Below are 555546 nucleotides of genomic sequence, written 5' to 3'. Positions count from 1 at the left end.
ACCCCAAAAATCCCATCTTGTGCTCAAAGCACTTCCTGAACTCTGGCAGGTTTGGGGCTGTGACCACTTCCTGGAGAGTTCACATTAAATACATAGACTTCTTGCTGAATACCTTTCTTATTGTTCTCCCCACCCAACATTAGAGAGAGAATTAAAAATTTCCAATAAAAAGCTCATTCATGACAACATAAAGCCTCAGCTTTTTCTTTAGCCAGCACTCTGTGCAGAGCTGCAGGAACCACAAACATCCCAGTTTTTTAACCATTCCAACTTAAGGAAGGAAGTAACAGCCTGGGGTTTTTTCTCTTCTCTTCCACCTGAAGAATTTTATCCTCTGGACCTCCAGATTTCTGGTTTCCCTGCAGCCCTCACCAGTGGCCACATCCTGGTGAGTTCTTCAGCCTCACCATCAGCTCCCTGTGCCGTGGGGACCACGTGGCAGTGCCAGCCCCTCAGAGAGGGCCAGCAGGGCAGAGAGCAGCAGAGAGCTGAGCTCTGTGTGCCATGCCCTACCTGGGCTTGCACATTTGCTTTTTAGGGTGAATCTGCAAATGAGCAAACCCCTGGATGCTCCTGATGCAACTGGAAAAACTCTGACAGCAGCCAAGCGGGGGTGTTCGTGCAGATCAGCATCCTGTGCTGCTTTTCTTTTTAAATTGTAATTCAAGGACATTAGAATTTGCTATTTGTTTTATGCTCTGTTGACCAGCATAATCTGGATAATGTTTTATTTATAGTATAATAATGATTCGTCATTAGCACCGTCTCTGTTCAAATTTGCACAGTTGAAAAGACAATAACAAGCTGCTCTACACTAAGTAGCTCAATGAAACACACATCAATCAAGTAGATTTTTAGCTGGAGGGTGTCTAGTTTGAAAAACCAGACTTTGCCATTCCCACCTCTCCCTCGTGAGCACCTCCTGCACGTGTCCATCAGGAGCAGCATCCTTTGTTTTGGAGCTAACAAATCAAGTGGGTTTACAGAAGAGGAACTGAATTATCATGAAATATCCTGCTTGGTGTCAAACCATGCCTCCCTTGGGGTTGTTGAGCTGAAAAACCTGTTCAGATCTGCAGCCAGGAGTGATGGGAACTGAACAGAGTCCACAGGACACAGCCAAGGCTGCTGCCACCGACTCCATGGCACAGCTCTGCAGCCCCAAATACTGGGGGCTTGTCAGCCAGAAGCAAGGCCAGAGCTCTTGGTACCCTCAAGCAAGAAGCCCAGCCATCCTGACAGAATTTTGAAAGGAAAAAAGAAAAAAAATCCCCCCAAAAAAAGCTATTTCCAAAGATGTAATTCAGTCTCCAACTCAGCACAAATCCAGCACCAGCTGCAGCTCAATTAAAAAGCAATCACAGTCATGGGAAAACAGTTTAGCTGGAGAAGAAAAATTCCTACCTGCATAAACAGTGGTGAGACTCTAAAATAGACTCCAAAAGAAATATCAGCACCTTCCTATTCAACAGGAATGGAACAGCAACCAGGTCAGTTCTCTGCTTTTGTCCTCAAGCCAGAACAGACAGGGAAAAAAAACTGCTTCAGGGACTTTTTAATGTATTTTCTTCATTTTATGGCAAATGCACTGAGATCAGCTCAGCTGGCCAGAGCAGGTGCTGATCACACCAAGGGCATGGGCTGGAGCCCACATGGGCCATGCACTTAAAGCTGGACCCAGAGATCCTCCTGGCTCCCTTCCCACCTGGAGTGTGCTGGGACTCCTCACCCAGACCCAGGAGCTGAGCTGCACTGAGGGCCCAGGGGTGATGTGCAAGTCAAAGGCTCAAACACCTTTCCCAGCTCCCAGCCAAGGAGTGATGTGGGAAGCTGAGCTGGCACATGGGGACACCATGGCCTCTTCTGGCTTGTCAGGAGGCCAGACTGGAACTGCCACCCAGAGCTGGGCCATGGGAGCAGGGCAGGAGCACCACAGGACATGACCTGATGGCAGTGATGCCTCAGGTTTTAGCTTTTGTATTTTTGAGATTCTGTGCTGCTTCAGTGTGTACTTCTGAGCTTCATATTAGGGGATGGTGAGCTCTCTTCACAGAGTAGGGAGACAAAGCAATTCCTTCTCTACCTGGGGACCAAGGACAAATGATCCAAATCTCAGCCCCAAGAGCACAAACAACGTGGACTAAAGAGAGAAAAACAAGAAGGATGGGACTTGATGGGCTAAAGCTGTAATTGGACAAATAACTCCAATATGCAAATGGAGCAGAACTTACAAAAGTGAGAGTTCCTGTGACTGGTCATCCATTTTGTGACCATTTTGGTTCATCTTGGTGCAGCCCTGGCTGAACTCTTGTGCTGCCCAAGGTGGATTTATTGAAACCTCCTAATAAATCCCTGCTTTATTCTTTAGCTCTGTCTGGTCTCTGTTCTAGCTCAGCCTTCACAAGGCATCAGCAGGAGTTGAGCACAGCCACGACAGAGGCGCCCCCGAGCAAGAGCTGCCCCTGGAACCCTTTCCAGGCACCCCAGGGCAAACCATCCTTGGAAATCAAGGCAGCTTTTTTGGCAGCCTGGTCCCAGACCAGCATTCAGTCCTCACCCTGCTCCCTTGCCCTTGGCAGCCCTACATTTCAGCCCCCTCGGATGCAAATCCCATTTCCTTGTTTTCTTCCTCATTCCCAGACAGTTCGTGGCTCTTTCATCATTACAAGCCAATTAAACCTCGGCTACCTTATCTTAACAGCTCCAAATAAGCTGGTGATCTTCCTGAAAGGTGATACATTATAATTGGTTCCAAATTGGCAGGAAAGAGAATAGTGAAACATGAGACTTGGAGGTTATTTGAATTATCCCTGAAGTTTAAAATGGCCAAAAACTCACCCCCACCTAAAGCTATCAAGGTGTTCGCTTTGAACTTCTAGTCACTGTTGCTTCCCAGAAAACAAGACTTGGCATCTTTTGTGCTGGAGATCCTGCCTGGAGCAACTTGGTCTAGGGAAGGTGTCCCTGCCCATGGCAGGGGTGGAACAAGAGGGTCTGGAAGGTTCCCTCCAACCCAAACCATTCCATGATAAACACCTCAACAGCCACGAGAGAAATATCCCAGTTATGAGGTTTCAGATGGGTGGAGAGCACTTACACTCCTGCCCACATCTCAAAAGACCCCGATGAAATGCAATTCACACCGAGCTGTTCTGGAGAATGACAAAGAAAAAAAAAATCAGTCCAGGTTTTCAAAACACATCAAGTTCATTTAACTTAGACAGGAGAACATGTTCTGGCTTAGCAGGAAACTGCTCTGAGAGGAGCTGTCAGTCCCTCCTAAGCCAGCAGTGCTCCTTCAAAGAAGGGGGGGTGGCAGAGTGTGTCTGAAGCAGGTGATGCTGAGCACTGCTAACCTGGGAGCACAGAATATTTAACACAGATTTCTGAGCAGGTAAACTAAAGGATTAAAAACCATTCCAAGTTGCCATATTGAAGATGATAAGCAAGCCTTTTTATTAAATACTACTTAGAGCTACTTAATTCCAATCCACTTCTCATGTCAGATATATTTAACTGAGGCATTTCTGACTTCAATCGGGGAAGATTTGGATTAGCCAAAGCACCCGGTGGAAAACAACACAAGCCAAAGCACCCAGCTGCTGAAGGCAATGCCACACAGGGAGATTGATCTGCCCTGAGGGAATAACCCCTCTCTTCCACTTCCAGCACTTGCTTTTAAAGTGAAAATACTACAAATACCAGGCCCACAGTGTTCTGTCCCAGCCAGGCACAAGCCGAGTGCTCCAAGCAGAGGCAGCAGCACGGGTGAATGGTGTGCAAGGCTGCCCTCATCCTCCAGGGCAGCCAGGCTCAGCAGTGTCCAGACACTGAGATACTGCTAGCTGGCAAAAAGAGGGGAGAGAGAAATCTATTTTGATTCACCACCCAGTTATCTTTAAAACAAGCACAGCCCCTTATTTAAAATATGACTATTGGATTGTGTTGCCAGAAGCAGATTAATTGCAGCTTCCAGAAAAAAAAAAAAAACCTCTGAGCTTATTTCACACTGACTTTATTCCCACTTGAATTAAGTTCCTTATGCTACACCAACTCATTTGAATTTTTTGAATTGGTTTTGCATAGTATCATTTACTGATGTACTATCTTTAATTACATAACACACATACACTCTCCAACTGCATTATTAATGAAAGTGTTTTTAATTAAATGGCTCTCAGCATAATATTCAGTCATTAATTTCACATGCTCGGGATGTGGAGAGATTCTATTCTGATGGTCTGGGGAAGCTCTGTGCTTCAGATGAGGGACACTTGCAAAGTGATAGTTTTTTGAGAGGAGTTGGAATCATTATGAGCACAGAATTACCTCCTGAGCAGCTGCTGCTGCAGTTCTGCTCTGCTGGGCATTAGCTGTTCTTCAGCTCAAGAGCTCCTTTTGCTCTGCCACACTTCACCACTGGTAATTTGAAAATGCCTCTCCTGGGCCCAGGGAGATTCTGGGGTGAATAATCTCGGCGTTATCTTTTAGGAACAATTTACACTTAGACAATGGCACTAAGGCTGCACCCAGTGCAATAAAAAGCTTCACATCCTCCTCCCTAATTATGGTCACTCACCTGTCTCCACTCTCAACCTTTCAGTGCTCTCAGAAGTGACAAAGAACGTTCACACTCCTGGGACAGGAATTTTTTTTGCCCATGGAGACACAGACACCCTGGCACATCATGCAGCCACTGCTGTGAGCATCCTTCACACTCTCCTCTGGCAGAAGTTGCCAATTATGGCCAAGAGGCACAAAAGCAGCATTTTAATTATTTTTTTAATTATTTTTTTTCCCTGCAAACTAGCACAAATTTACCATTTCTTCATGCAGAGATGGCAGGAGGACCTCTTTTCCAGCTTGGAAAAGAAGGCCCACCGAGGCAGTCTGTACAAACTTTTCCCTTCCTAAAAGTCTGCAGGAAGGATTAATTTTCACCTCAGTTTATGCCTTCTATTGATTGATGAAAAAGAAATTCCATTTAAAATAAAAAGAATTCCTAGGGCAGCATTTTCCAGGATGACTTTGGAGGTCTTGAAATAATTTTTTTTTTTTCCTAGAAGAGCTCAAAGGGACTTGAGAGCAAAAAGACTGCACTCTACAGTACCAGTTTCACCTGTGAATTATGTGGTAAATTCTGTCCATCCTCCACAAAGGCAACTGCATATAAAGCTTGGTTTTGGATAGGATTCTTCCTGGGATTCACCCTTTAATTAGTTCCTAGTCTAGATAACCCTGGACTTTTGTTTTTCAAAGTCCTTCTCTTTAAAAAATCCTCTAATTTCTTAGAATTAAAGTTTTTTTTTCTAATGCACACAGGGAAGGGAGAGGCTCTTGCCCATCCCATTGTCCCAGAGCAGAACACCCTGGGTCACATCTCACTCACCAGCCCCCTCTGCCTCAGCCCCACCTCCTGGCCCTTCCAGCCCTGCTCCTTCAAAAGAAAAAGGAAAAAAAAAACCACAAAAAACTTTACTCTGTCAAAAAGATACTAAACATGGACCTCCAGCACATTTACAGTAGATTTTTGAGGAATTGCTAATATTTTTGTATGACAAGATTAATGATAATATATGCCCACATTCCCAGCACTTCACGTCTACATAAAACACTGTGCCATAATGAAGATAATTGAAAGTATGACTTCCATCAATATTTAATTAGCATTTGGTGCTAACTCATTATTTCGGTGCAATTAATTTGACATCTTGCACAGATTTCCTCCTAGAGGATTGTTTTATTGGTGGGACACAAGTAACATAGGACATGTGCACCTTCCCCAGGGATCCAAGGGGGCTGTGAAATAAGGAGAATATGACTGACATTTTAATCTACTGCAGGACACAAAAGCACATTAAAGCTCACAATGTGTATTGTGCATTTGGCTCAGGCATTTCTGCAGTAAGGGCAATATTCTGCTAAACCAACACTTTGAGAAAACAAACTGTACCACCATCACACCAGGCTCTTCCATGTGTCCTTGTTCAAATCCCTTTTCCAGGCTGCAGAAGGACACACATGATGTCAGCACACAGCTCTGGGAGCAAGGACCTAAGAAAGATTCTCTTCCCTTGCAAATGATTCCTGCAGTTCTTCCCAAGAGCAGGGAGAGCAGCTCTGCCCCCAGCACTCAGGAACAGGCTACTGAGCCCAGCACTCCCAGCACAGCCAGAATCTCTCCCTCTCTGTCATTTCCCTTCACCCACTCCCAGCAGCTGACGGCCAGGAGAGGGACACAAAATCAATTCTGCAAGGTGCAAATGGGAAAGAATCCTTGGCCCACCATGTGAAGGGACACCAAGTCCTTCCAGCCCAAATCCACTAGAAATAAAAGCACTCATCACCCTCTGCTCATCCATTATTTGGTGAATCTTCTGTTGATGTAAAATAAAACAATCACAACATAAGTGCAAGTGCCTCGTTGTTCCTCTGGCTGCTCAGCTGCTCCCACTGAAGGACTCCCTCACTTCACCTCCCCAGCTTCACTCTCTAAGCCAAACTTGCTGAATTAAAGAGCTTTTAACAACCCCACACAGTGGCCAGCAGCCTCCCTTTGCCTCCCTCCAGGGCAGCATTTCCCTCCCAGCTGTTGAACCCCTGGGCAGCTGCAGGAATAGAAGCCAATTCTCACCAAGTTTAGCCTTACGAGAAGTAAAGATAACAGCACTATGACAGCACTGCTAATGGTTCTACATAATCTCTACATACAGCCAAATAAAGCTTATTTTTATTCCTGATGCTGTCCCAGTGGCACTGAACGTTGCTGAGCCAGCCCCAGGTTCCATTCTTGCTCCTAAAGAATGAAGAAAAATACTCACACCAGGAAAAACTTCTTCCCATCTCTGTAATTCATGCAAAAATACAAACCAGGTTTATTGCTAAAGACAATCTCAGTGCAATAGCACCTTCCCCTACATATTTTTATCCAGGGGAATCAGGAATAAATGTTTAGTTTGCTCTCTGCAAAGAAGCAACGAGATTATGGATTCTTTTGACAGCACTGACAAAGTAAATACAACAACTGTTCATAGTGTAACTTGTATTTATTAGACAGAATTGGCCCAACTTCAGAATGCTTAATTTTATACCACCTAGAGCACCCTCAACAGCTGATTATTAAAAAAAAAAACCCAAATCTGGTCCTTTGAAGTGATAAAACACCTGCACTTTTAACCTCTGCTCCTTTTTCTAAGTGCCCAGAATATTGCAATACCTTATTGGAAAATGCAGCCTCCTGCTGAGGGTGTACCTTGGTTACCAAATCAACACATTCTGAACACCCACACTGTTTTTTTCAGGATAATTCTTCCATAAAAACAGTTTTTGTACTCTGCTTAAGCACTTCAATAATGATTTGTACAGAATATTCAGAGGTGAATCTAACTGGGGCACACTGCCCCAGTAAACACTACATATTTAACTGGGTGGCAAAACAACTAGAATGAAGTATTTCTTGATTTAAAAAGTAGCTGAAACTGCCAACACTCCATTTCTTTGATGAAGTGTATCTAAAGAAAAAGGATTTCTGGAGCTACCCAAAGAGATGCTGATTTCAGACCCTGCCACTCTTGCAGGCTCCCAGAGCTGGGGCAGGTTTTGGGTTTGTTTTAATGAGTCAAATGTTGGATACCTGCAGAGCAGCATGGAAAGCCAGAACTCCTGTGTAGACAAAAAAAACCAGTGACTTTCAAAATCTCATGGTGCTGATTTTAAACACAAAATTCATATGGTTATTTATTTGGATAAATCCCTCCATATGCACATGTCAAGGGCAAAACAAAATTAATGACAATATAAAGGAGGCATATAGACACTCTAAAAATAAAATAAACAAACCAAAACCAACCTCTAAAGAGCAGGTGCCCTCCAGGATTCACCCAGTTTTGCCAAATTGCAGCTGTAAATATTTCCCAAAGCTGGTGCAGGATGAGCTGAGCTGCTGACAATAACTTTGTACCCCAATATTCCCCACCTATCCACTAAAGAGAAAACATCTTTACAGGAAAGACTGAAGCCTCGGGTTATGTCCCAATTATTTATTTGGAGAGACCATATTAAACTCCCTAATGCATCCATCTCATTCTCCCTGTTCAACTGGAAATACAAAGGTGAAAATCTGAAAAACACCAGCACCCCAAAGAAATAACAGACAAACCAGCCTTGCTCACATACACAAATCTGTATTTTTTCAGAAACACTGGAGATTGAATATGCAAATTATAAGAATGTATTAATTATCATTAATCATTCCTTCACAAAGACTAGAACTAATTGGAGAAATAATTTGAGAAAATTGAAGTACATGACAGAAAGCATTAAGATTCATTAAGTTTCAATTCTCTGCTCTGTCAGCTTGTCAGAAGTAGATGCCTGCTATTCTAGCACTACTGCTAAAATACTGAGTATTTTCCTAATCTAGTACACAATTTAACCCCTTTTATAGTTTGTTCTGAGATTAACCACGTCTGACATTTTCTGCTAGAAGGCACCTTCACAAGGAAATTTGCATCTCCATTTCTTTAAATCAGCAAAATTGAACTTCCTCAAATTTCACTATAAAGCATTTGCAGGTTCACTTGGTATTTTGTATTTATTTACATTATTTGAGAGGTGCCAGCACACATTCAAAAAACCTAAAAGAGATGATCAGCAAGGCATTTAAAGAAAAAGCTGCATTCAAAAAACATCCACCCTGCCCCATACCCACGCCTCAAATTCATCTTGACCAGAACAGCCAATAAATATACAAATATTTTATGTCTCTCTGTCTGTGGTCCTGCAATAATCCTCCCCATTTGAGTTGAGCTGGTACAAACTCTTGATCCAGCACAATAAGCCCCAGTGCTGCTGTGAGGGAGGAACGAGGGCTTGGCAGTGCAGGAACTCCCTCTGTGTGTGTCTGACAAGGGCAGCCCACCTGCAAGAGGTGACAGGGACAAGATGCACCATTTAATTGACATTTTTTTTCTCCATTTAAAAACATATGGTGTGGGCTTTACAAACACCACCACAGATCCTAATCTGGGCATGGCACAAGGACAAGAGGCAAGATTAAGTCTTTGCTGGAGGCAAACATTTTAGTTGTACACTTCAGTAGCAAGTAGGTGGTTTGTTTTAAACTTTCAAGACTCAATAAACACAGCTGGGTTAGAAAATTGGGCACATAATACATAAAATTTATTTCAAAGCTTACTGAAAACTCACCAACTTAAAAATGGAAAATATAAATAGTTTATGTGGCAATTAAGGTTAAAATAGGTCAGACTGGAGCTAGAGCTTCTATGCTTTAAGATTTCATCCTATTAGAATGTTTTTTGCATACTCTTCAGAATTTACCTTTTTTAACAGAAATGGCTCAGTCAACTGTGCAGGGAGAAACGTGGGAAGTCAAAAACTGTGACTGCTTAAAATGCAGCAGCAGTTGTCTCCATTCTGATCAGCAGCACCAAGCCTGACGTGGTGTAATTTATTTTCTGCATGACTATCACTGCCAACGCATGAAACATGCATAAGTTGGGCAAAGCAGAGATTTCCACTCATTATACACCTACCCTTGACTGAAACACAGTACCTGCACCAAAATATTGTTATGCTCCAAGCTCTGCAAGGCAAAAATGTTGGTGTCAGGAAACGTTTTCAAAGAAGGCCCAGCTCCCTGCCTGACAGGATGATGATCACCAGGTACTGCTCCTTCAGAACACTTGAACCAAGAGCTCAAAACACTCCTGGTACTTTCCCTATAAGCCAAGGCCATGCAAACTCTGCAAAGTTGTTTTTTCTTCCTGAGTCTCAAAATCACAAGCTTGTTTCTGTTCTTCATACTTGACTCACAAGAAGCCAAATTTTACACTTAGAGCACCAGCTTCACATGCTGTTAAAATAAAACTTATTGACACCCCCTGGAATGCCATTCCAAAGCACTCAAGAACTCTCTCAGCTGAGCCTGGGATGGGTTTTTTCCCTTGGTGCAGTGCTTGTAATGGAAAAAGCAAATCCTTTGCATCTCACATCTGAAATCCTTCACCCAACTCCTTGTATTTTTTCCAACTTTCTCTGAGAGTACAAAGAAGGAATCTTCAAAATTGACAACAAGAAACAAGTTCTATTGGAAAATTGCCAAGATGTTTGCAGAAAAATAAACTGTTCAAGACTAATTTTAAGTGGCAATTAATAGCATTTCCTCTGTTAGCACACTATCACAATGTTAAGTGCAAAGTTATTTGTGTGTAATGGAAGCAGCTGCATCTTTAATCTAATTTACTTAATAAATGTGGCAAGTAAAATTTGTAATGGAATGAATAGTAATTGTAACTGAAGCCATCTAAGACACAGAAAACCATTAATACTATGAAGTTTAGAGTAGTGGCACAAAGACTCACTTTAATAAACTTTAATTTCTCACCTGACTGCTCTGGCTGCACTCAAATACTTCAACATCAAACCATCCCTTCAGCACAGGGCAGGACAGGCAATTCTGTACAGCAAGAGATGGGTTTCACCCATCAGCCTCTATCACCAATTGAGAATCAATATTTGAGCTTCCCTCTTTCAAAGAAAGAGGATATACACAGGACTGGACCAACACTGTAAAATACTTTTCACAATATTCAACTTAAAGGAGAAAAAGCTTTCTTCATGTGCTCAGTTTCCACACAAACAAATGCAATTTGCTATAGAAAGAAAACAGGTGGTTTTTAAAAATCAATGCTCTTTGAATCAATTTTACTGAATAACAAAATTTTTTATGATGACAAGATTAACAACTGGGAGGAAAACCATCTTCAGAAAGGATAAAAATATAGCCCTCTAAATAAAGAAATAATGAAGTTTAATATTCTTTGTTTATCTGGAATTTGAAGCTCAGTCAGACATCTGGATTGTATAAATAATTCTGATACCACTCAGAGGTAACCAGTCCTGTTCCCCTCGGGGGTTACTGAACTCTCTGTGGGGATGTTGTGCCATTATTGATACAACCCCACGAGGAACTGGATCACTGTGGAGTCAGTTAAGGGATGAATTTTTTTGTTTTAAGCACACCTGGAGAATTTTGCCTTTACCTACCCAGACACACACTTTTTATAAAATAACTTACCTTGACATCATCATTTTCAGGAGTTCAGAGTGTCCAAAGTCACATATCAACAGTGCCACGTATCACTGCAAATATTTATAACCACATGAAACCTCTTACATACCACTCCTCCTCTTCCACATCACTTCTCCTGTAACAAATGCCAACAGCATTCCTGCTGGATGGGCTCATCAGCAGCCTGTTCTCTTTGGCAGGACAAAGGATGATGGTTTTGGATGGTGAGTGGAAGAAGAAAGCAGATTTCAAACCCACCAATCCCATCTTTCCTACCATAGCATCAACCCTTGTTCCCACCAGCCCTGAGAGTCTGTGCTAAGGGAGACACTTCCCAGGTGGGAAAGTTCAGCTGTCCAGAGCTTTAAGGTGTCAAAACAGAAAAATAACCAAGTTCATGGAGATCAGAGCAAGGCTGCAAGATGATCCTACCCAAAAGAGGTTTCCAAAAGAACAGCACCATATTTGAGACTAGACTGACAGTGCTGACAAAATATCCTTCTCAAAGCAAAGGCAGCTATTGGGAACAAAGGCAGGTACAGACAACAAATAAAGACAGACACACTCTGTATAAGTAACAACTTTATTGTAACTTGATGTGCTGAAACGCAAAAATATTTTCAGCAACAAGGTACAAAAAGTATTTCACCATTAACATCAGCTGATAAAAAAAGGCTGGATGGTTTGATATGACTGTTTACATATCTGAATTCTCTTTATCATTTCCACCCCAAAACAGGTCCAAGTCATTTCACTGGTTTAACTTCTAAAATAGGACTCATTGATCTTAAGCCTTCAAAAACCAGGTTACAAATACAGTGAAGTTCCTTGCAAAACACTTGAAATAGTGAATTCCCTTTACAAACATAGTCCATTTACTGTAAGCAGAAGCCAGGATATGAGACTAAGTGTCTTGGCTAGCTAAGGAGCTAAGCTCTGCACTAAATACACTACTGACAACAGACAGAGGACAGGTAACATTCCATTTGTCAATTACAAAGAAAAAAAAAAAAGCAATTAAGCTTAGGAATTTTAATCAGCTGTAAAATTGAACAAAATTTGACAACATTTCAGGTAGCAGTACCTCACATTTGCAATTCACTGCCTTCTATGAAACACAGTTTCAAATACTGCACATGGCTTTTATTCTCTCAAAGGAGAAGCCTTGCTGTGAGGATTTAAAAGGAACACAGTCTCCATGTAGGTCCTCTACTGATCTCCTGTGCAAAGGTGAATTTTATACTAAATACTCAATGTGTAGAAAAACATCAGAACTAGAGTAACCTTGTGTCCATGATTATCACATTTTGACATACACTTATCTTGTAACAGCAAATATTATCACAATTTCACAAAAATATACCATTACTCAACTTGTATCTGTAATACTTATTCCGCTTGTTTGTGTAGTTTGTACCTCGGTGAAATTGAATTTAGGAAGCAAGAATCAACATGCAACAGAGGTCAAATGCAATTTGAACTTTTCCATCTCAGTTGTGTACCAAAGAGTAGTATTCTTCAGCTTTAAAAATACATTTTACAAAGACCTTGCACCCTGTTAAATCATCCCTTCATTGCAACAGTTTCCTATAAAGGCACAATGTGTTCATACTTCTGCATGCAGTAAATGGACTAGGAAATAAGGATTATTTATCGAAGCAACTTCCACCCAAAGCATCTCCTTAGGAGAGGTCTGAATGGAGAAAAAAAAATATATATAATACATAATAGCATTTTAACAGCAAATTGAGTCCTTATTTTTAGAAAGTCACCCTTGACAAAAAACACCACACAGTCACACACACACACGCACACACACAGGACACATGCAGGGTTCTCCCCAGAAAAGCACAGAAGTGGTGGTTCACATCTATGAGAGAGTAGTGTTGGCAAGCCAAAACATGGCACCTTCATACATAGGCATATTCCTAACCTGGAGGGGAAACCAGGAAAAAAACCCAGGATGTCAGCCTGGAAAAACCTGACCACTGATTATTCCTGATCTGCTGCACTTCCAAACTGAGGCTTTAAGGGCAACTTCTTGAGACGTGGGGAATGAAACTGAGTTACTGAATCCAGAGGGGAAGGTTGCAACTACCAACGTCCCGTTCCAGTGAGAACACTGCATGTAGGTAATTAAAGAGGTGAATAATTAGTGCACTCACTTAAGAATACAGCAACTGCTTTACCTTTTTCTCAAGATCTGTCAGAACCTGAAAACATAAATAAATAAAGTCCAATCTGAACAGATGGATCGGCAGAGGGCTCTTTCCTGTGGGTGTAACTCACAGTTCACACTGCCTGGCTCGAGCAGGGGACACTCTATGATGCAGGCAATCACAGCACAGTGTCTGACATTTTTTGGTACAAAGTGTGCTATTAGGCTTGGAAAAAAAAAATCCTAGAAATCCTTAAGCTTTCCATCTGATTACTGTAAGTTGTTACTTTAGAACAGGCTGACCTGGGCAATCATTACAGCATTAAATATTCAAGTCACTTTGCACGTGAGCGCTGTGAGCTTTACAGTGATGAGGATGAGGAGCTGTAGTCCCAACACGTTACAAAGTGCAGCAAAAACAGGATTTTGGAATAAACACCTTCACCTCCTGTTGTGAGAGAATGCTTGTGAGACCTTATCTCAGATAAATATTTAAAAACTGATAAATCTCTGTGTATATATATAATTTGATGCCTTGTGTATTATTAAAATTTCCGATTTTACACTTTAGCCATCATAAAGATTTAGCTAGAGGGTAAGAAAAAATTCATGTTTAGAGGTTTTAGTTTTCAAAATTTGACTGGGCATTTTTTTCCAATTTACCTTTGTAAGTGGCTTACTAGATGCCAAAGTATAAAATTAAATATTCTTTCCTCTAAAAATTTCATTCAGAGCAAGTCAGATGAATCTCAATGAAATGAGGGTGGAGAAACAATCTGAAATTCTTCCTCTCTCTTCCCTGCACGACTTTTTTTAATAGGCAAACTCAAACCCTTACACGAAGTTGTTTATAAATTAGGTGAGATCTCCTCCCATTCCCCACTGTAAAACCCAATCTTCCCCCCAAAAAAAGAAATACAGCATATTATCACTATTACAGTAAACTCAATGCAATAACTCAGGGAACATTTAGAGTGTGCACTACTGCAGACTTTTCCTCCCAATTGTAAACAAAGCTATCAAACACTGAGGATGTTGATATTAAAGCTAAGGTTCATATAGTAAAGAACTGGCCCATGACAAGCAGTTTACAAATGTTTCATCCTTTTCACATTATGCAGAATTTCAATACCATCCACATTATGCAGAATTTCAATACCATCCACAATGCTAGTACAATAACTGAAATGCAAGACTGAGCAAGTATCTGCTTGTAGATACCATCTGACATTTCAGGGAAATACTTCTGGATGTGTGCACAGCCTCCCCAGGTGTTTGTGGGAGCCATGCATGTACGTCAAGATGGGAAAAATCCCCTCAAAGTTTTTACCATTCACATGCCTTTTTCAAATAAGCGAAAATATTTTGTTACTTAAATATGAAAGCTCGCAATAGCCACCTTCAATTGAGTCTTAAAAAGACATGCCTTTCTTTTCTAACAAAACTAAATCCCATGTGGCTGTGGGCATCTTAAAATGTATCTAAAAAGTTAAGCCACAATTACCTGTACCTCATTAATTCATCAAAAGCAAAATATATATGTACCACACAACATACAAAAGTTACACATTAAAAGTGCATATTCAAAATCCATTTGGCCCATTTCCTCAATTTACATTTGGTCATTCTATGCATCCTTGACTTTTCTATGCAACCATACACTGGGATATATTTATTCCATATACAACACCATTCCTTTTCACATTGAGCACTTTTACCTCTCGTTCAGTTCTGCATTAAATGTAAACTAATGATGGACCGTAAAGAAACACAAGCAAAAGGTTTATTCTGTGTTTCTCTTCACCGCTTGGACAGCTTTGACACACACACAAGAAGCATTACAAACTGTAATGAAAATACATTTTTGGGCCAAACCATTGCATATTTGCCCCCACAATGAAAAATAAATTATGTTCAAAGCAGTATATTGCCATAAATAGCCTGTGGGCATTTGCTGAAGGCAAACAGGCTCTCCCTATATTTAGCACTTGCCTAGGGTACATGATGTGCCTCTGGTTCAAGTGCTTTTAACGAGAGGCCAGCCAAAACCTTCCAGTTAGCACAGGACCAAACTATAATCTTTTTCTTTTTTCTTCTGAAAATAATGGAAGATCCCTTTCAAAAATTAATCTTCAGTTATCAACTTTACTGCATTATGGAGCTAGTGCAATCCTGCAGAGCCTAGTCAAAAAGACAAGGCACGTTAAAAAATAATAATAAAAAAATCAAGATACATTAGACTATATGGACTAGAGAGTCATTGAAGATAATTTAAGGCCTTTCAGTGAATTAGAGTAATCAGTCTAATTTAAAGCTGAGGATTAAACCATAAATTATCCATCTGAAAAGCAAACAATAGGCTTTTTCAGCTTCTGTTCTGTGGACAAGGATAACAAAAACTCTTGTTATGGTTTGTGAAAACACCTCTGGACAAGGAGGAGTGGAGTCAGTCCAATTTCTCTAGAGTTCATGGAAGATTTCAGGACTGTTTTAGCCGTTTGCGTGGAATGCCAAACTGTGGACACTGTGCAGACGCCAGAGCGCGAAAGGCCTCGGCTACTAAGTGAGGGTGGGAGTGGATCATGGACTTCCAGCCTGCAGTTTCCATTATGTCTGTTGCTTGGCTGAAAACAGAAGCATTAAGAACAGTCACACCATTTTACAAACCAAATGCACAGCGGAGAAGAGCAGGCAAGGCAGAAGTGCTGCAGTGAAATATTGTGGGACAGACCGTGGATGCCAGGGAGGGTGCCAACAGAGAGAAGCAGCAATTTGCAATTTGGGTATGAAAATATAATCAGATGTGGGACAAAAGGTACTTGTTCTGCTCTACTCAGTACCAGCCAGACCTCAGCTAGAGAACTGTGTCAGAATAACCACCTTGAAATTGCTCATGAGAAACAATAAAGAGGAAAACTAGGAAGAAAATGAGGTCTAGTGCAGAGACGAAAAGCAAGGGAAGACACGATGATCTCATTACATAAAAGATCATGCTCAATTTGGGGAGAGAGAAGGATGACAAGATGAATCAGCTGAAACTGCCTCAAAAATGATGCAGTTCATCTCCTAGAAAGAGCCATGAAGGCAGATTAGCTGGCTGGCTCCAGACCCCTTCACTGGGAGCCTGCAGTCTCAGTCTCATTTTGAGAACATTCACTCTTTTTTCAGTGTAGATGATGGGCCACATTCAAAATAGCTTTCAATGCCACTGTTGATTTTTACCTAACACAAAAGTAACAACAGATTTCAGCAAGTATCACACTGACACCCAGGAGATAAAAAACTACATATTTACACAATGTATGTATTCACTTTTTGGTTAAATAATAGGAAAAAAAGCAAAAAATTCACTTGCACATGAAGAATATTGTATTGGTTGGGTTGCACGTCACACTGACACAGGATAAATCTGGAACTAATATGCATCAATCCCAAGTTCCCATTGCTCTGCATTTTCACAAGCCTTTTGTGAGCACCCTCACACTGTTTCAGGAACATTATCAAGCATGAAGTTATCAGCTGACCTCTACACCACATGATCTCTAATCTTTGGTAGATTTCTAATGCAAGCCTTTAATCTGCTGCTGCAATTCAGTGAAGGTAAGGGCCTTGAGAAACAATACTAAAGTTCAGACTCCCTGGTGCCCAGAGTCAGTAAATTAAGCCAGGCCCTCTCCTATTATTTCCCTGAATTCCTGCAGATGTTCTAGCTGAAGCAAAGATGACCAGCATGTTAACCAGCAAACATTCAAGACAGTTCAGGAACTTCCAAATCACTTGAGAAGAAATACATCAAGTAGTTACATAGTTCTGATTCTGACTTATCTCTATTACTGAAATTTTACTATTTACCTTTCACCACCCACTGCCTTTCCACATCATGCTCAATCATTATGTCTGTGAAGCCTTTTTTGTTTCAAGGAGAAATAACAATTTAAACTAAGTGGTGCAACACAGTCTTTAAGCTCTCTGGAGATTCTGATGGTAAGAAATAAGTGCTGCACTGCCCTTACACTGTTTGAGCCTACTGCCAGCTATTCTGCAGCTGGCTGTCTTCCACTCTGTGATTCACTGGAGCTGCTGCAATCCAGAGCCTGAGCCACACAGTCTCAACCTATTTCCAGTGTAGGCAGGAGCCTTCAGAGTCAGAGGGACCTGACTGACGAGTTGTGTGGCCTCCAGAGCACTTGTGCTGACATGACATGTGGGAGGGTGCACAAACACGTCCCCAAAGGCAAAGAGAGCAACTGCCCTCCTTTCTGTGGAAATACTGCAGGCTCAGACTGACCCAAGCAAGTCTCAAAACCACACTGGGATTATCACTCCTCCAGGCACAGAACTGGGTACTCATGAGAATGGTTTTCTCTATAAAGGCTGCTTCCATCATCTCACAGCACTATGCCCCTGGGAGAGGGAATGAAAACCAGCTATTGTTAGGATCTCACACTGGAGAACAGCTAACAATCCCTGTCATTTAAAGGGGGAGTCACAATCATAACTGGGGTAGCATCTGCTGAATCCTACTTTACTTACAGTCAGTGACAGGCCTCAGTAGTGTGGAAATGAAGCAACAGTTCTTAAGATCTGCAGTCTACTTAGCAGTGTTTGTACAGAACATCGTGGGGCAGGGAAACTTACTTGCTATTCCAGTTTTTCCCATCTTTACACCCAAGTTGTCTAAGAACACTGCACCTGCAAGAGAGAAGTGTGCTAATATTGAGAAAGTACACCAAATATAAACACAAACATATTTAGTAAGTAATCCAAGTATTACTTGCCTGTTAATAAAGTCTATTGCTTGTGCTTTTAGCTGTTCAGCGCTGTGCAAATCTGCGAGGATAAGAATGTCAGCAACATTTTCTACCGAGAGGTTACTACAGAGTGCTTCCTCACACATCACCTTCAGCCGTTCCAGTGCATACTGGAGAGAGAGAAAAACTGCACTAATCATTCCCCAGACTCATTCCCTCTATCCTCATCTCTACAGTTCTTTAGACACTTCCAGCCAGGCTTGGTGCTTCCCAAGTTTAACATCAAACTGCTTCCCCAGGGGTACTGCACAGCACAATGTGCTGCACTGGACAGTTCTCAAGTGGAACACAGGCATTAGGCTTGGCACAAACTCATTAAAGACCTTGCTGACAGAGTTTTTATCAAACAACAAAAATAACTCATTCAAAAGTTTTCATTTCACTTCTGCTTGGTAAGGGAGGAGGAGCGATGAGCCAAATCAGCATTGAACAGGTTCACATCTCTGAGTGAGGGGCAAGAAATGATACAACGGAGTTTTATCATCTACATTGTTTAAAACAAATTTAACTTAATCCCCAACCCATCTCTGAATTTCCTTTTTTCCATCATACCATTGATACGGCCTACAAGAAATTTGAGGGAAAATAAATGCATTTCCATATTATATTTTGCATTAATAAACTGTGCTGCTTTTTTGAAGGATGTCACAGTCTGAATAGGTTTTATTTTTATTTTCTTGTATTGCAGACAATCATATATATCAACCTTATAATAGTCAACCTCATATAATCAACCTTGTAATGGTCTCTACATTTATAAATTATGCCCTAAATCAAGGCCAGCATTCAAAAAACCCCTTAATTGCTAAGCTGCTGTAAATCCCTTCATCTCAAAAATCACAGTAGAAAAAGTATTTCAAAGAGCAGCAATTTTAAGAGTAGACATGATCCCAACAAAGACGAGATGAAAGATTAGAATTATTGGGTTTGTAGGGAAGACAAAAAGATGAAAGTTCTAAAGCAGCAGTACTTTAGGAAAGCACAGTTAATTCAAGAACTTGAATAAATCTTCTTGAAGAATACAAAGATCTAGTATACATTTTATTCAAAACCGAATTTTCCAAATCATATTAATGGTCTCCAGTTTCTAAAAAAATTTGATACTAAATAAATACCTAAAACCCCTCTCTTTAAAAAAAGAATTATCAGCCTTATACTGCTAAAAAAATCTATTCTTTCCTATCTTTCTCCGTTTCTAATGAGAACTGCTCCTCATGTTTTAAAAAAGGAAAATATATATTGAACAATCTGAAAATAAATTTTTTTAAGCAACACTCCCCAAGCAAACAATAGATTTTGGAAGTTTGAAGTCAATTACTTACTTTGTCTGCAGCTGCCAACAAATTGTCAGCCATTTTTTCAAGGTTTGGTGCTTTTCCCGTGTAAATGAATCTCATCATTTCTTTAAAAACTTCAGGGTCTACATCATTTATTTCTACACGATTCTGGTAAAGAAGAAGAATCAATAAAAGTGTTTGGAATTTAGTTACCATTTCAAAGTGAATAATAAACATCAACTGCATGCATGCTACAAGTTTTCATGCACCATCCATCATACAAAATCCTTACAAATTTAAGGTAACATTCAACGGTGTTAAGCCAAAAGCAATCAAAAAAAGCTCTTAAAACTTAGGTAGAAATCAGCTGGAAAAGCTCCAGCAATAAAAAAATAATTGCAATTTTTTTCCCAGAAATGCCTAACTCTGAAGTCTATCACACAGACTGCACATAAAACTCAAGACAGTTTCAGGAATACTAAAAAATGCTTCTGAGCTTCCAACACAAAGACAATGTGTTTGGAATATCAGAAGTCAGAGCAGCAGACAGAACAAATGGAGCCATTCTTGGCTCAACTTAAACTGAGTCAACACAGCCCAGGTTTTGTTCTGAGAATCCAAAAAGCAAACACACTGAACTGACATCACACAGCTGAAGATTGCCATAATACAACAGTGGCACTGCAAGCTTGACCAATCCTATAACAGTATCCCCTACAAGCAACTACTGAAGTGGGAAATGATGTCAAAGATATAGAAGCAGACCCCAGCCTTTTGAAAGGAGTATAAAAATCCCAGGCACAGGAGTTGTGCATGGTCTGGTTTCCTGTCAGTGTTTAGGAGGAGGGCTGCACAGGGGATCCACTGCTGATGAAGGCAAAGGCCTGGCATGGCACATTACTCAAGCTGTGACATGTTTGGGTTTCTTTCAGACCAGGAACCTCCCAATAAAACGCTCCCAATACTCCACTTCCACCTGTGACAGTTTCCAAACTGGAGAGGTGCTGGGAAGGAAAGGGACCCTCAGCTGTACCAGAGCACCACGTTCACCTGATGTGTTTGTGCACACAAGTGGCATCTTGCGGTTTTCAACACCAAATGATGATCACCTATCATAACCCTTTTGTGAGGTGATCAGTTCCTCACCTTTTCATGGATTCTGCCCATAACCAACCCACTTTTGATAGTTCTTCAAGAAAGACACAAACAGCTCCTTGCTGCGGGAGACATCAAGTGCATAAAAGCAGAAGCAGTGCTTTGCTGATTAACCATCTATCCAAAACACTTACACAGGTCAAGTGCCTGCAGAAGCTGTGAATGAAAAGGTGTTCCACTGCCTGAGGGCTTAATTCCAGTCATAATCCACCTCTTGTTTCTTGGTTACCATAAAAAACACTTCAATATCTACAGCAAAACCTTAGTCAAGTCTATCAGCTGATAGGAAGATACAAACTGAGGCAAAAAGGGGGCAGAGATTACCAGGTCAATTACACCAGTAGCTAATGTTTAAAAACACTATCTAGGGCAGATATAAGTACCTGAAAAAATCCAAATCCTCCAGCACCTCTCCATTCTTTCTACACAAACTCCCTTAGAATTCACCAGGACAGATTCAAGAACTGTCCCTCATGCACCATAAGAACCCTCATCCTCCTCAATCTGCTCTGCCTCAAGTTTTCTGCAATGTTTTCCTCTTTCACAAGGTACAAATATTTACATGTAACATTTCCAGTGAAGCTTACCTTTTTGCTTTCCTCCATTTCATGTTCAAACATTGCATTAAAAACTGGAGATCGCGCTGTATCAAGAAAAGTAAATATTAAATATAATTAAATTTTAAATTTATGGCAATTTAAATTACAAAATAATAGCAATACAAAAGTAGAAAGTACCTGCAAGGACAGATTTATGAGCTTTGAATTCTTGTCCTCCTACATAAAAACTGCAATCTGTAAATCTTGTTGTTTCCCAGAGATTCCCTAAATCTTCTGCTAGTCGACATTCAGGTACCTTCAAAGTGTTTGTATTAGACTGTCCTGATATATTTACTGAGTCTTGGACCACGCTTACCTAACAGAAAATCACAGCAAGACAACTCCTTCATAACTGAATGCCAACAATAATTAAATCACAGTACCTATTGCTAGAATTCCAACAATTCCAAAGCAAAGCATAAAACAGTGAAACTTCTGGCATTAGGCCAGAACCATAAATTAATGCTTTACAGTTTACTTTTAAGTAACATAAAACAAACAGGGCTTACTCTAATATTGTGTACTTATCCAACCAAAACAAAAAGAGAGAGCACAATACCACATGCCACCTGACAGAAATGCCAACATAAATAAGGACAGATACAGTTCTTGGAAAACCAGTGGGAACAAAAACAAGTTAATGCTATTTCAGAGTTAAATTAACAGGTCAACACTTTACCCATCTCAGTAAAATATACACAATATAAAATTATATACAGTTCATCAGGATCACATGGTCACAGAAAAGTTTCAGAAGAACAATCTGTAGAATTTTTCCATCTGTAGAATTTTCCCATAAGATACCCCTTGTTGTACTGACAGTTAAGTTTATACATAACCTGCAGTGTGATAATGCAAAGTAAGTGCAAGTAACAGCTCCTTCATTATTTCATTTTGCTTAGTCCAGATGAGGCAGGACCCACAAGTAATTGTTTTCCAAACAAGATTAAAAGACATTAAATTCAAAATACAAGGTGTAAGTAACTTCAATAATGAAATGCATTCTAACAGGATGTAACTTCAGTACAGAACTAGCCAAGAAAACTGAAATATGTGCATTTTAAGTGAATATTCTGCCATTATTCCCCATATTTAAGTCTTTCATATAGGAATTGAACTGAAAAAGCAGCAAGGAGTGCTGCTGTCCTGTTATCTTCACACACTAAGTCCTTTTACTCAGTGTGCTGGGAAAACAGAAGAGCTCAGCAGGTTTTGCTTCTCTTGTCTGAGAGCACAGACCTGAGAATAAAACCTTTGTTACAAGCCATACTACAAGATCTCGATCACTCTATCTCCCAAATAGAGAAAATTAGGATTAGATTTAAGAGAAAATGCTGATACTGTTAGGATCAGGGCTTTGGGTGATTTCCAAAGGCATCTGGAATAAATCTGGCATAAAGCAAAAACAGCACAGCTCAGCTTCACAGAAAGTTGGAGCACTGCAAGCCAAACTCCAGACCAGAAGAGGAGGAGGATGATCCAATTATGACAGCAGCTTGGGGATTTGAATCACTGCCTAATTCCCTGTATCATCTCATACCCCCTTGTGAATACAAGAAATTCCTTGTTATTCTTTCACCTTAAAAAAAGAGGAGAAACCCAAAGCACAGCAAAATTTCCCTTTCACAGTTGGACTGTACATTTATAACATTGAAAAAAATCTGTAGAGCTATTCCCCGGTTTTCACACACACAGTGATTTCAGGAGATATACATACACACAAAGGAAGTTTTAGCTTAGCCAAGCTCATCTTCTGTTGCCAGAGGAGAGTTCTGCTTTTCCAGAGCCTTGACTCAAAAGTTCATGGTCCCAGTTGTCCACACAGCATCCTCCTGTTAGCTACAGACAATGCCTAGGGAAAGTCATCTACACACTCTTTATGTGCACTTAACCTGATCTCTGACCTTCCAAATTTCTGGTTTGGAATGGTTTCTAATACATACTGAGAGCTGGGCAACACAACAATTTGCTACAGGCCATCTTTTTAAGATATAACCCCAGCAAAGTTTTAATTCAAATCTCCCCCACCCAAGTGACCTGGAGTATATTGTCCTTTAAAGATTGTAAATACAAAGGATTACAGGGGTCTGACCTTTCATATCTCAGTCCAACAGGCATGCCATAAATCAAGTGCATCCCCTTATTGCTTATAATTTATTTAAATAAAGCTGAAATCTAATCAAGTTAATCCCATATAACAATTGAAAACTTGTCAACTTGAACAAGTTCTGGATGATGACACTTAACAAGGATAATGTCCATGATTTTCTGGATTTTCAATCTGTGGTAATCTAATGGTAAGGGTGATATAAATGATTCCTTGGACTACTAAGGCAAGTAAGAGATCTGTGAAAGCAGAGAACATTCTATTCCATTAGCAAATGGAACATCTGCAAGGGTTCAGTACTTTCAGATTATATGAAAAAGGAGAATTCAGTGAGAGATCAGTGTGCCCAAAAAACTGAGGCTGTACTTAATCCCAAATTGCTGCTGGCAGCACCAGACTTCACAAAATATTAAACTTAACAGCCCCTCGGGTCCCATCCAAGGGCATATCCAGCTGATCTTGAGACTCTTTAGCAACACAGAATGAATATCTTTGCTGCCAAAGACAACCAAATAATTTTCCTGCAAGCCAATAGGAAAAAGGGCCCACCAACAGTCAGTAATCAGAGACCTTCACTAAATGTCTGCTACATCTGACAAGTTTTATCAAGCCAAATGTAATAGCTAAGAAGTGGTAAGCCAGTTTTCCAAACAGGAAACAAGTAGGAAGGCAAACAGGGAAATCAGAGCTTAGAAGTAAAGTTCTAAAAGGACAAAAACTTCAGGCTTGTCTATAGAAATAGGTCCTTCCAAACAACACCTGTCATTTCTAAGGACAGCTGAAGAGCTGGTATCACACATCCAAAGAAAGAAATTCCTAAAATATTTGGATTTTCAAGTTTTCCCTTCACCCTGAAACAAGGCAGAAGTTATTTTAACATGTTCACTGTGAACAACTAAATGTTTTACTTCCTTCGACATTTATAATCAGGGTGGGTCCAACACTTCACAAAAGCCACTCACATTAAAACATCAAGATATTTTCATAGGGAAACACAGCTAAATTCAGTGATTAGCATCAGAATTTAAATAACAGTATTTCTCTGTGGAAATCCAGTATTTCTTCCACTTATATTTTTTAAACAAGCCTAATATCTAAAATTAGAGAGTGATCTATTCCAAAACCAAATGCTACTTTTAAGAGCTTTTCATTTACATCAAAGTGTTCATTAAGAGGACAACTTACGAAGAGAAAATACTCAAAAGTATCTTTACAGAACCATAAAACACTTGTTATATCTGCTTTTATCACCCAAATAATTGTATTCATAACAAATTTATCATGCAGCTAATTTAACTTGTCTAAGTGAAAATAAGATGCACTATATTTGCAATATCTAGTCTCAAGGGCCACGTTTCAATTATTCCTCCTACCCAGCATAATGACATATAATTAAATTGTAATCTTGCCAAGACAATTTTACACATTTCCTGTAAATACACAGATCAAAGCAAACTTATTAGCAGTTAGAGCATCTATCATCCTCCTAAGTCACTAATCACTTTATGGCAGCCCAGATAACCAGCCAATGTATATTCAACATACACTCCACTTACACTGCTACTTTCTCTGCTTTCCATTTTTAACACCAAGTAAGCTTTTTACTGGAATTTAATAGGAAAATTTAGGTTATGGATATAAATGATATTATAGAAGAAGGGACCCACAATACAGCATGAAGTTAAATTTATAGCACAGCTCTCAATGTTAATTTTCAGTATCAAGCACACCTCCTACAAAATACTTGCATTCTCTCAGAAAACAAAATGTAACAATTAGTCAAAAAATGATGTGTTTAATTTACTGGAAAGACCTGATCATTGGTTAAAGAAAACAATTAGGATATTAAAGGAATATAGATTCTGACAATCAATTGGGTTTTTCTTTTATAATGTGAACCAGTATGTGAACATTTCCATCCAGTGAAAACCAATCCTCTAATTCCAAATACAACTTCTTTAAATAAAAGTGACCTCAGTAAAACAGCATTTCTCTAGACAGCACACACTGGCCACCTCTGGCATAAATAATTCTACAGTCAATTCTGATGTAACTGTGGCAAATTCGTAGAGAAGTCCAGCAGTTTACAAGTGATCAATTCAATATTCAATACCTCAGTGTACAAGCACCAAAAAATAAAATAAAATGCAATACAAACAAAGCAATATATATTTTACCAAGTTTATATTTTTCAGAAGACAATTTTAGAATATGTTACTGTTTAAATCAACACAAATCTCTATTTATTAGAGCAGGAAACATTTTGTTTAAAGCTTTATTATCTAAAAATTAATACCCACCTCACAAAATAATGTAAGCTTGTCATCTGGTAGAAGACCATTAGCTTCATCTAGTAAAAAATCTCTTCGGATAAATTTCTTAAATCCCCAGTCCTTGCCTTGCACAAATCGATATGCTCTTTGGCTTTCTGATAAAAAATTGTGTACAAATACAGCAAGTTAAAGGAAAATATTAACAAACAGCATCCAATTCCACATCGAGACTAAGTGTTAATAAAAAAATTCATCAGTTTCACACATGTGGATCACGTGGCAACAGAACTGATTAAAGCCTTTTTAATATTGTAATAGTGTTATTTTATAAAACACTTGATAGAACTTAGTGGAGCACAATTTGTAATTTGAACCATATCCTCTCATGAGATCTCTCAGGCACCATCCAGCACAAGGAGTTTTTCAGTGAGTGTTTGAGAATACCAATGTGTCAAAACAGGAATTGTTCAGAGGGAAGCACCATTACAATGAATTTGTCACCACAAACCCATCCTGACAACGCTCTGCAGTTGTCATAACAATCTGGTTTGACTTCTTCCTGAAATGGAAAATCTTGTTTCACAGGTTGAAATGATTTTGAAATACAGTAAAAGCATTAAAATAGCAAAACAGAAATGAAAGCTTTCAACTACTAAACTATATTTTGGTCATAAAAGATATTAATTATATTTATCTTTTGGCCCTATTTATAAGAATTTTTTTTAATAATCCATCAGATTTGCTGTGACTACACAACTTTTTTTTTCTAAAGCCCACAGACAAAAAAGAATTCCCACAGTCATGTCAGTGCAAACACATGTAAATCCAGTAAGATCACACATTTTACATGGCTGGTTGACTGAAAAGTGGCCACTTGTTGCCCAAATCAAACCACAGGAAAGAGCACCCTACACTTAGAGTAAAATATGGGAAAGAGGTTATTTGGGAATGGCTTTGAGAATCTAAGTAGAATAAAGCACATTCTGAATTAAATTTAGAAGGATTGTTCAAAATGAAGACAGCAAGAATACTGAAATAAGGGCAGAGGGGGAAGTGGGGAGGGGTCTTATGAAGAGTTCTTTCTTTAAACTTTTAAAAGAAAATTTTTCTTTCATTCCAAAAAAGCTGGGCAAGAAATACATCACCACTTCATTTGCTGTACACAGAGATGCTTCAGCTAAAGAGAGCACTTTAGAAGTTTAAGTCAGAAGTTTATAATAAAAGCAAAGTGTTCTTCATGACAGAATCTGTTAAAATATCCTTCCTTCTACAGCCTCCAAAATAAAGCCATCAGCAAAGCCAGACTTCCCTATACTATTGACCCTGGCAGCACCACTGGAACACACTGGAGCGTGCACCACAGAAAACACACACGTGTCACACACTGCCCTCACCCCCAAGAGCTGGAAAAATTCTATTCAGAACAGCTCTTCACTAGGATTATATCAAGCAAAATATCCTGTAGAGATTTTTTATCACTGTATTTTCAGAATACACTGAGGAGCCACCCAGGAGCTGCCACTGCAGGAGGAGTGAGGTCTCTGTCCCTGTCACCTCATCACACTCCTGTTATCAACAAGCCTTTGCCCATGCAGACCACAGCAGCAGAGGGAAATGCACTCCCTCAAGTGCAGTGTGGGCAACAGCACAAACACACAACACTGCTGATATTTGAAATCTGTATACCAAGGAGGAAAAACACGTTTTAAAAAATATTATCCAGTTTTTTCGGCATCTGGATTAGTGTTTTCACACTTTTACCAACTTTTAACCTCATTACCTTGAATTAAAAGAAAAAAAAAAGTCAGAAATTCACATTCCAAAAGCATCCACAAATTTCTTCTTTAAATTCAGCCCAATTCTTTACTCTGCAGACTTAGATTTTAATCTTAGCAGCAACAGTGTTAACCCCCAAAATTAAGAACCAAAATAGAGCAGCACAAAAGTGCAAATGTATTTTTCTTCTAATAAAGTCAAAATGCTAGTTCACTAACATTTTGCTTCAAACATTTTGTTTCACTAACATTCTGTTTCATACACAGCTTCATCCCTTAAAGCAGCAGCCTATGCATGAATTATCAATTTACAAGGGACACTGGAAGTGGGGCATCATTTTCCTGTCTCAGTAAATACACAGCACCCACAGAAGCAGATGGCAAATGGCTGGAGAGTCCAAGAAATAAGACTTCTGTTGGTAATTTCCCAAAGTGAAATGATATTTATAGCTCCTGTGGTGCCAAACCCAGCATAGCTACTATTGCAGAAGCTGCAGACACACCCACTCTCAGGATTTTTAGCACTGCAGTGGATGATGAACCAGCAGAGAGATGATGGGTCAGGATTTGGGTGTTGGCTACAGACAGGAACAAACAGGTCACTGGAGATTGGGTCCTGGGGGACAACAAATCAACAAGAACCCACAATGAACCCCTAAGGCAAACAAAGGGCCAGCAGGACCTGGCTAGAGATTGAAACAGTCTGCCCAGATAAGCTGTGGAGTCTCCATCCCTGAAGATCTCAAAGCACCACAAGTGCCAAGCAAACTGCCCAGGCTGACCCTAAGCCTCCAGAGCTCCTGTGCAAACTCAACAATTCTGTGCTTCTATGATGATCTCCAAATAGGTTTTGATGCAGTTTCACATTTTATTACAAATATCAATCCACCCCAGGACTGTGTCAAATCCAGATGTATACATCCTCCAAATGTACACAAGTGTAGCTGTGCTCACAAAAGCTCCAGAAGAGGAACTTTGCAGGGACTGAAGAAACCATCACCATCAGTGTAAAAGGATTAGTAGAGTGAAACATGCATGTGAAACACAGGTATTTACCTTCCTTCTAAAGAGTCCAATAATCTGAGTTTTTCATTTGAACTCAGTTCTGTGGATTTAGTTTGAAGATTACAAGTGGGCCTAGTTACTTGAGGAGAAATAGCATGACCTTTGGGTATAAACACTGCAGAACTACAGATTTTTTGCAAGAAATGCAGAATTTGCAACAAAACAGGACCTGAAATATCTCTTAAGTCCTGGAGTAGAAGAAGGGAAGAAAAATAGATATTCTTCATATACAGGGCTTGTAGCAGAATAAATTCAGCGCAGATCAGCATTAAATTATTCATTTCCACAAGAATCCCAGCTTTCCCAAACAGCATTTCCAATGAAGGTTGTGCTCACAAGTTTGAAACTAAGAGCCCTCCATACATTTTTCATATCAACAAAACAATTAAATCAAATCACCAGTTATTTCAAAGTCTTCTAATTCCTTCGGTACACGGCAGATGTTTTTAAACTGATTACAGTGTAAATCAGCTGAAATAGAGTAAAATATTGTAAAGGATGCCTAAAAAAAATCCAGCCATCTCTGTTTATCCTATTTAACAATGGAAATCAAACACTTCCAATGTAGCTACAAACAAGCAAATACACCTCTGCTAACAGGAAACAAGAATAATCTGCTGGCAAAACTAAGTGACAAGGACCTGGAGTGACAGCAGTTGGCAACGTGCTGTAATTTATACTGCTCAGGATAGAATTAACATAGCTCAGTGATCAGAAACGTGTGAAACATGAACAGGATTTTATAATTATGTTTCTAAAAGGAAATTAAAAAAGGTATTTTAAAAGTTTATCTCAATATTAAATTCTGCTCTCAGCTGAAAAAAATAATATTGCTGATGTTCTTACAAAGCCACATTAATATTCCCTTACCCATTGCTTTTGTTTCTTCTCTTTTAGCATTCAGCAAGGAAAATTTGAATTTTGCTCTGACTTCACTTTTTGGACAACTGACTAAAAGCAAATACAATGACAAGTAGTCTTTGCTTTCATCATCTAATCCCTTTGGATTCACTCTCAGGCACCTGAAAAAAATGGAGAAATTGTAATTTTTAATGGTACCCAGAATAAATTCAGAAATACTTTTAGAAGACACAATCATAAATACTACTGAAATAAATGTTTCCTTTGTGATTGCTGCAATTTAAATTTAGACCAAATCCATACCTCCAGTAACCCTCCAAGAAGTGTCCAAGTTTTAATATTGATTTTTAATTTAACTTTACAATTTTTGTGAGCAAAATAACCCCAAAACAAAACTCAGAGCACTTGCTCAAATAAAGACCTTACCACTTCATTTTGTCATTTGGCCCTGATGAAAATGTAGAACTCTTTAAAACTTCACCCATTTCTTCACGGCAAAAGCTGAAGTTATTAATGGTCCACATGTATGAAAATTTTACTACTTTAACCTGAACAAAAGATCAGAAAACGTTAAGAAAATTTAATTTACATATCAAGCATTAACTGTGAGAACTACTTAGATTGTCAGCTATATTTATTCAATATGTCAATAGCTTTAGTTTTGCTTTTTTAACAATTATTATGACAACAATAGAAAATGAAGCCATTGGAATTTATGTAGATTACCTGGGTGTAACACCAGCTTTCAGCCACAGGTCCACTGGACATCTCCCCAGGAGGAGGTGGGGTGGGAACCCTTGACATTGCCACTTATTGCAGGTTTATAGTATCAAGAGAGCAATCCAAGCTTCAGCAGTTCTCCTAAAAAAAGGAATTCATACATTTGTTCACCCTTTTTAGGCGTGGGAAATACAAAAACTCGTATTACTGTGTTTACTAAATGATGCATCTGAAAATTAAACCTGAAAAGCGGACAATGGCTCTGCTGGGTGTCACACATTAACAACCACTGGTGCTCAAAACCTGCAGGCTGAGCCCTCACACAATAATTTATAAAAATAAGCACCTCTGCATTACACACCACCACTAATGACAATATTTCAACACCCTCTTTGCAATTTACCACTTTGGCCACTCCAGAATGTTATAACTTTCTTCAGGCTCTCCTCCTTTGACGTGCAGAGTACCCAGAGCACTCAGTCATTAGTACAATGCCTTAGGTTTTCACCCAGACATAACTCACAAGAACACTCAGCCACCTGGGAGTAGAATAGGTTCACACAACCCTGAGATTTCTGAATGGAGGGTAAGAAATCAGACCTGCACTTCAAGCAGTATTTTCTTTCACATATCTTTAACACCAACAGACACAGCTGAAGAACGATAATAACACAAAGCCAGAAAAAAAAACCAGTTTCACTCAACTCCCAGCAAAAATTAAAGTGATTTTGTTATGAATTACCACCACCTAACAGAGCACTGCAGCTCCTCCTGCCCACCAGGAACTGAGGCACTTGCCCAGATCCTCACACCTGGCTACACAGCAGCAACTGGGCCTGGCCATTGAAAGAAGGTGGGCAATGATGGGGCAGCTCTGGGTTCCTGGCTGGTTCTCCTTTAAGGGAGGGTTTGCTGTCAGCTGTGTGCAGATTCCTGTCACAGGCACAGCCTCTCACTTAAGCCGCTTCATTAAATTGCTAAAAAAGTGAAATGAACCCTGATCAAACCAGAAAAAAATCAATTATTTCTGCCACAAAACATTTTCTCTTAGTACAGAAAGTTTCTTTAAACATATCCTGCTATCACTTAGAAGCAACCATCTTTCTGCAACATTTGACTGCTTCACTGTACAGCTCTTTTTAGCTGTGATAGAACAGCATTAATTGTCTTCCTCAAAAGATGTGATTGCACATCACTAATCATGATGGAACTCTCCAGGGATAGAGCAACACTTAGAAACAAGGTTTTATGCAAACACTGGTAAAAGCCACTGCAAGAGCATGTACAATTCAGTCATGATGTAACAAGTTCATTATTCCTACAGGAAGAATTCTGCTCTGTGAAATGCTGTGATCCTCACGGGGTGTTTTCCCCTCTGCCTTTCTGGTACTGCTTCTCACTCATGGTATGAAGCAGCCCTTCCACATCAAAGCCTGCTGACAGGTGATTGCTCTGAATCACAGAAGAGCTTGAAAAGAAAGCTAATTCTCAGTTTTTACCAGATGAGGAAGCAGATGCTTTATAATAATATGCCTTAATGAATCTCTACCAACAGATCTGCTATGACAGGGTGAAAACAAAATACTGAATAGGTCTCCTGTAAGATATGGATCCCTGAGACATTGAAAACTAATCATAAACACAATTCAGCTGTCTTAAACAAATGAGTTCTCCACAAATAAAACTAATATTTGTGGCAACATTCAGTACTTCATTAGTACTTTCTATAAATGAAAAACCAACATCATCCCTAAATTTAAGATAACTGAATTTGTTTGCTTCATGTTTTTTTTAAGTAGGAAACACATCTATTGTGCATGTTGTGTTTACATAGTTTTTGCTTACATGTTTACAATTGGTTTTGATTCTCTGTACAGAACCACCCAGAGTAAAATTCCTGGGAAGGATACATACGAACTGCTTTAATAAAGAAAATATTAGCACTTATCTTACCATTACTTCTGGAAGCACATCCTACTCAGTGGTGACAACTGAAGCTGTTACCCCAATGCAATGGATTTTGAGACAGAACTATATCCTGAAAAGGTTAGAAGAGCTTACCTCAGCCTGACTGACCCTGCTTGCTGCTCCTTGATTCTCCAAAGCTAAAGGCAAGAAGAATACTGCCCATCCCTTATTCTGTCATTTGCATGAGATGCACAGGACTGTCTCTTCTCTCATCTCTACCTCGATTCTTCAGCCCATTAGACCAGTCAGCTCCCAGTAACCATGAAGGAGCAGCAGATCTGAGTCAAATTTGCTCTGAAGGGGTTTCTAAATTGGAAAAGCCTGAAAATAACTGCTGCACACAATCTCTTTTAAGAAAGTGTTCAGTGACCTTGGGCCAGCTACCAGTAGTTATCTGCCCACTCCCCATCTCACAGCTAAATCAGCTTGATTCACTGAGAATTTAACTCTAAGCAAAGGTAGTTATTTGCAATTATTTTCAGGTCCATCTGTTGCCTTGTCTCTGTACCTGCTCTACCCATGGCAGCTGTGCTTCAGAGGCTGCTTCCACCTGCTGCATGGCCTTTATTTAAGGAAGGCCTGATTTTACCCAAGTACACTTCTCAGGTCCTTCTGAACAGCCTCAGCTTTTTGTAAGGTTTCCCCTTTACAGCACTAGCACCAGAAAAGTGATTTTCACGACCTCCTGATACACCTCTGAGGAACAGATTAACACTTCACTTTTTTTGCATGGATTTACTAAGCCAAACACATTTTTAGACTGAGAAAACTGGCAGAAAGCAGTAACGTTAAATCCTTGATACTGGGAGTCTGTGTTGAGGAGCCGTCTGTATTTTTTAGTACGTCTGAGCACACAACTTAAACAAAACAAAGGACCAACCAAGACAAACTGAATAATGGGAGAATGAATAAACAGAGCTTCTGATGCTCTGTTAACATGTACCAAAAGGGAGAAGGATGGAAATGGTCTAGCAGTACTGCAGATCTGCCCTTCATTTAATCAATCAACTGGGATTTGGGTAGGGTGATGTGGATATTTACCAGAGCTATAAGGTGAGAGAGAACACAAGCTTTCAAGATGCTGTCCTGAAGTGTAGAGGAGTTTGGAGAAGGACTTTTGCAGTCTTTAGACTGACAGCCAGACCACACTGAGTGGCCACCAATGTTCACCAGGGCAAAGTGGACCCTGCACAGGCAGCCTGAAGGTGAGAACAGAGATGCAACTACACACCCTTTGTTCTACAGTGCTCTACGTGGGGAGAAGACTAAATACTACTCTGAAGAAATTGTTTATGAATCATTGATCAGCCACTGTCATCAGCTCTGATAAAATGGTTTTCCAAATACCAAGCCCTCATCACAGCCTATTAGACCAACTGGTTGGGAACAGAGAGAGCTGCAGTTCACAAAACCAGTCAGGGAACGACTGGGTGGAATTCAATCAGTGAAGTGCAGGAAGACAGGTCTGTTATCTGCAGGATGAAACAACTTAGAGGGACAATTTTCATGCTAGAACCTGCATTTATTACTCTGCAGGCTATCATGAACAAAGCAGCAGAAACGAGGGAACATTATCAGGCAATAGCTCCAAGAATTTTCAGGCAATGCTGTGCCTGTCTGGACACGGCCCAACAAACCAGTCTGTGTGGCCAGGCAGAAATGTCTGACCACCAGGGCAAACATGCACTGGAAACAGAAAAACAAGCTTTAATGGATGAAGTAAAAGAAGTTTCTGGTTTTCAAAAGGAAAATGAGATGTATTTTTAAAGGGCGTCAAGTTCCTTTGTTTGGAGATTTTTCTAATGAACTGATATACTCATAGTGAATGTTGTACAGCAGCCAGTGCTGATTTAATTCAGAGTTTGTGTTCATTGTCTTCATTGAACACTTTGTGTTCAAAAAAAAAGAAGAAAAGGTCAAAGATTCTTTGCTTGTACTTCCAGACCCCAAACATGATGAGCTTATCACTTCTTCTACAGGTCTGTTAATGAAGGTATTGGCTTCACCTGACAATCGCTCTGCATATAGACCAGATTCTGTTAAATTTGGATCTTCCAGGAGCTGATCCTCCTACAGTGAGCAAGTAGGCAGAAATAACATAAAAAAAAAAAAGAGAATTCTCAAAGCACATTTTATTTAGGAATTAACTGAAGTGCCCTCCTAGTCAAACAAATACTTATGCTAAACTTAAAGCCATGTGAAATTGATTATTGTTAATTAATTACCTGCACACACAGAGTAAAGAAAGTACAGGCTACCTTCCAAAATATGTATTTGCACATATTTTCATCAAAAGCTGTATCAGATCTCCATTTTCTCAACTTTTAAGATGAGATCTTAAGATTCAAAGTTACTTCCTACATCAATAGTACGACTTTTCAAAAATATTATCGTGTTTCCCCTGTCTGAAACTGAGTATTTATCAACATTATTCTAAACAAGGTCACTTTTTAACCTCTCGGAGCTAGACAAGAGCAAATTCCCAGTCTCTTACATCTTGTGCTGGAATTATCTCAACTTTTTCACTGAAAAAGTGACTAGCTTAAGAAAGCACCACATGTGTAGGAACAAATAAAGAAGAATTTTCTATGCCCCCCGTAAAAAGCCCACAAAACACTTGATAAAGGTGTTTGAAGAGCTGCCCTGTTAGGAGGATGCTGGGCCTGCCTGTCCTTAGGATCAGGAAGCAGACGCCAGGAGCTCTCCCAGAGCAGGCACAGTGCAGCAGGTGCACACAGGGTGTTGCACATTAAACCATTAACAGCAATGCTTTACTACGGTGGCAGGTCAGTGAGGGATTGCAGCCAGCACACTGCTGGTAGCATGGCTGAACAAACTGTCTGCTGCAGGGTACCCAACACACCCCAAAAGTCAAATCCAGCCTGCCACAATCCAACCCAAGGATGGTTCTCCAAGGGAATCAGTGACCCTGTCCTGCTCCCTCAAGAATGAGAAGAAAAGCACGTTGTGAACTCGGTGATCAGGTCCCGCTGAGCCTCTTCCTTCCAGCATCCCTTCTTTCCATGGCTCAGACCTCCAGGATCAAAGAGGCTTCCTCCATGGTCACACCAAAAAATTCCAAGTGCATGTACTGCATGTTCCACTCAGATGGTGACAATCTTTTCCTGAGCACAAAATGCAAAGCTGTTACGAATTAACTTCTTGTCCCCTCTCTGGAAATACTAATATTTCATCACTGGCTGAAAAAAAGATCACCTTCTAAAGTTTAACTGGAAAATAACACTCTGTCTGTCCAACTTTTTATTCCTAGTAAATACATAATTTAGAAACCAAATATAGTTTATGAAGTTTTGAGGGTTTGGCTTTAAAAAAAAAATCCGAAATAAGTCCTCCTTCATTCAGTAACATCAACTCCCAAAAACCCATTCAAAATAAACATGGTGTAGTTACAGGGACACTTATTTAATTTCCTCTCATTAAATGATCAGTGAATAAAGTATAACATGGCATTTTACAATTAATATGTAAGTGTTTTATATAAAACTATCATTATTTGTTCAAGGAATCTGTTTCATTTTTCAAATTACAAAGAAGGCAAATTCTTGGGAAAAACACCATCTTCCCACTTCTTAGCTGAGGAAGAATATATTTATTAATATAAAAAATGAAGGAAACAAACAAACCAAATCAAAATAGTTATGTCTGAAGTGAAAGACATTCTAAGGCCAAAGTTATTTCTGCACTGCCCCACCTGGACCCAGCTGGATCACCCAGTTCTAGGCAGCACCAGCTTATGAAGGCCAAACTATTTAAGAGTGAAAAAAGCCATGTTCCTTTCTCATTGATCACAGAAGGATTTGTGTAACAGCCACCCACCACCTGGGTCACACTTATTTGGTGGCATGAAATGCCTATGGCTTGAATTTTTTTTTTAAGAGTTTGTCTTATAAGCTAATTAAGCTTACATAAATTCCTATGATTTTTACTAGTAAGTAGAAAAAAAAATGAACTTAGCAAGAAATAGGATTGCTTTCTTAATTAGTAGGATTTGCATCCCTTCACAATTGATCTTTTTGAAATAATTGCTGTTTTATTTCCTAAACAGCTAACTATTAAACTAAGTTTCCTGCTGGATGATCCACAACACAATAACAGATGCCTGAAAGGTCTATTAAACTCAGGCAGTTTTCCAATTTGTTCAGTTATTATCTCCTCTGAAAACACACTTACGATATACCTACGAAAATTTAAATACAGTGTTCAGCATTTATTGATTTTTTCCATCACTGCATCATTTGAGTGAACAGAATTACTCAATTGCAATAACATATATCCATCCCCTAAGTTAGAAAACTTTAGGTTAAGGAGGTACTACACTTTATATTACCTGTAGTACTTCTAACATCAAAAATTTCTCCTTTTTGGGGCAAAAGAAGGGAACAGAAGTTGGGCTACACACAGGAAGCCCCTATGACACTTACTGAAGAGGCAGCCCATAACACTTAAAAAGGTTTGAGGCTTTTTTAGAACATGATATTAAAAAATGCTTATTTAAGTATATATTTGCTCTGGAACCATACAGTAGCAACTAAGTTTACACAAACCCAGCTTTGGGGCTTAAATCAGAAGCTCTGGCTGCTCCTGTGTGCTTCATGCTCACCGTATCACCCTTGCCATCCCACAGCTCTGCTGGAAGCCTGTGCCCTGCCAGGAGACACAATCAGCAGCCACACCACGAGCCAATTCATGACTCTCTCCACACTTTTCCAGTGAGGAAAAAAAATACTGCCATGGACTGGGCTGTGACAGCTGAGAAGCTCCATATATACCCTGTCACCCCTGCCTGGGGACAGTAAACTCCAGCCAGAGAGAGGGCAGGCAGCTGGGGTCACAGACATCTCAAAATAGCTGCAACTAAGACTCCAGAATTTAAAAGCACATCCTCACGGTGCTTCCAGCAAAAAGGCCCCAGCAAGGCATAACCCAGCACGTGGGAAATGCCCAGCTTTTCAGAAGGATGATGGTGCACCTATGACTGATGACTCTGAAGTCAGCAGCTCAAAATTAGCAAGGTAATACTATTAATTGTAAAAACTGTAAAGTTGCTATTTTCAGGCTTTTCTCTCAATTTTCTTTTCTATCCTAAGGCTTTGAAAAATAAAGTTCAATTTTACCTCAGCTGTGAGAAAGCCCAAGTGCTCAGCAGAGCTGGGGCTAAAACTGTCTAGTTTACATCAGCCAAGCTCACTGATAAAAATGCCTCAGCATTAGCCTTGCATTATTGTTCTGTAATACAGGAAACCCACTGTGCTCTGTACTAGCTATCCCAGACCATCCCCTACAGTAGTCATCTATGCATTTCCCTGGAGAAGAAATGCAAGATTATTTCTTACAGCATTTTTCATTTTCATTGCCCAGCCTAGTTTTACAGGACCCAAAAGAGGTGTATTTCCACCACGATTCCTCTTGGGAAAATATTCTATTCAAATAATCTGTTGCTGTCGGGGTTTGTTTCCTGGTATACAGCCAAAGTGATCTTTTCCCCTCCTTAGTTTCACTCCATTACTCTTACTCCAACAAACCATTGACATGTGAAAAGTATATTAAATGAAGACATTTTTTCCCTTAATGCTTCAGTTACACACAATCAAGAGTTCACCAAATCAAAAATGCTAATCTTAAACTTTCTTCTTTGCACTTGGAAGAGGAGTTTGTATGAGCCAACAGAAAGCTGATGCCAATTGTAACAAAGAAATATCTTTCTCTAGCAGATTCACAGCTAGTCTGGGGTGGTTTGGGTTGTTTTGGTTTTCTTTTCTTTTCAAATCCATCAGATTTGTGGAAAGCACTGGCCTGCACTCTCTGGAGAGAGGTGCTGTATTGTCATTTGCTGCAAAGGAGCTGTACAGAGCAGCAGAATGTTCTCCTCATTAACTTCTGCAGACTGGCATCACCTGCAAAGCTCACATAAAATCGGTACAACTGCTTTCAGCAGGCAAAAGCTCATACTCACAGATGCTCTCAGGAGGGGGCTGATCAGTCATTTGCTGCCCTGTTACCTCTCATGGCAAAGCAGTGGTCACATTTGTGCACACAGCTGCATCTTGGAGATTCTGAGAGTCACAGCTCATTTCAGGCCTCCTCTATGCCTGAGTGTCAGACTTAATGCAAAAAACAAGTGATAACTTAAAGCTAGGAAATTGAGAAAAAAGGCCTAAAACTCAATTCTGCCAGAGGACCAAACTGCATTTGATGTTAATTTGCCACAACAGTCTTGAAATTGAACTAATCCACAACAGCTGATTAGACACATCCTAGGAAAGACAGGTCAAGAGGTAGAGCTGCACAAACCCTTGCATTGGTGAATATGAAGCAGCAGATCTCTAAAAGCCATCAATGCAAGCAAAACTTAACATCTCAGGACTGGACTGCAGCTAAACTGGTTTAGACCCACAGAGATAAAGGAAATCCTAAAAGCTCATAGAATCCTAGAGTATCCTGAGTTGGAAGGATGACTGAGTGCAGCTCACAAATTAGTCCAACAGAAAATGGCTTCTGAATTTCAAAGACAAGCGGACAACTTCCACCATTCAAAAAACATCCAGGTGCTGTTTTGCTTATACTTCAGAATTTAAGAACCATTCTGATATAATCTGTTTGAGATCCCTTTTTTCACTACAAAAACAATCCAAAGCTTGGCAGTTTCCTGTAAGTTTCCCCACTTACACACTCTTAGTTGCTCAAGCCAGAAGAATATTTCCCAAGTAAGCAGCAAGGCAAAGAGGCTGGCACAGGCCTGTCAGGGTGGCCTGGCTGTGCAGTAAATAGATTTGGTTTCACCTTGGGTGCTGTCAAACAAGGCAGACCAGAAGCAGATCTGAGTGTGCTGCTTTCTGCCTCCGTGCACACACAGGAGACACAACCCCGCAGTGAATCATCCCACCCCACACACGCAGCTGAACGCTCTCCCAGAGCACAGAAACAAACAGCAGGAAAAAAAAGAGATTTACTACCAAGAAATCAAGAAGTCAGCCAACACCAAGTGCAGAGCCCCTCTTCACAAGTGACTCTGGAAACCCCTGAAGGCTCAGACACTGTAATTTATTAGTAACCCAGACTAACACTTGATGATGTTACTGCCATATATCTTTCCCCTCAGCACTCAGTGAGCAGAGTCTCACACTTGTTGGAGGGGATGGCACCTTTCCAAACACAACTGCTATTTAATCATTAAAAATGATGCCTGGCCTGTAAAACAATATTCAAAACCACTGCTACAGAATAAAAGTGGATTTTACTTGATGATCTCATTAATATAACTAATCATAGAAACTAACTCTGGGTATAAAGTTTGCCACACACAAATTCTGAGCAGTTTACTGACTATGGAAGCTTTTCTTTCACTTCTAGTTATATCATGCTTTCCTTCTCTCTTCCCTTCCTCTTTTTTTTGAAGGGGAAAACCCCCACTTCAGCAGAATGTTACTAAAAATGCCCTTTTTTGCCATAAGCAAGACAGGACCTCCCCTAATCACAAGCCTCTCATGAGATGCAACAGCATTCAAATCTTATTTACTGTATTTTTTACCCTGGATCAACCACCTGCCCAGTGGATTTTGCAAAACTTGTCTAAAATGTATTTATGCAAACTTCTTAAGTATAAGAAGTTTCAGTTTCTTAGAAACCATATCACCCATCACAACACAAATATTATTCTGCTGCCATTTTAATTTAAATTTGCTCGCTATATGCACATAAATAAACAAAAAAAATCTACCTTGACATATTCTACAGAGATCAGAAAAACCCACTGAAAAATAGATTTCATACATTTTATTCCTCTGAAACCACCATATGCCAAGTGCAGTGCCAGATCCAAGAGTGAGATCACACCCACTTGGACAGTCAGCACAGCAATGCATTACATTAACCTGCAATCACACAAATCAGCCAGAGATTTCAGACAGCTTCGCATTCAGAATAACATTTTCAGAACTGATATAATATTACTTTAAAAAAGTTCATGTAGACTCTATGTGGAACTCTCCAAATGCATGATAAAAACAGCTAAAACGAGGTATAAATCCAGATGTACACAAATAATTGCTGCAAGTAACTTTGTGCACAGCACAGACACACAAGTTAAAATGACTATTTTGTCCTGTTACAAGAACAGTTACTCAACTTGATATGTAAATATCAGTGTGCCCACTGGTATATCTGATACTTACAAAAAGGAGCTAAGATTTAATATTTTCATTGTATATTGCTCCATCCCTGAAGCTGAAGAAACTATATTAACCACTCATTATATAAATTCATTACAAACAAGTTCTGGTTTTATCATCAAGAGTTTTGATTACAAACAAGTAACTCTGAAATTAATCTCAGTTAACAAGGAATCTATCCGTTTTAAAATTTAAGAAAAACTGCCACTAAAGAGTGAGTTGCTGAGGTAATGTCTACATATGAAGTAATTCAGAGCCCTATTGTGAAGACAGTAAATATGTGTCTCCTCTAAAGAATTTAGAGGAATTATTAGCTAATCTGAATCACTAGATTAATTTATTAAGTGCTTGAAACAACAAATAACTTGTGTTGAGATTTTTCTTTGACTTAACCCAGTGGTTTTTAACTTAAACTCTGTGTACTGAAATCATCTGCATTTCATAGGCTACAGGCCATGCTAATGGAGAAAGCAGATTTATCAATTAGAAACCGAATATGAATAAAGAAAGCCAGGAAAATGAAAGCTTTTGTGAACTTTTCCAAAGAAAAAGTCAGCATGGAACAGAGAACTAGAAAGTAGAACACCAGATGAGAAAGTTATGCCAGCTATTCTTCAGGCCAGAGAAGCTCAATTCCAGTTGTTCAGGAAGCAACTGCTGATGCAACCACCCCAAACCCTTTTACAGACACCCAAAAAAAAAAAGCTTTCTAACTAATTTGCTACATTCAGCACACAAGAAAACAAGGCATTTGAAAGAAATCGAGTGCAAGTCATCACCCCCCATTTCCTTCATCTCCATTCGCAGCAAATCGATTTTGCAAAAGACTTGACCAACTGGTAAGTGAGCTCTTGGGAGGGGACCAACATTAAAGGAACTACCAGGAAGGAGGCCAAGGGAAAGCTTGGCTCCCAAGTTTCACCCAGTGATCCTTTCCACTGCACAACAATAAGAGGTTCCCACCCCATGAACTTTGGAAGTTTCCCAACGTCTGGAGACATTTACTCCACACACCAACAGCAGCACTGCCTATGCCAAGAGCTACTCTGTTGCGTTCTCCCTGGCACACAATTGCTTTTTCTTAAAGCACACAGGTAAATTGCACATCAAATGATACTTCACCCTTGAACTACTTAAGAATTCAAGTCACAATATAGTGCAAGGAGCAAATACCACATGAACCACGGTGGAGGAGCTGATGCAGACTGTTACAATTAAAACTAGCATGTGTAATATTTTTCACCAAAAAATTAAGTGATAAATGGGAGTTGCAAGGCAGTATCAAGAATAAGTAATCTAATTCAGGGAATTTGGATATGTGAGCTCTCTGGATTATTCCATGCCAATGACTTTCTGAATCAGCTGAAAGAGTATCTGACTTTCCACTACATTTCCCAAATGCTATATGCAAACACTCATCGCAACAACGTTGACAGATACATGCATGGTTGCAAAGTGAATCCTTATACAAAACATAAAAAACCTTGTAGCTGATAGAGAATAATTTTAAACCAGGCTAACAGAAAACACATTGGAAAGCTATTAAATTTGGATAAAATGGAAGCAACAGAGTTGAGGTTTCTAGCTGAGGGTTTTTAGGTTAAACTCTCTCCAATACTGCACATACACTCTGGCCAAAATTCCACCACACAAGTTGAATAGCTTAAACATTACCAAAACCCCACATTTATGCAAAATACTCACTCTGTAACACAGTTACACACACTCTTAAGAAACCCACTGAACTAAGGCAAGCGACCATCTTTTCTCAGTTAAGGACTACAACATCTAAATTACCACCACTAAAACACCTCCACCTCTCACAGAACTGCAACAAATCTCCACTAAGTACTGAGCACAAGCTGAATAAGACATTTCCTACTTCCATGTGAAGGGACAATTCCAATAGGAAGCCTTTTGATATGAGTGAGACAAGAAGCAACAGAATGTCACAGGAACAAGAACTGGAAATTTTCTCAAGAAATCAAAGGAAGGAAGGTCTCTTGTGAAAATGTACGTATTTGTAGAAGGGAAAGGGAATCATGGAATGGTTTGGCTTTGAAGGAAATTTGAAGATCATTTCATTCCAACCCCCTGCCATGGGTAGGGACACCTTCCACTGTCCCAGGCTGCCCCAAGCATGATCCAACCTGGCCTTGGACACTGCCAGGCATGGCGCAGCCACAGCTTCTCCGGGCACCCTGTGACCGTGCCAAGAGCCAAGACACAAGAGGCTCTTGGAGATCACAGGCGAGACCATTAGTCAAGCACTGAGGCAAATGCCTTCTATTTCATCCCAAAAATGCAGGGCCAGGACATCCAGGACAAAATGCACGGTCTTCGTGCTTTGATTGGGAGCACGGCATTTCGAAGATCCCAGGATTTTATGACTACAGGTACCAGGTTGCTGCTTCTGGGAAGTGTAACAATCTCACTTCAGACTTCCTTAGTCTCAACCAGGTTTTGCTAAATGCACAGGAAGCAGACTGCTTTTGACAAGGAGACAGAAATGCCCATAAGGAGCATATGAACCTGTCACAAAAACTGTGAGAAAAAAAAACCACCAAAAATATCCACTTGTCATCAACATGAAAATATAACAAAAAAGAAAAAAGCAGGCCGAGGTGGTTTTGTAAGGCAAGACACATAGAAGCCTATGCCTGGGCATGCCAAAGCACTTGGAAACATTCAACAGGACAAATTTCTAATTACCACCACCTCTACAACGGCATGGGATGCAAAGAGAAAAAAAGTGAACAGATGTGAAGAGATTGTATATGAAAAACAATGCAGACTGTCTGCCAAAGCAGGCAGAAAACCTGGGAAGAATGAATGAAGCGAGAAGTTAATGAGATTTAAGTGCAAGTCAACTGTTTCCTGTTGCTGTCCTCAGCTATTTCTTCTCCACTCCAACTTATGTTGATAATGACAACTGGTTTTATTCTCTCTACTGTATATTTATGTTCAGGTGCTTTTAAAAGCACAAAAAAACAACAGAGAAATACAACCTATAGAAAAAAAAAAAGAGGGGAAAAAAAGTAGTTTTATGTGATTTCAACTGAATATGCACAACTGTAAACAGCATGCGCTAACGGCTGAAATCAGTGATTAGAGCCAGAGAGAAAACTTGGTAGCTTTTCAAATTCATTTTATATTTGTCTATAGCATACACAAGTTTTTAATAGCAACAAGTAGCTTGCGCCGCCTATGCAAGTACAGAATGTAATTCTTTATTTTCACTGACAGTTTAAAAGCAGGCTGCAAAGTACCAAAGTTAAAAGTTTGGCAGAAAGCTTTTTCAAGGGAATATAACGCCAAGGATATTTCTGGATATTTAAAATCTCAGATTTCGAGAAGAGAGTTAAATGCAGTTTCTGCTGATGTACCAAAGCCTGACAAGTTTGCAGACTTATACACAAAAGGCATATTGTTTAAAAATTATTTTCCCTTTCCTGAGTAAATATCCCCTCACAGAGTGAAGGGGAAATAACCATGCAATAGACACACACTGGAAATCCTTCACAAACATTTATGGTTGTCCTCGCCACACATCCCAGAATGCCCAGAGAGAAGCCAGGTAAAATACTTTCAGAAGTGACAGTAACTGCTAAGTACCCCTCTAAAACGGCTATTTATTTCCAGAAATAATATAACTTCTAGTAAAAAACAGAAAAGGAGACATTTTTTGTTAACCTTTTTTTCTTATGGTTAAAACAAAATGCCTTGGCAGTCATACAAACGGTTTAGCTCAGAACCACTGTGGTAAAAATTCCTGTAACCATATGGGATATCTATCAAAATAATGCTTTCTGCAGAACTGATAAGAATAAGGAAGGACCCTGCTTGACTCTGTCACAGATTGTTCTTCCTGGCAGGAGGTTCGAGACAATCCTTTTTGTCCAAATACTATTTTTATAACTCTTGACGCCTATTTAGGAAAGAAATTAGGAATACAGTCACAAAGCAAAGCTACGTTTAAAACGGATTGCTGATTTCAGTATCCTACAGCTTAAAAAACACCGAGACCTCAGCCTGAGCGATATCGATATTTCCTTTGTTTTGCCGTTTTCCATTCTTTACGGTCTTTCTCACCTACTTCTGCCCTCGACCAGCCTCAGTGTGATGCAAATCCTCCCCGGACTCCCGGGAATTTCAGCAGACGACATCATCAGGTGAAACCAGCCTGAGTCAACTCCACTTCCTGACCAGGGCTAAGATGGTGCGCGCCGCCGGTGAACCGAGGGGAGCTTTGCTCGCACACCACCCACCGAACCCTGCCACAAACTTTGCCGCAGCCCAAACACGGCGAGCGACCAGAACAACCTCCCAGCCAACACCCCCCTCCCCCGCCGCCTCCTTTTGCTTTCTCACACGGCGTCAACTTCCCAAACCAAACCGCACTGGGGGGTATTGAGGGCACGGGCGGAGAACGAGCTCGGGGCTCTCCGCGGCCGAGGGGCGGGCAGCGCTCACCCGGGGCCTGCGGGAGCCCGAGGCGGGCACCGCTGGATGCGGGGATCGCCGGAGCCCCGGACCGCAAACAGCCGACACCGCCCGGCCCGGAGCACGGCGGCCCGGCCCGGCCCTCCCGCAGCACCTCGCGGCGCTGCCCGAGGCCACAACAAAGGCTTTTCCCCCCTCACCCCTTACCCCCGGCCCGGCCCGGCACGTACCGGATCGCGGCGCTGGCGGGGCGGCGCGGCGGGGCTCATTCCGCCGGGGCGGGGACGCTGTGACGGTCACCGGCGCCCGGCGGGAGGCAAAGGCGGCGAGCCCGGGCGGCGGCGGAGCCGCATCGCTGCCCCCGCGCCGAGTCCCGCTGCTGCCGGCCGTGCCCGCCCCGCGCTCGGCACCTCCCGGCTCCCGCACGGCCCCGCTCCCGCCGCACTTCCGGGAGGGAGCGGTCACGCGGCCGCGGGACGCGCCGCTTCCATCCGGGAACGCGCGCGGGGCGGGGCGGGAGCCGAGTGGGCCGGGCCGGGCCGAGCCAAACCGAGCCAAACAAAACCAAACGCTTTGGGTGAACGCGCCTGGGGACTCCAGCCTCTCCTCGGGGCTCACAGAGTTATCCCCGAGCACATGGCGCAGGACTGCGTCCCGATGGCTCTGGAGTATCTCTGCTCCTCACCCTCTCCGGGCAGTCTGTTCCAGAAAGAAGCTCTGCTCTTCCCCGTGCTCCAGTTGAGCTTCCTGTGCCTTCCCCTGGCCTCGTGTTCCCTCTCTTGCCCGTCCAGAAGGATGGGGCGCCTCTCCTGAGGGGCTGGGACAAAGGGATTGTTCAGCCTGAAAAGAGAAGCTTGGGGTGAGCCAACTGTGGCCTTGCAGTACTTGAGGGGAACTTACTGGGAAGATGATGCAAGGATATTTACATAGCACGTAGCACAGGACAAGGGGGAATGGGTTCAGATGGAAAGAGTGGGTTTAGGTCGGATATTAGGGAAAAAAATACAAATTTTGAAGGTGGTGAGGGCCTGGCACAGGTTTCTGTGGCTGCCCCATCCCTGCAAGTGTTCAAGGCCAGGTCGGACAGGGCTTGGAGCCACCTGGGATAAGGGAAGGTGTCCCTGCCACGACAGGGCGTGGAACAAGATGATCATCAAGGTCACCTAACCCAAACCATTCCATGGTTCTCTTGCTTGGCACCACCAAGAAGACCCTGGTATAGTGTTCTTGGCACCCCTTTAGGTATTTATACGCATTAATGAGGTCCCCTCTCAACTCTTTCTTCTCAAGGCTTAACAGGCCAGCTCCCTCAGCCTTTCCTCATAAGAGAAATGTTCCAGTCCCCCAATTATCCTCATTGCCCTCCTCTGGACCTGTGCTCCAAATGGTCAGCAGGGCTCCTCTGAGGACTCCTTATTTACTTATTTTTTAATTTTGTTTTGTTTTTCAGATGATGTTGACCTGAAATTGACACTCGCCAGCTCCATCTGCTCCCCAGTAATGGGGCTGGAGAAGAGCCAGTCCTCTGTGACTGTTTCCCCACGTAAAGGGCTGATGTTGGGCTCTCAGCTTTAACCCTGCCCACAGATCTGCTCCAGGCTGGCACACACATGGGCTTCAGTATCTTCAGTCCACAGCCCCTGACCAGGAATCTTCTGCTCCCTCCACAAATGTTCACCACCCAGCAGTTCTCAGGCCTGTTGGTCAGATCTGTTTCCTTTAGAAACAGGTGAATTTCTCTACATCACTGAAGTAGTTGCTTCTAAAAATAAATGGTGTAATAATTTGTAAATTACATGCACAGTAAAATTCCCTGTGGAGGTCTGAAAATAAAACTTAAGCAATATGTATTGCTTTGTTTTTCAAACAAACAGGGCTTTAAAGAAAATATCCTCTATGGAGACAATTAAGACCCAGTGGCACCTTAATTGCTTCTGTTGAGAATGAGCACTAAGAATACACACACAGAGCATTGTGCTGTGTAAGGATACCCGGGCTAGCAAGGTCTCAAAATCGATACAACTGCATTAGTGAGACTCAGAGCCCTGGATAATTCATCCTGCAGAGAAAAACTGCACTGACAGGGCCATACTGCCTTTGGTAGTACTGGTTCTCTCAGAACTATTTCATGAACCTGTTCAGCACTGCACTCTATTTTCAGATGTCTCAGCAGTTTTTGTTTATTTGGAATCTTTTTCACACCAGCCCTTTTAGGAAACAACTTTACATCCACAGCCAGTACTTACTCCATTTAGTGAGCAGAATTCTTGCAGGGGGACCAGGCTGCTTTTATTTTGCCCACTACTTAGAAGAGAACACAGTAAACATTTGTCATGTTGAGAAAAACAAACAGAACACAGAGTATCAGAATGTTTGGTCTTGTGAGCTGAACAGTTGAGTGATTGGAGATTGGTCATCTTTCACTTCCCAGTTTCAACATTCTTTCACAGGGCAGAATTCAGTCACTCTTAGTGAAAATCAGGGGTGCATTCCTAGTTGTAACTGAAGAGTCTACAACGGGAATCTTAGGATTTAAATAGAGTAACCTGGCACATAAGAAAATCAGTAAGTGAATCTTTGTGTCTAGTAACCATCACCTCCCTTAAATCCCACTCTAGAGAAAGTCTGCAAAGATGAATCATTAACAGAAGTTGTGGAAAACATGCATATTTGCCAGCAGTCAAAAGGTGAGATTACAGCTCATGCATCCCTTGGGCTGAAAAGTTCCTTTGCTCACCCTCAGATATTGTGGGGGTGTGTAAATGGGGACCAAGCAGAGCAGCTGCCACCTTCCAGATCTGGAGTCCCCACTTGGTTTTAGCAGGAGTTTAACTTATTTTCCTGTACTTCTCATCCACTGCTTAGTTCTGTTTCCTGCTATTCCCCCTCACATTCCCATTTTTGCACCCTCTCAGTGCTGAATTGAAGTGCTCCGTGTAGCGTTGGTTTGTTGTATAACACAAAGGTGAAATTCTGTCACTTCAGGAGGCATCAGTGTGATTTGCATTTTGGCAGCACTTAGTGGGTCAATTGAGATAAGTGACCCTTCATGCCAAATGTTTTATACCAAACACAGAGTTTGTAATCTAGTTATGACAGAAATGGTAGAGAAAAACAAGGCAGGGTGAAGTGATTAAGCACACTTCCAGAACAAAGATTTTGGCAGAGACCAGAGGAAGGACAAAACTTTCCTGGGTTCAGAGTGAATGCCCTGGGTCATGCTTCCTCAGACCAGGCAGGAGGACTCACAGGAATATGCTCTTACAATATACACCATTTTCTGGCAGGTGGTATTTATATATATATTGGTGGTATTTATATATATATTGGTGGCAACCAATATATATTTATATATATTCTGACAACCCCTTGGTGGTATTTATATACTTTCCAAAAAATGTTCACAGAAAGAGACTATGCTAGTTTATTTTCCTAAATAAAACTCAATACTAAATGTATTTAATTTCCAAATTACATCCTGGGAAACTATATTTCTAAAGACACCTGAAGAAAGCACAATGGCTGTTGTAGTTGTTTTTAATTGTACACAGAGCCAGCAGTACTGACTCTCTATTTAGACTGCCCATCACTTCTCATTATGAAAAGCTCTCAATGCACACATTTCTGTGTGGGGAAGGGTTGTTTAATGTGAAAGGCCTCTAAAATAATTTTACTTATTGCTCCTAGAAAGATTAAGAAGGCATATTAACATACAGCTATAAAAGGATTAGTATGTGGAGATTTTCAGTGCTCCAGTCTGGGCAGGCAGTAGCGTGTGATCAAGTTTCAGGCTGTTGGGAGTTTCACCTTAGATAAACCCCTCAAAACACAAATTCTGTCTGCTGTAGTTTTAAACATGGTATTTCTTGTGCTTCTATTTGAAATACGATTTATTCTAGGTTGTTGATGAGATTTCTTCACCCTTGTTTTGTGGTATGAGGTGAGCTGAATTCAGCTGCTGCACATGGTGATGTTAACTCCCAGGGCCTGTAAATAGATTGGTTTTAGTATTACTCCCACAGATTTAAGGGAAGTACTTGCATATGTAAACATGAATTGAAGTGATTTGCAAAATGCAGTTGTGAGTGGAAGCTATTCTCCAGTCAATAAGTAGTCACATTTCAATGGTGAAATTATATATCCTAATTACAGATTCATCATAAATCTCTGAGATATTTCTGCTGAAAGGAGTCATTTATATACATATGTGTAAGCACATTGCTGCAATAAGTTTTCAAGATCCACAACAGGATTATGTCACTAAAATAACATTCTTGAAAGAAATTAAAGACAGGAATATTAATTTAATCAGTTTTTTAATCAGTATAATTATTTCATTAACATATTCTAGAGAAATCCATTGCAAGCAACCCAAGAGAGGGCAAGTATTACATGATTTCTGTTTTCTTTTCTGTCTGTTGTCCAAATGTGAGCACTTTCTGGAGGAATCATGATAAATCCGTAGCATCTTATTTCATTCACCCTTATTTACTTTTAACAGAGCCAGCAGACAACACTGCAAATGTGCTGCCAAGATATATGGGTGACTTTGCATTAAGTAAATGCAAAGGCAGATCTAGCTGATATAAATCACTATTATATGGGCAGTTTTAATAGAGTGAAAAATTTCAGCAGGAAAGTTTTTTGTCTTTTTGTAATAGAGAGGCTTCAGAATTTGAATTGCTTTTTGGAATTTAAAGTTCCAGGGTATAAAGATATTACTCAATTTAGAGTGACTTTTCCACCTTAAATTATTTTTATATTTTCCTGGACTTCCTTTCTGAAAAAGAAAAGAAAAGAATAAAACTGCTAAGCCATGACAAACAACTAATTTCCTACAAAGTGGCGATACAGCCCTGAAATTATTTAGTAGTGTTTTAACAGAATGTGTCTTCAATTGCAAAGGTCGGTGTTTTGAAGCCAGCACTCTTCACTGTGAAATATCTGCTAATTTTGCAGGAAGGTTTCAGCCAAGATGCAGTTTCTCCTGAGAGAGGAGGGTGACACTGGAGGAGTGAAGTGTTCCTGCCAGTGGCTGCAGCACAGAGCCTGACTGGGGGTGAGTCACAGCCAAGGCTCTGTTTTTCCTGATTCAGTGTGAGTTTTGATCTTCTATCTTTCACCACAGATAAAAAACTACCAAGCTACTGTAACCACCAAGTCTTCTCTGTTTATACTTTGCATAAGCAAACACTAGTTTTAGCAGGGGCTTGAACTTGGGACTTCCAAACTTTGCCTGAGCTCAGCAGCTGCTGGGTGTGAGCTTCCCTTTCTTCTTCCATTAAAACAAATAAATAAACACTGGACAGATTTTCATGCAAAATGTGAAAACATTTCAGTTTTCTAACTTTCACAAGACAGGCACAGGTTTCCCAAATAGTTTCAGTCAGTTTTTCAACACATTTTATTTCAAAAGGTGCTTATATGTTATTAGTGTTAAAAAAGAATTATTAAAAAGAATTTGCTTTGTATTGTCATGCTCCTTTCCTTCAGTTTCTGTGTTTGTGCTATTCACTGTTATGCCTTAAAATAGAGAGCAAGGACTTCAAAGCAGGTATCCTATCTTCCTGTGGGTATTTCTTTAATTCATAATGGCAGAAAACTTCCTGGAAACTGGTTGCAGCAATGCATGACAATAATTTTTCTTCAGAATGATGAGCTGCAAATCACTGACCATCTTTGTTTTATTCCTCCCCAGTAATTTCTTATGTAGTATCACCAGTTTCTTGTCAAAAATACCCCATATGCATCCCAAAAAATCTTCTGATTTTGTACTTAGTTTTTCTTCATTCATATTTGCCAGAACTCCACGAACCATGATGGCTGTGTAACCATGTGCTGTGTCCCAGGTTGTTTCTCCTTTACTCTCCCTTCACTGAGGGTCACAAGTGAGATGGCAAACCAGGGTATTATTTGATCTGCTCAGCAAGTCACAATCCTGACAGCCACAACTGGATGTGGTAACATTTTTTATAATAGTTTCTTCAAGGAAACTTTTTTTTAAATATTTCTTTGTCAAATTAATTGATTCTTTTCAGACCTTGTTAGAGGATGAGAAAATCTCTTTAAAGTTCTTTAAAGCAAATAAGCATTCCTCTTCTTAAAAAAAAAAAAAAAAGTAAAATCAAACCCTGTGGTTTTAAATGTTATGCCACATTTGTCCTTCTCTACTTCCTTCTGCTCTCCAAACTCCACTGAAACACAAAGGGACTTCCCTTCTACAGACTTCAGAGAGTGTGGAAACTTCTTTTTGTACCAGAAAGCAAAAAAGAACAAATGCTGCTTTGTGGCTTATACTCATAAATTTGATAATGAAGCCAAATGTAGTCTCTTCCTCATTTCAATACCAAATTGCTTTTAAAATGTCTTTAAAAGTAACTTTCATAGAGAGAACAAGCATGAAGTTCTGAATTTTATGAAAGCCCCAAACATCATTATTTATAAATAGAGATATGGCCAGCATCTGAACACAATTCAGTTGGCTCAGAGAGCCTGTGAACAGACTCTCAGAAGAATCCAGATTCTTCACTGAATGAAGATCAAGCTGCTAAGGCACATTTAGAGGAAAAACCACACCTCAGTTCAGTTGTGTCAGAAAGAAAAGTTGTTTTGAGCTTTATTACCCTTTTTGATTGTGAGATCCTGTGGTGTTGCCTATTGAAACAGCCTCCTGCTTCCCAGCTGATAAACAAAATCCGTAGTTATGCTGCTCACAGGAGTACATTTCAATATTAATATTCCTCAAATTCTTGAGTTTCATGACAGGACTGGTATGATTGTCTCTATGCATGGTAAAAACCCCCATATTCCTTCTAACATAGCATTTTATAGGACTGAGCTCTTCTGTGGTACTTTACAAACCAAACTTTTTTAGCATGGAGCACTAAATATAAAATACATATGTATATAATACATAACATTTAATAAGGACTAAAATAAATCAGACATTGTCATTCCAGTAAATGCCTATTTTTATTCCTGCCAAATATGCATAACAAACAATTGGATATTTACTGATTGTTGCACAATCATTTACCCATGGATTTATGAGTTACACATGAAATTGCCTATTTTGTCCAGTTCTGCATATTCCACCAAAACATCCTGTATTTTCTTTTTTTTTTTTTCCCTATTGTGCAATTTTTTGGGTAGGAAATTGTACACTGGGGAAAAAATGGATTGGGGGTAAATTATTAAATTTGAAGCTCATGCCTTCATGTTTTACACGTGATTTGGCCTCGGTTAATTCAGGAAGTTAATTAATCCCTAATGAAACATGCTTTTGCTGTGTATCAAACAGCATTTTTTTTGACCATAAAATGTTTTTCTTAATTTTTTATGGGCAATTAAAGCATTCTACTGGCTTTTTTTTTCTAATTTTTTGATTTCACCGTCCTCACAAAAGACATAATTTACATAGCTTTATTCACCACTACTATCTATAATTAATCTGGACATACTGTTTTAATAAAATTTAAGTACTTAAAGTATAAGACTGTACTCCAAGTTAATTTTAAAGTGTGTTGAACCATGTAGACTAGATAATAAGCAATATATATATATGTAGATATGTATAACAATAACTTGTTAGATATATATATATATATATATAGGGAGAGAGAGATAACAATATCTTCAGTAGTCAAAATAATATAACCTGTGGAATAAGGTTGAGTTTTTGTAGGAAATTCTCCAAAGCAGAGTGATTCCTGAATTTTGCTGAAGAGATATGGGCTCACTGAATTTCATCTCTAAGAAATATTGGAGATTTACATACGAGTTTCCCCATTCCTTGTGAATAGATGTAAGGACAAATGGCATATTCTGAATACCAGAAAAAAGCACCAAACAACATTCAGGATTATTGGAAGGATCCCAATGCAAATGCTAAATACCAAGCTGGGAACACAGAACAGCCCCATGGTAATTTCTAACAGAATTGTGCCAGATATTTGAAATTTTGATGAAGCCAACCTTTTATTTTAAGACAATACAGGTGTTTCTTACTTTTTTTTTCTTTTGTCATCTACTTAGGCTTAACACCTTTTTACCTATCAATGTGTGCTGTAAGTGCTGTAGTTCTCCTTAGCAAAGATTTTGCACTGTTGATGTTTTCATCCACTTCATTTCTCCTTGCTGGCAAGCATTTAATGTCTCTAGACATATTATGATTCATAAGATGAATAGCTTCTCCCTGCTCTGGGATTCAAGAGACCAGCATGGAAGTATCCTATTCCTAGAGCAGAATCTCAGATGAATAATGTGGTATGACAAGTGCACCACTCACTGATGGAGATCTGCTGGAGTCCCTTCAGCAGCTTAAAACTGCTGCTCAGGAAGAGGTAAAAGCAGATAGAGGGCTTCTGAGTCAGATTTTGTAGTGGTAAAACAGGGTTAAAACCATTTTGCAATACTGTACTTGGATGCAAACTTCATTTGAGATATCAGCTTTCAACTGCTTCACTATATTTACATAACACAAAAGCTAATTAGTGACAAATATTATGCAGAAAACTCCTGTGCACATTATGCTTAGGTCAACATTCCACTTATATCAAAAGGTGAAAGTAGCTTCATTTTTTTAAAAAAAGAGTCTGTTGACACCATTGATTTGGAAAGATGTTATATTATTATATTTATTTATTGTTATATTATCATGTTTATTCATTCTGTATCTCTTCATTAAAAAAGAATTTGCCTTAGTTATCACAAGCATATATTAAAGTAACAACTTTATTGTAATCCAAAATTCAGGTGCCTAATTTATTTCAATTCTTTCTTGTTTTATACTTTGAATACTTAAAATTAAATAGTTGATATGCCTGAGTATCTCTGTTAAATTCAACAGAATTATTCATAGTGGTACAGAAGGTGACTTAGTAATGGTCATATTCAGAAAGCAGGAATTCACTGTGGAACAACTGCAAGATATTGTGTTTAAATTCAGAAAACATAAATAATAGCTCCCTAGTGAGTCTTAGGGAAAAAGACCAGATAGATCTGGTCTTTTCCAGATCAGACAGATATCAAACAGATATCTTGTATTCAATATTCTCAGTTATTCAATAATCCAAAACTGGAATGTCCTTTGAATTTTAGTATTTCAAGGTATTTACACAAGCATATAACCTAGATAATTAAAAAGGAATAAGTTAAATATGATCATTCTGGAAAACTACCTTGAACTCTCTTTAAGTGCCAACAAAACTTGAAATACATTATCTCAAAGTCATTGACAGGCATGGCTGCAACTCTAAAAAATGTGTTCTAAGAACACAAGGATCGGATTTGTCATCTGAACCACCTGTTTGGCCCTGCAAGTTTTAACATCAGAGAAGATGACAGCATCATCTCAAAATGAAGAGATTCACAGGAAGCTGTGATATAATGGAATACCTTGAGGCTTTTCTCTGAGTCATCTCTCCCTGATGGCAATTTTAAGGTCACTCTTGAATATGGACAATTTATTCTGGAGACAAGAAACAATACTTGCCAAGAAACAAACAGAGATCAATTGGTACAACACATGACTGTAGTGCAGTTAATCAAAGTGCCTTTGAAATACTTTTGATTTGCAGCTTTGGTATTCTGTTGTTCTAGAAATCAGTTCTAATTTTTCATTCAGTACTTTAGGAAGGAGTCTGAATTCCATAATATCTGGATGGAGAATGATTTAGTTTTAGTGCTTTGATCAGTCTTTGTTGACAAAGCTTCATCAACCATTACTGAGTTCGATTTTTTAGTTTTCATTTCAAAAAATTTATGCAACGAAGACTTTTCACAAATACTAATTCCTTGGAGTTACAGGCTAACTCAGAACCCAACACAGAGAAAGAAATTTCCAACTGTTGATCTCAGTTAATATCACTTCTACTTGTTTCTAGTTCCTTGGCTGCTCTGGCTGCTCTGGCTGCTCATGTGCAAGGAGGTGGATAGCTCTTATCTCTTAACTGTGTGCACCTTGTCTCAAATGCTTTTACCGAAGCTTGGGAATTTGGCTCTTTCATACCTAACTGAACAATCACAAGAGGAGCTTAAAAAACTGGTTTATGAGAGTTTCTCATCAGTGACAAACATATTTACTTACAAGAAACATGGATGGTGGTATTGTGTTTCTGCTTTATTTAAAAAGATAAGTCTATCAATATTTTTCTTTGAAATAAATGGAAAACTGTTTTCCATTCAGCTGGTCTCTTTATCAGAGAATTAGTTATTGAATGGTCAATATTACTTCTTCTTCTCTCTGCTCACTGGATAATAGAGTGCAGATACACAGAAGGGCTTTCAGAACAATGCAAGAAGAGAGGGAATTTGTGCAAACTCATTTTTACAGATAAGAGAAACCTCTGAGGACTTGAGCCCAGGGCTTCATAGTACAGAACTGCCAGAATGGGTCCTGGGAGCAGTTAGAGACAATGCTGGAAAAGAAAAAACTTGTGCTCCTGACCTTACAACATTTTATTCATAGCAAAGTTGCATTTATAGAGTATGGCATGCTGGTTTAAAAAGCCTTAATTAGCTCTTTTGAGTCTCAAACAACTTTACAAGTGCAGGCCCTGTTTGTAACTATTGCTGACCATGGTGCCTCACCTGAAAGAAAGAAATTACCATGGTGTTAGTGCTACCCATGAAGATAAGGCTGAAGTTGAGCAGCAATTCTGGCTGAAAACCTGCAGCATTTGAAGCCTTTTCAATTCCTGTGCTGTAAGGAGTCTTTCATGCAAGTAATAAATTGGATGGCACTTAGATGAGGAGTACAAGTTGAAAGACAGAAGAGTGTAGGCCAGACAGTACAAATCTAAATGCATGGCTGGGGCGTTTGCCACAGTTCTGGGATTTCTGTAAGCAGCAGATAAAGAACAATTTGATTGTAAAGCTCGAGCTGTTACTGTTCAGCATTCCCAAGATGAATTTGATGTCACTGAGCAGATTTATGGCATCCACAACATGGCAGGAAATACAATTAACAAGGACAACACTGCAACACCTACAGAAGATGGCGACGAAGAAAAAAATGAAGATAAAATTGGTTTTATTTTTCATTTTTCTTGTTCTTTTATTTCTGTACTTTCCCATTGTGAAGCAAGGACATAAAATGATTGACACTGTTACTAGGCATAATGCCTGAAGTACTGGAATAAGTATTTAGTGTCTGGTGAGAACTGTGACCTGGGACAGAAAGAGGCTTTAGAGTGAAAAGGATCAAAACCTGAATAGCCATTAATGCACAACAATTACAGAAGTTCAAGGTAAGGGAACAGGGAACTAGAGCTGGCAGGCACTGTCTGAGAGAGCACACATTGCCTCTTAAGGCAGAGAAAATGCACAAAAAACAGGAACTAAAACACTTAGCCCAAAATATTGCTGAGTGTTTTGTGGGCAGAGGAAATATCCCAGTGTTTGTTCCCTAAAGAAAATGGAAACTGAAGCACATGCAGGCACACACAGAGGCTACCAAGAAACACAAGTTGTGTGACAAGATTCTCAAATGGACGCTTCTAATGCAGAAAATGAAATCCTGGATGTTATTTTGCCACTGTGCTGTAAGCCCAGTAGCAAACTGGGTTCTGGCTGACCAGCAGAGCTGCAATCTTACTCCAGCAACACTGATAAGCAACTGGTATGTGACCATGAGAGAGAACTTCAGCAGGACCAGTGGACTGGCTGTCAAAACATTCATCCCAAGATGATGCATTGTTGCCTGAATTTTTAAGCAACTGGCACAGAAATACTCTATGTTCCAAGAAAACTGCCTCCCAAAACAACTGAGTAAATCTCACATAAGCCATTAATTTATCTACCATAGAAATGTTTCACTTTTTTTCTAAAATCAAATTAATTTTTTCTGCTGTTTTTTTTACATTAAATTGACTTCTAAAATGTTTCCTAATGAAAAACCAAAAGGAAATCATTGTATAACCTAGACACAGAATATTTCTTCTAAAATGCATTGACTTCTCCCATTACCTTCCATTTTTGACACTTACCCAGACAAAATGTAACTCAAAATCACAAATAACTTGGGTTCTCTTCAGTATTTTGGCAAATAAAATAGTATTTGGCCATGGGAATCAAGGAACTTGTGCCATAAAAATGAAAAATTGTGCCTTGATATTGAGTAGCAGGCAGAACTCACTACTCTGGAATAAGGAATTAGTTCCACTTTCCACATGAGAGACAGGGCAAAGCCTGAGTTGACAAATCTGTCCAGGAGAACCAGAGAGTTTGCACGTCCTCTGTTTAGGAATTTTGTGAATACAAAACTCTCTGTGAATTCCTGTGTTATGTTCACACCTCACATTTTCACAAACCCCAGTCTTTGTTCTAACAGAATCTCACAAGTGACACAATTACAGAAGTAGACTAGCAAACATTAAAACTGACAGAACATAAAATGTTCTCAGTTCAGTGGCTTGGATATAAGCTAAAAGCAAAGAACACAGCACATGTTTCTGCACTTGAAAAGCTTCCCCCAGAATCTTCTTTCAGGGACAGCTTGAAAAGACAAATTGTACTGGAGTTTTCCAATCTGTCACAGTAGAGGAAAGCTTCTGAGCTGTAGAGAGATGCCTGAGAATTAAAAATATATCATTTCATCTGAGCATTTATAAACCTTTCTAGTTCAGTTGGGTTTTTTCTCTCCCTTTGATTATCAGAAATACACCTTCCAACTCTTATCCAGATACAACTCAACGACTGTAACAATCGAAACCAAGTGTTGCAGTGTTGATTTTTTTGGGTATATTTTTAATGATAGTTCTTTCTTCAAAATTTAAATATCAATCTAGAGCAAAATGAGGAAGTATTTTAATGTGAACTCCAGGCCGAAGATGATCATCCATACTGTAGGAAGCTGGAATCCATGCTCAGTGATCTCACTGAATAAAACAAAACAGTGCAAATGAGAAGTTATTGTCTCTCATGCAAGAAAGAGATTTTTTAAAACCCTAAAAAACAAGTTTAATTTTAAGGCTAATGAAAAACTTGGCCCATCTCTGACTTAAAATATGTGGATTTAGCCTGGGAGATTTTCGTTTTTATGAGAAATCTGCATCAGTGCACAAGAATAGGTGGAATCTCATCATGCTCTGACATGATGCACATAAAATTGAAAAAGAACCCTGTGTTTTGTGATCAAGTGATTCCTATAAACACAGCTTCCTTGGTGGCTGCCTGTTCAGTGCTCATCAATGATCATCTGTAGAGTTGTATTTTCATATGAACTCTGTTTTAGCATGATGTCATGGGTCATAACCTTTACAGTTTGGTGAAGTTCTCAAAGATCATAATTTACAGTTCATTTTCTTCTTGGGATTTTTCTTGTTGGGAACTACACCAACTGCAGGTTTTATTTTCTTTTCCTCAATGAAGGTTCATATAAACTTTTCAGTTAAGCATTTTGATTAAGTGAATCATGAAGACTTTCTGTGAAGTCAGTCACGATATTCATGTTTTACAAATGGGGAAGATGAGGAACAGAGAAAGAAAGTGACTTTCATGGTGATACTGTGAGTGGCAAGGCTGGGAATAGAAACTGGATATCTTTACGGCCAGATCCATTCTACTGGATGGCAACCATTCCCTACTAGTCCTTATTTTTCCATAATTTGCTTTTTTAAAGTCATGATCCTTGTGGGTTTGCAGATAGTATGGTAAGTGAGGTAATCACTCATTGATGTTAGCAATGTCATGCAATTTTATTGCAAAATAGTAAAAGGTAAACACTCCAGTGGAGTGTTTGGAGTGTTTCTCCAAAACACTCTGGCCACGTTTTGGAGAATTTTTTTTTTTTAAACAGATCTTAATTCTGACTCTTTAAACATTCAAAAATTAGAAGAGAGTTCAAGGAATGGACTTGTAAATGTCAGGAAATTATCAAAAACATTCAAAGAAATTTTTGCAAAAATGAGAGTGTAGAAAGCTTGTAGTGCCTCAAGGAAAAGGAAACGTGTAGTGGATTTGAGGGTGTAGTAAATTAGGATTTTGAACTCCAGCTGCCCAATCAGAAAAATCTTGCGTTCCACCTGCAAACCATTATCTCACATAAATTTAATTTGCCAGTTAAAATGCTCTGTTTTCATGTCATGGTAGAAAACCTTTCTCAGCATCATCGTTGTTCTGGATAATTCATCAGGAGTGCAGTTTGCATCTGTGGCTGGTGGAACAGATTTACATGGCAGAGTGGTTTGATCCTGCCCAGATCTGGTTTTGATGTTTGCAGTCACAGCCTGAGCCAGAATGAACAGTAATGACCAATCTGGAAGGAATTCCAAAGTCATCACTTGTTTTGCTGTGGTGAAAATCTCTCCAGACATGATCTGTTTCCATTCTCTGGCTCATTTCTTTGACCTGTTCCCGAGCAGGGTCATTCTCTGATTGTGTTTGAAGATTTAGATAGAAGAACCACTTCCTGAGCTCTTACCCCACCTGCTCTTGGACAGACCCAGCTGTTTCTTTTAAAAATACACTCTTGCAAATTTTACACCTGAGCTGGCTGGCCCCTTATCAGCAGGTTATGTTGAGGAACTCCACATCTGTTACTCTTACGGAGCTGGGTTGTGCAGAAAAGCTGCATGAAATGGGTTCAGACACTAAATAATAACAAGTTTCAGCCTAGAGTAAGATTGTTATGCCTGAATTATGAGCCTTCTGTAATAGGAACTGTAAGGGAAATTCTAACAGGCTATTAATTGTAGGAGTGCCAATATATTAAGGTTTAACATTAAGATGAGTAATTTTCTAAAGGTATATACTAAGCAATTTCAGTTCTTTTTACTTGCTTCATTAGGAGGAAATTCTTTGCAGATGCATTTCCAATAAATGTGTGTGCTGATTTAAGAGCTCCTGTATTGGAGTCAGTCAGCCCTGCCAAGGCTCAGAAAACACCACGATCCTAAAGCCATCAGGGTTGTACTGAGGTTACATGCACCTCTCTGCCTTTGGCTTGCTCTAATCTTCATCTGACCTGTGGTAAATTCATGCTGACTGTTGTCACCCTCAAGGAAATGAAGTGAGATTAAGGTTTCTAAGAGTATAAAGTTCTGAAAATGAATATCATGGTCCCGAAGCCTCTTGGCTGTTTTGGGAAATGGTACAAGTCCACTGGTCATGATATTTTGTTCAGTTGACAGAACAGTTTTGTGGAAAGGCTGAAACTTCTCCTTTGAGAAGAGCAGTTTCAGTGATTCTTGGCCAGTGAAGGATTCCCTGAAATTCTGCCTGAAATTTCAAACACAGAGGGAGAGAATCAGTTCAGAATTATCTATGGCATGGTGGCTCTGTCACACAGCAAGAGAAGAAAGCTGGCTCAAGTCTCTTCTCTGCCTGGCTCACATCAAGGATTTGAGTCTCAGTTGAGATCTTTTGTCATAGCACTCACTTCACCTGATCCAATTATTTTTAATATTTACATGCACTAGAATGGTTCTTTGGAAAGATATTGAGAAAAAGGAAATAAGGATTGACTTCTAATAAATAAAAAAAAAAATATCTGAGTCAGAACTCTTTTATCCAGGTCTCATTCTCAGGAGTGGATTGTGTGAAGTTCACAATATATGTGCATAAATACATTAGCCGCAAATCAATGTGATAACCAGAGAAGCTTTGACATAAAAGTGCTAACTCTAGGCACATTTACAAAGGATACACAGCAGAGTTCTACACTGAAGCTAGAACTGCATCTACAAAAGTAATTCTTGTCACTGAAAGAAGAGAACAATTTGGTTACTATGAAGAATCATCTGCATTGGGCTCCTTCTAGCTGTGCATGAGATATTAAGATTATTTTACTCTCCATTACTGGTTCGCCTCTGCTCTTCCTGTGCCGAGCCTCTGTGTTTGCTGTGGGCACAAATTTATGTTGTATCACTGTAGAAGTGCTTGCCACTGTGTATCTGGATGCTGAGGTGAATTTGGGGAACAGGCACCTCTGCCAGAAACAACTGAGTGAAAAATATCTATCACCATAAATAGTCCCTTATTTTTCCTGAATATTCATATTCTTATGGGAAGTATTTCCATACACTTCCCTTAAAGGAATGAAGTGTTTGGAAAGCCTAAAGGAACAAAGAAAATATCATTTCCTCTAACTAAGCATCCCTAAAATGTTAAACATAATTTTCAGAATACACAAAAATATCTGTTACTTCATTTGACTTGCTCCAAAAAAAAATTGGTTTTCTGCCAGCCTCATCATTCCATAGCTTCTCTTGAAAAGATATTTCCATTTTGAGACCAGTTGCAAAAGAAATTAAGGAATCTCATCAAGGGAATAAAATCAGCTTTATACCAGATGAAACTGGACTATCACAAAAGAAAGAAAATTGTTTCTTTTTCATGTTGTTCAGCACTTAATATCTATTGTTATTGAGGTAAATCCAGAAAATTCTTTTTTCTGTCTGTTTAGGGGCACATGCAAGATGGTATCTTCTCACTGTTTTCAGCTGCAAGGTACTTGCAATAGCACTTTGAGCTCCAGGTGTCTTTTCCCAAGATATCTGAGTACTGGGAAATAAAAACTGTGCTCTGTAGATACCAGGCTGCAGGATCAGTGAAGCTGTTCCAAAATACACAAGCTGAGGCTCTGGCCTGTGAGAGGCAGTGGTGTCCATCTGTACCAGAGCACTGTCAGGAAGGTTTTACACTGGCACCAGCACAAAGCACCTCTGCTTTCTTTTCTCTGCTCTGAAACTCTTTTTCTTAACCGCTTTTCATTACAACTCTCTCTGGAAAAATACCAGTAATTTAAAGGTTAATAGAATGCTGATGTCACTGCAATTAGAGCAGAGGAAAAACATTTCTGTAATTACTGCTAATGCTTTCCTGCTGTTCAGCCAATAAGATACGGCCCCCAGTCTGAGATGGAAGGTGGGTGTAGAGATCTGTGTGAGCGAGAACTTGTGACAGGGTGATCAGACTGGTGCAGAAATGATGCCTGAGTCACTGGGAGCATGCTGGAAATTGGTCATTAAGCAACCCACCTGGAAAAAATAGAAGTCAAAATGTCAAGGATGAAGATGTCGTAAAAATGCAGTTTATGGCACTGGCTAGCTAAAAAATTCAGGACGTGCACTTAATCAAAATTCTACACTACACAGCATTACAAGTAATCCCATTAGTGTAGGAGTTCTGCATTTTCAAAAATAGCTGTGATGCTGCAGAGCTGACCACACACAGGAGCGTGCGGGAATGACCCCCGGGACAGGGCTGGCACACCCCGACCATTATCCCTAAAGCTGCTTTTTGTTCTGTGCCTGGTCACTCCCCACGGAGTGAGCTGCTGCCTTGAGGTGCACGGAGAGCTCTCTGCTCTGCCTCCCGAGGTGGGGAGTGGCATTTCAGAGCTCACTGGGATAGCTGTGAGCAAACAGAGCAGCTCTGCTTGGCAGGTTTTCTGTTCCACTGATGGGAGACCTCTCAAAATTAAATTTACTGTTATTCAAATTTCTGTATTGTCAACAGATCATATAAAGAGAATAATTGATGCATTGTAGCTGTTTCAAGAAATGTCAAGGAATTCCTTTCCCTGTTTTCCAACAGAAGTTCAAAATTGGTGGGTTTTTACTAGAAGAAGCATTTGTTTGCTTGCACCTAAGACCTTAAGGAAAAAAACTCTCTACAAATAAAGCATCATGTGAGTTTTGCTAACTTCAATGCAACTGCATTTTCTCAGTTGCTAATGAAATTCTGCACTCTGATGGATGCTCTGATGAAGACACACTAACTTCTTTCTCTAACCCTCCTGGCACAGCACTGGGCTCAGGCTGATTGGCTCTGTCCTTCAGAGCTGCTCCATCCAGTAGCAGCTCAGACATCCTGTGTCCTGTAGTATTTTACAGTGCAGAAATGCCCTAAAACAACTCATCAATGGAGAATAAATTTTGCTGTTGCTCTTTCCACTCTGATACATTTCCCAGATTCTCTTTGGCAGACATGTCATTAGTCACCTCATTGTTTCCACGTGTCACAGTGGATGTGGATTTTAAGAAAAAAAAAAAAGATTTTACAAAAAGGTGGCCACATGAGCTGGCATCCCCCAGAGGAGCTTGGGATGAGAGAAGCAGCATGTGCAGGTGAAGGTCAGAAACACCAGAGGGGAGTTGGAAAATGTGATAATAGACAGGAGCAGATAACAGGAAGAGTTTCACTGCACAGGAGCAAGCAGGGCAGATTAAGAGGACGATAAATAGGCCTTTGAAACTTCAAATCTTCCCCTTTCCAATTTAACATATGAAAGTGAATTATATCTGAATGCTTATGGGGATCTAAAACTGAGAAATAGCCAAGGTTCTTTTCTGACTTCTTTTCAGTGTTCCAGCAACTCCATTTTCACTTTGAAACACAAGTGGAAGCAAAATGTTCTGAATGGGATCTGTACAGTTCCAAAAGGCATTGTCTCCAGAGATAATCATTACAGCAGCAAGTGTTCCTTTTTGTACTATCTCTGCAGCGATCAGGCTCTGAATGTTGTACCAAACTGTCCCTAAGTGATTTTAGTAATTTGGAATTGCAAATAAGTTATAGTTCAGCTGTAGTACCTCAAATGTAATACTGAAACTGCATCCTGGAGTATATATTTCTGCATTCCTTTTAGGTGGGCTAAACTATCTGATTTTTACCTGGTACTGTCTGCATTAAATTGTGATCATGATTGAAAAGCTGAGACCTGAGATCTCCATGGTCTCAGGCTTTTTCATACAGGCCAAATTGATTAATAAGAATTAACACCTGAAGGCTTAGCATAAATTTATTATCTCTAACTCTTTTCAAGCTGTTTTGACTGAGCATGACATGAAGTCTGGACCAAGTAGGTTAGACAATTCAAATAAAACCAGAAATTGAAGGAATGGTATCTCTTTCATTGAGCCAAGAGTTATTGAAAATTCAGGTAATAAATAGATAGGAGGGTGAAGGACATAGTTTATATCTTGGATCTTCAGAAAACAGGAATCCTCCCCTTCACTTAACTGTAATTGCTGTGATTCAATGAAAATATTAAATTAATTACTTTAATACAGTGGGAAGATCACTGTTCAAGCAGTGTTTCATCCCCTCACTTTTAGGTTCAGTTTCCAGCTTTTTCTAGCTGTCACTTCTATTTAGACTACATCAGCCTAATTTGAAATTAATCACAGACATGCAGTGTGGCTAATCTGCTTGACCAGAAATTTCTCTTCACTCTTCTGGCACGATTAGATCCTAGCACTGCATTGATTCAGCCGGGCTTTTCCTCTGATCAACAGAGTGACTAATGGTCCTGACTGTGGTGTTTGTCTCAAGGGCAAAGCAGAGCAGGCAGCCAGGAACTGGACCTGTCATGTTGGGCAGTCAGCAGTGTTTGCATTGCTGGAACACTTAGGGAGGCTGTGGCCATGCAGAGATGCTGCTGGAGGGAGCATTTCCAGAGGACCTGTGTGTAGGTACACAGTTTGTGGTAATTGGGAGTGGGGTTGAGCCTTATCCCAAGTGGGTACAGCTGTGAGAAGCAGGAGAACAGCATTGACAGTTGTAAAAAACAGTTTTGTAAAAAAAAAAAAAAAGTGTGGGTTAATTCACCAAGTACCTTTAAAACCAATAAGTGCTCATTATTGCTTGTTCTGGTTTTGGCTAGGATAGAGTTCATTTTTTTCATTGCTTACCCTCTCTGTGAATAGTTTTTACTTCATTTTTCAACGCCCATACTGTACTGCATGATTACTTCAGCAACTTCAATGAGCCATGGAGTGCCCAGGTGCACTGACCAACCACCAAAGGGAACAGTGCATGAACATGAGGGGTATAAAAGGTTGGGATAAAGAACAAGAAAAAGCAGCTGCTTGCAGCCTTCTGAGGGGGTATGATGTTACTCTGTTTGGGGGAATGCTTAAAGCCTTCTGAAATTGTATGGTGATATTCTGTGTATTGTGGCCATCTCACCTGTGACATGTGCTGTGCCCCCTGTGGTTTGCTCAGGCTCATGGAAAGGAATGGGCTACTTCAAACTCCAGGGGAGCACCCCTTGGATGTGGAAAATGCTTGTTTGGACTGTAAGGGGTGTTCTGCCAGTGAGGTGGAAGCCATGTTGTGGGTGTGAAAGAGCTCTAGGGCCTTTTTCAAATCCTTTTTAAAAAGGGATTTTAAATTCCTTCTCCTCCTCTTACTTCTGTTATCCTCTGCTCCTGGCTCCCATGACCTGTGATTGGTGAAGACATGGTGATAATACACCACAAAAATTCTTTGTCAAAAAACATGTACATGTCTTGTCCTCTTCACCAGGTATTTAATTTTAATTTGTTACAGTATGGAAAACAGTGGTATGCAGAAACTATATTGACAGACATAAGCTTCTCAAAGAAAAATCTGATATGGATTTCATGCCCATATTGATGGAAAAGAGCATTGCCTTTTCTCAGATAGCTAATGTCAGGGAACTCTCAAGGATATTTAAAATAATGAGATAGTGTGGGTTAATTCACCAAATAACAATAAGTGGTATTTGGTGAATTAAAACTTTAAAACCAATAAATGCTCATTATTGCTTGTTCTGGTTTTGGCTGGGATAGAGTTCATTTTTTTTTCATTGCCCCTCTGAATCTGCAAATAATGTTTTTACTTCATTTTTAAATGCCCATATTGTGCTGCATGATTATTTCAGCAACTTCATGTGCAGCTTTTTTATTGAGGGGCAATTTGCCCACAGCAGCTTTGGCACTTTCAAAGTGAGTAAGAATAGTAATAAGGCAATAGTTCTGCTATTTCAATTAAAGGTGGAAATTATTTATCTTAAATTTGCAAATACTTTCAGTAGGTACTGGACATAAACTTACAGCTACATAATTACTCCAAGAATCTACACTATCTTTCAAAGGTCAAAGCACTAGAATAAAGAAGGAAAATGAGATGTAATGTGCCAGTTTCTGTAATTGTTACTTTCATAAGAGTGCTGTCAACAGCTATTGTAATAGTATAGTAATGAGGAGAATTGTCAGCATAAGCAAAAAGGTTCTGAACCTTTTGTTGTAATATGAAATTCATGTTCATAAGTATCTTTGCATGCACACTTGCTAAATGCAATAATGAATCCAGCTGAAATGGTTTTCTCCTTTACCTTACCCCTTATGTCTTAAGCACTTAAGGAAAAAAGTGTTTCCATTTGTTTCTGTTTTAGCACAATATTTACATAGTATTTTTCCTGGCAGAAACTCACAAAACTCTTAGTAATCCGTTAAAAAGAACCCTAAAACCACAACAAACCAGGAATACAACACAAATACGAGAAAAAATTAGCAAAAAATGTGGGATAAAAACCTGTTAATTACACTTCTGCTATTAAGTGATGCCTTCTGTGCCTTTAAACTAACACTCTTTCCCTTGCCAAAGGGCTGCTCTTTTTTGCATGTGGTGGCTTTTGCCTCTCTAGATAAAAAAATATGGCTGTGGTAGTATTAATAGTGCAGGCAAATGGTTTAATTGCAGGAAGGGACAAGAAGTTTTCTTGTAATTGGGTAAGAGTACCTTCCCCTAGTTGAAAGTTTAGCTTGTGGCCATTTATAACCTTTCTATTTCCAGCTGAAACCTGAATCCTTGTTCTTTACATGGACAATGCTGCTTTCTGATAATATTTCTCTAGAACTGAGAGGAGGGGTTGAGTGTGTAATTATGGGTCAACATTAGGCCTCTGATTTCTCAGGGAAACATTCACTTCTGTCAAATTCTTTGCTGCAAATACTGTATGCAGCTCTACAGATCCCCTGACATGGCTTAGCTGGCTAACAGTGACCCACAGACCGCACTTCAGGAACAATTACCCAAAAGCAAAGAACCATGTGAAAGGCAAACTGTGGCAGGGGTTTCTATCACAGCTGTGTTATGTTGTTCAGTACTGTAGTATCATGCTGTTTCTCGTCCCCAGTTTGAGAGAATTTCCTCATCTATAAAATAGCAGTAGAAATGTCAAGTACAACCACTGTGCTTGGAAGAACTGTTTTACTCCACGCCATGAGTGAGACTAAAACTGAGGAAAAAAAGGTGAATGAGCCATTTCATATTTTTCTGGGCAGCAGTGGATATTTGTTTCCACACTTTCCACTGCAGAAAAATGGTTCTTTCCTAGTATGCATGGGTTTGCATCTGACTATTACAAACCAGTTTTTGCATTTATGTTTCTGGTGTGCTTATTTATTATATTACAAAGGTTCAGTCTGTGTCATGAAATTGCAGCCTCTTTGTCTCCTCAGTTTAGTGCAGCTAAGAAGGGGCAATTAAACTGAGGCAATAAAGTGTGTTTCTCATGAAACTGCAGCAGCTTGAATTGCCCTCTGTTCACAATCTCTTAAAAAATCTCTTAACTAATAAGTTTTAAATTTAGGGATGTTGTATTATGTGCACAGCATGAGTTTATATCATACTGAAGTGTCCTTGTTTGTACAAGCAGGTAGCTGTTGTGTAAATATTCTCCAGTTTTAAGATGGGGTCAAAAGTATCAACCTGTGATCAGATCATGTTAAATGGCTTCATGTTATTTAAATGTAGCTGGTTACAGATTTTGATATTTGCAGAGCATTGTCTGTATTTTGCCTGTGGCACAGTATGAAGTAAGAGAGTTTATTGCAGGACCTAAGTATGGTACACATGAAACTTGTCTGGACTTTAATTTCAGTAGCAATTCTGTCATTAATTTTCCTTCGCAAAATTGTACTCTTTCACCCACATGAGTTTTGACTCGAATTGAAACAGTTTCTCAGGAACAGATTTGCTTTAACCATCACTTTGATTCTCTACTTGTGTGTGTTGGGCTGTGGTTTCTCTCAATGGCACCTGGCTACCTCTTTCACTAGGCATTGTATTCAAAACTCAATGAGTTCCCACTTGTACTCTGAAAGATTAATGCAAGTCAATAGAGGATTCAGAAGTGAAAGGGGAGAAAAATCAGGTCAGCAAGAAATATGAATAGACTGATTAAATCAGTGGGAAATGCTGTGGTAAAAGACAGAGGATTCCAATTCCATTTATTATATACTGGGAGGATGAGATGCTTGATAGTAAGGAAGGGCAGTATTGCTTAAGAATTGGGTTGAATTGGCAGAGTGCATCCAGAAATTCTCCTAACAGAATGGTTATGTAATATTAGTTGGTACAAGTGCTTGGTCCCTCTGCTTTTTAATAGGAGGACTGTGTATGTAACTCCTGAGGAAAAGATCAGTGGTGTTTCCTTGCACCAAGGGAATGAAGTAACTAAGAATGCATTTGATACTGTGTGGTTTTGTGGTTTCTGGTTTAAAATAGTGGTGACAAAATCTGAGTGGACTTAGCTCATCCTGTCCTATTCAGAAAGGTCAGGATGAAGTCCTGATCCAATGATCCATTCCAGAGTTCTTATCACTAGTTACACACAACTATCAGTACATTGCAGAGTATGGTTTGCTTTCCTTTAATTCCTAGCTTTTACTGTAGTAAAAGCATTCCCTACTGCACTGAAAATAGATACAGGCAGGAAGGAGTATGTCTTGGATACTGTAGGAAATGTTAAATTTGAAACAAAAACCCTAGCTTCCCTTAAAACCTGTTTATAAGTATCCAGCATTGCAGAAATGTGCTGTCATGTGGGTTTTGGATCATGAGAGGGAGATGTTCCCTGGGATTTTGTCATCTCCAAATGAGATAAATATTTTAGGACTGTGATTGACTTGTTATGGACACGCAAAAAATCACAAACACAACAGAACCCCAAACTTCACTGGGGAATCCAGTCACTTGTTCTGTATAAATATTCAGTGGTAGGAGATGAGACAGAATCTCTCACTGTGGCATTATGCATGCACCCAGCATGATGGCATTTTAATTCTCTTAGATGGTACAGTGCTGTCACCCCACAGAAAACTAGAAATGAAAAAGTCTGTGCCAGCCTGCACATTTCCCATGCTACATGGAAGAAAAGCTATCTGAAATAACTGAGGGCTCAGAGGTGGCAGAGAATGTCTGGATTAAAGTTTGATGACAAAGGCACACATACCCTGAAGATCTGACTGTTATCATTGCCATCTGACACTTCAGAGTGCTGCTCAGCAGAGTGTGAATCGATGACATGCTGTTTATTTCTCCTATGCTAAATCCCTGTGTGGGCATGGCTTGTGTGTGTGTATATGTATTTTTATACATTCATATATATGGAAAAATGGACTCAGGTAATTATCATTACCTGCAAGTGAACGTGGAGCAATCAGAGATTCAGAAATTCATAGCCCAGGTTTGTGTAAAGCTTCTTTATGTGGAGACACCCTCCCTAAGCATGTTAAAGTCACTGATTATAAGTGCCCATGGAGAGGTTTCATGAAGTTAAATAAACTGCAGTAAACCATGTCAAGTTTCCCATTTTTCCCTCGGTAGGTGAGCTCTAAATATCCCCACCATGTTTTCTAACAGCCTTCCCAAATCCTTTATGAGTCCAATTTCCTGATGTCAGACCAGGACTGGGATCTGCTACCACATCAAAGTTAACTTGTGGGATTTTGCTTTGCTTTTCATAGTTATGGATGCTAAGCTTCAATAATGTGCTTAGTGCAGTAAGAGGCAGCAAGAATGACACTTGGTGGCCCAAGGAGTGTGCAACCTCACAGACAGACAGTGCAGAGCTTTGGTGCATGTGCCTGCACTTGATGGCATATGGCCTGCCTTTTGATGGCTTTGACTTTGGGGAAGATTTTGGTTTTTTTTTTTAAGTATCCATGCCATGTCCCTTATTTCTTCCCCTCCAAGTTGTGTCTTCCTCCTTGACTTTTTTCCCTGCTTTTGCAACATCTGTCAGCTTAGTTTTGGCATGTTTTGGTCCTTTGCACTGCTGCTCATTTCCTCACAGACCATTTTTTGAAGACACTAAATCTCCCGATTTTCTGGGTGTGCTGGGAGAGCTGGGGAAAGTGCTTCTGAGAGAAATGGTGCTTTTTGAAATAATGGTTGAGTGCCTGACAACATCTACATTAACACTGGTTAATTCATCGCTCCAAGAGTGATGAGATTTTAGGGAAGGGATTTAGCTTCAGCAGATTTTATTCTGCCACGTGCAGAGGGATCAGATCAGTCGACCATTGATGCTATAGTCATGTGTGTTCCTTCCTAACTTTGTTCATCCTTGTGGTGTTTGAGCCTGTTTTTTGATCTGTGCCCCTGACATTCTGCACTCTGACTAGCAGGCTGCTCACAAATGCAGAGGAGTTTATGTCCTGCCAAATGTGTAATTACTGCAGTACTCCGGGTACCTCACTGCATACTAAGGAAGTTTTGCTGGCCTTACATTGATGTCAGATATTGCTGTACCAAAAAATCATCTCCAAGAAAATAAGCTTCTTTAGTCTATGATTTTTAGTAAGTCCTTCAAAGTAAAATTGATATATTTGGGCTGATACTTCCTTTTCCTTAGTTATGTGGATATATGTAGGATTAAAACTTCTTTCTGTATTAGTGATCTTCTCTCTTCTGGTTAAATAAGTGTATTTATTCAAGGGACAATTCTGATAGTAGCAAAAAATGTCTGAAGACAAAAAGTGAGGAATTTTTAAAGCATACTGACAATGCAAATTGCTAAGCTGTTTTGGGGCTGGTTTTAGAACAGAATACACATGAGGAAATAATTTGTCATACGCTTAACTTGTATTTGGAATAGATTAATAGTGTCTAAAATCTGGGTCATGCAGTAAAAGTGAAAAAAATTGACACACAGCCCAAGTGAAGTCAATGAAATTCTCAAGTTAGGAACTGGAATAGGCCTTAAGAGAAAACAAGAGGATCTTTAGGGTAAAGCTGATGAACATGACACACTTCCCTTTGCTCTAATTATTTTGCTCTGCCTGAGCTCTTGTCCCAGGTACAGATCCCAGGCTTGCCTGTGTTTTAGCCTTCTGATTCTAGAAGCAGCTGAAGGCTCACTGTTTCCCAATGCAGATATGTGAGAAATCAGTTCTCAGCACACAGTAATGGTCAATTGAAATTACACTAAAGCAAATGGATCTCCCCATTAGAGTAGTGATGCAGTCTTCCACTAAGCTGGACAGGACTCATCCAGCCCAGGCTCTAACAAAGGAATGTATTGTTGTGTAAGTGGCAAATTAGTAGATCTATAGCTTTACTCAGACAGCAGCAATTGCTGTAGTCATGATTTGTCACATTAGTTTGTGACTATTAGTTATCAGCTTCTCAATCTATTTCCTCTGAAATAGGCACTGGCCACTGATGATGACAATTTCTGATGGACTGGTTTGGGCTACCACTTTTTCTTATGCTACTATCATTGCCTCGGGCCTCACCTGCACTGGGTGGCTTCAACAGAAACACTCTTGTTCTTTCACAAGAGCTTCTGTAACTCATCTGTTCCTGGTTCAGAGCCCTCACAGAGACTGGTTTTACCTGCAGATGCTGTGCAGTGTTGTAAATGAGTGTCTTGTCTCCTCTACAATGGGTGAGTGGGAGTTGGTTTACAGTGTGCTGGTGGAATGCCTCCCTGGGATTGTGAAATCCTTGGCATCAGTGCAGTTGGTCCTCCCCATCAAACTTTTTTTCACAAATCCGGCGTTTGCTCTAAACTTCTGTATTGGCTTCTCTCTAAAAGAAGAAAACAGTGTCTGAACAGCTGTCTTTGTTTCATACTCTAAGCTACACTTTCTTGTGATTTTTGACTTGCTTTTTAGCAGAAATGGCAATTCCTGGGAGGCTGTGGTTTCTTCTTAGCTCTAGAAGCAGGAAATTGAATTTAATTAGAGGTGAGTGAGACCTGCTGATGTGACAGGCAGGCTTTGCCAGCACCGCCGACAGCACAACTTCCCCAGCTCTGAAATGGGATGGGCAGCAGGTCAGGGCACCCTTTTTCCTCAACATCCACACACCTCAGCTTGTTGCATTTCACCTGGTTGTGCCTATGAGTGTCTCAGCAGAGTTTGCAGGTGGGGGCTTTGTTGAAGCTCTCCCTGCACTCAGGCAGCACCTGCTGGTCCACAGATTTTCCGTGGGTTCCGCACCCCTGGACATCCAGCACCAGCAGCCCCTTTGCCAGCAGAGGCCAGAGAGAAAATACAATGTGGGAACAGAGCTCAGCTGTACAGGAATCAATCAGCAAGGTCAGCCCCTGGCAGGGGCTGTGAGGGCTGATAAGGCAGCATCCTCAGCTGGAGCAAACAGTGCCTCATTTCACTGCATCTCAGCTGCTCTCCAGAGCGAGGCACATCAGGCTTCCCGTGACTGGATTGCTGATTCACTATAAGAGTTCTGTGGGTTATGTGGAAAGGGGAAGTCCAAGGCTGTCAGAAGGAAAGGAGGAATCTTCATTTTTGGAAAGTGTCAGGGAGGACAGATTTTGAGATGTGGTAATAGAAGACAAAAGGAAAAAACACTTTTTGCTGTGACAAAATGTGGATCTTAACTGTTCTCCATTTCTGAGCCTTCATTTAAGAAGAAACTGAGAGATGGGATTTGCAAAGTGGCTTATATATATGTGGTGGTTTTACTAAATATATGCTATTGTTGACCAAGCTTTCTTATTTCATCTGAAAAAATAAATTTCAATCTGTAACAAACCAAATTCCACATGAGATCAGATCACTGCAGCTGCTACAACTTTGCCACATATAACCACAGAGTCAAGAGCTAGTGCTTTAAAAAATGCATATTTTGTGGTTGTCTTTCATCTTGAAAATCAACAGGGTAACAAAGATAGCAAGCATTTTTCTAAAGTAATCGTTAAAATCTAAATGTCACAGAGACAGGAATTCCATAATTAGCTAGAGGAACACATATATCTTTATGCATTAACTCTTTAAAGTGTTTTATTACAGTTGGACAATTGTATTGGGATACTGAGTAAAGGTGTTTACACCCTCAGCCTTCATGGCCACACCAAAGCAGGAACCAACAGAAGGTTCAAGATCTTATGGTATTGCAAGTGAAGGCAAGCAGTTTACAGCTGAGTTGTTTGTTGCTGTAAACATTTTATTTTCCTTAATTTGGAGACCATAAAATGGTACAGCAGATAAAATATTTGATGTGTATAAAAGATTAAGTTGGAGGCTGCAGCGTGGGTCAGTCTGAAACATATGCACAAAACCAGGCATGGCTGGATGTGGCAGTAATCATTTTTTCTTCTCTGATTCAGGTGATCCTTACAAACTTGCCTGGACATTTTGTGGGAGAGAAAAGAGCTCTGTTGATGTGAAACCTCTAGAATAATGTCTCAGAGCTTCCCAGATCACCTAGAGCTGTAATGGATAATTTGTTACCTTCTCCTCCTCCTTGTCATTGACTCGCAGCCTGTGCCTGCCCCTGTGGAAAACAACAGCCTCAGAGTCTCAGTTTGCTTTTTACTGCACCCCAGAGTGGAGCAAAGGGGACAGTGAAAGCTGGGTTTTACCAGTTAGCATTAGAGGAGATTCAAACAACCCAGTAAAGCTTCCAGTTGACCACCCCTCCCAGTTTAAGGAATCCCATTTAAATGATTCATAAGCTACCACCATTCTGTATGGTTTCCAGCAACAAGTAGGTAGAACTGTTAGTGTGGCTGCTGTTCTATGGCATATCCTGCTGGACAGCTGGTCCCTCAAATTTTTGGAGGCCGTGCAGATAGAACCAGAGAAGTTGGAACAGCTTCTGTGCCCAGAGGAGCAGCCAAACTTTTAATGTCCAAAACCTCTCTGTCCCTACCATTAAATTTCTACGGTGGTTTCCAGAATCCCAAATTGAACAGTCAGGCTCTCTGCCTCATAACTGCCTCCACTGAAAATCCAATTGATGCTGGAAAGTGCATGTGCAATGTGCTATATACCTGAAAGAAAAGTGTCTGTAAGAGAGATAGTTGTAAGATTTGCCTTTTGAAAAGCCATTATCAGGAGAAATGAAGGGTGCTGCTTTTACAGCATTAAGAGATCAGGCTGAATGGAGGGAAGGCAGCATGGCATGAACCTGTGAAAAGCTGAAAGTTTCAAAGGACTGATCCCACAGCTCCTAGCAGCAGCAGCTGTGCTGTGACATACAGACTGATGTAGCAGTTGTCTGATCCATAGGTTTCACTTCTAGGACTATTATTTCTTGGCAGCCAACCTAACGTAATTACGTATGTTTTCCTGCAACAAGCAAACACTTTATGTGGCTGAGGAAACAGCTGCACTACACTGAAGAGCTCATTTACATAAATATGAAAGTAGAATTGCAAAATTACATATTGTGTAGGGTTATGTGTTAATGTCAAGGATTATAAATACCAATAGGGATTATAAATACCTATAATGCCCTTTTATTGAAAAGGAATTAATATTTAGCCATTTTGAACATTGAAATACATTTTGTCATCTGACTATTTAAAAGTATGACTATTTAGTCTAAAAATAACTTTGACAGTGACTCTGAATGGGAGATCTTTGCATTTTTTTCTTATTTTCTGGTTTGAGCTACTCTTCAGAGATGGAGAGGCAGAGAGATACCCTTGAAAAGGATTGCCAAGCCAGATAAAATTTGCCTCATTTTCTTTCAACTTAAACTAGGCTTCTTGTTTGTAAATCACAGATCAGTTTCTGAAGGAGCTTGGTAAACTTCTTGTGTATGAGTTACGGAATACAGGAACTAAACTCAGGCTGCAAGCAACATGACCAGGAGTACTCGCTGACTCATAACATGAAGTGTTTCCAGAACAGACCTAGTGGCAGTGCAAGCATTTGTGCAGATCTGTGTCTAAAAGAACAGATTTGGTGGGGTGAAACATAAATGGTTTGTTTCAGTCCCTCACCTGCTTCACTTTGTGACCATACAAGTGCTCATGCTGTACAAGGAAGATGTAGAAACCAGAAAAGGAAAGCTAAAAATATGGAGGATATGGACACAGCACCAGCTTACACTGCCCTAAACCATATGTGGAATTACAACATCACACTGGGACAGCTGAGTTCCTGCTCTGTGTACGGGCAGCTTGGCAGGGAGACCTTGTGAAGAGAGTGCAGCTTAGGTGGTGTTTAGCCCAGTGCTTTCAAAGAGATTTGTCACCCGTTCTGTGTTACCATGAGGCAAGGAGGCTGCAGACTGCACACGTCTGCAGTGGGAACAGAGAGCCACGGGCTGCTGGGGCCATCTCAGCCCTCTGTGCCCCCAGAGCCCCTGTGCTCACAGCACAGTCAGCACATTGCAGTGCTGACACAGTGAAATGGCCTAATCTCTTGGGGCTGGCCCCAGAGCAATGTGTTCTTTTGATTTCTTGGGTGGTTTTACACAGATTTGATTGACGTGGTTGGTTTCAGCTGTTGGGTCCAGTTGTGCAATTTGTTCAGCTTTTAATGAAGTAAGAGCAGCAAAGTGCTCTGAGTGTCATGACAGCGTGATGAGATGAGCTCTAACTCATCTTCTCATGATATTTCAAAATATGTTGCTACATTTTTCCTCCAGCTGTTTATTCTGCCCATCTGCTGGATGTTGCATTTCTTGTTGGCAATAGAAAATCCAGTCTCAGTGCCCAGAAGCTGATGAGTTTTCTTCTGGGTTGGTTTTTGTTCAGAGTTTTAACTTTAAGACTTGGCACTGAAGCAGCTCATGAGCATGAATATGGACTATTGAATGATGCTGCATTTCTCCAGAACCTGCTGCATTTCTCAGATCCTGCTGGTCTCCAAGAGGAAGCCCCTGCTTGGCTTCATCCTTTCCCTCCCACCAGCCTTTGTGAACAGATACAGATCAAGCACTAACCAGAAAGAAAATTAACATTGTTTTGGCCAGAGCAGCATGGGCTCAGGGGCTTGAGGGCACAGTGAGAAGCAGAGGGAGAGGGGAGGGTACCTGCCCTCCTGCATGCAAGCTGCCAAATTAACCTGTTTGGATTACTGATTCCACAATGTGACACCACTGTCGCCTGCAGCAAGGAGATGGTGACCCAAATCCAGCAAGTGGAGATGTCTAAAGCTCTCAGGGTCATCCTTAGCTTTTCTGGCAGCAGGTTGTTGGAGCTTTTGAATGATTGCTTTGCATCAGCATTTTGGGCCTGGAAAAGATAAGCTATTAACTATACAGCCAATACATCCTTGTTACCTTGGGAAGAAGGCATTGGACTGTTACCAAAAATTTGGTAAAAATAAAAAAACTCCTTAACACCAGTGTAGCATTAAGAAGCAGGCATTCTTGATTTGATCCAGATGCACAAAGAGATATCTCCTCCAAAATATCATAAAAATATTCATAGAATGCCTGTCCTCTCTAATATCCTTTCTGAGCAGAGAAATCACAGAGTTGGAAGAACATGAAAGAGGTGCAGGAAAACATGGGTTGAGAAGAGTAGGAACTTTTTAAACTGGTTGTTTTTTAAACTAAATTGCTATTAAGAAAGGGCAAGGGTGAGCATCCACATCAGCTCTGGGCCATGGCCTCCCACCCATATATTCCTTACCTCTTTCATCACCAGTGATGTACAGGAAGCTGATTCATCTAAAGTTTCCTGTGGCAAAAAAAAAAAAAAGGAGCTTAAGGTGTGATGGAGATGCTCCCTCATTAGCATGTGAGTATGTGATGAGCAAACATTTCCTCTAAGCACTGCTGATACCTCTGAGACAACAGCAATTGGATGAGACAATCCATGGGGCTTTTGACTATTGCCTTGAACCCAAACTGATTTTCTCACCATGGTTAAAATGGGAGGTTACTAGGGTGATTTGGCAACCTGCAAAGAGTCATCCAGGCTTGGTTTTGTGCTGAAGCAGACATACTGGAACCAGTAGGTAATTATAACAAGCTAAAAAGAGCTGTTGTGGGAAAATAAAAGACCATTAAAAAGATGTGAAATTAAAAAGAGCAAGTGATAAATATGAGAAATGTGAGTTGGAGTCACATGTATGTAAAGTATATGAAATAGCACTAAGCACAATGCCAATAAGTTAATGTAGATTAATCCAATGTACATAAAATGAGGAAAGGTGAGTGAAGTTGAAGCAGTATTCTTGTTGCTCAAATAGGGGAGCAGAAATCTGTATCAATATGCCTCCTGGGTACTCTTACAGCTCTTACAAGCTGCAGGATAGTGTCTCCAGCTTCAGAAGAGGATGTTTGTACTTTTCAGGTGATCTTGCTAAGAAGAATAAACGAATAGGGCCAGGAAATGATCTTTTTTGAATTTAAACAGGTGTATTACTCAGTTTGGGGGGACTGTCTGAGAATTGATGGAGCCCTGTGGACTTGCTGTAAAGACTGGGTGATGAAAGAATGATAACACACGTGAGAGCTGAAGCTGGAAAGGCATGTCAGTTAAAAGGGAGGCTGGAAATGCAACAGGACTCTGTCTTGTTCTCCAAGTTGTTTGAAATTCTCAGGCATAAGCTTCTTAACACTTGCTGGAAGAAGATATGCTAAAGATTACCAGCCTGGAGGTATTAGGGTATGCAAGGCATTAGGAATGGTAATTACCATGACCTCATACATAAATAATCATTTAATAACACAGCTGATTTCTGGAGACTTAACAGGGTGCTGTCAGTGTAGAAAACACAAAAAGGAAATTTTTTGAAGCAGGAAATGCTTTCAGTCTAAAGACTATAAAGGAAAGAAGCTTTGAAAAACAAAAAAGCAAGCATTATCGTGTTCCATAAAAAGGCAGTGGAGCTGAGCAAGAGATGCTGCACAAGAACCTGTCGGCAGGTTTTCAGACTTTGCAATGTGAAATGCTAATGATAAGCTCCTAAACAGAGCAGGCCAGGGCTGGATGATACTGCAAAATATCAGCTCCCACTAGACCTGTACATTTTTGGTACCTTTTCAGATCAGCTGTTTTCCAGTTAGCTGAAATATTAACATAAAGTCTAACTGTAGATATATTTGTGTTGGAAAAGTGGGACTTTATCCATACAATAACTTTAAATGTCTGTATTGTTAACTTGTTTATTACTCTGTTGTCCGAAATCCCATCAATTTTATGGTTAGCACCAACTCTGGCAGTTTTTCCAGAGCCAAATAAACTGCACAACAACTTTATGGCATAAGATGTGTAATAACTTGTAATTCATTGTGCAGTTTGACAATAATTATTCATAGGTTTAGCATTTGCAACTTGATAGCCTATTTTAACAATACTGCAAAAAATGTTCTCACATAAACATTTCTGTAACTAAGCAATCCTAATGAATTTACATCATGTATGGTAGGTGCTTTTAATTTTTAATTTAAATGTAACTCCAGTTGGAATACCTCTGAAATCATTAATAGAAAGTCAATGAAAAGTCATGAATGCTATTAATTGTGAGTAGGAGGCTATTTTTAGTCTCTGTTCCCTATGATCACAGAAGACTTGTTCTTAAAAAAACTTGGTTTTGAGAATGAGTCCTAGATCTGTGCTGCAGATTTCTACAGGCACAGATATTTTTAAAGGAGCAGGTCATGTCCAGTTGAGGCAACTATTGAATGGAAAACTTTAATACTTAATTGCAAGATGTAGATTTTAATTTTTAAGATATAAACTTTCTCAGTTACACAGGGAGATTTAAGAAATGAACTATTAATTATTACAGACATTTACATGCCTGCACTAAAATTTTTCTCCTTTTCTCATCCAGCATTTAAGAAGTGTCCTTCTGAGGGCAGCACTTAGCTAGAAACAAATTATCCAAAGCTGTGGGTTTGTTTGTGGGGAGAATTGCTTTTGTTATTTACACAAAAGATTTGTATAAACACATTCTCAGGCTATTCTGGGAGGAGTTGCTGTTAAATGAATTAAGTTTGTGAGATACAGAATAATGAAATTTGGGCCAAATCTAGTGCTAATAATTTCAGAATTTGTTTCCATAAACTCTTAACTGAGAAGCCAGCAGGAGGGTTGGTGACTCTGCTGTTTAAATAATTTAGTTTCAGGACTCAAGCCATTCATGTCTGTTTAACACTGTACATTGATAACTAGACTTGCTTGTAGAGTGGGATCTTTAGTTTCCTTGCAGGACAGTGAGGTTTTTGAGGAGCTTACGTCATACTGTAGGGGTATCTCTTTTTTTTTCAGAAAACACAATTTTGTGTTGAAGTGTAACTTCTTTATAGTTTCCATTGTTCACTGAATTTTCCAATTAGTGTCCACAACAGCTGAAGCCTGTGAGAATTCCCTGTGAATTACAATGTTGTGTGGAACTGCAGCAGATATGAAGCTACTGTGTCAGAAAATATGAAGCACTTTCCCCAAGTATACATCTGCAATTGCATTTATTTTAAAACTTGAAAGAGAAGTCGAAATTGAGGTTTTCTTACAGCTTTTTTCTAATCTGTGTTTTTCAATCTCCTCTCTTTTTGCCTGAGGATCGATAATATATATTGTGCCCAGAGGGTACATTTGTTTGTTACAGAACATCTCACGAGCCATCATTTCCAAGCTGCTGGACTGCAAAGCCAAGCTGAGTAGATTCTTAGTTTTCTTTTTAAATGTCACTGACTCCATTTCAGGTTTGTAGAGGTTTTTTTCCTACTATCTTGACAGCAAGCTTTCTCTTTGTGTCTCTTCATTCTTTTACTATTTCTGTATAACTTACAGTTTTGCACATAAAAAATTGAAGGGCTGTGCTCCTCTCACTCCTTCCAGATAGAGAATTCCTGTGCTGTGATTCAGTGTACTCAGAGATAGGCTGTTAAAGAAAAGACTGAAGGGGCTGCATGACTTTGGATGTGATCAGTGGCTTATGGGTGACTCTGATCACTGTTTCAACTCCCACTGGCTTGAAGGAGGCTGGGTCAAAGTCTGCATAAAGAAGAAGGATGAAGTCTCTGCACTCCTCCGAGATGAGGCAGGACCACCACTGTAACCATCCAGTAGGAAGTGTTGGATAATCCTCACTGTCCTCAGAACCCAAGTAGAAGCTGGAAGACTTTGAGGTGAGGAAGACTCAGCTTTGCCTGATTGCATGTAAGCCTTTCTCTCCAGGGCAACTGAGACACCTTAAAGGAGGACAGAGGGGTCCCTAAAGGGAAAGTCCTTGGCACTTCTGCAGCCCTGTTTAGATGAATCACACCAAATAATTCCCAAAGCAGGTACTGTGTTCACATCTCACCTTTCTCTGCAGAGTGCATACCATGATAGTGCAACTTCATTCATAGTTACACCAAATTCTTTATCCTCTGTTTCACTGCAGCAGAAATAGATTAGAGGCAACCTAAAAAACCCAGGGAGCAGCAGAGGGAGTTGCAACCTCTTTCAGAAAGATCTGAAGGCCTCCTCCTCTTCTTCCTCTTCCACCAGGTATCAGGCACAATACAAGAACTTTGGAAATTATATTTGTTGGTGGTTACCACTAAATAAGTCATCACTAATATTTAGTCAGTTTTAAAAGTCATGAATGAGACTACTGATGTCAATAATAGATGATTCATTCATTTCAGAAATACTAAATCAATTTTTCTGGTATTAAACCTGCAAAGGGGCAAATGCTAAATCAGCCATAAAATACATCATTACAAAGTGTCAATTAGAATTCTAACTAGGATCCTTTGTCTTAACTTCTATTAGTAGTTGATAACAGAGAAAAAATAATAGCACTCAACTCTAATCCAAATTCTCCTCAGTTTGAGATGGATTGTATGATCTGTATGATCTGACACAGCTGGAAGGGGAGCTGGAAGGGGAAGGGAAGAAGTTAAGTGGTAAGGTGGGAAACTCCAACAGCTGATCTGTTCCTGGCAGGTTTCTGTTTTTTCAGATCTCTTTTAGAAGGTCCTGTCACCTGCTCTTTGCATGGGGCTGTTCTAACCAAGAAGGGCAGAATCCTTCAGCAGTGGGTGAATGGGGAAAGAAAGGTTTCTGAGAGTAAGAAGTTCTTGCAATGCTAATACAAAGCTAAACTGATCCTTGTACTGAAAATAGAAAAAGAGTCAATACACAAACTCTGACTTTTATCCTTTCCATCCTGGATAATGGATCCTTTTTTGAGAAATATCTTAACTTTGAATCCTACTTAATTTAAACTGCAAGCTGTATTAAACCTTTCTAAAATACCACTCAAGACAGCTGGATTTTGTTGGTGGGTGAGGGAAAAGAGAGTTGCTTATCTGAAGACTCATTCTAAGTATAAATTGTTTGAGTGAAGCAAGTGGAGCTGAGTAGATCCCACTTTAAAAGCAAGTCTAGTTATCAATTTCCTGTACCACTTACCCTGAGAGCACTCCTGTTTTCTTTCATTCCACCCTGAAATCACAATAACAGCTCAACATCCAGTGTAGAATTCAGTTGTTAATTCCCAGGGGCTGGAAAACCACTTCTCTTTACAAGGAGGGACTGCTGAAATAGTTGATTCACTGCCTTTGGCACCTGAACTTTAATTCCTACAGCATTCATTGACAGCAGGCTAAGACTGTGGAGTTCACTCCAGTCAGGTCTTGGACTTCAGTGTAAACAACATTGAAACATTTTTAAATTGAGTTTGTGTTTAAAAGGTGGAAAATCACAATTGAATTCTTGCAATTGGACTTCTCCAGTAAAGGGCTTTCTAATATCTATACATTATATTTGCTGTATTTATAGTATTTATCAATTTCTGAACTTAAAATTCCAAATAGTTCTATTTCTTCTAACTTCAGAAATTATTTGAGATGCTGTAGTAGCGTTTTGCCTTTTTTTGGTTTGTAAATAGGAACATCTGATGAGAAAACATCTGAAATCAGAAAAGCAAAAATTATTTTGTCATGTACCAGCATCATTCATATTTGATCTGATATTTGAGCACTATCACTTGTGATTGGGACTTTTTTTTAATAGAAATAACAGAAAATAAGATATATGGTAATTTTATGCAGTTAATTTTTTTAATAGGTGGAAAAATATACTGAAGCAAACAGGATTATCTCTGTGCTTTAATAACTCCTGTGGAAATGAGGTAAAACTACTTTAGGATATTTAGCATTTAAAAGACTTTTTAGTCTTTAGGAATTCTAAAATACAACCAGTTTCATGCTCCTGTTTGGCAAGTTTTTGACCTCTATGTGTTAACTAGATTCAAAAACCCTTCTATAACCTTGCATCTGAAACAGTTTTCTTGCATGTATTGCAGTGTAACAACCCAAAAGTAAATGAGGAGGGAGCAAGATAAGCAAGAAATTAATTTCTTGGAATGGTTGTAGAATAACTCAAATAATTAGCTAGATAGAAAAATTACTATTGACTTGAGCAATTGTGGTGGTTTGACAGGAAATATGTTTTCTGGGATGCTGTGGTCAGGCCAATTGGTGCTCAGATTTTAATATTGGCACCTAATGTGGCCATTGGGACATTGGATCCGCCTCTGAGAACACTGGGTTAAAAGCAGGGCTCTCCCCTGGGAGGCTCTCTTGGGTTCCTGTCAGGGAAAGGTTCAGAGCTCCCCTGGCTGGCTGCGGGCTGGGCGGGGCAGGGGCAGCCATGGGGCCGGGTGAGGTAGGCCCAGGGGCAGCCATGGGGCCGGGTGAGGTAGGCCCAGGGGAAGCCATGGGGCCGGGTGAGGTAGGCCCAGGGGAAGCCATGGCGCTGGGTGAGGTAGGCCCAGGGGAAGCCATGGCGCTGGGTGAGGTAGGCCCATGGGCAGCCATGGGGCCGGGTGAGGTAGGCCCAGGGGAAGCCATGGCGCTGGGTGAGGTAGGCCCAGGGGAAGCCATGGGGCCAGGTGAGGTAGGCCCAGGGGCAGCCATGGGGCCGGGTGAGGTAGGCCCAGGGGAAGCCATGGGGCCGGGTGAGGTAGGCCGGGCCCTGGAGTGAAGGAAGGTGAAGGCCCCTGCAGGATGGAAGGGTGGAGGAGCACTGAGAGGCATCGGGCAGCCACGTCCTTCCCCCCAGGAGAGACAGAGAGAGCTTGTGCCACCTTGAAATTTAATAGTGGCCGGCCGAGAAGAAGAAGGGGGGATGCGAGAAGGTGCCCGGCAGGGCAGCCGTGGGAGTTCTGGACAGACAGAACCTCAGATTTTTAACCCTTTCCTTGGATGATGGGAACCTTGCAAATGCTAATCCTCCTGGAGCTGATGAGAAGAGAGATATAGATGAGATAAGAGGAAATGGGCCACGAGAGAAATAGAGAAGAACTCAGGTGGAAGAGATGATGGAGTAGCTTATGCTGGACTCTTTTTGTGTAGCAATGACAGAGCCATGTTCCTTGTGATACAGGGACTGCATTCTAGGGGGAGGCAATGCCTCAGGACCAAGAGGGTTCCGTGTGGGTACCCCTCGGCCCCAGGGGGTGAAAAATATGGGGGGGACAGATGTCCCAAAGTTGAGACTGTGCCTTTTTGGAGTGGGACAAAGCATCCTTAAAAGTCGACCCTAGAAGCAGCTCTGGTCTGTGTTCAGTGGTGAGAGCGCTGGACATGAAAGGAAGAGGTCACCATTGGCACAAGAAGGACTCCTTGTCCTCTTGATGAACTGAGGATTGAGTATTCTGAAGAGTGGTGCCGGACCGAGAGTCGATGATATGGGGGATGTATTGTATTGGGAATTTGGTGGGGAGGAGGAGGAGATGTATTTGTGAAGTTTTCATTTTCCTTGTGTGTTTCTTTTTTTTTTTTCCTTTCCCTTGTAGTATAGTTAATAATTTTTTTTTTCTAAGTGGGAGCCTGCTTTGCTTATTCCTGGTCACATCTCACAGCAGAAACCAGGGAGAGGGTATTCTCATGGGACACTGGCATTGTGCCAGTGTCATACCATGACAGCAAGTCTGGCTATGGACAGATGTAGGCAGCTGCCTGAGGAAGAAAATCACAGCTTTGAGCTGCAGGAATGAATTTTGCTGTAGGCCTGACTGGGATTGGCTCAAGAGTGGTAGAAGGAGAGCTCATGTGTAGAGTTTGGCTGTCAGGGTTTTGGGGCTGGGGGGCTTCAAGGGTGGCTGCTCTGAGAAGCTGCCAGAAGCTTCTCCCATGTCTGATGGAGCTGATGCTGCTGGCTCCAAGGTGGGCCCACTGCTGGCCCAGGCTGAGCCCATCACAGCAGCCATAATGCTGTTATAGTGTATTCAGGAAGAGGGGGAAATGTTGTACAACTGCAGACATAGAGACAGGAGTGAGAGCAACCTTTTCCCAAAAAAACCTGCACCTGCTACCTCTTGACTCACCTGTCAGATCACAGGTTCTGGTAAGAACCTCAAAGAAATGCCCATTCTTTACAGTTGTTTGGTCTTAAGGAAACTCTTCCCTGACAGTATACAGAAAACTCACCAAAGATAAGATCTGAGAGTACAAACCCCTTGGTATCCACGAGTGAGAAGCCTCACCATGAATCAGGGTAGGGTTTTTAAGCCTGGGTCTGTTTCATTGCAGATCTGTTTTGATAGCTAAGCTCACACAGGCAACTTGTTGCAGTGGATCATTCTCTCTGTTAACATCTTTAGTCCTGTTCTGTTGTACATAAGGCTTTGCAGTTCAAAACTGCTCTTTTTTATTATTATAGATGAGAAATTAAATAAGCTCACGTTAGGGGTGTTCTTTGATCTTTCTGTTTTGACTCTCCAAGAGGAGTCAGAGGACCCTAACTATACTTAAATCAGATCCACTTTGTGAGTGCTTTTGGACCATCCATCAGAGATGAAGACTCCATAAAGGAGGCTGACAAACTAGCCAGGCATCTGATTAGGCACAGAATAATTTCAATGGCTAATCAAATGAATGAATCCTTACTTGATTACACTTCAGTTTTGTATCAGCTAATCATGAAACCAGAAAATACACTAATGGATGCTAGTTTCTGACAGCACCTGTTCACAGGTACAATTGCTGTAATTTGGGAAGAAGAAGGGAGGGGGCAGCACTAATTTCCTAATCAAGAGCTGAGACAAATATCAAGCTCTAATATTTTTAAGCAATAGTTTGTTTTTCTCTAGAAGAAAACTGGATCTTTTCCAGAACTTGGAAGATAAGTCAGCAGTGGGATGCTGGGATCAATCCCTTATGTCTCCCAGTGCACATTTTTTATGTGTGTACATTGATCCTCAGTAGATCATCTCCTCATGGTGAAAAGAGACCTTCTTGGGACATTCTTTAGAAAATGAGACAATACAACCTCTTCCTCACCCCTCAGGTCTCTTTTCATACTGACTTCTCAGGAGATATTAGCAGGGACAAGGATAGTCCCTACAGAAAAACAGAAAAAGTTTGTTTTGTGTGTGTTTGCACAGGTTCATGATCCTTCTCTCAGGAGATTTGGTCTCAGTTATGAAAGCCACAAGTTATCATATGGGGAGATACTTCTGAATTCTCTCCACCAAGGTCTCTGACTGAAAATATATTAAAAGCTATATTGCTTGGAGGAAATCCCATTGTGCTCTGTGATTGTAGAGAAAGCAGCAGTCCCTGGCCCAGCTAACCTACTGTGTAAACTCTGTTTTATTTTCATATAAAAAGGTAACAAAAGGGAAATATTAGAGCAAGAAAGGGAGACAAAGAACATTGGGTTCTGCTTTTAATGTAGCCTGGGCCTGTCAGTCCTTTGTTGTTGGTACTGAGCTATGAACAAGGTCTGACATCTACATTCACAATGAATACCACAGAGCAAAGCCATTCTTGAAGCTTTTATTGTCACACTTCCTCTGGTGAAGTATCTCGTGAGAAACAGAGCCCTGAATCCTGACAAGTGGGTCCTACCTTACAGAAGTCACCCTTCAGTTGCCAGGAGAGCTCCAGGAGTTGGGGCTTGGATGCATTAGGCTGAAACTATTGCTACCAGGAATGGCTTTAAAACCTCTGCCAATCAATACTGTCCAGTTCTTTGAAGAATTCTTAATTTAATGCTGCTTACCTACACAGTAAATGTCTCTGAAGTCTAAGCAGAGAAAATAGAGAGACCAAGGGCAGCTGGATTAGCAGCATTAAGCCATGGTCAAGCTACTGTTTGCATTTTAATAGCTTTTGCAAAAGTGGAACGCTAGGTTTGCTGCAGTGTGTGTCACTGCACATCCACTGAAATTGCCAGAACTGTGCTGACTTGTACAGGCTGAGGACTGCTCCCAAGACTTCCAGCAACAGCTGTTTCAAATAGCTGTGTTTGATCTGTCTTTTGAAATACAAAACCAACAGATAGATGGCATCTGAATTGTCAGTGCTAGTTAATACATGTGGTATGTCATGAATATCTCCTAAACACCACTCAGCTTCATTTCCTCATTGACTTAAAATACACTCATCCTGGATCTTCTCTTACCTTTCATACAAGATCCTAAGTTGCAAAAAAAAGACATAGATAAACACTTCATTAAAAAGGTATTGTGTTACCATTTGTCATTTCATTATTCATATAATATCTGCATCTGAAAGTAATAATATTAATAATAGTAATTTTAATAATAATCCTGAACAAACAACCAAAAATACACCATGGAAAGTGCCTGAAGTTATTCGAGGGTGAAAACTCAGTTGCTGGAATCACATCTGGTGTCATTATTTAGGATTTTTTTCCTACATCTCAGAGGGGAATGAAGGGTCTATCCTACAGCTGTAAGAATCTGTGCATCCTACAGTGGACTGAGCACTTCTTCAGATCTGCTAAGTAAACTTCTGACCCATTTCAGAGACAATAAAGATTTCCAGGTACCTCAGAATAGATACTTGGTGTTTCTCAGGATCTCTACACTACATGAGCAGAACAATAACTGTGTTCACCACCACAAGCAGGGTTGTTTTTATTTGTGACATGAGTTACAGGTTAAGAAAATATGGATAATTTTTCCTATCAAAAAGTAGTGGTGATCTGGAGGAATTCCAGAGGTTCTTGCAGAGGGAGGAGAATATTTCTTTTCATGCTGTCATAACTCATAGTCCTCCCTTCATATTCCTGGCCTACTTTTTCTTCAAGTGTGGTCTTTTGCCTCTTTTCTCCCCTGAGGGAACACAGTGTTCTGTTCTGTGCAGATCATAGCCTGGTGCATCCTGAGCACCATGCTTCATCCCTGCCCTCCTCCCTGTCCTTTTCATCTCTGGATGTCTCTTGGCATGGTGCTCTGATCATTGTGCTAGCACCAACAACCCAGTGTCTTCCAGAACTCCCTCATCCTCCATCAATACCAGGCATGATCTTTAAGATCATTGTTGTCTCTCTGTTTCATTGAATCTCCCCTCTTTATTTTAGGAGGAACTAAAATAATTTTTCATCTTGTTTTCCTAGAGATTTGTGAAACAACAAGGAAAGAAAGCAGAAAGGCAGCTGATAAATATTAATTGACTCTGTTTACCTTCTCTCTCTTCATCTTCTTGTCCATTAACAGAGAAATGGGAAGCAACAGGAGAAGGGAATTACTGCTAGTCACAGATTCAAAAGGAATATGGAGTCCATGAGCACCCTCTGTTCCATATTTGCTCCATGCAGAGCAAATAGTCCACTGGCATGCTGACTGAATAATTAGCTTTACACAGTACCTAGCAAATGGTGGTCATGGACCAGAACCCCCTGTGCTTGCTGCACTGTTAGCAGAAAGAAAAAAAGAATTAGAAGACAGTCACCACTACCAGAGCTTAAATCCAAACTGTAAGACAGGAGACACCAGATGGAGATGGACAGATGGTGAAGTGCAAAGCAACTCCTAAACAGTTGATAAGCATGAAGGCAAACAGTATCAGCACACCAGCTGCCTAACATTTGTCCATTAGAGATGTCAAGCCAAGGGATGGGATAAGAATGGTTCTGAAGGATAGTGGGATAGCTCTGTGGATGCTTGGTTAAAAAAAAAACAAAACATTCCAAGTGGAGATGGCAGCAGGGAATAGTTACCTGGAATCTCTGCTAATAACCAGTGGAGGCAGGAGTTGTTTCCAGAGGGGAATAGGCTGTGAAGGGCATGAGTGTGAGAACAAGCATTTTACCAAGAAGTGAGACCTGTGAAGGGGCAAAAAAGAGAAGGGTACCAGAGTCACAGTGAGAAGCTTGAAGAATTTTTGTATAGATGAAAATGAGGGAAAAGTTGCACTTGAAATAAAATTAAAAAAAAAAGCTGAAAACTGTAAGTCTGCATGATTTTTAGCATCTTTTTAGAAAGAAAAGGCAGTTTCACAGTTCTTGTGTAGAAAGGATCAAGGCTTTGACACATCTCAGGCTCCCTTCTCAATGTTTGAGTGACAGGCAAAATACATCACAAGAGGCAGGAAAAGGAGTAGCAGGGTCACATGTAGTGGAGTAAGGGGGCTAGCAGCAATATTTTAGTCATCCTTATTGTGACATAACAGTTAAATATTTGCAAGGAGATGCCAGGGAGAAAGGCCAAGATGCTGTTTTGGGTGGTTGGAGACAAGCACAAGCTGGAGAGGTGGATAGCTGTGCTACATGGATGGCAGTCCGTGCAAAGGCATCATTTGAGTCTTGCTCACAGCTCTAAGTACCCAAAGAAAAAGAAAAAGGGACCTTGGCTGTCAGGCAACCCTTTGAAAATGTTGGAGTCCCAAGAAGCAGACCTTTAAAGAATACCCTGAATGAACAGAAGGCAGTAAGGGATGTTGGTACTGGGCAAGACTTCATGAAACTTTCCTTGTGATTGGCTAAAAAGTCAGGGAATTCCCTTGATGCTTGAATGACTCCACTGGGAGAACCTGGCTTTCACAGATGATGTGGGTTGGTTTTTGTCGGTTTTTTAATCCTCCATGGCATTTTCCCTTTTTTATGAGTGACTGCATAGCAGTTAGTCCATTTAACTGCAGCTGCTCGCCCCTCTCTGAGGTGTTTTGAGAGTGGAATAGATTAGGGATTTAAACACAGGTGATAGCAGCATTGCCTGGAATGAGCAGAAATGTAATATTTATAACACAAGCACGTTGGTCTTTGGGTGGATAAATGGTTCATAAAATTCAGTGCAGCATGATGCGAAGTAATGTAGCCAATTACTAAAAGAATAAGCAGGAAGATTGCAGCTTAAATAGGGACACAACAAGAAATTCATTGTAAGAAAAGAACCCAGAATGGACTGCAGATAATAGAGTAAACCATTAGCACTCCTTCCTGGTAACAATAACAGAAATGAAGAAGAGCAAGCAAGATTTTGAAATATTGTCTGGCAGTGTGGTGTGAAAAGCTGCAGGAATTATTCTGGCCTGCTGCTGGTCTCATTAGGAAACAGTGCTCAGCTCCAGCCACTTGGTTACTGGGAGACTTTGAGAAGGTGCTGCAGGGGCAATCTGGGATGATTTAGTAACTAAAGCATGATTTATAAAGAAAGTTTTGACTTATTTCTCCTCTGTACCTAAGGGAAGGAAAAATTCCTATGCAAGTATGCAAGATCCTGAACTAATGGGAGTGGATGCTAAATACAGGTGCCATACACAAACTTTAAATTAGAGATCTTTGATTAATATTAGACAAGAAAATACAAACAGATTTTCAAACAGAAGACAGAGCTTGATGGAAATGGTGAGAAAGAAAATAACTTTATCTCAGGTCACATAAAAAATATTTGAGGAAAGGACTGTAAATATGTAGAAAGGATTATTAAAATTCTTCCTCTTATTTTTTAAAAGAATAAATCATCAGCCAAGTATTAGTTCTTGTATTTGTTACATACTGGTGAAGAAACCCCCATGCAATAGAGTCAGACAAAGAGATCTCTGTCAGCTGAGCACTTAAGACAGCATTTTCTCAGGGACAGTTTTGCTCTCAGCAACCTAAAGAAAAGACAAGTTGGCCTATCTCTCAAAGGAGACAAGAATATGAAAATCTGAAACAAAATATCATGTTCCAAATTTGTTACAGCTATATGTGTTCCAGTATAAGCACATGATTTCCTTGTATGGATTCCTCTTCTGAAAATTCATCAGGTAGGAGCTTTTCTTTTGAGTTGTAATAGGGAAAATTGTCCAGAATATAGAACCTGAAAACCTTAATAAATTTAAATATACATGACACTTCTGATCCGTCATTTCTTTAGTTTATTCCCTCAGATATTACTTGCTGGTAGGCTTGTACAAATATCTTCAGCTGACCAGATGAATTAGATTTTATTTGTTTCCAGACCTGCACTTTGCTCAGATTACCTTCTTTATTGGTTTACATTGGACCCGAACATCCTCTGGCAACACAAAAGGGCAGGAGATTGTATGGATGGACACCTTTCCCAAACTGAGGAATGGTGCAGTTCCATCCATACCACTGCCATACCCTGGCCCAGTTCTGAGCTTTTTTTATAACTAAGTAAATTCAGTGTAGGACAGAGAAAGGTGTTGTGAAAGGGTGCAGGAGAGTGTTGGAGGTGGTGTGCACCGCCTGTAAATGTACTTAATCACACTTCCCTGTATTCCCTCAGCAGTGGGATGGATGGCTGGCTCTCCTTCTTTCTGTCCAGAGCCACTGCCAGATAAACATCAACAAACCAGTGACTGGCAGATCCTACCAGGGGTGAGGAGAGAAAAGCCAGTGGTGTGAGTAAATGTTAGGGGAAATGATTCAGTTTTGAGTAAAATGTGCAACAGAGATTGAGTAGATTTTTAAAGGACAGTTTTTGGCAGGAGAACATATTCTAGATTTTAATTTAATGAGCTGGTATCAAAGGTCTATACACGGATGGTTTGCATGCATTGAAGTGAATTTAGGGTGAATGTAAGAAAATCAAGAGTATTACTCTGAAGTGAATCCACCAGAGAGGAGATGACACTAACCCTGTGAAGTCCTCCTATGTGTTATATCCTATTCACTTCAGTGGGAGCCTCATGAGGACAGGTCTGTAGGAATCATCCTGACAGAATTCCTTAAATGCTCTCAAGGCTCCCATCCCAACTTGGTAAATTTTTTTTTTGAGTCACCAGCTGCCTTGTTTAGTCTGTGGGTTTAGATGCAGCAAAAGAAATAGATTTTAGTGTTTGTATTAGAAATATGGTGAAATTGTGTTTGCTTATCAAGCCCTAGACATTGTAGCATGGGACTGTGCCAGTGTTTTCCAAAGATAGTTGTGGTGACAGCAAACTTGCTTGGGAATACTTGGAATGCCTATGCACAAGTCTTCACAGCAGTCTCATAGGCTTGGAACCTGTTGCCATTTATTCTATTGTTAATGTGGCAGATAGTTTTTTTGAGAACAAGATTGGCTGCTAAAGATTAAAAATTATATTAAGATGCATTATTAAGAAAAGCAAACTGGGAATCTCTATTTATGGAAGAAAAATGTTGGGTGGCTGTTAGCAGCTTTATGTCTGGATTTTTGTCTGGTTGTCTGGATTTGGACTGTAATGTCTGCAGAACAGCAGCAGATCAAATATGAGGGGATTCTCCAATCACATCCACAAAGGTTGGGCCTTTAATGAAACTACAGCTCTCTAAATATTTTTGTAGCTTGGAAGTACCACTGTAAATTTTTAATTTAATTTTTTAAAATCCATAATCCCTTTTTACTTCTCTTGGTAGCTGCAGATGCCTACTTGCAAGTGAAACACAACATTTCAGCATTTGGCTTCTCCCCAGCCCTGAATAACTGCCTTACAATCTTCTCCTCTTCGTTGGTGCTGCCAGAAGCGACACTGATCTTTTGTTTGCTTGAAGTGGTTGCATTTCCCAGCCAGGAGCTTCCAGGAGCAGCCAAGTGAAGCTCCTGCTGTGGAGGGAAGATCCCTTACTGCCTCCTTTTGGCAGGAGCATTGCCTGGATCTAGCTCCAAAGAGCGAGGCACACACCCTGGTGTGTGATCCCAGAGGATTGCTGGTGAATCAGGAGCTGCCTCTGGTGCCTGAGGCTCAGGGCTGGGCTGCTGGGTTCACTTTTCCCTTGGGATGGGGATCTTGACATGGATGCTCTGTTCTCAGCACTGGTACAAAGTCTTTGTGACACTGGGCAGGTGGAGTGCACTTCTCAGTGTCATTATTAGTCAAGTGCTCTTAGTCACAATTACTTACATCACATGCTTTTTCTCAAGTACATTTACAGGTTTATATAAAAAAAACAACTTTGCCATTTTGGGGGGATTCATTACAAACCTGCTGTAACATGCTGTGTACTCATAAATGTGGCATTTTTATATTCTCCAGGTCTTTTAACAGCTTTATGAAGGACATAGACAGTTTAATGAAACGTGAAATATACACTAAAACTACTTTTTCCCATGCAGTAAGATAATAAGATGTTACATTACTCACAGGTCCAATTTTAAATTTAAATATAACTTCACTTAATTTTACTTTGCAATCAGGTAAATTAATGAGAGAGAATCACAACAATATGCTGTAATTACATTTGAAAATTATTCCTTCTGTCCTTCAAGAGAGTTCTTTCTGTTGAAGATATTGAAATTTGGTGTCTAAATATAAAATGCAGTAACATCTGGTTCTAATTGCTGGTTTAAATAATATAGACATTTAGACAGATATTTCATGCTTTTCAAAGGAGGCTTTTAGTAGGATGTTCTGAGTCAAAGGTTAGAAAAAATTTCATGCTACTAAAAATAGCTGATATTCCATTTGTGTTCTAGATCTAAAGGATCTTTTACATAAAATATTTTTTTGGCTAAAATATAGTTGCTTTAACTTATTTTATTTGGAAAAAACAACCAGGTTTTATACCTTTTGCATCTGCTCTTCATTGGTGCATGTGAACATAGTGCAGAAAAATGTTGAGACAGTTTATTTCTAGACCCAAAAAATGTTACAGCATCCTCAAGATCTCTGATTTTCAGCACAGAATCTTTTCCTTCCCAAATTACATATCTGAAATCTTCTATTTGCTTATACCTTGCCACTTTTTTTCCCAAGAAAAGAAGCTGGATATATCAGCATCAATGCTAAAGTGATTTTGGTGTCAAGCCACATAATCACACTGACTGCAAAGGTGCTTTAATTGGGCTTTAATACAGAAATTAATTTAAGCACATGCAGAACTCTAAAAATGTTGAGAATTTGAAATTTGAAATCTCTCAAGACTGAATTAATCTCATCTACAGAACTACTTTTCCTCCTTTTAGTATAGGAGGGCTTGGCTGAAAAGTGGCTTTGTGTTTTGCTGTGAAGGGATTGAATTTTGTGGCCATTCTGACCTTTCCAAGGCATGTGTTAGTTTGCTTCCAATCTGTTCAGCCACCTGGATAAAAGACCTACAAATTCAACCTCATAGAGCCCACATGATTCATTGTCCCAGGCAGCAACATTTATTAGCATTCTTGAAAGAATCTCCTCCCTCCCCATCCCACTGACCCCAGGCCACCTTCATGCAAGCCTGCACTTCATTTATTGTCAGAAATTCTGAGGAACAAATCTAAGCAAAACAAGTTATGACCTGATCTCTCCCTGCTGCATAACTTTTCCACTTAGGCACAGGGACAAATTGGAAAACTAGAGGAATTATGGAATGCAGTAGTAGTGCCCCATGCACTAAAAAGTCATAAACTGATCAAAGGCTGAAAATATTAGAGCCTTGGTAAGGAAATAAATGCAATGATCCAGATGGTACAAGCACTTCAGCTCACTGTCCTTACACACTGTGGGACTTTTCACTCTCTACCACAAAAAACTCTCCCAAGTCTCTCTGGCAAAGCTCAGATCAAGAAAAATATTTCTTTTCATAGCCCAAATGTACCATCTGACATCTATACATTGGGTATTCAAGGGAAAAGCTTATAGTGTCCAGCATAAAAATCCTAATGTGGAATATTAGGATTTTCCAATCTGGGCCACCCGTGCTCCAATTCTCTGTAGGGTTTGCCTGGAATACCTTTCAGGAAATCTTCTCTTTTTCCTGTTGCCTGGAAGAGGAGGTTGCAGATGGCTCTAGAGCTGTAAATGCAGTTTTTGTGGTGTTGGTGCAGATTACTAAGAAACCTCTGTCAGAATCTATAATTGTACTGAACTTTAATACAGCAGTGGATACACAAGGAAAGAGCTTGTGAGGGAATCAGAACAATTTGCATGTCTTGTGCACCTCTGTTATCACTAGATGGTTTCCATCAAAATTTTCCAAAGGCTGTTACTTGCCAGGCCAAACCAAACACTTTGAGAGGACTTAAATTCTTCTGGGGGTCCTTCACATCTTCAGGCTTCAGAGTAAAACCTGGATTATCAGAGGAAATAGATAGAAAAAAAAAACCCCAAATCCACCCTTATTTGCATCCACTCATTGTTTAACAGGACACTAGCAGGTGTATGATAGTTTTACATCCTCCCTTAGAATGTAAAAAATTTCTAGCCAGCAGCACGACCAAGAGATGCAAGAATAAATTCTCTGTTCCAGTAGCATGGGCCATTTCTCTGCTGTGATCATCTAAATTCAGAGAAATGAGATGGCTCCTTTTTAGGAGATATGAAATCATTATGCTTTCTGCCTTTTGTGGGGAAGCTGGTAAATTATATATTTACCTTCTTCTGTTACTGCTAGTAAAATAAAACTCTACTCTGAAAAAAGAGAAGAAATCATAAATTGCAGACAGCAATAACTAAATAAAATGGATTTTAAAATGCTCAGCCACCTCTTCCTATGTTTGTTTTTAATAGACTTTATTTGAAATCTAATTGCTTAGATGGTAGTGCTCCTGTGATTATTATTCATTATCTAACAATCATTCACATCCTGCTTTATTTTTAATGCTTGTTGTGTTACACTCTGCTAATACTATATTGTTTCAATTGTGGGGTTTTTTTTCTACTTCTGCACAGGGAATGTAGATTATTTTATTGCTTCACTGGGTACTAGAAAGGTCTGTCTTTTATGATTGCTGAAAATCTGTGTACAGAGCAGAAAATGGCACTGCATGTTTCAAACCAGTGATTTCAGTCGCCGAGGCTGTGGTAATGAATGTTGGTGTTTGAGTGCTCTGATAAAGATAACATCACTGCTGCAGGTTGCACGAATCATCATGTATTCCACACTGTGGCATGAAGGAAGCAGCCAATGTTTTTCTGGGTTTTTCATTTTTATTTCATTTGCTTGAGAAAAATACAGAGAATCCTGTACTTAAGGGCCATATTGGTTTAGATCCCTAAAACCTTGACAGCAGCAAAATAAAGTGCTTAAACCCCATTAAAGCCACTGAAATCTAAGCTCATGCCAAACTTCACTGCACTAATGTCTTGGAGAGGTGTGGAGACTTTGTGAATAAATTGGAGATGCTTAAATTTACACTCAATTGTCCATTTCCTTCTCACTGCCTTGCACTTTCTGTGCTAATATTTTAGTTCTTCATATGACCCAGTCTAATTTTCTTGATATCCAAGCCTCTGTGAAGACCTGAACATCATTCAGGAGGTATTTTGGGACAGTTTTAAGTTCATTCTTTCATAAGTCATTTAAGCTCTAGTGTAATTTTTATTAAATGCTTCCATCCCATTGAGCACAGTGCAACTTTAAACACACAGTTAAGTTAAGCAGTGTTGGTTAATGCTTTCCTGAGCTGGGGATTTAGGTGGTGGATAAAGATCTCCTAGGAGTAGCTTCTGTCACTTACCATTTCTGGAGCCCTGTGGCACACTCCTTCCTCTGCTCTGTCTACCACCACTCATCCATCAGAGAAGCAGTTGGGGGCATTTCTCTATCTAGTTTAAATCCAAGGCACCTGACTTTGTAAAGCAGTTTAAGTGTTGGCTAATTCACTTGCTTTGATAGAAAGAAAGACAGAAAAGCTTTTTCAAGTGTTTAAATGGAACTATTTGCAATGAGGAATTGGTTTATCTTGCCCAAATTAGAAGCTAATGATTAGTTTTCTTCCATTTTGTTAAACCATATTTCTGCAACAGAAAAAATTGTGATTGCTTGAACACCTCATGCTTGTCCTGGCAAGAAGCTCAGAAGGTGATGACCTTGGACAGGGAGGTGATGGTGCAGGCTGGGATCAGCACAGGCTCTACAGCTGTGCCTGGAAGGAGATGTAAGGTCACAGCTTCAGAGTTTTCTGCCTTGCAAAGAGTGATAAATGCTTTGATACTGGCTGATCAATGTCACTGCTTGGGGACTGAAAGGAAATCTGTGTTTTGTATTTCCAAGAGACTGAGTGCTGGATGCCAGATTTCTGTCTGATGGTTTCTGGAGTACTGTGCCTGAAATGAAGCTCTAGCAAGCTTCCCTGTGTCCAAATACATGTTCGGGTCTGAGGTTTTCAATGTTTTTAAGATTTAAGCACCATGTGAGTTTCTTGCTGTGAGGAGCTTTATTAGCTGCTTTGAGTAGGTCAGGATTCAAATATTGCTTTTCATGTTATTTCATATATTTGACCTTCTACAACTTGTGTTCTAAAGAAATGCCTTTCCAAATACATCTTTCAAGTGTAGTAATGTTTATATCAAATTAATCTGAAGCTTCTGTTGCCCTGGAGGCTGACTGAAATGTGGGTCAAGTCTGACATCAAGTGGTCAGACACACTCCATTCCCAGTGGGACTAAACACAGTGCTGCTCCTGGGGTCTTGTAACAACCACAGGCTCCACTTTTTTCTCCATGTTTTTTCTTCTGTTAACAGGATTTCTCAGTGCTCTTCCTTCTCTGGTTCCCACCAAGGTCATGGAGTGTCACTGCTGACAGACACAAGAGGAATCAAATTAGTCTTGCTTTAGATATTGCAGCTGCTGAATCTGTCAGCAGAATGATGGGATCATGTAAAAAAAGCCTTGTTGACTTGGCACTGCACATAAGACCTTTATTCACTCTGCCTTGTTTACCCAATATATTCTAACAGGATCTTGGTCTTTTTAAAAGCAGTCCCAGCTCTTGAGGCACCAACTCCTCCACCTCTGCAGATTTTTCAGTGTTATCAATAACTGCAAGAGCACTTATCACTCACACATTTCTTCTTGTTTAAACACATTGCAAACATCAATTCCATTCATTGCTCATGACTCTGAAGAAGCTTAATAAAATTATTCATTCCATGATATAGGAGAGGAAGTGGGGATAGAGACCAGAGAGAATTTAAATCTTTGAGTTGAGATCTTTCCTGGGTGCAGGTCTTGGGTTCAGTCCTCTGTCACACTGAGATGTGACCTTCATGTTTTAATGTATTTGTACCCACACTGACCCAGGAATACAAGGTTCAAGTACAGCTCCTTGTGCTCCCTTCCTCCAGGGTGAGAAGGTATCCTTCAGCAGCCAGAGGGACATTTTTCATCTCCACTTTCAAAGATCAGGAGACACAGTTTTGTCTTTTCAAAGAACAAAAGACATGTCATGAGCTATACAATATAAAATTTTTATCTGCACAATTTATTCATTTGTAACTGGAACATTGGTGTATTTCTATACCCTCTGCATAAAACAAACATCACAAAGGTCAGCGTTTTTGTATACCTTGTAACTGAGTCAGCAATGCAAATACAAACTTTCTCCATAAATGCCACAGCTTGATAAGATAAAACACCATGTTTGTGCCTCTGGGTTTCTCAACTACCAGTTTGCACCTGGACACCTTTGTTTAAATTAATCTCAGAGGTAAAGCCTTCACTTCAGTGTCTTTTTTTTTTCTGCTACAAATTTTGGTTTTTAGTCTGGATCAGTAGTTTCACAGGGATCTTAAGCTGCCACAGACCAGTACTGATGCTAGAAAATACAGCCCTTCCCCTGGTTCAGCATGGATGTTTTTGCAGCTCCACAGAGTATTGGAATGGGGAATTGTTACAGAAAAACAAAACTAAACAAACTCAAAAACCCCACAAACAAAACCCCCTGCTAAGATTTCTGCACATCAGATTCAGAGATCCATTGTAATTTAATTCAGTGCTTACTGGTGGGTTTATCCTATGTGAGCAGAGCTCCCTGTTTGAACTGTTTCTTATGATAAGAAGTTTTTGTGTGAGGTAAATGATCACCTTTCATGTTCCCAGTGTTATCTGTGCAGCCCAGGTCACTGAGGAGAAGGGCAATGTGGTATCTTAGGTTTGAAAGGCCTAAAGTGCCCTTACCTGGGAGTAGTTCAGAAATGAAATGAGGTAAATGATTGAGCTCTGTGCTTAAAAAGCAGCACTGTAACTTTTTTTCCCCTCAATAACCTCTATTTTTATGTGTTTGGATATGTTTCAGTAGCTATCAATCTAATTTTGAGTTCATTATCTTTAGTCTTCTATAGTTTCACTGAATAGATAAGATTATTTTGAATATGCTAAATTTTAAATGCCTGCTTGTACATTCATGGATTCATCCTAGTAAAAATTAATGTCTACAATAATGATTATAATTTAGAATAGTTTCTGCTTACACAGTGTGTGATTTATACTAAATCACACCATCACTGAAGTCCCAAACCACACTGACTTGTCCCAGCATTAGTCTTGGGATCCATACAACAATCAGAAGATGGAAGGCTTTGCTCCAAAGAGCTGGCATTTTAGAAAAAATGGGGAGGATACAAGATTCAAGCAAATGACCACAGAAGACAGACTTCAAAATATCTCCCCAAACACATTTTCAGATCAGTTTCCAAGTCTGGAGCCACAAGGGACATGAATGTCACAGCTGCAAATTCAGTTCTGGGTAAAAATAAGTGCAGAGTAAACCTCCTTTCTTTTACATCTCTATTATGGCTTCTAATTCTAATAAAATATTTCTACTGAGTCATGGAATAGGAGTTTTAACCAGAGCTTTTCTATTGAGTAAAGCTCAGTGTCTGCAGCAAAATGCACTGAATGGTCCTGTGAAGCATCTGAAAAGGACATTCTTGCCAAGCACCTATTGAAGCTAAACTGATGGGTGCACAGAGGGTCACCACAGAAAATCAGCTCAGTGCCAAATGGCAGAACTATGGCAAGCTGCATCTTACAGGCTTCGCAAGGAGTTTTGGCCAGAGTTCACAATTTTGGAGTTTATTGCGACTCAGATAAAATGTACGGCAATTTTAAACAAATCTGGGCATTTTTATACTGAACAGACTATTCAGCATAAGTGTGTGCATCTTTTAGCAAAACAAGTCATTCTCTTGTTTAAAAACAAAAACAAAATGCTACATATGTTAAAGAGCTATACTTGTCATTCTTTATTTTAAAGTCCTACACAAATGGCTTGTTCTGCTCTGATTAGCTTATTAGTTAATGTTGGATATGAAAGGCAGTTTTGGGGCATTGTCTGTCAACTTAGTGGAAATTAGGACAGTGAGTGCCTTCAATAGTCTTTGTTCATTAAACCATATCTCTGCAGATGTTCAGTGGTTTTTATTACTTTTGCTGTTCTGAAGCACTCTCATTCTTTTTCAGCTAATGAGAAATGTTTGACTTTGTATATTGTTCATGGAAACAAGGTTCAAAAGAGTGAGGTTTGTTACTCAAAGACTGACACCTTTCCTCTGAATTTATTACACCCATAGGTGTTAATGCACATTTAGAAGCCCTGTGAGAGTAAGATGAGCAAGTCAAATGATATGCAGAAATTTTTGCTCTCGAGAGAGCCCTGAGACCATTTTCGTGCAAACCAAGAAATTATTAGCCCCCATGGGGAATTCAGCTGTAGCCAGCTGTGATTTTTGTGTGAAGAAGAGTTCAAACGTGGGCTCCTGCTGCCAGATTTTAGCTTGAATTGTTATAGATGTTCACCAAAGTTAGCATGTCCTGTGTCTGCAGACAACTAATGAAAGGGCAGGTTATGTTTGTTGGCTTAAACCTCTGATATTCTGGAGTCAGAGCTAACAGAATGGCAACTGGATGCTGCCTGTAAACGAAAAGAGTTCTCTTGGTGGGCAAATTAGCAGCTAGCTCTGCCTGACATGGTGCTCTCATCACCAGCAGAAATGCTGTATTTATTTAGAAGTTAAAGCAAAGGCAGTTGCATGTATTTCAAATGTAGTTTGGAGTAATGGCCCTGGCTGGGGATGACAAATGAGAGCTCTATTTGATTAGCCAAGGAAATGCACTTTATCTGCTTCTTTTTCATGAGCTTCCTGTTGAATTGATCAACAAGGTGCTAGTGCTGCTCCTTAAAACTAATTTTTTTCTTCAAATCGTGCACATCATTAGTCAGGAGGATGGATGGAAAAGCAGTGAGGTAGTTGTTTGTGCTTCTAAATAGATATTCATTATGCATGTAACTATTTTGTTAGGATTCTAGATCTCCTTCTAACTCCAGGCTGTGTTTTTTACTTAAGCAAATTTCAGTTTAGTTAGGAATTTGCATATGCACTGTTCTTTCTGGATAATATAATCTGCAAATGTGTATGAAATTTAGAAGTCCATTTTCATTGAACCAGTCTTATCTTGAAAGTACAGATAATAACCAACAAGAAAAAGAATAAAAATATAATACCTTTGAAATATGTAACTGGTTATGAAAGGAAGGCTCATGTTTTTATCTTGCTACATACCATCCTGTATTGTCTGTACTTACATATAACAATGTATTGCAGTGAAAATTAAGATAACACTACAGTGTGTAAAATATTAGTTGGTAGTAATACAACTGGCTGCTGGTACAATATGCTCTTTGTGGAAACATAAAATAGACATAGGTTGATAGCACAAAGAAAGGGGCAGTTGCAGTGGCTCAGTATATTAAAAATGATAGCATATCAGATATGGCAATTACACTAGCCATCAATCTTCAATAGTTTGTGAAGAATGCTGCTAAAATGCAGCGAAGCTTTATAAGATTTGTGATCACAGAGTGTAAAATATAACAGATGCTACAATATTTAGATGCCTGCTGGCATTTACTTTTACCCTACACAGCTCATTTCAGTTATATGAAAATTTTATGTGCTCTGTAACCTCACTGAAATAGGAACATATTTATAAAGCAACCACAATGGAACAGAGCATTTTCAATATATACACAACTTGATCTGTTTAATAAGATAGAAAAGGGCAAAAATTGTCACTTAAATTAAATTACTAATAGCTTATTATTAAATTACTATTAATGCAGCAGTTTTGATACATGTGATGCCTTCGGATCTGGACTCTCTGCCAGGGATGTGTCACTCAGAACTGGCTGGAGACTCCAGCAGCCATTGCTCAGCGTGGGCTGGGGTCTTGTGGGGGTGATCACTGCAAGTCAGAGCTAATGAAATGAGACAGGGAAAGAAAGTTCTTGCAGCTTTCAGCTGGGAAGCACAGTGGACAGCTTCCTCTGCAAAATGTGAATCTTACGTAAGAGCTGCCAAGGTTGCTGCAATCTCTTGCGAGACTGAATATTACTGGAGGACTGTGAAATCAGGGCCTGGGTATACTTGCTAATTAATACTGCCTCTTGGAAGGATGCCCAGCAGCACCTCCTGGTATCAAGATGTGGAAGTTGCCATGCTCCTGTTCCTGTGTATGACTCTGTTTCATTTCATCCCATCTCTATGTTATTTACCTTTTCCTTGCTTCCCCTGAGGCAGCTGTGTTGGGGACGCTTAATAGCTGAGTATTTCTGATGTAAGTCTGCTAATCAGTGAACTTGCTGTTCTAAAAAATAAATGCATGAACTCCAGGAGTGCTCCCAAGGCTTGACCTTGTAGATGTCTGACGCAGTATTTGAGCAGGAGGAAGAATTCACTCAAGCCAGACTTCCAAAGGAACACCAAGACTCGCAGAAGCATTTGAACTGGCAGTTTGTCCATATGGCATTTGGCTTGGTTCCTTTGCAGTTTAGGGTTTCACGAACTGGTTTCCCATGTGGTAACCTGGCAAGCCTGCAAGTGTTGTGCCTGTAGGACACCAAGAGGCTTTGGCTGTTTGTCAGGGAGGGATTATAACACAGCCTGGGTTAAAAAAGGCACAGTAACTCTTGTGTAGCAGTAAATTGCTCCTTTTTATCAAGAGAATTTTGATATTGTCGAGAGGAGTGTGGCTCTTTCTGAGGTTAGTGGCTGAAATGTTTTTTAATCCAAAAATTTGACCCTTCACCAGTGCTGCTTATGACATTTAGACCATTTCTATTTTATCTTTTGCAGCAGCTTACTCTTTATGGTTCCTGTTTACAAATCAGATCCCTTGTCACACTTGGAACCAAAATCTTTCTTCCTCTAGTTGCCCATAAAATGTAATACAGCAGGGAGCTCATCTCTTCAGGTGAGTCATCTGGAAACAAGACACACTTGGGCCATGGAGGATATCTCCCCTGTGAACTTGAGTTCCCTGAGCTTTAAAGAGCCACAACAGAGATTCTTCCCCTCCTGCACAAGTGTGAGGTACTTCACTGCAGCTTGACAACACACACAGTAACCAAGCCACACAATTGCTATTTGTTCAGGCTGTGTGTTGTGTGAATCAAAGCAGGATCTTGGAGTGGTGTCTCAAAAGGGGTAAAAAGCAATTTCGTGGTCAAACTTCCTATCTATCTCCCCTGCTCTACCCATACAAACAGCACAAACATTTAGCCATACCTATATCTACTAAATCTAAGGTCTGGCTTTTTCTTCTGCAAAGCAAACAGTTATTTTCTAGCCTCAAAAACCATGTTAGGAAGTTAGAAGTTGCTATAATTCCACTCTGGGCCTCTGCAAACTCAAACAAACCATGTCCAGATCAAAGTCAGGGGGTTGATCAATTTCCCTTTGAGGACACTTAAGTTGATTCTCTGCATGTCAGACAATACTGGAGAGTATATTCATTATTGCAATTATGAAATGTAATCTAAGTTTATTTGAAAATGCAGGTATTTAATAGTTGTTTGTGGCTCAAATATATCAGACTTAGCACTGAAATTTGTGAAGTCTTTGATGTAAATGAACATGGAGTGTAGATAAGCAAACAAACTCAGAGAACTTTCATCTGCACTATTTCTTGATGAATTAAAATATTCTCAAGTTATATGAAATACATGCAAATGTGGATGTTTTAATAGCCAGAGCATCAAAGTCAATATCTGAACTCATTTAATCTCAGCTGGCTTATGAAAAATACAATTATGCACAGAGGTATAACATAGGTCAGAGCTGTCAAATGCCACTCAGCCATCTTGCAGTGTGTGTGATGGCTGTGGTTCACCTGGTCAGAGTGGGAACAGCTCTGCCTGTGGTTTCTAGAGGCCACTGTGGCTTCAAGCTTGTGGGATGTCATCTCTGCCCTTCCCGTGGCTGCAGTCCCTGGTGCTCCATCCAAGCAGAGATTTGCCCAGGTGGCACTGGCAGTGGCAGCAGATGGCATGGCAGGTGCTGGGCACAGAACTTGGAGAAGCATTTTGATTTTCTTCCCAGGTGCCCCAGTTCCTTCACCAGAGCTTTGTCCAGTAAAGGTGGAGAAGAGCGTGATCCTTGCCCTCTACACTATCCCATCTCCAGGGGAATTCTCATCAAGTGATGTCCCTGTCATCCTGACCCACCCATCCTGCCTGCTCAAAGTACCACCTCAGCTCATTCAACCCATCAGCTTCTTAGCTCTCCTCACTGCAGCCAGCTACAGCTAGCTGTATGTCTAGAAACTATTCATAGCTGCTGTATGGACAACTGGCTATAACATAAAAGCCTCATTATTACTCATTTTTAGGATCCCTCAGTCTGATGAGTGAGATCTCCATCTCTTCAGCCCTCAGGTTTCATCCACATCCCAAGCCCAGCCCCAAAGCCTCAGGATCTTGCTCAGTTTATCCATTTCTTCACCTCTGTAAACTTCTGCCTTTGTGGCTGTGCCCAGGACAGGTAGAGCTGCCAGGGAGCTGATGCAGTATGTAGAGCTCTCCCTCTGGATCTGCCAGGCTGGTCCCCTGAGCACCTTGCATTGACATGCCTGGGTTTCATACCAGGCCTTTATTCAGATAATATGCTGGAGTAAATTTGTTTCTCAGAGGTCACGTCCCAGGAGGCACAGCCTGCCCTGCTTCACATTCCATGACAAATCCATTCTGAATCCTTTTATTATTAATAATAGACAGCACATTCTGATCTCAGGGTTCCTGAGGTAGAGTCAGTGATATCTGTGTAATTTAAATCAAACCTGCTCTTGCAGGTCTAAGTGAGTTCTAAAGATTGTATCAATGCAATTTCCCTGTGCAGCTGGGCAAGCCAGAGCATAATTAGAGATAAGAGCTAAGAGCCTTACAAGTGCAAGAGGTGTAACTAACCTTTGCTAATGAAGGATATCATGCAAATAGTATTTGATATTTGTGTGTATCTGACACTACAATTGAACAAGGAGTGGTTGCCTGGTGTTTAATGATGGCTTCTGTGATCATACAGGCATTTCTTACTGAAAAAGTGATTGCGAGGAGTATTGCACAGATTCAAGGGAAAAAAGACTCTGCCTGTTGAATAACAGCAAACCTGCCCTCTTTTTAAATTATCTCAACCTATCCCACTCAGAAAAGTTGGGAAATATCTACAGTAATAATCACTTGCTCCACAAACACAGTGGTGGAACAGAGAATCTTGTTCTTTGTATAAATTTGCTATGAGGCTGTGCATGCCCCCAAAATGCAAGTCAGTGGAAATTAGCAATTGTTTCCTGAAGACAATTTTATCCCAAAGTCCCTGACAATAAGATTGACCCCCTGTGCCTGCCATTGCTCCAAACCAGCTCTCTGCTGCAACAACTCCAGTGATTTGAAAACTTCAAAACCTGCATACAGTTCCTGTAGTTCTTTTTAAAGCTTTTCAAAGAGAGCACAAGGACTAATGCAAGTCTGCCTTAGAAGAGTTTGCTGCTAGCAGGAAAGCTAACTGTTGGCAAAGTTGGGCTGTGTTAGTGCCAAGGATTTTGATAAGATTGTTAATGGCATGCCTGTGATTCCAAAGGTCTTTGTAAAATCATTGTTACTCTCATCACACTGTGGATGTGGATGTGAGGTGCATAAGCTGGTGTGTGCTTGAAGGTAGAAGATACCCTGAGTGTATTGCACATGTAGTTTGAACCATCAGCAGGCTCTGAAGCATTCCCCAAGTCCATATTTTCCAGTGATTATTGGTAGGATTGTGTTGTGCTAGGCCAAGGGGATTGTCTAAATAGCTAACAAGATGCTAGACACCTTTTCTGAGTGTTTTATAGGAGTAATTCAGGTTGGAAAGTACCTCAGGAAATCTCCAAACTTCTGCTCAAAGTGGGATCAGCTCTGGGGTCAGATCAGTCTGCTCAGGGCTTGATACAACTGTTGACCAAGACCCCCAGAACGAATATTGTGTTTGGGGATTATTTGTGCTTCTCTTTATTAAATTTTATAAGGTTCCCTTTGTCATATCCATCTGGCTTCTCTTATTCCTGAATGGTGGTGCTGTTGTGTATGCTCTGAATTTTTCTTGTAGATTTTATAAGCATCTTTTAACGTATCTATTATTATTCATTTATCTATTTCCTTAGTACTTTGCTAATTCTCCAGATGAAATCAACTCATTATTGTCAGAATCTTTCATTTCATCCCATAGTTATGGGTTGTAGCCTGAAATGTGGGCATCAGATGAAGTTTGGAGAAGTGTTGGGTCTACATGAGCAGAGACTCAGTCAGACCCTCAAAACTGGATACAAATGTGTTCTTTGCACATTTCTTAGCTTTCCTGACTGCTGTCAAAAAGTAAGCTTCAATTTAAGCCCACCAAAATAAAGCGAATTAATGACAAAGCAGCTAATGAGAAATGCCAGACTTTCTAATAAATGTTAGCAGAGAGTTTTAGTTTGATTTATTTTCTGATTTTTATCAGAAAATTCATATAATCAAAGAAGACTGCTTAAATTTGCTGTGCTTTTTGTGTATCATCAGTGGAATTTTTAGCAGAGATCCACCTGCTGAATCATTAACTCTGTCTGTGGAGAAATAGCCCTCACACACCCCACACAGCCCCCACCACAGCAGTGCTTGAGGCAGGGCAGTTTGTCACCACCAAGAAATGGAAAGCCAGAAGATCCCACTCTGACCTTTTCTCTTTCTCATCCATGGGTGCACAGATAACAGCAGGCTGATAAGTCCAAATAGATTTAATTGCACTGATTGGTGTTATTAACCATTTCCAGCAGCCCTAAAATATTTGCACATTTTAACTTCTACATGTGCCAGCAGCCACGTTACACATCAACAATGCTACAGCCTCAACATGCCAAGCAGTCCAACACAGCCAGGAGTAAATTATTAAAAAGGCTTTCCTCGGCCCCTCTTTTGGACTGGGGGTACATCTATGCACTGTCTCTTGGCCTTTTGAGGCCAAAAAAGCACAACCTAACCAAGAGAAAAGGAGGCCAAGTAATGTCTGAATCGTTGTGAATGATTCAGTCTTGCATTATGAATCTGTGGGGTTTTTTTCCTCAGCTCTAATAGACCTAGGTAGTTCTGGAAGCTGTACTCTCACATGCTACAGAAGTACTATTTCAGTAGCAGAGTTGTTTGCCGCTGAGAAAATTGTTAAGAAATCATATAACAACCACTGCTGATCCCTAAAGGGGATTGCTTCTCCCACTAGCTATTATCTAAATTGGATGTTTTCTGGAAAGACGAGCTGAATAAATAAAATAACGCCAGCAAGACTGGAGTACTAAGGATGCAAAGATTCAGACTCCTCCATTTTAATGTTAGTGTAACTCCACTGAACTCAGTAGAGTTATTCTGGCTTTAAACCTAAGCCCTGGGGCCCAAAATGCTGCAGGGAAAGAAGCTGTCTGCTCCCATTTGAACAAGGGGAGGGCCACAGCATGACTTCATTTACATAAACTGCCTGCCAGATGGAGAGAAACCCTGGGGAAAGGCAGGCACTCCCTGCCCCATCCCTTCTGAAATGTAGGACAGGGGAGAAAGCTCCATTTGAGAAAAGCATCCACCTAATTTCTTCCTTGGGCACCTTGGCACTCACTATATGGATTTTGGGATGGTTTGCTTAGTGGAAATAAACTGTCTAAGAGGGGAAGGACATCTCAGCCCAGAGGGCATAACCCCAGTGACTCACAGAGTCTGTGCACTGCTGGGCCAGTACTGAGGGCTCTTCTGCTTTAGGACTTCTTGATGGGAAGAGCAGACGCAGAGCAGGGTCCACCCCTCTGGCTGCTCCATGCATTGAAACCACGTGAGATCCCAGCTTGGTCAGGGCATGGAGTGTGAGAGCTGGCCTGGAGTGGGACAGGTTCTCTGGGGGTGTCCCAGGAGCCAGCAGGACAGGCAGGGAGGAGAAAGCTCCATGCTCAGTTTTGGGCTCCTCCCTCTAAGGAAGATGTTGAGGTGCTGGATTGAGTCCAGAGAAGGGCAATGGATCTGGGAGAGGATCTGGAGCACAAGGCTCATAAGGAGCAGCTGAGGGAGCTGGCAGGGCTCAGCTTGGAGAAAAGGAGGCTCAGGAGGGACCTTCTCACTCTACAACTCCCTGACAGGAGGGATGTAGTGAGGTGGGTGTCAGTATCTTCTCCCAGGCTCCCAGGGAACCACTGACAGGGTGAGAGGAAATGGCACCAGCTGAGGTTTAGAGCAGTTATTATTCCATGGAATGGGTAGGTTAAAAATGTGTAAGGCTCTTGAGGACATGGTTTAATGGTGAGCATGGTGGTGGAGCTGGGTTTGGCAGCTGGGCTGGATGAGCTTAAAGAGCTTTTCCAACATTAACACTTCCAGGACTCTACTCTGAAGTTTTCAGAGCTGCAGTTCTGGTGCTGCACCCTCACAGCCTGAAGCCTCTGGGTTTGGGATCAGGGTAGCACAAGGCTCTTGCAGCTGCCTGACCATGTTTCCCCTGCTCTTGTTCCCACAACAACTTCAGCAGAGGTCAGCAGAGAATTTGATATCTGATACAAATGTGGCTGCTTACTGAATTCTGATACAGAAGTGTTAGGGGGTTTATTTCTATTTGGTTTTCTTCCCATCAACTCATCTGTCTAGGATCTCCATTTCTGGAAAGAGGCAGAGTGAAGAATTTAGTCTAATACACCATTTAAATTCCATAAACAAGACAAAAATCTAGTAGCAGACCTGAGAATATACATTGCAGCAATAAAACTTCCCTGAAAGAATTGCAGCAGCAGCTAGGGAATGCTAATAAAGGTTTCTTTGCCTGTGAAGCAACACTCACAGGCCTAGGTTGGCTTGATTTTCATTTAATAAAAACACTACATTAATATAATCATGATTATATTGTGAAGAGGAAACACTTTGGAAACTTTTTGATTCTCTTCATTAATTACTTCTCTCTCCAGCAGTACCACTGCACCGAAGAGATAAAAGGAGAGTGACTGATATTGAGTTTCATTTTTAAAGAACAAAGTGCATTTTTAATTGGGTTTAATATGTAAGCTTGCAGGTAAAAGATGAGCTAAAATTATTTCTGAATTTAAAAAAAAAGAAATTGCAAACTGCTGCCTTCTGTTCATGCCTGTCCCAGCCCATGTGCAGACCACCTACAAGGTGCAATTAACTGACTTGATAATTGTACAGGGCAGTTTGAGATGCTCAGAGAAGTGGCTTGAGATGGACAGTGCTCTCTAGTCTGTGTATCTTGGCCAGCTTTTCAGCTGGCATTTAGCTTTCAAAGACAGGAGCTAAAAATTGCTTTTAAATATGGGGGGGTTTATGTCTGTGAGTTCAGAATATATAGGTTTGTATGGAGCATAGGAGTAATGTCAGCTCCTGCCTGGGGCTCCCAAGGTCACAGAGGCTCGGAGGCAGGGATAAAGGCAGCTATCCCTAATGTAGGGATAGCCAGAAATTTAGTTTTGCTTTCCAGATACATGATGATACAAGTCACAGCAAAGATCATGTAGAAGCTGCAGAGCCAGCTCTGAAAGCAACACATATAGAAAAAAATGAAAGGAAAACAAAGGAAGTTCTTCAGTATGAAAATGCTTTTCCCTATACTCTTCTTTGAGCACTTTACGGCTGAGAAAATATGGGACAGAGCATGGGAAGCTCTTGGAGGCCCAGATAAGGTGATCAGGATCTGGATGTGCACCATTCATGGGGTGGGTTGCTGCAGGAGGCTGCAAGGCAGACATCATTCACCTTCACCATTTTAATCCCTGTGACCATGTTCACAGGGTTCTTGGATGAGGGAAGAGATGAGAATGTTGACTCCATGTTCAGAAGACTTGATTTATTATTTTATGATATATGTATATTACATTATAACTATACTAAAAAGAAAAGGAAGGGAAAGGTTTCCTCAGAAGCTGGCTAAGCTAAGAATAGAAAAAGAAAAGAATGATAACAAAGGCAGCTCTCTCAGACTCTGTCCGAGATAGCTCCATCCTTGATTGGCCATTAATTATAAACATCCAAGATGGACCAATCACAGGTGGACCTGTTGCACTCCACAGCAGCAGATAACCATTGTTTACATTCTGTCTCTGAGGCCTCTTAGCTTCTCAGAAGCAAAAATCCTAAAGAAAGGATTTTTAGTGAAAAGATGTCTGCGACAAATCCCCTGCTGGCATTGGCCTGTCAGCCCCAGGTGCTGCACACTGTGAGTGAAAACTGCGTCCCAGTGAGGGCAAAAGCCAGCCTGGGTGTTCTGCTGCACCTCTCACACCTCTGGAGCAGGCTGCATCTCTACATGGGCAGGAGGCTGAGCTGTGCCCTGGGTCACAGCAGCATCACCTGCCTCCAGGCACAGGCACCTACCAGAATTTCTGAGTTCTTTGTGGTTTGGAAATGAGAAAACACAAAGAGGTTACTCAGGAAACAGAACTAAGCACATGGCAGGAGTTCGTGGTGACGATGTAAAATAACTGTCTTGCATTCTATTGCTTCCACTCTATTCAAAAAGATAAGTTATGAAAAAATAAAGCATTAAAAGCACAACGAAAATGAGGAACCTAATGTCTCCTTCAATGAGCCTGATATTGATGCTACACGTCTTGCTCCAGTTAAAGGCAATGGCAGTAGCTTACCAAAATGATTTATCTTCTCTTTATTTTGTATTTCAAGTTGTTGGTGTATGTAGTATTAATTGTGTTGAGTTAGCAGAGAGAAACAAGCTAATCCATGCGAGAAGATTGCTTCCTTTTGGTTCCCTGTCTGCCTGCTTACTGGCAGTTTCATGCTTAAGCCACTGATTCATTTTTTACCTCTCTCTTGCCAGCAATTATATTTCATTGGTGACTGTTGGGGTATAGAGTTGGAGGCGAGGGCTGCTGCTTTGTCTGAGAAGCAATATTTCATACTGTATATCACTTCTTAATGTATAGAATCTGGAAAACTAGTAATTTCTCATTTAATTTCCAGCATAATTTACTATGCTGGAGAATAGTGCTGACAGCTTCTGCTGAGAATGTTATGTGGTATGTTTTATATCTGAAGTCCTGCCTTGCTTCTGTGCCCTCTCTCAAGCAAGGCAAACACAGATCACATTTCTGAGCCAACTCTGTAGTTCTTGGTCACTTCATTTTGTAGCTTTGCCAAAGTAGCAATGACTTACTGTTTTCCACAAAAAAAAAAAAAAAAAAAAAAAAAGAAAAGTAAGCACAGGGCAGTGTAGCTGGTATCAATGCAAACTATAGGTTTGGGGGCTTTTAAGTCACTGAAACAGAACACTAAAATGAATGTCTGCAAACATACACTCACGTTGGCTCCTTGGCAGCAACTAAACTACCAATTGCTATAGGTGACAGTAGCTGATTTATTGCATGGTATTAGCACCATGTAACACATGTCTGTATCATAAAGGGGTACTGCTCAACTTATGGACTATATCAAGTTGGAAAGACTTATAGTAGGAATTCACTCCATTACAATGAGAGTAAAACTTAAACTTGTGAAATAAGAGGTCAAAAAGATTACCATTGCAAGATTGCTCTGGGTTTGTTAGAGCAGCTGAAATATGCAGTAGTGATGAAACCTTGGCTGACCTGCTAACCAAAAGCCCTCTGTGAATTGGGAATGGTGCTGCAAAACATTTCTGACCAAACAGTATCTGTATATATGTTTGTACACCCTGTGTTTATGACACATTGATCAGCTTCTCTGTTTAGCTCCTCTCAACCACTGTTCAGAGACAAGTAGTGTCTCTAAAGATTAAAAATCCTGTTATTGAATTCAATTTTCAGATCCCATCTCTGACAGTTGAAAACCTGGCTGAGATACAAAGACTAGATAGTACAGCTCACTGGCACTAGAAGTCCATTTTATTTAGAACAGGTTTTCATTGCCCTTCTCTTCCCCCCTCCAGCAACTGGGAGCTTGTTTGGAAATCTGTAATTGTTTTGGCTTAAGATAGATTTTGTGCAAAGTGCCAGGCTTGGGACCCTGCTCAAAACTAAGCAAACTGCTGAATTATATGTGTCTTTGTGATAATAAGGTATTAATCCCCAAACTCCCTTGCTGCAAAGCTGAGCATCTCAGAATCCAGCCTGCAAGGCGTGATGTGATCTGCAGCCTTGTGCACCCAGCACAGGAGGCAGCAGCTGGTGCCTGTTAAACACTGCTCATATCTTTGAATCCTGGCACTCTGCACTCTCCTAAAGGGGAAGGCATCCGTGGCTTTTTGGTGCCTTTTAGCTGTCACATTTCAGTGTATTTTGTGAGGTTTTCCAGCCCATGGAAGCACATCTCTTTCTGCAGAATGTGTCCTTATCTGCCTAAATGATCCAAGCCTCCAGGATTTTGCTCACTGTCCATCCAGTTCAGGGAAGCATTGCAGATAAGAGCAGGACTGAGGGCTGGGGAATTGCCATCACAGTCACTTTTTTTTCAGGAGAAAATTCACTTGCCATAAAATTAGAACATCCCAGCTGAAAATGTAACAGAGATTTTTTTCCCTATCCATCCTCCCTTCACTTCCAAGAAGTGGAGGTTTTTTGGTTTTCAAGTTTCATGGCTTCTTGGCACTGTTGGAGCTTGTCAGGCAAATTTCTCTTACTGTGGACTGACCCAGGACTGACATTTCCTGACCCTGGGGTATTTTGGGAAGCCTCACACTTCTGTTTCAAAGTGTCTGGCTGTGCTGCTCTTTCAGAGAATTTAAGAGCTTTTGAAAACATTTGGAAACATTGAAAAAATGTGAGGGTTTGATGGTTGCAAGATGAAATTTCTGAATTTTAGTTTCTTGTGTACTGGTGCTTTTCGCCCTTCACTCCCTTCCTCATGCAAAGTGAGTTGCTGCTTCTTCCTCCTGAGGCCAAGGGGACTCTGGAGGCAGTGTCAGGGCAGAGTTATTTTCTCAGGTTTTGCCAAAGTTGCAACACTAAGTTTTCTCTAAATCATTTGGATTTTAATTAATGCACTGCCTTTCTGCTCCTATTGCCATTACCTGTATAGAAATGAAAACCCATAGTACACGAATGCCCACACCAGACCCTGTGAGCACCCTCCTAAGTCTGTTCTGTAATATATAAACCCGAGTTAATGACCCCTGAAAAGCCCTGAAAACAGCATTCAGCTTCTCAGAAACCACTGCTGTGAGCAAGGCACACAACTCTGGCCTGTTTGCTCCCAAAACATCGAGGCACACAACAGCAAAATCCCAGCAGGTACCCAGATTGTTCCAGGCACCCTGATCTCTGTGTCTGCCCTGCAGTAGAACTGGTCCCTCTTCAGCCAGCACAGAAGCATAAGGCAATTTAAAGTTGATTTTCTTCTAGGGATGAGCTAAGTTTGTAATAAGCACAGCTTTGCTCTCTTTGGCACGTCAGCAGTTTGTTGTGGTGATTTTAATATTGTGCCCTTCACTTCCCTGTTAAGCTGGTGTAACGTGGCCTTGATTATTGCAAAAAATGTCTTTTGCCTTCTGCTGCAATTAAGAACAAGAATCATCACTGGGAAGATTTGGCCTTTTCTGTCACTGGCTGTGATTTGTACTTGTCATGGATCCCACTTTTTGTGATGGAAAGACACAGCCTGTAGCATTTAGAGAAATGAATGGGAACCTCTGTTTCCTGTGTGGGTAAAGCCAGAATAACCCAGCTCCTGCTTTTCCTCTGTGGGAGGCGGGAGGATGGCCATAGGAACTGCACATCTTGAATCCCAGGAATCTCCCTTGTGCATGTGTGGAGGCACAGAGCCTGTTTGGGGTTGAGGGGACATTCCCTGCCTCATTTTGCTCTTCCCAGATCCTGTCCTGGGAATATTCAGACATTGTGGCAGCAAAACACACTGAGAGTAATTCAGGAGATGGATGGTGAGGCACTAAGCAAATTGCTGCAGTAACATGTACACTACTTTCAAAGCATCCTGAATGGCCTATTAGGTGTAAAATTGGATTAGAGAGAGCAATTAAAATGGTAAACCTGTAAGAAAGAGTTGTATATTGTTGCTTTAAAACTAGAATTGACCGCTTGAACACTATGTGTGGGCCACGTCTCTTGCCTTTTATTGAGCCTAGAGGAATTTTAAAATATTTCATTAGCATTAAACCTGATAGATCCTTTCCATTAAGCAAGGTGAAGCAAGTATAATGCAACATAGCTGATGGCATTATAGTGGTGTGAATGCTAAAATATATAAGATGCTTCAGCTGGGGGCCCATTGTGCCCAGTTCATATTTTGAAAAGGTTTGGAAGCTTCTCATTAAAGATAATGAGAGTTGCCAAGTGTCCAGCAGCTCATGAAATGAAGGACTGGGTCCAAATTATTTCAGTGATATCTTGTAAATGGATTTCTGTTGTCCTTCACACAGATTTCCAATAAATAAGCTAATAATGATTAACCAGACCTCTGATACTGTAAGCCATATATTTTAATAAACTCAGATATGTGGAATAATACATTAAATGTGACTATATTTGCTGTGAATATACTATAGTTCATATAGGGGAGAGTTATCATCTTTTAAAGTTTACTGGATGAGAACAGCTTTTATCTCACAATTAATGGCTCATGAACATAAATTCATCTGAACACTAAATCTAAATTTGCTGTTGTTTGAGGTGATTACATGGCTTAATTTTTTTTTTTTCTTTCAACTGGACCATGCATCTCCCAGCAGCTTGGTTTGCTGATGTTTGATTTGTGGTGATACAGATCATATACAATCTGGCTTGTTGTTTTTAATGAACTGGATGTGTTGTATAATAGAATTGCTAGGTTTGTGTTAAATTGCAGCTTTGGGACTCATTACTGTGAGATGTTATCTGCTTTGAACTGGCTTATTTTATCACAAAGAAAGAAATTGAATTTGTTTAAGATGGCAAATGCAGCAATGGATGGGTTGGTTGGTGAGTGTTTTGGGGCACCCTGTTGAGCTGATATGTATTTTATCTGATCTAATTCTCATTCTGCCCAGAAGATGCATACACACCCACACATATGCTGGAGTCCATATAACAAAAAGCCTAAAACAAACAACGGGCACAATGTATTGCTGGATGGTTAAATGCTGCTTTTTAGCCATTGGTTTTTGACCATTTCAACTGTAAATTCATGGGATCTTTTCCTTAGGGCGTTTTTGTCCCAATTTTCTCTGCTGTGCATGCAGAGGCTAATGACGCATTTCTGCCCGCACATATTTAGCTTTTGCATGCACATATTTCAGCACCTTGCACAGAAACACTTTGCAGGCATTGAAATGTAAGTAAATGCAACAGGATTAATTGTGTAAAACCCAGAAAATTGTGTTTCCTTTAACAACCAACTGCAGGTTTGGAAGATGAAGCCTCTGCGTGTCATTCTTGGCATTTCCATTCCTTTGCAAAACAGTTTGAGCTTTCAGCCTAATGTAAGAATGATATATAGGAAAATTAAATAGTTTGCTGTGGTAATTTTAGCTGTTCTCTGCAGCAATGTATAAAAACACTGATTTGCATTGAGAGAAGCATAGGCACCTGAAAAACACTTCTACTCAAACAGTTAAAATCAATGAAAAGAAGGAGTTCAGTTCAGAGGTGATTTTAAGGAAACACTGAAGGAATAGAAACTGTTATAAACAGGGCTGATAAAACTTTCATTTGTCTTCTGCTGAGCTGCCTGTTAGAGCAGTGCCAGCTTCACTGAGAGCGTTGGGTGTATGATATGTGAACATGTAGCGAATAAATATGTTAACATGTAATAAATACGTGATGCCGGTGCTGTGGAGGGGCACCTGCAGTTCCCTTGCTGTGCCTGCCCATCTTCCCTGCACATGTCCTGGCTTCTGGGACCACTGCCATGGCAATTCCAATTTTTTGTGTAGAGGCATTTGAACCACTGCAGTTATAGTCAGAGTTTTATGATAAATGAGGGGGTTTTTTGATAGCCATGGGGACTCAGATGTAAAATATCACATCACAGGTTGTTCTTTGCAATGCAGCAGAACTACCCTCCCTCCAAAAGAAAGCCAATAAGGAAATTATTTTTTTTTCCATAGTGGGCTTAGTAACTCATTTTAAATGGTTCTTCCAAACTCTCTGTGATCCAGCATCACATGAGGTGAGAGAATTACTAGCTATTTGCACTTTGCATTAATGTTTAGGGTGGATTGTAATGACAAAGCAGATATTGAACTCTGCAGTTAATTTGCTTTTGTTGAAATAACCTTTAAATTATTCTTCCCTTAAACAGATGGTTTTTGCATACTGATGACTGCTCTGTCCCATTCCTACCCTATATGCTGCTTTGCACCCTTTCTCACTTCATCTTGACCCCCATTATTTAACAGATGGGATAGTATATACACCATAGAATATAATTTTTTTCCCCCTCCTGACTTCAGAAAGTTTTCCTCTCCTGACTTCAGAAAGTTCAGTTTTTGCATGACCTTGGTTCTAGAGGCCTTGATTTACATTGCATTAACAGCTTTATGGAGTTGTTTTATAGTTTGCTCTATTGCTGAAAAACAGGACAGTTTTACTGATAGAATTTACTGTTCATTTTTTCCCAATTGTTTTTGGCATATGCTCATGTTTTGGTTTTTACATCACTGTTGCTAGTAATTACCTTGCTGCCATTATTTTTCTTTAATAGAGGATAAATGAGTGTGTGGTATTTTTCTTTAGGAGAGCCTGAGTCTATTGGAGATATCTCTTACAATGAGGAAAATACTGCAGGCATGATTAATGGCATCATCATTGTAACATAATTTAGTTAGGAGGACTTATACAACTGATAAAGTGTCATGTACTTCCACTAAACTGCAATCTAAGTGAACTGTATTTCAGGTTTTTATATCCTCATTTCTGTCTTCTGTAAAGATATTACTGTAAGATTCACACAAGCATCTTTATAGGCTCACGCTATAAGCAGTGAAAGTTCAATCAGTTCTTCTTGTAGGAATCACAGCTTCTATAAAAAATGAGTAATTATAATTCAAAAAAAGGCATAAATTAGTTCACTAGATGCATTCATTGCAGACTGAAGTTGTGACTAGATGAGGTCTTTTGTAGAATAAAAAGAAATTTAGTTTAAAATAAAGAAATCTGTCCTTGAGAGATGAGAGAGAAATCAGGTATTTACAGCAGTGCTTACAAAAACTTTCATTCTAAGTACTCTATAGACCACATTTATAAATTAATCAGAGAAAATCAATACATAAATTGGAGACTAATAAAAGACCTTTCCTTAGTAATTAAAACATCTCTATTTACATCTACCTAATCCAGCTCCTTGGGCCAGTGGAGATACTACATTTTAATTTCATCTCTGTGTGTTTTCTATATGAAATTTTCATTTTTTTATTAAATAATTCCAAAACTTGATCACATAAAAAGAACATTTCTCTCTGTTTTCACTGATCACTATTTTTTTTCTGGTGGAGCACTTTGTTTAGCTGAACTTCCCATTTGAGCCTTGCACGTTGGAGGAGGGGCTGTATTTAATTTAATCTTCTTTATGGTTGTACCTATGTCTCTTCCACCAGCAAAGGCAAGCAAGTTTCACACTGGAGTCCCTTTGCAGGACTCAAGATGAACTCAAGGTGGGTCCAGCACTACTTTTCCCCATCTCCATCAGCTGGCAATCCTTATTTTCTTGTTTCCCCACCCTCTGTTTTGTCTAACTCTGATCACTTCCCCTTTTTCTGAGTTGGTTATGTGCATTATTTTCCCTTTCCTTGTCTGTCCATGGTCAGCTGTACTTGTAGACTCTGACATTTCAATGGAGTTGTTTTGCCCAGTGAGCAGCATGGTTGGGCCTCTGTCTTTGTGACAGCCTTTATGGGCAGCAAAAATAAACAGTAAATAGAGTCTCCACTAAATTATTGATTTTCAATTCCCATTTCTCATCTTGGCACTCCAAGCAGGGTGCTTGTGCAGAAATATTTATTGTGCATATTAATTAGGGAAGGATGAACAAAAGTGAAAAATGAAATATCACTGTGTAGACCCAGATACTGGTGCAGGATATAATCTAATCGTTTTTGTATGGAAGCAGCTCTGTAAAAGCTGTAGTTCATACCATTTCATCCTCCTCCCACTGAAAATTTGAATGGGCTTAAAATTAAGATCCCCTTACATAATGGAAGTCGTAATGAAGGATATGGTTCATAAATTTCAATTGTTAAATTGTCTCAGTGGGAAAGGTGACTTGACATTCCCATATTTTAAGGATTTAAAATCCACATTCAACAATAATGGTAAAGGGTTTAATTATCAGCTTATATTAAGACTTGAATATGAGAGACATTTCAACTGTTCTCTGTGTGAGCCATAGGCTTGCAACTGAAGATTTCTCTTACCTTCCAAGACTTAGATTCTGCTGGTATTTTTATGGAGTGCCTATTTGTAAATACTACTCCTCATGGATAAACTAAGTCTAAAAAATCATTTAAATTAAAAAAAGATGGGAAAGTTAATTAAAGATTTCTTTTCATGTTCACAAATACACAAAATATTTTCCAGCACCACAAAACATGGAAGGCCTTTTGAAGTATTTAGGGAGGCAACTTAATGGCCATTAGGCAAAGTAACCAGCAGTGCTCAGAGCAGGGCCACTTGTCCCTTTCCACTCCAACAGAAGGAGCTTTCAGTGAGTTAAAGATGGAAACATCCATAATGGAAGAAATGTTGCACTCTCCTGTTATTCAACACAAAGCTGTTGAAGTTTGTATTTATCTGTGCTGTACAGGTTTGAAAGTCCCACTCTGGTAAAAATCTCCCTGTTTTGGGGGATGACATCTGTGGTTTTTCCTAGGTTTGAAAAGCACTGATCACCTCAGTGTTGTTATTGTAATAAAAATAAATAGTAATGACAATAATAAAAGTGATATTTTGTTTGTAACCACTGCTGAAACAGAGGTAGTGAATGATGGCCACGTTTAGCCAGACTGCTGATGCAGGAATACAGAAACTGGAAAGATATCAACCAGACTGATTTAAGACTTGGAGAGAGCACAGAGCTGTGAGATTGATAGCACAGAAAGGAATCCCTTGGTTGAGGTCCATGGCCTGCATCAGAGCTTTGGGGATTGATAGCACTCGGCACTATCAATCTCACAGCAGCAAATGGGATGACTCTTCTCCATGAAGAATGGGCCATATTAAATACCCTGACATCCATTAGATTGAGAGCTGCAAAATGAGGAAGGACGAGTCCATGTTTGTAGAGATAATACAGTGCTGATTTTGGTGCAGTTTGTTCTGCTGCAGAAACATCCTCACTGGCTGCTCCAAGCTCAGCTCCTGCAAGTTGCAAGTCATGCTGGAAATAATAATAATAAGAAGAAAAATGCACAGGAGGTAGTGAATATGTAAGGGAGAGGGACTTCTTAAAATTTAAGTCCTGGTTTAATGGGGCTTTGAGAAACTTGGCTACAGGAAGGAGTCCCTGCCCATGGCAGGAGCTTGGAACAGGGTGACCTCTGAGGTCCCTCCAACACAAACCATTCTAGGCTTGTATGATTCTGTGAAAGTTAAAGTGCAAAAATTAAGCAACACAGTGTTATAAATGATCAAATCGGCAGCCAAATTTGTAATAAAAAATTAACAAAGATTTATTAGATCGATGACAAAAAATAGAATTTCGAAAAACCACCACAGCCAAGACAGCGTCAGCCCCGGGTGCAGGCGCTGGGTGAACCGAGATCAGACCGACAAAGTGCCAGCGTTTCCCCAGTGGTTCACCCCAATGCTTCAAACAGCCAGCTTATATACAGTTTATTCTGCCTGAGGCAGGGATGACCGAACGTTCCTTTGTGTCTCTTCACATGTAGAACTGGGCCCATACATGTGCAGGAACAGACAAAGGCAGGTCCAGGTGTCCAGACGGATGGCTGAGCACCTCGGCAGAGCCTGTATTCGTATGTAGCACAGTGATGCCGGTTCTTGAGTATGGTAGATGCAATCTTCCCAGGTGCAGGTCCTCGTGAGTGATTTAGACATTCCAAGGAAACTAGCACTCATGGCACAGGAAGGTTTCTTTCATACGTTAACAGACTTGATATTATCTCAAAGTTGTCCGGTAACTAATTGAATAAACATAAGACTCTGCTCCCAGCCAGGGTGGTCACAGACATATCTTAGATTCTACAATATTTTATACACATATATAGCATGAATTATCTCTACCATATACTACAATAGCTCACTCTGATGTGTTTAGTATTTTTGATTTGTGTTTTATTGATTTTTTTGTATAGTACATCATGGCCATTCTCATGCCGAATCTTCTCTTTGTAAAGTGGTGGCAAAACAGATTCCTTTGTTGCATCTTGTGCTTTGATTCTCCTTGTGGTATGAAGCTCATGAAGCTTGAGGTAGACATGTCTTCAGGTCTGTGGAATTACTTGCATGAATTGGCTTGCTTTATTATTAATATTTTATTTAATATTTTTATTTAATACAGCCATATAGCCTCCTTCAAGAATCCCATCCTATATCATATTATTCCATCAGAAAAGTGTCATTTACTCACTCTAGCATTTCAAAGGATGTGGGAACTGCTTTTTTCCCGTGTGGACACAGCTCCCTTAGCAAACATTGTTACTCAGAACACTGGCAGATGCATTGCTAAGTGAAAATAACCATCTCTTGTGTGAAATGATTCAGCAATCCAGAGACAAAGGCATTAAAGGACGCAACACAGGCAGTACAAGCTATTGTTGTCTTCCAACAGTAGAGAAATCCATAGATAGCAGAGGATTACCACTGAAATTTTGGGATTGTTTTCTCCTCTAAACCCTTACAATTTTCTAATATGTTCAGATGTTCAATCTAAAATTAGGGAAAATTGTAATATCAAACCTCTGTAAAGCAAAATGATTTTTTAAAGTTCTGCTGAGAAGTCTGTGGAGAAAAAAATACTTTAACCTAAATTTATCTTCTGTAGTGTCTGGAGGCAAATAGAAATATTAATAGAGAGAAAGAAGTATCCAGTTGTACTTGCTGGAGGGAATTTCCAACTTTGAATAATGTGGTACTAGATTTTAGTGTTCATGTGTGACATTACATCTGTCCCCCTTTTTATATTATTTTTTTACTTTTTTAGTAATTTCCTCAAGTTTTACTTTAGAAGGTGACAGAATTGCTTATCTTATAGATTTGTTGGGCCTGACTTTGATAGAAGGAGTCATCTCTTAAACACTTCTGGAAGATAAGGGGGATTTAAAATATGGTGCACCTGAATCAAGGAAAATTCTCATATTTAGTGATTCAGGGAAGCACTAAAATTAAAGTGTGGTCTTTACAGACTATCTCTTTTGTCTGAGAAACCAGGATTTCCAGCAGGTGTGATAAGCATTCTTAGATCATGGTAAATAAATTGGTTTGCTGTTTGAGCTTGCTGTATTATACAGACAGACTTCTGATTGGAAAAAGTATTTTAAAAAATATTCCATTTTAAATGTTTTGCAGCATTTGAATGACTTTTATAGGCTTGCTGATAGCTAGATGCAATTTGAAGCATGCCCATGTCCATGAAATAGTCATGTCTCCCTCAGGGAAAGGTTCCTGGGGAGGGCTAACAGCAGCTCTAACCATTTAATAAGGAAAATAAACTGTTGCTCTCCTGGTCCTTAAGGAAGACTTAGAGGTAATCACATTTAGATTCTTGGAAGAATTTTTGTAGTAGTCCAGAAGGGATTTTAAAGTCAAAAGTGAAAACTAAATATAGCTGGAATAATTCTAGTGGCCATGTGTCACAAACTCAGACTGAAGCAGGAATGTTGTGGCCTTACGCCGAAACACGAATGTTGAATTAGTGTCAGACAGATGGAAATTATAGTCCTGTGCAGAGGGAGGCTGGGCTGGCAGGGGCAGAATATCCCCTTAATTCTATGCTGAATTTCCAAGTAATAGCACCAGCTAAAAGTAACTGAGTGTGCAAAGAGAAAAGTCCCACGTGCTCAGCACAGCTCATTTGGGAAAACCTCGACATGATGGGACCCACCAATGACAAATGAAATTCAGCTCAGGTAAATGAATAAACAATGAAACCAAAAGCCATTCATAGACTAGAAAATGTGCTGATATCTAGACAAATAAAGCAATCTGGGTGTTTCTGCATTAAAATAATCCCTAAAGTATTCATCCCGATGTGTACTGGCAATGAAAAACAAATCAAGCCGTGGAGTGAATTGAATTACCCATCCTGTGTGCTATAAATCATAAGGAAATCCAAGAACTTTATTGCTCCATATGGTAGAGTTGGACATTGTCTAGAGTACTGTTTGTAACACTGCTCACATCAAAGCAGGAAAGATAAAATTGCTGGAGAAGGTGGATCCAAAACAACCCAGAAAAAGGAAACTGTTAACCTTATCATTAACAGAGAAAAGTACAATGACATTCAAGTTCACAACAGCCAAAGGGAAAAGAAAAAAAAAGGAATTGAATTAATTCTAGGATCTTCTTGCCAGTGAAGGAAATTTGTGACTGAAAATAGAGGAGAATGGAAAACTGGGTGGATGTTTAGGCAAAATTCAGCATCCAAACAAAATGCACATTCAATGATATGTGTTATTCCAGTAAGAGGTGAGTTAATGGAAGTAGCACTACCTGAGCTCTCATGCATGCCCAAATCCTGTCAAAGAGGAGGATTTTTTTGGGTGAGTCAGAGAGCTGGATGCTAGGGATGGGTATAGTGTTGACTCCAACACCAGTGTTGTTAGAGGTTATCAGATCTCAGTGACCAGCAGTGATACTGCAAGAGTTATGAATAAATGCAATTAGAACAGGCTAATTTGTGAAATTAATGCTGATTTTTTTTCCATTAAATTCTGCTTCTGCCTCTTGGGTTTCCTCATAGCAGTACCCAACTTTCACCATATATTGGCACCGCCCTGGAAGCTGGAGGTGGCTGAATTGTGGTGGTTGAGCTGGATCTGCTGCAGCTCCCATGTTTATAATTCCAGGGATGCTCTCTCTGGAGCAGGGCAGAGCACGTGCCAACCCATTCACCTTTCTACCTTTCAACTGGCAGGTGGCCTCCTTCTGCAAACAGGCTCCAGGCACCCGTCTGGGCTCCTCCCTGGCTCAGCTCTGTGCCTGGGGGAGGCAGGGCTGCTGGAGCCTGCTGGCTGCAGCTTGCTCAGGAATGCTGAGTTTGCCTTTCTCAAGTTATAAACTCAGATTTAGGAACTCACAGACCAAAACAGCTCAAAATATGCAGATGGGAAAGGGATTACCCTCCCTTCCTGCTGCATGGAATGGAATCTGTAAAGTCTCCAGTTTCCTTTTTATGGAAGCATTTGGCTTATATGCATCTGTTAGAACTGGAATGAATTTTAAACGTGTTTCCACAGAGCATAATTAAACATATTAGAGCCTCAATGAATTGTATTGTCCTATGCCAAACTAAAGACTGCAAGGAATAAAGGGAATTAAAATGGATGTCAGAGTGAAATGAAGTTAACACTGAACACCTCCATTAAGATCAATAAAAAAATTGTTGTCATTCAGTGTCTTTAACAAGGTTCTGGAGATATAAAATGAAGTGTCTCATTGGTTAAAATTAAAACACTGAAATGCTGCTAGGAGATCACAAGTAATATAGCTACCTAAGAATACATCACAATTCTAGCAGCAGCCTAATAATTAAACTTTTGTCTCAAGTGCAAAACCTTTTTCATGTAATAGAATACTGGAACTTGTGTAGGTGAAATGATGAATGGAAGCAGATATTTTAATTCTTTATTTTTACACACTTTGGTAAAGAAACCAACTTTAAAGCTCAATTCAGTGTATTGCTGTTTATTCCCAAAAGTAATATCTGTTTGGTTTTGCATCAATGAACGTATTAATCAGAAGCAGAAAAATAGAAAGCATTAGTCAATGATCCAATAAAATTCTATAATATGAACCTAGCAATGAATAAAGGTTGATAGATGAATGAAGATAGTGATAACTGATAGAAAATGTAGCCTTCCAGTACACTGCTTATGGTGTCAGAATGAGTTTCAGAATTTAGATATGAAAAATTATTCTAACCTGTCCTATTTTTAAGGGTCCACTGGAACTCTTACCATATCAATTTATAGAACAGTACTTAAATATTAGATGGTTTTATACAATTTTTTCTGACATGAGGGAAAACCTCTGAGTAAAACAACACACCCTACATCTGGGAGAAGTATGGGAATATTTCCCCTCATTTATTATAGATTACAGGGATCCTTTTGCAATACAACATAGCTGAAATTATCATATTAAAGGTTATTTTAATGTTAAGGTATTGTTAAAAATATTCCTGTCCTCTTTGACTTCTTCTTATGTACCTTGCTGACTTGATTTTGCTGTGTGTTCTCCTCAGATATTTTAATTCCACATGAAATCAATAGGTGTTAACAGGAGTATTTAATTCTAGGAGGTGATTTGCCAGACTCTTTTGCTTGCCTATACTGCATCGAATTTTCATGAAAATGGAACTGCAACCAAGAAGCCAGAATGTTTGTGGTTTAAAACAAGTAAAACTGGCACCTGATTTGCTTTAATGTTTGAGGGAATCCTTGTTGTGAACTCTGGGGTGTCAGGCTTGGGTGTCACTGTGCTGGAAGGTGTTTCCTTGCATCCAGGGGGTTCTTCAGGTGTCCACCTGGCTGCAGTTATTCAATGATATTTTGGTGTAATCCTCTAGACAAACAAAGCCTGGTGCAGTCCCACTGTTTCAGTGCACACCTGCTGACAGCTTTTGAACCCGTTGTCCAACCAAAGCTGACAAAGAAATCAGTGAGTGCTTGTTTGTGAACATAGGTGGGTAAAAAAAGAAGGGAGACCCACTCATTTTGAAAAGAGATTTGACTGTAAGACACTGAAATGCTTGTACTGGGTCATACATCTGTCCCAAGAAGACTTTTGGAGTAAATCCAAAATAAAAATGCACACATGGCCAAGCTTTCTTATTTCTGATGACAATGATGCATTTTGTGCACAGAGACTTATTGGCTTTTCCTTTGCATCTGTGCACATCTAAAAAGATGCAATCTCTTTATATTCAAGCAAACAAGACATCATGGTGTGCTAAGGAGAATAAAATCTGCCCTGTAAGACAGTCACAAACTGAAACCTCTTTTACATGTTCTGAGTTAAAATAATGACAAAAAATCTATTTAAATCAAACCATCTCACTTAAAATTAAAGATGCTGGTCCAGTTCCCCCATCTCCTGTAAAATCTGACACACACCCTCCTCCTATTTTAAATTATGACAAGTATTTCTTAATTTTTAGAGTACTGGAGCATAAAATCTTCTGGTGGATTTTGTCACCTTCACATTTTCCTAAAAGTATACTAATCCTGAAAAGCTGATGCAATGAATTTACACTTCCTAGAAAAATCAAATGAAAAATTTTCACTGTATTCAGTGTAACTCCATTGACTTCCATGGATTTTCAGTTGATTTATGTGAGTATGAATGAAATTAGAAAGGGCCCAGTAGAATAAGTTGTCGTTTACACAAAAAGGATTCATTGCAAGGACTCATCAAAAGAATTTTTCAGGGTAATTTATAAATGGTTTACTGACTCTAGCTGACCTTCAAAATTGCTATTAAATATTCACTCTAAGGACTACTTTGTATATTTAGCTAAAGCCTCAGTTTAGAAAGGTTGCCAGTACATTTCTATCTCATGTCTATGTTTTTCTCCCAATTTCAATGTAAGACAAAATTAATAGCTAGAAAAGGCATGTCTTTTCCATTTGGAATTGACAACAAAAAATCCAATATTTTTTGATTAATAGTTTTATTTGATGACTTTAAATGTCCACCAGTATCAGTATGTTGGATTAAGAATATGTCATTCTTTCCTGTTTCTATGATGTGTCCCCATGTCTCTAAAACTTTGCCCTGCCTACATTTATTGAAGTACATAAGGCACTGTTAGTTTGTATACAACTTGTGTGGCTGAAATCCTCACCTTCTTGCATGTGCTGCAGTAGAATATCTCCTCTGCAGTGTTATTAGCAAAAAAAAGTTTCCTTTAACCACGTTCCAGCCAGAATGTGACACTGCTGTGCTTTTGTAGGGTAGAAACACCCTTTGAAACAATGCTAGGAGGTGTTAAGCTAATCCTTTTCAATGATGTCTTTTTACAGCCTAATCGAGATAAACCCCAGGAGGGAAAGAGAGGTTTGCAAGATGGATCTGTGCCCCGTGTGGTTTTTCAAATGGATTAAAAGTCCATTTTATTAACAGAGTGCAGTGTAGTATGAAATAAACCTGAAAGCATATGGGTTTGCCCTGCCAGAGAGCCATAGGTTGGAACTCTGCTGTGATTTTCCCAGTCCCAGCCTCCCTCTGCCAGGAAACTTCAGCAGCACTGGGCCAACATCTGAACCTGTCCTGTGGAGAGCCTGGTGGCAGGGAGGTGTTTGGGACAGTGGGGCCTGAGCCCAAACTGCTTATCCAAGGGAAGGGTGGGCTCAGGAGAGCTTCACTGGAGGTGGCACATGGGTTTGGGGGAGCCTGAGACTTTGCAGGTGGCTGTTTCCTCTCTGCTGGGGAAAAAAGTGAGCTCTCTTGGATATTAGGTAATCTTCAGGCTCACCTCTGTGATCACTGTGGATAATCCTTGGGTGGAGTGCACCAGTTATCTGCAAATTAGGGGAAAATGTTCATATGATTTTTTCCCAGTTAACAGAATAGCTTTCTCTCCTGAAGGAAAAATCAGAGTTTGCTCTCAAGAGCTGCAAATGCATCTGCAAGATAAGGATAAGTTCTGTTTGAACTACCCAGGTCCTGGGACATTTTCTGGCACTCAGCCTTTCTCTTGAGCCTCTGGTGTTTCCTCTGCAGCTGCCAGGACCACGAGGGATAAGTTTTGCATTCTATGAATTGAATTGCCAAAACACAGCTCCTACAAAAGCCAGCCAACAGAATCTACTCAGAGCAGGGGAGTGCTGATGTGAACATCCATTCCTGCTCTTCAAAACATTCTGGCCCATGCTGCAAACAACCAAAGATTTCCTCACATGCACCACATAAAATATCCCACGTAGCTGCCTGGATTTCTGTTGTATTTCTTAATATTTCCTCCAAGAGCTTAAAAAACATTTTAAATTAAGTCAGTTGCAGCTGCTCTGTCAGGAATTCACTAAGCACTGCAGCCACTGAAGCAATTAAAAAAATGGCACAGAAGGTAATTAAAAGCCTTACTGGTTCTTGCTATTAGACTGACATTTTAAATGCCTCTAGATGTTTTATTGTGCCAATAACCTATTTCCCTAGTCTCAAAGAGAAATACAACTGACATCAGTAATTTAGTAAAGTATTCTACAGGTATCATAATGTTCCAACTAGAAATCTATATTAAATCACTGTGGTTTTCTGTTCTGCACAGTCCTCAGCGCTCAGCTTAATGAAACAGTGGTTATTTGTTAATGGATATTAGAGCTTGGTCCCTCATTCTCATTCCCTGTAGTCAGCTGTGGAATATTTGTATTACTTGTGCACAAAGAGACTCTTTCTGGTTATCATGAGCATGTGGGCTGCAGGGAGTTGTGCATAGATTGTCCTTTTCCTCTGCAACAGCAGAGCAGAAATCCTGGTTTGTGTTCCAGGGCTGCAGGAGCCGCCTTTCCCTGCCCCAAGGAGCTTTCCTGACGAGTAGTGCTGAACAGTTTGTGACTGGCTGCTGTCCACGGGCTCTGCAAGGACAGAGTGGGGCTTCTCAGTCCTTCTCTGACCTCAAGTCCTGTGTTTGCAGAGAGATTAATAGAAGGAGGTTCCTCCCAGAGACTTGTGTCAGTCCCCATGGCCAGAAAAGTCAGGCTGCTTTAGTATAATCCTTCATATAACTCCACCCTTAGTGTAACCCCTTCTCTGTCCAGCAAGGGAAGCTGGTAGGATATTAAGCATTTTTCTAGCTTCCAATTCAAGGTTCAAGAAGAGACTTTAAAAGGATGAAGGGAAACTATTTCATTACCAAATTTTCCCTGATAGCTTCAAAATGTGAATGTGCAAATCCTTTTCATTGTGCCCATGAGCTGCTATTCTTCATCCTCTATAGGAAAAGCATATGACAGAGAGGAAGGCAACTGGAGGTTGCTTAATTTTTTTGCCTTAATTTATTTTGTAGATCTCACACAAACATAAAATCAAGCCAGAATTGAAGTATATTACACTTATCTGTAAAGCATAGAGAAGTTAGACTGTGTTATAGGTGTTATTGTGTCTCAGGGTTTGACAGGAATTATTCTGATGTGTAAGCACGAGGAGCAGCATTAATGCTGAGCTTTCAGCTTTTATTCCATTTTTTCTCTCCTGGGTCACCCTAATGCTGTGCAAACAGGGGTGCTTTGGAAGGGATTTCAGCAATAAACAAACCCACACATATCCCTGTGACTTGGGAGAAAGCCCACACAGGATTGCTCACAGTGACCTCTGTGGAGTCTTCTGATTGAAGCCCTGCTGATCCACGCTCCACATCCCTCCAGTGTGCATCAACAGGAATGTAAAATGGCAAAACTCTCTTGGCACTAATCTCCAAAGCCACGTCTAATTCTTGTCTTTAATGAGGCATTGAATTATTCCGTGCAGGGAGAGGCTGCCTGTCAGTTTGCAGCACAGTTCCGTGCGTGCTGTTGAGCCACCAGAGATAAACAATCAGGAGCACTGATCAGGGAGGCAATCACTTAAATAAATCTGAGGAGGGAAAAAAAAAAATGCACATGCAGTGCTCAGGATGAAAGAGATATTTTGATAAAGTTGCATATTGAAAATATCTACTGTGTGAATATAGTGACTGGCAGTAACTAATTAATAGTGAGTTAGGTTTTGCATAAATTATGTATTTCCTAGATTTGCAGTGGTAGAAAGGTCTAAGAACCAGAACATGAAGATCCATGGTCAGTTCCTCATTTTGCCACAGGTTTAGATGTGGTGTCCATGCAGTAAGAAGGCTTCAAAGACACACCACACACCACAACCCAGCTGCAGTCCCCCTGTCCCTGCTGCCAAGCCATCCTGTCTGGATTTGCCATCACAACCATGAGCCCCACAACAAAACAGAGACTAGAGGTTTGCTCATGCCCCCAGCACTGCTGATAGTTCAAGCATTGCTGATGAAGTTTGGATTGCTGTGTACAATCTTTGCCATGATCTCATCCCAGTAAGCCAATAGTGATTCAAGCACTTGGGTCACACAGATCTGCTCTGCTGTTCATGAAATCAGTGGGATTCTATTGAGTCTGAAGGGCACCAAATAAACAAATCAGACAGTTTATCACCTAGTTTTGCTGCACTTAACTGTCACTATTTAAGGCCATAATGATTGATATATTGATATTGATTGATATTAATATATCAATAGTGATATATCAATATATCAATGTTGATATATTGATTTCTGCATCTACCTAGATCCCAGCCAACCCATCACTACCTTTGGCTTTATGTTCAAAGGAGTTCTCAGCTTTTTTACAATATTTTTTTAATAAATCACCTGTCACAAAAAAAAAAGATTAAATATCAGAAATTTATTTTAAAAAGCCCCAATCTTTGTCTTCTACTTGGGCTAGAGAGTGTTGAGTACCTTTTAACAAGACAAGAGAGGGTTCCTATCTGGCAAAATCCTGCTAAGCTGGACTCCTGTGCTGTCATCTTTGTGTAGAGAAAAGATCACTCTCAGAATCCCTGATTCTGTTTGAGCTCCATGCTGTGCCAGAGCAGCACATCTGAAGTCACTGCTCAGCTGCTTGTGATGGCTCTTGGTGCCAGAAGTTGTCCCCCCTCAGCCTCCTGGCTGAGCTGCTCGTGGGACTCCTCCAAATGAATCATTTAGCAGGGGCAGCCTCAGAAATGACAAGTTCTCATCAAGCCAGAGGGGCAGCACGGTGGGATCCAGCACAGAACACATGCCCACAGCTCAGGGGAATGTGGCTTTACAGGCAGCAAAATCCTCTGGAGCTGCAAAGCTCTTGAAAAGGTTTTTCCATCTAACATGAAAGCCTGATGCTCTAAAGCATAAGAATATTTTAATTAGGAAACATCTAGATGGTTAAGCTTAGCTGAGCAGAAACCTGAGTGTTTGGGTGGGAAATGTTCAGGTGGAATTGTGAAGTGGTGAGGTAGCTCACTGGCATGCAGTGTAATTTGTGATTAAGGTTATCTGCAGTATCTAACCTTTCAGTAAATGCCAGCTGCATAATGGCTGTCAGTTTTCTCTCTCAGATATTACACTGCAGAAGGTTCTATCTGACCACAAGAATCTATTTAATAAGCCTCTAATGGGAAATGACCAGTATCTGAGTATTACAGATTAAAAGTGACAATGCTAATTGACTGCAGAGGTATCTACATGAAGAGGGACCAGAAAAATCATTTAAGTCTAAATGAAATTGGACTGATTTGATATTTGAAAAAGCATTACATTCCTCTTGTGTTTGGCAGCATGGATTAATTGCTCCCTGTGTCAGTTCCTACATAGCAATAGGCTGAGATTGGTGGGGAGTGAAGAACAGGAACTTGGGGGATTTAGAAATACATTCGTTTACTAAAATTAGAAGGGAAGGTCTGTATTGTAGGTGATTTTTATGGTGAGGAATGAAATTATATTTTGTAGCTGCAGTTCCTGATTGCTGGTGAAACAAATCAGGGGCACAACCACATTTCGGTTCTGAGGATGTAAATTTAATTACCTTTTTTCTTAGCTTTTACAAAAGCATTTTGCAAATAGATATGACAGGGAAATAGAAAGTCACGATTTTATGAAGAGAAATTGATAGAAATCATAACAATAGGAAAATTATCATATGTGGCATACACTTATCTCAAAAATTACTTAAAATCATTAGGTATCAGGTAAATGCATGTGATTAATTTCTGTATAGTTTGCTGTGCACAAATCTTTACTTTCAATCAGAGGCTGCAGTACAAATTTTATCTGTATAATTTTTTACAGTTCTAACAAGGGAACACATAGCATGGATTCCAAATAACATGTTATGTTCATAGAAAAAGCAGCATTTTCATGTGTAGGTACATAAAGAGGTTTTGGAAAATAGATATCAGACACCCTTTAAAAGTCCAAAGATACTGGGAAAAAATTCCTTCTAGTGTGGCTCTATGTGCTTTGGTAAATAAGCTAGCTTCAGTAAATAAGTCTCTTTATCTTTGTAAAGATAAAGAATTAGGGGTTCAATACATTCTGTCATTGCCTTTCCCCAAAATTAATCAAGTTAAATGTTTGGTGTAGTAAAGCAGCATATTAGCCTCCTTGACAGATTTTATTTTATTTTATTTTATTTTATTTTATTTTATTTTATTTTATTTTATTTTATTTTGAGTGGTTTGCTTCTCTGCTTATTTTTGAAACCTACATGAACACGGGGAAAACTGCTCATGAATTCCATGCAGAATTCATAGAGTTAATAAAGAAAACAGTTAAGTATGTGCTTACATTCAGTGTGTGAGCAATTCTGTTGAAGTTGGAGGAACATGTGGCATGGTTCAAACTTAATGAATCCATAAGTCTTTGCAAAATCATCTGCTTAGTGTCTCTGGTGGAAGATAAAGAAGGAGAGAAGCATGGTAATTTTACAGGAATATGCACTGAAATATGCTCTGCTTTTCACTGACCCTGCTGTATCCCCAGCTTATACCTGGGAATGTATGCAATGTGCTCTGTGGGACATTGTGCCAGTGCTAGGAAGGAAATAAAGAAAGGAAACAAGCAAACAAAAATAATTCCAAAATCTCTGAAATACGGTAATTGGGTTATTGTGCAATTTTCAGATTAAAGTCCAGGTAATTTATTTTTAAGGTAATTTTTTTTTATGTTCTGCTTATATAATACATAGGATTAAGGCAAAAATGAAGGCTGTTCCCAAGGTTCAGAATACAGGGTATGTTTACTTTTATGCAAGAATTGATAAACCTTTCCTATAGCTGCTGCAATGTAAAATAATCATCCACAACTACTTACACAGCATGGAGTTGGGAAACATAGCAAAATAATCAGCATGAAAGTGAGCCATAGAATGTGCTGAACCTAAATATATGGCCTAATTCTCCCTTTGTGTCATTTTTAGGCCAATATAGCTGTTTCAATATAAATAAAAACACAGCAGTAATTTCAGTGATTTCAGTGCAGCTGGTCCTTAGATAAGTGAAAATGTTTAGGCTTTCATTCTGCAATCTTAGTTTGAAATGAAATGTGCAGTGTTTTTCTTGGCTTTGATTTGTTACAATTAAAAAGGAATCAGGATGGTGCTAAATAAAAAAAAAAAAGTGTGTGAGTATTTATATAAATACTGTAACTTTGGTTAAATTTGATCATAATAGCCTTTGAGGTCTTTCTGTTCTACAAACTCAGAGCTTCTTGAAGCTGGTCTGCATAATTCATTTGAATACAGATATCATATAGCTGCATATTTATATTTGTGCTTCAGCACCCATATTTGAAGCTGTATCTCTGCATTCACTGGTAACTGGGCTGAGCACAGTTTAAATATCAAACCTCAGTGTCAGGCTCCTCATGAGGAACCTGTGAACTGCCACTTGCTCACCCTTGATTTGGGAAGGAGCATCTCTGAATCCTGGCTGGGCTAACAAGTAACAGAATTGATTCATACGTGCTCTGCAAAGGTCAGAGCTGACCATGTTTTATTACAGAGCAGTGCCCTCATTCTCTGGTGGATAACTTGGTGGATAAAGTCGTTTGGGTTTCCCTCTCCAAGTGCTCTGTTGCCATCACACAGTTTCTTTATCCTGTCCTTAAATCCTGGCTTGCTTGGGGATGAAACTATAAATTGTGCTCCATGTGACATTTTCTGGTGAGCAGCAGCATGCAGAGGTGCTGCAGAACAAAATCTGAGGCCTCATCTCTATGCTCTGCTTAACTTTAGGACCCTGGCACCAGTTTAGATCAAAACAGGGTGTGCAAAGTTACTTACTTGCTGCTGGACAAGGTGCTGCACATCTGGAATCAGCTGGGCAAATCTGCTCCCCTCCATGGCAGTCACACCCAGGTAATCGCCAAGGTAAACCCTGGAAGTTTTTATCTCAGTTTAAAGCAGAGATAAGTGGCTCTTGCATGTCTTGTAACCCTTTTGTGGTAGCACAAGGTCTAATTGTAGAAACAAGAATAGACCAGCATGAAAGGGAGATCCATATGGAAGTGCAAGGCATGGTTCCTCAAAGTTGTATTTATTAAGCATTGTAGAGACATCTAAAAAATGGCAGAGAAAAATCTTAAAATATTTTGCTTTCAAGACTTTCAGTAATTTTTTAAAGCAATCTCTTAAACTCAATTTAAATCAGAGGTGATATTTTATATTTGTCACTCTCCACATAGTGAAGGGGCAAGGAGAGGATGAATGCAAAGGTAAGAGAGGTTGCTTTGTCTGGAGATCACCACTATGGAGAGGAAATTATGTCTACACATATTGCACAGTTGGGTCCAGCAGACAGCATAGAGATAAGTACTTTTTAATACCAAAAAACACAATGAAAAATAGCTCTCATGGGTTTTCTCCTGCTTTATTTTCTTCAGTTTTGATACGAAAATGTACATATCCATTAAAAATATCACCTACTTTTTATTTTTTGAACATCAATATTGAGCCAGAATAATTTTTAACCTAACTGTAGAATCCATCACTGTTGATAGATATAAGAATGGCTTCAATTTTTTTTCTTTCCAACAACTTACCATTTTGACATGTAAAGAAGAGTCATTTTATAAAATTCTAAACTTTTACAAAGGTAAGAAATGGCAAAATAATAACAACATTTGTCTTCTGTCAAGAAATATTGACATGGTATTACTACAGCAAAATTGGTTTGTGTTGTGAAGTGTGTCTCATAGATAAATCAGATCTGAGACTTTTTTAAGCTAACTAAATTGTGCTTTGGTGCTGATATATATAAGAATATCAAGACACATGATAGTGACTTTTTTTACCAAAGTGGGCTAAGAGCAGTTCAGTTTAAAAAAAACCAAACAAACACAAACCAAAACATTTCCTGCTCTTCATCTGCCTTCACTCTTTTCACACTTGGCTCTAGCAGGATCTGATATGTCAGTAAGTGGGCAGTGCATGCCTCAGATAGGAACAAGCAGAGCTGAGGTAAGTCATACACAGATTTATGGAAGGATGCCTTTTCCCTGTCAGATTAAATAGATATCATCCAACATTGTGGTGGTGTAAAAACTTTTATATTTCCACAAGATTCAAATACGCGTGAGACGCTGTAAAACCTTCATAGGCTCAGGAGGTTCAGCAGGCTGAGCTGAAAACCTCTGCACTCTTTGTACAGCTCAGTGAAGGACTCACAGAAGGTTTGGGGAGTGCTGCTCCTGTGGCTGTGCTTTGCTGGGAGTTGTTGAGCTGACATCTGGCAGAGCATCTTCTTGCTGCAGGGCATCCCCCACGCCGGCAGAGGAGGTGCTGGGCCACTCTGCCAAATGTGTGCCTTGAACTGGTTTCTTCATGCCTTGCTCTGCAGAACACCAACGGCTTTCCCCTGTGAACTTGAGAGGAACAGCAGCAAACAATTAGCAGTTCTTCAGTCCTAGAAAATATCCATCTGCTCTTGGCACAACTGTTTGTCAACATATAAATAGCTACACTGCCAGCAAATGGAGCAATTTTCTGCGTCTGGCTCATGCTTCCCTTCCTCCTTTGTGCTAGTGGCATTTGCAGTTCAGTAAAAGAATTCATATTTTCACAAAAACATCAGTTCTTACTGCATTATTTTAAAAGGAATAATTTCAGAAAATCTATGGAAACTGGAAACATGGAAATTCCTTGAAATTTTTGTCTTTTTTTTTTTTTTTTTTGGCACTGGAGTACCTTTTCATACTCTGAGAAGGGTAAAGAACATATCTGTTGGGATGCATTTGATTTTGCATTGTGTAATTAGTTACCTGCTGGAATTTCTCACAGCTTCTCCATTTGCTCCTATAAGGGCTAATCCTAAACTAAGAAAGAAATGAGTCATTCTGTGGCCAGTGGAACTTATGAAGCTTTGTTTCCAGCAGCTCCCTCCCATGTGGTTTCTCCAGTGTCTAATAGCTTGGTTGAGTTCACGCTGCAGGTTCTCCCACAGTAAGATCCCCAGATTAGTTCCCTTTCATTTGACTTCCAATTTTCACAGAGCAAGTAGAAATTTACTTTAGAATTAACATAATGTGGAAATATATTTCATTTCTTTTTAAAAAAAAGAGAAAAAAAAATCAAAACACTGGTGCTTTAGAGCAGCCACAAGGCTGCATTTTACTTTTTCCCAATTAGCCAATGATCATAAATGCTGTCAGCTGTGTAATGGACACAGTGGTGGTGTTTACATATCTGGAGTTGCCCTTGATCCCACCCCTGGGCTTTCAGAAACACTGCAGTATTTTTGAGTATTTGGAAGAGGCAAATAACTCATAATTTCCTCAAACACCAACAGATGTCAAGTGGGAAAACTACTGCTTTCTCTAGAATCCTTGCTGTCTGGGTTGCATGTTTTCAGTGTGTGCTGTAGAGGGTGCTTGGAATTCCAAGTCAAGGTATGGAAGCTGTGACAGGTGAGGCAGGCATCCAGCCTAGATCACGTTGGGGCAAAGCTTGGGGTGGCCCAAGTTCTGCAGGGCTGGCTGAGACATTTCCATCTGGCATCCTCCTTTCCTTCCAGAATTCTGTTCCACAGAGTGACCATGCAAGGGAAAGCTGCTCTGTCTGTCGAGCACTGGATCAGTGATCCCTGAGGCTCCTAATTTCATCAATATCAAACATAGTAAGTGACTGGCAGGTCTGGTTTAGTGAGCTCAGTGCTTCTTACATGTCTGGACTCTTGAAGAGTTTAACCTGTGGGGTTTGATCCTCTGAAGCAGAATTGTGAGTCTGGTTTTTGTTTAAATCCATCTAGACTTCCTGGCTTCCCATTTTCCTGTGCTCAAGGTGCATTGGGAGAACAGGCAGAGCAGGTGGCTTTGTTTTGACTTGGTTTTTAACACACTTATTAAAAATGTCCCTGGAAGTGTTCAAGGCTAGCTTGGATGGGGCCCTGAACAGCATGGTCTAGTGGGAGGTTCCCTGCCCATGACAGGGGGTTTGGAATGAGTTGATTTTAAGGTCCCTCCCAACCCAAACCACCCTGGGATTCTGTGATTCCTGTACTACTGATTTATTGATGGGAAACTTTTGCAGAAATAAAAGTGATGAGGCTCCAGGGGTTTTCAGAATCCAATCCAGGCTGAACTGGAATTCTCTCCTGAACAGTCAGGTGTTCTTGCATAAATGTTGACATATCCCAGCTGGCCAAACTCTAATCTCCCACCAATTTCATTCACTTTCAAACCCCCTGGCTTCTGTGGTTTCTCTATTATAAATTGGCATTGCTTAGACATTCTCATCCTAAGAATTAAATGTTCTTGTAAAGCAGTTTGGGAACTAAATGTTTCTTGCTCATGTGATGATGTCAGAGATGTCTAAGGGTCTTAAGAAAATGCCAGTAGTGGATGTGCTTCATCTTGGTATCCTGAGAGTCAAAACTGCACCAGATCCTGGCCCAAGGAGCACAGGACTGATTCATTGCCACTATCTTAACAAAGGAAGCTGTACAAAAGTAGAAATAAAACCAAACCAACAGAAGAAGAAGAAGCATTTAGTGCCTGATAATGGCATTGTGCATTAGTTACTAAGAGTTTAGTGCCTTGAAATACCCTGCCCAGGCTTTGCTTCCAGAAGTTGAGGCACATATAAATAACACAGCAAATCTTGCTGCCCTGGTGGGTACTCAGAGCTGTTGTAAGATTTTTCAGGCACTATCATTAGTTTCTTTTCAGGAGGTTATAAGTAGCATGCATTAAATAGACTTTTGTAGCTCTTACTAATTTTTAATTTTCCATATGAAAATTCCCTTTTAATTTCTCATTCAGACCAGCAGAGCACAGTGCAGTTATTGTGCATATGCTGTGAAAAGTCTACAAACATACACAATTCTTCTGTACAGACCAGAGTAGAGGCAGAACACTACAGACAACATCATTAGCAAGCAATACCAAAATTTTTAAAGCTAAATTTTTAAAGCTAAATAGTGTGGGTTTAAGGGATTTTTAATTTACTATGTTTTATTTACTTTTCCTGAACTTTCCTCAGGGAGATTTAGGATTTCCAGAAAACAAATGGCAATACTGTGTGCATTCTAAAACAAAAATCTCTTGTGCTCTGCTGAGAGAACAGACCTAGTTCAGTATGTGTACACTTCCAGAATAAGCAAAAACCCCAAGGAGTTTTGCTAACAGGCTAGGTATAAATCTGGGCTAGGTGAAAGCTTCAGCAGTTGTGGAATGCTCAGAACCACACAGATTCAGCCTGGAGCTCTGCCCAGCCCCAGCACAGCCCCTGTCTGCTGGGGGCTGGTGTGACAATGTGGTGGCTCTCATGCCAGGGGATGGCATTTCCAGTGTGTGGACACAGTGATGACATGGATCCTTTCCTACTAAAACCCTGCACCAGAATCTAAGCCCAGAGTAATTCAGGCACTGTTAACCTAAATATGCCATCTCATGTTTCATTCAGGCTTACTCCAGCACGGATGTCTCTGGCTGATTGCAGCTGAAATGAAGACAAATCAGGCTTATTATATTTAAGGGTTGTGAATATTTTTATTTTTGGGTTTCCAGTGGGCCTGATTCTAAAGTGGTAGCCATTTCCACCGGAGTAAATTGGGAGCAATCACCTTGCTCCTCGTCATCACTCACCGTGCAGTTAAACCAGACTCTCATTCACTGGAGCAAAAGGTGCCTGAGCTCTGAGCAATCAGCACAACACAGTGAAGTGTTCAGCAGAACAGGGACTGAAACACAAGTCCATGATTCCCCTAAGAACCCCTGCAGAAAGTGGCTGCTCTCACTCCCTGCTTTCTCTCTCTTCTGTTTATATAAAACCTGAGCCAGGGTGAGAGTTTCACTTCACCCAGGAGACAAACTTGGTGTTGAGTCACCATGAAATGGGAGATTTGTGGTTTAATCCCACTGGAGAGATCAGGCATTGAACCAGGTACCTGTGATACGAATGAGTTAAGCTGCTGGAAAGGCTTTCCTTCACAAAGCAGGCAGACTGTAACCATTCAGCTTGCAAAGTGTGTGATGGGGATATGACAAAAATCTGTAAAATCACCAGTAGCAATGAGAAAGTAAGCAGGGACTTTCCAGTCCCCCTTCCAAAACAAGAGCAGATTCAAAACAAACAAAAGGAGATTTATTTTTTTTCCCCCACCAAACCTGTGATTTAAATTTGGAGCTCCATCCCAGAGGAGGCTGTGGATGTTGAAGGTTTAAGAGAGTTTGGGGAAGACCTGACAACTGAGTGGAAGACAAATCTGTTAAGGAGTAGGGAACATGGAGAACTTGTCCTTTGTACAGAAAGTGCAGGAGTTGTGGGTTAGTGGGGGCTGCAGTCGTGTTCAGGGAGGGGATGGATGCTCCTACCCTGCAATGAGCTGCACAGAGCTGCTCTGCTCCTGCCAGTGCCAGGGCTGCTGCCAGGGGACAGCCAGTGCTGGCCCCCTTGGCCTCAGCCCTGCAGCTGGCTCTGCACGGATAAGGGACCTGGGGTGCTGGGATGGAAAATCCTCCAGGTTACACAGAGAGCCACCATGTGCCAGGCAAACATGGAGTCTCATGTGTTTCTCTGCTGCTCACAAGGAAAACTTCCCATATTTGTACATCCCACACCACCTGCAGAAGGGTTTACAGCTCTGGGATACCCTCACCAAGTTTAGACCTAAGTCCTTTATAGATCCATCCCTAGATAACACTTCAAGGTCACCCCAAACCACCAGAATAAAAGATGATGGCTGAAACCTGTCTTACCCCCGGAACCATCCTACTCTGACAATTATTGGCCTCAAGTTTTAATTTTTAGAAAGATTCAGATGCATTTAGAAAGAATAGGTTTACCTTTGTAATATTTGCTTTTTATTTATTAAGTTCCTAGCATAAATAAATCCTGAAAAACACAAGACTTTAAAGATATTTTTGTCAGATCATGGTATGAACAACCTTGATGTGGTTTGCCAAGCTTTGAATTATAATGTATGTCATCAGTAACCTAAGTTGTTATAATTTACTTCTGACATTAAGATCTTGCTTTTGGGCATATAGTTGCAAATGTATCCTATTCACTTCCTTACTTTCTAAATGCCCTTCATGTTTCAGTAAGACAATCCAATCAAAACTAAAGACCAAATGCACTGTAAAACAAATCAAGCATACAAACAATTCTTAAGCCTTCCTCTTACACATTTGCTGGCTTGCCCAAGGCTCCTAAACTTCATAAGCTGTGTAATCATGAAATACACAAAAGTTTTCAAAGGAAACATTTATACCATTTGTTTTGTATGTTGCTCAGGTTGGAATTTGTACCAAGAGAATCGCAGAGAAGAATTTTTCATCAGTCTAACCATCCTGGTTTAAGACTCACCACTACTGAACATTCTCACTCAAAATGGTTTGGTTTTTTCCAATTTTCTTAAGTTACAATTCAAAATGCTAAGTTTTATGATGGCAGCACTTTGGGGGTGACTAATTGTGCTAAGAGATGTTCAACCCCTGATGAAATGAAAGTCCCCCATGAGGAGAGATACTTTAATTTAATGATGGTCATAAGGCCAATTTTCAAAGCTATAAAAGCCACTGATTCTCTGTCTTTAGCCTTAGGCTGAATCCCTTATTCTGCACGCGCTTTTCATCAAAACCATTTCATGTTTTGCTCATAAGGGCAGAGTATGTGTGGTTTTGCCTTTTGCCTCTCTTTAGAACAAGGCATAAAAGTTTTTTAGCAAGGACCCGTAAAAAGCAGTAATAAATCTGTGGCAGGAGTTTGGTGTTTATTAAAATTCGATTTTAACCTGTGCTGCAGAGGCACTGGGGCTGCAGCCCCTTTGCAGCACCGTGGCAGCATGAGGCAGTCAGTCCCTGGTTTGGCTGTGGCTGCCTGGGGTTGCAGAGTATCCAAATTATCCCATTGATTTCATCTGGCAACTGAAACCACCCCTGGGGACATCTGCAATCCCACCCTTAATGACCTTAGCATGGCTAGGAGCAGCAGCTCAGAGATTTCCAGGACAGGGTCTGTGTTCAGGGAGTCCATGGACATCTGCTTACAAAACCCTTTTAAATCTCTGGTAGAAATCACCTCTGTAAAACAAACAAACAAACAAAAAAAAAAAAATAAACACCAAAAGGAAGGGTCGTGTACTGACAACCAGTTACCAGCGGGTGGGGCTGAGGGAAGCACAGGCATCCAAAGCAACTTCCCCGGGCTGGGGTTTAAGCTGATAAAGAAGATGATTAGATTTTCCTGGTGAGATAACCATCTCCCTGCCCTCCTCAGCTGCAATAATTAAATGAGTTTCAGTAAGTGTGACATAAGATCAGATCCCAAGAGCTCCTGCCAAAGAGCACTTATAAGGCATGAATTAAATAAAGGTTGAAGTACTTTTAACCAATCAGCCAGTTTCTCACAGAGAGCCAGGAGCTTCTTCATTTAGGAACCTGACATTTTGTTCAAGTTCTGCTGAGCAGAACAGATCACACCAGTTAACATGGTAATGAAGAAGTGATGGTGGTATTTGCACTTGACTCAAACGTCAGCATAAATTCTGCTCCTCGTCCAGATCAGTACGACTTCCCTGAAATAAAGCATATTTCAGCCTCATTAACCAATTTAAGATCTCAAATGAAATGAGATCAATTTAACTTAAATCCATCATAACCAGGCTGGCTTAAAGAATTAGTTTCTCTGGGTCCATAAGGATACTCCCAGTAAGTGTTTCTGCAAGGTCGTCCATTCTGAGCTTTTTAGGGCGTCCAGCTACACACAAAACTTTAATAGCAAATACTCAAATTAGATATAGAAATTTGTGCTTTCTTTAGTGTTACTGCCCCCATCAAAACTTGCTCTATTCCTTACAGCATTAGAGTTCAGGTAATAAATGAATTTTATCATGTTGTCATTTAACCACCAACACAGAATTAGAACAATAAACAGTTTTAGAAATAATTACTGCACTTTAGAATAGCCTTTATCTCAAACAATAAATTCCAGTTCTGTTCATACTGCACAGTTAAAACTATACTTAAATATTTCAACTTTTCAATGAGGTGGCCACCCAAAAAGGACATCTGAGAAATAAAATTTTGCAATTAAAACCTTGAAAGGAAGTTACATTTGCTAAATTACTGGTTGTGAGAAATGTGACGTGGTTTTCAAAGCTCAGCCTGTTGGGATTAACCAAATAGGTGTAGTTTCTCCATAAATTAATTCATTTTCTCTCAGCACTAGTACAGTCAAATGTTAAATTCAAAATAACCTGTCTCTAAGGGGTCACCTTTATGTGACACCCCTGTACTGATGTCATCAAAATTAATAGGAAAAATTGCCTTAAGCTTAATTGGTATTTTAATGCCTACATTTTTAAATTACTTGAACAATTTTTTAATTAAACCAGAGTATTAAAAATGAAGCAGCTCTTTATTTTTTGCCGTTTTCTCAATTTTAAAATATTGCAAAGATAATTGCAATCCACATGGAAGAGTGTTTTTTGTAAAATAAAAAATAAAAAAATCTTGTACTCGATACTAGGTGTTAATTATAAGAAGGAAACAACTGGGAAAATGTGATGGGAAGTCCAAAGGCCAGTCATGATTACACCTGAATGATTGAACATACCAATTGTTTCCCAGATGTTTAGATTGCAATCTCATAGTGGGTTTGTATTGCTTCCACTGACTCTATCTTTAATATCTACATGGACAGATACTCTTCTGGTTGTTAAAACATTTTGGGAAACTTGCATCTTCCATCACCATTGTCACAAGTTAAAGGGCCAGAGACCTTCAGCTGATGGTTCAAACTCATCTTGCCAAAGCAACAGAGTGAAAAAATATGTCTGGCTTTTTACTGCTCATTTTAAAGAAAATAAAGTCAATGATGAGATTTTTCAACATCCATAAAGTCATTCTTTCCCTCAGCTTGCAATGTTTGTGGACCTCTATCTAATAGAAAGCTTCTGACATCTCTGTAATCTATGGATCATTTATTGTGTAGATGTATTTTAGCACCTACCCTGTTCTTGTATCCTCATCCAGCACCCTGAAGTTAGATAAAGCACAGAGCTGTGTTCCCAGAGCAGTTTCACAGTTAGGGATGGAAGTGTGTCATTGAGCCTAAATTAATGTACCAATTCATTAAACACTTTCAAGCTGTTTGCCCATATTTGCTAGGGACAAAATGCTCAGTGACCACAGTAAACTGCATTTTGGGCTCCAATGTAACCTCAATCACCTCAGCTACCAGCTCACTCAAACCTAACTCATGCCAAGCTGTGGACACTGGAAATTAGGTAACTTCTGGTTGTTTTAATTTGATCTCATTTTCTTTCAGGCGCAGCAGTGCCAGTTCAGAGTGACTCCACCTTGGCCTGTGGGTTTTTCAGCTTTAAATCAGCAGAAGCAAGGCCAGAGTCAGATCCTCTCTCTGGTTTCTCTCTGAGGTGTTGAACCACTTTTGGCATCGTGCAGCTCTTTACACAAAGAGCCAGTGGCTCACAGCACAGAACCAAGGCTGCAGGAGGTTTGCCCATTTTTAATTTTGACTACTCTTAAACTTGGGATTTGCTTAAAGAAAAATACATTGCTAGTGCAAATTAGATAACTGCATCATTCTTCTTCTGACAGAAATTTCTTTTTCTTTTACTTCCAAGGGTCCAGCTTCTAAAGCACAATAGCACACATCTAATTAAGTGGGTTGCTTGTGAGAATGAGCTCAGAAATTATAAATATACTCTGAGTTTGTAAGCAGATAAGATTCTTCAGAGAAATTTGCACTCCTCTGTTTTTAAAAATCACCTGTCTGGTGATGCAGCACATGCTACACCAGTCTCTGCAGGGAAAATCCACTGAGGCAGATTGTCCCATCCTTCACACCCTGGAGCCAGGCCACTGTCCCCTCCCTGGACAGGGGACACAAGCCAGAGCCACTTGCTCCTCTCATATTTTCAGAAATGGGAGAAATTCTGCTGCCTGCATTACTGTGGTAGACACAGCAATGGCTGTTTTGTTGGTCCTTGCTACTGTTTGTTTTTCTCCCCCTTGTTCTTTACCCAACAAAATTACCTGGGCAGCTGGAGCACACAGGGAGGGCCTTTCTTTTCTCCCAATTAATTACACAGCAAGTCCATGGTCTCTGATGTTGTTGCTGTGAACACTGATAAAACTTGAACAGCTTTAGAACATGTAACTTGCTGCAACCACCTCTTCTGGCTGAGCAATTACCTTAAACCTTTATCATGAGTCAATGCAAAATAAAGGGAATATTTTTCTCTGATTATTTTTTTATAAGACCCTGCTGCAAGATCCCACTCCACATGCAAATTCACCTATGCTTGCTGGGTTTTATAGCATTCCTGGAAGTGTTTCTCCACATGTTTTTACCATTATATATGATGCTGGTGTGGTTCCATGATAAGGTTAGGGTTTGGGAGGGACAGGCACATCCACCAGAGATGTTCCTGCCCCAGCAGTGCCTGACAGTACTGGCAGAATTTACCTTTTTCCACTATATTACTTCTTTTTGCATTTGTAATAATATGGCTCTTTAACATGCTGGAAAAAAAGGCTCTGCACTTAAAAATGCCACAGGAGTGAAGATTAAGAAAGCAAGTGCAGACACCCAGCTGTTGAAAGCACAAGCAGTATGAAGTTGGGGGTGGGGGACAAAATTATCATTCTCCTCACGTGCTCACCGCCTGCTTTAATCACAATGCAGGCATTATCAGCCAGCATTGAATCTTTGTATTATTTCCAAGTTTCCCCTATTGTCAGTCATTGTGACAAAGTGCAGGACAATCTGACACAATGATGAATCACTCCAGACATTGAGTTTTCACATGGCTGTCAGATGATCTCAGTAGGCTGTGTCACCTGAAAATGCCACAAGACTAAACCCATGCTGCACTTCAGAACAAAACCAGAGTTTGGTATAAACTCCACTGATTTGGGGCATAAACATGGGAGCCTGGAGGGCTGGCTCAGCTTTCTCTCATGCAGGAAAACCTCAGCATTTTCATCCAGAGTGAATGAAACCAGAACCAGGGCACAAGATATGTTGACAGCTCTTGCATACAAACCAGGAAGACACGTTGATTGGGGCTTTAAATTAAATTCCTGCATGGATGGATCTGTACTGTGGTTCTGTTAAAATACTTGTTCAATACATAATGCCCATCAAAGTAGAGGGCATTTATCCTAATAGTTTCAGGTGGATATATAAACATGAGTCCCTTGCAATTTCTTTTTCCTGCATGGCAAAGTTATCTAGCAGGCTCTTTATTTTCTCTGTGGGCCAGGTAAAGATGCAGCTGCCCTGATAACTGATGATATATAGTCAAATGCAAATATGCTTGTTTAAGTACATGCCTTGCCTTCATGTCTATTTGCTTGTCGGTGCTATTGTGAGCCTAGCCCAGAAGAACATTGCTCTTTCCCACATTATTATTCACAAAGGAAGCTTTCTGAGTTATTTCTGCTCCTGTACAATATTCATGATAGCAATTTGATACCTTAGCAGTTTCAAGGTTATCAAGTGATTGAAAATCCTGCTGCTTACTTCAAGGTGTAACATATAAACTGTACTGCCATCCATTCTAGTAATATAATAGTTTTTCTTAATGCCTTTCATGAACTCCTGATTTAAAGTGTAAGCTGACTTCAGGAAGGGCTTATCAGCCCCAGACTTCTCCTGTGCTGCTGCTGGGCTGCTGAAGTTGGCCCTGCGAGTTTGTATCTCTGCACGCAGCACTTACGAAGGCAATATTTAACCTCTGGCAGAGATATTGATACATCAGCTCCCGAGTGAGGGTGCTGCAGCACAGCCATAATGAGAAACAAAGAAGGGGTGATTTATCTGGGCTCTGTGGGTATGAATCTTGTGGGCAGGAATTGCAGATTGCAGATCAGGGGGATTAACTTTGCACCAGGAGCGGCTCCGGAGCCGCGTGCTGCAGCGGCGTTCGGTACCCAGGGACAAACAAGGGCCACTGGACCCCTCAGTGCAATGAGGACTCTGAAGAAAAGCCCATCATTTCTCAACCTCTTTTGGAGGCTCCCAGCCACCCACTGAATTTTGGCTGCAGATGTATTTTGGGTGGTTTCTGATTGGTGGATTGTGCTGCTCGATGGAGTTTGCACGGTGGCAGCTGCTTAAGTAACAGATGTCTGTGCCACTAAGGTGCTATGTTCTCACTTTTTATATGGAAAGAAATTGCTTCTCAAAGAGTTTTTATTGTCTTTATGCAAATTAAAATACAAAACTCCTCTCCTTAAAGGTTCTTCAATTATAACAAGAACCTTAAATAATCATAAATACATATGCAGCCTCATAAAATCTTTTGCTCTTTGGATATCAAGGAGGTTCCTTCTGCGCTGCCAATTGTGCATGAAATTAATTCTGATTTCAACTACCAGTATGAAGATGCTAGCTTTTATTCAGTGAAGCCCCACTGGATTTCTAAACAAATAGTGCAGAATAGTTGTTTGTGCCAAAATATTTCAAGGAGGAAATTTTGCATTCTGTATCTTATGCAGTGCTGAGGACTAAGAGAGAGCTCTGTACTTATTCCCTAGGAGGCTGGTGATAGAAATATAGAAGTTTTTTATCTTTCCTTTGTCAATTTCCTTTAGTAGGCAAACGCGTGATGTCTTTACGAATTCTTTTTTTTTTTTAACCAAGGATTGAAATCTATGAAGGACTCATGCCTAGAAAAATTTCCACATATTCCAGCCTGCTGTGAGCTGAGTGTTAAAGTCCTTACATTTCTGGTTCATCTCACATTATAACTTGGTGTCAGGTATGACTTAGTGCCTTGCACAGCACCAGGTTCCCCACCTTTCCTGTTTATTTCCAGTGACAGAGAGGGATGAAGGACCTTTATCTTCTTCTTCACCTGTGTGTGGATCAAGCAGGATGCACCTGCAGGCAGGATGAAAGCAGTGCCTGCTCAGGGAGGGAGGCCATGGCCCCAGCCCATGGCACAGCAGTGAAACCAGTCCCTTAATTTAGTTAATGAGGTACTTAACAAAAGCAGAATGTTAGGATCACAGAATCACAGAAAGGTTTAGGTTGGAAGGGACCTCAAAACTCATCTTGTTCTACCTCCTGCCATGGGCAGGGATGCCTTCCACTATCCCAGGTTGCTCCAAGCCCTGTCCAGGGAGGCAAGACTGGGTATTTGCAGATTTTTTGCCATGGGTTAAACAGCTCAGGACAAAAGGAAGGCAAGGTGAATGTGATCACACCAGAGCATCTTCCAGCCTCTTCCAGGTCCTCTACTGACAGGTTTCTCCTCAAGCCAGGTCTTATGAGCTCTCAGAGAACCTATCACACCTGAGATAGCCCAGCTACCTCGAATGGCATAAAATTAGCAGGGTGGCTTCTGAGGCAGTGTTGGAAACAGAAAAAGTTTCATAAAAGGCAAAATAACAAAGCTCTTTCAGAGAAAAACTGAACCAAGGGCAAGAGGTTCTTGTTCCTGCTAAAACACTCCACAAAAGTGATTATTTCCTTTGTTCTCTTCTTTTTCTAGTGAATTACCTAGGCAGGACCTCTTGGCCTCTGTCCAATTGGGCAGCCCTAGGTTTGAGGTGAAGTCCCAAAGGACCTATGAGGTGTCTTTTTACCAAATTGAGGAGAGAAGCTTCTAGGCTTTTTGCCTTTTTAAGCAGACAAAGAATAATTTGGTCACTCCTTCAACAAGGAGGCACATTCCCACACTTGACAGAAAAAAAACACATGGAGTGCAGTCAGCTTTGAAAAGCACCTGCCTGTCACCTCATCACCCTCAGGCAAAACCAACTGCCCCACAAGGACTCCTGAGGTCAGCCTTGGCTGCCAACCCAGAGATGATTTGGCTGCCCCCACCCTTCCCTGCCACCCCCAAACCTGGCTGAGCTGGGCCCAGGGTGCTGCCTAGGAGAGTGTGGAGCTGCAAACCTTTCTTCTCTCTTCTGGGCTCAGCAATCACCAAACCTGCGGTAAAAAATTATTGCAGGGGGGAACCTGCATTGTGCTAGGTCTCATTGGGTGCTTGTGCTTTTATAGTATCCTCTTTTGAGGGGAAATAAATTGAAAAAGAAAGTGAAGGGCACAGAAAGATGATTCTTGCTTTTACTGAGCTATGGGATTTGATGCTGTAGGAGCCAGAGGAGTGTCTGTTCAATGTTTCCATGGGTAAACCTAATTTAAGTAGATATTTCTGATATGACCTTTTCCTAGTCGTATTTTTTTCACATGTCTGGCCAGTAGACTGAGTAAAGAGGTGGTGGATGTGCAGTGGATTATTAACCTGGTGGCAACAACATTAGTAACAGAGAAGGGTGCTTTATTCCACTGCTAGCATTTGCATCTGCTTCACAAACATTACCAAGATAATCACATTCTTCCTGCATCTGCTTTGCTTTAGCTCACACAGATAATTCAAGGGTAATGCACCTTGTCTAAGCTAATTCTAAATACATGCCTCAAACAAAAAAGAAGTGCTTGGTGGGTATTTTGACCCAATGCACTACATCAAAGTAACCAAGTAAGCTGTAAATGCTTTGAATAAAATTGGACAAAAATTGGCATTTGTCCAGCTGTGTGTCTGGCTGGCAGTTCTTTGAGTTTAAAACTTTCTCTGTATGTGAATTTACATGAAATGACAGTGCAACCTGTAAGTTATTCAGGAGCTCCAGTGAGAGCTGTGCTGAAAAATAAAATATACCATGAACAGTGAGCTCTCAGATGTGAGTCATGGAACTGAGATCTGACCTTTCCAGATAACTTGCAGGTTAACAAAATTGCCAATATGGGATGACACCTTTGAAATTGGGCACCTGATGTGGAGGAACTCAGAGCCCTGTGGGTCCAGCTCACTGGAACTTTGCCTTGTGGATCCAGACATAAAATCCTGAAAACTAGAACATGCCCAATGATTTTTAAAGGTGAGGTTAAATGGAATTAGGCAAAATTATAAATTTAGTAAATGAGGTACTTAACAAAAGCAGAGTGTTAGGATCACAGAATCACAGAAAGGTTTGGGTTGGAAGGGACCTCCAAACTCCTCTTGTTCCACCTCCTGCCATGGGCAGGGACCCCTTCCACTATCCCAGGTTGCTCCAAGCCCTGTCCAACCTGGCCTTGGGCACTTCCAGGCTTAGCAGCCCCAACTCTCTCAGCCTGATTGAAAACCTACAAGGTCAGAGCCCTGGAGGAAGCCTCACCTCCTGGCTGAAGCTGTGCATGTCACACACTGCAGATATTAAATCCTGGTTAGTAAATCCTGGTCAGGAAATATCAGTGACCATTAGTGTCAGCAGCTCCTGTGAGGTTCTGTGATCAGGTAATAATCTGATGTGTCAGAAGCTTGAAATTACTCCATCAGAGCCAGGAAAGGAGATAATTCATGAAGGCATCATTAGCATTTCCTTTTCCAGCTTCACACAGATTTCTTGGAGGGACATATGCTGAATATCCTCCCGTAGCACTTGGAACTGAGTGGAGTCTCCTTCTCAGCACTGGCTACCACCTGTCATCCCCCAAACACTGTGCCATATGCTTCCAGAGGGCTGCTACTACCCTGGACACCATTCATGGGCTTGCTTCTTTTCATCATAACCCATTTTTAAATGTTACTACTCCCGATGAGCAGTATGAAAATCAAAAATAGATTGTTAGCTTTATTTCTGTTTGCAAATACATTTGTAACAGATATAATTGGTAAAGCTTAGCTTGTGTTTGACTCATGGCAAAGTGCTCATCAACATAAAAGGATGAATAAAAATGAGGATTTTTTTAACCAACACCTGGGGTTGTGGAGACAGCAGAGACAACTCTGAGTCCCTCCTAAAATCAAACAAACTAGAAGATTAACATTTGAAAACACAAGATGGCAAAGAGAGATCTGAAACATGCCTTTATTCCTTTCAATGCTAAAATACAGAACTAGGCATTTGACAGCAAATGCAACAAAATATGAGTAGAGAAAATAAGTGAGTTTATCTCCAACAGAAAAAAATAATTAGTGATATATAAGGTGATTTATGAGCTATATTGTTGCACTAACAGTCACAAGTCTGTTACACAAATTTGACCTGAAAAGGGTCCCTGCTTGACCCTGGGGGTCTGCATCAATTGCAGGGTGTTTGTCCCAGGGTTGAGAACTGCTACAACACTAAAAATACATCCTGGATTTGATAATTTGCCTCACAAATATTGCAGCAGTGAGTTTTGTGGACTAATTTCCATTTTAATCCAGTATAAGTGTGAGTTAATTTATTCCCGGTTTATTTTCCACTGCTCTCACTTGTCCATATCACTATTTTGCTTTCCTGCCTTTCTGCATCTGTTGTCCTTGTTTTGCTGTGTATTTTTTAACTCAAGATTTTTATAACTTTATAACCACTGTAATTCCTCACAAAAAAAAAATCAATAGAATCCCATCAGTATTTAATAATTGAAATTAAAAGCAATATGTGATAGGAAAACTCAGGAAATCTTTGAGCATGCTTAGTGGAATTCAGAAATTTTAACCAGATGTAGTCTTGCCTGCAACCCTTGGTGCCTCATGTGGGAATTTCTCCTCTCCCCAGGAGCAAAGGGGCAAACCAGGACAAAAAGCTGGATCCTTCTGCAGCTCATAGGGAAGAGTTTTTAAAATGACTTGTGGAAACACTCACAAAAAACACTGCCCTGTCATTGGGAATAATAGGCAACAAATTGATACAGTCATTAGGGAACTGAAAATGAGGAGTATAGGAAACAGCAATTAAGCAATTTCAAGCCTAAATCATAACAGCACAAGAGGAACTCCCCAGATGCCTTTGCTGCCTTTCAAATAATCACTGGATAAGTTTTGCCAGGAAAAAAAAAAAGGAAAAGGAAAAAAAAAAAAGAAAAATCAGTGCATATGCTCAGGAAAACATCGAACAGCAAAATCAAATTAAAGAGGGGAAACTCCCAATGGATGGAAGGGGAAAAGATGTGAGGACTGCTGAGACCCACAGGACAGTGGCACAGGACATGGCTTTGCAGGGAGCAGCCATGTGTGGCCACCAGTCCTGTCCCCAAGCCCTGCTCAGTCCCTCTAGGGCCCTGCTCACCTTCAGCCTGGCATTTCTGCCCCTGGTGGAGGAGATTCACCTTCACTGGTGATGCAGGGCCAGGAGGGCTCTCCTGGATCTCCACCAGGACCCAGCTGTCCCCCTGACCCCTGCAGCCTGTCCCCAGGCTGATGCTGCACTGATCTGGTCCTGGATCACGTCAAACACAGCTGGGCAGCCAAAGCACCCCGAAATACCCACAGCTGCACGGTGCAGACTGCCTGGGCAGCCTGGCAGCCAAGGAAATGTCCTCAGTGGAAATTTGCCAGCACTAACTCCCCCTGTCTGGCTCTCTGCTGGTGAGTTCAGGGTTTGGGCACCATCAGCACTACTCTCTGCTCCCCAGGTCTCTAAACCTATGCAATTACTCAGATTCAACCTTCTAAGCAGTCATGCAAGGGAAACCATTTGGTTGGCCCTGATGAATCCTCCAGGACAGTTCAGCATGGAAGGCCTGAGTCTCATTGCCTGATGATGAAGAGAACACTTGGGTTCAACAGGCTTGGTATGGCTTGTGGTTTTTCTGATGGTGGCCTGAGCTGAAGCCCTTGCACTGCTCTGTGTGAGCTTTCCTGAGCCCAGCCACATTTTCTGCCAAGCAACATCGCCCTCCTGCTTCTTGTGAATTTGTGCATTTTGCCCTGAAACCTTAAACATGTTTCCAAACTAGTTCTATGACTAATGAGGCTCTGGCTTGGGCTCAGGGACTGCAAATACCTCATATCTGTGGGTGCAATGTCCAGCATGGTGATAAAATTATGCCTGTCCTTTTTGAACTGCAAAATTACTTTGTATATTCCCAGGAAGCACCATGTTTTGGAGAAAATCTGGATTTGCAGATACAACCTGGGCAGTGTCCATGTAGGAGGTGCACATTTTCTGAAGGAATGGAGCCCCCTTTACAGTGGCAAATTGTTTTGAATTCAATGTGAAATAAGATTTGCCAGAAATGGAATGTAGTCCTGCTAAAACTATAGGAACAAGTTACAAATTATGAGCCATTTCACATATGGATGGTCACAGTTACCAGAGTATATATTGAAAAAGAATATATACATACATAGCAAAAAAATGTAGAGAGCATCAGTGCAAAATTATCCTTTACTATCATATATCTGGTTTTATGCAATACATTCTCAGAAAACTTTCTGGTGCTTAGTAGTCTTCTAAGTGTTGAGCATTTTAAGCATTTATGATTCTGAATAGTGTAATTCTAATAAGGATTATTTTTCATAAAAAGGAAACAAAACCAATTTTTTTTTCTTCTTCAGCATTTATAGCAAACTAGTCTCACTCTTACTGGTCCTGTCCTTTCAGGACCAGTAAGACAAAGACACAGTGGAAGGATTGAGCATCTCTTTAACAGCAAAAGTAGAAAGTCATGCAAATTATTAGCAAAAACAAAACAAATAAGAGGAAAATAACTATATGAAGTCCCAAATCTTAGCTCCAGGTAGAGCTAAGACTATACCTATTTCTTACCATTTGCATGATTAATTGACATCTTGTTAACTGCTCACCAGGGACACTGCAAATCAGCACAGAACAAAACAAACACTTCTCAACAGAAGATGGTCTCTAATTGTGAGTTCTACTGGAATCAAAGTGAGTTTTAAAAATGCATTTCAGGAGCCAACCTGTGTTACACTCCAGGTAAATTGGAGATTGGAAACTTTCTGATCTGCTGCTGGAGAGTGTCTGGGGCAGCCCGAGCTATGCTGGAAATGCTGCTCTGACCTTGGAGCTGTAGGGGTGATGTTGTGAGGAGAGCTGTGATTAATGAATTGGTGGCTGTGGGAACTTCCTAATGCCCAGGAGAGTTTGAAGCAAGGTCCCATGGCTGCCTGCATCCCTTGCAGAGGGACTGGTGCCTTCCTGTGCACGGTGCTTGCCAGGAGACCAACAAGCCCTGAATGCTCCCGCACATCGCGGCAGCGGTATTACAAGATTTTTCTCCCTGTTGCCTGACAGTTCCAGTGGGAATTCTGGACTAAATGGCTTTTTACTTTATTTTTTCATGCACCAGAGAGTAATTTAATTTGTTTTCTCTCGTGCTTGTTTTGTGTTGCCACGGCAGAGAGGACAACGACTGATAAAGGGAGAAAGCGAACGGTGATTTTCCATTTTATTTATGGTGACACTGTGCAGCGAAATGTAAGAACAGATCTTGATGCTGACAATTCTGGGACAATTGTGTCCCCTCTTGATCCCAGGCTGGCACTTTGAAGCTCTGTCCTCCACCCTGTGTGAGTAGAAGTGCCCAAGCGGAGGTATCAGGCAAAGGCCTGCATCCTACGTGTGGGTGACTCTCAAAAAGACAAAACAAAAGAGTGAGCAGTTTATTTATCTTGGAGGAGACATCGTGGGCTGAATCTTGCACTCTGAAAGTGAGGTCAAAGGAATGAGTGCTGTGAATGATGAGAGAGAAGGCTGGGACCTAGAGACATAGCAAAATCCTCCCAAAGGAGAGTGTGAGAAATGTCATTATAGCTGACAACAGAAATACCTGATTTCTCTTACAATCTTTTCCAACTAGTACCCAATTTGCATGACAGGTGAGCACTGAATCATGCTGTGTGAGACTTTTTGATCCATAAAAACCTTACTGAAGGAGACAATGAACATTTCAAAATCAATGGCCTGAACAACCAGCAAGGTATGAGTGGTGATGACTGCCCACTTGAAAAAAGGAAGAATGTGGTGGGGTGGAACCTGAGCAAGTACAGACTCAGTGATACCATTAACTTTTCTTTTGAAAGACACTCTTGCAGTGTCTTTGCACCTCCTATTCACTGCCCTGCCTGGCCAGGCATCATCTTTTATTAGAAGAAAACAAAATAATTTAAAGACCATGTTAGTAAATATTGAATAAGAACAATCAAATGACAATGGAGACAGAAAAAGGCCACGATTTCTTTTTAACTGAGGAAAAGTGTTCCCAAACCACTGAGAGAAACAACATGTGAGTATCTTTTCAGAGGACAACAGTATTTAATGGCATGGACACATCAGCCTTGCTTTTTAAATTTTTTTTTGATTGTGCTTTGGTTGCAGGAATCAGTGGCAGCACCCATGTTCATTAACACTGAGGGTGCAATGCAGGAATTGCCACACTGGGCTAAACTTGTGGTGTCCTCGAGGGACTGCACAGCCAAGTGACTTTGATGGATCACAGCTGCACCTGAAACCGAGCAGGGGAAGATTAGCGTGGCTCAGGCACACAGATCCCACTCACCTGATTCTTTTCTGTTCTGATGAGATAATTTTTCTAATTAACCTTGATAACACTTCCAGACACCAAGGCCTATCCGCACGGATGGAAATACATTTTCAAATGGACATTTCACTCCTACCGTTTGCTAGTAGTGAATAGAGGAATTTAACACCTTTGTTGCCAACTGATTTGTTTGGATAACTAAAGCTGAGCCTCTTTAACAGAAGGAGAAGTTGCTCCCAGAGCCTTTGGCAGAAATCCAGGCTTCCATAGGCACTGGGGTGTCTTGTGCTCACTGATGGAACAAAGGCAGCAATATGAATTTAGGAGCAACCTCAGTGTCAGGTGTCAATTACTGTTTATTCCTCTTTTAATGCTTATCAAGGAAGTCGGTGATGCTGTCCTTTCCTGAGCAGGGTCTGAACAATTCTAAAAATGTTTTGAAAGCCAGAAGCATGCCAGAATGGGATCCTTTGGAAATGTTCAGTGTCTGACCTTTATCCCTCACACCATCCCACCTAGGAAGAGACCATCTCATAATCCCACTGAATTCACATGAAAATCATCCTGCAAGTGAAATGAACCATTCCTCCTGCTCTCACCTACTTTGTTCAGTTTGAAAAGTGTCCAGCAAGAAGTTTTTCAAAGATTTCCTGACCCTTGCTCTTGTCTGACTTTACACCAACATTGTTTTTCTACTCTGTAGAGCTGGAAACACAGAACTCTGCTCCCCTGAGGACCTGTGACACCTGTGAGAAAGAGCAATACCTCCCTGGCCATTCTTTCACCACATCCTTTGAACCTGCTGCAGAAGAGCTGAGGCAAGTGCTGCTCTCCCAGAGCCCTTGCCTCTGGTCAGGTTTTTCTTCGATGTTTGAAAGATGCTAAAGCTTGCTGAGAGTGCATTATAAAAAAATCAAACATGCTATCAAGGCTCAAATGCAATGAAACTGGATTTATTCTTAATTATTCACCATGTTTCCAAGTCTCTGAATGTGTTGTTACCAACAGAGCAGTGTTTAAAGGGGGCTGCAACACCATTTCCCAACCATCATGCAGGCAGAGTAATAGAGAATCTCTAGCACAGGTAAGAGCCTGCACCTTCCCCACGAGCTGGCAATTTAGATTTATGGAGAGGTTTTAGGAGGATATTTGGTACTTAAACAGAGTTCAAGAGAGAGCCCATGTACATGAGAGGTTTAGGACCACAATTTTAAGGATGTCACAACTCTTTTTTCTCTCTCCAGAGGTTGTGCTGGTACCACATCCCCACCCTGCCTTTCCCCTTCTCACAGAGAGGCTGCTCCCATTTTTCCTGCAGCTGGGTTTATACAAAGCCAATACTTAGCTGTCTTGTTTCAGGTGATTTTATATCTCTCTTAACATCTGGTAAAAAATACAATTGCTGTGGGTGAGCATGACTCTACTGGGCAGAAGTGATCTTTTTGTTGAACTGGATTTCTCTAGCTGTAGAAAGTTTTTTGTGTTTTTCTTCTCAAATGAGTCAATGACACTGTCTATTTCTGAGCCAGTTTTACAAGGATTGTAAAATGAAAATGTTTTGTAACTAAAACATGCCAATACTCAGAAATTACTTATTTAAACCCCAGCTGTGCCATTGACCTGAACAGGCTGATGAGGAGCTGCCACTCACCCAAGCCTCAAAGACAATCTTCATAATGGTTGATAAAAACATGTTGCAAAAATTTCAGACTTGATCCTATGTATAGATATATATTTTGCAGACATACTTGGATGAGGGATTTTGTTTCACTTTGCTTATTTCTTGAGGTACTTTCAACCTCATCAGCCTTTGCCATAGCTTTTAAAGGACACAGGCAGAGAAAGAACAGATGGAAATAAGGATAGTTGCTTACTTTGAGCACTGAGAGAAATGCACAATGCCTATAAGGTCTCATCCAAAGTTAATGGAAAGACTATCAATCTATTGTACCTACACTGTGTTCACAGGCTCTGAGCAGCTTTCAGGGATGGAGCCTGCTGACTGCAGGAGGTGAGGAAAAACATTTCGCCCCATTTCACTCAGGCAGAGATTTTTGTGCTCCCAAGGTCACACAGCAATGGAGCAGGGATGGAAGCTGGGTAGTTCAAGTTCTTTGCTTGCCTTATGGTGACCAGGGCCCTCCTGAGCTGCACCACAGCATCCCTGTAGCACTGAGCAGCCCCAAAGCTCCTCCAGCATCCCCCAGCCCACACAGTGCTCTGCAGCACTCTTACTTGTTATGAAATTCCCTGTCTAGGAAAGGGGATTTTGCACAACAGCTTAGGATGTGGAGGGCTGGGATGTGATGAAGACCCTCCTGCTTTGGGCTAATCACTGCTAAATTTGACTCTGCCACTACCATGCAGTACATGAGGAGTGCAATTTTGTGTGGGACACGTGTACAAAAATAACATAGATGGTATTTTGAGCTAAATGTGCAGTGCATGCAGTGCTCATGTCATTCCTAGGAGCTACATAAAGATAGCATGAAGGGCTTAGCTATGAGGATTGAAATAGGAGGGAGAATTCAGAAACCATAGTTAAACAACTTTAAAAGAACATCTGAGAAGATGAACCTTTTGATAGGATTTAGGCTGCCTATGGGATTGTGGAGCTTTAATCAACAAAAGCAGCTTATTCTATCAGTGTCATGAGCAACAGCAGAAAAGGCATCATCAGTGAGGAACACTGTAGAAAACAATTTCTTTAGTTTAAAAACTTGTTTAGAGCAATCTGAGGCTCCCCCCTTAGTCTGGTGACCATCTGGATGGATTTTGCTTTGGAAAGCCTGTTTTGAACTTGAAGCAAGCAAACATTTGTTCACATGGTGGGAAAGAAAGATTGAAGCAATGTGCCAGAACTGGAAAAGCCACCCATGCTTAGCAGTACATTTACCTAGAGCAAAATAAGCTCTTTGTTTTCTGGGACATTGTCTTTAGTCTCCTTGTGAAGGTCTCCTTGACCATCCTGCATGGTGGAAAGTCAGGGAAAGACACTGATTTTTCCTGTATGTGACATCTATTTCTGTAACACACAACTGTGCTCAGATCCATTACCAGACTCCCACACATATTACAGGCTGTGGGGGGTAATTTTTATGCTCCCTAATCTAATTTTAAGTCACCCCAAAAGCAGTTTAGAGTGGGTAAATGCCCTGGGGAGGAGGTGCCCCCCTGGCTGGCAGCCCAGCCCTGGAGCAGAGCGGGGGCACTCCAGGGAGTTTTGCAGGAGCAGCGCCCAGCAAGGTGGCAGTGCCAGGCAGTGTCAGCTCTGCCAGACCTCTTGGACAGCTGCACCCAAAGCCCTCAGTTGGTGCTGGGGCCCTATCCAAGCCCCATAAAGAGGGAGAGATGGTAAATGCCACAATGGGAAGGCAGAAATGTTAATTTTCCTTTTTCTTTATGGTTAGCTGTCATGACTTTGGGTGGAACTGCTTCTTGGATGGGCCCCAGACAGTTCTGTCTCTGTGCTGCAGCACATTCACTCCAACACTCATTAAATGAGCTGGCAGGTCAGGTGATGGTTGTTTCCCATTGCAAACTATTTAGCACCCTTGGCTGTTTCTTTGGTAACTGATATAATTCAACAAAAAACCCCTAAACCAGTGACTGCTAATGCACATCCAACCCAGAGAGCAGCTGAACTTCCATGTTCTTTAGCATTCCCAGCTGTCAGCATTGACTGAACCTCTGAACATGCCTCACCCCAAGCACAAAGGTAAGAGGAACTTTGTATTTCATGCTCCTTCTTTTTATAGCTTGAAGTGTGGTGTAAATAACCTTTCCCATAAAGTCAGCTAATCTGATCCTTCATCTCAGACATGTATAATTTACAAACCTAAAAGTGAGGGGTTGTCACATTTGGATGAAACCACATATGGGGTGAAAAGTTTGAATATTTTGGAAGGAGCTGATACATGCCCCACAAAGGACACTGATAAATTTGATTATTTGTGCACCATTGTTGTTTTGGCAGAAAGACAGCTGTGTTGCCTGACTAACATCAAGTACTGTAGGGCTACTTTGCTAGTGTACATTTTCACAATCTAATGTTAATTTTTGCAAATGCAAATACTTTTCCTTAGAGAAAATATTTATTTCTTTTCTTTTAAAATTACCTTGAAGCATACTACAACTCAGTGTTAAAATTAAAAGCACAGGTTTAAAATAAATGTGTTAAAAACTTTAAATTCGAGTAAAATCTTTCTGAAATATTTAGAGCTAATTGAGGGCACCTATGCAGGCACATAGTGCCTTCCCACCAGCATTGCAGAGTCTGAGAGCTGAATTATTAAGAAAGCTCTTTTGCTGGATTTCTGACAAATCACTTTAATGTGCCAAAATTGATTTGGCATGAAATTGTCAATAGACCCTCCAGAATACTAATAGCATTAAAGGCAGGGGCCAGAGCTGACAAACTTGCCTGGCTGGAGTTGGGTTCATAAATTAGCAGTGAGGAGTCTGAATTACAGCCCTCTGCTCCCAGCTGTGCTGTGTGTCTGTCTGTCCAGCTGAAGAGATTTCAGCAAGGGGAATACGGGGGATGAGGAGAAGGCCTTATGTAGTGGCCTTGCTTCTCACCTCAAATCTTTGTCTACAAGCCTCAGATGCTGTAGGTAACCATCCCAGACAGTAGCTAAACTACTATAGTTTTGTCCTTTTCCCCCCCTCCCTTTGTTTTTGTTACAAATCCTCAGATCTTGACTCTGAACACACATCTTCCTTTCATCCAGTGAGAACAGCAGCACAGCCCAGCGCTCAGGGCAGAGAGCACAGAGCTGGCAGCTGAAGGTCACTGACCTCTTCTCCCAGTTCGGGCACTCCTCATGGCCTTGGATGAACCTTTCCCAAGCTTCCACTTTCTTGTCCATAGGACAGCAGTGCTCATTTCCCATCTTATGCCTGAGAACCATCTCTTGCTATATTCACCTCCTTGCCTTGAAGCGCAGATTTGCTGTAGGATCTTTGGTGTGTAGAGCAATCTCCCCTCAGCTAGTTGTGTCTCTGGAATTGAAGAGTGTGAAGCAGCATTTGGACCAGGTCTTTAGGCAATAAGTACATATGTGCTATCTCTGTAACATTTAGGGACAGAAGCCCCAGGTGACATAAATCTGCTTCCTTTAACTTTAATGAATTTGAAATAATTTCCTGTGGTGGAGATATTGATTCAGTTCAGCTGAGGTCCAGGCCTGTGCCATTTCAGCAGCAGCAGTGTTTCCTAAAACAATTGGGAAAATTACAGTACAGGAGGAGCTCTGCAGCCAAGCAACAGCTCAAGGGAGCTAAAACTGTCGTAGCTGATTAACAGGAATGAAAGCTGCTCAGAAACAAATCTGAGTATGAATTTGGAGCGCAAGAATTAATTGAGAAGGGGATTCTCTTTGTACTTCTTTTAGTAGGTCAGGCAGTTTATCCACTAAGATGCCTTTGAAGCTGCCAGCAAGGAAGGCATCACTGGAAAGATGAAACGAGCCAGTGAGTGAAGTAATCAGTGTGTCCTAAACCCTGTTATTCTGAGTGAATTAGTTGCATGGTGAATAACAGAAGTCTGAGCCAAAGGTGGTCCATGACCCTTTCCAAAGAGAGGGTGAGGAAGGGATAGTTCTGGGAAAGGATGAGTGAGGGTAACTGTTGAGTTTGTGAGGGTCCCCAGGATGAGGTGAGAGATGAGAATCTGACTCCATGCTTTCAGAAGGCTGATCTATTATTTGATGATATTATATTATATTATATTAAAGAATACTATACTAAAACTATACTAAAGAAAGAGAGGGATACAGACAGAAGGTTTAACAAGAATGAATAATAAAAACTCCTGACTGACTCCCCAGAGCCTGGCCGTGATTGGTCATTAAGTTAAAACAAATCACATGCTTGGATAAACAATCTCCAGACCACATTCCAGAGCAGCAAGCACAGGAGAAGCAATCAGATAATTATTGTTTTCATTTCTCTCTGAGGCTTCTCAGCTTCCCAGGAGAAGAATCCTGGGCAAAGAGGATTTTTCAGAAAATATTACTGTGACAGGTAAGGTGCAGCTTTAGTGCAAGAACGGGTGCGACACCAGGAGTCTGAGCTTCTGCTTCACTCACACAGCTGTGAAAACATTTTTGCTGTGCTGCAGAGAACACCAAAGCACTGAACACAAACTCACAGCAAGGTGCTCCCATCCTGGTGCCACTCATTTAGTGGTGGGGTGGGTTAGGTGAAAGGTTGTGGTCAAATCACAGTGCCTTAGTGGATGGCTGTTCACAGAGCCATGAATTCACAGAGTGGGAGTTTTACACTGATTTTAAGAGAACGTGGCATAAAAAACAGATATGGGCACAGGAACTGATCAGTTGAATACAGGGGAAGGACTAGAACTCCTGCAGAGGTCAATGAGAGAAAAGGTTTTCCCTGGTAACATACAGAAAGTATTTGAGAAAAAGAAATGTGCATTCAGACCAAAGGAAATTGAGTGTTAGTTTTTTCTGGCCCCTGGCTGCTTGAAGATACTGACAGCAGAAAAATGCACTTTTTAAATCTGTCTCTGTTTTTAGTGCAGAAGGGCAATGTAGGATTTTTATCCCAAAGAGTGCACAAGTAAAAGAGATATTAGGATCCTGCAGTCCTGCTCTTGCTCATCAAAGAAGAGTTGTGGAAGATCAAGCTATCCTCTGCCTCCAGCATCCAACCTTGTACCTGAGGAATCACTCACCCTTCACTGAGGATCAGTTCGATATAAGAGATGGAGGAGAAAAGAATGCAGTCACAGGATAGAGCACATTTTAGGAAGTTAAAGTGTGAAAGTACTACTTACCCTGCACATAATTTTCCGTACCTATAGCTGGAAAACCAATAAGAGGGGCTTTTTGTCATAATGCTGTATTATGTTGTATTTATTGTTTTTTCCGGCCTAAAGTGCTTTGTGCGTGAGATTAAAAAGCTGCAAGTCTCAGGCCATCTGGCCAACCAAATGGATTTCATGTACAGGATCACTGCCAGATGTATGCCAGTTGTAAGTTTAATTTTTGAACATATAAAGTGCCTGGGGCTCTGTCTGTTATTCAGAGGAAATCATGTTCCAGTTTTCCAAAACAATCCAGATACAGTTCAAGTCTGAGAGTATGGTCCATTCTCCTTCACCTGGTTTAAGGGCATATTCTTTGTTTCTCATAAAGAGAAAATGATGGCAGGAGAATTTTGAAGATATCTTATGTGTTGGGTGCATTTGATCACATCTGTCCAACCTTATGGACTAGTTGGAAACACAGCAATAAGTTTTCTTAAGGACTTCCACTGAAATTGTCTAATTGAAAGATAAAATTCAGTACTTTAGACTAATTTGCACTTATTTGTGATCAACTTGGAGAATAAATGCTTTCAAGTATATAATAGTTTATGGTATCTTAAAAGTGATATTTGATTTATTTTGAAGGAGGAACTAATGGAAGATGAGATATTTTTAGCTTTACATACACTAAGAAGGATAACAAGCATTTAATTTTTTATTTTGCAAATGTTCTCCCATAAGAAAAATCTGTAGCCTGGGATAGATATTGTGAAAATTAGGAAAGGTTGAGCACAGATAGGGGCTTTGCAAACAGTTCTTGAGGATTTTGTTCAAAACAGACCAGCTGAAATCCAGGGTAAAACAGGATTTGGGTGATGAGAGACAGTGATTTGTGGGTCTGGCTCTCCTCCTGCCCACATAAGTGTATTTCTTCACAGCTGAAATCCTGAGGTTGAATTACTTTCTCCTAAGCAGACCTGAAGGCCCAATGAATCAGAGATAAATGTTTGGAAAGGAAAGGCTGACTTATTTGTCAGGGCACAGTTATTCTTTGCTGCAGGGCAGGAGCTGGTGAAAGCCAGACACCCCCAGCACCAGGGGCTCCTGCAGGGAGTCTCAGGGCTTTTGAGAGGCACCAAAACTGGGACAGCCCAGCCCAGCCCACCACACTGGCCGGGTTTGGCAATTTCCATCCCAGTCCAGTCAGAATATGTGTAGGCAAAACCAGGTTCAAATATCTGGGAGAGTGGTGGCCACGTTGTTGGACGCTGCTAGGAAGCAGAGCCTACAACAGGAATTCCTTTGCAAATGTCTCTAAATGTCAAATCAAATCTCAGTTGTCCCAATAAAGGGTTGCACTAGCTTTGAAATCAGCAGGTCTAATTGCAGCCATGCTCCTGGAGACTGGTGAGAAGTTTTGGTGAGCAGCTCAGGAGGTTACCCTGTGGAAAGGGTTCTGTGACCTTTTGCATGCACCTTTCCAATGAAGGGCCATAAAAGAAAAGCTGGCACTGTTATTTATAGTCTATTTTATTCCAGAAAGTAATATTCCCTGTGATATTAGCCACTTTTTTTCTCCCACAGACTCATATAGGGGGTGGAAATCAGAGGAACCAAACAAATAGTAGATTTCATAAAGTAAGGAGCAGCAAATTGAGCAAAAGGAGGATTATGAGGACTAAATCTTTTGTTCAAAGAGTGATTAAAAAGCATTAAGTTGGATGAAGTCAATCTAGAGCTTAACTGAGTGAACCTTCTGCTCTGTTTTTCTTCTGTTTGGCTTTACATGTATTAAGAAATTAAAGGAGTCGGAGAGACCTCTTGAGGACTGCTGAGGCTGGGGCTTTTGAGAAAATAGTAGTTGAGCAAAACCAGTTGGACATAAGCTCTTTTTCCTGTTTTCCAGGCAATGTAAATTGTCCTGGCCAGCTGTGTCCAAGAGCAGCAAGAACAAGTTCAGGCTCCTTTCCAGCAGAGGACTCCATTCACACCCAAATGTCTGTGCTGTGGGGATTCCTCCAGGTCACGAAATTCTGGGATTTGTGTCCTCATCTCACCATAGCTTAAGTGAAAACCATTCCCTGCCCAAGAGCAAATACAGCTGCAGTTCATTGCTGAAAGAGGGAAGCTGTCAGGGTAATTGCTATTTACTTTGCATTCAGAATACCTTTTTAAATGTTTTTGTGGATTTAAGATTAAATCTGCACAAGATGAGGGCATCCATCTTTCAGGGTGGTTTGCCTTACAAAAAATTGTGCATTTAGAGGAGCACAGCTCCTTTGCAGAAAAGAACAAAAGTATGAAGTAGGAGTTGTCAGTGGATGCTATGCTGTAGCCATAAATAGTCAGATTTCTGCACTCTGCTTGTGTGTGGCCTTTGGACAGCTCTGAGCCTTCTTCCACACTGTGCTTGGACAGAAAGATCGAGGGTGGGGGACAGAGTGCAGCTGTAAACACAAGCAAAGTTCTGTTTGTGTATTTTCTGACTTAATCGTCCTCTGCTTAGTCTGGTTTTAAGTGACATGCTAGTTTGATTTAAAGCTAATTGGTAATTTCAAAATCATCTGTCTCCAGCCATTTGCCATCATGGGCTCTTTGGTCTGTACATTTTTGTATCATCCCAGTTTGGCTTGACAATGTTTCCTTGATCTGAAATATTTTTATTTCTGGTCTTTGATGTCCTAATGAACATGGCAATTTCCATCTTCACTTCTGGAAAATGCTGCTCTTGGACAGCAGCTGTGTCCCATTGCTCTGCAACGTGGAGTGACAGCTCATAACAGAGCAATGCAAAACTCTCCCAGTGCCAGCAACATTAAACTGAGTTGTACAGGGCAAAACATGTGCTTTTTGCTCCCCTTGGATCTTACTTTCTCCCTTGACTCACACTTCTCTTTCTAATGAAAACCAGAAGGACTGTCCCCCATGAGGCACTTGAATAGAGTGGAGGAAAGCTATTTTCCTTCCAACAGGTTTTTTTGCTGTTCCACCACCTTTCTTACTCTCTGGCTATGTGAGAACACATCCTTCTTCTCCAGAGAGAGTTCACAAGTGCTCTAGTGGCTATGGCACACGTCCAGGGCAGGAGGCACTGAGTCTTCAGTCTGGAACTTCCCAGAGATTGAGCTTAGCTCTTGCACAGAGCAGGGCCTGATTGTTCTCACTCCCCTCTTCTTCCCCTCTGACCATTCTCTGAACTCTCCCCGCCAAAATCACTGTTATTCCCATGGAAATTTGCTTAATCAGCCAGCTAACAAAAAGCTCCATGTGGTTCTTCTAGCCAAGAAAGTTAAAAAAATTGGAACAGGACTTGAAGAAGTCTGTTAGCTCCAACCATAGGGGATACACATATTTATATAGGCTTTTTTCTTTTCTCTCAAGTACAGTGAATTATCATGGAATCATAATGTCCTCTCAGAATTGCTTTTCCAAGGGATGATGCTGTATAAATCATGAAAACTAGACATGGAAAATATTGAGTAGGTCTCCTGGTCCAGCCATCTGCCAGGAGAAGATTGTTCCCTGCAGAATTTTCCCCATTGCTCTGCTGTGGCAAAGTACCACAGAGATGCTTTATCTGCAAAACAGCTCCATGCCTCTTTATAGTCCTGCAGAACTCATTATCTTTAGTCACAGAGAAATGATTTTACTCCCCTGTTACAGAACAGGGTCTTTCTGTCCATAGCATTGCAAGTTTGCCCACATCCCCAAAACCTCAAGTATAAAACTTCATATGAAGCTTCCAGCTTGATAATTAACTCAGAAATATATCTTATCCTCTACCATCACATAAACTTCCCTTGCATAACACATTGATAACCAACCAGCTACCACCTGATTACACCCCATGAATAAAAGGCAGCACAGCAAAATGTTCCTGTGAGTTTGAAGCAGAGAAGGAACATTTCATTACCAGATCCTCTCCCTCTTTGCCAGAAGCTACCAAACAATAAAATGGAAAGGAGAGCTATAGCTTGTGACATCTGTCAGTGCAAGTAGCCTTTGGTTCAACCTGGGCCGTTATAAATATTATATTTGAAGTATTAGCAAGAGCAGATTGGATTGCAGCAGGTCCAGAATGAGGCAGCCTGAAGGCTGGCAATAAAACTGGAAGAAATGAAATGCTTTGGCATAGGTATCTTCTGCTTTGCATTGTAAAAGGAATGAAGAGGAAAGAGGGAAACCTTTCAGTCTGATTCAGCTCATCTAGAACATTTATTTAGAAGAGCCATTTTCGCCACCCTGGCAAAGATGGACCATGCCTGCCTGGGCAAACACAGTGACACAGACAGCATCCTCACAACATCTGTTTAATTATCCTCAGCACTCCTCTATTCTTCCCTATTGTATTTGCCAGGATGCCCTGGCGAAGGAAGGAATGATGAATCTGACTCCATGTTTTCAGAAGGCTAATTTACTATTTTATGATACTATATTATAATAAAGAATACTAAACTATACTCTACTAAAGAATACAGAAAGGATACCTACAGAATGCTAAAAAGATAATAATGAAAACTTGTGACTCTTTCCAGAGTCCCAACACAGCTTGGCATTGATTGGCCAAAGAGTGAAAACAACTCCCAGCAGAATCCAATGGAACAATCACCTGTGGGTAAACAATCTCCAAACACATTCCACATGAGCAAAACACAGGAGAAGCAAATGAGATAAGAATTGTTTTCATTTTTCTCTGAGGCTTTTCAGCTTCTCTGGAGAAAAATCCTGGGTGAAGGGATTTTTCAGAGAATGTGAGTGTGACACTTCCTGCATGTGTTGCTCTATGTTTGGCTGTGTCTGCATCATCTCTGGATGTGGACTCAGTCCTCACCTCATTCAGCTACTGAAAGATATAAAATACTTACCAACTCCTCTTGGTTTCACACAGTGTGAGCTCCTGAGCTGCCATTTGGTTTTTGCTCTCACGTTTAGAGATAACAATGATTTTAGAAATCTGATTCAAGTCTTTGCATCTTGGTCCCCTACCTGTAATATGGAAAGAAAACTATTTCTCTAGCCTAAAATTTTGAGAAGATAAGAAACTTCTGGCAGAGGCCATGAGTGCTCCAGCTAAACAGGAAAATTCATTATGTACATTGAAATCCTTCAAGGGAACAATCAAATGAGTTTGAATATGTCTCATATTCCATTCTGTTACTGCAATTTTAGGTGTTACTTAAAACAAAAACTTTCTAGCAAAAAGTTTCATTTTTTGATTCATAGTGTTATTTTTAAAAAAAGGAAAACAGAAAACCAAAAATCCTGTAACATTTTTCCTCCAGCAATGAGAAAACAGAGCAGGCAAAAACTATTGAAGTCATGGACATTTCCACACCACTAAATAAACCCTCTGCCTTGGCATACATAGGGGATTAGGAAAGGGAGATGCCAGAAATTGGCCTAGACTATATTTCCCTAGAGGCACAGAGAGATATTGAGGGAAATCACTACCATTCTACTACATGTGATTAAGAAATTGGGATGGTTTTTTCCTCATTTTAAGAATGCAATAGACTGGATGGGAGCCACCAGAGAAAGCTGATGGCAAGAAGAGTGGAGAGAAATCATTCCAGTCAATACTTCAGAAGTGTGGACTTGCATTGTGTTTGCTCCACAGCATTTTTATTACAGCAGAAATGCTCATCTACAGGAGAATTGACTTGATCATCTTGGGCAGAAAGATGTTATAGACAAATACTGGATGATGAGAAGCTCAACGTGACTCAGCAACGTGCACTTCCCAGGAAGGCAACAGAGCAATTCTGCCCCTCTGTTGTGCTCTCTTGAGACCCCATCTGGAGCTCTGCCTCCAGCTCTGGGGCTCCCAACACCAAAAGGAGATGGATCTCTTGGAACAAAGATGGAGAAGAGCCAAGAAGATGCCCTGGGAGCTGGAGCCCCTCTGCTCTGGGGGCACACTGAGAGATTTGGGGTTGTTTAGCCTGGAGAAACAGCTCCAGGGAGGCTTCAGAGCCCTTTCCAGTACTTAGCAGGGCTCCAAGAGAGATGGAGAGGGATTTTTGACAAGGACATGGAACAACAGGACAAGGGGCAATGGCTGTAAACTGACAGAGTGCAGGGTTAAATTAGATATTATGAAGAAATTCTTCCCTGTGAGGCTGGTGAGGCCCTGGCACAGGTTGCCCAGAGAAGCTGTGGATGCCCCATCCCTGGAAGTGTCCAAGGCCAGGCTGGACAGGGATTTTTGCAGCCTGACCTAGTGGAATGTGTCCCTGCCCATGGCAGAGGCATTGGAACTGAATGAGCTTTATGGTCCCTTTGAACCCAAACCATTGTATGAATCTATGAAGTGTGTATTTAATCGCCCTCTTGTTACTCTTTGGAAGGACTTTCCTCCCATTTCAAGTTGAAGGTTGGTCTAATCTGAAGAGCACTTGGCACAGAAAGGCACTTGAAGTTTTCTGCTTAAGGACATGGAGTTGCTCAGGCTCTTTGAGCAGCTTTAAATAGGTGCAGTGGAGGGCCAGTGGAGAGGCTGCATTATCATCAGCTCTCACCTGAGGGCCAACCAAAATACACTGCTGACCTTAGATGGATCAGAAACACTGGCTATCAAGCAGATGGCAGTAAAACATCCCTGACTGCTCTGCTGCTGTTAACCACTTGTGCTGTTGTGCCTGCATTACAAAGCACACCAGGGCTAAGCTCTGTTTGTGGGGCTGCCACCTCCACAAGACAGGACAAACCAGTCCCACCTCCCACACTGCATTTATCCATGCCCATCCAAGGACTGGGGATTATTTTTCATCACCACCCCAGCTCTCCTGGGCTGTCATTTTGCTATTTTGGAACACCTGGCTGCAGCTCAATGGTGATCCATGTTGGTGCCAGCAAATGACCCCTCACAGGTGTGTCCTGCACCTCTGTGAGAGCAGGATGTTTGTCCCATCTCCACAGGTGACACAAATGTGTGGTGTGGCATGTCCCTGCCCTGCCTGCTGCTGTTCTTTGATGGGCTCTAACCCAAAAGGCAGGGCCATGAACAACCTCCACGTGAGCACCATCCTGCTGGCATCCTGTCCTGTGCCAAGACCACAGGTCTGGCCACACAGCCTCTTGCTGTCCCTTTGCTACAGACAGCTGCTCTTTGGGGACATGTTTGTGTCCCCTGAGCAGCACAGGCTATGTACAGTCCTTTCCCTCCCCTGACTTCTCCTTTCACACTCAATTCTGCAATTTGTGCCTTGGCTCCCTTCCTAATGACTGTATTATTAGCTCTATTTGCATCTGCTCTCAGCTCTTTATTTCGCATAGAATTATTTTGGCTGCTCCACATACCACAAATTGAGGAGCTGAACCAAGTCTACAAACCCTCACAGAGAAAGCACGTGGAGCAGGGCTCTCTGTGACCACCATGGTTGTCACCCTCACGTGTGCCACCACCCCTGGCCCAGGCCAGCACCCTGACTGTCACCCTGCTGTGCCTCTGAACGTGGCACAGCCAGGAGCAGGGTGACCATATGGCCTGAGGCAGCTGGGCCATATGAGCCTCCATTTGTGACACCTACTTTGTGCTTCCTAAGACACAGAAGGTGTTTAATATGTTAGCTGTCACTTTATGGGTTATTCAAGCCTTAATTACCAAGCCAGAAACAAAAGCTGTCCTCTTGAATGTGCTCCCTGCAGGAACAGAGGCTCCATCCCTCAGTCAGAGTGCTGCTCCATTTGTGACCAGGACACCTGAGCAGAGCAGCATTCCAGGTGGTCCTGCTGTTTGTCACCTCCCCATTGTCCCCTCAGCAGCATTCCAGGTGGCTGGTTTGTCATCTACCCCTCAGCAGCTCATCAGTGCTGGGGGGTTTGGGTACAGCCAGTGGAAATGTGAGCAGAAAAGATGTGGGAGAGGTGTACAGGGCCCTCTCTGATGGGCTTGTGGAGGGAAAAGGGTCTGTGGGACTCCAGTTTTCTCCTGCTCTTCTGTCAGCTTCAGGCCACAGAGTTCTCTTATTTAGGTATGAAAGGGACAGAGTCATCCTGAATTCATCCTGAATTCACTTCTCACAGGCTGGGTATGGGAAAGGCCTCATTTACCTACACAGATTGCCAAAATATGTCCCTGGAGATGCCTCAGTGTGATCAGCACCTGGCATGAGCCCCACAGCCTGCACAGGAGCTCGCTGCTTCCCCTGCCCATCAGCAGCCACAATGGGAATTTCTGTCTGCACCTGCAGATTGCCTCTGGATGGAGGGACTGACCTGGGAAACAGCCCTCAACTTTTGCTATCCTGGGACCAAAGGCTTCTCAAAGGCTCTATTTCCTTCTGGCTTGCTGGAAATTTTTGAGGGAAAAAGGGGAGGAAGTGTATTAGGAGATTCCCTAAAAACAAACTAAACAGAAGCATCTCATTTTCTAGGGAAAAACAAGGAGGAGCTGGGTGGATAGAAGCAGAAATTATCTTTATTTGTCTCTTTTCTTCTCACTAAATAAAGCCAAAACTGGAAAAAAATTAACAACTGCCTATCTATGGGGTTTTGGAAGAGGAAGGAGCACAGGTTATGTGTGTGTGTGTGTTGTTACAAGAAAGTATCACCTCAAAGAGTTTTCTATATTATTTTACTCCCCTCCCAGACAATTCATTGTTTTAGCAGCAAACTGGGATTGCTGGTAGACAAAAGCCCACTCTCCAGCAGAAAGAACTCTGTGAAAGCTGCACACAGTTTTTAATGTTTAATGACACAAAATCAATTGGAAGTGGTTGCTGGCTTCCACAATCAATTTTAGGAGATCTCTCAGAGAACGGGACAAAGTGGGAGAGTTTCCATTAGCCCTGGAAATCTCATCAGCAATAGGAAAATGGTGATAAACAACCCTGCACTCCAATAAACGTATTAATAAACTTGTCCTCCCTCATTTCTCATGTCTCTGTGAGAGGATACAGTTTTGTCACCAGGAAGGTCACGTTTTGGTCTCAATTCCATCCTTTCTTTGCACAAACACTCAAACATCCCTGTGGTTGTGGGTGCCTTGAGAGAGCCACAGCTCACATTTGCTGCCCCCTGAGCTGTCCCAGGTGCAGGAATATCTGAGGGGAATATCTCAATTCCCCTCTTGTTCTGCCCCACTGTGAGAGGCACCTTTGCAAAACTGTGTGAGAAGCTGCTCTGCCCTAGAGATGAGTGGGAAGGGGCTCAGTGGGGAAACATGGAGCTCCCTGTCCTGGATGAAGCCAAACTCACCCAAACACTCACAGGTGCCCACACTCAAGGGCTTTTCATCAATGAGAAGGTTCCTGCTGGTTTTTTGATGGGTTTTGTGCCATTTGCCAAGCTTAATGCTGCATGGCAGCTTTTTCTGCCCTTGTTTTGCACAGACTGGGGGAGTGTGATGCCTTCTGCTAGCTGGAATCTGGGGGGTTAGGGGGGGGAAAAGGGTTATTTTTTTGTGTCTTTAAAAAACCCCAGGACTAAGTAGAGTTAGGAACAGCCCTGACTTCATCTCAATGCAAAACAAGAGGCTGTTTTCATGTGTTGCAGGTCTGCCCCAGGACTCCAGCTGAGTGAAGTCAAGGCAGGGTTTGTAATGCACAATTTAATCAGTGAATTTGTAGATCTCAAAAGGCGTGCTTAATTTAATATTGTTTCTAATGGCTATTGTCTTCATGCTTGCCTGTTTCCCTGGTGTTTTTCCCTTTTGTAATTACTTGAATGGGCATTTCCAGGTGCACTGCATATATTAGCAAGCATTTTCATTTTAGTAATGAGCGAGATGCTTTCAGTGTTTATTTCTTCATTGCCCTAATACTTACTTTATTAAAGATCCTGATTCTTCTAAAGGGGAAAAATAAGCATTTACCACTCCTTTCTACCTCATTTACCTCTTCTACCTTATGATGCCCTCAATGAAAGAGGATTTAAATTACTAATTGGCCAGGGTTAGACCAGATTTACTCTATCAGAGAAGAATAAAGCTGAGAGGGGGTGCTTGGTCAGTCATAGAGTGGTTTGGGTTGAAAGGAACTTTCAAGATCATCTCATTCCAGGTCCCTGCCATGGGCAGGGACACCTCCCACTGGGCCAGGTTGCTCAGGGCCCCATCCAGCCTGGTCTCAAAGGCTTTAATGCCTCTCTTTACCCCTTATGGGGATGAGCACTGAGCACTTGTTGAACTCAGAGCCACTCCCCTGAATGCCAGGGCTTCAGAGCTGTTTCAAGCTCTGCAAGGGGCATCTGCAGTGCCCCTTTCCTGGCCTTGTTATCATCCCTTATGGTTAATGTGCATTTTTCCACACCTTATGAGCAGCCTAGGGACTCATGGGGTGCAGGAGGCCGAGCCTTGCCTGGCCACCCCAGGCTGCTGATTAATGCTGCAGCAGGATTCCAGCATCAGCTGACAGCCTTCAGCATTTATTGCACATGCACAACAGCCCTCTGCCACATGCCAGCCCAATTTCCAGATTAGCTGTTTATTAGCATTATTATAAACATGGCTCTTCATCTTCCATTAAATGGCACTGCAGCCACATGAAGCCTGTAAGGAAGCACTTGGTTCACTAAATTACCCTGCAAATGTCAAACTGGCTCTCTGTTATTAGCTGTGTGTCTTACAGCCTCTTTATTAGGATTTTGTGTCTTGAGGGTGCCCCGTGGCATGTAGATTTTTTAAAATACAAACCTGTGTCATTTTTTGCTGTTTAAAAGAAGATTTAATTAAACTGGATTCGTTGCTTGTATGGGGGCAAGTTAAATGGAAACTAAATAGAAGGCATATGATTATTACATGTTATTGAGCAGAGTGACTGCTCCAGAGACCAAATCCTTTTAACACAACATTAAACTAAACTTATTTCATGTGCACAGGTTGGCTCTGGCCTGCTAGGGCATCATATTTTGAGAGCAGCAGAATGGTTATGGGCACAAAACAGCCTTTAGCAAAATGTGTGTTTCAGGGAGGAAACACTTCTTAAACTAGACTTAAATATGCTAATGACAGAAATCAAAGCTTCACACAGATTCTGGGTAACCTTTTAAAAATTACCATTTCCATAGTGTCAGATGCAAATGAGGAGATCAGCTTTGTTTATTATTTCACTAGCTGTAAATTAACAAAGGGCCCCGATGAGCATAAAAATAAAATTGGAAGTACTTTTTGGGCTTGAGTCGTTGGTCACATCATGGCTTTTTAATGTTCTTTAGGAAAACAAAAGGAATTATAATTAGAACTCCATGACACGAGTTCCTATTCCCTGCTCCTTTTATGTTCACGCTGTTGGTACAATCAGATTTTTCTAAGGTGTGCACTCGCCAAATTTCCTTTCCAGGCATTCTAAGCTTCTTTTTGAATGTCTGCTGTTCTCCAAGCCCATTCCTAAATCTCACCATGGCTGTGAGCCTACAAAGCCTTCAGCAGCCATCTCACTGAGCTCTTGGAGCTCCCACTGCCATGGTGGTCTCACCCATCCTTTGGAGAGGGGACAAGTGCTGGCGTGTGCACAGCTGCACGGCCCTTGCTGAATATCCTGGCCCTCTCTTCCTGGACATAAACATGTCCAGTGACCAGAATAAACACCTGAAAAGGGTAATTTAACCCCTCTGCTCCGCATTGCCCTGGCTGGGTGTGGGCCCTCAGTGCTCCTGGCATGGCCCCAGGGCACCTTGCTGACAGCCTGGGCAGCCTGGGCTGCTGGCTTGGGCTGCAAGAAAAAAGAGACCTTTCTATTTTTAGGTTGTTTTAATTACTTTTCATGCTTTTCATAACAGCTGAGAGGAAACTCTTCCCTGAGAGGGCCATTTCCCCTTGGACACCTGTTCTGGGAAGACCTGGAATTCTCAGCCTTCCCTTTCCCTTTCCCTTTCCCTTTCCCTTTCCCTTTCCCTTTCCCTTTCCCTTTCTCTTTCCCTTTCCCTTTCCCTTTCCCTTTCCCTTTCCCTTTCCTTTCTCTCCTTTCCTTTCTCTCCTTTCCTTTCTTTTTCTCTGCAAAAGAACCTGACCCCTCCATGCACTGTTAGTGGGAGCATCCTGCCACTTGTCCATGAGGAACTGAATTACAGCAAGAAAATTGAAACAAATAAAGCAGTCTTGGAACACCAATGGGGGTGTGGTTGTCCAGAGGTTGAGCTTCCAACTTTTGGGCTTTGAAATGGGCTTTTAAACAGAGACCCTGTGCTTGTTTTTGTTTATTAGCACAATCCCCCCTGGGGCACACCAGTGTGGCTGTGGCTCTGGGTGAGCTGTAGCTGATATAATCAAGTGCAGGGATGTAATTAGCAACGTTGGAAGGGCTGCTGTGGGCAGATGGGAGCTGAAAAGGCTGTGCCTGTTGTGAGACAGACTTTTATATGTGTTGGCCTGGGAGTCCAGAGCAATGTGTGATGGATGACCCTACACTGGGATGAGCCATTTGAACACTAAACCGTGGCATCTGGGGCCCTTGCTTGCACACAGGGCAGTTGTACCCTCTCCACAAATCCTCCCAAAATGAGGTTTCCCTCAGTAATCTGGGTTAACCTTTCCTGCTGGGTGGGAAACTTAACTCTTAACTGCCCAAGAGTTCAAATCAGCTGCTCAGCCTGAGGTTCACCTGCAAGGTAAGAAACTCCAGATTTCTTTGGCCATCATCCTTTGCCTTCCAGCAGACCCCTGTTCCTTCCTCAGGGCAAGTGCTGTCTTCAGGCACAGCCTCAGAACCTCTGCAAGGCAAGAGGAAGAGTAGCCAGGACCTGTAGGACACAGAAACACTTCAAAGTCTGTGCTGAAAACTCTGTCTCTGGCAGAGTGCAAGATTTTAGTTGTGCTTTTTTCAATCCTGTCTTTGTACCTCCCCAGACCATTACCTGGTGCAGCATTACAGCAGCCCATGAGCACCTGAGCATTTATCTCACAGTTTGCCCTCTGCCCTGGCAGCACATCCATCTCAGCAGCACTTCACATCTTTCTGGAAAGATCCCTGTCCCAGCTCCTGATGGAAATATTCTGTAACTCTCAAGTTTTCTCAGGCTTTTTTTTTGTCCAGAAAGCTGTAATTTCGGGCACTCTTAGCACCTGCTCTCACATGGCAAAATCCAGGAGTGCCTGTTTTTTACACATGCAGAGCAAAACACCTTTTATTCAGAATTTGTTTAGGAGCATTACACTAATGCACCACTGCCTGTGTCTTCCCTGGCATTAAAGGCAGGATGTCAGAGCTCCTGCTCCTGTGCAAGCACTGCCTGCAGTGGCCTGACGCTGCTCCTGGTTTACATGCCAGTCACTGTTAGGAAAAAGGGGTTGGTTTATTGTGTCAAATGGGTAACAACACCTCTCTGTCACAATGTGTAACTCCAGAGGTGGTTGTTACATGGGTTACAACAAGCTCTAAATGTTTGTATCATCATGATTATTTATTCAGTATTTCTCCAGCTGTGGTCACAGGTACCCAGCAGTGACTCTCCTATGCATCTTATATGTACAGGGCAAGCACTTGGGGTAATTTGCCTCAGTAATTTTGCACCTATTTCAGGTCAGGGATGTCCTGCACTGGGTGATCCTCCTTAAAACATTCTCTTGAAGCCAGGTAAAAGTTTAGTATCTGCTCCTCTTCTAGGAGAAGTCCCAGAGGTCACCCAGCTGCCATGGGTCAACTCCTCTTTCAGGATTTGTAGATCTGAGCAACAGCATCTGCTGTCAGCAAGCTCATCCATGATCACTGATCCAAATTTGGATCAAATCCTTAGAGCCCTCTGCTCTATTCTTCACATTAAAATAATAAAAATTGTTATTTATACAACAAATGCACCTAAAACACCCACCAAGATGGAGACTCAATTGTGCTAGGCACTATAAAAACAAGCACTAATCCCCCAAAGAACTGTTTGAGTAAGGAGTTGATATTTTAGTTCTCCTGGGAAGACTGGTCTCAGTGAATGTTTAAAATCTCTTTCTACTCAGGGAAAGTTGTTGGGCTTTCCCTCCTTGCAGTTCTTGATAGCACACATAAAGCACTACACACAAAAGCTGTGTGTGACTGTGCAACTCCAGCCACAGGTAGAAAACGTGTGCAGGTCCTGCCAGGTACATCCATGGAGTCCTAAGCAGAAATTTCTGCCTGAATCAGGAAAATGATGAGCCAGGAATTGCCCCTCACTTAAAACACCCACCCCACCATGGAAATGTGATCACAAGAGGTTCCACAGAGAGCAGCCATCCCAAAGCCCTGCCAGAAAAGTCTATTCTGGCTGCACTGTCTTTGTGGATGTGCCCACAACAATGGCTTTTAGAGCAATTGGGTCCCAGGCTTGCCTGGGTGCACTTGGAAGCAGTTTGTTCTAAGCCAGTCATGTTCACTATCCTAATCTGACATGAAGCCTGATGGAAAAATCTGTGATCGATTATAGCAGCAGGACAAAGAGATATGAGAGGAAAGCAATGCAAAGGAACAGATATCAATCACTGCTCCCAACGAGCCTGGAGAAGGTAGCTGCTGCTGCTGCTCCTGAATTTGAAGGCAGTGTAGCACATCTTTCTGCTGTTCTAGGTAAACACTCCCAGCTGCACACTCTTTGTCTTACAGACAGACTGATTTGGTAAGAAAAGTGGATTTTGAAGTATGGATTTTGTTGGAAGGGGACAAAATAAACAATTGGTTTGTTACCTTGAAAATGGTGTAGCATGTAATGAGTGTTTGCAGCAGTTTCACAGCTGCTTATTGCTCTTCTTTTTAAGCTTCTGAGTGTTGAGGAGTTTTTGTTTAGCTTTACACTTTCTAATTGATTGAATGTGAAATATATGATGGAACAAATTTGTATTGAAAAAGAAATAGCAGACACAATCAACAAACTTTAATGTTGAGTTAGCTTTTTTCTCGTTGCTGGACAAGATCATACTTCAAAGCAAATTAAAAATGTGAAGCCAAATCCTGATTGCAATGCAGGCAACAGAAATCTTCCTGTCAGCCTCAATAAAAGCAGGTGTAAGTTTTCAGTATTAGTCCAGTCCATCCAATTCACATGTCTTTCTGTCTTTATCTAATCTAATACATGGTGGTGAGATAAATTACAGAAGGGTATGATAAATTGCATCGCTATTCATTTTTGGCAAGATCACCTATACCCTGGCCACTAATTCATCTCCGCCAGGATCCACTGTAGCACACGGGATCCTTGAAACAGCCTCCAAACGCTGTCATTTCCTTTTCTTTTAAGAAAACAAAGGGATTATATCTGCTGGCCAATAGCCTACTTACCCTCACCAAAATAAATGATACCTCCCTGTGACCTCTGTAAAATCGTGGTTATAAAAGTATCAAAATGTATTTATAGCATTAAGATATTAGGTCTCTCTATTCTGCTTGAGTGGAAAACTATGATATGTTTTAGATTGAGGATTTCAAAACAGAAAAAGATCACATGGTTTAGGTTTAGGGATTTCAGAGAGTGTTTAATTTGTTTAATTCTGTTTTCATTGGGCCTTGGTGTTCTTTGCCCAGATAATACAAACAAAACACACAACATTGGGTAAGAAATCTGCAATGCATTGGAATGATTTTTTTTCTGATAATTTTTTTTAGAGCTGTTTACCACTCTTGAACAAAGCACCATGGTAATTCACACCAGTACCACACGCTCACTGGGTACTGTGTTGGGTACCATTCACATCCATCTGCGAGTTCAAAGAGCAATTTGCTTCCCATTAAAGCAAAAAGGGGAGACACCTTATTCCCCTTTCCACCCATCAGATCCATCCCTGCCTTCCACATGAGCTCTGCTGGGCAGCACCAGGGCACTGCCACACAAAGCTGCTGCCAAGCCCACCCATGGCAGACACTGTGTCCCACCACCAGTGTGAGCTGCTGGGTGTGCCAGGTCTTCACCCTGAGCCAGCCCCACGTCCCAGCCCAATGTCCCACCACTCTCCTGCCAAGGAAGAGGGGAAGCTGATTACAGTTTTTGCTGGAATGCCTGTGCCCCTGCTCAGTACCAGCCCAGGAAATTGCTTTCTGCTCCTCAGCATTTGACTGCCAACTTCCTCCTCCTCATCCTGACAGGAATCGTTGGGAAATGGTGCCGTGGATGATCCAACAGCTGCTGAATTTCACACAGGAGACCACTTACCACTGAGGTGCAGCAAAGTGATTTTGCACATCAAGATTTTAAAGAAATTTGGGGCACTGCAAGATGAAGGGCATTATTGATGTGAAAAGAAAATTAGCATATTTACTTCAGGATCCGTTATCCACACCTGCAAACAGTACTTAAAAACAGAGCATGTACTGCAAGACGATGTGAAAACCTGGCCTGGTGAGAGGTAAAATTTCCTTGATTATTTCAGGGAGATGAAGGCTTCATCCTGCTCTGTTTAGGAGTTGTTGAGGCATAATGGCTACGTCCAGCTAATTGGATGCATTGCTATAGGCACTTGAGAAATGTGATAGACAGATGCATTCAGCTAGAGAGATATCCCTTGGTGCAGAGAGCTGAAGTCAATTAGGGAGTTAAATTGTGAATGATTTGACCTGATGTCATTTATATCTCGAGTCATAATTAACACTTAAAGTTCAACTCTATAGCAATTTTCTTTTAATAACACTTAAAACTTACACAGGAAAGAATTGCGCAGACATGGTGAAGGATGGCTTGAGTGCATGCCTGGATTTCTGCGTTAGTAATTAATCCTCTAAACACCTTTGTGAGGCCTATGGGGAGAATCACTTCTCTCCAGTTTCTCCTCTGAAGAGAAGCAGGGTTTACCCAATGGCTCCCCAAAGTCTCTGGCACCTGGAGATAAGGACAGAAGCTCTTTCAGGTGCTGAACCAGGGAGCAGTCAGCTCAGCCGAGCTCCCGTCTTTTTGTCTCGCTGAATTCTTTTAATTTTACCACAATCTTTAGAAATATCATGGACAAATTACTTGTCAAATGGCCTGGGCTTTCCAATTAAAATCTGTGCAAATGCAGAACCTGAAAATCTGTCACAAACACAGCTTCTGCCTCCAAGGTTTTCATGTGGCTGAAATATGAATCTCACTGGGGGAAGAAACACTCTCTGAGAGTGAGACCTTGTGAGATGGGATTCAGCTCACTGCAGATTCTTATGGTCAAGTTATAACTGCCCATAAAGAGGGGGAAAAATGGAAGTGCTGACAAAACTTTTAAAGTACAACAGTGGAAATGGCGCCGCAATAATTTATAATCTACAGGCAGCTTTGGATTTATTATCACAATGACAAATGCACTGTCATTGTTAATAGGATATTTCCCAGCAAGGACTTCTTGTTATGCAAGCCAGGTTCACCATGTCATGCAGCATGATAGCAATAAAGTCTACAAGAATTTGTAATGAACTTCAATTACTAATAGATTATGGTTAATGGGAAATATGTGCAGTAAAGATATGGGTTTTTATATGCACCTTCTGGTACTCTACAAGGCAATGATTTATGCTACAATTTCTGTTAACATTCTCCAGTATGAAAAAAAAAAAGAAGCCTAAATTGGTGGAAAGCCACTCCATCCATAACAAATATTTAAGATAATTTTGCACATCATGTAAATGAAGATGTAAAATTAGATATTAATCCGTTTCATTTCAGCATTTGTATTTTTATTAAAAATGAAGACTTTGCCCTACTGTGTAATGACATTAAAAATCCTATCATGGGCTGCAAGCATGAATTACCCCAATGCAGGAGTGGTGACAGCAGCCGAGCTGTGAGTGCATTTGTTCAATTTGCTGGAGTAATTAACGGAGCAGTGAGAATATTTTCCTGTGTATGATTTAAAGGAACAGCCCTGAAGCTGCTTGGGCAGATGTGTTTGATGTGGAGGGACACGTGCATGAAGCCTGGGCCCTTTGGAGGGGCTCAGCCCCATTGTGGTTGCCCCCAGCCCTTGAGGCATCGCTCCAAAGCTGTGCCTCACTCCTGGACATTGGGCTGTTCCCTTCCCTGCACAGCAAACCTGCCACGGGAATTCCTTTGGGAAACAATCACCTGACACAGCCACACACAAGCTCTCCTTTACTTATCATGGGGACACAGGCCCAGGTGTTTGCCTGTTGTTTCAAAAGACTCCCTCCTCTTCCTCCTCCTCCCTCCCTCCTTCCAGCTTTTTTTTGCTCCTGTACCTGCATTAGAATGTTTATTCCAGGTTTATGTGCTCATGAAATGAAAAGAAAAAGAAAAGTCTCCAATTTAAAAACAAGCACTGCTCAGAGCCATCCTTGAGAAAAACATGGGGACGCAATATTAAGGATTGCACTTACCCAGGGTCACATTTCATATCTCAAACGTGTATTTAGCCAGAAAGAGGCACCAATGCACGAAGAGCTTTCAGGATCATTTCTGGTATATTTTTAATACAGGTGTCCTGAAGCCAAACTTGATCCAATCAGTATTGTGCTGGTTTAATATCATTACTCTCAATGAACCACTGTAGAAAGCCCACAGATTAATTTTTTAGGGGTGCAAGCCAGGAAAACATGGAATTGGGGAAATGATGAGGCCCTGGCACAGACTGCTGTGCAAATCCCAGTCCATGGACAAACTGTACTTCCCAACCCTGCTGTGGAATAGCAACATCTCACTGTAAAATTTAGGGTGATTCTCACATGAAAATGTGGTTCTCCACTCTATTAGGAAGTTGTTTGAGAGATTTACAAAACGTCCTTCGTTTTTTATGGTAAAATGAGCATAAAATTGTGCTTCCCCACATTCATTTCCTTCTAAAAATACTTAAAGTGCTTGCTTCTTGAAAATGTGTGTGTTACAAATTTAAAATTAAAACTAATTTGCCCCTTAAGGGTGCTCTGCTGATTCAGTTTTCCCCCAGCCCCTTAACACAAGCAGTTGCAAGATACAAAATGGAGTTTACTGTATTTTCCCCCTCCCAGTTTTTAATGAAATTCTCAGAAGCAAAACAGGGGAAGAAGCTCTCTGTGCATCCACACTGAATATTTGTGTGTGTGTGTGTGTGTGTGGTCAAATCCTCCTCTGTTCTCTCCAGATCAGCTCTACTGCTTCTCATCTTTCCAGCTCTCTTCCACATTTTCAGACCAAACCCCTTTTTCTCATTTTGTTGTTTTTTCAGTTTTTTTTAAAGTGTGATAAACAATAAAGCAGCAGGATCTTCAAGGGCATCTTATTGCTGGGTTTTGTTGCTGGATTAGTGTTTTTTTTGTTTCATTCTGGCATTTCTGTGGCTCCCTGAGATATCTCACCCCTGACAGGGTTGATGTGGCAATATTCAGCAGTCACCTGCTTTGCAAGCCCCATTTAGAAAAGGTCACTGACAGCCCAAAAGAGCCACGAAAATAAATGTAACTTTAATTTGTTTGCCATTAGAAATGTGCGCAGCAATCTGTTCTAATGGGAGATTTTCTTTCATTCCTGCTCTGGCATGTGACCACAGCAGCTCACAGATACACTGAGGTCTCCTAATGCAGGAGCCTGTGCACAGAACTGGGTAAAGTGGTAATAAATTTTGTTCTGTCCAACAGAGGATTATCATGAAAATGTTCTAAACTCCACCTGAATTAACATTTGAGCACCAGGAGATGTTTGTGTTTCAAATAACTTGCCCTAAAATAAATATAAACAGCTATTACGCCCAATATGATCTCTTGAAATCACTTCAAATGATTAATAATCTATATTGTATCAGAAATGTGTGTGCAAATATAAACACAATTCCTTGCAGCTAAAGTATTACCTAAAGTAAACCATTTCAACACTGAATCAAATTATTTCAATGGCAGAAATCACACCTGTCTCAGGGGATAAATCGAGTATTCAGGCTGTTAAATCCATTCAAGCGACTCTATTGTATCCCACTACGTATTGTGCCTTGTAGAGAGAAAACACTTCTGAAAACTATAAAATCATTTAGCAAAACAAATGCATCAACCACAACAGCCTCACATGGAGAAGAGGCTGAGGAGGTGAAACCCCCTTCTTGCTGAATACCTTGTAGAGTGAATAGATTTACCTGACACAATGCCATTGAAAATGAAAAAAAAAAAAATGCTACTGGAAAATAAACTCTGACACCAGTCATTTTGGTATCAGAGTTTATTTTTACATTTTCCTTATTACAAAGCTCACAGGCCAGGGGAAGGCTGGGACCAGAAGCATTGTGTGGTTAATTAAAAACACAAAAAAAGCTCTGTGCGGCTGCAGCAGCTCATCCCCAACAAAGACTCTGCATCAGGGCTCACCACTGCACTCCACCTCTCCAGGACATTTGTTACCAACCCTGTGCCTCAACCATCTTCCCTTGCTTCTCTCCTGTAGTGCCACACAACTTGTTCAGCAGACACATCATAGAGTCAAAACACAGAAAGGGGGAGCAGTGCCATTGAATGGAGATGCCTGCAGAGGCAGGAGCAGGCAGACACTGAACGTGCAGGTGTGAATCCACCTTCAGTAGCTGCAGCTGTGAGATCTGGAAGTCACAAGCTCAAGAAATCCCATCAAAGATCCATCCAATGGCTGGTGATTCTGCGCCTGCCAGCTGCACCAAGAAACTGCAATTTGCTTGTTTAGTCTGCAGAGAGTTTTCAAATGAAGATGGTGGATGCACATGTAGCTCTGGATTATTCCTTAGGAATAACTATTCCTGCAGTGCCTGAGTGGATGGCCTGAGTTATAGCTGATTACACAACATCTGTATGATAAAGCACAATTTACTGCCTAGTCAGTTGCACAGTCATAGATTAGTGCAGAATTAATCAAGTATTAAAGCTCACTTAAAACAACAGATGTCAATACTGATTTCTTAACAAGCTCCAAAAGTTATTATCAGTGTTGAAGTAAATGAAGCCATTTATAAAAGATGAAAAAATACATTTCAGCTGTCAACAGTTTGTATCTCTTTGCTTTGAATTAAGAAGAAGAGGTTAACTCATGGCTCAACCACTATTACACCCAGGCTGTTATTGAAAAACACCTTCCCATCTCTGATTTCACTGCAGCCAGGCTTTCTCAACTCCTCCATTACCTGATGCTTTAGCTCAGGAGGGGCAGTTTTAGCAAAGTCAAGTGTTTCTGTCAAGAAATCCAGCAAGAGCTCCCCATCTCTGTCCCCTTCACTAAAGCAGCTGGTTATGTCCATGTGGGATGGCAGCTCATAGAGCTGGTACTTCAGCCCAGCTGAATCCAGCATCCTAGGCAAATCAGCAGAGGAAACATAGGAGCAAAGATCCTCCAGGGGGAAGGAAGGCCCATACTTCTTCCACAGCGTTTCCCAGCCACTTTTTCCTGAGAGATAAACCACCAGAAAAACACTCAGAGTTAAGGAAAAACACTATTTGAAAGCAGTTTTGATTGTCTGGGTTTTTTAGCAGTTGTCATCATTGCAAGTGGGATCTTTCCAGAGCTGGGACATGTCCTGGGGCACAGTGGAGTTGGCTGCTTCCCTGCAGGTTTGGGGGCTGCAGGAGTGGGTGGGCACCTACCCTGGAGCTCCAGCACCCTCCTTGAGCCTCCAGCTGAGGCCAGAGCAGCTCACACTTGTGTACCTCTTCTCAAGAGACATTTTATAAAGCAAACTAACTGGCTAAGCTGAAAAATCCCCACATATATCTTCACGTCTTTATTTTCCCCAAGCCTGGATCTCTGATTTGGTATTACCACTGTAAATAATTTTTAGAAGGATTACTCAGAATGACTGGACAGGATGAAAGTAACTTTGAGCCTGATGAGCAGTTCAACAACAATTCTCCCTAGGTACTAAAACCAGTTACTCGTGGTTTTGCAGTTGCTTGATCTGCAAACAGTTATTTATAGTCAAATAAACAGTTTGGTGTTTAGAGGAGAGGCAACAATATTTTCTTTCACCCACTGGAAACTGAGCGGCGAGCGCTAATTGCAGGAAATGTGCTGGTGTCAGTGTGCTGGGACTCGGGGCCGAGCAATTATCCCCTCCCTGAACGCAGCATTCCCGGGCTGGCTCTCGAAGGATCAGCAGATGGCTCTGCTTTTGTTTTGCAGCAGAGCCACAGCCCCTGCACATCGGCACTGCACTCCCGAGTGACCCCAGCCCTCTCCTGCCAGCCCTGCTCCCAGGCTGGCTTTTAATTACCTGATGTGCTTGTGTTGGGGATGACATTACTTTTTGTGTGAAATGAGCTCTGTTCTGATGATCTTTCAGTGACTCCTTTTCCTTCACTGCTCATTTTAATGGCATTTCTTCCTTCTCCTCTCTATTCTCTTGCTTTCCTCAAGGGTTTCCCCTTCTTTTCCTTTCTGCTGTTCTGAGTCTTGCTCCTCTACCTCACTTTTTTGTTGCCCCCAGCCATTTCTGCTCCATCAGAAAACACAGCCATCTGGCTCAGAGAGGACTTCAAATACTTTTCATTAACTCAGAACTTCAATAATTTTAATTTTGAATAGACGCACATTCTTTCCTTTATTCACATTTTATGAATGTCGAAAGGGATAGGTTAAGTAACTGGAAAAGAGTTTTAATTAACTATATTCAGGTAATCAGCAATAGTCTGATATTGTGATCTATTCTTGTTCAGCCAAAGAACACAAACAGGTTTTTTAAACTCATTTCAAACACAGACTTCTTGTTGTAAACTGCTTGAAAACACTTCAAACCAAAATCATTTGGGGAAAACAAAAGTAGTTGAATAAATTCAGGTCAGAAGTGTCCCTTCATAGTGGATCCTTCATGAACAAAATAAAAGGAACTTCATCACGTTTGCAGAGGTGGCCAAATTCAATGAGAAATTAAGCTTAAACCTCTGAGCAAATAATGCTTAACATGGCTTTCAGAGTTGCTAGATGTGACTGTTTACACAGCTGAAATTTCCATAGCTTTTGAGGCAAATTAAAGGCTTTCTAGAGTCAAATTAGACTCCACCACTGCACTGTCTCTGGCATACCTTGCCCACAGCATTAAAAGGTTGTTGTTTACTCTGCTCCAACACTTTCCTGCTGGATTGACCACAGAGCATCTCTGTGAGATCTGAAACAGCCTGAGAACGCTGTTTGGTACCCAAAATGATGATATTAAGGAAATGGGCAGTTTGAAAAGAAAATGAACCATATGTGCTCCAACACCTGCTGTATGGCCCTTCCGAGCCCCCCACCGCCGTTTGCTTAATGCCACGAGTCTCTGGGAGAGAGAAAATGCAGTGCCCAGCCTGGAAAACCTTTCCCAGCACACAGCAGAGGCTGAAGGGGCTCCTGTGAGTGAGAGCTGCAAGATGGAGCCTCTCCTGCTGCAGGGCCCCTGCTGCCATCATCACTGGGCAGGCTGTAAGGTGGGGAAGGCAGTGAGGGATGTTTTGTGCCCATGATGTGGGGTTTTGGCTGATAAATCTACGCAGACACAGGCAGTGAGTGGGCAGATTTCAGGGGATGTCTGCTCCCCTCTGTGGCCTGTGCTACACACAGGAGCCCCAAAGGTCCTCAGAGCCCTCTCCTGACTGAGCAGGGCTGGGGGAGCAGCTCTCACCTGACACCAGGATGATGAGGAGCTTCGCCTGTGAGTCCAGGAGGCTGTGGAAGTACCGGATGGTTGCTGGGATATCTTTCACATAATAGAGCATCTGGAAGAAGCAGAGATGCTTAGAGATGTGCAGTGCCATCCTGGTGACTATTATAACACCGTTAAAAGGAACCAAATGGGAGCAATCCTGCAGAAAAGCAGGGGCAACAAGGCACCTTAGGAAGGTGTGGGCAGTGGGCTCCCACTGCAGGCTCAGGGCTGTCATGCCCTGCCTGCTCTCTGGCACTGCCAGGTCTGAGCTCATGTTATTCATCAACCTGAGAGGAAGAGATTTGCCTTTCTTCAGTGAAGGCTTTGGAAATACAAAGGCAATTTCATGGAAAGGATGAGGAACTTTTGAAGACACCAGCTAAAATGTATTCTTAGTTGACTGCCACCCACAGCCTGGTTAATAGGACTACTGTGCTCAAAGCTGCTTTTCATTTTTGCAGTTCATTTATGCTAAAGCACTTCAAATTACTGGGAAGTAAACTCACCTTTCTTCCCCTACAAGTGGATAATGAGGTCACATACTTCATGCATACTTTTAACAGCTGAGTCTTTGGCAGCATTTTCTTTGCAGACACTCTTACCTGGATCATGTGAATGAAGTCCCATTTTTTAGTCTTCTTTTCTGCATTCATTCGACTTTCATATTCATTAGCTGTCTCCTTGTGCCAGGTAAACTTTATGTTCTCGAGGTTTGATGCCTGAGCCACATGCTCTGAAACAGAGGAGAAGGCAGGGCAGAGTTTATAATTGCAAATATGGGGCTGATTTCCACTCAGAGCTTTAATACATCCAAAAGCCCTATTTAGGTAGAGAGTTTTGGTACCAGTTTAACACAACAGTGGAATATCCTAAACTTTTAGCCCATATGTCAGGAGAAGGCTGTAGAGGGATTTACAGGACAAAATCTTAAGAGTCTGTTGATTTTCCCTTTGCTCCCTCATTTAGGCTCTTCTGGTGTTTACCTGAGCTAAAAAAAATAGAAGTAATAGAAGTAATTTCTTCCCCATGACTGGCTCAAGCTGAATTAAAAGATGGTGATTGGGGTGAATTGTTATGAGGCCACCAACAGCACATTTCATGGTGAATAGGAGGATTGATGGCCCCAGGACTTGTGAGGGGGGCACACAAAACCCCCATGGCTGAGCAGGAGTGAGGCCGTGGTGGAGGATTTTCTCCAAATAAAAACAGGTGCTCAAGGATGGATCAAAGCAGGGGTTTCTTGAGAAGAGAAGCACAATTGAAAGTTTGAGAAGGGCAGAAAGAGCAAATGTGTTCTTCTAAATTTGTGTAACTGGGATGGCAGGAGAGGGAAGGAGCTTTGTTCCAAAAGCAAGGACCCTTCTCTTGACATTCAGTGGCTTCTGTGTTGAACCAATTTTTCAGAAGCTCACAGTTCTCACCAAATGCCTCAGGAAAAATGGATGTCAGTGTTTTAAAGCAAAGAGCTTTGAGGAGTGACACATGGAGTGTCTTCAGACCTCACTACAATGCACATCAGCAGCTGAGGAAAACAGAAATTTGGAGAAGTGGATTCAAACAATAAGTTACACTGAGGGCCTGGCTCATCACTGCATTCCCTTTGTTTTTATGGGAGCAAAACTGAGAGGTAATTTCATAATGTAGGGAATACTAATGTCCATCTGCTGGCATATGGAGCTCCTCTCACTGTGCTGCTGCTCAGGATTGCTCCAGGCCAAAGCAGCCCCTGATTCAGTTCCTGTGCCTCACTGGAGTTAGCATCAATTTAAAACTTACATGGCCCAAAGGCAGGCTGAGCCTTAGCTACAGAACACATGCTCAGAACAGCACTGTTTGCTAAGACCAGTGCCTCTGCAGCACTAATGACAATGTTCCTCTCTTTGGGCTCTGATTTGGACATGTCCCCGTCAGGCAGATGAGAAATGCTCCATCAGTGCTTATCTCCTCTCTTCTGTGCCTGGAAATGGGCCACCCCTTTCAGATGCTGCCACTGTTACTCTGTTAGCTTCCATTTATCAGCCACTGGCCCCAGCACTGGCAGTTCCAATTTGATTTGCTGCTCTAAGCTCAGGAGCAGCTCTTATCCCCTCACCAATAATCCAGGGCAATCTGGTTCAGTTTAATTGTGGGTCTGTCTGCAAGGAGAAGCTGGGAAGAAAACTGAATTGCTTTCCAGGCTGGGCCTTCAAAGTCCAAACTCGAGGAAGTGCAAATTCATGATGGGATTGTGGTAAATTTCTGCCTAAATATTCATCTGAATCCATTATGAAAAGTTTTCCTTCCTTTTCCCCTGGGCTCACCCCAGGTTCTTTTCCCAGCCAGAAGCTGCTGGGTGCCATCAGAACTGGGCTGCTGCAGCTGTGCTGGTGATGGAGCTCAGCTGTGGGGCCACCAACACTCCAACCATGGCCACCAAGGGAATCCACCAGGAGTGAGGGAAAGGCACAACCTGCCCATGAAGCTTTGAGGAAAGCCTCCATCACATGCCACAGCCTAACCTGAGTTTCTCATCACTGCACATCCCAGCAAGGAGTTTCTCTCGTGAGCTTGCCTTCTCCTTCCCATGGAGAAAGCATTTGGTGAGGCAGAAAACGCAACTACTGAATCCTCAGAGGGGCAGATAATCTTTCTAATTCTCTACAGAAAATCTTGGGCCTCAGAAACCTAATTAATGGTAGCTACTGGGGACATGATTAATTACCAAATAAGAGAGCTTAAAGAAAGAAATTCAGATGAATATTTCATTTCTAGTTTAGCATAAAACTTAAAATAAGGACAACATTTTATATTTTCTTTAATTTTCTTCTGGAAAGAAACTCGCTGCAGTAGGATGGGACTGCCGGTTAATTGGTGGTAGATGGTGGGACCACTGGGAAGATTCAGAGCAAATCCAGTCCAGTGTAGCCCAGAGAGGACAGAAATTCTTTGTTCAAGTGCACAAACAGAGAAGACGCTGTGTTGCCCACCCTTCACCACTTCAGCCTGCAGGAATATAAGAGCGCTGGGGATTTTGCACAAGGCATCTTTTAAAAGATCAGGTCTGTGTTAAATTGAGAAAGATATAAAAAATTAGGTTTGTCCTGGGAGCCTTTGGTGCTTCCAGTGATTCTGAGCTACCTCACTGCAGGGAGAAAGGGATTGCTGCTTTTTTTTCCCTTTGACTTCCACAAGCTGATTCACACTGGGAATGCTTCATTTTTAAGGACCTGAGCAAGAACAAGACTGGAGATTTACAGTGTGGTTTCACAGCCTGGTATTTACCATGATTTGGAGCATTTCCAGCTCCAAATGGAAATGCTTCATTCCTTGCTGTCACATCCATTCAGGATGGCTCTCTGGCCAGGTGAGCTCTGCTCAGGGCTGGTGTCACCTCCCTCAACACCACCAGGAGGTGAATCCTGGTGGGCTCTAATCCAGTGATAATCAAACCCTGCGTTGCTGTTTAATGCTCACTTTGTAGGGCAATTTGGTCAAAGTACCCTCGTTAACACTCAATCCTCCTTGGAAAATGTTCCATTTTCCTCCATGAATGCTGCTTAGACCTTTGGGCTGGGGGAAGGAAAGAAGCTCTGAGCCCCAGAGCAAAAGCCTTTCCTATCACTCCTGCTTTCCTTCTTGTGTTTTCTAATTCAAAGCCTGGCTACTAATTTAGTGCCCCACTGTGAGCTTTAGGTATTTCTCGGAAACTATTTTTAAGATGTGAGAGAATCACCATGAGACACTAGAATTTTCCCTTTGATGCTGAGGAAGGATCCTGATTCAACACAAGTTGAAGTAGAAAGACTGTCTGAAAAGCTGGGATTTCACTCCATTCCCATACAATCACCCATCACTTCCCATCCTGCTTTAGCTTTTAAAGTCTATCTAGCCAAGCATTTGCCATTGAGAGATCTTTGCAGTGTGAGACTAAGATTTCAATGAGAATGAACATTGTTGACAAGCAATGATTGCAAAAAAGCATGAAATTTTGAATTTTTTTAAGTTTTAAGAGACATTTCTGACAAGAAGGCATTTGAACATAGGGTAATCCACCTTTCAACACTTTTTAATGCATGTAAAATAATTAATTAATTCAATAAATTAAATTTATAATTTATTTAATGTAAAAATACCTTTGTACTTGGAGATTTGGTCAGCACTTGGCTCTATCACATCATTGTTGATGGTGACCCCAGGATATCTGGCTCGTATTTTTGAGAGGATCTGCAAGTCCATCTCACCTAAAGAAGCAGGAGACACAAAACAGAGAATGAAAACAAAGCTCAGGCAAAGGAGATCTCCACCACCATCACACCCCCAGCTTGGCAGATTGATTTCTGCCATTTATGGACGGGTGCACCACACAGGGCCAAGCAGCTGCTCTGCGCTCTCAGTAGGTTGTAACTGAAGATTGAGCTCTAGGATTTGAGGAAAATGTAAATATCAGTCCCAACTCTCTTCATTTCTTCCCTCTGACTGGCACCACCAGGGTCAAGGGAAAACCTGACACAGTCAAGCTTGACTTCTCTTTTTCTGGACGTGGTCTAAGCTCGAGGGGGCGATCCTACCATGAGATCCTCTCATGGTGCCAGTTCTGATGGCTCCAGCAAACTTGGCAGGATTGCTTAGGAGTCAGTAGGAGCATTTTTAGCCAGGGACCTCACTGGTTGCAAGGTCATGTGGAGGAGGGAAAGGGAATATGTGTTTACACTGGGATCAGAGACAATACTCATATCTGTTTGTCTTCAGTGTCCTGTGACTTTTCCCAAAAGAATGATGAATGGAGCACATACCATTTGTGTTTAGCTAACCCTTGTTTACAGAATACCCCAGAGATTCCTGTGTTTCATGTTTCTGTTGAGGAAGAGCTCTCCCTAAACACTGTTCAGGCCAGCTGTAATTGTTTTATTGATGGATGTACCGGTAGATCCAAGATTTCAAAATTTAAAAATAGCTCCATCATTCTCAGCCATCTCACTCCATCTGCAGTGGAGGAAACTCAGGAGGATGATATTTCTGACTGAGGCATGAGTCCAGGGACAATATCCAGCTGGCTTGCTCAACTTTCTCCAACCTCTGCTTATTGTGCTTGGATAGATTTTAGGTGGAAAAAATAACAGCAGAATAAATTAAGGTAAGAAAGAATGAAACAGAGGGTAACTACAGTGAATAATAGGCCCAGGGGTCGTGTTACAAGTAAATATCTAGCTTTGTCCTGGAAGATTAACTTGTGCTTGCACAAAACTCCATGTTATAAAATTCCCTACAAATGAACAAAGTTTTGCACTGAATGGAAGGCCACCCTGATGGCCAGACAGGCCCTTGCTGAGGGGCTGTGGAAGGAGGAGCTGCACAACCTCTACCCACCCTCATCATTTTCAGAGCCCTGGACTCCCACCACTTCAGCATTAGCCCCATCGTGCAGAATATTCGAGGAACAAAAGGAAAACACTGGGAACTAAATTGCTCATTAGTGCCCAGAGGATATAACACACAAAGTGAGGAAGAGTTGCATTTTGTCAGACTTACATCTCTTTCTTAAAGCAACCAGCAATACCAACATTCACATGGCATCTCTGGAAGCACGTTCTTTGAGGGAGGGAAATTGAATTTCTGAGCTGCAGAAATAGCTGCAGCTTTGCTATCGCTGCAAGCCTTGTACGCTGTAGTCTGCCATGGTAAAATTTGGGAACACAGAATTTGAAATTAACCACTGCAATAGTTTGATTTTTGGTTGCTTTACCAACTTCCCATAAAATGATTAGTCCTTTGAAAAGGCTGTGCAGGTCCTGATAAAAAAAAATAAATTAATTTTGTATTTCCATATGCAGATAGGTCAAAATATTCCCTTCTGTTCTTGTGTGGCCAAATCACCCTTGTACTGCTTTTAACCAAAAAACCCACCCCTTTGATTCATAATTTAATCCACAGCCTTAAATGACTTCACTTTTAGCTCTTTTATATGCAAACAAGTGTCCCAAGGCATTTTACACTCAGATCGGTGGCAGCTTGCATTATCAACAATTTGGCAATTAGGCTATCCGAATTATTTAAACTCTCCAACACAATTACCTTTTAAAGGCTACCACTATGTTCGCCATTAAGTTTCTAATTAAACATTTTATGTAAAGGGATAGTTTATAGCCCAGTTGCTACTTTAGAGCAGCGCTGATGCCTTTGATGGTTTTTAAAGGTACAGAGAGCAGCGCGCTGGAGTGTGAACTTAATAAGGCAGCGGTGTTCGGGCGGCTGGAATGGGATGGGATCTAATGGGATGGGATCTAATGGGATAGGATGCTGCATTAATGGGTTCTTGCCTCCCGAGGTGGAAAAGCAGAGAGGAAATGCTTTTTTTTCTGTGCCTCCTTCCTGAGAAGAGCAGGGGCAGGTGGGGTTGGGGCAGCAGCTCCATCACTGCCCTCCCGCAGCAGCCGGGATGGGCTGTAAGGGGGGATTCGGGGATCAGATCCAAGGGGGGATTTGGGGATCGGATCCCTCCTGGCCTCACAACGGCCATGCTGAGAGCAAAACAGTGAGCAGATGGGGTTGGGTGATCTGGAGATTTTTAGATCACGAAGTGAGCCTTGCCTACCCATTATTGATTGACGGCAAGCTGGACTGTCTCTGGCCAGGATGAAGAACCGCACTGTGTTCGTTCTTTCTTTCTTTCTATTTCTTTCTCTCTCTCTTTCTCCCTTTCTTCTCTCTTTCTTTCTTTTTTTTTTTTTTTTTCCAGAGGAATGCTTTCCTTTGGAGAGCAATGTTCCTGCTCTGTCACACTGTCTGTTTTATAGCTAATGCCAACCATTTACATACAATTACTTTCTATTTACATACAATTACTTTATGGAGGAGACACTAACAAAACTGAGGTTAGTCTTTGGTGATGGTATGATTGCAGCATTTAAACTAGATTTAACTGTTCATATAAAATTTAAGTGTGGTGACTTAATGGACAGCGAAGGAAACATAGGTTTTAATTATGGGGCCACTTAAGCAAGAACTTAATGAAAAGCTACTTGATCTTACTGGTATTGTTTTTACACTCAGTGAATGTCAGACAAAAGACTTATTTGTATTTCTTCTGGAGCTCATGCTCAGCCCCACTGTTTTGGGGGACAGTAGCTCCAGCAGAAACTTGGACACTGATGGTGGTCAGCAAATACAGCCAAAGCAGAGCTCAGCCATGGCTCTTACATAGCAGTGATTGGAGTTATCACCTCAATAAAGGTACAGGGGAGAATACTGTAATGCAGGTTAAAATGCAATATTCTCAGGAATCTCAGACATTATTTTGTTTGGGGTTTGGGTGCATTTTTTTGCTGCCTTTGTTTTGTTTTGTCTTGTGTTGGTTTTGTATAGAAACCCTGTGGATTGGTTAAAGCTTCTCTCTGCCTTTGAGGAGGGATGCTGTATAAGGAGAGGTTTTTGTGGAGGACGGAGAGGAATCAGAGTGGGGAGGCACAAGCTGTTTTCAGATGATGTGGTCACACACCAGCTAACACCACCTGTCCCCTGGAGCTGGCTTATCAAGGAAAGACTTATTTCTCATTCTGCTCCTTTTGCAACTTTTAGTCCTCTATTCTTAAGGAAAAAAATAAAGGAAAAAACATACCAATATTGAAGTCCATACGTACCTGCTCCACCACCAACACTTAGAACATTGATTGCAGACTTTCCATTTCCAATACTGAAAAACATTATTTATACATTTTAGGAGAGCTGTCCAGTAAAGAGGGTTCCATGCATGATGTGAGACACTGGAGATCCCATTAAGACTAAAATTTGCAGGGCAAAATCCAAATGTAATATGTGTGTACACAGGCATGTCTGTGAGTGGGCAGGAGGGATCAGATTCAGAACTCTTCCCCTTTGGACATTCATGTTTACCAATTGTTTTGGCAATTTGCAGAGGTACCATTTTGCTTTTATTATGAGGGAATACAAGCAGAAGCAAGTACACACCTTCTCTGTGTCTGTGCTCTGAGGAACAGAGCCCTCTGGGTCTGTACCAGCAACTTAAAAATTATTTGTAGAACTTTTGCATTATGCAAAATGGGGAGGGAGAGGGGAGAGTGTAATGCTTCTAAAATCCCTGAGTGAGGCTTTGGCAGAGCCATGAAGCCCTGAGCCCTGAGAAGAGCCTCCCCAGAGCCAGGATTTGATGCTGGCTGCCTGCTCCCAAGCCAGCCTGCAAAGTGAGGGGTCCAGCAAAGGACACACACTGGCAGGCAAAGCAGGAGCACGATCCAGCCATACTAGACAAACCCTAAATATTACCTGAAAAGCTTGCTTTTAAAAAGCTGCTTTCCATCAAGTTTGATGCTAGAATGTGGTATCTGTTACAGCATTTCAGAGCGGATTCAGGGCCAGCTGTTTTTGTGTGCAAGGAAATAATGCAGCCTTATCTCCCCCTCGCTAGGCAGTCTCCTGTGATGGTGTTCACAGGGGTCTCAGGATGAGGGAAGAGATGAGGATCTGACTCCATGTTTCAGAAGGCTTGATTTATTATTTTATGATATATATTATAGTAAAACTATACTAAAAGAATAGAAGAAAGGATTTCATCAGAAGGCTGGCTAAGAATAGAAAAAGAAAGAATGATAACAAAGGCTTGTGTCTCAGACAGAGAGTCCGAGCCAGCTGGGCTGTGATTGGCCATTCATTAGAAACCACCACATGAGACCAATCACAGATGCACCTGTTGCATTCCACAGCAGCAGATAATCATTGTTTACATTTTGTTCCTGAGGCTTCTCAGGAGAAAAAATCCTAAAAAAAGGATTTTTCAGAAAACATGTCTATGACAGCCTCCATCCTGGAGAACCAACATCCAGAGCCGTGTGTGCAAAATGGAAGCTATCACAGGCCAGCAGACAGGGCAGGGAGCAGCAATCTGCCTCTCCCAGGCAGCCCCCCAGGGCCAGCACCCCCTGGGACCGTGGCCCTGGCTGTCCTTCAGGCCGAGCTGGGGTTACCTGGCTATGACATCTGGCAGGTGCTTCTCCACGAACTCCTGCATGCTCTGGTGCTCTGTGGACCTCTCCAGGAAGACGCGGAAGGACTGGACGTATCTGTCAAGATCTGCCAGCAAACTCCTCATGGGCGCAGCCATGCTGGGAGGCTGCAGGAGGGGACAGGCTGCTCCCTGCAGCTCTTCTCTCTGGGCTAGAGAAGGAATGAAAAGTGCTGGAGGGGAAAATCCAGCCTGCACCTGGACTTTGCTCCACATCCCTGGCCCTGCCACTGCCTTGGAGTGTTGCACAACCTTGCAATAGAAACTGCAAATGGGGTTCAAGCAGCAAAGGGTAATTTATCATCTTTAATCTGTGCAGAGCAAGTGCCAGCATTTTCTAACTGTGCTGACACAGGACTCTGTTTAAACACAGTAAAAGGGTCTTTCGATGGTTCTTAAATACAAAAAAAAAAAAAAAAAATTCCTCTGTTTTGTGAAGTCATGGAGAGGCTCCAAGGGCTGGCTCTGGATTAGAAGAAAGTGCAACACTCATCTCCAGAGACGCTGGCAGATGTCTCTATCTGTTTTTTTAATCTTTTGATGTTCTTAAATGGAATGCTGATGGTGGGGTGAAAACAATAAAAACCTCATAAATTCACTTTATTTTTCTAGTTCTTCTGAAGATAATGGTACAATTCCCATGGGTTAAGTAGCTAATTCACCAAAGCCACTGAGTTACCGGAATAGATGTTGTGCTAAACCAGGCTTACAGGCAATCCAGAATGGGGAAGGCAAGTGGGGAAGTGTCAGACTGTACCTTAAAAAGTGCACAAAGATGTCTTTATCCTCTCTTAAACTGCAGTTTAAGTTCATCACATCTTGTCCTACCTGGCAAGGAGAAGAGGGAACCCTCTCCCTCTTCAGGGGCCCCATGTTGAAGGATGCACTGCATTTCCTTGGTGCCTCTTACCACCCCCTCTGGCTTTCCTGCAGAGGTTACATCCCAGCCACCTCTTGCTATTTTTACACTTCCCTTTGGACTGTCTTCAGCCAAACCCCATTGGTGCTGAAGTGCAGCACAAAACCCTCCCAGCCATTTCTTTTCCTGGCTCCCAGCACAACCAGGATGGTTTCCCTGGCTCCACTGAGACCCTGCACCCACTGCCTTCACTCACCAGCAGCATGACTGGAATTCAAATCATGGGCTTTTCCCAGATGGCTCCTCTGGTCCTTTGAAGTATAAATCTGGCCTGTGCTGTGCTCAAGTCCCTCCCAGCTGCACATCAAATAACACAAATAATCTCATCCCTCCTTCACACCATAAATAGAAACAAAAGCAACAGGCTCAGGTCCATATTTGCCATTGCCTCCCTTTCTGGCACTGAACTGACACATTTTCTGACTCTGCAACCAGTTTTCCACCCACCCAATACCTGTCTCATCAAGGCCACATCTTCCTCACTTGTTTATGAGAATGTGATACACAACGGTGCCATCTTCTTCTCCCCTGAACATCTGCAGAAAGATGGGCTTGGAACTATTTCTTCCCGATAGATCTACATTGCCTGACCATCATCTTATTCTTTTTCTGCTGTAGGGAGGACTATTTCTAGGAACTATTTCTAGGGACAGCCATCATGCTGAGCAGCTGCCCAGATCCCTCTCCTGCCCCCTTTCCAATGACAGCATCAGCTGCTTGGCTTTGCCCATTTTCCTTCCCTGCCTGTGACAAAAATCCAAGTTGTGACACGTTTTGGTTTTGCAGCCCATGGGCCAAATCTCCTCAGATCCCAAAGGCTCCTGCAGGAAGGGGCATGGTGAAGCTTGGTGACAATTCACCTCCCCCAGTGAGTGCTGCTACCAGAGCCATTGGCAACGGCTGAGAATTCATAATCAATTAGCAATGGCTGATAATTTCTCTCATTGTGGCAGTCCCAAAGACCAGTGGTGACCTCTGGAGCAGGTCCCAAGGTTGATTTTCCACCCATAGTGCCTCCAAGGCAGACTGGCTTTGGTACACTCCCTGCTCCCCACCTTCTCAGACAGCAAGGATACTTTCAAGTGAAAAAATAGCAAAACTGAGCATTTCAAAGAGCACTAATGAAAAACAAGCTGGTACAACACTGGTAACAAGTAGATGGGACAGCTTTAAAAACTTTGTCAGCCTCTGACTGACAACTCCTCCTTGACCCAGATGAGCAGCACTCAAACACCCGACAACATCGGAATTACCCTGGGGAATCCAAGTGGGAATTTTTCCAGAGCCAGTAAAGAAGGAAACTCCTGGATGTACCTTGGATGGGAATTACTCACTGCTAACCTACCCTGAAAACACAATTATGTACTTTGTGTTTACCCATTCCTTTGCTATGCCTGACTCCTTGCTTTTTATTTTAAGTGCATAAGGAAGCTTTGCTGTTTGCCACTAATATATCTTTACTACCTTCAATCTCGAAAAAAAAAGTTTTGCAGTTTATAAGAGAAGATTTCGATAATTGACCCTTTTTTCTGTTCCTCCCTCTACTTCCTGTGATTTAATTTGCCAACCTCCCCTGCTCAGCAGTCTCTAATGAGCAGCCGAGATTCATTTTCATGTTGGATGCAGTTCAAGGAATTTGTCTCATTTCTTTCATTACACTTTTGGCTGTTGGAATTTGCCCCATTTATTTAATTCTGTGGTTTTTTTGCTGTTTGAATTGCGGCCAGTTAACTTTAAAAATGCGTAAGGAGAAGGAAGGAAAGGATTTCTCTTTTAATTTCTCTTTAACTTTTTAATGCAGAAAACAGGACTGTTTTCTGAATCAGGCTGTTAGAAACTTGTAAGGTAATAGTATTCACTCGGGCTTGTTCCCTTCAAGGATAATCGAAACTTACCCGTGGCTCTCTAGAAAGACTGAGGAGTTTTGAAAGCGGACGCTGTTTATGCTGCAGTTACTTGATCCGTCCCTACTTTGTGCCAGCAGTGTAAAACCTGCTTTAAACTCGCCATAAACCCCTTTAAACCCTCCCCGTGAAGGCAGCAAAGAAAGTGAGCTTTGGGTTTTCCAGCACAGGAGCCCGTGTGCCAGCGAGAGAGAGCGGCATCCCGCCCGGACCGAGTCCGCTCCATCGGCGCTGGCTCCCACACTTACCTGGGCTGCCCTGTGCGCCTCGGGGCTGTGCGAGGGACGCTGCTGAGCTCCTGGGCTCTGCTCCCAGCCGGCCCCCTCCCACTCCGGCCACCTTTCTACCCGGCCACCTTCCCGTCCAGGCGCCTCCCACCCAGCCCCGTCCCATCCCATCCCTGCCGTCCCACCCCCGGGGCCGCGCCACGGGAGAGGCTTTGCTGCTGAGGAAGGAGCTGGAGCCTCATATGGCAGCAGCTGCTGAGGATGGAGCAGAGTTAGACCCTCATATGGCAGCAGCTGCTGAGGATGGAGCAGAGTTAGACCCTCATATGGCAGCAGCTGCTGAGGATGGAGCAGAGTTAGACCCTCATATGGCAGCAGCTGCTGAGGATGGAGCAGAGTTAGACCCTCATGTGGCAGCAGCTGCTGAGGATGGAGCAGGCAGAGTTAGACCCTCCAGCTGCCTGGAGAGGCAGGGGGCAGCTCCAACCCTGCCACATCCATATCCACTCTCCATGTGTTCCCCACCAGTTCTCCCCCAGGACACACCTGGCACGGCCACCCTGCCGTGGGAAGATCCAGACACAGAGCTCTACCCCTGTGTTAATTACAGCAGGGGTGGCAAATGAAGCCCTGCCAGTGGAAAATAGAAAATGCAGCTCCTGACAAATTGGAAATACTTGTCTCAGTGTGTGGCATGGGGTGATGGGCAGCATCATTTGCAGCTTGCCTATAGAACCCTTCCACTAGAGAAAACTTTGCTTTTTTAGCTGGTTTTCTAGCCAGCAGATATTCTTCTTATCCCTTACTTTACAGAGCTTAAGCATTTTCCAAGTTGTGTGCACCCTCTGCAGCCCTGTCAGGAGCAGTTTTATCCCAAGGAACATGAGTATGGGTAAAACCACTGACCCGTGTCTGCTATCATATTGCGATTTGGTGTTCAGGGGACCACACATTTGCCCCACTTTTTGCCTTTGTTTCTCCATGTTTAGCAAGAAGGAATTTTTTTAAGTTAAATTAAGAAGTTTTCCTTCTGGAGTTAGATAGAGAAATGAACTGTTCAAGGAGAAATGAGCTGTTCACAAGATAAAAGTCACATAAAATAATACCAGTAATATTAAGAACAATGCTTTCAAAGGCACAGTTACAGGGAGAATGGCTGCAGTTTGACATTTAGCTGAGAGTTTACTCAAATGAAGATTTCATATCAACAGTTAAAATTGTTCAGCCAGAACAATGACTGTGTGTGAAGGCAACACCCACTGCAATTTTTTCTCACTCTGTTCACAGCACCATTTCCTCTCCAGTTTGAGGGAATGAGATACAAAGTCCTTTATTAAAGACCTTACCAGGAGCAGCAATGCCACAGTGTTTAGTACCTACCATATTTTATGATTCTGTGCTTCAAAGAGTGATGCCAAATCCACACAGGCAGAATGGGGAGACCAGCAGCAGTTTTGCCCTTTGAAATCAACAACCATGACTTGCTTGCCCATGGCAGGGGAGCTTAGGACTAGGTGGTCTTTCAGGTCCTTTTGAACCCCTTTTCTGTGGTTCTCTAATTCTATGACTTTATTTTCAACGGGTGTTTTGAGGAAAATGAAACTCTAAGTACCCCATCAGCCACAAATCAAGCCAGCTTCTGCTGGCCTGCAGTGTCCCAGCAAATGTCCCTTCTGCAGCCACAGCTGCCACCCAGGGAGCCCTGTCCTGGCTCTGTACTGGTGATGAGCACTGCTGTTCAAACACAGCTGGGCAGCAACATCACTGCTGTTTGGTTTTCTGTGCAGTTCTAGAAATCTGTATTAATTGGTATCACCAAAGCCGTGCAAGCTGGTCTAAAGAAAATAAACTCAGTGCATCTGGCCCACACTTTTTCCCCTCTGCAGAGCATTAAGTATGGGTTTTCAAAGTGCCAGTTGCCATTTGATATGAAAGCCTAAGTTTAGAGAGCCAAAAATAAAGATTATATGCATCTGGTGCTTTTAAGTGCATTATGAAAATAAAAGATGCTGCTGTTAATTTGCTTCTTTAATTTCCCCTGGGGACTCATTGTGTGAGCTTTAAGCAAAATCCCAGCCATTTCAGTGTGATGTGTGCTCAGTGCTGCCTGGAGCAGGGACACTGGGGATTTGGGGATGCTGCACCACTGCCTAGCCCAGTGCCCAGGGCAGGGCCCTACTGAGCCAGAGGCTGTGAACCAGCAGAGAAGGACCAGGGCCAGGATGGAGCCCAGAACCATTCTGTAAATGACACCCTGCAGAGGAGCTGGCCATACACAGACCTGGCAGGTCTATGGGTTTGTTCATTAAGGTGGTTGTACACTATTTGACATCATAGAACCATCACAGAATCATAGAACAGTTGTGTTAGAAGGGACTTTAAAGATCATCTCATTGCAAACCCTGCCATGGGCAGGGGCACTTTCCATTAGACCAGGCTGCTCCAAGCCCCATCCAACCTGGTCTTGAGCCCTTCCAGGGATGGGACAGGCACAGATTCTTAATATTTATTTACAAAAAATCACCTTCCTGTCCCATTCTACCCTGTGGCCTCCTATACACAGCACTGTCCTAGATAGCAGGAGGCTGAGTTATTGAAAGGAAATTCTACAAGCCCTAAGGGCATAATATGTTGGAAATAATATATTAAACATTTCTCTATCATGACAGCTCAAGGGACAATTCACAGCTCTGTAGGTACCTGGACAACTGTGAGGTAGAATAGTACTGAAATACAAAGTTGTGAGTAAGACAAGTCCCCTTGGGAACCTGGCAAGGACACAAGTAGCTGTCACTGGCTCCTTAGGTGAGTCAAGAGGTGGGAACAGCCAACATCTGCAGATTACTTCCTTCTCTAGAGTACAGCTGAAAATTTATACTCTAGGAAGAAGGGGAAAGGAGTTAAAGGTCCAAATGAATCCCTGAAACCTTTTCCTCCAGCTATGCTCCAAGTGATGCTGGCAGACAGCCCTGGGTGGAGGAAAGGGGAAGGGATCACGCCCTGCTCCAGGCTCCCAGGATGCCCACTGGCCATACCCCCTGGGGCTGTGCTGATCCACAAGCTCCAACACCCTCATCAGTCCCATGGCAGAAGTGGAAATAGCAGAAAAAAAATTATCCACTGACGGTTTAGAAGAGCTGTGCTGGCTGGTGAATCTGTTGATGCCTTCAGAGATGAAAAGTCCTAAGTTAGCAAAATCCAGAGTACAAGCAGGGTATTGGGACTGGCTGCTGCCTACATGAAGAGAGGAGATGAAGGCTGTGCAATGTTGATTTTACCTCAGAAGGGATGGGAGTGCCAGAACAGACCATCCCTCACATAAGTGGCTGCAGTGACCCTTCTCTGGGGAATGATCCATCCCTTTGGAGCGGGGACCAGAGGCTGGAGCCTCAGCTGAGAAAAGCTAAGCTCAGGAGACTGATCCATGTACCCCTGCCTTAATATAACACAGAGTATGTGGGCCAGGTCTAGGAAACTGGAAAGAGGCAGAAGGAGCAGGAAAGGCTACACAGGAGCTCCCAGATTTCAAAGCATTTGTAGATGGCCCAAACATCTGAGCCCAAAGATCCAGGAGTTTATTGGGCTTACCTCTGGATCTGATGTATCATTACATCTGGCTGATAAAAGCAGGAGCAAGACGTTGTTTAATGTCTGAGGAATAATTTCTGCTGTGTCCCAATAAAGCACACGCTGATGTGAGCTGGGCTGATAACGGCAGTGCTGCGCCGGCCTCGCAAAATCTCATTTGTCAGGACAACTGAACTGTCAGTGCCAAAGAACAGACAGGTTATTGCTCATGCTCCTCCAAGGTTACTTTTATTAAAATGGAAATTTCCAAAGCTTTGCATGCACACATACGCGGCCACGGGTGCAGGCTGCCCTGTGAGGGGGAGAGGGGCCTTGCCACAGGCACCCCTCCTCCTGCCGCTCCTTAATGCACAAATGGGGTGTCCTGGGGGAACTGGGCATGGCTGTCCCAGCCCTGCTCTGTGTCTGAACACATCCTCACCACGGCTTTGGGCAGGGCTTGGCACCTACAGCAGCCTGGCGTTGTGCAGTGCTCTCCCCCAAAGCTGCACCCCATTGATTTCCCCTGTGATCTGGGTGAGGATTTGCTGTCGCCCCTCAAACCCAACACAGGCACCATCACCTTGAAACTGGGCCTTTCACATTTTGAGCTGAAACAGCTCTTCATGCCAGAGGGGAGCAGCTCCCAACTCCTGTCCCTGCAATTAATTCATTCCTGCAGACAGTCCCAGCCACAGATGGGGATGGGAAAAGAAGAGAGGAGAGGAGAGGAGAGGAGAGGAGAGGAGAGGAGAGGAGAGGAGAGGAGAGGAGAGGAGAGGAGAGGAGAGGAGAGGAGAGGAGAGGAGAGGAGAGGAGAGGAGAGGAGAGGAGAGGAGAGGAGAGATTTCATTTGGAAGGACCCTACAATGATGATCTAATCCAACTGCCTGATCACTTCAGGGCTGGCTGTAAGTTAAAGCATCTTGTTAAGGACATTATCCAAATGCCTTTTAAACCAATGATAGTGAAAGAAAAAAAAATAGGGGGAGGGAAAGAGCAAAAAAAATTAATATCTAGCTGTATTTCACTTTCTGTGGTCATAATACAGAGAAGCTACAATAGGCAAAACCTGAATTTGTCTGCTGAGAAATGATTTGTTCAACAAATGTGTCTTTTTATCTTCCCCAATACATCTGAGGAATAGATTAAGTTTTTACAAACATGTGCCTTAGTTAAAATAATTTTGCTTTTCCCGCTCCTGAAGTTAATTGAACCAAAAATTGCTTGTGAAATATCTCATTATGGAGCACTCCAAATTCCTGGCTTGCAATTAGTGAAACAAATCAGTGCTCTATTCCCAGACTGAAAAACAACCCAAATATTAGAGCATTTCAATTAACAATTTGAAACTGAAATTCTTAATTGAATTGATCTCAGAGAGAAATTCAATTTGAAAAAAAAACCCCATTGGTAAGGGGATTTCATTACTGTGCCTGGCTTTGGAGGTGGTTGAGGATGGTCACACCTTCACCAACAGGTGTTCCACACCAGGAGGAGCTGGTAGAAGGAGATGCTGCTGGAAATCATCCAGACACAAAAAGCCCAGCTTCTTGCTAGCCTGAGTGCAGGTCATTTTTTCCTGGGGACTGCAATCTTTGCCCAGAAACCTTTTTCTGTGCTGGAGAAGCATGAAGGACTCAGCAAAGACCTGGCTCAGGTTATTGATGTTATGGGAAAGCAGAGTTATGCCAGGCAAGAGGAGATGGCTTTTTATTTGTGCCACTTTTGCTGCTGATTCAGGTTTTCTACACATTTTAAGAAACAATCATCATTCATTATGAAAAAAAACCCAAAACAATTCTTAGTGCATTTTACCCATATATGGGAATAATTATTTTCCCTTTTGAAGATGCAACGATATGAGGAGAGAACTGACAGAAATACCCAACAACCTATAAATTAAAAGTAACAACTTGGGCATTGTTTTTCAGAGACTGTCATGAAGGGCTGCCCCTGGTACCAGGCTGACTCAGTGGAGCTTCAGCCCCACAAATGACAAAAGCATAAAGTGAGACAGAAGTCACGCAGCTATTCACACCTGCTCATGTTTTAATTCATTTTCACTTGTAACAGCAATAGTTGTTTTTCCCAAAACAAACATTACTGGCTCAAAAGATCGCTGTCTTTCCTATATTTGTGCTATTTCTGCAATATCCACTTCCCATTGGCACCTTCTCCACGGTACTAATTTCCCCTTTCCTCCTCCTCTAGCTGTTCCCTCAAGAGCTGGTGCGACAAAGAAGATCTGAACGAGCCACACTTGAAAAGCAATCAACCAAAATTAGAAGGGCTTTCTTCTAGGCTGTGTTTGGAAAGGCATCATCCCCCTGAGCACATGGCTCTGCTGTCTGCCTGTGCCCTGCTCTGACAGGGCAATGCAGGGGGAGCAGTGCCTGCCATCACAGCATAATTTGAATATTCCACTTGGAACTCCTTGGCGTGGCTCACATGCCTCCTAAATCTCTCTGCTTGAAGTGTAACATTTTCATGCCCTTCATATCTCTTCCTGTGGGAACTTATGTTAAGCTTTGGAAAGGGTTTAGGCACACTCATTCCCCTCCAATGGCAGCAATAGCTGCTTACAACTCTCACAATCAAAATCTCTGTGTGAAGTTGTCTGTATTAGGAACACTTCAGGTGTCTGTAAGCCACCACTCATGCCAAAACCCCACATGTGAATTACCCTGACCTGCTGAAGAGTGTCCTTTAGACAAAATTTATTCCCCTCAGCCTGTGGGATCCTGGGCTGGATGGCAGCTGGCAGTGCCAGCACAGGGGTGGCAGCCCTGGTGTCTCTATAGCGCACAGCCCGTGCACCACTTAGGGCATTACATCACCATGGCAACCTTTAGATCTAAAATGCTCCATATTTCTTTCCGAAATGTTCCACATTTCTTTCATTCTGCTTCCTGGGACAGCAGACAGCATCCCGAAAATGGGGCTTTGCACCCAGCACCTACAGACCACTCACTTACCTTTCTCTTTTCTTCTTTCCCCTTTTTTCTTCTTTTTTTTCCTTGCAATCCAGAAGCTTTTCCCCCTTCTGCCCTCTTAATGACAATGGTGGGATGTGTCTCGGTCCCTCTGGGAGCCTCTCAGGAACTCTGGGCCAGTCCCGAGTTGGCAGACACCGGGGGCAGGCCCGACATGGCCGGCACGGGGAGACACTGTCTGTGTGTGCCCTGAGGGTGCTGAGGGACCTGGGCTGACAGGGAGACACTCTCTGTGTGTGCCCCGAGGGTACTGAGGGCACCTGGGCTGGGGGGAGACACTCTCTGTGTGTGCCCCGAGGGTGCTGAGGGCACCTGGGCTGACAGCAGGGAGACACTCTCTGTGTGTGTGCCCGAGGGTGCTGAGGGCACCTGGGCTGGGGGGAGACACTCTCTGTGTGTGCCCCGAGGGTGCTGAGGGCACCTGGGCTGGGGGGAGACACTCTCTGTGTGTGCCCCGAGGGTGCTGAGGGCACCTGGGCTGGGGGGAGACACTCTCTGTGTGTGCCCCGAGGGTGCTGAGGGCACCTGGGCTGGGGGGAGACACTCTCTGTGTGTGCCCCGAGGGTGCTGAGGGCACCTGGGCTGGTCGCCTTTGCAGCAGACAAGACACCAGAGACATGGGTAGAAGAGAAAGGGCCGACTCTTAGCAGGGGTTGATCCAAGGTTTTATTCCAGGAGTCCCAAACGAGCTCCTGCACCTCAGGGCCTCCTGCCCAGAGCCGCGGGAGATGTGCCAAGGTCACATTTAAAGGGAGGTGGAAACCAAAAGTAGAGAACATTTTACCAACCAATAAGTGACCCTAAGGGATGGGTACTGGGGGATGGACATTTAGGACAGCGAATGGGGCAAGGCTGGGGGGGCTGACCCCTGGCCTCCGGCTGATCACTCGATGACCTGGACAGAAACTTCTGGATGGAGGGGATGGGATGCTGAGTGATTGACAGAGAGCCAGGGTGGGGGTTTGGGGATGATCTCAGCAAGGGAGAGGGATAACACAGGTAAAGGGAGGGGGGTACAGTCTGGGATAAACCATTTGGGAAAAATATGGGGATACAAAACAAAACTACTTCAAAGTATTACAAAGTATAACAACACATTACAACAGGATGTTGCCACAGGTTCCTGATGAGAATCTGTGTGGAAAGAGAGAGCCAGTGAGCTTTAGGAGTGCCTGTGTGGGAAGAGGACTCAGCAGCACTGGATGTTCTCAGGGGAACTGTGTGGCCCCAGGCCACCCCTTGGGGCACAGATGGGACGTGAAGCTCAGCTCCTGCTGTTTTTATCTCTCCCGGGCCTCACAATGGGTCAGAGGTGGAGGAATAAGAAAAATAAAGATCAAGTGATCCTGCAAGCAGCATGGCTGGCTGGGGGAGCTGCTCTGCCATGACCTTGGCCTCTCCAGCCCTTCATTCTCAGCAAGCACACCCAGCAGAGTGAGCTTTAATGGCCCTGTGCCACTCACAGCCACTAAACAAACTGCAGGCAGGACCACAGAAACAGACTGACAGTTCTGCAAACTGCTATTAACAATCATTTCACCTTTTTTTTTTTTTTTTTTTAATGCCAGATGTTATGAGCAGCCACTGTCACGTGCAGTTAGACCCTGGGATCTGCCATTGTAGGTGGAAAGTGAGAGGGTCTGCAGCCCATCAGGGTCTGGTACAGCCAGAGAATCACAGAATGGTTTGAGTTAGAAGGCACCATAAAGACCATCTTGTTCCACCGCCTGCCATGGGCCGGGACACCTTCCACTGTCCCAGGTTGCTCCAGTCCCCATCCAACCTGGCCTTGGGCACTGCCAGGGATCCAGGGGCAGCCACAGCTTCTCTGGGCACCCTGTGCCAGGGCCTCACCACCCTCACAGAAAATATTTTCTTCCTAACATCCAATCTAAGCCTGCCCTCTTTTAGTTTAAAACCATTCCCCCTTGCTTTATCACCACCTGCCAATGCACAAAGCTACTCTCCAAAGCCATGCTGAAGTTTGGCTGTGAACACAGCCATGCTTTAATTTATACTCCTTTTTTTTTACTACAGTTTGAGCTAATATATTAATTTTGGAGCTGAGTGTACCACCTACTGCCAAAAGACGTTGCAAATGTGGGATTTCACAGTGAAATATCAGTACAAAAGCACTGCTTTTACTTGCTAGTACTTATCAGTGCGAGGTACATGGATCATGCAAAAGCCCTTGACATAGTGCTGTAACATTGCTCCAGTGAAAATGTACAAGAGCTTTTCATGGATAGTGCTGTCATTTAATTTTTTTTTAATTACAACTTAATTTGCAGCCAACAGGAGCCTTGACTGGAAGCTCCTCCCTGCAGAGCCCATTCATGCTTCAGCCAGAGATGCTGAACAGGCCATCTTAAAGCTTCCCTAGAAGAACTGTGGATATCCCCCCCTCTGTGAAAAGCCATTCCCAAAGAAATGGCAGTTGTCTCCTCAAGCCTTAAACTGAAGGTGTGTTTATTTGCTCTGAAGCCAGATGTGAAGAACTGTGTCTGGAAAAATGAATGTTCCAGAAGGCCATGAGTGGGATGGAAGGGGCAGTGAGGGATGCCTGCAGGGAGCCTGGTTGTCAGTTTGCAGACCTGGGGGAGGCAGCTCTGTCCCTGACTGCATCCTCTGAGCTCCTGCTCCTGTTACAGCCCCAGCAATTGCCATTCCCAGCGTGGTGTCTTCACCTGCCCTCTTATCTCTTTCCATGATCCCTGCTCTCGCTTCCCTTTCTGCCCTGTAGGCCTGTTACTGCTGCTGGAAATAATATTTTTTCAATACCATTTCTATCTCTCCCCTCAATCCAGCTGGTGCCATTGTAGGCAGTTTCCAAGTGTCACTGCTTCTTTCAAATTCACATCCTCCTGCAAGATACAGACCCATCCAACCCAGCCTGCTCACACTCTCCTTTGTGCAGGCTTTATATTGCAAGTTATTTAAACTCACAGCTATTTTCCTGATTAAATAAACCTGGGACCAGTTACTCTGAAGACTTTTATTAGAAAGCTACATTGCCATCTTGTTATTTTGATCCCTACTCACCTCTCATCTTCCCACAGACAAAAGCCTCAGAGTTTCTTTATATATAGGTGCATTCATGCTTTTATTGAGAAGGAATACTCTTTGCAATCTCTACCCTGGGATGAGCCTGCTCTGCAGACCATATTTGGTGTTTCACTTGGGTTTGATTTTGTCTCTGCTCTGACAACCCCTGGCAGAGTTAATGAGGACAAAAGAAGCACTTCAGGATTTGCTCCTGATTTCAGTGGTGGGAGTCACCTCCTGGCCATGCTCTGGGTGCTTGTCTTCCTGTTGCAGTCACATCCAGATTCTGAGGGAACTGGGAAGAGTGGGGGAAGGCAGCAGGGAATATCTTTCAAATTTGGATACACAAGGATGGGGACAGTACCTGAAAAGGCAAAGAAAACTGGAATTGGTTACAGTTATGGCAAAAATAATTGGAAAAAACCCACAGGCTTGCTCTAGTTAATGAGTTTTACAACTCAGAGCCCAGTGGAGAGACCTGGGCTGTGGATGTACCCCCTGGCTCTGGAATGCTGCTGGTAATGCAGGGTTAAAGGTCCAGCCTCCAGCCTTCAGGCATAAAAATGCAAATGTGGTCCACTTTTGGCTTCCCAGAGGCAGATGTCTGCTTTAAAGGGAGCTTAATACAAAATTTTGGAGCCATCTTTTTCCCAGATAGAGGATTTACAGCATGGGAACAAGCAAAAAAAGTTGTGAGGAGCATCATATTGCTGTTGTTGTTGTTGTCGTCATTGTTTACTATTAACATTAATTACTATTACTATAGTATATATACTATATTTACTATACTATATACACTAATACTATAGTAATAGTAATATAATGATATTACTATATAATATAATAAAATAATCTTATAAAATATTTATAAAATAATAATAATAAAATGTAATAATATAATAATAAAACTATTACCCTGTGGGGATTTTTGTCCCCTTCGTGTTATTTCTTGCAATTTTCACCAAGTATTTTCTCACTCCAGAGCAAGGGAGTGGGGTCTTTTGCAGTCATTCAAATCAGGGGCACATCTCTGTCTCAGGTCTCTGCAGCTGAGCCAAGTAACACAAAGTGCAGTGGGAAGATGCAGATCTGCCATCCAAAACACATCCTGAGCTGCTGGGGTGACAGTGACATGATAATGTCATGAAAAGCCTTGATAAAAATGTGCCTTTTTTCCCATTAATCAGCTCTGTTTGAGTTGGATGTGCCAGCTTTCCTGAGAGAAGTAACCTGCCAGACACCCAAATATTGGCTGTTTAATTTCCCTGAAGTTAATGGAGAGAGTGCCTGTAATTACACGTGGCCTCCTGTAAGTTTGCAGCTTTTGTGATGAAGTAGGAGACAGCATTATGGCACTTAAAGCTATTGATTAGTTAAGCTAATGGACTGAGACTGATTGAATCTATTGCCACAGCCAGGGGATTCTGTGTGGCGTTTCTTTTTATGAACTCAATAGAAAACACCTCTCAAACTGCAGGGTGGAGAGGGGGGGGCACCAGGGAGGGCCCAGGCTGCTCCCACCACACTGTGAGTTCTTCATCTCCATGTGGCACCACAACCAAATGTCTTGAGACCAAAGCTGCTGTGTTAATCCTTGTGCCACTGGTGTATTTCTCATCTGGGATCTAATACAGAATTTCTGTGGGCCTTGCAATCATCTGCAAGAGATGGGAATTTTAAGAAAGCACAGAAATGTGTGAGATTCAACAAATGCCTGAGGGACACTAAGGGAATGGCAGTAAGGGTTCATTCCTTTAACAGAGTTCAGTCCTGGGCTCCCTAGGCAGCTTGCCTTGAACAATCCCACAAAGTCTCACATCACACACGTCTTTGAGGGGACTTCATGTTGATCTTCAATTTGACAGCCAGTGCTGAAGGCCAAGCTTTACCATTGCACCTGAATTTCCCTGTCATTACCAGGATACACCAAATCCAGCCTTCAAACTGATCATTTTTGTTAGGCTTTCAGCCCAAATTTATCTCCTAAAATTCTGTACCTCCTGGAGTGCAAAGGGGAAGATAGAAGCCACTTCCCTCAACCCAGACTAAAGGCTGGTCAGCATCTCGTCCATCTGTGGAGGCACCAAAGCCACTTTGCTTTGCAAGGCTGCCAACACTGTCCCCGCAGGCCACTCAGGCTGCTGGGGACAGCTTTGCCCTGTGCCATTCCCCTGCTCCAAGTGGAGGCACACAATCAGTGCCAGACAGCATGGAAACTACTCCTGTCAAGACTTCCAGGGTTTGTTATGAGGTTGGGACTTTGGCTGACAACAACACTGAGGCAGCCAGTTTGGCTTGCACAGCTGCTGGCTCTTTGGTGTGCAATATTTTCATTATGTGTCAAGGGTGGTGTAACTTCAGCATGGTGCAGAACATATGGATTGGAGACTGCCTGGCTGAGTCATTCAGTATGTAGGTAAAAACCCCAAGAACTTCAAGATAAAGACTACTCCTAGTCAGAAAGATTCATTTCCCAGTTCAGGAAAAAATATTAGGGACATAGCAGAGCAATTAGGGAATAGATAGATGCCTGGAGGATTGGCTCACATTTCTGTTTCCCCTGCTGAACCCACCTTGTGTCAAAAGGATGTTTACAAAGAGAGAGCAATTATTCAATGGACTGACTAGAGTGTCCAATATGGGCTATTTAGAAGAGCTATAATTATCTATATGCAATAACAGTTGAGTCACATGCTTATAACATCCCTCAGCCATTTAACAACACATAAATCAGTCAGACAAATACAGTCCTCACACGAACAGGAAACATCAGATCCATGGCCAAGGCCCCAAGGCTCCACTGCCTGTCCATGTTTGGGGATGTTTGTGGTTCTGGGGGGATTATCCTCTCTCCTGCTGCCACTCTAGGGGGACACAGGTGTCCCACAGGTCCCATGGCAGCACCCTGAGTACGTCCCTGCTGTCCCCAGGCACCTTGAACAGCCCATGGCATGTGCAAGGCCACCCCACAGCCTCCCTTGTCACTTCCCAGAGGACACAGATGGTGGCTCGGTCACCTGCCCCTCCAGGAGCTGCTGGAGCTCAGACACAATCCATTACAACAAGAGAGCAAGGACTAATGAAAACTGATTTTGTGATGTTCTGCTGTTCCCTGCAGGTGCGAACGTGGCCGTCCATCAGCAGGGCAATGCTGACCTCTGCTGCCAGAAACCAAAATTATGGAAAACTACCTGCAACTAACGTGGCCAGGAGGCTTTGGAGGAGGGGGCACAATCCCACCCAGGTGTAACCCTCGGGTTTGTACCTTGCAAACCAGGCCAGAGCTTGACGAGATGCTGTAAAATCTGAGTTAAGAGCTGGAGCCAGTCCTGTCCATGGCTCGGCAGAGACAGGGGCAGTGTCCCCACTCCTGGGAGCCAGAGCTGATGTGCCCACCCCAACCAGCACGGGGGGGTCTTACAAGTCTGGCTGCAAAAACTCCATCAGTGCTTTGTTCTGCTGGCTGGGAAGAGAGGGTGTCACAGAGACAGAAGTGATGCTTCACTTTCTCAGGCAGCAATTGGGATTTTCACACTAGAAAATACTAGCTTGGTAAAATGATATAAAAATACAGGTTATTTCTCTTAATTATACCTGAGGTCCAGCAACAAGGAGTGCTCAGAGAAGCACCAGACCTGGAGGCATTTTCTAGGGTTTTCCTCAAGGGTCAGTCACTCAGCTTAATATTCCCACTAATGATCTTGGCAGAAAAGGAAGATTGTGGTGATGAAAATGTGCTGATGCCCCAAACCTGGGCGGTGCCTTCAGTACAGAGGAGAGCTGGGATATGATACTGAGAGGAATGGATGTCCCTGAGAGCTGAAAGCCCAGTTTGGGATGGCACAGGGAACAGACTGCTCTGCTCCAGCATGAGATGGGTCCATGGTGCCACGGAGATACAACCAGGTGAAAAGGGCAAGGGGAATGCTGAGATATATCAGTTGGTAGGGGTTCATCCCATGGAGATAGGGAAGAGTGCAGCCATTTTTGAGTTACCTGAGAGCAATTTAGTCAACCTGGCTTACAGAGGAGCTTTGACACTGGCATGACCCTCCCCCAGGCACCATGAGTGTTCCCAAGGTTTCCCTACTCAAGTTATTCCTCCTGCAGGTCTCTCCTGAGCTTGTTATGATGGACACAGTGAGCAGGGTTGAATCCATAATGGCTTTGTACTCTGTTTTTATACAATTCATGGAAAATGCAGTGCCCAGCCTAGCAAGATTTTTTTTGTATGGGCTAGGGGTAAAAAGTTAATGGAAGCAGCTCTCTCCCTGCTTTCCTTGCAGGGAAAATTTAGAGGAGGCCTGCAGCCTCCCAGGCACTCCCAGAGATCCATCCTGAGTCAGCTCCAGTCAGAGAATAAGGGTAGATCGTTTTGGATTCAGATCCATGAAATTTGGCAGGAAGTGAGAAGTAAAAGGTCCAGGGGAGGGATAACTGAAGCAGTGCCACTACAAACCTATTGCAACTCTGACAAATTCTCACTTGCTGATTACAGCTGCCATGAGAAACACCAAGAGTTTAGGTAGAAAAAACTCTGTAACCACACCCTAAATTGAAAACTTTCCTTTTGTTCCTGACTGCTGCACAGGTGACACAGAGCGAGGCATTTGCAGTTCCTGAGCAGCCAAGGTGTAAAGCAAAGCTCACAAGCTCATGTGTTAACTCAAAATCCCTGGGGACAGTTTGCCATCAGCCAGGTGTGCTGGTGTCTGCAGAAGGTGTTTTATTTCCTGCTCTGCTGCTGATCCACAGCTGGGCAAACAGGGACACAGGGGAGTCAAGTGAGTGGCTGCTGGAGGGAAGAGGAAGACTCAGGGGCTCAGCAAATGGTCACCAGCTCTCCAGCACATGGACAAAGGCAGCAGCACTGCACCCTGAGTGAGCTCTGGTGAAGGATGAGCTGTGTAACCCTCTGCTGCTCCTCGTCAGAGGCAGAATTATGTGTGTTTGTGGTCAAGGTGGTCTATCCCGGGACGTGTATTTCTTAGTCATTGTCACAAGGGCTAATTTATCTTTGGTAATTAGTTTCTGTGCCTTGGAGCAGTGAAGCACAAATAAGCATTGAACATTGATCTATTGCAGCACTTCCCTGGGTAAATAGATGGCTCTGGCGTTGGCTGCTGCTGATGCATCAGTGTCTTTTACCATCAGAGGAGTCACTCAAGCATCAGCTCAGCCACCAGCCAAAAAGCATGTCTGAGCTTTTAAACCAGCTCTGGGAATGTGTCTCCTCTGACCTGCTGTGCTCTGGAAGACAACAGCAGCATATCCCCTCCTTGCCCAAGGCTCATCCCAAAGCTCCCTAAAGAGGAGATCAAATCAAAGAACACAGAAAACTGGGGGCAGCAGAAATGTCCTTTTCTGTTTTGAGCCTCATGATGGCTTAGGTTCAGCTCCCACAGCCACTGCACCACCTGCATGTCCAGCTCAGCACCCGAGTCTGCACTAATTAACCTCCTGCCAGTTTCCAGGCAATTACAAGTGATTATATGTGTTTTACATTTAGATGAGTACCCACTCTAATCCAAGCTCATCCATGGGACCACCAGGGAAACAAAAATACATATCAGCTGGTTTAGCCCCAGGGCTAAATGACTGGCAAAAAATGAGCAAAAGAACTATGTTTTCATTAAAAGAAACCATACCAAGGTATTAATTGAAAAGAATGGATGTAGTAGTTTTTAGTCAACATGGAGTAGAAACAGAAACAGAAACAGTAACTAAGAAAAGTATTATTATACACTAAGCATACTTAGTAGACTGGTGGACTACAAAATACCCATTAATCTAGAAATAAATTATAGACAGTAAAATCTGTTAGAGCTAGTATAGTCTTCCACTTAATTAAATGTGTTATTATTATTTGATGGGGACGTGCTTTATTCTGTAATACCTAATTATTTCTCTGGAAAAGTTGCATGTTCCTCTTTATGACTGTGAAATTAAAAGCAGGCCATAAAGTCTCATTTTGATTGAGACACTCTTCCAGAATATGAAAATAAATACTAATTCAGTGCCCACCACCTGCATGCACTAGGCTGGATACATTGGCTTTTTCCACTGCCATATTGAACAAAGTGCAAGTTAAAAACTATTCCTTCTTGCCACAAGCAGTAGGAGAAGTATGAGCAGCTTGCAGTGCTCAAAAATTATCCCAATTCTTTGTCTGAGGTATGAAACCAGGCTGCACAACTTCAAAGTGGTTAATTTTATCATGACCCCAGAACCGTGTAGCAGCTGGAAAATAATTTCTCCCCAGCTATCAGCTCCATTGTCCTCATTAAAGAGTTCTTTTTTGCTGGTTAAATTGGCGATGGGGAAGACTTAGAGTTGCTGTTCATGATGACTTCACTGAATCATTTTACAGCAGTGGACAAGTTGTAGTGGCCAATATTTAAAATCTGGGAAATTCAGCTTATCAGCTTAAATCCTAACCTCCAGGCATGTTTTCTTTTTTTAAGGCTGCAAAAATACTCACTGGCATGACGAAAATCAGATCACAAATGTGAGTTATTAAAACAGATGTAGGAGCTGGGTAGATAATTTTGGGTGCTCTCATTTGGAGGGGTGTCTCACTTTAGAACCAGTTCTAACTGCAGATAAACAGGAGCTCCCAGTTTTATAAAAGAACCAATACATCATAAATATGTGATTTTTAAAATTTTCTTATCAATCCTTCTGACTTTTTTCCTCCCTCTGGATTTTTTTTAGTCTGACAACTTCTGCTTTGGATGAACTTACCCATTTTTTTTCCCCTTCCTGGTACTTTCTTTCTTGAGATCTCTAAAGCATAGGAAAAAGCAGCAATGGAATGACACAGTTGGACTTCCAAGCCTGTGGAATAAAGAGAATCACAATTAAACAAAACCAATCAAGGGTCTGGTGCATTGATGAATAAAACATGCTGATAAAAGAACGTGCCTCAGTGCAAAGTATCATTGTAACAGAGTGGGAAAAGGATTCTTTCCTCAATCCAAATTTCTCAGAGACAGAAGAGTATTTTTAGACTACTATTACTGAAATAACCATCAAGGTGTTCACCAAGGTAGTTACCCACCTTGAAAATACAGGTTATCAAATAAAACTCCATTTTCAAGTGATTCAAATGTGGAATTTTCTCAGCTGCAAATTCAAAGGGAAGCAGATGCCCAGGAGCCTTATTATAATTTGAGGAGTTATAAAATAATGGGATCATCAGGAGAGAGCACAATGGCAGATCAAGTTAAAAAGTACAAACCACTTTTTTTTTCTTTTCCTGACAAGTCAAATATCAAAATAAATTCACTTCAGGCACATTTACATCAGTTTTCATCAGCTTCCTCACAAGAATTTTATTGGCACAAATGATCACAGGAAGCAAACTTCATGCTGAAACTGTTCTGCCCACCTCTGAAGGGTAAGTTCATTAGGAAGGATTAATTGGATGAAGGCATTATCTCCTTTGAGAGGTCTTTTTCATGTCACCACTTAATAACGCTCACTCTATTCAAGCCAACTCAGGAGTGCAACTTTTCACTGTCCTTCTGAATAGGCAAAACTCCACCCTTTTGTGTCAACTATTTTTATTTCCATTGTAATGAAACAACTGCCCCTTACTAAATGATCAGAAGAAGAGGAATGTTATAGCAGAGGGCAGAAAATGAGGTGCAGGAGGTTCAAAGGACACGTTAAATCTGCTGATGTGACCTGCTTTTGCTCAGTGAACTGACCTGTGAGCATCTCAGCTCAGATGTACAAGGCAGCCTCGTGCAATGCTTTGTGCCAGAGCCCTGCAGCACCTGGGACCAATTTCTGCCTTTAACCAAGAGCTTTATTCACTTTTGGGGCATTTGTGAGGCCCTCTGCACATTCATCAATGAATGACAGCCTGCAGGAGAGATGCAGGAAATCACATCTTTCATAAGCATCTAAAAGCATTGCCTCCTGTTGAAGCCAACTGACACCATCTCTACTAAGGACTGAGAAGATGTAGAGAATTTGCATTTGCTGTTGAAGGGGAAAAAAAATAAAAGAAAGGCCTCCCCTGCCTGTCAGAGAGGTGTTCCTCCATCTCTATATCCCAGCAGAGACATCTGAGCCCTGATGGGGCTTGCACAGGTGAGAGGTTTGCTGCAGGCTCAGCACACCAAGGATATTTCAGCTGACCAAAACACATTTCTGTCCAAAGAGCAAAAATGCAAGCAAGAAAAAAGCCTTTGGTCTGTTCTGTATTCAATCCTGATGCCACACACGCTGCAAGAGCTTAAAATGCAATTAATAATGTCAGGCCCTTTTACACTTCTAGAGAAGTTATTTATTATTACTATTGTATTGGCATGACACTTATCACCTCAGTAATAAAACCTCTCACTTGCAGTAATGGATCCAGCTTCACGGCCTGCCTGCAAGGAAAGGAAGGTTTTAAAGATGGAAAATTGGTTCCAAGCAAGATGAAGTGATCATGGCCAGCCTGGGAAAGCCCATGGCAGGGCCCTGTGAAAATACAGACACCTTGGGAACAGGGGAAGCCCTTAATTACAAACATGAACCTTCCTTTGCATTTTCAATGTTTCTCTGTTCAACAGCCAAATGAGAGATTTTGGACAGCAGATTATCTCTGAAATAATTTTTAGCCTGATTTTGGAATCAGAAGACGACAGTTTTGCAGTCAGGGTGTGTATGAAAGTTGCCAGATGATCCTCACATTAAAGGAAATTATATTAAAAAAAGGAGATATCTTTCACCAAGATAAAAAGTGAGTGTGCAGAGATATTGAAATGGATTTATTTGTTGAGGGTTTTTTTGCAAAACATGTGGAAAGAAATCAGGGAAATGAATGAGGAAAGTAAGGAGGAGGGATGACTGTCTGGATGCAGCCTTCAGCACAGAAGGTCCCTGACAGACAGGTTTCCAAAAGGCAGGGGAGGGTGGGGGAAGTATAAAAATGATAGAGAATATTGACTATTTTATATATTCCTTACTTTCCTTCCCTCCCTTGAAAGTACAGGATTCTGGCCAAGGAGGAGTTTTTGTCTAAGCCTGAGTGAAATTTTATATATTCCTACACTTTCCAGGGACTGACACATAAATATACAAGGCTCCAGTAGCAGTAGAAAGGCTAATTATGTTTAGAAGCAATTTGTGGCCAAGAGATGGAACTGAAAGATTTCTTTAAATTCCCACCAAAACAAGAATGAATTTGGGGACTGTATTTGCTGGGGGTTAGGGGGAGTAAAATACAGCTCTCCCATACAGCAAAGCAAAAATTTCCTCTCCAATTAACCCCTTTACCTGGCCTTGAACTATAGGTTATATTAATGCCCTCAGTTTAAAATTTCAAATCATCAGAAATAATAAACATTAAGCAGTGGCCCAGGGATAATTTACACCAAGTGCAGAGAAGGCAGGTTCTGGCAGTGCTTGTTGTTTTAGGACATTTGTAATGGGGTGAGAGGCTCCCAGTAAAACACCCAGAGCAGCTTTGTGTCACCTGAGGCTCTGAAGCAAGAAATCTGCATTAACATTTGGCAGGAATTGCAAGTGAGCCAGGAGAGAGGCTGGCCATGACCCTGCATCTTCTGAGCATGGGAGGAAAGTTTTCTTTAATTGGGCTGCTTTGGGATGAGGCTGTGGTGGGGAGATGCTCTGCCAGAGAAGGGAGCAAGGAATGATAAGGCCTTGGAGGCAAGATGTAAGAATTAAATAAGCTTAGGAAGAATGTCTAGGTCAAAACCAGTATTTCTGACATTATTGTTTTTATGCATAAAAACAAGTCCTGGCACAAGGGAGTAAGTTTGGGGGAATACATTTAGTCTGACAGTCATTCATGGGTGAGCTGTTTGATTCTCAGGTGTTCATTCTGCTTTTTGTTGCATCATGGGAGTTACAAGGATTTCTTTGTATCCCAGAGTGGATAACAAATACATAGAACTGGAGAATAGCCTATAGTTGATAGTAAACAATGGAGAAACTCTATGAGTTAAATCTAATAAACCTGTAAAACTTTTTTCTCAATTTCCTCAAATAACAAATGACATTATCTGCACAAGCATGACAAAACAAAGTCAACATTAATCTACATGGAAACATCTGTAAATCAGGATCTTGGGGACTCTTTGTTCAGCACTGAAAGGGTGTTAGCCCTTCTTCCAGAAATAATAAAATCAAAACATTTCCCTGCTGGGTGAGCACTTTTGATACTTTTTAAAATAAACCCACTCTTAGTCAGGGAAGCACTGCAAAGTGTTTGCAAAAGCAAGGGGCTGGTTTTGTCAGAGGGAGGCAAGTGGCAAAGTGCCTGTAGAGTTAAATCCTAAAGAAAACAGCCACTGGAGCAATGAGCTGTAATCTTCCTTAATCCATAATATCAGCTGTTGACAGATACATACAGAGTGATTAATAGGATGCTAAAAAATGTTAACAAAGCAGTAGGGACTTAGAGACCGCTCTGAAAATTTCCTTATCACACTTATAAATTCACCAGAGGAACCATCATTACAATGTATGACAAAACATATGTTTTCTCTAGCAATTTGCTGGCACGTCTAATCAAACGTGTCATCAGAAGTGGGGAGTGGAAATGAAACTCCTGTTCTGCTCTTCCCTGCTCCTTCTCAGAGATGAGAAGAAAAGCCCCCCTGGGATTCTGCCATCTCACATGTTCCACACACCCTCCTCAGGCACCAGATCTTTCCAGATGGAGCTTCTACTCCAAACATTTATCTTGGAGGGATTTGGTTTTTTTCTTTATTTATTTGTTGTTAACAAGGAATAAAGGATAATGGGGGACGAGCAACACATTCCCTGCCTAAGAGGACTTTCACCATTTAGCAAGATTTAAGTTTCTGTTGATACTTCAGTAAGGGAGGGGAGTGACTACAAGGAGTGACGCTCAATAATAAAGATATTTCAGACTTGGATTAGATATTCATCCTCAGTCTGGAGGATATGATCTTGAAAAAAATATTCAGTTTAAAAAGCAGGATGATAAATACCTTTCTAGAGCTCTATCCAGGAGGTTATTATTCCTATCAAGGCCTTTATAAGCTCCAAAAATGTGAGCACAATCCTGCATGCTTGATATAAGCCTCAACAGATTTCTGTGGGAAAATGTTGAAGGGGGAGGGAAAAAAGTTCAGGCTCTTTATTTTCCCCCCTATTGAGATTAAATATAATCTTTTTAGTATATGCTCCAGTATTTTACTAAGCTTGTTTTTTGATGAGATTATTCAAAAACCAGCTCCTAGATTTTGAAGTTCCCATGCTACCTTCATTCCCCTGATGATATTCATGAGTAGAGAAGCCTTAACACTTCAAAGGCAAACCATTCAGCCCTCAAGACTGCATATAGGCCCAGTAAAACTAAAATTATCCATCCTTGATGTTGTAAAGACTTGTTCTCTATAGCTCCTTTTTAGGGGACTGTAACACAACCAGAGCTGTGCATTGAAATGGGCATATTATGAACTGGAAATGAGGATAAAATCTGCAACGGCTCCATGTGAAACTGCACAGTTTGGCTTTTGCAGACACTGATTCTGCTGCAGAGAGCACAGGGCAGCCTACTGCATGGTTATCCACAAAAGCCTTCTCTCTGGGCTGGAACAAACTGGTGCTGATGGAGCATCACAGTTCCCTCTGGGAGACATGGACTGGCTCCTCACTAATGGGAACTGCCATGAAACTCATTATGGAGCACGGCTCCTCCTGGACTGAGCTCAGCAGGGTTAATTTGGCTCAAAGCAGCCTCTCCCTCCTGCCATCCCCTCCTGGTGTTTCCCTCCCTGGGTCCCTGTCTGCAGACCCTGAGCTCCAGCAGCAGCACTCTAGCCACGGAGTGGGAGAAAAACAACCAAACCAAAAGCAGATTTTTTTTTTGCATCCCTTGGCAGCTGTGCTATGCCATAGTGACTTTTTTACAAACCAAAGCCCAGAGTCAGAGCCCATGGCTGCAGTAGGAAAAGGTGTGGTCCCAATTGCTGGGATCAGGGTGTGATGAGCCAGCAGAGGAAGCTGAATGCATTTGTCTGCCTGACTGTCTGGTTCTGCTGCTTCAGCTCAGCATTCCCAGAGTTTTGGGAGGTGGATTGAGGTGGATTTATTCCGCTGGCTGCTGCAGCCCTCTCGTGGCCACACTCCTGTTGCTGGGGAAGCACAGTCTGAAATTCTGCGTGTGAGAAGAGTGTCTTTTAAAAAGCAAAACAAATACTTATTAAACAGCAGGTTCACCAAAGAATAAATATATAAACAAATGGGACACTAAGGATGCTATTTATTCCAGGTGTACAAGCAGAGTTGTTGATAAACTACTTGCTTTTGAAGAATCAAAGGAAAAATTACATATAAAGCATTGATCAGCTGTGTTTTTAATGGGGTGCCCTGTTTCATCTCCCCAGCCTGTCACTAAACAGTCTGCTTTGAAGTGCTCCTTTTTTTGAGCATTTTCACATTGATTTACAATTTTGTGGGTATATTTTGTGCTCACAGGTGGGTCTTGCTGAGTATCTGCTTATTGGAAATGTGTCTGTCTGTGCAGGGGTGGAAAACCTCTTGGGCTGGGGAAGATCTGGGCAAACCTGTACTGTGCCAAATTTCTGCACCGACTAACAGGTAGATTTTTCTTTGAAGCTTGAAAAGCAAGCCTGTTTTATTGTACCTTTTGTTTTTCCTCTTAATCTACCAGGCAGAGACAAAGACACCACTGCTGATTGGATATAAACCATGGGAATTCATAGTGGAAGGGTAACACTGATGGGAGCAGTGCTGAGATCCTGTCTAACAGCCCAGCTGCTGGGAGCCAGCACCAGCAAAGGGGATGCCTGTGGAATAAACAACAGGATGGATCAAAGGGAAAAGCTTGTGCACAGGTATGGGGTACTCTGGAGGAGGTTGTCCAGTTCTGATTGACGTTTCTAGAACTGACAGCAATAGTACTTGCAGGTCAGGGTGCCTCAGTCCTGCCAGGGAGATGATATCATGCTGCTGTTTTCCCATTATTTTGCTCATTTTTCCTGTTACAGTAGTTTCAGGAGAAATGGCTGCATTTCAAAAAGATATGATAAAACCCAAACCTAAAAAATACCCAAAATCCCCAAAGGACAGAGTGGGGACACAATGATTCCAGAGGCTCATTACCTTTTCAGGATGATGCTGCCCCTGGCAGTAACTGCATTCAGTTTTAGCAGGATCAGCAGGACTCTGGGTGACAGTGACATGGAATGCCTTGCAAGCCAGTGTGACAACCCATGTGTTCATGGTGCTGGAAGAAGCCATTTGACCCACACCACACCTCCACCTGAGCCCCTCCAGGTGCACACAGGTGTGTCCTACCCACCTTAAGCATGGAAAAATCAGACATAGAGATAGATGGCTTCTGTGCCTGCAGCTATTTCCCACCTGAGCTGGGTTTTCCCCCCTCAGAGCTGTTTGCAATGAGGCTGCTGACACTGCAGGCAGCTTTCCCCATGTGCTCAGTCCAAGGTCTGCACAGCACCACAGTGCCAAATGCAGATCCAAACCTCACTGGCATCCTGAGTGGCATTTCCCTTTGGAGCTGGCTGCCCTGGCAGCACCTCCTTCCGCCCCCTGAACAACTCAAGACCCTTGGGAAATGGTTTTAACTTACCTATATTAACATTTAACCCACATTACACCAGATTTTAGTGCTGTTGGTTCTGTTTTGCTGTGCTGCAGTGATGCTGCTCCAAGAGAGCCAAGCTGCCTCCCAGGGCTGCAGCACAAGGACAAGCTGCAGCTCTCTCCCAGCTCATCCACATCCTCAGGCTCATCTTTCTCACTTACAAGAAACCCTTAATGCCTTCCATAAAATGGTACTTTGCATATTTTTTGGTTTTTTAACTCAATGACCTCTTTGCTCTTCATTTTCTATAACCCCACATGTGCAGAACCAGATGTGACTTTTTTTTGTTTTAAGATTGCTTTTATTTTATATGGAGACAAACAGTAGTAAGAAAGTAACAAAATTAATGTGTGCTTGAAAGAGCACAGGGCTAGTATCATCCTGGGTTCCAAAACATTCTCCTAACAAAAAGGCTGATAAATTTTTAAGACATGTCTATATTGTGAGATGCTGAGAGACTTGGGGCAGTAAATGTCTATGCTAATAAAACCACGTGAAATAGCCTAGTGCAGAGCAACTTGCAGTTCAGGCCTGGGTGCAGTGCCATTACCTGGGTGCAAAGCAGCAGGGACATCTTGCTGGTTTTGTCCTGGTGATGCCTCAGGTTTTAGCTTTTGTATTTTTCAGATTCTGTGCTGCTTTAGTGTGAACTTTTGAGCTTCATATTAGGGGATGGTGAGCTCTCTTCACAGAGTAGGGAGACAAAACAATTCCTTCTCTACCTGGGGACCAAGGACAAATGATCCAAATCTCAGCCCCAAGAGCATAAACAACATGGACTGAAGAGAGAAAAACAAGAAGGATGGGACTGAATAATCTAAAGCTGTAATTGGACAATTAACTCCAATTTGCAAATGGAGCAGAATTTATAAAAGTGAGAAACCCCGTGACCAGTCAGACATTTTGTGACCATTTTGGTTCATCTTGGATGCAGCCCTGGCTGGGCTCTTGTGCTACCCAAGGTGGATCCACTGAGGCCTCCTAATAAATCCCTACTTTATTCTTTAACTGTCTAGCCTCTGTTCTAGGTCAGCCTTCACAATTCATCGGTTTCTGGTGACCCAGAGGGGACAGAAGGCATCAGCGGCACACACGGCAGCAGCAGCAGCAGCAGCAGCAGCAGCACTGTGCCTGTCCAGCACAGGCGCCGCCAGCCCCTCACAGCCGCCCAGGCCGCGCACACCCGTCCGTGGCTGTGCAAACGTGCTGCCCACACAAAGTACAACTCCCACTGAAAGCACAGGCAGGATGCACGGTGTTAAAAACAAGTCCGGGCACGCTGCGGGCTCTAGGACTCCACGACGATCATGCTGAGGTTGTTGCTGAAGATGACCCTGCCGTCCCTGGTGCTGCTGCACTCGGGCTGGCGCAGGGCCGCCTGCAGCCGCCGCCGCAGCGCCGGCGGGGCCGTGCCCAGGAAGTTCTTGGTGCCCGTCAGGAAATCCATCATGCGGCCGCCCACCGCGTCCCCCTCGGTGAAGCACTCGGTGATGTCCCAGCCCGAGGGCAGCTCGTAGACGCGGTGCTGCACGCCCAGGCTCTGCAGCACCTCGGTGATGCCGCTGCAGGTGATGTAGTGGCCGCTGTCGGTGGCGGGCAGGCAGTCCCTGTGCTTCTTCCACAGGCTGGCCCAGCCACTGCTGTCTGCCGGGGCACCAGGGAAGGTTATTTTAGCAAAGCCAAAGCAGTCAAACACCGGCTAATCAACTATGAAACGAGCTGGAAAAGCTCCCTCACTGCTGGCCCAGCCCTTGACAGGGCGGGAGGAGAGCTTTCCCCTTACTCGAGACTACTCATAAATATCTGCACCTCATAGAACACTGGTTTCCCTCAGGCCTCCCTCCAAAAGTGTCCTGTTTAGAGGAAACTCCCAGGAGATGCCTCCAGCTCTGAATTTGTCCAGAAGGAAGGGTACACACAGAGGTACCGATGTGCTGAGCCTGAACATCCCGTGCCACCTCTTAACTGTGCCTTGGCCAAAGCAGTGCAGATGTTTTCACACATCAAGCCTCAATTATTAAGTGCTCATTGAACAATACATACCTCAAATACACAGCAAGGGAAACAGCCTACAGGCAATGTGAGAGGCAGTTTTTATGGGGAACATGGGAGTTTGTGCTTTTCCCACCATACTGTGAGCTGGGGATTCATGAATGGCACAAGGGATGAAACACTCAATTCTTTTAAGTGCTATCATGTTGTGCCTCTTTTTTCCTGTCCTGCCACAAAGCCTGAAGCTCTCAGCAGCATCTGCTGTCCTTCTGGGCTCTGGGTCATTGCTGTACAAAGACCCCTAAGGATGAGTCCACCCAAAGCTCAGGTTGTTTTTATCCAGTGCTGATTTCACTATGAGGAAGGATGGACAGCCACACTTCTCTCTACTACATCAATTCTATAAGCAGGGAAGCAAGAGCACAAAGGCTGTGCCTAAGTGGCCCCATCAGACACTGGGCCCCAAGGCTAAGCCCAAGATTGCATTCTCCATATGAAATCCAGCATTTTTTTTTTTTTTAGTTATTTACTATAGAATAAGCACCACTGACATCCCCAGATAAATATCTGTGGCTCTCAAACTTCAAATATCTTCAAAACTCCAGCAATGGAGCAAAAAAATACGAGGTCTCCCTTACCTGACAAAATTATGATCAGGAGTTTACCATGATGGTCAAGGCAGCTGTGGAAAAACTTGATAGTACTGGGAATATCCTCCACACGGTACAGCATCTAGAAGAGACAGTGGCACACAGCCATTATTCCTCCTCCACAGTGCAATGACCCTCCAAAGGCTTAAATTCTTTCTCTTAGAGATGTTTTAAATTCTGTTCCAGATGCTTCCCAGCCTTTCCTGATTCCACATGCTCATTTAGGGACACCTCACAGCACTGAGCATTGCCAGCTTTGGTGTTTGTAGTGCTTCTGCAGAATTGCTGTGGGAGAGAAGTGCTCAGCTCTGGTCATAAATTCAAGCATAGAGCAGAACTGGAGGGGGTAGTTAAATCCAATAGCCCTGTGTTAAAGCAATGGCCATTACCTGGATCATATGGATGAAGTCAAATTTCTTATGTGTGCCTCTCTCCTTCACCTGCTGTTCATACTCCAAGGAAGTGAGCTGGTGCCAAATAAAAGAAACATTCTGCAGGTCTGGAGCTTGATTCACCAGCTCTGTTTCAAAAAGTAGAAGAAAACCCTGAATTTCATAAAATAGCAGAAAAACTCATCATTCAAATGGATGGTCCTTGCTATAACCCAGGCAGCAGGTGTAGCCTTACCTTTGTAAGCTGCCACGTGCTGTGGGTTGGGCTCCACAATCTCATTGTCAATGAAGACCCCTGGGTGCACAGCCTGCAGTATCCTGATCATTTTCAAATCCTGCTCACCTATTCAATAAACACAAAGCAGGTAAATGCAATGGAAGGATGTCAGTGCACCACTCCTGCCAGGAAATCCCCCAGCAGAAGTGAGGCATGTTCTGCTTTGTGGCTCATGTGGCAGAGCCTGGTGATAGTCCTACCATGGCACTGTACTGCTCAGGCTGACAGAGAGGTGCAGAGGAGCCTGAGAAGAAGGCAGAGACAAGCAGCAGCACAAAATCTGCTAATGGCAATACCCTGAATCGTGGGACAGACAGGCCAAAAGAATCACAGCTCACTGTTTACAAAAATAACCATGAAACAATTTTCAACAACCCCACAAAGTCTGAATGGGTGCAAGGAGGCAGCTGACACAGCTGCATGGCTTTGGGGCTGCCACAGGGACACAGTGGCTGCTGTGACACAGCCCCAGCACCTGGGGAACTGCATCACAAGAGAAAAGACCCACTGACATGCAGAATCCTGGATCCTCCGTCTTTGGAGATTGTCCACATGGCCTCAGCCCAGGGCATCAATTAACTGATGGTTATCTTGGAAATACAGGTAGAGACTCACATATCTGTGTGGAAGTGCCCTGCAAATTTAGCTATTGGTGCTCCTGTGTGATCTCTGCGGAGCAAGCAGCAGTCTGTCCTCCTGTTCTAGGAAATTTCCAGCCTCCTTTGAGGTGATACAGGTCATGCTGCTTACTTCCCAGAAAAGCCAAGTGTATGAGTCCCCCTGGTTAACTTCAAACTAAGTAAATAAACAGCACATGTGACCACCTTGATGAGACCTCTGCAAGAATCCTGTCTGTAGCTGATGGTGGGGCCTAAAAATAGTCCTTGCAAATGTCACACAGAGAGGTCTTGATACGAGATCCTGCATCCTCCCTGCTCTTTCAGCTGATGTACCAGCCACGGGAAGAGCTGCCATCCTTGGCAGGTGCTGCAGTACATAGAATTCAGGGAAGGAAATATCAGCCATGCCAGCACTACTGGGACATCTGAGGAAGGAGGAGTCTTTTGAAGTGAGAAAAAAAATACCCCAGGCCCGTGAGGAATGCAGTGGCAGCAGGGCAGGGCTGGCCAAAGGCTCAAGGGAGGAGGCTGAGGCTGCATCCATTGAAGAAAGGTACTGGGACCAATATTGCTGACAGGAAGGCAGATCCCAATAGCAAGCAGCTGAATCATTAGTGACAGTCCTGGGTGCCAGTGCCTAAGTGCCTGGTTTGGGGAGCAGCAGCCCTTGGAGCTGCCTGCAGGCTTGGGGCAGGGCCAGAGTCAGAGCATCGCTGCCCCGTGCCCTGGAGCCACTGATGGAGGCAAATGGGTGCACCTACAGCAGGTGGATGTCTTAAAAGCTGCTTAAGTCTGGAGGTTTTTTCACTCCATCTCTGTAAAATTCCTTAATGCAGTGTTTGCAGGTAATAACATCTTCAACCAGGGTGTCTGTAAAAACAAGCAGTAAAATAACAGCACTCTAGGGCAGGAACTTCTCTGCTGCAGCATTCCCTGCCAGCAACAGCCCTCCAGCACTGACCACAGCAAGGCTGGGACGGGACTGGAACCTCTCTGGAACTCGAAAGTTCCAGCTCAGAGTTCAACCAGCCATGAGGAAACGTGGGGTGAGTGAAAAAACGTGATTTGGAGCACAACAGAGGCTTTCAGGATGTGGAGTCGGCCACTAATCCCCATTAATATTTTCATCAACTAAACTAATTCTGGGGGCTCTGTGAAACCAGAGTCCACCTCTGAAAAGGTCAGGGATCAGATATAACCTTTTACTTGGTGCCATTCCAGCTCACTCCCTGCCCAGCCCCAGCTCTTGCAGACGTGGGTACAGGTCTGGACCCTTGTCCTGGCATCATCCAGGAAACACAGGAAATTTTAGAGGGTTTGTTTTTCCATTAAAACCTCCTCTGAAGAGGACATAAGGAAAATTAAGGATGATGCTAAAAGTTCATTTCCCCCTTGTGCTTTTGTGGAGTCAGAATTTCTGTTTTATATTACTTAATGAAAATAGAGGGTAATTGAGAACTGAATCATTTCTTCCTGCTTGGTTTCTCATATGCTCCAACATATTCCCAGTTGAGGAAAACAATCAGATGCTAATTTTCTCTTACTCAGGAAAACAAAACCAAAAAAAGTGAGAAAAATGCTTTCATTTGAAAGTATTAGCACTTAAAATTCAGCTGAAAATACTTTTCAAAGCAGAAGTAAACTCTGACAAATCAAACCACTGCTTCTTTTCTCTACTCTTTATTTTCTCCCAGGTTCCCTCGGAGCAAAGTTGGCTGTTTCACCACTTTTTTGTTTTGTTGGTTTGGCTTTTTTTAAACACAAATGCATTTAGAACAACTTTAAAGCTATTTTTCCAAAGGATAGGATTCTCTCTGGGGAAAAATATCATTTGCAGTTAAACCCTACTTATCACTGGGTAAAAACACAGCAGTAACAAAGAAACATGTCTTGAAAAAGCTGATGCAGCTTTGCATCAGCTAATGGTTGTGGCCAGGTGATTTTGCACTGCTGAGAGCAGGGCACTGCCCAGCCTTGGCCTCTGGGATCCCTAAAAGCAAAGCAAAAGGAGATATCCCTTCAGGGGGGATGGTCTAAGGCAGGTTTTTGGGTGGAAAGAACCTCTCCAATGTCTCTAATTCTCTCCAACAAGGTTTGAAGATGCTCTTGTACCTAACCAGAAGGAGGAGTCCTTGCTTTGAGGCAAATGAAGTCAGGTGGGAGTCACCAAGAGGCAGAAACTGAGCTAAAAACACATTTCTCACTGCCCAGAAAGATCTGAGCAGCAGTGTTTCAGAAGGGAGATGGAGAGGGAAGGAAGGGAAGGAGCACTCCTCTTATCCCAGCTCCACTCTTCCTTCTGCCCTTCTGCCCTTCTGCAGGAAATGCTGCCATTAATGTCTGAGTAACCCTCAGTGCCCAATTTTCCAGCATCTCCTTCTGCTGCCCACAGGTCCCCCCATGCCCCATCCCCACACTCCTCACCTGTGCCACTCCCAACTCCCAGAACGCTGAGGGTCGATTTTCCAGTGCCCAGACTGAAAGGATAAATACACATATACACATACACACAAAGAAATAAAATTACTTAACCTCACTGTGTCACACCACTTCATGTTTTCATTCTTACAGCCTGGAAATTTTCGTGTTATGCACATGAATTGGGACAGAAATTTGATCACCCCTTTTGAGCCTGGTGATAACCAGCGTGGCTCAGCCAGCTCATATTTCAAAGTACAGTAGGCACCACGGTGCAGAGTTTCTCACCCTTTGCCAAGGAGATTTCTTCAGGCTGTGGCTGGCAAAAAAAGCCTCTGGGAAGCCCAGGGCAAAGGGGCTGTCCCTGACTGGGATGGCACTGCTGGGGAAGCAGGGACAAAAGTGAGCTGGGGAAAACCTTGTCTGCCTCAGGAGGTAATATTGGATATAAATACCCAGAAAAGGCAAAACCATGAAGCTATTCAGGAGACTAGAAATCACCTCTTATTGACATTAATCCTGGATTGAAATTAGGAGGGTCTGAATCTTCAATCATTTTTTACCTTAAAAAAATTGCTTATTAAAATACTCCAGTCACATGCTTCCTAGCAGAATATTTAATAACAGCCAAGGGATTGAGTTTCCCAAGCACAGTCTCAGGAGGCACCACAGCAGTGATTCCACAGGAATGGGATGAGCAGCAAGTCCTGAAGGGTGTGAGCAAGTCCAGGGGCCTTGGCCCTAGTGAGGGTCAAGACCCTTTGACAAACCCAAAATCAGCATCCTAGAATGCCACAATTTTGTCCATGATTTAAATTCACAATTAAAATTTCTTAACGTAATCTTCAATGATTATTATTTTATTATATATATATATATATATATATATATATATATATATCTGATCTGTAGAATAAAAATTTGCCTGCCTAACCTTTTCTTCTCAATGGAGAAAAATACAGTTCCTATGGCATCCAAAAATTAACCAGATTTGAAAGAACTTTCTTGTGCTTTGGATCTAGGCTGTTCTGAAGCTGTCTGCAGTTATCCAGCCTTAAGATATTACATCAATACTTTACAAAACTGATTATCATTTGGTACTTAAGCAATGCAAATCGACTTAGGATAGAAATAAGGAGGTCTTAGGGGATTGGGAAAACCACAAATTAGCCACTAGGAGAGAATTAGAGATGTGTTTCTGTTTGGAGGGATGTGATGAAGTCCCAAAAGCAGGGAGAGAGCACAAGAAAGCTTTCTTTCAGGAAAAAAAAAAAAAAAAAAAAAAAAAAAAAAAAAAAAAAACCAAAAAAAAAAACCAAAACCAAAAACAAACAACCAAAACCACCTAATTTTAATCTTCAGAAAAGCAGCTAATGAAAAGAGATGGACATGAGAACGAGGTCTTGAGTCTTTCCTTAACATAAGCTGAGGCAGCACAGTGTATTAATTGAAACAGCACTTACTCTGGAGTCATTAAACAGAATATCCTAAAAACCACAAGTAGGGGACTTAAAACTGAAAAGCATTTAAAGTTCATTCCTGCCCCCAAAAAAGTTTTTGCTGGCTCCCAGGATAACAGATGGCTTTCCCACCTTGGGGGAAGTGCTCCTTACCCAGCCACGATGGTGGGCATTTGTTCCCTGTTGAACTCATCCATGCACTGGTGCTCTGTTGAGTGCTCCAAAAACGACTTAAAGGCCTCCACATACTCCTCAGCTGTGAGGCTTCTCATGGAAGGGATCATGTAGAGCTCTTGGGAAACAAACATGGGTTGCATGTTAGAGGCTTTGGGGCATGTGAAGGGTCAAAGCACTTACCTCATGGGAGAAACCCAACCTAACCAACAGGAGCCAGGAATTTGGGAAAACGATGCAGAGGAGGCACTTTCCAACCTGTTCACACTCAGGGCTCAAAAACTATTCTTGGGCACCCTTTCATATCAGCAGGTTTGATAAGTGACTCATCATTACAGGACAGCCTGAGCAAAGTGTCTCCAAAATGTTTAGCCAGATGTGGGGAGCTCTGTTTGCAAGGGATGGAACTGGAAGGGTTTTCTGGAAGACTAAAGAAAAGGTGAAGAGAGTCACACGGTGGGTCCAAACCTGTGGCTATCACTGGTGCCCATGCTGGACAGAGTGACTGAGGGGGGCAGCTCTTGGCACACCTCCCAGGAGGGGTGATGCAACACAAACACTGCCACCTGCAGCTGAAGCAAATATAGTCCACCCTGTGCATCTCACTTGTGACTCTGGACAGCAAGGGACTGAAATGGGCTGCCAGGGAGGGGAATTCCCTGCTGGGACCTGCAGCTCGTGGCCAGGAGGGCAACTGATGGCAAAACATTTCACTGAATGGGCTCCTGTTCAAATGTGGGTGACTGACACCAAGATCTCTCCCTCTGAGCCAAAACCCAGGGATACTCGAGGGGTTCCAAGCAATTTTTGCAAAGTCTCCCTTTCCTGCTGTCCCATCCTAAAGACAGGGCAGCTGCCAGGGCACAGGCTCTGGCCAGCTGCTCAGGGCTGAGGAGCAAAGGCAGGACTAAGGGAAGGTGCCCTGCTGTGCTGGGTCTGTCTCAGATCAATGCTGAAAAGGCATCATTCAATGGGGGAAAAATCAGCTATTCCTCTTCAATGAAATGAGGATGAAGGACAGGGCTTGGCAGAATATTTTCATCCCCATTTTTGCCTTTCAAAGAGTTGCATTTTTATCACCTGCTTTTAGTTACCCCTAGTAAGAGAACCATGTGTCTCATCCAGGACACTGCAATCTCAAATTGAATGGCTCTGCTGTTTCCAAAACTACATGTCCTTGGCAGCTGTGTTCCTGGTCCAGCCCCATTGGAGGTAAAGACATCAATGTCTGTCCCCAACTCTTTGAACTCTAATATAAACTGAAATAACCTGAATTGCAGTCAGATTACCATCCTGCTTCTTTCTCTTTTTTTTTTTTTTTTTACAATCTCTAACTCCAAAAGAATGCAAACATGTTTGTAGTGATAGCAACCTGAGTGGGCATTTTACTTTAATTCCTTTTTTTCTTTTTTTTTTCTCCCAAATACCTGAATTATCGTGTGGTGTTGTCAGAATCTCTGCTTCAAAGTTCATGCTGGGGAAACTATTCCTGTAAGGAAAGTATAGCACTTCAGTTATTTGAAGAACCTGTATGCTTTTTTGAAGCTGCACTGAAAATGCAGAACAAAGGAAAGATGCTCCAGGACAAACTTTCCTCTGTTGATAATCCATAATTTATTTTGTTCTTTTTTACTAGAGAAAGCAAAAATTTCTTTGTAGCTGATCATAGCCATAGGATCCTAGAGTCAATAAAAGAGGTTGGGTTGGAAGGGACCTCAAAACTCATCTTGTTCCAATCACCTGCCATGGGCAGAGACACCTTCCACTATCCCAGGTTTCTCCAAGCCCTTTCCAAGCTGGCCTTGGACACTTTCAGGGATGGGGCATCCACAACTGGCCACTGCTCCAGTGTTTGTCTGAGATGTGCTGTGGAGGTTTTCATACCCCTGCAGAACCATTAACCAGTCATTGCAGCTGAAGGCATCAGACTCACATTTTCCTTTCTTCATTTTCCTTTGACAATGTGCCTCATACATAAAACAGGAGTGAGGCAAAAAGGAAGGGATGCATTTAAATTGGAACAAGGACCTCACTTCTGCAAACACAGGCTTGGGATGAGGCTGTCTATGCAAAGGGCAGAGTCACCTCCTGGGTAACCACATTTCGAGATGCACAGCAAGCGTTAGGGGTGATATCCTCTATAATGTGTTTAGACACACCAAGGCTTTGCTGTTAGAAAATGCCTCAGGGCAGGCAGTCTGAGATAGCAGATCCCAGCCCAATAGTCTCCTCTGCCAAGGAAAAAAATCCCAAGTGAAGAAAAAAACAAGCAGGAGGTGGAAAAGTAAAGAAGGGAGTTTGTAGTGGGGCTTTGAGATACAAATATGTAGGGACCATGCTGGCCATGTGGCAAGGAAGTAGCCACGTGCAAATACTGCAATGCTTTGGTCAATGAAGGCAAGAAAATACTGAGAGATCCCAGAAGTCTGAGACACTGGAGCACTTCCAGAGTCCTGCAAGAGCAGCTGATTTCATCTGAGTTCAGTGCCAAAGTCATGTAACTCATGTCCATGGGGTGTGTCTCTCTTCCACCACCTTGACCTCACCTCTCCCCAGGAAAGACTTCTCAGAAGCTCATCAGGAAGAGGCCAGAACCAGCCCACGTCCATCATCTCCAGCTTGGCTGCAGCCAATCCCTCCAATTTCCACTCAAACCTCCAACCTCTTCCATCTCTGCCCACCAAAACCCCAAGGGCTATTTTGTCCCCTCAGCTGGGTGAGCCCAGCAAGGTGCTTTTCAGAGTAAATCTCCCACTCAAATGCCGAAGAGTAGCATAGCTTTTCCTGTGCAGGGAGGAACAGCTTTGGACGTGAATTCCATTTCTGACAGGTCAAGTGTTTCCAGCCATGCCAGGAGACCTGCCAGGAGAGCTGAACAGACTTCAGCACAAGCATTCACCAGCACAGATGATGCCAAGATCTCTTCCACTGACACTTTTGCCATTTTGCCAGGCAGGGGTTAGATTTGAGACTGATTAACACTTGTTGCTGGGAAGGTGAAACAGGAACAAATGGACTTCCTCTAAAATCTGGTTAAAATCCAGACCAGGTCCTAAAATTTGCAAATAGCATTTTGGTCTGGTCCTGCCCACCCCAGGACCCCAATACCCAGGACTGAGGGAAGGGACTGCCAGGGAGCAGGATGCCCATGGGCAGCTGGTCCTGCCACAGCTCCCAGCTAAGACTGAGCTTGCAAGGTAAACCTCTTCCCTCCATGAGCAGAGCTGGGTGCAACATGGACAGCAGCTGCAGGGAAGTCACATTACTACTTTAGGTGATGCAGCCTCTTTAGTTGAAAAAGTTTTCTGTAGGAAGACAAACTGCAAGAATATCTTCATAACTCATTAGCTTCATTATTCCTAAACTTAGGCTGTGGAGGGGCTAAAGCTCTCCCCCTTAGCCCCCATCCTTCCCAGGACACGGGCACATCTGCTGCTCCTCCCACCTCCCGCACACCCATCTGTGACACAGAGCCAGCAGGTGGGGAGCACCATCCCGCTCCCTGCCGGTACCTCTTCAGCTCCGGAGCCGGCTCCATGCTGGGCTGGATCTGTGCCGGGACGCGGGGCTGGGCTGATGATCCCCGTGGGTCCGGACACGGGGCTGGGCTGATGATCCCCGTGGGTCCGGACACGGGGCTGGGCTGATGATCCCCGTGGGTCCGGACACGGGGCTGGGCTGATGATCCTCGTGGGTCCGGACACGGGGCTGGGCTGATGATCCCCGTGGGTCCGGACACGCTACGGTTCCGTGACCCGCAGCGGGCCGGGGCCGGACTCAGCCAGCCCAGTCCAGCATGTCCCGCACGGCTCGGCTCGGCTCGGCTCTGCCGGACCTGTGGGGACAGCAGCGTCACCGGGGCAGGGACAGGGGGAAACCCGAGCCCCGGGGGCAGAGCGCGGCCGCAGCGTGTTCTCATGGAGCGGGGCAGACACGAGGGACACCCTGGGACTGCCGAACCTTCGGAGCCGGAGTGGCAGTGGCTGAGGGTGTGAGCCGGGCGGAGCGGGCACCTTTCCGTCCCCTTTTTAGGGTGCTGTGAGCCCGGTCTGTCCTTCCTGCTCGCCGCCCGGGGCAGGAGGGAGGGAGCGCTTCCCTGCATCCTTGCGGCGCTGCTGCCTGGGGGATGCGCTGGGAGATCCCTGCCTTCCCCAGGGATCTGTTGGCTGCCCGGAGACCTGAGCAAGCGATTGTTCCGTCTGTCACTCAGGGGGAATGGGGCTCAGTGGCAGAAACTCTAGCGAGCACTGCAGCCCCGGCAGCCTGGCACCCCCTGTCCTGCCCCACGCAGCCAGGATGGGGCAGTGAGCTCAGCCTGCTCACTCTGCTTGCTATCCACAGGGATTAGAAAGCAAGGAAATATTTTTGGGGACAGATATCCGGGGCAGAGGTGTCTGGAGGTCCCCACGAAGATGCAGTGATCGCTGTTTGAAGTACAGAAAATCCTGGATGCTCCCTGCGCTTCCCTCTGGATTTTTCCCCTACCTTCACCCACAGAACTGGTGCTTCTTTTGCCTAAAATCTCATAACATGAATATAAAAAAGAAAGGATTTAAAGACTTTGTATTTCCAAGTGAGGTCCACTAGTGGGAAGAGCAGCATTAGGATCCTCATCACTCCCATTCCCTGAAGACAACAGGTAGAACAGACCAAGCAGATAAAACCTCCCACCTTGCTGAGACCCCCAGAAAACTTCCTGCCCCACACAGATCCCTTAGACCAGGGACCTCAGGTGGAGATGCTTCACCATCAAGTGGCCTGCCTTGGTTTGCACTAGGTTTAGCTTCCAGATGGATTTAAGTTATCCACCTCAAGGCAGGTCCACAGCATCACATTAAGCCAGAAACAACGGCATTGCTACTCTTCAACAAAATATCCAAAATACTCCAGGTGAGGGAAGACCAGAACCTCTTTGCTAGGTCTAAAGTGCACCTTTGGCTCCTGGTATGACCACATGGGCAGTGATCTTACATCAGTTCATTCAGTCCCACCAGAGATTCCATCCCAGACACCAACCGTGATGCCCCTGGAGCATCCCAGCTGAGCCCCAAGCGCTGCCCCTGCAGCAGCCTCGTGTCCCCCAGCCACCTCTGCCTTGTCCCAGTGTCACTGTGACACCCAACGCCACCCCCAGCCCCCTGTGCCAAAGCCAGGGGTGGGCACCCCGCAGGGTCCCACGGGAAGCCATACCTCCCAGAGCTGCCGAGACACGTCCAGCAGCCTGGAGCTGCCGGCCCTGGGGAGCCTCCTTGTACACCCACGGGGTGCTGCTCCCCTCCCCGTGTCCCTGAGCCCCCCCGAGGCGGCATTAGCCTCCAAGAGCAGCCTTTGTTCTGCCCACAACAAGGGGACATTGTGGGCAGTGCCCGCTGGCAGCGGTGCCCTTGGAGGGTGTCCTCTGCCAGCCCTGCCTGCGGCTGCTCTGCCCAGCTCGTGACTCAATCCGCTCCCAGCTCTGTTTGCCCTGCCAGCTGAAAAAGCTGATTTTTGCTCAGTGAGAGGGAGGGTGGCTGCAGGCAGAGCTGGGCTGCAAGGGGACGAAAACAAAGCCACTGTGTTTGCTCTGCAGCTCCGGAGGTCGCTTTGGGGCTGATCCTGCAGAAATGGGTCATCCACCCTCCCCGGGGCAAGCCTGCCTGAGGCTGGTGTTGCCCATGGCCCCGAGCCCCTCTCATTTTCCATCTCTACCTGCTCACCACAACAAGCTTGGACCTGCATCTCCAGGCAGGAAAGCCTGGGTTTGATATCAAATTTCCATGAATTTACCTTCTAAATAGCAATCAGCTTCTAGGCTGATGATTGTCAGGAAAGTCCTTGGCATTTTTAGAGTGTTGATGGCAGAAGGTGTAGGACTAAATGGTCCCTTCCAACCCAAACCAATGTATGATTCCATGTTTACTACTTTGTTTTTTGAGACTCTTCCAAATCCACCTAGAACAATCAATTAAAGCTCAGGTAATGTAACTCTGATTTTCCTGTAACTCTGATTTTCCTGTAACTCTGATTTGCCTGTAACTGTGATTTTCTTCTGAGCAAAGCTCTTCTGTAGTAGTTTCCTGTTTTAATAAAAATGTTTTCATCAGTTAGATATTTTCAGTTTTTTAGACTAATCCTCTCAAAGTACGGTAGTTTCTGTACTCTCCTTGGTGAAATATTTCATGCAAACATGTTATTCTCCATCAAGCAAATTCTGGTAGAGAGAAGGATAACCAGCAATTCTGTAGCACCCATTTTCCTCACAGTTAACAACAAGATTTCTAATTAAGGGAAGAAATGTTGTTTTTCTTTAATCCTTTAATCCTGGGCAGCAGTAGATTTGGAGTTTGAGCAGCAGTATTTTTTTTAATATGTGTATATAGGATATTTTCCTATGGGAAAAAGAACATAATTTCTGATAAATGCTGAAAAAAAGGCACTGCAGAAGCAGAACCCATCCCTCCCTGCAGGCAGCAGCCCTCACTGCTGCTGGGCTCCAGACATGTTTCTGTTTAACCTCCCAAAAACCTGAAGTATTTGTGTCTTGGTGCTAATTTTGGGGTTTTTTTAAACATTTCCTGCCTCTTTATTAAAGCCTGGATCCTGGTAGAGCTCTTCCAGACCTTTTAAAAGGTCCTGACCCTTTCCAACCCATTTGACTAGAGGTCCTAACTCATGTAGTTGTAATTACAGAGCCAAGGTAAGGGCAGAGGGAAAGTCCAGTGTGGCTGCCTGCAAAAAAGGCTCTTTGATTCAAGGTGAACACCAGCTTTGCTCTACAACCCACCCAGTACTCAAAAAAGATATCTCTGAGAGCAAAGACAGATATGGTAAAATGTGCCTTTTACCCCTCAGAAACTCACAAGTCTTCAGCCAGGAAAACACATTTGGAATTTAAATTTCTGTGGCTGTACCTGTGCTGCTGCCAGTAGCATGAGCAGGATTAAACACATCCAATGGGAACAGCACTCCAAAACAGGGGTATTTGCAAATCCTGCTGTACCAAAACATGAGGAATTGCCAGCAAAAGAGATTTTGTCCCTAGCTCAAAGTCAGCAGGGCAAATACTAAGGCTGGAGACTGGTCCCTGAGAGGTTTTTGTGGTTCAAGAGGATGAATTGAGGGGGGCAGGAAATGAAGGATCAGAATTTAAACTATTTTTACTCACCTGCTGTTGAAGCAGGGCTGAGCCCAGCTATCACACCACATCTGAACTGAAGGGATCTGAACGCTCCAAGCAGCCAAAGCATCCCAGGAAAAGCCACTCTGCCAGGCAAAAATATGTTTCAAAATTGGAATATATCTTGGAATGTACATAGGGTGATGAGCCACATTTCCATGGGGGAGCAGAGAGAAGCAGTGTAAGAGTGGGCATGAGCCCAGTGGGGGATGCTCACCTTTCACAGACTTTGGCTGTTCTTCTGTGAACATTTCTGGTCTGTCCCACTCTTAAAAAGAGAAACCTCAGGTAAATTCACTCTTCTTTGACAGCTGGGCCAAAGCTTCCTTTCCATTGGTGTCCTGTCATCTCTCAAACCCTGAGGAGCACTTACAAAAACAGATAAACAGAGCAGCTTTGGCACATGGAATTTAGGAATGTGCATATCTGCCATCGAGCAGATTGCACAGGAGAGCAGGTCCCAACCAAAGCACGACGGATTTATTTTACCCAAAGCCACTAGATGGGGATGCAAGGACGCTTTTCTGCTCTCTGCTATGCCTTGATCCCATCACGCTGAGCTCCAGCTGGCCTTTCCCACTCACCGGGGCTGCTGTTGTCTTTCCTTTTTCTCTTTAGGAGCTGACAGAGGTCATTTGGAAACTTATCAATTGCTGAGTTCTCATCCTGTAGGGATCAGGCCTCAGGCAGCAGTTATGGTGCAATTGCTTCTTGCTGAATATTATTCCCTGCACCAAGACTTAGGAAGTGGAAAGGGTTTGCCTTTCAGTTTGTGGATTAGTCTTCTTTTATAGGCTGTAGAAAGAAAAGGTACTTGAGATTGAACACAGGGGAGAAAATGGTATTCAGCAAACTGGTAATCCTGAAAATGTCCGTACTTTGGAGCAGTTAACTGTGGGGAAAAGCCAGGAGATTTCCTCAGTAGTCAAATCTCTGGGTAATTTTTTTTTTTTTTTTGGTGTTGTTTGTTTCTCCTCTTTTGAAATCCACAGTTGTCCTAAGAATAATTAAGACAAAATCAGGAGAATTGGCTTGGCAGAGGCGTAGGCAGGATCAGCCCTGCTCTCCAGGGCAGGAGCCCTCCAGAGAGGTGCCCCAGGAGCACATTTAGGCTGCAGGAGTCCTTGCAATGCATCAGAAATGCTGTGCCAGTGAGGAGGGCTCCAGCCCTACAGTAATTGTCAGCTCTGACCTCCAGTCACCTTGGCCTTCTGCAGTGAGCACCCACTCCCACTATTTTATCTCAAGTGCCAGGATATTTGGTGCTTATATTAATTCCCAGCTCCTGAAGTCAGGTGAAATGTGGAAAAAAAAACCCAAAACGTTCTTCTAGGAAATATTTAACAGCACAATTCTGGCTTTGGGAGTATGCTAAGGTACCCAAAATGCACTCCAGGCTTCAAAACACAGAAAATGCTTTGAAAGAAATCCAAAAATTGATTCATTTCAGAGCCAATCTCATGAATGCTTTCAGTGGTTGGCAGGGAGGGAGAGTGGGTGTCAGGGTGTCTTTGTGAGTCTGAGAAAAAAGGCTCTGGTAAATACCCCAAAAGCAAATTAATATTGTATCATAACAAGAAACTCAGAAAAGTGGGAGAACAATTCAAATATTATCAAAATAAATGTCTTCCCTACTCCATATGCTCAAAATATGGGGTAGTGCCATGCCACTAATGCTGCCAGTTCATGGCAATCAGTGTTTTAAAGCTGGGAGAACAGAGGCCCTGGGGACTGTTTGGTGTTTTCAACTGGGTCTCCACTAATTGCTAAAACCAGACTGCTCTACTTCATTAAGCATGAACAGAGGGGCAGCTGCTGCTCCTGGGCCAGAGGGTGAGGAGGTTGCAGGGCCAGGGGCCGGAGGAGCCCTGGGATGGCAGCAGGGGCCGTGTCCCTGCCCTCGCTGCCCACCTTCCCTGCCAGGGCATTCCCAGCAGCTGCAGCAGGCACTGCAGATTCCAGCTATTCCTCCTCTGTGCTTTTTCCTCACTGCTTAGCAGTCTCCTCATGGTGACAACAGAATGTCTGTTTTCCAGGAACCCATTTTATGGATTAGCCATGGAAGGCACTTGCAGCCCTCCATAAAGCACGCTGACACGCTCTCTGGTGTATTCCCAACTCGACTGAAAAATTGATCAAAGCTGATAGAGTTACAGGGCCCTGTGTCCCTCTACAATCTGCTGCTGTGCTGCTCAGCCCTTGCAGAGGCAGCAGAGCCAAACCCTGTGAAAACCCTGTGTGAAAAATGCACCTCCATCCTGCCCTTGGCTTTGCACCCTGGGGAGGGCCATGTGGATGATGTGCAGGATGTGTGCCCCCCTCCTCCCCCAGCTCTGCTGGCTCTCCTGGAGCCGAGCTCCCCCTGGCATTGTGGGGATCCCCAAAATGCAGCAGGGAGTGCCAGCAGGGCCCTGTGCTGCCACGAGGCACTGACACCATGTGCAGTGTGCCCAGGTGTCACCACATTTCTCTTCACAGAGAAAAGCAAGGCACAGTTCTTCCCAAGAATATTTCTGGGTTTCACATTCTCTGAACCTCAGAGAAAGGAAAACACAATTCTTGTCTTATTTGCTGTGCCTGTGTTGTGCCAAAGGAGAATGCAATATGGAGATTGTTTACCCAAAGTGATGGTGTTTTGTTTCCTTGGCCTATCAGGGCCAAGTGTGTGAGTGTGTTAGGACTGTGAGCTGACAGTCACCACATTCTGGGCAGTTGTGTGCAGTTGAGTGCTTGGCAGATTCAGTTTAGATGTAATATAATATAGTGTAATATAATATAGTGTAATATAATATAGAATAGTATAGTATAATATAGTATAATAAAGTAATTAATTAGCCTTCTGATAAGATGGACTCCTCTTCGTCATTTCTCCCTGGCATGGGGGTCATCCTGATTCAAGACCCAAGGCTGGCACATCCTCACCCTGGTGAGGGCACGGCCTCATGTGCCTCCTGCATTCCCTGTCCCATCTGCTCCAGCAGCAGCTCTTAGCAGAGACTGCTTAAATTACAGGAATATTTAGCAAACCCTTTAAATGTGGGCATAGGTCTGCTGGAGAAGATGGAGCAGAGTTGGTTTCTACTGCAAGACCTCATCAAAGCCTTTTTCCTTTTCCTCCCTGCCTCCCAACAGCTCTTGCTTTTGCTCACGGAGAATATCAGTCCTTCAAAGCAAAGTCTGTGCTTCATTTCACCCCAAAATCTCCTGGGTTTTGGGAGGGCAGCTGGGTGTTGGGTGTGCTGTCTCTCCCCAAGCATCCTCTGGTGCCCCAGCCCTACAGAAGCACTTCCTCCTTCTGTTTATTAATTACAGTTTGATTTCTGCTGCAATGCCAAATGAGCCCTGAACAGCAAATCCAATACCTGATTCAAAGAGCTTCCAAATGAGGGGTCAGGTGGGATACAAAGGATGTTAAAATAACTGACAAGGGATCAGAAGTGAATGAGATAAAGGAGGAGATAAGGCACTTGCCTTCAGTCTGAAATGTGCAACCAGAGCCAAAATGCTCCTCACTGTGCTGTAAATGATCCCCACTCCCTACCCTGCCAAATTCAGATCAATAACTGATCAATGAACATGCACAGACCAATGCCAGGGCAGGAGCACTGCTGTGGGAGGGCACAGGGCTCTGTGCTGCCTTCCAGTCACACACAGCCAACAGCAAAAGGGAGATGCTTGGCTTTTCACCTCTTTGGAGTCACAGGATCACTGAATTGTTTTGGTTGAAAAAACCCTTTAAGATCAAGTCCAGTGGCTAGCCCTGCACTGGCAGACAATTAAACCATGTCCCCAAGCACCACATCTTTTAATGCCTCCAGGGATGGTGATTTACAGCCTCCAACAGCTTTATTTAAATATGGCTTTTAAGTTATGCCAAAAATATTTTCATATGGTTTTATCAGACAAAAATAAGTACAGTGATGACTAGTTTCAGCATAGGGAGCAAAGAGGGAATTTTACAATTGTTTATGTTCATGTGGATCCATATACAGGACATTCAAGAAAAAAAGGGGATTTTTACTGCAAGCATTAAGCACAGTTTACCTTCTGTCACCTTGCAAAGTGCTGGATGTTGTCCAGTTTCTAAGCTGTGTGCTGCTGTAGCACACCTGAGCAGTTCATTTATGTTTACCTGAATCCTGACAAAAATAAAAGGATCTCAGTGCTGTTTGCTCCCCTGCCATTCCCTCCAGCTATGACCAATTTCTGATGGGCTTCTCCCTGTGTCCTGCAACCTGCACAGATCCAGGGAGGGTGGACACCACATCTGCAGCACAGAGCAGATCCCTGCAGGCTCCCTGTCACTGTCTGGGGTGACCTTGGCAATAGAGGGCTGCAGGCAAAGTGGGCAGCATGAGCCCTGGACAACATTAAGGTAGTTAATATCTTTTCAGGCAAGGATGCTATTTGAATTATCATTACAGCAACTGTAATTTTTATTGCACAAAGTCCTTCATGGCCACCGAGATGATGACAGGTCCTGGTGGCCCCAGCTCCCCTCTCTATCCTTGCTCTCTCAGGTGGCTACAGAATCTCATTTCCTTCCCCCACAGCCAGATTTTAACCAGTTACCCCTGAAAGGGTCTGACTGCTGAGGCAGGGGCTGGCCCACAGCTCCAGGCAGGCGTGAGGAGTCACAGAGGACCAGCACCAAGCATTGCATTGACCTCAGTGTGTCAAGACCACAACTGCTTCAAAAAGCCCAGGGAACAAAAGCAAATGAGGCAGCTCTGGTGAAAGCTGCACCCCTCTGAGCTGAGCCACACTCATGGCTGGTGCCATCACATCCATCCTGGCCCAGCCCCTGCAGCCCATGCTGCAGATGCCGTGTTTGCCCTCAGAGTGAGTGTCCTTGGTTGCCTGCACTCACATATTCCCCAGGGTGTGTGTCCCAAACAACATTGCAGAGGCTCCTGGAGGTATCTCCTGCAGCTTTTATGCTTTTCTAAGAGGAGGAGGGAAGAAGCTTGGTCAGCTCTGGCCCATTCCCATCTGCAGGATTTAGTGGCACTCCGAGCTGTCAGCAAACCTAACCCACACCTAAGGTTTTCATCTCTCTTCCTTCCCCTCCTTACATGGTACCAATGTCAGAGAGCTTTCCTGAAGCAACAAAGATACTTTTGATCTTGATTGCTAGCATCAGCTACAGGGAGAAAATTAGAATTCAGGATTTGTCACCAGCACTTCAATTATTCAGCGTTATCAAGTTGTCACCAGGCCTTTAATTATTTTTCAGTTTATATCTAATTTCCCACACTATGATTGCTTTAGCAATGTTAAGGTAGATCTGCAACTGTAATGGGAAATGTCCAAGTCCTTTATGATGCTGGGGACTGGAAATGACAATGTTAATAAAATTCACACATCTCCTGTGCCACAAGCCCTCATCAATATAGTGTTGATCTGCAGCTGACATGCTATTTAATTATGCTCTTTTGGTACCAATAAACACTTAATAATATATTCAAAGTGAGTAAACAGGATATAACACTGACTGTGATTCTGCATCTATTTGAAGGCTGGGCACAAGACCATAAAATCTCACTTTCAAAGCCTTTCAGCATTTGACTTTGCTTTTTGGACACCGGGAGCATCATTCTGTCCAGGGTATGTGCACCCAAGCCATCAGTGTGTACGGCCAAGGCAGGGGCTGTGGTACAGAGACTCACAGAGGATTCAGCAGTGATTAACACCAATTATGCAGATAGTTATCACCGTGTGCAGAGATCATTTGTTTTAACACACCAGGCAATTTTGACTCATCAAAACATTATGCAAAGAAGGAAGGTGATTACAATGATAGAAACTCTCAAAGACCTCACCAGAGCCAGCAAAGAGGCAATTTGCCAAGTTTCTCACCCAGTCCAGAGCACAAAACCAGTGGGGTCATTGCACCTGCTGTGGATCCCTGTCCAGGGGAGGCCCTGGGGAGCTCTTCCTGCTGCTGTGCAATCCATAACGCTGGATCTCTGAGGGAAGACACAAACCAGCCCTTTTCTCCTCTTTTCCCCCAAAAGGCTTTAGCAGTCAGGGCCCTTTGCCTCTGACGTGCAGGGGCTGAGAGCCCAGCAGGTGAGCAGTCTGTCCATCCAGGCAGCTCCTCAGACCAGTACCCAAACCCCCCCTAGCACCCATCCCCCCTGCCCCTCAGCAGGCCCAGGGATCCCAGGAAAATGGGCATTACTGCACACAATCCTGGCCCAGAAACCTGAGGCACAGCAAGATCAGGAGCTTGTGCCCAACCCTGCCCCATTTTACACAATGTTTGAGCATCCTGGAGCCACAACACAGCGAGAAAACCTTGAGCAGCTCAGCATGACCCAGCCTGGGGTCTCCCAGTCACCACAGTTTCATCTTTAGCTGGGGTTTAGAGGTGTGTGAGGCTTACAGGTGCCTGGCCACTGCTGCTCAAATCCTGTTTGCCATGATTTGCTTTCTGTCCAATGATACTTCTTGCCCAGAAGTAATTAGCAGCTGTAGGAAATCGCCTTTCTAACCAGCACCTCCATTCCCAGCCTCCAGCACCCTCTGCAAATAAATTTTACATATTTGAGATTCAAATTCATGTTGGATCACCAGTGCTGATCTCCCTGAGAGGGGGCAGCAAGCTTGGGAACACCAAGTGCTCAAGGTCATTGCATATTTTGCACCGTTCCTCCCTCCACTAAGTGAGTTAATGCCACACACAGCTGGGAGGGCATTTGCATCCCCAAAAGCACCAAGATGCTCTGAAGATGTGCCAGTCTGGCATCCTGACCCACAAATGGGTCCTCCCCCCAAAAAATACCTGCACTGCACAGATGTGGATGATTAGCACCTGAACCAGAACTAACTTCTCAGAAAATTCTACTTATTGCAGGACAAATTGAGTCTGCTCTGGCAGAAGCCAGAATAATTGCTCAGGGGAGCATGGGGCTTATCCAGCAGTTAATTCATGATTTGTACCTGCCCAGAGCCAGGATGGAAACAGCAGGAAAGGCAGCAGCAAACAAGGTACAAACTCCAGTACCTCAAAACCAATTTGCTCACTTAAAGGCTTATTGCCATCACTGCAAGGGGGCAAAACACCTTCACAAAGCCCTCATGGGTGGCAAAATAGAGGAGGGACAAGATTTACCCTGTATTTCTGTGATAGGCTGTACAGATTTGGATGCAATTAATGCTGAATTCTGGGCTTTTCCATATCTTTGCATGCACCAAAAAGTCAGAGTTAAGAGAGGAAATGCATTTTAAGTCAGGGCAGATCCCACCTTCATGACAATGCCAGGATGACTCAGCCAGCACCTGCCAGCAGCAGCTGTGGCTGGTGTTGCTGTGTGGCAGGACTGATGGTTTAGAAAGAAATAGAAGCTTGGAAAAGGTGTTAAACCCCAACAGCAGTGCAAGTGTGCAGAGACTGAGCTCTGCCATTGCTGATCACAGCAGGGCTGCCTTCCCTGCCTGCCCCTGAGGACTCCCCTTTTTGCTGCTCTCAGTGCAGCTCCTCGAGGGACTGGGGCTCCTGCACAGCTGCTTGGGGTGACCCCACAGTGTCCACTGGCTGCTTTGGGATCCCCCCTGTGCTGCTGAGCCCCACAGGAGGCTGCTCTCACCCACCTCATCCCAGAGCCACTGATGATGAGACATTCCGTGGTGCCAGGGCTCGGCTCCTTCAAGAGTCTCTGGAAGATGTGGGAAGTCAATTTAAAAAAAAAACCCAAAAGCTGAGCCATTCATCAGGGCACACAAACAAGCTCAGGCAGCAGGCCCTGTGTGAGTCCAGCCTGGCCTGGAGGCAAAGCAAAGCTGCTCTTACCTTTAACAGCCCTGACAAATTGGAATAGGATGTGTCTCTATTGAACGTGGATATTTCCCCACTGCTTTTTCTTGTAGCCTTGACTGGTGCAGGGAATCACCATGAATCTTCATTTGCTTTGCTGCATTCACACTGGGTTTAAATTCCTGACACTAAATCCCCTCGACAGGGGGCTAGAACTGGATGATTGTTAAGGTCCCTTCCAACACAAACCATTCTGTGATTCTGTGAGTCTATCAAATAGACACTATTTTGCCTAATTACCCTCAAGAACTTAATACATTAGCTCTTGCAGATCTATTATTGCTCAACACTTTTACAGAATTTAATTCTGTGTTAATGGGGGACAGTGAGAATGCTGCCAGCTCTCCCATTCCCATGAAATGGAATGCAGGACTGCCAGGTGAGCGGGGCAGTAGCCAGGGATAGGCACAGGGAGGGCTCAGAGCACATCAGGACAGTGTGGTTGGGGCAGTCACATTTGCTGCTGCAGGTGGCCAAGGAGCTTCCCTGTGTGACAGTTTTTCATTTCAGTTGAGAGAATGTGTTAGTTAAAACAATCTTGGGCAGTTTCATACTATTTTTCCTGTGCATTACACAGCTATTTTTGCTAAAGCAAGCAATAATTAACCTGGTTGTCGCCCTTGCATTTGTAGATAGTGAAGATATTGTAATTTTTCTATTCCATAAAAAGGAATGCTTCTCACATGGAAAAGTAGTTTTCATAACATGAGTGTATTTGACTCAGCAAGGGCACCTGTACTGCACCCTATTAGCACAGCCTTTTGCCACCAGTTCCCAAATGGAACAGAAGAAAAAGCAGCATGAATTCATGGAATGCAGCTTTCAGAAAAAACCTAGAGAGAAAAGAATCATAAATCCAGCCACACAAACCACCCTCATGGCCCTCATCACCTGCTGCAGCACAGAAAGGCCACTCCAGAGAGCTCCAGGCAGCACTAACATGAAGTGCTGCCCTGTGTGTGTGAGAAGGGTTTCTCTGCTTCACCCTCCTCTTGGAGGGCAGCTGGATGTATCCACAAGGAATGGGAAAGTTCACATCTCAGCAGCAGCTCTGTGCATGAGAAGAGATTGAGCACATGGAAGGTTAGGGGAGGCAGTGCTTCCAGGATTGCCACAGAATCACAGAAAAACTGAATCACAGAATCACTGAAAAACTGAATCACAGAATCACTGAGCTTGGAGAAGACCAAGATCATCAAGCCCTGCTGTAACCCAGCCCCACCATGCTCACCATGAGCTCAAGTGCCACAGCCACACACCTTTTGAACACTCACAGAGATGGTGACCCCACCACTTCCCTGCACAACCTGCTCCAATGCCTGACCACTCTTTCCTTGAAGACATTTTTTCCTAATACCTAATCTAAACCTCACTTTCCTTGGACATCCCTTGTCCTTGGACTACAGGAATGAGAAAGCATTTCACCTCCCCATAATTCTCCTTTATAGTAGGAGGGTGTCAGTTTGTTGTCTTGGTAGCAGAGGGAAATATCACAGCCAGGCATTTTTCTGTCTCAGGGGGTGATTCACGGGGGCACACAGGAGCCATGGCAGCTGAGCTGTCCCTGTCCTGCTGAGGGGACAGACAGGGGTGCTGGCTCCAGCCCTGCCTGCAGCTGTCCCATCCCAACAGCACTCACAGCCCACCCTCACAGGGATTGCCCAGGAAGGGGCTGAGGGACCCAGCACAAGGGACCCACCATTTCCCCCTTTGCTCATCTGCACATTTCCCCCTTCCCTGCCTTGGCTTTTCAGTCTCCCCTGGGTATTTTCTGCTCCCAGGCTGATGCTCATCCCCGTGCCTCTCACATGGAGAAATGGGTGATGTGGGGAGGGAGCTGCTGACACAGTGAGGGTCTCACTGACAGCAGCACATCCCTGCACAGGAGAACCCAGGTGTTTGCCCAGGTGTTTGCCCAGGTGTTTGCCCAGGTGTTTGCCCAGGTGTTTGCCCTCTCTCCTGCTGGCAGAGCCCCCGGGCCAGCCCCGCTCTGAGCAGTGACAGCAGAGGAGCTGAACCCAGCTCTGTATCTCAGCAGCCAAGCTCTGCTTTCAGCTGGGCAGTGCTTTCCCCTTAGGGAAGCAGGACAGAAGGGACTTCACACCATCAGCACGGTGAAATTGGACATTTGGGGAGGTAATTTGGGTGCATGGCCCCACATCCACAGCCAGACAGCACCAGCCCTTCAGCTCTCCCTATGGCTGGGATAAATGGAGCTGCCAGGTCAGAGCACACTGATCCATCCTCATCCAAGCACCTATTTAATATTCATCATGTTACAGGGGGACATTTTTATGTCGGGAAAAACGCAAATGCTCTCCCAAAATGACTCAAGGGCAATAAAGAATAAATTGTCTTTAAACCTGTATAAGGGATGTCGAAGTCACAAACAAGGCATAAAATAATATGGAGGTGGAAAGTGCTTTTTCCTTATTAGGTTTATCAAAGTAAAACTAGGCTGGTAAGCTTGCTCTATCAAACAAATGGATGTTGCAAAAAAAAAAAAAAAAGGAAATGAAAATTCTGATCCATATTCATTGTTTCAGTGTCAGCAAGGGAAAAAAACTCCACTTTAATCTTTTTTGGTCTCAGAAAGCTGATCCAAAGTTTTATATAAAAAAAAGGTAAGCAAATCTGATAAGAAATGAAAGATAATTAATAGAAACAAAGCACGCAGCAGACAGTGTCTAATATTACACAAAATGTCAAACACAGAGCATGCTTGACTGCACCAAGCCACAGATCCAGGCACTGACAGCATCTTAATAGGGCTTTCTTTCCCAAAGCTCCCAGCACTGGCCCAGCATCACTGCTGTCCCTGCCCCATGGCTGGCAGCAGAGCTTATCTTCAAACACAATAGAATTTTCTTTCCTGTTTAAGTTAAATTTTAACACAGCCCTGAAGGCAGTACCCAAACAGTCACACCCATGGAACTGCAGCACCCATGGAATAAAGCCAGGCTGATTCCACGCTGGGAAGAAGCTTGTGCCTTGAACAGCAGAAGTTTAAGGGAGAAGAGGATTGGTGACAGAATAGAATAGATTGGGAAAGTCCTTTGAGATCATCAGCTCCAACCTCTCCTGCAGCAGTAATCCGTGTCCCCAAGTGTCACATCAACGTGGCTTTTAAAACACCCCCAGGGATGGGACTCAGGCACTGCCCTGGGCAGCCTGGTCCCATGCTTGGCCACCCTTTTGCTGAAGAGGTTTTCCCTGACATCCAACCCAAACCTCTCCTGGTGCATCTTGAGGCTGTTTCCTCTTGTCACTTGCTATCCAGAGAGCCTGGTCCTCACCTGGCTCCAGCCTCCTGCAAGGGAGTTGTAGAGAGTGAGGACTCCCCTGAGCCTCCCCCTGTGTGTATTTTTCATTTCAACAGATTTATAAATTAACAACAGGACAGACAAGTTTCAAGTCATTCCCACAGCTGAGGCTCAGGAGGGAGCTGGTCCTACACCCAGCACTGCATCCCCTGTGCTCTGGGCTGCAACATTCCCCATTTTGCTTCAAATTTCACAGCATTTGGCTCCCACCACCCTCCCTCCCCCAAAATCCACTTCCCAGGTTCACATGTTTAGGTGAGACAGGCAGTCTCCTGCTTTTTGATTTTCAGAGACTTTAGAAGAGATGCAAGAAAACCATTGCAGATGGCACCTCTTAATTTCCAAATCATGCTCTGCTGGTACACCAAAAACACCGCACAACTTTGCAATAAGGAAGAGGTCGGGGTTTTGTTGGATTTAGGGCCTTTTTTGGTCAGTGAGGATTCCTGTTGCATGCAGAGGAATGACAAAGGAATGGGAGTTTGATCTCTTAGGCCTTTCTGTGGCCCTCTGAGGGCAATGAACAGATCTGTTCTTTCCCCAACATCTGTCTTCAGTCCCACAGGCTCATCAGCAGACTTGTGTGCACATAATCTGCTCCTGCAGAAAACACAGAATTACTGGAGAGCAGTTTATGTAAATATACTCTCTCCTCAGAAGAGAACAGTGTTTCTAATGACAAATTGAGTGAAATCTCACTTGGCATGAAGCAAATAAAGTAGTAAATATTTCAAGTTACCGTTCTGCAGCGATGGAGACTGCATTTAAAATTAATTGCTGTGGATCTGCCGTATCATAAAAAGAAACGGAGTGACAACACAACTGTGATGTGACACATCTGCATTACAGCTTTTCATCTCAATTCTGTCTTCAACAGGCTCCATCAGCTGCCTGAATTTGCTATATGAAGTGATATTTTCAGCCCATCTCCACTGGAGAAGCAGCAATGAGCAGCCTGCCTGAATGTCACTGCTGTCACAGCGAGCGCAGCGCCGGGCAGGGGGCACAGCTCAGAGATGGATGTGTCTGCTGCTCCTCTGCTCAGCCCATCAGGCACAGCCCCTTGCAATACAGACCTGAGACAGGACTGGACTGGGTTATAAAAGCCCATTTTATCTGCCCCAGGACTGTCAGGCACTGGGAGATGAAGTGCTTTACCCAGTTAAAAAGGTGGTGGGGGGCCATAAGAGAAAACAAGAGATTGCTGTGCATTGCTGTGGTATGACCTGGCTCTGCTGTGACTCTCCCTGGCAGTCCCTCAGCATGTTTGTCACTGGCAGGGATGGCTCATACACAGTCTCAAGGTCTCAGCAAATGTCCTTCTTATATCTCTCAAAACAAACATTTCACTGGTGCTTCAGCTGTGCTACAACACCCACAAGTTCTGTGTAGTATCATGGAAGAAAAAAGTCTCTGTCACAGAGAAATCCCTTCTCCAAAGTCCTGCTTACAGTTTCTTGCAGGACAAGGCCTCGGTTTCATCAGAGGAAAGATTTAAAACATCCACTATTAACAGGAAAAACACAGATGTCAACTGACACAGATGCTTTTCTCAAAGCACAGATGACCATAAATTGAATCTCTGTTGCATCCCATCAGTGAAGCAATCCTGGATTTCCATCCTCAGGTGCACCCCAAGTACCTCACTTAGACAAACTTGGATATATTTGGTGTACCCAGTGCACACAAGCCAAGAAGCTCAACCCTTCCACGACAGAAGAGCAGCCACAGGCAAGGTTTCTCAGGGAACATTTGTATCTTTCACTGGTCTGACCTGTCAATTGCTGGGATGTTTGTCTCTAATCCAGTCACTGAGCTAAATTGACTTGTAATGTAGAAAGCAAACGCAAATTGTGTAATTAAATCTCTTAATTTGCCACATGAGGCCTTTCAGGATCAATGCACTCATATTCACAAAGCTCAGTGAAGGTGGAAAACTCTCAGGAAGCAGCAGTAACAACGTATGAATGGTCTGATCATCTCTAAATCAGATGAAATGAAGTCAATAAGAATAATTTACTGACTTCAGATCAGATCCATCCCTCCTTTGCCACCTCAGTTATGGGTTTGCCTGATGCTACAACAGTGACAGAGAGTGTGAATTCCTGTTTAAGTTAAATTAAGTTAAATTCTGAGCTCCAGAACAGTTACCAAAGGTTATTTGCAGTGCAAAGAGGAAATGCCACATCATCCCTTGGCCGAATCTGGCTGCTGAACAGTGCTGTGACCACTGGGCAATGGCAGCATCCTGGAAACAGCATTTCTGGGCTGCACTCATCTGCTCGGGCACTTCTGCAAGAAAAGCTGCTTGGAGCCTGCTCACATAGGGTAGGAGCCAGATTGCACCCAAAAATTATAAAATTATGAATGCCGTCTTCCTCATCTGAAAAATGAATGCTGGGTGCTCCACTTCACCCACGTGCTGATGAAAGAATCTTCACTGTTACTATGTCTGAGGAGTTTTTTCCAAGTGCCATGTCTTGGCAGGTGACAACCCCAACATTCATAACATGCAGGTAAACTGTTAGGAAGCAGAGGAGAATTGTAACAATTTTTCTTATTGGAGAAAACTCAATCTGATTTTTCATTCCATCAAAACATCTCTTCACAGGCAGGATAAATCGCATAGATTGCTTTAACCTGCATATCTGCCTACAGCCCATCATGATTGGAACAAAACATGTAATCAAAGCAAATGAGCATAATTACCAATGTCTACAAATATGGGAGTTTGGGTTATTTTCTCATTTCATATGTGACCATTTTACCACTGGTTTACATTTAAAAATATGAATAAACTGTATGAGATTGTGGGATGAAAGGGCACACATTAAAAATTCCCACAGAAAGAATCCCATTGCTGTGATTACTGTTATAACTATTCATTCAAATCTCCTCTTCTCTCCCCAAATGTAAATGCAACCAGATGACAAATAATCTTTGTATCTAAGTAATAATAAGAGGGGGGTTCCTTGCTCTCAGATTTCACAGCAAGACACCTCTTTCATTCCTACCAGGCAGGAACAAGGAATACTGTGTGCTGTTCCATTTATCCAATGGCAGCTCATGCAAATGCCCCGGGTGTTTTACACTCACCTTTCTACTCCTGGTTATCCTGATGGGTCAAACAGATTTCTCTAAGGCACCCTCACAGCTGTACAACTTCCTCAAGCAGTGACACCTCCCTGGCACATCCCACCCCCTCTGTGCAGAAAAAAGCCAGCAGGAATTACCTGGGACTCCCTTGATCTCCCAGTCTGACAGCGGCAGGAGGCGCAGCCCCTCAGCAGCGCTGGGGATCAGGTCCTGTGACATCTCAATAGCTCAGTGGCATGGCTGGTGGCACAGGCCACGCCAGCAGCCAAGTGACAGTCACTGAGTCACCTGCCAGGTCGTGGCTCCGGGAATCAAGGAGCACATCCATATGGATGGCACATGACAGCCTGGGCTCAGACAGATCTTCACAGAGGTGACATCAATCAAGCTCCTGAGCAGGACAGGTGCGTGTCACAGCTGTAAGATGTGCAAGTTCATTCATTTAAATTACATTTTAAACCAACAGAACCATAATCTGTCCTGAGGCACGTTAATACATCAGGTAGCCTGATCCATCTTTCAGAAGGTCCTGAGTGAGGTAATTTTTTTCTGTATTATGACCTCCCAATTGAAAACGGGACTAAAATTTTATTTAAACTATGTTGCTCCTTCCCCTCACAAGTGCAAATTACATCGTACATTTAGAAAAAATACAATCAGAGAGCTGGAGCACCTCTGCTATGAAGAAAGGCCAAAAGAATTGGGGTTTTTCAGGCTGGAGAAGGCTCCAGGCAGACTTGGGAGCCTCTTCCAGTGCCTTCCCCTTCCCCTAAAGGGTTCCAAGGGAGCTGGAGTGGCATTTTGGGCAGAGGCATGGAGTGATAGGACAAGGGAGAACAGCTTTGAAGGTGAATTTAGATTAGGTATCAGGAAGAAATTCTTCACCCAGAGATGCTTTCCCTCACATTCTCACAACACACACACATGCTAATGGGATGCCCAAGCTGGGAGCAGAGGAATTCCTTCCTGAGGGACCAAGATCTCTCTCCTGTCTTCAGCAGGGGACGGCACCAGCCCCAGATACTTCAGCAAAAAGTTCAGAAATCCCAAAAAGGCATGAATTGGAGTAATCCTTTCTCCATGTCATGAAATGGACAATGAAAGGCAGGAATTGACTCCAGTGCTCCCACAGGAGGTTGGGAATCCCCCCCAGCAGGATACCCAGGGCTCTCACAAGGAGCAATAACCTTGGTATCTGCCTAAGTGACCAATTCCTGCTGTTGCACTGTGCTGCATTCTCAGCCTCATGGACCCTGCAGGGCCACTGGTTCAATTTCACAGCTTAATTCAATCCCAAATTATCAAATCCATGCAATTAAATTACCTTGTGACATTTGAATCAGCAGGCTGCCCAAGCTGGACGGGGAGCAGACAGGGATTCCCGTACAGACGGCGCGCAGCAGCAGCAGCCCCACGAGCCTTCCCTGCTGCTTTATTTTATTTTATTTAATTTTACCAAGTCAGACAGGTGCACTCATTCCCTGGGCATTTCTGAACAATTCCCTGAAGGGCACCACTGAACTGCAGCAGATTTGGTCTCATCCCCATGCTCCAACCCCATGCCCACAGCTCTGCCAGCGGCGCTCAGCCCCAGCGGGAACCACGGCCAGACTCCGTGGCCAGAGGGTGCCCAGGTGGGGACACAGAGTGGGAGAGGGGCACCAAACTGGACCACAGCCCCAGATCCATCTCCTCAATATGAACACACTGCAGTGTTGCACCTGGAGCTCCTCACCTCCCCCAGGATCTGACATGTCCCACGCTGGACACAGGATCACCGAGTCACGCAACAGTTTGGGTCACAAGGGGACTTAAAGCTCTGCCCCCCTTCCACTACCCCAGGCTGCTCCAAACCCCATCCAGCCCTGAACACTGTGCCAAGTCCTCACCACCTTCACAGGGAAGAATTTCTTCCTGATATCTCATCTAAACCTGCCCTCTGTTTGAAGCCATTCCCCCTTGTCCTGTCACTCCATGCCTCTGTCCAAAGTCCCTCTCCAGCTCTCTTGGTACTCCCTTTAGGCACTGGCAGGTGCTCTGAGGTCTCCCCAGAGCCTCCTCTTCATCATAGTTTGGACTGTAATTTACCCTGATGCTGAGGGCAATGACCACATGTTCCAGCTGTCATTTTTGCTATTATTACACCAACTTGCCCACTCCAATGCCTTGCTGAACAGCAGGCTTAATGGAGCTCATTCCTTCATTATTCAGAGAGTACCACTCTGCTGACAGGGTATCCCACAGACAAAATATATTAAGATCTGTCAGGGTTGTTCCTAATGACACCAGATCATTATTCCCCTTGTAATTCTTCCTCTGTAGATGTTACTCAATGCTTCACCACTCTTAAAAAAAGATTTAGGATCCCAGTGTTACTGGGAAACACCAGATCCTGGGTTATATTCCATAAACAGTTATAGCTGTAAGGTGGAAAGCAGGGCCAGCAGAACATTTTCAGGGCCAGAGACACACAAGACAAGTTCCCCTCACAATTCCATCAGCCTTTCTTTGTAATGAGGGAAGAGAAAAGCACATTCCTGACCCTGCCTTAGTGGCACTCAATTGGATGCTGCAGGAGCAATGCTGGGTGGGTGGGATCCCGACCTAGGGAAGGAAACCTGTCTACAATTCCATCATGTTTTCAATAGAACCATAACATTCAAAGCACTTTACAAAGCTGTGAAAAGCAACATGACAAGATGAGAAATGCCTTCTGCCCCAGTCTTACCCATCTGTTGTGATGATCCAGGTACCTTTGGAAGGGGAAGGTGCTGGGCTGGTAACAATTCTTCTCTTTCTCTTCTTATTATTGGAACGAGCAGCAGCATTGAGTTAAAAATAAGACCAGGCATTCTCCAGACCTGCAATTATTCTCTCGACTTGTACTTGTCTGTGCTCTTTCTCTCACTAATCACTGCAGCACAAAATAATGCCAGAGGAGTTTGAGATCCGAGGCCAATCTCAGCTCAGTAAATGACTAATAACACAAGTCGTTTACACACATTTAATTCAACATACCAGAAGCAATTTTCTCACTCTCTTTAGCATTTTATTTGCTTATAAATACAAGTCAATACCACAAGATGGCACTTTCTTACTTGCAACACACACTATTATAAACACTTACCCTCTTCAAATGTTCCCAGAATTTTACATGTAACTTCTCAGTGGTTCTGAAACATTTAAAAAAGCAAGACCTTCTACAAACTGCATTTGTGTTTGATGTATATTAAATGAGGTCAGGTAATTAAATTCAAAAAAAGGAATTTATAAATATTTCAGATAAGAAAATTTAAATACAAAAGCAGAGTTTAATTAAACTGAATAACAATTTAAACTGGCCATAATGTATCTACATGGTTTAATTTAATTTAAAATCCTTTTTAAACAATCAAATCCTCTAGCCATTCATCAAAACACCTATCTACTCAGCTCTTTAGAAAATATTCTTGGTTAAGAAACCACCTATGCTTTTTCATAACGATCCTTATTCTGTCCTGTAGGTGGAAATGAAGCCAAATCATATTCCAGACTAGAAAACAGGATAAGAAGGAAGAAACTTTAAAAAACCTGATAACTTCAGACACTTCAACTCATTCTTCCTTGCATTTCTCAAAATACATGATCTGGTTTTAAAGTCTTTGAACGAAATGTAAACACTAGAAAACTCATTGTTGAAGTATGTGAAGAATAAAGAACCCTGCACTAATATAGTGCATAATGATGCTGTGTCAAACTTGTCATTTACAGTAAATGTCACAATTTCCTTGGGATTGTCATGCCTTTTTTTTCAACTAATTCCTTCTGATGTCTGTATATTCTCTCTTTCTTTTTTTATTATTCCCATTGTTCAACAGGAAGGGATGTAGTTGCTGTTGTCTTCAGAAAAGTTTCACAAGATCCAAGTTTTTTACTCCATTTCTTTTCTTTAGTAAAGAGGTGGCAAAATTTTCAGCTTGCAATACTTCTGTTCTGCCCAGGATATTATACATCAGGAGATTCCTCAAAAAACTGAGAAGTCGGAGAGTTCCAAAAAAGAAAGCAGTTAAGGCAGTTGATGTCTACATTTGGATTTCCTGTTTATGTTACATATCAATGTCTCCATCATAGGCCAGGGTTAGAGGCTTCTGCTGGGGTGGAGGGCTTTGATGCTGCTTCGTTTTTTTGCTGCAAGAAAAGCATTTCAGAAGACAAAATTACAAACTGTAACAAGCTCAGAAACATCCTCAAGCCCCAAACTTCAATTTAAAAAATCAACTTTCCATGGTGGCTACTGAATGCTGTAACTGGGTGGCACCACAGGGCCCCTCTGGTGCTTTGCTGTGTGTGATATGGACACACAGCCTGGCAGGAAGGGGCAGCCAGCTGTGCTCCCCATCTGCAGAGGAAATAAAGCACATTCGTCTCCCATCTCTTCTCACAGCTGACAAAACAAGGAACACCTCGCAGAAAAATTGGAACATGAGCTGTCTGGGACTGGGATATTCTCATTTTTCTTTGGCATGGTATTGAAGCAACAATAATTATTATTGAGAAATGCATTTCCTCAGCAGCCTCCAAGTGATGGAGAAGTGTGTAATGTTATTTAAAAAATCCTCTGTATCCTCTGCTGTGAAGCCACAGAGAAATGGAGCTACATGGCTTGGAAAATAAGGAAGCTGCAGCTCCTAAGCTGCTATTATGTGAGCTTTTAACCCAAGAGAGAGAATGGGAGATAGAGTAAGAGAGAGAAAGGGAAGTGGAGGAAGAGAGGATGGAAGTGGGCAGTGATGCCATCAGGCCACGGCTGCAACTCTCTGGTTGCCTGTTCTGACTGGAAAGGGCTTGGGCCAATTTGCACTGTGAATGTTTGTAAGTTCAGGCCAAATCCTTGGGATTTGCAGGACACCTGGATGCTTCCCCCTTCTCCCTTTCTTTCCCCCCAGAGGCATCAATGGCATCCCAAGTACTCCAAGCAGGGAGGGCAAGGTGAGCTCTGTCAGGCCGGGCTCACCTCCCCTGTGCTGCAGGAGGGCACACAGCCCTCACCCCCAGCAAAACCCCAGAGCCCAAAGGCTGCAAGACCTGCTACCTGTCCTTAACAAAGGCTGGCAAGAGCAGCTTTAGACACAGGACATGTTCTCACTGGATGTATTCACTGCAAAAACCTATTTAGGATTTTCTGAGCTGTAGCGAACAGCCAAGAAACCACAATTAACACCAAGAGACCCAATCTCCCATGAACTCCTAAGCCATCTCTGAATCCATTTATCTTCCTGGCATGCAGAGCCCTGGCAGCAGCGAGCTCACAGGGTAATAATGCACTGCTGGAAAAATAATTTCTTTTGTTTATTTTAAACAACCATTTCATCAGATGCCTCCTACTTCTCTTATTGTGGGAGATAAAAATTCCATAGCACCCTTTTCTCCCCCATTCATGACTTCATAGATCTCTATTGTATTCCCACATCAAACATCATTTTTCAACTGATGTCCCCATTCTATTTAGTCCTTCCTTGAGCAGAAGCCAGCTCCTTGTTCCAATCACTCTCCTTGCCTTTCTTCAGTTTTACTTCATCCTTTTTTTGAAGAATATAATAAAACCTCTTTCTAGTCCCAGCAGAAGTCTGAATAAATATAAGGGCCTATTGATAACCCAAAATAATTCTTTCCCTGCATGGTCACCAAACTTCTTCACAGTAACAGCTGTTAACAGTTACAGTTTGGAGAGTTTTAATTACTCTGAGGCAGGGGCCAAATGAAGGCACTCAGGTAGTACAGCCTCCATCCTTTCCTGAAGCCTTGACCATTAAATGCCTGCAGTGCAGTGTTGTGGGGTATTTTGGATTGTTTAAATAAAAGCAAACTAGCTGTTATTTAAGGACAGAATACCTGCCATACTCACCACATCAGGTAGGATGTAAAAATTAGGAAAATGATGATGAAGAACCCTCCAGCTGATACTCCATATACCCATATCTTCAGTTTACCATCTGTTGGAAGACAAGGAAAAAGGACAGAGGTAGGAGAGAATAAAAAACTTTATTCTAAAATACACAAAGTTTTAAGAGATCAATTAAAGAGAAATTAGTAGCATCATTGATGAGGAACACAGCAGAGACTGGCTATAATTAATAAACCCCATATTTTTGATAGGAAGATTTCTGAAATAATCCCTAATTTTAAAGACAAAACTTTAATGTAAAGAGGCAGAGGCACAGGGCTAATTGGGGAATATTCCCTCCAGAGCCCAGTGGCTGCTATGGCAGAGGCAGTTCAATGCTGAGCTGACCCAGACAGACACAGGCAACACCTGATGTGTTTAGCTGAGGGCTGAGAAGGGATGGGATTGTTCTCTATAAATACTTGGGGGTCACTTGGGGTAAACACCAGCAAGCACACAAGTGGGAAAGCTGCTTAGAACTGGGAAACACTTGGGCAACAAATAGGAATAAATTCAGCTCAGAATAAAAACAAGAACAGGCTTTGTAACAGTAAGAGGGATAAAGCTGGAAAGAGCTCTCTGGTTGGGGCACAGAGCAGCAGACAAAAGTGGCTTTAAGACAAGGTAAGGCTGTGGATTGGGCTCTTTGGGCTGCAGTGACCCAGGAGCCCTGCAGGAACCCCTCCATGCACACATGGGCTTGAGTCTGTTCAAACATTCCCTTGTCTCAGAACACTTCACTTGGACAGCTCCTTAATTACAAGGTTTGCATTAATAAGAACTGCAATTTTGGAAAGATCAATATTTCTGTTCCTGGCTCTGTTTCTGGCTGCACAGCTTTCCTTGCAGGGAGCAGGTTTGGTGCTTTTCCACAGCAGCAGTCTGAGCTGATTCACATCAGCAGAGCTGCAAATACACACTGCAGGCAGGAACAGGAGCCTGTGCTGTGCCCACAGACACGGTTTGACAGAGGCCATTTCAAATCCAGTCAAGTGAGAGGGACAATCACTGAGCCTGGTTTTCATTTTATGTTTGAATGACAAATTTTTTCAAAGGGAAACACATTTAATCAGATCCCATTCTTTCTCATTTTTCTTCCAGACTTTGGGGAAAGGCTGAGTACCTCTCACAGATTTTTTCTGCTCCTCCAAACACTTGCAGGCTATCTCCCATGGGGGAAGAGCTCTGTTCATCAGGACTGGCCAGGTTTCTTTGAGTTCTTTTGCTGAAGTCTAGGTATGAAATTTGTTGCCCTCTCACCTGGAGATGGCCATGAAATACTTAGCAATCCTGCAAAGGAACTGTCACAGCCCCATAAAGGCATCACAGCATGTCTGCTGTGAAGGCAGCTCTGCTCTCCATCCCCAGCAGAAAGGCACTGGACCATGTCATCTGACAATTTAAACAATGCTATTTAAATTGCACCTCTCAAGTTGAAGAAAAGTTTCTGTACCTGAACTCTGGCCTCTCAGAGTGCAGTTAAGAGAGGAAAAACACAGTCTGATTTGCAATCAGTTCTGTGCACTCCTGTAGAGCATTTATAGAAGAACAAAAACATCAGCCTCATTTAATCAAAATAAAATTAGTGTTCCAAACTGTAAATGGAAGGAAACCACAGATAAGCTGGAGAAGGCACAGGTACTTTGATTGACCAACACAATGTCAAGGACTGTGGTGCTGCAGGGTGTAAAATGCCATCCGTGCAGGCAGCTCTCACCACAGACCTGCTATCAAGAGCAGAATGGGGAGGTAGCAGTGGTTTCCTGGCTCAGCCAGCAGTAACCCCTGCAAATCCCCAGGCTAGTGAGCCTGAGAGCCTCTTTGAGGCTCTTACACATTGAGCAATTACACATTTTGTCAAAGGGGAGGGTTTTGAAGAGCACTAGCCTTGAGCTGGGGTCTGAGGAGCAAATACAGACTGAAGAGTTAACTGCAGGATGCCACAGGGCTGGTGACACACTTAGCACACATGGGGCACCTTTATTCCCTTCCCATATATTGTTTCTGTAACATTTCTGCTGTAAATTAGGCAACACCCTGTTCTGTAAAAGTGCCTCAGTCACTGTTTCTGTTGCAGACCTTGGGTGAGAGTTGGCTCTCAAGTGCTGCACTGAGGTAAAGCCCTCCAGAAGCTTTTAGTGCTGCAGACTCAAATGCTGATTTAAAAGGAGAGGACTGCAGCATCTACCTACACCTCCCTCCCTTTTTCTAACCCCATAAAGGTACCAGGCAAAGAGATGATACCCAAGTTAAGCCAGCCTGCAGAGAGCCAGGGGTGTTGACAAAAAGGCAATTAACCCCACACCTGTGACTCAGACTGCAGGTGAACTGTGTGGGTGAACTGGATGAAGGGCTTGATCGAAAAGCAGCCAACTTTAAAGGGCTTTGGACTGAGCTCTGTGAGCCCAGAGACTGTCAACGCAAAGGTTAACCACTGTCTGCAAATCAAATATGTAAATGTAACATTCAAAGTGTGATCACATATATCAGACAGAATTATGGCTCCCTGAACCCCCTAACAGAACCTTTCTCTACATGTTTTCTAAAGTCTCGTGTTCATTAGGAACTAATTGCAAACAAATGCAATGTCAGGTACCTGAAGAGGGGGAGGAACTGCACTGCCAGTATTTCATAGCACGAGGAGAACAGATGCATTTCAGTAAAACCTGATGTGCCTGACACATTTGCTTCCCATTTTTAAAGTCATATTTGCATTTCAGAAATTTGTTTTGAGTGAATTCATCTTCAAAACAACAATCAAAATGGGAACCATATATTAGAGCAATGGACCAGTCTGGGCACATGCAGTCTGTGGTTCCAGCTGGGAAGGATTTTGTGCTGTGGATGTCAAAGATCCACCTGGGATGAGCTGCTTGGGCAAAACAGCTTGTTTGCCTTTGTGGGACACTTCTAATGTTGTAACTTCGATCCTCAAGACTAAACTGTACACTTTCTACCCTATTCTTTTCATATGTTTTTGAAATATGGCAAGAAACAGCCAATGTTTTCTTTAATGAAATCTTAAGCACTTTCTGCTCTGAAATTTCTGAAGCACTAGTGATCAATATCTTTCCTAGGCCAAACATATTACTTCCAGAAACATCATCAGATAATAGTTCTAAACATCCCCCCAAATCACATATGAGCATACTTTTGCAAAATATTATTGCTTCATTCTGTCTTTGCTATCTCCCAACATAAGAGATTGTGATTCCTCTGTACAGGCACAAAGGCATGAAAGACAGCACACGAGCTGGAAACTGGGAGGTCGCTCTGCAGCTCCCAGACACAATCTCTGATGCTATCATCTACAAAGCTTGCACCTTTCCTCTACAGAAACCTTCTAAAGACAATCTATTCCATTCATATTTAAGTTTTTCACCTGGATTAAAAGGTTGAATAGACCATCCTTTGAAAATGTCATGCATTTTGGAGTTGACAGGTTTATTTTTTCCGGCGATGGTCTTAACATCAGCTTTCTTATCTTCTAAACCTGGTACCTTCACGCAGTAATCCAGGAGCCCATTTGATCTCATTACTTCTGTGTATCCCCGCTCACAGCCGCAGACTCCTCTCTGGCAGATAAAAGGGAATTCAGCATTAAACCAAGCACTGCCCTCTCACACAACAGTGCACACTGCAGGGAAAGCTTGAACAAACTGCAAGGTATAACCTGCACGTGCAAATTCACCACCACCAAACCAAACCAGCCAGCAACTGGTACCTGCAAACCTGTTTCAGTTCAAAAAAGCACAAATATATTTGGGGAATTGGTTGAAAAAGAGTCAGTAATTACAAAGAAGGCCAACATATAAACATTTTCATCCCAACAGGCTTAACAACATGAATCTGTGGCAAACTCCTCTTGCAAGTAACAATTTTCCCACTGACCCTGCTGGGCAATAGAACAGACAAACCAAAACCAATCCTCCTACAGACCCCAACCCTCCTCACATGTTTCCACTCCAGTATTTCACAAGGTGAAATAAAAATGAAGCTTTCTTATGACTAATAGCCATTACCCTGGATCAGACTAAGCAGTTTCTTCAAGAGGTTTTTTAGAAGCCTGTGGTTTGCTAAATACATACTCAGTTTTCTGGATTTCTATTTTAAAATGGCTTTTTAATATTGTTTTCCTTTGCTAATTGTCTTATACCTGTAATGTCTGTCTGAGGTTCTGACACTCTTGATCCAAACAGGTGATTGATGCTCCTTTATGTCCTCTTTTACAAAAGTTTTAAACAGTCCCTTTTCTAAAGAACACTACAACAGCACTCAATTAAAATTAAAACCAAAACCCCTCCACAGAACAAACCCAAACTTGCAACACCACATCGTTTGTGCAGGTTCATGGTTTTCTTTCAGGATGAAATTCCCACAACATCCTCGAGGTGGTACCACGGACAAACTAAACTATTTTCCAAGTCCCGGAATGCAATCTAAGATGCAATCTGATTAAATCTTGCAGAGTTAATTTCCCAGCCCTGTTCTGCAGTGAGCAGTTACCTGTGTGCAGTAGGAGAAGGGTTTTCTGCACGGCGGGCTGCAGTGCCGGACCTCGGCAGGTTTTCTCCGAAGAGGACACCCTCCTGCAAAAGAATACACTGAGTGCCTTCACGGGCATGTTTCAAAATGTTTTTGTCTTAGATCACCACAGTGTAAGAAGTGCTTGCCTGCTTATTTTATATAGTTAAATACTAGTCTATTAAGCACATTAACATAATATCTGTAGGCATCGCATTAATTAATTTGCCTTAACAAGGCAGGGAATTATTATCATACCCATCTTGTTAATGGAGAACAGAGATATACAGATTTAAGCAATTTGCCATTGGCCACATAGGAAGTTGGGGACAGAATCCAGAATTAGATGCAGATCTTCTGTGTCCTCATTAATGGTTTATCTACATAAAAGACATAATCCACATAACGCCCTTGCCCATCCTCACTTGGGAAAGCCTGTGCTTCTATAGGAATAAAAACATGTTAATGAGTTCTTAAATACTTGGCAACCTTTGCACATAAGACTTTTGTTATTATCCTAACTAGTCATTATAAATAGAACTAGACATGAACATCTGCGTTTTCCTTTCCAGTCTCTCCTCATTTACCCTGTGCATATTGAAAGAGATCCCATGGACATGCAGCCCTACTGCCTTTGTCAATCTCACAGAGCTTCAAAGTTCTGACCATGAATTCCCCTTTTCATCCTTCACAGGCAGAATTTGTAGGTCACGGCAACAGCAGGAATCTCACAGTTGGAGTGATTTGAGACTCCTGTGTTTTGAAAAGAAGAGGAGGTACAGAAGATGGGGTCTCTACCATGCGTGTGATGTTCTCTTCTGCTCTTCACAGCCACAGGAAGGTTGAACTGAGGGCTGTGCAAGCCAGCCCAGGCAGCCCTTTAGTATGTGTGCACTCATTTCTTCCCATGACCAGCCAGACTGTAAGGGCAATTAGCCCAAATACTCCTGTGCAATATGTGTGTGATGCTGAGCTGACAGCAAGGTTGGTCTTCCCTACACGCAAAAAATCCAAACTGAAATTTCTGGAAGAGCAAAGAAGGATGCCCAACTCCCTCTGAGCAACAGATGCAGAAGCAGAAAAGCCTCCATGGGGACATTTCACTCACAAGTGTGCGAGGCCATGCGGGGACATACCTGTGACATTGATTCCATCCGAGCGCTGGCACCACACCATGCGCACGTTGTCCCGCCAAGGGCTGGTCTGCCACAGGTAGTCGTAACACTTCCCTCCTGCAACACCAACGCCAGTTACTCCTCACCTTGCAACCAGCCCAGGACAAGCTCCTGGTGGGCAGGAAGCAGAGCTGTGTCCCAGCTACCTGAGCAGGGCCGTGTCTCCATCTCCTGTCCCGAGCAGCTCTCCCGGTTCTCTGCAGCCTGCACCATGAAGGCCCTGGATCGAGACTGGCGCCCGGTGAGCTCAAAGCTCCTGCCACTGATGCAGGTGAGCTCACAGGAGCTCCACTCTGACCACTCTGTCAGGTGGCAGTCGCCTGCACATCGAAACAAGAAATCACAGGTTTTCAAAAAGAATTAGCCTTGAAGGGTAAGGGTAAGGATAAGGCTAACCTAAGCATACAGCAGCTTTAATATCCCTAGGATGTCTCTCTGTAGTAAAAAATATTTGGATTTTCTGCTTCATGGTGTATCTCATTTTCTCAAAAAACAAAGGAAGACTTTCTTAGATGGTCTAGAAACAGCAGACTGAGCATTTATCTGATCTGCTGAAGCACAGATTTGTGCTATAAGGCTTGACAGTACTCAGAACTACGGGAGCATGTCCACCTCAGACAGCTACCACAGGCAGAAAATTCACTGTGACCTTCCAAAGCCTTTACCTGGGCAAGGCACAGAGCAGGGTAACTGCAGCACACTTTCTTTCGATGGTAGCTCACCACATAATGCATTTTCTACTGGTTTGGATGTAGCAGAAACTGATGCATCATGCACTACACACGTGAGGTTGCGGACTTGCAATCCATCTCCACACTGTCCACCCTACAGGATGGTGAAAGGGAACAGAGGCACACATCAATGGCATTAGCAAATGACAGAAGAAACACAGTTGATTCTATATGAAAAGTCCCCAAGAGTATCCCCAGTTATGAGAAGACAGATGGAGATCTCCTCTGTACACCTCTCCACAGAAGCTTGGAGGCAGGGGCAGGGCCACACAGGAAAGTGTGTCATTATCAAAAGTGTACATTCATAAAGGATTAATACCATCTTTGAGGTCTGCCCTTCATGCCTTTTACTCAAATTAATGAATTCACTGATTCTTAATTAGTGCCAAATTAGACGAGTACGGGCATTTTGGGTTTCTCTTAAGAAGCCAAGACCAGAGCTTGCTCATAAGGAACAGACATTTCTTCCACCCTCCTTTGATGATACAGCCCAAGAAGAGCACTCACATGATTTAAACCCCGCAACAGCAAAAATCCTTCCTGCACTGTGGGCTGTCTGTGTCATGTTCTAAAGGGAGTGACCAGATCTGGAGCAGAGATCACCAATTCACATCACACACACTACCAAAACACCCAACCCATCAGCCATCACCTGTCAGCACTAAACCCCATTTGAACAAGAAAAGGGAAGCTCCATCTGGGCCCACTCCATGCTCATAATCCTAGTCCTGAAATACCCTGGCATACACCAAACTACTGAAGAGAACATCCTTTAGTGGAAAATCGATATTCCCGGGCTAAAGTTATGATCGAGGGCCGAGGATGCTCTGAGAGATGAAGCACTGAGGCTATTTCTAGAGAGTGGAATTGTTTCATTCCCATCAGATGAAGAGCTGTGATGCTGTTGAGGTGCCTCATGTCTGCATGATGCCTTATGAACACGCGCCTGAAGCCTTGTGGAAACGGCACTTGAGAAAAATTCAGTAAACAAAACTCAAGAAGAAGGAAGAAACATTGCCTTTATATAACCAAGGGAAACGCTCCTTTGGATTTCTTGGCAGTGGATTCTTTTAAAATAATGGACTTCATCTGCAGAACAGAATGGTTCCTACTGAGTGCATTCATCCAGCAGCAGGTTTGCTAGCAGGAATCTCAAGAACGCCTCTCCTACACACACCTGGCAGCTTTTGCATTCTCTCCCTCCTTTCTGCTGCAGATCCACAATAAAAAGAAATAACTAGCTGGATTTAGAGCAGCTGCTAATCTAAAGCATCTTAAAGAAGTATTAGTGTAGATTTACTGTATGCAGCCAGATTCCAGGTTTTTAACAGTGTTTCACTTTAGTCAGTGTGTAACTTACTGTTCTAAATTACTGTTTCACTGCAGAAACTTCTGTTGTGGTCTGAGATTAATGGTGTGTGAAAAACTCATGCAGCTGTCCACTGGGTTAGAGTGCTTAGAAATGGCTGGTGGGAACAGAAGATGAAGGGAGAATATTCTTGGGGGAGATGGGCACTAATCAAACTGCAGTATCTCCAGTTTGAAGTGACTCAAAGAATGACTACATGACTGGAGAAGACAAGAAGAGTTTTCAAAAATATACTTCTTCTACAGACAAAAATATACTTCTTCTACTTCTTCTATATAATTATTTATATACAAATCAATATATAAATAATAAGAATACTGAGTAATAAATAGGTCAAAACAATAAATTTTTTCAGTACAACAGTTTCCACTATAAAAGGCCACAGGCAACACTCTCCATTTTTCTATCACACTATATTGGAGCTTCATTCATATTTTCTAATGTCTAGAATAAAAAAAAAAACAAAACCCAAACCTATGAATTCTCAAAACAATCCTAAAGAGAAAGATTTGCTTTTTAACAGTGGCTCCCACTTGCTTTTTTTCTCTCAAGACCAGCAATGGGTTTTTTACAATCAACTGAACACATTTAAAATGTCACACTGTCACTTACAGTAGGAGATGCTTTTTGGTATATCTGAAAGGGTCTTAAGCAATGCAGGAGCACTGCATTAACTTCCTTATCATCTTCAAAATTATTCATGTCCCCAAAATTATACACTTGAAGATCTAATCAACAGGTGTGGAACAGAGGAAGTTTGTGCCAGCAATGGCTCACTGAGGATGCAGGGAATAGCTGCTATCAGAGGAGAGCTGCCAAGGAAACCATCACATATTCAATTCAGGGATCAATTCTTTGTTGTAAAAGCTCTTCTCTGGAAAGTGTGATACTCTGAGGTTCGCCTAGGACCAGGATTTGGCTCTTGCATCATGATCTCCTTGCTGGAAATATGTGGGAATTTGACTTCCACGAAGGATTCCTGCCATTTGTCTGCAAAAACTCCTATGCTGACCCTACTGAGAACACAGAACCCATGCTGGGTTTCCTAAAAACAGGATGTATGTGCCCTTCCACCAGCACCTGCATGGAGCCTCCACCTCTCACCCTGATGGGAAAATGAGAAGGTTTACATCTCCTGTGTTGGACAGTCAGGAATCTCTGGAGTTCAGTAACACACTAATGTAAGGCAGCATCTCCACGAGCCCTCTCTCCCATCACATCTGATGCTTCCCACATAGAACACCCTAACAAGACAGGAGGTAACAGCCCTAATGAGATGCTTCACCCAGATGTGCCTTGAAGAAAAGTTTTCCCTTTTTGGCTTTTACTGGAGTTCATGTGTTCACAATTATTTTAGGTAAATGTTGATTGGGCAATGCTTTCCCAGGTTGATGAGCATTTAATCAGGTAAAAGTCTCTCTAATGAGGGAGTGTTGTGTGATCACATTTAAGGGAGTGGTTTTAAAATCATTAGAAAGGAAAGGTTCTTAGTCTTTTTAGGAATGTCAGCCAGCTCGTGTTTGATAATGCCTGGCTATTCCACTTATATTCCCTTAATGGAAAAAATAATGAACAGTGTCAGACACTGCTAATTTTTTCCCTTTTTTTGAGCTAATCAGAGTAAACCACTTCACATCTAGGAGGAGAATTATAAATGTCCTGTAACCCTTTAAAATTGGATGTACTGACCAGTTCCTAAGTTCTGCACCCCTCTGAATGCAGAGGAAATGCCCCATGCTGCCACAGGTGTGCCTGGGATGTGTGCAATTACACACAGATTTCCATACTGTGAGAATCAAGCAACACAGAACACTTAGCAGGCTCTATTCCTAACCACAAAGACACCTCTAATTATTCACATGAAGTCAATTTAGCATAAAATAGTCCTCCTACAACTAGGAATTGCAGTCTCAGTTATAATACAAGGAAAAAATATTTTAGCCTTATAATTAATTGCCCCATTTCTATTATTACAGGAAGACACTTTCACACCATGCATTATGGCTTTACCATAGGATGCTTTACCTTATTTCACAAAGCATCCTTGAAAACAGGAATTCTGAAAGCTTTCTTTAGAGCACAGGCTTAAGCTTCTTTTTGGGTAAAGCACAGGAATAAATCACTCTGTATTTATGAACTACATTTAATTCCTAAGCACCTCATTAAAGAGAAGTGAACATGAATAGAATGGCTTCTCTCCAAAACAAAGCAAAGGGGAGAGAAACTGCTCTGTGGTAATTGAAGGAGAGAAGCAGGCTCTAACTCACTGAATGCAGGGATGGTATCTGGGTTACAGAACAATGTGATTACTCGCTCTGAGCTGAAATTTAGCTGGGTTTGGGATGGGCACAATTTAATCTGCACAACATGTTATTTATCTGGAGTAAGCCATGGCCTTCAATCAGCTTCCCTACTATTTTTTTTTTATCAGGTGTGTTAGCTCCTATGGTTGAAAGTCTCTTCCCTGATGCTTAACAGAACCTGCTTATGTTAGCTATACAAAATATCAGCTGATACTATCATTTTGTTCTATTTATGTTATACATATGCTTTATACATTTTATACATGCTGAGTACAGCACATATAAGGACCACCTTCACATCAGTAGTTGCAATGAGCTGTTGATTAGAGAAAATATAAATATACTTCTGTTTCTCTGATCTTGGACTGTCACAATCCAGATTTCATTTGTGAAAACCTAAGACAATTCTGGGTATTTATTGTGCCACTCACATATTCACTTCACATCCCTCCACCACTGTGAGAAGCCACGTGGGTATTCAAGGCACTGGCAGAGCAGAAATCACAAGAGATGTGTGCCTTTATGCGCATTATTGGCTTCAATCTCCTACACAATATAATGTGGAGAAGCAGCCACAGATCTGGCACAGGTCCTGTCCCCTGGGACCAGACAGGGCTCTATTCCACCACATTTCTGCCTCCATCTCACCAAAGCCAGATTTAAGCAGGCTGATAAACCTCACTGTGAAAGATTCACCTCTGCTTAAACTGGGTTACCAACTAATATGTTTTAATATTGGAAATGTGATCTAACAGATAAGGAGAGAAGAAAAAGCATGGAGGGGAAGAAAAAGTCAATTCAAGCTTGATGGAAGTCATTGCCAGTGAAAAAATGATGACCCCAGTGCTGAGCAAAGGTGGCAGGCATAGGGACAGCACATGGGAACTGAATCCAGACATTTTTAGATCATTAAAAAGATAGCCAGGGTAAGGAGAAAGTCGAAACCAGCCCTTCACACAATAACTCACACTATTGTACTGGAGACCTGGGGGGGAAGACCTGCTGTACACTCCTTCAAAAAAAAAAAGGAAATAAAAAAAGATTAAAAAAGGCTTAGCTGTCTTGATATCTAGTGCATCTATTTTCTTGCTAGAGATATTTTATGTAATTAAATTATAGGTCACCATGACTATGCCCAGTCAACCCCATTCAATCCATAAATCCCCTACAGTAATTCCATGAGCTCAACCCATATCACCCCTCATGAATGGCAGCTGATGGTTGAAGTTGAGGGGCAGGGGTTCACCACTCCTGAACTTCCCCCTCTTCCCTGCAGACCTCCACCAGCCACAGACACACCTCGAGCCCACGACCAGCAATTAATCCCACAAACTGATGATGGATTTTGCCGTTGACCCCGGGCAGGGGGAAGCTCTGGAGAAATTCCTACCTGGACCGTGCAGGGAGACCAGGGCCCCAGCAGCCAGCTGTAGCAGGGCTTCACTGGGCAGCTCCTGTGCTGGGTGAGCTGCTCCGGGCAGGGTCTGCCCTCGCCCGCCGCCCGCAGCACCACGGAGCGCCCACGCACCATCTGGCCTAGGACAGACAGCACAGAGCCAGCAGAGACACAGCCAGACACAGAGGAAGGAGGAAAGAAAGACAGATTTTGTAATTTATCAGCATTCCTGGTTCATTTCCCAGCGCTAAAATCTGTTAAAAAAGCAATTAATTGGGAAGACTGTTTGGATAATAGGGATGCGATTGCTAAGTCTAAGAAATGCAGTCGCTGATATTTTCAAGCACACTTTTTAAACATGGTTTTGTATGTTTTCCAAATATAGTATTTGTTTATGCAACACATTTAAATACTTGACTAGATCCTGATTATTAAATATGACAGGAAAATAATTCCTATGGCAGCAGCATTTCTACCATTACACATTCAATATGTTTTCAGAGATTTTTAACAAATGAAATTTTCTTTTTATGAGCAATTATGTGGACCTAATTTGAAAACTGCAAACACTGTAGTGGCTATTACCGTCCATAACCACTTCTACCATTTCCATTAAAAAACCTATTTATTATTGGTGAAAACTTCTTCAGCCACTGAATGGAAAAAGCAATTATGGTACTACTTTTGAACTAATAAAACTGAATATATTCATTAAACTTACAGCAATTCCATTTCTGCCTCCTTTGCTGTCCATTTATGTCCAGGAATGTTTTCACTCAAAATGTTTCAATTAGAATTCCATCTCCAATTAAAAAGAAAAGTGGAAAAGAAAAAGCCCTTATGCAGTGGGATGCAGAAGATTGTGCTGGGGATAAAATTTCTGCCCTGTCTTTCAATACGTGTGGATTTGAGTTAAAAACTGAAAGGTCTGGGCAGTAAGGGCAGACAAATACAACAAGGCAGAGGCGAGTGGTAATTGCTAAGCCAGTGCAAAGGAAGAGATAAGGTGTTGTGGTGGAGCTCTCTCTTTTGGATCACCACCCTTCAGCTGCTTTTGTGAGCAGAAGGGAGTCTGGAGGGGGAGCAAACACCCTGCAAAACAGGGAGGCTGCAATACCCAGCCAGATCCTTCTCCCAGCTATTTATGCACATGATTTTTAATTAAGGACACTGCAGGTGTAAGGCTCATCTCTGATATCTGTCATCATGACTATCCACAGAGCAAAACATTTTAGCAAATAAAAATTAAAAGCAGACACACCTGGAAAAGGCACTGATGTATAACTTAGCAAGTTCTCTTACCTTTATTCCCTTGCTCTGACCCACTGAATTTTGTTTTTAAACCCATTAAAACCAATTTTAAGACTTCTTCCTTTTCCAGTTTTAATCCCCCAGCCCTTGGGAGTTTGTAACAGAAGTGGTGATAAAAGCTGTTACCCACATGACTGTGCATTCAGCCATCACAGAATCAGATACTTAGGAGGTGGAAAAAATCCTACCAGCTGAGAGGAAAGGAGGAAGGAAAGGAAAAAGGAAAGGAGAAGAGGAGGAGAAGGATGGAAGAGGAGAGGACAGGAAAAGCAGAAAAAGAAAAGGGGAAGGGGAAGGGAAAGGGAAAAGTCCTGTTGTTCACTCAGAGATCAGAGCAAGGGAAGAGGAATCTCCCAGCCTGCTGCTAGATGAACTCCACAACAGCTCTCCCCAGCCCAACTGGCCAAAATTAGCTGTTCCCTCCTCTTCATGCAGAGATCCGATTTGCCAAATTAGTCTAAATGCTGAATGCTGAGTGTTGGTGAGCAATGGAAAAGGCTCTTTGGGAAACAGCGGGAAGCCTGTGGCTGCAGGGCTCTGGGGCACCCTGCCAGGCACCAGCTCCCTGCATGGAGCTAAGGAAAAGGAGGTCTCCTAAGGTTAAAAGATCCAATTTCATTAGGAGGGACTTGAAAGCCTGAAGCATTCATCAAGCTCTTTTAATTAACTAAATAATTTCCTTTTGTACACTCTGTTTAACATGTATCTAGCAATATGTAAATGGGAAGATCACTGAACAGAAAGAGGAATTAGCAACTTTTCTTTCCATTTTGGTTTCCTACAGTTGGTTATCCAAACTGCTGAAACTCACTACAGTCCCAGTGGTCAGGCTTGACTCAGTCTATCACTTTCTTTTAACACTGTGAATGAATAACTGAAGAAAGAAATTTCATTGAAACCTTTCTTTGCACAATGACTGCAGTGAGTTTCTTAAGGCTCTATTTTTTTTTACTCTAAAAACATTATCTAGGTGCTCGATTACCACTCAAGTAGCAGAAAAACTCCATTTTTTATTTTTAAATGCCTTATCTTTTGCTGCCTATTCAGAACAGAATCTCACTGCATCTGAAATTAATTTGTTTCCAATACAAACTGTAGAAGAGTTGAAGCAATCCTAGTTATTTAATTTTCCTTTGATTTTTTTTTCTCTAATTTTCCAATGAATTGGCCACATCTCTGATTCCTCTGCTCTGCAATGTTATGTGATACAGAAGTGTGCTGAAATTGAAAATAAACATTTCTTCATATCCTCAAATTAGTTTGGAAAGGGAAAAAACAAAAGAGGCCAATCTTGCTAATGCTGGTCACTTAAAATTCTGTTTTGTGCCAGCAGCAAGAATTGCATCTCAGGAATATGGGATTATATTTTCAAATCAGAAGAGTAAGATTTTTTTTACCCCCAAAAAATTCTTGCCATTACTTGCACTTTATCCCCACAAAGTGATGTGTCACAGCTGAAACCAAGAAGATTCAAATTCCTGCTATGTTTCATCCCAGTCCCAATGACCAACACGTTGTAAGCTGTTCAGTGAGTTTGAGCAGAGCACATAAAACACAGGTCTATCAAGGAACCACAAGACCAGAGCAGGGATCAAGTTACTTAAATAAGCCCTGGAGGTCAGATTAGGTCCAGTCCCAAGCAAGTGGGGCAGGTGATAAATAGGGCTCTTCATCCCCTTCCCACTGCCAGGCCTTCCAGCAGCACTGGGGCATCCCCAGCAACATCTCCCACTGCCAGACTGGAGCTTGCCAAGTTTGAGTAGCAGGGGAGAAAGCATCACAAGGAGTTCTTCTTCAGAAGGCAACAGCAAAAATATTTTCCCAAAGTGGTGATGATCCAGTGAAGAATACAACAAGCAAATTTTTCCGTTGTGTGCATCCTTGTGCCCCTTCACTTCAATCCCACAGGTCACTCTGGTGTTGGGATTCACATCTCTCTGCAGCCTGCTATGGTCCCTGGGGGTCTGAGGACTGAGTAAGGAGCAGCAACATGGTAAATCCTGTAATTTATCAGATAAAGTCAGCTTTGTAAGTGGCAAAGCACAGCTGTAGGTGGTTTTATAGTTTAGCAGTCCTGTTGGAGACCTTGAGAGAAGCCATGTGGGATTGGAAAATGTTCATATAGAAAAATTCAGCATCCTCATGTATTCATTTGCCTTAACAAAGGAAATTTAATTTGCTGGGGATTATCCTTACCAAACATCTTTCCAGTAACTTTGGTTCAGGCTGGGGAAGCATCATCCATTAAAGCAGTTCCATACATCTTTTCATAGCAATACAACAACTGATATAAGGAACCTTATATATAACCCAGTGTCAGCATAAAGCCCTAGCCAGCATCCTGAGCAGATGCTGCCCAGAACTAGAGCTGCAACAGGCAAACATCAGTTACACATCTCCACAGGCTTAGCACAGGCAGGAAAGAGAGACCTGCTTTATTCATCATCATTCATAAAAATCAATATATTAGCCTTTGGCTGCTGTGCACCACAACTGGGTTAGATGCCAGCACCACATGCACAGCAGCACCACTTCATGTTTAAATGCATTATTTCATAAAACAACACCCGAGTGTTACCTCACTTTGAGGTACCACCCATTAAAATATATCACATCAAACTGTTACTGGAAAAAACAGAATAAAAATGTTAGCAACAATCCTTGAGTAAAAAACCAAGTGAAAACACACATCCAGCAACACTAAATTTTGACCTGAGTTATATTTAAATTATGTTTCTCTTTGAAGTCCTTTATGATGCTTCTGCAGACTCTCCAAAAAAAAGCCAGAAATGCAAAATATTGTTGTGAGCTGACCCAGCAATGCTGCATTCCACTTGCTGTGAGTTATTTCTGCACACTGAGCACCTATGCCCTGCATTTTAGCTGTACCAAACACTAGGCAATTACTGGCAAAGGGAAGCAGTTACGAGTGTTTACTACAGCCAATTCCCACAGCTCATTTGTTGTCATCCTTTGTTTTTTCCTATCTAATTTGAGGCTCCATCCTACTCCCACGAATGCCCTTGAGAAACCAAGGGTGACTTCAAAGGTGTCGCAGTCCATGACCCTTCTGGCTGGAAACCCTTGCTGTGTTCCTCTGAGTGCACAAGTAAAATCTTCTCTGTTATTGTTATCATCCAGGAGTATTTACAACCCACTGGCACTCGGTGAAGCAGCTGGAGTGACACTGTCTGTGCTGTTGGAACCTCACAAGGGCCACTGCCACAGGACTGGTGCCAAGGTCACTCCACCAGGGATATTTGGTCCAGAGTAGCTCCACACTCCTGAGTTGATACAGCAAAAGTCAGATCAGGACTGAGGCTGCAGGAAAATAAAATGTGCTCTGAATAACCTGGATGCAGAGCACTTCCATTTCACTGATGCTTCTGCTTTGGCATGAGGTTCAGAAGGCTCTTGGGTCCCTGCAAAGTTGTTCAAGTGGTAGAGAAGGACCGAGCAAAACTTGGCTTCTTCATGACACAGTTTGTAAGACAGTTTTCCTGGCTGCTTAGCTGCTGTAGGCTCACAGAAGAGTATCTCCAGCTTTTAAATCCAAGTTAAACAACAGCAGTAGTACAGTGGCCTGTACAAGACAGCTCTCACCAGCAGCACGGCAGGGTTATGATCTTTGAGGCTCACGGATGACCCATAAACCAGGGTGAGCTTGGGCTTGACTGTGTGGTTCAAGCAGCCTCAATGAGGTTTGGCACCCAAAGCCAAGACACCCACTGGAAAGTCTCTTTCAGCAAGGCACAAATGTTTCCAGCTTTCATCTGATTTAGGACATGAAGTAACTCCTTGTACTCATTGGCAGCTCTTTAACCAGTCTCTGGAATTTGCACAAGCATTTCAGGATCAGGGGCCAAATACAAGCATCTTCACTCAAGTACCTCCTTCTGCAAACTATGCAATATAAGAGCTCAGGATGAAAAAACCGTCAGGTACTATATAGGGTGAGCTGCTCCTTGAGCATGCTAAAAGCCAGGAAAACATTCCAACCTGCTTTTGCACTGTACTCTGTTTAACTTAGTTAGTGATAGGACACTCAAAAAATTAAATTAAGTTTATTCAGCAACACAAGCATTAACAATCCAAAATGGATTTTAAAGGAAAAAAAATTTGGAATTAATAGTACTCCCAGTGTGTTGTTGTTAAAACACTGTCCATGAATTATTCATTTCTGTTAAGAAAGCACTACTTCACAAACGGGCTAAAAGCTCAGCAAAGAAAGAACAGCACTAATCCAAATATTAAGCTTTCTCTGTAACGCGCTTTGATCTCTGGAATCCATCTGAAGGAATCATTTTATGGAAGTTAAGAGCTTTTTTCTTTTTGACCTTAAGTGAATTTGATTCAAACATACATTATGGCTATTGAATCTTAAAGACCATTAGCTGTACATCTAATGCACATCAGAGGCCAGGGAAATAAAATCCCAAGCTTATTGAGAATAAAACCTTCAATGCATTTCCTCATGTCAATACTCAAAGGGTATTTTAAATCACATACGTTGAAAAAGGTCCTAATCCTTTCACTTTTTGTATGCTGGTGAGCACTACTGGCTATAGAAAGTCTTGCTGAAGGTACTGGGGTCATGTAAGTGTTAAGGGACCTGTGGATGCAAGATGGAGATAGAGGCATACACTAAATAATGAAAAATAGTCTTTGTGTGTTTTCTTCAAAAGGATACAATTATGTTCCTAAAAATTACTTCACCAGAGAATTTGTATTTAGCTATTAATCTCTTCAGAAACTTTTAACATTCCCAAGCTCTTTGCTAGCTTTACATACTCCCCATCTCTGGGGTGAACAGTTGCTGTGACTGAATTCTGAGAGTTTGAATTAATTAATAAATAATCCTCCAGACATCTGACTACTTTTTCCCCAAGTTGCATTTTTCACTTTAGAGTAATTTGAAAATAGCCTGCTGTGCTCTGAACACCCACCACCTCAGGACCCCGAGAGTGTCCAAAACCACCTCTGAAGGATTCGGGTGTGGATCGAGGCTCTCCCTGAGCTCTGCACCCCTACTCAGGGACTGCCTGAGCCCACCTGGGCCTGTGGGTGCAGTGTGTGCTGCCCTGCTGAGCTGTGGGGGACAGGAGGGCAGGCAGGGACTCACCGCCAGCGCCACACGTGTGGGAGCACTGCGACCAGGCTGACCACGGGGAGAGCTGGCAGTCCACGGCACACCCCACCACGCACCGGCTGCTCGTGGGCACGGGCTTCTCCAGGTGCAGCTGTGACAGGAAACACAGGCATCAGCTTCCCCAGGCCCCAGCCACCTCCTGCCACAGCCAGGCACCCAAGCAAGAGCTGGCAGCAACTCTGCGGGGCACCAGCAGAGCTCCAGTGGTGTTTATGAGGAGCTTTCCCAAGGGTGTAATGGGGGAATGCTGCTTCAGTGTTGAAGAGTTTCACATCTAAGCATCCCTCAGTGTTTGGGTCTCATACCAAAAGGACAAACCTAGATTTCCAACAGCAGGACACAATCCCCTCCCTGGTCCCCAGCTTTGGGATGCAGGGTTGGTAGACATGGCCCGTGTGTTGGAGTCAAAAAGTGACACCACCCACAGACACCCTTCTGTTTCCCAAAGCTCCCAGCTGGGTGCTCCCAGCACCATACAAAACCCTTTCCCCATTTATGGGGAATGTCTTAGCGTGGATCAGGAGGCCCCCCATCCCTCTGGAATCCCAGGGTGTGTCCCAGGCTGCTCACTCACCCTCTGGCACAGCTGCATGCTGACCGTGGCCCCGTCGCTGCGCCGGCAGCTCAGGAGGCGGCGGCGCTCACCGTGACCACAGGTGGCATTGGCACCCAGCTGGCACCCGCTCCAGCCTGCAGACACAAAGCAAAGGGTGCACTGCTGCAGCTCAGCTTTACACCCAACACAGAGTCATACAATCACAGAATGGCTTGGAAGGGACCCTAAAGATTGTGTAGCTTCAATCCCCTGCCGTGGCAGGGACACCTTCCCCTAGACCAGGTAGCTCAAAGCCCCAGCCAGCCCGGCTCTGAAGCCCTGAACATGGGTGTTACCTTCACCCACAGCAGCACTTCCCCATGTCAGGGCATCCCACAGCCAAGAACAACCCCCCACACAAAAGAAAGTTGTTCTCAGAGCCAGGCAAGCCTCAGAGGAGACACGTTCTCTCCTCAGTCCCATACCGCATCCCGTGATGACACCGCTACATCAGAGTGCACATGTTGAACACTGATAAAGGCTATCAGCTCAATCCACTTGGCACAGGTACAAGGCTCTATTGTCTGAAGTAAAATTCCACTTTGATAAAGCAGCTGGGGAAGTTTCTGAAGGGGAACTCTGGTTTAACCTGTTTTTGTCTCCAGGCAAAGCTATCCATTATTTAAAACTAAACTCTAATAGTCATGGAATAAAAGCAGTATTTCTAGTGGAAGGAAATTAATATCTTATTACGTGTCTGAAATTATGTTGGTTGGAATACAACTAAACTGAAATAAGCTTTAAAACACCATTTAAAATAAACAAAAAGCATAACAGAAGCCACTAAAATTTCCATACACCACCAATAAATAAGAAGGATGAGAAGAAAACCTATTACTTTGTGTCTTCCACCCCTGATAAACATGAACACATAAATGTTCTGCATTTCTGAAATGTGATGATAAAAAAGGCATCATCCTGCTGCCTCTGTTTCTAGGGCTTTTATTACAAAAAGGCTGAGTTTATATTCATATATTTTATCTTGCTTTGTTCTCCCTTCCCACCAGCTCCCAAACTCCTCTTAGATCTCTCCTCTGTATGCCTTTCTCATTTATTTCAGCTGGTCAAAACAAAAGGAATTTTTCGGTTTTGTTTTGTTCATTTGTTTGCAACAGAACCAATTGCTTCTAAGGTCCTAAATAATGCATTTTGCTCTGAATATCTATCCTATGCCCACCCATATAACTCATACTGCCTTCAAAGCAGATTTCTGTTGGTATTTTTGGCTTCACCAGAACCACACAGATGACACTCTTTTAATTGGAATTTTGTAATTAATTATGTTGATAACCCATAGAAAATCCCATTCAGCATGCTTTATTTCCAATGTACTTCCAACAACAACTTAAATACAGAAATTGTGCATTTGTCCACTAATGTGTAAAAATGCAGGCGTGTAATTAACTTTATTGAAACCAATCATGTCAAGGCTTTAACCAACACCACAAGCAAACATAACTAAAAACACATACTAAGGGTATATTGAAAATTTGTACCTACCTGTTAGGTTGTACTGGTATTGGAAGCAATTTTGATTAAGAATGCATGGCTTCATTTGCGAAACTTCCGGGCAGGGCTTTGAACTGACAGGAGACCTCAGCACTTGTCGGGTTCGGGTTTGCATAATATTGGGGTCACACACCTGGACAGAGAAGGGATGGACAGTACAGAGACCCCAGTAAATCACACAGACATCACTGACCTCAAAAAACCACACAGACACCACAGACCAGGGCTGTTCACGCACATCCATGGCCACATGGAGGTAGGATGCAATCCCACTGCTGTTCTAACAATACTTAAAAGCACGTGAAAGAAAAGAAATGTGGTTCGAAGTTAAGAATCCAAACTCATCCTTTATCCACCCAGATTTGGCTATTTTAGCCCTGCTACACTATATTTTTCATGTTTTTTGATAAGGATCCTTGGGGACACTGGGACAAAGATTGCACCACTTTGCTGTGCCCTGCTTTGCACCTCCTTCCAAGACTTCCAGCAAAATGCTACAGTACTGAATAACAGGACAGGAATTTTGTCACAATTAATGCATTTTTAAGTAGTATCTGATGTTACAGCAAAGCACTCATTTCAAAGAAGGACATTTGTAATTGCATATCAGTTATGATGCTGACAAGATGAGGTGACTTTTCAGAGTATGTGATACCAAATACTGATGTTCAGCTGCCTATAAACCGGGATTTGCTTGTTTACATTTTCACAGGAATATGAACCAACTGAGGCAGGTTTTCATTTCTATTTGTGCATCACGGGCATGAAAACTGTTTGTTTTTAGCAGCCCACGATCCTCACTCTCACAGCACTGCAGCACAGAGCTATTTTCCCACAATCCCGTAACAGGAATAGGTGAGTGGAGGTGGTTACAGCAAACCTAATGGAAATAAATCCCTTATTAAAAGTATTCACCACCATTTATTGAACAAGATGACCCATTTAATTCCTAACAGTTTCTCATTAGGATTGCTCAGGAACAGCAAAGAAAACAAAACAAAAAAAGCTCAAAACAATGCACGTAGAACCACATTTTCATAAATGCTTGGGGATTTAAAACATGATTTTTCTATGAAGTACTATAATTACAAAAAATAACTAACAGTTTAAAACCATGGGCTTATTACCATGCAACAAACAGCCTGCAAACACTGAACACTGCACGGGTGGAAGTGTGGATAATTCCTGTATTGTGAATATTAAAGGGAAATGTAATGGCCTTGCAGCATAAATCTGGATCTCAGGCTGCTGTAAACTGGATTAGCTGCACAGATGACAGCAAAACTGAAAAGAATAAATATCAGAACAAATGGGAAAAAAAGTCTGGTCTGGTCTTAAAATACATTGTCAGGGCCTATTTCCTTATGTTTACACTACATGAAGGAAAATCCATTACATTTTTATTGCTGACACACACCTTGTCAAATCATTTTAAATGGTAATCTTATTTGAATACCCTTGGTCAGCTAAAATACCCAATTGTTTCTAATTATCTGAAAATTTAACCTATGCTAAGTGTTTACCAATAGTTTACTGCCTTTTTCACAACTAATCTGATTGTTCATTCTCACAACTAACACTAATAACTTAAATGATTTGCCAATAAAGCAAAATGACTAAGGAAAAAAAATCAAAGCATGTATCTCAGCAGCTACTCCTAATTAATGTTTCTCTGAATTATGTTACCAAGGGAAAAAAAAAAAAATCAATGGATGCTGTGACAGAAGCTGTCTGTGCCAGCTCAGAAAAACCAGCTTTTGCTCCCTTTAAAATAAGAACCTGCAGACAGAAAATATGGCTCATTTGTAGATAAGCAAATTCTTTTAATAAAATAGTATTTTCCCCCTGTCTAGCACAGCCCCCGTTGTGCTCCATTATAGGACATTGTTGCAGCCCAGTGCTGTCACAGAGCCCCAGAGCTTTCCTGGCTGGCAGGACCCTTTTCCCTCTCAGATATCCTCCTGGTAGGCAGCAGACCAGTCTAACAGGTCAAAATCTATCTGGTGTTTGCCAGAATCCAAACAAACAACTGGTTTACTGATGCTCTGAAGCCAGAATTCTCACTGTGCTGATGAGCCATGGGGCTCAGAAGCCAAAGCTGATGCAATAAGCCCCCCACTTTTACTAGTTTTGAATAATAAGGAATCTCTGTAGGAAAAGCATTCATTTAATCAAGCTGAGGACATGGGAAACATGCAAAAATTCAAAGTTGGCAAACTGTAACTAATATCCTGTAATATTATTTGTTGAATTTCTCTTAACGTCAATTGAGAAGTCAATTTAGTTTTATAATTGATTTTCTGCCCTTGCTCTTTCAAGTTAACCATGTCAAAAACTGAGCCAACTATATATGGAACTGAGTAAGCAGCAGGAGGGAATGACTTGCAAAGGAAAAGATGAAAGCTGGAATTTTCAAAGGAGCAAGAGGGAGCTGAGTATCCAGCTACCCTGAAATCTCAATGGGCTTGGGTGCACAGTTCTGCAGGACCCCTCCAAAAACCCAGGCTGGAAAAAAAATTCAAATATTTATGGCATAGCAAAGGTTGGGGAATGGATTGGCAGACTCAATGTCATTAGGGGATGTGAACAGTGAAGTAAAGAAGAGGGATTGTTGCCAGTGGAGAGATGCTGAGGGTACTAACAAGCAATGCCAAGGGGCATGTCTAGTCCTGAATGTGGATCTTAGAAAATACTGAGAGCAAAACCAATCACCATCAATGGCAGGACAGAAATGGCAGCCATCTATTTAGAGAAAAGGCAGCAAAAGAAAGAACTATTTCTTGAGTACCTAAAGTAAGACATTACCATGGGATTAAGATTTAAGCAGGATAACAGGCTGATTCTGAATAGTCTCACAAATGAAGAAAATGACAAAACTAATTTCACTGCTCAAGTAATCTTCCATACAAAACAGTGAAGGTACCATTCAGGTACATGGATCAAGGCTGGGTCTGCCCAAGGGATCCAAGTTTCTAATCACAAGCATGTGTGAATCTACAGTTTTGGGGTTTTCTGGGGTTTTAAATAAATAAAGCCCACTGTGATTCAGCAATGTTTTACTGAGTATCTTCATTTACAACTGCTCTCTTCCTGCTGAGTGGATGCTACACTTCCAGAGACATTATTTTACTTTCTACTGCTCTATTAGTAACTAGTGCTTTCACTGATCACAGATGAAGCTTTTAAAATATTTTTTACATTAAGTCAGCCATTACTCTTCTGCAAGGCTACTGCAACTGGTTTGTGCTCAGCATCAGCCAACATTTCCACAGTGGAAGCATAAGGAAAGGCAGGTGCCAACAACAGATGTGTTCAGGAGTGGGAGTTTGACTTGTATTTCTGAGATCATCTTTTATGCTCATGATACTTACTTTATGCCTGTGGTCATAAATCCCTTAACTCTCCCATAGCTGGGAGAATTTGGAATGTAACCATGGGATAGAAATGGGTGTAAGAGCAAATGTTCCGTATTCTGGGAAACTGAAACCCACTTCTGACACCACCCAGACTAGGAATAAAGATCTATGGATCAAGGAAGGACAATTATTATGGGTGCCCACTGGCCATAAATAATAGGAGAGGAAACAAGTCCTATGAAATGGAGGCAGCTGTGGTGCACAGAGGTGGAAGGTCAGAGGCCTGGAGACCTCTATGTACCTTCAAGATGAGGTGCAAATCAGTTTGGCTGATAAGTTTTCCAGACTATGTTGCTTGTTCAGATTCTTTGTTGATGACTGTAAGCAATGGGGTTGGTAATTCTGCCATATGCATCCTTTGGAACTGGTAACAGGAACAGAATTAATTTTTTGATGAAAATAATAATGGGGTGCCGCCTCAGGGGGCACATCAATAGCCTACAGCAGTAGGATGTCATACACAGACAGTAGGTTTCTTTATGGGTATAACTGTACTGTTCCAGCCTACTTTATAGTATTAAACCTCACCATTTCCATTATTCTTTTCCATATAGTATGAAAAAGTTGAGCTAGAGCCACAGATCCACAGGTGAGATTATATAAACCACTACAGAAACAAAATATGCTGAAGCAATGAGAGGTCCATAAAATGTTAAGGCAGGAATAAATCAAGGTTTTTCTCAAAGGACTGTTTAGAAATTATAACAGCCACCTTGGGTCTATGGGGAAATTTCTGGCACTATCGACTACTGCATTTTAAAATATTTCTTTTAGCCAAAGCTATTTTTTCACTATGACCACTTGTCACTATTTAAAGCTAACATAAAAAGTGAGGGACAAAAACATACACAAAGGATGCACCCAGCCTTTGTTCAGACAATCACAGAACTGACAAAGCACAGGAAGTTTGTTCTGGAAGAGAAGGGTATAAAATAAAATAAAGCTGCAAGGTTATGAAACTAAGTTCCAGTCTAAGAGCTGTTAACATATCACACATTAATATATACTATTAGACCCTCTTTGTGATGGAATTTAGGAGCTGTTCATTGATCGAGGCTTTCATATGCATCATAATTGTACAGCACAGAGGCTGTAACCCATTACAGGGCCCTTTAAGCTGTTTAATTTATCAAGCAGCTTGTATAATGTATCCTGCACTATAAATAGCTGGCTGCATTATTCTTAACTGGCTATTCATAAGCAAACATACAACCTTAAAATAAGGTAAATGCAAAGGCAGCAACCGTATTTGACTATTTTTAACAGAGCAATGAACCATTACGTTGTTCATGCCAGTGTGGATGTTTTGTAACAATTTAACAAGCCATTTACAATAACACGAGCAGTCTTTTGAAATGAAAATGCATTTGCATAAATTTTCTTTCTCAGATGCATCCAGGTTCTGAAACCTTGCCTGCCTCCACACAGAATCATTACTTAAATCACTTTAAAAAAGTGATTGTTAACAAAGATTAATAAAAATAAAACAATGAATCTAAAAAATGCAGCAGTTACCCACTTTTTTTGACAAAGACATACAAAAACATCCAAGTCACAGGTACGCAAAAGGAGCAGGGCATGTTCTTCCAAAAAAGCCTTGACCAGCATAATCCTCATGCTTGATTTGAATAAATTATCTCTTGGGCTAGAAAAACAGCTCTGTGCAAGCCTCACTCTTCAGTTCAGCCTTCACACTGCAGTTCCTCTGCCAAACTTACGTGCCAAACCCAGAGAGGTTGAGGAGTTTCCTCTGGAGATATCCAAAAGCTGTTTGAGGACACAATTCTGAGGAATGTGTTCTGGGAATCCTGCTTGAAAAGAAAGGACCAGATGACTTCCAATGGTCCCTTCCAACCTTGCCTATTCTGTGTTCAGGCACCAGTTGTGATGGAGACTTTCGTAAATCCACACAGTGACTCGTGGCACCTACAGGAGCCCACAATTTCCCTTCCAGTTGGCATTTCCAAACTGTAACAACTCCAGCTTGCATCGACAAGGAAAGTCACTGCAGAGCTGGGAGCTCTGTGTATCGCTTGGTGACACTTTTAATCCGGTCAGTTGTGGGTGTCCCACTCCCCCCGTGGATTCCAGGGAATAATAACTCAACTGTCGCGAGTCCCGAGCACGGCACATCGCCATCGATCCATGAGGAAAACGCTCGCTGAAATGGAGACAGCTGCTCTCACTCACCACACACGCAACCTCCTATAATTAACTAATTTCAGACCTCTTGGAATTAGCTGCTAGAAATGCCAACAGCTGAGGCAAGCAAGGAGGCCACTCCAATCCACACCGGGGGCTGCGACAGCCATCCGCCGACAGAGAGCTAACGAAATAGATTTGAGGTAATTATTTCAGGGACTTGTAGCACCACTCGCATATTAACTCTTTTTAAGAATGCTTTGATGAATTCAATTGAAGTCAATTAATTACATTTCCAAGTCAGATGAATACAAAGTCGAGACGCCACAGGAAGCGTGTGCTATTCCATCACTGAATATGTAACAGAGATGACAGGATTTCAGTTCCCAGATTGTTTAGCTGGGTCTTTGAGCAATCAAGTGATGATGTCTGACTGAACAGGCTATTGTCCCTGGAACAAATATGAAATCTCTTAAGCAAAATGCAAGTCAACCTAATTTCCTTGTGGGTTTTTGTTGGTTTTTCTTTTCCTTGTTATTTTTGGCTTTTTTGTTGTTGTTTTTAACTAGCAAGCTTCAAACTGTTATGTTAAATTACTTTAAAGCTTGATATTTAAGTCACTTGGATGTTACTTAGTGACAAAGAACAAAACATTATAAGCCAAAAAAATAGTCTTCAACCACAGGGAAAACCATTTTGAATGGTTTTAATCTCTCAATAGAAAAAGTGAGAATAATAGGGAAGATTTAATTCAGTTACTATGCAATTCTTGGATCCAGTAGAGAGACAAAACCTCAAAGCAACCTTGAGGCATTGTATTTCTGACAGCTTCATTTCTGACCATTAGATGAAACATTAAAATTTACCTTTGTGTTGCAGTGTTAAATAGCACCATAATCAAGATGCAAAATACGTAATTCAGTTGAAAAACACACATAAAAGAATTGTGGGAGCATCTGAAATTATAAAAGACCACAAAAGTGTTTAAAAGCAAAAGGGAAATGCAGCCAAAAAAGGTAGAACAAATACAATCTTTTAGCAGAAAAAAGTATTGAAGAAAATACTTTCCATTGACAAAGCAGTCGCCACCTTTACGACTCATTGATTTAAACACGATTCAAGATCATTTACCATCCTGAAAGTGGAAAACTCACATGGGAAGAATATTGCTACAAGATAAAACCAAGTAATACCCTAGAAAGTATCCAGAGTACAATGACATATTGACAAAGGTACAACGGATAATCTAAAAGGCCTTTTTATATTCAGCTGATAAGAGTTAGTTATTCTGCTATCAGGATGAATTTATTATCAACACTGTAAAACATGAGCAGAACACCAAAGTGACTGGAAAAGAATTCTCACCTGACCAAAATCTTAGGTAAATATCTCAAATCAAAAAGCTCCTCAGGCAAAGATGAGGCTGAAATTGTGATCGTTCATTTTTTATAAACTAGAATTTGTCAAGTTTCATAAATCCTCTTTATCTCCAGCAAGCCAAACATGACCAGAGCTACAGGAAGACTTCCTGGAAAGGTCTTTGGCAGCTGCCTCATGAGTGCTATGACTAAAAGAGTGCCAACTATTGTGGTATGAAATGTAAATGTGCTTGAAATAGAGCAGCCAGGATAAACAGTTTTGTTTTTTCATTACAATACAATGTGATCTTCCAAATTTTCATTATTATATGATGTGATCTTCCAAATTTTTTGAAATTTTTGAGGCCCTCGACTCATAGTTGTCCTAATTGATCACCTTTCCTGGTGGCTCAGGAGATGGAAGGTTCATTAATCACCCTGGTGCTGGCAGTGCCTCACTCCAGCCACCACGATTCCCTCAATCCCTGCCCCACACCCACCAAAGACACACCAGTGGCACAGCACAGTCATTCTGCACTGACAGCAAGCCCAGCACTCGCCTTGGAGATGTGGAGCATGTGCAGCCTGAGAGGGACTGTGCTGTGTGGTTCTCTCTCAAAACCCACCACAAACAGCCAGAGTAGCTGTAAAAGGGAGACAGCACTGCAGTAAACTCATCAAAGGGAGGGTTTTATTTGCCCATAAAACTTCAAGCTGTTTATTTTCTTGTATCTGGACACAACTATGGGAACACATGCTCCATCAGCACACAGTCATCTCAGTTTCACAACAAAGCATTGCAGAACAGCTTGTGAAAACATATTGTTCAGTTAATTGCATTGGCATGCAGATGCCCTCACATTTATGAATTAACATCCACCATGGCAAAGGGATGTACAAGGAGACACAGGGACTGTGGCATGGGGCCCTGTGCCTGCCAAGAGATGAGGTGCCTGATGGAGTGCAGCCCACGAGCTCTGGGCTTCCCTTTCCTGCTTCTGCGGGCTATGGAGGCTCCACTATTGCCAAAAAAAAGGAGCCTTCAGGCAAAAAGCCTGTGTGTCTTAAGGATATGAGGGTGCTTAAAGCTTCAAGCAGTCCTTCATAACCAACTGACTGCCACCAAGGCACCTGAGAGACCCCCAAGAGCTGCAGGGGTATCTGCATCAGTTCACTGCGTGTGAAAATGAAGAAAATCCATGCCTGGAAAAGTCAATGGCAAAGAAACAGCCCAACCACAGTGGGACTCTGAAAGGTATCCAAGCATTTGTATGGGTTGCAAGAGTGTTATACTTCATCAAAGCCATGCTGCTCAGGAGGAGGTGAACGCAGGAAATGAAACACAAGATTTTATTTGACATGTTCTTACCGAGTATATTGATATGCTACACAAAATATTATGGAAGGAAATTACCTGTGTCAGCACTGGTATAAATACCTGTCCAATAACCACTCAACTTTTGGTAATGGCCCTGTTAACATGGGGGCAATGAATATGTGTTTGTCACTTAAATACATCAAGCAAGTCTATTAAAAAAAAACCCTGAGATTAAACCTGGCACCTATTTCAACACTGATCAGGGAGAAACAATAGATCTGAAGTCATATGGTTTGAGGCCAGAGGCTTTTCATAACACAGAATTTGCAACTTCTTTCCATCTTACATACTTAGGAAAACACAGAGCACTTTGCAGTGGCTTGAATTCCCTGCATAATTCACAAAGTTTTGTGTATTTCATGACATGACAAATTGTTCAGGCACCTTGCTGTCATACCCTTCTGCTGCTGTTGCCTCAAATCTTCCCCCAAGTGTTTGAGGAGGAGGAAACACTGGACAGAAATAGTGTGTGTTGGGAGGGGAGAGCTGTCATTCCTTGAGGACTAGGACCTGTCCAGAGGAGTGTCACCCCCAGGTTTTACCAGCAGGTTGTTATGGCAGTCATGCACCACTGGCAGAGGTCTCCCCTGCAAACACTTCCTAAGGCATTCAGCTCTTAGTGCAGCTGGAATACTGTCCCTTCACCCACTCTGCTTGTGTGGGCCCTCTCCCATAGCACACCAAGGGGAAGGATGTGTTGAATCAACTGTCACAGTAATAACTATGTGTTTCACTAACCAACTTTCTATAGCTCTGTCTCTGTAGAGACATAAATATCTCCAGATTCAACCATGCTGGCAGGATCCATTAAGCCTGACATCCCTCAGAAAATAATTTACTTCCTAGAAAATAACTAGGCCATGAAATAGTTGAAGGAGAAGCAAAGACTGCTGTGTGAGGAACACTGCCAGGGACACGGGCAGGACAGCCTACCTGTGGACACGGGCTCCACTGTCCCCAGTCAGACACTGCACACTCACTGGGACAGTACAAGGTACACTTCTGCACTGCCTCTGGGACCTCAGCCTGACTGCACAGAGCGTTGGGCACAGTCTCCACTCCGTGGTCCTCAGCCGTGCTCACACACCTACACAGAAAGCACACATTTTAATTAGAGTATCACAGGCACAATGGGTATCAGCAAGTTTTCTCAACTCCATACAGGACATAGACATGACAACAGCTACAAGCAGCATGGCTGGTCAAAAAATAAAACTAATATGTTAATGCAAATGGAAATCAGCTACGTGCACAACATGCTTTTGTTACTTCATACAGAGGGATTTTAACTTTGATCGGCTGACAAAGGAGCAAACAGAAAGTGACAACCAGCGAGAACAAATCTTAGTGCTCCTGCTAGTAACATCTGAACATTTGGAAATAACTCAGCATTTCCCCATGCCTGGGGAATGAATATTCAGTAATAATGAATGCCACTCTGGTGCATGCAGTGCTATTACTTGGGGAAAATGTTAGCAAATCAAAATATGGAGGCTTTGCACCTCAGAGAGCTTTATGTATACATGGCATTTAGGTTGAAGAATACTAATTTAAATATCATGCCGTGTTTCTGAAAAACCAAGGTTGAATCTCTGAAATGCTTTTCCTATAAACCATGGCACATAAACACATGTTTCTTTTCATTTGCAATACACTGGACTCAGCAACACACTCACTGTCAGATGGCCAGATATTGCAGCTTTATGCAAGAACATACCAGCTCTTTTTGATCTGGAATACCTGAGCTTTTGTCTTCACGCACCTGACTTCCCTCGTTTGTATTCCTTCTCCACAGTGGAGGGAATTTTGTTCACTGCTGATTTTGCATGGAGACCATGGTCCTACTTCCCAGGAATACTGATTGCACTCACTGTAGCATGGGACTGCCTCGTGTACCTGACAGGAGAAAGAACCAAACTCTTCAGCTGAACTGTCCAGGTTAGCGTGTCTGCAGAACACACCCACAAAAAAGCACACTGAAAAGTATCCTGGCTTACACTCCCAGTGCTAAGGCTGCTGTAATGGCTTCAAGTTCATTTATTCATTATTGACTTGCCAAGGGATTTTTAAGTATATAATGAACAGCAGTATGCATGCAGCATCTTCGGAAGCAGGATAAATAACAGCTATTTCCTGCAGCCAGAAGAAGAACTCCATTACAATTTCATTTGCTCTGCCTGCTCTCAGGATAATCTATCACATGTCATTCACCAAGATCGTATGTACCACATCCTTTTGTGTTTCAGCAGGTACAAACTTAAAATCAGCACTCATTTACCTTTGCTTCTAATGCATTCTTATAAGCCATTTACCATAAAAGAATGAAATTTCATGCCTCCTACAAATTTCATTTTTATATACAAAAATGGTAAACGCTTTTTTGCCTGCAAGTGACTTACCTCTAACATATCTCCTAATCAAACACGACAGCGTGTTCACCTGAACTATGGTATCTACATAGGGAGAAAAATACAGCCAAAAGCTTGATAAAAGGTGCCAGATATTCAGGTTGTTAAAAGCAGCACACTGAGATATAGCACTTCAGCAGATTTTTAGGTTTAAATAAATGAATGCATCAACATTTCTATTACAGTGATGAATAAAAGTTATTTATTTTGAATCTGGTTTGTCTGTAGAAGCTGATTTGAAGATACAGTATTCCCTGTTGCTTTGCATGAAGCATAATGTGCTACCCTGGAAAAAAACAACACACCTAAAATTTCTTCTTCCACATACCAAAACCTCCTCAGCCTTGCTGCTCTGAAGCCATTTCATTCTCACCCGTAGAATAACTATAAATCAATAGCCTGCCTCCCAACTACCCCCCAAAAAGATTCAGACACATGTTTAATAATTTACAGCTTCATTTTAAAATAGCAGATTATGACTAGACATGTTGCAGCCACAAGAAAAAAGAAATCCTCTTTGTAACCTTTTGGAGACAAGAAAATTGAGATACCAGTCTGAAAACAAAACTGGTGGCCCATCAGAAAATCACCTTCATTTCAAATGGAAGAAAGACAACTTGAAAAGGAAAACTCCTTCAAAACAGAAAATGTCCAAAACTAATTTTAACTGTGGGTCTGTCTGTAGGTTGTGCATAGGTTTAGCAGAGAAGGAAAAATAACAGATGATGAAAAGTGGAAAATATGTAAAGGTAAAAACACAGGAAAGAGGGAAATCAAAGTTTGAAGGGGTGAGGGCAAGGACAATATTAACCAGTAAGAGAATCACATTTCACACAGAGGAGGGGAAAAGGAAGGGAACAAAAGGGAACAAAAGGGGCACATTATTGTTAAGCACATATTATTAGGCATATTATTAAGCACAAATTACAAACCTGGATGTGGCTTTGAGCAACCTGAACTAGCAGAAAGTGTCCCTGCCTGTGATGGGGGAGCTGCAAAGGAGATGATCTTTAAGGTCCATTTGAACTGAAGCCACTCTCTGGTTCTATGTGGACTGTGCACCAAGGCACTGGCACCTGGCCCAGCTCCAGAGTGTACAGGTGTCTGTGCATTGTACAAAGTGCACTCAGAGCTGAGCTTCCCACACTGAGCAAGCAGCACCACAAGCAGTGCTAATTAGCTGAGCAGCCAGGCTCGTTATCATTAACTGGTGTACATGGGAACACAGAAAAGCAGCACTCACCAAGCCTGGGCTCAGCACCAGCCAGCAGGGAGCCCATGGATGCCGGGGCTCAGCTGAAGCCACCATCCTGCCCCACCAGCCTGTCACCTCCAGTGACTCCTGCAGCCACATCCCTGCACGTGCCAGGGACAACAGCAATCCCTCTTCAGGCACTGCAAAGCCTTTGTGTTCCCCACAGACATCCATCCAGGAGATGGATGTAGAGTCAGGGAGTATTTATTAGTTTCCCTGCTCCACAGGGGGAAGGAAAAACTACAGCCTGCCCATGTTGTCTGATAAAACACCCTGTCATCCACAGGAGACGATTAGTGAGGGAAACAGGTGCTTAAGGCATGATCAGTTTTTTTCCTCATTACAGAGGGAAAATGAGCAAAGAGCAAAGCTTGGACAAAACTGGCTGCCAGGGGCCAGACCAGTGAGAAGGTGCCTCACAGGGCAGTGTCAAGAATGGTAAAACTTAATAAGTAGGTTCTATTAAGAGCTGGGTGGCTTGTTCCTGCTTTTACACTTCTGGAGAGGAGGCTGAATTTGGGAGCAGGCAGGAGGTGCTGCCTCCCTCCCTCCCAGCCTCCACAGGCACAGCGGGGCAGCCAGGGCAGTCCAGCACAAACAGCAGCTTTGGGGATTTAAGATTCTTTTCCTTGCTTTATTAAATAACCCTTCCTCAAGCTTAGAGGATACCACCGTGAACCTGCAGGTTCTCAGCACTCACCCTGCTACCTGAAGCCAGGGTGAGGCCAAGAGCTTGGGAATCCCATCTCGTGGTCTCAGTGACCTCTGATTGCTCCCCTTAACATCTGTTAAACCTCAGACCCCTCCTAACCAGCAAAACCCACCTGTGGACAGCAGCAAAGGCTTAACATCAGGCATTTACCATAAATGGGTTTTAGTGGTCAATACCTCCTGTGGCATGTACGTGCTATGGTAACTGTGTAGGAAAAGCAGACGGAGTTGGGCAGGCATGGGATGCCACATGAACTAAAATCAATCTGAGGATCCTGTGAGCCAAAACAGAAATCCCATAGGCACTGACACAAATACACATAATGTGAAGTGATACCTCAAATGTGCTCTTTAAAGAGCAGGGAGGATCACAATAACAAAGCCATTAATAGAGCACTTCTAGCCTGCTGTCTGATTGTATCAAACACGTTCGATTACGTGTGAAGTGCCATCAGCTCTCTTCCTCCTCCAACAGACAGACAGACATCCCACTTTGTGCTGGAGGAGGGAGGGGACACAGCACTGGCTGCTTGTCCCTGGGGTACCTCAGATCCCCAGTGATCTGCTGCTGACCTGTGCAGTATTTCCTCTTCGGTCAGGATCCCCAGCTTCCACTCAGCACCGAAAACCTGAATTATAGCTGTCACAAATAACCTGTTTTCCTAAGTTATTGTGCTGACACCACAGCACACTGTTGCTGTGAACAAGCTCTCCGCTCTGCCCTGTGTCAATGCTGAGCAATGCCATCTCTGGCGGCACCTCTGGGACACAGGGGAGATGTAAATAACCACCTGCATCACCAGGAGGGACAGATTTCTTCAGAACAAGTTACAACAGGCACCTGTGGATGCCATTAAGCTCCTAAGTGGGAGTCTCAAGGAGATGCAAAATTTCCACAGGTGGAACTCAGTGGGAATGAGTTCAGGAAGCTGTGAATACAATTTGTAACTCCATCTTTGAATTTAAAAACCACAGTGATGTGGCATGTGGTTCTTTCCTCCACAGGAGAATGTTTTCCTCCCATTTTCTCTCCTGGCTTGCCATAATTTGTTTTCAATCACCTCCAATTCCTCCTTTTTATTTATTTTTTTTTAATATGGAAAAAACCTACAGCAAACCTTGAAGCCTTCCATTTCTGTTTTTGCTAGGAGCTGTGCTACTTAAGAGGGTCAAACAGACATGCTCTTGATTTTTCATTTTTAAAGAGTTTTGACTCAAAAGCATTGTTGTTTCTGTGGGTCCCACAAAACAGAAGACCCTAAGTTCACTTCTCACCTCCTGAGTCCATGGGAACACCCCTGTCCTGACCCTGAACAGGGGTTGGGATGGGATGTGGTGTCCTCACTCCTCACCAACCCAGGAACCCAAAGCACCCAGCGCTGGAGGGCGTTGGGATGTGCCCCCATGGATCCCTGGCTGTTACAGAGTGCATCCAACCTTCAAATTACACATGGTCTCCTGGCCCCCATCAAGTTTGCCATCCACTAAGTCTGCTGCAGATACAGAAGTCCCTTGTAAAGCTGTGACACTTTTCTTCCCAAGCACAAAGACAACAGTTCCTTTGAAAATAATCTGCTTAATGCTCACCCTTCTCCAAGCTTATGCAAACCTGCTATGACAGTGCATTGACAAACCCCTTCACACTGAGCCCCTGTATGGAACTGCAGTGCCACAATCCGTGTCCTGAAGGACAAAAATAAAATGAATTCCATGCAATAGGCACAGGAACCCATCGTTCTGCATGGAGGGAGAAAGATGCTGGAAGCTGCAGACACTTGACCTGCGAGGAGCTGCAGAGATCAGTACCCAGGGCAACCAGCCTGGCTTCATCCCTCACTGCCTCAAGAAATAAACACAGCCTTCTGGCATTTTAGCAAATTAACTGCTTTCCTCAATTTTGATTCATATTTACCTGCTGGGTTTTGGGCTCAATGAACCAAGGGCTGTAGTGATGACTGTCTGAAGCCAAGGGGAGTTTTGCTGCTGCCTTTGACTGGATCACTGTATCCCTCTTTGTTAGTGGGAATTAACCTGGAACACTGCTCTAACACCTGAGTCCCAAAATCAAGTTGATGGGCACAGTTCTCAATAAATTAAAGGGAAGAAGGACAAAAGCTACCTTTTAAGAGACAGACTGCTAAAGCTTACCCTAATAAAAGAACCCAGTTCCCATTCACTCCAACGCAAATCCTGAGCCTTTGCTAAAGCATTATTGATGTAGACAGTTACTTCAACAAGATATTCAAGTATTAATCTATTTATTTTCTCTTTTAATAGCTGATACTTGCATTTTAATGAAAAATCCAAATATCTAACCACCCAAGAGCTTTGGTGTGATTTATATTGTTCTCTAACTTATTTAAATGTAGGCTTGCAAAGGACTTATAGAAATAAATGCACTCGCTCAAATGATGTTATTCATTAAAAGAAATTCATACCTATACTTCGGGTAGCCTGTCTCATGAGCACCTGCAGAATAAACTAGAATGAGGTTCAACACTTCTGAAAATCATAGTGACTTCATATTTCAGTGAACATCAAGATTTATTGTCCCTCAAGGTAAATATTGACTCTGGTTTTCCCTCAGTCGATATTTTAGCTTTCATGACAGTAAATCTTGGTGTTCACTCCAACTAAGTCAATATCTGCTTATTATATTAGAACAACCAAACTGATCACTGTAGCAGTTGCCTGAGACCCTGAGGACTACCTCTGTGCTATTCATTTCTAATACAAATGGGCTAAATTCATTGCTAACATAAGTTCATTTCACATGGCTGCCCTTACATGAAGGTTACATTAGACCTAATACATTGAAACAGTCAGAACCATAGAAATAACAACCCATTTTCAAACTATGGAGACCACCATGAGTAACAGTGAAGGCAGATAAGATAAGATATAGCAAAGAGAGCCAGCTCTGGTTTGCAAAGACACTTGCTGGTAAAGGCTAAAACCACTGCTACTGACACTGGACAGCAATTTGCTCACTTGTAACACTTTTTGCATAACCACTTGTATGTTCTGTGCATATCCAGGCTGCAAGAGGAGGCAGCAGTGGGATGTTCTCCTCCTCTTAGAGCGTATGGCCACCAGCTGGTGACATGTGGGCCACAGCCAGCACTTCTCTTGCAACCTGCCTGACACAAATGGATCCACAGTATGGTGGAAATACATCTGAAAAAATGTCAATTCATTGTAATAATCTACAAGCTTGACTTCTATGTTGACTCCATCTCGTTCATCCAAATCTTTTCTTTGGTTGAAAGATGTCCATATATTAACTGAATAACTTTTATAATGTTCCAATGCTGCTTTCACATTCTGTTTAACAGCAACCAGATAATTTCTAACAATGAATTTCTTTTATTTAGTTCTTTAAAACTGAATTGAAAATTGAATACTTGCTTTGTTAATTACTTAACTGCGTGTTTGATTTGGCAGATCTAAGCATGCACTTAAAAGCTTTACTGAATTAACCGTATATCTGAAGGACCAGCACTTGCACATTAACAAACACTACATCACAGAAATTATCTCATTAAAATTTCAACATTAAATAGTTCTCTTTAAAATAAAATTGATTTTATTTCATGCTGGTTTATATATTGATCACAATTGCCAGAAATATGCTAACCACTCACCAGTATTAAACCTGGTTGAACAGTTAATTTTCAAGCAAATTAGATTTTGCAAAGCAGCAGCTTCGTATTGATGAATATTTGTCTTTAGGTCTTTGGATGCTGCAGCAAATAGTCACCAAAACTAAAAAAAACAATTGCTCAAAATGACTGAGAGCACAAAAGTTTGAACAGATCTGTGGTAAGACTTCTAAATTATCAGAATTCCCGAATTTTGTATGCCTCTAGCAGATCCCTGCACAAATACTTGTGAAACAAATTCAGCAGTTTTAGTTTTTATTTACACCCAAATCAAAGGAGTTTGTGTTTCTTACCTCCTTTGTGGTGTGGAGAAAAGGAAATCAATTAGAGCTCTGTGAGGTTCTGAAAAGCCTTCACTGGTGTTGAACCAAAAAAAACCTGAAACTGCCTAAAACTTTGTATCCAGCAAAAGGATGGGATCTGTTTTATTCTAAGTTCAGAGGCAGGGCAGCAATTCCAACAGCACAGACACAGAGTTGCTCCAGTTCCCAGGATGTGGCCTGTGGGCAGAATGGAAACCCCTGCACAAACAGACCCCTCACCCTTACTCCACTACTTCAAAAACTGCTGAAAAATTATTTTCTCTGAAAAGAGTGAAAACACTTATCAAGCCTGTGAAGTTTTCCCTGCTCTTGATTATCTATTTATAGCCCAATCCTCAAAACTGCTCAACTTAAATCCTAATTTACACATGAGACAACTGAGGATGAAGAGTTGAGTGATTTACTAGAGGGTGGCAAGGAAGCCCTCAGGGAGTGGGGGACTCAGTCTGGAAATGCCCAGTTTCTTGCACTAACTGGATGATATCTCAGCTTAAAATCAGATCCTGGAAAGTTCAGATAAAGACATTTCAGAATGAAGCCATCAAAAAAAGCAGCACTGTAAAATTCTGGCTGCAAAATGAGGAAAAGAGGAGAAATTAGGAAAGCAGCAGAGTATTCTTGCTATAAAGACATCTGGATGCTGCACTTTCCTCACCATGGCCTTTAGATGCTTTTACTTCATCTATTTTTTTGCTGGACTTCACAAAATGCTCCTAGTAAATCCCTTACTTTCTTCTAATGGATAATTAAATATTCCAAGTCAGACACTGATTTATTCCAAATTCTTAAGTGCAATGAGTGGAAAATGCCTTGTTTAGAAAGTTAATTGAGGCGAGCTCTGTCGAACCCTAGTCATTACATCTCACTCTGATAGAACTACCATGTTGCTCAGCAAGGCTTATTAATTCATATTTACAAGTGGTAAGTGGTTATATTTGCTGTGAGATTGGTGCAGGCACTAGAAACACCAAGTGGTAACAGGGTAAAGCATGAGTGCTTTTTCTCAGAGATTAAAATACCAAACTGGCATCATTCAACATGAGTAAGCCAGGAAAAAAACATGCAGCTCCTGGCCCCAAACCTGCCTGTCTGGTTTTATTCATGATTTTACTGTCAGTACATCCTCTGAGGAGCAGGACATAGCACAAAGTATAACCCTGCACATATTGAGTATTTATTTCTACCTGAAATACTCAGGCAAGACAATTTAGTTTCAGAGTTTTCAAAAAAAATTGAGGAGTTAAAGTGGGAAGGGGGGGCTTATGAGAATACAGTCACAAAGGGCCAATTCCTGTGCCTCTGCTTTTTATTTTACATTTTAATTATGTTTCATTCCTACCAAGAAAATACTAAATCGAGGTAAGATACTAACAAATGCCATCTTACAGTGATGTCAGATACAGGGGTTTAAGACAAGGCAGAAACTCATTAGTGAGAGTTTCAGTGCATTTTTTCAGATTTCACAACTTGTAGGTGCTGCTGCCTCCCTGTCACAAAGCCAGACAAGCATAGAAAATTTAAGTAGATAGAAATGAATCAATACCCCTTGTTTCTGAAACAGCACATTTTGCTACAGCTGAAGCTTCAGGGGTAACAAACAAATGTGGCACCTCCCTGGATGAATCTGTAATGTTATAATAATGTTGGATCCAGTTTTAAAGAGAGGAAGAGAAAAAAAAGCTGATTGATGAAAAAAACATCGAAGCCCTTTTTTACTATATGAGAACAACAAGATGAAGACAGATTGCAACACCAACCTGAGCCTTTGTAGATGTCCATGTTAGCAGGGCATGACAAGCAGAAAGGAAAGAAAATTATAGATGCATTAGTTTGGCTGCTGCATGATAATATTGCAAAAAAAAAAAAAAGGCAAAAAAGGCAGAAAATCTGCTTAAAATAAAATTGCCACAATGTAATGTTGCATTCAATGCTTTGATTACCCCGTCTTAAAAAAAAAAAATTACCTCAAGCAGAAATCAAGCATTTCTTTGTGAGTGAATGAAAAGCTCTACTATGCTGAAGAATAAAGCAGAGTTCATTCAGCTCCATCCAGTAATCCTCAAGAGCTCATCACTGTGTCTCACAATCAAAGTTTAGGACAATAAAAAAAATTTTTGGAAAATCTAAGAAAATCTATGAACCTGAAATCTGGTGAGACATCCCACAATTATGGACTATCAGTCGTAAGGGACCAGAAAGGCTTTCAGGTATTCAGATATTAATTGCAGCTCTGTCATTAGTGAAGCCTGCAGCAGCCATGTCCCTCTCCTCTCCTCTCCTCTCCTCTGACTGAAGCACCCAGAAGTCCCCACAGAGGAGTGGCAGGAGCCACCCCAGCCTGGGGACACGGGGTTCTGGAGCCTGTCACCGCCAGCACAGCAGCTCCCTGCCCAGCCAGCCAGCACTCCCAGAGCAAATCACTGCTCCAGCAGGTCAGAAACCTGCCCCAGCAGGATGTGAGCAAGTAATTACTCGATCCAGAAGCCAAGTCATCTGTCACACGAGATGAAATAAACGCCGTCACTAAACACAAACAGTCCCACAGAAGCACTTTCTTTGTAGGCATCTGGACAATAGGCAATTTAAAGGAAAGACCATCAGAGTTTCCTGCTAAGTTAAAAATGATGCCTTGGAGACACAGCTCAGCCCTAGCCTTTCTTTTAGGAGATTTTAAATCATTTCAAGGTCTAAGAGGTTCAAATTGATATCCTATCAGTTTATTTTCACTTCTTTAAGCAAGAATGAATTAACGCAATAAGAGCAGTCTCATCTGTCCTTACTGTAGTATGATCTTGAACTGACAATTTTTTCCACATGAGATTTAAAACCAGTTAACTGACAAGAACAATTTGATTGATAGCACTATAGACAAGAGATAGAAGAGACTGGGGAGTGTCAGGCAGTTGAAAGTTACGTTTTTTGAAACACTCTTCTATGAGGCTACACCAAAGGCTGGAAGCAGGAGCAAGCTGCTCCTGAGGCTTCCCGCAGTCACAGCAAGAAACAGCCCAGTTTATGTTCCTGCAAAAGCAGGAATAGAAATGCAAACCAGCCCATAACCTGATTGTTTTGTCAGGATGAGACTGTGGCTCTCTCCCAGCCCACTCAGCAGCAGGTCTCATTCCTCCTCAGCAGCAGCCAGGCAGAAATGGATGCTCACAGGGAGAGCGGGACAGGCGCTGATGGATGAGTGATAGATCCCATTGCTTCAGAGCTCAGAGAGATCACCCACAGCCTGATTAGTAACTGGAGCTGGAAAAATTTCCCTAGAAGAGCGAGATAATGCAGAAGGCAGGGGATGTGACAGCCTGTTGCACGGCCTGTTTGTGGGAGCTGTCTCACTGCCAGACCTTAGCGCTGCGTTTAGGCGCGGCAATAACTCGAGTGATTTTCTCCCTGTAATTACAGGTGAGGCAAAGGCAGGTCCCCCAGCAGTGCTGCACTGAGCCCAGCCTTGGGACCAGCCACACAATTCCACAGATGTGAAGGCAGCTAAAGCCACACCACTGCACACTTAAAAATCCTGCAAATGTTACAATCTGACAGTTTTTATTGCTATTTCTTGCAGGTAGATCCATACAGAAAAGATTTAGGTACAGAAGAGCTGAGTTTTCTTCCCCAAATGCATATGTTCAAGGAAAGTGATGTGCTGCAGAGAGAAACCATGTTTCTACCTGAAAGAACATCCATATTTAATAAACTAAAGGCTCCCTTGAGCCAGAAGTTAAATCTACCCAACCTACTTTGAACATCAGAGTGCACATCCACTGTCCCCAAGCCAAAAGATAAGAGGGAATTGCTTGCGAGCCACTACCTTGTGGGGTAGCTGACACCTTCTCTGTTTCCAGTCCTTCCTTTCTTCTCTGTTTCCATTCCTTTCTTTCAGGGCAATGAATTGTATTATTCAGGAATATGTATTTTCAGATTCCTGCATTTCTATCACTGACCTGTAGTTTGAGGTTAAATGCTTTACATGGACCTGCACAAACCCACACAAATAAATGCAGACTTCTACAGAATTCCACTGGGATGTGCTGTAGCAAGCAAGAAACATCTGAACATTTATAGGTGCTTCACTAAAATTTAGGGGAAAAAAAAGTATTGATCATGGTGAATTTTTGCTGCAGTATGTATTTATTTAAATGGACATCAATACTGCCTATATATTGCTGATTAATGAGAAGCTATATAAAAAGTAAATAGATGGGTTTTTAAATAAATCTGACAAGGAACACATCCCTAGGGGTGTGCTGGGGAGGTTGGACTAGATATTATTTAAGGTCCCTTACAACCCAAACCATTCCATGATTCTGTGAGGGAACAGCAGAATAATTCTCATGCACATGTGCCCATAGTCTGCAAACACCAGCATCTAGTACATAGTTGTATTTTCTTGGTTTTAAGGAATTTATGAGTGTCTGACTGCAGGAACCCTACCAGAACACTGAATTCCTGATTTGTTCACATACCAGAGGGTCCTGTACCCTATAATAAGCACCACCAGTGCACCAAGTCCTGCTCTGTACGACCATTCAGGATGGGGATGTCAGGGCATGAGTGATTCAGCAGTTCTCACACCTCTGCCATTCCCTGGAGCACCACCTTCATGCATCCATGACTCTGGAAATAATAGAATGAAAAAGGCTGTTTCCCAAAACAGCAAGTAAAAGGAGAAAATAGAAAGCAAATGCATATGGAGACTACACAACCCAGCTGTGCTTTGCAGTGTGTTGTACTCATGAACCACTCTACCTGAAACCTTTTAGAGAATTAAATAATGCAACAAAGCAAATAGCATGTGATATAAATTAGAGGATGCAGTAATTTAAAGATCATGCAAATGGTCTAAAGGAAAGTATTCACTCAGCCTATTGCAGATGAGAAAGTAAGGAAAATTAACAAGGCAGCAACAAGAAACTGATGTCGAATAGCAGATCTGAAAGGAGCTGAAGAGTCAAAAGAAATGAGGGGAAACACAACTACCTATCACAGGAGCCACACAGAGAAAGCCCAACACTAAAAGCAAGTCAATTTACAATAGAGGGAATGCTAGAAAATGGAAGATCAACAGGGTGAAGACAAAGAAAGGTGAGATAAACTTTTTATGATAGGCACTGACTCAGAAAGTTCGGCCAACAAGGAGGGCAAACTGGAAGAGACACTTGAAATAACTCCTGTGTCAATGGGGTTATTTAGGAATGACAGGGACAAGATGCCCAGCATCTTCAGAAGGTGCAATGCAAGAGAGCTGGAGGAAGGAATGAGGAAAACAGTGAATTGCACAGCAGTCATACAAACCTTTATTCTTCAGAAAATATTTTTCTACAGACATCATCTATAAGCAGCAGAAAATAACAAGGAGATGAGTAGCAGGCAGCATGGGTTTGTCAAGAACAAACTCTGTGAAATCATTGTAATGTTCTTCAGTAACAGGATGAGATGCTGTGGATAGGGGTGAAATGGCAGGTATTATGTCGACCTTAGTAAGCCTTTCACAAACCTTCAGGCTAAGGAAATATGGTTTGGATTAATCTAATACTCTGCAGTACAATGCTGGAAAATCACATTCAGAACAGTAAAGTGTAAAACTGGCAGGAAACCACACACATGGCTCTGCAGAGCTTTATGTTCTGTATCCAGTCATATCCCTTCTTTTCATTAATGTAAGGCTGATGGACTGAAAATGATTCTTACTGACTGTGGATGCTGCCAAGGTGAGAGGGACAGCAGGGCTACTGGAGGACAGGAATTCCAGAATTCAAGGTGTACTTTATGAATTAGTGACATGGCATGAAAAAATAAGTTGAAAGAGAAGTAGAGAACTACAGTGAGCAGAGACTGACCAGACAACAGTGAGAACACAGGATGAGAAACAAACAGCCCCTCAGTGGTACCACTGTCCTGGATCCAGGAATTGCAGAGAGCCATAAAGAGAATGTGATCCAATAGTATAGTAAAATGATGAGACCAACGCAGAGTTTGTAAAACACTGAGGTACCACTTCAGCTGTGGCACAGATTCAGCTCAGAAAGCACAGCCAGGCTTAGGTATCCAAGTTGAAGAGAAATCTGAAGGATTTGAACCAACTGGGGAACAACTGATGGCAGTAACTCTATAAAGACCAGAATCAAATTGCCAAGGTGAGCGGTGGCATTTCCTCTGTTGCTTTACAGGCATACATTTAAAACACCAATATAATTAGTTACCATCTATATGATGGCAGGTCTGTCAACAAAGTATGGTACCACTGTCAGATAAAATAGCAATGCTTAGCCATAAAAAGAAATAACTCTGCTGTATCACACCAGATGCAGAGTAGCAAAAAGACACCTGAGAGAGCTTTAAAGAGATCTTCCAGCAGCTTGAAACCATCTATCTGCAGCATCACTGAGCTCTATGCTGGCTTATTCACTGCTGCCTTGAATAAATCACAGATTGCCAGACTCTGTTCTGGAAACCTGGGGCTGTCTTATACCTCATAGAGGAATAGGGGGGAAGAATTTCCATTATATTAAATATTAACAACACGGTTGTTGTAACACTGCCTACAGTCCTAGCTCCTCATTGTAAAAGCATTGATAATGACAGAGCAGTTAAAGGAAACCCAGGAAAATAATTCAAAGTCTGGAACACTTGCCTAAAAGTAGGAAAATTAAGGAACCTACTTCAGTTCAGATGAGAGGTGGGAAAAAGGAGATTCAATTATTTTTGAGAATATACAGAGAGAATTTCTCTTAGAAGACCTCTTTTTTAAGCTAGCAGATAAAGATGTATGTTCCCAAGGCTGAGAGCTTCAGTTAGACAAATTCAACCTAAAATGATAAACAAAGAGGGAACTTTTTAAGTATGAAGGAAATTATCTACTGGATCAGTTTATCCAGGGTTTTTCCTCCTCCAGCCAAAGACTGTGCCTTTCCACAATCCTCCCCAGCTAGGCAGGGATTTGACTACAGACAAGGAGCTTATCCTGTACAAGGGGTCAAAGAAGACCCTCCTCATCATCATCCTCATCATCATCCTCATCATCATCCTCACGTACCCCTGGTTTTAGGATCTTTGAATGAGGAACTCGACAGAAGACTTCTAAATGATGTATTAGTCATCCAGTGAGCACCACATTTATTAAGCTACACTACATACTTTAAATACAAATTGCACATTGAAGTTGAGGGGATTCTTGTGTGGATTTCATGTATTTTTTGAGAGGCTCTCAAAAAACCACAGTTCTGCATTATAGATCAGAGGCACACTGGAGTTCAGCCAGTTCATGTATCAGCCCATAAATGTGGATCCCCCAAAGATGACAATATTTTATTTACTGCATCAGCTCTAGCTACTAAATTTTAAGCAAGACAGGAGCTGGAATTCAAAAGGAGAATACAGTTCTTAGCTAAGTCACAATGGCACCAACACCATCAGGATTAAGGAGGAAAACAAAAAAAAGTAATTATTTAAATAAAGCAAAAATTCCTTTGCCTGCATTTATTCATCAATGAATTTTGCCATTTCTCAACTGTAACTCTGGGGTAGCTAAAATAGACGGAATACTTGGAAATGCAAATTGGAGTCTCCTGTCTCTGGATAGAGGCTTCCAGATCTTTGTTTTGTTTCTGAGACAGCTGCTCCTGCTGGCTTTTATTATTACTAAGACCCCTTCCTTTGCAGTGCACCTCTGACCTTCCTGCAGGTCAGTATGTAGTATCTGGCACATGGACAAATATATGCATGTACGCATGGATATCACTAGGAATAAACAGGAGCTGATTGACAGGAAAGTGAAAAGAAAGAGAGAGAATAACTGGCAAAGAAGGGCAAATATTCACTGTGCATAAGTGCATTTCAGGGGAAGTAAAAAACAGGAGAAATATGGTAACAAGGAATACTGGCAGTGACACTGTGAAGGATGAAGGCAAGGAAAAGACAAAGGAAAACACTAAAGGAAGAGGCTTACTATGTTTTACAAAGGCTTGACAAAATATAACACAAAGCAAAATATGTCTGAGGCAGGACAGAAGCACATGGAGAAGCAATGACAAAGTTATTTGCAACAGGGAATCCATGGAACTCTGCTGGGCTAGACTTGGATCATCCCTTTGTGATTTTGGCAAGTCCTGTAACAGCCTCTGATCGTGTGAGACACATGCAACAGGCAGAAAAGTTGGAAAAGCAGCAACACTTAAAAGGCTAATGCCTGTATATCTACTGACAGCTTGATAGTGACCTTAGTGCCATCATTTGCTCTACTGGCAACACTTGTGGGGTTATTTTCAGCTTATTTCACAAAGCCAACCTTGGAAATCTTTGCTTTCAGCAAGCAGTGCAGTGTAAGAGCCAAGCTCCATTCAGCTTGTACCAAAGCCTCTCCCACAGAGCAGCTGCACACCAGTGTGTGTGTCCAGACACACAAATTTCAGAGAATCACAGAATCAGAGAATACGAGGTTGGATGGGACCTCAGGGATCATCTGGTCCAACTTTTCATGGCAAAAGCACAGTCTAGGCAAGGTAGCCCAGCACCCTGCCCAGCATCACAGGAGTGTCCAACACTGGGGAAACCACCACCTCCCTGGGGAGATTATTCCAATGCATTATTCTCACTGTGAAAAAATGTCCTTGAGTCCAGCTGGAAGGAGAAAACTTTTTTCCTCCCTGTTGCCTTTTCCATGCAACTCCTCCTTCTTTGTAGCCTCCACCTTCTTTGTAGCCACCCTTTAAATAATGGGACATGGAACAAGCCACATTTCACTGCCTTTTCTTTTAGACTTAGACACTAACACTCCACAGCAAGGACAGTAACTGCTCACTCAAAAAGCCATTCAAACCTACTTGAGCATGGCAGTAAACTCCTCTCAGTGTTTGCTATAGGGACATCAGACTGTTTCCAAATGGCATTTTTAATTGCCAAATGTTGGCAAGTCTAGGCTATGAAGGACCAGCATAAAGCACATTGCTTCAGATGGGTATAGAGAAATATAGCCTACTGGAGATCGCTGAAAAATCCACTGTATTTGGAATAAATAATAGTTTAGGGTTGGATTTTTGTTGTTTTGGGTTTTTCTTTAGTTTATGTAATCAAAAATTGAGCTGCCTTCTGTTGCCTACTATGATATCAACAAAAACTTTCAGAGAAGGAAAAGCACCAAACGAATTCCTTCTTTTGCACCATGGAAATGAAAAAAGAAGTAATCAAATTTTATTTGTGCTCGTGCATGTTTAGGCATGGAAATATTTTTCATAATAAAAACAAAAGCCATTGCAATTTTGAGGAAAACATAAACCTTTTTTCTGTTTTCCTCAGGCAGCATTTTTCCCTTCTAAACACAGTGGAAGATGCTTCTCAAGGACAGCGCCTGACTTTCTAACTCAGGCAACTGCTGGACACCAACAAAAATCATATCTCTCACTGTGATAGTCAGCCAAACAGGATGTTCAAAATAAACAACTCAAACCACAAAATTATGACTCTCTGTTACTGCCTGGCTTCCTCAAGCACTGGACAGAGGTCTCTGGAGCAGGATGTGCTCCTGTTAAACACAAGGGATGTGAGCAGGTAGCTGGGGAGCACTGCCAGCCAGAGGGCTCTTTGTAAATATCTCTGACATGAGATTCCCCACACAAAAGGAAAAAGGATTTCTTTTCCTCACTCATCCAGACAAAACAATTATGGCTGCACCTGAGCACTGCAGAGTGAAACCAAAGCAGCTAAAGGAAAAAGCCTAAAGACACATTGGGCAGGAGCTGCATGGTTCACACAAGCAGAAGACATCAGGGATATCCCTACTGCTGGCACTTGGGATTTCCACCTACAATCAGGAACGCAAAAATCCCATCTGTCCAGTGGGGAATGCCATCAAAACCACCCAGCACTGTTTGAGCCCCCTACAGCAGCAACCCAGAGGTGCTGGCATTCTGGCAGTGCAGAGGAGCATGAGGGACCACAGCATTCACCTGAGAGAAAGTCACCTCAACACTGCTCCCTGCCTTCTGGAAAAATCCCTTGGATGCTTTCCAAAGATTATAGTCTTGGTGCTTTTTGCCTTCCTGGAATCAACAAAACACATCACCAGCAGGGAGGGCTGGGGCAGAGAAAAAGCTGATGACAGACACTATTGTAATGGCTATGCTTTTAGGACCTCCTGGGGATGAGGTGAGATGCCACAGTGGGTAAAATACACCTTTCCTTGGGGAACAATTATGGAAGGCTTAAAGAAAATTAGGTGAAGTACTGAAGGAAGCCCTGATGGTGCACACAGGGGCAGCTCTAAAATAGAGAAGAGACCAGGATACAGTGAGGCAAGATTATCTTTGCTTGGTACAGTAATATGTGCAGACTCCTTCAGAGCACATCTACTTGCAGCAAATGACAATTTCATCAATTCTAATGGTAAGAACACATTCCCAACTTTTGTTGGGAATTACCCCTCTCAGACTGACTGCTTCCAGAAGCCTATCTTGTTTTATCCCAAAGCAATATGATACTAAGCATTCAGACTTTTTTCTGCTATATTGTCTCTTTTGGCTTGTTTTCTTTGTTTCCATTGCACCACAAGCACACCAGAAGTGCAGACACAGCAGCAGCAGACAGGGGATGTAAGCACATCTCCAGTGAGGTCACATTCTCCATCAGGCTGGCATGGCAGCAGAGGCAAGTGCTGCTCTGACACAGCACAAATAACAGGACCATGAACATGGTTATTCATCTTCTCCATAGCTCACTCCATCAGCAGAATTACACACAGCAGTAACCCATGCCCAGGCCTCTGGTAGGATCTAATGAACTTGAGAAATCCCTATAGGAAGAGTTAATTTGGTCCTCTTTTAACAGCTCTTTCCCTCTGGAAAGGGCACTGTGGCATTGGTTGATTAGCATTAGCTAGGAAGACTCTTCCTTATAGTCAGCCTCTATCTCCACTCTTAATTCCAGCCCATTACCATTATAGCCCCAGGCACCACGTTGTGTAAACAGTGTCTTTCTTTGATATTTATGTGTTTGGGAACTGCTAGGAACCCCCACAGACACTGCTCAGCCCCAGATGCCTTTTCACACCAATATTTGGCTCTTCCCCCTCCCCCAGCTGTGGGATGACACAGCTGAGTTACCTGCAGCCCAAACCCCCATTCAGAAGCAGCCTGGGCAGCACAGGGGTGCTAGAAAACACAAGTCCTAGAAATCTTTAGCTTAAGCACACATGGGTTGAATCCAGACTTAGATGGAAAAGGAGAACATTCCATTCAAACACTACACTGCTTGCTCTCCCCTGGCTCCTTGGCCCCCTTACTGTGCTCTTCCCAGGCATTAGAAGGGAAGAAAAGCTTGCTATCTACGTTTATTATGCAATTCAGTTTTATATCAGCATATTTAACTTGTTTACGCTGAACTCTGCTGCCTGAGCAAAGAACCATTGAGAGGAGTCTTAGGGGATTACGTTCAGTATTTTCTCTTAATTAGGCCATGCTGGCTCCTAAGATGCTCTGTGCTGCTTTTATCTGCATCCTCCCACAAACTGGAACTGGGTATCTTAATACTGCATAAATGTTTTTACTCTTCTCTGAGATAAACCTAAGGAGGTTAGACTGGTCAGCTTCTCTCAGGTTCTTGCCAATTATTACCCATGACCTCACTGCCCTCATGTACATGTTCCTTATCTCCTCCAACACTTCCTGCTTTTGAATGCTTCTGATTATGTGATAGAGCCTGAAAAATGGCCAGGGGCTCCCTCTGTGATTTGCTCTTTCAGAAAATGCTCTCATTTGCTCACTCTTGCCTTCAACTGTTCCTTTTCAATAGATCATTTGGGACAATAATCTGAAAGCATTTATTGCAATTGGGCTGGTTTTCCAGAATCATTTGGTCTGCCAACTATTGAGATTGATCACAGCACTGGATTTCAGAAACCTGGGGGCAAGGCAATGTCCAAGATTTCCTAGAAGTCATGAGAAACCCAAGGACTAACCTCTACTGCCTGACCTAGCTCTCCTCAGGCTGCAGCACATTTCCCTGCTGAGACTGTGGCTATTTAATATGAGCATCAAGAACAGTGTGAGGCTATAAGTCACCTCAGAATCTTTAATCATACTTTCAGACCAAGCACTGGGAATCTAAGTGTCAATGGGACTTCACCCTGCAGACACCTTTAAGCCCAAAACACCATCATCCTGCCTGGGCTCCCACATCAGGCAGGTCAGCTGGCTGATGGGTATTTTATTAATGTTAAATCTTTATTTAAAACATTCAGCCTAGTATATGTAGGGCATGGAAGTTCCTGCAGGAGAAGTAGGTCGGTGAGCTGGCCCTCAGTTCAGTGGGAGGTAATTTCTGAGAGCAGACATCATGATGCAAGGCAGGGAAATTATGGCTGTTTCAGGACAGCACAAGCCACTGGCAGAGCCTGAGCCTGCCAAGATCAGCTGGGGGAGATCCCAGCCTCTGGCACAGTACAGTAGAGCTGTCTGGTACTGATTCATAACAGCAGGCAAGGACTGGGAGAGCTCAGTTTCCAATTCAGCCCAGGGTCTCTGGGCATCAAGGGTTTTCCTGAATTATTTATTTGGTTCAACAGGTGATCTTTGGTCTTTAGATTATCTTATTCCCCTCAGCCACCTCTCTAATTTTTTTTTTTCATCTTCTGCCCAACTTTCCCTATGAAAATTAATTTTCTCTCTGCTTCCTTTGCTCAGCCATGTGCTGAATCCCGGATGACTGTCCTTTCTTAGAAGAATACATAATAGGTGTCCATTTTCCCAATGGCAACATCCAGTAAATGCACAGCTTAGAATCACAAGTACTAGAGATAAAACATTCTTGAATAATGTCAATATAACTTTCCAACTAGTTCAATAGCAGTATTAGTTCCAGTATGACAATGTCTTATTTTCAAACAGTTATTTATAAGGCTTTCATCAAGTTACCTGGGATTTATTTTTTTTTTTTTCTGTGCATAGCTCCTTTCTCCTTAATATTCAGCATAAAAGATCTCTGAAATCATAGCTGAAAAACCTCCTGGCTAATTTGATGTTTCAAGTGTCAGTACAATTTTCAGAAAGTACAAGGTCGAAAGAATCATTTCAACTTACACCTCCATGTTCATTCAGAATGAGCTTTGAGATACCCTTTGGGAACAAGATGTTCTAGCCCCAATTTCAATAAATGTAGCTTTGAATTTGGGTGACCACTCACAATTACCTGAGTTCCTGCTTTAACAGTTTAGGTGACCATCACCACACCACTGGATTCTGTTCATTATTCTGCTCCTTGTTGTCTTTTACACCCCCTTTCCCATTCTGCCTGTGAACAGGGGCACACACACCACCAGCAACACATCTCCAGGAGAACACAGCTCACAGCTGAAGGCTGGTGGGTCCATAAATCCTCTCTAGATACTCACACACAGCACATCATCAATACACTCCGAGTGTTCCAACTTCATAGGCTGAAGGGAGCAGTTCCAAAACTGGCACAAGGGCTAAAACCCACTTTTATCTCGATTTTCGCCACGGGAACTGAAGGAGTCAGTAATTACCAACTCATATGAGGCATTATTTGTTTTGTAAGTGCTAACTTCTCATCCTGAGTGGGCTCCTGCCTGTGCAGCCATCCAGGGACAGCCACTGGATGCACCGCTAATTGGTCGGGCAGCAGAACGGAGTGTGCTCCATCAGTGCTTCCTTTACAAATCCATCAGCATGTCAGCCAGGAGTTAGCCCTCAGAGAGGAAAAGGAATGGGAAAGGCATTTATGAGCTTGACAGGATTTTAGAGTAAAAGTTAAGGGAAGAGATGATGGTTTGGGGGAGACACCAGAGGACAACTGACTGCTGCAGGTCCTGGACAATTATATTGGGGTCAGCCACCAGCGGGGCACCTGTCTGAGGTGCAGCGCTGCACTAATGGAAGGCACTCACTTTCCAGACATCACTATGACATATTTGAACACAGAAAAAAAATTGGTCGAGCTGTATTTGGATGCTTCTGTGAGGATTTTTCTATTTCCTACTGACTTCATGTGAAAAATGAATTTCAGACATATTAAACACTTAACACATTGGCAAAGTTTTGTAAGTTGTCAATAAATGAGGGCTGTGTTTGGCTGTGCAAATTTTTCTCCCAGGTGTATCTCCCTGCCAAAATACCAGAGGCTCAGTAATGCAAGAACACAAGAAAAAGCAGCAGCTCTTATTAAAATTAGGAAATGTGGCCAGTAAAGGCAGCTTCTTAAACAAATCAGAATTAAACAGCCCAAAAAATGGTTTTGGCCACAGCCATGGACAAACCCTTTAAAGTAGTAATCTACACTTGAGGACACATCTTTAACAAGCAATAAACTTACATAAAAAGGTTCATGCATTTATGCAAGAAACTGCATTACAGAGATCAAGCCACCTCTGCAAGAGAAGGAGCACACCATCAAATTTATTTCCAAAATCAGTTTCATGCTAAGCTACAATCTCATTTACCTAAAAATAATGGAAGAGGAAAATAAAAACTACCCAAAATTATTATTAAAATGAACAGAACAGAACATTTACCAGATGTTCAGGCTCTCCACCTACCCCTTATCCTTCTTGATGCCTGACACTTCTTTTCATTTTAAAAGTGTGTTAATAAGATCATGAATCACAACAATAAAACAGGTGGCATTAAACCCCTCAATTTAGGCTGCTAGTTAAGGCATGTTATAGGCACTCACCTCCTTCACTGACTATGCAAGGATGGCAGCCTCCCAGCTTAAAAGATTAATGGGAATACCTCTACAGTGTCTTTTTCCCCCCCCCAATTTCTCTTTAACCTCCAACTTATCCTACTCTAGAAGCTAAACCATTCCTGTTTCTCCTTTCCCTGTCATGTTTAGTGCTCCAGTCCCTACTTTAGCCAGTCCTACACATTCCTGCTGTCAGTGATGAGTTCAGTGAGGTTATTGCTTCTGTCAGAGCTGGAAGGTGCACAGATAAACTCACATGAGAGGCAAAACAGTCAGCGACCTCCCCTTTCTCCACCTCATCCTCACCTGACCAACACACAAAGTCAGAAGCTGCTGAACTGCCCCACCATGGGTAATTGCTCACTTGTATAAACCAAACTGCTGCCTGCCCTTTCCAACCCTTCCTTGGTGTATTCCTACAGGAATAAGCAGCCAGCCCAATGCCAGTGGGTGCTTTGTTTAACTACATATGACATTCCTGGATTCATCCTGAAAAAGTGGGAAATGCCACACCAAGTAACCAGTGAGGGTCATCAATTGTCCATATTTAGCTTTATGGCAAATGAAGGAAGAAAGAGAGCAGAAAGAGGAACCAACAGCTGAAGTAACACATATGGAGTGAGAGAAAGGACCATGTACTTGTGGTACTTCAACACATGGACAAGACCAGCCAAGCCATCAGTAAAAACAACATTGCAATAAAGAAGGAAGATCACAGCAGCCTTTGCTAAGTGAGAAACAGGCAAAGAAGAGGACATCATGGAAAGAACTCAAAAAAACCAGCAGGGATATCACCTTAAAATGGCAGATGGAAGAAGGTAAGGTCAGGCTTTAAGGAACTAGAGAGAGAAGGTTTTTCCATGCATTGAAGCAGTGTGGTACACTGCCCAAGGTGCACAGGGACAGGGGCACCAACTGGGTGGCTGAGGCTGCTGTGGGAGGCAGCACAACCCCACAGTGCATCCAGAGACACATCCAGAGACACTCCCTGGGGGGAGACAGAGGCAAGGACAAGCTCAGTGGGCTGGTGCAGAGCTTGCAGGTCAGTGCAGGAGTGCTGTGATTCCTGCAAGACACGGTTGTACATAAAACATTCCCTCAGACAAACTGCCCAGCCCCAGAGCACTCTCAGGCTCCAAATGCTGAGATGCTGCTCTGAGCCTTGTGGGAGTCCTGCACAGGCACTGGGGGACTCTTCTTTTCAAGGGATGCTTTGAGTTCACACTCCTTCCACTCTTAACATGGTTTACAAAGCCACAGAGGAGAACCCAAAGCAACAGAATTACAAGCTGGGTGAGGCAAAAATGAACTGCTGCATGCAAGATAGCACCTCTGAGGCAGGAGAGGGGAAATGTATGCAAATATTTCTTGCTTCTTCCAAGGATCAGCCAGATTGGCAGAGTTGAAGTCTGTTCTTATTCTTATTGGGGTATTTTTGCAATTCTATTAGAAAATCACTCCTGACTTCCAGTGGTGTGAGATATTGCAGAATCAGATCTAAACCACGTTAATGTCACGAGAATAATGATTGCAAATCTTGGAGGCACTTTGTATGCTATACAGGTACATCTCAGATTACAGCCACCCTGAATCTGAATTTGTTTTCTGATTGTGAAGCTTTTACTTGTGCTTCCTGCTATATATTCCACTATATTTTTACTGCAATATTTCAGGAACTCCTTTTAACAAATTATCTTTTTTTTTTTTAATTTATGGAAGACTTCTTTTTTTAATTAAAGTTCTTAAAACTTGCTGCCAAGGACTTTGAAATTCAAGGATTTGATTTAAGCTACCAGAAAAAGGCATTCACGATCACATTGGGATCCTGGTTTCTTCTTTTCAACACCAAAGCACAGTTATATCTCTGTAATAGTTATGCTGAGTATTAAAGGGAGCGATTATTATGGGACATTTTAACTATCTGAACATTAAAAACCTAAGAGCACTAATCATAATTCTTTTGCCATATTAAAACATCATGAGTAAAGCAGGAGCTGCACTAAAGCAATAGTCATTAATCAGTATTTAAAATAAGCCTGTTGCCAAATTATCTCTTAGGCTTAATTTCCTTGAGCAGTATCATCCCACAGAGAGAAGCCTGGAGTATAAACTGTCATATTACTGTTCTTCATGAGACTAGGCCACCACTGGCAATTGCTCACCTGTATTAGCTGGCCCCCATGACACTGCCAGAACCCTACAGAAGTGCAAATGTCACATTAAATACCCACCTGCCCTCTGAGGCAGCCCACGGCTGATCAGTAATGGAGGCAAAATTGAATGCATTATTCTGCCCTGACTCTGCAGGCTGAAAATCTGAATTTGGTGGCAGCAGCAGAGCTGGATCCCAGGGAGGGCACAGAGGGCTGACAGAGCCAGCAAGATTTCTGGGAGGCAAGGCTGAGAGGAGGGGAACAACTGTATTTAGAGGCTGCTGAAGGAAGGGAGCATCCATTCCTCAGGCACCAGGGAATGCCAGTTCTGGCTCCTTGCAGGGACTCTCCTGCCTGACCTTCATACAACAGCAGCTTCATCCACCATGCCCAGGCAGCTGGTCCCTGCTCCCAAAGGCACAGGGAAAGCCTCAGAGACTGGGGAACAACCCCTAACCTATGTCTGCAGCTTGTCCATCAGTCTCACATTGCCACTTTTCTCCACACTCCATACTAATGAATAGCCTGGTGAGAAAACACTTAATAAAACATAATTATTCTAACCATTTAAATGAAAAAAACCTTTTCTGAGACTTAGAGAGGGCAGTGTTATAAGGCAGAGCATATGGTCATGACACAGGTGTGTGCCAGGCTGGGCCAAATGTCCTGAAGTTATGAGCTAAGTGCCAGTAGCAAAATTTCCCACCTGCTGGCAATGATGAACTTCTCCCCTCCCTGCTCCTCCTAGCTGGAAACATTCCCTGCAGAGGTACTTCCATCTGCAAAGGCAAAAGCCTTGCATCCCTGCCTGCTGGAGAACACTCCAGAGTGGCAGTACCATCAGCAGGCACAAAGTGCCAGCCAAAACTGCCCTCCCAGGCTGAGCAGACAGGCAAGAGCACGTGCCCTACTCACCACCCAGATGTAGAGCTCCTGCCAGAGCACCTCACTGGTGATTTGTGTTTGTGAGGTGTTAAAAGCCTCAGCTTCAAACAAGGAACAAAAAAAAGCTGGTCTCTAATGCAAAGATGTTCCATCCCATTTTATATATACTGCACCAAGGAATAACTGTATTGAGAGCAGGAGTTAGCTGTCTCTTTGCTATGCCTTTCATAAGTTTGCTCCTTCCACTTATCCTCCTTTTTATTGGGCACAGGGGAGCTATCCCTCAGCTTGCCTGCTCTTCTTTCTCCCTCCCTTGTCCACAGCTAATTTTATCTCCCCCATGGCTTCAACTTTCATTTTCAACCAGCACTTAGGCTGTCATAGCTGAAGTGTTCCTCTCCAGTCAACACATTATTTTAGCTCATCTCTCTCTCACTTCAGTTGTCCCCACTTCGCTCCATCAACGACACCACTGAGGAGCACTCAGGGCTGAACTTCTGTTATACCTTGCTTTATGCCACCCTCCTGGAATACTTAACTGGAATTAATATGAAATATCATTTCTTTCCCCAGCTCTCAGTACTTTCTCGAGATCCATTCCTGCTGCAAGCCTCACCTCTCCCTCCCAAAACCACTCAGACACAACATCTTGGTTGCACAACTCTTGGTAATATTGGTTGCTATTCACTGTACTTTTTCTGTCAAAAAACAACCTGGCAAAAATAGCCTCATCATCCCATTGTGTCTGCTATTAACCTGAATGACCAAACAATCTCTGCACTATCACTCTTTTCACTGCTCTTTGATCCTTTCCCATTGTTTTATGGTTTTTTACATTCGGTTCAATACTGAAAGGGTTTCCCACTTTTGGGAAAGAAAGTTGCCTTCTGTGTGCATACAGCAACTACATCAGTGAAGACATTACCATAAAAGTGATAAGAAATAATGCTAAGAGCTAGTTCTACTTTAATCCATTTATCCCACTGTGCCTTCCAGTAGTCAGAATGAAGATATGTCCATGGGACCTGGCAAAGAATCAAATTTACATACTGCAATAAGACATGAAATAGTTACAACTGCAATTGCTTAAGGATAATTCAGCCTATTATCCCCTTCTGTGTTATGGTGAAGTGTCTGGGCTGTGGGTAAGAGCTGATGCACATTAATAAAAAGTGGATTTTATATGACTAACAGAAGAATGCTTCACTAATTTTGAAGAGTAAAAGGACTTTCAAATTAAAAAAAAAAAAGAAGGCAGTTGTCCAGGGAATTTGGATATTTGTACCGGGACCAAAACAATGCTACTTTTAATAAAGTTGCCATCATTGCAGATCATATAAACAGCCCCTTTTTAGCCCAAAGCACCAGACACACAATGAGCCCAACCTGGCAGTCATTACTTAGGCTTCATGCTCATTAGTTTTTTTATCTAAACCATTCTGAGCTGATCAGATTTTCTCATGTGCTCTTTGGGTAAGGATCTAAGTGCATTTTATCAGGGTATATCCATTAGCTTTGCAAAAGAGTTTAATGTTTCTCTAATAGTCAATATAAACAACACTGCAATACACAGGTTCTCTCTTCTAAAGGAGAGAATATGCCTCTGAAAATGGCTTTTACCAGCTGATTAAAGAAGAAATAAGTCCTACAAAGCACCTTTAAAGTGAGGAATAAAAGAAGTGTAACTCCTAGGTTGCACATTGATGATTTAGAAAGCACTTTCATAATCATGGTCTGTCCTATTTCAAACTTGTTATCCAATCTGGAGCACTCACTTCGGGAATGTCACAGCTATTTAGCAGTGAAGCCCTGCCTGGGTGCAGCTAGAATTTAATGTATGAGTGTCTTTATTGAAACCCATCACTCTACCAAGTGACTGGGCTGGCTAATGACAGTCTGAGGTAGAAGAGCAGAGGTGAAGTGAATATGCAGCCAGGATCAGCATTCCAGCTGCAGATAATTTGTCATTTAAGTGTATTTGGGACAGACAGACAGGTGAGACAGAACAGAGACACCTCCACTGACAGTGTCCATTTTGTTCTACTCTGACACCACATATTCCCAAATGAGTCCATCAAGCCTGACCTTTCAACATTCTACAGACTGGGGGTTAAGTGAGAAAGAAATGACAGTGGTATTTTCCAACAGGAAAAAAGTTCTTTTCCCTAGATTTGCACTACTGAGAACTGAAAGACCTTTTTGAAAACTGTTCATAAGGATCTGTCTTTATTATCTCTGAATTCAGAGCTATCATCCCCAAAAGTGAATGCTCCCAGCAAACAGGATAAACTAATGATTGAAAGTTCTTCTTAAACTTTTCTACATTCTCTCTTCTATATTTATATATATTTATATTTGCTTGCTGTATTCAGTAATTGCATCCAGGCCACTAACACGTGCTGTTAATTTTTCCACAGCACCTCTGAGAAAATTTTTCTCATCATTAATTTTCTCAATGACCTGCTGGCCAACATCATACATTCCTATTTACTCTACATGTGAACAAATATTCATGGATAACATTTAATTACAAGGTGAAAAACATCAATCACTCATTAAACATCTCTCCATTTCCCATGTGGCACTTGCAGTTGAATACTCAAACTTGTGTTTAAGGCTGAAGAGTGGCAAGATTGAGCACTAATCAGTGAATGCACAACCAAATGCCTGACTAAAAGGAGAAGGGCAACTTCAGCTTCTGCACAGCTGTTGCAACAAAACCAAAGTGCTCTACTGATTTCTGCACATCTCAACAGGATTTAAGTCATCTCAGTATCTTGGGTATTTCCTTCCAACTGACCAGTGGAAGTTCTTACTGAATTTATGCCATAAATGAGCATTTAGGTCAATCAAAACAAGTACACAGTGTATGTTCAACTTAGCCCATAACTGCATTTTTTTTTCTCCAGTATCTTTGTGTGTATCTGTGGATGTACTAATACATACATATTGTAAGTCAAAATTCATACTAAAATACTTCTTTAGTTGTTCTACTGAAAAATCTAAACTCTTCCTAGAACGTTACAATTCCCACAGCAGGAAGCAAATACAAATGTTTGTGTTTCCTGCTGAGAAGCAGCACAGTGCAGTTCTGCAAGGCTTCAAATAAAGATGATATGTAGCTACCTCAAGTTTCTTTTTACAGACATATAAATCAGAAGGGACTTACCTGATGTTATGTAGATTCACCAGAGTGAGAGGCAAATGAGACTCAGTGAATTAAATTATTGAAGAAGTTTATCAAAACCAGGCTGAAATTGTAATGGGACCAGAAGGTAACACTGGGATGGTTTCACTGTGATAATACTGTTGAGCAACACACCACAGACCTCCAGAGAGAGATTTTCATATGAAAACAGTGTCATTGGACCACTATTAAAAAAAAAAAAAAGACTTTTCATTTATTGCAGAACAAATGCTGCTAATAAAAATACTAGAATCAGATATTCCCAAAAGCAGTCACTGACAGTTTCATTCAGCCACTGAAACAAGGTGCTATTTCAGATTTTTTTTTCCTCCTAGGGAAGTGGAATGAAAGAGCTGGTTACAAAATAAATTTGAAGCACGTGATTATATGACAACTGCAAATTAAAGTATTCACAACATTCACAGAACCCTTAGAAAAGACAGTCTGGCATTTTCAGCTCTTGGCTTCAAAAGGGCAACTTGTGCACATTGAGGGACCCAGCTGGGAAGTCACTGCTCACAAGGCTGGAAGATCTGCCAGGGGAAGGAGACTGGAGGTTTTCAGTCAGAGAAGTTGGGACTTGCAGGGATCTACATCTCAGTCAGAAACAAAAACTCACAGGCAGCATGCCCAGAGCTCTCTTGCTGAGGAGATCAGAACAAGTCCTGCAGGGATGAGGGAGAGGAGGTGAAGAAAGCACCAAAGGGAAGCCCATCCTCAGGGTTTGGAAATGTGGAGGAGGAGAGCAGGGGAGGCAGTGAGGGGCAGCTGCCACAGCCTGGACAAGGGAGCTGCTCTGAAGTTATTAAAAGAAGTGATGAAAAGTGACAAATGCTACATGAAGAGATAATCTGCTCAGAGCAGAGCTGCTACACTGGAGTGCAGACCAAAGGCAGCAGGTAACTCCCAAATTACATGAATACATGCTTCAATTCTCATTGATGTCAATGACTATAATCAAACAGAAAGTATCAAGGTTGAGATGAACACAAAGCTCAAGGGAAAAAAAAAAAAAGTCCAGAAATTAAGTAATTTCCATTCAAACTAGTGAATGAACTGGCATACAAAATTTCAGGTGGGGTAGCAAGTTTAATAAATCTAACAAGACACAAAGAATATCATACAATCAGAAATAATAAATGTCACATCTATATTTAATAAGGAAAAGAAGTTATCAGAGCAACTAAAAGCCCTTTCTTCTATGCTTAGCAGCAGCAAAGCATTAGAACAATTATTAAGGAAAGAATAATCCAAGCCAGTGAAGTTAAAAGAATCTGGGGGGGAATACCACATAGATTTAATACAGGTAAGGCACACTGATCTGACGTCTTTCTCAGAGAAAAAAACCTCTCAATTTCCAGAGAAAGGAAATTAAATTGATCTTGGCAGTCTGATTTTTGGGAAAGCTTTAATGTTGTGTCACCTGGGAAGTTTTTAGTTAAATTGAAGAAGATGGGGGATTAGTACAGAAATTTTAAATTGGCCTGAAATGGCTAGAGGTAGGACAGCAACAGCAGTGTGAAATGGGGAACGTCAGGCTGGAGGGAAGTTATTAGCATCACTGCTGAGGGAATGCTCTGACAGCCAGCCTTGGATAATATTTCACCAATTATACTGGCACACAAATAGCTATGGCCCTGTTAAAATTTTACTGAAGAGAGAAGCTAAATGACATTTTTATACAAGAGGAGTGGGACAGCGTGGAGCAAGATCCACATGGAGCTGGACAGAGTGTGGGAGAGAGGCTGCAGTTCAGGAGAACAAAGCATGGATCACATATGTGGAGACTAAAAACATCCCAAAAATCAGTCTTGGGACACTACAGGGGGGAATCACAAGATGAAACATTGTGTGATGTGGTTGTGAAATAAACCAGACAAAAATGCAATCAAGGAAGATTTTAGCTTAGAACTTCCCTAGAAGGTGGGATGCAATTACCAGTGTTTTACAAAGCCCTGCTAAGACCCTCTCTGGTGTGGAGTGTACAAATCTGGACACTTAATCCCCCAAATTTAAACACAAAGAAATGCAGAAGAAAAACAACACAACAATTTTGAGAATGAAGCTCACATTTTGCAAGGAGTGGCTAAAAGGTTTCAATATGTCCAGAGACAGGAAGCTGCAAGGGAACCCTCTCTTATCATTAGAGAATAGAGATGTTTTTTTCCTATAAAGAAAACACCAGACAGCAGAGCTTTTAGCACTAATGGAAACTTCAGCAAAGATGAGACAGAAGAAAATACCCATCCACTCAGCCTGGGAATGATTTTCAACAGGAGAAGATGGGCCAGGCTTTCAGGAGTAATGCAGATCATCTGCCCAATGCCAAAGCAAAACTTAATAATGTTTTCAACTGGAAAATGCAGTTGTCTGCAGCTTCTGTGACTGTGCTAAGTCCTGTGTCCTGTGAAAACACCACGAGTGTTTCATGTGTGACCCTGGAACAGGCAGTGTGACACCCCTCCTCTCCCTCAGCTGATCACACATTAATTTTCCTGCAAACCTTCAATTACACAAGTGAACCAATAGACAATTATCCTAATGAAACCTCAAATTAAAGGCAAATTAAATTCAAGACCACTGAGAAAGTGATCTTTGATTGCAAGTAGGTAATGAATTGGGTTTTGTCTTTAGCAGCTCTTAATAGGTTTTCTGGGGTACCAAAGAAAAGATAAATTAGCTTAAGCAATGACTCATGTACAGCTACTAAGATAAACACTCATCTTTAACAGTTTGTTACAAAATATAATTTAAAAAACCCACATTGAACCAACATATTTGCTCTTAGTAACTGTCTTTAGATGAAAAATGCTTATTTTTTTTTCCAATCCAAGCTGTTTGCAACAGCTTCAATTTTGGAACCAAGCAAGGCTGTGTGGAATTATCACAAAAGTGGCCCATTTTGGTTTCCAAGCAAGCCATTAGGACATCTAATAAATTGAATTTAATGGAAATAGGAAAAGGCCTATTATTTAAGGGAAGAATTTACCTCCCTATTATTTAAGAGAAGAATTTACCTCCCAGCAAATTAGGAAGGATGTGTTAAATTCCATTATTTAGTTACCCTTATACACATCAAACATAATAACAAGACCAGCAGCAGTTTCATATAGTAAAACTGAAAAGTGGGAGTCTTCCCTAAACAAAATCTATTTCTACACTGCAAGTAACACAATATAAGTAAAAACAACTGAAAAGAAACAAGTCTTTTTCCCCCAAAGCACAATGGAGGGAAAGAACTCTAACAGCAGGAATTTAAACTAAGGAAACAGAAAGCACAAACCTCCGACAATACTTTTATTTTACTTCAAATATAATTACATTATCTCAGGTTTTTCTGGCCTCACCTGGCTCTGCTGTAATCAATTTTTGGGAAGAATACTCCTTTCCCTTGGATGTTTGCAATACAATCCTGAGAGCATCTCATATTTGTGTGACTCTGAGATATGCTCCAAACATTTGGTTTTTTCCCATTTGCAACACATGAACCCTTTTTTAAAAAAAACAAATGTTCCTCATTTCACCATTTAAATGATACTCCAACAGTGTTCCAAATACTATTGGACACATTTCAGGGAAGCATGTGGAGACTGATTGTTTCTTTCATTATTAACTCCATTGATAAACATTAGCTCATGCCAAAAAAATTATCTTTTGGTTGTTTAAATCAAATGTCATCTGTTGCCCGTTCTGCAGATTGGATCACAATCCAGCAAAGACATGGAAATTCCTGGTACATGAAATGATTGACTATTCTATAGGGAGGCCACATTTTAGGGCTTTACATCTAACTTGGATCCAAGGTCTCACCTTCACTGAATAGACCAGAAAAAGGGAAATATTGTTTAAATTAATACTGCTTTATAAAAAAATGCTGAGCCAATTCCAGGTGTCTTAAAAGTTAATTGAAATTTGCCTTTATTTAATTAAAGGATGAGAGTTGGGCCGGACACATTTGGTTGGAACAGCACAGTAGTTAAAAAAACACCGGGTGGAAAACAGGACATAAAGCTGGTGTTTGCATCTGCTGCCACACCAAATGCCAGGGATTTCTGGGAATGTTCCAGGAGTGAGGAGCTGCCACAAAGTGCCAGCACACCCAGCAGGCACATGGAGCAGCTGGAGCACACGTCCCACCACCCACCAAGAGCTGATCACTGGTTTGGGCACACATGGGGAGTACAAATGGAGGTGGAAAATGAGCCATGCAGAGCCTGGATCCACACTCAAACTTCTCACAGTTGGTTTTCAAATACAGCCTTTTGGTACAGAATGCTGTGGGAAGAATTGCTCCCTGATGCTGCTCTGAAGGGAGAGGGAAGTAACTCCCTTAACATCATTAAAAGAAAAGTGTCTCATCCTCAGTTTTAAACCAATTCCTGTCAGGCAGTGATTATTCTTGAGATTTAATCACAAATTAATTTTCATTCAGGTGCATAGAATCAGCATCACTAGACTAAGAGAAATTCCTAGAATAAATGTTTTACTCCAAAACAAATAAATATTTTAGTGTTATCAGAAGGACTTCAGAAATCATCTCTTCCCTTCATTTGCCAAGCTCCCAGATACCCTGATATGCTACATTATTATGACAGGGTGAGAACACAGAAGTAAGGTTAAAAAGATATTTATTCTAACTCTAGCTGGGAATAATTTCTGAGGTTAGCATGCAGATATGACCCAAATACTACTTGTACTTTGAATTTTCTGTGTGATAAGTAACTAGGCTGAAATGCTGCTGTTTGCATACAACTCCTGTGAGGATTCTTATTATGCAAAAGCCAAGACGTGAGAACGCTGATGAAAATCTGCGAGTCATTTATCAAACACTGACCTGAAATGAATATTAAGAAAAACCTCTTTTATATGCAAATGTTTAATCCAACTGAGTTTAATCATGACTTTCCTTTCTCAGGCCCAATGAGTTGTGCATGTTCTGTGCACTGTAAGATACAATCTTACACATCTCACTCTCAAAAAAGCCTGTTGTTTTGTCAATGGTTGCTCTGGGAACATGCAGAATAGAAAATTAATCTTTTCTCACTGTTTTACTCACCTGTGAGACTCTCCATAAAGCCTGTTTTGTCTGCCCACCTGCTGATCACTGGAGTAGTATCTCCTTTGAAAGGACCAAGTACTCCTATTTTCTCAACAAGACAAACTCAAAGCATAATTGATTTCTCCAATGGATTTTCTAGTGAATATGTGTTACTACTCCAGTTGCTAAAGTACTCACTGGTTTGTGTTCCAACAATCACAGATCTGTTTATTTATTGCCCAACTTCACAACCAAGCTACAAACTGGGGAAAAGCAATATGAAAAAAACCATTGGAGCCCCCAGAATCTGAAATGCTGGCTGCAAAGTGGCAGAAAGAAAAACTTATGTTCCACATGGCCACTTGAGAGTACACAGAATTGGAATTAAAGAAAAAGACTGGCTTTATTTTAAGAAATGTTGAAAAGCTGCACATCGATAAAGAGCCATATGAAGGACACAGTGACCACTAAGCATTCCCAATAAAATCAAAACCAGCTGAGGGAATGTCCAACCTCAGGACAATCCTCAGGAATGTCCAAGCATTCCAGCTGCAGGACCTGGAAGCATGGACTGAGCAGCAAAGATCTTCTAATATTGAAGGAAAAACACAAGTTCCATGTATTAAATAGAACACTGCATAACAGCATCAACAAACAGACACCAATTCTCTTCACCACTTAAATAGATATACAATAAGACACTACAAAAGTAGCATATGACTAGATCTTCATTCCTTTTCAAAGTCTTGCTTAGAAGAGGCTGCTAAACCTTTTCCATCTTATTCTTTTTGCTCAGACAAGAATGAAATATCTTTATGCCTGGTAGTTAATTAGAAAGTTATGAACCTCATAATATCACTTAGAGAAGGAAAAATTCTCACTTTTACTTATTGAAGTAATAATTTAAAATTCAAAGTAATAATTTAAATCTAACTTATAAGAGCATAAAGGACACTTAAACTTAACAGATATTGGAATTTGAATGGAGACTGGCCAGCAAAGCTGACAGATATTATTTGGTTTGGCATTTCAAATGGCCAAAGTTCATTCTAACTTATATTTGTCCAGTTCTCAAAGTGCTAAAGAATAGCCTGGATAAAAATTCTCAAGACTACCCAAAGGATGCCTACAGTTTTAATCTAATGTGATATACAACATTTTCTACCTGATTTTATGGCAAACCACTTTAATGGTTTTTATTAATGATTCTAAAATACTATTTCAAACAAAAGGGTTTAAAATAAAACAAATTGAGGAACAAATTTTTTTGTTTAAGAAACAATGAAGCCTGTTCAGTGATGCCACTGTAATTACACATGAAGTTATGTAGGAAAAAACTTAAAAGTGAGGTTAAGAGCAGTGGAGAGTTTGGTTACATCTCACAAGGAGGAGAGGGGGGCTCCTGCTCTCTAACAGCACTCACAGCTGGGACTCAGGGAAGGCTCTTCCCATCCATCCCCCCAGAAGTCACACAGATCACAAACAAAACCAGAGCCAAGCTGAGCTAACCAACAGAGGGCAGCTGCCTCACAGCTAAAGGGAGCCCTCATTCCTGCCAAAACCCATGCCATAGTGAAATCCAAGCTGACCTCAAAACCTTCTAACTGAAAACTATGATGCCAGGATTTCTTTGCTAGAGAAACTAGCGTGTCTTTTCAAATAATAATGATATCTGAGAAAGAGGGAGACAAGCCTACTGAAGTTTAAAGCAGATGAGTGCTCTCTCTCAAGCCAGCCACCCCTGCCATCACTACAAAAACTGAATTTTGCATAGTATTTTTATTCTTCAATAGAAATTCATATAGAGAAAAAAAAGAGTCTGTTTTTAAATTGTATACTGGTTATAACTTTAATTACGGAAAAAACACAGCAGCAATCTATCAACAAAAAAAAATCCTCCAACAACCAAACTAAAACAAAACACTAAAACTTCTGTTTTGACAACAACATGTGGTCCAGCACTAGAACCAAATTAATCCTCCATTAAAATCTACATAACCATTTTAAGCCTGCTTTTTAAATTATTAATGTGTAGCTAACATCTGTTCATTGTGAAATCACACATGAGTTGCATCCCTTTTAAAATTAATCCGTAACTCTAAAAAACACGTAGACTACATTTGCCATCAAACTGTAATTGATGCTGGAGAAACTTTATTAAGTGCACTAATATTTAATTATCTTTGACTCTGAGTTTGAGCTCCAAAGTCAATCTGGCACCACTATGGGCAACACCTATTAATGAATCCAAGAACTCACAAATGCTCCCTTCATAAAAGGATGCAAGTTTCCTGGTTGTTACAATATGGAAACAGCTGACTCAAAAATAATATAAATTATAGACAGATTAAAAACCTTCATAACTTTTAATTAGGCAATAAATCACAACAAACTGCACAGGACTGCTGATTTATGCAATCCTCTAGTGAGAAGCAGTAAATAAAATTAGAATGGACACAATATACATCTTATTGGAGAAGAAGAATCTATCCTTTGGTATTTCATTCATACATAAAAATCTGCTCACCTTTGGTTTTTCTAGTGGTGGCTATAGCCTGCAACACACTTATTTATAATTCAAAAATGTGTCATGATTTATAGACAATGAGGAAGGATTAGCTGAATTTGTGCAAATTCACAGTTACAACTCTCTTCCTGGTAGCTCTGCTAAAACAAGGAGTTCAGGAGGCAGGAAGAGCCCCAGACTGATTTACAGGGGAGATGTCTCAAACTTTTCCTCCCCAAACCCACCCGAATGTGACTAAAGTGTATTTCGACTTTGGTTAAAGAGCCCTTGCAAACAGGAGCCCTGACATGGGAGCTGTATTTGACAACCACTCAGAGAGCTGTAATTGGGCCTTGAAATCTGAAATCTCTGAGTGGTTTATATTCCAGCCAGCAATCTGGCAATGCTGATGATCTTGATGCTGTCACTTAAAGAAGATGCAAAATTCATGTATTCAGCTTGCGGTTCAAGTGCTCACATTTAGCTGACGGCAAAACCGGCACAATCCTTCCAGGCATGTGGGGGGACATCAAGAGGAGGACAGAAGGTCATCTGCACTTTTATTCTGCTGTCTTGGAGGAAGAAACCAATTAAACAACATAAAAAGAAAATGAAGTCCATTTCTGAATCTATCAATCAGCTACAGAGCATAAAACAAAGCAAACCCAACAAACCATTTGGTTATAATTTCTGAGCAATGGCCACAAGAAACGTCTGCAGCAGAAAAAATATTAACACTTGTTAAGTATTAATCAATGAGAACTGCTCTAGACAGAGCAACAGAGACAGAACAATATTAAATACTTTAAAAGAGGCAAGACCAAGGTTATTTTAATGACCATCATGCAAGAGGCTCCTGAGAGTTCCTGGCTGCTCAGGAGCTCTGACAGATGAATTCACACAGCATACATCTTCATGTCCCTTCTCCCTCTCTGAGCAGTAACTTCATTTCCAATTATTCTTTCTTATTCATAAAGGAGAGTCAGAAAAATAGAAATTTTCTGCTCTGAATGCTAGGGATATATTCACAGCATGCAGGTGAGTCAGACCATGTTTAACAAACTCCTGATCCTCCCAGGAATAAAGCCATCCACTGGAATGGGGTCAGCTTTAAACTGGGGACACACCGAATCTGCTAGAAATTTATGAGAAAACTCAGGCCATCTGAAGACATTGCTGCCCACTAACAAAATGAAAGAAGTGACCAAAATCTTCATTAACAACCAACAGCCTCACACTGGTTTCTGATGGTAGTAAATGCTAAATCAGGCCAACACCAGCACCTCATTTACCAACTCAGCCCCACCTCTGCTCCTGCTGGATGCTCTGCTCCGTGATTCAGATTTACACAGCAGCTCCCTGCACTGGACAGATCCAGGCTGCCTCCTGCTCAACACACTCCTGTCCAACATCTTGTTGCATTCACACTTGAAAAAGTTTTGAAGTTTTTATGTGGCATGTTCTTAGAACTATAAACTGCTGTAATGAATTTCATGACTTGGCATAGAATCTATCACAAAAGAAATTTCCACATTTGTGTCTTGTGTTGTAGCAATTTTTTGCAATCAACGAGATCATATTTTGGGAATTAATTTTTGAAAGAGCTATGAAAGAGAGCAAAGAAAAGGAAAACATGTCAAAATCTTCATTTAACTTGCCAAAAGTGTAATTTACTCTCTCTGAAGTAATTGACTCTCTCAGAAGACTAAATCATGTGTGATAAAATGCAAGATGACAAATAACTGTTTTTCACATCTTTTACCATATGAAAAGGTGAAGATGTACCAACATTTTTTATTCTGAATGTTCCTGTGTTTGTTCTAATTAGAACAGAAGCTATGTCCTCACTTTCACTGTTATGCAGCATCTCCCCTTCCTTAACGACTGCAAACCTAAAACTGAGAACAAATTGCAAAACTTTGTAGAAAAGAAATAAAAAAACTTCCTAAAATGAGGAAGGAGAAAAAAAAAAAAACAAACAAACCAAGATTAAAACTGCTGCCATGGAATAACCAAGGCATCAATCCTTCTTGTTCTCCTGCTCCTAAGACAAAGACAAGCAAGAGTAAGTTCAGTCTCAGTGTTAGATGCTGTCACGCTGATTTATGGCACACGCTGTTTGCAGGTCCTCCAACATGACATATTGTCCACAAGAGATTCAGCACAAACCACACTCCTTTCCTTAAAAAAAAAAAAAAAAGTATTGCCTAAACCAATTGAACTTCAGTTCCTTAGGAGGAATGCTAATACTTTCTTCACTGGGCCACCCAGCTTTCTGTGGCTCATTTCCAATTTAATTCCATCTCCTCTGCAAGAAACCAACAGGACAGAGCACTTTAGGTATAATTCCTGTCTTTTCCTGTACTTTGCAAAAAGCTATCACATTGAACAATAAATATTCCTTTCAACAACAAATGTAGGAACTCTATTTGAATCAGAAATAATGATGTTCCATTCCTATTTCCAGAGATTCAAATACATAAATTTCATTTAAACCAAACATTCATGCTTTGGTATATATCTCATTAAAAACTTGGTAGGGGCTGTAGTAGGCAGAAAAAATGTAGCTTAATTAATTAGCACGAGGCTTTTAATTTTTTGTATTTGAAAGTAATGCCAGGAAGGAGATTGACATTATAACATGTTTAACTTCACAAAGTGGAAATGTTCTCTCACTATTACAGAAAGCAGCATTACACCATACATCAAGTTGGTTTTTTATTAAAGGGAAGTTTAAAGAAGCTATCTAGGAAAAAAAAAAAGCCAAGGGAAAAATACTTTTGAGGGAGTTGTTAAACAGCTCAATTTTGAAGCTAAAGCTTTTTATGAGTGGCAATTGTGAAAATATGTTTATATGACTCTTTACTCAACAGAAAACCTGCAGGAGGAATGAAAATCAGGTGTGGATAGCTATTGAAGGTGAATATAAAATTAATACATGCTGAGAATTAGAGTAGACACTACAGGGTTATTCTCCTGGAGGAGAACATGGGACTGGTCTGATTTCCCAAGGAAGTGAAGCAACACCTACCCACATGGAAACTCACTTCAGGAGGTGAGATACTGCTCAGGCTGCTCAGATTTGGCTCCTACTTCTGCTCATTTAACAAACTTAACTGCAGTTTAGTACCAAAACTTCCAGTCACAGCAAGAAAAGTGTAAAGGAAAACAGGAGGTTCTTGCTATTTTTTGACACTGAAAACTCTCCCACATTAGTGCAGCAGGCAAAAAAACATGTCATTTTTATGATACTGTAAAATTGCACTAGAATCAAAGGACAGATATGTTTTATGCTGTAATTCCTTACTTTAAGGCAGAATGGGAGGAAATCAGATCTTCTGAAGGTAAAACAGAGATTAAGACTTTTTTTTCCTCAGAGTTAAGTTGCACTTAAAGCAAATGAGTGCTGATAGAGCCAGATAAAAATGCAAGACAGATGATTTCCTGCATGGCACGGGAAGGGATCTGACATAGCTGATGGACTGATACAGGCTCAGGAATGAACTACTGGCACCTGAAATCCATGAGAGGAAGAGACTCTGAGTGCCTCAAAAAGTTCAGTGACTTTTCTGAAAATTAGAAATCTGTATTATAAAAGAAGTGACTTGAGCAGGAGCTATTTATAGTTAGTACATTAATAATGATATTCTTGAAGGCCAATTCCTAATACTGGAAGGAGAAGGTTATATATGCAACTCACCAGCCAGGGAGTAGATGGGAGCTAATTCAGTGACAGCAATGAAAGATGCTCAGTTCAAACTTAGCTTTTAATACAAGAGTCTAAAAGTTTTGAAAATGCTGAAAATAACTGTTTTCTCTGAAGTGCAAGTGGACCTAAAGCAGCTATTTTGTATGAAAAAATTCCAGAAATTCATACATCTTTACACCTGAGAGGTCAGGTCTGTAAGCTTACCACCACCCTCCTTTTCTCTTTCCTTAAACTCCTCTATGCAATTTCAGGAGCAGTACTTGCAATTCTAATGTGCAAAGTGTCTGTATTTCTCATATTCTACAGTGAACACCAGAAAATGTCATTAAGAATAAAATATTCATTTTAATGAAAGCAGTAAGTTTACATTCTAAATACACTACATTTTTCTCCTGCTATGCCTGCCATTACAAATACTCCCAATCCTTTAAAAACATTTGCTTAAATATATACAGCATAAATAGAGGGGATAAACTACTTGCTATGATATTTGTCCTTTAGCAGTATTGGCTAAGGGAGAGAGGGGGAGGAAGGAGAAGGAGGGAAAACCTTGACAAGAATATGTATAAGGGCAATCAATAAAAAAATAATCCTTGGAATTCATGAGTCTTGAAAATAAGATGCATTTTCTCACAGTAATCCTAAAAACCTATAAAAGAATATTCAAGCAATAAACCCCCCTTAACTCATATTTAACCTTTCATCATGTAGAACTACATATTAAATAGCAACTGCATGCTGTGTAAGTGCATTCAGAGAAGAGCAGGGATGGAAAAATGTAAATGCTACACCTCTTTTAACATGCACAGCACAGCCAAGAACATCTGCCAGCTGACCCCCTAATCCAATCGGCTGTTCAGAAGCAATCACATCCTCAGATAAGAGCTGCACAGCCCCTACATGCAAAGCCCATTTTCTTTAAGAGATGGAGCAAAATGTAGTTAGCCAGCTCTTCAACCATTTGCAAACAGAGGTAAAAGGTAAAAGTAATTCTGCATATTACACGGAGCTGTGTTAAAATACTGTCATCTCTTCCCCCAAATACTGTAATTTATCCTTTTATTTCACAGGGCAGAAACACAGACAGAGTTTAAGGCTAAAGGGACCGCATCAAATCAAGTGATTTTATCAGAATACCATGAGCATTCAGCCCATGCAAATGTTTGGCACCTCTATTAGAAAATAGCTTGGAATAAAATCTGGAGGGGCTCAACCTCGTCCATTGCCTACAATGAGAACAATAAATACAAAAAAGCTGAATTAATTCTCCTAACTCTGAGTTTACTTCTCACATCTCTTGCAAAAAAAGTGGGCTGCTTGAGAGGCTCTACAGGCAGATGAACAAAAGGATGGCTTCAAGATACTCCAGAAGAGTCAAACTCTCTGTGGAATAAAGAGCACAAACTCCACAGAGTATCAGGCAGTAGTGGAACATGCCATTATTTCTGTATAAAATCAAATTTCTCCTAAAATATTCTATCCTTAATACACAAGCAGCTGCAGTACCATGACTGGACAGACTCTTGGGGGACAGTCTTTTACAACACAGCTTATGTGACTCAAATAACTACTTATATTCACAAAATAGATTTCTTTGATCATGCAAACTGTCCCACTGTCCAAAGCAGTAGCTTTACTGGGTATCTGTACTGGCAGAGTTCCAGACATGGTGGGAAATGGTAAGAAAGAATTGCTAGAATAGTATTTCAAGTAACACTACAGTTAGATTCATGTCCAATATCTGAAAAGCACTGAAGAAAAGGATATACAGGGGTTTGCCAAAAAGCCTAGACAGCACCCTGCACAAAAAGAGGTGAAAATACTATCTGGCTTAAGAAAAAGACACAAAACGACTGAGGGATTTAATTATAAGACAGTGGAAAAATGGAGAATTCTCCAAAGTAATTGATTAAGCAATCACAAGACCCAACTTTAGAAGCAATAATCAAAAGCAAAATAATTAAAGATACTGGAGAAAATAAAATGGACATCATAAGTGAAATCTACTAGCACCTGGAGGAATTCATTATTTGTTCTAAGTTATGTAAAATCTTATCAAATGCATAAAACACCCCACAGTAGCTACTGGAAAGTAAAACTCAGCACAATGGTGCTATACTGCTTTACTGCTGTATAATTTATATATATATAAAGTATAGACATAGTTTATATGGTTTTCCCCTATCTGATACCAAACAAAAGCCAGCATTTACTGCAGGTATTTAATCCAGATTATACAAAATAATTAGGATGTCACATTTTTTTGTATAATGAATCTGTAGAGCTTGGCTCTAGGATTTAAAAGCTGCCCAGAGCAGAGGGAACAGCAGCAGACAATCTGCCTGAGAGTGGATTAATGGTATGTGTCCAGCTTAGCTCAGCAGCAGAGCCATCAGCTCATTTACTTCACCATCTGGGTAGGCAACTTGTGCATCCTGCAACGTGCCCAGGGACCTCAGTGTGTTAAATCTGGGCTGGAAGTCCAAGCCCAGGGGATGCAGAGCAAGACTCCTTCTGAAGCTCACAAAGTATTGAGAAGCATTCAGGAAGGCAATGAACAGAATCACAGGCAAAACATGTGCATTTGTGTGTATATATACACTTTTCTCATTAGCACAATCATTTCTTCTTACCCTAAAAGTTCTGAAATATATAGACTTGCACTCAATCCTTTAAATCTGAATTGCAAGAAGATAAACCATCTGTGTGCCAAATCGGTTAGAAATAGCTTCTGTTTTATCCTAAAAAAACTCACAAGGAAAGAAACAAAAACTTCAAAAAGCAACTAACCTTGAAAAGAACGCCTTGATAAACAAGAAGCCACAAACCTAAACAAACAAATCTGAACACATATTCTACATTATTTGTACTACAGCCTGCAACAGAAAGCCTCTAATGAATTCAGTGGGTTTTAGATCATGACATGTGCTCCTGGTAAACAGGCAAAAAGCACCGACCACGTTTATATTAATACCAGCCGTGGCACTTTGCAAGCACTGTGCACCAATAAACTGTACAAAGACATAACTTCCAACTTTGAACAATTTCTTTCCTTTAATATCCTCTGAAAGGCTTTTGAAACTGGCAACTCTAATGTGTGTGGGAATAAGCAACACATGATGGCAATAAGTTTGCTATTAATGGAAGGAGTCTGCTGTGTCTGTGGGTAACAAACCCCAGTATCTTTTCATTACAAAGGAGCTTATTGTTACCTTATCACTTACTGTGGGATTTTACTTTGCCTCTCTGGTGATCTGTCTGATCTATTAAGGAGAGCACTGAGCTATGGACAACATACACTTTATAGCAGTTTTATATTTCTGTAGTCCCTGCTGCTTCTGTTAGCCTACTTCCAATGAATTTCAAAATAGAAATAGAAATAAGGAAAAAGAAGAAGGAAAAAAAAATCCAAGGAGTATTTACCAAGTTTCTCACAGGAAAATAAAATTAACTGTTAGGAAAATGAGGCAAGTTCATACTCAGGAGCTGGAAGTGGTGCTGCATTCCAGGACATGACTGCTGCAGCAATAGTTGTGCAGAAAAACAACTGAATCCACCATCTCTAGCACCTCCCAAATAAATCTTTGTATGATACCACTGAAGTACTTCTACATATATATATATATTCAAATTCTTCATAACATATATATGGAGTTCCTTCAGCATGACTGTTTCTGTCCTATTAATTAATTTTCATGGCTGAATCTGAAACATAGGGCAGACAAAACTAAACAGTACTTCATCAGTGTTAATTAGTGCTAGAGAATTAATCAGCAAACGTAGGAAATCACTATGCACTTTTCAGAAATGCATACAGCATTAAGTAGCATTTAAATAGATGCTGATCTTCCTTTAAGAGTAGTAATTTAAAGATTATTTTCCTCTGATGGGATACTTCAATATTGAATATACAGAGATTAATGTTCAAGGGAACCTGTGCTGTGTTGAAGGGAAATGTTGCTAAAAATAGCAATTTTTATTTAACAAACGTTTCTACAGCAACCAGAGTCTCAGAAAGAATGAAAAAGTTTTGAAAATATCCATGACATCTGAGTTCTCTGATGTCTACACACTGTCCAGGTGGGATTATTACTCCAGGGCTTCCTGTGTTCTGGGAGATAACAATTTCTTCATATAAAAAATATGGTGCTTCAGGTCAAATTCCGCTGATATGTGAGCATTTCTCCCTCAATCCTCAAGAAGGTCAAGGATTGCCTACAAAAGGTGACCCAAGGTGTGGTGCCAGAGATAACTCCTATCTTTACCTTCTTCACCAGCACAGGAACTCTGGATCCTGACTCAGAACACAGCACAGAGAGCTCTGTTGGCTATCAGAACGTGGCTCACCTGATTCTTGAGGTCCAGCTTGGGGCAGGGACGACCTCCATTGTAGGGCTTCTCCTTGAGCCACTTGGATCGGACTCTCACCCCCGGTCCACAGGAGGAGCTGCAAGGAGACCAACTGGACCAATCGCTTAATCTGCAATCAAACGGGCACGGGACCGTGCAAGGCTCTTCAATGTAACCTAAACCAAAGATTTAAGACAGGTTTTAATCACTGCAACTGACCAACTCCCATCCTCTGATGCGACCTGTGCTACCAACACAAAACAAGAACTTCTTAAGGGGAAGGCATTTGGCAGACTGACACCACCATCCAACGTGAGGTTATGGTGTTATTTGTGAAGAACAGCAGTGACTAAAATTAATTTCTACTTGGTTTAGTCCAAAGAAGGCAGTGATAAAAAGGAATTATGTAAAGGACACACGCTGGCAAAAGTATCTGTTGTGAAGCTGGTGGTAACCAATATGTGGTAATTACCTTCATAATTAGACTGTGGCCATCCATGACAAATTCTGGAGAATTAAGTGTACAGCTCTGTTGTGTACTCCTTCTCCATTACACTGACCATCTCCAGAGCTGGCACAGGCAGGAGACAGACACAGGCTCTCTCCCCAGCAGAGAGAACCACAGGATGAGGGAGGCAACAGAGCTCTTCTCTTGGCAGCTCCCATCAGATGTGTGAGGGACCTGCCTGCCAGCTGGAACAGTATGGGATTTATTCTTAGGAGAAGCAGATGAAACCTGCTTCCCACACCTCACAAGTTCTCTTTGTACCTCTTTCCAAATGCTTTGCTTTTTATAGGTTTCAAAAATGGCATTTTAAAGCTTTACTTTCACCTTAAGCTGGTTTGACATGAAAGTCCTTACAAGATCATCATCCCTTACAATCACAACACCAGACATCTGCAGCACCAGCACCTCATGAATTAAAATCCAACAGGCTCCTCCAAAAAGGCACAACCCCACAGCTATTTTATGAGCTGGCATATGGGAAGAGAGACTTTGCAGAGCCCAGCAGTGGCTGTGGAGCTCTTGGTGTGCAGAACAGCAGTAGAGGGTGGCCAAGCCCTGAGGATCTCCAGGGAATTAGTGGCACCAGTCCTGGGTTGGCAGTGTGGAATAATTCCTGCACCTTCCTACTTACCATGCTGCATTCATTCTCCCCCGGTTCCTATTATCTGCTTGTCATGTCTGTATGTATTATTTTAATTTAAACAAAAAAGAGATTTCATGTTAGATCATGAAAGCCAGTGGCTGCTCAGATCAGCCTTTATTAGAGGCAGCTTCATCCCTCTGACAGCTCTGGCAATGATGGTTATAGAAATAACTGAACTTCATCCCTACCACTGTTCTGATGTTTCTCATTTTTATGCCCTTTATTTCTGTTTGGTTTGCATCATGCGAACACTCCCTCTCGATTCCTCACCTACAGAATACCAAATTAACTCATTTTGTGACTCTTTTAGGAAGGGTTTCCCCTATCTACCCAGGTGACAATCGCTGCAGCATGGAGAGGAAAAAAACACCGAAACAACAAAACTCAAACCAGAAGCAGCTGCTGTCCAAAACCCCCAGACAACAACCCCAGACAACCATTGACACCAAGGCTGAGGCACAGAGATTAATCTGGTTGGACTTACTGGCTGAACCATGCCCAAGCCTGCTGCTCACTCTGAACCAGAACTATGTCACAGCCTGGGAATCAACCCACAGCAGCAACTCGCTGCCTCCCTCCTGCTCTTCACTCGGAAGTCAGTATCAAGAAAGGTTTCAAGCTTATTTAGGCATCCATCCGCTGGAAAATATCTTCCTTCTAGAGGTACAAGAAATACTGATGTTGCTTTTGTAAACAGTGCCTTAAAAAACGGCAGCAGCAACAGCTCCTTCAGCTCAGTGCTGCTCTATTTCTCCTCTCCTGATTCCCTGTGATGGTGCTGTTCCTGTTTCTTTACGGCGGCCACCCCGCAGCCTGACAGCTGCAATCATTTCCCCCCCTAACTCACGCTGTAACTCTTCCCCAGTGCTGCAGACCTGTGCCCATACAGACTGCTCTGGTTGTCTTTGCTGCCTCTGATCTCTCTCTGCTGTGGTGCCGCTTCATTTGCAGCTCCAAAGCCACTGGGACTGGGTATCTTAATTATTTCTGACTGAATCCATTCCAGTGATATTGGAATGTTTTAGATATTTCAACTTTGTGTGCTTTGTATGCTCACCTCAGTGAGATGACATCCATGCACACACACACACAAATATTTCTAAAACAGACTCACTTTTTTCCCCCAAATAAAACTCTCAAATAACCCACTGATATTCTGTTCCACCTGCTTAGGTTGCCACTCAAAGCAATTCATAATACATTATGATAAGTAAAAGAAATTTTCTCATGATAGATTTATGAGAAGCATTTCTTAGGCAGTTCTCTAAAGAGTTCTGTTCCACCCCTGTAAGAAATATCATCTTTCCTTGGGCTGTGTGACAGCCTGGGTAATTAACTCTCAACAGAAACAAAGAAAGTGCCTTGTTTCAAAGTAGGATTAGTCAGAGGGGTTATCAACTTATCAGAGAAGGTAAAACGGGCTAAGTCTTTAGGCAGCTCAAGATCTATGTCTATAATAAAAAGAAATATAAGACAAAAAAAAAAAGAAACAGACTATAAAAAATAAGATTAAGAAGAAGTTATAATAAACATCTTTCTTATATACAAGAAAGAAGATTTTACAATGAACATGGTAGAATACTGGCACAGGTAGCTCAGAGAACCTGTGGGTGTCCCATCCCTGGAAGTGTTCAAGGCCAGGTTGGATAGGGCTTGGAGCAACCTGGTGGAGCTCACTGGGTTCACATGATGACCTTTAAAAGGTCCCTTCCAACAGAGACTGTTCTGTGAAGACTGAAGAACCTGCTGTATTCCATCCCCAGAAGTGCTGTGAGTTCTCCCTCAGTGAACCACAGAATTTCCAAAGATATCCCATTCAAGCTCTCCTCACAGACTGCCATTACTCTTCTATCAACCACTTAGGGTTAATCCTACACTAAGGTGTTCATTCATAGAGCAAAGATTTCATTCAACCAAAATTTTCTCCAAAAATGTTCCTGTGATGTGCACTCTCTTGCTCAGACAGAGAATGCCTTTATGGCTATCTTTTTATGATGAGTAGCAAAATAACATTGTACTCAGCTCATCCATTGCCTGTGAGACCAGGATATTTTTTTTTTCTCTAGGAGCCAAGCAATAACTTGCTGTTGTCAGGGGACTTAAAAGACCCACAATAATCCTAGTTTTGGCATGCCTAGAAAACTTGTAGCTTTGGCATGATGCACAATACTAAACAAACAAAAGCCCCAAGGCCAATGTGCTATTAAAACAATCCATTAATAAAGAGCTCTACATTCAAGCCACTATCCAGAGAAATAACCTTACCATAACAAAATATGAATAAAGTAAATAACATTTCTGAGCTACTGTTGCTCAGCTTGGGAGACCAACTCAAGGCTGAGTTTACACAGCTGGTTTTGTCAGTGTCATCCTTAAATTTCCTTCTCATCCATCACATCCCTCATTTTTCTCCCCTCTGTAAAACCTGGTACCAAACAGGTTGTTTCCACAGAAAAAGATGTTCTCTACTTTTCAGCCATGTTCAGCCTGCTTTCCATGTATTCTTAAGATTATTTCTTGAAGCTTCCTCTAACTTCCTTTTAAAAATTATTATTACTATCATTATTCCTCAAAATCTCAAACACTGTTAAAATAAAGCTCATTTGATTCAGACAGAGCAGATGAGAACCTCTGTCCTAGTGGGGCCAACAGCAGGCTCCTGAACATCACAGAGTTGAGCTGCACGCACAGATGTACAGGAGGTAATGACAAGAACACCAGGTTATTTAAGTGGGTACTTTGAAACATGCTACTGGGAATTGGCAGAGCAAATTGATTTGGTTGGCCAAATAAGCCTTTTCTACATTTAAGTGCTATTGTTTTTCTACTTTTCTACACTGTCAACGCAGTGGGATGAGCAAACGCATTTATCTAGACTGCACAGCTCATTTTACTATGATTTATTCATTAAGAACAGTGTGTTTGTTGCTCAACAAGCCACAAATGGAGTCTCTAAAGTGTCTCTAACAAACAAAGCACCCACAGATCACACAGGATGTCCTGGGAATGCTCAGACACACAATGTGGCAGCCCTGACTCACCTCAATTCTCCTGTGCAGCCCAGAGACAAAGCAACAGCAGGAGGATAAAGTGAGGACCATGCTCTGGAGGCTGTCATGGAATCACAGAAGGTTTGGGTTGGAAGGGACCTTAAACCTCAAAGCTCATCTTGTTCTACCTCCCTGCCATGGGCAGGAACGTCTTCCACTATCCCAGGTTGCTCCAAGCTCTGTCCAACCCGGCCTTGGACAGTTCCAGGGATGGAGCATCCATAGCTCCTCTGGGCACCCTGTGCCAGTGTCAGAGAGGCACAAATACATGGTGCAAAAATTCCTATTGTCCCATTTTTGTTGTGCCACCCAGCAGAGCCAAGGCAAGAGCAGGGAGGCAGCTGGGTGATGGGCTGGGGGATGTCAGTGATGCCACAGGGGGCTGTGCTGGGAGAAGAAGGACATCAGTGGTTTTACAAGCAAACATCAGGGACACTTCCACCTGACTGCTGCACTTCCAAAAGATAAATTTGCTGTGGGTGCAAGGTCTGCACACAGTGTTAAACAACAGTGCCAGCAGCATTCAAGAGGCTGGTTTAAAAGTGATGTGAAAATAAACATTTCTCCAGCAGCTTTGGAAACAGATGCACCTCTAATTGAATTGGCTTTAAACTCATTTGTATCCTCTCTAACATATTTCATGGTTTCAATTAACAAACTTCTAGCAGTTCTACCCTTGTTAGTAAACCTTGAGGTGCTTCATAAAACTCAAGGTCATTACTGTGAGAGGGACAATTCTGTGCATCACCACAGCTGCCACTGGTAATAACACAGCTAATTTCCCTTGGAGTCTGTGGGACCGGAGAGATCACCCTTTAACAAACTAGGGAGCAGCAGAGTGGACAGTGACACAGGAGAAATGTTTCTAATTACACAGACCAAAGGTAGAGGGGGAAAAAAAAATTGATTCATTTTGCAATTAATATTCACATTCACTTGATTACTGACTGTGAAATATCACAAAATAACATCAGTAAATCCAAGCAGTGCTAAAAATGTAATAGCTAAAGACTTTATAAAGGAGACCTGGTGGACCACAGCATTTGGTGGGCCAAATTCTGCTGAGCTGAAGCTCTGGGATCTCCTGCAAGGCAAACCTCTTGCTTTACCTCAGGTTAAAACTCAGCACGGAGTACAGACTGCAGCTCAGAGACTTAACTCCACCAGCTGATCATAGTTCTGTGGCTGAGGCTTTCCCAGTGTGCCAAGAATAAGGCAGCCACTGGCCATGGGCCACATGGCACAAACAAAAGCTCCAGAAGCTTGTGAGCTGCAAGAGGAGCACCTCGTCCCAAATAATCCCTGCTCAAAACCTAAATCCTGCTTCAAGGCAGAAAATTATTAACTGAAGGGAACTAAACATAGTAAGTCTGGGAGACTTAAGTTGCTAAAAACTTGAGTTGCAGCTGAAAAGGATTTAATCTTGCCACAGAACAAATGTTTAATCTTCTTTTTTTACAGTACACAAGGATTTGAGAGATTTTACACATTATTAGTTTGCGGAGAAATTTAGGAGATAATCTAATTTACATTCAGCAAATGCACAGCCAAAAAACCCAGCAAAAATAACTTCCACATCAAATATTTTGCAAGGCTCAAATAATGGACCCTTAGCTAATTTATTCCCACTTACTCCACAAAAGATACACACGCTCACGTTATCTCCTAGCAGACTGATTAGAGATTCTAAATAGACCAGAGAGGACTTGTAAAGAAGGCTGGTAAGTTTAACTCAACATTATTGTTATTGAAATTCATCCAAAGGTTGGTTTTATTGCTCAATTTCACAGACTCTATAAATCCCGAGGAGGCAGTTGGGTTGATGCTGACTTTGCATTATGATTTCTAATTTCTTTTGATTCTGCATTACAGTTTTCTTCCTTAAAGAACTTCCAAGCATACACTTGGCATTAGATACAAGCCCTGGTAGTTGATATATTTAATCTTTTAACTCAATAAGGAAATCTTCATCAATTAGCACTTTCCTTGTAACAGACTGCAGAACAAGCTGAGAACTCTTCCAGAGAAGGAGCCTCATCTGCTGCCTTCTGAGTGCAAATAAATAGAGCAAATAAATAGGACTGCACAGTGTACATTCATCTCACAGGGAACATGTGATGCAGGAGGGCAGAAATCCACTGCACAAGTCTGTCCAGGCTCCAAAACCAGCTCTGGGAATGATGCTCCCTTTTCCCAGGGCTGCCCTCCCATGGTGAAGGGCTGGCCTGGCTGCTTGGGAGCCCTGACATCTTAACAAAGTCCTTACTCAAATAAAAAACCATCCACTGGGATCAATAGCAGTTAGGGGAGTAGCTCAGCTGTGTTTTTCTGTATACTTTGCTCATCACTCTGTCACTGGGAAAATCATCTGTTTTCTTCAAATAAAACAGAGTAGCTTTTTTTTTTTCTCTCCTTAGCAGTGTTGGAATCGTCAATACATCAGGAAAAAGACTCAGACCACTGTATAATTATGGATTGTTTACCATATATTTTTTTCAGGCTACTCAATTAATAGTACGAGCATGTTTTTAAAACAAACCTGAAACTGTGTTTATTTTTTATTATTATTATGATATTTACACAAGAAAACAAGACTTTTTTAAAAGCCTGAACACAATGAAACTGTCACAGACCATCAAATTCCCTTTTCTCCTCCACCTGACTTCTCTCAGAGGCCTGATGGCACAGCAGCTCTGAAAACAGATGTGCACTGCAGAGTGCTCTGAAGATCAATACAGACTTGGGCAATTTGGACCTGGCAGGAAGAATCTTCCAGAGCCAAGGGTCCATCACTGGGAGAAAGCTGCTGCCAAATGTCACTGCAAGTATCTACCTCCCTCAGTAAATCATAGATGTCCTGAAGGTCAATGGTTTCAGGCTCTGCTGGAGCACACTAAGAAACTCAATTTCCGACTTTGGGGCCCTCCATGGAGAGCATCTTTCTGCCAGTTTCTGAAGCCATGACACTGGGCACTGTCAACACAATATGCCACCTCATTTCTGCTGCCAAGCTGTGACCCCAAGACACAGACAAGCCTCATTTAGACAACTTGCCTTGGACAACAACGTTATGGCTTTCATTTGACAGAATGGGACATGGAGATGCATCTCTCTGCATCCTGATAATTAGCATGTATTCTGCATTACAATACTGCTTTTATTTCAGGCAAAATAAACCAGCAGATGACTCTGCAGAAGACAGGAACACTAATTAGATCAGTGCACAATTAATATTATCAAGAGGGCTCACAGCAGCACGAAAAAGTTTTTTTTTCTTTAAATGTACATTCCTAGTTCTTTAATTTAGAAACTCAAGGGCCTCTGCTCACGAGCAGGTCACACAGGCACTGGAAAGGCAGGGGAAGGTTGTGAGCCAGCTGTGACCTCCACAGCCCCCTCCCCAGTGTCACAGGAGGTGAATGACATAGTGACCCCCCAAATCAATACATTAAAATCAATACTCTGCCTCAATCCCTTCTCCCATCAACACTAAATGAGAAGCCCAACTGCACATTTAATTATACAGGTGCTGTTTTAAGGATGCCACTAACCATTACCAGCACCAGGAAGATCCCTGAGTGCTTTCCCAAAATCCAGGTAGCTGCTGCCAGGCCCCCTCTGCTTGCATAAGGAGTTTCATTCCCCCTATTAGAGGTCACCTTGCTGCAGAAGCATCTGACCTCCATGAATAAAGCTGTACTATAAAAAACATCTGACAAAAACACGATTTTGCAGAAGGGAACAGTTCTGGTTCTCCACAGCTCAGGCACGGGGAGAGCAGTGACTCATTTATATGATGGAAAACCTTGAGAGGGAAACAGGACGTTTTTGTGACACTAGCAGGCCCCAGCACAGAGTATTGATGTACTGAATTTCTGATAGACTTTTGTTTCCATTTTGCAGTGTGACTTTGAGCTCCCTGGTTGTGTAGTTCAATCTCCTGTGCTGGAGGACTTCAGTGAATTCAGAAGCAGAAGGCAATGCAATCCTGTTAAACAACACTATTGTTAGTGGTCACTCCCCCATGTTAACCAAATACAAATGAGAGCCAAGATGTCACAGTGGGAATATCTGTCTGCACTGAGGGATATTTGAAGATTTGCAAACCAGCCTCTCAGTAATTTAATTTGCACCATCCTCATTTGCAAACCTTGGAGGACAGAGAGCTATTAAAGTGTATTTCAGGCCCAGGAAGAGACTAAGGTTGGATAAATTCTCTACTACCCATCAGTATCACAAGGATAATCCTCAGAACAGACTGAGCTGAAGTTTAGGTTTAATTTTAATTAAGTTGCTTCTGAAAATTTTCAGAATGTGTCAGACATTAAACCCTTTAATGCCCACTGAACTCCACCACAGTACCTACTATGTCCAGCTGCCACAGGGCTCCTCAACAGTGGTAAAGATACGGAATTGTCACTCTCCACTCAAAAATTATTTGTCATCCTTTTATTTGCTTAAAACTCCTGCTCATCAGAGCTGTGCAAAAGGCAAAAGGTTTAAAAATGCTGCAAAAACTCCCACATAAGACATGAGAGAAATCCTACGAACTCCCACTTCACTTCCCAGTGCAGCCACACATCTCAGAGGGATCATGAAGCTCTCCATGAGCAGTAGAAGTACAGAGGTCTTAGAACTAGAATATGTAATTCATGAACAGGATTAGGCTAAATATTTCTTCATACTTCCAATATAGCATATTAAATGGAATGACATGTAGGGAGAGAAAAATGTTAATTCTAGGTCTATCTTTGTATGGTAACATTTTATTAGAGCCTTGCCTCATAACAGGCTGTATTTGTGACAAATGTGTTATTAAGGCCAAAGAGACGGGCCACATTTCAAGGAAATTCTCTTTCCACAGCCTGCTGCAGAAATCAGGGCAGGAGATCACCCAGTGCATTAACCTGCTATCACAGCTCTCCTAAAGCTCCCATACACTATTTCTACACTGAGTTACAATTTCTACACTAAAAACATTCCCAAGTCCCATGGAAGAGCTTTAATCAATCTGTAAAAAACCACAAAACAAAAAATCCCCTAACTGAGCCAATAATAGAAACAAAAGTGATGGACATGAGCAAGGGTGGGCAGAGGTGGTCCAGCAAGAGGCAGCTGATGGTGAATGTCAAACATGAGAAAGTCTCTTTGAGGGCAGTAAAAAGCCATTCCTTCATAAAGTCTGGCACTGCCACCTCTTCAAAGGGGTCATTTTATGGAATGCAGCAAAAAGCATAAAAGAAATTTGGGCAAGAAGATAAGCAATAAAGATGTGCATTTAGAGCCAAGGAGTAACAACAGACATCACTCTGACTAAATGCAGCACTTACAGAAGATACTGCTCCAAAAGCCAAGTCTCTAAATATTTTTTCTTAAGATGCATGCTTCCTTTCTCTAAGAAGATAAAGACCTAGAAGAATGTGCATTTCTGTGTACTAATGCCTCAGGGGAAGTCTCACCTTGCCTTAAATAAGCTTCTTTGATAGCCAGTTTGACCCATTCAGAAATAACTTTTTTGATGGCTGTTTATCTTTGATTCTGTTGCCAGAAAAACACAGAGAACTCAATGTCTGAACAGTTGTCCTGTGATCCAATTTCATTTGATAAGTCTTTTAACATCCATAAAGGAAGAACCGTGGCCAAATTTTCTTATGGTGAACAGATTTTGAAAATGAAAGGAAAAAACCAGCAAAGGAAAATATAAGGAATAAATCATCATTCTTTGAGCACTGTTTTGGGAGCAATATGTAAAAATCCTGTAGTCAAACAAGAAGTGGAGGCCAGGTCCTTCCCAGGCTCTGTGTCTGTGTTACAGCTCCCCTGGCAGCCACAGCTGTAATTAAAAGTGTCACCACACACCCAAGGAGACATGTAGGAATGTCAGAGAGAGTCCAGAGCAGAACCCAGCCAGGATTTCAGAGCTAAATTTAGAAGCTATTTAGCTGTGAGAGAGCAGAAAACAGTCAAAGGTGGCAATGGCTTCAAAGAGTCCTGAAGTGGGGACTCGAGGGCAGGACAGTCCTGTGATCCAGCCTTAATTCCCATGTCAGGGGATGGGATAGACAGAAAATAAGGTGAATTTTTAGCTGAAGCTTCTTCCTCAAGCAGTCCTTGAAAAGCTTTCCAGTAGCAATACAGCCATGTAATAAAAAGGACACAGAGACTGTGCTGGTTTTGGCTGGAGTAGAGTTAATTTTCGTCACAGTTTCTGGTATGGGGCTGTGTTTTGGATCTGTGCTGCAGTGTTGATAAAACAAGGATGTCTTTGTTATCTTTGGGAAGTGATTACAGAGAGCCTAGCTGGGTTCTGAAATCAACAGGTTGTACTAAATACTGAAATTTCAGTATAAAATGTCACTCAGACTAAGAACAAAATTAAACTTTGGAATATTTTCCAAAACACAGAGAGATGTCTGTTCAGAAAAGTTCCAATTTCTGAAGGTTTTCAAAATCAGGGATTTCTACAATTTCACTCTTATAAATAAAATTTACCAGATGTGCAAAAATGCGTACCACAGTAATTACTAAAACTGATACACTTCCAAAAATAAACAAGCACCTATTCAATGTTGCATTTTCAACCTTTTTTTTCATTTTTTTCTCACAAAACCTTGTAGGAGCAGCAAGTTTGCTTTCAGATCAGGACAGATCTGACTCATATTCCTTTAACCTATTAGGCTCTGCTTATGGCTTTTGAGCTATAAAAATAAAAAATTGCAGAATGATTATTAAAATCTAGGATTAAAAAAATACCTGAAAACAGTTCATTTTCTCCTAAAATGAGGGGAGTCAATCCCAGCATTTTCATTTTAGGATGGGTTTGTCCACCAGAAGCTGGAGCTCACAGAAGGAGACACTGCACTCTTGAGAGTAAGGAGGTGTCTGAGCATCCCTGCTGTGCCCTTCATAAATTCAGAGATAATTAAAGCTTTTTAAGGTGACTGCAGGTCACAGCTAAGCGCTCTGTGATTTAAAACCAGGATCTATTTGTCTGTGGTGCCTTTTTCTTCCAGGTTCCTGTTGTTGTGAGCATAGCAGAATTTGAATAGGATAAGCACTGTTCATAAACTCCTGCTTTCCATAAATTGCTCGTCGGATCAAAAGCAGAACCTCCATGCAAGTGCACAGAAATCTCCAGCTTTGATTTGGAACAGATGAGGCACCCTGTGTTCCTCTAAGATTAAAAAAACCCTGTTGGCATCGCACACAAGAGAGAAGGAAAGGGATGACGGGAAATTGTTCAAAACAAAGGAGATGGAAATTCAAAAATAGTATGAGCAGCTCAGATGACAGATTGAGAAGCGGATGAACTGCAATTAAAAGGACAATTTCATGGCCAAAGAGGATGCTCCAGACACAGTAAGAAAATGAAGGCCCTCTGGACTAGCAGCGAGCTCAACTCAATGTAAGAAGTCTTCTGATGGGAAGGAAAATGGAGGCAAACTACCAATTATAATTTTGCAATGCATTTAGAGGTAGTTACCTCTATCCGTGATTTCATAGGTGCATTTCCAAATTAAAGGAAGAAAAGCAAGGGCGAACTAAACCTGGGAGAAAATCACTAGCTCAACTGGAAAATGCAGATCACTCATTTCTCAAGCTTATTGAATGGGTGATCAAGGAAAAAGGTGACACCACCTAAATAAAGCAGTTTATCAGAAAAGACAGCTATAAAAAAAAAAAGTGTACTTTTTTTCCTGGAGAAAAGATTTGGTATAGAAAGGAATAAAATCCAGAAAAGCCTGTGATTAGTATTTTTAAGCTTGTCATATCTAATGACCATGAGCTAACACACAATTAAATAGCAGTGAGGATGGGTAAATCAGTCAGTGGTGATCAGTGTGCCCACTACAGCTGACCCAAACTGTTGACACCAGGCTTGCTCAGCTCTGGTGGGTCAGGGCAAAGATCCCTCCCTCCAGCCTGGGCTTCAGGTCCTGACAGAACAAACTGTAGACCTCAGGCAGGTAGACAGAGCATTTCCAAAAAGGAACAGCTGGAATGCTTCTGTCTTGACTCTTTCTGGACCTTGGGATACTCTGCTTGCAGTAACTACACCAATGGGGAGAAAATGTCCATTTCCAGTTGGGAAGCTATGCTTCAAGGGTTAATATATTTGCAGATAATAGGCTTAGGACAGTTGGAGTCTAAACTTGTAGGAAACACAGATGAACAAACTGAACTGGGTTTTTGTTTAGGCTCCCCCCTCGCCCTCCAAGCTGCAAATGCAGAATCACTCCAAAAAGTCAGCGTCAGAGCAGGGCCCCAGAACCAGAACCCTTCTGAGCAGTTTATTTCTACACCAGACTCAAGTGAACTGTACATTCACTTGACAACTTTGATACTCTCACATAATAGATCACATTGACCAAGTGAAATAAACCTTACTCAAGTCTAAGTTCACAAGGTTTCAGTCACGGAAAATGAAAATCACTGCAGCAAGAAGGCACGAGCCCAGAGTTTGCTCTCCAAAAAAGCTACAAGCTATTCTGTTCTACACCATTTTTATTGTCCTACACCATGTACTCAGGACATAATCAAACCTGGGACAAATTTGCTCCTACTCTTGAGGGCCAATTTACATCCCTACATCTCTCTTTCTACATTCTGCAGTTCTTCAAAAGGACGTATCAAAGAACTGAAGTCTAAGGCTTACATCTTCTCACTTCTGTTCTGGTTCAAGGGAAAGGAAGGAAAAGCACTGCAGAAGGAAAAAAGTAGGAAACAAAGAGAAGCCTGAAAGGAGTAAAAGAGGAACCTGCTTATCCCCACCTCATAAAGCAAGAACAATGCCCAGATACCACAGTGATTGCCATTCAATATATAAGACAATGAATTAATTAGCCATAATCATGGCCAGCCAGCAAATGTTAAAAGGTCACCTGATACTAATGGTGAGCAAGACAAACTGAGCTGCTTAAAAAAAACACTGACATGAATAATTTCTCAGGGCTTAGCAATTCTTCATGCTTCTGTAAATTGCTCTTCTCCATTATGTTTGAAAAGCATTCTGCTAATTATTAATTGGATAATGATTTGTTTCTATCACTAATTCAATAAGGTGTTCAGAAGTGGATTTTGAAAGTTCCCAGCTCTAGAGACCATAAATATCAGACTTGTCTTCGGGTAACCTTGGAAGGCAGGTCCCAGGTGATAGAAGTGGAGCCTGTGGAGCTTCTGCCCATTTTTAATCAGTCTATGCCCAAAGTCACTGACCACCCCTCTGCCTCTGACGTGGGCCCTGTGCCAGGGCAGTGCCACAATCATTTTTGCTCACATAAAAACCTGAAGACAACAAAGTGAACAATATTCCCCTGGAGTTACCACTCCCTACTACCTCCCTAAGAGAAGCCAGATCATTAAAAATGCCACATAAATACCACTGACAGAAAACAGGCTTCAAGGTTATTTAGAAAAACCCCACGCATAGACAACCTCCCCTTTTTAACAGTGATAAAACCCTGAGTTTTTCAAAAGAGCAAGTCATGCCACAGGCAAACCCACCTTCAAAACCCAGCAGCTCCCTTTTTGCAGGAGAAAAGGTAATGTGGGGGAAAGGTATACTACTCCTCCTTCATGGGCCACAGAGGCACAATCAGTTGGTACAAAAGCACATTGTTGAAACACGAACCATGGAAAGCTGCTTTATGAACCTGTGCAGCCAGCTGGAACAGCCATCAACAGCTGCAAGAGGAATTCACTCCAGGACTGAATCACTTCATTAAGGTGGAGGGTTTTTTCCCTTTTATTACACGTGGCTCAGGCTGCTGATCCCCATCATGAAGACCCTCCAGAGAGCTGATTTCTCTGCTCCCTCATACCCTCAGGAGCACTTGTGGTGCTCCCTGTATCACTTAATCTCCTCCTGAGACATCATTTCTCCCCCTCCCATCATACAGCTCATCAGCAGAATTCCAAACTGCTACATCCTGCTCCAAGCTGACCCAAGGCTTTTGGCTCTAAGTCAGAGAGCAGCAGTGGTTTGGGGGCAGCCCAGCTTGAGATTTTGCTCCTAAAATAAAGGCTTATGTATGTGATAAGTGATAGGACAAGGGAGAATGGCTTCAAATGCACAGGTATCAGGGTTAGATTTGATACCAGGAAGAAATTCTTAACTGTGTTGAAGTTCTAGCACAGGTTTCCAGAGAAGCTGTGGCTGCCCCATCCCTGGAAGTGTTCAAGGCCAGGTTGGACAGGGCTTGGAGCAACATGGGATAGTGGAAGGGAGCTGAAATGAGATGATATTTAAGGTCACTTCCAACTTAAACCATTCAATGAACTGCATATCATGGAAATTGGGAAAAAACACCCAAATGCAATGACACACCCTGCTCTCCCTGATTTTAATTCTCCCCTCTTTCTGATATAGGTTACTAGATTATACAAGAAATGTAAGTGTCCCAGGAAGCAGGGACATGAAAATATACTCTAAGAATTTATGAAAATACACTCCGTGAATCTGAGCTTAACACAGACAGATAATTGTAGGAGGAGACCACTGGCTGCTGAAGCCATGTGTGCCTGGCATGAGGGACAGCAGGCGACATCACAGGCATTTTGTAATTAAATATAATTTTCTCTAGAAAATTGCAAATTCCTTCATTGAAAACAACCATGCAAACCTCCAAACTTAGTGAAAGGGAATAAAAAATTCTAAACAAGTAAAAGCAGAAGTAGGAGATATCTTCAAACAAAATGCTGACTGAAATAAATACACCTCCTCTGAAGCTTTTACTTTTACGGGATTTTTAGGGAAATGTCTCTGGTATTCTAGCACTGTCGCCAACTTTAGCCTTCTTGTGCTTCATTTCCATAGCAGAAATGCCAGCAGACCCTTACCCTGAGGAAAACTTCATTATTAAAGAGCAATAAGAAGATATTCAAGGAACTGTGTTCCACACCCAGGACAAACTTGTGAGAGCTATTCCAGCAAGCACACACCTCGCATAAGCTCCACCATGAGCCACAGAGTGCTATTCACAGGTGTTGGGGGGATAAGCTCCACCATGAGCCACAGAGTGCTATTCACACGTGTTGGGGGGATAAGCTCCACCATGAGCCACAGAGTGCTATTCACACGTGTTGAGGGCTGTTCTACACTCCTTACCAGAAGTGCTGCAGCGAGATGGCTCCACCAGTCTGCCGCTCCTGTCGTAGCAGGCGATGGCTCGCAGCCGCACGCCCTGGCCACACTCCCTGGCCGCTCCCTGGGCCGGCATTCCCAGCTGCAGCTCGGCTGCACCCCCTCTGATAATGCAGTCAGACCAATTCCCATGGGGCTGGGAGGTGAACGCCTCGCAGGGGCACGGCTCCGTCTCAACTTGAGGATAAAGTTCCGTGTTCTGGCATTTGTCTCGCTTTCTGCTTCGCCCTGTTCCGACCACAGAAATCGGCGCGTTAGCTCAACTTCTGCTGCTCTTGATAACAACGCGTCATATTATTTATACTTGCATGAATTCAACACATTAGAACCAAGACAATCTGAATGTTAATATTCAGGGATGTTTCTGAAGCATCTATTAGCTGCTGCCAGTGCTCTGGCGTGCAAGGACAACGTACTTATCTCCAGGGGCAACCAGAGAACTTGGAAATACTGTTCTGATGGGTAGATCAAGGAGTAAAATACAAAGTCTTACTCTAGAAATGGTCTGCCCAGAAACTGCTTTGTAATTTCATATAATATCATTTTCCCCTAATTATCTGATGGAAATAAATTGATTGTTTTGTCTCTATTTGTTCGCAATCAATGGTTGCCAGGAGAACTTCCAGAGGACCCCAAATTAGCTACAACTTCTATGAGATTTCTTTACAAATTAGTTAAAGATGAGCTGTGCACACAAACCATGCTTTGAAGAAAACAGAAAAAGATAATCCTCGGTAAATTATTAGTGCTGGAAAGTATTTCAATGGTTGTGCTTGCTTTTATGTTTTCCTTTGCTCTGTTCCTTCAACAGGTTTTAAAAGAAAGCTCTTTCAGTAGTTTTAGGAAGCAGGAGGAGCATCCAAATAAACCCACAGTACAGCTCTCTGCAATTGCACTCTCCATGCCCTCGTCCTGCAGGACTTCAAGGCATGAGAAGGGGTCGGTCCCCAGTACAAGAAGAAATAATGCAAAACAGAGAGTTCAAGCTCTCTGCATCCCTACAACTGCTCAAGGGAACAAATGTCTGTGCACAGCCTCCAAAGATAAAAATCAATGCTTTTCTTGGCACAGGTCAGCCAGCGTGCCGTGGAACAATCTTGATGCTGGCTGAGCTCAGTAATGTCTTTGCATTTGGCATCAGCAACAAACTGTATCTGTATGCCATCCTCAAAATATTCCTTGGGAATCTTGGATGCACTAAAAACACTTTTGCAGAAGGTTTTTAAAGCTTTGATCCCAGAAGAAATGTTTTCTCTTCATTGCACACAAATAAGATACTAAAACCAAAAGATAACTTGTATAACTCAACAACCCCCTTTCCAGTGTGGAACCATGAGCCATTTCACCACAGACAAGCTGGATCTCATCAAAGCCTGTTTCCATACACATATGTACCTGCCAAGGAAAGGCCCCTGACTGTAGACCCTTAGTATCACCATCCTTCAAGCCTCAGCTCCTTCAAAATGGTATTTTCAGAGTTCTGGGGAATGTAGAATTTGCCAGCACAAAATGATGCAAAAAAAAATCAATCAGCATCTTCATAGTTTGGTAGATAAATATATGTTTACATTTTAAAGTATATATTTATGAGGAAATGCAGGTACAGCTCCCCATACTTCAAGGAAAGTCTTTTAAGAGACTTTAACTAGATTGAGAGCTCTCTAATGGCATTTCCAGCCTTTTCTGTTTGAGAAGCCACAAACTCTGTATGTTCAGTTGTGTGCTCTGCATTGTGTTAGTAAACATGGGAATTTGGGATTTGCCCATGTTTTGCCACCATGACACAAAGCACAACACACTGAGGTAAGGATGTCAATAATCTCATACTAATGTGACTGGTTTTTTTAACAACTTGCCCTGCCATCTGTTTTCTTGGAATCTTCCCCCTAAATGAAGCTGCTATGAAAGCTCTATTTTAAGGGGAAAAGTGACATTGATCCCATACTCTTCACATAGAATAGAAATATTTTTAGAATTAGTGGTAGTGTATTTTTATCATCTTTACAGACTGCTTTAAAGATCGCTGCTAAAAATACCATCTCCAAAATTTTTTGAGTACATAAACCCGTCAATTAAATAGAATTTTCTTTTTTAATTACATTTCTGAATACTAACAAACATTATATATATTAAATATTATCAGGTAATACATACTGTAAATAAAAATTATAGGAAACATTAAAAATACAGAAAGTGTTTTGTATCCATAATGCAGAGAATTAACTGACTGTATTAATTAACTGAAGACTCACCTAAAAACCGTGTTCCCATTATTATGACTTTGAATTTTGATATGTTCTGTAATAAGTCTTTCACTTAAAGTAATGACTAATTTCATATGTAGAGTCAATGACAAATTACAAAGTAAAATGAATTATACTATTAAAAATTGAGTGGAGAGCAAGCAAATACTTAGCAAACAATTAGAAGATTTCCACTAAATGACATTATCAATGAACTCTTATAATGAAGCCAAAGCATTCGCTTGAGAACAGACACACGCAGTTGATGAACAAGAGGTACAATTCATGCACACTTACAGAGAGGTGAAATGCAAATGGATAAAGGTCTCTTAACATCAAAAAATACTTTTGAAAATAGCATTTTCCTTAATCTTTGAGTTCCTGCAGATGAGATTTTTTTCAAGACTTCTGTCTATCTCTATTTTTCCAGAAGCATTTATGCAAGTACAAGTTGGTGCTGGTCTCACTGAGTTCCCCTTTTGAGAGGGGGCCTAACCAAAGCCAGTGTCTGATTTGGGTGTCCCTTGCTGCTCTCTGGGGCATTGTCACATCCCCACCTGGGACACTCACTGCACGTTCACCACTTGCTTTTCAGGACACCTTCACTGGCCACGGGCTGAGACCACAAGCTCCATCCTGGCAGGAAAAACAGAACCCAGCAAGGTCGGATGGGAGAGACTGGTGGTGGTTGGTCACAAATGCAGTGCGTGAGGAGACAAACCAACAGAACCCGGGCACTACAAATCTTTTTAGGTCCACTTACTTGAACAGATCTCCATCTGATGTAGAGCAGAGTAAGAAAGGGGATAGGTAGGGCTGAACTGTTTTGTAACTTCCACAATGCTCATAAAGAAAAATCAGATTTAGAACTACCTGTAAGTAATTATTCACTATTTTTTACATATTTTTTGTAATATCAGGCACCTATTATTTTGCTAGGGATCAAGCATTTCTCCTACTATAAACATACAGGCACTGGTATAGAGAACACTTTAGAATATGCTCTTTGCCAGAAACTACAGAGCATTGTATAATATTGGGGTTTTATGTGAAAAAGAAATCTTTATCCTTTAATGAGCCACACTGACAAATGGCAGCTTGAAACCAGTATAAATGTGTGCTGTAATTGTTAGCTAGTAAAACACACAGAACATTCCAGCAGTAACAAATGGAGTAAGACAGCCATGCAGCCAAGGACAAGTGAGTCTAGGAGGAAGGAGCAGTGGTGGCCACCACATTTTGCTGCCCTTCAGGTCCCAGCTTTTATCTCAGAAGATATTCTTACAGCAATTTTAGCACTCTACTCCACAGTGAAAATCTTTGAAGTTTCACCCCTATTAAAGGAGCAACTCAAGCCAGGTTCATATTAGCTCTCAAACACAACACATGAAAAGATGTGAGCGTTCAGAAGAACAATAACAGCAAATTTCTTGTAAACCATGTAAGCACAGTATAATTCTTTTTTACTTAACTATGCACATGGGGGAAGACAACTCCCAGCAAAATATGCAGTTCCAAACTATTCAAATTAAGGAGTTTTAAAGCTTTTCAGTTTGGTCAGCATTCAAATAACATAATAACAAACCTCGACAGCAAGTATGGAAGACTGATCCATCAAATGGTTTGAACTGGTGAGCTTAACGAACAGATGTAAAAGATCAAACAAAGCTGCTCCAATGGTACTGGGTTTTCTTTATTCATGGTATTAATTTGCCCTGTTGAACTGGAGCATACTGCTGAGCACAAAACTTCCAGTTTTAAACTTCCTCCAGAAAATCACACTGATTTGTACTCCTGTATGTGTATTTTCTGCATGCTCCCCAGATTAATAGCTCAGATAAAGTTGCACAAAGCCTGGTCACTGTTTCATTTGGTTTACATCTAAAACCTTTATACCTTTTCTGCACTGCTCTTGTACTGGAATGTGTATAAGGCTGGCAATGATCAGTGCCAGATGAAAAACCAATGACGATGTTCTGGATTTTCCCACCACTCCAACACTGCAAGGGCATTATTCCCAATCGGACAAGTATTGAAAAAGATTATACCTGTGAGCGAGCGCCTCCTGCTCCTGGCTGTGTCACAGTCAGAGGAGCAGGCTGTGAATTTAGACCAGGGGGTGAAAATGCAGTCATCCTTGCAGGGAATGTGGCACTCCTGGACCAGGGCTGGCATCGCTCCTGCCCACCGCACGCAGTCCCCGATGGCGGCAGGGCCGCCCTGCTCCGACAGGCACGTCACAGCTGCAAGCAAGGGCACAGAAATCTTATGTTCTCATATATATATATACTGTATTACACTCAGGGCAGTCAGTCCTGGTGTTCTGTGTGAGATTCTCTCCCCTGGATTAACAGGATAAAGCTGATTTGGTTTTAGGGCATTGTTTGTGTGTCACTCAGTGAGTGACAAAACCATTTCACAAAACCATTAAGACACGTTCTTGTTTGACCAGTGTGTTATCTAAATGATGATATAAACTCAGTATTCTCAAGGAGCAGTCATTTTAAAGGTTGTGGGGACACTTTAACCAATGATACATTGTACAATCAAGCAAGAAAATAGGTAACACTGTGGCCATGTGCCAGAAAACATATTTGGTCGAGGCCAGGATTCACAAGCTGTGATGCGTTTGCTACTCATGGAATTGAAACTGTGGTAAAAAAAAAGCCCCTAAAAACCATAAAAGAAAGCTTCTTTTTCCAAAACCATCATTTTTTCCATATTTCAGATGAAAGGAGTGACTGAGTAGATGCTACAGCTAAATGCTTCCTTCAGCAAGGTAAGTACCAGATCTGGCCCCTCCACATCGAGCTCCCTAAATATTGTGATACCACTTATACTCTCCCACTTTATCTGTTGTCCTTTTTTAGAAGTAATAATTAATTTTTCACGGTGGATATTGGTACTGTATAGCCATGATAGAGAACAAAAGTATTTAATGTATGAATCTGAGTCACAGGAAACCTAGGATAAAACTTGCTAAATTCAGCGAATTAATAGTAAGTAATTATAATAAATAAAAATAGCCTGCACATCATGGAGTCTTTCATTTCATTAATAATAATTAATTCTCATAAAACCTCCAAGATTATAGGCTATTTATATCCTCCAGTGTAAGTGAAACAAAGCAAAGGCAGGTCATGACTTGATTAAGGTAATAAACTCAGGGATAGAGTAAGGAACTGAATTTGGCCATGAGATTTTAGTCATGTTGGGCTCTCTGATTCTAGGCAAGTCCACACATTGTATCATAAAACTACTAAGGATGAAGTTATTTAATACAGATTTTATTATTTAACTTTAACAACCTGTGATATTATTTTATGACAATTGCTAAATAATTCAGGTTTTTGAGGCTGCATATATTTTCCTTGTTGCCAGCATTTAATGTGAGTAAGAGTGCATGAAAAGAAAGGTAAAAACAACTCTGTTTTCTTACAGTTAAAGGATTTACTGGGGTGTAACTCTGCAATGAATACACATGATTTTTTGGGTTTTAACTATAGCACTGTATGGGAGAAAGGAATGGGTTAGCAATCACCTGAAAATAAAAAAAACATCTTATTAAAATGTAATTAGATTCTATGGAAAAAAATCAGCATTTTGAAGAGCATGCAAAAGGCAAGCAATTGTTAAACGTCTCTTTAGACTCAAGTGACAGCAAATCAGCATACTAATAACCACCTCTAAATTGCTGATCCTTGCCTTTCACTTCCAATGCTGCCACCCTTCCTAGCCCCCAGCTCCAGCTGTGAGCCTGGAGCCCTCCCCTCCTCATTACGGGACAGAGGTCACCACTCCACATGGGGACACGGTGTAATTGCCCTCTTCAGGAAGGTTAAACAAGTGAGAGACTCTGGTGGCCGAGGTCTGTGCAGCCTCATTGCCTTCAGCAAGGACACCCCAGGTTTGGCCACACAGCTGTAACCACGTGAGGTGTGGCCAAGGGGATGCAGAGCATCTCCTCAGCACCGCGACGGCGGCTGGAAGGGACACGAACATCGTCCTCCACTGCCAGCACCACGCAGCAGGAATTGTGATTCCAGAGCAAACCACCCCACTGCCATGCTCAGTGGGAGCTGCCAGAAAAGCACAGCTCATTCCTGACACTATTAATGATGTCAGGACAAATAATAGAAGTTCTAGTTATTGATGTTAAACCAGACACCCCACTGCTGTGATCAGTTATTGTCTAACCGCCCCAACTTGTGCACAAACAGCCACAATTTTAAGCATTCAAATAATTCACCAAGTTCACTGAGCCTATTTGGATGCTAAAATAGATCTATATATATAAGGACATATGAATCAGGGCAAATATTTGACAGAGATTATGGAGCTTAAAGAAATTATTGACAATGGAAACATGAGAGAGGAAAGTTAAAGTAACAAATAATATAGTGAATTAGATATGTATATGTATAAGCATGGAGACAAGAAGGGGCTGAAAAGAATGTCTAATGTGTACTCTGATAAGAGACATAACCCCTTAAGGAGGGGAGGAGGAGGATCTCCTGTGACTCTTGCTACATACTTAAAACTTAGCCTGAGGTGAGCTGCTTGAACTGCTAAAATAAACAAAATGATCAAGCAAAAGCCCATTAGGGCATTTTAACAGATTGGGATGGGGCAGGCAGAAAGCAGCAGAGAAAATGGACCCAACTCCAGCAGTTCCATCAGAAACCAATCCCCTCATTTCTGCTTCCTGCAAACTTCCCAGTTTGCTTAGCTTTAACTTCTAAGAGAAAAAATATTTTCATATACAGGCACTTCTGGAAAGAGAATGAGAGAAATTTGTTTTCAGTGAACCTTCAGGAAAATAAAATTATTTATCCTTGGTGGTTTCAAACTACTGATTGGTTTGGCTCATATGTGGTTTATGCTGCATAAAAAATATTTCCCCTTAATCCTCAGTTCTGTCACAATGGTTTTAAATAAACTCATACCGCAAAGCTATTTCTGTTATGTCAACATTTCTTTTGTTTTTTCAAGCAGGATACCCCCAGAGAGCAAATGCAGTCCATTTGCAGTCCTATGCACTGAGGAAAAAAAATCAGAGTAACAAATCCCTCCTAGGCATAATGTGTGGTTTCTACCATCTTTAAAGCATTTAAAATGGACACAAACATATGACTAAAACTGCTAATAATCGGACTCTTCCAGATAAAGGCTTTCAAATTATAATATTCATTCCCACCAAGAGAGAAAATGCAGGATTTCCTCTTGAACTCCTACTATTCTTTTTTATTACCACCAGTCAACCCCACCAAACTCAAATTAAGCACTTGGGGCCAAACTATGGTGTGACATTTTAATGCAATTCCACGGATATAAAAAGAACTGCTGCCACAAAAAAAATAAAAACCAAAACACTTTCTCTTGTAATGATAACATGAGATCATGAATTAAAATGAAAGGTAGCCAGGTTTAAGAGGCTGAAAGAAAATAAATTTTTTTCAGGGAAGGGCTGGAATTGTTTAGCAGACTGTGTGGATGCACCTGTGAAGGTGCCAACACAACGAAGCAATAAATATGAGCAATGAAAATAGCTGCATGCTTTGCTTCAAGGCTTAAGTCAAGTGTTAAATGTAGAGCTTGGGGAGCAAATTTCCCTTTCTGCTGCTACAGGGCCCTGCCAGGAGACTGAGCAAGGACTGCTAAGGGGATATGCAGTGTGACAGTCTCTGTCTCTGGCTGTGCATTCCCACCCACAAGAGCGTGTCTGCGTGCCAGCATCTCAGCATATGGCACACGCAAGCATATGGGAGCTACATTCTGTAACTACATTTCTCCTAAATTGAAAGTAAATAACAGACACTTCTCCTATAAACTTTTAGATGGTGAAATCAAATGTTTGCACACTGTCAGATTGCAGAGGCACAGAAGGCATCCTTGGATGATGTTACAGCATCACCAAAGCAGGGTGTCAGCATCAAACTGAGGGGACTTGGGTGCTCTCAGGTGCTCGTGCCTGACTTTAGAGCATTGGAGATGATCCTAACAAAAGGAATTGTATTGAGAATGAAATAGTACAGGCACAGCACTGCCTCCAATAAGGAAACATAACATAAATTTAATTCCTCTTAAGTAAAAATCCAATTACAGACAGCCTCTGTAATCATGTTCATTTACCTAAGTTACAATCAATTCTCCTTTAAAAATGCATTCCAACAGATTCCAAAGGGTAAAAAGCTAAAGACTTAGAGTATCAACTATGAACCAGTAAAATTATATTGTACCATGGCACTTTCAATTTGAGAAAAGTAAATTAGTGTTTTCAAAATTCTGGAATTAAATGTCATTAGAACATCTGAAAACCATGACTGATAATTCCAGGATGGTACACTCAGGCCAAACACTAAAACTAAAGCTATGCAGTAGGGCAAATGAAATGACTGGAATTAGTACAGGAACAAAAGGATGAGCTATGAGACTAGACAAGAGCTTTAATGCCAAGAGGTGTAGGCAAAATAAGGTCATAATCTTCCCTGTCTTCAAATTCTAACAATTGTTGAAAAATCAAAGCCAGCATGTAAAGTAAAAGCAATTATTTTAATATAGCTCTTTACCCTCTTGTTCAGAAAAAGCCTCATTTCTGTTTCATAATTATTCTTGGTATCCCTCAATGTAATGAGATAACACATCATTGCTTACACATATCACTACTGGGAAGTGAAAAAGAAGTTAAGGGATAATATATTAGAAAACTAAAGAATAAAATACCATAAGGGTCTAGACTTGCTTGCTATACTTTTAGTCCCACAACTCATCATGACCTCATTTATTTTCTATATTGATGCTCCTTCATACTTACAACAAGTTTCTTCAGAATCCCAGGTGGAACATTTACATTATTATTGCTATGTTAATGCAACCCCTAATTTTAGCAGGCCAGAAACAGACAGAATAGAAGGCATAAGATAAGGCTCTGCTGAGACACAGGTTGAAGTTTAAAGTCCTGATTCTGTAAGGACATAAATATACACTTAACTCCATCCCTGTGGGAGCCCCTTTGGATGGCAGCACTCCCTGCCATGAAGTGTGTCCAAAGTCTGGACTTACAGAACACACCATAAGATAACCATTAAAAGTAAGTCTGAGGAAAAGAACAAATGATGCCAGCAAGGACATCACAGACACAAATCTCATATAAATAACTGAGGAAGAGATGGGACAACTAGTTATTCAGCAGGAAAACTGTCTCTGAGGTCACCAGTTTCCCATCCTGTAATTATTAATGATATTGACAGAAGTGCTAAAGGGCTGACAAATGCCACCATGCAAACAGAGCACTGAATAAACACAGATCCCAACCAACAGGCTCTATAAACAAACAAGGGGAGCCCGAGATGAGCTTGGGATGCAATAAAGATGGTAAATACCAACTGAAAGATAAAGGAAAGCAACTGAAATGATTTGCATGAAAAGGGGTCAGGGAAGAAATGGGCAGAAAAGTCAGGTTCAGAGCATTCGCATGGAGAAGAGATTGTAATAGGAAAAGGGAGAAGTTTGGGATAGAATTAGAAAAGAGATTGTAATAGGAAAAGGGAGAAGTTTGGGATAGAATTAGAAGGGAGGGGAAAACAGCATGCATCCTTCTCAAGCTAAAGGTCCATGTTGTGGCTGCTCTTTAGGCTGGTTTCTCTCTGCAGCCTTTCCACAGTAAGATGTGCATGGGGTTAATGTAGGCACTGAAGCCTCAGAAGGAGTTCCAGCTGCAGCTGAGGGCCAGCATGGTGGGAGGCACCTCCAGCACCATTTAATGCCTTCAACTGGACTCACCTCAGTTCCATCTAAAATAACTCCTCAGAGTGCACTTTTAATTTGATACTCATGGATGGGGTGATCAATTATTTGGTTTGGAAGACAGGATCTGAACTGCTGTAAGGGCTGACCTGCACATGTCAATTTTGCCAAGCTGTGTGACTTGAGGTTTTATTCTTCCTCATCTGTGAACCACAACTGCCCACTGTTTGAGGAGGAGCAGGAGAGAAGTGCATTGCTGTAAAGCCCATTCCTCCTCCCACCCACACACTGAATGCAGAACACAGAATTGATAAATTAATGCTGAGCACTATTTTTATACAAGTGTTTTCATATTCTAAGTGGTTCAGACTCTGCCTGGCTAGGAAGGCAAAATAATATGAGTTTTAATGTTTCAAATTTACTTTGTCCAGAGAATAGCTGCAATCTGAGTGCTTCTACATTATGCAATCAGTCTAAAGAATCTTTCACAATTTTTCCCTTTTCCCCCAAACATTATTATAGGTTTTGAATTGCTTTTATTTTCATTTTCTATTAAAAAGAAAATCAATGGAAGTGCATTAGATGATTAATGATAGAAATTATGCTCCTTTCAGAGAACATAAAATACAAAAACATGTTAATTTTTTTCCTCTTTCTGTGGCCCACAATTACCAAAATTACTCGAGTTCAATTTCTTTGTAGCGCCTATCATCAAGTTATATTTAAGATGAATTATTTATTGCACAACTTGAAAATAAGACTAAGCCATCCTGCTATAAATACATGCATTGAGATGACAGTAAATACAGAGAATCAAATATGCCAAATAACACGAGAGAGAGAGAAAATGGAAAACAAACACAACATTACAGTATTTCTAGTAACTCAAGTTGGAAAATTCCTCAGCTGATTAAGCAAGCACTGACTTCCTTTGCAGTGAAGCACGGATACTAAATCCAGAACAACACTAGCAAACCCACATATCCAAAACTGCCCCAACATTAGATTTAAAATATGATGGTCCAAGGTAACACCTCAAGACTTGAGTCCACCTTTCCTCCTCAGCTCCCCATTCCCCAGCTCTGGCTCTTCCCATTTTGGTATTCCAAACTCGCACTGCTCTTGCCCCCTTGCTCAGCTAAAGCTACTGGGACACACACAGGCCCTTCAACAGCTTTTCAACTCATCCTAATCTCCATTCACCTCATGGAAACTGCTCCCAAAGTTCTCTGAAATACCAGTGGATTTTGTATATATGGCCCTGCATAAAACTTTCCACTCTAACTATCACTTTTCTACCGTAAAAAAGTAGGTAAGAATACTAAATGCATTGAGGTCTGAAGTCTGGCTACTCATCTCCAGTCTAAAACTGATAATGCAACTGAAATTACTTTGACTGGAACTAATAAAAACGCATATTCAAATAATTCACCTTATCTAAATTAAGTATCTTACAGCCATCATACAATATTGTCCACCTCATGAGAGAAAAATAAAGATACTGGACTTGAGATTCAAGGGTCAGCACAGTGTAAGTACAGTAAAGACACTGTATTTAGATTAAAGGTAACAGAGGCAGTGAGAATGTGAAAGAGAATGTGAAAAATTTCCCTCCCACAGCCTTGAAAAATGAAATGTTTGAGAGTTTTCAGGAGATTTATTCAATGGGAAAACTAAGTGCGCAGATTGGAATCCCAGGAAGAGCAGAGTCACACTCTGATGTGTGGGAGTTCCATACATATGTACATAATATGTAAATTATCCATCCAGAATGGCTTTTCCTACTTTTTCCCCAACATTCCTACTGTGCAGGGGAAAAGTATTTTTTTGAAACCCTGTGTTAGGGAATCCATTCTTCATCAGGAAAAAAAGAAAAAAAACAAAACAAAAAGACACCCAAATCCCCCAGGAGAGACAAATAATCCAAGAAGGCTGTATTTCTAAACTGGGCATAGAAAAGACCCTGATTTCCATAAGTATTAGGAGTGGCATTCCCCTGGCTCATGCTAACTGAACTTCTTCGCGTGTGAATGAAGCAGATCCAATAGCTTTGCCTCTTAATAAAAATAATTACACGCATCTTCCCTCAGGTTTGCTGCTCAGACCATTCTCACTGCCAGTACATTCCTTTTTACTTCTCTTTTGAAGCTAACAGATCTAAAGGGACTATCTGTTTTTACCTTCTCATCTCTTAAAAACAAGGCAGAAGATCAGAGAAGATGCAAAGGGAGGTATCTTACAGGACTTTGTGGTTTTCATGCAATGATCTTCTCTTCCTTTCTTATGGGCAGAAAAAACAGGAATATTTCTTATTTGACTGCTGCTACTCATCTTAAATTTTCACTAAGTTGTTATTATTGGGGGGGCTATAAAGCAGATTGCATTACTGCTGAAACAATGGGAAAACTCACAATTATTTCAACAGGAAAACAACAGATCCTATTATATTTTCTTTTTAATGGTTCTTCTATGAATAAAGCATTTGTTTGCAAGCATTTGTTTCTAAAGAAATTACACAATCCAAACACTGATCACAATAGGGTTATTCATGCATAGCAAATGAAATGTTTAAACGCAGAAAGTTCTCTATCATGATTCTTTTACCATTGGTACACATAAGAGAACTGATGTCTTACTTAACTGAAAAAAAGCAATCAAATGCAAAAAGAAAAAAATTAATACAATAGAACATAAATTGCATCAGACCCAGAAATAGTTTCCACCCTGCTGAAAGATTATTAGGATTAGTAATCTTGATTCCAGGCAACCACAGCCTGGGACACTGCACTATGCACTATGCTGCATTTTCTTTTATTACAGTCTTTCCAGTACAAATCATTTTAATCTTGGCTATAATAAATCACCAGTTAGACTCTCAGCTTATACCCTCTTTTCACCTGTGAAGTTTTGTTCATCTTTGTTGGAGCTCAGAGCAGTTTCTCCCATAAAATTGCTCTCTGTGTGAATCTTTCTTGATGCAGAAGGTTTCTGCCAACTGTCATTACAAGATCAGAGGTTCAAATTGAGGAGCACTTAAAGCAGGGGAAGGTCATCTTTGGAAATTAAATTGGAATAAAATTTTGTAGAAGCGGAGGTGGCTATTCACACTGTGCCACTGCAACAACAGCAGACCCACATTTACCTCACATGCGCATTTGAGAGTGGCTGTGCCACAAGGATTTACCATCAGCTTCCACCTCCTGTAAGAGCAGAAATTCCCCTCACAGCCCTGTCCACACACAGCAGCAGCAGCAGGGGCTGTGCTCCCCTCTGGAGAGGCAGGACCCAGCCAGGGAGGACATCACTGAGGACCACACCCACACCTGAGGCTGCCTCAGTGACACGAAGGAAGGGTCAGAAGAACATCTATCTCCAGAAATTCTATCTCCAGTCATGCCCAGCACTACCATGACCCTTAAAAATAAGGGAACATAACCAGAGGAACTTCCAAAATTTCCCAAAGAGGTAATTATTTCTTCCATTTTAGAATAAGTTATTTAGGAAATAAAATTCAATGCAAAACCAGCTGAATACTTTGAAAATTCATCACGATTCACATCACACTTCCTTTTCAGAAGAGAGAACTGATATTTGGAATTTTAACTGTGTGTTTCAAAGAAACAGTAAATAGCAGCTTTTTAATTCATCAGAAGCCCAGAGGAAAGGGAACTTTCCATACAAATGTGCTGTACTTGGGAGAACAACTCTTGCTGTTGCTATAATGAAAGTATAAATACAGCATAGCAGGAATTCATAGTAATTTGTTTCTATGAGCAAGTTTGACATGGCACAGGCAAATAAATTCAGATTGTACAGCTACACAGAAGTGAGACATTCTCTGAGCTACTGCACTGGCATTTTGCCTTTCCTCCATCACTCACTGCATCAGACCTTTGTCTCAATTTCTCTCTAAACCTTTGTCTTGTCCTGTCAGAAGGCCCACGCTCCAGGGTTATATCTTATCAGTTAATTAACTTTTAGAATGGAAACGCAGCAAAAATGATTATATAAACTTTTGCTCATATATATCAAAGCCAGTGTCAACCAGTGTGGTTCCTGTGTACCTAATCCAGGAGACTTATAATAAAATCTCATCTTCCATTTACAGCCTGAGGCAATAGTAGGTCTTGCAGAGAGACATGCGAAGTGATGAGGTTTAGTAGAGCAATAACATTGCTCAACAGTTTAAATATTGGTCTAGCTACTGAACTTTATGCCAGGAGGCTCTGGCATTATATTATTAAATGCCAATATTTCATCCACGGTCCTCACCTACTCAGAATAATGCATAATTCATTTCAGAAAAAAAATATAATCTTGCCATTTAAGATATTTTTTCTTCCCCCACCACCCCCCACCCCATAAAAACCCCTTGACTGTAACACTACTTCAACTGATCAAGGCAGCACTAATAGGGAAGTATGGAGATTGTGTATGTATATAATACACAGGCTCTTCACTGCAAATTAATGAACAATTTAGCAACAACATACTAGAAGAAAAGTAAACCACTGCCTTCATTCAGGCCTGTAAGGTTGGTGCGAACAAGGAATAAGAGAGGCAAATTTGATTTCTATTTTACTGACTCTTCACCTCACATCAGCAGATCTCACTGTTGTGTACTAAAAAAAATGGGGTAAGAAGGAATTGAACAAGAGCCAGTTTTTGAAAATAATTTTGCCCACAGTTTAAAATTTCAGTGAAAAACCCAGCAGTGGAAAGGATGAAACGCAGAAAAAGATTAAAGAATCTGAATGGGAACTGGAGCCTGACAGTCTGGCAGCATCGAGCAGTCCCTTGCTCAACTACAAGGGCACACCTCTGCTACCCAGAGAGGATCACACCCTCAAGCTCCTGACTCCTGTCCTTCCAGAAAAGTTGTGTGATCTGGCATCAAGATATATAGATACATATCTTAAACTTTACTGCCATTCTTGATTTTTTTAAATTTATTTTTTAAGGGCATTTTGAAATAGGTTTATTAAGATGCTTTCTAAAGAAAGTTTCACCAAGACCAGGTTTTGAAAGTCAAGAAAATGTATCATTTTGTTTCAATAAAATGCAAGAGAACACACTGCAAGATTTCCATATCAGTACTTTTGATTTACTCACCTTTTCAACATAAAGACAGGCAATTCCCATATATAACTTTATTCCAAAGCTGTGACCTTGACTTCTACCAAAAATTCAGTTGTATGGGTATTAGTTTTGAGGCAAGATGAAGGAAGAAAGGAGTTCTTTCAGATAAGATAATAAACTGTCAGCTACAGCTTATGAAATACAACTTTTTCAAATAGATGATCTGATTTAATATATGTTAACTGTCAATTCAAAAGTTATGACTCAGTCATTACGTAGCATGGTGACTACGGAGCCTGAATTACTTGCTCGTCTCATAAAGCATTAGGTGTGTGAACCAAAGACATCCTCACAGGCTTCCATGTAAGGTTCCAAACAAAAGAATAATCATAAATTAAATTAAATACCATATACTGAATGTGTATGGTTAATACATACAAATTGGACTTTGTCTAAAGGTAAAGAAAAGGTATCAAAGTACTGTTGGTAGAGTTACTGATAACATCAAGATGAAAAAAAAGTTTTTCTCTAGTTGTTGAAAATCATAAAGGAATGCATGAAATGGCTATTTTAACTATTAACCCACTGTCCTAGGTACTCATACAACTGTAAAAATACAGAGAAATTTAAAAAAACCCCACCCCAAACCGCATTATCTCCTGGGAGTGATGAGAACTGCACACTTGTATAAACTACATACACAGGATGTAATCTCTTTCTCTGCTCAACTTAGTAAATGCAATTTTTCCTAATGAAAGGAAAAAAAAAGGAGCTACCAACACTGATGTGTCTATCAATAAATGAGAAGTCTTGATGAAACTCCCATGTTTTCCACCACATAAAAACGCAAAAAATCCTGAGATTCATATGGGGCTTTGAACAGATTCTTGTATCCTGTCTTGTCCCATAGAACAACAGCTTGTTTCACATTGTTACATAAAATTATTCTAAAAAACGTAAGTGTTCACTGGAAGTAAGGACATGGGTTACATCTAAGTTAAAAGATGTAAGATTGGTTCTCTCATAGCAAAAGCATGAGCAAAGATCGTGAAGAAATGAGGAAATGTTTAACTCTCTAATGTTTCAAATGCTTATCTACCTTTCTATTGTGTATGTTTAAAATGCAGTTTAATACACTTTCTATTACAGCTACAGTGTGAGTCTTCAGCAACAACCTCAAACAAACACATTATATAGAATCACCTCCCAAAATCAAATTATTCTTTATCAACCAAAAATCTGCTGCACCTACAAAAACACTGAATAAACAGCAAACAGTCACCTGCTATCAGTATTAAACAACTCTTCTCAGAGCAACTTACATGAGGAAATAAAAAAGTGGGACCCGATTTTTGTGCCCCACAGGCTGCCCAATATACCCACACTGTGAAATACAGAGGCAGTGCCAGGTGAGATACCTAAATCCCTCTCCCAAACTGTGATGGCTCCTCCATCATCTTCACATCACAGTTCATCTCAGAAAACTAAGGTGTCACAATATCAATATATTTACCTAAAAACAGACTGAAAATTTTTACACATTTTATCACACTAACATGTATTTTGGGGTGAAACCCTGTTGCAGCCAATATTTAACAGGTGAATTCACATGACTGGAATAGTAACATAAGGGGGTACAGCACTTCTACAGCATTACAGGGCATGTAAATGATGGTGAAAAGTATTTTATCTACAAATTTTACATCTTTTCCATCTTTGAAACAGTTTATAGAGAATGACTGGTAAAATTTGGTGTGTCAAGGTGGAGACAGAGTAAATTTCACTCAGCATAGAATGTAAGCCATGAGCAGGAACCAGCTGGGATGGGCAGGTAGACAAACACATTCATATAAACATATTTGCATTAAAACTTATTAAGGCATGCTGGAAAGCTGGGCTGGCAGGGAAAACTGAAGAAAGGAGTAGCTTAGAAAAAAAAATAGGAAAGCCAAAGTGAAAGCTCTTCTCTGAGGGAATGGGCATAACCACAATGGGGACAATTCTGGGGTATGAGAGATCAGCTGAGCTCAGACAAAAGTTATTCACTGCCCTTGGAACTACAACAACAAAAAAGGTGAAAATTAGGTCAGTTTCCTGTGGATAAGCAGAAGGCTGCAGCACAAACATGCAAAATCAGAATTAGCAATGGGCATTACAGGTAACAAAGGATTCTCCTGGAAATGTTCTGGAAAAAGCCAGACACCCTCCACTGTGCCACCCATCCCCTGGAAACCTGGCCCAGGCTCTCACCACCCTTCCCAGGCCAGGACAGCTGCACTCCTGGGAGTGGATTTCCTTACAGGGAAAGGGCTATCAAGGATAAACCAGCTAGTCCAAAAGTGTCTGCTCTAATGAATCCTGGCTCTAGCAAACTCGGAGGAACCGATCTCGATGTGTCCGAGGTGAACATCAGCTTATTTTTGATTTGCACAAAAACATTTGGGGACAGCCATACCAAAAAAAAAGAAAAAATTAAATACATCAATTTTCTCTCTGTACTAGGTTGATGGACACAGTGAAACAAAAAGAACAATGGCCTTATTTTAGAATAGTTTGTTTCCTTGAGGACTAAAAATGCTAAAAATGCTCAGCACCGTGAATCCCAAATGACTTCCTTAGTAATTAAATTATATTGCACCAAAAAGCACATGCCTTCAGGACTTTGATTCAGATGTGCACACTCTAACCAGGAGTAACTGGGTATGCAAAGATTGGGTGGAGATGACATAAAAACACATAGAATGCTTAGCACTAAAGAAAACCTCTGAAATGGAATACAGCCTTTTGCTTTATGATAATCTCTGACTATTCACCATTGTTTTATTACTGAATTTTGTTATTGTATCTGAATACAATTTGATTTTATGAGATCTTAAATATTACCTTCATAAACATTTCATGGCATGTTGACTCTCTATCTGCAAATTGCTTATTTGCTTATTGTATCTGTTCATTGATGCCACTGCAATAGCTTATTTTTGCATTAGCTTCTTTGTTGAGTCTAGTTTATCTTCTTAGCAAACCCTGAGATTAAATTTTTAATAAGAAATCCTAAAAAAAAAAGATAGAACTGTAACTGGTAAAGACATTTTCCCTTATGGTGTTCTGTTTGCAGCATAATTCAATCAGGGTGTTTATGCCAGTTAAATTTCAAGAAAGTACTTTGTTTATCATTTAATCAATATGATTTGAGCAACCCAGAAAGATTTTTTAATAGTAAGCTGAATTTTGTTCACTCCTCTTGCAACTTTACCCAAGTTTCAGACTTCTGCTCAATACTCTCCACACATCATTTCTTTTGCTTCTGCCATTCTGACTGTGCAAACTCAACAGCAATAAAAACCTGTGGCTGAATTCCGTCTACAGAACACATTAACTCATTTGCAAGTAATGGAAGATGACGATGACTGCACTGGGAGAAAATACAACAGGATCATTGGGCTCCCCTCATCAACCTATTTGACAGCTGTACTTGTGTACCCATCACTTATTCCACTGCAAGCCTGAACATTTACATTCCACAAAGCATATAATCAAATCTTATTCAAATACATGTTGTGTTGTGTCTGTAGAAGTTGGACTGTTCTGTTCCCCCATCATGCAATGGTTCTGCCCTGGTTCTCCCTTCCCTCCCTTGTGCTGCCAGTTATCCCAACTCCTCCCCAGTTGCCTTGGAGATCAATGTACCCTTTCTCAAATCCCTCCCCGGTGCCCTGTCCATCACTCAGCACTCCCACCCTTCTCTCTAGAACTCTCTAGAAACTTCCAGTTGAGCATCGAGTGATTGGCTCAGGGGCTGGGCTGGGGCCCCACCCTCAAATTATCCCCATTGGGGTTTTCCCTAAGTCAATCTTTTGTATCCCACTCCCCTCTGAAACCCTATTTGTCCAAGGACTGACTCCTCCCCTGTGTCCCTCCCTCCTTATAAGCTGCTGCAACCCTTCTCTCCTTCTCTTTGGTTGTCGGTTTCCGCTGGGACCCAATAAACCTGGATTCACCACAGCTGGAGAGCGTTCTCTGATTTCTGCTGACTGTAGCCACAAGCCAAGCCACGTCCCACCACAAGATCCCGCTGCTGTCACAGCACAGAGCGTCTGCCTTAGGTGCTGTCCCGAACCACGGAGACCGGGACAGTGCCCCCGTACTGCCAGCGGTGCTGGATTCCCAGCCAGGACGTTCCAGAAGGACAATCTTTCTCCAGCTGTACCGCTTCAAATACAGCCCAAGAACTAAGTGTATTTAACTTCTGGAAACACATTAGGTGATTATTTCATTCATAGAAAAAATGTAATACTTGCAAAACCACAGAACCAACTGCAAATTGCTAATATGTTTTATTATTATTAAGTCTGCCCCTTGGAAACACCAGCAATTAGGGTCAAATGAAACTCCATAATCCTTCTACATTTCTTTCATGGTTGCCTCCAGTATTTACAGTTACCTGTGAAATTCATCTAATAAGGAAAGGCATCTTTGAAAGGCTTCAGATAAGACAATTTGAGCAGACACATTTTGCCCTGTTTCTCATCAAAGTATTTAAAATTACAAAGTTTATGCTTTTATATCGGATTTGCAGAGTATTAACATTTAAATAAGCTTTAAAAAGGGGCCAGATATATAATCTAAACCCAAAAATTAATGAAAAACAGCCATCTTCCTATAAATGCTACAATTAATCATTGTGAGGAACAGAGAGGAAGCAATCCATCTAACCATGCCATAGAGCTGATGTAGCTCTTCTTTTCACACATCACACAAGTTAATTATAATGAGCAGATGTGCTTAGATTACAGGAAAATTTGTACTCCATGAAACCAGGCACTGAAGGTATGTATTTATCCATGAAGCACAAATTTGTCCCTGTGTGTTTGGAGGTTTGCTCACATGCAACTACATCAGCAATGTGCTTGCACAAAACCCGTCCAATCCCACAGGATTGAGTTCAGCACTGCTTTTTGAGTGCTCCACTAAGTAAACCTTGCAAAAAGGTTCTGAAAAAGCACCTACTGGTAAAAGCAACTTGTCACCAACAGGGCAGTTCTGATCTGTCCTGATGCCTTGTGAAGGCTGAGCTAGAACAGAGACCAGACAGAGCTAAAGAATAAAGCAGGGATTTATTAGGAGGTATCAATGGATGCACCTTGGGCAGCACAAAAGCCCAGCCAGGGCTACACCCAAGATGAACCAAAATGGTCACAAAATGGACAACCAGTCATGGAGTCTCTCACTTTTATAAGTTCTGCTCCATTTGCATATTGGAGTTATTTGTCCAATTACAGCTTTAGCCCATCAAGTCCCATCCTTTCTTGTTTTTCTCTCTTCAGTCCATGTTTATGCTCTCGGGTCTGAAATTTGAATCATTTCTCCTTGGTCCCCAGGTAGAGAAGGAATTGCTTTGTCTCCCTACTCTGTGAAGAGAGCTCACTATCCCCTAATATGAAGCTCCGAAGTACACACTAAAGCAGCACAGAATCTGAAAAATATAAAAGCTAAAACCTGAGGCATCAGTCCCACAAATTCTCCACTGTGCCCTGAGCAGGGAATGTCTGTGACCACATCCTCTGTTCTGGGGTTAAAATGCAACAGAAGAGATAATTGCCCAAATGCCCTCAAGAGTTCATGTCTGCAGTAGCTGCTCACTTCTGCAGGCCTATTTATGCTTGATTTTCTCAAATGCTGTTAAGTGCCTATTATGAAGCTGCCCTCCAGGAGCACAAGGAATAAATAAGTGGCTGCAAAGGCCCATGGTCAGTGAGGGCAGTGGCTGGGGGAGGCCACGTGTCCCAGCCGTGGCTGGAGCGCTGCCCGGCATGTCCCACATCCCCTGAGGATGAGCTGATCTCCTTCACCCTGAATTAAACACAGGCTGAAGTAGATGGCCTTGGACAAGCCTATCACATTTTAATAGCTTGGTAAGATCCCCTCATACTGCATACCTCGAATTCAGACACTTCTTCTGCATACACAAAGACTGGGATAAAAACTTAGATACAGAAAGTTGATATCTAAAAGACAGTAGGAAAGATATAACTTCAATCACCTTGGGGCACATCAAAGAAAACAAATATATGATTGCAGGGCTGAAACTTCAGTGAACTGTCAAAAAGAAACAATAGTACTGACCTGAATTGATCACAAAAGCAGTAAAAAGTAACATTTGCTACAAGGCTTCACATCCAAGATCCAAATTTAACACTACAAAATACTCTGCTTCAGGAGAACTCTATCAAATACCAGAATATATTATTCAAAACTTTCCTTATTTCACAAAGCCAATATCAGCAATCCTTTAATAAATGATGCAAGCACCTGGTAAAACCAGCAGCTGCCAGCAAAAAAATTGACTTTAGAAAAATCTTTGTTAGAAGGTGACATATTTTTCATTACTATCTATTGCCATCAAGGTATAGAGATGGCTTTTTCTTCTGTAGTAATTTTATTCCAGCGGAATTCCAATTTTTTGGATGAAGTTTCACTTGATTTATTAAAAATAAAGAAAACGGAATCTTCTCCTGAGTCTCTTCAGAACCAAATTGATGACAATAAGGGAAGTGAAGAAGGCTTGTTTCCAAGAGGAAAAATGTTTGGAAGTATTACTACTGCAATCATCAGACTTGGTTTAGAAAGTGCTAAACACACCACTCAGAATTTTTAATATTTCTGAACATATTTAGAAACTGTGCCAGCAGAAAGGAGCACCACTGGACACCCAAAGCAAATGTAATATCGACCAGTTCACAGACACCTGATGTATTCTCACAAGTGCAAGCACTTCATAAGCATCCCTGTCACTTCCAGTTACTGTTCTGTCACTTTAGTGTACCTGTTTGAAAGACAGATGCTGGGAATTTTGAAAGACAGTTTGATTCAAGGTTATTCATTTATTCTGAAATTGAAAACTCATGTCTAAAACCTCTACTGCAGACATAAAGCAATTGGAGTAACATGAATATACAAATTCAGAGTCAACAAACATGACATCAGGATTCCTTTTACACCTTTGTGGCATGACACTTCAAAAAATCTTGTGCTTGAAGATTCATGGTAAGCCATATTGATGAGCTCTGCCACTTAGAATGCTAATATTCATGGTGAGTATTAGTTCTTAATTATTGAAAGAAACTTTACTCAATAATTTCCATTAAGAAGTGCTTTGTAAGTAGTGCAGAAAAAGGGAAAATGCAAACTGAGACTTTTATCGTGTTCCTCTGAAGGAAATTCCCCAGACAGGTCAAACCTCGGGAGTCTGACAATGAACAATATATGCTATAAATCAAACTCTGCGTTCCTTTCAACATCCCTATTTTCCTTTCACCAACAGTTGGGTTTGTTTGTTGATTTGTTTTTCTGTTTGCTGTTTTGGGTTTTTGTTCAGGGTTTTTTGGAGGGGAGGTTGTTTACTTGTTTGGGTTTGTTGTTTTGTTTTTTTCCCAGGAGGTAAGAGGGGGAAGTCAAAACAATTGACAGAGTCCTTGAATGTTTCATTGATTTAAACAGGATCAACATTTCAACCCAGTATTGTCTATATCTCAAATTAAACCCCTTTGGTTCTACCATACTGTAAGTATAAACAACTGGTCTTCATTCCTCCAATTAGTGGCTCTGGAATGTCTCACAAGCTGATAAGCCACTTGACTGAGACCATTATGGACAAGAAAGAAATTATTTGGCTAAAAACTGTGAAAGTAACATCTCTAGTGTTTTCCTGACAGCTAGTAGTATAAAAGCTTTTTAATAAACTTGCTTATTTTTGGTAATGTTTCAAGCTTTTCTATTCAAAATGTCTATTTGAAAAAAAGTTCTCCTTAAGGCCATTTTCAAGAGAACCTGGATCTTATCCTGCTCAGTTCAGATGAATTTTTAACAATTTCCCTATGAACCACAGCAGCTTTGGCATGAATTGTCTTTGGAGTTGTAAACAGCACAACTGTGACATACAGGAAATTAAAATTTTATAAAAGCAAAAGTAGATCTAAATCAGTACTGAATGAGCCTGCCTCCACATGGAGAGGTGAACAAGAGGGATGTGAAAGTGTTATATAAAATAGCAAACAAAAAGGGAGACCAACCAGGACACAAATGCCTCAAGAACAAAAGATGATTCAATTGAATTGAAAATCATCAAGAAATTTCAATAGTTTGCTCACTGCAGGGTTACCCCATTGAACTGAGGTATGCCAGACACACACAGGGGCCAAAAACCAGCAACAAAAATGATCTCATTTAAAATATTAAGGATTAGAAACCTTCATGTTTCAGGCTCTAAGTGAAGAAAACAGTTTTAGGATGAAATGGCTTCTGTATTTCTGATAAAGAGCACACAGAAGACTCTGTGAACAGGTCTGTTTACAACCCACCCTTGGCCACAGAAGAGATTGCTGTTCTAGTCTGTAACATGCTCTGCACAAGCCATGACGTGTCACCACCCAGGCCTACTGCTCACAGAATACTAATTTCCCAGGATTTTTGTGCAAAGTCTGAATCAACTGCTCATAACTAGGATTTTAAATCACTGGAAGCTAGTGGTAAAAACAAGCCATAATTGAGAGGGCCTGTCTCCAGTTTGAGGGAGAGATTGCTCTTCATTATGTCTCTCATTATGCCTTTCATCCTCCTGAGTAAGTCTCGGCACAGTTTGGATCTCCTTGGACCTCTTTCATCTACTATACTCTGTTTAATGACAATCCATCATTTAAAAAAGGACCCCAAAAACGACTTTTGCCAACCAACGATAGTTGCTTAGATCATACAGACTCCACACTAGATAAAAGAAATCTTGGGAGGACCAAAGAGAGCTGAACTTAATCAGAGGGATGAAAGACAAAATGAAAATCTATCTACCCTTACATTTAAAAAAAGAGTTTCCTTCAGATAAGACGATCTCAACTCTCTCCCTCTGTGCCTGTTAAATATGGTGTGAGCCCTGTCAGATCCTGTGGGACTTTTATGACTGAGATGCTCCAGCAATTCCTGTAAATTGTACACATTTGTATGGTGCTGTCTGAGGTGACTGGGCCACTTCCTATTGATCTAAAACCCTTTTTCCCCCCTTCTTCCCTCCTTCCTCCTAATCAAGGCAGAAATACACAGCCTGGCAAGCTTTGATGTCCTTCTCCTTACTTCTCATTATTTTGATCTTTTAACAATCCCTCTATATAACATGCCCTTAGTGTACATTTTCAGGGTTCGTGCCTTCGGCTTCAAAAGACTGTTCTACTTGATTAAGGCTTTTTATTCCTTTCCCCCAGAAAACAAATGCTCTGTGTGGCACTAAGAGGCTGATATTTGTTTTGTTTTTCAGATATATAGTTAAGCTAGAGAGCCTGCTCATTCCCTTCTGCAGAGTAGAATATACCGTCCTGGTTTTGAAAGAAATCAAATACATGTAATTTATCTGACGCAGTCTTCATCATCTTTATTTTACGGAAAGTCTACAGATCATTGAGTTGCCTTTGGATAAAATGCTGCACTGTAGATTGCTGTCAGGACAAATTCTCTAAGAGTCTCCTCAATTTTTATGTTGCTGGCATAAGGCTACAGTGACAGAAATGACTCAGAGTCTCTCCTGCTATTAGTTCACGTCTATAAAGTAATGTCTTGCCAATTCTCCCCCTGCCTATGAAATACTCTTAGAGCAGCTGTACCTGAGGTGGAAGCTGGGCAGACCCAGGCTGAAATATAGTTTTAAGTGTCCTCTGATGCCTGCTGACATCCCCCATTAAAAACAGGAGGGCAGTCCACCATCACTCTTCTGTGAATAACCTGTCACTGGCAAACCAGTATCAATCTTTCTTCCCCTTGTCCTATCAACTCACACCCAAAGAAAGAAAAATTGATCTAGGAGAACATATTACCTGGAAGATCAGTGGGATGTAATACAATGTGAGGACAAATTTCCATGTCCCACTGCAGTGCCCAGTTGCAGATTCCAGCCATGCACATTAGCATAGACACCTCTGCCACAGCACCAGGTTTTAAGAAATTGGCCCAGGCTGATTTCTATGAAAACAGGTGATTTTATTTCTCATAAATTAAACTACAGGAATATCAAAGGCAGCCAAAATGCTCAGAGAGATTGGTCCACTATACCTCACATAGCCTCATCTGTACCCTCACCTCCCCTCCCCTCCTGCTCCCAGCCAATTCTAATGCTACAAAACTGAAATTAATCCCATGGAAAATCTCTCTGGGAGAGGATATCTTCCTCATTCCACTGGTGCAGGGAAGGCTAAGAATGCATACAAATAGGCATGCATGATATTAGTACGGCATTTTTGTCTTCTACTCAATTTTTCCTTGTTTCCCCCTTTGTGAAACACTGACACACGTTTCTGCATGAAGCAAATCTATTATCAAATCTACAGTTAAAAACAGATCAAAGCTTATATGTAAACTGACAGAAATCTGACACAAGCAATCTGGACTCATGTAATCCCACATCCATACTGTAGTGATCATTCTCTCCATCTCCTGTGTGCAGATATACACACTTCACTGGGAATGAAGATTAGTTTTAAATGCAAAACCAAGGGTAAAGTTTCATTAAGCTCAAGAGATTTTAATTTGTTCAGTACTATTCACCAGAGGTAGACTCCTAAATACTTAATTTCTTTCTGTTAATGAAATTTGGATATTTCGAAAAAAAAGGTTTCTAATCTATTCTCAATCTATTGGCAAACCAGGAATTGGAATTACTCAAGAGAAAGTTCTGGTGTTTTTACCTGACCTCAACTCTTTGTCATTACTTATAGTGGCAGAAGGTGTTATGGAACAAAAATAAAAGGGAGGATTGCCTATAAAATAGATTCTGTTTTATGCAACAGAAGAATAAATTTCAGGAGCTTGGAGATGGAGATACAAAGGAAAATGTAAGCAAAACATAATTTTATGATGGGTGTTTTTTCACCACAGGATAATGGCAGATATAAGTCTGAATTTCCTCTACAGTACTGCTGCCCACCTTTCTACAGTGCAAGTGCTGCATTTTTCTTTAACGAAAATTTCACTTTTCTGATTTCAGAGCATGCTCAAATTTATCCAACATGTATTTCTGGTCTGTCCTTCAAAGTACTCACAATTTGCAGCTACCCAGATGTGTTACAGATGTGCTCTCTAGTTCATCATCCACACTGTTAGTGACAGCACGGATGGCAGCCCAGGGTGCGTGTGCCCCGTGGGAAGCTGTCAGGATCTGATCAGAAGCCATCTGAAACAGCCTTCCTGACTGACAGCAAATAGCTGATAACAGAGCTTGGATTGGTCTTTTTCAACAAGCTCACAACCACCTCACCCTGCATTTCTCTAGGTCATACTTTGGTACTGCACATGGGAGGGTTTCATGTGGGACTGGACTCAATGTCTTCTGAAGTTAAGGAATATTATCTGTGCTGCTTTTCCCTTACCTTATTGCCTGACCTCCAGCCCACTGCCTTGTCAAGGAAAGAAATCAAATTATCAAAAAACAAGAACAGTGAATCAATTCTGGTTTGGCTGTTTCTTACCCCCCTGGTACTTTCCATGTGTTTTTAAGCTAAAAATTGCATTATCAACAAGAAGAGGAAAATTAGGCAACACATCTTCATGAATTTGCAATATGATGTAGAGTAATTATATCTGTAAAGTGTTGGTGAAGCCCTGGGCAGGCATGGCTGATAAAGAGACCAAGATACTTCATTCTGGAAAGGCAATATCCTTCCTGAGCCTCAGTGCCATCCTAGACAAACTCTGCTTCACGTTCTTTTCAAATCTATCACAAACAAGACTCAGCTCCTGACTGGTAACTATTTTTCCCCTCAATTATTTGTTCCCAATGCCACCAGCTGCCAGGCAGGTGTCTTCCAGACCAGGACTCTGGCTGGGACCACTCAAGTTCAGCTCTGTTTGTGTCCCTGTAACACCTGTTACACCCTAGACCAGAACCACCAGGAAAAACAGTGATCAACAAATGAACACCCAGCATCCCTCAGAATAAGGCTCATGGTGCCATTGTCCTACCTGCCCTACCTGCTCCCTAATACTGGAGGGAGCTGCTGATGACAGGTAAGCTGCTGTCAGCTGGACAGATTGACACAGGACTGCACCAAGAGTCCTGCTCAAAAACATCACCAGCAAATTGAAGCAGTTGAGTCTCTGCCACGTTTACTGTCATAATTGGATTCCTTATAAACTTCAGGTTATCACATTGCCTTCAGCCTGTAAATTGTCACAAGATTCTAATATGTACCTCCTGAAATTGGTAATTCTGTGCAAAAGCATTCTGCAACTCAAATCACATTTATGTGTTCATTTAGCTAATCAGCAGTTATATTAACTATCTACAAAACAGAAAATAAGAACTGTTGGGTGACTTATCTTATGAACAAAAAAAAAAAAAATAGTAACAGTGATGCTTTTTTGATGGCGTATCTCATTATAAAGAGGTTACCATAAAATAATTGCAGGAGAAACAACAAGAGTATATATGGCTATTATACTGAGTTACTGGTGGATAATACATGAGATAATACAGCTAAAGGATGCCTGTTTGAAATATTTCTGTAGATACAATCTTAACAGGCTATATCTAAACTCATCCTTTCATCTTGCTTAATATGATGCATTAACTTGGTCACTATTAGACTTGTGATCATAGTACTGCCTAAGTTTTATATAAGACTTCACTGGAACTATCAGTGTATTTAGACACACTCAGGAAACTTAGACAGCAGATTGTTACCATTTTTTTCTTATGATTATTTTCTCTTGGTCTGAATCAGCCTAAAACCAGTCTGGTCTGCAATGTCCCTACAGCTATCAGAAAGCTCCAGAGCAAGAGCCAGAAATCTGCAATGAAGGAGACAGGAATCTTAAATTGCCCAAGTCTGGTGCTGCCTGCATCCCACGTTTTCACTGTCAATTCATACATCAACTTTTCAACTGTAACAGATTATATTTAACACTAACCATCTTAGCAAAATCCATGTGGTGTGAATTTACGACCCAGCTAAAGCAGGAAAGGAAATACATCCTGTGTGGTCTGACAGTAGAGCAACCACAAGAAATACACCCCAGAGATGCTCAATGGGGCTGTCCAGGATTGATCCACCCCGTGACCTCCGGTGAGACAGGGAGAGTTCTGTTCTCCAAAGCTAAGGAATAGCTTCTTATTACTGCATTGGTGAGTCTGCATTGTTGTTTTCCTGTACATATATCAATAAACTATCTCTAAAAATATTTCCTGCTCTGTGTCACAGCATTTCTGTATTCTTGAGATGGGGAGCTACAGCTCTGAGAAGGACTTACTGTCTTATTAACAGGGGGAAATATGGTGAAACACTCCAAATGAATCAAAGCAAAGTGGCAGAAGCAGGAGAAATAAGACATGGCATTTCCCATTGCTGCAGCTTCTCCTTGCTTTTGGAAAGTAACTCGTTTTTTCATAATCATGTTGTCAGTGTATTTCCAGGACCAGTTTTTAAAGCAGTCTCATTAGACCTGCTCTTTAATACCTGTCTGTTTACATCACCAATGGTGTTTGAAGCAACCTTCAAAGACACTTGCTTAAAACAGGCTTTCCATCCACTAATTAAACCTGAACAATCCCTTGTAATGAGCAACACATTTTTTCCCAAAAACTGTGTGTGTCCCAGGTAGCTCTTCATGTCAGCCCTGAAACGAGAGGTCATTCCTGAAGGATCCTCCATCACAAATATCCAAAACAAGGGAAGTCACCAAACAGCACCTGAAGAAGAAGCAATTCTCATGAAACCATGGAATGGTCTGAACTGGAAACCATCCAGCTCATCTCATTTCACCCCTGCCATGGGCAAGGACACCTTCCACTATCCCAGGGTTGATCCCTGAACACTTCAGAGAAGGAGGCATCCACAGCTTCTCTGGACATCCTGTGTCACGGCCTAACCACTCTCGAAGGTAAGACTTTCTTCCAACTCTACTTTTTGTCAGCTTAAAGCCATTCCCCCTTGCCCTATCACTCCACACCCTCTCCAGCTCTCTTGAAGCCCCTTCAGGGCACTGTAAGTGGCTCCAACATCTCCCTGGAGCCTTCTCCAGGCTGAACAACCTCAGCTCTCAGCCTGCCTTCATAGCAGAGGTTCTTGAGTCTTCTGAGCATCTCTGTGATCTCCCCTGGACCTTTCCACATCTTCCTATGTCAAGGACCCCAGAGCTGGATGCAGAGCTCCAAGTGGGGTCTCAGAGTGGGGCAGAGGGGCAGAATCTCCTCCCTCATCTGCTGCCCACATTGCTTTGGATGCAGCCCAGGACAAAGTTGGGTGTTCTGGGCTTCAGGTGCACATTGCCATCTCTGAGCTTCTCATCAACCAACACTCCCAAGTCCTTCTTCCCAGGGCTGCTCTCAATCCATGCTTCACCCAGCCTGTATTTCTGCTTGGGATTGCCCTCACCCCTGTGTGGGACCTTTTCTCACAATCTTGACACCTCCTAGTAAATTAGTCCCTGGTGGAGGCAAATGACAGCTGCACAGCAACACAAAAGCTTGCAGAGCTCCTCATTTACTGATAGTAACGTTGTCTTATGTAAGTGTCAAGCAAAATCCTCACCCTGTTTTATTTGAGTGCCCTGTCTTGGGGGCTTTTTGCCAATCATGCCTCAACTAAGTTTAAATAACAACTATATTTATTAGTTTTAAAGGCTACCTTTCTCTTTCCTATGGCACTGCTTGCTGAATAACTTAGTCCATTGAAGCTGACATAAAAAATGAAAGGCTATTGTAATTAGTGTAATATCTTTCCAAGATAAAACCATAAAAAACTGCAGCTTCAGACAGCTGTCATCTCCTTGGCTATTCTGCTTATTATTCACAGACAAACTCTGATACCTTCTGCATATTATGCAGTACGTTTACATGCAATTTCAGTGAAAAAGCTCATGGAACAGGATCTCTAAGTATCTATCTCAGAATCTAGCCAAGAGAAAGAACAGAGCTTGAAAGTCATTTCAAACCTCATTTTCCATCAGTACAGTCATTGTCCTAAATAGGTACACATAAACACACACTTTTTTTTTCTTTAGAAATAATTTATATGAATTCTATGTTCTTATATAATTGGCTAGATATGACAGTCACTGAAAACTAAAATCCTCTTTTTTATACGACAGGGTATGGAGAGAAAAAAAAAAATCTAAAACACGGATGCTCCAAGGAACAGTGAGACTGATTATCTTCAGAAGTAAAAGGGTAATTGCTGTCACACAGCAAAAAGGAACCAGCCAAATTCATATGAATACTCTTTGGAGAAGCACTTACTGGCTAAAGATGCTGTACTTTATGTAATGCAATTACTGTGTGGAGTGGTGGTGATATCTCGAATGCAAGCTCATTCACAGGATGCCTGAATATTGCAGGAAGGCAGTAACTATCTCTTACACCTGGGATTCTTCTAGTCATGGCCCAGATTCCCCTGAAAACACCCACAGACTCACAGTATCATACAAGGTAATTTAGGACAGAAGGGGCCTCTGAGGATCCAGTGCCTGCTCTAAGCAGGGTCAATCTCCAAGTTAGAAAGGCCTGCTCAAGACCTTTTTTTGTTGAGTGTTCAGTATCTCCAAGCTATCTACAGTCTCTCTGGGCAACCTGGGAGTTCCTCTCACTCCAGCCTGTGACTTGTCTTCTGTTAAATCACTGTGCATCTCTGGGAAGTGTGGTTCCATCTCATATGTGAACTCCACACTAGACACTCTTCCAGGCTGAATAAACCCAAATCCCCAGCCTCACCTCACATGGTAATTCACAAATATGTCCAAAACCCCCTTCCAGTGAAGAATGACAGGATCAGAAGTCCTCCAGTACTGAGGTTTACAAGCTGAAGAGCCCCTGCAAGGCATGTAAGCAAACATCTCCCCTGCCTAAAGGGGTGCCCCTGAAAACACAGAGCACCTCTGCACACTCCTGAGGAGCTCAAGTACCAGCAAGGAAAGGTATTAACAAAACCTTTATGAAAGTTTCCCTTACTAAACTTCCACAGATAAGATACAGAACTGCTGAAAACCCAGCAGCTTCTTTTCCAGACAGAGTATGGTCAGAGTTAGCAGCTGGGTTTCAGCTGCCTTCTCTGTGGCGATCACTCCTCCTGTTCATACAAAATATCTTTAAAAATCTTCTTCCATGGGTTTCATCTGAGATCTCCTTTTTCTGAGACCCCACTCATCTTCAATAATACCCAGCAGAGTGGTTCTATCACTACATGTAATTATGAAAACTGAAGCTGTTACAAAAGCCACAGATTTTAATTACAAAAAAGTTTATGTGGCACTGAAACTATTTTTGCTTAATCTCACCCAGGTAGGTTTTTCACAATTACCCTAGAACAGAACATAGCCTAGGAAATTACTGGAGGGCTCTCCACACAGTAAAAGTAAGCGTGATACTCTTCTATTATACTTCTGTCAGAGTAAGATTAACACAAAGTTCATGCACCTACTAGAACATCAAGATTACCATCCCTTCACACAGGCTGAACAATACAATTTACAGATTTGAAAACCTTGTGGAAAGGCTTGTGGTCAAAACCTAGTTAAAGATATTTACTCCTTTGAGTGTTAGTTTAAAACACATTTCTTCTTTCAGATACATCCCACATACTGTCAGGGCTTTTCTTTCTTTTCCTTTGTTTCCAAATTATATAAGAAATTCATTTCATCTTTAAAGAATAGCTTCTACCTTTGTGAAGGAGTAAATTATTATGTCAAGTTTCCTCAGTTAGAATACCTGTATAGCAATTTTTTTTTCAATAAAAATAATCTTTTGTTAAAGGTTTCATTGTATTTCCCAGGAGACTGATAACAACCACATCTCCAGCCATCTGCAGGCACCACTACAGACTGATGCATACTCTGAACATTCTTCTCAACACTTCTGTTCAGACAATGGGACCACTAATTTCTAAGTGCTTAATTATGCCAAGGGCAGGAGCCCAAAGCCTTTACCCATGCTGAACTTCTTCAACAGTCTTAATGAAAATCAGGCCTCAGGCAAATCATTAGTAAAATTCAAAATTATGAGGAAATTATCTTTTCCATTTTTAGCACAAAGAATGGATTACTTCATAAAGGCCTATAGATAATTCATTTAAAGCTCACACACTTCAGCTTTAGGCAGAAAAGCAGGTTAAGATATTTGAACATCAAGTGTAGACCTCCTCCTATACTCCAAGCTATTGTGTTAGTGGTACTTTAATGCCCAGAACAGCAGAACAATTCTATAATGGAAGCAGTTCCCAACACTTTATTTCATAAATGTCCTAGGTTGTGACTATAGGATGCTTTTATCCCCAATCTGTCGTGTTCTGTTTACGATGAATAATAAGTTTTGCACCTTTAAGACTTGTTCCAGAGAGTGAAGGGGGGAGAGAAGAAGCTGCAGTTTGTTTTCAGGCACTGTAATCACTCCTCCACATTCCTGCTCCTGGCCTGTGTTGTCTGCGGATGGACAGACAGCAGGACAGAGCTCTCCTTTGCTGTTAGTTAGTTTAGCTAGCTGAAGCAAAGAAGTTCCCTAGACTGTAGGGTTTTTTTTCCTTTTTCCCTTTTCTTTAGACCTGTTTAAACCTGCTCTGGCCTGAATACCCAGCAGAGCACCGGCAGCTCCACCTGTGGCCACCGGGCCGGGCCTGGGCCGCGGCATTTCCAGCACCAGAGGGACTGATCAGAGACCGAGTGAGCTGAACTGCAGCCCGGGGAGGGGACTTTCTCAGTTTGTCACCTCTTTTAGAGCAGCAAGGAGTTTTATTGATTAATATTGTTTGGGTTTTATTGTTTAATAAACAGTTTTTTCACTTTTCTCCAAAGAATTGGAGTAGAAAGAAGTATTTTTCTCCCGGACTGGTTGAGGGGAGGGTCCGATTTAATCTGCTTTCCTAGAAAAGCCCCTCTAAGAATTCTCTCCCAAATTTGCCCTGAACCAGAACAGTAAAGTACTTCAGTTAGTTTCCAAATTACCTACTGCAAAAGAGCAAAGAGTTAAATGCCATGTGCAGCACCTCTAGCTCTGGGGGCAGGATGGAGACTCTTACCCCTGGACTGCAGGCCGTGCCCGCACGCCTCGCTCTGCCCCGGCGGGCCCTGGCGCACTGAGGCTGGCACCAGCACACAGGGGCTCCAGCGCTGGCTCTTCCACCTGCAGCAGAACAGCCAACAATGAAGCACTTCAAACTGGAAAACAGGGAACAAATCTCAGCACAAACTCCAGTTACCAATCATTTGGAGTCACAAAGCTGTAGTTACTCCTGACACAAGCACCAGGAGCTGGATTTCAGATGCCACGTTCACCCTCTAGGAAGTCACATCCTTGTCGAACAACGTTCCCCTTTCTCATCTTGCAGGGCATGTTTCAAAGTTAGGTAAGATACACAGTAAATAGCTCCAGTCTCCAGTGGGCTTTGTCACCAGGCTCTCCTCCTGCTCTCATACAGCTGATGTTGTTCCCAGTCTGCTTTCCATGCTCACAGGTGGCTGAGCCATGGGAAGCAGCTTCCCATGGCATCAGGCAGAGCAGAGCATTGTGTCTCCTGCCTGGCACTCCCTTCAGCTCCACACTCTGCTCCAGGACCATCTTCCATGGGATGTGCAGGCTGGAGATTCATATGCAAAGATATAATGCTTTTCTATTTACTAATATTGCACAACAGATGGGCCACAGAATCTTAATGAAGAGCAGTGAGTAACTGCTCTATAGTATTATTTGTCTAATCAGAACTTTTTAAGTGTGTACTATTCACTGGAGTGAGAGTACCAGGGGAAAAGACAAGAGTTTCTGCAATAACCATGCAATTATGATTCAGGCACTCTAGAGCTTGTGGTCCCAAAATAGCTTACATTGATTTTTAGAAACAATGAGGGGGGAGTTCCCAGTAACAGCTTCCTTACACACATCAGACCCTGAGGTTACTATTTCTAGGAGCTATGTCTGTTGGTGCTTGTTCTGATGATTCTGGATCTACTGAAATCTCCAGCTTGAGCTCTACTTTTACACATTTTGCAAAGTACAGCATTTGTTTTAAACTCTGCACTTTCCAAAATTGTGTTATTTTCTGGTGAAAATTGTGCAGGACAAGAGTCATTTCTGGAGAAGGGGACACTCACTAGAGACAGATTCCAAGCTAACAGTTTTTACCTATACACTGGACAGATGGGAACATCTTCACATTCTCTTTCCTCATACAAGGTGTCTGGACATGGCTGTCCCCCATTGGCAGAATCCTGAAGGATAATCCTGTACCGGGACTGCTTAACTGCAGTGGCATTGCCTGTAAAGCAAAAAAAAAAGTTGTCTTTCAGACACAGCTGTCATCCCAAGTTAATGATTTAGCTGCCTTGGTTAGAAACATGCTCTGTATTTCATTTATATTTTGAAACTATGAGCACTCTGACATTTGTCCCTTTAAAATTACCAGTGGTTCAGCAGGACAGCAGCTGGAAGGATGATAAATCAACAGCCTAAGAAATGCATCAAAAAACATCTTTTTATCAGAACACCAAATCAAGTAAGACAATAAATAAATAAGAAAATAAACACCTTAACTGGAAAAAGAATAAAAGCCAAAGAAACAAACTGTCATAAAGGAAGGTTTTGTTTCTGAGAACACATTCTGGGGGTCTCAGGCTGCTACCAGTAACCCATCTTTATGGCTCTAGAAATCAGAGATGATAACTTCCTGATGGGAAAACCATTGCAACCAACAGAGGCTAACTCCCTACTTAACCTGAGTTGATGCAAGACCAATCCATCTAGGAACACAGTTCACAAAATCCATGCACAGAATGCAGCAGGAAAGACAAGAACAAGATTTATCTATTTGTCTCTACAGCTAAAGCAAACACAATCCTTGGCTGTGTAAGTGGTAAGAGCAAACTGAGAGCTGGTTTAACCACTGCATATGGCATTCTCTGGGTACTGTACTCACACTTCAAAAACAGGTGCTAGAAAAGTAAAAAGGGATCTCAGGAGAACTTCTTAATGGATGCTACAGACCATGTAAAAAGCTTTAAATAATGGACTTCATCAAATATGTCTGAAAGAGGAAAGCATAGTGGGCAAATAAGCCCACTATGACTATCATTTTTCCAGCTTAGAATAAGAGCAAAGCTGCAGCAGCAAAATTACAATATAGTAGAATAGAAGGAAAACTTAGAAGTCACACCATGAACACAAAGCACAAGCACAGATCCAAGAAAAATGTTGACTTTAAAAATACTAAGTCATACAAGCTTCCACTGGCACATGTGCCACCCCTGTGAGATCACTGCAAAGGGACACTGGACTGGCAGGAGGCTGCTCAGCACAGCTGCTGCCCTGCTGCAGGAAAAGCACATCCAGAGAGATCCTCTCCTGCTGCTTTCACAGCCACTACCTGAGGCAGTTCTACAGCTTCCTACAGTCTCCTTTCACAGCCTGATCTGCTGCCTGTAAAACCTCACAAAGAGCCTTTTCTTAAAATCTAATCTAACACCATCACTCCTGGAAATTAAACTTTTTTATCTTCTGTCCACTACATGAAGAAAAGAGTTTATCTCTGTCACCTAATGCATAACATTTACAAAATTGCAAGGGCCTGCATCCATTCTAAGTGTTCCCCTCTCTAAACTAAGCAAACCCAGCTTTGTAGGTCCAATTCAATTCCCTCTCATTGTTCACTTTTACACTGTGCCCAAGGACATGCAGCCTCCCCAGGGCACAGTACAGTGACCCCTCAGGGGTCTCACATACAACATGCCAAGGAATTTGACAAGCCTGGTGTGAGTTTCAGCATTTCTAACTGCTGACTTCCATTCATTTTGTAGTCCATTGCATCTCCAGAGGTGCCTGAGGCCACAAAGACTATTTAGGAGCAGAGCACTTGACACACAGAGTCAGACCAGGAAAGCTGGGGCTCTTCATCTTGGAGAGAAGGCTCACAGGACCTTATCATGTGTATCAATACACTACAACAGGCAGTAAGGAGACACAGACTATTTTCACTGTTATATGCACTGTGAGATTTTTCAAGCAGCTGAGTACCCATTTAAGAGTGATTTAATTTAAGCCACTGTTCCTCAGCTTCCTGATAAAGGTTTATTGTGTCAAAAAATCTACCACTTGCCTTAATTAGAACAGCTACTCTGTCAAAAAAAGAGGAGATTAAATTTATTGGGCACAGTTTGTGCTCAATAAATCCTTACTGGCCAGTTTATTACAATCTGATTCTTGAAATGTTTATATCTTGAGTAATACCTTGTTCTTGTGGCTTTCTACATAACGAAGCTTGAGTGAGTAATCTACAATTTTCTTGACCTTTCTTTTTGGAGGAGCAGAGGTGAGAGGGACGGTTTTGGTTTGGTCTGCCTTGTTATGACTGAGTTTTAGTTTTTTAAGACTTAATTTCTCACCCATGAGAGAGTCACTTGATGCTCTGGCATTACTTTACTACTTCCTTCTTATCCACACAACCCCAAAGACATGGGAACAGCTACTCATTGGAAACACTCCTTTTCTGCTAGCTGCAGACAGGAAACAACAGCAACAACTGCACATTCCCCATGTTGTACTTCCCCCATTTCTCAGAATGTACATTTCATTCAGTTCCCCCTTATTTTTAATCCATTTATGCAATTTTCACTGTCTAATATCCTCTAGCTTAGTTTGCATTCTTGATTCTAATCTTTGTGAAACAATATGAGAATCCAAAAGGAAACAAGATCCTGAACAGCTCTGATAGTAAACAAAAAAGAGCTTCTCTAGATGTGTGTGGTGCTCCTCTTCATGGTTTGAACCTGGAACTTGCAAATCACATACAGACCTACACATTGCTCCCCAGTGCTACTGGCTTGCTATTAGCACAGTTTCAGAATAGGAATTACAGTCCAGGAGGGCTTCAGCCCCTGGGAGAGGCTTTCTTGGAGCTTCCAGGTCTTCTGTACTCCTGTCTGCATAGAACAAGTTCCAAGAGGTACAGATACCAATTCCTGCAGTTTGCTGAAGTCTCTATTTTTTTTCCTAATGTTTTGTTGATATTGCCATCCTTCCTTTCCAAGAATCATGAACTCTCTCACTTTGTGATGATTTTCATTCAAATTATCTACCACCATTTGAATCTTACCCATTTCCTTCCTATTAATCAGTACCAAATCTAAATGAGCTTCCCACAGTCATTTTCTCCACCTCAAGAAACTAAATTATCCTCAACATTTATTGCACCTTACTCAAACCCCATTTTCAAAATTGAATTTCCACACTGGCTTTTCTATAGCATTCCTTATAAATGTTAATGAGCATAATTTTTATATTTCAGTTAAAATTGCTACAGCCTGATTTTTCCAGAGTATTAGCACTTTGGAGGACTGTCCTTTTAAAGCCAAACTGATTTCCAGCATGGCTATGACTGTTTGCCCTCCTGAAAAAAAGCCAAGCCTCAGGATCTCAGGACCATCTTAACTTCTCTGTCCTTGACTTTGCAACTCAGATAATGCTGTTTGAGAATTTCAGGGGTTCTTTACCTCTGCTTCTACTCCTCCCTCCTGTGCCACCAGCCTCCATTCTCCTCCTTTACAGAGCCACACAACTCCTACCAAGCCACTCTTACTCCTCCCTGGAGCTTGCATCCTTCCTTCCTCTGTCTTTCACCCCCAGGGCTCACAGAGCTGCACCACCATTCTCAGGTGAGAGACAAAATCCCTTTTCACTCCTGGAACTGTGCTGTCTCAGGTCCAGCTTCCACAGAAAACATCCAGCTTCCCACTCTGATCCTGAGCAGATGGAAAGCCAGAGTCTGGTCAACATGAGACTCTGCTCACACACACAAAAAAAAAGACAAATTTTCTGAGATTTTCTGGGATTTTAGTCACCAAAATCAGTGCCGTCTCCAATACCTTTGTAGAGATAAAAGCTCTTAAGTCTTCCACTTTGACCAGTTCTGTTTTCTGTTTATGAGGATTGAAAGTGGTAGATCATGGACTGTTTGACATAAGGCAGAGGTTGTTGGAATTTGTTATTGTGGCACACCATGCATTTTATCCACTTTTACCCCATCTCATTTCAAATCTGATTTAAGGCACGGGAAAAAATAAGACAGTTAATATCTAACATTTCATATAAGCTTTTCAGAGAATTAAGTAACTGAAATGTCTAACCTTCCTCCTGGACAGCCAATGCCCAGAAGAGAAGAGGTACTTACAGGTACCATCTATTTTCAGAAGGAAGATGAAAAATGTTATTTATTGTTAGTTGTTTGCTTTTTTAATCTCCCTGTTTTAAATCTATGCTGACAGACCAGGGAGTACCTCATCCATGCTGAAAGCAGCTGCCTCTCCAGGCCACCTTCACCCCCAGGAAAGCAAGTGACAGAGGAAAATCCACCTTCTGCTCATTCAAACCACTTTCATATCCTGAAGCCACCTTACTGCTTCTTTGATTCTGTTTTCAATCCATCCTCAAAGCCCAGGTAAAACAGATACATTACAGAAGACTGCAGTAGACAGTTGCCACCTGTAAGTATCTGAAATGGCAGAGAATCAATGACTTGCAACAGCCTCCCTGCTCCTGCCTCCCCAACAGGTGCTGGGACTCAGTGGCACTTCCTTTGTGAATTATGTTGTCCACCCATCTGTCACTGCCCTGAGTTCAGTGCTGTCTGCTCTCCTGAGGCAGCAGACAATCTTCTGCCAGAAGACAGACTGTGGTCTGATGACATTTAAATGTAGGGAAAATGTCAGCTTTTTTTATTGTGAGATGCTAAACTTGGATGTATTTCCTCAGATAAACTACAAACAGCTCAACTGGGGAAGTTCTGTGTAAAGCTGATTTAGTGATTCCATGTTTGTCTAAGTTCTGATCTTATGCTGGTACACAATTAATTTTAAATCTGCCAGGCAATACCTGTTCCTGCTTGATCTGATTAGTAATTCACCATCTGTATATTGCTTTCATTAAATACAACTTTTCTATTAAAAAAACCACAACACCCCTCACAACTCACATATGTATAGTGGCTTTGAAATTTCATTATCATGCTGTGGTTTTAATTGTGCAATGCAAATTTAAAAAAAAAAATCTTGCAATGCAGCCGTATCAATAACAGATTTAGCAAAAAACAAACTCCCTCATCTAAGAAGTTTTAATTTAGAATTATATTAAAATGATAACACTGCCAAGGAGGTTAAATAATTAATTTCTTCTCATTTTAATTGTAGACTATTATTTAATAAACAAAGTAATTTACCAGGTAATTTATTCTACTCCTTCATAGGCAGCTCATTTAAAGTCTAAAAATAAATTGCTAATTAAAACAGGATTCACTGTTTTAGAAAGCAACTCATTTTCCTGTAAAATATAACAAGCATCCACTGATAATCTTTGAAGGGCAAGGAAACTACCAACAATAATGAAGTATTCTGATAACTGAGCAGACTTTCATCTGAACAATTAATGAAACACAAATTCATCAGAAAACCCAACACTAGATGATTATAAAGAAACTTTGTTGTACACTCGTGCCTCAAAGTTAACCAACAAGATCAAAGATGTTTGGCCCTTGAAAAACCACAAAGCACAGGAGGTACTTGCACACCCCTGTAAATACATCCAGGCTGGTTGAGAAAATTACATTAGATATGTAATTGTAATATGCAATGCACAATTCCATGTGCAGCCACTCAGCACAGGGGCCTTGGAGCTGTGACTCTGAAGGCAGAAACCCAGAAAGAATTTTTTCCAGGCAAAGAGAATTCACATCTCCAAAGCTGCTCACAAGGATCCCACCTGCCAAAGAACATCAACTCAAAAGTCAAGGTCCAAAGTCCTCAGGTCCAAAATTCACACAGATGAATGCCCTAAAAATTACTGGACTGGTGTGAACTTCATCTGCCGCATGTCTCTAGGCCAATGCTCTAATTTTCCCCCCAAATTGTGACTTCTTTAAGGCTTACCAGGCTGACAGGATGTGGGGCAGGGTGTCCACTCACTGAACAGTGTCACAACACAGTCCTTCCTGCAGGGCAGGAGACACGGCCGCACGGCCTCGGGCCGGATGGACTCCGGACACCTGCGGATAAAACACAATAAAAACTTAAAACTATGGAGAAAGATTCCATTCCTAAGACTTTCACAGGGCTGTGAGCACACTGCTATATCAAAGACACCACTCCTGGCCAAAGCAAGCCTTATTTTTTTTTTCACTCACACAACTCAGCTGAATTTATTAAGTTTCAACGATTAAAAAAAAATATATTTTTAAAAAATGGGGAGCTTGGCTTGATGACTACAGGCTAAATGTAGCTCTGTTTGTGACATCAAAACCACAAAGCTCATGGGAGTAAAAAAAATGTATTTATTACCAAAGAAAGTGAGTAGTTATGTTTATAAAGTAGTCCTGTTTTAGCACAACATGCAACAGCCTTCAAACCACCTGTCTGTAAGGGCTGATGACATATTCCTCAACTTTCAACCTCCAAGGAACACAAAAATAGTTTCAAGTGCAATAAAGTACAAAGAGCTCTGTGATTTTCTTCATTCATTTTTAACTCCTACATGGAAAACATGTCATACACATTCTAATAAAAGTCTCAGACACAGTTAATATATGAGGACTTGAAGAGCAGAAAAGGGACAATTTTATGGGATCTGTCAGATCTTGCAGATCAAGTGGGCAAACAGGAAGGGAATTACTCTTTTTCTTACTCCTTATTAATTTTTATTAAAAAGATCACTCAACAATACTTGGTAATGCATGCAACCCAAAATGATCCCATTTGAAGGGGGAATATGCCATTAATCCATACAAGAAAAAATGTTAAAACCATGATTCAGCTACTTAAGTGTTAACTTTCGCCCTTCAGTTCCATTTCCTCTTATACCACCTCAAGAATGGAGGGGGCAAACAACTATTTTAGACATTACATAACTCTACAAATAATATGTTTAATTAGGTAAAGTTCAAGCTTATCAATGCATTTGAGACATACACAAATACCAGATTTCTTTCCTTTTATTTAATTAACCCCATTAACCTCAAGAAAGTTAATTAACTTTACTGAAATCAGCACAGTGCTTACACAAACAGCATTGTTTTGAGAGTTACAGTAGGAAAGGAAACTCAGTTCTAAGTCTCTAGACTCATTAATGGTGCAAAAATAATTAGCAATGTCTTGATTTTTCGATATTAAGGAAAACATCTGTGCTACTTATTTTCCTCATTTAGTAAAGCAAAGCAAAATTTGGGGTATTTCTACTGCAGAATACGTAATTTTGCTGTGTTGCTATCACATTATGAAGTTATATAAACCAAGTGAGCAATATAGATCACACATATGGTACTGCCTTATTGGAGTGTAAATATAATGCAAAATCTATTTACTTTTTCTATTTGATTAGAGCACTGCTAATAAGGAGTTGCTGAACATTATATTCAAAAGTATTTCATATTTTCCTCACACCTGTCCTTCAGGGAAAGTATTTGCCGAAAACTGTAAATTAGAGTCACAGAGGAGCTACAGTAAAAAATCTCCACCACTGAAAGCATGCTTTTTGCCTCCATTTTCATGGAAAGTTCAAATGGGCTGGATATTTGGTTTCTTTACCTGTTACAACAGTGATGGAGTAGTACCTGGAGAGCTAGTCCTGAAATGAAATTATTTCAATGCTGCAGAGTTCACACACTTGCTGAAAATGCCTTTATACATCATGTGTATTATAAAAAAACACTACCAAGCTTTCTTTAAATACCTTTTGGGAGTGACCTGGCCAGAGCTGCTCTTCCTGCAGAAGACTTTCCTGGTCTGAATGCCCACCCCACAGGTGGGGTCCCCGTTCCAGCTGGAGGTGGCATTGAGGGCAGTGCCCAGCACGTCCTCGGAGCAGGAGGTCCATGGGGACACCTCCCAGAAGAAATGCACACACGGGTGCTCGTTGCAGGCACGCTGCTCCTGCAGGGCTCGCTCAGGGGGACAGCCTTTTCCACCTGCAAAGGGTCAAGAGAACACCACATCCTCATCTCACAACACGTGGCAAAAGGAAGATGCAGAAAATTTTTTTTAAAAAGTCAGGTTTGCACAACACCTTCTCTTCCCCCCCTGCCACCCCCATAAAAAAAAAAAAAAAAAATAAAGCTTAAATAAAGCTGTTGACCTTTATGGCTGCAATAACAACCTTCTAAAATATTGTTTCCTCATTAAACTAGCCTTGCATAAAATTGTATTCCAATGCATAATGGAAACAAAAACAGGCAAAGTGTATTTCTGAGTTACTTTATCAATAACTCCTACACACAGCCAAGTTAATTCCATTTAAATGCCAGTATCACTCAGCAAACATGCAATCAGGTTTAAAGACAAATTAAGCATTATTTTTATGCTCATTCTCCTTGCTAATCTCCCAAGAAGGAACATCTCTCTCTCATATTTGGACTCTATTCACGTGTTGCCTTAAGGATTTGAGCAGCAGAGGAAGCTGAACTGTAATAACAGCAGGATGCATCAAATGAAACCCACATCTGCAAATCAAGGAAGGGGAAAACTTGAAAGACACATTTTGAGCATGAAGCCTTCACTTCTTTGAAGGACCATCCTTCAAACTCATGTCCAAAGATTTTGCTAAACTGCTGCACTTTGTCAGCAGCAATTGGTGACAAAGTCCCAAAGTACAGGAGTTTGAGAAGCCTCCCCAGAAGCTGTAACACTCCAGCCAGCAGCCTGAATTTATCCATAAAAGCAGATGATCCTAGCTCAAAAGCTATGGAGTAATGCAGTGAAATTTAACAGTAAGCATTGTCATTTTAGGAAGAAAGAAGAAAAAATTACCAAAATCAAAACCATTCTCCTCCAGGAGGGAGGACCCAGCTAACTTGGGACACAGCCAAAGTGCTGGAGGTTTTGAAAGAGCTGAAGTGCTGGGGACAGGTACCACAAGGTTCAGAGCAGACTTACACCCTACTAAAATCAACAGGAGATGAAGGGATGTCAAAGGGATGCCTACTGCCTTGCAGGACTGACCCTCCTGAAAAAAGGTAAGGCCCCAAATGGCCACAATGAACAGCAGTGAGAAAAGAAAAAGAGACAAACTACCTAATCCACTGGATAATCATGTCACATTACCATTCATCTTTTCATGAAAATGGACTGTTCCACACAGAGTTCAGCCTCAGAAATATTTAGAACGATAATGGAGTAGAAAATGTCCCAGGCAGCTTATTTCTGAAGAATCTGACTTGGCAGGAAAAACACAAACCAGTTCTTTTTCTTGTGTGTTTGAAACCCATCTTAAAAATAAAAAATTGTAACAAGCAAATGGCAAAATGCCTGATCCATTTGTAAGAAAAAAAAAAAAAAAGCAAAACTAAAGAACATTTCCAACTCAAATTTTGAACTTTCCAGGGAAAAATTAGGGTGGCTTTTTTTTTTATACTATGTTAGTTACAATACGTTAATGAAGTTCTCCTAAACAAGGCTGATTTAACTTAGCATATAAAAAAATGTCTTATCCAAACTTGCCTGCAACATTGCAAGTAGGAGATGATGTTTTTATAAAGAGCAAAAGGGTCTGGCCACTTTCTGCATTTCATCATTAACTTTTGTACAAAGAAAGCAGGACAACATGCCCTTGCCTAGCCATTCCAGTAGCCATTTAAAGATTATTTATGATGTTCAGCAGTTCCTAGAATTCATTTTACACCTGCTGGGAGTGTCTGCTCCATTATATCCTCTTGCACCAAGTTTCAGACTTGCTGTGTAAAGAATTATCTTTTAAAACCTGATTGAAATCAAGTCCCACAGGTTTCATCAACAGCTTCCTGGTTATCGTATTCTGGGAGCAGGTAAAGAGCTTGGAGAAAACGACCCAAAATTTCCGTAAGTCCTTCAATAGTAGAGCCACAGCTGACACTTCCTCCAATGACAGAGGACAAACAAAATGGCCCTTGCAAAGGTACTAGAGCTCTGTAGAAGTCAGGTGTGAGCTGGGTATGAAAAAGGTAGAGAAAGCAGGTAATTCAAAATTGCCTTAACATTGCAGTTATATGGTATAATAATAATGGTATTAACTCCACTTCCACTCTCCCAAATTTCAGTCACTATCTGAACACAGATGTGTGACTCTGCACAGCAAATCATAACACCATTGCTAACGATGCACAGAAAAAGTCAGGGAGTTTGATTTTAATAGTTAATTATTCCTTTCCGAGAAATTTCAAGTATTCAATTCAGAGAAACTTCAAGTATTCAGAGTACACCATTTTTAGGCTAGTGCCTTTCAGGCTATGATTGTGCTTCTGTACTTCCAGAATTCACTCCTTCATCATTTCACTGTTGTAATTCCATGTTTTATCTGTTATTTGGATTAATTATTTCCATGGAAAATATGAGACCAATTGTATTTTCATTTTAATTATTCTCTACCTCATACTTTTTTAGTAGTAGTTATTATCATTCAATCAACAATTATTTTCATCCTGAAGGTCCCAATTTTCTTCACAAGTGTTTATGAGGATGTTTATGTGAAGACCTTTCACATGAGTAAGGGTTTGCAAGATCAAGTCCTTACATTAGCCTAGAAACAGTGGGTGGCTTTAATTATAATTTACAAAATAGCATTTAACAGAACTTGTCCTGGACTAGATTTGCATCTAAAAGTGTTTTGCTGCTGCATTAACTGCACCTAGTTTTGGCACTAGCAAGTATTTTGTGTCAACAAGGCTTTAGTCTGTTGGACCTCTTCACATTTTATGAATTTTTATGCACTTGATCCAAGACCTTCCAAATCCTGTGAGATAAAACAACACATAAATTAATTACCATATGTGTAACTGAATTAGAAGACTACACTCCTAATACAAAAAGGTTTGTTTAAATAGCTGTATCACTGATGTTAATATGCAAAAAAACAGATACATTATATGTCCATGAAGATCAAGAAGAAATGACATGTATTTATCAAGAGCTATTTACTTACTACAACAAGCAGGTCAACACTTTCCAGCTGTTACATGAAAAAAAATATAAATAAGCAAGATCCTTTTCCATTTTCTCATTTTCCACAGCTCACTGCTTTTAAATCATTACTGATAAGTTCCCATATAAAGACACTTGCATGACAATTCTGTCATGCAGCAATTTTACTGGTAGAGGATGAAGCTCTCCAGAACCAAATTCACACCCAGACAGGCCCTCAACAGACAGCAATTCAGAGGCTGAAGTAAATAGTTTTGAACAGTGACAGAATTTCTCCAAGTGACACATGAACTCCAGCCCATCAGGATCTCTTAGTCTCTCGGCAGAGACAAGCATTCAGTATTATCCCCGAGTCCTGAGGAACTGGGATTAGCTCTTGGCTCAGGAAAGGAAGTCAAAGCATTGAAGGAACAATGATTATCCAGAAATGTTCAGCACTCACCCTCAGCCGGAAGGGCCACGATGGACCTGCTCCTGCTCTGAGTGCCCTCGGCGTTTTTGCTGGAGCAGGAGTGGGAGCAGGGGGACCACGGGGACCACTCGCTGAGCACACAGTCCCTGGCACAAGGGACTTCACAAGCCACCACCTCAGGATGGGGAAGCTCTGAGCAGAGGTGATGTGGAACTTCTTCACCTGGAGCAAATGAAACAAGACAGACATGGAGGGAGGCACAGCCTGGTTCAATACCCACAGTCTGCTCCAAACAGACTGACTTGATGTCACACGTCCACCTGCCCGTGGAGGACTATGCTACAGAACAGCATGGGCTGAGGCTTCAGGCTGCAAAGTGTAATACCTGAACAACTATCTTAAAAATTTATTCAGGAAAGCAAAGAAGAAAAAAAACCACATGTTTGAAGCTCAGTGTGTGACATCTTGGCTGCAGTCCACTCTCTGAAGCAGGTAAGCAAAAGGAATGAGATAACTTCATCAATAGAAGGCTGTAATATCTCAACAGAACTAATGATAATTGCCCCATATTTTCAAGCAATCTCTACCTACGGGACTTATTTTCCACAGTACAAATTGTGCAGGTCCCCAAAGAAGTCAGATTTCTTTTTCCTGTAGGCCAGAGAAGTTTTGGTCCTTCCCCTTCAGCCTCACCAAAATGACCCAATCTTATTTCTGACTCTTGCCTCTCACCCAAAAGCTAGGAGATCTAAAATTATGAATCTATTGTGCTACCACCATCCAAGAGAGAAATACTTTCTGCTGCAGATGAATCAAGAGACCTGGACCACAGCAGGCATCTTGATGAGAAGCATCTTTCCAAAAGCCCTTTCAACAAGGACGGTGGGGAAAACTTCCAACCAAAAGAACTACTGCCAGAATGAGCACCAAAAGAAGGCACATGAGGGATGTCATGTGGAATACAACACAGGGAACTATTGTTTTTAGAAAGGAAAACAAGCTATTTTTTAAAATAAGAAATCTGAGTAATTACATAGAGTTTACAAGGACATTATAATCCATAAAAATTCATAAAATATAACTCTTTTAGTACTGAATTACACCTAATGTCTTACAAATGTGTTTTAAGTGATGAACAGTCATGACTGGCTTTGCAACACTGTTCAAATACTTAGCACTTCTGGATCCTCAAGAAACTTCAGCTACATCTGAAATTTCTAGAAGCTCAACTGTTTATAAACAAAAGGGTCCCATCACATGTTACCTCCTCCTTTGCCCCTATAATAGTTACAAACCTCTCCTTCAAGGTTTCTTTAATTATGAACCTAGGGAAAAAAAACATAATGACTATCCAACCTTAATTATACATTAAAAAAAAATTATAACAGCAGAAAGTGCCTCTTTCACCTCACGCTTCAGGAACAGGCTCTGTAACAAGGCAGCCCAGGAAGCAATTATAACTGGGAGGGGAGAAAACTGAGCTGCTTTTACAAGAGCCCACATCTACAAGTGAGTAAATAAGAGAGGCAGGCTGTGAGCACATAAAGCTGTCAAGAGCACAGTGCTATTATCTGCAGTTGCATCCCTAAATGAAGACAGGCTCATCACCCTCGAGGCACAGATAAAACTTTTCAAGCGTATTATGAGAAGGAACAGCAGATCCAGCAAGCAATCAGACTGCAAGATATGGTTAAAAATACTTTGGTTTTATACTCCCTTTCCTTTGTGCTCACCTGGAAAGACTCAGTGTGCCACCCCCCTACACAGAGCCCCCATCCATCGGTGCTGCAATTGGCATCCCAAGGAAAATCGAGCTGAATCCACTTTGAGCAGCCTCTGTATCACCACTGCTGCTTTGGATGCTCACCTAATGCTGAAAACTACCTTCAGAAAAAAAAACAATGTGAAAACAGCAAATAAACCTGTTAGGCTTATTCCAGCTGTCTTCCCAAGTCACCTAAGTATCAAATCCCTGCTAAGGTTTGACAGCTTGTCTGCAGGGCAGCAGGAAACGCAGGGTGGCCAGGGCAGGCTGGTTTAGGAGTCAGTGGTACAGGAGCACCAAGAGATTACATGCTTTGGTGAAGCAGGGTGAAACACCTGTCCTCCTCTCCCATCACTGACAGGACAGCCAGGGACAGGTTTCAGAACCAGGCAGGATGAGGTGGGACACTGGCCCTGAAAGCACAAGCCCCACCCCTCCATCCACAGCTCAGGTTATCTGCTACATCAGGATTTTATGGCCAGACAGTGCCATGATGTTGACCAAATTCTGAATTCAGCCAATTTTTTTCCCACCAATCAGACTGTGCTACAGATCTAAGCATCAGAGAAGAACTACTTGTTGAAAGCCAAGAGAGCCTCTCCACTGATTTAATCAGACTTTTAAAAACTCAAACCACTTCTCTCAGAAGATGATTTGAAACACTTGGGACCCCTTTGAGGTGGCTTTTTCTACCCATAAGCTCACATGTGACATATTGTGGGGTGACCACCCTGTGGGGAAGGGGGGCAACTACACTTTCAACTTCTTCCTTCCATGATTTCTTTTCAGACTGGATTTACAGCAGGTGACAGCAACACTGCAAACAGAGGCTGCAATTCACAGTTCCTGGGCAAAGAAAGGAAGCTTTGTGCTTTGTAGAAGGAGTTTACCACCGGGTGCATGAAGGCACAATTCAACACTCACTTTGATTTACTTTATAGCTCCATTCGCCGTGTTCAGGTTTAATCACTGCCTTCTATTACTACAGAAGGGGAATTTCTTCTGTACCAGCTGCCTGGCAGAGAATTCTCAGAAAACTACTGTATACTACAAAGGGAGGCAATAATCTTTAATTTTCCATGAAAAAATACTAGAACAGGACATAGCTGAAATGTGCTTTATGCATTGTCGCAGATTTAAAGGGAATATTAAATTCTCAAGAGCTTCCAAACCGTCCACTCAGTACCTTGAAAGTGTAATTCTTATCTCACATATGGCTGAATAATCTTTCTAGATCTTTCCATAATCTTTACATGCACAAGTGTGTTCTATGAGGTCAGATGGAGGATCCACCCAAATGGACTGAGGGAGCTGCAGAAGAGCTCACCACACCAGTCTCCATCTCTGACCAGAAGTCCTGGCTGGAAAGTCCAGTAAAGTCCCAGAGGTGATTGGTGACTGGGGGCTGGAAATGTGACACTCAGCTACAAGAAGAGCTGGAAGGAGGATCTAGGTAACTTCAGGCCTGCAGCTTGACCTCAGTACCAGGGAAGGTGAAGGAGTAGATCATCTTGACCGCTATCACACAGCATCTACAACACAACCTGGGGATCATTCCCAGCCACCATGCATTTAGGAAAAGCAGATCCTGCTTAACCAACCTGATCTCCTTCTCTGACAAGGTGATCCACTTAGTGGATGAGGGAACAGCTGTGGATGTATCTATCTGGACTTTATCAAAGTCTTTGACAGCACTTCCCACAGATTTCTCCTGGAGAAACTGGCTGCTAATGGCTTGCACTGGTGCAGTGTGCTGGGTAAAAGCCTGGCTGCCAGTCACAGGCAGTGGTGGTGACTGGAGTTACACCCAGCTGGGGCTGTCACCAGGTGCTCCCCAGGGCCCAGCACTGGCCCAGCCCTGTTTAACATCTTTACTGATGATCTGGACCAGGGCATCAAGGGCACTCTCAGCAAGTTCGTGGACAACATCAAAGTGGGCAGGAGTGTGGATCTGCTGGAGGGCAGGAAGGCTCTGCAGGGGGATCTGGACAGGCTGGATCCAAGGGCTGAGGCAGCTCTGTGAGGCTCAACAAGGCCAAGAGCCGGGTCCTGCACTTGGATCACAGAACCCAGCTGGAGGGTGCCCAGTGGAAAAGCACCTGTGGGTGCTGGCCAGCACCAGCTGAGAGCAAGAGCACAACCAGACACCATCACCTGAGAGCACAACCCACATGATCCAGCTTCTGATCTGCCTGAGGTATAAGAACTGAAACAGCACCCTCAGCATCCTCAGAACCCAGCTGATCCTTCTCACATGCTCTTTTTTTCATGTCTCAAGCACTGATTGTTCTCAGCCTCGCTGAATGCTTGCTTTCCTAAAAGCAGCTGTAGTTAAGAAAAATGTAACAGTTTTCTACTCAAAATGCTTTATTGCAAGCATCCTGACCAACTCTAATGGCATTTTTTTAAACTGATTGCCTTGTACTTGAATAGTTTAGCGATTATAAAGCTAAATACTCACGATATACCCAACAGATAGTGTTTTACAGGAAAGATTTCATCCATTTTCTTTCATGTCGGGGCATAATAATTACAAAAGAGAAGACAAGCATGGCAGTTTTGTAAATATATTTGCTAACTAAGTTGCTCACAAATGCTAACAAAGACCTAATGTACTGGTCTCTCACTTGAATTCTTTAATAAGGTAACAGAGAAGCATCATCCTGAATGGAATTTTTCATTCACCTAAAAGCAAACTAAATTCTTCCCAACAAGAGAAACAAAATAAGGAATGACCTAAAACCCTCCTTGAACTGAAGAGCTTGGCTTTTTTCCAGAAACTTAATTTTTTTTTTTCATCGTCTTTTGCATTCCAGAAGGAGAAGCCACTCCCATAGTCCTGAGTAATGCACTCCATGGTGAGGCACTGAACCAACAGGAATGTTTTGTTTGGAATCAGTCCAATAATAAACTGCACCTGTCTGTTTCACACCCTGCCTTGCAGCTCTGGTGCATTGCCTCATTCTTCCCAGTGACCTGTTATGCCCATCTCCCATGACACAGTTTTTAATTACTCCTGCAAAAGACATCCCTCCTGGCTCAGGAAAAAGGGAATGTCCACTGGACAGGAGACAACTAAGGCAGCAAAAATAAAAATCCCATCAGGCAGCAGGAACCAAAAGATCAACTCAGTAACAAACCAAGCGTTCTCCTTTTGACATTCAATAATATGATACCATGCTCATTTTTTAGAAAGAAAAATTGCAAAGTCATTTTGAAGTTTTCATGTTTGAACATGTTTGGAGCCTCAAGTGACCTCCATGATGGGAAAGGGCCAAGAAAAAGGAATTGCATTTCAGACCATTCTGCACTGCTACCTAGAAGTTCAGAAAATTTATTTTTTGCACAAGTGACTGCTGCAAAAATGCTGCATATTTAATGACAATTACCAGTTTGCCATCAATATTTCTCCTTGTAGCATTTCAAATTATTCAGTGGAAATAATGAAGCTGTCATCTAAAATACTGTATGTATCGTAAAATTTTACGTCCCACTTAAATCTCAGAAAAGAATGACAATAAACTTTGATTAAATACTTGCCTGTAACAGAGTGAGATGTCAACAGACAGCAGTAAATTCGGAGGGATTCCTATTGACTGCATGCCAGTTTGCTGAGAACAACTGCGTGCAGAGAAACTGTGTGCTGGCAGGATCCTGGCCTGGGCATCTCATCAATTAAGGAAAATGTTACATTTAAACGCAATAACAATCAAATTACAATAGAAGAAGTTTCTTACAACCCTCCTGAACATCTTCATCTCATCACAACATCACAGATTTTTTTTTTTTTCCCACATTGCACAGCCAGCTTTAGAGAAGAAAGCATCCAGGACTTGCAATGCTCAGTCATCTCCACAGATGAATGTCACACACCACTGAAATCCTGGCTCCTGGCTGACTTAGCTTAATGCCAGTCAACAGGTAAGAACAGCAGAAAAGAGAGGTGTCAGTTTGTCAGGAAAAGCAGTGGTGTATGGAATAAATTTAATTGCACTGGTCCATCACTATTACCAGAGCCCCACGCAGGGGAAGAGAATGCAAAAGAGATGAAGAGGAAGGGAGGTCGAGAGCGTGAAAGAAGGTGAAGCTGTGAAATAGAACAAGCCACTCAAGGCAGACAAGAGGAAACAAACACAAATAAACCTGGACATTCTTTGGGGGGCGGAAAAACAAAAGAGATGAGACAATCCTTAAGGTTTTGACTCAAAAGACTTGGTCAAATGCCACTACAAAAACATTTTCAATCACATAATGCACAATGAAAAAAAAAGGAATAACAATGCAGGAGAATAAGGAAAAAGTAAAAGCAAAAAGTACAAAAAAGGAATAGAGGCAATGATAATGAATATGGAAAGCAATGTATGTCTGGAAAAATGTTACAAAATCTCAAGTCCCTGCATAATTAGCCACAATCCTGTCCCTTACCTATGTCCAAGTGATCATTATAGAGGTTATGAGAAAAAGATGATGATGAGTATAGAAAAAAAAAAGCAGTATTTGTTTTCCTTCCCTATACATCCTCTACTGCAATTTGGACTGTTTATCCACAATTCTTCTCTCTTTATGCAAATGCACCTAAGGAAACTCATTTGTGAGTCCAAGGAAGCTCCACAGAAGCTCAGCACAGGAGAGGCACGTCAGTGAGCAGCTGCCAGGCCTGCAGAGAAGGTCCCAGAACACCTCAGGGCAGCATCTCCAAACTCAAGGTTAAAACAACCAACACACCTGCAGGAGGTTACCCACAGAGACATCAGCTCTGCTGTGTCTCCTACCCCACACAAGAAAGACAAGTTGTTCCTTAAGAAAGGAATTTGCTGCACCTTCACCTGCTGAGCTTGGGCACAGAAGCAGAATTGGTTGTACCTCACGGTTGTTTGCACAATCCCTCCAGAATGGAAGAGAAATTGCTCAAGTGGCAGCTGAAAGTAAACAAGGGTTGACTGTATCCCCAGAGAAAAGCAGGGAAATTCAGGCTGCTGTTGCTAATAATTAACATAGCGCAGCAATCTGAAAACTTAAAGTATAAGAACATAACATAATCCATATTAGTGTTCTGCAGGTTGGGTTTTTTCCCCTCTATTTCTTTTCAATTTTTTCCTTATTTTCTCTCCATTATCCCTCTTCCTTGTAAATGAGGGGAATCTACACAGGTGGGTTGATCAAGACTGATTGCAATTAAGATTTATTGTTGAAATTGCTGCTATGGTGTAATTGCAACAGGTGTCCCTCTATTTCTTTCTCTGTACTGCTTTGTTCCAAATGCTAAACAACACAAAATATTGTAGAAACTAATCACTCTAATAATTTCAATGTATTAAAATATTATAAAATATACATATATTTTCAAAACTTTAAGGAAAAAAATATAAGTGGACTTGTTCACTCCAATAGTGTACAGAATCCATTTCATCTTACATCTTTGTACTGGGGAGAATAATTTTAGTAAAAGAATTCAGGCATTTTAGCTCAAAAAAAGAAGGTGGCATTTTATACCCAATGCATCACACCTGTGAATTTCCAAACATTTTATTTTTGACAACTTGAGGTGCCATCTTCAATGTCAAAACTTAAAAAAAAAATTCTAAGGGGCTTATTACAAAGGGAAAACTAATTGTGCTCTCACACAGCCATTGACCCCAAAAAGAAAACCTTTGTGTTCAGACATGGAAAAATGCAAACCTTTTGTACCTTCTGGTTTGATTATTATGATTTTTTCTTCAGATTATGCTACTCTTAATTATGACATGCCTTGCTCATTTCCTCCTAAGCATGAGAAACCTATCACTGATTGTTATCCCAGTGATATTCCCAAAGTAAATTGGCAATTTGCAATATATTGGCAATAGCAGACCCTTTTTCTCTTGCAGCCCCAGAAACCACCCCAAAAGTGAGTTGGCATTAACACAGGACACTGAAAATTCATAAACAATAGTGCAGCAGATGAGGTTGATCTAAGTTGGCAAAAGTCTTGTTTTCAGATACAGTGAATGCTAATGATAATAAATAATTGGAAATACCATCTGGACTCTTAAAAAAACCCCTTTCTCCAAGTCTGCAATTGAATCTCTACAAAAAAGAGGATCAATGCAAAAGAAAATGAAAACAGTAAATTAAAATTAGATTTATGCCACCTACTTAAAACTAAGAGCTCATTTAGAAGCAGTTAACACAAAAATGTGTTCTAGTTCAGGTGCAGAGTCTGGCCTAAGCTCATAAAGCAACTCTGAGAGCTCCCACTATCCATCAGGAAACGTTCAGAATCCGCAGGACCAAATACTAGGCTATTTTTTATTTTTATTATTACTACTATCTTTTTCAATTTTGTCTCTAATTGATCCACAAATCTCAGAACTGAGCCTTTAAAAATAGCAATAAAGAAAATACACCCAGCACCACAGATGATCATCAGTGAAGGGTCTAGATGAATGTCTGAGATCTGTTCTTGACCAAAACAATACCAACAGCAAGCCATGACCTTTGGTTCTTGAGGAGAACTTCCCACTGTACACCCAGGTTTAGCCAAGTAGCAACTGTGCATGTAAAGTGCATTAGACATTTTTCAGCTGGGTTAAGTTACTTCTGGCTAATGTACCCTGACCTCTGCTTGAACCAATTTTACATAATAAAGCTGTGAATTTTAGGCAGAGTGTTTAATTCCCACTGTGTTTTGCATACTTCATTTAGTACTTAAAATGGGGATAAATCAAATATAGGAAACACAATATTAACAGTATTTTCTGTGTGCTTCCACTTTGCCTATGAGGTGGAACTTTAATTACATCATTAATAACAATGCCTGCATTTTCAGACAGTAGTGCATCATTCCTCTAGTGCCATTTAAACTGCATTTGGTCTCTAAACTGCTCCACCCTCTGGAACTGGTTCACTGATTATATTGGAACAGCAGCCTCATCCTGCTTACATCTCAGCTACCATGGCATCAACAGAAGAATTTAAAGGCAGGAACCACTTATTATGACCTAAAATTGATTATTTAGAAAAGTTTCCTGATATTTTCTCTCTCCAGAAAGTTTCTATAGATTTAAAGGTGACAGTTGCTTTCAGGAAGAAAACAAAATAACAAAAAAAAACAACAACAAAAAAAGCCATCAATGCTTTTCCCAATTATTCAGCATCCAAACTGTTTAAAACACATAAAAAAATAGGGGGTGTGTGCACCAATAGCTGCTCCATTTTCCCCAATTGAGTGACAGAACTAAAACCTGAAGACTGCATGAAAAAATGTCAAAAAAAGGTGATTGCCAATGCTTTTGTAGTGCCCTCATGGTGCAGCCGGAGCTCACAGAAGGAGAAGAGAGGGAGATGACAGAGGACAAGAAAAAGGAATGTAAGGGAAGAAAACCCAGGAGAAGGAACTGCCTTTGTTGTCAAAATTTCACCAACCTGGGGCTGTCTCAGAGAGGCTGAAGGACCATGTGCTGAGGTGGGAGCTCAGACAATTGATGTTTGCTGGGTTCAGTGCCAGCAGCTGCCCTCCCACACTGACCTGGTCCTTATTTGCTCCCAAGTAGAAAAGAAAAAAAAAAAAAAAAGAAGCCCAAAGGGTCCATATTGATACCAACCAATCATCCCCAAACAGATTTTCCAGCTCCTGTTGGAGAGCTGCTATTTTAACTTTGCTACCAGATTAAAGAAAAATATAGAATCAGTAAATGGAATCAGATGAGCACACCTCACCCCATTTTTAATCACCCTGAAGTGTCAAAGCTGTCAGGAGACATTTGGACACGCTTTTCACATATAAGAATAGAAACACAAAAAGCAAAGAATATCCAGCTAAAATTTGGTTTTCTACCACTAAATTTCTTTGTGTGAAAAAAGCAATAACCTCTCTGCAACTTAGAAAATATTTTTGTTCTGATTATTCAGCTATTAAAATAGGAAAGTGTCGTTTCATGACAATTGCTTTCGGCAGGAGATATTTTACACTTATATTTGCAAGGAATAGGAATATAAGGAAGAATAATATTAAAACCTTCAGCGTTAATCTGTATTTTCAAAGCTAAGCACATTTTGACAAACTTTCTAATAGACACTGTTCGAAATTCTTAACATATATGAGCATGATTACATTATTCTAATTTATTTTCTCTCCCCTCATGCACAGCAATAAAATTTTACCTTTGAACTTATATTTATTACAACTTTCACTCTATGAAGGGCATGCAAGCACAGAAATATAATAAAGCTCTGCTAATTCCATACATTATTGAAATCCTAACAGTGCAAATGGTATCTTACTGTCTTCATGCATACTTAAAATTTCAATCCAAAACCTATTCCCTTAAAAGGGATGGTTAAGCAACAGTATGTGTTTTTCATACATTTGTAAATTGCTGTAGCAGAATTATATCTTATATATTCAGAAAAAATTATGTAATATTAGTGTTTGTTTAGGTGTTGTAAGCAAAAATTTGATAGATACTAAATAATTGAGAGCTCCATCCATCAGACTCCTAAGCACTATAAAAATGCAGAGAGGGGAAATGCTAGAGAACAGCCTTTGTACACCTGTGGGCTGCTGTAAATTGTGTCTAATTCCAGCAGTGAAAAATCCCACTGACCTCCCCAAACTGTGAAGTGTACAGCTATGCAGGATCACTTTGAAATTAATGAAGCAGAAAAGGAATTTAGACCAGGAGGATCAGGGGTCACCCATAAAACAATGACAGCTGGCCAAGGAAAACATCAGGCCTAACACACAAGAGAAATTTGGGCTATCTCTTAACTTGGTGGATAGAGCAGCAACTGATCCAGCAATCCAGGTGAGGGAGGAGCTCCTGCAGTCAAGTAGATGACAAAGTGTAAGAGTTGAGTCAAACTGCAAGTGCAATATTGGCAGAGCTCCTCTCTCCTCCAAAGGTCACTGCGCACATTAGCTCCAGCTCCATTGATTAGCAGCTGAGATAGCAGCACTGCACACTCCTCTGAGCCATCAGCAAAAGAGACAAGGGGGTGACTTTCTGCATACCATGTCCTCATCACATTCCGGGTAATTGTTCAGTCACAGATAAGGCACAAATTGGGAAAAAGCAGCAGAACAGAGTCCTCTGAAAACATTAACAGAAACAACAACCTTTACATTTGGCACTGAGGCATCAAAAATGATAGCTATTATTATGGCTGTAATTACGTGGCTGGGACTCAGAAGAATTAGATTTTGCTTCCGTGGAAACACAGCCACATGTTTAACATCTAAACCCACAGGAACAGGTCTCCCCACCACGGCCAGTTTGCAGAATGCCTGCAGGACCTGAAGACATGCTGCCAGAAATAGTGCAAAGGGCTCCCAAACTCATGGGCTCCTCCGGGAGGCAGGCGGTGCCAGCTCTCAATTTTGGATCAAATTTAAGCTACAGAACCATTCTGTGCAACAACAAGCCTAGACAAGACAAGTCAAACCTCACCTCTGCACAAATTCCCAGAACCAAAGAGCAATGCAGGGAGCAGCACACCACAGCAAACTACCATGGTGTGTCTCTCTTATTTATATGAAGCTGGACTTTCAAAATCAGCTATCCCAGCTACCAAGCCAGAATTCAACAAAACCCTCAGAAACGTGGTCTCAACCATGTCTGCTTTAGAGAGGAATACTCACTTTTAAAAAGTAAGGAGAAAGGTTTTTCTCTGAAGCCAGACAAGCAGAACAAAATTTTTACTTGGTCTCAAGCAGTTAGTTGGAACCTATTCCATTACGGACTTTAAGTCACCTCATTGGCAACACAACCTCCCAACATATTGAAAACCAGCAGGAAATGTTGAATTAATACATATATGCTAACAAGCACTCCTACAGCCATGAATGTTTAATCCAGTTTTTTACTAGCTGACACAATCCCCCATGGCTGCTCTGTGGTTTTGAAGCTTTGAGACAAGGGAAGAACTAGAAGGCAAGGGCTGCAGAGCAGGGAACCACAGAAAAATCAGAGGGAAAAGTCTCTGGAGAAAGCCTGGAGCAGAACACTCACAGCAAAAGAGGAAAGGCAGAAATGTTAACAACTGGAGTGGGATGGAGGAGGGAGAGAAGGGCAGGAAAGTGAGGACCCAGGAAGTCAGCCTCTCTCTTCAGTAGTTGTGGGGCTATACCTGGATGATGTGTAGAATATTTCCCAGCAATATATAGGATTTTAACACTTGTGTGCTGTGTTTACAAAGAGATGCAAACAGAATGAGTTTTCAGACAGTACAATACTGGCTGACTGCACAGGGTGACTTATTACACACGGGAAAAAAGGAAGTTCTACACACCTTTGGGGTCTTACCAATACATCTTAATGTTCTGGACCATGACAAATGATTGGATAACAACTCTTACTCCCCTTGTCATCATCCATCTTCTTAGGAGGCTTATTTCTTCAAATCCTGATGATGAACCTCTGTAGTCACTTATCTGAGCAGTGAAAATTTATTGCCTTTACTAGAAAATGAAATTCTCTTCCAGGAGAACTGCGCTGGACACAAAAGGGCAAATTTCCACCCTAGAGTATATGGATGCATTTTCTTTCTCCTTAGTGGAAACTATATACATTTATCCAATGTCAGGATTTAGACCAAAGGGTATCTCCTGTGTTAATAAGAATGGCTAATTTCCAATTAAATGAGCTTACAGATCATCGAGATGTCCTAACGAGAAAAAAAAAAAAGGCCACATACTAATCCTGCTTTCACTGCACATATTTAATAGGGCTGCCAAGGCAAAGTCTCCAAAATACTTACTAATTACACTGGACTGCCTCCAGCTGCTGTCACTGCCAGGGAATGGGCAAACTTTGCAACAAACCAACCCACCAAGAGTTCAGAGATGATATTATTATTTTGGGAAAGCCTTGAAGAGGTCAAGAAGCAAGAAAATAAAGTAGTTCAGGCTGATTTGGACAGAAAATAGTCTGTGGACTTCATAAGCAGCTACAGGAAGATATTTTGGCACAGCTGGGAGCAGCTCCCAAAATGGGAAGGTGCAAAAGTGCAGAGTAGATATTCCACAGCATCATGCTGGAATTAAACAAACACTGTCTCCAGCAGATACAGAACCTGTAGTGCAGACTGGAGTGTAAAAAGAGGAAAAGCCATAGGCAGAAGCCTATAAACTCAGCAGATACAGAACCTGCAGTGCAAACTGGAGTGCAAAACGTCTATAAACTCTGTCATCTATAAGATGACATCCCAAAATGTCATCTTATTTGTGTGTTCAGTGGCAAAACACAGTACCCCAAGGGTGGTTGTTCCCAACACAGGGAGAGCCCAAACACCAAAAGATGACTGGAAGACATGAAGGCACTTCACTAAGAAACTCAAGTTCCTACTTCTGTCAGTCAGTAATGAGAACTAGCAAATCTGTGCAGGTGGCATGTGACCCCCAGGAGAAACACTACCAGGAGCAGTGTCTGCAGCCTTCTCCTCAAGCTGCAGCTGAGCCATTAACTGCTCGAGTCAGGAACCTGCACTCCAGCTTTTCAGTGCAAGAAGGGCTGAAAGAAGTGCAGGTGCCCAGAGCGACACCATAAATATTGATCACAGTGCTCATTCCACTTCATTAGCCATGGAGCACACAATGGCTCCCCAGGGAGAGGAAAAGGCAGGACCAATTTTAATCACACTGCCATACTAAAATGTAAACCTTGTGGAATATTATTTCAATTACTGCTGCTTATTCATGCCAATTTCAGCCTATTAAAAAAAAGAAGTGTTTCTGGACAGTCAAAACTCTGAGCTGCCAGAAAGGTACATCCACACTACATGAATCAGCCCTGTGTAATGATACCCATGAGAGCCCTGCAACCAGCCAAAAGCAGTTTTTCAGCCCAGCACCTCACCCTGGGCCCCTCAAAAACACAGGTCATTAACCAGAGGAACTTTTGCTGCTGCAGCTGTGGCATTTCTGAGCCACAAACTGGTGTCTGGCAATGAGGGGGCCCTATAAACTCAGTACCTTATTCAGGCTGACTTGCTGTTGTGGGCTGGCTCTGGCTGGGCACCAGGTGCCCACCAAGGCCACTCTGCCACTGCCCTTCTCAGCTGGGCAGGGGAGAGATTATCATGGATTATCATGGAAGGTTCATGAGGTGAGTTAAGGGCAGGGAGGGATCACTCACCAGTTGCAAGCAAAACAGACTCCACTCAGGGAGATCAATTTAATTACCAGGATAATAAGAAATAAACCTAAATCTTAAAACACTTTCCCTCCCCTCCAGGCTTCACTTTAATCCTGATTTTCTCTTCCTCCCCTGTAGCTCACTTGCTACCAAAACCTTGACACTCAAAGCCAATACACCTACAGAGTACAATACATAAATCCTAAACCATTTAACCTTCAAAAATATATGTCTGGGAACACTGCCAGAGAATATTTGAAAGGGATTATGGTAAATGTATTAGTTGTCACTTAAAATTAAAATATGGATTTCAATTGAAACTCTATATAAGGGGGACTTTTCCCCCCAAAATCCGTTAGTTAGCAACCATGCTGAACGAAGGGAAAATTGTACAGTCAGCTCAGACTACACAGGGCAAGCTGATATATTTTAAAAGCTACATTTTTATCTACTGAAATAAAACATTTTACTTTTTTATTTTTCTACTTTAATCAGAATATAACCTCATTAAATGACAGTGTGCGAAAAGAACATATAAACTAGAAAGAAAATATAAAAACTTTCTGAATAATTTAATGTTTATTGCTTTTAGACTTTGATATTCTGGTCTTTACTACTTAAATGCAGTTTAAATGTATTACTTGCCACGGCCTTTACGTTAAACCCAGTAAGTCTGCAATTTGTGATAAAACTCCTTATCTCACTCTTTCTGAACCTCCGCAGAGATCCAAGGTTAATTTGCAGATAATATTACTTCATTATATAATTATCTTAGTCTATAGTACTTAAAATAGCTGAATTCCAGAAAGATAGTTTAGCAAATGAAGCTGTTAGGGCAGCAGATGAGGCTGCTCCCAGGGGCACACATATCCCCACCTGGCAGCACCTTCATTGCACCTGGAGCAGCCACTCCCGCAGGAATTCAGGACAAGGATGCTCCATGAAAATCAGGGATCCAGCCCCATCCAACCTCCCCTCCAAGCCCCCACATGCCAATGGCAAGGCAGCCTCTGCCTTCCTCTTCACAATGCCAGCACTTGCTGAAAAATTACTCTCTCCAGCCATTCTTTCTCATCCTGCTAATTTTTCCAAGCATCCTCCTATTAAACTACACAAATATATCCATTTAGTAAACATCCCATTAACCAGGTCAGCATACAGTGTTCACAACTTATTATGGAGCAGCACCAAATCAGTCACAGAAGCAATTATGCAATTTTAGAGCAGACAACTCACTTTAATCTTCATATGGGGCCGGGGATGTACATGCCAATGTTCATTCACAGGACTCATTCATTTCCAGGTATTGTATTCCATTTGTTTCAGCCTCACTTACACAGCACTCATGTCTTTTGATTTCTAAGTTTTGTGGGCTGTCAGAAAATATGAGCTCAGTGCTCCACCCTTCATGTCAGGGATTTTTTAATTGAATTTAAGGGTATTTATACAATTGTAGTGCCTGGGGGTAGTGGGAGAAGTTGGGCTAGATATTTAGAATCAAGACACAAACTGTTACTTTATAAAGCCTTACCTATCAGTAACAATAAAAAAGCATTAAAAAAAAAAAAGAAGAAAAAAAAATACCCAAAACCAAACATTAAAGAAGTGAAGATCTTTCCAGAACTGTTAAAAATAGGTGGTTGTAGAGAAGAGAAATCAGAGCTAAGAATCTGCGAAGCTACAGTTACAACACAAGGGAAAAAAAATGCCTGTTAAAATCCCAGCTTTATTCAAAGACATGCATTTATTGAAGTGTCTTGGGAAAACAGGATGCCATATAATATTAACAAACAAGAACATGCTCTGTCAACCACATGCAGCACCACAGACATTTTGAAGGCCTAAATAAATAATGTATTAGAAAACCTAGCCTAGGCTGAATTAATTCAGACTCCAATGATATAAATGAACAGCAGTAGTGGAATTATTTCCTTGGGACTTTAGTCATATATAGCATTAAAAGTTAAGGCCTTAAGATACTAATTGATAGGCAAGAAAGTGAAATCCTTAGATCTATGCATGCCCAGGGAGCACTCTGCCCAACTTAGAGTCTCAGAGTTTCCAAGAGAGTTACCAAACCACTCAGCTTTATTTGCAAACACCATGAAACAGAACAAAACACCCTCTTGGCTCTAGTCCCCTCTGACACAGTAGTAAGTGTACAACAAACAGGGCTGACTTGGAATTAAACTTGGGAAATCCGCTGAAACCAGGCCAGGGGAGTGATGGGAATTCTGCATGTGGCAAGAAAAAATGCAATTTGAACTTACAGGATTTTGGTTTTTACAGTATAGTATGGGCAGCCAGGGTCCACCTCCTCCCTGCTTCAAGCAGCTCTGAAGCCTTTTCTACAGAACTGCCCAACACTGATTAGGTTTCATGAAGACTCCTCAGTTCTGCTGCATTTTCACTACAAAAACAATGTGGCTGTTTATGTCACAACCACATTTGCCAGTAATGAATGGAAACAACCCCTAGATCAAGGACAGATCTAGGTACAGCACCAGAGGAGATGTGGAAAGGGGCCAGGTGAACCTCACACAAGCTGGAAGTGACTTTGTTCCTCCAGCAAAGCACCCTGGGCTCACCCAGACCCAGAAAATTCCCTGCTCACTTGCCAGATAAGGATTCTCCCTCCTTCCAGAAAAGTCACTTTATAACCATCTCACTCCAGATGCAGTGCCTGAATCCCCATGGACAGCACTGGCCACAAGACCAACCCAAGAACTTTGTGGGATTATTTTTTCCTTCTCAGGAATATGAAAGGAAAAAGCAGCGTTGTCTGTGTGCTACTGCCCCAGACCATGGGGGTGTGTTGGCTCATTTTTATCAGTTTTTTCTCCTTCTGGTCTTGATAATTACAAGGTCAATGTGAGGGTTCATTGGTAACAACACCATCAAGTAACTCATGGCAAAACATAAACCTCAGCTGTCAAAAAGGAGCTGGGCAAATTCATGCTTACAGTCCATGTCTCCATAGGAATTTTTTAATAAAGCATCTATTTTAAGAACCATGACAAAAGGTGACTCTAACATTACAAAGTAGGGGAAGACCAGGCTTCAAATTTTAAAATGCATCCCAACAATCCTGGATGATTCTGTTTCTAAGGAAACTCCACCTCATATACATACATATATATATGCTCTCTCCACAAACTTGGCTCTGACATTTGCAAGCTGCCTAAAGATACAAACAGAACAAGCTGTTTATTTAGAAGGAGACCATGAAATATCTTATCCTGTTACTTGTTTAATTCTCCTAGACAAAGGCAGTACCTAATTTGAGGCAATTACAGCCGTACTTCATGCAGACAGAAAGAAAAACACCATACAATGGAATTTTAAATTGTTCTCAATCTCCTCACAGAGCTAATCTTTCTCAACTCACTAATTCACATTCATTCCAGCACTTCACAACAGCTCCCATTTATTAAATACGAGATTCAATCCACAGATAAACAATTCAATAATGTAATCTATACTTAAAATAACAGCTTGGCTTCAAAGTTTTGGGGGGAATAAGGTGTTTTCCCTCTTTATAGCTGTTCTTAGCATCATTTCTTGTCACAACTTCAGAGCTGAGGTTGGGTGATCAAGGCGCTCTGAACTTGTGTTTCCACACAAGGCAGATCTGTGTGAGGACTGAATCCTGTCCCACAGAAGTCACTGCATTCAGTGGGAAATTTGCCAACAGGGGAATGCTGAAGAGCATTTAGGAGCCACATCTTACAGCTGTTTTCCCTGCTCTCCAACTTCTCTACTACTTCATATGTGTTTTTCTCTTTCCATTACTACCACCTGACTAATCTCAAACTGCTGCCTAATGAAGAGTGCTGGCATTACAATACTTAATTAGAATTAAGAGGAAGATTTACTTTGAAAACCTGACCAACCAATATGCCCCAGAGCCAATCTCAGTAGAGCAGAACTACCCCAAAATTTCCACGTTCCAAATTCTTAATTAAAAGTTTGTCAAAACTTCTTATTTTATGTCAGGAGCCTTCCCCTCCAGCATCCATTAACCTCAAAACAAGTGACTAAATTGTTTTTAAATCAGCTCTACTTCATAAACAGCTTGATAAAAAAAACTCAAAGAAAGTACAGGACTTATCTTTCATTTCCACTCAACAGCCTTAAGAACTACTGTACAAAGGTGGCTCTCACAATCACTCCTGTCCAGCACCGAAGGAGTTTCAGCTACAGAAAAAAGCTTTCTGTAGGGCCACCCAGCAGGGAAGGATTAAATTACACAAAAAATCCCTGCTTTTTTCCCTCCACTGAAGGGCTGTGGTCAGAGATCAATGTGAGGAGCTGTCTATTGAAGTTACTGGAATTGTTCCCTTATTTAAGCCTCAGGAGAAGGTTGGTGCTGACACCCAGAGCAAGGCACAGAGCCAGACCCAGGGTGCAGCTCCTGCCCGAGGATCAGGGAGCACTGAGATCTCCTGCCTGCTCCAACCCTTTCTCCTCCACATCCCTCCTGCAGACTGAGCTGCAGGGCAGCCCCCAGCCCCACACCCCACTTCTCACAGATACTCACTACCAGTCTCCTGTCTGCAGAATCAGGTTCAGTCTATTTCTACTTCATACAGAACTTAACTGGCTTATTTTGAAACATTTTTTTCTTCCATGAGTCATGTCATGGGATTTGCACTCCATCCCACTAAACCTCATACACAGAATACAATAAAATACAGCCAGTCATTTCTTCACCCTAATGACCTCCTGTTTAATTTAAGCCTTTTATACTGTCCTGACTATTTCTCTTAGGAAAAAAAGTCTTGGCTAAAATAATTTTGAAATGTGAACTGAGCAATTTTCTCTCTATCAGGAATCTGAAAAATATCACATGTGCCAAATATCATTTTCTGGTTTGATTCAGCCTGGCAACCTAAGAAAATCAGAATTTGCCATTGTACAGTTTATCCATTAGCTGAACAGCAGAAAAATTTGAAACATTTTATTAAAGTAACCCAAATGCCTTAGAGACTCCACTGGGGATGAGGAGGATAAAAAGAGGACGTGAAGTATCCCCATTATTCATATTGACCAAAAAGCTGTGAGTTCTAAAGTCTCAAATCATAGTCAAGAAGTATGGTGTGCCATCTACCATATCTATATATGAGAAACCCTTCAGCAAAAAAGCCAGGAAATCCTTAATCCCCTTTGGAACCCACTTAATACAAGAAAACAGAACCCTTACAGATGACATGAACCCTCACTGTCACATCTTCCACCTGCTCCTCCTGGTGCTTTCAGCCACATTTGAGTCTCAGATGCAGAATTTTGTCATTAGTAATACTTTTCAAACAGATCCTTCCAATCTCCTTCCTCTTTCACCCACTTAGTTAATTTTAGAATTGTCATCAATCTACATTTTTAACATCATTCTAGAACAATCTTATTTTGCTCACATCTTTTTCTGAACCAGAGTTCCCTAAGAAATGCAATAACCCTCCAAAAAGAACATGAACTACCTGTATGTGAAGTTTTGCTTAGTTTAAAGAAAACAGCCAAGCAGGTATTTTATGCTTCATTTCACTGAGAAAACAGGAATTCCTGTTGGTACTTACAGGTATTTTTCTAGTTTTGTACTGAAACAACTTGGGTTTTTCTTCTACAATAGGGACAAACTCAAATAAAACTATTATACAATTTCTTTTCCAGACTTAAAAAATTAGCTGTAAACACTTCAGCAATTACAAAATACAATACAAGAACCTTATTTCAGTCTCATAATCAAAAGGTTAGAAAGCATCAAACTCAATAAAAGCTGACAAGACATTAAAAGCAGCTTATTAAAAAAAACTTTTAAACTACATATATATGCACTAGTCTGGTATATAAATGCTAATCCTTCCATGAAGTTTCTTCAAAGCACTTGCACCAAAGTAACAGACCTACAGGTCACACACACCCCCCTGCTCTTTAGGTAACCTTTACCACAAGGCTCAGATCAACATAGGTCAAACTTATTCCTTAACATTTAAAAAAGAAAGGGCAGTACAGATCTTGCCATATTAACTGATGTTTATATTTTTCTTAATGTTATAGCTCCCATTTCTGAAAGGGCTACCTCGACCCTTTGTTCCTAACCTACAAGTGTTTGAAGCTCAGGTTAATTTTTAAAAAACATCAGCACCTGTTGCTCCCTCTCACAGTGCAAAGGAGGAGCTGGGTATTTGAAAATCCAGCTCCTCTCTGCTGAAACAGCCATAGGCAAGAAGCAGCCTTTGCCCTCACCATTTCAGCAATGCTCTGAAGTCTTGTAAAACATCTCTTGGAGACAGAGGGTATCAAAAAGGAGCACTAGATACTGAAAAGAATCATGGTTTTGCATACCAATTCATTTGAGGGCATTCTGCACTGACCACACTTAGCTGGCAACAAAAAAAATAAGTTCAGAGGTAGCTGTAATACGTTACAGTGACAGAACAGGAAGGATAAAAGCTGGCTTTATTCCTGATAAACCCCACTACATCTCCATCAGCCAAATATGAGGAGCTAAAATTACCACTGGATACCAACTGCAGCTGCCTTCTGGGTGACTGACACAAGACACACCACCAGCATTTGAAAAAGCACAGCCACAGCTTAGCTGGAAATCATGCAACATATCTGCATCCAAAGATAAAGAAAATAAATCAGAGTATGCTTGAGTTTAACCTCCCAATTCCAGCCCATAACCTTCCACCTGTCCAGCATTAGATATCTCAGCCTGTACTTTAGAGAAATATTCCTGACTGCAGGACAGTTATTAACACACACACAGCTACTACAAGAATCACTTATAGACTTTTCCATTTCTGTTTTCCTTGGCTGGCGGGCCACATGCTTGCTATAATCTTGAATGAAGTAAAACTGTTAAAGTGTGACTAAGCAGAGAAAGCTCTAACTTTCCAGTAGCTTACCTTAAAATCAACCTGAAGCTGATCTTCTGCTTCTTTTGCAGACATCAATTTCAGCAGAGGATTCAAAGACAGTAAATTCTCTGGAACATGACAGTGTCTGTGCTCACAGTGCTTGTGCACCAGTCCTAGAGCAGGGCACAATCTGCATTTTGAGTTTTTAAATGTTTCCAGCAGGAGACATCAAATATTTGGCATGGTACCAGCTGCTGGAAGGTAAGGCTTGATGGAGGCAACTAAATCCACTCCACCTGGCTCGTTAACAACCAGCCTGCTCAAAAAGAACATCAACCTTTATGACTACAAGAAACACAGGTCCCAAACCCACTGAACAACTCACACATCATGCTTCAGAATTCCTCAAACACTCATAATACTCAGCCCTGCTACTACACTGCAATATCCCTCTTCCTCCATGGCTGCTAAATGAGAAATATGGATCTTAGCTAATTGCTAGAAACTTTTGCATGCTGCCTTTTAGGATCTGCATTTCTAAAAGTCAGGAAAACACAACGGTTTGGGATCAGCAGCTCCAGTAACAGGGTACAGGGAGATAAACTCAGGAACTAAGAGGAAAGAACTATTTTCAAACTTATTTTCAGTACATTGAACAGGGTATATTTTTTCTCTGAGAAGCATAAACAGAATCTGCAAATCAACTTTATATCAATCCATTGCAAAATGAAAAATCATTAACTCTACCCAGGGAAGAACTTGGCTTTGCTGAGATTGGACTCTAAGAGGTCTTTTCCTACCTAAGTGATTCTATGACTCCTGTTAAAACAGGACTGGTCAGGTGGCTGCTTCCTTCGTGCCCTGAAGGAGGAAAAGCATCTGCCCTGTGCCCTTGGAGCCCCTTCCTCCTGCAGGACTCAGGCTCAGCTGGTGGGGATGCTCCTGCCCCTTGGGATGCTCTGCACAGAGCAGAGCAGGGCTCACAGACACTCTTGGGGACCACAGGACACACTGGCACTGACCTGGAAGCGCAGACAGGCAGCTGAGCACACCACTGTTGATATTCTACCCCCAAAGAGTCTTCAGCTTCTCCAAGTGCAGAGCTTCACTGTCAAGCCCTGGCAGAATGTAATATTGGATCTTAAACTAACACTGCTTTGATTACCTTACTTCCCTTTACTCCTCGCTTCAATTCCAACAGGATTTCAGTGTCTGCTCTGGCAATTGAGTTGTGTGAATAATGGATTTCTGTTTGGGCACTGAACCAAAAAAAAAAAAAAAGAGAGAAAAAAGAAGGAAAAGGAAGCTAAAACTAATGTTTAAAGTGGAATTGAAGAGAGATTGGGGGAGGATTTAGGAAAAAAAATTCAATGTAAGGCAAAATGTTGTTTTAATCTGAAAGGAATATTTTGCTTTTGCTAACAGCCTCTTTTAAAAATATTTTGAATTCCTAATTTTGTTTAAGACTAGTTCATTTGCCAAAAAAAACCCCAAAACATTAATCATTTAATCTAAAAAATGCTGAAAGAAAACATTTTGTCTCCGAAATACTATTCCCCAGCTTTACAAATAAAACTGCCAGATGGAACAGAAACTCAGAAACAGATGTATTTCAACCCAAACGTATTTTTTCAGTGAACCTATTAACACTGAAAAACAAAAATCCTCTTATCTTCTTGGCAAGCACCAGGTTCTAGATTCCAACTGCCTAGAACCAAAGAGATGGCACAGGAAAACAAAGCAGAACTGCTGTGCTGAATTTCCTCTCAGCAGCACTGCCAGAACCCCTCTGGCTGCAGTGTTTTATTCCTGAGCTGCCCCTTTGGCAGATGGTCCATAGCAGGGAGGTTCACCCCCCCAGCCGTGAGACCTGAGAGCTGCCAGGTGTTATTCATTCATCAGCTGAGCCTGGGGAGGATGCACAGACACCCCCAGGGTGCCTCAGAGCTCCAGGTGAGGCAGGAGGTGCTGAGGATGGAGGTTTTGTGACAGGTCCCAGGACCAGTCCTTCAGGTGCTACAGGGGGAGAGTCAGCAGCATCCTGGGCCCCTCTGGACTCTGCTCCTCTGGCTCAGCACCTGCATCTCCCTGGCACTGCCTGACCTGTGCATAAGGAACAGAGCAATTATTCAGCACTCTTATAAATACCTTCCTTAAAATGAAGGCACCATTTATAACAAGTTTGGATTGTTTGTCCAAGCAAACCCATGGCATCCCTGCCCATGGCAGAGGGGATTGGAATGAGATGATTCCTAAATTCCTTCCAACTCAAACCATTCTCTATGAATTTTAACTCCCACAAACCAAAGAAACCCTGACACCCAAGCTGACAGTACAGGGAGGCAAATACTCAGCAGCTTTTGCGCTGTGCTTAGATTTGTTAACCAGGAGTAGGGTTGAAGAGCCTGAATACAGCAAAATCACATGACCTTTGCATTAATCCCTGTTGTTGAGCTAATAATTTTCTGATTAAAACAATTAAGCCTTTGGGTATGACTTATTTCATATATTTGATTACTTAGATACCATGCTGTTCGCTGTCTCAGAGAAATCCTCCTGCTACTAATAGTTCTACTGGTAGGAATCTGAACAAGCAAAAGCAAATTAATAAATGATGACATGGGAATTCCAGAGAAATAGATTGGTGACTTGTGGGTATGATTCTGAATAATAACATTTTACGATCTACTCAAGAGCACTGCTAATAGGCAAGAATTTGCTTATGGCACCGTCAGAAACATTTATAAAATGCTTGGAAAATGAATTGTTACTTTTATGAGTCATACTTGTTATTTCATGAGTTTATTGTTATAGTTGCTTTTACGTATGTGCTCTCAGGTTGTACTCCTTACCATAATGACTGCTCTGCACAAGCTGCACAACAGGCATTTCTAAAAACAAGGTCTGGTTCCACATTTGTTTTGCTTCAATCTCATTTTCTTTTATCAATGCAGCCTAAAACAGATATGGGAAAATGACAATAAAACGGGTGCCCGAATTCCTCCATCAGACTGAACCCAACATGGTTATATATTTTGTAGCACCTAAATCAAACACCTGTGAAATTACCTCTGAAGGACAAGTACTCCTGTCTGGACTCAAGTTCTACCTGCTGACCCTGAGCCAAGTCCTGCTGTCTGAACGTCCCCTGACTCACCACACTCAAACTGCTTGTACCACTTACAAAGACAAAAGAAGCAAAAGATGATTTTGGTCATTCTCTTAAAAAAAATGAAACACAATAAGCTTTGGCTACTGCACAACTGCATTTGAAAATGAAAAAGTTTTGACCACGTTCATGTTTTGTGAACTGGAAAGTTTTCAGGGAGTTCCTTTCATCTGGTCAATGCACAATAATGTTTGTCAGTGCTAATCAAGGCTGCCCAAAATCAAATGTCAGACACTTGCAGCTATCTGCCCAAGAACACATTACAAAAAGGCAATTATTCAATTCCTTGTTGAACAACCAAAAACAACGACTCGGAGAAAAATCACAAATAATTCCTGAAGTGTCTGCAAATATAAAAAAAGAGCTTTCAAATAAATTCTTTTATCTGAATTCTAGATCAATGTAGCCAATGACACACACAGTCCAATTTTTAGTACAATCATCGATTTTCCTATACTGTTCTTTTGGCTTCACAGACTTTCCCAAATATATCCATTGACCTTCACCAGCTAAATAAAAGACACCATCCTAAAAAATTTTATTTAGAAGAAACACACAAAAGAACTCTTTCTATTCTGTGCATTACTTGACATTGTATTTCTACACAGTATTTAATTTAATTTGACTTATTACACTACTGCCTTTTGTTGATATAGAAGAGAAGCACTCAAGGGATATGGACCAGACACTAAGAGTATCTTGCACATATTCAGTAACTTATTAACAGAGATTAGAGACACTCCTAGGTGGGAGCAGACACCTAATAATGACAAAGTAATGAGATTACTATTGTCTTCTCATTACTCCTCATCTGTGCTAAAGCACTGCAAATCACAAATTACAGACTCCAGCTACTACATAAAACCCTGCTGTCCATGGTATGTGCTCTGTGGAACCACTTCACAATTATAAATTAACCTATTTAAGAAGCAAAAAGCCATTTCTGTACCTCTAGGCTGAGCACAAGTGTTACATCATTGAACTTCATGCAAGCCCTTACACAGAGATGTTGTTTTGACAGGGAAGCCTTCAGAGAAACCCCACAAATCAGAGCTTGACCCAGCTGTGACTTGCTCCCAAGTTGCCCAAGCTCCAGCTGAGGCCAGCAGCAGTTTGTTACCTGGCCCAGTGTAACAATCTCACCAGAAATGATGGCTCTTTACCATGGAAAGAAAGGACACTACAAGGGATTCAAAGTGAGGCTCCAGTTGGTGAAAGAGGTTCTTTAGCCCCTGCACCCCACTCACCTCTCTCATGGCATGGGCTGGAACTGTGGACAGCACATGGGAGAAGGAAAATGTGGTCACCAAAAGCTCCTTTTTGGCAAATGAAAAAAACAAGACTCCACATAGAAAAGGCCTCCTGTGTCTGAGCCATGGAGAGCCCAGTGTTACACAGCCAAGCACAGGTGACAAAGGACATGGGTTCAGCCACTGAGGATGGAGAAGGGAGGGAAGCACAAGAAGCCTGATGGCAAACTCTTCTGCAGCTCAGCTGATGCCAACAGCACAGAAGCTGCTCATGAAGAGAAGTGAGCACACTGCAGCAACATGAGGAGAGCACCACATCACAAAGTTTGGCATTTACATGAGTGTATGTAATGAAGGCATCTTGCTGGCAGGGATACAGAGACAACCCAAAGTACCCTAATCAACACACTCCAGGCCCAAATGAACTGTTAAGTTGATGATATACTGGATTTGGCATTTAACAGGGTCCAAAAAACATTTTTTTTCATCCCTTCAGGCATTCAGTAGGAATACTGAGCAATAATGCCAAGCATGGATGACAGAATAGCTGGATAAATCACTGGATTTTAGAGCTGAATTCTACAAAAGATGCTTAAGTAAATGCAAATAGCAGCACACAACACAGCTTTCAGCAGGGCCATTGCTTGCACAGAATACTGAGCACGTGTACAATGCTAAACATGGACAAAGGCCTCGTGCTATTTCACCTGTAAATGACACATCTCAGTTTAACATAACTCCCTTCTGACCTCCTACTGCCAACTAACCAGCTACTCCAGGTAAAACACATTAAGCAAAGCTGGTAAAAGAACATTACAGAAGGAAATAAATAAGGTTATGAACAAAGCAACTACATTAGTGAATTGAGAGAAGAAGAAACAATTTGACTCTCTTTCCAACTTCAACAGTAAGGACTCTTCCAGACCTCTCATACTCAATGAAGACTTCAGAAAGTCTTCAGAGTAATATTAAGCAGTGATTCTAACCTGCCTGGTAACCTTCCTTCACATTTCCTGGTGAAACCTTCTCAGTTTTAAGTGGACCCTGATCACATCTAGTAACAATGCCTGCCTCAGGCTGGCAGGGTAGGAAGATTGTCCCACCAATTTTTTTATTTTTTTTGTAACTAGAACATGCACAGAATAATTGAAATGGTTATTGTGAGACTTCCAATACCTTGTTGAACAATTGAGTGAAAAAGAGACACTTCAGAGGCCTGGATTCTGAAGGGTCATAGCCACTGAGAACAGTTTGGTCAGAGATCAGTGAGCATCAGCCATGGAACACACTTTCTGTCCCAGCACAAGCTGGGGCACAGAGATGGATGCTGGCACAGCTTCAGCAGTGTGATGTACATGGTGCTCCTCAGCAAGGCCAGCCTCCACCTGCACTCACCCCACTGGCCTGGACCTACAGGATTCATCACACATCAGCAGAGACCACTCAGGCAAAATTCAGAGTAAGCTCTTTGCTCTCCTTGACATTCTGGCTACGTCATTTTGTAACAGTTGAAGATTTCTTTTATTCCCCCCATTCTCACAAATTGACAAGAAAACCACACAGATTTAAATACATTTCAAGGCAATCTGTGTTTTTCAGAAAAAGTAGCCATTATTTCTCTCTGCCAGGTTCTAGTGCCTCGTAAACAACCCACTATATTAACCACTTACCAATTAACCACTTGTTACCACCCTGAAATTGTAAAAGAGGAATTCTCCATTTCAGATACAATATCAGGCTCTAAAGTTGCACAGTTTTGCCACTTTTGAGATGATAGCACAGTCTTGCTGTGACTAAGGACTGCAAAATCGTGCTCCATGTAATTGAATCTAAAGATCTGACAACAGTGACCTTATCAAGAAATGAAACTTTTGGCTGAGGTTCAAACCACACACAAGAAATAACATCTTGCTGGCTGTTTGTAAACGTCACATAAAAATGTACTTATTCATTATTAGCAACTTGTACACTGAACACTCTGCAGGTCTCAAACTGCTGCCAAGGGAAGGATTACTCAGTACAATCATTTCATTTACATCTTAGACCTGTATTAATTCTGGCAGCACAACCGAGCATCCCCGCTCGTGACTGTAACAGTGTTATCCCAATGAGAGAATTATTCAGACCACAGGCTAAAACCAAAGCTCTGGGAGCTGGATTGATATTCTAAATGACCATGGAGCTGCTGACCTCAGTGAGAGCCCTGATTTAGTACAAATATCCCACTTTTGTGGTAATAAGGCCAGAAATGGCAATACAGAACCTGCACTGGTGAGCCATTCCCTTTAGGATAAAATGGAACAGAAGGCTCCAGGCAAAATCCTTGGCTCTACCAACCCCAGGCTTTAAGAAGCAAAACAGCCAACTCAAAAATCTGAAAGTTTCATAAAACATTCAGTAAGGAGCCATTGTACATAAGCGCCAATTGCTCTGGAACAAAATGTCATTTTAGGAGGCACAAAGATCCACAGGGTTTTTAAGAGCCCAGCTCACCTTTCCTGCTCTTGCAGACAGCCTTCAGGACACGGTGTCCAGGCCCACAGTGCCCTCGGTCGGTCACACAGGCTCCCTCTGACACCTCCCACTCGTGACACCGTGCATCCTCACATGGAATGGACTCCACCAAATGAGGACAGCTGGCCAGGGTGCCCACTGGATCCACCACCACCTGCCTCTGCCTCATCCTAAAGCCTGGAAAAAGCAGAGCTGGATTAACTGGACAACAGAAAAAAATATTTATGCAATAATTAAGTAGCAAGAGGACTATATGGGGCATCTGGAGCTGGGAGATTTAAAGACAAACAAGTGAACAATATTTACAAACTGGGTTGACTGGGACAGCACTGTAGGTGTCCAGGCATGCAAAATCTAACAGTGTGCAAAGAATTCCAGCAACTCATATTTTTTACATTTCTTTTTGCCTTTCATCAGCATTAGACTGAAATACACATGTCAGGATATAGAAATTTACCAGCAATGCATATATTAATGTTATAACAGCATTAAGATAAAAAGAGAGAAACAGTTAAGGAAATGAAGACATAAATGACATCTACATTCTGCCTGGGAATCCACTAACGAAAGGATTTGTTTTGAGACACAGCAGAACAGTTTACTAAGAAATTAGTATTCTGTTTCATGAAGGCATAAGGTTTTCTGATACATAATACATATCAGACCTCTTTGAAATGACATCCTATTAAACTGGAAGATTCAAATGTAAAGTGGAAGAAAAAGGTTACAGAAATAATCATAGAATTGATTACATAATCTACCTCCTTCTGAATAAAACCAAAAGTCATGTTGCTATATACAATGCAGAACTAATACACAAGTATCTTTCAGCAAGTTCTGTTATGTAAATGACACAGAATTCTAAGAAAAAGGCAGAAAAAAATGCATGTGGGTTTTTCCTCTGACGGTCTTGGAGCAAGGGAAATAAACAGCATTAGTAGAGGCTACATGGAAATGCTTTGGTCATGAAACAGAAAAGAAAATTAAAAATAAATCCCAGAGAATATAACAGATCAAACTTCCACAGTTCTCAAACGAGCAAAAAGAAATTTTTCAAAACAATTTAAACATTAAATGCTTTTGCAAATATTATTTTTTATTATCTCGCATTTTGTTTGAAAACTTTTGACCAGTAGAAATAATTTCACATACTTAAGCAGTTTTCAGAAGGGCTTAATTTCTAAACAATAATATCCATTCCCTGACATGCACTCCAAGAACCATCTTTGCAACTTAGAGCTTTAGGAAAGGCTCTGTGAGGAATCTCAATGTGTCACAGCAACAAACATGTATAGCTCTCTATTAAAATCCAGGGGAGGCCGAATTACATTTGCACATCCTTCTTCCAGGAATTTAAACCAAACCCACAACAATGAGAACAACCTCTTGGGTCCACCTGAGTCCAGATTTCAGGGCTGTGGGAAGCGCCTCCATCCTGATACACTGCCCTGGAACCCAGGCATGCAGTAGGACCTCCAGGGGGATCAGAGAGGGGCAGCCTGGCAGCTGCTGGCCCAAGAGATCATCCTGCACAAGTTCAGTGCAGGACAAAAGCACCTGAAAAAATCTTACTTTTTCTTCTCACATGAATTATGGCAAAAAGCTTTTAGAGGTCAGATTCCACTACGCACATCCAAGAGCTTCATCCTGTGTTAGATTAATTTTTTTTTAAAAACACATTAAGCCCCCAATGTCCAATGAGACAGCTCTGCTTTTGCAGTCCTTCTGCAATACTGCACTCCCTGCTCACCTCTCCCTCCATGGCGGTGCTGGCAGCTCTCGGGCAGGCAGGGACCCCACGGTGACCACGAGGACACCGCGCACTCGGCCAGGCACGGCAGGTGACACAGCTGGGAGCTGGCAGGGGCAGGACCCTGGCAAAGCTTCCCATCCACTGGTCTGGCAACTAAGGGAAAATAGAGAAAAAAAAGGAAAAATAAAATCAAGGTAATTCTGCCCTGGTGGCCTTAGTTTTCCAGAATGCACCAGAATCCAGTGATTTTTCAGGGTCTTATCTCCCAGGGCAAAAAGTTAATCCTGTGTTCAGAAAGACACTTTAGAGTTTTATCTAAACCACCCTTATTCAGCAAGCCAGTTGAGACTATTCTTAGTGGTAATCAGGTGCTTTAAAACTAGATTGAGTGCTGATTTTCAGCAGTGCTGGAGTAACAAACTGGAATCTAATCCCCACACTTATGGCCAAGGAGACCTCTTCAGACAGGGACTGAAGAGAAAGACACCTAAGCAGGGAATCCAAAAAGCTCCCAGTGCAACGGGGAGCCAGGCAGAGGCAGGTGACTAAAACTGAAGCACAGGGGACTCTCCCCATTCCCATGCCCTTCAGGGCACTGCCATCTCTGGATTATAGATGCAGTGTCCAGACCCTGGAATTTTTTCACCAACTTCCAATAAAACTGAGCAGAGCTCCCAGATTACTCTGCACAGACACAAGCACGAAGCATCTTTCCTGCCTGAGGGGAGAGACATTTACCTGAGCTGCCTGCACCCATGGATCTCCAATCCTCTTTATCCCAGAGAGGAGCCAATCCCAAACCCTGCCAAGCTCCAGTTCAGTTGATACTGACAATGGATTTGGAAAGTTGACTCTCTTTGTATTTTCATTTATCATAAGAGATTTCTAGATTCAATTAACTTCTCTCACCTTTTTATTTGGGGCAGGGGGAGGAAGGAAAAGAAAGGGAAAGAAAGACTCTTAAATCTGTCCTCTGAGTCATTATATGATATTGCATTTCAATTACATTATGGGCTGAATTTGGCTGTCTCTTTAGATAAATCAATATCAAAGCAGTCTTTCAAAAGGCTAAGGCTTGTTTGAGTTTACTTTGCCATGGCATTACCAAGACTTCATTAATTTTTATAGCTACTGAGTTTGTTTTATCCTCATTTTTATTTTTCATGTCTGTTTTTCTTTGCTTCCACGCATGGAATTGATTTTAAAAGAATTTGTAAAAACATGCCCAACATATGAGTAATCTTTCCTTTTTCTGATATTACACCATTTTCTTTTAAATTAATCATTTGAAGAAAAACACTTCTTTTTTTTTTAGACACAAGAATTTAACGTTCACAACCTCGAATTCTGATTTGCACATCCTGAAGCTGAGTTTAGACCTATCAGTCTAAAGTGATATTCAGACCAATATCAGTGCTTATGATTCCAACTCATCAGAATAATAGGATTAAACAACAGTGTGATTTAATTCTAAGCTGAAAGATAATATATTGGTAAAAAAGACCATTTTCTGAATGTTTTCTCAGACCCTGTAAGGCCTTTGACATGTTCATTTAAAGATTAGAACAAGGTGGCATAAATCCAATTCATCTGAACGCTCACATAAAGACACCTTTTCTAGAAACCTTGCAAGTGAAGTGACAGACAGAATGAGATAAATATTTAGAGTTTTAAGGATAAGAGCATTTATTTTACCAAGAAGTCTCATGCATGGCTTAACCTGCCTCTCAGCATCAAGCTTTGCAAAACTGTATCAGTTTTCTGGAAGTTCACTCGGACAAATGAAAGGAAATAAAACTGAGTACAAATGGTCAACCCAAGGAATAAAGTCCAGTCCGGCTTTGCTCTAACTCAAGGTATTGTTGCCAGGAATGGCTCTTCCCTCCTCACTGATTTTTAGGCTGTTTCTATACTGAATTTAACTATTTAAATGCGGAAGCCTAGATACAGCTGGATGGTTCTCCTTCTTTGAAAACCAACCAGTGCACCCAAGATGATTTTAAATTGATTTTGGATTAAAAAAATCAAGAAAAATTGATAACAAAAAGTGAAAGGGGCTACAACCCATCCCACATTCATGGCTGACTTCTTCCCATTCTGATGGAAATTCCTGCCTTTCTCTCCCTGCCAACCACCCTCCTGCTCCTCTTTGTCCCATGAGCTGACGCCCTATTTAATTCTAGCACTAGGAGCTCTTCTCCCAGGAAATGTTTCCCATTTGGCACTGGAATAAGGCTGCTTGTTTGCTCACTTCCTTACATAGTTCTTTGCATTCTATAAAAGGTAAATCAGAAAATACCATTCTGATCAAATATCCAAATACATTCCAAGTCTGTGCCAGGTTATGCTCCTCACTCTACACTGACTGCAGTCCTCCAGTCAGTCTTCAGGAATAAGACCAGAACAAGAAACTCAAGCTGTAATGATAAATGTAATCCTTTTCCAACACCTGGCAGGTATAGAGAGACAGTTTCCACCCAGAGTGACAAGATGAACCAGCAGGGTCCTCTTTAAAACAAAATTCATTCTTCTTCAGCCATTTGATTAAAAACTCTGATTTCCATCTGGTTTATTTCAAAGCTTGATGTGATTTTCTCCAGTCATTCTTTTATACTCTAACAAATTTATCTTTTTTTTTAATTATAAAGGAGTGATAAGGGGACATTTTTCTGTGAACCCTTTAAATGCCAAAATCCTCACACACTGCTGCCTCCAAACGGCACGGGCAGCCTGGCTGGGCATGTCCTATTCAGGGAAAAAACCTGACATTATGCCTATGATAAATGAACAGAGCTGCCAGGAATGTCTTTAGGAATGGGCCAGCCTTCTGATTTCGTTCAATAATTGACTCTGTAGTGGCATTTTCCTGCATTCATACAGAAAAGGTGCTTTTTGTGTAATTATTTTCCTTGGAACAACCTTAGCCACGTTTTTGGAGAAAGGTGAAAGGCAGAAGCCAGGAAAGCAGAGTGGGAGGGGGAGGAAACATCTCTGATTCAAATAGCAGCTTATTTATGACACTTGTTCATACCTTTTAAAATCCTGTGTTCTTCCCAATCTATAGAATAAACTTGAAAAAGCAATCAAGTACTAATCTGGGAGCCTCTGAAACATTGCACATTTCTATAGCTGTTATATTGAATCTATGCTTTATAAATGCAACTGCAGCTGTTCCCAGCACCAGTGTCTTGCCTCAAGTTTGAATTTTACTATTTGCTGTTATTTTCAGGTTATTGCTACCAGCAGGAGATAATAAATTGGGTTCTAAAGTGTCTTGTTTCCCTATATATTTTTACTGAGGTAATGATTTGGAGGAAGAGGAAATCAGCTCTGATATGATTATTTCCATAATGCAATTTTAAGCCAATAAATAAATTATCTTTGAATAGAGTCATGTGGACAGATACTTGCAGGCACACATACTCACACTATGTTAAAAGCAATGCTGACCAAACAAGAGGCAAAAATGCATAGGATGGCATTTTGTTTGCAGGGGGTCCTGTCAAATATGGTTTTTCAACTCCTCAGGAGGTAAGTAACACTTTTTTTCCTGGACTTTAACTACATTTTCCTTTTACAGTGAAAACCCAAGTATTTTTCTAACTAAAACCAAAATGAGATTTTTCTAAATATCACTAATATATCTGGAATACACACAAAGATTATCAGGTCTGCCTCTTACATACTCTAGGTAGCACTCAATTCTCAGGGCAATAAATCCAAATGTTTACCATGTGGCAAAACTAATCCAAATTGAAGACTGCCAGGATACAAGGCAGGTATGAGAAAGGGATGGCATATCCTTGTGAAAGCTCTTACTGCCTTTGCTGGGACTTATAAACCAAAGACACTTGGATCAATACAAAGGGAAATTACTTGAGAAAACCACAAAGGAGAGAGTTATGTTATAAAAACACCTTCATGTGTAAAACACAATAGGGGTAAACCCAGCACAACATTTGCAAGCAATTTCTCTAACCTGAAAGACATTTTTATAGCAAAAACAAAACTCTGCACAAGGGAGAAGTGGTGAATGCCATCTGTCCAGCCTGGAAATGGCACCAACCCCAGTCCCTTGCACCCCTCCATTAAGGGCCTAATGCACCCCATGTCTGATGGAAAGGGTTCCTTTATGCTTTGAGGAAAAATCAATTAGTTTTGAAGCCACTAAGCACAAAGTTGGAGGCCTATTTTCAATTAAAATCCATTTAATAGACAAGGAACAACATATGAATAGAAGGCTAATCACAGCATGAAAGAGGGTTAATAGTGGATTGCCAAGAGCAACAATGGCTTAATGCATTTCAGAACAATAAAAATCCTCACAATTTTATTAAAGTGACACAAACAAAAAGTATCCCTGTGTCCTCCCTCTGCTGCTCAACAGGACTATGATCTCAGCTGGGATACTGCATTGTTTTGCTACAGCAGAACTTGTGGAGATTAACAACACTCTACATATCTGGCAAAAATTCAGAGTGAGCACGGGGCTCCCCACCAGCAGCCACATGACTGAGCAGATCAGAGGTGACAATTCATTAAGCGTGTCCAGGAAAAACAGCAGAGGCAACAGGGATGCTGGGATAGCAGCAAAGCCAATGATGGAAAGCAAAAAAGGATTCTGCAGGATATTTGAGCCTTTTGGCTGTTAGCCAGAAAATGCTGAAAATTGCTGGAGCAGACCACCAGAGAGGGTGAGAGAAGAAACAAGGAAAGAAAAGGGAAGGGAAGAAAACCTACGAAACAGGGAAGAAAATCCATGAAAACTTCATCAAAGCCTTGTAAGAGCTTTGCCCACTGCTGTGTTGAGCGTTCATTCCACAGGAAGGAGGAACCTCTTTGGGGACCCTCTGTGGATGTGCCTGGGACACCGGCATGTGGCACAGGTGGCCCAAAGCTAAGCTGGTGACACGGATCCTGGGAGCAGCCAGGCTGGCCTTGGCACACAAACTTCATTTATCTCCAGTGTCTCCTGCTCCAGACACCTCTGGCTTCCTTCTCTCTCCCCAGTGTCCCAGTTTGTGGCGTAGCCTCGTGCACACAAATCCTTTTAATTTTTCATCCCTCTCCCTGTTATTGTCTGAACACAATGCAGCTCCCCAGCCTCAGAACAGCAGCAGGACAAAATTACACAGAACAAACCATCACTGTCTGGGAGGGAATTAATCCAGTTCCAGTGGCAGGAAATAATTCTAAAAACACAGATGCAATTAAAATGTTAGCTTTCAAAGATAAAAGCCTGGACTAAAACCTAGAATCTCACGTGAACTCACTGGGCAACATATTATTTGCTGCATACCACAGCCAGCTAAACAAATTCAGGCATTTATAAAGTGATAATTATTCAGGGTCATAACAACTAGCTTATTGACAAAAAAAAGGCCTATTTTTTATAAGACACCTCATAAGAGGCTCACTTTTTTTCACTGTCAAAGTCTTTTTAAACATTACTCACTTCATTTTAGTTTAATTAGTTTTAAGATATGAAAGAATTAAAAGTATTACACCTCTAAAAGGCATTAGGGAAAATGTTGGGTTTTTTTTTCTTAATGGATTCAAACTCAAATTTTTGAAATGCACATTTAAATACCACTGTCAAGCACTACAACAATCTGAATAAAATAATTTCCTCTCCTGCTTCTACAGGGTTTCCCCTGAAGAAGCCAGCTGTTACATATTTATTTTTCCATTATGTGAGTTGTATCTCATAAATCTGCTCAGCATTTGGTGAGCTTACAGATCAATAACTTGGCATCACAGCAATATAAATCTGATACAGACTTCTCTGAATATATTTCACACTTCAGAGGTGTATTTCTCATCTTTTCAAGCCAATACAGCCATCCCAGTGATAAATAACTAGTTTGGGATGAGAGGGATCCTTGGGGGGGAGAGGTTCCACCTGAGAATCTGGCTTCTAGCTGATTCAGGTCAGCTAAGCTCCAGGCTGGATGCTCCTGTTGCTGCACCAGGAGCAGCTCAACAAAGCTTTTTTCACACCACTGCTGACCATTATTTCTCTCCCTCCTACAGTCCTAGTCAAGTTTTCTCATTACTAATATATTCTAACCTATTCCTTTTCAATTTCATAAACCAGACAAGGAAAACAGGATTTAAACATCAAAGTCCTAAAATTCTAATTTCCGTAGAGTAAATTAATCTTCTCATTCCTGCAGTTTCACCAGCATAAATTTACAAAAAAAAAAAAAAAAAAAAAAAAAAAAAAGAAGTGTGCATTTAATATAAGGCTCACACTCTACACAGGGTTCACTCCAACAAGGTATAACCTGCATCAACTCCTAAACTCCACAGGCAGCTTATCTTCATCAACACAGTCCTTTATAGGCAGGATGCACATCCAACATTCAGGATGGCAAAAGCCATAAATAACAACAACCTGCACAACCAACCTCAGTTCCTCAAGAGTTGGACCTGGTGCTCCACAAGACCCCTAGCACCCAAGGGGATGGGGGCACGTTCAAAATGGGCTTTCCACTGGCATTGTCCTCTTCCCAAAACCAGAGTTTACTGAACAGATGCCACATGCACCAGTTTGAAACACTAATCCCCCAGGAGACACACATTGGAAGGTCATGATTCAGAGCAGAACAAAGAACTTGCAGGGAAAAAATGGTGGCACCCTCATTAGGAAACAGAGCAAACAGAGCAAAGGAGGTAAAACAGCACATTTTGGAGCTAAAAAAGACAATAGAGCAGAAAGAAAGGGATGAGAATAAATAGAGAATAACATATCTATGAAAGCACTCCTCAAATTAATCTCTGTGCAAGTCCAAAGAGGTACCAGTATCTGAAAAACAAAACACAATGCCAAAATATTTCCCATATGGGAATCAAGAAGAATCTGAAAAAATCACTCATCAGATAAGAAAGGAATAGGCATTTTTGTCTATCAGCAGTAGGGAGAAAGTTCAATATTTTGTGGAAAACAAGAACGTATAAAGGCCATAAAATAATCATTTTGAGACTCGTAGAAGTAGGACTTAGATGAAAGTGCAGGGGACCAGTTTCAGCTTCAGACCATTTTGTGATTCTGCCAGTAAAGGGGCTTGTAAGACAAAACTACATAAGGGAATACACAGAGGGATGGATCAGAGAGTAACCATTAGACCTGAACAGGTACTTGAGGATTTTCCAAGTCCTCAGCTCTAAGCAGATTAAAGGAGGTTTTGCTGCTACAGCTGGTGACACACAAGTTTATAAAAAACCAATCTGATGTAAAATGAACCAGGTGGAATTGTATCCTAAAAATAAAGCAAGAATTAGTATAGGCTGGGGAACTGCAGGGGAGTAAGGCAAGGTACTATGTCTACTAACAGGTGAGGGTTGAATGTGTCTCAAAGGAAGGAGGAATATAAAAATAATAGAGACTTCTGCACCAAATAGTTTTGAAGGGTTACACTTAAAGCTATCCAAAAACAATCAAGGCACAACTGTGTCACATACCTGCTATTGAAATTAAAGCTCAAATAAAAACAAATATATGGAGACAAATATGATAAACTCATTAAGCAAAAAATGTAAACAAAACTTTAGAACCTTGTACAGGCATGAGAATTTTATGTGGATTTTCAGATGTAATAACAAAGATTAAGAAGATAGGAACCTGCAATGATTTCTGCTGAGCAGGTAATAAGAGATACATTTTATTAGCCAAATTTACTATGCAGAGTAAACAATAAAGAGGATTCAAGGAAGTGAAGTCTTATTTCACAAAGGTCTTTTCAGTCCTATAATTAAAACTTAAGCAGACAGGCTCCAAAAACACTCTAAGAAAATTCTGAAAGCAAGATGTGAATTGGATCTCATTCAAACAAGTAAAAAAGGGAAAATGTCAAGATATATAAGGCACAAATTTTATGAAAGAATGACAGGGCAGACAGAACCCTAGTTAGAAAACTACAGAAAATATGGAAAGAGCAGCAATCCCAGCCACTAGAAAGAGCAGGTAAATAGTTCAGAGAAGAGAGGAAATACTTCTGGAGTATTTTATAAAGACTGCCATCTCCCAGACTAATGAGAAAGAGATACAGTTTCCAGATAAAGCCAAAAGGCAAAATTAATTAGAAAACAGAAGGATACTCCCTGGTCTTCAGAAAAGAAGGTAAAAAAATCCTGAGGTAGAACCACATACGTTTATTAACTGTTTGAACATAAATACAGACACCAGTCCCAGATTCTAAGAGGAATTTTCATTCCCATATCACTGGAATAATTTATTGAGAGGAGAGTTGTACTGCCAGACAAGGAGAGGTTTCATAAACAGATTGTTGCATAATATTCCTCCCTACCAGAAGTCTTTTTTGTTGGTACACTAGGGATTGCTAGTTAGTGGTATTCACCCAGATCAATTAAAATTTATTATGGAACAATACATTTCAGATAAAATTTCATAAAATCCCAAAAATCCTATCTCTTTTTGTAAACCCACTTGCAGAGGAGAAGAAAGCATTTCTGTCCTATGGTAGCAGTGTCTGGCTTTGAAAATAAATTAATGATGTGCATTTCTACTTTGCTTAAGAGAGTTTTCCTATGAGTGAACAGACTTACTTTAAAAAAGAGGTACAAAGAAGGGTGGTCACCACCATTCCTACAGTTTGTTCCAGAAATGGGAATCCAGGCACAGGGATCAAGGAGTATCCAGAGCTGAAGGGTAGAAAGGGCTGTACCAGAAGCAGCTCACTTGCATATTCTGTGCTACTTTTTGTGCAAAATGTGTCTCCTCTTTAAAAGCAACATCATTTCAAACATGCGGATTTGCCACTTCCATCACTGGAATTACTAGATTACAACCTCTTTGTGAAAATTAAGCATTATAAATTTAAACATGTTAAAATTCAGTGAGATACTTAAAACCAGCAGGATCTGTAGAAAGGTAATCATGTTAAAGTTCAGCCTAAATTAACAAAAGCCTCCCAGGTGAGGAGGGATGTGAAGTCCTTGGATAGAACAGTCAGCATTAAAACCAGCACAGTCTCTTCATTTAGGGTTACCTACATTCACAGATCTCTGAACTACACAGCACTTTACACATTTACCAATGTAAATTTAGCTGTAACAGCCTCAGAATGCAGGAATATTACCAAGCACTTCAAAGACTGCAATATCTTTTCCTTCCAAATACTCATATTAATAGTATGAACATCCTCCTCAAGGCTTAGAAAACGTACAACTTCACTTGGAAAAAGACAGGGATTTCTTAGTTAGGTCACCTCTTGGGGGAGAAAAATATGAAATCTTATCAATGCATTTCTTAAAGTAATACCTGAGTGAGAGTTTTCCATTTTCAGTATCTTCAAGTTGGAACCTTATAATCAAAATATAGAAAGATTTCAGTAGACTTAACCTTCTGAACAGCTGATATATAGGGGCTCAAGGAAACAGGTGCTCCCTTTCCAAACACACATTTTAATAAAAGAAGATATAGATGGGAAGACAAGGCAAATAAAAATGGGAGAGACATCCTTGGGGGATAAAAGAGCTTTGAGCAGTATGTATAAACACATCACAGATGGTACCTGTCTCCAAGTAGGATTCAACATATTTTATCCCAGAATGCTGCTGGAGAGACCATGGGACAAAAATCTTCTTTCACATATGTCATTGGGCCCAGGTCCAAATTCTCTTTGGAAGTAACCAGAAGAATAACAATTGTGATGGATGGTAATATTCCATTAGACTTGCTTGTTTGACTCCTGAATGATCCCTTTAAGGACACTCAAGAGCTGAAGAAAGAAAAATTACTGTGCTTTTGATGGTAGCAATTAGACACTGTATTTGCTTATACATAGAGAATTAACTTCTTCATTTTCTCATCACTGAAAAATTGGTACAGTAAAAGATGAGATAGCGATAAATAAAAGTATTCTGCCAGTTCTGATTGCCAAAAGAAAAAAGAAAAAAAAATGTAATTCCTTATTTATTCAAAGAACAAAAATTAGTCAGCTAGTAAATGAGACACACTGAATATTCCTGGATGAGGAGGGATAACAGGGAAGGCTTTCCCTGTTCCATCTGCATGTCACTGTGCTGATAGTAGATGGGATTTTCACTTTCCAAGCACTACTGTACATCTGCACTACTGCTTTGAAATTACAGTAATAGTTTATAACTAGTACAATTGCTCTGCACAGCTGGGTTTTTCCAGCTAACTATATGAATTTGTAAAGATTAGAAGTGTAAATACAAGGAAGAGGTATCCCAGGGTTTGTGGGGTTTTTTTAGTTGAGGAGGGGGCCTGCAACTTTTAAGCTGAGCTGAACTTTGAGCAAGGGAAAAAGCTGCAGGTGGGTCACACACTGGATAGGCAGCACCACTCTGGTCATGAGATATGTAAATGCTCAAGGAATTCAGAGGCACTCCTCTATTCCTCCTGAGAAATTCACAATTCTGACAACGAATAAAGTGAGAATGAAGTCAGTTCAAGCTCTCTGCTCACCAACCTGCCCCACAGTGGCTGCAAGGAACAGGAGTGCTCAGAAGGATGAAGAAAGTCAATAAATGCCACACACCTTTTATTAACAGCACTTTTCTAACTCTGAAAGTCCACACTTGTGTGGAACAAGAGAGAAGGCTTGTGCTGGGAGAGCACGGGAGTGCCAGATGTCTGGGAGAGGTGAATCAGCCACTGTGCATGGACTGAATAAAGATTAAAACAGGTCTGGTTTTCTATAACCTCAGAGTCTGTGAGGGATGCTGGGACACACACTGGGCACCCAGGAAACTCTTGCTTCTCCTCTGTAAGTAAAAAAATCTAAGATACAATATTGTGTTGTTATTATCTTACATCTCTGCTCAAAAACACATTCTGCAAGAGCACCACATTGAGTAAATAAAACAGCCTATGATGAATTATTCATTGTGAATCTGTAACTACTTATTATTCTTCTAAAGGAAATATAACTCACTTCCAGAGTCCAAAACCCGTCTGTCTGCTCAAAAGTTGTGACAATATTATTTTTGCTTTCCCCGTCAAATCACAAGAAAAACTGTGTATCAACCTGAAGCAGAGGCTAAAGCCATATCCGGAATGGTGTGTGACAACCTGTTTTATATTCTAAACTAAGACTACACTACAGATAAGTGCATTCAGCTACCAAGGGGCTGGGTTTCCTGATATATGACAGAGGAAGAAAAGTCAACTCCAAGCATAATTTAGTTCCTTCATCCTTTGTAACTCTCCCAATGAAGCGAACACAGAACTGGCAGCAATTCATCCCAGGAGGCTGTGGCTCCTGGCAGCTCCTCAGGGCTCCCTCTGGTGCCCAGCAGCACCTCCCTGTGTGAGCATGGACACAAGGAGGGCACCAGCAAGCCAAAGGCTACCAATGCCTCCATGTCATCTACTTTTTTCTTCCCGTTTCTTCCACTCAGATCCACGCAGGCCAGCATTTCAGAGCGACCCTGCACACGCACCCTCCTTGGGCCGGTGAGTCCCCAGCTCCACGACGATCTGGGCACAGTAGACCACCCGGGTTTGGATCCCACCCCCGCAGAGCCCTGCCTGCTTCTGGTGGTGAGGGTCCTGCGGGTCAAGAAGCAGAGACACTTGGCAAGCTTTCCATTCAGAAGTCCTCCAGGCAAACCTTTGGGAATAGAAAGAGAACAGGTAAAATTAGTTTTTGAAAGACTACAGGTAAGAGGAGAGGTACTTTATTAGATGACAAAATACAATGGGTTTAATCTTTATAGCAGGACTTTCCTACCCAAAACAGGGAATGTTTGGAAACATTTTGAGTGTCAAATTTACATAGGTTAAGTATGTGCTATTTGTCTGGAGCACTTGTGTAAAACTTTTGACAGAGCACCAATCTCCAAAGCGTTCTGAAGCACTAAATCATCCTGACAGCACCTTAGAGCACAGTGTAAAAAATGAGTGAAGATTAAGAGGTTTGATTAAGTGTGAACAGTAGTTTTCAAACATGTGTCTCAAAGCACTAAACCACCCTTCTCTGCCAAGAGCTGAACACCTCACTCTGAAATGCCCCTAACAGCTGAAATCCTCCATTTGTAAATGGAGCTCCAAGCACTTGCAGCTTTTCCACAGGGGGCACCTTTCTATGTGCCCAAGGTCCTGCCAGTTCCTTCAAGGGATTGGCTAAAGCATCTCATTTAATTCCATTTTCCACAAGTTGTGTACACAGCAAGCTCAAGACAAAAAATACTTTCATTCTATGTTCCACTCACACCTAAAGAGCATTAAAGGTTCTCAAGGAATTACAACATTTTAGGACACAGGTAGGTGAATGCTGTACAGACAACAGTTGTTGGTGTGTATCAGCTTAAATGCCAGGAAGAACTTATTAAAACCACAGGGAAAACAGTGCTGTCTATCCATGGAAAGCAGAATTTATTTCCCCATCATGACTGAAAATGTAGAGCATACTTCTAACACAACTGTTTCCACAGGCAGAGTTCACTTTAATTCACAGGTCACAGTCTGAGGAGAGTAAATAAATAAGAGCCCAAAGTCTTCCCCATCTTCCCAAACACAAATCTCAGGCAATACTGTTTTTATAACCAATCTGTTCACACTTGTGCTGTTTTATGCCTCCACTCCTCTAAATTTCCTAGTTTATTTTTACCACAGAATCTTTGGGGTTTGTGTAATGTAAACTATGTAAAATAATTTCCTTCCTTTATTCTCAAGACAAATACTCTCTCCTTTTACAGCAGATCCACAGTTGTTAAAACTACATATGTTCCTTAACTGCTGACTGATCACTGTAAACTCAAACACAGTGGGGTGTCTCTGCACAAAAAGCCTTCCACATCATAATTCTGTTTATTCTCCACAGTATCTCCTCCTGACAGCTATGGCAAGCAAACCTGCATCTCAAAACTATATGAAAAATAAACACACTAGTTGGAGTACACATGTTCTCTTAACTTATTTTGTGAATGAATTTTTTTTGCGAATGATTTTGTTTTTAGCCCCAAATTTTGTAATGTATTCACGAAAAATATTTGTGAATACTGCCAATTACTTGCATTTACAGGTACTGTTCAGATGAGCTGTCATGCTCTCTTAATAACTCACAGCATCCTGTGAAAATCTGGGTACACTCACAGGGTTCATTACCCCCAAAGAAAATAATAAAGAGCACACTTTTCACATGACAAGTATCAAATATCTAACTCCCACAACATATAAAGCACAACCATGAATTCCTCTTCTCACTAGTTCCTTTTGGGAATTCCTAATCCCATTTCTTGGGCCTGCAGTGTTAAATGCAACCATAAAGGCAATGAAAAGTGCTCTTCAGCAAACACCGGGTGAAGGGGATTCCTCCTCCACAGCCCTTCAGAAATCTGTGCTTTTCAGGTCTACTTTTGAAATTAAAATCTTGAATATAGAACACACACATCTTTCCACAGCCATGGACATAGTTGTTTTAAATAAGTATTTCTTAAAACAAAAATGGACTAAGGTAAAACTCATTATCAATATCTGATTTTGGAAGTCAGCTGTGAACTCTAGATCCTAAAGACTCATTTCCAGAGGTGTGAGCATCTGCTTCTCCTATTCAGTGTGAGCTGCGGGAATTAACACCTATGAAAATTAGGCCATCGGTGATTAAAATTATGCAAAATAACTAAATCTGAGCTCAGAGAGATAATTAAACTTCATCAGCTCTTGAATTAAAAAGAAAAAAAAAAAAATCCTTTATATATTCTCCCAGAGTAACCTGTGTGAGCATGGGCAAGGACAGCCCTCCCGAGTGCCACTGGCACCAGCTCCAAGCCTCAGCCCTGTCTGCTCCTACCTGCACATGTCCAGTGCTCCAAAAACAAATCCTGACCTCCAGGCATAAAAAGGGACACATTTCCATAGCATTAACAAGCCCACCAGGAGGTCAAGGGGCTGAAGGGCACTGCCCAAGTGTAACTCCAGAGGCCTTCTAGCACCGTTCACTGCACTTCCTCTCCAGTCTTTACTACTTCGCACTAATGCCTTATCTTCAATTTGGGTATAATAAACCTCATTTACAAAGTAATACCATCACACCTGTATCTCAGCAATAAGCCTTTTTTAAAGAATCAAGTCTTAAAACATTCCCATTTTCCATCATTTAACTTCTGAAAAGCTTTGAATTTCCAACAAAGCAAGGAGAGTTTTTGCTATATCCCTGTCTCGTAACGTAGCAACCACAACCAAAATGAATGATATGAAGACATAATCATAATTCTGGAAAATCTACCTACTCCCAGCGAACATGAAAGCAACAGATCAAGGATAAAAAAGATATAATACATTGTTTTAAAACTCATGACTCGGTGACAGTTATGAAACAAACAAGGGCTCAATATCTTTCCGATTTACAGCAACCTCTTGGTCTCTTTAGTCTATAGGACTTATGCTCTTAGTGTTTACACAAGTTTTATACCTGTATATACCCATTCACTTTAATTGAACTACCCCAAATTTATATCACAATAAAAGAAAGTAGAATCACCTCCTATGTGTTTAAGCTTTTTAAGCACTTAATCCTTTCAGAACAAATAACCAAAGGTAAAACAAAGCGCAAAGCTCTGGAGTCTTATATGCAGTTGAAGTGTTTTATTTTCTTGCATTTAGACTATTGATTATAGATGTTATTGTAAACTTCAGCCATAAAATTAAAAGCCCTTCCCATTTAACAGCAAATTTACACCTGTGCCACCTACCTGTGATGGGACCATTAACTTGTAGCTTTGCCATGGGCATAGAGGTTATATTTAACTGAGCAGTTCTGAGGCTTAAAGTATTTTTGTCATCTCTGGATCCTTTTAGGTGACTGGAATATAACTTCACCCACTTCTCTCTGAGGAGTACAACTCTGCAACCTCTTAAGCTGCTGCTTTTTTATGTCAGTGGATGAAGCCCACACTATGTACCTTCATGCAGCCATGGGGTGCTCTCTGACCCTGCATTAAAAAACAGCCTCTAGAAAATCATAAAAATCACACATTGGTTTGGGCTGGAAAGGACCTTGAAGATCATCTCATTCCAACCCCCTGCCAAGGGCACAAACACCTTTCACTATCCCAGGTGGCTCCAAGCCCCATCCAACCTGGCCTTGGACACTTCCAGGGTTGGAGCAGCCACAACTTTGCTGGGCATCCTGTGCCAGCAACTCACCACCCTCACAATGAAGAATTTCTTCCTAATATTCTTCTAAATATAATATTAATTTCTTCCTAATCCCATTCCTTCTGCTCAGCAACTTGTTCTGGTCTATGTTCTAGCCCATTTTCTTTGCTGTGGCTGAAGCATGCTGTGGAAAATTCTTGCCCTAAAACTAAAGGAAAGACTACTTGTTTCCAAATCAACCTAAAAAAAGAGATGTTTTCTAGGAACTTGGAAAGTAAACAGCAGTCTTACCTTAAAGGATTTAAACCCTAATCTGATTAGACAAACAGAAAAAAAGAAGGAGTGGTTTGTCTTGAGACCAGACAAATGAAGGAGAGCCTCTTTTATTTCTGCTACTGAAGCTCCTTAAATTCATCATCTTCATTTAAGGGGTAGAAAGAAAAGATGATTGTTTGGCAAGCCTCAGCAAACTACAGATAAAATGGCATATATATAATGGGGAAAAAGCATAATCTTCCTAGGTATTACCTTACAAATAGAATGTGGTCAAATAAGGAGAATAGAAACATTTGAAGTTTCTTGTATTATTTCACAAGGATTAACACTACATCTCTCTATGTCTGGAAAGCTACTGATTTCCAATCTGAGCTATTTCCAGTAGCTCAGTCACCAATTCCCAAGGACCAACACCAAATCACCAGTCTGCAAACTGAAATATGGACCAATAGCAACCTTTACCAGCTGCTGAAACCTAAATAACATACATTTTTCTTATTTCTGTTCATTAATACAAAATCCTGGTCCCCACAGCCTTACATCCAGTAGACACACAGCACATACTGCAATATTATGGATTTTCATTCTCGCTTGTTTCTTTATACTGAGTGAATCAATCAAAGTCTAGTAACCAGGCACTGCTGTAAAATTCTTCTGCACAGTGTGAGAAGGTCACAGCCTACCACCTGCATTTTGAGATATTACATCCCTAGAAATAACTATTAACTAAATACCAGAGTTGTACTTTTTAATATTTTCAGCTAAGTGGCTCTATTAACCTGCAAGTTTAATGTTATTTTTCTGAGCTAGCACATTAGAGTTCATCCTCACTCATGCAGGTACTGCCCTGGAGGCGTTGCTTCAAGGTAGGGAGGCATAATGGGATGGGGAAGGTTTCAGAGCTCACAGGCTTATGAAAACCTGGGCAGAGCAGCAATGCACTAAAAGAACAGATTTTCTTTCTATACAGAGAGGGAGGCACCTACAAAAATTATCAGTGGTTTGCAGGTTCTCACCTTTTGTGCTCTCCTGGCTCTATACAACCGTTTGCCCTTCAATACAGTGCAATGTCAAAAAGGGGAAGTGAGAAACCAGGGACAGACCCACGTCTGTTCACTCCCTGATTAACTTCCAGCCAGTCTCCCCCCATCAGGTATCACCTGCACCCACGCTCCTGTACAAAATCAGCAAGACAATGTGTTAATCTATTGTCTTTGAAATTGATGTGCACTTGGGCAGGAGCAAAAATCACTCTGTAAGAGCCTTTCCTTAGAATGTAATCAAGCAACAGAATATTTTTTTATACTTCCTCTCTTCTGCTAGCAGGGTGCATAAAAATGATCAGCATTTGATTTTGAATGAGCCCAGTGATACAGAGACACTTTTACAGGTGATGCCTTCCTAAGAAATGTATCTTGCAAAGGCTTTATAGAAGGTTTTGGCAGTATCTGGCAAAAGCCCCAGAAACTCATGACTTGAGCACTGAACAGCTCTCCTATTAAACACACTCATTCACAGACAGGGAGATTTTTCTGCATGCATATAAAATTCTATCAATTCCAAAGCATTTTACAGTCAATCTCAGAGCATGTCTCACGAAAAATCAAGCAATATTTTATTTTCTTTGCAAAGCACACTATTGAGCTCCTCTGTTAGCCTGGTCAAACATAATGGCACAGGCTTACAGACCAGAAAGGTGAGATCCTCTCCTTCACACTACAAACCAAGCAAGCTGTCAGGGACTGCAAAGTTTCCCATTTCAAGAAGCACGCAGAGGGAAGCTGAGTAAAGTCTAATCTATTACCCTCTGAGCAGTTCCCATCTTCCTCAAGCAACACTGGGATTTTTTTATGGGGAGATGAAGATGAATCATTAAATCTTATGCAAAAATTAAAATTTCAAAGCCAATAAAAGCTCAGCCGTAGAGACCTGCCCAGTCTCTGCACAGCTGATGAAATTCTCTGAAACAACATTCAGGACAAAAGCCATTTAGAGAACAAGAGCAACTGCTCTCAGTTTTTAAAATATGATAAATGTGAACTACATATGAAATGTAGTGGGTGCAATTCAGATTTATTTCTACATATAACTGTAATTATTGTAATAGGAATAATGAAAATAGCAATAATTGAAAGAGAGCATTAGTAACAAGAACTAATACCAATAATCACAGCTAACAATGACCAAATCAATGATCTCTCTGACACAGAGAAAGCACCACTTGCACCCCTCTCCATGCACAAACCGAGCAGGGAGTATCTGCAGGGGCTTCTTTACCTCCAAAACCCGGGGAAGAAGCATCTCTGGCCATACCTGGGGCAGGGCTGCAGCGGTGCCTTCCCTCCTCCACTGCACACTTCCCTCTCCTCGAGCTCCGGGCAGGGCCGGCCGGTGCCCACGGGCACGCTCCGCACGCGGCGGCGCCGGCTGCGCAGCCCCGCGGCCACGCTGCCCCAGCCGCAGCTGCGCCAGCAGCGGCTCCACGGGGACCACTCGGACGTGGCGCAGTCCTTGGGGATGACACAGGCCCTGGAGGTCACGGGGCCCACGGGGTCTTGCAGGCAGAGGCTGCGGTAAGAACACAGTACAACAGCTGAGGAGGTCTTGCTCAATGAAGTTCTTTCCAAGCCATACTCCCCAAGAAGAAATCCATGATCATTCAGGCAGAACATCTACACCAACACCAGGGCAATGAGAATAAGAGAAGTTTGAATGCAGGGCACATAACACATTTCCAATGAGTTCTGGGTGCAAACTTGTATGCTGAGTACTTTGTAAATATTGTATCTCATTTATCTGAGTTAAAACAGATGCACAAAGCATTATATTTGCCCCTGTGTAGCCAGAATTTCACAGTTTGTCCTGGATAGAAAACAAAATCCAAGCCCAAGAGAAATACTGACACAGGTAACCATTCCAACATCCCACACACAGGACTAGATGTTCTCCATCCGTCCATCCATCCATCCATCCATCCATCCATCCATCCATCCATCCATCCATCCATCCATCCATCCATCCATCCATCCATCCATCCATCCGCACATCCTGCTGAGCAACTCTGCTCTTTCAAAACATAATTAATCCCACACTAATAAGAAAGGTCTCAGTTCCATGAGGCTGTTATCAAACATGTGCTGTCAAACAATGTCAGAGGGTTTTCTAACCTGTCAAACAACCAGAGACTCGGGAATGCTACAACTGAGGCTGGATTTTGGGACTCAATTACTGCAGCTGACATCAGGACATGATCTCATTCATTCTGTAACACTTCAATGGTGCCCTAGGCAAACACAATAAGAAACCAAATTCCAAGGGCTACCAACTGATGAGATTTGGTATCAAGGTACAAAGTCCCAGAATAACATTTTGAAGAGTCCCAAAGCTACAACACATTTTGACTTCTGTATAGCGTTATATGGACAGTGCAAACTGGCCTCAGAAATTAAGACCACACCTGAAGAACTCAGTGTGAACTCTAATTTTTCTTCTCCAGCCTCCAGCTGCTTGTGGTCAAAGCTTTTGCCAGCTGTAAGGAGCAAACACAGGTACACTTAAAAGGTGTGAAATCCAGGGCTGCTGCCAGGGAAGCAGCCATTACCTCTCCTGCTATTCCTTACAGCACAGTTTGGCCAAACTATCTCCCACTAAAGCAAACAGACTGGGGCAATCATGTCAGCATTGCTGGGCAGCCTCATGGGGAGAGCAGAGAAGATAAAGGGCACTTACTCCCTTCTCCAGTCTAGAAATTGGTCCCCTTTCCACATAGGTCAACAGGAATATTCCCATTGAAATATATCAAGTTTGACTAGACCCTCAATCACCAGCATTTAGTGGCTTCTATTTGAACTCCAAAGTAAACCAAAAAAAAACTATAACAATTTTTTGTCTTGATTTCTTCGCCCAGAATAAAACTCAGTAATCTCACAGGTGCTGTGAGAATGAATGTACTGAGGTTTATTTAAACAACTTCAACAAGTACAAACAGCCTGTGACGTAACCCCTTCAAAATGAAACTATTCTTGCTTACAATTGAAAAACATGTCTCATTTCTCTACTACAAGTCAAACTGAACTGATTACAAAGCTGTCTCTGGTACAAAACATCAGTTCTGTCAAAACGAGGTTCTGGAAAGTAATAATAATGATACAGCTACCTACTAAACCAGGGGTTTTGAGTGGTTCTTTGGAACAGTAATGGTGAATGGTCACTTTATTTCCTTTTTAATATTTTTCCAACAGGGGAGCCACCCATGCTAAAACATTAACAAGGAAGAATAATTCCTGATTTTCAGTAGATAAAACAGTAGCACATAAAAGACACTGTCCTAACTGATGGTACCAGAAAACTGAAGTTTATCTAAGAACACAGAATGGTGGGGGGAGGGAAAGTAACTGATCTTGCTTCTCAAAGCAATCAAAACTCCCCATTCAGATATAGTGTGAATAGCAAAATCCACTTTTGGGGTTGCACCACTGCCAAAGAGATTTTAGCCCTGCCTGATCTTTACTGAAACACCAACTAAAATGTAGCCTTTAAAAATCTGGATTGGAGTCTTGGTTCAAATGATCTTTGCCAGGCCCAGTTCTTAGCCAGACAATGCCTCCAGTACCTCCCCCAATGGATTCTCCAAACCTCTGCCAACCCTCTGGCTGGGAAAGCCATCCCTGCCGAAATCACCCTTGCACTGGCAAAAGCCTTTGCCAGAGGCTGAATAGCTGTTCCTTTCCCTGAAAATCTCCCCCACTGCTCCTGCTATAAAAGGCAAGATGCTAACTTTGTTGACCTCAAGGTGAATGAGACATGGAGCTGGCAATTTCCACCCTGTTCAAGTAGGCTTTTGAGGGAGAATTACAAGCAACTGCTGAACAGAAAGAAAATTAATTAACTTGTACCTACTCACTCAGAGCCTCCAAGTCAAATTAATTGTGACACTGAGCAACACAAAGACAAATGTAAAAACACTCTTTTGCATGAAATTCAGACACAGCCTTTCAAGTCACAGATGTATTTAGGACAATCTAATACAGATAAAGCCCAGACCTGAGAGACACTCGCTGATCTGAGGCTGCAAACCAGACACAGATTTGTGCTGCTGTGGCTGTGTCCAAACCAGCAGGGACAGGAACGAGGTCTGGGGGACAGGAGGTACTCTATCAGCCCTGGTTTTAAACTGATTTTCGACATATTCATGTCTCAGGTTAGATCTTCTACTTGGGGGTCGATCTGGTAATGGTGATCCAGCAGAGTACTTACACAAGTGATGCTTTTTTGTGTGTTACATGCTTGGATTGACACTGTAAAACCCCAGGAATTGTTTCCCAGCCCACACTGCGGTGTAGGATGGATCCATTAGTGAGCAGCCAGCAGCAGCACAGAGCACAGCTCGCTCAAGTGGCACAGTGCCCTCTGAACCTCTTGTGTGCTGAAGGGCAATAAACCACTTATTAAAGAAATACAAAACACTAGGAAGGAAACCTACTCACGTCTGTTTCACACTCCCAGAGTCCTGGAGCAGAGCAGCAGAGGAGGAGGGAAAGCAGCCCTGGGTACCACCCTGAGTGCAGCTCCACATCCCTGGGGCTGTGTCACCTCAGGCTGCTGCCCACAGAGCAGCACCACTGATCTCCTCCATCTCCAGCCACACACACACCCATGAGACACACAAACTGTGCAGCCCTGAGCTGAACCACACCACCTTCCTGCTCTGGACAAAAAGCAACTCACCAAAAATAGCACATTTTCCAACAGCTCAGTGCCTGTGCTACATGCCCTGCAGTCACAGAGCCATCACATCCACCACATGGCAATGAGTGGGAACAGGTCCATCAGCTGGAAAAAGCAGCAACACCACCCAGGAGCTGTGCACCAGTAAATCAGGTTGGGCACAGCACAGGAGCCACCCCTGCTTCCCTTCCCAGCTGTACCAAGGCACTCAGAAGCACAGGTGAGTGCATTTCCTTACATTACAGGGTGAGACAGGCAGTTCTTGTTAAACCTTTCACACTGAAAGCATCACCTGCAAAGTAACTGGGCACACTAAGAAGCTGTCACCGTGGCCATGCTGCTGGCACAGAGGCAGCACCAGGAGCACAGGGTACCACATCCACAGCCAGGCTCTCCCCCAGCAGCTCAGGAAGGCTCCTGGGAAGTCCCATGCCTGACCAGGGAACTCATGTTCAAACCCACCTGCTGCAGAGCAAGATAATCCTGAAGTGAGCTAAGTTAACAATCCATTTCCATTTTTTCCTCTTCTTCAGCACTGTCTCCTATTCTGCAATTTAAGACCCAGCCCTACAGGCTGTTGGCATTCACACTACCTGCTCTTTGCACTTGGTCAATAATATTAACATCTCATAACAGACAGTCTTGCCATGTTTCTAACAGTATTAAAACACTTATTTCCCTTAGAAATTGGCAATCAGTGTTAACAGGCACACTTCTGAGAATTCCTAATGTATTTTTAGGGTCTTCAAGTGCTGACAGGACTGTTCTGGATACCATATATTCAATCTGTGCAGCAGAGGTTTCTTTGGCAGAAGAAACATCAGCCCCTTTTGCACCAGGTTGGTGAAGATGGGGAATATTTGCCTGCCATAAAACTGACTTAAGGGAAAGGGAACTGGGAGACCTATAATCCAAACAAACATCAGTAAAGATGTCAAAGTTTTGGTGTTTCCAGAACTTAATGCACCAGATCCTCTGTTTTAATTAAAAATAAATGCTGGCTTCCATTTGCACTACCTTGGCAGACTCTGAGATCTTGTGCCTCCCAGCACAGTTTAGGAACAGGAGAAAAACCACAGTTATTATTGGACACCACTTCTAAAATCACTGAACCCCAGAATCATTAGGGTTGGAACAGATCTCTAAGATCCCCGAGTCCAACTATCAACCCAGCACTGCCAGGTCCACCACTAAACCATATCCCCAAGTGCCACATCCACACACCTTTTGAACCATCCCCTGAGCAGCCAGTTCCAATGCCTGGCCACTAAATCGTTACTCATGGAAATGAAAAAAGCCATCACTGCTCCTTTGTTTCTTGTGCTTTTAAATAAAAGCAAAAGAAATGAGAGACAAAACTTTTGAAAAGAATATTCTCCTCCTCCAACAGCTCAGGGATTTGTTTTCAAGCCTGAGCACTGAGGCTTGATTCCTACATCTGCCAGGAGGAATGTGAACATAGAATTTCTCTCCCAGATCAGAATCACAACCATCAAATAGCATTTTACAGCACAGCATTTTCACCTCCGGACTGCAGAATTTTGTATTCATCTAGAGAACAGAAGAATGTCAACACTGAAACTGCAAATATTTTTTTCCTAAAAACATACAACAGCAAAGTGGTTAAGCACAGTCCACCAGGAAATGGATAATGGAAATTTAAATTACAGATGCAAACAAAAGAGTTGAATGCTGCTCCACCTCCGCTTTGACAGATGGATTGTCCCTTGACTGAGTTTGACCTGAATTTTCACTTACAAAGTAAAGTAAACAGAAACCTAAATCCAACTCTATTATATCACTGTTGTCATCTTACACATAGAATGAAGAGTTTAAGAAATATGTACATAAAAGACTCCTAATCCAAATAATAATAATAAAAAAAACGCTTTTTAAGTGTTTGCTCCTGACTTTAACTTCTCAGTATGCTTAGTTGAGCACACACATCAGGTTAGAACATCAGGTTAAATTTATTTAGAATTTCAATGTCTAACTATGCACATTTATTTTACCAAACTGCAATTTAGTATCTAACCTAAACAACCTTTTATTAACAAAAAAAGGAAGGAACTCAAGTGCTTTTGTCTCATTATTCTGCAGATTTTTACAACTGTGACAAGACAGGAAAGCAAAAGTAGCAGCATTTTTTCACATTCATTTCTTGCATCTTTTTCAGAGATTTTTTTATTTTTTTAATGCATGGAAGTGGTTGTGTTTGAATCTGTTATTGGATGTAAGGCTTAAGGCAAAACAATAACATTTTTCTGAACTAAAATGAAACCTGAATTCTATCTGAAATAGTATGAAAAAAAATCCAACTTTTTTAATAAAGAAAGTCTTTAAAAGATTCAAACCAGATCCATGACATCATTCTATTTTGATGTTGCCCCTTTTATTTTCATGAATGTAAGGTTTCTACACCAAAATCGTTTCTGAGCAAAAGCAAACCCTCTCGAAGCCTACTGATGTTTGGCTGTTCAATTGTTGTCACTTCAGGTGTTTTCGAAAAGGTCTGTCCCTCCCTTTCCCCTCCTTTGTCCCTTTTCCTTCTCTTTTGAGAAATGCAGAACCTCCAGACTGAAAAGATACTTAATCAAAAACATCCCCAGCTCTGCTTCCCTGACACAGCATGTCTGGCCTTCCACATGCTCCTCTCTCCAAGTAATTCCTATTACAGCCCTGCAATCAGACACCAGCAAATTAAACAATCTTGGTAATAGATTGGGCATCTTTGCCATTTCATTATAAATTAGGAGGCAGGATGAGGACGTGGCCCCTCTCCTCTGGTGGGCCTTGGTGGTGGTTAGCTGACCCCTCCTGTCACCTGCAAGAACTGGGCAGTGGTGGAAGGCACAGCCCTGGCAGACCAGCAGCTCAGAGCCCACTGTTAAAGCACATCTTGGGATATTCCTGTCCCTTGCCTCAGCTTTCCAGAAGTTTAATTTACAGTGGTGCTTGCTTAGCAACGTTAGTAAAAATGGGAAACATCAGCCAGGAAAATGCAGGAGCACAAATAAGGCACTTCTTCCCTGGTTTACAGCAGACACTTGGCTGCCTGCCAGTCCTCACTATGGGGTTATGCAAATGCATTTACTCTTCTTTATCAGTAGCCAAAATACCACCGGTGCTGTAAAGCAACATCTGTAAGATCAGGCTGCTCTTCAGAAGAATGGCAGCAAATCTGCTGCACAACAAAACGAGGAGGACACCACCAGGGGATGCTTAAAGGGAGTCAATGTCAGGAGTATTTGATATCTGTGACACTCCAGCCCTGGAACTAAACATGGACTGGATTTTGGGCTGGATTTTTAGCTTTGAATTTTAGGTCCAAAAGGAGAAAGGAGAAGTGTGTGAGTGTCTGGATGCTGTAACATGACATGACCTTTTCTCCTCTACTCAATCAATGGGCTTTGCTCTTGCATTTAGAGTAAGAGTAAAGGATGGGTCAGGCCCAGCTCTGCAGTAAATCTGAGACACAAGCTCAGCAGAAAAAGACTGCCAGGAGGTGGCTAATGGAGCTGTACACTCCCAAAAAAGGGGCTAGATCAGCAAAAAACTCAGAAAGGAACAAGGAAAAAGACAGCTCGATCAGGGGTAGTCACTAAAACTAAAACTCTGCACTGTCATCCAGAAATTCAGTGTGTAAAACAGAAAACATTTATAGAAAGTTTCCATTTCTACTATTAGAGCAAATATAGCAGTGAGTGTGTGAGGGCAGAGCAAGTGAAATTTTAACAAAATCAGGATTTCCCTCCCAGAGCCGCTGATAAGAAATGAGATACAAGAGGCAGGAGAAAGCTAACAAGTGTTAACAGACATAAAGCTGCTGCTGGTCACACTGTGGAATAAATCACAAGTGACTCCATTAAAGTCAAGCAGCTACATGAGCATAAAATCTGTATATTTAGAATCAGCATATAATAAGAGACAAGTAATAAAGTCAAGATGTTAGAAACTGCTGGAACATTTCACAAAGCCTGACTTTTTTCCAACAGATAAAAAAATACTCCATACTTGGGAATGGGTGTAATAGGAGCGGGTAAGAGAAAAGGTTAGAATTCATATTTTCACCTCAGTGTGTGTGCAAAAACACTGCAGAAATTAACAGGGGTAGAGAATTGGATGTAAAATAACCCCTTCTCTCTGCCGTTTGAGTTTGTGCAGGTGCCAGGAGCTATGGATTATTGAGAAACAGATTGATTTCTGCAAAATTCAAGAGAAGGATTTTTCAAGAACTTCTAAGTTCCTTGAAAAACAGAACACAGTAAGATCTCCAGAAATTCTGGCTTTCTCATAAGTCAATCAATTTATCAGTCATCTGTAGCTACTGGCACCTACCCAAATCCAACCTGAAGTGAAACAGCAGAGCTCAGCTTAAATTTATATGTGAGAAATAGAAAGAATAAATCTTTCCATTATTTGCTGCACATTACTGCAACCTTCACATTCGAATTACAGCAAAGCAACCTATAAAGACAAAGAGAAATCATTAGATAAAACATTAGATAAGGACAGAAATCATCAACCTCTATCAAAGATGGGCATGCCAGTCACCTATCCTGTACCAGCACCCAAGAGTTACACCCAGACAGGAAAGCTCCTCAATAAAGATGAAAGCCCCAGGTTTACTCACTGGTTTCTTTCCAAAATATACCTTCTAGCATATTCACAATATTTCAGACTTATTTTACCCTGTATTGATTCATAAGAATGAAGGATTTAAGCTGATGCAATCTTAGCCTCTTATACCAAATATATGCAGTACATGACTGAGAATGGATCCTCCATCTCCCACAGCCAGGGCCCAGCAACAGCACAAAGTGATATATAATTCCATTTCCTCAAAACAACAACAAAAAAAAAGAGACCCAGAAGAGAATTATTAAAAAATATAAAATGAATTTAAACAGTCGCAAATCATAGAAGAATGCAAAATCTTCAACATACGCTAGAAAGGAATTAAATCAAGAAAAGGTTCATAAAGAAAACACATTAAAAATTGAGTTTAAAACTCAAGAAGGGGATTCATTCACTGTGGTGCTGCCAGGCAGAGCCAGGGCTCCATCACACAAATGCAGCGGGGATGCCACGGAGCGGGAATCCGCCTTACCTCAGCTCCACGTGCTTTCCATCGCTGCGCACACACCGCACCTGCCTGGTTTGGTACCCAATCTCCACCTCCCCGGCTGGGTGCTGGGGATGAGAGCCGCCAAGTCCGGCCGTGCTTCGCTCTCCAGAGTCCGAGCCCAAATCCAGCATAGTCCTGCCCGCCAGCTCCGCGTCTTTAGGATGGGGCAGCCGGCATTGGCCCCAGGGGCCCAGGCGGAGGCTGTAGGTGTGCTGCTCCTCCCCGAGGGGACAGGCAGGAGTCCCGCAGGCTCTGGATTCCGTCAGGTTGGGGCAAGGGGCCCCGCCGTAGAGCGGGGGAGCGATGACGGCCCGTGAGCGGTGCTGCAGGCTCCCGGCGCAGCCCGGGCCGCACGGGGACCAGCCCGAGAACTGGGACACGACGCAGTCCCGCGGGCAGGGCACCAGGCAGGCCTGCTCGGCAGGCGGCTGAGGGCTGAAGTGCTCACAGATCTCGCTGGACACCACGGTCCTGTTCAGCTTCTGCAGGCAGCGGACGCTGCGGCGCTGCAGCCCGTGCTGAGCGGTGACACAGGCCTCGGCCCCCGCCTCAGCGCCCGCAGCCGGGACGAGCCCACACCTGTCCCATCCCGAAACCTCCCACTCGAACAGCTCCAGGTGCCAGTCGCACACTTTAAAGCACCTCCGCTGGCTCTCGGGTTTGTCCTGCTGGTCGCAGCTGGCGTGGAACGTGGTCCAGCCCTCGGCGTGGGTGCACCAGACGGCCCGGCTGCGAACGCCTCCCGAGCCGCAGTCCCCGATGCAGCGGCCCCAGTGACCTGCAAGAGAGGGGCTGGTGAGAAAAGCCACACAATGCTGCCCTGCAGATCCTCCTGACAACCGGCAGAAATAGCACAGAATGCTGCCCTGCAGATCCTCCTGACAACAGGCAGAAAATCACACAACCACTAAGCCATCAACTCAGAACAGTTTGGGTTGGAGGGGACCATAAAGCTCCTCTCATTCCACCCCTCTGCCATGGAACACCTTCCACTGTCCCAGGTTGCTCAAAGCCCCATCCAACCCGGCCTTGGACGCTTCCAGGGATGGAGCATCCACAGCTTCTCTGGGCACCCTCTGCCAGGCCTTGGACACTTCCAGGGATGGAGCACCCACAGCTTCTCTGGGCACCCTCTGCCAGGCCTTGGACACTTCCAGGGATGGAGCACCCACAGCTTCTCTGGGCACCCTGTGCCAGGGCTTGGACACTTCCAGGGATGGAGCACCCACAGCTTCTCTGGGCACCCTGTGCCAGGGCCTCCCCACCCTCTGATTAAAGAATTTCTTCCTAACCTCTCACCGAAATCTTGCCTCTTTAATTTCAATATATTCCCCCTTCTCCTATCGCTATCTGCCCATGTTAAAAAATATAAATCATATATAAAATATAAGCCATATCCCGTCATATTTTAAAAAGCAAATAACTACCAGCTGGTCTCTAAAATTGGTTAAGTGCTTCCTAAAGGCTGCGAGTCGCTTCTCCCAGTGTACTCACATCACTGAATCACTTGGAGAAATTTGGGGAAAAAAGACAATGCCTCAGAGTGCTTCAAATTAAAGGCAAGCCTTTAATTTCTGCAGCAGTAAAATTCATCCCAAATGAATATTTAATTTCATTTGTACAAATTAATATAAAAATGATCATAAAAGAACAATCATCTAATAGGAAAAGAAAGTCAAGTTAGATAAGAGGAAAACAGTCTTAATAGAGCAATTAGTCAACAGAATAAACTGCACTGGGAAGCAGCAGAGTCATCATCCAAAGGGATAAAACAGTGAGGATAAATACATGAAAATAATCACCCTCAGGGTACACTGAGTAAATCGTTTCCACTTGCAGCACGTGGCACTATGAGACGTGGCAAAGCCATCATTCAAGAGGAGGAGAAATTAGACCAAAATAAAACCCAGCAATGTAGTTTTCAGTTCTGGAGCACACAAACAGACATACGTAATCGTATGAAATTTACTTGAGGATTTACAAGTGAAAGCAATCAGACAAGGCTAAATAGAACGATTTGTCTGTGAAAATATTATTCAATAAAAATCCACCAAATCAAAAAAATACTGAGGGCTATAAAGTACAAAATTGCCAGCAAACTGAAGAGCAAAGGTAGAGAAAAGCACTCAGGCCGAATCTTAACTAATAAAGGGACTTGATGATCATCTCAAGGGGGTGTTATCTCATTCCTAAGTTTAAAAACTTTCCAATACCTCATAAAAGAGCCATTTTGTTCAGTACAAACATTGCATATATAATTCTTGCCTGAAAATACACTGCAACTGCCCTGTCATTTCTATTTTTTCAAGGCAGAAAATGAACTTGTAACAAATAAGTCGATTTATATTAAGCAATGCTACTGCAGTCAGGTTTTTTTTTTAAATTGATTTTAAAACTACTGGAATCAGTTAGATGTTCAAACACACACAAAACCCAAAACCAGTCCCATAACAGCTGCTATTATAATCCCAGGTATTTTCTTCAGGCAATGGTGGTTTTGTTGGCAATCCCATTGTTCTTTCTCTGTGAATAGAGGAGTTGATCCTCCAGAGACAGGGCTTGACACTGTGTAATGAAAAATGAAAATAAATAAATAAAAACTCCTGATGTTTTTATTTTTAGGAAAGGAGAGAAGCAGACAGGAACTGGATATAACTATGCTTCTTTTCCAATAGATCCCATGTTCCTCCTGCCCCATCTTCCAAGCCAGGGCTGCAGCTCTGCCCTCAATCAGGCACCTTTTGCAGTGGTGGACAGGCTGGGGCAAGAGGGGATGGCAGAGTCCTCGAGGTTTGGACAGCTCCAGCTTTTGCTGAATCCCTCAGGCTATGTGCAGAAATCTGTGTCCTTTTTATGCCTGTTTCACACCAAAAGACATCAGCCCAAGGTAAGGACTCAGTCATGACAGGTACCTTGAATGGGAAAAGGCAGCATCAAACTCTAGTGTGCTCTACAAGCTATCCTACACTAATGACAGGCTTTCAGCAGAATCCAGTGTGCTTAAAAACTAAGTAATAAAAAAAATTTAATCTTTAAAAATGCTTTTGAAGTTCAGTTACAGGGAAGAGGTCCATTGACAACTTAAACATTCATCCTTGATACTTCACCTTGATCTAACAGAATAATCTTTTCTATTGCCACCAAGATTTGAAACCAGACATCAGATTATGCAATTACTGTCATCTAAAGGTAATAGTCAAAATTCAGACCTCAAATCCTGGGTGGCTTTTTATTAACAGGGAAAAGTGACAATGATTAAGCATCACAACATAATTGTATCATGAACTTATTTATTTCTGTGCAGCACCTCAGCAAAGGCAGTGTAGTTTTTAGAGATGTGGAAGTTTCTGTACAGAAGAAGTTCCATTTTCACCAGTTTTATTTAAAGCAAACATTTTTAAAAAAAATCCCTTTAGCATTAAATGAACAAAACTTAACACACCAATAGGACCTTGAAACACATTACACCAATCAAGGATTTTCTATTTCTTAAGACAGTGAATTGCATTAAAATAGCATTAACTCCCTCCCCGCCATGGAGGAATGCCAAGCAGTTCTAGCAGAGATCACTCATCAAACCCAGCACTGCTCTTTCCCCACTGCACAGAACTCTCCTGGGGGCTGCTCATGAACTGCTCTACTCATGAACAGCAGAATGATCACTCAAACATTAACAGGATAGAGAGACACTCAGCTGAAGCCAGAAAGCAAGAACTGACCATTATTTAAAGTCAGATGTGAATTTAGAATGAAAAATTACAAAAAACAAACAAACAAAAAAAAAACCACCAAGCAAGAACTTGTAAGTAACTACACTGTCGTTAGACATATTATAATTTGCAATTATTCCCTGACAATCATGCTAAAAACAGAGCCTGCTCTTGGCATACCAGGAAAAGAAGCATGAAAAATAAGGTTAAAAAAATCAGATGCAAAACCCATTACTATAGATTTTTTTCACTTCCTGACAATCTCCTCAGGACGTGGCAGTAAACTTATCCACAGTGTTTCACTGCTTGGTTAAATATCCTTTTCAGTAGCTTAAATGAGGAGAAAGCTGCAAATACTTCTAGTCAATAGTCCGCTTTGTAATTAGAATTTAATTATTTTTAGAAGGCTCATATTAAATTTACACTTTTCTCAAAATCTATCTGAGTCAATTAAAAGAAACATCTCAGCACAATGTGAATTATAATACTAACTGTGTTATAAACCCACTGGAATTTAGGCATCAGAAGCCTGAACTGCAGAAACATGCTTTACAACTCCCCATCTAGAATGGAAGGCCACTGGTAATTAAAGAAGAAGACTAAATAAGAGGAAATTAATTTCACAGTGATCTGTCTACAGAAAGTACAAAAATATGAAGATAAAGGCTTGACAGTCTGTCTCCTATGTATTGTACCCTAATCAGATGCTGGATGGAGGTTTGATCTCATCGCAGCAGGACACAGACTGCGGATGTACATGGAAACAGGGAGGCTCCAAGCTGGGTGTAAGGAAAAACCTCACTGCTGTGAGGATAACCCTGGGAACAGGCTGCCCCAAAGGACTACAGAACCTCATCCTTGGAGGTTTCCAAGATCTGACTGAGCAAACCCTGAGAAACCTCAGGGTGTGCATTCAGTGCTGAACCTGCTCTGTGATGACGTTTAACCAGATGAGCTCCCGTGGTCCTTTTCCACCTGGGTATCTTTGTGTAGGAGCATCTAACTCAAAGCAAGGCTTTCTCCAGCAGGATGCCAAAAAACAAAAGGTTTTCACGAACAAATACCACTGAGATCTCCAAAGTACCAATAAACACACAGCAGCATGAATAAATCCATTAGTCAACCAAGCCAAAGAGAAGTTCAACCAAATCACTATTTCCAAAATGAGAAGTGAAACAAAACTTGCTGGGCTCACACAAAAATCATAACAGACAGATGAGGTGTCTTTGTTTGTGAAGAACTGTGAACAAAGACATCCCACTGTTTCTTCCAGAGCATCTGTAACACTACCAGCAATGACATGAAAGGGATTAATTAATCAAGACAATCTGTTAAAGCAAAATTACACATTGTTCTGGTTCTCATCTTTGATCAGCCAGAAAGAGCTGTACTATCACCCCACTCAGCTTCTCTAACCCCTTTCAAAACATGCAATAACACAGCAAATTGAGTTTATTTGATGCACTGTGCACTGATTTGTTTTTCCTGCCTTCAAGACCTACCTACAACTGCACCATAATTGTGTCTGAAAGGATGCAGTGACATCTGCTCTCTGACACACAGGTCACACACACATAAGGCAAGCAAGCTATACAGATGATAATTACACTTTACAGACAAAATAAAACACCACCGAACACCAAACTTACAAGAGAAATCCCAGTAAGAGCTGCTTAGTAGTATGTTATTGTTTCATAAGAACTGCTAGAATAATTATGCTCTGTTTATTGTGACATTTTAGCTTAATTGAAACCATTTCACCGTCTGAGAATTCATTCAATAATAAGCATCTCCCACAATGACTCTGTCCCTGTTGCTATGCTCTGATTTGCAAACTTAGCAGAAGATGAGCAATCAGTAAAACAGAATATTGTGTTAGTAATTTGTATCAGATAAGAGATACGCTCCACCGAAGGAACACTGAAAAAATTAATGGACAACCATTGGAATAGTCCTATTTTCTACCCATTTTTACCCTCTCTTTCAGTTTAAGTATCAAATTTAGGAGCAATCGTTCAAGACCTTAACAACTTGTTTTTGAACAGAAATTCCTAATTCTTATCCATCATAACAAAGATGTACAACTTCATTTACTGAGGAGTGACTCCACCAGACAGGACATAACTCCCCAAAAATCCCTGCAGCATCCACTTTAATTGAATACTTCCGTTTGAAATGTCCCAGAAGCTCTCTGAATGTCATCCTTCCACCAGAGCATGGTTATGGGAAGTGCAAAGCTCCAACTCAGCCTGTGAATTCTGAGAACAGGTATCAACTGACTCAGAGAACACATGAGCCCTATTCCTAATGGCACTACAGCTAATTAATCTCCACTATTAGTAAGACAGAAAAAAATAAATTCCACTGAATATGTTTCACCAGAATAGCTGGTTGTTTTATGAGAAGGTTTTATGAGATTTATGTAATTTTAATGTAATTTTATGAGAATTATGCACGTTTTATGAGATTTTGAGGTATATTTATTTTTCATATGCCAAAGCTGTTGAAGATCACACAAATTACAACATAGTTCCTCACCAATATTTTTTTTCTTGGCATGATACAAAGGCATTGGGGTTCTCGGCACATTATGCCAAGAAAAATAATTCTAAAGATTTAGATAAGGATCCTACAGCCACATATTTTCTTGCAGACTAAACAGGCTAGAATCTTTGCAGTCTAGGACACCAGATCTGGGATGTTTCAGTATTTTATAATACAAAGGAATGTTAGTATGGCTGAAGTTGGCTGAACTGCCCATTCCCTTGCTTTCGAAAAGAGCCCTCCTGTCTCCTTGCCCTGCATCTGCTGCCACATCTCAGCCAAAACAGAGATTATTTACTTTGCCTATTCTTAACTGTCTCAATTATTTTCCTATTTATTATTAACAGCAATTCATTAAATCCCTTTGTACTATAATCTGAATGAAAGATTCTATACAAAAGACTCTTGTTCTATTTGCTGAGTGTCATACAGGGCATAAAAAATTCCTCTGATTCCTGGGATTAATTTTAAATATATGCAGCACTTTTTTAAACTTTCATGACCTACACAAATGAGCAATTCAGCAGCTTAGTTATTCATCTTATTTCAGATCTGAATAAATGTGAAATTTAGTGACTTACAGCCATGCAGCAGTTTGTTCCAATTTTACATTTCAGGTTTTTTCTTTATTATCCATATGCTGTAACACTCTAGACACACTCCAGCAAGAAAGACATTCTGCAGCAGAATGTAATGAACACTGCTGTTTATGAAAATACAGAGATTTACTAACCCCTTGGCACTGGAAGGCAGGATTTCCCAATATTAAGAACTAATGTAAATGGTATTAGCTGAGCTACTCAATCATGTGCCCACACCCCGGAGACAGCCCAGGGAAAAATATTCTTTCCTTTCAACTCTCAATTAAAAACAGAAAAATAAAAAATACCCCCACACATTCCAAAATATTTCTGTCATATTCATCCAACATGTTTTGAGGGTCTGTGAGAACAGATTTCTGGCCTTGACAGCAGTGGAAAATAGGATATGAGACCTAGTAATAAGTAATGTATATAAGCTTGTGCGTTGAAAAACAAAAAGGATAAATAGATCTTATCGACAGATTACAACTCTAAATTGTTTACTGGGTATGAGATTAAAAACACCTCAGTGCTGGATTATAAATAGCCATAATCAAACTCTGGCCTTTTTGGAATTCCAAACATCTACGGAAACCGATTCTTTTTAAAACATAATAGCCTTTGTAAGGTGTTTGTAAATGTAACCTTAAGAGCAAAAGAAATGTTTCTTCAGTCACTCCAGCTTGACTCTGGGGTTTGTAATCCCCAACAGGAACTGTTATTTCTCAGCGGGGAAAAGCCAAACCCAGAATCAACACAGGACAGGTTACACAGCACCTCCTGTAACACAAACCACCAGTTTACCAGTGGGGGCTGTGGGGAAATCCTGGCATTGCTGGACACCCCTCTCAGCAGCACCGTCTCCTGAGCCCCCAGGTGCACTTCAATCTTTTCCCCAGTCCACAGGAAATCTCCGATCCCTTCAAGCACAACGAAACAAGAAGTTGAGGAGGTCCACTCTGACATTTGCAGGCAAGTAAAAGTAAGCGAGAGAGAGATTTGTGAATGGGGTTATTTCTCACTTGGCTCCCAGAACTGGGTGATTCTGAAGTCTCTCCAGTTGGATACAGCTCCTTACACCACTGCTTTCACACCAGCAAGCTTCACACAGAGTTTTTTCTGCTTTTCTCACACACTGCTGCCCTTCACAGAGGCAGTCACTCTGAGATATTTTTCAAGCATGCAAAGCCTGCTTGAAGCATTTCACCCCATGTCCATGTTCTGGTAAGAGCCCAGCTGGGATGCACTCAGCTCTGGAGAGTCCACCTCATCTGCATCTTCACAAGGAACCTCACCACAGAATGGTTTGGGCTGGAAGGGACCATAAACACCATCTCATTCCAATCTCCTGCCATGGGCAAGGACACTTTCCACTGGACCAGGTAACACCAAGCCCTGTCCAACCTGGACTTGCACACTTCCAGGGAGATGGGGCAGCCATGGCTTCTCTGGGCACCCTGTGCCAGGGCCTCACCCCCCTCACAGGGAAGAACTCATGAACAGGGAAGATTGGCACTCATGGACTCCTGAGGGAGCCACAGCAGGAAGCTCTCTGCCAAAGGTTCACTGCCCTGAGACAAGGCCTTGCTGGGACAGCTGGGGGAGGCAGCAGTTCAACATCTGCTTATTCGAGCTTCCAGACACACAGAGAATTCTTATTTTAGTTCTGTAAGAATTCATTACCCAGAAAACACCAAAGATAGAGCCCAACCCCTCTTCCAAATTGTGGCAACTGCAGTTTCTAATTTTCTTACTCTTTCATGAAGCTTAAATTATGTTTGTTCATTAAAATAATAGCAAAATTAAAAAATTGTTTCAGAGAAAAAAGTTGTGAAATAATATAGCAATCTGCACACCTGCAAAACCTTTCTGAAGTACAGAAATTTACTTCACAAACACATTATCACAGAAACACATGCATCCCCCTCCAGACATTATTTTAAGGAAGAACTATAATTTTTCTGCTTAGCTTCATCCTATTTCCAACTTACATATTTTATAACCCACCACAGCCCAGAAGCCCACAAACATTTTCAGCTACTACAGCAATCAATATGTGATGGTAAAGGGATGGAAATCCAGAGATGCACATGGAAGTGCTACCCAAGTCTGGCTGGGGTGAAACAGAGCAGCTGCTTCACCTGTCCCTCAGCCTCCTGCAGAGCTGATCCACCTGCAGATGTGGGAAGTTCTGGGAAGTTCTCCAGGTGGGACCTCTGGTGAGCCCCCCTTGGAGCAGCTCCTGTCCCCTTGCTCTGGAGCAGAAGTGGGGCTGCCCACAGCACTTGGAACAGAAAAGGTAAAACACAGACATCATGTACTGCTACAGAAACACCTTCTCAACCACATGGGCCACTCATTATTCCTAATAAACATTACAGAAGAGCTATACAATGGGCAGGAGCCCCATGGAGCCCAACTGCTGCTAATTAGTATTTCTGCAAAGATGGAGAACACCTATAATAACGATTCCCTGGCAACAGCATAATTAATTCATATGAAAAGTTCTATTTTTAAACATGTGCATTATCAATTCTATAAAAACTGGACAGAGGTTATTGTAGAACTCTACAATCTGCTTTTACTGGGCATTTTCACTTTATTTACAGTCCATATTTAGTTATCCTCTTTCAATTATTAATAATTAAATTTCCATTTACTCTAGACACTCCGTATTCTCAAGGGAAATCATTTTGGAAAAGCACAACTCTCTGTGTTGTGTGAAAATAGCTGTGCAGGAATAAACCAAATGAGAAGCTATGCCAAAATGTGGAATATAAGTGTTCTCCAGCAGTAAATCAATTTCACTGTCCCACACACACTGGGAGCACTGGTTGCTGACTGGTGACTGAGCAAAGAACTCAAAGAGCTCTCAAAGAGCTGCAGTTTCCAATGCATAGCAGGGTGGAAGGTTTTGAGATGCCAGTGGTTTTCCCTTCAGGGAAGAAGGACAAGCATATAGCACATACTAAAACAAAACAAACAAACAAACCCAAAAAAAAAAAAACAAAAGAAAAAAACAAACAACCCAACAACCGAAATCTAGTTCACAAAAGTTCCGTAATTAATGTAACAGGAAAGCCAAAACAAAGACGATAATGTCCTAATTGAAATAAACTCCCATCACATCATAAATTCTGCTTCTTGACAGTAGAACAGAATACTAAGAATACTAAAATGCTTCAGTTTGCACTCAGGGAGCATGATTACATTACCTCATTCAGGCTTGCAGGTGTTAAGATAAGAAAAGTCTTGGGAATCTTGTGCCAAAAATTACAAAATATAACTAAGCACATCATTTCTGGATGAGTATGTGAAGAAAGAAAAATCTCCATCCCATCTGGAGGCAGATTTTGCCAGGCATCATTCCAAATGACTGCACATGCAGGTAAGAGAGCAAAATATGGTCAGGTTAAGATCTGAACATCAGGCCAGACTGAGATCCAGGGATCATATGAAGGGGTTGTATTAACCCATGAAATTTTCTACTAGTTTTAATTTTAATTTAGTTTTTTCCTCTTCCAGCTGAGATTGATTCCATAGAGCAAAAGCCAGTAATGCTTAAGGATAAACAGAGAAGAGACTACCATAGTTTGGGCCATAAATTGTGTCAGGAGCCCAAGAGTTGCAGGTCCTGCAAGGTGTTAACCCACAGTCTGGGCTGGGAAAAAGCACTTTAGGGGAAGGGGCAGAGTTTGGGATGCTTTTTCTCAGCATCTGCACTTCTGAAATACAGAAAGCTGAGAGTAGAACATCAATTCCAGTAAGTCAAAGATGGAAGTGTTCAAACATCAAACTGCACCCTGAAGTTACTTAGGGGTCAGTCTCAGCAGACGGGCAGATATTCACTACCTCTTTGGCAGCTGTTCTGCTCACAGTAGCCTGAATTTATCGTGGTTTTGCATTTCTGAATAGCCTTCATCTATCACTGAAATCCTAACAGATGGACACCTTTACTCACATTTTCACAGCTTCAGCACAAGGGATAAAACCACCTCCTCTGAGATGTTTAAACAGCTGATAATACCTAATCCCGAGGCTGGTTTTGCTAGCACAGCCCCATATTTCTTTCAAAAACCACTACCAGATGTGGCAGAGAGCACTCAGGTTTTCTGTTTGCTGAGCAGAGATGGACAATCTTGAACTTGGAAATCTGGTCACTGTTGCCATAAAAGATCTCACACCCTGATTTTTTGAAATAAAAGAATTGTGACATGGGAATATATCAGATATGGATGCACATATGCTGTACATGTATTTCACATTCAAACAAAGGCATCTGCCACCACAATGCCAGCCCACACTTTGCAAGTGAAGATTTTTTAGAAACAGACGTTCTTACACATAAGTAATCATTTAACAAGGCCTCAGAAATGCAGCCCTTAATAGATTTAATTAACAGGTTAATGATGTGCATAGCATGCATGCTCTCAAAAGCAAAGATTTTCATATTAAGCTTGTTTCTGTTTCACAGAAGCAGCTTTCTGTAGAATATCTGTGCTAATGTAATTGCACATCTGGCACTTCTGCTGCTTTCAATTGCAGAGATATTTACAAACAGTGCTAGTAATTTGCACAAGAGCACCTATCTGTTCTACTGTTTTACACTACAAATAAAGATATTTGCATGAAAATCCAACTGCAAGGAGTCCTCTTTTGTACTCCTGAGCGGTTCTATTGAATATATAAAAAGATAATTTAGCCTGCACAATAAATCTAATACACTGATGTCATGACTGCCTCAGATACCTGCATAAACTAAGCCAGCCACGGATTCACCTTGATATAAAGGGGTCAAGTAAAAATTTTTAGATAATTCTAAATTAAACATCAGCCCTGGTAATCATCTCTGGTCCCCTGTGCCACCACATGGCAAAACTAATGTTTTAAAATATAATTTCTTGGTGTTGTTCATTCATCATCCTCACTGTAACTGGGAAATGATCAAAAAGCAGGCCAGAATAATGGAAATCCCACGTTATCTCTACCAGTATTGTCAAGGTAATGCAGTGGTTATTAATTTAAATACACCTCAAAGAACTAGCACAACTTCAAACACGATTCAAGAAGATAAAAGGCCATTCCTGCCTCCAGCTGCTTTCAGTTCAATTTAGGTCACATTTAGGTTCATCAGATAGCACCTGAAATCCCTCAACTTGCTAAATATTGACAGGAAATGTTGCTGCCCCAGTGTTTAATCAAAGGAGTGGATGAGCCCAAAGTCCTGACTGAAAGGAGATGCTATCAAAGGAACCTTCCAACACCTGCTCAAGCTCAGGAATGGCAGAAAAGATAAACCAAGACAAATATCCCTTTCCCCTTCATAGGTTAAGACATATCTGATTAAGAAAAATCATAAATTATTTCCTAAAAGGAAAAGGATATATGTGTGATTGTGCATAACTGATGCCAAAGATTTAAGTACACACAGACATAGAACTATGTGCTGTGAGATATTTATATCCAAATTATCCCATTTTGCTCACATTTTGGAATCAATCAGTGTTTTCCTGCTCAGTCTGTATCCAACACACCAGAGCATATGTAAAATATCATGATTGCCATACCATGGGCTCTGAAATACTGGAACCAGCTCCTAACCCTTCCCACAGTGCCTTGGAGGTCATGAGGGAGGCTGTGGGTACTTCTGAAGATCAGATTATGACAGGCAATGAACAAAACACTGAAATCTGGTAACCTAATTATTCCAAATCCCCTGAGAGGAATGCAGACAGGCAGAATGAGGAGTGATTTTGGGGAACAGGACAATAAAAACACTTAGCTAATAATCCTGAACCACAGATTTCAAGTGGCTTTTAGTTTTGCTGCTTTTATATGAGTAAGCTGTTTCCATATGAACCAGCTCATTAGCATGCCCCAGCTGGTTCATTAACCAGTACATGAAGATTCAGGATCACCACAAGGAAACAATAAATTGCTACAGAAAGAAATTCCTTAAGAAATGGCAAGGGCTATCTGGGCTCTTCCAGAAGGAAATCCAGCTCTTGGTCTTCTCCCCTGGTTTAAAGAATTGCAAAGTTCAGAGCAGAGTTTGTGTAACCATGCACCAGCCACAGGAAACCTATATACATCCACAGCAGATGGGGAACACTCAGCTGTAGACAAACCAGACTGGTACTTCTGTCAAATAGGAAAAATTGGCTTTCCCACTAAGGATACTGACATAACTGCTCTTAATTGAGTTTTAATTCCACCAGGAATTCTTTAATTCAATGAAGCCACTTGAAAAGAGTATTCTATTATAAATGTCTATTCCTTTCTTATGATTCCCATAACAATATTTCAGAATATTCTGAGGTAAATAAAGGCAATTTGATTTGGGATCTTTTGAACAGTAAGCCATATATTTTACATATACAAAGAGAAATGATTGGTCAAATGCAAAAATCAATGAAGAAAAGGGAGCTAAGAAAATGTAATCCATATTCATTACATGTTTAAAACATTTACAGTCTGCCCTGTCTGAAGTTTAGAAATTCAAGATATTCATCATCTTTGAAAATTGATCTTAAATGACTTGTATTCCTTCTGCGATGATGCAGAAAGATTTTTAGTCTATATCTAATCTTGATACTGCTGCACATATAGAAAGGGTGTTCCAAAAAGCATAAACAGAAAGCAAAAGCAGGCTGTATATGGCTAATAATCTGCATAAACTTCAGATCTTTTAAAACAAACAAAAATTCCATTTTCTTCAAACAGTATTTACTGTTCATAGGATGTGTTTTTTAAAAACCCTTTCTTAAAGCTAGTATGCTAAATTTGAACTGTTTCTACTTTAATGCCTGAAAAACAGAGAAAACACCTCCTGGCCTCTGAGCTTGGTCACTGTAAGGCTGCATTGCCATAGGTTCTTTTACTCAAAGATCAGCCAGTTTTGTTGTCCCATCACTCTTCCCAAACCACTTCACTGTACCATATTCCCATTCTCCCAAGTATTCTAACTTAAACCAATAAACACTCTTGACAGGTAAACTAAGCAACTAAATACTTTTCCACAGTCATTTTTACTCATGCATAAACAGAATATTAATGATTACTCAGTCACCATTTCCATTTATCTAAATTTGCCTGCTTATAACAGTTGCTGCCCAAAGAATTTTCCCCTGATAATGACGGATGTGTGGTCACACACCATATCCACAGATAGCCTTATTTATTTCCACAAGCCATCAGTTTGCACCAGACTATGAAAGCAGAAGCTTCCCACCACGTGTCCAGAAAGCCTCACACCAAACTTTGCAATAAAGAGAGAATAAAACAGCGTATGCACTCCTACATTGCCCTGTACCTTCCTGGCCCTTCAGGACAGCATCCCACAGGATCCTAGAGAAGGAACCATCAACATGAGCATCACATTTCTCCTGGGAGGAGACTCCAGAGCTGACAACCCACCACCTCCCCAGGGTGACAGCCGCAGCCTTAGGATGCATGGGAGCAAGGGGACAGTAACACCAGGAGAGGTGTACAAGGGGGGAGCTGTGCAACAATAACTGACAATTGTTCTTCTCCTCCGCAATGATTAGATCTGGACTAACACTGATGACCCTCTTACAGCTTCAGCCACATTGCCATTAATTAACTGGCTTTATTTATCTCTTCCTCCTTGACCAAGAGGAGAAAAAATTTGCCTTGCAACACTTGGACTCAGATTAAGAGATGGACTGTCCTTCTCAGCCCATACAGATCTGTGTGGTTTTATTCCTGAAACTGCAATCCCAAATCCCACCAGCACTGCAATGAACCAGGAAGAGGGAACCAGGTTCTGCCAGACCAGCCCAGGCAGAGCACTGTGCCAGAACACTGGTAAACACACAAGTGCCTGCTGTAATGCAACAGATTCAAATCCTGAGGTCTGGGAATAAATCAGCCTCAGTAAGTAGAAATAAAGATGTTTTGCATCAGCCCTCACTGTCTTTACATTTATAAGATACTGCAATGCCTTGGAAAAACAAGTCACTATGGCTCCCTGACTACAAAGTTCAGAGTCTTGGGTATTGCAACAGACCTTAATCTTCTCAACTAATTCATTTCATTTCACATGTAATAGCTGAAGAATACTACAGCATAACAAAGAGACTTATGATAGAAACTGATTTAATTTTTTTTAAATACCAACTAATCAGAACATATTATAAATTCTTCCTTAGATTAAGGACGTACTGAAGCCCTTCTCAAGTTTCATATGTTAATAAACCCATCCATAACAACAAGTCTGTAGGGTTTTCTATATTCATAATTTATGGGAAAAACAGATTTTCCCTAAAGAAACTTTGGTGAGGCTTGAAAACACCTTTTTATGGTCACCCTAAAAAACCCTTCAAAATCACTCAATTATAATGAAATTACTTATACAAGCTACATTAAATTATTAACTCAGCATCAAGAATATAAATAAAGGGCATGCAGCAGTAACAACACCATGTGCCATCAGGCCAACAGGGATTACAGCATTCAACAGCTGGACCATTAGAACAAGGCACTGGTGCCAATCACACTGATAAAAAGTAAGGGGGGGCTTACTGATCACCATGCCCCAGGGAGGAGGAAGAACAGCTGCTATTTCCTGCAGAATCTGTCATATTTCCTCTCTTCAGGGAATTCAAGCCCCAGACAAATAAATTGGTTGGGCAGGCACAAGAATTCAGTTTTTTCCTGTCTATTTTTGTGAATGTGTTTGCCAGCTCAAGGAGAAAAACACTTTTACAGCAAGAATAAATATCTCCCCCTGCAACATCCATGTTCTTCACTCGGGGGGTTTGCAGTGTCAGGACCAGCAGACACTTGACAGAAGCATCCATGGCATCATCTTCCAAAGGGAAACAGGGACAAACTGGTCTCTATTTTGTCAATTTGACATGAGCAGAGTCTGCACTCCTACTCAGTTTTTCATTTCATTCCTACTTTTTTTTCATTTAACTCTCTCCTACATTTTGGATGCTGAACTAATTACTAAATTTCATTGACGAACTTCAGCTTGCCAAGAAACATTTCTCAGTAACTTCCTTGAATTTCCAAATGAGTATCAGGCTGTTATATAATTTCTTTCAAGAAGTCACAGGAAAGAATTCCGTATCGACTCGGACTCGCTTCCCACTGATGCCTAATCCATATTGCAATAATAATGTAAATTATCTCTGAGGAGTGGTTAGCCATTGTGGTCAGATCACATTGCAGGCAGACGAGCTCAACCAATATGTAAACTGTGAGGGAGAGTGGTAAATGTGCTGATTATGTAAATAGAATTGTTTGAAGTCAAAGATGCGGGCCTGTATTTCACTGATAAAATGTGTAAAATAGGAAAAAAACACTGCGTAAGCAATTAAATTTAACTTTCTAATCAATAAAAGGCAAACTGGGACCTAAATCCACTTTATGGGATTTAGAAATCAAAGTCTCCCTGCAACTCAAAGGCAGCTGTGATGCCCATTTGACTAGAAGGGAACTTACTGTAAGACAAAAATGTCACATTCTATCTCGATACCACTCACAAAAGAGTCATGTGTCATTCAACTAAGATAACTTGGTCTAATGATGCTCCTGATCTTAGTTCTGGCTGGCATTCTTTGTAAACAAAGCTGGACTCTCAACACTTTTGATGGCAGCATCTCACGGGAGTTTGGCAGATGAGCTCACCTGCCCTTGGTAATGCTTTGGATTCATTTTTTGTAGGTCCAGTATTTCTCCAAGGACTCCAGAGGTAGGAAGCATATTGTGCCTTTAAACTTTTACCTCATTTCAAATATTTCCATGTTGAAATGGAAACAACTTGGGTTGGAATCAACATGCCCAGAGCTGCAAAGCATCCATTCTCCCACCTTTTCTGTGAGCAGAACGTGGTGGCCCAGCACAGTCAGAGCACAGCTTTGATTTCACTGCTGGCTGCCAAACACAGAGACCACTTCATTTTTCTTTCTCTCCTCATTCATCCATTTCATACAACCATAGAATAGTTTGGGTTGGAAGGATTTTAAAGACCATCTCATTCCAACCCCTGCCATAGGCAGGGACACTTTCCACTAGATAAGGTTGCTCCAACCTGGCCTAAAACACTTCCAGGGGCATCCACAATTTCTCTGGCAACCTGTCCCAGTGCCTCACCACCCTCACAGGAAAGAAATCTCATTTTCTTATGTTGCCACCAAAACAGGGCACAATCTGCCACCAAACACAAACTCCTCCACTTCACAGAACCCCAAAAAATCAGTGGTTTCTACAGAAAGACACTGCTTCTGCCAAGCTTCTTCTTTACCATTACCTGTGAATTGCTGTTCTATACTTTACCTGCCATGAACTGCACTTTTATCCCTTTCTCAGCTTTGTAAAGCACTGTCCAGGGTCACAGTCTTATTGAAACAACAAACACCTTTCCTGGTAACATTTCCACATATGAAAAGCTACAGGGAACTACATGCACCACTGGCATATAAACACACCCAGAGATGTCCACTGATGCAGGAATAACAGAAAGAGAAATTTACAACACACAGCTGGGGCTGCAATGGTCAGACTTCACTCTGAAAACACCAAACTACCACCATCTGCAAGGCCTCTGATAGTTCACTAATTAATGATCAAGATTGCATTTGCTCCAGCATAATTTTGTGCTTTTATATGGATATCTTATTTGATTATAATTATCACAGACTGGAGAAGTTTATTAGGGCCAATCATTTCTTAATGCAATTAAAACCCCAGGGGAACAATACAAAGTAATTTATATTGGTGATGAGAGCTTAGAAGCAAAAGGGAGCCTACTTATTGATCACAATTATTCCAAATTATAAAATTAAAACAAATTGCATGAATTTTCCAATCTTTTTTTTTTTTTTGGTTAATACCTGCGTTAAAACAAGCAGTTTGTGTTAAAAGTGGCAGAATGAGCTGATCTTTGGGCTCCTTCTGGCTCCTCTGTATTCACCTCTTTGGGGAAGGGATTGTGCAGCCTTTTTCTCCTCCTGGGTGAAATCACCCAGTCTCAAAATAGCTCTCTGGGCTATTGCCTCTGCTTCCCAACCCTGTTAACACAACACCTCTAATTCTTTCCCTTCCACAACACTGTGACACTTCCCATTAAAATGAGTCCAAAAACCATTTCTCCACAGCACAAATAATTATTTATTCTTTCACCCAAAGGTATTAACATGGAGATTGGAAGGTAAAAACAATAAGAAGTCCCTATGAATGGATTCTATGTACATGCACCTTATTCTGTTCTTTTATACATTTTTAGAATACCTCTACCTCGGTGCTGGTAAAACAAATTATTCTCTTCCCCATTCTGTCACTCTCTCTCTATTGTCATCCTAAAGGTGCTCCTTTTCTTTCTCTGCCCAGACAGGAGCCTTTCAGGGTTTAGTATGCTCCCTGCTCCAAGCCCTGCTTAAGAAAAGCAATACACAGCACACTGATGGGTGCCACAATGTGATTTATTTCCATTGCACAGTTCCCCACAGTTTCCCCTGAGAACCCAAGTAATCACTGTGAGAACATCTCATCACTGCCACTGGTTTAGCCCCATTTGCTCCCCCTTAAGAGAGCCTTTTGATTTACCATCTAGCATTTAACCAAGATAACACAGCGTGTTCCAAATTCCACTACAGTATTCTAAAAAATGTTCAATTTTGAGAAATAATGTTTAGCTAGTCAATCTACACTGGATGTCTGTTTGCACAGGTGTTTCCAAACCATACACACAACATCCCACTATTCCTTACACCACACTATTTAAGCATTTTGTAGTTCTGATGAATGAGACCCAGTATCTGATATGCCATACAAAAATTGGAAAGAAACTACCCTAAAAAAAGAGGAATAAAAGGCAAATCAGGAAAATGCCAGCCAGCATCACCCTTCTGCTGGGATATTACACCAGGACAGGCCTTCCAGCAGCAGGTAAAGCAGGGGCACCCAGAGCCAGGACACCTTCACTGCCATCAGCCACCTCACAGGCACCAAGGAGAGCCACAGAGGCACAGTGGGAAAAGGCTGACTTTATATAAACCAGCTTCCTCTGATTGTTCTTAGGAATTACATAGGAGAAACAGCAGAAGAGCCAACTGTGACTGGCACTGAACAATTTGGTAAGTGTGCTTAATAGCACAGAATACAGGCCTTTCCTCCTGCTTCAATATTCCACTGCAAAAGCTTTTCTCCCGAGGCTTAGAGAAATCCTTCCCCCCTCTAATCCTGTTTTCCAGTGACAACTTAAGAACTGAAATGGCAATAATTTCCCATCTCCAGTGCTAATTCACTAACTGCCAAACTTTTTTTGCCTCTGCTGTTCTACTCATCCAGCAGGGCTCTGTATCCTCACGAGTTTGAACTGTTCAGCTCAGTGACGGGTAGCATGGATGGATAGAGAAGGATGGGGAACCACTTCTTAAATTATACATTATATATTTTAATTTCTTCTCTTTGGAAAGAATACCAAAATCATCTTGGATCAAGGCCACTTAGCTCAAGGCAGTGATGCTTAAACTCTCCAGCCCCACTGGACACCCAAGGCTGGGTACCCTGTGTCCCAGAACAGTGGTTCATAGTCATTTGCAATATATAGAATACTATTAACTTCAAATACTTATTTTTTGTAAAAAAAAGCTTCCTCTAATAAATCAACACTGCCTGTGTTTGTCAATTTATTTGCAGCAGCTCATACACCCACCAAGCCTTGCACTGGCAGCAGCATCTGGATTAACCACTTGTCAATTATAAACTGCAACAATTAGAATGCTGCTTGATCGTTAAACATTTCAGAACTAATAAATCAGTGAGATATATATATACATATATATTTATTCATATATGAAGAGGTCTAAGAACAGGATACACACTCACTTCAGACTTCAAGTCTCAGATAATTCTGTACAATAGACACTTTAAGGGCAGGTTAAGAACTTTTTTTTTATATGACTGGTGCCAGTTCTGAACCAGAATACTATTTCATCCCAAAATGGAACACTGTACAGTCTGAGTCAATGCCTGTGAAAGTCACTGAAATGCTTAGATATATTTGTTCTGTATTTTTACGATAAAAAAAGAAAAATTCTATGCCTGCAGTGTGACTCAGTGTCAATTAGACACTAACACCTCAGGCATTTTCCTTCTGGTTTGATACTCAACTCCACAAATATAAGTTCAAAGGGAAGAGTTTCTCCAAGCCCACATTTGGGCATATCAAGTGTTCCCTATGAAACAGAAATCACCCTGTAGTAGTGGGTAGTGTAGAAACAAAAGTGAACCAGTGTTTTCAAAGGGCAAAATATTATATTTAAATGCCCTCTATTGATATTGGGGAATTTGCAGCCACCTACAGCCCTGCAATTTCACTTTTGTTCAAGATTTTCTGTGAACTGGCTTAAATGAGAGCGCAGATGGAGGAGGAATCACACATAACTAATTTTTATTGACTAGGTGTCAGGACTTAAGAGACAAGCCTGTGATAGATACTTGTGGTATTTTTGTAAGACCAAAACACTACTGCTGGGAGGATGGGGTGGGTAGGAACATGCACTGAGTGGTCATAAAGGCCCTCAAGGGTTAATTGAGAGCAATCAGCTTTTCCAGCAGCAAGCAGGGAGCACCCAGGTCATGGCCACACGTGGACCTTCTGCCCAGAGAAGCTCCTCTTTCACCACACAGACACAGCTGAGGTTAAAGATTGTCTTTACATAAAGCTCTGAATTCTCCCACTCTTTCTGCAGGAATATACACATTTAAGCCACCTTTCAAAGGGTATTTTGTAGGTATTACCTCAGAAATCCTTACTTTCAGGAGGCATATCCCATTAATTGCCTGGAATGTTTTTGAGCCCTGGGAAGTAGATACCAAAATGGTCTGTTGAGCCACAAAATGCTGAAAACTGGGCAGGTTCATGGGATAGATGGGGGAAGACTTAATTCACTACAAGATAGAAAACCAGGTTGAAAAGGAAAAGGAAAAGCATGCACATGCCTTCCATTGTGAACAGCTTTCTGAGCAGAAACCAAACTGTCAGAACTCCTTGAAACCAAGTTTAAATTGGGATTTTCACTTCTGCAATCATGCCACTACCCATCCACACCAAATATTAAGCTCCTAATTAAACAGCACAGATTTAATCCACAGTTCTGCCCTAGCAGTGCTATTCTCAGTCTCTCTTTGCCCCTCAGAAAAAGTCCACTAATATTCAACTGTTCCTATCTTAACTGCCCCAATCTTGCAAGAAATATTCTACCAGCAGAGATCAACTGGATGGACCAGTATAGCAAAATCCCTGATTCTCCATCTTAAATTGATTCTTTTCTCCTTCATACATATAATCTCTTAAGCCCTTCATTCAATATTTTCCACAGCCTATAATGTTTTCCTAAGACACACACAGCAGCTCCAAACTCATTCCCTGCCCTTCACCATGAAGTGCAGCTCAGTACAGAGGAACAAACACCTCATTTTCACTGGAGACCCAGGGAAGGAGATCCCACATGGCCATGGCTGCAGGGGACTGCCTGAAACAGTGAAAACTGCCTCAACAGAAAACTTCAACCATCCACATTTTTGTGTTTCCATACCCAGCCCCTTATCTGGAGAAAGTACACATTGGCATCTAGTCTGAGACAGAAAAACCCAGAAAATATTTATGGCAAAGTAATACTTGTATTGCTCAACCAAATTTATAGATATAATAAATAAAGAGATCATACAACATTCAGCCTTATTTTGACTGCTGCTTAACCTTTTCTGATCAGTGCATAGCAGGAAATAACTGCACCCCCAAAAAGGTTGGCACACTTTTCTAAAGCTCATTTTCCTCTAATTTCACTCAATTCCAAACTCTCCTGCAATGGCAGGTGTCACAAGAGGAAACAGGAACTTTTTTTTATTTGGTCCTCTCAGCCTAGCAGGAACTGTCAGAGTGCAGGGAGTTTTTTTCCAACAGCATTTTTATGTACAATACTTTCATCATTTAAGGAGGTCTGGAATGCTGTGAGGATCATTATCACATGACTAAGAACGTTAGGCAAAGCTTTTTATCTTGGCTGCTATTAAGTGCCTTTTTATTGCTGTATCAATCAACTAAATGATTTCCAAAGTCTGGTGTAAAATAGCATGTTGGTGGAGCAGGCAAAGCTGACATTGGGTGAAACTGTAATGTGTTTACATCTTTGGACTTGATGGCTTATGCTGTTGGTGAGGCATTTCCTAAATCTTTCATTATTGTAATGACTGGAAGACAAAAATGAAAATGAGTGAGAGGTTGTCTGGTGTGCAGGTGAATCCTTGAAAACTTTGAAAATCAAAAATAGAGCCCATAAAAGCAGTACTAAAAGAACTTTTTATGCTTGAACTCTAGGTATGGGGAAGCAAAAGGAGGAGACAAAAACAACTTCGGAAATAAATGGAGCAAAACTGTGATGATGCAGATGAGTGGGAACCAAAAAGAAGATGGAAGGATGAGTTCCCATGAGGTTTTCATAAATTAGGCAAAAAAAAAAAAAAACCTTGGATTTTGAATTGAGAACTTCAGACTTCAAATTCAACAAACATAATTATGGTTTTCCATGCTAATAACAAGGCCCAGCACTGTTCCCTTCAAGCAGTTCAGTGCTTCTGTCACAACTGCAAGACAAAGCACAATCAGTTGCTTTTATTAGAAATGGTTGCTTTCTTCCCCAAAAACTGAATGTTCAGCAAAAAAGTAACAAAATGCTATTTATTAATAAACTCCATGAAACATTACAGTACAGGGGGAAAAAAAACCAACCCAGTAAGTCAGGTACACTTCTTTAACTAAATGCATCATGCAAAACTCTGAATTTATAAATGCACAAGTGTATTGGCTCTGGCTGAGATGCAGCACTTTGAAAGTTTCAAAGCAGCAGCTTGAAACAGATGGGTCACTGGTTTATAAAAGTTTGCTACAGATGGAGAATTACTACAAATATTTTGCCACTTTACACTTGGATCAAAACTTTGCATAAAACACAAATAATCTTCTTTCACAACATTCCTCTGTTCTTAAAAAGAGAGATTAATGCCATTATTTTGCAATGTCAGAGAACTTTAATTCTCCAAATGAATGCCCTGCATATACTAAAAACACACACCTCTGCTCAAGGTTTCCCTTTCCACGGAGAGAAGAACATCCAGGATCCCCCATTCTCTGCCCCATCACGTATTTGCCACCACACTCATGTGAGCTCAACCCTTCCATACAGCAAGAGTTTGCAGAAACTCAAAGCAGCTGCTACAGCTCAAGTGACAATAATCTGCTGCTGCTGCTGCTGCAGGACTGGTCCTACAGCCAGTGCTCCTCCCTGCATGGCAGCAGAGCTGCAGGTGTATGTGAAAGCTTCACCATCAGTCCCACAGCTGGAACAAGGTGGATACTGTGGGATAACCCCACCTCACAATGGGGAAGGCCTTGGGATGCTGCCACTCTGGAGCTGGATTTCTCCAAATGCTGTTCTCCCCTGATCTAAAGCTCTGAGGAGGATGACTGGGAGCCCTGAAGCATGCAAAGCCCAGCTGTTCCTCACAATGCAGGAAAAGACCTCCTTAGAGTATTTTACAAGCCACCATTTTTTATCACTTTCCCTCATATATATCAGAGACTACATGTTGCCTTTCATCAATTGCCTTTTATTAAGCCTACCACCAGTTTTATCAGTAAATTTTACTGTATATAAAAGTTTTCTCTACTTCACAGTACAGCTATTTCATATCTGATTTTATCTTTGACTAGATGGGTTGTTCAGAAAATTTCAGACAGGACACCTGCTTTATAAGCGAATTAACAAATAGCAATAGCTGTGGAAGATCATGGGTAAAAAAAATAATGAGACTCAGAGGTTCAGTCATTTCACTGCTCCTAAAGGCAACTCATTCTCACCAGGCAGTGGTTCAACAGACTGTTCTGAAGTATGAAGGACTAAATGCCTGCCTTTATTTCCTGGGCTTAAATGTCATGGGAACAGAGAATGATAGAAGACACTTTCATTATTAAATTTTTGCAAAATTACTGAGCTACACGTTATATCAAAAGAAACCGCTCCCCAGCAGGTGCATCCTACTGTAGCCATCCCCATCACCTCCTTACATTCGTGATAAAACTATTTTACAAGAGCTTGTAACACTGTAATATTTGTATTAAAACACCTGGAGTACACAGAAGCACACACTACTCTCCTGAAAGGTCAAAAACCAAAATTTTCAAAGCCAAATTTTACTGTCTGTGAGCTCCAAATTATTCCACAACCTGAAAGAGTGCAGCACTTAAATCTGAATAAATTCAGAGGTGTGCTGCTATCAGAGGTGTGCTATTCTGTATCCCCCATTCCTCCAAGTGAAGAAAAATCAGAACTCCCAGAGGTTGAGAGTAACATCAACTCCCAAATCCCATGCAGCAACAGCGAGCACAAGGAAACCCCAAAACACCCAGCCACCAACTCCCAGCAGGGCACAAGGTGAGATATGCTCTGACACTACAAAAGCCCCATAAAATATGCATGAAAAAATATTTTTTTCACTGTAATATATGAATGTCTAACACTAATGGCAGTACATCAATAAACATCATTTAAATTGTCAAGCCTTAATAACCTTCATCCCTTAAAAGTGTTCTTCAAAGCCATGTTTGCACAAATTAACCAGGGCAAGGGTACAATGATGCATTGGTGAACTTGCAGTGGGATGAGTAAACACAGTAAGAGAGTCTAAATAAGAAAATACTTTCCATAATACTGTTTGAATTACAGGATAATTAGGTGCTTTTTTAATGCATCTTGTCAAACTTTTGGCTCAGGCTAACATATCACTGTGGCCTTGTTAAAAGCAATTCATTCACCACAGACTTCAGCTTTGAAGGAGGAAGAGTCTAACGTTTCAGCTTAATAATTCATCTGCAATTTTTAAATACTGCATCTATAATATCAATATTTCAGCACTTTAATCATCGGGAAACTAAACACATGCTTAATTTGAAGTTACAGAAGCAATGATGTGAGGCAGACTGTGGCTGGCACCTCAGATCTACCCTTGGAAAACATTTCACTAGCAGACAGAGCAATCCAGATCTGCTGGGGTGAAATGCTCACAGACTGGATTTGCAGCCTGCCTTCTCCTCACAAGCTGCATGAAACAACCTGTGAGACATTTAAAAACATATCTGTGAGACTGGGCTGTTACAAAACTAGGGGTTTAATGAAATATCCTCAAATTCACTGCACTTTAGGCATAAATTTAGCTTGGTTTATGAAATAAAGGTAGCACACATATTCTGAAGTACAAAACTGCACAGCTTTGGGCTCCCAGGTACTGAAATGCTTTGGGTCCTAAAAGGCACTTTTGGTAAATGCCAATGAAGGCTTCCCCAAGGTAGGAGTTTTAGCACACACTGGGCATCTCCCTCTGCCCAGCCAGGGGGGCTTTGAGTATAAAACTGCTAACAGATGGCAATCCTTTACTTTATAAAGTTGATTCCAGTGATTAAAAATGTGAATTTTTCCACTTCATTTCTGCTGATGCAAATCCATTAGAAACCTTGATATACAAGAGAAGCCCACTTCTTGCGACAATTTAAGTGTGACTGCTCAAAATTTGTCACGGACATAACAAGTGTTATTGGGCTTCATCCAATCTCAATCAGACCTGCTCAGATAAATTCACTTCAACCCACACTGTAGCTCTTCTTTAAACAAAAACATACAAGATTCAGGAAAAGAGAAAGTTCACATAACACCATTGTATCTTATTCTCTATTAACTGCTTTGAGGGGATAACATCAGTTAACCAGCACCCACATGTGAGCAGAGTGTCAAATTGGGGCTTTTTAATATATGTGCTTTAAATAGGACCTTCACATTTATGTGTCTATTCTATGACACACAATGCACAAAAAAGAAATTTTCTTTATTGCAATAGTACTACACATCAGTCACAAATTATTAACCAGTATTTTCTGACAATTCAAGTCCCTTTCAATTACTTATTATTTGGCACATGCTTTACATTTTTTCTTAGACTGTACCTCTCCTGTCTTGTCAATAGGAATTCATATTTGCTATTCAATTTACATAATGTGTAGGCTCTCCTGAATCATCAAAGTAAGCTGAAGTAGTAGGGAAGTGACTTACATGAATATCAACAACTCCTATTTTTCACTCCTAGTGACATCCATAGAGAAGCCAAAGCATTGAAAAATAGTACCAAAAGAAGAGGGAAAGAAAGGCCAAAGGGCAGGCAGCATGATAGGAAAAACATCTGGCATCACGTAAAAGAGGGTAAGAAAATGGTAATTAATAGAGGAAAAGGGTTTCCTTGGAGCACACACACAGGCATGTGCTCCCCAGTACTGTATCCAGCCAGGGGGGCTCATAAACATTATTTAATTTGGAGCACAGGGCACCTCTGCTGATCAGCAAAGGAACCCCAACCAGCTCCAAACAGCTGCACAGAACAGACACTGCAGCCACAGGGCCAGAAGATAAAACTTCATAGTTCAAAAACCAGCCAGAGCACTGGGCAGCAGCTGAAGCAGGTGACTCAGCCCAAAGAGGTGTCCCATGGTCACTAACACCTGGCTAAAATTATACAGGTGATCACCACAGGGAAAGCCAACAAAGTAAAAAGTACTTTATCAACCTCTTCCCCGAGTGACATGCTGAACCTCATCACCCCTACCCCAATTTTATTATAAGAAATATATTTAGATAGAGAAAGACAAGCTCAATCTTTCTTGTAGGAAAAAGAAAAGTGCATTTTATGCTTCTCCAAATTTATCAGGAAATAATTCCTTATGCAATGATGAAGGCACAGTCATGCTGAAGTGTAAAGCAGTACCAGACACAGCACATCTTCACTGGCAAGTAGAGTGTGTTCCACTTTTCTGCACAACTCATTACTGACAAAATCCCAAGAAAATCTTTATAATGTTCTGTTTCTCATTTCATGAATTTTTACAGCTAATGTGCTTTCAGTCAAGAATAATGTAGTGATTAGAACAGAGCAGGGTAAGAATATCTGGCAATGTAATACCTATAGAATTTAATGAATTTCTCTCCGCCTAGAAGAAATTTATTGATCACTAATTTTTTTTCTAGCTTTAGATCAATTTTTACATCATCTAGCATAAAGTTTCTAGAATTAATTCATGAGAAGGTACAGATAACAAGCTTTGAAGGTAACAAGATATTGATTAGTGCAACTTTCTATGCTAATTTTAGGATTTGATCACAGCTAATTTAATTTGACTGGTGCTTTTTTACTTTTAGGTATCTACTAAATAACTTGAGGATGAAGATTGCCTTCAAGGTATCTCAAAAATAACTTGAGGATGAAGATTCCATTTGACAATAAATTCAGAAGACTCCATCAGAAAATAAAATCAGGAAAACTTCCAGGGTTTTGTACTCACTTGTGCACACACACTCAGGTATGAATTCACACACCAGCTTGTTTAGTGGCAAAAAATATTACCTGGAATAATGTGCCAGGATACGAGGCCAAGGAGGTCTCAGCATGGAGCCACCTCTGATTAGGAGTCTCCACTGAAATGATAATTTTAAAAATATCAGGAGTAAGAGATGTATTTTGCTTGGGCAGTGTTCAGCACTATCTCATGTCAAATCACTTTGTGTGTCAAGCACTGAGTGCCAAATTAATGCAATTTTCACACCGAAATAGTTTAAGGTATGATTTTACTCACTGCAGCTTTCACATTCCTTGGCACTACCTCTGTGTTTCCTGGGCCACCACAGCACTGGACAAGCCTCTCAGACAGGGATTTGTTAAAAGCACAACTCCTGATCTAGGGTAACTGTTTGGCAGCCAAATTAAATAAAATCTAGAAACCATCTGTTTTAGAAACTTTAATGATTAATTTTAGGAAGATGTTCTAAAAATGAGATTATTTTTGGCATAGCATTTATTTGTAAGACATATTGCTAGCAATCCAGCATTTTTCATACCAGGCTTATAACTACATTTTCCAGTTATCCATCTGGGCCCTTTTCAATTCAGTGGTTTAATTAAAACTCAATGGTATTATCAATCTGTTGCATTTTTCATTTTGATGGTTATTACATTTACAGTACAGCAGGAGTACAAATTAGAGTAAGAAGATAAATCTCATCTTAAAATTTCATTTCTCTATCTTCTGTAACTTTCATTGTCATAATATTTTCTAGCTCATTCACGTTCATAAAACAGTTTTAATGATCTATTTTTTTTTATTACAATAAGGGAAAACAGGAAAAATGTTTTTCTATAGCTTGACACATCTCACAGGGTAGCTCTCATCATTCATTCCATCAGTCTGGTCAACAGATGGGCATTACACAGCAAGGTTGGGAAAAGGTCCATGGCAGGGCTGATATTAAGTTTTCTTTTCACCTCTTAAACATGTAATTTGGCAGCAAGCAGCCAAGCACATATTTAAGAGACAGAACCAGAGATAGAGATGTGGGGAAAATGTAACAGATTCCCCAAGAAGAGAATGGGAAAACAAAAATTGCAACGTTGCAAGTTGCCAGTAGATTCAATTAATATTTAAGAAGAGCATAGCTGTGCTACCAAACTACCTACACAGTCCTGGAGGAATTCAGCTTTAGGATGCAATATCCAGGGCCTTAAGGAGTCTATTTATCATCTTTGCTTTGGCTTTGTGCAGCATTCCCAGTGCCTCCTCTGTTTCCTGGGGAGACAATTCCTCTGTTCATTTCCAGCCTTGCAGCAGAGCTCCTACCATGCCAGTGCTGCTTGCCTGGCTCTGAAAATAGCAGGGCATTTGGAGCAACACAGCTAAAGACTTATTAAACCAAATTTTAGAGCTGGCTTTGGTGCTTATGATTGCTGCTGAGGTTATACAAAAGATGGGAAAAACCATCTCAGGGTCCCATGTTCAGTGCCACTGAATGCTTCAGGTTTTCAGGGTGAAATATTTCAAATACTGCCTATGGTATGCAATATGAGAACCACTAAGAGGAAAGGAGAAAAAGGAATATTAACCCTGCATCACTAGCTGATAGGCAGCACTCTTAAAACCTTACAAAAATACGAGGCATAATTCAGTTAAAAAGAAAGAACTGTAAGGAAAAGGATGATTTATTAGCCCAAAGGATACATTTAGCAAAACTTCTCTTTCAGCCTTGCCATAGCAGGGTAGCAATTAATTAAATTTTGGGCCTTGCTGCTCTAAGATGGTTGGATGTGAGAAGTACAAATTGTTTCAAGAGTCATTTAGGCAGATTCATGGCAGAGTTCATCAGGGCTGTGAAGGTTATCATCCCTCATAATGGTGCAGCTCAGGGCTCCCTAAAAGTCCAGGCTGCCAGAAGTGCAAGGGGACACCAAAAAGTCTCTATATTCTCCCCATTTTTACAGAGGATGACAGCCAGCCAGCATGGGCAGTGCTGGGGACAGGGGCAGCCACTGGGGCACTCTGGGCTGGCCCCTGCTGCTGCTCTCTTGGACTCACTGGACAGAAGGGAAAACCAAGATTTGCTGAAGGTCAGTAAGAAACACACCTTTAGTCTCCCATAGATCATCTCCTGGCCTTACACCAACAAAGAAACTACAAAGAAGCATTTATGTGATTAATGTTTCCCAGCAATCAAGCTGTCTGCTGGGACACCATTTGTCAGAAGTTGTGCCTGGGTTTGTGGTGTTCATCATTTTGTTTCCGCAGACCTCACACAAAGTCAGTGGAAATTCTTGCTGACTCAAACGTTGGACCAGAGCCAGTGTATCCACAAAAAGATGTGGTTATGCAGCTTAAGGGAGGAAATATTATTTAACTTCTTGGTCAAATGAGATTCCAGCTTGATTACTGAAGGAGAAAAAAAGAACAACACGGTGAATTCTGACAGGCATCATGAAATCATGAAGTCCAATAAACAGCCTGTACCATAACAAGGAATGTCATCTAAGGCTCAAAGTCTGCTTTTCCTTCTACTGTCAGCAGAGGTTCCTTTGGCTGAGTCATTATAACAGCACTATTTTAGAAAATAAAAAAAGTTTAGATAACACCACTTTTCAAGAAACACACGCAAATAGCAATTTTGCAGCTGATCAGTTTTGACACACCTGGCTATCAAAATGTTCAGCCTTCAATGAAAAGCCTGTAGTTAGCTGAGAGGAGCTACCAAGACTATGTCTTCAAGCTGACACTCCCAACAAGGATTTTAAAAGCACCTTGGCAATACTGACTGTACCCATCACCCCCAGCCAACACCCACAGGACACATCTTACTCCACACACACACACACAAGTGTCACTCACTTCAGCCAACTCGTGCACATTTAATGCTAGAAAACCAAAATGGAAATTAATCTTAAATGCACACATAACTGCTCCAGGGTCATATAGTGGGAGCACTGACTAGTTATGTTTCTGTATGAGGTACTCAGAGGCACGAAAAGGGCCTGGCACTCAACTTGTATTAACTTTTGATATGAGTCAGACACCCAATTATCCTTTGTGCTGTTGAAAAATCCACCCTCGTCTCTAATTCTTGTATTTGCATAGGAGTTGACATCTATTAAAACATCATTCGGTATGCAGTCAAAACAACACAACACTTCAAAAAATTACTGGTAGTCATGGTTAATTGCCTGTAAAATATTTCCTTAAAAACTCTGTAATTGGATTAAATATTTCAGATTATCTCTTCAACAGATTTTGGGGTTAGATATTTACCAGGAGAGCCTCAGCTACTGGTATTTGCACCAGAAAGAATAGAAGGAAACTCCAACACAGTAGTAGCCTATGCTTTATGAGTAGTTCTGACTTAATTGCAAAATCATAACTAAAAGAACTGAAGTGCCTACCAACTCAATATCTATTTACACTGTTGTTAAAAGGATAATGTCTATACACATGAAACAATTTTGTTCCAAATCAAATAGAACAAAATCTTTACAACAGATGTAAATGATCATTCCAAAGTACTTTATGCAAAAGCTAGAACGGGGCACAAGCATGTTAAAAAGGATCACAGAAATCCAAACATGCAAAACATAAAATTGTAAAAAAATAAAATAAATAATAGAGATTAGCCTTTATAACTTACCACAAAAGGTAAAGAAAAAGATGGGCAAGCTGGTTAGAATCAAGGCTAAGAAACAGATGAGGTTTCAAGAATATCAGGAGCTAAAGGAATGCTGCCAACAATATGATTAAGTGCCTCCTGGGTCCTGTAGAGTCACCATTAGACCAGCTCATCCCATCCCTCTCGGACACTGAGGGATCCATTCCCTGCCCTGGATCGAACACTTTGGTTCCACTGTGCCCTGAAGGACACCCCAGTGGCCAGAACACACACAGATATCAGATATTCCTGAGCACTGCCCTGACTGCAGCCTCTGCTCCATCCCAGGCACACACACAGTTCTGGTTGGAAACCCCAGACAGCCCTGCACCAAAAGCATTTTAAAAATAGATTTTATTCCTACCATTGTTTCTGATGTTTCAAAGAGCCTTGTCAGTGCACAAAGTGCAGCACTGGCAAGACACTGTGAGTTTCAGTACCACACTTCCTTCCCATCAGCAACAACTCTGAGCACAGAACTCTGCTGCACTGTGAACGAGGAGAATAAAAGGAGAAGAAAAGGTAAATTGGCAACAGATCAATAGCCCGCCAAGAAACGTTCTGTTTCTTTAATAAGCCAGAAATATAAACTGATATCCAGAGTAATATTTTGGTTTAAAACAGAGTGGGAGACTGGAGATTACATTAACTGAACTAAACAAAATACCAAAAATTTATCTGAGTGCTCCATCACTCTGAAATTACTATGGACAAACTGCCTATTTACCCAGAGGAAGCCAGCTATGGACATGAGTAAGTATTCTTTGTTAAGATGAAAATAGTATTTGGTCTCTTACAGCGAGGTATAATACAGCAAAAAACGGCAAGTGTTTCCTCATCTATTCTTGAATCCCCTTACAAATGTAAAGGCCACTTAGCAAATAACAGAAATGGATGCAGCTGCAAAGCCAATGGAGATAAGTGGGGAGATGAGTAGCCACAGCTGTATCACATTGCTTAGTACATTAAGTTAAGGTAATCCCAAGGCTGGGATTTAAATATTGTCTGCAGAAAAAGCAGTTCCAAGAACCTCTCCAAGATGTAGTTTAACAGAGTTATGGCACTGTGAGCACCCAAAACTGCCAAAAAAGGTGCTTGTCCAGCACTGAAGAGGATGACAATAAGGCAGCAGCCAAAGACCTCTGAAACAAAGAAAGAAATCTGCTTGAAAAGTATTTTAAAAGGCATGATTTTTCTTCTTATAGCAGAGAGGAGAGAGCCGTGGGAGACAGATAGCAGAGGGCACAACATCCACATCATCTGTGGGAGAAGACCCCACCCACAACCAGGAGCTGGGATGGTGATTAGAAACTTTTGGGGTTTATAACTTGAAAGGTGTTTATAAAGTTTTATTAAACCTCTTGTACGGCAGCTCAGCTGGTGCATTACTGATACTGGCCCTGAACATACAGTTCACTGCTTGCTGGTTAATTACGTCCCATTAATAAATCAATGAAGTGCTTTGATCCTGATTTGATTCATGTTGGATTATTTGAGCAGCTCCTCACTGCAGCAGGAAGGTGTCACAGCCTTTCCTGCCTGTCTTTCTGACAAATTGAGAAACAATATGCTTCACAAAATTTGTACTCACAAACATTTTATCGCTAATTCAGCCCCTTGAAGGAAGTTACTGATCAGTTTGAGGACTGACCAGGGAGAAAAGTATTTTAGAGGGAGCAAAACATCTTTGCATGAGCAAAAATAATGCCATGTTGACTTCAGGTAAGCTTGACCACTCTTCAGATACATAAAAGCCCACTGTGGTTTTAGGCAGCTGATGCATTTTAATATCAAATTTATTATTTCTTCCACTAAAGAATTTATCTAAGAATAAGCAGAGGCCTGACAAAGCTATTAAAACCACATATACTCTCTCCTGTCTCAGTCTGTTCGTTGAATTGTTTTCCCTCCAGAGAGACAGGCACTCACAACAGCACAAAGAACACCTGGCAGGTCACAGTGCGTGAGGATGCCTGCACAACAGCAGCAGTTAGCAACTCCCAATTTGTTATGTTGGATTTTATTGTTCGTTTTCTCCTGTAAATTCTGTTTTCCTGCAATTCTGCTAAGCCTAAGTGAACTATATACCATTTACCAGAGTTTAACTCTCTGCTGACTGGTCCCCATAAACAGCATTTGTTGTCACAGCTATGAATTCAGAGAAATGGGAAAAACAATCCAAGGGAAAGTATTGTAAAAGAAAAGTGACAATTACATTTCCTTTTATTGATGACCCTGAGCACGGTAACCTGCTGGCAAACATCCTTCTTCCCACTCCATCAGAGCCCTCAGCACAGTGTGTCCTACACAACCACTAACCTTCATTTCACCTTTTTTTTCCTCTTTCCCTGATGGATGCAAAGCTGCACAGGGACAGGACAGGTCCACACAAAAGCAGGCAGGAAAAGGTCTTGGCTTGGCAGTGCAGGGGCAAGAGAGAGAAAAGAGATGGCAGCTCTAGGCCACTCTCACTCTTTCCCTTTCTTTAAAAGTATAAAGAAGCTAAGAGATTGCATTAAAATTAGGAAGGATGCCCAACCTGCCCTGAAGTTTCCTTCCAAGGAGCCACCAAAGCCTTCTGGGAGAGATCCCTTTCTGGAAACAAGATCCACAGGAGTTTACATGCTAGAGAAGGTAGAGCCCAACCTGAACAAAGAGAAATTCCTGGCTAAGGTATTTCCTAGAAGGTAAATGTATTTATTCATTCTATGGCCTTTCTACCTTCTGTTAAATTTATGAGCTTTTATGTTCTGTTATATTTTCAGCATTCAGCTCAAAAAACCTCAGTCACGGCACAGAAGGAAGAAATCCCATAAAGTCAGAAAGCACAAAGAGAGATTTAACTGCCTCTTCTTATTTTTTTTTTCAGCTCTGAGATAAATCCTTGATGCAGACTGAGTGTCTCACCTACTCTGCAGTAGGGGTGGGTGCACACCTGGGACACCACCCAAAACTGCTGCACAGCTCCTAGGCTCTCACCACAGCCCAGTGCAAACACATTCCAAGACCAGGGCTCAGAGATGCCAGGCATGGTGCCAATTCCCTGGCCACCCCAGCAGGATCTCCACAGACAACAAAAACAGGATTTCTCCAGAGATCTACACTGCCGGTGCTGCTGCCACCCATAAATTCCCACCTGAGTTCTCTACCCAAGCACATCGGCTCTGTCTGATCTGTCTCCAGTAGGTGCAAAATGCTGAGCTCTAATATATGACAGCAAGGGGGTCTAAATCATTCCACTTTTGAGCTGTCACACACACACAAAAAGCTTTGGATGAGGCCAGACCAGTCTGCCAAACATAATCTGCCACAAAATCTTCTCAAATTAGGAAGAAAAAAAAAAGAAAACAACCTACTTTATTTAGCTTTGGTTGTTCTCCACCTCTCCCAAAACTGAGAGCTATAAATTTCCCCAGAACAGAGCCCATTAACACAATTTCTAACAACCAGTAACATCACAGGTACCAGGCAGCTGTCATCACCATGCCTGTTAAAGTTTTAAATTTTCACAGAAAAAAAGCTGGAACAGTACCTGGCGTTTGGTTTTGCATCAGAAGAATACAAGACTGAAACATAATTATTATACTTAGAAAAATTATACAGGAGCTACCCAGAAGATATTTTATCTACAATCCCACCTGGTTTCCACCTGAAAGGAAATCATCCAGCTTTAAGAAAGAGACTCCAGGAAGGGTCACAATAACCTGAACAGGAGAAAATGAAGCTCTGAAAATTAAGCTTTAGAAGTTTGTCATCTTCTTCCATGAGACCAAACTTCATCCTTCCTTACTCCCATAATTTCAGTCTAAACAGCTGTGATAGTTGCAAAGACTCCTTTGCCTACACCTGAAGCTATGCTCATTTTAAGAACATGCATTTCTCTGGGGATTTTCTATATGTAGAATAAACTACCTAGGAATATACACATCACTTGGGTTGGAGGAGAAATCAGAAAACAACGTCAATGTTTCATTTTAATATCACAAAGCAAAATGCAGGGAGCTTTTCAGAAACTTGATTCCTGCTCTTTGAAAGGAAGAAACTTGGAAAAGGAGTTTCAATTTCCAAAACTCCATTCTTATCCTCCTCATCACTTGCACATGGAATCCTTTCATTTGGTGGTGTTATATGGGAAATTCTGCTGCTCCCCTTTCTGCACAGAATCAGTGAAATACTGGTTAGCTGTAAGATTTTAAACTGAAGGCAAGTTTTAAACAAGACAGACTATATAAAAGAGTAACCCCAAAGACTGGATTTTTGAGGGGTTTTCCTATTTTTTTTCTTTTACAGGAATCTCTCCAGCTCTCCTGGTGCTGTGCACAGCCCAGTTCAGCTCCTTTCCCACTGACTGAGAATGAAGATGGGCCAAGAGCACCTCACGTGTATGGTGCTAATGCAGTGAGGCTTTCACTGCTGTGCAGCAAATAGGAAGCAAGGTTTGAATGTTCCTGACTCTCCTAATGTCACCCAGCAAAAGAGATAATGGCATGAAATGCACAGTCCTGGAGGTTGGCAGAACAGATGGAGCCTTAACCTTTATGGGAGACTCTGGTTACACAGCTTCTGTGTCTTAAATAATTTATAGGATCTGATCATATGGGAGCTTCAGCTGTGGAAACAGACGATGCTGAAACAAGATCTGATCCAATCTGTTCATTTGCCACTGTTCAAAACCTGGGAAAGGTGAACAGGTTGCCCTAGAGCCCATGGCACTTGCAGGCATGAGATTTCCAGCCCCATACGCTTGTTTATTCCTGTTTATTGCTTTCAACACAACCCAACATCAGTTTGTGGTACACCACATTTGCTCTAGCTAATCAACTTTGATCCAATTCTGCTCTAAAACCAAGCAACTTCTCCTCAAATTACAGTTCAGGTGAAGATGCAAGTTAGGCAATCACTGCACATTATCAGACAAATATTGAAGCAAAAAATAGCAGCTTGCTCTTAAGGTAGAATATTTACAAATGGGTACAGTGGTTCCATGGGATTTAAATGGTAAACAGTGTAGATTGAGAAAACTTTAGCCTGAGAGCAGCATTTGTGCTGACCCCCAGGGTAGGCAATGCTGGCACAGGGACACTCAGGGGGCTGTGGACACGACACAGAGCAAAGAAATCACATAAATGTGCACATTTGCACTTCCACACAGCAACAGAGCAGGGAGAAGTGAGAGAGCAGCACAAGCACGTTACTCAGGTCAGAAATACACACAACAGCCCATTTTTAGCATGCCTTATCAAACAGCTGGGCCAGTCTGAAAGCTCCCCAAAACCATTTAGGAGAAGCATATTAAAGCAAACCAGCCCCAGTTCAGATGACTTTAAAATTCCAGGCTAAATTCTGCTTTATAAAAGCTGATTCATGAACAGACCAAATATTGCTGTTCTGGGATGCACAACAAAGAGTGGGGCAGATGGTCTGGGGTGGCAGCAGCTTCACTCATCTGATTTTAATCCATCACCACAACCCTGTCAGAGCCTCAGTCACGTGTGTTGCACTTAACTCACTTGCTCGGTTCACACAAGGCATCCAGAAAAAGCTCACTGAACAAGATGTACAGCTCATATTTACTACTCAACCCTGCCAGCATTCCTGCTTTTTTAAACAAGATTGGAGAAATAAATTCGCTCTTGGCTGCGAGAACCTTGCCAGCTTTTCCATCCTAACTGTGTTTTAATCGGATCAGCCCTTAAACTTTTCAAAAAAGAGTATTTAATGAAAACAAACAGATGTACAACTGCCGACCGTCACCGGGAGACTGTTAACATGTGTCATCACCAAGTTTTAATAGCAAAACTAAAAAAACAACAAAGATTGAGAGTTATGACAGGGAAATATGGTTGCTATAGAAGTCCAGCTTCCACAAGACAACACTCCAGCAGGGAGGAGTTCCCACGCACAGCCCGAGCAGGTGCCTGTGCCAGAGCTGGCGTGCACACCTCAGCCCCCCAGCTCCCTCTGCCCCCTCCTGCCCTCCCACTGCTCACCCTCAGCTGCTGCAGACTGCTGATCCAACAGAAAATCCTTCCAAATACAGGGGGGAAATACAGCTTCCCTCACATCAGGCTTCAAATCGACTCCTCCAGCAGCATGATGTGACCTGAGCCCCTGAGGAGCAGGGATGAGGACACATCTCCCTGTGGCAGCAGTTCTGTGCTGCAGCCTCCTGCAGAAATACACCCACCTGAACAGGCTCCATGTCACCAGCCAAGGAAGCTTCTCCAGAAGATAATTCCACTTGCAGCACGCTCAAAAATAGCCCCATACACATTATGGTCCCTATTTCTAAGAATAAAGCTGAATAAAATGGTTTCTCCCTCTGCTTCCCACAGGAAAGCAAAGCAAAGAGCCTGTCTAAATTTTCTTCCCTTTTCTTAATGAAACTTTTATTGATTTTTCATCCTTGTGAATCATTGCCTTGGAGCAACTTCTTTTAGCCGCAGGTTCTCACATTTAATTTGTATGTAAGCTTAAGGGAAGCTTTATCAACAGAGTCTCCAGAAAGATACTAGAACAGTTTTATGGAAAAGCGATGAAATTTTACATATGGCATTTACCAGCCTAGTTTAACAAGAATAAAAAAAAAAATATCCAGAATAATGCATGACATCAACAATCAGCAGATTCCTGTGACATCCTATGGCACCTCCATGCAGCTGTCAGTGCTCAAAGCATATAGAAGTCAGGCTGAATAAATTTGTTCTGATAAAGAGTAAAAATAAACACACACCAGACATTCATTCAGATGTATGGATCCTCCACATGTTAACAGCTACCTAAAGATAAGGAGAACAGAACATGTGTCTGTGTGTCCATAGCATAACAAGACAGTTTCTGGCACTAAAATGTGTACTTGAGTTGGGCATAAGGAAACTGCTAGGATTTAGTGAATAAATAAATGAAAAATCCATCAGCAATACATTAACAGACAAGACAGCTTTGCCAATACCAAAGACATAAAAAGGAACAAATCTCTGATAATTTATTCTTAAGCTAAAATTTTCCAGCTGCTTCAAGGGCTATTTACATGGGAAAAACAACTAAAATGCTACAGACCTTTCAGCTCTCATTCATGCAAAATACATTTATTTTACTGGTCTAGGGAGGGAACAAATTTATGGGCCAACAAGCAGCATCCAGGGTACAGTAATTCAAGTAACTATTACTCAGGTTTGTCTCCAAGAAAAGGAGGTATCCTTTTGCTTAAAAGTTAATCTTTTGCATTGTGAGTAATATTGTCTAAGTGGCAAAGAAAAGTATTGGCTAGAATTGGTTCCACAAGACCTGAAAATGAGGATCTTTCACAAAATATCTAGGCTTCTGGGGAAACAAAACAAAAAAAAAAAGGAAAAAAGTTAGTAAGTTGAATCATCTGTCACTTTATCAGTCCAACACCTGTTATCTTTGAGAGGTGAAGCAAAAGGAAAGCTTGATGGAAATCTTTTCCCCATTCTCTCACGTCTTTGCACAGAAGTATCAACTCACTAGCACTGTCCTAATGATGATAACCCAATTGTCCTTAACTACTTCCCAAATTACCTGATTAAGGAAGGAATTCAATAGTGTTTCCCAGGTAGTATCCATTAATACCCACAGGCAGGGATCAGTAACAGAGCCTGCAGAGCGCTGCCCACGCAGCTGGGAGCAAAGCAGAGGAGGGGGAAGAGAGAGAGAGAGAGAGAGAGAGAGAGAGAGAGGGAAAGCACTGCTGGTCACAGGAATGACCCTGAACAACAAACAGGCAGCCAGACCCCAGGCTGGACTGTGCCAAGGCAAGAGAAGTCCTTGAGCTGCACAGCAGCAAGCACAGGATGAAGCCAGATGAGATTACTTATGCAGGATGCTTATTCCATTGAAAGAGAAGTGGCAACACCAGCACCAGGAGAAAAAAGGGGATTTCATAAGGATAAACAGATTTTTTAAAAAATCATGTTTGTTGATCATGAACATTAGGTCTTCTACTCCAAAAAGGTTTAAGAACTGTAAAAAGTTATTGGGATGAGGAAAGGTTAGGGAAATTTTTTAACTCTCTCTTAAACAGGCCATACCAAAACACTGAGAGTAAAAGAAAGAACATTTATAAAATCCTACATGAAGCAAACATGAAAAGGTTGCTCAGCTGCAAGATAACTGAGTAATGTAACCTTTCAAAGCAGCAATGAAAAGCGATTAGACCATCCCTTGGATTGAAAATGATTGATCATGCTGCTGGTATTGGAATTGAAGCTGACTATAATGCCTTTTATGTAATTGCTTTATTGAATATAGCATAGCTTTATTTGGCAATATAGTCAGAATACTGTGAGTTTTACCAGTTCTTTAGCTCCTGATACACCACAGACACGCAGTTACAATACATTTATCCCAATGACATTGGATTAAATGGCACATACTGAGGTTGCCTCCTGACCTTTCAGTTAAGGTCTACAGGGAATCTTCGGCCTGCAGAATCATCTAGTTGATTTGAGTACCAGCAGCTTTCCATCCTCTGCATCTGTTTGGTGGTTTATTCCATAAACTATATCAAAAAAACCTTAAATCTGATTTGGGGCCCTGTGTGCTGTAATAATTAAATCATTCTGAACACTTTGAAAGCTGGCTCATCCATTTAAAAAAAAAATCAATCAAGGACGAGTAAATCACAGTGAAGAAGAAGAGTAAGTAAAACTTTCTTTTTTATATTGGAGCACATTGAAATATCTATGGGAAAAGCAGTGGGGGTGAGGAGTTGTTTGATTTTAACCTTTGTTTTTATCTAAAAAAAACAGATTCAAAATTTAAATGTAACGGCATAGAATTACCTTTTCTTACCTGCTTTTCAGTTTCCATTATTTACCATCCCCTGGTATCACTCCCTGTTCTTTGAAGAGAGTCCTGGCAAAGGTCAGCAGTCAATTAACCATCAATAAACACCCAACATGAGAGTGACAATTTCGGGTTGCCTGAGCTCCCATTACTAAATCAAGCAACATGTTAGAAATCTCATAACAAAAGGCATAAAGTACTTTGGAGTGTTCTGAACATAAATACAATGCTACCTTTAAAGCAGTAAGTATGAAAAATATCAAAGGAGGTATGTAATACCAAGTTTTATCATCTATTGCACACGTATATTGATTTAACCAAGACATGCTCACTTATCTACAAAGCAAAAAATTGGGTTTTAAGTACTGTACTTTGCAAGACCCTTAGGGCACAATAACATTACTGTCATCATTTACTCTGACTTCCCTGTCTCTCATTTGATCCATCCCCAGTCTTCTCAAAACATTGCGGCTCTGTTTCTATTTCTGCCACCATGCCAGTGCCCCTGGCTGGGTGGCAACACTGTAATTATACACGGGTGACATAAAAAAATTAAATTAAACATAAACACACACACAGGCACTGACATCTAGGCAACATATTTAACACTCAGGCACATGGATAATTTTCCCCGTGCTGTGCAGGCAAGGATGTACTCAGGGTTTGGGGAAGGTCGTTTTGCACATTTTCTCATGTTTAAAATTGTTTGGGGACAATCCTAAAAGCAAGATCATCTTGGCATTTTGCAGAGGAATGCAGAAGACAGAGGATTGGTATTTCCTTAAGAGAAAAGTGGGATCAATAACAGTTAACAGTTTGGATAAACCCTCATTATCAGATTCCTTCAACTTCAAAACGAATCCAAGTGAGCCTCCTGTTAAATGCAGACACAACCTCCAATCTGCAGATTCACAAATTTCACACTAAGAACGTTTTAAGTCAAGATACAGCTATACAGAGGTTATGAAATATTTAATGCCAATTGAAAAACAGATGTACTGAGTTAGTTTAACTAAAAATACTGTAGTTTAGGTAAGTTATTCTAGTGATACACCATATGCATTTAATACACAGAGCTGCTAACAATTCACTGAAATTCATTTTCACTTCTGCTTGGATACAGCATTATTTTATTAATGCAACCAAGAATATTAAGGGAATGACACTAAAAACATGAGTGCTACCTTATGAGCTATAGTTAATAACAGAACTTCCAGAAAGTTTCTGGTGTTTAATCAATAAAGCTTCCTTTTAATCCTTGTCTGTAAAAACTCTAATTATGTACCCTATCCAGACAGCTGCTTCAAAACTCTGCAGCTAATACACACCAAAATTTATTGAATGCATAGAACATTTAAAGTATAGAAATAATTTTTTCTCTATCCAGTGTTTCCACTACAACAGATAGAAGAAAAGTGTTTATTTTGCTTAGAAGCAGATGAGTGATATAAATGTAACTAAGGGGTCAAAAGATGTTAAAGATGACACAAGTACTGAAGTTTTCCCTTCAGCAGCTTCAAACCTGTGAAAGTTATGATTATAAATGTCACCATGTAGAGAAATAAAACATGCCTCACATGTAGGTGGATATTATTACCCTATTGAAATTTGAAGGTCTTTGGATCTCAGGGGTGACAGAATAAACCCAAAAAGACAAGAAACACTGAAAAATTTCAGGTGGTAACACAAACACCAGATGTCCCCTGGATTTAACCACATGGGTGGCACGCCCAGTCATGTTTCATATTTCTGTTGACTTATTCAATGGGTCAAAAAAGTCCGGATAAAGACTTAAAGAAGTACCTACCTTGCACATTTAATTTTTAAGCATATTGAAAATATAATGCTTTAAATGTCAGAATTTTTCAGAGGCATACAGCATGAGCTATTCTTGCAAATGAAGCGTAGGAACACCTTTAAAGCTGCTGTTGACTAAGCCAGGGAACACGAACCCTTCATTACCACTTAATTCTGTACAGGCTATAAACACAGCCCCGAGCTCGCTCGCAGTCACTGGGGCTGTGCTGGTGACATCAGCCCCTCCCCATAGCTGCAAATCTGACAGCACTGCTTCACAGAGCAGTGCACAGCTTTTAAACAGATCCTGGGAAAATAATCCAACAACCAAGCAGCAAATGTATTGCTGAAGGTAACAGGGAGGGTGCCCGGTGCTGTCCCTGGATCAGCTGGGTACCACAGCGCACACACTCCGCAGCCTGGGCTCCGCCTTGGAGGCGCTGGGCTGGCTCCTCTTTGAACATATGCCCTTTCAAGTGAAATTAATCACTCTCTTTATCACTCCTGCAGCATCTGGAGCCATAATCATTACCCAACTGCTGGGAAAGAAATGAAACCACTAATCGCACGGGGAGCAGGGCTTAGCGTTCAGAGCAGGAAAGTTTTTATTAAGTTCTCATTTGAAAAGTGATTTTTCATGGCTGGCCTTGCAGGACATGCCACACAAAAGCTGGATCTGCTTCAGCAACTGTCTACAACTCACCCCCAGCACACAGAACCAATTTGTGTTTAGAACCACTATAATGAGGGTTTAACATGCTTTTCCAAACTTAGCTCTATAATCCTAAATCACTATTACACGCAAGCACTACACGGAGACACATTCAACCACGAGCTTTAAAAGGGCTCTGGAAGAAGGAAATGCAGAATTCTGCAGAGGCAGAGACAGACAGTGCCCCTAGAATCACACCCTGCTCTTGGACTGGTCTCAGTCCAGGCAAACTGAAGCTCTGACATTCAAAACTACTGCATTAAGTGGTTATTTCATCATATCTATGCACTGGCTGAGGGTGATTGAATTAAACAATGTCAAGACTATGGAAATAACCTGGATTATCATGAAATATCCCTTCCAATTTCTCTATTTCATGTTCCTGGCTTTTGCCATCCACATTTTTTGAAACTAAGAAAGAATGCAAAGTAATTTTTTTTTTCTTTTTGGAAAGAAAAGAAAAATGAATAAAATTATAATGGCAGGATTATTCTCAAAAACAGCAGCAGAAGAAAAAAAGTATCTAGAGAATAAGGATATCAGAGGTCAGACTTCCCAAACCTCATGAAGAGTCCCTAGAAAGAGTCAGCAGCATAACTTGCATACTGAGAACGTGTATTTTAGGGATTTCTAATACAATTTTGTGTCATTTTCACCCACCGTTGTGCTCTACACAAAAGCTGAATGAGGAAGAGATTACCCTTATGTACTGAAGCCATTCAACTAACTGGCAAAGTAAAACCCTTAAGATATACTTATTTAAAAAAAACCTGCAGGGTTCTGAACAAGGGCAGCAGAGTAATTAAATCTAGTACTCCACTAAAACAGGCTGAAAATGTGATCATCCATTTTTAATGCACCACCTATACATAACAACAGAAATCTTTCCAACAGCTGCATTCAATTAAAAAAAAATTAACCCCAAGGAAAAACTACAGAAATATCCCAATCTGTTTTTCTTGCCACTCACTGTGCTTCTTTTGTGACTGAAATATGTACAACAATACAATCCAACAAAGTTAAATGAAAAGTACCACAATTCCAATAATAAGCTATCTTTTTATTTTTTTAAATGAACTATTTAAAAGAAACCACTTTTGCAGATTTTCCCCTGTGACCCCCAGCTCTGTTCCCATAGTAACTATTGAGGAAAGAAAAGGATGAGAAGCCTAGCATACTTTTCCCAATACCAACAAAAAAACAGAAGAAAGCACCTTATTCTCAAAAACCATTATTCTCAAGAAGAGAAGAGGGACATCAAAAGATTAGTGTGAATCTCCTGTGTAATCTAGTTTAAACCACCACCTACTGAACATCTGATGCTGGTTGACAAAGATGTTTGCTAAAGCAGGCAGCCTTACTGTAAAAGGCCCGCTGAAATAGTTTTGGATGCCCAACAATAACAAAATGACCAGGCACATGCTGCAAAAGCTCCCCCCTGAAGGCAGCCAGCCCACAGCCAGGCTCAGCACTCGCCTTTGCCAAGGAACTCCTACTCCAGGCTCATCAAGTGTTAATTTCAGCATTTATTTCAGCGTTCTTTCAGCTCCTCCTCTGCTTGCCTTTTTAGCTGGATTGGTACTCTGTGCTGCCCATACTGCTTGCTGGAGTGCTTTTCTAGGAGAATATAACAACCCAAGGATTCCTTCTTTAAGCAGTGCCACAAAGAACTTCCCTGTGCTGTCCACAGCTCCTCGCAGGAAACCAGAGCTAACAAACAAGCCAAGTTTTACAGACAAGGAAAAAAGGCACCAGTTTAGGTATTCCTGTATCTCTAACCAGCATCCCAAACTCTTCCAGGAGCTATTCCAACATCTCTGCTGCTGGCTGGCACTCCCTGTGCCGCAGGTCCTTCATCCATGTCCCATGCACAGCACTTTCGAGCCTGGTGGGATTAGGACAGGACCCAGGTGGGAGTGCCATGGGCTGCCCTGGCAGTTATCCAACCCAAAAGCAGACCTCAAGCAGTTGGAGGAAAGACCAGACTGGAAAATGATGTTCCAGCATAAGAAAGCTTCTCCAGCTTTTATGGAACTCTTCTGGTGCACATTTGTCTTGTTCTCTGTCAAACTCCCCAGTATGTCCTGCTTGAGGACACAAGGTCTCCACCAGCTTTGAAATGTCTCACCCAACTAACCATGAATCGACCAACTCCTGCAAAGGGTCATAAATTAAGGCAACGGGTGCATCTCCACAATCCCAAAACAAGCTTGATTCAGCTGTTGAGAAAATAAGACCAGATGATGATACCAGCATCAGAAGTGGAACAAGATGGATGGAACAGCAGAACCAAATGTAATAAAATTTTGAGAGTCATGGAACAGAAGGGTGGAAATGTGTACAGGAAATTGTAAGGAACAAAGAAGAAAGAAAACCAAATATTTATCAATCTGAAACAGCTGCATTTCTGACTGAGGAAATGTGAGATTAGCTTTCAGGCCACCCTTAAAGCCTCTCAAATATCAGTGACTAATATCAACCAGCATTTTAAATTTTGCTCCTAACAAAATTTTGCAAAACAACTTCCTTTGACTCTTCAAATGTTATTCGTTTTTAATGTTCTGTAGAAATAGAAGCATAATTTATACTGTCTCATAACATATTATTTTTAAGTAATTATTTTAGACAAATTTAGAAGTACTACTTTTTTATTTAAATTGCTTTTTTAACAGTTACATAATGAAACTACGCCAACACATTAAAAACAACTACACTGCTTCAAATGAAACTGTTCATTACAAAACCTGTTCATTGTTTTCAAAAATTACTCTGAGATATTTTAAGCCAGACATCTATAATTCCAATTAAATACAGTAAAACATCAGTAGGCGAAATCTTAATTGGGACTTGATATAATTCTGAGGAGCAGTGCTAAGAAAAGTTTTAATTTGACCAACCAGTTCTAAGAAATAAGTTAACTCACAGAGGTCCACAAGCTTGGTGTCTTCAATTCATAAATACATTAACAGCAATGACCAAAAGAAGAATTACTTAAACTAAAAAATAGTCTGGCTCAGGAACAGAAGCATAAACTGACCATGAATAAAGTAAAGGTAAAAATAAGATTTCTCATTTTAGAACAACTTTTCATTATCAGGTTTATGGCAGTGTCCTGGTTATTTTGAGAACAGAACGTAATAGGTTTTTTTAAAACTACTAACTGCTTCTGCTGTCAATACGACATGACTACAATCTATAACCCAGGAGCACCACTTGTGTTCACTCTTAGCATAGTGAAGATCCTCTGAATCATACAAAGTATGATTAAATCAAGGCTAAATTTCCACTTCAAAGTTTCAGCATTTAAAACTCCAACCACCAAAGCAGTGTAAGAACAAGCCACAATTAGAATGTTTACCACACATTGAGAAGTTTGGAAGCATCAGTAAGATACAGCACAAACTTTCCAGACACCACACAAAGATCACTAAAAAGCCATTTGTGCTTCATTCATGAGCGGTTGTCCCATCAAACAAAGAAACCACTTCATTTAGGACAGATAATCACTCTTCATTTTGTCGGGCTTTTGGAATACCTCACTTGTTGCAGAGCTATTTTTGAGTCTCCTTTCAGCAGGTTTGAGCTCTCCTGTCCTTTGAAGACCTGGACTCCTTTTAACATTTGGTGTACGTAGGTAAAAGCTCGTCTTTTAAGACATAAGGTCAAAGGCACTTCCAAACCAGCACTTGACCTTCATGAAATTACAATCTTGAGAAAGGGCATTTTATGGCAGTATTATCAGAGAACAGAGAACAAAAGGCCTTTTTCATCATAGCCAGGGCTGAGCTCACCCACACTCACGGGTGGTTCAAAGGTTCCTCCACATTAGAAGTTGTTCTCTGAAAAGTTCATTTTGTCCCTTTTCCATTATGGATTGTTTCTGAAGAACGACTAAAGATCAAAACCCATCTGCTAACCCTATTTTAAGGACGACTTTCAAATACAGGGAGTAACTCCAAAATTAAAGTTTTCATATGTTCACCTCAGGCAGGAGTACTTACAGCTCACACACCTGGCTCCCAAAAGCCCAGGAACTCCAGACGTTTAATGGTTTCTTCCTCAGGTAAAAATCTCTCTGCTGTGATCAGAATCATTACAAATCCATTTCCCAGTCTGATACCTCACTTTCAGTGCTCTTCCACTCAGATCAGGGAGCATGTCCCTGCTGAGCTAAATAGCCATCCTGATTCGTTTTTTCTAGAGCAGGAAAACTCACTGGGACACAACATCTGGGTTTCTAACAATCCCCTCCTTCCCTTCCATAGTGGACAGAGGATTATTTCCATGATAGATAGCATTTCTACCATGATTAAATAACTATTTTTCTAAAAATTAGGGCATTTTCATCCTAGAAAAAAAACATTTTTACAATGTTTCCCTCCTTAAAAAATAAACCCATGTCACTGCTTTAGCTCTGAGAGCCTTTTATGGGCTATGTCCCTTATATCTTGCATTCTGTTTGTATTTTGGGGAAACAGCACATACCTGGGGTGTAGTTTATGGAGGAGCTGAAGACACCAGCAGAGAAGGGGAGCCTAACCTATCCATGAGCTATAAAAAGAGTATCTGGAAAGAGACACTCCAGCACTTTGTAATCCTAATTATTAGACTCCTCCTGTAAAGTACTCAAAATATTAGCTTGTTTCTTACACTTAATTGTGATTTTGGAGCTAAATTTTAGAGATTTTAGAGAGTCACCAAAAAAAAAAAAAAAAAAGAAAAAACAACTAAAATTATGATGTGGACTCACGTATGTGTTACTATTCTATAGTTTTAAAAGCCTGAATGGCCATCACTAAAACATTTCCAGGAACTCTTAGGACTACTCCAAGTGTTGGAGAAAATTAACATGGTGAAATATTCAAATTGCTAATTGGCAACTGCATTAAATACTATTAATTTACAAGAATTTAGGTCCAATTAAATTTTGCAAGTGCAAGAAAATGATTCGGCTATTTGATGTTGCTGAGTAATTTAGCTGATATGATTATTTTTTTCATGTTTAGTGGCCACTAAATGAGAATCTGACAAGAAATATCTGGAAACCAGAAGACACAGGGTACAGATATTAATTTGTAACTTCTAGAAGCCAAAAGCTCAAAACAAATGGTTTTAAGACAGGCCACCAATAAGCAACATGCAAGTGATAGCCCTCTGAATAGCTGAGGGAAGAGTATGTATAGAATTACCTCACACTGCCAAGTTCTCATGTTTTAGAATTTCAGAGCCTGGGGTTTTTTTAGATGCAGTGATTTCAATACTGTTGTTTTCCCCTGGACCAAGACCACCAAGCCCAGAAAATGTACAAGTCTTCATTAGACAGTGTCAAGGATTTAGCTGAAAAAAAGGTCTGTATTATAAACTGCAGCAATTATATGATTTTTTTTTTCCTTTTCCCCAGCCCCATCCATATTAAGGATGCCTCCCTGGATTTGTGTGTGCTAGGAAAATTTATTTCAGTACATAAGAATTCATTTTCATAAAGTCAGAGCTTTCAGTAGCATAATCTTATTTAATTATGAAGCATGACATTTCAATAAGAAGTTGAATTTCTCCCCAGCAGGTAAGTAACTTGCCATGCTTACAACAGACAATTCAAGATTTAAAAACAGAACAGATCATCCCCTTTCCCATTATGGACTGTTCATTTCTCATCAGATTGTTTTATTAAGAAAAAGGACAGCAGCTGCAACTTTTCTTTCTATTGGAATGGATCTGCCTAGCTTTTATTTTAAATTTTACTTAATTTTAGGTTCAATGTGCTGTGCTTTTGTTAACTTTTTATTATTTTGTATTGGGCACAAAAGTCCTCAAATGATAGGATGATTTTTATACAATCATTATACACGCCACAGGTTTCAATAGATCAATATCTCCATGATCTACATCCCAGGGATATTTTATTATTAATATCTTACCACAAGGGTTATGTTAACCCTTCTACCTCTCCAGATCCACCTATTCCACTTAAGTCACCACCCCTCTCTTCCCAAAACACTTCCTTTTAATCTTCTGGAGGACACACCTTTGTGACTAATCATAGTGGAAAACCTTTTCAGTTAAGGTATGAAAATGCTTACAAAATCAAGCCCCGTATGCCACCCTGACAGCAGACTGCCATTCACTGCCCATTCTGTTATTTCTCAGGAAAACTGCAAAAACAAAAGATTCAGGATTTAGAAATGCTGATGCTTCACTACTACTGCAAGGGCTTCACAAATTATACTTAGTTTCTCAGCAAAACAAAATGTTTTGGGTGAACATACTATTCATTTCAACCATTGGAACTAAACATTTGGGGCTTAGATGTAACTTTTATCTAACTTACAACAAAATACTTCAATGGGGAAAAAAAGGGAGGGGGGTAATGTTTACAAATACTGGAGAAAAATCTTTTTTATTCAGTTGGGACAATACATTTAGCTGGAACTCACAAGGTATTTTCATTTGGCAAACACATCACTCAAAGTTGTTTTCTACCCCATGCCGCTCCATAAGCAGAGAAAGTACATCAAAATACTCTTAGGATTTAAAGTTTTTAAAGTGACTCTCTAGAGATCAGATATTTTTAATGCACTGTGGGAGTCACAAGAACTGACAATTTTCTTGTGCATCTGGAAGAGGAACCTTAACAGCAATCCTATTGAGGGCTTTCAGAGCATGGTGCCCACACAGTCCTGGGCACCAAGTTTTCTTAGCTCTAATTACATCTGCCCCAGATGCCTTTGAAGCATTGAAAGCTCCTTATTTTCAGCTGGAAACACTGAGTCAAATTAAAGTTTTATGATTTACAATGCACAGCCCTAATGACAGAAGAGAAGACAGACAGCACTGAAGGCTCTAATTTGTCTTTAAGAAAACAACTCTACCTTTCAAAGCTTGTTCAAAAATCATGTAAATAACAGTGAATTGGAGAAAAGATAGTCATTGTTTATTTCCTCCTCATTTCACATGCTAGACAGTGTAAAGAAAAAGTCTTTAGAAATACAGTATCATGCTGTACTTTACCAGCCCTTCCCCAGATTCCCACACCAGCAGCCAGGCAAGAAGTTTGTGTTGATCCTATCAGAAGAACAGGAGTTCTTCCAGAAAAATTGCTTCATTATTCCAATAATTCAGTCTATTACCTTCTACAGAAATGTAATTAAAAAATAAATAACCAAAATACCAAATAACCTCTCCAAAACAAAACAAAACACAAAAAAAGAGGGAAATTATTTTTCCATCACATTTAATTGCTGTGTTGCTCAGTCACAAAAGGCCAAACCTCAAAGGGATCCTGAGCAATGAAACCCCTGGTTCAGTTCAGTATTTTCTGATTAAGCACTTTAAGTAAACATTTCCCAAATTAGCCAATCTTTCCATTTCATTGAACATTCTCTGCTGCTGTGTGTTGTGCTACAAAACAAACATCTGATGCACCATGTTTGGTCCTGTGCAGCTGTACCACCCCACCTCCCACCCACCCACTCCAGCACCAAAGCATCCTCACAGCTTTCCACACCCTGTACACACTCAAGCACTGCGTGTATCCAACCTGACTGAGGGACAGAAATAATTCACCACATGCACCAATGGAATTACAAATAGATCGACCAACAGCATGGGCTTCTGACTCAGCTCATCCTGAGAGATGCTGGTGTGCCCTTGCATACAAAAATTAAAAGAAAATTATTAAATATTTCAAAGAAAGCAATATTAGGATAATAATCTAGTAAAAATACTCTTAGATGAAAAGCATTAAGGAGTCTAGAATTATGCTCTGGGTGCATAATTACAACAGACATGTAGATTACTAATGTCAAACACAAATTAACTTTCTATTTTTCAGAATTAAAAAAAAATTACAACAGAAGACATTATCAGACTTTTAAAACTTATTATTGAACTAAAACAGAATGGAGAAAGGACAATCATGTCATCCTTTAATACAGCAAATATCTAGTAGAGAAGCTAACATATCTTTTTCCTACCTGTTTTCCAGACAAACTGGTGACCTCTCTTGGCTTGCAGATCAGCTGTTTGCAACATTAAGAACACAAATAAAAGGAAGGGCTTCCCCAGGCTCTGCCATGCCCAATGAGGAGAAACCCAGTTCTGTTGTAGAAGCATAATTCAGATAATTCAGTCTCTTGTATTCTTTGGTCCTAGAATTAAAAATAAAATAAAAAAAAAGAGAGAGAAGGCTTGTTAAAATATTCAAACCACCGAGGCGACAGGCTCAGCCTAAGGGTAACCTGGTGGCCAGTGTGGATTTGATGAGGACAAGTCTGTTGCAGGTGCTTCACTTGGAGAGGGAGAAAAGAAAAGGCAGAAGGGAAGAGAGAAGGGAAGGGCCAGCTCCCAGAGGACCTACAGTCCCATCCTACAAAGCCACTGTAAATGCTTCTAGCAGGCTCTTAGCAAGAAATCTGCCAGTAACAATAAATGGCAATTGACCCAGGGGCAGCGTGTGGTGTGTGCCTTCTTTTCACTAGTAGCTTTAGCAGGAATGTTGTCTTGATATAGGCAGACTAAACCAAAGTGAGAATGGAGTCCACGTACAAAATTCAGCTCCAAATCCATGCCCTACATTTAAGATCCAGGTCTGGAAGTGTTTTTAGCTCCTAACCCTGTGTAAACATGGGGTACACAAGAGCAACACTAGAAATGTGGTGCAGCAGGAAAAGCAGGGAAATGGGGTTGCTTATTAGCACATGATAGACCAGCTTGAGAGGGAAAACCAGACACTACACAGGCATTTCTGTGGAATTTGGGACACTCATTCAAGTCCCTTTGGATCACTGAGCTCCAGGTCAGCAACAAATTGCTCCAGAGAGGTCTCTCTGACTAAGGGATTTTAATTAAGCTCCCCAACACTTCAGACAAATACCAGAGGCACATTGTGAATGAGACTGGAGTGGATCAAGTCCTCCTGCTGCAGCAGTTTTACACCACACAATTCATTAAGATAATCAGTGAGTGGTGCTGGAAGCAAGGAGGAATGTTCCTCTGGGTCTCCCATACAAAGCAGGAGACCAACTCCTAAATGCCAGCTTCAGCAAACACCCACATTGTTTATATACTACAGAAAAGCTCCAAACAGCAGAGATTAAGAAACTCACACAATAAAATAAAATCTTAAAAATTCCTATTTAGTCCAGTAATTCCAATCTTTGTGTCTCTCATTCCACAAGATGACCAACTAGACACTTAGGCAGACTTTACATGAGTTTCAACTTATTTTAGATTCATCCATATTCAGGTGGAAACAATTTAGAAATCTCAAAAAACATTCATGGTACTTCCACATCAAACAAGTTTCTGACGTAAATTTACATATTAATTTTTCTGATGCAACAGCTTTTGTATTTATAACAGGTATTCATACCATACTTAAATTCTCCACATAGTTCCACTTATTAGTGATTAATCCTACTTTTATAGGTAAAAATGTCACATCTCTACTTGCATAAGGATGGAGATAATACCTGTCTTCAAGATTTGTCTTCATGGGCATAATCTTGGTGATTTTCATTAAAATTATCAGTTATTGGAAGTTCAGTCCAGAAATTTCTATTACATTCCTAACCTTATGAAAAGCAACATTGTCATAGCACATAATACACAGCATCGTTCTTGATAAGAAACTGAAGATAAATCTGGAAATTGTACACACTGAATATACAGTAGAGCTTTTAATTCCAGGCTGTATTCAAATTACTTTGAAACAGTTTCTATCATGATAAATCCATGCAATTACATTTAATCAGATATTGACTAACTACAGTGGAAGATACAATGTAATATCTGTTATCTGGTTTAGCTCATTCCTGGATTTCAGATGAACAGCATCTCGTGTACAAGCTAAAAACCCATCAACCTGACCAAATAACGTGGGCAAGGGACCACATTTATGCTTTGCTTCTTCTGGGTTAATTTTATTCAGAATTCACATTTAATTCAGAATGCAGCCCACCAAGTCCCAACACGCAGGGAATGTAACACAGACCACAAGTGGCCTCAGAGGAAGCACACAAGCTCAAATCTTGAGCATCATTCAGAAATCCAATGCAGCAGTGAAGTCCTGGGGTGTGGGGAAGAAGGGCCCCCAGAAACCCTGCAATTCAGCATTTTTTGCCCATCAGGATGGCTGCTCACCTCACACAGAAGAGCTGAGGAGGAGCAACTTGCCCAGTGCCTTCAGCATCGCCGTCACCATCTATGGCGGTGGGAAAACAGAGTCAGCAGCTTTCTGTCAAGGGAAGGACAAGGAGTTAGTGACACTGGCTCCAACACCAGCTCTGTAGGTTTCACATACAAAAACACAAAAGCAGGGAAGATATTATTCAGATGCTCAGATTTCAGCACTGGAGGGGAGCCACACGCCCAGCCCTACACAGACAGCGCTCATTGCACTTGCAGGGCAGCCCTCCAGGGCCAGAAAATGCCATAAAACCACCAAAACCTAAACAGGCAGGGGTGTGAAATGGGCAAATCCAAGGACACCTCAGATAACAGCTGATAAAGATGCTGAGGTTTTAAATGAAGCACGAGTAGGGCTCAGGAGCTGCTTTCTGAATGCGCTGCCTTCATCTCAGCACTCAAAGGGTCAGCAAACAGCAGCACGTCCCTGGGAGTAGCAGCCTCCTGCCCAAAACAAGGAGTTTCATTCTTTGGGCAGGACTACAAAGATAACTGGCTGCTGCTCCCCACTGAGCAAGAACAGAGATTACATTAAGTCAGAAAAAACAGAAATAAATTAGACACCATGGCATGGGCTCTAATCTCCTCCACCCCAGCAGAGCTCAATAGATTCCACTGATTTAACACCACAGCAATGCACAATAAAAATTTGTCTGTGTGCCTAGGTTTGTGTAACACAGTTTGGAACGGTAGCTGCTCTGTCCTGATATGATAAAAAATTATTGCACAGGCAACATATGCTATCTGCAGAAACATGAATAAATTGCATTATGAAGGCCACCAACACTTCACATCAAATTTAGTTACATGATATCTCAGCTCCCAAATGTGTCAGCATGGCTAGCTGTAAACTGGCAAACACAGATGAAAAAGGAGAAAAAAAATGAAATTTATATTTAAAAAATTGATTTCATTGAGACTAGTCATTAAATTCATGGAATTGCTTAAATATCATAAAATCATAAAATGGTTTGGGTTGGAAGAGACTTTAAAGCTCTTCTCATTCCAAACCCTTGCCATGGGCAGGGACACCTTCCACTGTCCCAGGTTGCTCCAAGTTCCATCCAACCTGGCCTTGAAGACTTCCAGGGATGGGGTAGCGACAGCTTCTCTGGGCACCCTGTGCCAGGGCCTCACCACCTTCACATTAACATATTATTTCCTAAATACGTTCAAGGCATATGCTTTAGTCTGAAAAAATATCTCCCTCTTCCAAAATTATCTGGATTCAGTCAATATCCCTTATAATCCAGGCCTGGCCAGTTCATAGTTTGCACTAATGGATTCTCTTGAAATTAAATAATGAGGTGCTGTTTCAATATTTGGAGGATTAGTCACAAGCATCCTTGTCACTCTGTTTGGTTGGTATGGAATCTTGTTTAGAAAAACAAGGATATCATCATTAGCTGTAATGGCTGGGAATATCCAGGCAGCCTTGAAAAAGACACGTGCAAGTTTTCTAATGATCATAACTACACATTTACATTTCCTAATCCACTGCTAATTCTCTTAATGACATAATTTAATCAAACTAGTTTTGAAAAGCAAACTTATTTTAGAAACCTGCATTTCTGCTGAAAGCATGGCATTCCAGGGACAAAATGCTGGAAATAAGTAAACGTGTACGCAGCTGACAAGTATCTTATTGCTGAAGTGATCAAAATTTAATTTAATTTTCACTCTCAATGGAATATCCAACAGCCAAATTCCAGTCTAATCCCTGCTTAGCTAGAGAGGGGGAAAAGCCTCTGGGAAACTTTTCCGATTTTCCAGCCACTGCTGAGCAGTCAAAGGCAGGTTTGGTAGGCGCTGTGCTAGTCCAAGACACATCAGAGTCCTCAAAATCATCCAACACTAAAAAATAAAAGACTGATGGTCCAAATTTGACTGTACACTCTCACATAATGCACAGTAAAGAAGGGACCAGTTGTTCTTTCTCCAGGTCTCCAAGGGGCAGGGGTTTCTCCAATCCTTCTGCTCCATTTCTATGGTTCAGGCAAGCTCAGCCTGGCTCTGCTCCAACATGGATTTACAACGTATTTAATACTGAATTTAGAAAAAGATCAATTTAAACTGATCCAAACCTGAGACATGATTTCAGCTTGTCATACATCAGTTCAATTCCCCCTGACTTCACTGGGAGTTGTGACCTTTCCCATCATGGGTAAATCTGACCTACTTTTTTGTATGAGATGGGAATGCTGACAAGGACACCTGGGTAGCTCTCTCCATTTCAAACACATGATGCAATTAGAATAATCCCAAAGACTTTGAATAGCAACAACAAAAAAGAAGAGCCATTACAGATGATATGCGTGGCTATAAATCATTTGGCAGGTGTCTAGCACAAAGATAAGCATCATTAATCATGAATAAATTTTCTTAATACAAATGTAAGTAGTAACTGTGCAACTGTTTGCCTGTTCCACACAAACCCACCGCGTGTGATATCCCAAGATAATCTGGATGTTTATATCATACTCTTTATCCTCAGATAAAGAGGCCTTGCCTGCTCAGAAAGCTGTTATCCAAAAAGCTAGTTCTATTCTAAAGCAGCAGAATGCCTGACTTGTAGCAGCAAAGGCTGATCACCACAGACAAGAACTGCTGACCATCCCTGGGGGAGAGATTTCCAAAAAACCACAAATGCTAGTGTTACAGGCATGGAGTGTAACAAAATAGAAGTGTTTGGATAATCACATATGCCAGACTAGGAACAGGCACTCAAATGTAAGTACCTATGTGCCCAGTCTTTTATTTAATGATGAACATAGTTACACTAAACTTCCCTTACACTTCCATGCCTAAAACACACCCTACGCATTTCTCTCCTTACACATTTCGAGGGACACAGTCTTCTGGTTAAAGCAGAGGCACCCAAAGTTCACTCCACTTCCAACTCTGCCAGAAGCTTCCAGTGTAAAAAGTCACCCAAGGTCACGCTCCGACACTAAAGCTCGATTCTGCAAGCGCTCCCCGTGATTTCAGCAGAGTGACTTTGCACATATGAGAATGGTAGCTTGATTTTCTATACCTCTACTGCCTCACCTCCAAACATTCACTGAGAATATTTGCTCTTCTTCCAGGAGTATTTGAGAGAATCCTGGTTAAAAACATACAGAGCAAGTGAGCGAGGTTTATACATCAGGTTGACAACTGCCTGACAGCACCTTTACCACTTTTGTCCTAAGTGGTCACTTACTGGGAATCCAAACATTAACTTGCACCGTTCTCTGGTAATTTGCTACAATAACTGTAAGGGCAAATAATGCCTGAAAAAGTATTTAGTGTTCACACATCTTCATAGAAAAGACCATTCCAAACAACGAGCACAGTCTCAACCAGCCTGCTTTGGGTGGGAGGAATCCTGCACAACCTCCAAACCAGCAAAGCTCAACAGAAATTTCATGGTCCATCTTCAGATATAAACTTCAACAACCCTCCTCAATAATCCATTGCTAGAAAGCTCAGTATGTCATCACTATCATCACCAGTTATATTTGAAAGCTTGGGTATCTTAGAGATGCTCATAGTCAAAACAGTAAGAATATATTAATTATTTTCCTTTATTCTTCTATTCAGTTGCATCCAATTCTTGTTCCAAAGCTACAGAAGACCCAGGAATTTAAAAGCAAACATATGAAATTACTGTACTGCCAATTAATTGCTTCTTAACTTACATCAACCTGTTTGGGGTAAAAAACACGAATCCTAAGTTTTCCTCCTTCAGTCTCTGTACAACCTAAAAATGTAACAAAAGCAGGTTTGAATTTAGAAGCTTAATTATAAACTTAGCTAAGTGGATTATAATGAAAGATGTTCCAGCAAGGGAGCTCAGACTGATGCATTATGACTACATTAAGGAAAACACCAGAGAATAGACTTTCCATCAGTAGAACAACTTTAATTACAACAGTGCTGGAGCAGAACTGTTCTGTTAAACAATGCTGCTCTTACTTCTCCTTCACTCTGAGTACTTCCAATGCACTCCACGGGAACACACTTGACTTCCAAGAATATAAAGTGAATGGGGTTTGCAGACTCTTCCCAGGAACCTGGTTCAGGAGATCAGTTAAACACATCTGAAGCAAAACTTGCTTTATTTGCACACAAACATGGGTGATTTACACTTGGCAGGAGACTTCCAAGAAAAGGATTCCAGAATTTGTGCAAGGCACCATCCCGTCCATGACACAGCCACCACAGCCCCCAGGCCCACTGAGAGCAGAAGAAATGATCTCAACAACCAAAGAGCTCCCCAACATCTCCCTCTACAAACTGCATTCAGTGTGACCCGAGTGAAATCCAAGCCCTGGACTTCTCAATGGGATTTAAGAGCCACAGACCTTTTGGTGTTGTATCAGCACTCAAAGTAGGGTAATTTACCTTCACAAATGTTCTTCAGGCCATTATCATACCCCTTGCACCAGGAACAAGTGCAGAGCAATTAAGATCAAAATGCTCAAGACTGTCAATAGGCTTCTCTCGTGAACTCAGGAATTGATTTTTTTTTTTTTCCTGAGCAGCAGAACAGAGAAAGTGTCCAACAACTTTTAAGTAACCTTTTCAGGCTGCTCGTGCACTTTTATATATTTAATTAAATACAAAAAAAAGGCTGCAGAAACTCCAATCAACCATCTCATCAACACACCAACAATCACCTTAGAAACTAACAAAGACCCATTTTTTTGGGGATAAATAATTTTGGGGGGTTATTTTATCTAGGTTATATTTACAACCCTTATACATTATAGCTGAATGCCTCATGCCAGCCTTCTCAGCCAGCACAGCAGAACACAGCCTGGAAGCTCAGTGATTTCTTCACATTATAGCACATCCTTTCTGTAACAACAAAACTTTATAGCTTTGAGGGACAAAAAAAGTTTCTTTTTGTTTATTTTTCAATGGATAGAGAAAAGTTTGAGTCTATTATCAATACACTGCTCTGCTGTAGCTTTTATCATTGGCAATGGATGAACTGAAGGTCCTTTGAAACTCAGCTGTATCTAAGAATTGCTGTCACAGTTGCACAGATCTTGGATTACTGTTAAATTGCAATTAAACAAAGGCAAAGGGAGCTGGCACTACTTCCAACACCATTTCAGTAAATGCTATTGCAAGTTTTTGTTCAAAGAGGATTACTCTCACTTCACTGGCAAAGCATTGCATATAATGCACATTCAGCAGTATAATACCATTTGAAAACTAGTATTTGAAATTATTTTCCTTTAAAAGGCAAACCTGGAAATCAGACTGAGTAGAGAGCCATGTCCCTACTTTAGCAGCAGGACCATTCACACGGAAAACAACAGAAAGGTTCAAAGTCACCAATTACAAGGCAGCAGAGTTTCAAAAAAAGAATAAACAACCTCATAACCTCTGCTGCTGGAACAATGGCAGATTTCCTGAGCATTTCCATTAAAGTGCTTTCAGTTCAGAAATTAAATTGCTTTACTGCAGTGATTTTCTTCTGCATTCTGATATTACTTTATATTATTTGACATTAGTACAGCATCACAGGCTGTAGGTCAGAGGGGTTTTTTTTTCTCTCCTCACTGGAATATGGCCACCACGTAGAGTTTATCAATCTTAAACACAAGGTCAGAATAATACAATCAAGTACCACCAGGCATATGAGCTCAGCAAAGACTTGGGCTCTGCTTAGCAGGGAAGGACCATCTGCTTCCCTGCCACAGGACTGGTGTAGCTGAAGCTTATCTCCAATTTAAATTGTTACATTCTACACTTCCACACATCAACCAGAGCGATGCATGCACACACCAAACCCCTCACCAAAGAAACCACTGCAAAGAGGCAGAAAATCTTACCATTTTACCTGTTAATCAGTTCTGGGGAGACTATGTGGGCTTCAGTGTTGAACTTCTAACCACTGGTGACTTTGGCTAAAATAGCCAGCCAAACATGCAGAGGCCACCCTCAGTACTTCTTACATGTGCAATTTTCCTTCTGCTGTAACACACACTAAGAATCATTTCTTTTCCACAAGATCTGTGCCTCTATTTGTAGGCAGTCATTAGCATTTTGCCATTTGCACTACCTAGCTGTAGCCCATACCCAAATGAGCTAATAAGAAGAGACACACACAGACATCCACAAAATAGATCCCATTTCAAAAAACTCATTTCCAAAGTGCTGAAATAAACATTTATTCCAATGCGTCCTCTGCCATCAGCTGTTTATTTCAGTGCACCAAAGAACAAACTTGTAGGAAAGGAGAAAATAAAGAGCACAATGCATGGCAAACACTGAACACACAGGCTCTACAGAGTTCATCAAGCCCTGACACTGGACTTCTTCATTTCCTATCAGACACCATCCATGAAATCTTGTGATGAAGTCTCCTATAACCAAGGCTTCATCATTGCTACAAAATAAAATTCTGTATAAGTCAGGTCCCATGTCAGAATATGTATTTTAAATAATTACACCTGGATTTGTCAAAATTAATTAAAAATATTTTGTGATTCCTTAATACTGATTCATTGATTTTCCTTCTATTTACTTTGCAACATTGATGTTAGTGGGCCAGGCAGACACTGTCACAAAAGGGTTAAGAAAACCATATTGCTAAAATAAAAAAAATAAAGATTAAAAATTAAATAAAAAATAAAGCCTTAGTGAAGGCTAAAAACACATATAAAAAACACCAAATATTGGTATAAAGAACCTCTAAAATTTGCTTCCTGAACACACACAGATGCCAATGTGCACAGACTGCACTCTGAATTCAGCTTTTACTGACTGCCACACAAACTCCAACTCACCAAGAGCAACACAGTGCAGTGGTATAAGGCTTGTACTGAAAAGCAGCATCTGCTTTTTAGCTGGAATTCATTTTCAGAAATGCACGAGCTGCTCCTTTTACCAAACTTCCTCACACTGCCACATATAGGACTCCAGGGAAGTTTTCCAGGCCTCCTTTTCTGCCATGGCAGTACCCAGGATTGATCTGCCTCTGCAGAAGACACCCACAGCAGCCCAGTGCCACACCAGCACACCCCATCACCCCCTCCAGAGAGGGAAGAGCACCAGGCACGTGCTCCAGCTCAGCTGGCCCTGGGATGTGTGCCCAAAACTCAGGCATTCCCAGGCACTTGGCAAGAGCTGCAGAACCTGGTGTAAAAATGTGTGGTTTCCTACCAAAGCCCATTCATAATACCTGCACATTTATCTAAAAGTGAACTTGCTTCCAACCCAGGATTAACTATGCACGGCAGCAACAAAAACCTCCAGATTGTCACAGAGGCAGTTAGAAAGGATGGCACTACCCTTCAAAGCAATTGGAGCAACCAGCTGAGTAAAACCATAGATCTAGTCAGGAATTCTGTGATTCTGTTACCTTTCCCATTCCCATTTATTTTCCCCTGTTGCTGGCTATAGCCCCTCCCTGTATCTTATCGCATAGGAAAGTCTTATCTTTTTAGGGTGAAAAATATCTTTGCCCTGAACACATTATAGTATGATTCACACAGGGGGCCCTGACACTGTAGCAGTATTGACACAAAAAAATAACCATAATGATATGAACTGCTAAAAGACCTCGCTGTGACACTGTTTAAGCAAGGTCAATTGCCTGTGCAGGTTGTTCGTACCAGAGTTCACGTTACATCACTGGTCCCATCGTCCTGACCTTCCCTGCTGTCATCCCCATCACAGTTCAATTAAGAGAGGAGTCCTGCAGTGGCTTGATGAGCATCTGCTGCCTCTACCCGGCAGTAATCAATAAGGGAACGCCATAGGAAGAGATAATGAGAAGTCAGACCAGTTGTTCTGTCTCCCTCCAGGACAGCAGATGAGTTTGGTTTATGGGAAAGAGCATGACCTATGAAAATTATCAGTTAATTTTATATTTCAGAGCCTCAACATGTAACTTAAAGTGTTGTCTGGTTTCTCTGGTGGTGCTGCCCACAAGGATCCAGAACCTTAATCAGGTTGTTAATCAGGTGAGTCCCTGATTAACAACCCTTCCCACACCAAAAGGATTAATCTTTTCGAATTTTCTCTCTGCCAGTTCCACCAAATAAATGGTTCCATTCATGCATCCAGCAGTGGTTGGTCTGAGCTAAACAATTAAACACCTGAGCAGAGAAAACGGGCCAAAACTACTACTGAAGTAATTCAGGCAGAGTGAAATTCACACAAACATCAAACCTGGATGAAACACTTCCACAAAACAAAAATCCCCTACTGTCGATAGTGTCAGCCTGGGTCTTCTCTCCCTGCCCCACAGGACACACTGCTCACTGGTGTCCAATTGTTATTTCTGCCTCCATTTTCTTCTGCACCTTTCCAGCAGAGACTTCCCTTAACTTCCACCTATCCTCTGACTCTCTCCTGTTGCTTTAGGAACATTTATTCCATCAGCAAAAACTCAGAGCCACCTACAGTCCTTCCATCTCCTCTTCCACCACTGGATGTAACAGGGACTGTGTCTGAGGGATTTGGCTCTGTGTGGATTTATTTTTGCCTAGTGATTGTAGTGTCCTTATGAGTTTTGCAGCTTTATTTCAACAGTCTCATTCACTGAAATAGGACATTAATTTGATTTCAAATACAATTTTCTATTTTATGTCTCCTTAATATCATTAAGGCACAGATTTACTGAAGATGATAGGCATGAGAGGAGGAAAAAGGAAGATACATTTCCTCCCTGAGTTCTGCAAGGTGATCAGTGAACCACAGTGAATTTACACAGCTGCCCATTCCCACAGCTCCACATTCACAGCTTCATTTCTCTCAAGATCAGCTTCATTTGAGCCATGTCCTTTCCCATCACACAATTATCTGCACTGCCCCAAAGACTGCTTGCCTGCTCTGGCCACTCTTCCCTGTGAGTACAGTCATCAGGGCCGTTCATTCCTCATTCCCAGGACAAGACAGGTTGGCACAGCCTTACTTCAGCCAAACCTTCTGCTCAAAGTAGGGCCAGACAGCTGTGACTCTCACAAGGTACTTGACACTGTCCCCAAATTCTTTGTTTTGTTTCTGTTCCCAGCAGAGAGCTCAGTCTGCCAAGCTCATGCAAACTGACATGAGATCTGAGGCTGTGGTTGCCCTCAATCCAAGTCCCACAATCAGGACTTTCCTCCATCTCAATACATTTTCTTTTCTCCATTCAGTTCTGCCACCTGTTTCATCACCTGCTGCACATCTCCTCCTGAGCACCTTGTCCTTAATCCTCAAATCCTTTCTATCCTTTGCCATAATTCTCTCCCATACTAAACTAGTTGAGTTCTTCCAAAAGGCAACAGATATAATTCTATTACATCTACCACCTTTTCTCAGCTTGTTTTCTTATACCTTTTCTCACCCTACAGCATTTTGCTCCTCCTCCTAACTAGCCCTTTATTCACTTGCATTTCCCTTCTATTTTCTAATTCCCTGGGAGTCATTTTCATCACTCTCACATATTCTTCTCTATTGTTTTTTGCCTTTTTTTCCTCCCTTGCAGAAGCTTGGAGAGGAAACACTAGACACAGTACACTATATCCAAAAGAGGATACTATAACAATTTTACAGTTACAAATAATCAGCATTTAAGAAATCCTGGAATTAAGGTTGCCTTGCAGGAATGTATTAAGATAGTCAGGTTTCGTGATTATATCTATTTTTACCATATTACTAAAGTCTATATTAAAATACAATTTAAATCTATCTTTGACTTCTTTTGCTTTTATCTATTCATCACACTGGCTTTCAACCCTCTCTTAAAGCCTTACTCATACTTCTCTTTGAAACAGGGAGAAAGTACCTGTAAATCCAATAACTGCAATTACAGAAAATGTTATTTACTTTACTCTTAGCAGCTATGTGCACCATTAAAAAACAAAAAAGGCTTTTTTATTTAAACATATGGGGTTAAATAACTCAAAATTTGATAACCACAGTATGGAGTAGATTCTCTCTGGTTAAAGGAAGAATAGACATGGCCTATGCAACAAATGCTGCTAGAGAAATTAGTCATGTTCACTGGCTACTTTTGATTTAAAGCTGCATCTCAGCCTTTATAGCAACACAAAACAGATATACACCATATATAACATATATAACTATATATAGTCAGTCCTACAGGGCACACCTGTAAGCTGCAAGCAAGGCATATAAAACACTTTCAGGAGAAGGATGGAAAACAACTCCAGTGCCAAGACCAACAGGGGTATTTTAGGAACCCAGCAGTAGGAGGAACCTGCTGAAATTCCTCAGTTCCAATTATCCATACTTGACTTGCACTTTGTCCACTGAAGTTTGGGATGGTTACAGCAGAAAGATGTTCAAAAACACATCTGTCATACTAGCCAAGGTAAACTCATCAAGCTTTTGCAGGTTAATAGACTTCCCTGCTCACTTTTTACACTTTTCCCCATTAGCTGAATTAATAAGTCAATTAATGCATAAAGCCTTCTGTAAAAGCACACCCAGATGGATGTTTACCAGACTTCAGCCTTCCTTTCTATGTGTTTCAGAATTCAAATAAAAATTGAGCCAACCTTCTGGAGAAATCAGTGCTGGCAGAAGCTGTCTTTGTGGGTTCACACTAAGAGAAATTACCAGCTTTTGCAGTGAAAAAGCTGTACTTATACCTGAATAAAATAGTCCTGCTAACTGAAAGTATTTAGGACTTCTTTTAGAAATGCTCTCAGTATTAAAAGCTGCATCTGCTTCCAGAGGCTTGAATTCCACATTATTTGAACTATTTTACATTCCTGCAGCATTTTCTTCCTTCAGAAAGATGGGAGTCTGAACTAAATACAGGACTTGATAGCAGCAGTAATCCAATATATCTGATTACATAAACAAATCTAAAATTAAATTAGAATTTAAATGGCAGAAATAAATATATTGCAAGCCCTGAGCATTTCTTTAAAAATTGGCCTACCAGGCAATATTTGGCAGAGGCAGTACAAGAGCTGGGTCATAATTCTATGGATATTTTTTTCTTTATGTGGTAAAACTAGCAGGGAACTGGGTTACAACTAGAGCTAAACTCCACTTACTATGTAATTTTTACTCAGTACCTGAGTCCTTTTCTAAAGGACTGCAATTGCTTTGAGTTATACAAAAAGATTGATCTGTAGAAAGTGGAAAATGTCTCCTGTCCTACTTTCAAGAGTGGGATTTTGTCATGCCAGCAAATGTTTTGTAGGATCATTTCAACTCTAAGAGAAAGCGGGAAAAAAATAGAATTTTTGTCCTGTGGGAAGAATTTCCTCTGAACTACAGGAAAACACATATTAGCAAATATAAATACACTTAAAATCATGGGCTCTGCTTTTCCTCTATTTGTTACTTTTCCTGCTAAACAAATTTAGCAGTGATTTGGATTTGGTGTTAATGAATGCCAAAAGCAACTTGGCTTCCTCTTGCCAAGGACCTCCATAAACTGCAGCTCAGCAAAACAAGACAATCTTCTTATCCTGTGTAAGAGCTCAATTAAATCATCATTTTAACATAATCCTATTTAGTGGCTCTCACATTTTTGTCCTGATGCTAGTGATGTTAATGGCTTTAAAAAACAAGGAAAGTAAATATGCAGAGATAGAAAGGAAGGACAGAAGAGAGGAAAATGCAGCTTCTGTTGCACTGAAGATCATTTGATGGCAGAAAAAACCAAAATAACAGCAAACCAAAACCAAGGAACCCCAAACTCAGAAGCATGGAAACAGCCTGCACAGAACATAAAATCCAACAGTTTTCCTGGACCCCAGCCCAATCTTTCAAACACAATATAATTGTGAGTTGAGAAAACTGCTCCAACCAAAGACTTCAAGCAATTTTCCAAAGTTTTACTGCTTCAATCTACAATACTTACTTAGAGGTCAACACCTTGCTAAGAAATCAATTATTATTACAACAAACATTCAAAAAACCACACAAGAGGGCTCTAGAACACCCCTGGAATGCACACAGCTCTTTATGCAGAAGCACTAATCTCTCAGAGTACTATGTAAATTGGTTAAGCTTAAGAGTTGCATTTAAAATTATCCTCAATATCCATTACAAAAGAGAGGTACCTACCCACTGATAAATTAGCAATTGTAATAAGGGACTGTAAGGCTAAGGGTAAATTGATTGTTGTTCCTAATTTTCCCTTTATTTTAATCCAAAACTCTCCAAACTGCAAGAAATAAAAGTACAGGCAAGAGGGTGAGCAAAAAGCTTTTGACTGCATATAAAACATCTAAAAATAGTGCTTCAGTATATTTCCATGTGCTGGAAACAGCAGTGAATATCATCTATATAAATCTATTCCTAGCAGAGGTTTTCAGCAGCATCCAAGACTTGAGAATCAATTGTAAATTTGTATTTTAGATTAATCAATAAGAAAAAGCACAAGACACACTTTAAACAATATGCAGCATTTAGCAGGCAGATAGAGCTATGCACCACCTCATACAAAATAGATAGAGACATTATTACAAGCCATATATTTTTAATCTTAAGGAATTTATTTGGGAGGAGCTTAAAAAAAATGCTTTTAGGGAGCCACTTGAGGAGGTTTGTTAGTGATGTGAGCCTCTGCCAAGGATGAGGGTGCAGGAGGCACATGGGGGATCTGGCTGGTGCCAGTGGCTCCGTGGGGAAGGCTGGAACCCACCCACACACCCACACACAAAAGGGAGGGTTTCCCACAGATCCCTGTGATGTGCCAACACCTCCAGCAGCTGAAGAGCTGCACTGGAATATCAATGTGTGCCCTACCTTCAGATGAACGAGCTGCCAGCACCAGGGAGAAAAAAGGCAGGTTCACAACGACACAGAACGTAGAGAAGCTGCAGACTCGTTTGGCAAGCCCACCCTGAGAGAAGGTCACCTCAGCAAAGCCATGAGGACTCTCCAGGCTCAGATCAATGCTGCCAGGCTCACTGAAGCAGCTGTGACTCTCAACACTCAATAGTCCACAAATCCCACAGGAATAAGTGACAGATGTCACATCTCCCAGGAGTGAAATGATGATAGCATATACTCAGGAACTGATGGCCAGCTCAGAGGTGCTTCTCCTCTTTGCTGGCAAGATTGATGTCTGGTGTGTCTACAGGGGAGCAGCACTTAATCCATGAGGGAACATTATAGAGACACTGATAGCCTATCCTACACCAACAAGAAAAAAGGACTTTTTCTCCTCTATTTCTGGATTAGGCCAATTGCTATCAGATATTTGAATGATGACCCTGGGAAATGATTCCTTCTCTAACAAAACTTGTACCAGCATCAGAATCAGACTGAGCAAAACCACCATCTCATTCTGATGCCAGTTTGACAGATTGTTGAAGTGGTACACCAGGGTCAGGGAGGCACCAAGACCCCAGAAGAGGGCAGCAGCATTGCTCCAGGCAAGGGAAGGTCCTCTGACCCTCTGTAAGGTGCATCACTTGAGATGAAACCTCTCAGGGATGGAAGTGCCAGTAAACAGTCATGCACCAGCTCCAGCGAATCACCTAAACATTTATCTGCATGGTTTTGTTATCTCTTGGCAGCCTAACACAATCTTGCCATGCCCTGCACACTCCACCAGCAAACACTGAACCTTAACACAATCCGTGATCTGAGACAGAACAAATGTTCCCATTTTTGTGGTATTTCAGCGCACACTTTATGCACCCAAACTGATATACAGACACTGGAACACAGGGAAAACACTGCTCATTTCCTCCCTTCACACATTTGCTGTATTAAATATCTAATTAATTAATGGAAAACAACTTGTAGAGAGAAATAAGTCTGAAGTTGACTTTCCCTTTTGTCTCACGTAGCATTTCTCATCAGAGAAAAGACAGAGTTGCTCTCAGAGCTAAAAATAAACATAATATTCTAAGAAAACAGGTAATTAGGAATGAAGTTACAGCAATATAACTCTGCTTTTGTACATATACACTTCTCTAAGTATCCTCATGCAAGTCTATACCTTAACAGCTCTTCAAACACACCCACCAGAATCTGCTCAACATCCATGCCTGTTTCCATTCTAATCAGGTTTCTGTAAATTCAAAACCCATTCAAAGGTAGTTTGCTACTGTTTAATTAACTTCTGAACAAATAAAGAGATACCTGTTTTCCCCCAAAATTTTTAATTTCATTTTTGTAATAAACACTGACACTGTTTAAGGAGATCACTGTGCACATCCAGTCTTACTTCCTGCATTAAACAGACCGAAGACCCATCCTGAAAATACATGTATCCATGCCAAAACTTCTACTGAAGCTATGATGTGTACTTTAAACATGGATCTCACTTTGCTTTGAAAGTGTTAAGAGTAGGGAAATAAGAAATTGTGTATTTATGTAAATTCTTCTTGCAGTTAAACATCATTTATAGCTATAAATTTGAATTTTTAAGTACTAAATTAACAAACAAACAGGTTTGTAAGCAGTGAACCCTGTCTCTTCTGTACATTTCCATTCCAATGCAGCAGTATGAGTCTGACTGATGGGAAAAAATGACTGGGGGGAAAAAAAGAAAAATCATTCTAACCTTTTTAGGACTACCCTCAAATGTGACCAGTGATTTCAGGTGCTCCTTAAAAGACACAGCAAATGGGCTGGGATTGCAGAAAGCAGGTGATGAGAAGCTCCAGAAGCCAGACTCTTTTACAGGCATCTTAGAGAAATGAAAAAGAAATGTATCCAAAATTATTCACATTACATACACTACTGCAAGCTCTCTTCTGATTGCCTTAGGGGGGTTAGAACAGCAGCCTGTGAAAAATAAGCGTCCATCAGGCTCCTTGTGATTTCCAGACACGCTCAAAAAAAAGGTTATGCTTATATATAATCCTGACATGCCAAGTGTTATTTGGGGATTTCAAAAGACATTGTAACGATCCTAATAAAGGCCATTATATATTGCTATAGGATATGAAAAATAATAGGATAGATTAAAAATGTTTTTTAAAAGCCCAGCTTGAGCAAACACCTAAGCTTTTGTAAAGAAGTGACTGCCTTCTGAAAGGACCCAGTTTAAAAGTCTGCACTAGAGGAGAGGTGGAAGAGGAAGGAGAAAAAACCTACAAAAATTATGTCTAGACAGATCTGGTACATACACTTCTTAATTAGTGTAATATATATGAATTTTTTATGACAAAAAAATCAACTTCTTTTAAGAAAGAAAATCAGTATGAATTAAAAGCTCTCTCTAAATCTTTCTTTAAAAGCCTACAAGGAGCACTAGATAAATCCTGTATCAAAGGAATTTATGCCATTTGATATGAAGTATTACAATACTGGACCTGGGTCTGCCATCACTGAACTCAAATGAAATTTTTTTAGCAACCTAATCCACTTAAAACAAATTCCTTGGTTAAAACTTGTTTCACTTTATTTCAAGAAGGAAAACTGCCTTTCTGGATAAAGCCCTGGAGCATGTAATGTATGCAGATGTGCAGTCATATACATAAAATACACTCATTAATGTACTTACTGAATGTGTTTATTAATAACCCCATTTCCCACAGCCTCTCAGAAACATCACAGCAAGAAAACACATACGTATTGCAGCAAAGTGCAAAGATGGAAGGAAAAAATCCATCAGAAATCAAGTTCACACATTTATTTAGCATGACATTTCAGTGCTCCAGTGCCTCAAACATAAAAGTGGCCTCTTGCATCTCAAGTTGGGTTTCTGATGTAAAACAAAGTATTAAGAAAATTATCAAAATGAAATCTGAACAGTAGCTACCCATCCTCCTTGCTAAAAGTTATGCTCTCATTTTAGAAGCAATTAACTCAAGCACAATCCCATCAGAGAGGAAAATGTAAATCTTTATTTCCTTTATGGTTTTACCTAATTAAGGAGGTGTCTCATGGATGTACTGAAGCCTGGATTTGTATGGATGCTCCCTAGATGCTTCCCTCCAGTTTCAACACAACCTCAGCGGGTTCATCAGCTCAAACTCCTCCTCACACCCCCACTCTCCACTCAGGTAGCAGCAATGGATGGGATGCCCACCACACATGGAATGCTCACCACACACAGGGTGCTGCAGCCTTCCCACCTGTGGGAGCAGTGAGTTTGTGCCTGCTCCAGGCAGACACCAGCCCCCACTCCACAATTACAGAAATGAAATTGCCTTGGACATACCTACCACCATGAAATTTGGTTCAGACCATGCAGCAGAACACAGGCACGCACAGTCCAGGCTAAAAATAAAATTTAATAGTACATTACACACAAGCTCATAATCAATTAGCATATATAATTTGGCAACACATTCTATATTATTTGATACAAAATTGATTGTCTGCAACTGGCATGATACAAGACCTACAATTAAAATTAATCACTCCTACTACAACAGGAAAAATATTTCCTCCATATTCCCCCTACAGTGCACCACTACTTTGTTTCTTTTCCTTAAGGACCCAATCTGTAAATTCTGCTACTATATCAGAATCTCCTTTATCTCAGAAGAGGAAGTTTTGTCTCTTTCATGGTGGCAACATAAAATCTGCAGAAACCACCTTGAATGCATCCTAAGAGATGCTCAGAAATCCAACAGAAAATTAAAAGCACCTGAACACATCTTAATGCTTTAGAAGAGCACTGTGTAGGGAGAGGGAGGAATTTTTTTTTTAATACAAACCTGATGTTTTACATTAAAATACCCAGTGCAAAACTGCAAGACAGGACTGTGGCAATGCACCCTGAATGAGCATCCAGACCAAGATCCAGAGCCCCACAGAGCCATTGGGGCACAGATGGTTTGAACTAACATCCACTTCTGGATCTGCTGGTGCAGGTGAAGCTCAACAGAGAAAACCCAAACGTGGTACTGCTGGGGTGCTGAGGGAGGCAGCAGCAAGAGCCCTGTCCTTGCACACCTGCAGTTATGGGGTGGATGGTGGAGCTCCCCAGGCTGTCACCCGGGTGCCCTGGAGCCTCCTTGCTGCAGGGACCCTGCTGCCACCCCAGGGCAGGAGCTCCATGAGTGAGCAAAACCCAGACTTTGCCTCTGCCAGCCCCAGCTGCTGCTCCTGGGGTGCCTGAGCACAACCTGCTCTGCAGCAGCTCTCCCACACCAAACTGCCTTCCCTTGCTCCTCGCAGCAGTTAAGCAGCACACAGAAAATTGAATCATAAGGGCAGACAAATAATACATCACACACTCCAGCGCCAGGAAATCTTCCTGTCTTTTGAAAGAAACTTACTGCTGAAGCCTTAATTTGAGGGAATTGAAAGCCTCATAACAATTTATGTTGGATTAAGGTTCCTGCCCAGTTAAATGCCAATAGTGACAGTCCTAGATGAGTTCCCATCTTATGACCAAACACCAGCCACATGCTTACAGGCACACTGTATTTATCTGCTTTCCCTCACTGCAGATTATGATCCTCAGGGGATGCAAAATCTCACAATTCGACAACAGCAGCTGAGAACTATGCTCAATCTTTCAAGCACCTCCAGTAGCTGGTGGGCACCTTCACTCCTCTCAAAGTTTATCACCTTAATGTGATAAACTGATGTGATTGATGTGATTCAATACAAGTTTAAGAAACACCAGTTTCTTCGACTTGTGGGTGACATGCATATGAAAAATCAGCGTCTCCCTGAAGTCATTCTTGAGATGGCCAGCTAAGCCACTGGCCATCTTCCCATCAGCCAGTCCAAACAATTGCTGGAAGACCACTGGCTCACATCAGCTGGAGCAGGCATCCTTCAGTCTCATCCATTCTCCTAAGTTCCTAGAAAAGTTCTTCCAACTTTTGAGAGTTTATAACCCTGGTGTGAGATGCCATTCTCTGTGAAGGCAGAGTCCCCCTGCTCCCTAAGCAATGAGCCATCCCTTGCTGCAGGATCTGCCCATCACCACTCCGTCAGCAGCATCAGGCAGGGAACAAAATGTCAGGCTGACACTAGTCAGGGTTTCGTGCTTAATGGTCACACTTGAAACGTGTCACAAAGGAAAAATATCAAAGTGTACCTGAAATTTTAGTCCTTCTTTAGCTGCAGATTCCTTTCACAGCATCTTCGAGCTACCAGCGGCGAAGATGAATTCAGCAGCACTTCTGGCCTGCAGAGTTCCATTACCAAACCAATCCCTTCCCACCACTGTCCTGTCATGCACCACATCTGAGCTGGAGACAAGGACAGGGGTAGTGCTGGGGCTGGGCACCTGATGCTTCTTTCCTGAGGATGGAGCTGCTCAGAACAGTTCTGGCTTTTATCTCCACTGCCTCTCTCCAATCAAAGTAAGGCTCTTCATCCTCACTGAGCCTGCTGCCCAGACAGCTGTGCCAACAAGGAATGCCTCCCATCCCCCATTCTTGTATAACACAAATGCAAGTGTTATACAAGAACAGCCTCTTCTCATGCACTCTCACAAATGTAGGTATCTCTCCTTTCCCTTCTAGTCTTCTTCATTTCCATTTTACTTTTAATTTGCATACTTCTTCCAGCCTGGTTTTAGCTCATTTACCTCACTACAAATGATTTATAAAGTTTAACAGTAATCATGTATCATTGTCGACATACATATGTTTGACTAGACTCACAGCATAGAGCTTGTTTTAGCTACTCAAAAATTATTTGCTATATAACAACACAGATGATTCACTTGATATCAGTGTTTCTGATAATGTATGTCTGTGCTGAGAGCAAGGAGCCATAAGACAAATCTGAAGAAAGATCTGGCCACTTTCAGTGATAATTCACTGCTTCTCCTTGCAGAAGCACTGATGTATTTCGTGTCCAATCTCTGATACCTTTTAGGAGTTCTGTCTGAGAAAGCCCTGATGGGCAGAATCTCCCATCCTCCCATCCTCAAGAATTATCACCATGTCTTCCTTTCTGTAACTAAGCAATACAGACCATCTAAATAGGCACACCCAAACTATGACACAAGTTTGCCAACAACAATCAGCTAGTCCTTCAGGAGACTCAGGCTGCTCCTGGGATAAAATTCCACTCCTGAAAATCAGCATCACTGGAGAACATATTTATTTGTCTGAGTTGTGTTAAATCCTGAAGCCTTAACATTTCTCATTGCAAATTGCCAGAGCTCTGGAGAACCCATGAAACATCAAGAGCTATCACCTGTGCTCCTGCAATTCACATGTGTTATCACCTATCACACCACAGCATGGAGCAGCCATCTCCTGTGACCTTGAAGTTGCCTCTTCCTCCTGAGAGACACAGAGCATCATTTTAATGAAGTGGTGGCAACTTCTGGAACCCCAAATCATATTGATTTTTTCATGTCTGTCTTCATACATCTGTAATCCCCAATGACTCCAACATCAGTATCAGACAGCACAGGCATTCATCTTTCAGTTTGCTGTCGAGTGAAACGCCAGCACCTGACAGCCCCTGCTCCGTGGGCATCTATCTGCAGTGTAACATCGTTAAATGGATCTGATTCTGAAGCTGTCTCAGTTGGCATTTTTATATTTCAACACCTTTTTCATTACTTTATTGGCTTAAAAATAATGGTGACTACCAACGACATGTCCAAACTCACGCTTTCTCTGCTCAGTCCTTAAGTTCATCTCTAAAACCACAATGTACTGCTGGATGTTCCTGTGTTGGTTCCACCCGGGGATCAGAAGCATTTTTGTCCCTACAATCCCCTGGTTAGCTACATTATAACCCAAGCTGTCTGGGGGAAATGAGAGCAATACTACAGAGTGTACAAAACTTTCCCAATCTTTTCATTTGCTTAAAGGTACCAGAACCTGCAGTATCATTACCAGAGCTCTTGGCAGTACTGGATCTGTTCTTCTCACATCTGCAAAACCTCTGCAGTCACTGAGCATCTGAGGCAGCACAGAATGCTTAAGGCTTTTCCTCCTATTGTTCTGGGCTCTTTAATGACAATCCTGACACATGCTATACATACACAGGTAACAAGAAAATGATACCTCTGTGCTCTCCTACTCTTGGCTGTCTCTTTTTAAAGAAAAGGTCTGCCACCCACCATTCCTTTCCTTGTCAAGCTCATATTTACTTTCTCCAAACTTCTTAATCTAACCAAAAAAACCAAAACAGCCACACCAAAAAAAACCCTAAATCTGTATTTAATACAGACTGAAGAACCAGCTGCTTGCACAGCCATGGACAGAAACAGTTTGCATACCAGAGCTTGGGAAGCACTTTTCAAGGAGAATCCATCTGCAGTAACTAACTCACTTAGAGCTCTAAAGCAGCTTTTTCCTTCACAGGAACGCAGGGAAGTGTTTGTTACATGGAGTCTGAAATCAGCCTGATGGGCTCACTGCCAGTTTTTGTACATGTGCATAACACACCACTGGTGGCCATGGAGCAGTTTTAGGTGTCAATCATCCCCGATTTATGAGATAAGATGTGGCTCTAATACCCAGCTCCTCAGCCCAAGCACACACAGCAGCTCTGCTCCAGCATGGAGAGAAGGAGGGCCAGGAGGAAGGACATACCTTTCTCATCTCTTACTCAGCCCCCCAGCCCAACACTTTCTCTTCAGCAAAATCAATTCTTTTTACACAGGTTTGACAGCAGCAGCCTGAAGGCAAGGAATCCATAATACACCACGCTCAGGTCTGTGTTTCAGTGCCCAGACAACACAGACCCACCCATCACCTGGACTTCCCAGAGCTGCCACTAGTGCTGGGACTCTGCTCCACAATTTCAAGGAGCTCACGTAAAAATTGATTCAGCAGAAGCACAGATATCTGTGTTTGTGCTGTCTATAAAAGATAAGCTGAATGATTTCTGATGACCATCTGTTAGAAATGGCTATTTAACATTCCCATTTCGACTGTAATTTCCATCCATTATTTACCAGACCCTGAGCTGTATTTGCCAATGGTTAGAAACATTATTTAAATTATAATACCGTGTCAACAACCATTGCAATGTGGCATTTTGTAACACAAAGATTTGATAGAAGACAAATTCAAGCTTAAAAACTGTTTTGTACTGAGGTATTAAGCATTAAGCATCTCACTCAGGGAGGGGAGACTGACAAGCAGGTGGCTGAACAACCATTTTGAAAGGGATAAGAAACTGACCAGCATCCAACCAGCACAGGGCAAAATCAAATTCCAAAAAAGGCACATCCTTCCCTTTTCTTTTTCTCATTTGTTGGCTCTCATCTTTCTCAAAATCCCATTCATAAAGGTTTAAATTCTGCCTCATTCCTTTTTTGTCTCAGTATATGTATTAGAGCTTGCTTGGTGTCTTCTACTCTTTTCCTAATTTCTTTGTAAAAATATTAGCAAATTTTCCAGGGAGAAGAATAACTGTCAGAACTGGAGTGTAATCTGGCATATTCCCACCTATTAGGATTAAACTATGTTTGACCCCCATGCAGTGGGCTCAGTGTGGTTAAGATTAATGAGTCAATTATTTCTAGCCAAAGTACAAGGCCCCCAACTGTTTCACTATTTCAGTATTAACCATCACAGTCCTTCTGCAGTGTTTGATACCCATAAAATAATTGTGAGCCATTTTTCAGTAAGACTTCACGAGTATTACGCTTACTCCAAAAAAAAAATTACAAAAAAATCCCTGAGATGAAAAGGAAATGGGGTAAGTTAGAGCCATTGGCCTTAAAGCTTTTCATTTGACAAAGTTATGTTCCCACAAGATATTGTGCAGTACAGCAGCATCAATTGCTGCTGTTCCCCCAGGGATCTGGGCTTACAGCTCCAAACACCAGCACGTTAAGGCACAGACAGTCCCCACAGGGAAGAGAAACCCACACACACAGACAGACTTCTACACAAGGAGCTCTTCCAAGGTTTGCAGGTCTCTATTCCGGCAGACTTCCCCCAGCACAGCTCAGTAATTGTTACTGTTGAGTACAGACATGGCTATTTTAGAGCAGGTGCAGCTCACAGAAGTGCACAGTGAGGGACCAGGTGATGCTCTGCTCCACCACTCCTGAGCAAAGCCTAACAACTGGCTCAGGAGCTGTGTACATGCTGGGACACCTACCCCAGGGAATGCAGAGCTCCTGCCAGAGGCTGGCTGGAGGAATTCAGCCATTTGCTTGAGGTCAAACCACAGGTTTTTAAAGCGTTTCGAAGCAGGGACAGTGGCAAGTTCCTCTGAGTAATGTGTGTCTAGGAAACTTCATGTGAAACCTCTATCTATGCAATAGATAAAAACCAGGCTTCCTTAGGATTTGTTGAAGGGACAGGACTTCTGGTCTACAAAGACACCTGAAAGAACGTGGAGATACACACCTTTGGAATCTCCACAGCCTAAAAACCCAGAGTGTAATCTCACTTTAAGAGCTGGTCCAAATTTATACTGAAAAAATATTTAAAGTTCTCAATATATAACCTTATGTAAAATGGACTTTAAATCAGCAGCTTTTATAATATGCACTTTAGTTCACCAGAGGTAATCAGTAGACATTTTTAACAAAGTTCATTATAAACCTTTTAAACATGAACTACATTTGAACTTCCATATCTTATATGGCAATGATTCACTTCAGTTATTCTCTTAATCCAAATAAAGAAAATGGATCCATGAAGCCCTCCAAACCAGGTAATCAGAGCAAATGCTTTAAATTGAGGCAGAGCTGCAGAAGTTAGATTTAGGCTTTGGTCTGATTTGAGGAAGTTAGTTTTGCTGCTTTGTTCAATTTTAGCTGAAAATGTAAACCACAGAAGCATGGCTTGCTCTAGCTCTGGTCACCAGCCCTGGAGTTGGTTGTCAGAGCTTCACTGATGGACAGGAGCAGGATTGCCACACCTTGGGAGCCTCCAGAAGAATGGGTTGTTCCATCTCCCCAGCCATGCCTGCACTCACCTTCTGCTCAGTTCACCAACAACAGCACTGCTGGGAGCTGCTGCACACCTGCCACAGACTCACAGCAGAGGCAGAGGAAAAGCTCCCAGGATGAGTCAGGCACACTGGTACAGCATCCCCAGCTGCTGCACAGGGGCTCCCCAGGCCCTCTTTTATTTTTATGGCAAGGGAAAAGTAGCTCAGTTCCTGGGAACCTCTGCCACGTTCATTGGAGCACAAGGGTGATTAAAATGTCAGAGCTGTTCTTGGGGAAAACATTCAGAGAAGCCACACACAGCTAAGGACTTCTGGGCACTGCTGTGTGGGAGAGGGAGTACAGCTCAAATTCAACAAACCACACCACCACTCACAGCCCTCTGCCCTGATTTTGGGAGGAGAGGCCTCAGTGCCTATAAATCAGCAATCAGAGCAAATGTCACCTGTCCCAGCTATAGAACTGCTGCATTCTGGAAAGGTTTTGCTGTCATCTTCTACAACAGCAGGATCAATCCTATCAGATGTAAACTTCCTGGAAGAGTGGTAACCACAAGGTGACACTCCCTAAATGAAGCTGCACAAAGCACTTCACAGTAATCATACTCTGAAAGTAAATAAAAATACTTTAAAAGTTAACAACTTTCTCCTTTTACATGAGCAGTCTTCAGAAACACTCTGATTATTAAAAGCCAATCAGACAGCTATTACAAGAAGAAAATATGTGGAGTTTAGTTATCAAATTTCCTTAGGGGGAGGGATATTAATACAAATTTATCTCTCACTTTCAGCATTGAATTCAAGATCCAATCAAACAAAATAAAATGCAAGCTCCCTATTACTTCCATAGAGCCTTTAGTTAAAAAAAAACCCCAATATTTAAAATTTAACAGAATATAAAACTAGCCAAGCTGAAAACACACACATCTTGCCAGTGCTCTAGCAAGGGGTGGTTTCCTTCATTAAGCACAGTAATAACACATTTGTGAGGTCTCTATGCCCCCTACCAAGTATGTGGCAAGTTAATGAGACTCTGCTGAGGGTTCAGCCTGTGGCCACAGCAGAGCCTCTGTGTGTGAGACCTGGCTGATGCCACAGGGCACCTTATCCCTGAACGCAGAAACATCCATCAGGAACACAGAAGGGAAGATGGATAAAAACTTCCCACAGCCACCTTTAGCTCTCAGGAACAAGGTAGAAGATACTACATTAGAGTTAATAAAGTATAAATTCTGCAGAATTGATTATCAGTCAGCAAGTGATTGCATTTGGTGCAATGGGGAAACCAAAGCCTGTCTGTAAAATATTTCTCATCGACAAGAAAGAGTCTTTAGGAAAATTTCTTAAATCTTATCCCCTTGCTTAGACCAACCAAAAAAATGCATTTATATATTCTTTTGTATCAATGGCAGAGGAGGAAGGGAAAAGAACCAGCACAAGATGAAAGACAGCGAGCAGAGGTGGGGTAGCATGGATTGTGCAGGAGAAGCAGCACAGCTTCACAGTCCTGAGCTCTTAATAGTCACCCCAAGATCAACCAACAACAGCAATTAAAATTCCTGTATCAATGAAAACTTAGATTTATTTGCATCTATTCAAACCTGTTATCTGCAAAATCTACTGCAAGTGTTTAACTTACTGCCCTGTTTATAACATGGCTTAATTAGGCCCCAAGGGTGTCTTTTAATCTAATTTACACCAAATAGATCCTAAATCGTGAGCACTCACTCAGATATACTCCAGAGTAAACAAGGTAAGAAGTTGCACAAAATGCTTAACACAAACATTTTTGTTTCCTGGGTTTGTAATAGCCAAAATCTTCCGTAAATTCCTCTCAAGCAAAGTTTTAAATCGTTTTTTCTCTACAGACTCAGTTCACCACTTTGCAGTGCAGCCTACAACCTGCTGGTTTAACCTACAAAAACTGCAGGTACAGGGCACTGCCGCTCTACAGTCACAAAACTACTGACAACAGGGAAAAATTAATCCACGCAGAGCGCCACACTGCTGCTGACAGACTGCTAATGGTTTAGTTGGCTCAGGTTAAAGTTTGTGTGGCTGTTTCTGTGACTGAGCACAGGTGAAGCAGCGCTGTCCCCCAGCTCACCTCTGACTCAGCCACAGCTCAGGTGCACAGGGCAGGGCTTCCTCCTGGTCAGGGCTCATTACAGAAATCATTTCTTGCCTGAGCGGAGCTCACTTTAGGAATGATTCCCAGCTGCAAGCAGGATCAGAGCCCTGCCTTCTTTCTGTATACATTTTCCTTGGGGCAGATAAACGCTGCTGCAGGGGACACACAGGGATCCAAAACCTCCCTCCATCCCTGCTGTGCTTCCCCACCAAAGCCACAGCCTGCTCCAGTCCTGCTGCCAGCGCTGCCCATCGCCTGGAAAGGCAGGAGAAGGTGTCTGACATGCTCTCTCCCTGTGCCCCAGAGAAATACATTATCTGCCCAATAAACCTGGTTATCTATTGAACAGACAAGCTGGAGTCCTGCGAGCCTCCTCAAAATCAGGTTGGGTACGTCCTGGCAATTGCATTACACAGCGCTGCCCGATTCATCTTTTTATTCAAAACCACTCTTTACAGAAGACAAATGAAAAGCTGAAACAACAGAATCCCTCACTGCTCCCAGCATTCTTCATTGCTAGCAAAACTGTTCCGGTAACAGTGGAAGACAAATGAGATTATTTCAAGGCTGCAGGCATAAATTATGAATATAAATGCTATGGAGTAAGTTCCTTCCCGCTGCCCCTTCTCACATGCGGTCAGGGAAGCAAAATGTGTGCAGGGAGATGAACAGGATAAAGCCAAAGAGCATTTTAAGTCTTGCCCTCAGCAACTAACACTTGATGCATATAGATATGTGTGTGCATTTCTGTATTATTTTATTTATTTTTAAGATTGTGCCTGGGCAAAACCCCTGCTTTCAAATTTTTTCTCATTTCTCAACACCTGGGCAATTAAAATTAAAGCAGAGGTTCACTTTACAACACCATAGCCCTGGAGTCCCTCATTTTTTAAAAAGTGAAAAGCCTGAAACACACAGTGCTCTGAGGTTTTTTCCCATTATCATTTTTCAAAGCTTGGCTCTGGGTTTGGTTTGGAGGGGTTTATTTGTCTTTAATTTCTATTGTAAAGTGCTGAGAGGTACAATAAGAATAGGTGCACATTGTTAATATTGCGACTTCTCTGTGGATTTATTTGAAAAACAGTAGAAAGACTGAAATGAGTAAAGACTGTAGTTTTCCTCTTCATTAAACTTCTCCTCATCCATGCATAAACACCTAATTCTCCACTGAGCTTCCCAGAGTATTTAAGTCATTTGAGAAAAAACACAGACAGCATTTTACTTACACTTTGTTGTACAAAAACACAGTTACAGCTCAGCAGCAGGACAGCAGCAGCAACAGGCACTGCCACCACCCTGCTTGGAAAGGAAGGTTATCCAGCTGATAGTCAGGCTGGACGTCTTCCAGAAGAGATGACAAGACAACGGATGACCTTCTTCCAAGAAATCCAATCCCAGACTCATAGCAGGGTTTGGGTTGGAAGGGACTTTAAGTTCATCTTGTTACAACCTCCTGTAATGGACAGGGATGCCTTTCTCTAGAACAGGTTGCTCCAAACCTCATCCATCCAGGTTTTGAACATTTTCCAGGGGTGAGTTAGTCACAGCTTCTCTGGGCAGTGTCTTCCAGTGACCTTGGTCCTGTCACTCCAGGCCCTTGTCCCAAGTCCCTCTCCAGCTCTCTTGGAGCCTTTTTAGTCACTGGAAGATGCTTTAAGGTCTCCCTGGAGCCTTTTCTTCTCCAGGCTGAACAGTCCCAGCTCTTCCAGCCTGTCCACAGCAGAGGTGCCCAAGGACTCAGAGCATCTTCATGTTCTCCTCTTGACCTGCTCCTTGTCCTTGGACTCGCTCCATAACCCTTGCACTCCCTCCAGGAAACAGCAGGGCAAGGAAGTCAATGAACCTTTGTTGGAACAGCACACCCAGCCCTTTTGTAGGGCAGCTTCTGAACACTGAGCACACAGGGGAAGCTGGAGGAGACACAGAACACTCCAGGGAGTACAAGGACACTGATCCAAGACACTGGGACAGGAATGCGCACACAGCGCTGAGGCTCTCCAGAGCTCACTCATGAACCCATCCTAGGGGATGTCCTACTGCATCCCAGGGGATGCCCTCCAAAAATAAATTGGTTTGTGATTGCCAGCGCTTAAGTCTAAGCTTCAGTTTATTTTTTTTAAACTTCCATGGACCTGCTGTCAAGCTTTCCTCTCTTACAGCTGAACAGCAAAATCACAGCAATTATAAAGTTGTTTTAGAGTTGTAGCTCACTTTGGAATGCACATGTTACTTTGATTCTGACAACCATGGTAATCACAACTTTCTGCACTTAAAATGTATCCCTGGATTTAACATTGTATCTAGAAAAACAAAGCAATAGCTTAGAATTAGGTTTAATCCATCAACCCTTTAGTTCAAGGCTGGCTGAACAAAATAATGAACATGTGGTTATGGAAAAAACAATGCACTGAATGATTATGGATTGAAACCTGAAAAAAGCAGTACTTTCAATAAAATATTACTTCTTAAAATCTATCAGTTGCATTGATTATACAATCTCACAGCATTTTTTTCCTACTTAAATATTAAAAATCACATTAAAAAGTTGAGGCATTAGTTATGGATGTTGATTGCTTTGTTCTAAAGTCAGCAACAGTTGCTCTGCTAAGCTTCTTCAGCCTCAGGAAACATTCACCCATTTGACTTTCACCACACCATTTGCACAGAAAATAACAACTGCCATAGAAACAATTCTACAAAAATAAATTCCAAGAAATATTACATTTGAGAATTCTGTCTTATGTGACAGCTGGAGCGCAGCGATGTCTTGAATGGAAGCAGCAGCCCGTGCCTTTATCCAGATATTCTGCTCATGGATCCCAGCCTTTACTCAGGTAAAAGATTCCTGTGATTATGTTAAGCATGGACTATCATTAAGAAAAACCAATAAAAGCCAATTAATGCCACAACATACCACATGTGGTTTATATACAACATTTCTTTGGTGGCTACTCACAATGGTGAGCTGTTATTTCTAGCAATTAGCAATTTTCATGCTTTGTTAAGGTAATGGCACTAACCCAGAGAGAAAAAGGTAATTCATGGAGGAAGATCCCACCATGGCCATTAGCAATCCAGCCAACAAACTGCTGCTCTCCTAAAAAATCCACCACAGCAGTGCACAATCCAGGGACACCTTTTCAGGTAAAATTTAAATATAAGCCAACATATTTAAAATAATGAGGCCATCTCCACCATCCCACACCTCCAGCTTCCAGTAAACACATGAAATACCCAAGCTTTGCTGTTATAGTTCATGATATTACCCTAGTATCTCACTAAAATCATACATCTGTAACTCTGAGTATTTAATAATTTCAGTGCATGTTCTGTCACCAAAGTTTTGCTGTTGTTTTAGACCAAAAGTTAAAAGCAGTGAAAATCCAACAGTCTCCAACTGTATTTAAATGATGGGAGATCAACTTAGAATCACAAAATGTTTTGGGTTCAAAGAGACCTTAGAGACCATCTTGCTCAAAATCCCCTGCCATCAGCTGGGATACCTTCAACGGGACAAAGTTGCTCCAAGCCCCATTCAGCCTGGCCTTGAACACTTCCAGGACATCCACAGCTTTCTCTAGGAACCTGTGCCAGGGCCTCACCACCCTCACAGGAAAGGATTTCTTCCCAGTATCCCATCTAACCCTGCCCTCTGTCACTGTGAAGCTGTTCCCCCTTGTCCTACCCCTGCATGCCCTTGGTCCAAAGTCCCTCTCCAGCTCTCTTGGAGCCCCTTCAGGCACTGGAAAGAGCTCCAAAGTCCTTTAGAGCCTGAGGATCAGTCATTAACCTTCTTCCCAACAGTTCAGCACTGGCTCAGCACAGCTACCACATGAGATGTTAACAGTCATGGTATCTTTGCTAAAGGTTAATCACATCAGTTCCTTTTTTCTAAAGCAGAGATAGAGATCTATTGGACTGTTCATTGCTCCTCTCTCAAAACAGAGGGGAGATTACTGAGAAAAATCTTCAGTTAATCACCTGGAGGAATAAAAAAGCAGGGAATTTTACATTATTAATGAAAATCCAGGCAATTAGATAAGTAATGGCTTCTTTCCATTGCATAATACAGTTAAAGTTGCTTATAAGGCTTCCTGACGGACCACATTTCAGGCCAAATTAAAGCAACTTTCCCAGTTATAAGTCTTGTCTTATGCACTCAGGAGCTGCAGGTTTCATCCATGACTGTCATTAAAACTAAACTGGAGTGGTTTATTTCATCCTGTAACTTGTTAATATTCTGGCAGATTATGAAGGTTATCCTTCTCACATATATTTTACATCAAAAACATGAGAGAGATGCACCTCACCACAGCTCCTTATTCAAAATACTCAACTGAATCCCCAAATACTAACCCAAGACCTAGATCTGAACAAAGCCAAGAAGAGTTGATCTGAATGCAGGCATCCCTCATCCTAAGTAAATCTAAATCTCCACCCCATGCTACCACTACAGTCTCTGTGGTGAATTACCAGAAATTCCACTGGGAACATGAAAAAATTATTGAAGAACTTCAATCAAGACCAGAATATTTCATTAAGGAGTCTCAGTTCAATTAAGAGTTTTCAGATAAAAAAGTATTTTGCATAAGGATGTTGGGAAAAGTTTTAGACATTCAAAAGATGGAATCTGTCCCTGTGGGTGCACATATGCAATTCAGAAATGGGGAGGAAGGATTCATCAGTTGTAAAGTCAGAGGAAGAACTGAAACTCACTTTGCAATACAAACAATCTTCACAAAGTGAAAGATCTCCTAACATAGTACTATGAAAATAAATATGAATCTTGGGTAGACTTTCCCATTTCAGTTTCCCACACAAGGAATGAGCACAAGTTACACTTTGTTGTGTTAAACAATTCTTCTTCTCTCTGGCACACAACATTCTTCACTGAATATTTCTGGGTCTGTGCTATGAACCCCAGACAGCCTTGTTCACTATATGTGACAAAACTTAGATAATTTAAAATATAAAAACAATTATCACACACACACACTGATAATATTCAGAGGGAATATGTGATGCCTAGTTAAAAAAAAAAGGACTAAAAAGAGTGCATAAATCTTGTACATGAAGTGGCCTCATAGTCACTAGTCTTTAAGAAAAAACATTTTATGTAGCTCTCATTAATACTCTTTGCTCAGAAATGACCAACAAACAGAATCATGAAACTACTAAATGTCAGGATGTGACATACTGGCAGAATTTATAGCATGCTAGCACACTTGCACAGCATTATGTTCATTTTTAGTAAGTCTTGCTACTTTTTACAATAATTCACACTTATTAAAAGATGTAGCTTTGTGACATCCCAATGAAATCCGGAATTATTTTTAAGTTTCATTAATTCAACAACAACATTTATTACAATAGTAATTCACAACAGCACCACTTTTGGAAAAAACCTAGCTAATGTATTCAAGGAACATAAGAAAGGAAGAACTGCCTGCATCACTGAGCTCAGTGCCACAGCCACAGAGAGGTGTGGGGGAAGTTGAAGCTGCAGTTAAAGCATCCCTGCATGTCTCCTCAAACACTACCAGCAGCTGCAAGCACCCAGTAACAAACCAAGCCCAGAGTAAAGCACAGCAGTCAGGGCAGCAGAGTGAAACAGAAACACACGACAGATCATGGGCATCACCACCCATTGGGTCAAATACCCAAATGATCCAGGAACATGCATGACCCCATGTGCTACAGAAGGAAGCCAAAAATCTCATCTTTCTTTGCTCAAGATGAACATGCTTTCTACTCCTAAAGCCTCGTAATCCAATTAACCTGAGCCCAGAGACACCAGCACACATCTGCTGTGACCTAAACCTAACATACCATAGACAACATAACCAAACACCACAAAAATCCATATACTCAAAGTTAGAGTGAAACTCCCTTGGGTACAGCAGAGAGATTTCAGATACAAAATTTCTCAGACTGATGCTATCCATTCCAGGACATCTCTCATTATTGTTTAAAGGCTCAGTTTCCAGGCTAAAATAATTTTTGACAAATGTGTGCCCAGGTCAGCTGTTGTCACATCATTCATCTTGAGATGTGGAGCTGATTTTTGCTTCACCTTATCAGCAACTCATGGAGGGGTAGGAGACAGGATGGAAGAGGGAGGATAAGCAAATAGGGCAGAACCATCATGTCACCTCTCATGATGGCTGGAATGACACACACACACACAGAGTTCCCAACACATACATGCCTTAAAGCATCTTAGAAAACTGCTAAGGTTCATAATAATGTTTTTGTCCCAGCCCAAAACAGGAGGGGTGGACTCAGGAGGTCTTTAAGGTCCCTTCCAACCCAAATCTTCCATGATTACTGGGACACAGAACTTAAGCTTGCAAATACAACCCCAAACTCCAGGGCGTCGAACCAACAGATAACATGATGCAGCCTCACACCACATGTACATTTTGATTTTCCTGAGGCCTTACGGACCCACAATTTCACAGGGGTAGTCCATTTCCATGTCTAAAGCTCTGCCTTGGCATCTTTTATAGTGCAGTCACCTGTTCTGAACTGGATCTATGGAGTGTTCAAAACAGACCTGAGTGTTTTGGCTGATACATCCCTTTTAATTTTACACTTTCTCCTCAACAGACAAGGACTACTTCACACATCATGAAAGAACACCTTCACTTCTTCTGGTAACTGTCTGCTTCAAAGTTGTCTGTAAAACTGACAAAGATTCTATCAACCTGAACCATTTCCATTTGCATGGGTCTAATACCAATTTTCATACAGACTTATCACACAGAAGGAGCATTTCCTGCTTTCCTCTGCCTTACAGACTTTCCAATCTTCCAGGACTCCTTCAGAAAACAGAAGTCAGAAACAGGTCCTCAGTGCACTTATATGTAAAATGGCTCAGAAGAGCCTGGTGTAGCCACATGATGATTATCAAGGGCCCTTTTCCTGGATCAGCAGTGGTGGGAAACACACTGAAAGTATTTTTATTTAAGCCTCTTCCTTCCTTCCAATTCATTTAGCAACAGGTCACTTGACTGCCCAAAAACAGTCTTTAAGTGCAAATGCAGGGCTTTATCATTTCTCCACCACTCTGCTGCAGTACAGTTGGCCAATTAAATATTTAATACAAAAGTCCTCAATATTTAATTAGGGACAAATAGCACTCTTTTGCACTTTCCTTGAATTTGAAAACAACCTTTCCCATTCTACCTCCACATGAACATTTAATATGACAAAGGTGTATTTAAAGTTATTAGAAGTCTGTTGATAACAATATTACAATGAATTAACATCTTGTCAGACTGCTGCATGTTAGAGTCTTACTGCTTTATCCAAAAATGGATTAAAACAATACTTTTTCTGGTCCCAATCAAGTAACAAGGAAAATACACTTGGTTATTCAGGAAAATATAGAGGATCTTTGAAACAAAATGTTAAAGATGTCATTTATTCTCTCATAGCATGTTTATAGTGAAAGGTATCATTGAAAATACTTCAAATACTTATTAAATAACTAAATCTGTCATAGCACATTCATGGTGAAAGGTATCATTTAAAAGACTTTAAATACTTATTAAATAACTAAAACATCATATAAACTTTTTAATATGTCATGGCTAGTATTATTTGGAGATTCTTTCTTATTTAGATGACATGCCCAGTGCTGTAACAGCAGGAGGCAATTCCACATTAAGAATGATAGCTTCCACCACAAAAAGCTTTAACAACACAGATTGGACCTGTTAGTGCCGGAATTCTTTGCTATTGGGCTAAAAACTGTTGATTATGCAACTAACATAAGCATCCAGCCATCCAAGGTATTTCCACCCAGAATCAGAGGATGAAGGACTGCTTCATTTCAGGGCTGCTTCACCACCCTGAAAAGAATTTCCAAGGATGAATACCTGAACCTTCACTATCTTCTATAAAATCAAATTCAAAAGAGCTTCTGGAGGCAGCTTTTTTATTCTAAAATGATAATCCTACACACTGGAAAACACAAGTAATTAGTAAATTATCTAGTACTAGTTGCAAATCAGTCATGTATCTTTCCCACACACATTTTAATTTACATAGCTCTAAATAAAAAAGATGATACAGGCACTTTAACTCCAAGAAACCCTGGGGGTTTTAGTATAAAGGCAAAAAAAACTCCCAAACCACTCAATTTTTGCTGTTTCTCTGTGTTGGACATGTCCATTTGTGGTACTTCATCCACCAGGCTGCCAGGATAGTCTGCAAGTGGAATGACAGCCAGGACACACCTGCAACCTGAACTACCAGGAACTGCCAACAACTCTGAAGACATCTTTTCAGCTCAAGAATCAATTATCTTCTCTGAATTCAACCTTCACAACATCAAAGACAGCATTAATTTTAACATGAAATACATGTCAAATAACATTAGTGCATCCATTATCATCACCACCGTTGAGCGGTGTATTATCCTCACTCAATGTCAGGCTGTTTGGAGGGAAGGATCCCTGTCGGAGGTTACCAGGATGGAGCTGTGACAGAAAAATGAGGGAACTGATTAAGAAACAAACACTTGGAAGGTAGCACTGCTTGCCAGCAGCTCTTTGAGGTGGCTTCTCCTCCTACCAGACCCTTGGGAAGCCAAAAAAGAAGCAGTTTTGGCATAGCACTTTGTAGGCAGAAGAACCAGGGCAGGAGGAGTTTCTCTCCCAAGCCCCAGGAGAGGGATGTGCCCCTAAGTGCATCTCCCGCACGTGTCCAGCACTGCCTCCAGCACAGTGGTCACGTAAGACAGACATCTCTGCTGGAAGTGAGCCCCACCTCCCCTTAAGCTCAACTGCTCCTCTTGGCTCTGCTATCCATATTTTTCTTTTCATCCTACTACTTACTATATTATTCCAAGCAAGAACAATCTCAAAAAAATGTCTCTAAAAACAGCTTAACTATGAGGTGATGGGACATGGGACAAGATTTCCCAGGTCAAAGCAGACCTTTGGGTTGTTTATTTTCAGGTTTTTTTTTTGTTTGGGATTTGTTAGGGGGAATTGGGGGTCTGTTTGTTTGTGGTTTTTTTAATCTGGTTTTGATTACATGTATGAAAGTAGAAAACATACTCATGCCTTAATGCCTTTGAACAGAAATTGCATTATAACAACATATTGTTCGTACTATAAATTATTAACCTCTTCTTCCCCTTTCTACTGCAAACATGGTGAAATTACAGAAAGAAAAGCTTTGATTTTATTAAGTGTTAACATTTACACAGGGATTTCTGCCACCTGCCTTACTGAGTTGAAGACCAATCTTCCACACTGCTGAGTAGCTCCCGTTTTCTTCCATATAATCAAAACCCATTATTTAATCCCTAAAGTCCTATCACACAACCATTTACTTCTTCTATTAAAGAAGGTGAGGCCAAACAAATATTCCCAACACTTGGTGGAGAGGATTGCAATAATCCTGAGCTCCCCACAGGATCTATTCTAGGAGTAGCTCACTAAAACACTGCTCTCCCACACTGACAAATCTCTCACAGAAGATGCTCCAATTCTCAACTTCAAAGTCACGTGGGGCTTTTAAATTCTGTTTACTACCTCAAAAGATTTCTCTGAACAATTTTATAACCTGCTTCAAGATCTGCAATGGCATTTAGCCCATTTTGGACTTTTAGAGCAATTTTCCACTTGTTTTTAAACAGTCTAACATTACTGATACCTACAACAGAGTATGTGATGCTTATTGCCATGTAATTGTATGTGCAATTGCTTCTGCAAAGCTGAAGTTTCTTTCCTGTAAATACCTTATACATTATTTAATAGTATATATTGATACCAAAGTACCTATATATAGTATCTTATAAATATATTATTAACTCCCTGCTTTACAAGGGCTGGCTTCAGTACATTCTCATCTCTACAGCTACTGCCACTCAAGTATTGTCATGGTCAAAGTCTAAAGTAGCAAGAAGGAACCAGGAAAGAGAAGGTGAGGTGGAAACATGAGCAGACAAATTCCTGAGTCAGGCAACCAACTCCCTTATGGATGCCATTAAGCCTCTGTGGAAGAGTAAGTACTTACACATGATTTTTTTTGCATCCGAAACAATAGTAAAGCAGGGCAAATGATGACAAATTAAACTAAACACAGTAACAATTCCTATCTATTAAACAGATTATGCAAATTCCATTGTATTTCACGTTATCATACCTCATTTGTTTTAGTTACTTCAAATATTCATGTTTTAACAGAATAATTACTTGGAAACTCTGGCATAAATACAGGCATATATTTAAAGAAGCTAAAGATGCACAGAAAGAACCTTTTTGGACTAATGTGCAGCTTGGCCACAGTCTCTGCCTGTGCTCTTGCAGGAGGCTGAGAATGTGGCTGCGTGTGCCGTGTCAGCCTGGCCCAGGGAGCACAGCTCCCCCAGGGAGCCCTGATTCATCAATCCAGCTGCCTGTGACACCAGCAGCAATCCCAGCACACAACAGCAGCCATCACTCCCCAGCCAACACCCAATATTGAGACATAAAAGAGCTAAATAAGTTAGAGATGCTCTGTTGAACACCGAGGGCAGTCTGCCTTGCAGGATCCTGTTCGCTGCCCACAGCACCCCTCACTGCTCTGGAATTGTTCCAAGCATATTCCACAGATTAGACAGAATAGTTCACTTTTTTTTCCTAACCAGAAAACCAGAAGCATTTCCTCATTGTTATTTCAAGAGAACAGAATTTTAGAATCATCCTGAAAAACAAAAAAATACCACATATTGTCAGAAAATGTATTTCTTAGACTTCCTTACTTCCCTCACTGAGATGATGGCTGTATTTTTGGAAATGGAACTACAACTGAAAAAATACCCACCTTCTAAGGGTAGTTAAATGAAACACCTTTGTAATGTAAAAAACATTTCTCTCATAGCAACAATAACTTCAGACCAACCTAACTGGGGCAATTTCAAAGTAGGAGAACACCACAGTGGAAGACCCACAGACTGCAAGAAGGGAAATAGCAGGATGAAAGTCTTTTCCTGCTTTCTTTTGATTTGCTATAGGTTATCCTTGTAGTTTCATCTGCCTCAGGAAAACAGGTTTCACTTGTTACTACTTATAAAGCATATTCAATTTTGAAACAATTACAGAAGTCTGAACTTTGTTGCATTTTAAAAGGTGGATATTTTTCAAGAGATTTTTCTATTTTCACTAATAAACTGAAATGTTTAGCATCTTCACACCAGCAGCGCTTTCCCATTTTCTGAGATTATGGAAAGGCTACAGAACATACACATGAGATAACTTTGAAACCCAGAGAGGCACAAGTATCACACACAGCTCTTCCCTCCACAGGAATACAGATTTGAGAGTAAGTCTTTATCCAGTATGAAGCACAGAAATCAAAACTGCACATCAGAGAATGTGGTCCCTCCCAAGTACTTTTAATATTATCATGCAGAGTTCAGTCCCATCATGATGCACTCGCTATCCACTATTCAGTACTGCAAAGGATTTGAGGGTTTCCAATATTTGGGTGGTGGTGTAGACAGGGCAAGGAATGGGATGAAGGCTTTCACACCTTCAAAAGAAAATAAAAATTCCATTTAGTCTTACTTTCAATTATTCTGCAATAGTGTACAAGGCCTTTGCAAACATAGCTTTTTGTTTTTTAAAGCTCCATTAGCAAAAACGTCTCCATCTGAGGCACACACCAGGGTAAATGGTTTTCCATCTCCAAGTACTTCCAGGTACCTGGGAGGCCACATAACTCTGAACACTCCAACTCCAGGGTCTTAAAGAACTCAAGTTAACACAGAGTGGGGGAAAAGACAAAGACCAAAGCACAGCAAGTATTTCTACATTAAATCATAAAATCATTTGCCTATGCCCACACTGTGAATCAGCAACAAAGCAGTCCTGGCTCCAGAATCCACAAACTCCCAGCCATATGCACAACCCTACATTAACGTTAGGCCACATTAACTCAGTTTTAAACCAGAAACGACTGCCTTGGAGTGCTGCAAAACTGAATCAATCAGTGATTGACTAGTGAGAAGGTCCTGATTTATAGTGTGCCTGAACTGACCTGAAGTAGGTGACAGCTCTGACTAAAAGAGAGGATCAGCGAAGCCAGAGATTAAGCTCTGTTTCAATAGAAACAGCCTACCAGGATACCTTCCACAAACGAGCAGACATTCGGAAAACTCGGGCTGTGATTCTGTGAATTGCTTAAGAAAAGGATGATATGAAAATCTGGAATATCAAAGTAATTATATTAAAAGCTGGAAGCAGACTCTACTCTTGCCTTTTCATTTTTGTTTAGATTCTTCCAAGGCATGTTGATTGTCTATTTCCAGACAGTGCTTCCATACAAGGGGAAATTTATTTAAAGCTAAGGACAGGACCTCTAGCTTTTGCATTCCCATTTAAGTCAACAAGAAACCTCATACTGACTTCAGTGTGTTTCAACATTTTCCCATTTTGCATTTCATCTTTTGGATGTGTCCATGAAAAGAAGTGATGAGTAGAAAAAATGGCGCAGAGAATGAAGAGAGAGCAGAAAAGCTGTCAGTTCACTGAAAGGTCTCCACTTGTGGTTATATTTCATACACATTTGTCTTACAGAAACTAAACTTTATTACCATAATTTTTCATTAGATTAAGGACATCCATGTGTTATGGCTTCTTAGAGGTTTTATGGACTGGGTCAGTCACACTACATCAGGTACTTGTCATTGTGATATGGTCTCAATCAAGGACCAGTAATTAGCAATGAGTATTTTAAGTATTTGTGTTTGGAATTACAGTTTCTCTACAGCAAGGTACAAGATTCAGTAGAGGAGACCCCTTATACAGAGACAGTCAAATCACTAAAAAGATGGAGAAGGGTTTTATTCTTCTTTGAGGTAAGAAGTAATTAAGTAATCACTTTATATATAGAAAATTATACACACTTGGATCTGCAAAGGATCATAGAATTGCCAAGGTTGGAAAAGCCCTTTAAGATCATCCAGTCCAACCATCAGCCCAGCACTGCCACTGTACCCCTAAACCACTAAACCTCATCATCCAGCTCCACAGATGGTCACTCCAACACCTCCCTGGGCAGCCTCTTCCAATGCCTGACCACCCTTTTCCACCACAAAGTGGAAAAGCTTTGTTCTTATATCTAATCTGAATTTCCCCTATCTCAGCTTAAGGCCATTTCCTCAAGCCCTCTCACCTGCATAAATAAAAAGAAAAAGCACAATCTATTTTAGTTCACTGGTCACGCTAACCCCTGAGTAAGAAAAATAAACTCGATTATAGTTAAAAGGTTAAATTTGTCTGCATCTTTCATCAGACTGGCTATAAACACCAGCATACTCATGAATATTCCCCAGTTAACACTATGAGAAGCATCAAGAATGCAAGAGGAACACTTGACCCCCACCACATCAAGAGAGGCTCCAACACATCACACTGAGAAACCTTCCCATTTTAACCTTTGCAAATGAACGAGGAAGTGAAGATTTTCTCTCATTTCTCCATCCAGGATTTTACTGTTTCAGATCTTGCACATAAATGACTGTTTGCATTGTGCCATTTGAACTAAGCACGATCTCTAGTTCATGTATTTCTCTTTCAGCATGGCAAATCTATTGAGTGAGGACAGCCAAGACCTGGCAGTGGGTGCCCTTGCTCAGACCCAAGTTTTCCAAGAGCGTGCAAAGGCTAAACATACTCCCCTGCTGGTGCTGCCAAGGTGAGGGGATTCCATCCAACTTAAGGATCAAGACGAATAAAAAAATGTTGGTAACCAGAAATGCTCTAAATTATAGAAAACAAAATGTGGAAAAGAATATTTGACTCCTGAGATCTCCAGGGAATTTATTTACAGCATCTTGTCAAAATGAAACATCAACAGTGGTGCCATGAAAAGCAAACTTTTTTTTTTTCCCAATCTCTTTAGACATTTCATGTATTTCTCTCACATTATTTTCCTATTGGAAACCTCACTTCACTAAGTGAATCAAAGCCATCAGCATCCCTTATTTAAATATCTTCACTGCTTGCTCTCACAGCATCTATCAAGTGTAATGTTAATGATTATGGGGAGATCGAGTTTATCTTTTGGTCTTCAAGCAGGTAGTTCATCATTCAAACTTTGTACTACTGGACTACAGCTAAATGTTACCTAAAGTCCACAGTTTTCCAATTTACTCCCTTTGCTCTCTTTCTTCTTTCCCTCTGCATCATTTCCTCTTAGAAAAATGGAAACTCTTACAGATCAGGCTTCTCTACTTAAAACTTAACACAATATGTTATACTCTGGGCACTGCTCAAAGACATAGCAAATATGCAAAAACAAAATAGGAAGCATGTTTAAAAGTACTTGTAATTTATATTTTTGGGCCTGGATCATTTCACTTCTCCTACAGAGTGGTTGTAGTGAGCTAGAAACCACTGAAAGTGCAATTTTCCCCCATGGCACTCCAGCAGTGTATCTCAAGTCAAGGTTTCCCAACAGCTTTTTGTGAGAATTAAGACATTTTGGGATGTGAGCTATGTCTACTGGCTAGGACTCATCTTCCACAGGGATAAACAATGGAAGATATTAGACTCCATATATCTTAAGCTGCCCCATACCAGCTATGTTTTCTCAGTCACAGCTTTCTAGAGCTTTTTAAGCATGTGCTCTCCCATGCCAAGCCCTGTGGAAAAATGCAACATAGCCCATTGCTGTATGTCAGATCAGAATCTGTGCTTTCCTAGTACTGAAGGAAATGCTGAAGGTCTCTACACACCACTCATTACAACACAGACTTTCTGCTCTTCTCTTCACTTCTCTTTTCCAAACTGCCCTTATCCCAGACTCTCAGCCGCAGCAATTCCCAAAGCTTCCCAAACCCCTGCAGGCCCACACAGGCTCCATGCAGGAGTTCAAACTCAGCTCCCAGCCTTTCAAGCAGCAGACACCAATCTGCTCTGTTGTTCAGCAATCTGTGTTTCCCTCAAGGCTGAATGCAGGAAGAAAAGCTACATCCATAATCCTTGCCTGCAGAAGCAGATGCCTCAGCACCTCAAAGCACAGAGGATTACATCAAGTGCACGACTCTCTGCTGAAGAGTGAATGTACAGACAACTCAAAATATTCTGCTACAGGTTTTAGGCAGATCAAGAGCAACTGTGAAGATGGGAAGGAACCAAAAATCCCTAATATCTTCTTTTCCATACTGGTAACTGGCCTTTTTTTTGGTGAACCTACTTTCTTAGTACTGCTCTACAACGAATGAGAATCTATCAAAATCATTCATAAAACCATGAAAAGGATAAAAAACATTACATAAAAATGCAAAAACCCTCTTACAAATAAAGCCAATTATAATTTCCTCCATAGTCATTTAAAACTCAACTACATTAGCCTTCATTTCATGCAAGAAAATTCTACTTGGAGAAGTCTGAATATTTCCTTCTATGCTGATGGCCCATGGACTACTGTGAGATATACACAGAACCATATAGGTTTGAAAAGTCCTTTAATTAAATTCAAGATCAAGAATTTACAAAGTAATCAGAAATCAGTATTTGTCATCTCAGTAGAATAAATATTTTATAAACATTTATAAGATAATGACTGAAGATTCTGTAGTTTCTACTTCCTCAGAAAGTTTCATGTCTTTGAAGAACATAAGTCAGGTTTCACTCATTACTCTAAATCATCAGTTAGAAAGGAAACTGAAGTCTATTTTTCAGTGTTCCTTTTCTTGATCTCAGAGGGGCCTGTGAACATGGCTTTACTAGAAGAATCTTGGGATTAATCTCACATCAGATAAAACTTTCTCTATTTATCTCTGTAAAATTTTGAGGAATAAAGACAAAGAGCATGGGCAAATCAAAAATAATGCTGTCACAGCAAAAATAAAAACTCTTCATGAACTGCAAAGACCTATTGCGGCTCTTGGTGCTTAAACCCAGAAGGATTTTTTCATTTATTAACATCCTGTCCTTGTTCAACAGCATACTAATGAAGTTAATCTAAAGGCTAAATTTCAATTATGAATCACAGACCCGCATCTCTGCTCCCTGATTGCTCAGATAATCTGAATTAAGCCTTCTCCTCTCCAAAGCACAATGGCTGACTGCAGATAAAAGTTCCCAAACATCAAAAATATTCAGTCCAGAAGGTAAAAATCTGACAAACACCTGTTTTCACATCCATTCGATAACTCTCTGGCAAAGTAATGATTTCTAGTAACTTGACAGACTGCTCGCTCACTTAAAATATGCTGCACAGGTTTGAACAATAAAAGGAACTGCAAATGTTTAAATCTCTCAGGCTTACAGCCAAGACAAAGTCTTCAGCCAGAGTAAAAAAGGGTTTCCATTTGCTAAAATAATTTAGGAGAAAATGTCTTCCTCTTGAGTACCTACAATGTATTTGTCCTGGAACAAAACCTGAGAGAGCCACCATGGCAAACCAAGATCAGGGAGAGGCTGTGCAGCTCTGGGCTATTAATATGCACGACTACAGACCGAAATGTGGAGCTTCATGACGTGCCAACGCAGCTCAAATAAGGAGCTGAAGCTGCAGAACTGGAAAAAAACAAAATATGAGTAATAACGACGACCTGGATCATTTCCTTCCAATTGCTTCTGCAAACAGAAGAGTGATGAAGCTCACAAGAACACCAAACTGTGCTGCTCCCCCATCTAGAAGACTGATAGGGAGGAAACACTGCATCTGCTTTTTAACAAGACAATAAAAGAAGCTGAAGAGCCAGCCTTTAGTTTTTAGCTGAGAGGATGGAGCACTGAAGGACTGTTCACTTGTGGTGGGAGTCAAAGGAGCAAGAGGGAAGCAGAACAGGGAAAGCCCTGAGTCTCAACCTAGGGCAAACCTGGGTCACAGAAACCAGAGCCTTCCAAACCATCTCTTGCAAGTGTTTTTACCATAGAGTGTATGTGATTTCCAGACAATACAGCAACTCTACAGTCAACTCCTCCACTCCTCATGGGAGGGAAACCTAGAAAGAGTAAATACAGCATAACCAATCACTGACCATCTCTAGGAGTAAAAACTTCCGAGATTTTCTTCCAAACCTAGGATAACACAGTGATAAACTCCTACTTGACACACACTTATCAGCTCCTTCCCATACTCCAAAAGTCAAGCTCCCACAAAGGGAGAAGACTGCTCAGACTCGCTGCCATTCCACAGCATTAAACCACAGGTCAGCTACAGTCATCTAATTTTTTCACTGACTAGTAAAGACTTTTTTTCCTCTTTCAAGTTAGATGATGTCAAACATTCACACCCACACCTTCACAGCAGCCACTGCACTGCTGAAGGTTTCTACTGTCCTAAGCACAAATATCAATCTCTTCAATTCTCATATTCTTCAGGATATAAGCACAAATAGTTAATATTCCACCTCCATCCTTAGTCTACTGGTACCCCTCTCTACTGCCTTTATCCTTCCAGTACATGTCACTCAGTGGGAAGTTGCCAGCACCTAAACCCTCAGACCATGAAAATAAATTCCTATCATTGAAAAAAAAACCTTAGAATTTTTTTTTCCCAGATTGTCATGATATTCACAATGTTATCTGTTTTGGCAATATTGACTCCTAAAACACTGATACAAACCTGGAAAATCATTTGGCAATTACATCCTTCCCAAGCCTAAAATCTTGCCATTTTCAAATACCACATGGGCACTTTGCTTTAGTGTTTGGCTGGATCCTGTGCAAGTTTTCCTCCTTGCCTTAGTCCTTAAATGAGCTGTCTCTCAGCAACACACTCAGAGAGTTGTCAGCCTGAGCAGTAGGCACGGATGTATATGCTTAGCAATATGCTTGGTGGACATTGTCATTCATAGTTCTCACCGAAATACATCTTAATTGAGAGCAGCATTACACCACAAATGAGCCAGAAAAAAAGGCCAACAATAATGACAGACCACTAGAAATAATCTGTTGCCTTCTGGGTAAACTGCTCAATGCTAAAACTTATTATCTGTAAAAGCACCTTTTGAATCACTTTTGTTTTGCCCTGTGGAATACCTTAATGTTTCCACTAGTAATAAAATTTCTGGCTTGCAATACTGCCCTGGTCTATCAGACCGCAAGAGAAGGGAAGGGAAACAATGAAAACAGGGAAACACAGAAGCGCTGTTATTATTAAACCTTTCAGTTACAGAGTTAATTCCAGCTAAACACTTTAATCTGCTGCACTGCTTATATGAAGTGGATGTTTTTTTCCAGAAGGAAATCTAATTTTAGAAGCCCGGCATCAAACAACTGCGTGGCCATCCATATCTGCACTGACTCCAGTTCTGCTGCAAGTAATCTGTTAAGCAGCACATCCCCAGCTGGGGACTGTAATTAGGGTGCAAACTGCCATACAATCCCCTTGCCAGATTGATGAAGGAGACCTCTTACAAGGTGATCCAGAAGGCAGCGTTGAGATCATTAATCATTCATCCGTCGAGGAGAATACAAAAACCTCTGCCACCAAGAGCATTACACTGCAAAAGTATCTTGACAGAACTAACTCCTAAAAAAAAACAGTGAACTTTTAATTAAAAGGTCAGGCATTAGTTACTGTATTATTTTTTTAAGTTTTAGATAAGCTCACTTCAAAAAAAACCTTTATTCGGATGTCAGACGGAATTTGACACTCCTCCTTTGCTACTCCTTTTACAAGCTTGATAACGATCAGCTCAGAGGGTTTTTAGCTCTGCAAGCAGCATCCCCAGATAGTAAACAAATATAACAGTAATCTACAGTGCAAGCTTAAATACCCTGCCAGGCTGCCAATATTTCAACCTGCAACCATTTGTTTTCAGAGATTTGAATCCACAGAAAATGCAAGTATTTTCAACAATGCATAACTGCAAACATTGTTAGCACAAAAATCCAGTCTACAGGGAGAACACCAGATCTTGAACACCTGCCTGATGAGGTCTGCACTGTCCATCCTAAGCATATAAGTCTTGGCTCTGCCAAATATCAACTGAACTTTTTTTTTAATACACTTACTATAATTAAATACTTCAAGTATTTAAAGTTGAGTTTAAGCTTAAGTGTTTTCCTTCTTCATTGTTATTTGATCCAACAGGCAAGCTCACGCCATCTTTAGAGAAATCACAAAAATACAGAGAGAAAAATGCAAAAATCAAGAACACTGAGGCACTCTAAAAGTGTATTGAAAGAGCTGGAAGTATTGGATACAACTTTTTAACCATCTTTTGTATGCAACCTTATGTTTTACTTACCACATTCCATGCCAGATCCTCAGCATCAGAAGTTTTTTAGCTTCACACACATTTCACCTGAGCCCAGCCTTTCCCTCCCCTCCCTTGATCTACCTGGGATTTAATAGAATTGCCTAGGAGACTTCTGCTGTTTCAGAAGCAATCAAAATCTATCCTATACAACCATCTACCAGACTAACACAAAATACATTTTCCTCTAGAATGTGCAATAGGAAGGAAACTTAATCCAAACACATCATTGCATAGTCCAACAGGATTTGCTTACAAAATCTAAAATCTATCCCAGTGAAGGCAAGCTCCTAGAAGTTAAACAAAAAAATAGTCAGCAGGCAAGTACTTTCTCTTATTTTAACTGAAAAAGCCAAATCTAAATCTTTTTCAGCAGATCATCAAGAAGCATATATGAAATCAAGAGAAGAAAAAGAAATCTGCCACCCATGGCTATGAAGTTAAACAAATGTAAATACTTTAAAAGCATTCTTGTTTGAAAATTAAGATAATTTCCCCTCAACTCTCCTCATTCCCTAGAGAAAACAGGGTTTTTCTCATGCAAAGAAAATGACTAAGAAAAACCCAACAACATTTTTAGCATCAGATGCTTTTACAACAAGGACTCCTTTGCAAATCTAACTGTAGATAAAACAAAGCTTTTTATTTGTTTCTTCAGCACTGAGAACTTCTGATTTCCAAACCCTTCCTTGCATGAAAAAGCATGTAAGTAATCTTCTGAATATATGAGTGAGTGAAGGAAAGCAGAAATAGCCTCATTATTATACAGAATCTCACAGGCAGCTGTGGAAACCCAGGCTCCTTAAAAATTATCACCATGTTAAAAATGCATAATCCATTTCAACAAGTTCTATCGTATATCACTGATTCCCTCAATATTTACATTTTTCCCACATAGCCTGAACTATTGATAAGAGGTCAGCAACAGTAGGAGTATGCATAAGATAATTCATTTTTTCTGAGGCACCCCATATTTCTTAATTAGAGTCAGTAACACTAAAACACCACCTAAGAGAATGGAGCACAACCTGCAAAAACTGGTTCAAACCTGAAGATTACAAAGGTGAGAAATCAAGTGTGGCATCATTTGCTGAAAGGCTGTGATAACAATCTCAACAAAGAGCTTAAACCTTTAAAAAATAAGGAAATAAGTTCACTGCACTGGATGGGCCAAGGCCATCCTGTGTGCACTGCAACATCTAATCCTGCTGGTAATATTTCTTGCACTTTGATCCTGCTCAATGGAATAAAAAGTATTAAACACAACACACAACTGAAGCAACACTGCAATACTTCAAAAGTTACACCCAAGTAAATTGAAGGTTCATCTTATTTTGGAGTAATAAACGAAAAAACCTCCCCCCTCCCCTTTTTGAGTCTCGCTGCATCATCCTTTACTGACATTAATATTGCTCTCCTCCTTAGACAAGCCCTGAAAGACTCTGATCCTTTATATCCTTTAAAGGGAGCAATTAATGCTGCTATTCAGAGTTTCTGACCTTTAACTCTCAGTCCCAGTAGTGTTATTCGGATTTTTCTTTTCAAGTTTAGCAGAAAATAGTCACTATTTGTATCTTCCTAACCTCAAACTGGAGTTCATTTTGGAAAAGTAATTTCCAAATTTTTCACTTCCAAATGTGCTCCTCTGCAGGATCAGATGCTTCCCAAACTCTGCCCTTCCAAACCTACTGCAGTTCAGGTTCTGCCTTCCAGAGGTGTTTTGGCAAAACACTTTGAAAATGCTTCCATAGAAGTTCTGCATCCCATACTGCATTCCCCCTCATCATCCTCTGCAGGAGGATGCCTATTGCTATGATTATTTTCAGTGAAGCCACAGTGCCAAGTTCCATTTTCTTTATTCCTGTTAATATCACTCCCCACTCAACCTTCCTGCCTCACGTTTTTCCCCACAGCTTCTTACTCAGCTACCCTGTTGCTTCTTTCAGAAATATTCACAAAGAGCATCCCAGAATCAAAATAATGTGTCTACTATGCACTGTCTTCATCTAATCTGTATTTTAAGCTGTCAAACACAGAGGCTGATTTGATACCCTGAAAAACCAAGAATGGTCAATGTCATGTTCAAAACTGCCCCACAAAGCATCTTGCATTTTCTTTTCAACAAGTAATTAACATATGGACATATGGTAGTCTTTTACAAGGTGGCAAATACCTCATACATATACTCCAAAAGAAATATATATATATATACATATTCTATCCATCCCAATCCCTCTCTCAAATTAAAAAAAAAAAAAAAAAGAAATCTGATAGAAAGAAACCAATACCTTTCTCCTTTAAACATTCTCTGATAAGAAAGTCGTTACAGCTCATCTGGAAGACTGAAAAGCTGATATTTCTCTAGACCCAGAGAAAGGGTATTCCACAGCCAAGACTCTTCCAAATAGCCAGGGAAAAAAAGTTATACCTATTTAAACAGAGAGCAAGACAGGCTCAGCTAGAGCTGCACAGGGAAGGGGCAATCAACTTGACAGTAAATGTAATTAGTGTTATAATTCCTGCCAAAATTAGACATGATAGAAGCAGATATAACAAACGAATTTGACATGATATATTACCATTGATGTTCCTAAATATATAGAGGCTTTTTGAAGGATGGGAATAGGGTTTTACAGATTTTAAGGGAAAAAACAAATCCTGACAAGCCTCACCGTGTCTGTCTCCATCCTGTTGCTCATTAAACCTCTCATTTGTGGCTCCTATTTCCTTCACAGTCAAAGTGGCACAAAACATCCCTTTTTTTGCTGCAGATAACTAAAATCAAAGTTGCATCATGTCTCCTTTTCATGTCTTTTCTTCCCTCCCTGCCAATCAGAGGCTTCAAGCCACTTCTTTCTGAACACATTTACAGTCCAAACCCATTCCTGAACACCAGCTCACTTGCCTGCCTCTCTTGTTCCCACTGGCACTCCCCAAAACTCCTTCCCATCACATCACAGCTCCATTCCAAGCTGCCATCTTCTCTTGGTTGTCACTCACACATCCCTTTTCCCTCATCCCAGTACCAAATTTCAACAGAATCATAGAAACATGGAATGGTTTGGGTTGGAAGGGACCTTAAGATCATCCCACTCCAGCCCCCTGACATGGGCAGGGAGCCTTTCCACTCGATCAGGTGGCTCAGAGTCCCATCCAATCTGGGCATAAAACCTAATTTACACCAGATACTGAAGAAGAATCATTCCCAGCTCTGCCCCAAAGAAGCAACAGGAAGACAGAAAGCCTCAGTGCACAGAGAGCTGGACATGATTTGGCTTCACTGTTAATGAAAAAAAAAATTTAGAAAAGAAAAGAAGTGCAACACACCCCACACATCCCTTCCCAAAGGAAAAAAACTGAACTAGAATTGAATGCTTATTTTGTTTTTGCCTCTGCTAGAAATCAACACTAAAGCTTTCATTTAGTCAGCCAAGTTTTATTACGGAAAAATTATGGCTTCGTTTCAGGGAAAATTAACCTTTTGTTTATTTTGTTTCAATTTCCATTTTGCATTAAAGTTTTACTTAAAAATACATCGCAATGTCTAGACAAATTTCCCAAGTTCCCAAATCATCTGACTTCTGAGCCAGTGACCTCTCATGAGCAATGGGACCAACCCTGCGTCCTCCCCAGCTGGAAGCTCTGGGCTGCTTCATTTCCTGCACACCTGAATTTGCCACCAAAGTACTTGAGATGGAAAAAAAATCTAGGCCAGACAGGGGTATTTATGACTTTTTTTTATGATGGAAAGTTTAAAAATTACTTTACTCCAAGAAATAAGTCTTTAACTGGACTTGTCTTTCCTATTGCAGCAAACACTGAGCATATTGCTGTTCATCTCCTGACAAATTACTCTCTGGGAGAATACAAATCATGTGTGCTGAGCTTCAGAAAGGCTCTGGAAGAGAGCTCTGTTTCAAGCCCCTAGAGACAAAAAGCCAGGCACAGAACAGACTCCATCCCCGTGGAGAGCCTCCCCTGTCCATGACCACCAGTTTTAATCCCGTTCATTAACAGTGGGATAGTGCTCACCCTTACTGTGCCACATCCTCAGGCTGCTCCTCCACCCATTACAGCTGATGTGTTCTCTGTTTTATTAACAGTAGTTTAATTCAATAGATATTCCTACACAGGACAGGTGATCTTTTTGACTATTTCAAAACATTTCACAAGGCAGAACACAGAAAAAATTTTAAATAGGAAAACAAAGCACACACAGATTAAAAAAAAAAAAAGGCACAAGAAGAAATCCTATTGCATGTTTCTGTTAGGATGACTTTGTAAAATAAAGTTTGCCATGACTGTCAAGCCTCCCACCACCTAAGTTTTCTTTCCTGAATAAATATCACACACTAAAAATTGATGCTCCATAAACTGCACCATTGCTGGAGAAAATGGCAATCACAGAGACTGCTGCTTCCTCCTTTACCAAAGGTGTATATCCTATTTACTACAGATACCTGAAATCAATTACAGAATCATAAATATTTGCAGCCTACAGCTCTCAGAAGTGTTTCAAAAGGCATATGTTAATGCCCAGGAGTCATTTCCCCCACACTGCAGTGCCCTCAGGCTCTCTGCTCTGTTCTCTGCTATCTGTTGACATCAATTTTGCAATGAAAACCCAGCAATTCAGTTAAAATAGATACTTAAGCAAAGATAAAAACATCTATCTAAAGACTCGGTACCACTGTCCTGTTATACATGGACAAAAAATTACATATATATATATATATATATACACACACACGTATATATCCCACTATATATACACACACACACACTTATATATCCCACAGCGTGCTGTGGCAACTTATCCTCTCCAGAAATCCCTGTTGAACACACAGCAGACAGAATTCCCCACTGCTGTCACCATGTGCTGAAACAATGCCAATGTGAATTACAGGTTATTGTGGGAGATGGATCAGAAACAGCCACAATTATACCTAACGAGTGAAAAGATTGTTTCATTTATCTTTCTTTTGGAAGGCTATGCCAGTCTGACAGAGCCAAATGGCACATTGTGTCTTTCTGTCCATTCCTGGCAACCTCAAGACACATAAGGAATCCCCCCTCACTCCTAACAAGGGCTGGGATCAAAAGTTTGCCACATAAAGTTATCCTACATTCAACCTTTCAAAAATATCCACTATTCCCTAAGAGAATATCCCTTTCCTGCACAAACATTTTCTGTTTAAGCAACTGAGTCAGGAAAGTGACTATTTCTCCATTTTCTCGTAGTTTTTAAGTACCTTTAAATCTTCATTCCACCTGTAAAACCCTTTTCCCTCTCTCCTGCTTCTTTCTAGCTTTTCAGGTTACAATGAGATACCTCATTGCACTGTATATGGGTTTGCACATCCTGCCTTTATCAACAGAGTCTGCACAACAAGGGAGCCACCACAGGGGTCAGAGAACAGCTCATCTTGTGTAGGATTCCTTCCCCACCTGCCTGGGACATGCATGGGCACAACACATCACACACACATTCTGGCCCTGCATCACTAACACAGCTTTTTGTTCACTTTTTGGTGGCCCTTGAACCTCTTTCCTTACCCATTCCATTCACTTTCTCAAAAGAGCTGCCTGTTCTGTCAGTGCAGATGGTGTAGAAAAAATAAAAAAACAATCCCCTTTTAAAGTAGTTACCTTATTTTCAGACACAAATATGTAGCTAGATGGGACTGAAAAGAAAAACTAAGATGCTTTTCCAAAAAAAATTTGCAGAAGATTTTGTTTCAATCAGAACAAAAGCTTAACAAATAAAAATCACAATGGAAAAGAAGCACAACTAAAAGCATTCCCAACAAAAATGATGCAGCACGTCCTTAATAATCAAGTGTTTTAACTAAATACAGCAGAAGTACAAAAGAATGTCTGAAGATGACTCAATAAGGAAGCATTCAAAGCAGAAAGAGCATTACCAGCATACTCTTGATAAGCTTGCCAGTCCAAAGCACAGTATTTTTTTGCTCTCTTGTTCCAAACCAGACCGCAGACAGTGGGCACTTGTGCTTAGACACAGAAGTAAGGTAGGACAGGTCAGCAGTGACTCAGAGGCTGGGTCTCTGCAGCCTCACAGAGCAAGCAGAGAAACCTGCCTTCCCTGCAGAGCTCCTGCTTCTAAATGACCCACACGGCTCTCATCCTCTGGCACAACTCCTGGGTTTCCTTTTTTTCTTCAAATAAACAGTACTTCTTTTGCCTGTGGTGCTTCATCTTTTTCTCCTGCCACAGCACCCACTTCACCACCCTAGAAGCAGCTTTGGATGAGATGGGATGCCCAGCTTCCAGAAGGAGCCCAGCAGAGTTCAGCATCCCTCAATTCCATCCTGGTGTCCCCTGGCAATCATACCCCCATTTCACACTCCACCTTCACAGTTACCTTCCATTACATGATACTGGGGCAAATAACAGAAAAGCTGGAATGCAATCTCAGTAAAAAAAAAAAAAAAAAAAAAAAATCAATATTCTCAAAGTTCAGGTAAAGAACTGAAGCAATGATGTGTGGGCAAAAACTCAACAATGTGGAGGACCTGGAACACCGAGAAACACACATAACTGCACAGAGCTTGGCCATGAAGTCTGATGCCACTGTATCATAAAACTCAGTTATAACGAGGCATGACAGCCCATCCACAGCTTCTCAGCTTCTCTGGTTTAGAGGAAAAACACACAGGCTCTCACCCCTAGGCAGCCCCAGCAGGACTCCCCATCCTCAGCCGCACCCGGCAGCACCGGAGCCTGTGAACTGCTGCCAGAACCAGACAACTTTTCATTTTCTATTACCTTAACTAACCACAGAGCAGCTCTGCCTTGTGAAAACAATGCTTTCGTCTCACCATACTGGAACAAGCCCCCCAAAATTCAATAAAGTTCCTGAAAACTGACAAGCCAGACACAGTTTTTGAACACACTTTGAGGCAGTCCATGGGGTCAGTTTCCCTCACCTGCAAGATGCCTGGGGAAGTTCCCCAAACCAGCTCTGTGTCAGGTGGCTCAAGCAGACAGGTCTCTGCTTTCCCCCAACCACAGCATTGAGCACAACCCATTGAAGCCCAGCATACACTTCTAATGGGGAATAAAAAACTTACCTCCCTGAACAACAGCCTGGGGGCATTTCCACCACCTCTTTAATCTGAAACAGCATCCCTGTTGCACAGCTTTCATAATCCACTTCAGTTAAGGTACAGGGATGCCAGCAGCAGTTCAGGGCAGGGAAGCAAAGCAGACAGAGGTACTTGTGGTGTCAGTGAAGCACTGTCAACTCAGGGTAATTTATTTTTTTGGCATTTTCTTATCCCATTCTTTGCTTACAGCCTACAAAGCCAGACAAGCTTAGCTGCCTTGGACACCGGGATGAAACCATTCACATCACAGCACATCTTCCACCACAACCCCCCTGCTCACCTACCAACAGGGAGGCAAAAGCTTCCCAAGTACAATCACCACCTGGGTTTTTCTCTGCCCAAAACCACTCTTACATGGCTACCTTTGTGCTATTATCCAGCACTGAGCTTGGCACAGGGTACCTGCAGCATCTGGGATATTTCTTCTGCCCCAACTCAGGTTCCTCATGTGCTCTCCTCTGCTCCCAACCACTGGGGTAGTTGCAGCTGTGCCCAAACACTAAAGGAGAAAGCGTCTAAACATGCACAAGAGCTCAGCTCACCTGAGGGCAAGTAAGCCACCAAATACTGGTTAAGCAAAAAAAAAAAAAAAAAAAAAATCCATTAAGGAGCAAGGAGACCCTGGGAATCCCCATTTCTCACCCAGAAACCCCAAAAGTTCTGTGCCACTGAAGGCAGCAGCCCGGGTGCCTCTGCCAGCGCAGCACGTCAGCAAACACGCGGCAGGCACGATCTTATCGGCGAGGCTTTCTAGTGAGCAGGCATCCCTAGAAAGCAGTCACTACAAATACCGTTTTCCTGAATATCATTACTGATCCAGAAGTAATGAAATAGCAGATAATATGGCCCCAGGGTACAAATCAACCACCTACCCTCATGCATACAGATGGAGCTTAACAGCTCTTTTGGTCTTCCATTACCAGAGTGAAATGGGATCTTTGAAACACCATCGAGGCAAAGCAGAAGAGGAAGTTTACTAATGAATGATGTTTACTTCTGATTCTTCAGAAAATGCTTTTCAATGCTGTGATCTAAAAAAGAAAATCCTCTGTTTTCATGTAGGAAGACGACTAGACGCAGCTTCCCCTCAGAGAACCAAGACAAAAAAAGCAGAGTGTACAATCTCCTGCGCTTCCCTCGTCTCGCAGAAAAGACTGCTGAGAACAGTGTCTCGATAATTTCTGTAATAATTAACAATGGAAACTTTATCCAGTACCACCAAAGCAAGCAGCAAAATCGTCACAACTCACAGCAGGGTCATGCTCTCCTTGCTTATGTTTGCAGCAGTAAAAGCAGCAACTTGCACAACGCTCTAAAACCAGCTCGGCACTATGCAAGGTACAGGCAGGCACAGCATCCCCCTGCTTGCATCCTCAGGGAAATTCAGCACTTAACACCCCGAGCCTGCCCCCGCAAAGACACAAAGTTGTGCATTCTGAGCTGGCCTCAGCCCCGTGGACCAGCCGAGAACAGCAGGGACCGCACACCCCGACACAGCCCTGCCCGCCTTCCTTGGGAAGCATCCCCGAACTCCAGCACCTCACTTTAACACCATCTCTTTCACCTCTGACATGGTATTACCTAAATTCCACTGGAATCTAACGAGCTCACTACTTCTTTCAGTTTCCTTAAAGTTTGAAGATTTCATCAAGCAAGTTGAGCAGCCATGCAAGGCACCTGTGTGACACAAGGCACAAACAGCAGCTCTCTACCATCACATCCTCTCACAGGTACTTTCAGCGGTACCCAGTTCTAACAGGTAGATTACGCCACTCACCTGCACACACAACAGACATTCCCTGTACAACTTGTTCCAAAAATTACATCCTCAGGCAATCAATTCTTTAAGATGACTTTCTGTTTGCATTAGAGGAATTCACCAATATATTTCAATTATACAAAAAAACTGGAGGCAGTGGTCAGCAAGTACTTTTTTATGACCCTCATCTATTCTTTTAAAAGCCTTCTACAGAAACGCTCAGGCAGGCACAGGAGTGGGAGGGAGAGGAGGAGGAGGAAAGGAACAGCATCACAGAGTCCTCATCATATCTTCACATAAATAAAGTCCCAACTCCATACGGTTTGACCTTGAATAAATAGTAATACGCAAAATAAATACAAGGACGAGCACAAATTAAGAACGAACGTTCAAAGTAACGAATGGTTAATGAAGGAGCGTATAAGCGTGCCTTGTTTAAAAACACTGACTGAAGAATCGACGGAGGGAAAAAGACAGCCCAAACACATTGCGATGCTGTGACCGGGGGTGGGCGGGCAGGTGAAAAAGTAGGGTTTGGAAGCCAACCTGCGCCACAGAGAGCCCGGAGCCAGCCGCGATCGCGCTGCCCGCGGCAGCCGCGCTACTTTCCGCGCTGCTCGGCGCAGCGGAGTTGCGGCGGTGCCCGCACCGAGCCCGCCGGTGGCGGCGGCCGGCGCTGCCCGTGCCCATCCCAACTTGCCCTGTCTCACGGGCTGCCGGCTCCGCGCCCTGCCCGCTGCTCCCGCGGCGGCACAGTCGGGGCGCTCGGAGCAGCCGGACCGGCGCGGGAGATGCCACCAGCAGCGAGACGGGAGATCCCGGCCGGAGCGGTCCCAAAACCGCGGCAACTTCTCCCGCGCGGCGCGGCGCGACCCGGCGGGTCCGTCCGTCCGTCCATCCATCCACGCACCCGCACCACCGCCCGCGGAGCCGAACCCCCGGACCCACCCTCTCCCCCGGCAGCGGGGCGGCCGCACCTCCTGGCATCCCGGAGCGCGGCATGGAGCCCGGCGCGGCGTGCTGCGGCGGGAGGTCTGCGGAGCCGGCGCCGCGGGCGAGCGGGGCGGGACGGGCGCGCAGTCCCCGCTCGGCCCCGCGGCGCGGAGGGGCCGCGGGCGGAGCGAAGATGGAGGAGGCGCGGCCCGGCCCCCGCCCGGCCCCGCGCGGGAGCGGCGCGCGCGGCGCCCTCTGCCGGGCGGCGCTGGAACAGGGCCCAGGGCTGAGGGGAGCCGGGAAGTTGCTCCGGCTCGCAGCGCAGGGAGCGGGGGTTCCACGGGTGTTGTTAAACACGCCCCAACGCTACAAAACTCGTCAAAGCTCAATTTTAGTTGTATGTTTACCCCGCACAGGATTCCGAACAGCGCGTTGTCACCAACCGCCTCACGCTGCTCGCCGTGCAGTGCTGAGGGTGCTCGCAGTGCTTCCGTAACCGCTCCAGGAAATCACAGAATTGCTGAAGCGATTGGCTTGGAAAAGCTCTCTGATATCATAGAGCCCAACCTGTGATCGATCACCACCTTGTTAACCCGACCATGGCACTGAGTGCCACATCCAGGCTTTCCTCAAACGCCTCCAGGGATGGTGACACCACCGTCTCTCTGGCAGCCTGTTCCAATGTCTAACCATCCTTCCTGTGAAGAAATTCCTCCAAAGAAATATCCAACCTAAACGTCCTCTAGCACAGCTTAAAGCCACGTTCTCTCGTTTAACCACTTGTTACCCACGAGCAGAGCCCAACCCACACTTGGCTGCACCAGGTGGGAGTTGTAGAGACTGAGAAGGTCCCCCCTGAGACTCCTTTCCTCCAGGCTGAGCTCCCTCAGCTGCTCCCCATCAGACCTGTGCTGCAGAGCCTTTCCCAGCTCCTTTCCCTTCCTTGGACATGCACCAGCTCCTCAATGTCCATCCTGAAATGAAGGGCCAACAACTGAACACAAATTCACCATCTTTGCCCAAGCAACACTGGTCCCATTTAGTTTCAAATTCATCTAAGTCATATTTTTGAGGGAAGTAATTAGTGCAAGAGATCACCAAACTGGCGGAAGTCCTCGATTAAGGAGAGAACATTTATTGATTGCAGGGAGGATACTGAATCCATCACTTTTTAAATACATGAAGTGAATGATCTCAGTTTACTTTATCTGCACTATTTAAAAATTCAAATAGGCATTATTCTGCAGAACCTCTTTTTTTTTTTTTTTTGACAGTCATTAAGTTTAGGAGTTATTCAGGAAAAATTAATGCCTATATCTAAGTCAGACAGTAAGAGGTGACTGTGTATGCACAAGGAAATTACTACAATATCTATTCCTGCTTTTCACATAGTTCTTATTTCTGTTAAAAAACAGAACATCCCTTGTGTGCTAAAGAGCCCAAGGGATAATCTACTCAAGTTTTGAAAATGTCAAGTTTCACTTGGGTATTTTCCATTTAACAAGAACAACATATATAGTATTTTAATTGACCATAGATGATGGTTGCATCATCTGTGATCCTCAGTTTATTTTCTGTTTACAGAAATGTCAAATCTTCATGCAAGGATTGTTCGCATCATTTACAAACTCAAAATGAAACCAGAACTTCATTGTAGTAGATGCTGTTAAAAAAAAAAATCAGTGTTTCTACTTTCAGAGAGTTCTACCTTACAAAGATGGGAGACAGAGGAGTAGAAATGAAGGCAGAGAGATGGATGATACATATAATAAGACATGAAATCCTGATCAGAGATTGAAACACAAACTTCCTGGCTCCAGGTTCAGCCTGTCCTATTGCTCTCATTAATTATAAAATCCTGGATATTTTCTGGGGAAGATTTCACTAGAGATTGCACACAGCTGGTCAGAAGTGTTCCAAACGAAGCTCTGTGAAAAAATTTGTATTTGTCAAAGTGGAAACACTTGGCCAAAGAGGATTGGTTTTAAGAAGATTTTTTTCTTGGCTCCTTCCCAGGTCAGAGAGCCCTGCCCCCAAGAGAGAGTGGTAGAGGGCACCTACCAGGGCTGCACCAGCCCCAGCTTCACTGCTCTCTTTTTTCCACTGAAAAAAATTTAAAGGTCTCATTTTTGCCTGATACAGAACGGGAGGCACCTCTTGAAATGTCAGGAGTTTTTTGCAAGTGACACTTCCTTTTTTGTGACTGGCTCTAGACTACAGGCAGTTACTCTCTCTCTGCCTCCTCACAGCCCTTGTGGTGCTGTCTGCTAAAAATAGCCCCATTTTGCCCCTCATGCTTAATCTGGAGTTGAAGCCTACATGGAACTGCAGTGCTGCAATTCTTAGCTTAATTTGCTAATGCAGAGCTTGCATTAATGCAGCTAATCCAGCATCTGGATATGGGAGGCTGAGCTCCTCCCTGCAGCCCCAAGAGTAGCACTAATGAAAAGAAGAGGCAGCACAAGAGGGCAAGAGAGTCCTTGTGGCTCTCCAGCCAGCTGAGTGCCAGCTCCCTTCATCACACACATTTTGGCTTTGATTCTCTTCCTCAGGACTTCCTCTTTCCTCAAAATGTTCATGGATGACTGTATATATACTTAAAAGATATGTAGGAAATTAATACAGAGTGAATATGCAGGAAATACATTAAGTAAACCTGCTTTTTTCAATTCGAATAGAAAAGCTGAAGGATGAGACCAAGAAGCAGCAACAGGAAAATAAAAGCACAAAAATAGAGAGGAAGGAGCTTGGAACTCGGAGTAACCTGTTAGGTTGGGTTTTAGCCCAGATCACTCATTGTTTCTTCATGTTTCTGCTACCTGTGATCCCCTTGTTTTGTGGGGCTCAAAGAAAGAAAAGTGGTACCCGAGTGCTGTGAGGCCTGCAAGGTTTAAGCCAGTTCCTGCTTATGGATGACTGGCCCAGGCTAAGAAGGGAATAACAAAGCCGCTTGAATGACAGCTTGGATGAGGTTTATAATGACCTGGTTTGTACAGGCCAGGTGTTATGTAGATTGGAGCTTGTTATTGTGAAAAATTTTGGCAAGGCTTGTGATGCAACAGCCAGTTCCAGCAGAGCTGGGCAGAAAGCCACACTCTACAGGCAGGTCCATCTTCAGCAAGATGGGCAAAGCAGCCACCTCCTCCTGTCCTCGGTGCCGTGGGGACCTGAACCAACCTGCCTGCACAGCATCTGGAATACAGCTCAGGCAGGAACAGAGAGCAGTTTCAAAACATGGCATTCCAGGCTTAAAAACAAAGAGGTAATCTTGCATAAAAACACGGAGCCAAGTTTTTGTCTGCTTCTCAGGGAGCAGAGATTCAGAGCAAAACGGTACAAGCCACCCACTACAGTGTTAATGGGCAGTGGGCAAACTGTTACAGTGTCCCTACCAATATAGTCTGCATTTGTTAGGAAGTCTTTCTTAATACTTTCATAATTCACTTTTTGTGTTATCTAAAAGTAGTTACTAGAGTAATGTGGATGAAGAGCTGTCAAAATTAGGGTGCACCTATGATTTGTTCTCTCAGTCTTTATCATTAATATGCACACTATGATTTGTTACTGAAGCTAGTTGGACTTCAATTTTATTCTTTCTGCAATGGCCATTTTTTTCAAAAGAGGAAGATTAAAAAAAAAACTTAGGGAAAGTGTCTTGGGTGCAATTTTTCCAATAATAATTAATGTGGAACTCAGGAAATAGGGACTCTTTTCATCAATACTCAGCATTTATTCATGTGCCCCAAGTTAATAGAAGGGACTGTACAAATCAAAGCAAAGCCAGCTGGATGAATAGATCAGGTTTCTATTTTTCTGATAGCAAAGACTTTGTAAATGTGGTCACAATGATGTTTTTACACTGTACCACAAAAGCCAGTACAACTCAGGAGAAGAAATCTGAATATGTGAGCTTTACCACAATGTTCATAACTTAACCAAATAAATGACAGCTTTTTCCATATGGAATGTTGTATCAGTTTTCATATTGCACCATGGAAAAGCAGCAGAAAGCCAAGAAGATAATGAAAGGCTGACACAATGGATTTGCAGCCCAAAGGCACAGCTTTAGGTGAGAGTTACAGGCCAGGGACAAAGTAGGAGTGGTTAGTTGGGCATTAATGCTCCATAGAAAGGAGGGTTATGAGTTTTGTACATCTCTCACTGCTCCAGAACTTACACTGAGGTTTAGAAATTCTTTTTAATAGTCTACTACAAGCTGGGATCATGAGAAACTGAAAAAAGAAATTCTCCTCTCATCCTTAGGGGCAGTGCCTCAGAAATCGATGCTAATGAACAGACTGCAGCACAGGGAAGCTTGCATTTCCCCTGCTGCACCAATTTTGTGCATTCACAAGGGACACTGCAAGTGCCATCATGTGTAATTAGAATCAGGGAAGGGGAAAAAAAGGGATATCATTCATTCACACTTCTCATGGTGTCATTTCTTTGTGGCAGATTTAACAGAGATTAAACAGGCATTCAGTTTAATACTAGTCCTATTAAGGACCAAGCGTAATTTATTTTTAATTATGGAGTACCAGCATAATTGATGGCAGCCCTGTTGTGATCATATCCTTAGATGATGACTTTAGCAACAGAAGAAATGCATTCAGGCAGGATATCTATCTTTACCAACGTTCTAGTTAGAGCACACGTCTGTGAATAGATCCAGCCAGTGTTAATGCTGGATCCCAACCCACCACCCATTAGTGAGTACAATACCCAAATCCCAGTGTGCATCCCTGCCTAAACCTGAAATAACTTCTGAGCCAGGCTTTGAAATCAATCCTCCCCACGGCACAGACCTGCAGGGGCTGATCAGCACAGCAGCCCCCTCTTCCCCACAACCCACCTGTCCCTTCCTATTCTCTCCACCCAACTGCCCCACAAATGGTGGCAAGTGTTTCTCAAGGGACACAAAGCTCCTTTTCACATGACCTTACTGCATACCATAGTTCAAGGCACAGGTAGTAGAGGGTGTAAATTGGAATCATTTGTCCTGTTCAAATATCAAGATCCTCTTGAGTGTTATTTTTGAGAATGCAGGATCAGACCTTTTGATGCCAGTGATGGGTTGAAGACGGAGGAACACTTACCAAATAAATAATCACTACAAATTAAAGCACAGAGCAGAACTCCTACAAAACACCAATTATCTTGCTGGCTAGAGCCCCTAGAGCTTAAAACTGTGATACCCTTGTTAATGTCTGAAGAAACACGACAGTTGCATTTGTGAGTAAGAGAAAGTCCTTTTTAAGCACTGTGGTGTGCAGGTTAAAGAAAAACATGAGGAGGGTGCAGCATGAAGCAATGCATCTGCCACCTATTCACCAGCCATGGCAGGGCAAGAAAAGCTGTGATGGAGGCTCTTCACAAGCTATTAACCTTTCCTGATTGGAGTCTTGCTTTACAGAAAGAGCAGCAAGCACCTACTCAAAGAAGGGTCTCCCTGCACATAGTAACTGGCAATAATTTAGCAGCTGGGAACCTGTCAAGTGTTAAGGGTTTTTTGTCCCAATGCACTGCTTATTTAGTAGAAAAAGTGATAACAAGAGATAAAGAAGGCTCATGCTAGTGACTAGTAATTAGATTTGAAATCTATTGATGACTATGGAGCAGAACACTAAAATTAAAGATATTTTCTAATCATTATGGTTTTGCTTTGGGTTTTTTTTCTTTCCTCTCTATTAGTGCTTCTGTTCCACTGCTTTAATTAAGTGTTGAGTACAAGGTAGGGGATTTGCTCTACACAATCAATAATGGCATTCTGATGCTGATTTTAAATTGACTTGCTATTTTTAACATGCTGCTTAGTTATTGCCTATCATCCTTAGTCACGCCTTGGGCTCTGCAGATACATGCCAGCACAGGAGGTTCCCAAGAAGGACTTTGTCTCAAGGAGGTTGGATCCTGTTGCATTCTCCTGGGGATCCACTGAAGAGAGGAATGGTCCCTCCAAACATGCCAGTGGTGGTAAGCACTTTTTGCATGTCTGCAGAAATCTGGTCTGGCTCAGGCACGCTCATAATGAACAGCTTTCACTTCCTATCATACTGTACTGGATTTGGCTGCTTTTATCTCATGAATGGTTTACAAAGCCAGTACACATAAGTACTTCTAACACTATGAAAAACATCTGCCTTGATAATGCTACAGATTTATGGTATTGGAATGGCCTGGGTTGAAAAGCAACTTACACCTCATCTTGTTCCAAGCCCCTGCCATGGACAGCAACACCTTCCACTAAACCAGGTTGCTCAGAGCTCCATCCAGCCTGGCCTTAAACATTTACCTTGATGCAATTCATTGTTTCAATTGACTGCTGTTAAATTCCCTGTCAAGCATGAAAAAACCCCATGAAATAGGAAAATGTTCACTCTATAAAGGGCAGCAATTTTTAAGACAAAAACAAAATTAAAATTACAGACCAGAAATGAGATGAAAGAATAAACAGAAATTCAGCCAACAGATTAACATTCAGACACATTTTTCAGAAGGTTTCTCTGATTTCTGTTGTACTAGAAAGCAGTCATCACTTTATGCCTAAAGAACCAAAGATGAGAGGGATGTTCAACTCAGCTAAAAGCCTTCCCTTCTCACCAGGTCCCTTTCCTTCTCCAGGGGCTACCTGTTTAATGACTAAACATCACAGCACTCTCCAGAATTTGTATGCACCTTGTGTACCTTTGAAAAGCACTTAGAATACCTGAGCATAAGTCCTCTCTGTCTATACATGCAAACACAATACATGCATTATACACAACTTTCTGTCACCTTATCAAGCTTTTCATAACTTTCTAGAATTGCACTTTTTTGCAATTTTAATAGAAAATAACATACTAAATTTAACCAGTTTCCAGCAGTAAGGATTCAATTCAATAGTAAAGATTAAATTCAAACATCATTAATATCTGTGTAGGTGGGATATATGTAGAAAAGAACTCAACCAAAGTTCAAGAACAGCCACAAAACATTAGAAACTATTTTTGCTACATTTTTTAAGGATTGAAAAATCATCCCCTACATTTTTCTTCCCCTGTATTTAAGGGTGATAGTGAATTTGTCTGACACTT

General features: G+C 41.6%; 4 protein-coding genes across 8 annotated transcripts; all 4 read right to left on the bottom strand.

Annotated features, from left to right (window-relative positions):
- Positions 1-11661: 11661 nt before the first annotated feature.
- Positions 11662-44906, bottom strand: SPOPL (speckle type BTB/POZ protein like). 2 transcript variants are annotated; one of them, XM_036386641.2, is made up of 11 exons: positions 44724-44905; positions 29900-30034; positions 29600-29721; positions 29183-29334; positions 25500-25627; positions 21231-21408; positions 21081-21136; positions 19384-19506; positions 18029-18171; positions 17889-17942; positions 11662-15874 (listed from the first exon to the last, which is right to left on the bottom strand). In XM_036386641.2, the coding sequence occupies exons 2-11, from the start codon at positions 29975-29977 to the stop codon at positions 15730-15732; spliced, it is 1179 nt and encodes a 392-aa protein (XP_036242534.1). In that variant the 5' UTR covers positions 29978-30034; positions 44724-44905; the 3' UTR covers positions 11662-15729. The 2 variants fall into 2 exon arrangements, 1 of the variants encoding a protein (XP_036242534.1); XR_004980520.2 differs by having other exon boundaries at positions 15787-15874; positions 17784-17942; positions 44724-44906.
- Positions 44907-173272: 128366 nt separating this feature from the next.
- LOC118689129 (histamine N-methyltransferase-like) lies at positions 173273-194095 on the bottom strand. Of its 2 annotated transcripts, none has more exons than XM_036387215.1 (7): positions 194002-194095; positions 190893-191082; positions 189552-189604; positions 186048-186155; positions 182538-182668; positions 181912-182005; positions 173273-179705 (listed from the first exon to the last, which is right to left on the bottom strand). In XM_036387215.1, the coding sequence occupies exons 2-7, from the start codon at positions 191027-191029 to the stop codon at positions 179350-179352; spliced, it is 879 nt and encodes a 292-aa protein (XP_036243108.1). In that variant the 5' UTR covers positions 191030-191082; positions 194002-194095; the 3' UTR covers positions 173273-179349. The 2 variants fall into 2 exon arrangements, with proteins under 2 accessions (XP_036243108.1, XP_054371470.1); XM_054515495.1 differs by lacking the exon at positions 194002-194095 and adding an exon at positions 192046-192065.
- Positions 194096-217468: 23373 nt separating this feature from the next.
- LOC118689179 (carnosine N-methyltransferase 2-like) lies at positions 217469-229007 on the bottom strand. Its single transcript, XM_036387303.2, has 8 exons — positions 228705-229007; positions 226620-226681; positions 225172-225310; positions 223565-223617; positions 220479-220586; positions 220241-220371; positions 219840-219933; positions 217469-218853 (listed from the first exon to the last, which is right to left on the bottom strand). The coding sequence occupies exons 1-8, from the start codon at positions 228728-228730 to the stop codon at positions 218498-218500; spliced, it is 969 nt and encodes a 322-aa protein (XP_036243196.1). The 5' UTR covers positions 228731-229007; the 3' UTR covers positions 217469-218497.
- Positions 229008-249576: 20569 nt separating this feature from the next.
- THSD7B (thrombospondin type 1 domain containing 7B) lies at positions 249577-548600 on the bottom strand. 3 transcript variants are annotated; one of them, XM_054515442.1, is made up of 29 exons: positions 548518-548600; positions 494535-494628; positions 492368-492541; positions 442139-442934; positions 433615-433869; positions 427368-427537; positions 415932-416087; positions 414161-414358; positions 386538-386729; positions 382878-383112; positions 381083-381198; positions 375297-375429; positions 374197-374300; positions 345385-345579; positions 341058-341321; positions 325747-325925; positions 282628-282761; positions 281799-281952; positions 272563-272704; positions 271042-271157; positions 270441-270558; positions 264002-264147; positions 258874-259033; positions 258355-258528; positions 258170-258265; positions 257016-257098; positions 255892-256084; positions 252471-252558; positions 249577-250753 (listed from the first exon to the last, which is right to left on the bottom strand). In XM_054515442.1, the coding sequence occupies exons 3-29, from the start codon at positions 492504-492506 to the stop codon at positions 250672-250674; spliced, it is 4818 nt and encodes a 1605-aa protein (XP_054371417.1). In that variant the 5' UTR covers positions 492507-492541; positions 494535-494628; positions 548518-548600; the 3' UTR covers positions 249577-250671. The 3 variants fall into 3 exon arrangements, with proteins under 3 accessions (XP_054371417.1, XP_036242724.1, XP_054371418.1); XM_036386831.2 differs by having other exon boundaries at positions 548489-548592; XM_054515443.1 differs by lacking the exon at positions 548518-548600 and adding an exon at positions 546654-546710.
- Between the last annotated feature and the right edge of the window lie 6946 nt (positions 548601-555546).

Source organism: Molothrus ater, chromosome 7 (genome assembly GCF_012460135.2).
Source record: "Molothrus ater isolate BHLD 08-10-18 breed brown headed cowbird chromosome 7, BPBGC_Mater_1.1, whole genome shotgun sequence".
NCBI lineage: Eukaryota > Metazoa > Chordata > Aves > Passeriformes > Icteridae > Molothrus > Molothrus ater.
The sequence above is the reverse complement of the archived record's forward strand: the minus strand, read 5'-3'. Positions and strand labels throughout refer to the sequence as shown.

Excerpts from the sequence above, each read along its gene's own strand:
- SPOPL (XM_036386641.2), bottom strand. The coding sequence starts at position 29,977 with ATGTCAAGGGTTCCCACCCCACCTCCTCCTGGGGAGATGTCCAGTGGA. Across the intron at positions 29,335-29,599 it reads CCAAATGACAAAATGAAGTG|GTGCCTGAGAGTGAATCCAA; the intron begins GTAAGGTCTTTA and ends CATTTTTTTCAG. Across the intron at positions 19,507-21,080 it reads AAATGGAGGAAAGCAAAAAG|AATCGTGTAGAAATAAATGA; the intron begins GTAAGCTTCACT and ends CTTCTTTACCAG.
- LOC118689129 (XM_036387215.1), bottom strand. The coding sequence starts at position 191,029 with ATGGCTGCGCCCATGAGGAGTTTGCTGGCAGATCTTGACAGATACGTC. Across the intron at positions 189,605-190,892 it reads CTGCCAGATGTCATAGCCAG|TATTGGAAATGGAAAGTCTG; the intron begins GTAACCCCAGCT and ends AATGTTTTTCAG. Across the intron at positions 179,706-181,911 it reads CCTCATCATCCTGGTGTCAG|GAAAAAGTGGCTGGGAAACG; the intron begins GTGAGAGCTGCT and ends TTTATCTCTCAG.
- LOC118689179 (XM_036387303.2), bottom strand. The coding sequence starts at position 228,730 with ATGGAGCCGGCTCCGGAGCTGAAGAG. Across the intron at positions 220,372-220,478 it reads GCACGTGGCAGCTTACAAAG|AGCTGGTGAATCAAGCTCCA; the intron begins GTAAGGCTACAC and ends TTTTTGAAACAG. Across the intron at positions 219,934-220,240 it reads ACTTCATCCATATGATCCAG|ATGCTGTACCGTGTGGAGGA; the intron begins GTAATGGCCATT and ends TGTCTCTTCTAG.
- THSD7B (XM_054515442.1), bottom strand. The coding sequence starts at position 492,506 with ATGCTTCTACAACAGAACTGGGTTTCTCCTCATTGGGCATGGCAGAGC. Across the intron at positions 345,580-374,196 it reads GCACGGCCTGCAGTCCAGGG|CTGTGACGTGCCTGTCGGAG; the intron begins GTAAGAGTCTCC and ends CCTTGCTTGCAG. Across the intron at positions 272,705-281,798 it reads AGTGGAGCCCGTGTCCACAG|GTGTGTGACCCCAATATTAT; the intron begins GTAGGCTGTCCT and ends TTCTCTGTCCAG.